General features: G+C 40.6%; 2 protein-coding genes, 4 long non-coding RNA genes, 2 other non-coding genes and 6 pseudogenes across 26 annotated transcripts, besides 35 other annotated features; 5 read left to right on the top strand and 9 right to left on the bottom strand.

The window, feature by feature from the left end:
• LOC100506911 (chromosome 6 open reading frame 35 pseudogene) lies at positions 408-764 on the bottom strand (annotated as a pseudogene).
• Positions 30420-30941: an enhancer, noted in NCBI's record as "H3K27ac-H3K4me1 hESC enhancer chr12:63366053-63366574 (GRCh37/hg19 assembly coordinates)". NCBI's record gives its function as "activates a minimal SCP1, AML or CMV promoter by ChIP-STARR-seq in naive H9 embryonic stem cells {active_cell/tissue: H9 hESC(naive)}" and the evidence as "EXISTENCE:reporter gene assay evidence [ECO:0000049][PMID:30033119]".
• RPL14P1 (ribosomal protein L14 pseudogene 1) lies at positions 37190-37911 on the bottom strand (annotated as a pseudogene).
• Positions 61954-62123: an enhancer, noted in NCBI's record as "experimental_30791 CRE fragment used in MPRA reporter constructs". NCBI's record gives its function as "activates a minimal promoter by MPRAs in K562 erythroleukemia cells, with activity observed for the non-introgressed 12:63334956 variant allele {active_cell/tissue: K562}" and the evidence as "EXISTENCE:reporter gene assay evidence [ECO:0000049][PMID:34662402]".
• Positions 68022-68081: a silencer, noted in NCBI's record as "silent region_4611". NCBI's record gives its function as "represses an Ori minimal core promoter by ATAC-STARR-seq in GM12878 lymphoblastoid cells {active_cell/tissue: GM12878}" and the evidence as "EXISTENCE:reporter gene assay evidence [ECO:0000049][PMID:35858748]".
• Positions 68064-359220, top strand: PPM1H (protein phosphatase, Mg2+/Mn2+ dependent 1H). 3 transcript variants are annotated; one of them, NM_020700.2, is made up of 10 exons: positions 68064-68722; positions 170935-171100; positions 201054-201398; positions 214876-214988; positions 265628-265712; positions 282925-283043; positions 309215-309278; positions 313408-313515; positions 335885-336036; positions 354578-359220. In NM_020700.2, the coding sequence occupies exons 1-10, from the start codon at positions 68478-68480 to the stop codon at positions 354723-354725; spliced, it is 1545 nt and encodes a 514-aa protein (NP_065751.1). In that variant the 5' UTR covers positions 68064-68477; the 3' UTR covers positions 354726-359220. The 3 variants fall into 3 exon arrangements, with proteins under 3 accessions (NP_065751.1, XP_016875165.1, XP_011536880.1); XM_011538578.3 differs by lacking the exon at positions 68064-68722 and adding an exon at positions 68761-69291; XM_017019676.3 differs by lacking the exons at positions 335885-336036; positions 354578-359220 and adding an exon at positions 328179-328576.
• Positions 68354-68855: an enhancer, noted in NCBI's record as "H3K27ac hESC enhancer chr12:63328139-63328640 (GRCh37/hg19 assembly coordinates)". NCBI's record gives its function as "activates a minimal SCP1, AML or CMV promoter by ChIP-STARR-seq in naive H9 embryonic stem cells {active_cell/tissue: H9 hESC(naive)}" and the evidence as "EXISTENCE:reporter gene assay evidence [ECO:0000049][PMID:30033119]".
• Positions 88971-89265: a silencer, noted in NCBI's record as "tiled region #8347; HepG2 Repressive non-DNase unmatched - State 15:Elon, and K562 Repressive DNase unmatched - State 5:Enh". NCBI's record gives its function as "represses a minimal TATA promoter and a strong SV40 promoter by Sharpr-MPRA in HepG2 and K562 cells {active_cell/tissue: HepG2 | K562}" and the evidence as "EXISTENCE:reporter gene assay evidence [ECO:0000049][PMID:27701403]".
• Positions 95805-95987: a silencer, noted in NCBI's record as "fragment chr12:63301007-63301189 (GRCh37/hg19 assembly coordinates)". NCBI's record gives its function as "represses an EF-1alpha promoter that drives an FKBP-Casp9 reporter gene in an ReSE screen in phorbol 12-myristate 13-acetate-treated (for megakaryocytic differentiation) K562 erythroleukemia cells {active_cell/tissue: K562(+PMA)}" and the evidence as "EXISTENCE:reporter gene assay evidence [ECO:0000049][PMID:32094911]".
• LOC105369795 (uncharacterized) lies at positions 102188-162840 on the bottom strand. 2 transcript variants are annotated; one of them, XR_945016.3, is made up of 3 exons: positions 162595-162840; positions 152321-152473; positions 102188-107106 (listed from the first exon to the last, which is right to left on the bottom strand). It is a non-coding gene; the product is annotated as an uncharacterized LOC105369795 (long non-coding RNA). The 2 variants fall into 2 exon arrangements; XR_945015.3 differs by lacking the exon at positions 102188-107106 and adding an exon at positions 109185-109294 and having other exon boundaries at positions 162595-162829.
• Positions 136615-137444: an enhancer, noted in NCBI's record as "OCT4-NANOG hESC enhancer chr12:63259550-63260379 (GRCh37/hg19 assembly coordinates)". NCBI's record gives its function as "activates a minimal SCP1, AML or CMV promoter by ChIP-STARR-seq in primed H9 embryonic stem cells {active_cell/tissue: H9 hESC(primed)}" and the evidence as "EXISTENCE:reporter gene assay evidence [ECO:0000049][PMID:30033119]".
• Positions 152313-152475, top strand: RNU1-83P (RNA, U1 small nuclear 83, pseudogene; annotated as a pseudogene).
• Positions 216917-217026: a silencer, noted in NCBI's record as "silent region_4610". NCBI's record gives its function as "represses an Ori minimal core promoter by ATAC-STARR-seq in GM12878 lymphoblastoid cells {active_cell/tissue: GM12878}" and the evidence as "EXISTENCE:reporter gene assay evidence [ECO:0000049][PMID:35858748]".
• Positions 246781-248061, bottom strand: GAPDHP44 (glyceraldehyde 3 phosphate dehydrogenase pseudogene 44; annotated as a pseudogene).
• Positions 257830-257879: an enhancer, noted in NCBI's record as "active region_6584". NCBI's record gives its function as "activates an Ori minimal core promoter by ATAC-STARR-seq in GM12878 lymphoblastoid cells {active_cell/tissue: GM12878}" and the evidence as "EXISTENCE:reporter gene assay evidence [ECO:0000049][PMID:35858748]".
• Positions 277616-278815: an enhancer, noted in NCBI's record as "MED14-independent group 3 enhancer chr12:63118179-63119378 (GRCh37/hg19 assembly coordinates)". NCBI's record gives its function as "activates an origin of replication core promoter dependent on BRD2, BRD4, P300/CBP and CDK7 cofactors, and independent of MED14, by STARR-seq in HCT116 cells {active_cell/tissue: HCT116}" and the evidence as "EXISTENCE:reporter gene assay evidence [ECO:0000049][PMID:35650434]".
• Positions 285134-285646: an enhancer, noted in NCBI's record as "NANOG hESC enhancer chr12:63111348-63111860 (GRCh37/hg19 assembly coordinates)". NCBI's record gives its function as "activates a minimal SCP1, AML or CMV promoter by ChIP-STARR-seq in naive H9 embryonic stem cells {active_cell/tissue: H9 hESC(naive)}" and the evidence as "EXISTENCE:reporter gene assay evidence [ECO:0000049][PMID:30033119]".
• Positions 298796-299397: an enhancer, noted in NCBI's record as "H3K27ac hESC enhancer chr12:63097597-63098198 (GRCh37/hg19 assembly coordinates)". NCBI's record gives its function as "activates a minimal SCP1, AML or CMV promoter by ChIP-STARR-seq in primed H9 embryonic stem cells {active_cell/tissue: H9 hESC(primed)}" and the evidence as "EXISTENCE:reporter gene assay evidence [ECO:0000049][PMID:30033119]".
• Positions 300606-301209: an enhancer, noted in NCBI's record as "H3K27ac-H3K4me1 hESC enhancer chr12:63095785-63096388 (GRCh37/hg19 assembly coordinates)". NCBI's record gives its function as "activates a minimal SCP1, AML or CMV promoter by ChIP-STARR-seq in naive H9 embryonic stem cells {active_cell/tissue: H9 hESC(naive)}" and the evidence as "EXISTENCE:reporter gene assay evidence [ECO:0000049][PMID:30033119]".
• Positions 343240-343766: an enhancer, noted in NCBI's record as "OCT4-NANOG-H3K27ac-H3K4me1 hESC enhancer chr12:63053228-63053754 (GRCh37/hg19 assembly coordinates)". NCBI's record gives its function as "activates a minimal SCP1, AML or CMV promoter by ChIP-STARR-seq in naive and primed H9 embryonic stem cells {active_cell/tissue: H9 hESC(naive and primed)}" and the evidence as "EXISTENCE:reporter gene assay evidence [ECO:0000049][PMID:30033119]".
• Positions 343767-344292: an enhancer, noted in NCBI's record as "OCT4-NANOG-H3K27ac-H3K4me1 hESC enhancer chr12:63052702-63053227 (GRCh37/hg19 assembly coordinates)". NCBI's record gives its function as "activates a minimal SCP1, AML or CMV promoter by ChIP-STARR-seq in primed H9 embryonic stem cells {active_cell/tissue: H9 hESC(primed)}" and the evidence as "EXISTENCE:reporter gene assay evidence [ECO:0000049][PMID:30033119]".
• On the bottom strand, positions 343943-344417 carry RPL32P26 (ribosomal protein L32 pseudogene 26; annotated as a pseudogene).
• Positions 343971-344265: an enhancer, noted in NCBI's record as "tiled region #14116; HepG2 Activating non-DNase unmatched - State 15:Elon, and K562 Activating non-DNase unmatched - State 24:Quies". NCBI's record gives its function as "activates a minimal TATA promoter and a strong SV40 promoter by Sharpr-MPRA in HepG2 and K562 cells {active_cell/tissue: HepG2 | K562}" and the evidence as "EXISTENCE:reporter gene assay evidence [ECO:0000049][PMID:27701403]".
• Positions 346739-347359: an enhancer, noted in NCBI's record as "OCT4-NANOG-H3K27ac-H3K4me1 hESC enhancer chr12:63049635-63050255 (GRCh37/hg19 assembly coordinates)". NCBI's record gives its function as "activates a minimal SCP1, AML or CMV promoter by ChIP-STARR-seq in primed H9 embryonic stem cells {active_cell/tissue: H9 hESC(primed)}" and the evidence as "EXISTENCE:reporter gene assay evidence [ECO:0000049][PMID:30033119]".
• Positions 348602-349223: an enhancer, noted in NCBI's record as "OCT4-NANOG-H3K27ac hESC enhancer chr12:63047771-63048392 (GRCh37/hg19 assembly coordinates)". NCBI's record gives its function as "activates a minimal SCP1, AML or CMV promoter by ChIP-STARR-seq in primed H9 embryonic stem cells {active_cell/tissue: H9 hESC(primed)}" and the evidence as "EXISTENCE:reporter gene assay evidence [ECO:0000049][PMID:30033119]".
• Positions 349224-349845: an enhancer, noted in NCBI's record as "OCT4-NANOG-H3K27ac hESC enhancer chr12:63047149-63047770 (GRCh37/hg19 assembly coordinates)". NCBI's record gives its function as "activates a minimal SCP1, AML or CMV promoter by ChIP-STARR-seq in naive and primed H9 embryonic stem cells {active_cell/tissue: H9 hESC(naive and primed)}" and the evidence as "EXISTENCE:reporter gene assay evidence [ECO:0000049][PMID:30033119]".
• Positions 351936-352039, bottom strand: LOC124903103 (small nucleolar RNA U13). Its single transcript, XR_007063640.1, has one exon. It is a non-coding gene; the product is annotated as a small nucleolar RNA U13 (small nucleolar RNA).
• Positions 360469-360669: a silencer, noted in NCBI's record as "peak1753 fragment used in MPRA reporter construct". NCBI's record gives its function as "represses an SCP1 promoter by STARR-seq MPRAs in K562 erythroleukemia cells {active_cell/tissue: K562}" and the evidence as "EXISTENCE:reporter gene assay evidence [ECO:0000049][PMID:32103011]".
• Positions 372408-373032: an enhancer, noted in NCBI's record as "OCT4-NANOG hESC enhancer chr12:63023962-63024586 (GRCh37/hg19 assembly coordinates)". NCBI's record gives its function as "activates a minimal SCP1, AML or CMV promoter by ChIP-STARR-seq in naive and primed H9 embryonic stem cells {active_cell/tissue: H9 hESC(naive and primed)}" and the evidence as "EXISTENCE:reporter gene assay evidence [ECO:0000049][PMID:30033119]".
• Positions 373358-374076: an enhancer, noted in NCBI's record as "NANOG hESC enhancer chr12:63022918-63023636 (GRCh37/hg19 assembly coordinates)". NCBI's record gives its function as "activates a minimal SCP1, AML or CMV promoter by ChIP-STARR-seq in naive H9 embryonic stem cells {active_cell/tissue: H9 hESC(naive)}" and the evidence as "EXISTENCE:reporter gene assay evidence [ECO:0000049][PMID:30033119]".
• On the bottom strand, positions 381000-400471 carry MIRLET7IHG (MIRLET7I host gene). Of its 2 annotated transcripts, none has more exons than NR_186001.1 (2): positions 400379-400471; positions 381000-389609 (listed from the first exon to the last, which is right to left on the bottom strand). It is a non-coding gene; the product is annotated as an MIRLET7I host gene (long non-coding RNA). The 2 variants fall into 2 exon arrangements; NR_186002.1 differs by lacking the exon at positions 400379-400471 and adding an exon at positions 390660-391218.
• Positions 399088-399609: an enhancer, noted in NCBI's record as "H3K27ac hESC enhancer chr12:62997385-62997906 (GRCh37/hg19 assembly coordinates)". NCBI's record gives its function as "activates a minimal SCP1, AML or CMV promoter by ChIP-STARR-seq in primed H9 embryonic stem cells {active_cell/tissue: H9 hESC(primed)}" and the evidence as "EXISTENCE:reporter gene assay evidence [ECO:0000049][PMID:30033119]".
• Positions 399088-400157: a biological region, named in NCBI's record as "H3K27ac hESC enhancers GRCh37_chr12:62996863-62997384 and GRCh37_chr12:62997385-62997906".
• On the bottom strand, positions 399445-399528 carry MIRLET7I (microRNA let-7i). Its single transcript, NR_029661.1, has one exon. It is a non-coding gene; the product is annotated as a microRNA let-7i (primary transcript).
• Positions 399458-399757: a silencer, noted in NCBI's record as "silent region_4609". NCBI's record gives its function as "represses an Ori minimal core promoter by ATAC-STARR-seq in GM12878 lymphoblastoid cells {active_cell/tissue: GM12878}" and the evidence as "EXISTENCE:reporter gene assay evidence [ECO:0000049][PMID:35858748]".
• Positions 399610-400131: an enhancer, noted in NCBI's record as "H3K27ac hESC enhancer chr12:62996863-62997384 (GRCh37/hg19 assembly coordinates)". NCBI's record gives its function as "activates a minimal SCP1, AML or CMV promoter by ChIP-STARR-seq in primed H9 embryonic stem cells {active_cell/tissue: H9 hESC(primed)}" and the evidence as "EXISTENCE:reporter gene assay evidence [ECO:0000049][PMID:30033119]".
• On the top strand, positions 399780-401463 carry LINC01465 (long intergenic non-protein coding RNA 1465). Its single transcript, NR_121682.1, has one exon. It is a non-coding gene; the product is annotated as a long intergenic non-protein coding RNA 1465 (long non-coding RNA).
• Positions 399848-400157: a silencer, noted in NCBI's record as "silent region_4608". NCBI's record gives its function as "represses an Ori minimal core promoter by ATAC-STARR-seq in GM12878 lymphoblastoid cells {active_cell/tissue: GM12878}" and the evidence as "EXISTENCE:reporter gene assay evidence [ECO:0000049][PMID:35858748]".
• Positions 400132-400653: an enhancer, noted in NCBI's record as "NANOG-H3K27ac-H3K4me1 hESC enhancer chr12:62996341-62996862 (GRCh37/hg19 assembly coordinates)". NCBI's record gives its function as "activates a minimal SCP1, AML or CMV promoter by ChIP-STARR-seq in primed H9 embryonic stem cells {active_cell/tissue: H9 hESC(primed)}" and the evidence as "EXISTENCE:reporter gene assay evidence [ECO:0000049][PMID:30033119]".
• Positions 400238-400427: an enhancer, noted in NCBI's record as "active region_6583". NCBI's record gives its function as "activates an Ori minimal core promoter by ATAC-STARR-seq in GM12878 lymphoblastoid cells {active_cell/tissue: GM12878}" and the evidence as "EXISTENCE:reporter gene assay evidence [ECO:0000049][PMID:35858748]".
• Positions 400508-400617: an enhancer, noted in NCBI's record as "active region_6582". NCBI's record gives its function as "activates an Ori minimal core promoter by ATAC-STARR-seq in GM12878 lymphoblastoid cells {active_cell/tissue: GM12878}" and the evidence as "EXISTENCE:reporter gene assay evidence [ECO:0000049][PMID:35858748]".
• Positions 400654-401177: an enhancer, noted in NCBI's record as "NANOG-H3K27ac-H3K4me1 hESC enhancer chr12:62995817-62996340 (GRCh37/hg19 assembly coordinates)". NCBI's record gives its function as "activates a minimal SCP1, AML or CMV promoter by ChIP-STARR-seq in primed H9 embryonic stem cells {active_cell/tissue: H9 hESC(primed)}" and the evidence as "EXISTENCE:reporter gene assay evidence [ECO:0000049][PMID:30033119]".
• A 1274-nt stretch (positions 401464-402737) lies between the features above and the next one.
• On the bottom strand, positions 402738-536388 carry MON2 (MON2 regulator of endosome-to-Golgi trafficking). 15 transcript variants are annotated; one of them, XM_017019045.2, is made up of 38 exons: positions 535896-536388; positions 532436-532513; positions 518981-519044; positions 513098-513178; positions 509172-509299; positions 508067-508198; positions 504166-504295; positions 502334-502431; positions 501516-501641; positions 494734-494928; positions 478575-478699; positions 477994-478130; positions 477112-477265; positions 470544-470776; positions 468288-468369; positions 467505-467689; positions 465951-466063; positions 465508-465612; positions 465038-465118; positions 464889-464962; positions 464709-464799; positions 460016-460117; positions 458446-458448; positions 458206-458316; positions 456142-456317; positions 453384-453546; positions 450040-450333; positions 447022-447220; positions 442101-442723; positions 437834-437977; positions 437183-437200; positions 436764-436892; positions 431632-431822; positions 424709-424769; positions 422794-422917; positions 417713-417920; positions 415058-415140; positions 402738-410628 (listed from the first exon to the last, which is right to left on the bottom strand). In XM_017019045.2, the coding sequence occupies exons 5-38, from the start codon at positions 509256-509258 to the stop codon at positions 410465-410467; spliced, it is 4941 nt and encodes a 1646-aa protein (XP_016874534.1). In that variant the 5' UTR covers positions 509259-509299; positions 513098-513178; positions 518981-519044; positions 532436-532513; positions 535896-536388; the 3' UTR covers positions 402738-410464. The 15 variants fall into 15 exon arrangements, with proteins under 15 accessions (XP_016874534.1, XP_047284498.1, XP_016874532.1 ...); XM_047428542.1 differs by lacking the exon at positions 458446-458448; XM_017019043.2 differs by lacking the exon at positions 513098-513178.
• Positions 457535-457632, top strand: RNU6-399P (RNA, U6 small nuclear 399, pseudogene; annotated as a pseudogene).
• On the top strand, positions 518272-520865 carry MON2-AS1 (MON2 antisense RNA 1). Its single transcript, NR_186172.1, has 2 exons — positions 518272-518445; positions 520182-520865. It is a non-coding gene; the product is annotated as an MON2 antisense RNA 1 (long non-coding RNA).
• Positions 533563-534063: an enhancer, noted in NCBI's record as "H3K4me1 hESC enhancer chr12:62862931-62863431 (GRCh37/hg19 assembly coordinates)". NCBI's record gives its function as "activates a minimal SCP1, AML or CMV promoter by ChIP-STARR-seq in primed H9 embryonic stem cells {active_cell/tissue: H9 hESC(primed)}" and the evidence as "EXISTENCE:reporter gene assay evidence [ECO:0000049][PMID:30033119]".
• Positions 535732-536231: an enhancer, noted in NCBI's record as "H3K27ac hESC enhancer chr12:62860763-62861262 (GRCh37/hg19 assembly coordinates)". NCBI's record gives its function as "activates a minimal SCP1, AML or CMV promoter by ChIP-STARR-seq in naive H9 embryonic stem cells {active_cell/tissue: H9 hESC(naive)}" and the evidence as "EXISTENCE:reporter gene assay evidence [ECO:0000049][PMID:30033119]".
• Positions 536227-536336: an enhancer, noted in NCBI's record as "active region_6581". NCBI's record gives its function as "activates an Ori minimal core promoter by ATAC-STARR-seq in GM12878 lymphoblastoid cells {active_cell/tissue: GM12878}" and the evidence as "EXISTENCE:reporter gene assay evidence [ECO:0000049][PMID:35858748]".
• Positions 536367-536686: a silencer, noted in NCBI's record as "silent region_4607". NCBI's record gives its function as "represses an Ori minimal core promoter by ATAC-STARR-seq in GM12878 lymphoblastoid cells {active_cell/tissue: GM12878}" and the evidence as "EXISTENCE:reporter gene assay evidence [ECO:0000049][PMID:35858748]".

The raw sequence follows: 544233 nt of genomic DNA, 5'->3' as shown, positions 1-544233 counted from the left end.
GCAAAATGCTTCTATTAACTACAGATGAAAATCAGGTTACATCTTCTGAACTGTGACCCTGCCGGGAAGGATAGGGCACTGTGCTTTGCGTACTGGTGGCTGCCTGCACCCTCTCCCAGTGTCCCAGAAGTGGGCTCCTGCTTTCTGGTGTATGGCGCTGGAGGCCTACTTATAAAGGATCCCACTGCCTTGGTGCCAGTCTTGGCCAGGACCCACACTGGGACAGTCAGCAGGAGCTTGAGCGGGGTAGGGGCCGGCTGGGAGTCACTCCAGCACTAAAAACTCACCAGGCGGGAATGTTACTCCTTTCTCATGCCGGAGGAAAGCCTTTGATTGTGGGTCCCGAAGAAAAACGACTTCTCGGGTAGAAAGTTGGTGATGTAGCCTTCAATTAAAATGAGGATATCTCTTACATGTCACTGTGAACCCCTAAAGCTTTCCAGACTGAGAAGCTAATCACACCAACCCCACACCATGCATACAGTGAGCCGCAGCCCAGAGCTCGCAAGGCAAGGGAAGACCCGCTTTCCGGTAATGCAGTCGTGACCATACTTCCCTTATTGAACCATTCAGGGCTTTTCTTTTTAGCCAATGATAATGTTGTAATAAATCCAGCTAGCGTTCCTGCTGCAGCAACAGTACCAAGGAAAATTCCACCTTTAACCAGGAAAAGCCGGTCATCCGTGGACCCGGGAGCCTCCAGCAGAGAGGCCGGCTGCCCAGTACCAGAGCCCGCTGTCTCCATGTTTAGGTCGCCTCTACTGTCTTCTTTTGAGAAGTGTCTGTTCATATCCTTTGCCCACTTTTTGATGGGGTTGTTTTTCTCTTGTATTTGCTTAAATTCTTTGTAGATTCTGGATAGTATGTTTATTGCAGCACTATTCACAATAGAAAAGACTTGGAACCAACCCCAATGCCCATCAATAATAGACTGGATAAAGAAAATGTGCCACATATACACCATGGAATACTATGCAGCCATAAAAAAGGATGAGTTCATGTCCTTTGCAGGGACACGGTTGAAGCTGGAAACCATCATTCTCATCAAACTAACAGAAACAGAAAACCAACCACCGCATGTTCTCACTCATAAGTGGGAGTTGAACAATGAGAACACATGGACACAGGGAGGGGAACATCACACACCAGGGCCTGTCGAGGGGTGAGGGGCAAAGGGAGGGAGAGCATTAGGAGAAATATCTAATGTAGATGATGGGTTGATGGGTGCAGCAAACCACCATGGCACGTGTACACCTATGTAACAAACCTGCACGTTCTGCACTTGTATCCCAGAACTTAAAGTATAATTTTTTTTAAAAGTAGAAAACATATTCAAGTGTACTTGAAACATTTATCAAGATAGCTCATACATTGGACAATAATAAAAGTCTCAATAAACTTAAAAAAAAAAAAGAAAAGAAAAAAGAGAAAGCAATTCAGTGTAAAAGCTGAGAGGATGCAGATTGAAATAACCATGAAAGAGGGGTGGGCCAGGGTAAGCAGCTCAGAACAAAGACCCAGACAAGCAAGAGCTAGTGCGGTGCCCCTATGGTGGCAGGGTAAGAGGTCTGGGGATGGGACGGCAGCTCCACAGGATGGTGAGTAGTCTGACAACGGACATTGTCTGAGGCACATAAAGTCCAGTGCCAACCCATAATCCCACACACCCTCAAAGGCAAAATCTGCCCCCAACGAACACTTCCTATCTTTAAATTGCAGCTGAATGTTTGCATTTTAGCCATTGTGTCTAGAGTTGGATTATGTAGTCCAAGACATTAATTTTAAAGATGAGGCTATTGAGGGACAAAGAAGTTACATAACTTGATCAAAGCCAAACTGCTAGTGGCAGAGTCAGGACTAAAATACAAATGTCCTGATATTTAGTCCAAGTTTTCTATTGAAAACTTCCTTTTAAAGTCCTACTTTTATAAAAATCCAACTTTTAGTATTGTATTCTAAAAATACAAATGTCCTGATATTTAGTCCAAGTTTTCTATTGAAAACTTCCTTTTCCCTTCTAAGCTGCTCTATTAAAAATTCATAGAGAGACTTACACATACAAATTCTTCCAAACATATAACACCTTAACGCCCTTTCACTATTTCCAACAATAGACCTGGGTTTTTTATCTCTCCAAGTATAAAGAGAAGTAAAGAAAAAGAGGAAAAGATAACTGAGAACTGGATTGGTCAAAAGAAACTTCAGTGTGAAAGCAAAATTTGATGTGAATTTTGAAAAATAAGTTCAATTTAGATAGAGGGAAGAAAAAACGAGATTCTCAGGAAAATAAAGAAGTTCCTCACTGAGTCGGGCACAGTGGCTCACACCTGTAATCCCCGCACCTTGAAAGGCTGAGGTGGCCAGATTACTTAAGCACAGGAGGTCGAAACCAGGCTAGGTAATGCGGTGAAACCCCATCTCTACAAAAAATACAAAAAGTAGCTGGATGTGGTGGGCACACACTTGTAGTCCCAGCTACTTGGGAGGCTGAGGTGGGAGGATTGCTTGCGTCTGGAAGGCAGAGGCTGCAGATCATGCCACTGCACTGTAGCCTGGGCAACAAAGCAAGACTCCATCTCAAAAAAAAATAGTTCCTGACTGAGAATGTGACTTGTGGAGGCCCATGTCTTGCAACAGGATGAAGGGAAAAGACAGAGAAAGAGGTGGAACAAAGAGAGAGGGAGGGGTGGGAAAGACAGAGAGGGAGATCCTCCAGTCTCAGTCTTCCAGTTACAAAGGATACAAAGAGCTCCCAACATCATAGAGCTGAATAACTATTTGTTTGAGACTTTGAAAGGCAGAAATAGCAATGATTAACGTTGCTTAATCACTGAAATATATTTGAAATTGTAAGAGGCAGGATCTCTCCTGATAGAAGTCCTAGTGAAATGCATTAATATTGTTTTGTTACTTTTAATATTCTTCATGTTTTAAAATCCAAAGAAAATCTTTCATACTCCAGTGGTTCATTCTGACCTTGGGCATTCCATTCCAGAACCGTGACTCCACAGCTGGTTGTGTGTCCCTCCATTCATCTCAAGGGTTTCCCAAAATTCACCCAGAGAAGTAGTCCAGACATTCTCCTCTCTTATTTTTTAAAAATGTTTGTTTTATCAAATTAATATATGTACATAGTTTTAATTGTCAAGTAGTAGCACAGTTATTAAATCATATTATTTAATAATAATAAACAGCAGCCCTCTGCCTCATTCCTTTCCTCCCCAGAGTTCTGCTTTACTCTCAGTAATGTCCTAACCTCCCATTTTTGAAGCATAAAAACAGAACTTCCACAAGTTCCCACCACATTTCCTGCCTACTAGAGTCTCTCCCATTGCTGTAGAAGAGCTTAGACGAGGCCAGACCCCCAGTTCTGCACTAGATCCCATCCCCTTCCATCTGCTCAGTTGATGTGCTCCAAAAAGCCTTCCCTCTCTTGTAGCATCCACATTTTCCCTCTCTATTGAATCACTTTCATTAGCATATAAACATGACATTAATTCTCCAATTTAAAAAACAAAGATTTGCCTTGGTGCCACCTGCCCCCATCAGGTTCCACTGCTTTTCTTTCTGTTACACATGTCCACAAAAACTACCTAGGAGAGTTGCAACATTCACCATCCTCCATTTCTCTCCTCCCATCTCTTTTGAACCTGCTACAGTCACTCTATCATCCCCACCACTCCACTGAATTGTTCTTAGGTTCACAGTGACCCTCTGATGCCAAATTTCTCTCCTAACCTGACCTGGCAGCAGCGTTTCCACTCTCCTCCTGGAAACATTGTCTTCACTTGGCTTCCAGGACACCGTGCTCTCCTGACTTCCTCCTCCCTCTCTGTCCATTCCTACTGAATGTTGCTCCCTCCTCCTTCTCTCTTTCACCCCTAATTGTTGAAATTCCTCCAGATTCAGTCCAGACCTCTCATTCTGACTATACGCACTCCCTGTGTGATCCCATCCAGTCTCAAAGCTTTAAATTTTTAAATTCCATCTACACATTGATGACTGCCAAATTTATGTCTCCAACCTAGATCACTCCCCCTTAAACTCCAGACTCATCTCTATCCAAGTGTCAACTTGGATAGGACATTTTTACTAGAATATCTGGTAGACATCTCAAACTCCATACATCCAAAGCCAAGCAGTCTGCTTCCCATCTCACTTGATACAACTCTATTCTTCCAGTTGCTTAGACAACAAACTCCAGAGTCATTGTTAAATTCTTTTACTCCCACATCCTGTATCAAATCCATCAATGACTCCTATTAAATTTATCTTCAGATTATATCCAGAATTTAGCCATTTCTCACCGCTCAACACTTTCCACCATTATCTTTTGTCTGGATCGGCTCAATAGCTTCCATCCTAGTCTCCCCACTTTGCCCTTGCCCCCTTTCAGTATAGTTTTAAAACAGAGAGGCCCTTTGAAACTATTAACCAGATCACATTTCTTTTGTGTCTGCAATCCTCCAAGGGCCTCATATCTCACAGAGACTACAGGCCAAATTCCTTCCTGAAACCTATAAAGCCCTTTCATCTGCTCCCTGCTGTCTGTCTAAGCTCACCTCCTTCTTCTTCCCCACCCCATATTGTTAGCCACACTGGCCTTTGGAACTTCTTGAACATTCCTGGAATGATCTTGCCTTAGCATCTTGGCACTTGCTAGTTCTGCTGCCTGGACTGTTCATCCCCACATATCTGCGTGGATAGTTTATCTGCTTCATCCAGGCTCTGTGCAGATATTTTGAGTGAAGTTGTCCCTGACTCTAATGTCTAAATTTTAATTCTCCTCCTTGACCTATCCTATTACCTTTTCCTGCCTTGTTTCTTCTTTTTTTCCTTAACACTTTTTACTATCCTACATACTAAATTTTTACTTAGTTATCATGTTTATTGTTGTTCTTTTTCATTAAAATGTAGGTTCCATGTGAGTAGGGATTATTGTGTTTTTGGGGTCACTGATTTTTTTTTACGCACCTAAAACAGCACCTGTTCAGTGGAAATCATATTGATTGATATATTACAATTCTATATTTTATGGACTGAGAAAATGATGCACAAAAAACTGGAATTGCTCATGTTAAATGGTGTGGACTGAACTAGAACATGGGTTCTGACTCTCAGCACTGAGATCTTTCCACAATACCAAGGTATTTTCCACCATTGGATTTAGAATTTTCTACATAATGTAGAATTTTCTACATAAATGTCTTTCCACAATGGGAGAAATCAATTGCAACCAGCAAATGAGAAACATTTTTCCTCAAATTGGCCCTGTTCATACATTTAAATTGTTGTTTTCTATTTGTACAAGTACATTAAAATAAACACACAGGGATAATCAGTGCAACATTATATGTAAGACCAGACATTGGAAAATTCTAAATGTCCATCAATAGAAGATTGGTTAAATGAATTATGTTGCATCCGTATAACGGAATATGTCTGCAGAAATGAAAAATATTGAGGTAGATCTATAAGTACTGATTTGAAAATCCTATCTTCAAGATGAATTATATGTTCCATAATTTCTTATACACAATTCCAAAATCCAAAATACTCTAGAAATTAGTTTTGTTTTTTTTTAGAAACTTAATTGGTGGCAAAACATGGCCAATCCTACACTCACTTGGCATCAAATACTGACCTGACACAAGAATATGTAAAGTCTTAATTTATCTAACTTGGTGTGAATAGAATACTCATATCTTCTAGTTCCAAAAAAAATTTAATGTGTTTAATTATAAGGTGCTGCCCTAGACCCCACTAGTAGTATTGTATGACATTCGCTGTGTGCACTGTATTACAGCTCTAAAATGCAAGATTCTGAACTCTCCACAAGGAATTACGACTTACACTAAGGGAACAAACAAGATGTAGAATAGTGTCTGTGGGATGAGGAAATTTACATAATTTATAAAGGCACATACACTGGTTTATGCCTGGAAATTCTGAAAGGATTATGGATTTTTTATAAAGAAAGAATTGATAGTGGTTATTTCTAAGGAATGGAATAGAAGGAAGTGCTGGACAACTCTGCTACCACAGGAAGCAGCTCTTCTCCTGCAGCAGCAACAGGAAAGAGCCCATGGGTCTTCCTCTGTAGTGCTACCACTAGATGATCCAACTCCAGGTACCTTGCATCCCTGTGTGTCTTCACTCAAGATTGCATGACCCAGAGTGAGAAGCTAATTGACCCATCTTGAGTCACATTCCCTGTAAGTGGAGGCAAGGTAGAGAGGTGCAAGGAACTTGCTTTTGACTGGCAGTGCAGACTGGACTTCACCAAGAGAGAGACAATGCTGAGGTTGCTACATACAGGTTGGGGATGGTCTGCTGAGAGACAACAGATGTCACCAACATGTGGGACAGGGCCTGACCTGACTCTATCTCTGCCACTAACCTGCTTAATTATAACTGGGCAGATCTCTTGAGCCCTCTGGGACCTTGTTTTCTATCTATAGAGAGAGAAGAACCTCTCGGCTCTCATAGCTCCAACAGTTCTCTAATGGACTAAGTACAATGTCTCTTAGACTTAAATGTGTCTATGAACCACCTAGGGACCTTGTTAAAAATACAGATTCAAATTCTGATTCAACAGGTCTCTGTGGCCTGCATGAGCAACTAAGTGATGCCAAAGTTGCTGCCAGACCTGAGTTCCAGCAGCAAAGCCCCAGAGCATTAGCTGTGGCTTGCAGGCAATGAGAACACTCAGTCAAAGTTAGCAAAATGTGAGCATTGAGTGATGTACTTTATAGCAGTGACAACACTGCTTAAAACTTCGTTGGTGGCCCTGCCTGTTGTGAACATTGAAAGCATCGACACAGATATTAGTGGGGTTTGTCCTTTGTGAAGGCAAGTGAGAGATTTAATCCTTAATCTAATCATTAATCAATACACCAACTGAGTTTACCCATGTACTAATACTCTGAAGTGTTACCTAAGAGATTTACCAACAACCATATTTGGTACTTAAAAAACAATTGATTCTAACTTTTGCTTAGAGCAAATATAAAAGATCACTTTTCATGGTTTTCATAATTAATGTAAACTTCAGAGAATTTTTCTGAGCTATGGATCAATCCGTTGTCCAATAATACCAGGACATTAACCAACAGAATTTAGCTCAGAAGGGCCCTAGGGAAGGACTAGGTTTTCATTTATAGCTATTCAGAGGTAAGTACACAGATGGGTTTCAATAAATAATTAATTATAATGGAACTAGGGTTCTCTAAAGTGGGTTGTGTATAACACTAAATGTATTAAAATGAGTTTATCTAAGGTTGTACCTACATTAAGAAGTCAAATCCCCATGTAATAAGTTTGATGGTGTTTAGTCTACATTAGGTATAATTTTAGAAGTCAAGTACTCTCATGTTAGATATTTTCCAAATTACACTTTCAGATAGAAACCACATCAGAAACCTGAATTTATTGAGACATTAATTACCCCAATCAAATATTCTCCTCCTCTGCTAGCTTTCTTCTGTTCTATGTCTTCCCACTGGCATTATACTGCTATGCTTTGGGAACACAGAAGACTGGGAAAATCAAATGAGATAATTACTTACAAATTATTGAATAGAATGGTGTTCTGGACATTTTGAGTTATAATTCACCCAAAAGACATAAAGCAGTTGAGTTTTTTCTTCAATCTTCAAAAAGCAGCATTTTGTCCCAAGTGGTAGTTTAGAACCTCAGGTGCCATGTGATACTAGACAGTGAGAACTAAAAATAACTGTAAGGAAATGGCTTCTAAGTAATAAGAGACAAAATATGTGAACAAATATTTAATATGACAAGTGGTAATAAGGAAAAGCTGGAAGCACTCAGCCCAGAAGGCAAGCTTTTCCCACTTAAAGACAGGAAGAAGGGCAAACCCTCTGCACCTGGCCACAGCAGGCATTCCCAGAAGGCTGTCAAAGACATCTATGGCAGAACAATAGAGAGAGTCTGGCTAGAGGAAAAGTGCACCTCCAGCAGATTAAGAGTGGAGAGAGATATGGGATTTAAAAAGTGTGAAATGCTTACATTATTTTCAGCACAAAATCATATAACAGTGTAAACATTTTCAAACATGTATTTCTCAAAATGCTTTTTCCATAGAATAAGTTTTTTCCCAAAATCAGTTACTGGCTTTCTTTAGATTCTGATTTGAACAAATCAACTGATAAAAGAAAACCACATTTTTTGAAGCACCTGAGGAAAATTCAATAAGGACTGGTTATTGGATAAAATCAAAGAAATGTTAATATTGTTAGATTTGATAATGGCATGGTAGTTACAGGAAAATGTCCATGTTTTCTGGAGATGCATATAGGTTGACTGTCACTAATCTAAATAGCTGAAACCCCAAATGCTCCAAAATCCAAAACTTTTGGGGCACTGAAATGAGACAGTGAAACCTTTGTTTTCTGATGATTCAATGTATACGAACAGAACACAATTATTTAAAATATTGTATAAAATTACCTTCAGGTTATGTGTACAAGATATATATGAAACATAAATGAATTTCATGTTCAGGCTTGGGTCCCATCCCAGCCTGAACTCATTATGATATGCAAATATTCCAAAATAAAAAAAAATCTGAAATATGAAACACTTCTGGTCCCAAGTATTTTGGATTAGAGATACTCACATGTACTAAAGTATATCATGTGAAGTACCAAGGGATTTATTTAAAATACCTCAACAATAAAAACAATAACAAAAAAGGAAAACTAAAATAATATGGTAAAAGCTTGATAAGTGCCATTTCTAGGCAATAGGCAAGGGTGTTAGTTGTGGTCCTCTCTACTTTTCTGTATACTTAAATTTTTCAGAGTAAAAAGCAACTTGAAAATCATTTCCATTTTCAGTTATTGTTAAAACATCACTCATATCTTGAATCAAAAACAGACTAAGCACAAAGCTAAGGAAGTTTTTATTAAAAATTGGAAAAATGGACTTCCAGTTTCCAGTCCAGCATATAAAGAGCTTGGAAATCACCACTCCATCCTAACAAGTAAAAAGCTGAACAAACTGAAAAATCAGCAATTCTTCTTAGATCCATAAGAAAAGTAGGGCCACAGGGCAAACCACTGCCCCTAAAATTGGAAAGACAGGCAAATACAGAGAATCACAACCTACCAAAGAAGAAACCCATGAACAGAAACCTCTGCAGGAACCATTTCCAAGGTAGGAAAACCTAAACTGTAACCGACAAATTGCTGGAGACTAATGTGGAAAAGCCTGAGAGTTAAGAACTCCAGGGGCACCCAGTCTTGGAGGTGGGGGCACACTTTTGTGAGTTTTACCTATAGTAGCTCTACTGGGTTGTCACAGAGAATAATGGAGACAAAGCTCTCATGTTTCCAGCAAGGTGAGGAGAAAGTAGCCATATTGAAATACGTCATATAATTCTGTTCTTAATAAGGTCTGCCCTCAGACCTTATTATTAGAGAAACTATTTAACTACAGCCTAATCTACTAGGCTTTTCTCAGAACCTAATTTACCTGGAGGGAGGAAAATATCAAGCTCTAGCCCACTAGAGCAATTCTATACCATCTGAGAGGGTAAAAATAAAGAAAAATAGTGAAAAGAAAAAACAAAACTGTGATGCACTTGTGAAGTTTACAGTGCAGAGACACAGGCTCATTAAAAGAGTCAGACCTAATCAGAACACTCTAGAACACATTGCCTCCCCCACACCTTACCAACACATTACTAAAGGGCGATTTACAGCAGTACTTTTTACCTAGTATGTTATATCCAGCTATGAAAAAAAAATACAAGGTATACTAAAGGGCAACAAAATAAAATTTGAGGAAGCACAGCAAGCATCAGAACTGGCCTCAGATATGGCAGGGATGTTGGAATTATCAGACAGGGAATTTAATAAACTATGATTAATATGCTAAACATGGTAATGGTTAAAGTAGACAGCATGCAAGAACAGATAAACAACATAATTTCCAAGAAAGAATCAAAAAGAAATCTTATACATAAAAAATACTGTATCAGAAAAGAAGAATTCCTTTGATGAGCTCATTAGTAGAATGGACACAGCTGAGAAAAGAACCTCTGATCTTGAATATATCTCAATAGAAACTTCTAAAACAGAAAAGCAGAGAGAAAAAAGATTGAAAAAAAAAAACAAAAAACCAATAGCAGAACAGAACACCCAAGAACAGAGGAACAACTACAAAAAGCATAACAGACTTACAATGGGAATACCAAAATGAACAGAATACTGGAAAGAAACAGAAAAAATATTTGAAGCAGTAAAGACAAGATTTTCCGTAAACCAGTGTCGGGCACCAAACTACACATTCAGGAAGCTCAGAGAGCACCAAGCAAGAGAAATGAAAACAAAAACAAAACAGAAAAAAAAAAAAACCCTATGCCTAGAGGAAAAATATAGCTTACCTATATAGGAGTAAAGATAACAGTTACCTCTCACTTCTCTTCAGAAACCATGCGAGCAAGAAGAGAGTAGGATTAAATATTTAAAGTGTTGAGAGGAAAAGAAGCCATCTTCCTAGAATTTTGTACACTGTGAAATTATCCTTCAAAAAGAAGAAAAAAATAAAGACTCTCTCAGGCAAACAGAAATTGAAAGAATTTGTTGCCAGTACATTCACCTTGCAAGAAATGATAAAAAGTTATTTAGAAGGCCGGGCATGGTGGCTCACTCCTGTAATCCCAGCACTTTTGGAGGCCGAGGCAGGCGGATCATGAGGTCAGGAGATCGAGGCCATCCTGGCTAACATGGTGAAACCCCGTCTCTACTAAAAAATAGAAAAAAATGAGCCAGCATGGTGGTGGGGACCTGTAGTCCCAGCTACTCGGGAGGCTGAGGCAGGAGAATGGCATGAACCTGGGAGGCGGAGGTTGCAGTGAGCTGAGATCGCACCATTGCACTTCAGCTTGGGCAACAGAGCAAGACTCTGTCTCAAAAAAAAAAAAAGTTATTTAGAAAGAAAATTATATAGGTCAGACACTCAGATCTACATAAAGAAGAGTATCTGTGAATAAATAAATGAAAGTTAAGTAAAAGCTTTTATTTTTCTTATTCTTAATTGACATAGGAGCAGTTTGTTCGAAATAATCATAGCAAAAATATGTTCAATTATGTATGCATGTATATGCTTCCTTATGTGTGAAATAAATGCAGTAGTGATATGAACAGGAGGAATAAATTAGAATGGTTATCATAAGGTACTCTGACTACCGGTGAAGTGTTATAGTATCATTTGAAAGTGGGCATGGATCAATTGTAAATACATATTGCAATATCCAGGATAACTATCAAAAATTGTTTAAGAAGAAGTATAACTGATATGTTAAAAGAGAAGGGAAAATGAAATAATATAAATTGCTCTCAAAAGGCAGAAAAAAGTGAAAGACAGAAATAGGAACAAAGAACAAGGGCAGCAAACAGAAAGCAGTAACAACTATGGTAGAGATCGATCCAACTACATCAACAATCACTTTAAATATCAATGATCTAAATATACCAATTAAAAGACAAAGATTGTCAGAATAAATAGAATAATAAAATAAATAAAAGAATAAAATAATACAAGAATCCCACTTTAAATATAAAGACACATGTAGATTAAAAATAAATGGATGGAGAAATATATACAATACTAACATTAATCAATAGAAAGAGTAGCTATATTTCAGACAAAGCTGACTTCAGAGCAAGGAGAGTTATCAGGGAGGAAGAGGGGCATTACATAATAATAAAGTGGTCAATTCTTCAGGACGACATAACAATCCTCAACAGGTATGTGCCTAACTACAGGGCATCAAAATATGTAAAGCAAAAACTTGTAGAACTGCATGGAGAAATAGGTAAATCCACTATTACAATTAAAGGCTTCAATAGTCCTCTATCAGAAATGGACAGATCCAGCAAGCAGAAATTCAGTAAGGACATAGTTGACCTCAAAACATAATCAACAAAATATAATTGATATCTATATACTCTTCCATTGTAACAACAGCAAAATACACATTTTTCTCAAGCTCACATAGAATATTCACAAAGATGGGCCACATTCTGGGTTATACAATATGCCTTAACAAATTTAAAAGAAGAGAAATCATACAATGTCTAAGTTTAGGCCACAATAGAATTGAACTAAAAATCAATAAGAGAAAGATAACTGGAAAATTCAGAAACACATGGCAATTGAACAACAAACATCTACATAGCACATGAATCAAAGAAGAAATCTCAAGAGAAATTAAAAGTATTTTGAACTAAATGCAAATGAAAACAATTTATCAAAATTTGTGGGATGCAGCAAAAGCAGTGCTTAATGGGAAATTTATGATATTAAATGCATGATTAGAAAAGGGTACACTCTAAAATCAATAATATAAACTTCTACTTTGGAAACTAGCAAAGAAGAGCAAATTAAATCTACAGTAAACAGAAAGAATGAAATAATAAAAATTAGATCAGAAATCAATAAAATTAAAAACAGGAAGTCAAGAGAAAATTACTGAAAACAAAAGCTGGTTCTTTGAGAAGATGAGTACAATCAATAAGCCTCTAGCCAGGTCAACTAAGAAAAGAGAGGACACAAATTACTCATACCATAGGTAAAAGAGGAAACATTACTACAGATCCCATGGGCATTAAAAATAATAATAATGAACTACTACGAGCAAGCCCATAAATTTGAAAACTTAAAGTGTATTAATACTAATACTTTGAAAGACACAATATCCAAAAACTCACACAAGAAGAGACAGACCATCTGAATAGGTCTATATCTGTTAAAGAAATTGAATCAATAATTAATAACCCTCCAAAACAAAAAGCACTAGGCTCACAAAAAGCATTAGGCTCAAAAAGCACTAGGCTCACATAGGTTCACTGGTGAATTCCACCAAACCTTTAAGGAAGAAACTATACCAATTCTCTACAATCTCTTTTAGAAGACAGAAGCAGAGTGAATACTTCATAACTCGTTCTATGAGGCCATCATGACCCAAATACCAAAAGCAGACAAAGACATTACAAGAAAAGAAAACTATAGACCAAAATTTCTCAGGAATGTAAGATGCAAACATCCTCAACAAAATACTAGCAAATTGGATCCAACAATGTATAATGAGAAATATACACCATGACCAAGTAGAATTTATTTCAGGTTGGTGAGGCTGGTTCAACATTCAAAGATCAATTAACATAATCCATCACATCAACAGGTTAAAGGAGAAAAATTACATGACCCTATCAATAAATCAAAAAAAGCATTCGACAAAATCCAATACCGATTCTTTCCAAATTTTATTTTTTAAGATTAGTCTATATATCCAAGAAGCTAAATATAAACAAGATAAAGACAAAGAGATACACACCTAGACAACATCCTAGTCAAATTATTCAGAGAGAATAATAAAGAGAAAAGCAACAAATCTATTCATAAAAGGGAAAGAAATACAATTAGAAGCTAATTTATTATCATAAAAAATGGATTCCAGAAGGCAGTGAAAGGTATGTCTCAAAATCCCTGAAGTGATATATTCAGAGTGCTGAATACTTTCAGCTATTATTTCTTTAATTGTTTTTTCATAGGTTTCCAAGGCTCTATTTATTTCTCTTTACTCTTCTTTTTTCTCTGTTCTTCATATTGAATAATTTTTACTGATCTAACTAAAAGTTCACTGATTCTTTTTTCCTGCCATCTGAAATCTGCTATTGAGGCCCTCTAGGGAATTTTTCATTTTAGTTATTGTGTTTTTTTGTTTGTTTGTTTTTTGGTTTTTTTTTTTAGATGGAGTCTCGCTCTGTCCCCCAGGCTGGAGTTCAGTGGTGCAATCTCGGCTCACTGCAAGCTCCTCCTTCCGGGTTCACGCTATTCTCCTGCCTCAGCCTCCCAAGTAGCTGGGACTACAGGAACCCGCCATCATGCCCGGCTAATTTTTTGTAGTTTTAGTAGAGATGGGATTTCACCATGTTAGCCAGGATGTTCTTGATCTATCTCCTGACCTCGTGATCCGCCTGCCTTGGCCTCCCAAAGTGCTGGGATTACAGGCATGAGCCACTGCGCCTGGCCAGTTATTGTATTTTTTAACTCCAAACTTTTGATTTGGCTTTTTTTTCATTATTTATCTTTATTGAGATTCTCAATGTATTGCATCATTGTCATACTTTCCCTCAATTCTAGAAATATATTTTCCTTTAATTCTTTGAAAATATGGACAATGGGTGCTTTAAAGCCTTTGTCTTCAATGTCCACTCAGAGACAATTTCCACTGAATGCTTATTTCATATATATGGGTCAAATGTTCTTGTTTGTCTCATACTGTTTATTGGTTGAATCTTTTGGGGTGCTGAAATATTTTTAAACTGGATTATAGTAATGGTTGCACAATTCTATACACTTTCCAAAAAGTTTGAATTATATAAAAATTCAGTGGGTAAGTTTTGTGGTATGAAAACTATATCCCAATAAAGCTGTAAAAAAAGAAAATAACCAGCCAGTGGATAGGTGAAGAGGTGTAGATTAAATCAGATTAGCAATCTGCTGATAATTATAGACATTGAATGATAGGTAATGGGAGTTACTATATTATTCCCTCTACTTTTGCTTATGTTAAAAAATTTTTCACAACAACAAAGAAGGGAAAAAAGAATCAATTGGTCTAATAATCAGTAAGCTGAAACCATGGCTAGTGTGAGGCAATATTATTTTCGTTTAGTGTCTGGCAATAGAATGTAGCCCCAGGAAAACATAAAATAAGTATTACTATAACCCTAGGGAAAAAATACAACTACGAAGAAATGAATTAAATCCACAGAATCAATGCTTTTGAATGTAAAAAATAAGTTTTATATTCATAGAAATAAGTAGTATTAATATTTACCAGTTTTTAAATGCTTGAAGCATGTGAAAGAAGCTGATATGTTAGATTGATGATATTGAAATGTTTAGGAAAGTTAAATGAACATTTAAATGTTTAAATAATTTGATTTATGTAAATTATGATTTGATTGATCAGCTGTTTAAGTAGTATTTCAATGTTGAAGCATAGTTTGCTTAATCCATTTTTAGGATTAAGACACTGGGCATGAAACTCAGCACCAAATTTATGAGAATTTCTCTCCATGCATAGATGTTCCACATATATTACAGATCTGGGTGAGCTTTCAAAGATCTTCTCTCCTTTTTCCCCAAATGATCTCATATACTCCACTACTTTCAATTATCACTGCTATGCAGGTGATTTCCAAATCTCCAGACTCCTATTTCCAATAGCTAAATAAACATCTCTTCTCTGCTGCCACAAGCCCAACTTTCCTCCAACCAATTCATTTTTTTCTATCCAACTCGTCTTCTTCTTCTTAATCCTATCTGCCTGTTTAACTTTCTCCAGTCCATGCACAGTTAGATGACAAGTCTAATTATGTCTTCTTCCTTTCCATTCCCATTGCCAACACCCACTTTCTAACTCTCATTCTCTTGTCCTGAACTATTAGAGCAGGCATCTCATTGATCTCACCCCTCCCAGTCTCCATTCTTTCAACTCTGGTCAACTCATTCATCCTTCCTATATAACACCTCAATAATACAGTGTTTGCCAAAATGTGTTCCTGGATGCAAGTAGCAAATTCAAGAAAACCATGTTTCACAGACAAGTAAGCTTGGGAAAGGTTTCATACTATAGCCCATTCTTAGACAGTTACAACACTAGATTATAAGAATACAGAATTTCTGCATTAAACAAACAAAAAACCACCTATTTAACACAATTTCCAAGACATCACTGATCATGTAACTATTTTACAAAGTAATATGTACTAGCTTGCAGTGGAACACATTTTGGGAAACACTGCCATAAGACAGTTATGGTATTCTCTGTCTAAAATACCTTCAGTGGAGTCCTGTCAATTTAAAGATCCAGTTATTTGGCCCAACATATACACATCCCACAGACTAGCTCTGAACTGTCTCTTTAATCTTCCCATGGTACTGACACTCTTAGTTTCATTAAACCTAAACCCTTTAGAATTTGTGGTTTCCATGAGGTCCTAAATAGCAATTCCTTAAATTGCATCTTTCAGTGTTCTAGGTAAAAACATAATTACAATCATGAGTGGAACCAAGGGTTGCAAACAATCAAGTTTTGCAAACAACCAAATAGCTGGCTGTTGTAGAGGCGCACTTTCACCTCAAAACCAATATTTAGTCATCATGAGTTGTTTTATAGCTAAAATAAGTCAATTTGTACGAAAGTATGTCACATGGTACTAAGTAAATATTTATTTAATCTCAATAGTAATCCATTATATTTTGAAATCTGTATTTTCTTTGATCCTTACTATTGGTGCTAAAATTAATTAAAAATTATTTATTTTCTCAATGAAATAACTATTAAGTTTTTATGTTTTTTCTGCCTGAAATCCCAGTGCTACCAAAGTTGTTTAAACTTAATTTATTAGTCATTTAGAGTCCAAAGTATTTTTTCCTGTTTAAGAGACAATCTTATTGATCATATTATTTACTAATATCAGGAAGAAGGGCATACAACTTGTGAACTTTTAATAGAACACAGATGTATTTAATTATTTTGTGTTTCTATGGAAGTAATTATTCAATAATCACTCAAAGGCATATTATACAGTAGACCAACTAGTGATCAAGCTTTGATCATTCTAGGTGAACTTAATTTACCAAGAATATGGTATTAATGGAAACAGATCAAATAAGAAAATGGGAAGTAGTTCCTAAAAGTGCTGAGGGACTAAAAAGGAGATACTTCAGGCTTAAGCTCTGGAAATACACGTATTTTGTAAATTTTTACTTCTAGATATAATTGTAATGGCTATTGCATTAATGACTAAACTTGAATTATTTTAAATTACTTAGGGTTAAAATTCAGCCAAAAAAAGCATTCATATATACATAGACTCATCATGGAAGTAGAAACACTTACAATGGAATTTTATTTTTCTCTAATATAAAATAAGAACTGATTTATTTATTTTAGAAAATGTTTCATCAGTACCTATTATATACTAGTTCTTCTAGAGCACTCACTGGTGGGTAAGAATTAATTTATCAGTTCACAGGGATATAAGAAATCCTTTTATCAGGCCCTAGTTTAGATGGCTTGAAAGAGAAGCCAACAGCTGCAATGTCTGCTCATAAATTTTAAAAGAGAACTGTAAATATAAATTTGTGAATCTTTACTGCACCAATAATTTGAAGGTAGGTGGCAAAAAAAAAAAGCAAAACAAAGGCAGGAAATAACTCAAATGTGGCTTTTTGCCATTTCAAATAGAGTAAACTTAAATAAAAATTATAAATGGATGTAGTATACCAATAAAGATCTAGATCATGTTATCACCATAAACATCCCTGAACCACTGATCCTACCCCTCTCTGCTAACTTGATACTGAAGAAATCAGCACTAGGGTAATCCATTTTGAAGCGAGTCTTGCCAAAATCTTCTCTCTGGCTTCTACCTGTAGTATATTATCTTTTCTTCCCTGACATTTTATCTCTTTTGTTCTATTTGCTCCCATCAGCCTGAATTTCTGAATGTTTCATCTTTTCTTGGACACTCCAGTATACAAACATGTCTTCACTTTGGACATAATCTTAGTGGAATTCAACTGTGAGTTGTGTAAGTGTAATAAACAGCTTAACTACCATTCTGTAAGGAGGCTGCTTACCTAATCCAGCAGGCTCTTGATGACAACTGCTCATTGGATCCCCTAAACCCCAAATTTGTATATTACCACATATTTTTTTAAAAGTTATTTAATTCAGGATTTAACTATGAGAAATTAAGCAAGAATGGGTGAACCAAGTATATGGAGTGAGGAGTAAATGAGATAGAATCACTAAACTGACAATTTAAGCAAATACACACATATGCATGCATGCACATGTATTGACTTTCCAGCCCTACAAAGCTGGAGGAGAGGAACCCATTTGTAAAGTCTGTACTCTGAAGTCCATCTTATACACAAATTAATATTTATAAACATCTATTTGATTAAGTTGCTCCAAGGTTCAAAAACCACAGTTTCCATTGCCACACACTGGGGTACACAGTAGTGGGCCAAGAGGGACTTGGAACCATCGTTAAATGTGGCACATCTTTCTAGAGGGTCAGTTTTAATAGAAAATTTTAGAGAACAGCTTGCAATTTATTTGCTTTGTGATTCACTTGAAATTTTTAAAAATCAAAATAGACACAAATTCCTAAGGAACAGAATGCATATTCTCATTAATTTTTATAAAAGTTGAGACTTCAAAAAAATTTTGCGGCAGGCTTAAGGATCACTGTCTCTCCATCTTCTTTGGAAGCATATGTTTAGTCTTTCCCATCATCTGGAAACTTCAGTGAAAATGTTTGAAAAGTGGTGTCCTACTATGCATATTAAATAAAACTGTTCTCCATGAGTTTTTCATAATATACAACAAGGACCTTAAAAATTTGCTCACTCTTTGGTCTACTCATTTCAATTGTTGTTGTGTGCTGCTAACATTGGTTGAATGCTTGATCTGGGCCAGGCATTTCTAAACTTTGTACATGTTATTAACTCTTTTAATCTTCACACCAGCCCTGTGAGATACCTAATAATATTTTCATCATAAAGTTGAAAAAACTAAGGCACAAAAGGGTAAGCTACTAAGTAGCAGAGTCAGGGGTTGATTCAAGGCAGTAGGGTTCCATAATTCACACTCCTAACCAAAAGGTTGTTCTTCACTTATTACTGATATTGATTAAACAATGGAAACAATTACCCACCAATAGATTTAATTAAATAAATTATGATAAAACCATATGACAAACTACCCTCTAACCATTAAAAAGGTTGGTCTGAATGAACTGAATGTCCCCCCAAAATTTGCATATTAAAATGCTAACCCCCAATGTGATGCCAATAGGAGGTGAGGCCTTTGGGAGGTAATAGGTCATGAAGATGGTGCCCTAATGAGTGGGATTATTGCCATTATAAAAGGGACCCCAGGGCTGGGCGCGGTGGCTCACACCTGTAATCCCAACACTTTGGAAGGCCGAGGCATGTGGATCATGAAATCAGGAGATCAAGACCATCCAAGCTAACACAGTGAAACCCCAGCTCTACTAAAAATACAAAAAATTAGGTGGGCGTGGTGGCACGTGCCTGTAATCCCAGCTACTCGGGAGGCTGAGGCAGGAGAATCACTTGAACCTGGGAGGCGGAGGTTGCAGTGAGTCGAGATCATGCCACTACACTCCAGCCTGAGTGACAGAGTGAGATTCCATCTCAAAAAAAAAAAAAAAAAAAAGGGACCCCAGAAAGCTCTGTCACCTTCTTTCCACCGTGTGAGGTTACCAGAAGGTGGCAGTCTGCCACCCAAAAGAAAGTCCTCACCGGAACCCAACCTTGCTGGCACCCTGATCTCGGACTTCCAGCCTCCAGAACTGTCAGAAATAAATTCTTGTTGATTATAAAGTCACTCAGTCTATGGTCCTTTGTTACAGCAATCCAAGCTAAGACAGTCATTATGTACTAAAGTGGGTTAAGGGATGCCATAAAGTAAACAAAAGAGAAGCACTATAGAGCAGTGTCTATACTATGTATGTAAAAACATACCTAATAAAGTATGGATAGGAAATACACAAAAATATTAAGAGCAGTTATTATCAGAAACATTTTCTCATCCTAATGTTTCTGGGGAGAGGACTTCTGCCATGTGAACACTACGACTCTTCTCCTATCCACACTCCTCTTCCCTTTGTCACAGTGAGGTTGGGAGAAAGAATTAGAAATCTTGGTTCAGTGCCTTCCTCTTGCCTCTAATGTGCAAATCAAACAGCTATAGGCCAGCCCTGCCCTTATTCAGCCCTCCTTAAATTCTCACCTTAGTGCCTGGCTTGCTTCACCCTGGTCCCATGCTAGTAGAAAGGGGGTCTAACTCATCCCCACAGGGGAAGCTGGAGTTGTCCAGCATGGGCCATGACTAAAGGGTGAGTTTAAGCCTGGAGTATAGCATTAGAAAGGCCACCTGGCTGCCCAACAAGAAAATCCCCTTACTCTAATATAGGTTTCAGCAGTAATAAAGCTGATATTTCTAAGTCACTTTATCTGACTCCTGCGTTTATTTTTCACTTGATTTTAATTCACCAAAAAAGTGAGGGCTGGGAATGCCCTTTTTCAGGCCCTTTTACTTTTACCTTTTTCTAGTGTTTAAAAAAAATTTCGTGGCCAGGCAAGGTGGCGCCTACCTGTAATCCCAGCACTTTGGGAAGCTGAGGTGGGTGGATCACCTGAGGTCAGGAGTTCAAGACCAGCCTGACTAACATGGTGAAACCCCATTTCTACTAAATACAAAAAATTAGCCAGGCGTGGTGGCACATGCCTATAATCCCAGCTACTTGGGAGGCTGAGACAGGAGAATTGCTTGAATCCAGGAGGCGGAGGTTGCAGTGAGCCGAGATCACACCATTGCACCCCAGCCCAGGCAACAAGAGCGAAACTCGGTCTCAAAAAAAAAAAAATAGTATGACATATTATTTTAAAAAGTTACTTCCATTTTAAAAAATTATCTGTCATATGACATTCAAAATTCTTTAAAATCCAGCCCTATGTTCTTTGCACAAAGCTATCCAGGGCATTTCCTCCACTCACCCTACCCGCTGCTCTCGGTTCATGGAGAACTGATAGCTGTCCTCGGAAGCCCATGCCCTTCCAGCTCACCCAACCAAGCTCTTCACTCAAGCTTCTTCCCGCTCCTTCCGTGTCTCTTGTTGTTTTGCTGAACTCCTATTTATCCTTCAAGACTCATTTCAAAGACCACGTTCTCCTCAAACTGGTCATTGCTAGAAGACTACAGGGAATGGTTAAATAGACCAGGTTATAACCACTGGGGCAATGAAAGCAAAATAAAAGCTCAGGAATTGTTTTCTTCCTCAGATTCTCCCTTAACTAGTTATAATAACGGATACATTTAGAGGACATTTGAAGTTGAAAAGTCAGGTCTACTGTGGAAAAGCATTACCAATCTGTTGACAGCAGTGGTTCTCAAAGTATGGACTCTGGTCCATGAGCCTCAGCATCATCTGGTGATACCGTTTGGATATTTGTCCCCTAAAAATCTCATGTGGAAATGTAATCCCCAGTATTGGGGTGGGACTTAGTGTGAAGTGTTTGGGTCATGGGGGTAGAGCGCTCATGAATGGCTTAGCACCATCCCCTTCGTGATAAGTGAGTTCTGGCTGCAAGTTCACCCGAGATTTGGTTGTTTAAAACTGCATGTCACCTCCCTGCTCTCTCTTGCTCCCACTGTCACCTGTGACTCACCTGCTCCTCCTCTGCCTTCCATCATGACTATAAGCTTCCTGAGACCCTCACCAGACACAGATGCTGGCACCATGCTTTCTATACACCCTGCAGAACCACGAGCCAATTAAACCTCTTTTCTTTGTAAATTACCCAGCCTCAGGTATTTCTTTATACAACATCAGAGTGGCCTAATACACCCAGAAACTTGCGAGAAATGGAAAGATCTCAGGTGCCATCCAGACCTATGAATCAGAACCTTTGGTGGTAAGACCCTGCCAACTGTGGTGAACAAGAGCCCTTCAGGTGATTTTGAGGCATCTTGAGTTTGAGACACATGGGGTTACAGTAAGATGAAAAGAAGAAGTCAAGATGGTAAGGAATGGAATTCATTTTCAGTTGTAAATTTCCTGGTTGAGAGAGAGAAAGTGTTGGAAGCCGAAATATTTTAGTCTGATTAGCAGAAACTATGGATTAGCCACTGCAGTTATGTCAATGCCATGATGACTAAGGACAGCATGTTAACATTCTGGGTGAATCTTCCTGGAAAAGAAAGTGGAGGCCCCTTCTATGTGGATGTTGGGGACCTTTCAGAAGATGAGTGAATATACAACTTGTAGACCATGTCTCATCGGACTCCTGTCTCTGTGCCCACATTTTACCTTACAAATACTTCTAAGTTGTCATTTATTACAGTGTTGTAGTTAGGTATCTCCTTATTAGACAGAGACCTTTTCAAGGACAAACTCCACACCATTCATCTTTACATCCCCAGTCCCTGGCACTGGACCTGGCATCATTAGATCTTACACATTATTTGTTGAAAGAATTAATGGAAAAGAGGCATTAGAATCAATGTGAGATCTGCAGTTTCTGCATCTCCCATCTCTCCATCAGGCCTATTGCTCACCCTTAGAGAGAAATTGTTAAATGCTATTCACCAGCTCTCTCATCCTAGTTTGTAAAAAGAATAGTGCCCAAGTTTAAGCACTCCAAAACATTCATTCTTCGTATAACATTATCTCCATAATGCTTTGTTTATTCTTGTCTGGGCCTGATCTTCTATCTCTTGGCCAACTTCTATTTCTCTATATCCTGGAGACCAGAAGATGTCTCTAAATTCAATCTGTTCTCTGGATGCTTCCTATACTTCCTTGCCTCCAAGCTCTTCTCTAAACTCATGACTTTCCTTTTAGCCTTCTCAAGGGGTGACTATTTATTATCCTCAAATCATGCATCACAAGGTTGGGAGATGGGGTTGGTGTCCTACCTGCTCCCCATTATCACTCCAGACAACTAGTTCTGCTCCCTTTTATTAAAAACTACCTCTCTGGGGTCCATGCCACTTGGCTATACCAACCCTCCCTCTCCTCTTTGTTGCCATCTACTGTCAGCCTATCCAAGCTCCTTCACCCACTGAAGACTGACAGTTCAGTGTTGTTTCCTACTCAAGATCTGTCTTCATTCCTTGACCTTCACATCTCCAAAACCATCCACTTTTAAAGTCAGACTTTAGCCTGTGCTGTTATCTCTATGTGATCCATGCAATTTAAACATTCCTCCCGTGTAATGAGCCCTCTCCCTCTGTATTAGTACATTCTCACACTGCTGTGAAGAAATACCTGAGACTGGGTAATGTATGAAAAAAAAGAGGTTTAATTGACTCACATTTCCACATGGCTGGGGAGGACTCAGGAAACTTAGAATCATGGTGGAAGGTACCTCTTCATAGGGCGGCAGGCTGAGCAAAGGGGAAAGCCCTTTATAAAACCATCAGATCTCATGAGAACTCACTCACTATCATGATAACAGTACGGGGAAACTGCCCCCATGATTCAATTATCTCCACCTGGTCCTGCCCTTGACACATTACAATTCAAGGTGAAATTTGAGTGAGGACACAGAGCCAAACCATAATCACCCTATATCAGTTACGATTATCAATTACTATTATTCAACCATTCTTTGGCCTTATTGGAATCCCCAAATCTATTGCCTCTTCAACTTTCTTCAAACCAATTAGCGTCTTTTTTCTTTACTTGTCTTTTATCCATTCTGTTTACTCTCCTGTCTCTGTGTCTTTTAGTAGCATCACTCAAACAAAGCCATCAGTTCCTTCCCAGCCTGCACCTAGGCACATATTTCTGCTGGAGAAAGTCACACTGTGAACTCATAATCACCAATTTCAATGGGCCATCCACACTGAATAATACAATTACATTTCTCTGGTCAACCTGACCACCCCTACAATAAAATGTTCAAAATGCTTCTACTCTTAAATCTTTGCCCTTCCTCTCCCCTCCTCGTTCCCAGAAAATGACCTTTCTTTCTACTTAACAGATAAAAATCTCAGGTAGGGATGCTGTTAGGGCTGAATTGTGTCCACACCCCCAAATTCTTCTGTTGAAGTCCTAACCCTCATTGTCTCAGAATGTGACTGTATTTGGAAATAGAGCCTTTAAGGAGATAACTAAGATAAAATGAGAAGGGATGGGTGGCCCCTAATCCAATATGACGCGTGTCTTTTAAAGAAGAAATTAGGATACAGACACCTGGGGAAAAGACCTTGTGAAGACAGGAGGACAGTCATCTGCAAGCCAGGGAGAGGGGCCTCAGGAGAAAATAACCCTGCCAACACATTAATCTTTGATCTTTTAGTCTCCAGAATTGTGAGAAAATAAGTTTCTACTGTTTAAGCCACACATTCGGTGGTATTTGTCACAGTAACCCTAGCAAATTAATATAAATGTCCTCTTCTTCCAACAACCAAGATATAAACCTACCTACAGCTTAACCTGTTCTATGTCTCTTTCCTCTATTGTTATTATGTAACAGTAGAGGCCTTCCCACTCTTCCTTTTATCCTTGCTTTGGACTTCATCCTGTCCACCTCACCCAGCACCCAAAACTCTTCTCACTAAACCATCAAATATCTCACTTCTCTTTTACAGTCAATCCCCACCCACACTAGACCTTTCCAATTGCCTTATACATCTGTGAAGAAGGTCTCTGCCATTTAAATATAATAACCTCTTTTAACCTCATGTTTCTCTCCAGGTTCTATTCTATCCTGTCTCATTACAGCCAAACAGAAACAAAAGAAAATAAAAAACCATCTAAGTTTTGTCTTAATTTCCACATCCACCAATCAGAAGTCAATCTATTCCAATTTAGTTCTTATCATGCAACTTGCCAAAAACACCAACGACCTCCCTATCATAAAGACAATACATATTTTCTAGTCTTCATTTTGCCTGACATCTCTGCTGACCACCTACTCTTGGAATGTTCTGCCTCTTGTTTTCGAGGTCCAGTTGCCTCCTGATTTTCTTCCTACTTTTCTGGCTGCTGCTTCTCTTCTTTTTTATCTCATTCTCTTCTATCCACCATTCAAATTTGGAGCTCCTCTACATTCTGTCCTGGGTTTTCTTCTCTTCTTCCTCAATAATTATGATCGTATTTCTTCTCATATCAAACTTATAATGTTTCCCTGTTGTCCACCATAAGTTATTTAATACCCACCACATTCTCCTCCACCTCTCTTCGGCTTTTTTGTTTCCTTCACATAACACATTTTTTTCTGAATATCCTATGATTTAATGCCTCTATGTCTTTCCTTGGGCTGTTTTTCCTACCTACAAATACCCTTCCACTTTCTCCAACTTCCTTATGTCTAAATTCTACCCATCTTTTAAGTCTAAATTCAAATATCACCTCCCTGAACTCCTTCTCATCTTTCCATGAGAAGCATTCTCATTCACTATGATTCACTGAAGATTTTGCTTTGAATTCCTTGCTTTCCTTATTACATAATTTTCTGGGTACACACCCACAAAGAGCAGGAGCCCTGTCATTTTATTCTTATCTTAAACAGCACCTTTCAAAATGGCTTACACATAGTATGAGCTAAATGACTACCAACCTCTTCATGTCAGGCCATGGTAGATTTTTTTTCCACTCTGATAATCTATAGTATTTATTTTACGGCAGTTGACCATAGGCAGCCCTTTATTATTATTTTATGGGTTCATGTGTGCTGGCTGCCCCCTACTCAGTATGAATGCTTCTCTAGGACAAGATCATATTTCATATTTCTATACACCCTCCACAAGAACACTCTTCATCCAAAGAGCCCTTCTTTTCATAGAGGAGTGCCTGTGATGTGGCTGTTTCTAAATGGTCCATGCAGCATACCCAAATGAATGACTTCATGTTGCAGGCAGAAAGAATGAGGGTCGTGATCAGCTCATTATACCACTGGAGGCTCTATGAGTAAGCAGCAAACTGTTTCTCATAAATGCAGAATGTTGGCAAACTGACAAACTGCGTCTGCCAACCGGAAGGACTGCTGAGGGCAGTCACGCCCCAAGTGCGGTGTTTCTTTTGATTAGGTACATCTGAAGCCTGTTAGTAATAATGTGAACCTGTGATCAATTAAGCAGCTGACCAATCATTACCTCCTCCTTCCTGCTCTTGCTAACCAATAAATACAATGGGCTGTGGAAGCTCAGGGGCTGCGTTTGCTCACTAGGAACACCAAGCTCTCTTCTTCCCCTGGCCCCTTCCTTTAAAACAGTTTCTTTTGTCTTAAGTTTTCATATCTACATTCATCCCCCTTCGTTCAGTTTCGTAATGACGGTCTCAAGCAGTAACAGTAGTAACCGTCATAATGACGGTCTCAAGTAGTAATAGTAATAACTGTCGTAGTGACGGTCTCAAGTAGTAAACGTGGCTGTCTGCCACAACTTCACAGCCACATTTGTTGAAGAAGCCATGCTAATTTGCCAAAGAAGTAAAATAATATTAATTAAACCAAAATGGCACTGAACTAAATGTCTTATCAAAAGTTGGTTAAACCAAACTAACTCTCGCTGATATTTCTATCATTTAAAGGCATTTTCACCAGATTTTCTACACAATGCAATTGTCCTTAAAGCTAGGAAGTTCTCAAAATGGAGCAACGCTAAGATCAAAGTAAAGTATTTTAAATAAAAATTATCTTAGGCCAGGCACAGTGGCTCATGCCTGTAATTCCAACACTTTGGAAGGCTTAGGCGGGAGAATCGCTTGAGCCCAGGAGTTTGAGAATACCCTGGGCAACACTGTGAGATGCAGTCTCCACAAAAAAATTTTTTAAATAAAAGCAGCTGGGCATGGTGGCCCTCGCCTGTAGTCCCAGCTTCTCAGGGGGCTGAGGCAGGAGGATCACTTGAGCCCAGGAGGTTGAGGCTGCAGTTAGCTGTGATCATGCCATTGCCCTCCCGTCGAGGTGACAGAGTGAGACCCCATCTACCAAAAAGAAAAAAAAAAATATGAGTAAGGCTGTAAGGCTCCCACCTCATTTTTGTCCTACCCTTTCTTCCAATCTTTAACATCTGTTGCAATAACAAGGGAAACCGTCATTGCAAGCTCTGGGCAATGATTTGTCCTGTTGGCGCCTTAAGTAACTGATCTTTTTTGTTTGTTTGTTTTTCATGTGGTTATAAAACTGAAAATTAGTCACAGTGGGAGAACATTTAAAGTAGAAAAAAAGAGTGGGCAGAAGTCAAGGAATGCAAATATCTGAGAAACACTACATGAGAGGAACTTTCTATAGAATTAGGCCAGATACCACAAATTGGCCTCTGGGGAAATTTCCAGGTCACACCGAGAACATCCAAACCTACTGGAACCTAAGATAAGAACCAGGCAAAGCTTCACCAATATAACATACTTTATTTTGTAACCTGGGCATAAAAAGTACATTAAAGAGAGATAAGAAGAACTAAAATATAAAATGCTGTGAAGGAAATAGGTATGATTTAAATGTTAAAGAATTCTAATTGCAGGTATATGTGTGTTTTATATATCTATGTGTGTGTATAAAAATCTATATAGAGTTCTAGTATCTTCTGGCTTTACTGTGAATGAATGAAGCAGTGTTTTTAATTTTTTTTGTTGCTAATCTATCCAAAAAAAAGAATTTACATTTTGGTTTAATAAGTTAGCAGTATGATCAAGTCCATGACACTCCTGCAAAGATAATGCAAATTATTCAGGGATACAAAAATAGAAAACTGTGCTTTGATGTCAGAGTGATTCGGATTCAAATCTCACCTCCTCTGTTTACTGGTTGTATGATCTTGGCCAAATGATTAATTTCTCTGAGCCTTAGTTTTTCATCTGTTTAAGAGGGATGCTTCATTAACTAATTATCTCTCATATTGTTATACGATTAAATAAGGTAATTTTATAAAATGCCTGGTGCATGTTGTATTATCTATACATAATAAATGGATGGCTGGGCATGGTGGCTCATGCCCGTAACACTTTGGGAGGCTGGGGTGGGTGGATCAATTGAGGTCAAGAGTTTGAGACCATCCTGGCCAACATGGCAAAACTCCGTCTCTACTAAAAACACACAAAAAATTAGCCAGACCTGGTGATATGCTCCTGTAATTCTAGCTACTCAGGAGGCTGAGGCATGAGAATTGTTTGAACCCAGGAGGTGGAGGTAGCAGTGAGCCAAGATCCTGCCACCGCACTCCAAAGGAGTGAGACTCTGTCTCAAAATAAATAAATAAATAAATAAATAAGATAAATAAATAAAAAATAAAAATAAATGGAAGATATTTTGTTATTAGTGAAGAGAAACAGAGGTTATAATTCCTTATGAATGCCATACAATATTACAATTACTGGAAAACAAAAATCAGTCAAATGTTTAATTTGCGTGATGCAAAATTAGGCTGACTACATTTTTTACTAAATTGCTTAATTTTTATAGAATTCAATGGATTTTGTTTTGGCTTTGAATAGAAAGTTTCTGTGTTAAAATCAGCCTGATTATGTTAATATCAGCCTGATTATAAATGCATCAAAAACACGTCTCATATTTTATTGCTTCAAAGGAGAAGCTTAGTAACTGTTAGTTGATCTTAATTGAACTATTCTCAATGTCAGGATAATACCTAAAATTCATGGTCCTAGGGAAATCGCTAAACTATTATTGAGTCAAACAATTTATCAATAAATATATACTTAGTTCTCAGAGGTTGTGTGGCATTTTGCCAGGCATTTCTGAGAGCTATTAAAGAAAAGTTACAGTTTCAGCATCCAAGGGGCTTAAAATTCTTTTAACCACCTTTTTGAGTTATAATTGTCATACTGTAACTTGAACGTATTTAAAAAGCAAAATTTGATAAGTTTTGACACATATATACACCTGTGAAACCATCTCTAACATCAAGAAAATGAACATATGATTTACCACCCAAAGTTTTTCCTCCTGTCCCTTTATAATTCCTCTATCCTGTACTACTCTTTATATGGACATATGCTTTCATTTATCTTGAGTGAATACCTAGGAGTAGAATAGCTGGATCATAAGATAGGTGTTATTTAACCTTTAAAGAAGGCACCAAACTGTTTTTCCAAACTGGTTGTACCATTTTGCATTCCCAGGAGCAGCATATGAGAGCTCCAGTTCTTCTATATCCTCCTCAACACTTGGTATGGTCACTCTTTTTAATTCTGATAGATATATAGTTGTATCTCATTTTGATTTTAATTTTCGTTTCAAGGGGCTTAAATTTTGATGATCAGATAAAAACTTGTCATGAACACAAATATATGGAAACACATAAACTAATTACGAGTGATCGTTAAGGAGGTTGAGTCAAATATACTTTAGAGTATAGGAAGTCATCACGGGAGGAGGAGAAAAAAGATAGTGAACATTCATATACAGGAAAGGAAAAAACAGTAATGGAAAACAGGAGGGAAGAGATTCTTATTTTTAGTACATTAAAGCTATCCCTCGGTCTAGAAGTCGCCAGAAATAGTGATAAGCTGGAATAAAAGATGGAAAGAAAGTAAAAATAGATACAAACGAAATGTGAGATAAACTCTGAAGTCAGGACCTGTAACTTGAAAAGCTGCTTGAAAACTGGGCAGAACTGTCGTGTTTCCAGCAATATAGAGAAGTTGTGCAGTGCAGTGGGGCAGGCACAGCCCTGAGTTGTAGGCTGAGTTTTACTTCTAAATTCACATACAGTGTGCTCCAGTAGGTCACTTGATTTTTCTATTCTTTGGTTGCTTCATTTATAAAATAAAATAACCATCTTGAAAGAGAAATTTCAAAGTCTCCTCCAAACCCAAATTTCTATGTATATTAAGGTTTGGTGTATTTACAGGAAATTGACACACTTAATCAATTTCTTTAATATATCTGGAATCAGATTTTTTTAAACCTGCTATACAGTTTTGAGTTATAGACAAAGTTATGTAGAGGGCAAATGTGTCCCCGAAATTCATCAGGAAAGAAATGATTGCACACATCTGCTTTGTGAAGTTTCAATCTAGACATCACACTTCACTTTACAAGAAATAGTTATTTTCTGCTTTTCTCTTCTTGGCTGTTTATTTCTAATCATAGGTAATGAAGCTACATACTGAGTTCTGAGTGATTTACCTGGTTATGCAAATATAAATGTCTAACATATGTTTATTAACTCTGAATGTCAAAGCAGAAAGAAAGATACAGTTCTAACCATGGCTGTGGATTTATTCATGTAATATTACTGAGGGCCAAACTATAGTCCAGACAGGCATTGTTCTAGGCACTGAAGATACACCAGGGAAGAGAACACAGTCTCTGCCTTCATGTAATATATGTCCTAGTGGCAGGAGACACAGTCAACAAATACATGAATAGTTCCATGAATTATACATCCAGGTGCCGATAACTATTGGAAAAAAAAAGAATGATAGATGGTATGGGGTGAATGGAGAAGAGGGAGGTCAGGCCTGATATTTGATCAGAACCTTAAAGAAATGGGATAGAGAGGTATTTAGATACTGGTGGCAAAGCTATACATATACATATGTGTGTTATTTCTACAGATTCAATTTTTCCCGTTATAAAATTTGATTTCAATTGTACATTTTTGTAAATAACAATGTCTCCTAGGGAAGACTAATAAGTTATTTACTTCAAAAATTCATTAAGTGTCTGTTTTCTAGAAGCTTGAAATATAACTAAAACAACAGGGTACATATGGAAAACTTAATGCACCTGCCATGTGAAAGTTCACTTTATACTGAATGTTCAGAATTTCCATAGGAATGGGATTTGAGTTTAGCAAGATTTCAATATGTAGGTATTGTGGAACCAGAGTCTTCTCCAGGAGAAGACTGGAATTAATGTAAGAATATAGATGGGAAAAGGTTAAAGCCATTCACAGTACTATAGCTGAGAACTCCCTGACTATGAAATCTGGGTAAAATTGCCATGAATCCCTTTTTATTTTATGTCCAATAGCACCCAAAGCTCTCTCCTGCCTCTTATGTCTCTTGGGCCTTGTCTCTGCACAATGCCTCTGTCCTACGCTAGGAAGAACCCAACTTAGAACTGAGCCTCTCCTTTAGCTCCACAACAACCCTCATTCATACCACGCCTTTTGGGGATAAGCAGATTTTCCTATAAATTGGGTGATGAAGTGTGGAGAGGGTCACACAGTTCCCTGAATAGCCTTCCCCCAACTTGACAGCTTTATCTTACCTCCCTTGTGTTCATCTCTGTCCATCTCTGCTGTTCCCTTCTGCTCCCCACCCCCTATTGAACCAAGAGTGTCATTTTCTCTGCATTGTGCTTGGCAGCTTCCCAATCCCCTGAGACCTGGATGCCAGCTGACACCCCAGCCATTGGGGAACCCACTTTTTGCCCTAAACCCATATTGAAACATCTCCCCAGTATTGACATTTTCCTCTGTAGGAAGAATGTTGGTGCTGGTTGTTAAGATAATACTGTTAGCTCATTATAAGTTTGCTTGGTGCTGCAAAAGGTGATCTAAGAGGACACTAAATTGGTTCAGGATGAAGAGGGTAAAGTATAAACAACATTTGCTTAAGGCCAGGTGTCTCTAACCAATAGGATCATCTGTCCTGCCTACAGGCCTCCAAGCTTGCTATTGCCACACCCCTCTCTCTCAGCATGAGCTAGGTGAAGGATAGAGAACTCAGAACTGTCACTGCCAGTGCAGCTCTCCATGTCACCCACTCCCTTGCTCCTCATGGAAAAGCATATGATTTTAACTTTTCAAAGTGTTCAGGGGTCAATTAATCTAAAGCAGGTCTTGGAGGACAAATATTAGAAAATAGCTCTGGAATGTGAAAGCTTGCCAAAGAGAAAAGGAAAGTTTTGGTCAAGTCCAAACTGAGTCCAAGGCCTGGGGAAAAATAAGCACATCGTGGATGTCTAGGTGGCCAGAGATTTAAACAGATGGAAAACAGCCTTCAAAAGTAGGAGACTCTGAGAAATGAAAAGGTTGAGGGAGAGAAATATCATCACTAATGAACTAAGGTTAAGAAATGGAAACATGTCAATGGAAACTGGTGTTCAAGGTAGGTACTGAATAACCTAAAAACACATCTGGAATCAGCTTCTTGGAGACCTCAGGTCGGATTTCACAGTAATAGCTCAATGTCTTCCTGGGCCAAACAGCAGTATGACTAAGAAACCCAGCGTTGGCTGGGCGTGGTGGCTAACGCCTGTAATCCCAGCACTTTGGGAAGCCGAGGCGGGTGGATCACGAGGTCAGGAGATCGAGACCATCCTAGCTAACACGGTGAAACCCCATCTCTACTAAAAATACAAAAAATTATCCGGGCGTGGTGTTGGGCGCCTGTAGTCCCAGCTACTCAGGAGGCTGAGGCAGGAGAATGGCATGAACCCGGGAAGCAGAGCTTGCAGTGAGCCCAGATCGTGCCACTGCACTCCAGCCTGGGCAACAGAGCGAGACTCCCTCTCAAAAAAAAAAAAAGAAAAGAAAAAGAAAGAAACCCAGCATTTGGAGTCATACAACACTGTATTCAAATCCCAGATCTTCTGCTTACTAGCTAGATAACCTAGAGTTAATATCTCTCTAAGACTCAGTTTCTCTATCTGAAAAAGGGAGGTGATAATATAACCTACCTGGCTATAAGGATTCGTTGAGGTTAAAAAGTGTTAGAGTCGGCTGGGCACGGTGGCTGACACCTGTAATCCCAGCACTTTGGGAGGCCGAGGCAGGCAGATCACGAAGTCAGGAGATCAAGACCATCCTGGCCAACGTGGTGAAACCCTGTCTCTACTAAAAATACAAAAATTAGCTGGGCGTGGTGTCATGGGCCTGTAGTCCCAGCTACTCAGGAGGCTGAGGCAGGAGAATCACTTGAACCTGGAAGGTGGAGGTGGCAGTGAGCTAAGAAAGTGCCACTGCACTCCAGCCTGGCGACAGAAAGAGACTCCATCTCAAAAAAAAAAACAAAAAAAAAAACAGTGTTAGAGTCATTTTTGACTACTCTGTCACACACACTTCTAGATAACCCTATTGCTCTGTTAGCTCATTTTAAGTTTGCTTGACACTGCAAAAGGTGATATAAGAGGATAGAATATCTATCCAGTAACTGACCAGTTCTCACCAACTCCACTATTGGTTACTATTTAGTCTGAATCCTGAGTTTCACTCACCTGCATTATTATATAGCAGCACCTGAATTATTGTCTTGCTTCCACTTCTTGTCCTCCTAGCTAGTGATCCTTTTTTTTTTTTTTTTTGAGACGGAGTCTTGCTCTGTTGCCTAGGCTGGAGCGCAGTGGCGCGATCTCGGCTCACTGCAAGCTCTGCCTCCCGGGTTCACGCCATTCTCCTACTTCCGCCTTCCGAGTAGCTGGGATTACAGGCGCGTGCCACCACGCCCAGCTAATTTTTTTTTGTATTTTTAGTAGAGACGCGGTTTCACCGTGTTAGCCAGGATGGTCTCGATCTCCTGACCTCGTGATCCACCCGCCTCGGCCTCCCAAAGTGCTGGGATTACAGGCGTGAGCCACCACCCCCGGCGCTAGTGATCCTTTTTTTAAAAAAAGTCAGCAGTAACACTGCTCTGCTCAAAATCCTGCAATGGCTTTCCATTTCACTGTGAGTAAAAGCCAAAGTCCTTATAATGGTCAAAGGCCCTATAGGATCCCCTCCCCGCGCCCCCACACCCAGCCACACTGACCTTTTTACTGTTCCTCGAAGTCAACAAGCATTCTTGACTCAGGGCCTTTATGTTGATTGCTTCTGCTGGTCAACCTGTTCGTACTCCAGGTATTCCCACAGTTTACTTGCTCAAGGACTTTATCTCTTTGCTCAAATATCACCTTCTCAGTGAGGTCCACACTGTCCAAATTAAGGTTTCAGCCCCTCTCTCCTCATATACACATAATCTTCCTACTTTCCTGGTCTCTTTTTTCATAACATTTATCACCTTCCTACATGCAATGTAATTTATTTATTTATTATGTTTATTGTTTACTGTCTTTTCACACCCACAAGTATATAAGTTCCACAAGGCAAGACTTTGGGTCTGTTTTATTCATTGATATATTCTAAATACAAAGGCACACAGGAGGCACTTTACAAATGTTTACTGAATGAATGAATAATGATGCATAAAATACACTTGGCAAATTAATATATAGCAAGCACTTAATGTTAGTCTCAAAAAAATAGGGAGTATAGCTTTGATATTGATACTAGGAATGACTGCTGGCATATGTTATAAAATCAGAGATAACGCTGGACCTGAAGATAGGCATTAAACAGGACCAGCATCTGGGCATTCAGCGACAAAAAGCCAGGCAGCCTGCACACAGACCGACTTCAGGTAGCATGCTGAATTTTATTTCATTAAGTCTGTCCTTCCTTATTATTTGTATTTTTCCTTTAAATTACTTCAACTTATTTAACCTTTCTTAAAAGACACAGCCTTTAATCTTTTACCCTTATTATTCCTCTTTGAGCCCTGTGAAGTTAGTTCTCTCACAGTCTTTGTAAATAAATGTGAAGCTTATAGACAAATACTGGAAACAACCCAATAAAAATAATTCTCCTCGACCAGGCAGGCTATTGCGAACAAAAGCCTTTGTCACACACTGACAAAGAATATGAATAAGAGCATAGAGCAGTCCTCTTTGTGTAGATGACAAGGTTACCTTAGGAAGGTGTGGTCCTGGTTTCTATCTTTTGGAATGGTCAGTCCCTTTGGCTGGAAAAGGATTGAGAAGAGGGCACATTTCTTGGGATCTATAGTTGTAACAATATTGTGTGACAAATGCTACAATCAGATTCCCCCAAAAATGGCTTTCCTGAGAGTGTCTGCTCATCAGTGATTTCACAGAATATTAACAAATTCTCCTAAGGGAAATAAAGGAGGAGGGTAGTTCATCAGTTCAGTTTAATTTAATAAACTGTATAACCCACTTTAAACAGATTTCTTTGCTGCAAGGTTTTTGGAGATTTCATCTGCCGACATACAACTGTGAATATTCAAGAGGATGGCATAATATCCATGCAGCATTTCATAAACTCCCTAGGTCAAGGAAGGCTTTTTTAAACGGGTTCCTTGAGAGACCTATTTCATTTATTCAATGAACATTTATTGAACAACTACTATATGCACACATTGCAAGCACCCAGGATTCAGTGGTATACAGGACACACACAGTCCTTGTCCTCATGGGTCTTAACAGTCTAGTAGAAAAAACACACATTAAACTCCTACTTGAAAGTTGATGAATATAATGAAAGGGAAAATATAGCTTCCATAAGAACAATTAAGAGAATACTGCTTAGTAAGGTGTACTTTGGAAAAGGCTGATGTAATTGTTTTCATAAATAAATTTTATCTTTAAGTGGTTAATCACAAACTATTTATAATTTACTATGTACATAACACTGTGCTAGTAATATATGGAAAATACAGAGGCATAAGACATGAACCTTGCTTTAAAAGAACTTCTCTAATTGAGAAGAAAGCCAAAAACAAAAGAAAACGAAATAAACATGCAAGCCAGAATAAAATAACATGTTAAGTTTGAATAGTTTAGATACCCATGAAAATGGTACCTATCTTTCCAAGACTAAAGTCTCAGAGCTTCTAGGCAGCCTTCTCCCAACTCTAGATCCACATTGCAACTTAGGCCCATTTTTCCAGTTCCTGTCACACACTGACCTATAAAAAAGTTATTTGTGTGCATCTCTAATCTACCAAACTAAACAGTCAACTTTGTGGTACAGGCACTGGATCTTTTACATCTTTGTACTCCTCACAGCACATGGTCATTTGCAGGAGCCAGAAAAGTATAATGGTTAAGATAAAAAACTCTAGAGGCATACCAACTGGTTAAATCCTGGCTCTGACATCGACTAACTGTATGACTTTGGGTACATTTCTTAATCCTTCGGATCTCAATATTTTGTTTGTAAAATGGAGATAATAATACCCATATTTACCTAAATCATGCTATTGTTTTAGCAGAGATGATACATATGAAACAATTTAGTGCCTTACATGGTAGGAACTCAGTAATAAAAGATATCATTACTATGACTGTTGTTGCTACAATAAGTACACGTGCTATACAGATTGTTGAGAAAAGGTGGAAGGAAGTCAGGCACCAGAGGACATGGCCCATCACCTCACCTGTCTTTCACAAAGCTCCAGTACAAATGAAGATGAAAGAGGTTTGAAAAGATCTCCTGGGTCAGACTAACTGCTTACAGAGAGAGGCCAAAGGGCAGCAAGATGAGGTGAATTATGCTGAACAGGCATGGAGAAGCCTGATGATGGGGTGGAGAGAACTTGAAATATGAGCTAAAATGTTCATATTTGATTGAAAGACAATGGATAAAACTAAAGACCAATGTGGAAGAAATTGTTTTCAAGAAAGTTTACCTTGCCAACCATGATCAACAGGAACTAGGTGGAATGAACTACAGCCTAAGAGACCAGTCAGTGACACCCAAGTAAAGTAATACAGTTGTCAGGTCTAACACAGAGCCTTTCACTCTTTGCTGCACTAATGATAATCTTTTAAGTCAACAAAGACCTAAATAAATAGAGAGTTAGAAGGGAAAGTACAATATTATATTCAAAGTTGGTTAGTTGGCATGAACTGAAATGCATAGGCCACAATTCTGAGAGATGAATTCTCAGGATGGCATGCAGCCCACTGTTATAAATAGTTTCCGTGCGGCAAAAAAAATAGCACTTGAATATAAAATTTTCTTTTTAATTCTCAGCAAGGCAAGGTACCTCTATAGAAGGGTGCACCCTTACAGATGGAGCAATGGTGAGCGCACACTTGGACAAGGGAGGGGAAGGGGTTCTTATCCCTGACGCAGGCGGCCCCTGCTGCTGTGTTGTTCCCCTATTGGCTAGGGTTATACCGCAGCATCTAAACTAATTCTCATTGGCTAATTGAAAGAAAGTGACAGGGTGAATGGCTTGGCAGGAAAAAATGGTTATGCAGGGTAAGGAATGAGTCAGGGCAGACCAGGTAGCCGGTAATGGGAATGAGTCAGGGTGGAGCAGGTGATTGAAATGAGTCAGGGTGGAGCAGGTGATCGAAAAAGGTTGCTTTATGAGGAAGTGAAGTTTAAAAATAGAAGGCAAAGAATTGAACATACTGACATATTGATTCTTTGTAAAGAAATTTAGAACTCATATCTAACACCACCATGAACTACCAAATACTTCCTCATGAAATTAGACTTTTCCTTAAGAAAATATCAGTTTTGTCACATAGTTAATTTAGTCACCAAACATGGACATCACTCACACAGTGTGGCATTTTAGCAATAGAACTTGTAGAATTGAATACATTATATGAAAATCAGATGAGAAAAAAGTTAAATCTTCTTCAGGAGCCTCTGGGAAGATTACTCAGATTTCTCTAAAAAAAATTTAACAAGCCACTTTCACGTTTATTTTACAAAGAAAAAGTAAATACTGAAAATAACTAAATGAGAACATAATGATACAACGAGCCATTTTAAAAGATCTGTTTTACCTTCCTGAAATAATAAAATACTCACTATTATCTTTTTTTTTTTTTTTACATTTGCCAACAGGTCAAAAAGAACCTTTATTACTTTTTATGATTGCCACTTATGCTTTCTTGCCAGATGCCTTTGGAGCAGGTGCTTTCTGGGCTGGAGCTTTTTGACCCTTCTGAGCTTTTGGAGCAGGTGCTGCTTTCTGGCCTGTGGCTTTCTGGGCAGGAACCTTCTGGGCTGAAGCCTTTTTACTCGCGGCCGTCATCTTTTTTGCTGGAACTTTAGCAGCAGCAGCAGCAGCAGCAGCAGCAGCAGTACCCTTAGTACCAGGTGCTTTTTTGGGAGAAGCTTTCAGGAGAGCTGCCTTTTGAAGCTTCTTAACTTCATTCTTGATTATTCTGTTCCTCGTTTTCTTTGCCTTCATAACTTTAAAACGATCAAAATCTGTCATCTTGGCTTTCCTTTCTCTGGCTTCAATCTTCTTGGCCCATCGTGTGGCTGCCCATTTTGTATTGATGTCTGCCTTCTGCCAGGCTTGTTGGACATACTTTTGGCGGGCACTGTGCGGAAACTTGAGGATGAAATCAGTGAGCTGCATGCACTTGAAAGGCATGGCCTGTCTCCTCACTTGAGTGCAAGGTCCATCGACCAAAGCCCTGTTCTGATCAATAACATCTACAATCGCGACCAATTTTCCGGCATGAGGTCCAAAGGAGACATAGGCCACCCGGCCAACCTCCACGAAGCGCCTGAACACCATGTTGGTGGCGTTAGGTGAGAAGGCCACTATTATCTTTTTTATGCTAATGACTTTCTGGATCAAGACAGAAATTTGTAGGTGCAAGGTTTGATTTTTTTTTTTCAAATACTAGGATTAAAGTCATGAAGACATTCTATCCCTTTCCCTTCTCTTTCTGCTCCATGCACTGACCTGGGGAGAGTTGTTCTTGAAGATCCTAGTTAGAATTCTGGGTGCATTTTCCCATAGAAATAATGCTATAAATGAATATGTATACTTGAAATATTATTGCTTCTATATACTAGGTGTTTAATTTCCAGCCTAAGACCACAAAAACTAGTTCAACCATAATATACCTTGTATATTACAAATTAATTTTTGACATATAATCTGTTCATAATTTTAGGACTCTGAACATTTAAAAATTAGACCATCAGCTACATGTAAACAATTCCTGTTAGATGAGCAAGTGATTTATAGTAACAAAATTTACACCTGAACTCCTCTTGCATGACAGATTTCTAAATTCATAGAGTCACAGGATGCCAGAGCTGGAAGTATCTTCAGAATCACTCAAACCACCTCTTCATTTTACATATAAGGAAACTGAGGCCAGGATGTGCACAGTGGCTCATCATGCCTGTAATCCCAGCACTTTAAGAGGCCAAGGCAGGTGGATCACAAGGTCAGGAGTCCGAGACCAGCCTGGCCTACATAGTGAAACCCCATCTCTACTAAGAATAGAAAAATTAGCTGGGCATGGTGGTGCATGCCTCTAGTCCCAGCTACTTGAGAGGCTGAGGCAGGAGAATCGCTTGAACATGGGACGCAGAGGTTGCAGTGAGCCGAGATCTCATCACTGCACTCCAGCTTGGGCAACAGAGTGAGACTTCGTCTCAAAAAAAGAGAAAAGAAACTGAAGCCAATGAGGGGAAAGCATTTCTGCACTCAGGTAGTTAGGAGGCAAGCTAGGACTTGAAAACAGTTACCGTAGATTCTATTTTCAGCTGAGAAAATGCCATTCATCTACTTACTTGTTTGTTCTTCATCATATATTGAAGAAACATTTGCTATGTACCTTCAGTGTGCAAAATCTTCTGCTAGCTGCTGAGAAAATTCAAAGAACACAAATTGGCATTTGCTCTTAACTAACTAAAATCTAATTGTGCATAAAGAAAGAGAAAATTGGAAAATTAAGTTGCTGCACAAGAGTTACATAAACATAAAAGTTATGTCAACATATATAATTAAATGAATTGAGTTATTCAGAGAATACGGATAATATGTTAGGATTTCAGAGGATGGAGACATCAGAGTGAATTTGAGGGATCAGGAAAGCCTTCATCAAAAACAGAATTTAGACCCACTCACCCATCAGTTCTTTCAGTAGATACTTACTGAAGACCCGTTATTTTCCATATGCTATACCAAACCCTAGGAAAATAAGGATGAAAGACATTGCCCTTGACCTCCAAAGTTAACAATCTAATGGAAAGACAAAGATAAGAGGGCAAGAGGCAACATGAAGTAGAAGATCAGCATGTTTGGAGATGATAGTATTTTAGATATGAATAGAGGCAGGACTGGGATTAGTTGCAAAATTCAAGGAAGCACTCCCTCTCTAGTCCTTGCAAGTATAGAGTTGGCACTTGTCCAGACCTGAAAGGGAGTGCTTCCTTAAATCTTGCGTGGGCACCTCAAGGCCTCCCCCAGTCCTATTTAGCTGCCATCCAAAGTAGCAGGATTGTATGAACAACAACAAATCAAAAATTTCAGAATAGGTCCTGAATAAAACCTCCTGCTCTGTAGGTCATCTTGAGTAAGTTTTTCCATCCCTCTGGGCTGCAGTTTCCTCATCTGCAAAATGAAGGGCTTAACTTAGATGAGTGCTTTTCAGACTGTGACAAGCATAGCATTTTGAGTCTTCAGAAAAAGCTCAGATAAGGAGGGGCTGAGTGGGTAGATCTCTAGATCCCCCATCCTTCCTTTAACCAAGCTAGCCACCATTTATTGGTTAAATAATCATTTACAATGATGCTTATGTATTTAAGAAAAAAGTTTCACTGATTTTTTTAAACATCAGTTTGGGCCAGGTGCAGTGGTTCACACCTATAATCCCAGCACTTTGGGAGGCCAAGATGGGCAGATCACCTCAGCCCAGGCTGGGCAACATGGCAAGATCCTGTCTCTACAAAAAATAAAAATAAAAATTAGCTAGATATGGTGATGTGTGCCTGTAGTCCCAACTACTTGGGAAGCCGAGGTGGGAGGATTACTTGAGCCCAGGAGGTTGAGGCTGCAGTGACCCGAGATCTTGTCACTGTACTCTAGCCTGGGCAACAGAGTGAGACCCCCATCTCAAAAAAAAAAAAAAAAATACAAACATCAGTTTGAAAAATCAACCATCAAGTTGATCTGAGATGATCCCTAATACCTTTGTCCTTTTGTCTTTTTATGAGGAACCTGGTTTCTGCCAAGGACCAGTGAGGACAGTTATAACTGTAGTTTAAATGACTGGTAGTACAAACTGAGTGGTCTCCAAGGGCATTGAACTCTTGTAAGTCTTGTGATTGAGTACCCAAGGCTGTTTCCCATGTGAAGTGCTGAATGAGTCTTGGTGAGTTGGGTGGAGAACAAGAAAGGACAGGCAGACTGATATGGCTTGGCTGTGTCCCTGCTCAAATCTCATCTTGAATTTTAGTTCCCATAATCCCCACATGTTGTGGGAGGGACTTGATGGGATGTAATGGAATCATATGGGCGGTTACCTCCATGCCATTCTTGTGATAGTGAGTGAGTCCTCTTGAGATCTGATGGTTTTATAAGGGGCTTTTCCCCCTTTGCTTGGCACTTCTCCTTCCTGCTGCCATGCAAAGAAGGACGTGCTTGCTTCCCCTTCTACCATGATTGTAAGCTTCCTGAGATCTCCCCAGCCCTGTGGAACTGTGAGTCAGTTAAGCCTCTTTCCTTTGTAAATTACGCAGTCTCAAGCAGTTCTTTATAGCAGTGTGAGAATGGACTAATACACAGACTGAAAAACTAGATCAATCTGATGTTAATCTAGGGGTGCAATGGGAATTAACAATCTGTGAGTCTGTTGACACTCTGGAGTTGAAACCAAAAAGCACTAATGCAATCAAATTTCCTACCTATAAAATGATGCCTCATTAATGTCATAGTACTTTCTATCTCTCCTACAGAAATACCACTTAGTCAATGATTGGTTACAAGGTGACACACCCGTGGTGCTTGCTGAGCAAATCTTAAGCTAACTTTGTGATTAATGGCTAAATATATTATTTGCTCCATTTTAAGAAGCAAGTTACTGATCTCTAAATATCCGTGAGTCTTTATAAGAATTCTGAAGTAATAATCAAAAAAAGAGGTATAGGGCTGGGCACAGTGGCTCAAGCCTATAATCCCAGCACTTTGGGAGGTCAAGGTGGGGAGATTACCTGAGGTCAGGAGTTTGAGATGAGCCTGGCCAACATGGTGAAACCCTGTCTCTACTAAAAATACAAAAGTTAGCCCGACGTGGTGGCACACGCTTGTAATCCCAGCTACTCGGGAGGCTGAGGCAGGAGAATTGCTTGAGCCCGGGAGATGGAATGGATGTTGCAGTGAGCTGAGATTGTGCCACTGCACTCCAGCCTGGCCGACAGAATGAGACTGTGTCTCCAAAATAAAAAAAAAAAAAAGAGGTGTAGTTAAAACAATGGATAAGAAAATGTGCAGCAGTCTGGTTTGTGTCTATAAAGTGGCAGTTATTTAAGTGGTTATTCAGAATCTGAATAAAAAAGCATAGTCATAATCCCGTTGATTAAAATAAAAGTGAACAATCTCATGCTCCAAATGGTAAATACGAGGAATGACTTTTAGTTTTAAGAACACAGGAGGCAAAGTTTCTTTCATAATGAACCTCAGCACTATGCCCAAACTGGGCGAGGTGCCTCAAAAGCAGAATGAAGAAAAACTCCTGGGGAGTTCACTTGGAAAATACCTACTTCATGTCAGCACTTTAAAGGCATCATCTCACTTAATAAAACAACCTAAGCTGGTCAGTGTTAGTCTTATTTGCAGATGAGTAAACTGAGTCTCAGAGAGATTAAGTAAATTTCCCAAGTCATAAAGATAATCACAGATGACAGAATTGGTCTTCAAACCCGGGTCTAATTCCAAAGAAAGTGATTTCCAGTATATCCTAGAAATGTGATAGAAAGAGTATTAAAAAATATAATCATTTGCAAGATTAGCCCTGTGTGTGAGAGTCATAAGTCACAAGAAAATATATGTTTGGGCTGGGTCCGGTGGCTTATGCCTGTAATCCCAGCACTTTGGGAGGCTGAGGCGGATGGATCACAAGGTCAGGAGTTTGAGACTAGCCTGACCAACATGGTGAAACCCCGTCTCTACTAAAAATACAAAAATTAGCCAGGCATGGTGGCATACACCTGTAATCCCAGCTACGCAGGAGGCTGAGGCAGGAGAATCGCTTGAACCTGGGAGGCAGAGGTTGCAGTGAGCCAAGATCATGCCAGTGCACTCCAGCCTGGGCAACACAGTGAGACTCTGTTTCAAAAAAAAGAAAACACATGTTCACCACTGTGTACCCCAGCACCTAGCATAAAGTTCAATCAACAAATATCAAATATCAGATGAAAGTTGAGGAGATGGAGACACAGTTGCATATACCACTACAAGTTCATTGAAATGGGATTTTAAAGTACACATATACCCATCATATGCATATGAAGGAAAGATGTATGCCTTTTGCTGAATAATGGCCATATTCATAAAGCTCTGCTTTCATTCCGGAGCCAGCTTTACTCATGGACTGAGTAGACAATCCCTGTGGGGATTGCTTCTATCCCAGTGAGTCTCCTGATGCAGTAAAGGCTTCCCACCTACAAAATCTAAAACACCCATCATGACACTTGCTTGTTTCCAGTGAATTTAAATATAATTGTAACAGGAAATTAGAATGAGATTATTTTATCTTATTTATTTTGAGTCAGAGTTTTGTTCTTGTTGCCCAGGCTGGAGTGCAGTGGCATGATCTCAGCTCACAGCAACCTCCGCCTCCCAGGGTCAAGTGATTCTCCTGCCTCAGCCTTCCCGAGTAGCTGAGATGATAGGCACCCGCCACCACACCCAGCTAATTTTTGTATTTTTAGTAGAGACAGGGGTTTTGCCATTTTGGCCAGGCTGGTCTTGAACTCCTGACCTCAAATGATCCACCCGCCTTGGCCTCCCGAAGTGCTAGGATTACAGGCGTGAGCCACTGCACCTGGCCAGAATGAGATTTTTTTTTTTTTTTTTTTTTGAGAGGGTGTCTCGCTCTGGCACCAGACTGGAGAGTGCAGTGGCACGATCTCAGCTCCCGCCTCGACCTGTCAAAGTGCTGGGATTACAGGCATGAGCCACTGCACCCAGCCGAGATTATTTTTAACTCAGTTTTGAGTGAGGCAATAGTCATAGTACCAAAGCAAGAGAGAGATGACTCCCTACATCCTTGCAACCATATGTAGATTTACAAAGAAATAGAATGGAGAAATGTTCCACAACCCTTGATCTCCTTAACTAAATGAAATCATCCAAAGGGTTTAGAGTGTGGACATGAGTTGAATTAATAAACAGATTACTTTGGAAAGGTCTGACTGACCCTTCCACCTTGGATGACAGGTGCAAACTTCTATCCACAAGCTTTTAGACATGACCACTCAAATAACTGTGCTCCCTAAATTTGAAGACACAGAGTACCCTTGTCTGACTCACATGTGAGAAAGCTTAAAGCGGTACTGAATAGAGGTCTGATTCCCAGCTAGGAAATCTAGACAGTGAAAGAAAGGGCTAATCACTTACTGAGGGGGTACTGAGAGGCTCTTCCTGTAGGATCACCCCACATTCCAAGAGTTTTGTGGGGCAAAGATTAGGCATTTCCAAGGACCAGTGGCTTAGGTTGTCATCTTGGCTGTTGCCCAGTAGGACCATCTAGAGTGAGCTGAGATCATTTTAGGAAAAAGCTGAGAGGAACCACCTGGTTGCCCAGGGACTGATGAAGAAATTCAACAAATTTTTATCTGTGCAGATCAAGGAAGCTACATGAGAGAAGGGCCTAGCAGAGATGCTGTCAGCATTAACTGTCAGCCCTGTATAGAGAATATGAAGCCACGGAGGCAAGCAAGCCCTGGCCAAACACCTTACCTCTCTCCATATACCCCATTCCGCTTTGATGCTGATGGGATCCAAAATCACAACTCATCTGGTGAGCGTAAGGGCAGTTGAGCAGAACCACACTCCCTGTTCCCAGTGCAGACTTCCATCCTGAGGCAGGCCTCCGCTGGAAGAGGAGAATCCAGAATTTTGAAAATTAAATGATATTGGACATTCTAGTTACTAAATTGAAACTGTGTGTACCAAAAGTGACTAGGGTGCTCTTTATTTTCTTTCTGGTTACTTTCTGTAGGAAGTGACCAGAAAACATATGCCTCCCTAAGTCTTCATTCAGGACAGCAGGGTATAACTTTCAAAAGAAAAAAACATGACTCTCACATAAGCACAGGATAGGCATGTGTCAAAATTTGTTTAACTCGATGAAAGAACCAGAAGGAAGCATTTGAGAAACTAGATATTTATAAGGACTGAAGTTAGAGAGGATTGGATGTTGGAAGACTGAGAGATTAGAAACTAAGCTGGCTGAAGTCCTATAGGGCAATAAAACCATAACCTCTGTGTTTTTCTTTTTTCTATCAGACAGAAATCATTTGCATCTCCAATAGACAGAAATTTAAAGGTATCAAGCAATATCACAGAGTGAGCTCTAATTAAAATAATTAACAATGACATATTCCCCTAGAAAACTAAGCAAATTTTGGGTTAGCCTGTGAGACAATGCTCCAGGAAGACACAAAAGGAACACAGAGCCATTCTCTTGCTTTAGTTACAAGTTTTCAATAATTTTTGTAACAAGAAACGGGGAAATTAGAACTCCTCTGCCCCTCATCAGTTTTAAAGGCCCACTATAAGATTGCAATTTTGACCATGATCTATAAGATATGTTTAACCTACTGCACGCACATTTTTCAGGCCTGAGAAAGTCACTCATGACTTTTTCTTCTGACCAGCATAATGAAGATTTAATGATCCAATGCAGTGTCAAGGTACAAGACACACGGCTAATAATTAAGTTTGGAGAAAGAAAAAGAAAACTTTGAGACAAAGTAAGAATAATCAGGGAAAAACCAGAGGACAAGAATCCAGAAAAGGATCATCTCCAGAATGGCATTTAGGGATGGCCTCTGGGGCTGGAAGTGGGTACAATTAGAGAGGTGGCGTGAAGGGCAAACTTGGCCCATTGCACAGCTTTTTATTTCTAGCATTCTCCAAAGCAAAGATAGAATTTGCTTGTTTTCAACTGTACTGGATGTTAAGTTTCTGTATTTTTCCAAGTAACCTAAGAACTTCTTAAAAAGAAAAGTCGGCACACTGTCTACTTGATCAAAACAAGTTTAATCTGGTCATTATCAAGTTTAGCTTAATCTGGTCATTGTCAGAAAATTTTAACAAAACAAACCAGTGTGTTGCAATCATTGTTCTTTGTAATTAAGATAACCAAGTGTTCTGCAACAATTCAAAATTATGTTTTGTTTTTCATCACCAATAGACTACCCATTCCAGTATTTCCTCTACACAGTGTTCTGACATTATGTAAATTATTGTGATATCCAATTCAAAGGAACATAGTGGTTGTTTAAGAGGCTGATACTATCTCTCTTTGTCAAACATAGTATTTTTTTCTTCTACCATGCAAATGGTATCCCAGAGCCGGAAGCACCTTTGTTTTGTTTCTGCAGAAAAACTGTTTCACCTTGCAGGGTTTTAGCTAGGCTCTCCCAGTTCATGCTCTTTTCTTAAACATGGTCATAAAGAGTTAACTGTTGCCTGTTATGTTCTGCCATCCTCTGTAATCTAACCCTGGAATTGGGCTGCTGACTAAGCAGTGGAGTCTTTCTTACTGACCTCCAAGCTAAGCAAACAAAGAAGCAGATATTTGTTTTCAAAGAAAAGTGCTTCTACTTACAAAATTGTGTGACAGCAACTAGAATAACAGAAAACTGAAAGGAAGGAGAAACCCAACACTATCCCACAAAACAAAAAACAAAACAAAACAAAAAAAATGAAAAAAAAACGGGTGGGTGATTTGCTCCAGAAGAGAGTAGGGTAGGGAATAATCTTAGAAAAATGATTTTTTTTTAACACAGAGAATAATCAAAACATAATTTAAAGAAAAAAAAAACCTTCATCCTTTTGTCTCTAAAATCATAAAAAAGGAACCAGCCTTATTCAATAAATGGAAAATGTAAAAGAATTTCTGAAAGGAAGAACAATGGACATAACATTATATGTAGTCTTGAAAAAGAAATTCCTTAAAATTATAAAAAAGTCTTTTAAAAATTTAGTATTTACTTGTGTTTGTTTTAAAAAATCAGTAAATATTAGCAAAAATTTGTTTGCTTTTTTCAAAATCCCTTCATCTTTCCACACTGTATATTATGAGAATTAGTAACTTTTAAGTATAGTATATCAAGTCTTAAAGTTAATATTTGCTCCAATATTTTATTACCAGAGAATTGATTTGGTGAATAATAGCCTTAGTCTTTCATATTTGCCAGGTATTGATCTTGCACTAAGATGAGAACATTAAATTTTAAAAAGGTTAAAAACAAAAACAAATGCTTTGATCCCAATTACATATACTGACACATGAGGCAGAGCAAGATGGTTGAATAGAAACCTACACCATTTATGGTCTGGCGCAGTGGTTCATGCCTGTAATCCTAGCACTCTGGGAGGCCGAGGCGGGCAGATCACTTGAGGTCAGTAGTTTAAGACCAGCCTGGCCAACATGGTGAAACCCTCTCTACTAAAAATACAAAAATTAGCCAGGCGTGGTGGCAGGCACCTGTAATCCCAGCTGCTTGGGAGGCTGAGGCACGAGAATCATGTGAACCTGGAAGGCAGAGGTTGCAATGAGCTGAGATTACTCTCACTGCACTCCAGCCTGGGCAACAGAACCAGACCTCATCTCAAAAAACAAACAAACAAACAAACAAAAAAAGCCTACACCATTTATACCCTCTGCAAGAACACCAAATTTTAGCAGCTAACTACACATCAAAAGCACCATCACAAGAATAAAAAATCAGGTGAGCAATCACAGTGTCTAGTTTTAACTTCATATTGCTAAAAGAGACATTAAAGAGGACAGGAAAGACAGTCTTGAATTGCTGATGCCACCACTCCCCTATCCCCTGCAGCAGCCATGCAGCATGGAGGATCTCTGGGTTTGGTAGAGGGAGAACACAGAGACTTTGAGCCTTTGCATTGCACTCAGTGCTGCCCTGTCATAGCGGAAAGCAGAACCAGGCTATACTGAGCTGACATCTGCGTATAGATAGAACATTTGGACTGGCTGTAGCCAGACAGAAATCGCTCACTCAAACAGGTCCCACAGGCTAGGGTCAGTCCAGATGCTCCCTCCATGGTTGGAGCTTGAGTTCTAGCAAGCTTTGCCATCACAGGCTGAAGTGCTCTGGGGTCCTAAGAGAACTTGAGAGGCAGTCTAGGCCACATGGTCTGCAAGTCCTAGTACTGAGCTGGTCTCAGAGCCAGTGGACTGGGGAGGCACATGACCTACTGAGACACCAGGCAGGTGGCTAAGGGAGTTATTGCACCATCTCTTCCCCATCCCCTGGCAGCAGCCACTTAGGAGCTCCAATATCTTATTACCAGATAATTGATTTGGTGAACAATAGCCTTACTCTTTTATATTTGCCAGGTATTGATCTTGCGCTAAGATGAGAATATTAAATTTTAAAAAGGTTAAAAACAAAAACAAATGCTTTTGATCCCAATTACATATACTAACAGATGAGGCAGAGCAAGATGGCTGAATAGAAACCTACATCATTTATGGCAGGGTGCGGTGGCTCACGCCTGTAATCCTAGCACTTTGGGAGGCCAAGGCAGGCAGATCACCTGAGGTCAGGAGTTCGAGATGAGCCTGGCCAATATGGCGAAACCCTGTCTCCACTAAAAATACATGTATGCTTGGGAGATGTAGAGTGCAGTGACTAAGGGACTTTACATTGGACTCAGTGCTGCCCCGTCACAGCAGAGACCTGGCAGGATTGATCACTTGCTAAATAAAGAGCCCCTGGGCCCTGAGTAACCAACAGCAATACCCAGGTAATATGCTGAGGGTTTTGGGCTCTGAGATGTGCTAGCTTCAGTAATGACCCAACACATTCCCAACGGGGGTGGCTATGGTGAAAGACTCCTTCTGTTTGAGAAAATCGGGGGGTGGAAAGAAAAGGGGACTCTGTCTGCACCTTAGATACCAGTTTGGCCACTGTGGGGTAGAGCAACAAGCAGGCTCATGGCATCCCTGAATCCAGGCCTAGGCTCTTGTCAGCATTTCTGGACCTGCCCTTGGCCAGAGGAGAGCCCAGTGCTCTGAAGGGTGAGTCCCAGGCCTGGCAGCATTTACCACAAGCTGACTAAAGAGGCTTTGGGCTTTAAGTGAACATCAGTGGTGGCCTGGCAGAAGCCCCCATGGGCCAGTGGTGGTGGCCACGGAGAGAGGATCCTCTGCATGTGGAAAGAGGCAGGAAGAGTGGGAAAGATTTTGTCTGGTGGCTTGAGTGCCGATTTGGCCACAGTAGCATACAACACAAGGTCAATTTCTAATTTCTTTTACTTCAATCCTTGGCTCCCAGACAGAATCTCTGGACCCACCCAGGGCCTATGGAAACTCACTGCCCTGAAAGGAGGGACACAAACCTAGTTGGCTTTGCCACTTGCTGATTGTAAAGCCCTAGGACCTTGAGTGAACTTAGGTGGTAGCCAGGTAGTGATTACAGCAAGCTTTGGGCATGATCCAGTCCTGTGCTGGCTTCGGGTCTGAACCAGTACAATCCCAGTGGAGGTGGCCACAGGGGTGCTAGTGTCCCACCACCTCCAGTTCCGGGACACCCAGCACAGAGATACAGACTTCATTTGTTTGGAAGAAAGTAAGGGAAAAGAACAAGAGTCTCTGCCTGGTAATTCAGAGAATTCTTCTGGTTCTTACCCAAGACCACTGTGGTGTTATGATATATATTGATTTTCATCCATGGTTCCTGGCTCATAACTCCCATGGCCCTCGTTACAGTCTTTTGTTATAATGTTGGGTGTGTTAGGCCTCAGGGTCAGGTTTCTGACCTTCTCCTGCCCTCCTTCCACTCTAAAATTCCCCCACCTTTCTGATTGTGGTTCTTACGATCCTCCCATGAGAGGGTCCCACCCCTATACCTTTGGGAAAGGAACACTGATATCATGAAGCTTCCATACAAACCCAAGAGGACAGGGTTCAGTGAGCTTCCAGATAGCTGAACACATGGAGGACTCTGAAGGGTGGTACGCCCAGGGAGGATATGGAAGCTCTGTGCCCCTTCGTCATAACTCACCCTATGTGTCTCTTCATCTGTATCCTTTGCAATGTTCTTTATATAAACCAATAAATGTACATAAGTGTTTTCCCAAGTTATGTGAACCTGAATCTAATTTGCTCATAGCAAATTAATTGAATGCAAAGAAGGGGTCATGGGAACCCTGACATGAAGTTGGTCAGTCAGAAGTTCTGGAGGCCCGGACTTGCGACTGGTGCATGTGTGTATGAGGGGGCAGTCTTGGGGACTGAGCCCTCAACCTGTGGGATCTGACACTATCTTTGGGTAGATAGTATTGAAACTGAATTAGAGAGCACATAGCTGGTGCCTATTGCTTGATGTATGGGAAAAAACGCCACACATTTGGTCACAGATGTCTTCTTTTGTGTTGATGATTGTTGTAGTGTGAGAGTAAAGGACAAAACATGATTAAAGGAGAGTTTTTCCTATACAAACACCAAGGTAGTACCTCTATGAGCCTGCAAGAACCACAGAATTATTGGGTTTGGGTCCCAGGTCCATTTGAATACCTAGAAAGCCTCCCCAAGAAGGATGGGCACAAACAAGCCCAGACTGTAATGACTACAATTAATATCTAACTCTTCAATGTCCAGACACCAATGAACACCTACAAGCTTTAAGACCATCCAAGAAAACATGAATTCACCAAACTGAATAAGGCACGAGGCACCAATCCTACAGAAACAGATATGTGACCTTTCAGATGGAAAATTCAAAATAGCTTTGTTGAAGAAGCTCAAGGAAATTCACAATAACATAGACAAGAAATTCAGAATCCTATCAGATAATTTTAACAAATGGATTAAAATTATTTAAAAGAATCAAATAGAAATTCTAGAGTTGAAAAATGCAATTGTCATACTGAAGAAAGCAGCAGAGTCTCTTAATAGCACAATTGATCAAGCAGAAAAAAGAATTAGTGAGCTGGAAGACTGGCTATTTGAAAAACACAGTCAGAGGAGTGTATAAAGTACCCTTAAGTAGAAAGGATAAATGATGAACCAATTGAAAATAGTAATTACAACAACTGTTCAAGACACAGACAGTATAATAAGCCATAAAAAGAAACAACAACACGTTAAAAACTGAGGAGAGGAAGTTAAATTGTAGAGTTCTTGTTAGTTTTCTTTTTGTGTGTTTGTTTATGTATTTGTTTACGCAATCCATGTAACATGGCTACCCTCCTAAAATAATGGGTTAGAAGATAGTATTGCAAGCCTCTTGGTAACCTCAAATCAAAGAACATAGAACAGATACACAAAAAATAAAAAGCAGGAAATTAAATCATACCAGCAGAGAAAAACACCTTCACTAATAGGAAGACAAGAAGAAAGGAAAGAAGGAAGAGCAGATCACAAAACATCTAGAAAATAAATGACAAAATGGCAGGGTTAGTCCTTACTTACCAATAATAACATTGAATATAAATTGACTAAACTCTCCAATCAAAAGACAGAGTGGCTAAGTGGACCCAATAATCTGATGCTTACAGGAAACACACTTTACATATAAAGACACAAATAGATTGAAAATAAAGGATGGAAAAAGATATGCCACGCCAATGGAAACCAAAGAAGAGCAAGAGTACTTATACTATATCAGACAAAATAGATGTCAAGACAAAAACTGTAAAAAGAGACAAAGAGGGTCATTATATGATGGCAAAGGGGTCAATTCAGCAAGAGGATGTATCAATTGTAAACATATGTGTACCCAACACTGGAGCACCCAGATATATAAAGCAAATACTATTAGAGCTAAAGAGAGGGATAGATCCCAATACAATAATAACTGGAGACTTCAACACCCCACTTTCAGCACTGGACAGATTTCCAGGCAGAAAATCAGCAAAGAAATATCAGACTTAACCTGCACTATACAATGAAAGGAACTAATAGATATTTACAGAACATTTCATCCAACTGCTACAGAATACACATCCTTGTCCTCAGCACATGGATTATTCTCAAAGATAGACTATATGTTAGGAAACAAAACAAGTCTTTTTTTTTTTTGAGACAGAGTCTCACTCTTTCACCAGGCTGGAGTACAGTGACGTGATCTAGGCTCACTGCAACCTCTTTCTCCCGGATTTCAGCAATTCTTCTGCCTCAGCCTCCTGAGTAGCTGCGATTACAGGCGCCCGCCACCACGCCCCGCTAATTTTTGTATTTTTAGTAGAGACGGTGTTTCACCAAGTTGGCCAGGATGGTCTCAATCTCTTGACCTCGTGATCCACCCACCTCGGCCTCCCAAAGTGCTGAGATTACAGGTGTGAGCCACCGCACCCGGCCAAAACAAGTCTTAAAACATTGAAAAAGATGGAAATAATATAAAGCATCTTCTCTGACCACAATGGAATAAAACTAGAAGTCAACAACCAGAAGAATTTTGGGGACTATAAAAACACGTGGAAATTAAACAATATGCTTCTGAATGACCAGTGGATCAACAATGAAATTAAAGAGAAAAATGAAAAATTTCTTAAAACAAATGATAACGGAAACAGAACATGCCAAAACCCATACGATACAGCAAAAGCAGTACTAAGAGGGAAATTTATAGCTATAAGTGCCTACATCAAAAAAGAAGAAAAATTTTGAGTGAGTAACCTAATCATGCGTCTTAAAGAACTAGAAAACCAAGAGCAAACCAAACCCAAAGTTAGTAGAGGAAAAGAAATAATAAAGATCGGAGCAGAAATATAATAAATAAATATAATAAATGATTTTGAAATGAAGAAAATAATACAATCAATGAAATGAAAAGTTGTTTTTTTGAAAGCATAAATAAAATTCACAAACCTTTAGCCAGACTCACAAAGAAAAACAGAGAGAAGACCCAAATTAAAAAAAATCAGAGATAAAAAGGGGACATTACACCTGATACTGGAGAAATTCAAAAGATTATTAATTACTACTATGAGCAACTATATTCCAACAAATTGGAACATCTAGAGGAAATGAATAAATTCCTAGACACATGCAACCTACCAAGATTGAACCAGGAAGCCAAAACTTGAACACACCAATAACAAATAATGAGATCAAAGCCATAATAAAAAGTCCTTCAGTAAAGAAAAGCCCTGGACCCAGTGGCTTTACTGTAGAATTCTACCAAACATTTAAAGAAGAATGAATACAATCCTACTCAAATTATTCTGAAAAATAGAGGAGGAGTGAACATTTCTACACTCATTCTATGAGGCCAGTATTACTATGATAAAAAAAAAACTGACAAAGACACATCAAAAGAAAAGAAGGACGAAGAGGATGAAGAGGATGAAGATGAAGTAGAAGAGGAAGAAGAAGAAGAGGAGGAGGAGGAGCAGGAGGAGGAGGAGGAAGAGGAAGAAGAAGAAGAGGAGGAGGAGGAAGAGGAAGATGATGGCTACTACAGCCAATCTCTCTGATGAATATTGACACAAAAATCCTCAGCAAGATACTAGCAAACAAAATTCAACAATGCATTAAAAAGATCATTCATCATGACCAAGTGGGATTTATCCCAGAGATACAAGATGGTTCAAAATATGCAAATCAATGTGATACATCATAGCAACAGAACGAAGGTCAAAAATAGTATGATCATTTCAACAGATGCTGAAAATCATTTGATAAAATTCAACATCCCTTCATGATAAAAATCCTCAGTATAGGAGAAACATATGTGAACGTAATAAAAGCCATACCTGACAAACCCAGAGCTAATATACTGAATGGAGAACAACTGAAAGCCTTTCCTCTAAGATCTGGAACATGACAAGGATGACCACTTCCACCTCTGTCATTCAACATAATTCTGAAAGTCCTAGGTATAGCAATCAAATAAGTGGAAGAAATAAAGGGCATCAGATTGGAAATGAAGAAGTCAAATTATCCTTGTTTGCAGATGATATGATGTTATACTTGGAAAAACCTAAAGACCCCATCAAAAAACTATTAGAACTGTTAAATTCAGTAAAGTTGCAGGATACAAAATCAACATACAAAAATCCATAGTATTTTTATATATGCCAACAGTTAATAATCTGAAAAATAAATTTAAAAAGTAATCCCATTTACAATAGCCACAGATAAAATTAAATACCTAGGAGTTAACCCAAGAAGTGAAAGATCTCTGTAGTGAATACTGTAAAACACTGATGAAAGAAATTGAAGCAGACACACACACACACACACACACACACACACAAAATAAAGATATTTCATGTTAATGGATTGGAAGATTCGATATTGTTAAAATGTCCATACTACTCAAAGCAATCTACAGATCCAATGCTATTCCTATCAAAATATCAATGACCTCCTTCACAGAAATAGAAAAATAATCCCAGAATTTATACGGAACCACAAAAGACCCAGAGTAGATGAAGCTATCCTGAGCAAAAAGAGCAAAACTGGAAGAATCACATTACTTGACTTCAAGTTATACTACAAAACGATAGTAAACAATACAGTATGGTACTAGCATAAAAACAGACATGTAGATCAATGGAACAGAATAGAGAGCCCAGAAACAAATCCATACGCTATAGTGAACCCATTTTTGACAAAGGTGGCAAGACCATATACTGGAGAAAGTACACTCTCTTTAATAAATGGTGCTGGGAAAACTGGATATCCATATGCAGAAGAATGAAACTGGATCCCTATATCTTGCTATATAGAAAAATCAAATCAACATGGATCAAAGAATTAAATCTAATACCTCAATCTATGAAAGTACTACAAGAAAACATTGGGGAAATTCTCCAGGGCATTTGTCTAGTTAAGGATTTGTTGAGTAACACCACAGGAGCACAGGCAACCAAAGGAAAAATGGACAAATGGGATAATGTCAAGTTAAAAAGTTTCCATATAGCAAAGAAAACTATCAACAAAGTGAAGAGATAGCAAACAGAATGGGAGAAAATGTTTGCAAACTACCCATCTGACAAAGGCTCAATAGCCAGAATATATAAGGAGCTCAAACAACTCTATGGGAAAAAAATCTAATAATCCAATTTTAAAATGGGCAAAATATTTGAATAGACATTTCTCAAAAGAAAACATACAAGTGGCAAACAGGCATATGAAAATGTGCTCAACATCATTGATCATCAGATAAATACAAATCAAAACTACAATGAGACGTAATTTCACCCCAGTTAAAATGGCTTTTATCCAAAAGACAGGCAATAACAAATGCTAGAGAGGATGTGGAGAAAAGGGAACCCTCATACACTGTTAGTGGGAATGTAAATTAGAACGATCCCTATAAAGAACAGTTTGGAGTTTCCTCAAAAAATGAAAAATAGAGCTACCGTATGACCCAGCAATTCCACTGCTGGATATATACTCAAAATAAAGGAAATCGGTATATTGAAGAGATATCTGCACTCCTGTGTTTATTGTAGCACTTCCAAATAGCAAAGATTTGGAACCAACTTTAATATCCACCAGTAGATGATTGGATAAAGAAAATGTGGCACATACACCCAATGGAATACTATTCAGCCATAAAAAAGAATGAGTTTCAGTTTTTTGCAACAACATGGATGGAAATGGAGGTCATTATGTTAATAATGAAATTAGTCAGGCACAGAAAGACAGACTTCACATGTTCTAACTTACTTGTGCATGCTAAAAATCAAAACAATTAACTCATAGTGATAGAGTTTAGAAGGATGGTTACCAGAGGCTGGGAAGGGTAGTGGGGATGGTAGTGGGGAAGTGGGGATGGTTAGCGGGAATGAAAAGTAGTTTAAAAAGAGTGAATAAGACCTAGTATTTGATGGCACAACAGGGTGACTATTGTCAATAAAAATTTAATTGTACATTTGAAAATAACTAAAAGAATATAATTGGATTGATTGTAACACAAAGGATAAATACTTGAGGGGATGAATACCCCATTTTACACTATGTGATTATCACTTATTGTGTGCCTGTATTAAAGTATCATGTACCCCATAAGTATATTTACTATGTACCCAGAAATTTTTTAAAAAACTACGAAAGAAAACCCACCTTATACCAACAGATGATATCAGACATACAAAGATACAAAGATACCTATAACCCAAGATACCCATATATGTATTTGGAATGAATAAAATTTTACTTCTATTTAAATCACTCAAATAAATCAGTGGATTATAATCGCTCAAATAGACAAGTGAAGTTACACTGAAGCCTTCACAAGGGAACTGTGGTCCACTTATCCCATTATCTAACTCCATCTTCGGAAGAAAAACATAAGGGCTCAAGTTTCCACACGGACTACTTAGACACACAGCCTAGCTTCTCTCTCTAAACTTCCTTTCTAGAAAACATCTTCCACGGCCTGTAATGAAAAAGAAAGATGGGGAGGATGACTGGTTTGTTTAAAAGGCTTTCCCAGATAATTGAGACAGGAATAGAAAGAAAATGTAATGCAAGTTGCTGAATTGAAATGTGGAACTGGCACGGCTATGATTTAAATGTGTTCCTCAACGTTTATGTTATCACGAGGGAGTGTGTTTCTTATAAAAGGACCCCACTTTTGTCTCTCTCCCGCCCATCTGATTCCTTCTGCCCTGTTATGACACAGGAAGAAGGCCCTCACAGGTGCCAGCCCCTTGATCTTGGACTTCCCAGTCTCTAGAACTGAGAAATATATTTTTGTTCATTATAAATTATCCAGTCTCTGGTATTTTGTCATAGCAACACAAAATGGACTAAATAAGGACGTAGTAAAAGAATGCCTTGACTTTCAAATCTTTAATGTTTAGCTTCTGCATCTTGGGATACAGAATGTATTCAGAATAAAAAAAAACACAAAAAAACAAGAAAGATAGTGAGAACATCACAAGAGTTTGGACATTTCCTCTACGGAAAAAATAAATCTCAAAATGAGTGACTTGTGTGTGTGTGTTCTTGTGGAGATCTGATTATAAACGCTATTTCTGGCCGAAATTATAAGTATCCATTTTTGTTTACATAATTAAGGTGTATTGTATCTACTTTCTTTTTCTTCTTCTTTCTTTCTGGTTCTTGCTGTACTTAGAGGCTAGAAACAAGCTCTCAAATTGTCTTTGACACATGGGCCTCTCAGTAAAAATGATAGCCATACTACATTAAAACTCCACTATGTGCTAGACACACTGTAGGTACTTTATGCTATTTTAGAATACATCAGTGGATTAAACACATCTGAATTATTCTACAAATCTTGAGTGCCTAATAATGATGAGCTTCATTTGCTGAAAAAGCACAGTAATGGATGTGCTCCAGTACATAAAATCACATACGCTAGGAAATTTCTTCGGACTTCTTGCCCTACTCTATTTTACAACAAGCCAAATTAGCTTTTTTTTTTTTTAAAAAAAAAAAAAAAACTAAGTTGATTTTAACAGTTTTGACTTAACAACCTTCAGTAATTTCTAAAAATATTTTTTCTATTGTTTTCACGAATAATAGAGACAATAAAAAATTTACTAGAAAATTTACTAGGAAAGAAAAGATTGGTGGATATAATAGTCATTTTCAGGTAGAAACCACCGATGGGTAGTGTTCATTTAAAAACCACAATATTGGCCAGGTGCGGTGGCTCACGCCTGTAATCCCAACACTTTGGGAGGCCCAGGCAGGTAAATCACCTGAGGTCAAGAGTTCGAGACCAGCCTGGCCAACATGGTGAAACCCCATCTCTACTAAAAATACAAAAATTACCCAGGGGTGGTGCTGGGCGCCTGTTGTCCCAGCTACTCAGGAGGCTGAGTCAGGAGAATCACTTGAACCCAGGAGGCGGAATTTGCAGTAAGCCAAGATTGTACCAGTGCACTCCAGCCTGAGTGACAGAGCGAGACTCTGCCTCAATAAAAACAAACAAAAACAAAAACAAAATTTATAAAAATTGATTCTGAATTACAAATTGATAATCCAGGAACAGATATTTCCCACCTATTTATTTGTGCTTTAATAGGAAGGCCAAAGGCATTCATTATAGGTATTCAAAAAACATAATATTCGAATTTTGAACACAGTTTTATTGCTCAGATATATCAAATTGAGCACTTTTCAACATACAGAAACACCTAACTTGTAGATATGTCAAATTGAGCACTTTTCAACATACAGAAACACCTAACTTGTATGCTGAGGACATTTATATTAAATCTCCTGGACATCAAAATTAGGACGCCTTGGATACCAGGCTAGGTTTATGAACCTTTTACCTCTTTTTTTTTTTTTTTTTTTTGGAAGCACTACTAAAATTCCTTCAATTTGGCTTTTCAATGAGACACATACTACTGCCTTTCTCTCTTTGCCATAGTAATTTATTTACTCATTTATTCATTCAACCTTTATTTAACTCATATAACGTATGAAAAGTATTGTAGATTCAAAGAGAAAAATAAAGAGCCCCTGTTTTCAATTATCACACATTGCAGGAATGAGATAATTATAACACAATGTGATTGCTATAATTACGGATAGAGTTATGTAAAAGTGCTTGGGGAATACAGATAAAGAAACTCCTCACTGATGAAAGGATGTGGAGGATATGAAAATAATCAGATTCTGCCACTGGATGTGCAGAGAAGGACAACAGGAAGGGCTTGCAGCATTTCAGGCAAAGGAAAATGGCATGTTCAAATATAGAGGTAGAGGGCAAGAACATCCACTTCTGAGAATGGCAAGTATGTAATTGGCAAGGCTGAAGCACAGAGTTGCTGGGTTGGAGGAAAGGGGAACCTGAGATTCAAAAAGCAATCAGGGTCCGGACTATGAAGGCTCATGTTAAGGATTTTAACCAATTGGCCAGTTGAAGAGTTTAAAACTGGAAAGGAGGTAAGATCACCAGGTGCTCTATTCTGAAAGCTCCTTTTAGCTGTTGTGTGGAAGATAGCTCCACCTGAATCCTAGCAAGAGTCTGCCATAGAAGTCTGAGAAAATGAAGATCTGAGCAAACTTAGTAGCTGTGAAACAGACTGGAGGAGACAGACTTGGAAGGCACCTGGAAGGCACAATCAACCAAACTTGATGACAGACTGGAAACAGGAATATGAGAAAAGGGTAGGAGTAGATGACGTCTCCTACATGTCTAGGTTGGACAAGTGGATACTCACGTCATTAGCTGAGACTATAGTCTCAGGAGGAAAAGGAGAAGCATCGTGGAAAGATAATGAGTTCTATTTATGATGTGTTGAATTTGAGGTGCCTGTGGGATCTACAAATGGAGAATTTGGAGCCAGATTAAAACTCCAGGAATTGAAAGATATATCTAGTGCCCTAGTCCGAGCAATTATACCAAAAACAATAATAAACCATACAATAAAGGAAGATGTAGGGACCCACTTGGAACCCCGGAGTTGGTAAAAGATTATTTTAAGATGAAGACACTTGAGATTCAGCAGATGCAGAAAGGAGCCTTTCCAAAGCTTCCCTTATCTGAGTAAAAGCAGGGTACTTCTGGGAGATAAGGCTAATGATGGGCTTCAGGACATGCTGTTCCAAAATATGGCAATTTGGTATTTGAGAAGACAAGAGAAGCAAGAAGGTCACTCTCGGATCTTCTCTTAGCTTTCTTTTCAGAAGCAGGTCATAAAAGAACTGACCTTCCCCCGAAGTAGGTTTTGACCCTCATTCTAGAGGTGATCTCCCTATATGCAGAGGAAAGGAATGTCCTTATCTCTGAGGACACAAGGATACAGAGAAAAATCAGAAGAAACAGGCTTTGCTAAGTTTCCCCCAGTTTATTATCATTAGACCATTTACGTCTTTTGTCCAACCATTTAAAATTATTTATATATAATAAAACTTAATATATGTTTTTAATATATAAGTTTATATTTTATATAAGTTTTATTGTATGTTTTTAATATATAAGTTTAATTACATATGTAAGTTTTTAATAATATATTACATATAAATACATTCTAATAATATATTCTTTAATATAATAAAATTATATTAAATAAGATTTTATGCTGTTCTCTTGTCAATCTGTCTTTTGTTTACAGGGGTCTCAGCCATGAACCTAGCAAGGGGTGAGGAAAAAAATTCTCTTCTCCCCTCCACTACAGTAAATCCCCTATAGGGGAGAAAACATGTCTTTTTTCATCCATCATTATATTCGTAACTGAGATCTCTATAACACAAGACATCAAAAAGAGAAAAGCATAAAAGTTTACTTTAAATTTTAAATAACATGGAAGCCTTCATAAGGAAATAAAGACAAGAAGAAATGGGTGAACCTGTGTACTTTTTAGGCTAGGTTTGATGAAGAAGTGGATATTCATGGAGAGCTATGAGGGGATAAAAAAGTATGATCTAATGGTAAGAAACTGGAAGAAACATAGCAAGTCATTTGTTCAGATTCTTCTCTGTGTCCCTGTGTCTCCAGAGATAAGGATGTCCTTTTTCTCCAGGTATAGAGTGGGTACCTCTAGAAAGAGGGTCTTATGACCTGCTTCCAGGGAAGGTCAGAGAATCCTTCCTAAGTTTTATGACCTGTTTCTGGGAAGAAGTGCAGGAGGAAAGTGAGTGAGACTTTCCTGCTTCTGCTGTTTTCTCAAACATCAAGATGCCATATTTTGGAGTAGCATGTCTTAAACCTCATCACCCGTCTCAGGTGCAGTTTCATCGCCATGAAGAAGACAGAAAGACCACTCATACCTGCATAAGTATTATCACAAACTTTCTTATCTTCTGTTTGTTCTCCTGAAAACCCATTTGTCTTTCCTAAACAAACCAATTTGTCCTTCCCATAGATGTCTTTCTCCCCCATTCCTTTTCCCTACTAAGTTAGGTATATAAGCCCCAAATTCTAACCACACTTTTCAGTTACTCATCACGGAACACTCCCACATGTGTGAAAATTGCCCGCATAAATAAGCTCTTTTCTCTTACTAATGTCTTTTTTCAGTTTAATTTGCAGGCTCCCATTGAAATAACAAAAGTTGGTAGAGGAAAAAGTTTTTTCTCCCCTACAAAGGCCAAGAATATTTTGGTTTTCCTAATAGTGACCACTTTGTTACTTTTAAAATACATTACCAAACATGTAGTTTAAAATATATGTATATATATAAAGTTTATATACATATTTATATTATAATGTGAATTGATAGAAATATATATTTATATTTATTTTTTTTCTGCCCCTGCTTGGCACGTGACAGAACATGGGCATAGACTGGCTATTGGTAATCCGGTCCTGGGAGATGATCAGGAGGCAGTACTCAATCCTACTTTCTTCTCTACAGCTTCCCATATGCTAAAGAATTTACATATCTGCCCACAGCAAATGTACTCAGGCTTCTACACTAACATAAGCCCACGGAAATGAAACAGAAAGGGGCAGTTCATATGTTTCTGAATAGATCCAGTTGAATAGTCTCATTCAATTTGGGACTGTTGAACAACAACTGTTGTTGTTGACATACATTTAAAGTCAGAGCACATGCGTCACTGCTTATTTTTCTTACTTGACATATTCCCTGCATTTCCATGTCTGCCTGTCCTTTAGATAAACAGTACAAGTTTCCCATGTGCCAGTATTTCTCAAATGGTTTACATCAGAATCACCTGGAGGACTTTTAAGCTAGATTGTTGCGTCCCATCCCAGGGATTCTGAATCAACAGGTTTGCGATGGGGCCAGATAGTTTACTTTTCCAACAAGTTTACTAACAAGTTTGCAAAGTTCCCCCAGTTTATTACCATTAGACCATACCTTTTTGTCCAATCATTTAAAACAAATTTTTATATAATGTTTTATTTGTATGTAATACAATTTAGTATATAAAAATAAGTTTTTATATATTATATAAAAAGTTTTAATAAATACATAATATATTATTTAATATGATAAAAGTTATATTAAATGAAATTTTATGCTGTTCTCTTGTCAATCTGTCTTTTGTTATCTTGCTGGTGGCTGTCATGTGAGGGACTGCAATCTGATATGCCTATTTTCCACAGTCAAAGCAATTACAAGAGAATTGTTACGATTACCCAGTTATGTCAAGAGATTTTTTTTTTAAATTCACTAAAGTAGAGATAAGGAGAATGTATTAAAATAGGATATTTTAATTATAAATGCATGACTGGGGAGGGGGTATTGTTTTTGAATAAAATATGAGGTTATTTGCCATGACACTCCACTGTGTTTTGGTTTTGGAAAGATAAACCTAAAAATATTTACAGGTAAGCATAAAAAGCCTCTCTAATTTGATTCAAAATACGGTTGATGACAAAAAGGACAAAGCAACTAATTCTGCATTTCAACATATTCTAGACAGCTGCCATATCTACTGGCATAGAGCAACACTGATCCTTTGAGAGAATAAAAAGCAATTTGAGTTTATAGTTCTTAGCTAAGAAGCTGTCTTCAGTTACTTGATTTCTGAACTTGTTCAAACCACATGCACTACTCTAAGCAAATGATGATTTTTCTATTCAGTAAACAAGTTTCATTGGATATTTTACTAAAGCCACTATTATCTGGAAAAAAAAATCATGATAGTAGTGATTTATCATGGCAGAAGATCAGGGGAACAAATAATATTAAAAGAGAAGTTAATATGACAAGGCTTGGGAACAGTTTAGTAATATTATAATCTTTTTTTAAAAGATACTTTCCAGTTGAACAGAATTTAGAATTTCTGTTCAACTTTAGCATGACCCAGACAGCTCCCAACTCAGAAACAAGTTGTAGCTAAAAACCTCACTGAAAACTAATTGCTTTAGAATTTGGAACAATTTCCAAATGACAGGATTATACTTAAAACAATCCATCTAAGGTTGCCAAGGGATTGTTTTAATTTCAGAATCACAGAGGCCTTTAAAAACAACCATAACTGAGGTTACCAGATCTTTGCTTGAAAAAGGTAGGGAAAAAATATTTTGTGATGTAAACTTTCTATATGTTGTAATGTTAAAGAAAGTACCTAATGGGACTGCATTGCTTTGTTACTGCTGTGTTGTCTTGGGCAAGTCATTTATAAACCTCCCAGCTGTCTTCAATAGTAAAGTGGTAGTGTTGTTTAAGAGCAATAAAAACAATGTTTACCTTGGTGTTGATAGAGCATTGGAAACAATGTATGTAAATTCACTCATCACCCACAGTGCAGAGTGCTGTCATTGTGCTTATTACCTGTTTATTGATCATCTATTCTGTACCAAGAAGAATATTAAGAATATACATGTTATTCCATTAATTATCAAGATAATCCAATGAGGTAGGGATTGTTATCCTGGTTGTTATAAGCAAAGAACAGAGAAAAGAAATGGCTTAAAATTTAGATATTAAAAATTGATCTCTAAGGAAAAACAGATTTAACTAGAGAAGAGTGATAATACCAGCCCAACATTAGTTATAACATATTTACAACTATTATCTCACTGAACCTTGCAGCTATTCTGTGAGATAAGGATAACTATTTTTTTTCTACAATTCGCACATCAGTTACAAAACAGTAGTTTCAGTATAGGACAATGTGGACAGCGTAGGACATTTCCAAATGTTTCTAAATTAGGTGTTTATAATCTAGGGAATGACTGCATTTCATGGATGTAAAATCTGTGAATACTCTATAACTCTGTGCTCAGGAATTTGGTATAAATTTCTTGGTTCATAAGAAACTGTCACTTACAAGTAAATGGTTTTGTTTACTGAAGAGAAATACATGTATCCCCCGACCCCCAATAAATCAGGTGTTTCCAATCAGTACATTCCTGCATACAAAACTGGAATCCAAACTATCTCTGAAGCAAAACAAATTAGTGTTAACTGTTGTAACTTCATATCCTGGTTATGACATATATATATATCAGGCTATCAGTTTTGTGTGAAGGAAAGACCCACATGACTTGGTATCCATATTATTACCAATATGGATATTGACTGAAGTTAGCTAAGCCTTATCAGATACCATAGGTTAAGAAAGTTGGCCGGGCGCGGTGACTCATGCCTGTAATCCCAGCACTTTGGGAGGCCGAGGCGGGTGGATCACGAGGTCAGGAGATCGAGACCATCCTGGCTAACACAGTTAAACCCCGTCTCTACTAAAAATACAAACAATTAGCCGGGCGTGGTGGCGGGCACCTGTAGTCCCAGCTACTCGGGAGGCTGAGGCAGGAGAAAGGCGTGAACCCGGGAGGTGGAGCTTGCAGTGAGCCGAGATTGCGCCACTGCACTCTAGCCTGGGTGACAGAGCGAGACTCCATCTCAAAAAAAAAAAAAAAAAAAAAAAGAAAGAAAAGAAAGTTCTGTGTATAGACAACACAGATTTTAAGGGATTAAGTGAGAAAGATCTTAAAGAAAACGGAATAAAAACAACAGATTTGGTGATTCAAACAGAATAGTCTTTCTTCTCTGAATGGGATTTTTAAAAAGGATTAATTGCCCACCAAACCCTGTTACTTGTTAAGGATTAGGCAAAGTGCTGGAAATACAAAGATGAATAAGAATATTCTTTCCCTGCAGGATTTCACTGTCTAATGGGAAGATATATGTACTAATTAGAATACAAGGAAACTAGCACCATAACGGAGGTATGAGTCTCTAGCTGTGGGAGGGATGAGTCCTGGAAAGGCATCATTTGTCTTTCTTCTGGACTGATTTCCAAAGGAACATTTGCTCCCTACTTAAACCCAAAATCTCTCTGGTGTGTGTTTGTATTTTAATGTTTTTTTCCTGTATACCCTTTACCCAGCTTTCCTAATGTTAATGTCAAAACTAAGAAAATAACATTGGTACTACATTGCAGTTGTTGTAGCTCCATTGTCTTCAATCTGTGACAGTTCCTTAGTCTTTTTTGCCTTTCGGGACCTTGACACTTCTAACCATATCTGGTATTTGGTCAGGTACTTTCTAGAACATCTTCAGTTTGTGTGTGACCCATATTTTCCCATGAGCATACTGAGGTATAGGATTTGGGGGAAGAAGACCCATGTCAGGGGGTACTTAATGACTAGTGATGTCAACCTTGGTCATTGCATTAAGGTGATTTCTGCCAAGTTTTTTCACTGTAATTTATTGTTTCATCTTTTATAATTAATAAACATTTTGAGAGGATACCTGATGTTTTGACTGAAGAAATTATCCAGAGCTGCTGCTTCCCTTTTTTTTTTTTTTTTTTTTTTTTGAGACTGATTCTCACTCTATTGCCCAGGTTGGAGTGCAGTGGTGCGATCTCAGCTCACTGCAAGCTCCGCCTCCCGGGCTCAAGCGATTCTCCTGCCTCAGCCTCCGAGTAGCTGGGACTACAGGGGCCCGCCACCACGCCTGGCTAATTTTTTTGTATTTTTAGTATAGAGGGGGTTTCATCATGCTGGTTAGGCTGGTCGAACTCCTGACCTCAAATGATCCGCCCACCTCGGCCTCCCAAAGTGCTGGGATTACAGGCGTGAGCCACCGCGCCCAGCCACCGCCACCCTCCCCTCCCCCAGCCCCCTGTTCCTTTTTTTTTTTTTTTTTCTTTGAGACGGAGTCTTGCTGTGTCACCCAGGCGGGAGTGCAGTGGCGCGATCTCGGCTCACTGAAAGCTTCGCCTCCCGGGTTCATGCCATTCTCCTGCCTCAGCCTCCCAAGTAGCTGGGACTACAGGCGCCCGCCACCATGCCCGGCTAATTTTTTGTATTTTTAGTAGAGATGGGGTTTCACCGTGTTAGCCAGGATGGTCTCGATCTCCTGGCCTCGTGATCTGCCCGCCTCGGCCTCCCAAAGTGCTGGGATTACAGGCGTGAGCCACCGCGCCCGGCCCTCTTTTTTTAAGTCTTACTAATGGCATAGTGTTATTTAATATTCAAAACTATAGTATTATAGACCTAGAAATGAGATTATGTTGATATACAGAGCATCTAAATATAAGGTCTATGTATCTATCTCTTAAATGAATAAGTCTTCAAACCCACATTTTCCAAGAGAAAAAAAAACACAAGAGAAAATGAAGGGTATCTATTGATGTCTAACAAACACATTGAGGGTCTCTCAGTACCTGATCAATGCCCCTTTTGAATTTAGTAACACAGATACTCTCAGAACCTATGAGTACAATAGGTGTGAAAAGCATATAATTTTAGAGGTCCCTCTAAGAGGGATGACCACCCCCATTTTAATCAGAAATTTCATTTCCGTCTTTTACTATAGAAGTATTTGAAAGAGAACAGGTATAGAATTTCTGTTTTTCTACTGTTTGCAGGGCAACGTTTGCTAGCAAAGCTAATGACATACCAAGACTTTCTCATTACAGGTAATAATTAGGTTATGGAAAAATAGTAGAATAATTTCTTACAGAACACTAGTTCTGTAAGTGTTACAGTTCACAAGTCTTGCTAATGTTGCCAAATTTAATCTTGCTAAATATCCTATTTGAGAAAAATTTTAGAAGCCTACCAAAAATACTAACAGTAGTTATCCCCTGGGGAATTCTTTTGGAGTCTTTTACATTTTTATTTACAGTTCTGTATATTTGAATTTTATATATTAATTATTTACCATGAACTGTTACCATGTTTAAATTGAAAATAAATCACACAAGAACAATTTCAAATTCCTATTTCAAATAAATACTAAAGCTTTCCAATAAAGTGAAATGAATGGAAGACCATATTAAATGCAACTAAAATGGTCGGGCGCAGGTGGCTCACGCCTCTAATCCCTGCACTTTGGGAGGCTGAGGCGGGCGGATCACGAGGTCAGCAGTTCGAGACCAGTCTGGCCAACATGGTGAAACCCCATCTCTACTAAAAATACAAAAAATTAGCTGGGCGTGGTGGTGGATGCCTATAATCCCAGCTATTCGGGAGGCTGAGGCAGGAGAATTGTTTGAACCGAGAGGCAGAGGTTGCAGTAAGCCGAGATCACGCCACTGCACTCCAGCCTGGGTGATAAGAGCGAAACTCCATTTCAAAAAAAATCAACTAAAAAAATGTTTATTTACTGGAATATCTGAGAGACAATTATAAAGGTAGTTGTTCTACAACAAAAGTTTTCTTAAAAAGACGATTCTAAGCTTATATTAGACTCAATGGATACCAGAGAATGTGGTATGTTCGATGTTTCACCACCACCCATATAATCAGAGATTTCCCATTCAGGAGTTTGCGGTTTAACCAAGCAAAGGATAAGAAGACATATCTTGCATCATTTAAAACACTGCACAAAATAAGAAGAAAAGGAGCTAAGATAAAATTACATTTATATTTTGTAAAAAGTGATTTAAAAACTTCATTGATAGGAGTGGCATTTCACTGAAAGTTTAAAATACTGCCATCTTTTACATAATTATTTGGTACCTAGTAAATTAGAATATCTATACATGAAAAAGTTAAAGGGGGAAATGTCTTTTAAAAAGAATATTATAGATACTGAAGAAAAGACATCTGTGAGGCTTATCCAGGCCTCACCTAACAGCAAGAACTCCTTGACTCACAATTCCTCTTCAAAGAATTGGCTTCTCCTTCAACACCTGGGCCACTCTCCTTCCCAAACACTGACTGAGAAGAACGAGGGCCTGTATTCTCCGTTGAATTCAGAGCAAGCTGTTTGGTGCATAACTGCGTAAGTAACACCGAATTCTGGCAAATTAAATAGGTAAACATGAACAGGATACACGTTCTATTGCAAAGTTTCCCCTCCCCCTAAAAAGCCAATATTTAAGAAATGTTAGCCTTGATGAAGTATTCAGTTTTTAAGATGTGTTTTCTAACATATGATCACCAAAAATGTTTTATCATTATAAGTATTTATTCATTTTTACTTTAGCATTTGAGTTGCTATGTTCTACTTAAGCTTCTTTCGTTTTATAAGTGCCCTTAGATAATTTTGCAACAATGTTCTGAATTAAAAAAAATTCAAATACGACTGCATTTAAGTGTCTAGATAGTAAACAAGGTAAGCTTTGAAAAGATACTTTTGTTCCTAAGTTGGAGGAAAATGCATTTATTTGTCTAGATAGTAAACGAGGTAAGCTTTGAAAAGATACTTTTGTTGCTACGTTGGAGGATAATGCTTGTATAAATTTATTTAACAATTAAATACTAATGGTCCCTGTTTCTTTTTCTTTTAGGCTAGTCAAGTGAAGCAGCGGGAGTGGAGAAAGAACAAAGAAATCTGTAACTGGTTGTGATCAATTAATTGTAAATACCACTGCCCTCAGACCAGCCTCTGATTTCTTAAGAGATCTTTTTTCTTGTGTATTAAGCTTATTCTGGGTTCGAAATAAGGTTTGCTCCATAGATAATGATGCATATAGTGGTAATAAAAAGAAAAGTAAATCGACAAATACCTAGGGAAAAACTTTTAATAATTCTCATGCAATCCGTATAGGCTTGTTTATTTTTAAGCCCTGGAAAGTCTCTTACACCCAGTGACTGCTGGTTTCCACCGCAGGACTTAGAAGCTTCCCACCCTGATTGCACCTGTCTCCCCTTTCCCCTCCTGCTCCCAAAGTTTCCTTTCTGGAGGGTGAAGGCAGCATTCCTCAGGAGTGGATTCTTCAATCCTTTTCCCGGCTGCCCGGCTCCACGTGACAGCCGCTAACACCTGTACCGCCTCCAGCTCACAGCGCCCCCATCCCCTCCGCCAGGTACCGACTCAGCCGGTCTCCCCCTCCCCCAGGAGGTCACGATCCCGGTGCGAGTCTCGCTTGGGCCGGCAGGGGAGGGGCTGAGCAACGGCCACCGCAGCAGCCTGAGCCCTTGCAGCCTGATTATCACATGACCCGGCGGCAGTAGCCGTGGCAGCAGCCGCGGCGGCTCCGCGAGCTCGCCGGGTGGGCTCAGTTCAGCGCACGCCGGAGCCGAGCGCAGGGGGCGGGGAAGGGACCTGCTGCAGCTGCAGCCGCCTGGGCGCTCCTGGAGCGCGCGGTGACTCCCCCGGTCGGCCCGCTCCATGCAGCTCCGTTGCGGAAGTGTAGCGGGGGGAGGCGGCGGCCACCGCGGCACTAAGCACGAGAGGCCGGGGCTCGGCCCCCTGCAGCACTAGGCTCTGGGAGCCGCGCGCGGCGCGTCCCAGTGGCCCGACTCGCCGTGCGCCCGGCGCCCACCGCAGCCTGCATGCCCCGCGCTGCGCCTTGCCCGGCCCCCGCCGCCTCCTGCTCGCACCGCTGCAGCCGGGCGCCGGAGTAATATGCTCACTCGAGTGAAATCTGCCGTGGCCAATTTCATGGGCGGCATCATGGCTGGCAGCTCAGGCTCCGAGCACGGCGGCGGCAGCTGCGGAGGCTCGGACCTGCCCCTGCGTTTCCCCTACGGGCGGCCAGAGTTCCTGGGGCTGTCTCAGGACGAGGTGGAGTGCAGCGCCGACCACATCGCCCGCCCCATCCTCATCCTCAAGGAGACTCGGCGGCTGCCCTGGGCCACTGGCTACGCAGAGTGAGTGCAGCGACACCGGCGGCGCCCCTGCTCTCCTCGCGGCCCTTCCCCGCACGGTTCCAGCCCTCTTCTCTCCCTGCTTCTCGGCCTCAGGGCTCTCACTAGCTGCCGGCGTCCAGGCCTCGGCGGGGAGCTCTTTACTTACACTGGCCATTTCCCTCTTCTCCCCACTCCCTCTTCCCCCAGCCCAAGGACGCGGCGTCTCCAGCCCCGGTATGGGTGGTGGAGGGGTGGGTGGCAGCGCTGGAGCGTGGGAAAGCTAAGGTGAGACAGGTCTGTGAATCCGGGGTCTCTGTCACTTGGGGAAAAAAAACGGGCAGAAAAGCTCTGAAGTTTGAAACACATAAGGAAAATCTGCTATCTGTACCCCCACCCTCCCAAAATATAGTTGACGCCCCCGCGTGATGAAGAGTTTATGGGGGTGGAGGCTTGGAGGAGATGTCACTGCGCCTGGGAGCTTGTGTCCGATTCCGGGAGGTGGCCGTGTCCGAGTGCGTGGTTGTACATTTCCGAAGGTCTCAGTTTCTCTCACTTTCAGCCCGCGAGTTCCTCCGCTTCTCCTTTAGCAGGTAGTAAAATGCTGCGCTTTCGGTAAATGCCAGTACTATTTCCCTCAGCCCTTGGGGAGGGGGAAACTTATTCCAACTGTCTAATATAACATTTTGGTAATCCGCTTTGGTGATTAAGCTTGCGTTTGACTGATCAGCTATTTCAGGAACCGACTGAGTTAGGTTGACGACCCAGAGTGGAATCGGGAAAGGAGAGGTGGAGGATTTTATTGCCCTTCCCCCAGCTCCATGGCCACTTTTCCACTGACTATTAATAACCATCTTATGAATGGTAAGATAAGTAACGTTTTCCCTTCTATCTACTACCTCAGCTGTACGAAACGGGAAAACTAGGAGACATTTAGAATAGAATTCAAGGTTATTAATGAACCAGGGAGTGCAAAAGTGCACGCAAAACCTGGTGGCTGGCACACCTGCGCCTTTTCCTTTAACCCCATCCCCTCGGTAGTTTTGGCCCTCCCCTATCCGTGCACGGCCTCGCTGGTTGATTGGTTCGTCCGGGAACCAATCAGCTCTTCCAATGCCTGGGCGCCTTGATGCTGACCCTGTTCTGGTGGCCCGGATACCCCGGGGCAGGCTTGGTTCCCGACCCTAAGGGTTCCGGTGGGAGAGACTGCTTGGAATCTGCTCTGCTTATTATCTCTAATTCTCCTTTCCTTCTCCCATCATCCTATAAAGCGTTTCTCCATGGGCTGAAATGGAAAACGTGTATAAATGGGGCTAGACGATTGGAGTGTGAAAGTGAGGAGGCAGAAATGCGCTTTGATGGGAGCTCAGACAGTAAAAATTAACACATCATAAAAGATGAGCACGGAAGAGAACGTTGTGGGTGGCGAAGGTACAAAATAGCATTGTAACTTCCAAGAGAAAGCCAAAGCAAAAATAAACACCTGTGTAAGGAAAGACCTAAAGGAGAAAAAAGAGCCTGCCAAACATACCAAACACTATTTCTTGACTGAAATAAAAACGTTATTTAAAAGCCCATTTAGGCCGGGCGCGGTGGTTCACGCCTGTAATCGCAGCACTTTGGGAGGCCGAGGCGGGCGGATCACGTGAGGTCAGGAGTTCGAGACCAGCCTGAATAACATGGAGAAACCCTGTCTCTACTAAAAATACAAAAATTAGCCGGGCGTGGTGGCGCATGCCTGTAATCCCAGCTACTCGGGAGGCTGAGGCGGGAGAATCGCTTGAACCCGGGAGGCAGAGATGGCAGTGAGCCAAGATCGCGCCATTGCACTCCAGCCTGGGCAACAAGAGCGAAACTCCTTCTCAAAAAAAAAAAAAAAAAAAAAAAGCCCATTTGGACCCTTTACGAGACAGCAACTTGGAGGCATACCCTGTGGTATAATTGTGTAGATGGGGGTCCTTGTGACTGCCAAACGCCTGAGATCTGTCCCCACTCCAGTGAGTTTCCCAGGGCGAGGGCGCCTGTCAAGGCGAGAAGGAAAAGCAGGCAATGGTGAGAAAGTTATGAGAGGTAGGAAAGAAGATACTGAAACACTGAAGGTGGAAGCCGTTTGGACACAGTAAAAGGAAAGCCTCAGATAAGCATGAGGGAAAGGAAAGAACGAATTTCAGAGTGTTTGCATGCCTATGGTAGGCACAGGATGCAATGAGACACGCATGAGAGAGTGCTTAGAGGGCTCCCCCCATCCTCTCTGGGCCTCCATTTCCGCATCCCTAAAAAGTTAATTTTTTTTTCCTAGAATAAAACATGAGAGATATTCAACTTGAAGCCTAGGAAGGCCACTGTAAAATGTTACAAATTTTAAAGTTAGTGGCAAAAATAATACATGTGTGATAATTCAAGCAAAGACCTATTTAAAAAAAAAAAAAAAAAGTCAGCCCCTCTTCCCCAGCCCTCACCTACTCCCTAGGAGTAATGAGGGTTCAATGTTTGGGTGATATTTGGCTTTCAGACTTCTTTGGATGCCCTCATAAATACATATCATGCGTTTCTTTTTTCTTCTCAAAATAGACTCATACTAAGCATATTATTCTGTAGCATTTTCACAAAACACTATGTCATTAACAGTATTCATAAGTAAACACAGAATTACCTCATTCTTCTTAAATATATACTATTGGTAATGGCTAACATAGTTAATGCTTACTCTTTAGTGCTTATACTGTTTTATATCATCTGATTTTCATAAAAGCCTAATGAGGTAGGCACTATCATTTCCATATTATAGTTGAGAATACAGAAGCACTGAGTGATTAAGCAACTTGCCCAGGGTCAAGCCTGTGTGTGAACCCAGGCAGTCTGACTCCAGAGCTCGCAACACCAAACTCGTTCTCTACAGTAGATTAAATTATGATGTATTCATCTGTACCCAGGAATAGCCACTAAAGTCTTGGCCATCTCTCTCTTCTCACCTTTAACCCTGTCAGATAATATACTGTACCGCTTCCTTATATCTTGAACTGTTAGTTTATCTTCCTGCAAAAATGCATCCTGAATGATCAAAATGGCTGAAATAGGGAAGGAAAGAGAAAGACAAGTAGGGACTGTGGCTGTGATCAGAAGCTGCCACCAGTAATGCTGCCCTTTCCTACAGGATTTACTGGGAGAAGAAATTCTGTTCTCTTTGTACTAGAAGGTACCTGAGAGGGGTTGAATAGGTAGGAAGATTGCTCAAATTGTGGTGATAAGAACTGTACTAAGGAGCTAATGCCTGAATCAGAAGTGATCTGTTTACCTCTCTAGAAAGTGAGTCACGTTCCAAGCCTTCCTTGGGAGGAAAAATTGACATCTTTTGGTCAATGAGTTAATGTTGATGACTGACCCTTTGAGATGGTAGAAAAATTAAGGAGAAATGGTCTAATCTTTTGCCACTTACTGTTAATCCCTTTCAAGAAGAGAGACTCTATAGGCTATAGAACTAGAGAATTAGCCGTAAGCAATCCCTGCTAGACTTGAGGTTGCAGAAACTGAAGATTTTCGTTCATTTCAGTATTCATTGGCATTGTCCTAGATGGAATTTCCCAGCTCTTGAAAAGCTTCCTATTACAGCTGAAAAGTTTAGCCACTTGGCTAAGGGGTATTTGCAAGGTTGTAAAGCTCTGTAAAGCATTGTAGTTATAGATAACATCTACTAAGCTAAAATCTTTCTAAAAACATGCATTAGCAAGTTTTAAGTTTGGCTTTGAAATCAGTGGCTGAGCCTGTTTGGTTTGCTCATTTGATAAAGCCCTTGGGGAGCAACAGTCTGACCCAGAGACCAGGCGGCAGCTACTTCCTTTCTCTCAAATACCACCCAAGTGGAGGTTGGTTCATTTTTATAATGGGTTGGGAACCCATTTTGGCTTTTTTTCTTTTTTTACCTGTTTGCCCGATTTTTATCCTGTTGATGAAACAGTTGGTCTTAGAGATGCCAGCAGGCATGGAATTTGTGCCTGAAACTACAGACGTAGGGAATGCCAAAGAATGTGTTGTGGTTTTGAGCAACAATATTGTGTATGTTAATGCATCATATTCAGGTTTTTATCAGTGATACATTTGTTTACTTGTACAGAAAGAATACATTAAGTATAGCTAATTTTACTTCGGTTATAGCTATAACTATAAATTTTTTTTCCTATTTCTTATAAAAGTACCCCTGGACATAAGTAGAAACAAAAGCTACTTTGAGAGTGTCTGTTAAATGTATATCATATAAGTGTATGTCTCACAGAGTTGAAAATTATGAAATTTTTGATGGAATAACCTTATTTAAATCCAGCCAGCTGCCTACAGGTATTTGGATTTGTTTTGGACTCTGCAGGCTGTCTGTCTCCTTGGTCATTGGCACTAATTGCTTATTACCAATAAATGGCATTAGTTGGCTGGGTGGTGGTGAAGACACAAAAACCGCTATTTCTTTCTTGCCCCAAAGCTCGGAAATCCCCTGGCCTTTCTTTTTCCCTTCTAACTTTTCCTGGCATACCTGCCCCTCTTACTGACTGATACCTCTTTGCAGAACTCCTGCTTGGAAACTTCCTGTTTGACTTTTGCAACTGAAGAAACTTGAGGTTCTCTACTCTTATGTAAGGATAAAAAGGAGTGGGTGAGGGTATCTGCAGATGAGTTACAAGTCCAGAGTAGCCTGAGCTATTTCAGCTACCTTTCTGGTGACTTGCAAAAGGTATTAATTTCCTATTTTAAAGCAGACAGCTAAGCGTTCCTTCATATTTCAGATATAGCATTATAAAGAAATCATCCCCCTTAGGTGGAGCTCCTGGGGATGTCTCTTTTCTTAGGAAAATGCATCAGCTTCTTTCAAGGACTGGTGATGCTTCAGGCAAAGGGTTTAACCATGCAGGGGGGTGTTTACTATATGTTTCAGTCCCAGTTTAGGTAGACATCCGCATCTCTGCTATGACCCCACTATACAGTGCTTTCAATTAAGGTTACAGCAGTACTAGTTGAAAATGTAAAACTGCATACTGGAATTGTTGTCTAAAAATACATTAATGTTCAAGAGTTATTTTTAATTCTCAATGTTTGGTAGAAATAAACTCTGGTGCCTTTATAGTTCTGTGATTTGCCTAATTTAAAGGGAGGATTAGTTAGCTTGTCCCCTTGAATTTTTGCTATCATTTTTCAGGAAATAATCATTCATCTGCTTCCATTATTTCTCTCAATTGATGAAATCATTGCACTCCTACTATGTGTCCAGCATTGGTCCCATGCTGGATTCATAATATAATAAGACATAGTCATTATCCTCAAGAAAATTTTATAGCATAATCTTTCCCCTTTTGTACTTTCTTTGAAATTAAATTAAAATGAAATAGACTATTAAGGTTCAAAGGGACCAGCACCAGGAGTTTTGTTTTGATTTTAATGTCTTAATGCTTCTGGGTAATTTTAAATCTCAGTATTTGGAGCCTTTAAGTCACATTAGGGAAGCAAACTTGTTTTTTCCAACCAGCTTATGATTAGCTTTGTACCTGAAGGCCCAAGACCTTCCCTGCTGTTAGAGAAAAAAAATTATTCTGACACTTGTTACAATGCTGGGGAAGACTTTACTCAAGTCTGTTGCAATATAGGAAAACAACCCAGCTCAATACCACGTTGACAGCTGGTACTTGTAGGCAAAGAGTAGAGTGTGAGGGGTCAGTGGAATGGAAAGTTACTCAGCGGGGACATTAAACCAAACTCAACTGACCTAGCAGGATTCTTGCTGAAAGCAGACCAAAGACTTGTAACATCAAAGGTGGGGAATGAGGAACTTGAGCAGGTATCAAGTTTGGGGGATTCTTGCTAACCTGACTTAACAGGATTCTTGCTTAAGGAACAGGATTGGCGCCAACGTTGTGACTTAGTAGAGAAGAGAGGCCTGACTCAAGTTTGGTGGAGGAGAGAATCTTTGTCATCCTTGCAGATGGGGGAGAAGGGGGAGAGAGTAGGTGGGACTGCAGTTATTTAACTGTGATTTTCATTCTGACTTATCTGCATTACTTCTGTGACCCTCCATAATTGACTGTGTTTCCTACTGACCATGTAAGGAGAGCAGATGCCCTTAATTATGGTGCAAAAGATGCAGGATTGAACCTAATTATACAACATAATGTTATGGCAAAGAGTTGAGGAGCCTTTCCCAAGTTGTTTTTTTAGATAAGTGGTTTTCACTAGCTTTCCAGTTTGGTACTACAGTAGATACTTTGCAAATTATTAGCTTAAGAACGGTATAGCATTTGATTTGTTTGGCCCATCTCCCATATACCATATAGTGATAGGATTATCCCTATTTATACTTTATTAGAGGCATTAAAAATTGCTAAATGCAATAGTCATTTGTTGAGCTAGTCCTGTGTGTAGGTTCTCTATTAAGCACTTTATGTATAAGGATTTAATGAGATGAATGCAACGTAGGTAAGTTATTTGTTCAAAGTAACAAAGCTTTTTAAGTGGCAGATCTTGGATTCATATCCAGTTCTGTGGAACGCCTACCTTTGGTGGTTTTTCACTGTGTCTAATGAAATACTTAAAACATTTTTAACCATGAGATACTCATTATAGGAAATTCAGATAATATAGACTAGTAAAAGATATGAAGAACAGAGTGAAAAATGTTTGTTAATTCATTAGCCACTGTTAGTATTTTAGATTTGGTCTCTCAGATTTTTTATATAGGTATTTTTTTAAAAAAAATAAAAGCTGATCATATGTTTACATGTCTTATAACATGTCTCCTTCACTTAAGAATATAAAATGGTCCCCTCTTCAACGTATATTATTTTCTTTTTTCTTTTTCTTTTCTTTTTTTTTTTTTGAGACGGAGTTTCGCTCTTGTTGCCCAGGCTGGAGTGCAGTGGTACGATCTCGGCTTACTGCAACCTCTGCCTCCTGGGTTCAAGTGATTCTCCTGCCTCAGCCTCCTGAGAAGCTGGGATTACAGGCGCCCACCACCACACCCAGGTAATTTTTTTGTATTTTTAGTAGAGATGAGGTTTCCTCATGTTGGCCACACTGGTCTTAAACTCCTGACCTCAGGTGATCCACCTGCCTCAGCCTCCCAAAATGTAGGGATGACAGGCGTGAGCCACCGCACCCGGCCTCCAACATATATTCTTATATGTCGACTGCCTAATATTCCATTGAAGGGCTTCCCATTCATGAATCTCCCATTGAACATTTAGATTTACTTTTAGGCTTTTAGTGAATATCTTCATATGTTTTCTTCAGCTCATTCAGTTGTTTCCTTATGATTAATTTCTAGACATGGAAAGCTTGGTTAGAAGCTATGCACATTCACAACTGTGATACATATCAGATTGGTTGTATCAATTCACACTGCAGCCAGCAGTGTCTACCACTTTAGTATTAAGCCTTTAATATTTGTCAGTGATCTGATAGATGAAATATACTTCATTGTAATCTGTTTGATTATTGAAGAAAATGAATAAACAGATGTATATACTTATATGTTATAGATATTTATTAGCCATTTAAATATCTTTTTGTTGTTGTTGTTGTTTTTTGAGACAGAGTCTTGCTCTGTCCTGCAGGCTGGAGTGCAATGGCACAATCTTGGCTCACTGCAACCTCCGCCTCCCGGGTGCAAGCAGTTCTCCTGCCTCTGCCTCCTGAGTAGCTGGGATTACAGGCATGCGCCACCATGCCTGGCTAATTTTGTATTTTTAGTACAGATGGGGTTTCTCCATGTTGGTCAGGCTGGTCTCAAGCTCCCAACCTCAGGTGATCCGCCCACCTCGGCCTCCCAAAGTGCTGGGATTACAGGAGTGAGCCACCGCACCTGACCCATTTAGAGATCTTTTTACGGTTTTCCTGTTTATATTCATTTTTCTGTTGAGATAATGTTTCATATTTATAAGAGCTCTTTATATTTTAAGGCTGTTCACCCTTGGCCTATTATGTTGTGATATTTTTTCTAACATGTTCATTTTTTAACTTCATTTTTTTTCTTTGCAATGCAAAATTTAATATTTGGGTGGTCATACCTAATCTCCTCTATGGCTTCTATTTCATATCAGGCTTAGAACATGTAAAGTACTAGAATAACCATCCTACTCCTTTTAGCTACTTACTGCCCTTGGTTGCAACTCATAGAAATGCCTTTGAGCTAACTTTGGGGTGGTGGGGGGAAGGAAATGGTGATTAGATACCAACTGTCTTATAGAACCCAAGTATAGGAATAACTTGGATTTTACAAGGGACTGGAACCCTGAACTAGAAAGCTATTCAGCAACAAAGTGGCCATTCTTTCAGTCTTTCACCAGGGCACGGGTGACTTCTCCATGCCACCAACAAGCAACCAGACCACATCAACTGTGGCTTCAATTCCAATTTTGAATTTTTGGGAGAGAGACTCCAATAGGTTCAGTTTGTCTCAGATGTCCACCTTCTCCACAGGTGATTATGGCTGCCAGGACCCACCCCTGAAAATGGGCAGTTCTTTAAAAAGGAGGTGGTGGTAGTTAGGGCTGGGCAGATAGTTTCGAAGATTCTACTACTATAGATAACTCAGTCAACAAATATTTGAGTACCTTATTTGTTTCAGGCACATATTAGAAGACAGATGAAATGACCAAATAGACAAATGTGTCAACAGGCAAATAGTGTTTGTGTCTGAATGTGCCTGCTGCCCTGCCTTGCAGACCTTGGGGAGCTGTCTAGGCTAGGAATTCAAAACTGCCCCAAAAATGCCATAGAAGGGATAAAGACTCAGGCCAGCTTTGGAACTAAATATGGCTATATGGCTTGAAGGTTTGTACCAATAAATGAGTATTACATGTTAATATAAGATGATGTAGCTCTTCAGCCACAGGGGTATAAACCTGGCTAGCATGACACACCAGAGCTCTGCTCATTGTTGTTTGTTCATTTGTTTGTTTTTTTGAGATAGTCTCGCTCTGTCACCCAGGTTGAAGTGCAGTGGCACAATCTTGGCTCACTACAACACCTGCCTCCCCAGTTCCAGCAATTCTCATGCCTCAGCCTCCCGAGTAGCTATGACTACAGGCACATGCCACCACGCCTGGCTAATTTTTGTATTTTTAGTAGGGACGAGTTTCCTCATGTTGCCCAGGCTGGTCTTGAACTCCTGGCCTCAAGTAATGCACCCACCTTGGCCTCCCAAAATGCTGGGATTGCAGGTGTGAGTCACTGTACCCCACCTGCTCCCTGTTATTTTATTTCTTTTGCTCATCTCATTTGTCTAGGCAGGTAGGGTAATGACAGACATATTTGGTGAATGGATGTTTATTTTATAAAACAAAAGTTCAACTTCTATAGTTTCCCCTTTTTTAATTAGTCTAAGATATTTACCTTTTTCCCTTTATTAGACATGGTTTTAATTTGATATTCATCTATTTATATTATTTTTGTAGTTTAAATGCAGGTTTATTGAGTGCATTTCCTTTTTTTGAGACAGAGTCGAATCTTGCTCTGTCGCTCAGGCTGGAGTGCAGTGGTGTGATCCAGGTTCAACGCAGCCTCTGCCTCCTGGGTTCAAGCGATTCCTGTGCCTCTGCCTCCCTAGTAGCTGCGACCACAGGCATGCGCCACCACACCTGGCTAATTTTTTGTATTTTTGGTAGAGATGGGGTTTTGCCATGTTGGCTAGGCTGGTCTCGAACTCCTGGGCTCAAGTGATCCACCTGCCTTTGCCTCCCAAAGCGCTGGGAGTGCAGGCGTGAGCCACCACACCCGGCTAATTGCATTTCTTCAATCAGTTGAAATCTCACGTTTTGTAGTCTGCTACTTGTATTGTTATCAAATGTCATCTCGGGTTTCCCTGAATATTAGCTTACAAAGAAAATGTATTCTGTTTTTTCACAATATTCTACATAAAATTCTGTGCCGGCCATTTGGCTATGAGAAAAGCTTAGAAAAAATAAGACCAGTGGATGATAGTCTCGAATGTAGTAAATTCGCATCTCCTTATGCACTTGGATTATGTCACTGTTCACCTATGTTTGTGCAAGCATGGCTGAAGGACTAACATCAAAATTCAGAAACTGGTTTCTGTAAGAAATTTGATCTAAATGCTGAGCTGACAGAGATTATGTTCAGAAGACCAGTGGCAGCACTGAAAAGTCAGCCATGTGGGTGATTCTTACAAGAGGCTTCCATCCCTGTATGTGTAACCTGGGATTTGTTCCTTGGATAGGCATCCCACCTATGATTAAGTGAGTCACCTTTTTAACCCTTTGAGTTGGTGAACTGCCTACAGTTGTCGAGTTGGCTACTGCCCCCCCCACTCTGGGCCTCAGTTTCGTCTTACAAAATGGGGTCATTGAACTGCATTGGTAGTTCTCAGAATTTTTATTTTATTCTGTAACCTTTTATCATTTCAGAAATATTGAGAAGACTGACATGAGGTTATTAACTTTATTTTGTCAAGTGTGGACATAATCAAATCTGTCATCTACCATCACCAGTGTTTCATGAAATAAAGGATTTTTAAAACCAGAAGCATAGAGGCATATAACCTCAGCAAAACAACAGTTTTTAAATCAAATAGTTTTATGAAAATATTGTTTCTATTTTTCTAAATTTTCATGGACTCATAAAACCATGTATTTAACCTGCCCTAGAGGATTGCCAATGCCCTTTGGGGTTCTAAACTCTGTGAGTTCCTGGGGTTGGGCCAGGAACCAAGTGTCTTGCCCTCAGGGCTGAGGTTTTTCACAGTGGGGCCTGCTGCCTCCTTTATTTTGATTATAACTCGGAATTATTTTCTCCCCCAGCATTTTACTATGAAAATTTTCGGCCAGGCTCAGTGGCTCATGCCAGTAATCCCAGCACTTTGGGAGACCGAGGTGGGCGAATCACCTGAGGTCAGGAGCTCGAGACCAGCTTGGCCGATGTGGTGAAACCTCGTCACTACTTAAAATACAAAAATTAGCCAGACTTGGTGGTACACACCTGTAATCCCAGCTACTCGAGAGGCTGAGGCAGGAGAATCGCTTGAACCCGGGAGGCAGAGGTTGCAGTGAGCCGAGATCGCGCCATTGCACTCCAGCCTGGGGGCCAAGAGGGAGACTTTGTCTTGTTAAAGAAAAAACAAAAAAAGAAAAAAAAATTTTCAAATGTGCAGAAAAGTTGAAACCAGTGTAGACTTAACACCCATATGACTGCCATCTAGATTCTGTAATTCACATTTTGTTAGATTTGCTTTATCATTTATCTGTGTGTGTACCCATTTCTGTGTCCATCCATCAGTCCATTCTTGAGTTATCTCTAAGCTTGTTTTTCCTTTAGTGCAGTGGCCTTAATTTATGCTTTTAAGTTCTTTTCCATAGAAAAATAAAAAAATAAGTTTGAGTGACTTTGACATCCTCAGTTGAGAAAAACAGCAGCAATTGGGTCCTTGTGCATGGAAGGGGCCACCTCAGACTTCAGTTTTATAACATTGGCCCCTGCAAATGCTCACTCAGTTGATAAGCTTCCCATAACTTAGCATCCACATAGTTGAGCTTCACATGGGGTCAAACTGGAAAGTATCTCTTTGCTATGCTCCCATTTAATTAAATTAGGAAATCTGCCTAAAACTTGAATCACTCCTCTTTTCAGCTGGTGGCCAGGCAGGAATGCTCCCTGAAGAGTACTCTTTCAATAGACTTCAGAATGTGTTACCTGAAAAGTGCTCATGATGAATCAAGACATCACTGTGTTTTCCATACTTCTGAAGTAGAGATTGTCCACTAACAGCTTAGGGAAAGCAGAGTACCCGCTCAGCTGCTCTTTTTCTGGTGTGGTCAGACCAGCTGGGTCCTCTGAAACATGAATCCATAGTGCTTCCTTTGTTATACTATTTCTGACTCAGTTTTCTCTAAACGGCTGTAAAATTTAACTGCCTAGCTGTATTTTCTTTCTGTGGACTTTATGCTCTCATATTTAGGAGAAAGAATAAGAGAACACCAACTTACATCTCTGTAGCTCTGGATGATTATTAAGGCCCTGGTCTAATGCTTAAAGGTAAGCATCTGTTATCTATATTCAATAAAAGAGGAAAATGAACCCCAGAGAGAAATCAAGTTACTTTAGAATCGCAGGCTGTCCCATGACCCTGGTGACCATCACTGAATTATTAAACCTGACCATTCATTGTGTGAAATTATTAAAAAAAAAAAGACATCCTATCCCCATAAACAAAATGCCACATAAGGGAATTAAATGCATTTTATTAACTCAAAGGAAACTAATTTTCAAGAGGCTTTACATGGAATAAAGGCATGTTGGCACATCAAGTTTTGTATAAAAGGATACATTTAACAGTACTTTAAAATAGTTCTATTGAGTATAGTAGTCTCTTAAAATTATACTTCCTTACTATATGTGCGTTCCTAAGTATAACAGTCCAAACCTTGTCAAAATTACTATATTTTTGGACTACAACTGCTATTTTAAAATATTTTAATGTTTTTGGAAAGCCTGTATGTCTTAAAAACCAATCTGTACATTTTATGTAGTGATGTTTCTTTTTTCTAAAGTTAATAAATACAGCATGTGTTTTAACATCAGTAGCTACTTAGAAGTAAGGAAATGTACTTAGGAATTCTGAATAATGGGGCTTAAATCGTAAGTGAGGTTTTATGTGAGTCCCCTGTAAAATTTAATTTGGGAGATTTTTTTACCTAAGTTTTACTTAAGCAGAGTCAAGTTTTTTGTTTGCTTGTTTGTCTTAGAGATGGCGTCTCACTGTGTTGCCCTGGCTGGAGTGCAATAGCTGTTCACAGGCACAATCATATCACCCTATGGGCTCAAGTGATCTTCCCACCTGAACCTCCCAGGCAGCAGGGAATTGTGAGTGGGCACCACCACACTTGCTTCAGAGTCAAGTTTTAATGGGAATCTTTCAAGTTAGTGAACTTTGGGGCCAAAAAGTGTGACAGCATTCAGTGTAGCATTTATACCTTTGTCTTTGGCAGCATGGTCTCTTGCGGTGGCCATCTTGAGTGTGTGCATCTACATTGCTGGCTTGCACAAGCCAGGCCTAATGGAGCCTTGCTGGATGCATGGTGTAATTAATCATCCCAGGGATGTGGGCAGACAGATCAATTACTTGCCCAGCTGAGAGGACCAAAGTGGCTTGTGTGCTCTACTGTACTTTCAGGGAGTTGATAAATAGACATTTAAGCTATTAAAAAATGGTGCATCTTTACCCTGTGATCTTTTTTGTATAAGTATAGGAAGGAAAAAAATCTTGTGATAAATTGATTTTTTTTAAAATGAAAATATGAACGGGCGTGGTGGCTCATGCCTGTAATCCTAGGACTTTGGGAGGCCGAGGCGGGCGGGTGGATCACCTGAGATCAGGAGTTTGAGACCAGCCTGGCCAACATGGCAAAACCCCATCTCTACTAAAAATACAAAAACTAGCTGGGTGTGGTAGCAGGTGCCTGTAATCCCAGCTACTTGGGAGGCTGAGGCAGGAGAATTGCTTGAACCCGGGAAGTGGAGGTTGCAGTGAATCAGGATCACTCTACTCCACTCCAGCCTGGGCGACAGAGTGAGACTCTGTCTCAATACATAAATAAATAAATAAATTAATTAATTACATAAAAATGCTATAGATTATTGAGTTTCTATATTTAAGTGGTCTGCTATGGTGTACTAATAGTCATTATATGCCTTTTTGAAAAGGTGAATGTTGACAAATTATGTTACACGCAGTCAGTAAAAATAAAAGATGGAGTGTAAATGTTCAGTAGGAAGCAAATTGTAAGGTACAGTGACTATGAATAGCCTATAAGAGGGTGCCAGTGAAAGCAGGAATGGGAAACCAAACTGACATTAATAAAGAAGGGACTATTAAGAATTTTTTCTTTCTTTTTTTTTTTTTTGATGCCGGGTGCCATGGCTCATGCCTATAATCCCAGCACTTTGGGAGGCCAATGCAGGTGGATCACTTGAGATTAGGAGTTCAAGACCAGCCTGAGCAACATAGCAAGACCCAGTCTCCACAAAAAAAAAAAAAAAAACCTCATTCAGGTGCACCTGTGGTACCAGCTACTTGGGAGGCTGAGGTGGGAGGATCACCTGAACTAGGCAGGTCAAGGCTGCAGTGAGCTGTGATCACACTACCACACTCCAGCTTGGGTGACAGAGTGAGACCCTGTCTCAACAACAAAAAAAAGCAATTTTAAAAAGAGGATTTTTTGTAACATAAAAGAGGAAATAGCTATAATATTTTGTTGTAAATAAGTAACCGAGGAGGATGGACTCTAAAAGATACATTTGGGACAAACAGTAATTTTATCAGCCTTTTAGGACAGTGTTTCCCCATAAGGTATGGTTTGGAGTGGAGCCAAAGAGTGCGATTAGATGCCCTCTTGGCAATTCTCCCTGTGATTATTAACAATGAGGCTATGCCACAGAGGACCATGCTGCTCTGTTGTTAGAACCAGGTGTCCAGAACTGGGCTGGTGACTCAGTGCAGCAGCAAATGGGAAGAAGAGAAGAATTGGCAACTCTGACTACAGCAGCTGGTGTTTATTTATGTATTTTTTTTTAATCTTGGTGTTCAGCTGGGAATCACATGGGCCCCATACTTGAAGCCCTGCCTGTCCTCTTCTCCCCATTCCCCTGTCATCAGTTTAGTGCTGACAGAGACTACCTGGCCACGCTGCCCTTTTGCCCCTTGCACACCACCTGAAGCCTTGCCACCTGCCTTGCCATCCTCAGAGGGACCACCAGATGTGATTTGTATCTGGTTCTGGGCTCCATGAGGACTTGTGCTGTAAATTCCTCAAGTCCTGGTTCCCAACCTTCTCAACATCATGAGCCCTTTTATTATTTCATTTTCTTGGATGAATTCCTTGTGAAAAATTTTGTCCAGCAAGCTGTATTAAATAAGCATTAAATTACTTCTATTAAAAAAAATTAACCAGATACATCATATCTCCTAATCATGAAGGTGTAGTGAAAATCATATTGAACTGATAACATTTCAGCCAAAAGCAAAGGATTAACCTTTGTTAACCTTGAGTACTTCTTGCCCACAATGTTAGTCATTAGCTTCTCCCCCAGCCCCCACCCCGCAACATTTAAAACAGGTTAGATCTCCTATTTCTACCTTTCCAGGTCTTCAAGGAGCCTGGACCACAGGCTAGGACTCTCTGCTCACAGGTTTGGATTTTTTATCACCTGAGTTACCAACAAACTATACTCAGATGAGTGTCAAGATCATTTTGTTTGGGTTTCAGAAGTGTAGCACCTTCCTCAGGAACACTATTTTAACGTCCCTGATGTCCTCTTTCTTGTTGAAAAACAGTCTTTTAATAGTTTTATTTTCTTGCTTTCCAAAGTGCTACAAGTTGCCCGAGAGGCACAATGCATGTCAGCTGCAAGTTTAATTAAACTCATGCTGAGACTATTATTTTTCTAGCAGAGTTTGACCCTTTGGCAAAAGTTTCTCTTGTAAAAATTTCTATCTCCACTGACTGTGGATGAGAAGAACTTCAAATTATCTTTAGATGTTTACTAACCTGTCAAAGTGGAGGAAGGCATTGGTTAGTCAGGAACTTAGAACATAAACTATCCATATATTCTATCACCTGTAATTAGCTTCGATTGATAATTTGTGTGCACCTATTAGTACATATCTATTTTCCAACTGCGATAATTCTACATACTGATGAGTTTTTTCACTTCAAATGGAGTCACTGTCTTCCCATGTAAACAAATATTTTACTCTATCATTTTTAATAGCTGCATTGTATTCTATTTATGGTTGTAACACACATTTTTTTTCCTTGATGTTAGCCAAGTTTTTACTATTGAAAGCAGTCCTGGGATGAACCTCCTTGTAGGTAAATCTTTGCTAAGCTATAATTTGAAAAGTGACATTTTTCTGGGAAAAATACTCAAAATGGACTTTCCTAATATTTCTTGTGACATTATTTAATAGTTAGAAAAGATCAATGTTTAGATTGAAAATTGTTTTGGGAAGTGTTAGCTATATACTTTAATGTACTTTACCAAAGTAGTGTTTTGGTGAGCTGGACATACTGATTAAAAAGCATTATTGCTTCACCTTAATATTTAGGTTTCAATTGCCCCTATTTTGGTACCATCATGCATTTACTGTATGCTTCACATGTCTTAAGAGGCAAAAGATACAGAGGTTTTAACCTTGGGAGGCTCACACTCTTCTTGGGAAAATAAGTTAATGAAAAATTGAGAACCCATGCACAGCATGACAGAGGAGTAGCATGGTGCTGGGGTGGCACCATGATCAATAACTTGAAGGGGCAGCTTGAGGTAGTCTTGGCTCTTTCCCTAGCCAGTCTGTGGCTTCAGCAAGCAGCCTCACTTTTTAAATCCTCAGTTTGCATATTCATAAAGTTAGGTCATCGACTTAGCCCTTCCCAGCTGTACAGTGCTGTGGGAGTAAGTGTCATAAGAGAAGTTGGGTACTTCTTAATTTCTACTGACTTTTCAGTGGGATATTTGTATACATTACAAATTAACATTTTTTCATCTGCCTTGTCTGCTTTATCTTAAAATCTCTGAATATGCATTTTAACAAAAAGTGGAAGTGAATTGAAAATCTAGTTACATTTGATTTTATGAAACAAATGTCTAAATCTAACAGCACGAAAAACCAAGTATGGTGTAGTGGAAACTAATCCCCTTGCTTAGAGGACAGTATCCTGCTCTCCCCACCCTTTACAGCATGAAGAATGAGCACCAAGCACAGGTTATAATATCGTCTCCAGAAAAAAAAATCAAAAAATAAAAATAAACTTCAGTAGCCTATCCTGAATTAAAAGAGACTAAATGTTTAGGCTTTTCTCCCCTAATTCTTTTAAAGTAATGTGATATGTTACTATATTGTCCAGAAAGGATGATTTGAAATATTTGCCTGGAAGGGGGATATGCTTCAAAATCTTATCAGTGAAGCAAACAAAATCATGGTGGTGATGACAAGCTTTTCCTTCCACTTTGGAATGTCCATTTTGAGACATGGTTCTGTTACAGCCAAATTATAATTTGTAAGGTATGTAGATATCTAATTAGGGTCGACTAAAAGTTGAAAAAATGTAAAATTGAAAGCTCTTACTGACCCTTCCAGGAAAAAAAGAAATGAAGATCACAACTAGATCTGATTTCAGCCTTTTCATTTAGCCCCAAGTTGTCTGTAGGTGGGTGACCTGAGGACATCTACATGGCTGTCAGAATTGTGCTGCCACTTGGCACAGAGCTAATGTTCTCCCACTTTGGCCGTTAAATTGCCGCAGAAAGCAGCTGCACTTGATGTAATTTTAATCAATACTTTGTACTTATACGTGGCCCTGCAGCCACGTGTCACTGTACTGCTCTCAGCATCTCTGACCTGAGTAAAGGACGCAGAGGCTTGCTTGAGGTTTGGTTTTGAAAATTCACATAAGTCAAATTATATTTTAAAAGCACCAGGAAGCTTGCTTTGTGACCTATGTCAGTGCAAGACATTTTCATAATGTTCAGAATGGTACTGTTAATCAGTATTGGTTCTTTGTAAGTTGAACTTTCACATGCTACCTTTTTTTTTTTTTTTTAAGTAGAGGGTAACTAGTGGTCTGTTCATTTCAGATGTTAAGCGACCGACAGCTAGCATCAATAGCTCCTTGAAGGTCATCAGGGTTAAGTGGCTAAGGATGAATGACTGGGACTCTGCCTACATCAGCTTCCTCCCTAATGTGCTTTTGAATATTCTTCAAGGATTGATTTATTACTTTTCAGTAACTCCATTTATACCAGAACTGCTTCAGCATCCATTTCTATAGTAGAGTTCTTCTGATTTAAGTACAATTCATTTAAAACAGTATGCTCAAGTAATTTTTTTGTCACCAAAAAAAAAAATACTCTTGGTGTTTGCACTTAAGTACATATCTTTTCCTGAGATATATTTATTTTTACTATATCTCAAAGCAGTGATTTACCTCATCAGTAAAGCCAGTTTTGCAGCTCTGTTAGGAATCTAAATAGTTTATTCTATTCAGTAAATATCATTGGTTAGGTACTTATAGACTTAAAGATGAACCATCTCTACCTAACATTCACACTTTTCAGACTATATTATGAGACAGATACCAAAACAGAAGATGTTTAGATTGTGTTATGTTATTAAATGGTTTGATAGTTAAGATTGTTTATTAAAGAAGATGATGTATGATCAACAATGCCCATATTTAGCAAGCCATATTAGTTACAAGTAAAACTTAAGACTATTTCAGCTCGGTTGACAGAAAACCATTCAGTTAACTCAGTTTTCAGTCAGCTAACATTTATTAAACCTCCTCATGGAGTGTAAGGAAGGCTCTGAAGGTTAAAAAATATATTTTCTATTTTCAAGGGGCTCACAAGTTAGCAGGGGAGACATTGTGTGTATAACTATAATATAATAAGCTACTGTGATGAAGGCATTGATCACATGTGCTGGGAACCCAGCAAATGGGCACAGGCTGGTTAATTCTAAGTTTGGAGAAAATGGGAAGGGGTGAGCAAAGCTGACTGACTGTTCGAACCCTGGAAGAACAGGTTTTGTGTAGAGGAGGCACATGAGGGAGACAGCAGCATGAGGAAGGTCATGACGGTTTGAAAGCGGCTATTTCTGGGAATTAGAAAAATCTTTTGTGACTATTTGTAGGCCTGTCAGAATCCCCACGTGGAGCCTGAACCACCTGACACTAGACATACAATGGTTCTTCCTTCTTACAGAAAGAGTGGGTGCTGGTAACATTTGACTGCTCTTTAGGTCTGCCAGGCATGTCCTCTGGAACCTCTCTGTAGGATTGGTGATTCCCTTCAATCATGTCTGAATGATGCCTCTGTATTTAGGACTCTTGCTGGGCTGCTCTTGGGTACGCCTGTATGCAATGTATCCAGGATTGAAGGGGAAGTGGGAGGGACTTTCCTTCTCAGGTAAAACCTGGGATTTGTCATGGATGGAGGTCCCAGGTGAATTCACTAAGGACCACAATTTTTGCTACAGAAAAGGTAATAATCCCTCATTTGCTGGTTTGATCACCTGGACGTTTCCTGCACAAACTCTGCTGCAGCTGTGCCCAAAGCCCTCCAACCATTCCTGATTGAACCACGCAGGGAGCAGAGCCAGTGCTGGAGCAGACAGCAGAACTCCTGAAGGTCGCGCGTGAGGCAGAGGGCTGCAGGCGCTGCAGGCACTCACCACATATGCCAAGAAATAAAGAGCCACTGAAACCCTAAGCCAAGTTTCTTTTGTCCTGAGATTTCTAACTCATTGCAGTTAAAAATCATCCAAGTAAGAGTCCAGAAGGCACTAACTCTTAACAACAACAACAAAAAACAAAAACTGCATAGAGGCAGGGACAGGGCTCAAGAGGTAGGTTTGCATAAGATTGTGAACGCCCTTGTATGTCATCAAAAGGAACTTTATTTACATCATAAGCAGTGAGCAGCCACAAAGAATTTTTTTTAGTAAGCAAGTATTGGGAATGACATGAGGTTTATGTTTGGGAAAAGTAGCAGATATGGGAGTGAAACAGATGAAGGGTGAAGTACAATGGTGAGTTGGAGAAGAGGCCTTGTTGGAGGCTTTCTAGATAGTAAAGCTAATAGATTGTGGGACTGTTTGGGAATAAGGAAGAGAGATGTTAGCGACATCTAGCGCATACCCTTCTTTCTCCGTGTGGGCACATGGGAGGCTTACACTTCTCTGCTCCCTTTGTAGGTAGATGAGTCCATGTGACTCGTTCTGGCCAGTATATTTGAGCATAAATGAAGTGTCACTTCTAGGCTGATGCATATAATTGTCATTGGAAGACCTTCCAGTATTGTCTTCCTCTTGAATGATAATGGAGAAGGCTAAATGTTAACACTCCACACAGCACGCTTGTGTCTTCCATTTCTTTCATTTGTTGTCCTAGCGTCCTGTGTCTTTAACCCTCCATCACCTTCCCTCTCCCACAGATGTGCTAAGTCATTGCTATTGGGTAAAACAACACACTTCCTTTTCCAGGCTGCATCACCCCTTCAAGTTACTGTGTGTACTATTGCTCCCTTTTTAAGAAAATCTTCCCCTCCTTGTCTTAGTTTGTGTTGCTGTAAAGGAATACCAAAGGCTAGGTAATTTCTAAAGAAAAAACATTTATTTGGCTCATGATTCTTCTGGCTGGAAGATTGGGCATCTGGCGAAAGCCTCTGGCTGCTTCCACTCATGGTTGAAGGCAAAGGACAGCCAGCATGTGCAGAGGTCACATGGCAAGAGAGGAAAGGAGGTGCCAAGCTCCTTATAACAACCAGCTCTCAGGAACTAATAGAGTCAGAACTCACTCATTGCCATGAAGATGCACCAAGCCATTCTTGAGAGATTTGACTCCGTGACCCAAACACCTCCCACTAGGCTCCAATTTCAACATTGGGGATCAGATTTCAACCTGAGACTTGGTGGGGACAAACCAAACTACAGCACTCCTTTATTTCCTTCCTTATAGAAATGTATATTGGGCCAGGCATGGTTGCTCACGCCTGTAATCCCAGCACTTTGGGAGGCTGAGGCCAGCGGGTCACTTGAGGTCAGAAGTTCGAGACCAGCCTGGCCAACATGGTAAAATCCCATCTCTACTAAAAATACAAAGTTAGCCAGGCATGGTGGCGCATGCGTATAATCCCAGCTACTCAGGAGGCTGGGGCAGGAGAATCGCTTGAACCCGGGAGGCGGAGGTTGCAGTGAGCCGAGATTAAACCACTGCACGCCAGCCTGGACAACTGAGTGAGGCTCTGTCCCACCAAAAAAGAACCCCCCAAAAAACCAGTATATTGAATGCTTACTTTGTCAAAAACTTGTCTGGGTGCCAAGTACACAAAGACAAGACAAACCTCTTTTCCTGAAGTTGTCTAGCAGGAGTCCCATCCAGCCGAACAAGCCACTGTAGGAAGGCTTCCCCAGGACATGAGTCAGGAGCTGAACCATAAAGCAGCCAGCCAGACAGTGGAGAGCTGGAAAGGAAAGCGAGTGTGGGTGCATGGAAGGGCAGAGTAGGATGCGCCTGGGAAACTGTGGGGTGCTCTCCATGCATTGCTTCCACTTCAGTGCTACTTAGGAAAACGCTCACCTGTAGTGACCTTCTAGGTGCAGATGGTCACTTTGAAAATGTGCGCATCTTCCACATCCTCACCGCAACAGTAATTGTCGCTGCTCACTCTCTAGTCCACGAAGTCTTTTATCCTGTAACTTCTGGGGACTCCTTCAGGTTCTTTTTCTAGTTTTCTCACCACATTCCCTTTTCTTCTCAAATCTCCCTTAAATACTGATGTTCCCCAAGCTTTCTAGAACATTTCCTCCCTTTCTTCCCCATCTTCATTAACAATTTTATCCATATCACTTTCTTTGGAACTTGAAGAATTTACCTATAGCCTTGCTTCTCCCTTAAGCTCTCCATGGGGTCCCTTCTGCTGTGATCTTTCCTTCACTCTGCCTGCCCATACCATATGCTTTGCATGAGCCTGCATTTATATTTGTTCAAAATGTGAGTATAAATTATAGTAGCCGTAAAGGACATGGTGGATACTCCGTGCCTGTGGAATCATCTACAAACTAATGGTTTTTGACAGTGCCAGGTGGAAGCAGTTGGATAATGCTGAGGCTTCACTGTGTCAATACCTAGGAACAGCTGGGGAACAAATCTGCTTTTAGTTTCTAGAGCTACGTCAGTCTGTTAATAAAATTCTCTTGTAGGTACTCTGGGAGTATGGATATGTTCCCTTGTCCAATTACATTGTGGTGGATTCTTTTTTTGGTTAATTGCCCTGTAGTGAGTTAATACCTGCGTTTGTCTTATTAGCTTTGAAAAACAAAAAACAGATTGAGTCTGTATATTGATTCAGACTTACCTTCTGGGATATCATAGTAGAAGGTTAACTACTCTTGTACATTCTGTACATTTCTGCCAAATCTCGTGTGATGGCCATTAAGATGCTGCTCACCAATTCTCAACTTCAAGTCTCCTCCTCCTGGGCACACTGCTCTTCCCCTCCTATTCCTTCTGCCTCAGCAAGGGGTGACCCTCCAGATTGTGGAAGCCCTGTCCTTCCTGAGAGAAGAGACACGGAGCCAACCTGAAATGGACGCGTAGAGTGAATGAAAAATAAACATCTGTTACTGCCACCATAATGTAGCCCGCAAGTTTTATCAGTACTTAGAAAAGTAAAGTTAATGGTTGTTTGGGGAATGAAGGTGGTTCTAGATTTTACTGTCCTAGGCAGTAAGTTGGGACTGTGAAGAAATAATTTTTTCTGCTAAATGAATGTTGTTAGCTTCATAAGTAGTTTTTCACTATGTTATCTGAATTTCTAATTAGAGTCCTTTCATATAATCACCACTTTTTTGCGTTGTAGGCTCAAGAGTATTGTGAAATGGATGCCATCTTTTTCTTTTTTAATTGAAAGGGGGAAACAGGTGAGTTCCTCAAAGATTTAATAAGGAATATCAGCAAATGTTGCCAACTGTTGTGAAGACTCTGGGATTTAACAAGAACCAAGACAAGACCTGAGGCTTTGAGAATTAAATCTAGCAAAGGAGATAAGCAACCTAAGGATCAGGCGATAAGGGGTGTCATTGGAGTACACATGTGTGAGGGACAGGATGAGAGGGCTAACCAACCAGTGTTCTGGTTTGGGGGAAGTTTTCTTGGGGAGATGACAGTGGTTCATTTCTTCAAACAAAATTTGTTAGACATCTGTCCTACTTTGTGACAGGTGATGGAGTAGATGATGGGCATGCAGTAGAGGGAAAGCGTGGTGCCTGCCCTTGCAGAGTGCACAGGCAAAGCTAGGACCTGAAGGATGAGTGATTAGCAGGAATCAGCCAACCCATTCTCTGAAAGTAGAAACTGATGTGCAAAGACTCAGAAATAAGTAAATGCTGGGGTTGAAAGATGAGGCTCAAGAGGAGCTGGGGACTGGAGGATGGGTGCCCTCACACACTGTAAGATCTCCAAACGGACTTGTCAGGTAATGCTGACTCGTACATTTAGGTAATTAAGGTCAGTAAATGAATTGTACAAGATAACAAACATATTTCTTGGAAATCTGATATGCAAGAAAAACTAACAGTTTTGAGCTCTACCTTTAATTTAAAAATGTGTTAAAGTAAAAATTGCCTTTTGGGACATTAAGGAGAACTTTTACATCGTAGGGTTTAAAAATTTGACAAACTCGTATAATTTCAGATCTTGTCATATTGTTGGGGGAAATATCTTTCTGATGATCACAGTGCCACTCTGCTCAATTTTTGCTAGCCCCACTCAGACTTTGGAGTGCCGTGTAGGGACCACATATCTGATACAGATATCATTAGACCCCCTGAAGAATACCAGTAATTTACATTACTTCTAGCTTTTCAGGTTTTTAGCTGATTTGCTTTCTAGGCCTTGGGAAGTAGGTAGTGGTGGTGAGATTTCATGGCCACTGGAGATTTTCTGTCCCACATTCTCTTGTTTTTGTTCCCAGTTTGCGGAGCCTGCCACATTGTAGGTGCTCAAATATTTACATAATTTTTTTAGTTTTTATCATGGATCTTTATTTAAACCTTCCATTATTATTTAACAGTTCACCTGTGAGTACTTTGTATTCTGAACTAGAGTAAGCTTCCTTGCGGGCAGCTGCTTTGTATACCTCAGATTTGCTGGCTGGTGCTCCAATGGCTTGGTCTGATTCTTCAGATAAAATGAGTATTGCTAGAGGGAGATAACAGTTGTTAATGCATGGGACAGGCAGGAGGTGGTGACCGTTTTTCTTATCAAGAGATATCGCTAAGCAACTGCTAAGCCCTTCCTTCGTCAGCTAATTCTCTCAGTCATGGTGTGTTAGCCTGGATAAAGTGCCATAAGTCAAAAGGATATAGACATAAAAGGAATTTTCTCTAAAAATTGTCATCACAGGCATCAGATTTCTGAATCCAATGTGCTAAATTATTTTTATACAATTGACTTAAATATATTGCTTCATTAAAAAAAAAGAAATAGAGAAAATGTCCAAAGAATTAGTATCTTTCTCTCTTTGAATGCCCTCCTGCCAATACCTGCCCCTGGTTATGTTACTGAAAAGTTCTTTTGAGGGACTGATAATCTTTAGGTTATTCAAACTTTTCCTGAACTACAAAAGAATATGAATAGGCACATCTTAAACTGATTAATATAAATAGACATAAGCATCCCAATGTATTCACTTAATCACAATTTGATAATGTGGCCCACAGCACCTCGTATGGTCTTGTCTCTTTCTGATTCCCTTCCATCCTCCCCTCTCTCCTGTGCTCCATCCACACTCATTCTTTTGCATTTTCTCCAACCTGCTGTCATGTTTCTTCTCCACTCCAGGCTTTTCGTGCATACTGGTTCATCTGTGGAGAATGGCCTCCCCACCACTCTACCTGGTTAACTCCTGCTTAGCCTCAGGTTTCAACTTCAATAGCCCTTCCTCGAGGCCATTTCTGAACCCCAGGATAAATTACCACCTCTCTGCAATTAATGTTATTAAAACCTCCGTAATCTTCAGCACAATAGTTGGTATTATAATTATGTCATTCTTCAATTCCACAATGGTATTCATTATAATACACACTACTGACTTGCTTTAATAATACTTTGAGACGCATTCTTTTGTTCACTGCCACGTGCGAAGGTGATGTTTTAAGTGCTGGGGAAATGGTGAGCAAAGCAGTCTCTGCCCACAGACAGCCTCTATTCTAGTGGGTGAAGCAGATAATTTGCAAATAAATATGTAGTGTGATGACAGCTACCTGTAAGTGCAGGGAAGAGTCCAAAGAATGAGACAGACAAAAAAGAGGGCCATGCTCCTTCACAGAGAGTGTCAGAGAAGAGCCCTCTAGGGAGGTTAGTTGTTGACCTGAGTGAAATCAGAGAGTGACATACATCAACAGATGGGGGCTTAAGAGTGTGCTGGCCAGCAGAAATCAGATGTGCAAGGACACCAAGATTGGGATATGCTTGTTGTGTTTGAGGACCAGCAGGGAGGTGAGGGTGGCTGGGGAGAAGGGAACAAAGGAGAGGGAGATAGGAAATGAGGGTCCAGAGGAGATTAGATGGCTGAGGCCAGTGGCTGCTGAGATGGAAGGTCAGTGGGAGATTTTGCGCAGAGGAACATGGGAAATTGTTTTAGAACGATGGCTTTGGCCACCATGTGGGAGGTAAATTGTAGCTAGCAGGGGCAAAAGCAGGAAAAGCAGTTGAAAGCTTTTGCATTACTCCGGGTATAAGATGATGTCAGTTTGGGCCAGGATGATAGTAGTGGAAGGAATAAAATGCAGTAGGATTCTGGATATAGTTTGAAAGGAAAGATGACAGGATTGATTGGTGAACTGAGTGAGAAAAAGAGGAGTCAAAGATAATTCCGGATTTTCAGCCTGAGAAACTGGGTGAATAGTGGTTCCATTTTCTAATACTTAAGAAGCCCAGGGGATAGGGTGGGGTGGGGGACTGGTGGGAACTGGTGTAGTGTTGTCCTTAAAGGAATGGTCTCCAGAGTCCATTGGCCCAAGTTCCAATCCCAAATCCACCCCTTTAAGCAGATAGTTAATGCCAGTTTTCTCATCTGTAAGCCAGGGATTAGTCATAACTGATAAGATGCATGTGAGGATTAAATAGATAAGGGAAAATGTTTTTCTTAGAGTTGAGAAAACGTGGTCCATAGTAATTTGTAATTATTTGTTTAATATCTACCCACTCTACTGGAGGCTCCTTCGGGGTGTGGTCTGCATCTCTTTTGTTACCCATTTATTCCTTGCCATAGCATAAACTTGGCACTTAAGAGGAGTCCATTCCTTCGGGTGGTTGCAGCCCCTACTATGATACAAACCACACTTTGGCCCCTCAGCCAGCATATTTGTGCCGTGGACTTCTACTCAACCTTATGTGCCATTCTTGGTTAGTTTTCTCCACTTGCATAACATTCAGAGTGCAGATAGTAAATAACTTTTGGTTAGTAAAAATATGCTTTCCTTGGGTAGGATTTTAAAAATAAAATAAAAATGAGCAAAACTCAATTTCTTTCTTTCTTTCTTTTTTTTTTTTTTTTTTGAGACGGAGTCTCGCTCTTGTCACCCAGGCTGGAGTGCAGTGGCATGACCTCAGCTCACTGCAACCTCCATCTCCAGGGTTCAAGCGATTCTCCTGCCTCAGCCTCCTAAGTAGCTGGGATTACAGGCGCCCACCATCACGCCTAGCTAATTTTTGTACTTTTAGTAGAGATGGGGTTTCACCATGGCTGGTCTCGAACTCCTGGCCTCAGGTGATCCGCCCACCCTCGGCTTCCCAAAGTGCTGGGATTATAGGCATGAGCCACCGCACCCAGCTGCAAAACTCAATTTCTAATGACCTGTCATGCATGCACGATTTTGATTGTAAACAAGTCAATAAGGAGATTGTCCTGTACTCATCGTCAATACTTTTTAATCTTGTGTACTACATTTTAAAATAAAGGGAATGTTAATTTCTTTTCTGCCTTGAGCTTTTAAAAATTATCTTAATTGATGTTGCCCTGATAGCTTCAGAGGCTGGTTTTAAAGCCTTTACACTCTGTTCTGAATGTAGAGAGAGCATTACAAGGACAGCCATGAGGGGGAGAAGGGTACTCTTTCTGTCAGCCTCTGGGAGCTGCATTGGTTGTTAGGCACCTTTTTCCAGATCTGAAACTGAAGTGCAGGCTGGTATGGAGAGCTTGTCACACGTGTGTGACTAGTAGAAAACTTAGGATGAGTTCCTCTTTTTGGTACAGGTACACGTTTAAATTCTCCAGGTCACACAGAGCACTATTGAGATTCAGGCTGGAATGATACAGCCTTCTGTGTAACAAGTACTTACTGGATAAACAAAGGAGACTTAGACTAGAACATTTTTATGTTGCTTTTTTGGGAACTGAGTTTCAGAGTTGAGGTTTTTGACTTGGCAATTCATTTGAGAAAGAACCGCTGACAGGTAGTCCCAGTAAAAAGAGTGGGGCAGAGAACCCAAAGGCAGCATGGGACAGTGGAAGAGCCTGCAGGGTTTGGTGGCAAACCTGAACACAGGTCTGAACACTCAAACTGCACTGATGTCCTTGTGCAATTTGCTCATTTCTGCAGAACTCCATTTTCTCCATTACTAAAAGTAGGGTAATAATATCCAGCTCCCAAGACTCGTGATGATGAAATGTAATGATCATGGGAATCTCCCTCTGCAGTGCCTGGCACATGCTGGTGCTCAGTGAGTGCCATTTGCTTTGTTGCCTTTCTCCCATGAGTGAGCATTTAGATTGCATGTCTTAGATGGAGGGTGGGAAGAACAGGGAGAAAGAATTGTAGAAATAATAATATCAGCCTTTCAAAAAGAAAAACATTAAATTTGCCAGGAGAGTAGTTGTCAGGTATAAACCCAAAGATTTGGAGGTGATCGATCTTGTTTGATTTAATCCCTGTAGGGGAAATGGGTCAGTGGAATCTTGAGAGTATTTCTCAGCTCCATTTTCACCCCTCTCCACATCTGAAACTTCACCATTGTATTTCATTGTTCTAGACACATTTATATTCTTCATCATTTCAGATTCATTTTATTTCAAAGCTATAACAGAAGGAACGTGTTGTTACGCTATACATGTCTGATTGGATTTATACAACAAACTGAAGCCAGGTTCTATTGTAGTTCATTTCCCATTATCCCCCTGTCCTACTTTTAATACGGAAGAACTCTTATCAACTGTGTAGCATTTTTATCTCATATCTTCTTCTATTGTTGCCTCTACCTTTTGTTTCCCTTGGGGTCATGGTGATGGAAGAAGTGGATAACTGTGCTTCTGAATAGTCTTTTATGTGGAGAAATACAGTTTACTCCTCTGGACATCATGTTGGTGACCCACTTTATGTATTCTTTAATATTCTAGGGGTTTTTGTTCATAGAGAGAAGCACCTGCTACTATTTGTAATTTAGCGCTCAAACTATTAAATTTGTATCTAAAATCAAACTTTGAAAATTAATTTCTGAAATCTGTTTGAACATGGATTACCGACTTAACTCTTTTAACAACTTAAACTGCAATGTTGATTCTTTTGAGCCCCCTGACACTGGAAACAGCACACAAAGATCCAGTGATTATGAAACATAAAACATACTTAAAGCTGTTGTAAAATACCAATGCCATGGTGGTTCATTTGTTGTTCTTAAACTTGTCTGTTTACTTTCCTAAGTTTGTAGCAACATATATTTTGATAGTGTCCAGTGTTAGAGCAATGTGCATTTTGAGACTTTTCTACAGTAATATAGTACTAGTACATTTCCACAATTACAGAAACTTTATTGGAGCCAGAAAGATAGTCTGACCAGCTGATAACTGATCTAGTTATTTTTGGCCATCTCTAGCTTCATCAAATCCAAGCCACTGGTCATCTGGCTAGGCTCCATTTTATATTTGTCCACAATTTGTTACAGCAGTAAGATTTTGGAGTTATACTTTCCACACAAGTTCTAGTTTTTTTGAAGCATGGTGCTTCTCCCAGAATGTTTTCTTTTCCAAGTTTTGCTTGGCTGGCATCTCATAGTCCATTGTCCTGTCCTCCTAATCTTTGCCTGGTTCTTTGCATCATCATATGGAAGCTACCATATGATCTATTACTATCTCCATTAGTAAGACATGGAAGGGGTATTATCTCCTAGGATATGAGGGATGAAGTCTGTGGTTAATACACCTCTTAGAACATTTAGCGAATTCATCATCTTGACACACTTCGATTTTCTTTCCCCCTGGTTTTTAAGTATGTTAAAGCCTTCCTGTTATTGGTCTACTCTGTCTTACCGAGGACTAGTATTACTAAGTTCCTGATGTTCATTCTTCTCTACTTAAACGGATAAATATTTAATAGAAGAAACAAAACACCTAGCACTCTTCCATTTATTAAAATAAAGTGGAATGGATACTCTCTTCCTTTCTTTTGTATGATAACACCTCATTGTGTGCTTTATATTAACTTTTTCATGTGTGGGATATCATGAAATCATGTCTTTCACATTTAGATGGCCTTACTATTTTTGATGCCCACATTGTCCCATCTTGGCTAGTGATTTGTCTTTTCATCACTACCCCTGAGCTCCATGAACATCTTCTATCTTCCTACTAGCCACACGTTGAGCCTTGCCAATCCCTAACTTTCCCCGCCCCAAGATATGGAACTACCCTCTAAGAAACCCTGGCTTCTTTCTCTGGAGAACAGTTTGACACCAAAATCTAGGTGCTAGTTTTATTTAACAATTACTTACATGATGCTCACTGTGTGAGATACTGTTCTGAGCTCTCTACCAATACTGTCTCATTTAATTGTTGTAACAACCCTATGAGATGGGTACTGTTATCTTTGTCACAGATGAAGAAATTGAAGCCCAGGAGAGAGAACTAGCTTGTTTAGGGTCACACCATGAGTAAGTGGCAGAGCTGGAATTTTAACCTAGAGGGACTGGCTCTGAAGCCCCCTCTTAGCCACTATCCCTGTTATTAGGAGTGAATGCTGCTGGCGTGGGAAAAGGCTGCTGTGGCTGTTAGGCTACATCTAGGTCAGAGCTGAAAAAAAAATGGCCTTTAAAGCTTATAGGTTTGCATTGATTTTTTCTAAGAAATTAATATTTCATATACTAAGATACTGATTTTGGGCACGCTACTATTTTATATACTAATAAGGAAAAGAAGACATTGCAGACTTAACTGTGACACAGTCCACATGCTGATGGTCCTGGTGACCTCTGAATAGCTCACACCAACCTCCGTAGCTTTAAAATGTCTTTATTTCACTTCAAGGGTGGAAATTCCTCCTGCCTTTACTTTCATTGCCTGGCATCTGACAGCAATCCTTTTGCCCATATCTCATAACAAAACATATGGCACCGTTCTGTCTACTGGTCAGTTTCTTCGTTTCTTAGAAGGGCCCATGAAGCCGTCGGGTGCAGCATTGTAAGAAAATATGGCATTGTGTTCACTGATCTATAAGAAATATTTACAGGGAGTTCGAGGTCAGCCTGGGCAATATGGAGAAAGCCCATCTCTACAAAAAATAAAAGAAAATTAGCCAAGCATCATGATGTGTGCCTACGGTCCCTGCTACTCAGAGGCTGAGGTGGGAGGATTGCTTGAGCCTGGGAGGTGGAGGTTGCAGTGAGCCAAGATCATGCCACTGCACTCCAGCCTGGGCAACAGAGTGAGACTCTTTCTCAAAGAAAAAAAAAAATTTATGAAGAACTAATTTTGTACCCCACAGCTCTGTTTGTGGGCCTTTTTGTTACTAGATTACTTTTTTGTTTTAATGCTTTATGTAATGTAGCCTTTTTGAAGGCTTCTTCAATGGTATCTCGGTTCCCTACAAGAAATACCAACAGTGAATGTAATTCCTTTGAAGTGAAGGCAATATGACAGCCTTAACCATTTCGACTTCGTATTACGTTTCTCTATCCTGTTCTTTTTATGGTATGAGGTTTCATCAGTCACTAAGATTTGCTATTACAGGGTGACTCTAAAAAAATAAATCGACCCTTTCAGAAATGTATTACCCATTAATTAGATTAAATATGAACATCAGTGTACACCAAATTTTGCAGCTGCCTTTCTATTTCTCAGTTCTCTTCTAGAAACTGAAGCCTCCCTTACAAATATATTTTGACTGAATGTTCATATATAACCTAGTTATTGAATAACATTTATTGAAATGTTCAATTCTTTTAGACCCCCACCCCACTCCCCCACCCCATGGCAACTAGACACAGTACTGGTTACTTAGTACACATAAGGTTTGCAAATCTTAAGTAAAGTTGATTATTCGTGTCTTATGTTTTCTGCCATTGAAGGAATTGGCGGTGGGTGGATATTTTCCATGATTTTCTGTCTGAGTGTATCTAAAATCACAGAGTTCTTGTGCTCAGTGGTTAAGGGACACCTGGCCCTCAGGCCTAGTTGTTACTTAACCAGAATTAATTTTATTCATCATTGTTATTTTCCTGTCCCTTCCTTCAAATATCACAAAAGCATTAAAATATGGAGGATGAGATTGCATCGCGGGTGGAAGTCTTAAAATAACATTTCAGGGTATTTCTGGACGGTGCATGTGCTTGACTTCCTGTTGCTTTGTCTTTAGCCAAGCTCTGTGTTCTCCTTTTAGAGTTTTTGCCACTGACACGCTTCCACCCCTTCACCAGCTGTTTTATCTTAATCTTAAAAGCATTAAAGAAGCTTTCAGACTTGATGTGGATGGAGGCATGTCTAAAGAAATGAACTGCACCAGCTACTTCAAATGGGAAAAACTTGGAATCTGGTAATGTCTGAATGCAGTGGCCATAAAGCTGGACTCTTGCCAGTGTATTATATTTTCTGTCCATGTGTCTCAGGAGGGGGTGACAACTCACATAGTGAGTTGTCCATATTGGGCAATATAATTGTGTCCTCCAAAAACCAGCAATTTGAGTACTACCTTAGTACCTTGTAAAAAAGCAGTGATCAAATACTTAGTCTAGTGGTATTAGTTCAACCCATTTGATGGGGCAGTATTCCATTTGCCATAGGAGATAGGCCTGTATGATTGCCTAAACTGTGGCTGGATGTTTCAAATCACAAGTGGGCCCTCCATCTAGAGTAGGGCCTCACTGCAACTATTTCCACTATCTTTCTTAGTACTACTCATAATTATTACAGTCATGAGAGCCTCAACCTATTATTGAGTCCTTCAGTATATGCCAGGCATTGGGCCAAGGGTTATACATGTATTATTTTAATTAATCCTTGAAGTAATTCAAAGTCAGGATTGTCACCATGTAGAAGAAGAATGGACCCTTAGAGATTAAATGACTTGTCCAAGGCCTCAGCCAACAAGGGGAAGAGTCAGGATTTTGACTCAGGTAGGCTACCCCCAGGGGCGGGGGGACCCCATGAGAGCCTTATCAGGCTGTGCTGAAGAAGGCTGAGTCCTGGGATCCAGAGCTTTGTCTGGAAAATGTTCCAGTGTTGGGCAGTCACAAACAGTGCTAAAGTATCTCAACTTTGTAAACTGTTTTAAAAATCCTAAATTTTTTTAAAAAGCTTTTATTTTTATTATTTTTTTATTTTATTATTATTATTATTATTATTTTGAGTTGGAGTCTTGCTCTTTTGCCCAGGCTGCAGTGCAATGGTGCGATCTCGGCTCACTGCAACCTCCGCCTCCCGGGTTTAAGTGATTCTCCTGCCTCAGCTTCCCAAGTAGCTGGGATGCCCACCACCACGACCGGCTAATTTTTGTATTTTTAGTAGAGACGGGGTTTCGCCATGTTGGACAGGCTGGTCTCGAACTCCTGACCTCGTGATCTGCCCACCTCAGTGTCCCAAAGTGCTGGGATTACAGGCATGGGCCACCGCGCCTGGCCAAAAAGCTTTTATTTTAAAGTGTTTCATATATTGGTTAGTCATCCCTCTGAATCGGTTTTAGAGGAACCCTTTAAAGTAGGCAAACCATGTTTCAGATGGATTATTTCGTATTTGTTTTCTGTTTTATTATCCCATTTTATTCTAATCTTAGAAGCTAATGTCAGAAGTAGTAGCTGGTAGAACTTGAAGGCAAGGAGGCTTGCCTTCATTTGAAACCAAGTCCTCCTTGCACTTCCCTCCTGCAGGTTCAAGGACAAATGGCATTCAGGAGCCCCAGGGATGCCTGGAGCAGAGGATCTTTCTGCTCAAAGCTACCTGTCAGGGACTTCCTACCATGGCACCTAAAAGCATTTTAATAGTCATTAATTGGCTATCATGTATAGGAAGGATTTTCTTTACCTGTTAGGAGTGTTAAGAATGTGTCCCACTTAGAGAATAGCTCTGCTTCTTAAATTTAACTTGATAGCCTTAACAGCAAGTGTGTGTGTATTAATATGATTGCACTTTTGTAGAGGCAATTTCTATAAAGACGTATATAATTTTAGAACAAGTACTATTGACAGTCCCCCTCAGCACAAAAACATAATTTTACCCAAAAGGCCTCTGTTGCCTGAAGGCACAAACTGCCAACATTTCTCTTTGGCTTGCCTCAGATTTCATCTGTGAAGTGGCAAGCTTTTAATGAAACTAGACAGTAAGTTCCATTATTAATGATATTCAATCTTTTCCTCCAATTCAAGAAACTTAAAAATAGAAATCTGAGAATTAATTGGATTTGGTTGATGATAATTGTCATTTCTTCATTGTAAATGTAAGCTCACCTCCCAAGGGTTTTGAAAAAGTGATTGGCTGTTGCCCACTGGGAACATATGGTATCAGTGAATACTAATATTCATTGTGCAACAGAATGCTCTTTGCTGTGATTAGAAGGCACCAAACTTGCAGGACTAGAATCTCTGCTGTGTTCTGAGCAAACTACATGATGCAAAAATGTATCCGGCTACATGGAAATAGAGGCGGATGACTCTCCAAGTTCTCTATGTTCCCAGAGCTTGTCTGGGTTTAAGTGGTGGTGGCAGTAAGGGGGAAAGACCAGAGAGTTTAGAGAGGGTGAGATCTCAGATGTGACTCGGAAATTATATCATAGCACATGGAAATAGAAATATGTAGGGGCATTGAGAAAGGCATGCTCAAATTAGTCCTTGAACTCTGGAAACAGAATGTGTAAGGTCAGCATAGCAATTGGGTATAGCCTTGAAACCAGACACCGGGGCTTAAGTCCTATCTGTACTATGTCCCCTGTGACACTGAGCAGTTTCCTCCCCTGGCCTGGCTTCCCTTTTTGTAAAATCAGGAATTAGTATGTGGATTAGGTTAGATGGTATAAGGACAATGTTGGCCTGTAGGAGATGCTCAGAAGATATTAGTACCTCCTCCACCCGCATTCGTTTCCACGTAGTCCTTTCCTTTTTTTTTTTTTTAACTACTGGTAAGCAAATTCCCATTTCTTCTTCCCTTCTTTCTTTATTATTATTATTATTATTATTACATTTTAAGTTCTAGGGTACATGTGCACAATGTGCAGGTTTGTTACATATGTATACATGTGCCATGTCGGTGTGCTGCACCCATTAACTCATCATTTACATTAGGTATATCTCCTAATACTATCCCTCCCCCCTACCCCACCCCACAACAGGCCCCTGTGTGTGAGGTCCCCCTTCCTGTGTCCAAGGGTTCATGTCCTTTGTAGGGACATGGATGAAGCTGGAAACGATCATTCTCAGCAAACTATCACAAGGACAGAAAACCAAACACCGCATGTTCTCACTCATAGGTGGGAATTGAACAATGAGTCCTTTCCTTCTTATCCAAACGAGGAAGTCAGTATTCAGAGAAACTAAATGGCTTGCCTGAGTGGCAGAACTGAGACTACAGCTCGGTGTTAGTCCATTTGAGCTGGTATAACAAAATATCACAGACTGGGTGCTTATAAACAACAGAAATTTCTCACAGTATTGGAGGCTGACAGTCTGTGATCAGGGTGCTGGCATGGGCCTTCTCCCAGGTTGTAAACTGCAGACTTCCTATTGTGTCCTACATGGCTGAAAGAGGGTGAAGGAGCTCTCTAGGGTCTCTTTTATGAGGGCAGTAACCCCATTTGTGAGGGCACCACCCTCACCTCACCTTCGTAATACCATTGCATTGGAGGTTAGGATTTCAACATATCAATTTGGAGTGAACATAAACATTGCCTGTTGCAAGCCTAGACTACTTTAGTCCTACTCTCCAAAGTTACTGTAATGCTTTACAAACGTATGGGGTTGGGCTGGCATGAAACCCTAGTGAGGACTGAGGCTGTTTGAGCTTTGTTGTCTTTACAGTTGAGTTCAGTTGTGTTTCTTTGCAAACAAATAAAGCCTGTGTATCTGTCTCAGCAAAGCTGGCCTGTCCCTGCGGTTCTCTGCTGTTAGTTAAGGGGCCCATATAAAAGCTCTTTAATAACTATGCACATAGATATTTTAAAATGTCAAAGTGCATCCTTTTTAAAGAGAGGGGTGCGTCTCTGAGGTTTGTCAGTCAGACTTTTGTAAACTTAGCCATTTCCTCATTGATTTACCATCTAGTTTCAGTTATATTGAGTTTAAATTTTTAATTTTTTTTAGTGTTTTTAGGGATGGGGGTCTCTCTGTGTTGCCTAGGCTGATCTCAAACTCCTGGCCTCAAGTGGTCCTCCCACCTTGGCCTCCCAAGTGTCTGGTATTACAGGTGTGAGCCACCACGCCCAGCTTTTGTTGGGCTTTTTGATCACCAGTTGTCATGGGCACCTATCGCCTTTTTGTGTCTTTCCCCAGGCTGTCAGATAGCTAATAAAAAAATACATACAAAAGTGCACCTAGGAGTTTTAAGGGAAAAAGTAGTCTTTTGTGATACCATTATGCTATGATATATCTGTTTAATAACATACTGTATAAATTAAGGAACTAGAATATGACTGTAATAACACGTATTACTGTTAATATATGCTATTGTTCCCGGCTTCACATACTGATCTTTGATTACAGTTTATCCCTAAGAGTGATCAACATCCCCTAACCACTCATGAGAAATCTTGATGTACACGAGCCTTTCAGTGGCCTTCCCAGTGTCTGAACCCAGTGGACGGCTGCTTCTCTTTCAGTGGAAGGTTGACTTTCCTGTTTTCCTTCAGTAAGGAGTAGAGGGTACACAAACTTTAATGTATGTAAATTAAGAAAGCAGATTGCCACAGAGCCAGAGATGATCAATTTTGAAGTTTCCATGAGTCATACAGGCATTCAGTAATATGTTTCAGGAAGTTGTTTGGAGAAATGTGGGTTGGTAATTACCAAATAAATTTCTACCTCTAACTGGCTGCCTTTTTGAGGCTTCTTTGCAAGTATGCCTATTTTCTAAATTTGGAAAAAATCTGTGTATTTGAGCCCTGAAAAAGACAGTCTCTTAGCAACACGTGACAACAAAGAGGAACAAATTAAGAAGTGTGTTGTGATTTGTGTATGTTTGCACTGTTTTGAAAACCACCCTAAAGGTAAGTATTTTTAAAGCTGTTTATAACATTTGGTAAATTTAACCTAAAAAGTATCAAAACCAGGAGTGGTGTCTGTTCTCTTTTCAGTGCGTTTTTTCCTTTGTCGCCCCACACTGAATATTTTTGGCCACTTGGAGGACATACGTGGGCATTCATAATTAAGAATTAATTAAAAGTGTCTGCTTGGAGGACTTTCTGCTCCGTACTTAATTAACTTAAAAACTTATTGCCTTGATAAACAGATGGATCATTTTAAAAGAAAAAACAGAGTTCACCCTCACTTTAGACATCTACAATAATTCATTTAGTTAACCTTGGAAGTATTTTGCATCTATTATGCATCCATTGACAATGAAATGCAGAAGTGTTTATTGCCACCATTTAAGGATGATTATGTGCTATAGTTTAACTCATTTATGAGGTGTGGGTGGCAGCAGAAGGAGAGGACCTATAGTGACTGTTCCCCAAGCTGGGCTGGGCTGGACTATACAGTTGGTACCCTGGCTTCTTTAGGCTAAGGGTCAGTTTCTTTGTCCAGTCCTTCCTGCTGGTGATAGGCTGTTTCTTTCTGCATCTCTGCACTATTCCCCACTTGTGATGGACTGGCTTTTCCCCACTCCATTACACCTTCTGTTCCCCACATCACTTCAGTTTGGCAGTAGCCCATCATGGCTTCTCATGGTGCTCCCCGAGAATTCACTGCTCTCTTGGTTTAGTTCCCATAGTTAGTTGGCAAGACCCTCCTGTATTTCTTGGTTTAGAGTCTTGAAAGAGATCTTCTGCTTGACCCAGCTGAAATCTTTCAGCCAAGCCACAAAGTCATAGGTAGATTGCCATGCCAAGGCTGGGTGTCCTTCATTGGGATCCCACACCATTCCAGCTATTGGGGCTGTCACACACAAGGTGTACCCATACATGCTTCATCAGAGGCTGAAGTGTGGACAAGGTTCTTACAGGGTATGGACACCTGCTTGATAGGTCATTGTAGACATTGTATTGTCTTAATCAAAGGCTCCAATAACTGTCTATTTCAGACTGTTCACCAAAATCATTAAGTGGTGTGTCTTAAAGATTTGGTGTTGAATTTTCCTTTATTCTTCCACGAAAATAAAATTTAAATGAGTCCCACAGATACTGCTTGCCTGAGGCTGTTATTAGTGTATGTGGCGTGAATTGCAAAGGGCTGTGGTTTTATTTTATTTGATTTTTATAATGGGGGAGGGCACAAGGGAGTAGGGAAAAAACACTGGCAATTTTTTTTTATTATACTTTAAGTTCTAGGGTACATGTGCACAATGTGCAGGTTTGTCACATATGTATACATGTGCCATGTTTGTGTGCTGCACCCATTAACTCGTCATTTACATTAGGTATTTTTCCTAATGTTATCCCTCCCCCCTCCCCCCACCCCGCAACAGGCCCCGGTGTGTGATGTTCCCCACCCTGTGTCCAAGTGTTCTCATTGTTCAATTCCCACCTGCGAGTGAGAATATGTGATACTTGGTTTTCTGTCCTTGTGATAGTTTGCTCAAAATGATGGTTTCCAGCTTCATCCATGTCCCTACAAAGGACATGAACTCATCCTTTTTTATGACTGCATAGTATTCCATAGTGTATGTGTGCCACATTTTCTTAATCCAGTCTATCATTGATGGACATTTGGGTTGGTTCCAAGTCTTTGCTATTGTGAATAGTGCCGCAATAAACATATGTGAGCATGTGTCTTTATAGCAGCATGATTTATAAGCCTTTGGGTATATACCCGGTAATGGGATGGCTGGGTCAAATGGTATTTCTAGTTCTAGATCCTTGAGGAATCGCCACACTGTCTTCCACAATGGTTGAACTAGTTTACAGTCCCACCAACAGTGTAAAAGCGTTCCTATTTCTCCACATCCTTTCCAGCACCTGTTGTTTCCTGACTTTTTAACGATCTCCATTCTAACTGGTGTGAGATGGTACCTCACTGTGGTTTTGATTTGCATTTCTCTGATGGCCAGTGATGATGAGCATTTTTTCATATGTCTGTTGGCTGCATAAATGTCTTCTTTTGAGAAGTGTCTGTTCATGTCCTTCGCCCACTTTTTGATGGGGTTGTTTGATTTTTTCTTGTAAATTTGTTTAAGTTCTTTGTAGGTTCTGGATATTAGCCCTTTGTCAGATGGGTAGATTGCAAAAATTTTCTCCCATTCTGTAGGTTGCCTGTTCACTCTGATGGTAGTTTCTTTTGCTGTGCAGAAGCTCTTTAGTTTACTTAGATCCCATTTGTCTATTTTGGCTTTTCTTGCCATTGCTTTTGGTGTTGTAGTCATGAAGTCCTTGCCCATAACACTGGCAATTTTTTTAATGCTTGGAAGCAAACATCGTTGCAATAATTAGCCGGTATTCACATCATCTGAATAAGCTAGTTTGTGAAACACAAAGGGAATAGACATTTTGTTACCAAATGTAGCTGATAATAGAAATGCATTTCCCTAGGCTACTGATTCTCTAATGTGTATCAGAATCACCTATAGGGCTTATTAAACTATTATTTGCTTGGTAGTTCTGGGTGGGTCTCTTAGTCTATTTATTTTGTTATAAAGGAATACCTGAGGCTGGGTAATTTATAAAGAAAGGAGGTTTAGTTGGCTCATGGTTCTGCAGGCTGTACAAGAAGCATGGCTCCAGCACCTGCTCCACTTCTGATGAGGGCCTCAGGCTGCTTCCACTCATGGTGGAAGGCAAAGGGGAGCCTGCATATGCACAGATCAGATGGCGTGAGAGGAAGAGAGTAAGTGAGTGCAAGTGCAGAGGAGGCCCCCAGGCTCTTTTCAACAACCAGTTATTGCAGGAATGAAGAGAAGTCACTCACTCCCTTGAGAATTCCACCAATCTATTTGTGAGGGATCTGCTCCCATGGCCCAAACACCTCCCACCATGCCCCACATTCAACATTGGGGATCAGATTTCAATATGAGACTTGGTGGGGTCAAACAAACAAACCCTATGCAAACCGTAGCAGTAGGGCAGTAGAATTTGCTTTCTAATGAGTCCCAGGTGCTGCTGCTGCTGTTGGTCTAAGCACTACACATTGAGAACCACTACCCTGTGCCCCTGGCCTTCAAACATAGGCACTTATAGGTTTGGGCAGTGATTGTCATTGAACTTGTCCATTTAGGGTCATCTTTCCAAAATGAACCAATACCACCATTGAGTTGCATGTAAAAATCACATTAAAGGGGATATCTCCTTAATTCTTTCTGAGACTATTGGCTTGCCCTCTCTTCTATGTTCAGTAAATATTCAGTATCTCTTTTATACCAAGCCCAGTGCTAAGTCCCGCTGGTGATAAAGAGGACACATAGTGGAACTGCTCTGGGGATGCCCCGCTAAATAGACGGGGGTGTTGCTGAAACACAAAAAAAGAATGGAGTTATGAAGTTCCTCCTATCTTCATTTTCCTTCTTCAGATCCTGTGCTGACCTTCCTTTCTGAAGATGGAGATGAATAACTAGAATAAACAACTGATGCTGGTAACTTTAACAGTAACTATATAAAAACAATTATGCAGATATACTTAAGTTTTACAAAGTTGCCATGCAGCCCCCAACAATAAAAATTGTATTTTAATATATTGCAATCGTATTATTTGGTAGGGCTTAATACCTTTCAAACCATTTTTGTGTGTTTTATTGAATCTGAACTCCTGGGCTCAATTGAGCCTTCCTCTTTGGCCTCCCAACATGTGGAGATTAAAGGCGTGAGCCACGGCGCCTAGCAAATTTGAACTTATGAATAAGCCTTTCAAATAGGATAGGCATTACATCTTTTGGAAAGACTGAAACACAGACAAGGTGGTATGCCTACCATTTGTCCAGTGCTATGCTAAGGACTGCATACTTTTATGTCTAATATTTTTAAATCTGGGAGGTAGGTTGTATTGTCCCTGTTTTATAGATGAGGACACGGAACAGCTAAGAGTATAAGTATCTTACCAAAGCTAATTTGAGGCAGAACCTGGATGTTTCCTGGGATTTGTTTTGGGGCTTTTGTCCTTTTCACTGCAGCCATCTACTCTCTGATACAACCCTACTTTCAATATACATACTAGGAGAGTTCCTTGTTAACACGAGGAGCAACGTTCTCATCTAAATACCTTTTTGGGTCTTGGCTACTGTATATTCTTGCCCTTGCCTTTTATCCCAACTCTTCCTTTGCTGTCACCCCTATAAAAAGCCCTTCTCCCTTTTGGTTCCATGCCTGGGAGCTCCTATCCTGGGGCCTCTGCCACGGAAGTTATTCCCGTCATCTATTGCTGAGTTTAAAACACTCCCAACTTAGTGACTTAAACACAACCATTTATTTGATCATGAGCCTGCAGTTTTGATGGGGTTCAATGAGATGGCTTGTCTCTGCTCTACATTGTATTGTCAGGAGTCGCTTAGGTGGCTGCATTTAGCTGAGAGCTTGGCTGTGGCTGGACCATCCAAGGGGGCTTTATTCGCACGTCTAGCTAGTGTGAAGCTGTAATGGCTGATGTCTGGCTGAGCCTCTCTCTCCACCTGGTCTCTTCTCATTCAATAGTGTGGCCCAGAGATTGGGAACATTTTCTGAAAAAGACCAGTGTTAAAGGCTGAATTGTGTCCCCCAAAATTCATATGTTGAAGTCCTAACCCCTAGTACCTCAGAATGTGACTATATTTGGAGATAGGGCCTTTAAAGAGGTAATTCAGATTAAATGAACGCGGGGTGTGGTGGTTCACACCTGTAATCCTAGCACTTTGGGAGGCTGAGGCAGGTGGATCACTTGAGGCCAGAAGCTCAAGACCAACCTGGGCAACATGGTAAACCTTGTCTTTACCTGAAAAAGAAAAACCACACCCCCTCCCCCCCGCACACACACATATTAGCCAGGCATGGTGGCATGCATCTGTAGTCCCAGCTACCTGGGAGGCTGAAGTGGCAGGATTGCTTGAGCCCAGGAAATAGAGGCTGCAGTGAGCCATGATCATGTCATTGCACTTCAGCTAGGGCAACAGAGTGAAACCCTGTCTCAGAAAAAAAAAGGTTAAATGAGGTCAAGTGGGCCCTAATTCATTATGACTCAATATGACTGATATCCTTATAAGAAAAGGAGATTAGTACACAGACATGCAGACAGGGAAGACCACCTTCAAGGAGAGAGGCCTCAGAAGAAATAAACTCTGCTGACATCTTGATGTTGGACTTTTAGCCTCCAGAACTGTGAAGGTACAAATTTATGTTGTTGAAGCCACTGAGTCTGTGGTATTTTGTTAAGGCAACCCTAGCAAATAAATACAGCCAGTTAGTAAATACTTTAGGCCTCATAGCTTTGGGGCCCATACGATCTCTGTCACATATTTTCTTATTTTAAAACTCTTTTAAAATATGAAAGCTATCCTTAGCTCAGAGGCAGTATAAAAACAGACCAGATTTGACCCACTGGACCATAGTTCACCAACCCCTTCTCTAGACTGTAGCCCAAGCTTCTTAATACTTGAGCTTAAAGTCTCAGAATCTCACTTCTGCCATGTTCTGTTGCTGAAAGCAAGTCACAAGTGAGGGACCAGGACTTTGTTTCTTGATGGGAGGAATGGCATGTCTATACAGAGATGGGAGGAATTTCTGATGTCCATTTTTGGAAATGATTTTTTTACATAAATTAAAGGAGTATCCACTTATGCCTTACTTTTGAAATGTACATTTGCCCCCACATTTTAATTTCTCTGAAATCAGGATGTATTTACTGTTGATAGCATCTTATCACCATTGACTAGATGGCAATGATAAGTCATTGTCATTATGTGAGCTTGTGCAAATTTGGACATAACAATTGTGTTGATGTATACTGTTGGTAAACACATATTGAGTTTAGTTGCATATAAAATATCTTCAAATATTTTAAATTGTGACTCAAAATTTAAAAACGGGTTTATATGTGTAGAAAGTTATAGAAGTAGAGCAACAGGATGTAAATTTGGGATTAGTGAAGCAAATTTTTGTACAAGAATGACCTCAGTTGCTATTTTTGCAAAGAAGCAACCAGGAACTGTGGAGGGCCTGAGGCAGAAGACAAGTAGCTGAAGCTGTGTTACAGAGTTATGGCAAAAGTATTGCGTCCTAGGTGACAAATTATGCAACTGAAAGCAGGAAAAATTGGTAGATCTCTTCAAAGAGATGAAAGGAATTTCAAAGCAGTAAGAGGCTGGTATGTCCAATTCATAGGTTACACAGGACTGTTGTTGAAGCGTAGAACATCAATTTATCAAACTTCCTGCTGACTTTGAACTGTAGCTACTTATTTTCTAGTGATTTAACTGGGAAAAAAAGTTGAATTTAGACAGATAGGAAATGCTGATAAAAACTCAGTGTGCTTTAAAAGGCTGTAAATTTTTTTTGAAATGTTAAAGGTACTACAGAGATCAAAGGCATGAGCAGAGGCTGTGAAAAGTTTCTGTGATACTTTGCACAATTGGTGGTGGCTGAAAGTTGTAGCCATAAGTTAATCATAAACTGCAAAACAATTCCTAAGAGTTCTTACCCAAAGATGTTATCGTTTATCTACACGCCTGCACATACACATGCACACACACACTTCAGCCAAACTGAAGAAGAAATGACTCAGTAGTCTGGAACAGATGTCCCAGAGCCCCCATATAACTCACCCAGTATATAGGTTCTTGATCGCTTTCACAGATGTGTATCTGAACAGTAAAGAATATATTCACTGAAGAGTATAGTGATCCACTTGTAATTCTTTCGGCAAGACTCGACAACTGCTAACCTTGTGGCACTTTTAGTCACCAAAGATATGAGTCTTAGTTATTCTAAAGGCCCTCTGTCGTGATACTAGGTAAGAACAAAAAAGCACCAGCCTCAAAACTGGCATATTGAGTATAGGACAGCTAGAAAAATGTCCCAGAGACAATAGTGGAGCATATGATGGAAGAAATGGACATTAGCATCTGAGTTAAAATGATTGAGAAGAGGCAAACTGGGCAGGTGAAGATGTGTTAAGAAAATCTTGGCCAACTTATTTTAATTTTCATGTAGGTACATGGTTGACACATGGAAAAATCTAATTATCTAAAAGCTTCTTCAATAATTGTAAATGAAAAGAAAGCATTGTATCAGTTTACTTGGCTTTCTTAGCAGTCTGTAAACTAATGGTTCATCTTATTGGTTGATCTTAGACTGGATAAATGTACCAGGCACTGAGCCTTTTATGATTGCTGCTTTTATGGAGTTTCCCATATAGGTATGATATGAGTATTTCCATTCGTATATGGAATGCATTTTCCCAGAGAGAGTGTGTAACAAGATTATGAAGAACTTACATCACTTTTAAGGAAAAATATGCTCTAGAATTCAAACAGCCAAGTCTTTTTTTTTTTTTTTTTTTTTGAGAGTCTTGCTCTGTTGCCCAGACTGGAGTGCAATGGCGTGATCTTGGCTCACTGCAACCTCCACCTCCTGGGATCAAGCGATTCTCCTGTCTCAGCATCCCAAGTAGCTGGGATTACAGGCGCCCACCACCACGCCCGGCTAATTTTGATATTTTGAGTAGAGATGGGATTTCAACATGTTAGTCAGGCTGGTCCTGAACTCCTGCCTCAGGTGAGCCGCCTGCCTTGGCCTCCCAAAGTGCTGGGGTTACAGGCATGAGTCACCACGCCTGGCCTTCAAACAGTCAAGTCTTAAAGGAGTTAAGTGTTAGACATGTTTTCTTGCTGTTTCATTCATATATATATATGTGTGTGTGTGTGTGTGTGTGTGTGTGTGTGTGTGTGTATACACACACACGAAATGATATTATATATATTCCCAATCAATAAGTGTTGACTCCATTAATCACTTATTGAAAGATTTCAAAATAACGTGATGTTTTTCAGTTGCTAATAGCTGTTTACCTTTCGGGGCTGCTAAAACTTACCCTCAATTCTTTCATAACAATGTCTACAGATGGTAAATGTTCAGGAACCCTTTTATTTTTCAAATAGACTTTATTTTTTAGAACAGATTTAGGTTCACAACAAAATTGAGCAGAAAGCACAGAGATTTCCCATATTCACTCAACCCACACACAAAATTGGCACGATCATTGTTCACTGCAGTCTTGACCTTCCAGGCTCAAGCGTTCCTCCCACTTCGGCCTCCTGAGTAGTTGAGACTACAGGTGTGCACAACCACACCTGGCTTATTTTTTTGTTTGTAAGATGGGGTTGCACCAATGTTGCCCAGGCTGGTCTCAAATACCTGGGATCAAGCGATCCTTCTACTTCAGCCTCCTAAAGTGCTGGGATTACAGGCATGAGCCACCGGCATGTCCAACCTGGAACACTTTTTAATATGTTTATTTGCCTTCTGTTTATCTTTGGTGAGATGCCTGATAAAGTCTTTGGCCCATTTTCTAATCAGGCTGTTTTTTTATTGTTGAGTTTTAAGAGTTCTTAGTATGTTTTCAATAATAATCCTTTACCAGATATGTCTTTGGCAAATATTTTCTGCCAGTCTGTGGTTTGTCTCTCCATTTTCTTGACAGTGTCTATTGCAGAGCAGAAATCTTAATTTTAATAAAGTCTAGCTTATCAATTATTTCTTTCAGAGATCGTACCTTTGACATTGTATTTTAAAACTCATTGCCAAACTCAAGGCCACGTAGATTTTCTACTACGTTATTTTCTAGAAGTTTTATAGTTTTGTGTTTTAAATTTAGGTTTGCGATTCATTTCAAATTAATTTTTGTGAAATGTGTAAAATCTGTGTCTAGAGTCATTTTTTTGCATGTGGATTTCTAGTTGTTCCAGCACGGTTTGTTGAAAAGATTATCTGTGCTCCATTGTATTGCTCTTGCTCCTTTGTCAAAGATCAGTTGACTGTATTTATGTGGGTCTATTTCTGGGCTCTGTCTTCTGTTCCGTTGGTCTACTGGTATTTGTTCATTTGCCAACACTAGACGTTCTTGATAAATGTAACTTTACATTATATTTTTATATATATATTTTTTAAATTTTTTTAGAGACAGGATCTTGCTATGTTACCCCAGATGGACTTGAACTCCTGGGCTCAAGTAATCTCTCGCCTCAGCCTTGTGAGTAGTTAGGACTATAGCAAGTACACACCACAGTGCCCAGCTATAAGTCTTGAAGTCAGGTAGTGTCAGCCCTCTTTGTTCTTCTTCTTCCTTCAGTATTGTATTGATTATTCTGGGTCTTTTGCCTTCCCATTTAAACTTTAGGATCAGTTTGTCAGTATCCACAAAATAATGTGCTGAAATTTTGATTGGAATTGCATTGAGTATGTAGATCAAGTTGGGAATATCTGATATCATGACAATATTGGGTCTTCCAAGAACCTCTTGATTTTGATTTTGAAATTCTGACTGTGGAATGGAAGTGGGTTAAGACTGCAGGTGGACAGGCAGCTAACTCTTGGGCCTGGTTTCTAATCAGTTTGGGCCACAGTTTCTAAAGAGTCATTGCTAGGGATTCTAGGTAGTTTAGTTTGACAACCATGGGCATAGTTTACCACAAACCCTCCTTTATGTCATACGCAACTTTTTGAAGTTCCACATTAGTGTTAAAGAATGCGAGCTCTGGAATCTCTCTGGAGGTTCCTAATTCTGGCTTCGTCACCTTGCATCACTCACAAGACTTTAGCCAAGTATCCTCTCAATTGTAAAATGGACTTAATTGTGGGGATCAAATGGGAAAATCTGGGTAAATGCCTGTAAAGTTGCTTGTATATCCTTGTTTTACCTTATATTCCATTCTCTCCTCTCCCCGACCCTTATCCAGACTTCCTCCCTAACTTGCCCTTGAAACTGTTTTTTATAATGTCACCAGTGACTTCCGTGTTACAAAATACAGGGGTTCCTTGCAAGATTATTTATTTAGCAGTATTATAGCTCCATGGCCCACTTCCTCCTTGAAACACCCTTTTCTTATGTTGGCATCTCTGACGATAGTTTCTTGGTTTTCTTCTGTCTTCCTGGGATGCTGTGTCTGAAGTTTCCTTTGCTGGCTCTTCCTTTGTCTGAACAACCAGGGCTTGTTTCTCGGTTCCAGTCTTTTTTATTCCAGTGTCTCTAAATACCATTCATAGGTAGATGGTGACCAAATGTGTGTCCCCAGCCCTGAGTTCCAGACCCTTGACTGAAACAACTACTGGACGACTCCCCTTGGCTTCTTCCTCATGGGCAGAGCTCTGAATTTTCAATGCCTTTGTTCCCTTTCCTGTAATTCCTGCCTCTCCCTCCATTTTATAAATTTCAGCAAATGGTGCCACCATCCACCTAGTTGATGAAGTGGATACTCAGGCTCTGTTCTTTGTCTCATCATCATCCCCCTCATCAGCGTGTTCTTTTGTCTCCACCTCTGAAACATATGCCATAATCATCCTCTTCTCTCCATCTTCACTACAGCCTCTTCTGGACTCCTAACTGCTTTTCCTGCATCCATTCATACCACATTCAGCTCCCAGAATGATCTTGAAAAATGTCAGATCATGTCGCTCATGCTTGCATGCCCTTCTGTGGCTTCTAGGTCCTTGACCACCTTGAGGAGCATTGCCACCCAGCTCCAGTCACCCTGGCTTCATTTCTGTTCTCTAACCATGCAAACTTGCCTCCACTTCAGACCTTTGCAGTTGCTCTCCCCTCAGCCTGGAACACTGCCATTGCCTTTGCCAGTGGGTACCTCCTTGTCTTACAGGTCTGAGTTCAGATGTGCTCTTTGTGGCCCTCCATGACCATCACCTATATTTAGTACAAGTCTACCCTTCCCCCAATGCAGTCGTATCTTCCTCCTTGTCTTCCCTGTGCATACCACTATTTGAAATCACCTCGCTCATTATTTACTTATTTATTGTCTGGTTTCCCACAAATAAAATAAGCACCATGAGAGCAGGGTCCTTGGCTGTCTGATTCAGTATAATATTCTTAGAATCTAAAACAGCCTAGCACTTAGTATAGTGCTTAATAAATATGTCAAGTGAATAAACAAATGCAATTAAGGCTCCTAGCATCATGCCTGGTACATTAATAACTGCTCAATAAGCATTGGCAATTGTCACTTGAACATGAAAACGTGTTTTACATGTCCGTCATTAGGCTGGCTAGATTCCTAAGGAGCAGCAAGGTCCACATCTTAGATATCTTTGTATTCCAAAGTCTAGTACTGTAACTGACACATGGTAGATGTTTAAGAAAGATTTGTTTCATACATGAACTTTTGGAAGCTGCACTTTTGTTAATTGGACACACTCTATGCAACTCTGTGACCACTTCTCTTACCCTGTACTACCAGTGTATTTTCTGCCTTCATCTCACTTGGCCTGTCTGTGGAAATGTCTACTGTCCCTCTGTCTCAGCCGGTGAGAAACATGGCACCTCCCTCTTTCTCCACATCCAGTCTACTGGCCGGAGTCCTTGTATACAGCTTCTTAATGGAGTCCCCATTCATTCTTCGGCCAGTTCTCTGTCTCACTTCCTGTCCCCCTGTACAGCAGTGCTTCCTCATTTCTGGCTTAGATAGCCACTTTTAGGTAGGCAGGCTGGTCTTCCCATCGCTTTCCCCTCCAGCCTACCTGCCACCGGGTTTTGCTTTCTAAATGCCAACATGATTCCATCCTTTACTGAGTTAAAACCGCAGTGGCAAACCCTTTGTTTCAGCAGTTCTGGCCCTTACCAGGCTTTCTCATGCCTTTCTCTCTGCATAAATTGAGTTTTTAAAGATTTGAAAAGTCCCAAATATTCTGTATGTGACAACTATTTAAAGACATTCCTGTGATGAAATAATTGTGTTGAGCTGCTTACCCTGATTTGTCACTTCTGATAATGAAATACTTTGGAGTGAAATTTTAGAAGTTTTGTGAATTAGTTAAATTTCTTCTGATTGATTGACATTTCTGGTAACATCTTGCAGCCAGCAAGGTTAGAAAATAAGGTCTTATGCATTCATAGATATTCTCTGAGGAGGTGTAGACATTCCTAACAGAGTGACTAGATGCTTTCAGTGCTACTGTTCAGTTTCTGCTGTTTATTGTTAAAAAAAAAATACAGCACTTTTCCAACCATAGAATTTTAATCGGATAATCCAGTTATATGAGATTGTACACATCCAAAATGCACAAAATAACTTGGATTAACACCTTATTCTTTGAGAGCATAGTACATAGTTTTGTAAATTACCTATAACAGAGGGTATCTCCAATTAACAGAGATTTGGTACTCAGAAGTTATATAGAGACTGTGTGTGCACATGTGTCTGATGTGATGCTTGCTTACTAAAGATAGTCATGGCGTAGAGTGTCAGAAACCATATGAGATATAAAGGCCCAAAGACAATAGTGATGAAACGTTTAAAAAGCAACTGGGCTAACCAAAGGCAGTGCACTGGTGAGAAACTTTATACTTGAAAAAATATTGACTGTAGATGTATAGTAGCCTTTCACATAGCCTTTTTGTAAGGGTTATCTTGAATTCTGGACTATTCACCTTTATTTAAGGTAAAGCAGTAGCACTGTGGTGTTCTGTAAGGCTTATCTCACTAATTTGATTTGATGTGTGACTTTAGAGAAGTTTTATAGCCCTGATGTTACTATAAGCAGGTGAAATGATACCTGATATTTCATGAACTGGCAAATTCAACATAGCAACATAAGCCAGAAGAGAAGATGGCACAGATATGCAAATTATTGTGTTAATTCACAGCACATGAGTATTCCATGTTTTAAAATTTTTCAGTTTGAGATACAGAAAAATGACAAAAATCATTCAGTATTTTCCTGTTTCCACAGTTGTTAACGTCTTACATAAACATAGTATAATGATCAAAACTAAGAAATTGACATGAGTACCTATGGTAGGCAGAATTATAAGTTGACCCCCAAGATTCCAGCCCTCTACTGTGTGTGCCCTGTGTAATCCCCTTGAGTGTGGGCAGGACTTGTGAATATGATGGACTAGCACACTGTGATTGTGGTACATTATATGGTAGAAGGGATTTTGCTGTGTAACTAAGGTTTCTCATCAGTAGACTCTGAGTATTCAAAAGGGAGTTTATCCCAGGTGGGCCTGACCTAATCAGATGAGCCCTTATGAGAGACAAGAAGCAGCAGCCAACCCTCTTTTGCTGTCCTAGCAACAGGGAAGAGCCCTGTTGTGAACTGCCTAAGGAAGGAGCCAGGTGTCCTCTAGGAGCTGAGACCAATAGCCAACAAGAAAACAGGGCCCTCTGATATGGTTTGGCTGTGTCCCCACCCAAATCTCAACTTGAATCGTATCTCCTAGAATTCCCATGTGTTGTGGGAGGGACCCAGGGGGAGATCATTGAACCATGGGGGCTGGTCTTGCCTGTGCTATTCTCGTGATAGTGAATAAGTCTCATGAGATCTGATGGGTTTATCAGGGGTTTCTACTTTTGCTTCTTCCCTATTTTCTTTTGTCGCCACCATGTAAGAAGTGCCTTTCACCTCCCGCCATGATTCTGAGGCCTCCCCAGCCATGTGGAACTGTAAGTCCAATTAAACCTCTTTTTCTTCCCAGACTCGGGTGTGTCTTTATCAGCAGCATGAAAATAGACTAATACACCCTCAATACTGCAGCTGCAAGGAACTGAGTTCTGCCAGCAGCCAGGATGAACTTGAAAGTGAACCTCAATCTCCAAATGAGAACCTTGATGTGCCGACACCTTAATTTTAGTTTTGTGAGATTCAACTCTACCATGCCCAAATTTCTGACCTACAGAAACAAGATAATAAACATGTGTTGTAAGTTTGTGTAAATTGTTACCTAGTAGTAGAAAACCAATACACAATACCGTATAACTACTATTAACTAAAGTATGAGCTTTGTTCAGAACCAGCTTTTCCACTGTCTTGTCTTCTGTTCCAGGATCCACCCATTCCTAATAGGTCTCTTATTTTTAATAAATCAAGGTGAAATTACACCTGATATTTCTTTTTTTTCTTTTCTCTCTTTCTTTCTTTCTTTTTTTTTTTTTTTTTGATATGGAGTTTCATTCTTGTTGCCCAGGCTGGAGTGCAGTGGCATGATCTCAGCTCACCACAGCCTCTGCCTCTGGGGTTCAAGTGATTCTCCTACCTCAGCTTCCCAAATAGCTGGGATTACAGGCACCTGCCACTATGCCTGACTATTTTTTTTTTTTTTCATTTTGGTGCTTTTGTCAAGACAGGATTTCACCATGTCGGCCAGGCTGGTCTCGAACTCTTGACCTCAGGTGATCTGTCTGCCTCAGCCTCTCAAGTGCTGGGATTACAGGTTTGAGTCACCGTGCCCAGTCTATACTTCATATTTCGTGATAAGCAATCAACTAGTACAAATTCAGTATCTGTAAGAGATTTCATCTCACTGATTTGCCAGGGACGGGGGTCACCAGGCAGTGTAATCTGAACATTTGAGTTCAAGTTTGGTCACATTAATAGTGTGTGGTGTGATTCCCTCTGGGACTTTTGTCTGTTTGTTCTCATCTCTTTTGTCTGTTTGTTCTCATCTCTGTCGAAGGGGCCTCTCCAGGTGACTTGTCACGTGCATGCGAAGCTGTAACAGAATACTGAGAATCTAAGAAATAGACCTCAGACTCTGTTGTCTTTTTTCTTCTTCTAATGACACAGAATCCAGCTGTCTGAGAAGGATGCAATTATGTGAGGAAATGCCTCCTGCTGGCACTAATTCCTGAGCTTTGAATTGTTGGTTTGGGTCCTGGCAAGGTATTTTTGAAAACTCAAACTGCCATATAATCAGGATAGTTGACTCTATCCTCAGTGCATTCATTTTACAAGTGACAAAGTGGAGACTGTTAATGGTGCACAGGTTTTCCACGATCAGAATCTAGGCTTTCTTGCTTCTAGTATGTTCTTACTACAAGCAGGTTAGTCTTTTCAAACATGGTTTGCCGTATTGCTCATGTTAGAGATCGATGGTCAGGTTTGGGTGCTATGTTGATGTAATTTATCCAAGGGTCATGAATATTTATATTGTGCCCTGCCAATACTTCATGCCCTGCTTTGAGGTTCTGGGAGGCTTTCTAACTTGGGACTCAGAATCTACTTCATGAGAAGCTTCAAAAGCATCTAGTACTGCACCCTAACTCAGATTAAAGGCCACTGAGTCCATTGATCCACTCATGGAGCCCGGGGGTAATGGGTGGGGGCAGTACTGGTTCAGCTGGGAGTCCCGAGTTCCTGCTTCATAAGACCCCACTACTCCATGGCTGGTTACGGTGGCCTGTCAGCATCCTGTGTTCAGAGGAAGCAGATTAGCAACTTCTCCCCATCCCTTGTATGTCTGAGAGGTGAGCTGCAGGTAGGCAGAAGTGAGCAGGATGGAGGAGGGTGGTATGAGAAGCTCCTTTCTTCTGTAATACCAGATTCAGGGCTAGGTGCTGGGCTAGCAAAAACAGTTTCTGACCTCAAGAAGTATACATTTTAGTGGAGGTTACTCACAGAAATAAATAAATATACTACAGTGATTCTTTCTGAGGAGTGAAACATTTCACAGGAGAGCTATTTAGGCTGAGTTTCAGAGGTTGAATAGGCCTTTGCTAAACAGATGGGGCTGGGGAGTGGCGGTGGGGGTGGAGGGTGGCCATACCAAGCAGAAGCAGCTGCACGTGCAAAGGCACTGAGGCATGAAACCGCACTGGGGGTATATGTGAGACAGTTTGGAAAATTGCTCAGTATTTCTAAGGAATTTTTAAACAGAAGTGACATCAGACTTGCATTTCTGAAATAAAGCAATATTTCTATTATAAAAATACCAGAAAGCACAGAAAACAACAAAGAAGAAATACTTGACCCGGGTTTGGGTTTGCCCTTCTGTTGACTCCCTTAGGGACCCTGCAGGACCTAGCTTACCATTTTGGAACGTGGAGCAAGGAGAATGGTGCTTTGTCCTTGCAACGAAAGGGATACAAGTGGGACAGCCCCACTCTGCCCCTGTTTCCAAGGACTCTTGGGCTGCGTCTGATCCAAGTCTCTAGCTCTGTCCATTCCTAGAAGCTGCTAGAGGTGCATCTGGGACTGGAGGGGCTTTAAATATGTGGTTTTTACAATTACATGTTATCTGGCTTTGGGGTTCTCGAAAGGTCAGTGCCCTGGGGCAAAGCCTTGGCTGCCTGCCCCAGCTCTAGCACCTGTTATACCTCTCACCACACAGGATAGACTTTGCGTAGCTACTCAATCTGGTATGTAAAGCCTCTGTAGGGTGGCAAAACAGGGACTGTCCAGTCTACAATCTCCAGACTCTAGCAGGGCACCTGGCACATAGTGTATAGATGCTTAGCAATCATTTATTGAATGAGTTGAAGAGTTTCAATACACAGAGTTCATCACCATAGCTTAATATATTCCCTCATCTTTTGCATATGTATAGATTTACTTTCATTTTATTTATTAGTATTGTTGGACAGTTTCCAGTATTTGACTTACTTTGTTTTTGAGAAATGTCTGAATTATTTGGCATGTTTCTTGGATTTTTTTAGGACAAAACCCTGATAGTCTAGAATTGTGCTGTTAAATATGTAGCTGGTAGCTACTAGATTGGACAGGACAGATCTAGAACATGTCCATCATAGAAGCTTCTGTTGAACAAGGCTGATCTGGAGAGTGGATTGGTGAAGAGGGAAACCAGAGGCAGGGAGACCAGTGTAGGTGGGTTTTGCATTATGCCAAGCAAGCGATGGCAGCTGGAACTAAGGCATTGACCCTGTTTCTGGAGAGGAGGGATTGAATCAGAGAACTATTGAAGAGATGGAATCAACTTGATTTGAGCTGAGGTGAGGAGGGAAGAGGAAACATTGATGTCAGGGTTTGTCAGGGTTCAACCAGAGAAACAGAACAAGTAGCTACAAAGTGAATATGTGGGTATCTAGATATGTATGAATTAAAGGGATGCATTGCAAGGAATTGGCTTATGCAATTGAGAACTGGCTAGGCAATTTGGAATCCCATAGGCTGAATCTTGTTGCCCACAGGTAGGAAGCAATTCTTTTTCCTCCCTTTCTCCTGCAACATTCTTTCTCTTTCTTTTTCTTCCCCCCTCCCCCTTCCTTCCTGTCTTCTTTCCCTTTTCTCTTTTTATCTCTCTCTCCTCTCTGCCTTCCACTGATTATCAGCTTATTTAGCATAATCTCCTATAAAGTCACCTGATTAGGGACTTTAATTACATCTGCAAAATCCCTTCACAGCAGCACCTAGATTCATGTTGGATTGCATATTTGAGTGAGTGTATGTGGGTGCTACAGACGGCCACATCTCCCTTCCATCTACCAACTTTCAGGAGAAGGTCTTCCTTGTAGCCCACCCTAATCAGAAACATACTAGAAAGGGAATTATGGGGATATTGTTTAGCCTGGCCAAAATGACACCACAAAGCCATCACAGATGACTCCCAGTTTTCTTAACTAGGGCAACTTTGTGCCTTCTTATGTTAGATCACTGAGATTGGAGTTACAAGGGGACACCATTCGAGGGTGGAGGGGAGTAACTGATGAGTTCTGTGGCTTGCTGAAGTTCTGAAGTGCCTGTGGACCATCATGTATCCTGCTCACGAACGTGGGTCCAAGAGCTCATTAGGAGTCTGGGCTGCAGACACAGAGGATGGTTCCCCAACATATGCATGGTAGTTAGAACCAGGTGACTCCACTCGGTGGATCATCTGGGGTAGCAGGGCGAGCACCTGGAGAAGGGAATGTTCACACATAAGGGGTTGAGGAAGGAAGAGAGAAAAACAGGCTTAGCTACTTAGAAATGTTTTGAGGTGGAGCTGAGCACGGGACAAGTGAAAGAATTGTGGTGGCATAAGTCTGCAGAATGACACAATTTTCTCTTCCCAGCCTGGGGAGGAGCAGATGAGGCCAGCTTTACAGCTGATTCCCAGTCAGAGGAAGACACAAGGAGAATGGAATCGGGAGTGCTGATGGAGGGTAATCACGACGTGCACTGGGGGAAATCAGATTGTCTCCCCTCAAGTGTATAAGTGTGCATGCCTTTATGGTGCAGCTTCCAGGCTGGGGGTTGCAAACTCAAGTGCCTGCTGGGTTCTGGCAGGCAGGGGAAGCCCCCCGATCTAGTCTTGGGGCTCAGCAAGGGTTCACAAAGAAATAATGGAAGTTACAATCTCTGAGATGTGTAGTAATTGGCCAAATGAAGAGGGCACCTAATACCCTGCCCCAACAATCATCCTGGCCAAACTTGATCTTTGCAAATTAATTCATTGACTTTGTTAGAGCAGTATTTCACAATGCAGGCTGCTCTCAATTGGGAAGATGTCTGTTTTCTACTAAATTACATCTAAATTATATCAGAGAGGTATTTATGTGTGTGTGTATATGCATATGTATACATGTATAATTGTTCTATTTTAACAACTTTTTTCTCTCTCTCTCCTTTCAATGAGCATGCTTAAGTCAGAGTAAAATTCATTTTCCAAAGGTCAGCTTTTAAAGTTTGTAGGTTTTGAAAAATAAAGATCTTCAATAATATAATTTGGCAGACCTGTAGACATTTGCCTGTGGCATAAATGACTTTAGAATAGAGTGTCTAATCCAGGCTGTCTACCCTAGTTGCCCAGCACAATCACCTGAGGCATATTTCAGAAATGCTAAAGCTGACCCAACTTCCCAGAGATTCCAATTTAATTAGTGTGCAGAGGCGCCTGGCCAGCAATACCAGTTTTAAGCACTACAGAACATTCTTTTTTTATTTTTTTAATTTTTTATTATTATTATTATACTTTAAGTTCTAGGGTACATGTGCACAACCTGCAAGTTTGTTACATAGTTATACATGTGCCATGTCGGTTTGCTGCACCCATCAACTCGTCATTTACACTAGGTATTTCTCCTAACGCTATCCCTCCCCCAACCTCCCGTACCCCAACAGGCCCCAGTGTGGGATGTTCCCCTCCCTGTGTCCATGTGTTCTCATTGTTCAACTCCCACTTATGACTGAGAACATGTGGTGTTTGGTTTTCTGTCCTTATGATATTTTGCTGAGAATGATGGTTTCCAGCTTCATCCGTGTCCCTAAAAAGGGCATGAACTCATCCTTTTTTATGGCTGCATAGTATTCCATGGTATATATGTGCCATATTTTCTTTATCCAGTCTATCTTTGGTGGACATTTGGGTTGGTTCCAAGTCTTTGCTATTGTGAATAGTGCTGCAATAAACATACATGAAGCACTACAGAATATTCTAATGTGCAACCAGAATTGAACCCCTGGTTTATTCATATCGTTTACATCTATTTTGAGGAGGAGAGAAGATCCACCACAGCCTCCAGAGGAGGATAGAGAAGGAAAATAGCGAAAGAAACACTTCCTGCTAAACGGTGACTCATTGGGACCTCCTGCTCTCGCCCCCACCTAGAGGGTAAGACGTTAGTACAAATTGACTAGACCAAGCCTATATGGTGAAAATGGATTCTGTTCAAAATCAGCTTCCAACAGAGCAGAATCCACTTGCCATCGCAGGTGCTCTGAACGAGGGAAAATATTTTTATCTCACAGATACCTTCAATCAGTAGTTTTCTTTTTTTTTCTTTTTTTGAGACGGAGTCTTGCCCTGTCACCCAGGCTGGAGTGCAGTGGCGCGATCTCTGCTCACAGCAACCTCCGCCTTACGGATTCAAGCCATTCTCCTGCCTTAGCCTCCCGAGTAATTGGGACTACAGGTGCGTGTCACCACATCTGGCCAATTTTTGTATTTTTAGTAGAGATGGGGTTTCGCCATGTTGGCCAGGCTGGTCTCGAACTCCTGACCTCAAGTGATCCACCTGCCTCGGCCTCCCAGAGTGCTGGGATTACAGGCATGAGCCACCATGCCTGGCCTCTTTTTTTTTTTTTTTTTTTTTTTTTTTTTAAGCGTAATCATTGTTTCAAACAAAATCTTAGAACTCCAACCCCTACCCTCCAGCCACCATCCTCCCATGGGACCCTTTTTAGGACTGGTAGGATTCCTTAAAACACACTTTAAAAACCAGACCATCAAGTGTTAAAGCTACTTCTGTCTTGAGTAAAAACTAAAATTAGCAAAAAATAGTATCAAATTGAAACCAGCTGTTCTATAAGAGGAATCAAACCATGGTGTATTATTTCCTCCTGAGATTTTCTTCTCAGATAGTGCCCTGGGTAGATTCTTTCCATCTCCATCGTGTGCCACACCCTGATGGGGGTCAAAGCGGGGATGAAGAACATGTTTCCTTTTCAGTATAGGTAACATTTTAAAAATAGAAACAGGCATTGAGAACAAAGTAGAATTTAGTATTAGACATTAAAATAGAGGGCTTCAGGCTGGGCGCGGTGGCTCACGCCTGTAATCCCAGCACTTTGGGAGGCCGAGGTGGGTGGATCACGAGGTCAGGAGATCCAGACCATCCTGGCTAACATGGTGAAACCCCCATCTCTACTAAAAATACAAAAAATTAGCCGGGCGTGGTGGCGGGCGCCTGTAGTCTCAGCAACTCAGGAGGCTGAGACAGGAGAATGGTGTGAACCCTGGAGGCGGAGCTTGCAGTGAGCCGAGATTGTGCTACTGCACTCCAGCCTGGACGATAGAGCGAGACCCCGCCTCAAAAAAGAAAAAATAAAGAGGGCTTCTGCCTTACCTCTTTCTTCTTTATTTAAAATGTCTGGGCAAGCTTTCCTGCAAATACAAAATAATAGTCATTGACTGGGAGTTGAATGTCTAATAGTGCAAACCTCTGAATCATTCCTGTGTGTTCTCCTGGTTTCACTCAGCAAATGTGGATGTGAATCATTCATTCACCCAGTGTGGCTGTGCCAGGTGGAACAGAATGCTTTAAGATTGCAAGCAGTCCGGGGTCTGAGAGGGGATATCTGCCGGGCCACTTAACAGCCATATGACTTTTTTGGTTTGCTTCATCTCAAAAATGAGGAAAATCATATATATTTCATGGAGAGTTCAGAGAATAGAGAGAGAGAGTACATCGAGTGTTCAGCAGAGTTGGTAAGCTCAACTGATGTTAATTACTATTACCGTATCGCGTGGTACCTTGGAACAAAATGCTTTTGAAGGAGCTCGGGCAGTGATGCTAGAAGCAGATGTTGAGCGCTCAGCCGAGAGCACTGACTGCTCTGTAGGTGAGGGGCCCCCAATCTCTGCAGAAAGTGCTTAGTGCCTCACTGCAGGAGCATGCCTTCATACTATCTCATGGTCTGTGTTCAATATCAGGAAGCCTTTGCAGATGGCCCTGGTGCATCTGCGGACACAACAGCCATGAAAACAGCCCATAATAGCAGGCTGCTCACACAGTATAAGTCCTGGGAGGAGGATACTGCCAAGATTTTTAAAGATCTGGCCAAGAATACGCCTCCAGAGTGGCTATCTCAGACTGAGCATAGACTGTATTTCTAATTAGAGCAAAATATGCGTACCCTAGGTCAGTGAACACAATAACTTTTTTTTCTGAGATTAGAGACTGCAAGAAATAAATTGGGCAACAGTGTGTTTGTAGGGGCAGAAAGAACTGAAACTTGTACGTAAGATGGGCGCAAGTGCCGACTGGAGCCTGTTCCAATTCTTGCTGAAGGAAAGCCATAATGTGGGTGTGTGCTTAAAAAATAGTATGTGGCAGCTACATCATTGGATTCAACACCTTCGGCAACTGGGTACAATGGAGAAAACTGATCACTGAACTTACATAACGGGATGTTGGGTTTGTAAGGGACTACTAAGGTGGCTAAATTCAGCCAGTCTTTTCCACATTATTTCTGTGAAGTGGCACTCAGCCCCCATTGGAAGCCTCAAATGATGGTGAACTCAGACTTTTGGGCAACACTGTTTCACCTTGTTCAGCTGGTTTCCGCTCTTGGGGCCAGTTCTACGTCCTGGGGACCTATACTGTACATACCCTCTCCCATCTGACTGCATATAATTTCAAAACAGCTCTCCTGCCCACTTGTGTTTTCTTTTCCTAAGTTGAACATCCTCGTGTGTCATGGTTTTAAGTCTTTTTACCATCTTGATTACTTGCCTTCATAGGTTAGTTTTTCTCTACTCCTTTTATGGGTAGCATTAAGCACTGAATGCATCATTAACAAATGGCCTGATTTGCCTTGAATAGAGCAAAATTATGGATCTCCACCTTCATCTTCCTAAATCAGGCTTCCATCAATGAAGCCTAAGGTTTGCTAGAGCTCTGGGTGACAGCATACTAAGCATACTTGTCTGCTGACATCTGTAGAGATGGTTTTGTTTTGTCTTTCTGATAGTTTAACTAGCATCTCCTAAATTTCTGCTCTCCGTGTATTTGTACACTTTGTTTTTAGATCTCAAATCCATGCCTTTTATTGATCCTTATTTTAATTTTTCAGCATGTACAGATTATCAGATCCTGATTTGGTTGGACAGGAAGTTCACTACCACCCTGGGCTTCATCCTAACCAGAGATGTGAGAATCTTGCCTTCTGTGTTACCATTCAAGTTGCAGCTTGTGCCTGCCAGGCAAGAGCTGAGTGAAGGGGTCTTTGGCAAGGCTTGAGCCAGCCCCCATCTTCATTAGCATGCTGTGGACATGCTCATTATTAGAACAGTTCTCCAAGTTGTTCAATCCCAATATACCATCTAGTCAACAGGAATATCATGAGAACCTTCACAGAGGCCTTAGTGATGCCCAGTTCTCCCTAATTCCTTCCTTAAATTTCACCAACAGTGGATCAGTAATAAAATTTCCAAGTTGTTGAAAAGAAGCATAAAACCATGCCAGGTGACATGAACCCATTTTGAACCAGCCCAGTGCTCTTTTATAATCTTTTGATTAATCTTGGACTTTCGTTCTGCCTTACCAATGTTCATTTCTTCCTTTCTATCTAAAGAAAATTTTCTTTAAAGAAGCTGAATGGAAGTTTCCTTAACCCCAAGCACCAGAAATACTCCATCCTTGATTTGCTATATAGAAAAATATTCATGGTATTTTAACGAGCCCATTCCTAAAGCCTAATTTTGTTGTCTGAATGATTTCTGTAATCCTCAGTTCATTCTTGTCTTTGGGTTTCTGAGTGAATGTACCTTTCCTCGCCATCCTCTTTCTTACATTCACCCTGTAAGGGTGAATCGAAGTATTTCCTTCAATTTGCCTTCCTAAGGTTTAGTGTGACCTTTTAAGATCAGAGCAAGCTCACTGGTTTCCATAGCAACACTCACTTTTCTTCTGATTAGGATTTTTGGGGGGAATTGCCTAGTAAGAACTTCTAAGCTTCGTGAACACTCTTGTTTTAGAATTTCATGTCCCAGAACCATGTCCCTGTTGCCTGAGAACTTCCAACCTAAGCTTTACCACTCACTGGTTGTGTGACCCAAGATGGTTTCCTCTAAGCAAGGAACAATAAGACTTCTCCCAGGCTTGAATCCATGTATAAATATAAAAGAGGGTCCTACTAATGCTTACGTACTGAATGGCCATCTGCTGCCCTGGAGGCAGTGCCTGTTGGAACTCAGCTTTGGCCAAGAGAACCCTTGCCCTTTGGCAGAAGACAGGCATCAGAATAGTTGCAATTTGGTGGTGAGTTTTGCGACTCTCTCCTATGTGTCCCTTCCACTCCTTGGTTCTCATGTTATAGAAACCCAAGGGTGAGTGTTCAGTGTTACACAATTTGGTATTGAGACTGAAAATGGCGAGACAGTTTGTTTTTCATTCTTACATTAACATAAAGCACGGAAGCTATATAAACGTGTCTGGGCTGTTCTTAAGACAATGCCATCTGAATTTCCTTTGAAAGAAAAAGACATTTGAAATCATGCCTATATGGATGAGAATGTTTATCACTTTGGGTCTTGGACTTTCCTAAGCAGGGAAAAATCTCTGACCTTAGGAAATGGTTCTCAGCAGTCTTGATTCAGCTGTGTCCTAGTTTCTTAGATCCCAATTCTTGGTAATAGCTTAGGAAGGTTGTTGCAGTGGTCTTTGGGGAGTGCCTTCTCTATTTGGCTCAAAGTAATATGGAGACAGCTAACCATTAAAAAAAAAAATGGTAGCTGGCTGCCACAACAAGCTGGAGAAACTTACTGTCTCTTGACTTTAGATGTATGCCCTGTTTTTAAATTTTCTTTGAGGGTAAGATGTTAAAGGTGTATCCTGGGCCTCTTGGATCATGATGCAGTCCCTGGATCCTTTGGATTTAACAACCAAGCTTTGTTCTCCTTTGAAAGTCACTCTTATCCATTTATATTTCCACTCTTCTGTGCCAGCCTTGCCTGGGACACTGTCATGGTCTAAGTGTCATTCACCTGTCACTCTTATCTCCCTGCAATTTATATTCTGGACTAGACAGTGGCTGAAATGCACTTTTAAGAATGTAAGTCAGATTATAACATTCCCTTGTGAAAAGTCTTCAGTGGCTTCTTGCATTTCGGGATAAAAACATTCTTTACAGTCTAGGGTGGGGCTCATGATCTGCCTGTGGAATATCTCATTAGCTGCATCTCCTAGCACACTGTCCCTCTGCCAAGTGATTTTTTTTGCCTCAGGGCCTTTGCATATATTTCCCCCTGCAAGGACCCTCCTCTCCTTCCTCACTTGGTTGACTGCATGCCTAAGCTTAAATGTAACCTCCTCAGAGAAGTTCTATCTAACGTTCTCATCTAAGTTAGGGCTCCTTGTTACATTCTTTAGTAGTCGTTATTTTCCCTTAGGCAATTATCGTAATTTGTAATTATCTCCTTAAACTTTGTCCTCACAAACTGGCAAATTTATAGGGCTAAAGACCGTTTTTATTTATTCCCGTCCCCACAAACTTTTACACAGCCTGATGCATCATATATAATTAAATATTTGCTGAATGAATATATAGGTGAATGGGTTAGTGCGAGTCCTCTCACCAAATGTGGTAAAATGGAACCTGCTCTGGGATTGCAGTAATGACATGGATCTGGGCTCTGATCTGCCATTCAGCAACTTTGTAACTTTCACCTCCCTGTGTTTCAGTTGTCTTTTGCTTCAGTGGGGGATAATTACCTTGACTTGCCTTGGGAGATGTTGTAAAGATTAAATGAGTCATTTTGTAGGTGAACATTCTCGGGACTGCAAGGTAGAGTGCCTTCTTGTCCTTAACGTCATTGCTTTGCCCTGTGATATCCCAGATCATGACTAGCAGAAGGTAACAGGAACTGAAGGATCTGGAACTAGGCTAGCACAGAAGCTTGGAGACAGAGCAGGTGCCAGCACAAAAGGTGCGCATGTGTGTAGTTGAGGATGTACAGAGCTGTGGGGTTATCCTAGGCAGTAGCCTGTGCTAAGGTCCCATTTGGATGTAAGACAGGTACTAATGCTTAGTCTTACCAATTATTTTACCATTTCCATGTGGAGGCTATGTGACAGAGTAGGAAGACACCCAACTCAGATGAGTTATATCAAAATAGAGTCCTAACCCTGCCACTAACCAGGTCTGTGGCCTTAGAAACACATTTAACCTCTGTTTTTTTGCTTCCTTATTATAAAATAGAAATTAAAAAAGTAGTATTTTTCTTGCCAGTCTTAAAGGGTTGTTATGGGGAAGTATTGAATGAAATTTATAGTGAAATGTATAAACATGCTTTGAAAATGTGTAAGGTATTATATGCAGAAAGTAGTATTTAGATTCAAAATTGTGGAAGAATGCATTTAACTGTCTAATGTGCCTTCTTTGCACATACTTTATATATAAATTTCCTGGAAATACATTTTAGTTGAATAATTTCATTTGCAGTTAGAGTACTTATGAATGTAGTAAATATTATATGTTGATTTGTAAAAGAATTTCCACACATCCTGATTGGTCTAAGGGTAGTATATTTTGATCAACATTTGCCAGCAAAAGAGCCACTCTTACCATGTTTGCATGGTGACTGCTAAAACATATGCAAATATAATTATTCTTTCAACACAGAAATCATGCATTTAGAATATAAAATCCATTATAGAGAGATTGAGCTAGAAAATGTGCCTCTAGCTAACACCATCTGAGTAGACTACCACCTACTGACATCAATCGATTTTAAGCCATACCAGAAGTTAGTATCTTAGTGAAAAAAATGCCATCATATTCCATCTATGCCATTTGTAAAATTCATTGTGATTTTAGGAGAATTGAAATGCTAGAAGTAGATCTTAGAATCAAGAACACATCCTGTCTTGTTCTTTTGGTTAGTGTTATATCTTGGTTGCTAGAGCATCACAGGCTGTAATGTAGCATCTAGAACCATGGGCACTTCTTACTTTCCTCAGAACACCACTGTTGTACTCTCACGATGCTGTCAACCCTGCAGTACTTCTGTCTCTTGATAGGAATTAAAATGCTTTCCTTAGATATGTGAGATTTCAGGCTAGAACAGAAAATGATTGAAGTTGTCTTCTTCTAATTAACATGTTTATACCTCATCTCAGAAATTCTGATGAGATTACAAAAGCCACACATTAAACTTTAGGTTTATGGAGAAACATTTGGCTAGAAACTGAATGCTGTATTTATTTTCATAGATCCAGGTTTCAAAAGCTTAGTGAGAGCTTAGAGCAGGACTTTGTAAATCCTGAAAGTTAATATTCTGTGACCCACTGTAAGAGTTACAGATGCCACAGACCTGCCCTGTGCCATCCATGTGTTCTTTTTTGTTTTTGTTTTTAATTGAGATATGATTTATATGCCGTACAGTTCACCCATTTAAGATATACAATTTTGGCCAGGCATGGTGGCTCACACCTGTAATCTCAGCACTTTGGGAGGCCAAGGAGGGCGGATTGCTTGAGCTTATGAGTTCGACACCAGCCTGGGCAACATGGCAAAACCCTGTCTCTACCAAAAATACAAAAAACTAGCCAGATGTGGTGACACATGCCTGTAGTCCCAGCTACTTGGGAGGCTGAGATGGGAGGATGGCTTGAATCCAGGAGGTGGAGGTTGCAGTGAGCCAAGATGGCACCAGTACCCTCCAGCATGGACAACAGAGTGAGACCCTATCTCAAAAAAAAAAAAAAAAAAAAAGTACCACAGTTCGGTGGTTTTCAATATATTCACAAGGTTGTCTAACCACTACCACTAATTCTAGAACTTTTTATCACCCCAAAAAGAAACACTGTATTTATTAGCAGTAACTACTCCCCATTCTCTGCCTCCCCTATGCACTAACCACTAATCTACTTGCTGTCTCTATGGATTTGCCTATTCTGAACATTTCATATAAATAGACTCATATAACATCGTTTTTTTTGTCTAGCTTCTTTCACTTAGCATAGTATTTTCAAGATTCATCCATGTTGTAGCATGGATCTGTACTTCCTTTTTATGGCTGAATAATATTCCATTGTATGGATATATCACATTTTATTTATCCATTCACCAGTTGATAGATATTTGGGCTGCTGTCACTCTTTGGCTGTTATGAACATTAATGTACAAGTTTTTGTGTGAACATGTTTTCAGTTCTCTTGGGTACATACCTAGGAGTGGAATTGCTAGATCTTATGATGTATATTTAACTTTTTCAGGAATTGCCAAACTGTTTTCCAAAGTGGCTGCACCATTTTACCTTCCCACCACCAGTGATAAGGGTTCTAATTTCTCCACATCCACAGCAACACTTGTTATTGTATCTTTTTTTATAATACCCAGCCCAGTGGGTGTGAAGTGGTATTTCATTGTGGTTTTGATATGCATTTCCCTAATGACTAAAGATGTTGAGCATTTTTCCCTGTGCTTATTGGCCATTTGTATGTTTCTTTGCAAAAACGTCTATTCACATCCTTTGTCCGTATGTTCTATAAGAGTCTAATATTAGCATTAAGTCCCTGGGTGTTCCAGTCTAAGAACAAACCTGTCATCCTCCCATATTCCCTCCTAATCCATTAAGAGAACCATTCTGTCCTGTCGACAAAGCCAGAAACCAGAGAATCTTCTTTTCTCCCCTATTCAGCATGTCTAATCTGTGATTGTGTCCCCTAAATTCTTTCTCTTTAGTATCTTTCAAATCCATTCTTTTCTCCATTTCCACCCATTTCCGCTGTCACCATGTTGCTTCAGGCTGTCCTCTCATTTCTCTTGAAAAACTGAAATGACCTCTTCATTGATCTCCCTACCTACAGTCAGCCTCTCATCTCTCTTCTGCTTTGTCTGGAGCAAAATCTGATTGCTAAAAACCCCTCTATGGTTACCCAAATTCTGTAGTCTAATGGCCAGCCTCCTAAAATGAGCTGCAAGGCCCTGGCTCCATCCCTTTTCACTAGTGCACAATTTCGTCAAATTCGAGTCCAAGATTAGATTCTTCTCTGGATGCCCTCCCTGACTCAAGGCATCTCCAATCTCAGCTTTGCTTCCTCTCCGTTTCTCCCACAATACCTCCCCATATTTTTGTCATAGAGTTTATTTCACTGCACTATGTAATTACTGTGGATGTCCTACCCTCCCTTCTGCTTTTGATAGTTCCTGGGATTAGAGTAGCACTTCAAGTGTTTGTTCAACAAGTATCTGTTGAACATCTGCAATATGCCAGGCCCTGTGTTGGGTACTGGGAGCATCTAAACATGGTCCTGCTCCTCGATGAAGGATTGGGAAGGCCTCTCTCTGAGGCACTGTAAGGCAACCTGTAAAAAGTGAACAGAAGTCAGCTGAGAAAAGAGTTGGGGGTAAGAGTGACTCACACACATGGTACAGCATGTTTGAAGGCCTTGAAGTTAAAAATATTATGATGTGTTTGAAGAAAAAGACCAGAGAGTAGACTCAGAGGAAGCATTCTTGAGGCTGTGATGGAGGCAGGGGTTAGCTCATACACGGTTTCAGGCCAGGTTACGGAACTTTGAATTTTATCCCAAGTGCATTGAGAAGTCCTTGCAAGGACTTTGAGCGGGAGATGGGATGTTGTCATGCTCCTGTTTTAAGTTAGAATATCCACAGAGAGATCTTTTATGTGGTAGTGGTTTTGAAGGACAGCAAGGCTTGGAGGCAGGGAACCAGCTAAGAATGTAGCATAGAGGCAGTGTGTCTAGTGGCTAAGTTGTAGTTTCTGAAGTCACATTGCCTGCATCCAAATCCTCCCTCTGTTACTCTAGGACCTTGGGCAAGTGCTTCAGTTTGCACATCTATAAAATGGTACCATTAATATTACATGCCCCTTTGAATTCTGAGGATTAAGTGAATTTATATGTGTAAAGAATTTAGAATAAATCTTAAAATGAATGAAGTGTCAAATATAAAAACATTTGAAAGTAAAAGATTTTAAATGACTTTAATAAGAGTACTAAAACATTATTTGTAATACATAAATAAATGATAAAATGAAAATACTGTGAAAACAAATCCATAAGAGAAACTCCAGGAAGATGGTTGTTTTCATTGCAATGTACCTTTATACCCTTGTTCTTAATATCTAAAGCCACATATAGGGTATTGATGAATCAGTGTATGACATCATATACAGCAAGGTGTACCTCCAGAGGCACAAGTCATGTTGTTATCTGTGTGACTGTGTGTACTTCGCAGCACATAGTGGGTACAGCACACAGTGGGTACAGTGAGTGGTTCAGACCAGGTCTGGGAGTCATTTACACCTGGTTTTTATCCAGGTTCTTCTAGTTTTGGCTGTGTAACTCTGGACAAGTTTTACAGGCTTAGGGAACCTCAGCTTCTTAAGTGAGAAATTGGGTATCCTGAGGAACTCATTGGAGATTGAGGGTGTTAGATGACAATGCGCAAACAGCCCTGTGCGTAGTGTTTGCACCATCGTGCGCACCCATTTGTGTGCCAGTGGCTGCTGCCATGTTTTTTTATCATCTCTGAAGCAGTTCTTTTCCCCATTGGCACTTCCGTATCTCAAGTTATGCATCTTCTCCTGTGCATATTTGTACAGGGTATTGTAATATTCTTGAGGTAAGTGTAAACAGCTCTTAAAAGTAAAAATTAAAATTTGAGCTCATTTCCTGCTGAGAATTAGTTGCTACAGAAACAGTGAATGTTTCAGTAGCGGTCAATAAGATGGTGTTCAGTGGATGCCGTCCTTGTTTTTAAAATCCAGCTGTGGGTTTATCTATTTGGGGGAGGGGCAAGTGTGGGATCTGCTGCTCTTTAACCCAGGTTCTTCACTGCCAGAGCAGAGACAATTCTGCCTGAGTCGCCGAGGCAGGGAAGGCTTTGTGGATGGCCCTAGCAGGAAGCGGGCTCCAGCTTGCGACCTACACGTTGTTCAGGCTCAGATGTTACATGGTCTTTACAGGGAATCTATAACAAATCCTTAATTTCCAGATGCTATTAAGGGGGATGTAGATTGAGCAGAACAGACCATGGTGTCATACACCTGGCTTCTAAGAAGTCTGATTGGCCTTGAACTGTTCTTGGTATTAAGAAAACTGCTTTCAATCCTTGGTAGCACACTGCAGGTTTAGGACAAGCCAGGGGAGGAGGGCAGTTATCATGCATTTGGCAGCCTTTTGGTAACCTACACTGCTCTCAACCTTGTCGAAGTCCCACAGTCCTATTACATCTTGTTAGACATGGTGAGACACTGAGACGATAGTGACAAAATGAAAAACATAACCAACCCTCTGGAAGCACCCCAGAACGTAATATGGGCATTTACACCAGCTGCTGTGATGCCCATGAAAAGGCAATGCATTTTGCTCCTAACACTGGTTTTTGGGCATCATAAGCAAATTCCAAAAGAACATTTGCTTTCTTTGCTGGATAAATGTACTCATAAGTCAAGACCATCCTGGCTAACACGGTGAAACCCCGTTTCTACTAAAAATACAGAAAAAAAAAAAATAGCCAGGTGTGGTGGCAGGCACCTGTAGTCCCAGCTATTTGGGAGGCTGAGGCAGGAGAATGGCGTGAATCCGGGAGGCGGAGCTTGCAGTGAGCCGAGATCGCGCCACTGCACTCCAGCCTGGGTGACAGAGTGAGACTCTGTCTCAAAAAAAAAAAAAAAAAAAAAAAAAAAAAAATAGTGCTCATAAGATGTATTTCAGGAGAGGAAGCTACTTTAAAGTCATTGTATCAGCTATGATGAGATCCTAGCGTGTTTTGTTTCCCTGCGGTTATATTTAGCACTAATATGGGTCTATGGGAGGAGGCAGGAAGGTGAATTCAGAAGGAAAGTAGGTAAGAGGGCAAAACAATCAAAGGGGAAAGTTTAAAGATACAAAGTTTGAAGGACCATTGCTCTGGTGTAAAATAGAATTTTCAGCACTTCTAATGTGCAGTAAGTGACTGATAAAGTAAATGACTGATTATCTGAAGTGAGGACCATGGAGATAAAGGCATTGAAGCTATGACTTAGCATTAGATTAGCACAGACAGATGAAAGTGTCAGCCAAATTTAATGCTCCAAATCCAGATCCTGTATTAATAATAAACTCTTCATAATCAGGAGACAGGTTACAAATTACCATGCACTGTCTTAAGTTCTGTAAGCATTCGAGGATCAACTCAGCTTTTTGGTACATTTTTCTGGGTTGTGAATGAGCCACAGGAAAGGCTGGAACTGGAGGTATTTCTTGAATAAACATTTGTGGAATGCCTGCTGTATGTGAAACCTTGAGGCAGGAGGGGGAAAGCATGGGGTGTGGGGTGGAAGGGAGCAGGGTAGAGAAATACTGATTAAGACTGGCCTTGAAGGAGCTCATCCCTAGGGATGAGCGTCATGGACTCAATTCTAAGTGACAGAATGGAGAAAGGGGAACAGTGCTGTACTAGTTATCTATTGCTGTACAGGTTATCCCAGTCTCAGTGGCCTAAAACAAGTATTTATTATGTCACACTGTTTCTGTGGGTCAGGAATCTGGGAGCGGCTTATCTGGGTATTTCTGGCTCAGCCTCTCATGAGGTTCCCATCCTGATATTAGCTGGAGTCATAGGCATCTGAAGATTTGACTGGTGCTGGAGGATCCTATCTGAAATGGCTCACTCCTGTGGTTGGCCAGTTAGTGCTAGTTTTTGGTAGGAAACCTCAGTTCTTTGCCGTGTGCCCTCATGACATAGTAGCTGACTTCCTCGTGGTGAATGATCCAAAAGAGCAAAGAGGAAGCCTTGATGTCTTTTACCACCTGTTTACACACTCTTCCTGCCACCATATTTTATAAACTAGATGCAAGTCATTAAGTCTTGCCCACACTTAGGAGGGAGGGAATTAGGCTTCACTTTTTGAAGGGATGGATGTCAAGGAATTTGTGAACAGGCTTTAAAACCACCAGAGGGGATAAGTGTAGATGTCAGGAAGTACCAAAGTCAGTGCTCCAAACCCTAGTCCTGGAGGAACTGGACAGGCTCTTTACCTCCCAGTGGGATAGCAAGACATCAAAAGGACAGGGTCGGGGAGCCCTGCTGAGATCAAGGGACACAGGAAGAAGAGAGTAAAAAAACAGCTTGACACAAGTCTCTTGGCTTTCCCTCTTCGCAGTTTCTTACTCCAATGACACCCCTCCCACATCTGACATAACTAGACTGCTTGGAAGAGAATGCTTGGAGTTCACCACAGACGTTGGCTTGTATAAATGCATGCTGAGAAAAAGCTCTTTTGCTGAGCTGGAAGTTTAGGGAATTTATAAACTGAGCTGGGACCCAATAGTCGCTGTGGCTACTTATGCATTAAGTGGTTACTACTGGTCAAGAACAATTTGGGTGTTTAACTGGGTCTTATAGGGAGTCTGAAAAATATACTTTTTAATATTCTCTTTACCTAGAAAGAGAAACCTGTTAGAAGTGAGCCCTTTAGGCCAGGCATGGTGGCTCAGGCCTGTAATCCCAGCACTGTGGGAGGCCAAGGCAGGTGGATCATTTGATCCCAGGGTTCGAGACCAGCCTGGGCAACATGGCAAAACCCCATCTCTACTAGAAATAAAAAAAATTAGCAGGACGTGGTGGCACATGCCTGTAGTCCCAGCTACTCAGGAGGCTGAGACATGAGAATAGCTTGAGCCCGGGAGACGGAGGTTAAGTGAGACCTTTAATAATCTAGAAGAGATTTTAAAAAAATGACAAAGGGCCAGAAAAAATGATCCAGAGAGAATACAGTTGGAATTCAAGTGAGGGTGAAGTTCCTAGTGGGAAGGTTTGAGAGCAGGGAGGTCAAAACTAGGAGCTGAACCCTGAAGGGCATGTGGAGACTAGAGAGACAGAGGAGGGGAGGATATTACAGACAGTGACGGTGATGGGGTGGAGGGAAGGAACCACATGAATAAATGTGTCTCTGGATGGCAGTTTGTGGGATGGTTGGAAGCCAGCTGCTTGGACAGAGAGTTATTCTGGGGAGCTGAGGAGATCTGGTGACGTCTTTCTGAAAAGCTTGGACCAGATCCTTGTCAGGCTACTAAATAAAATGAAAGGACACCTTCTTAGGAGGGGCTTCTTTGCAATCCCTCCCTAGTGACAGACATAGTCTTCACTCTTAATTGGAGAGAATGAGCAAAAGGAAAAATAATTATCCACAGGATTTGGCCAGCCAGCCAAGTGCTCTTTCCCTCTGCCGAGAGAGAATTCATTTGGCCCTAATGAGGAGTGGACATTTAAGTATTATTGGCAGTTTATCATTTCTCATTGTGATTGCTCAAATTATCATCTTAAAGCTTCACCTTTAAAAAGTAATAATCCTAAAATAGTCTATTGAGGCCTTTTGGACTTCAAAAGTATTTTCAAAGGTCATGCAGGGGAAACAGTTTACTCAAATTTGTGCCATTTCTTGTAGGCTTAGCTTAAGGGAACTTGAGTTGCATATTGAAAGCAAGTTTCTCATAAAAACATTTTACTCATATTGTACCTGTGTGTGTGAATCTGTTCCACTATTATTATGTGATAATTCTAGCTTTAAGAATGACTGCTTTGATTTAAGAAGTTCTCAGTGGGAAGATAAAGTGGTTAAGGGTTAAAGAGAGGTTTGGATTTCCAAATCTAATTTTCCTGCATGAATTTCAATATTAAAAAAGTTTTCATATATCTACGTATATTTTGTTCCTGCAACATAAAAGTAACTTGGTTGTTCTAAACTGACAGCAATGCTAAATATCCTGCAATCCTGCAAAGCTAAAATTCTATATAGCAGACAAAACCAGCAAGTGCTCATTGCACAGTTCACAAATTCTGGTGGCATGAGAATGTCAGCTAAGTGGCCAGTCACTCTAGGTTCATGTTATCTTCTTTAAATATAATGCCTATTTCTGATTTTTTTAAACCAATATTAGTTCTTACCTTACAAGTTATGTACCATGCTTCAACAGTAATGCCATACCCAACTTTATTACTGCAAACTTGCTTTGTAGAAGCGCCCACCTTCTTACTTTACCTGTAGACCAGCCTTTTGTAGCCTTGGCACTAATGACATTTTGGGTGGGCTAATTTTTGTTGTCGAGGGCTGTCTTGCACATTACAGGATGTTTGCCAGCATCCCTGGGCTCTGCCCACTAGATGCCTGTAGCACCCTTACCTGGCTGCTGCAACCAAACTGTCTTCAGACATTGTCAAATATCCCCTGCAGTAGAACCAGTGCTCTAAACTTAAAGTGTTGGTGCTAGCAGATAAATGTGCAAAATGAGATTATAACAATGATGTGGATGAATGGAGCTAGAAAAGATCCTTATGTCTCATGGTTAGATTTATTGCTTTGCCAGTTTTTATCAAGAGCCTCGATAATGGAAAAAGCATTGGGAATGAAATTAGGATACCTGAATTCTGCTGACAAATTGGGCAGTGGTCTTAGTCATATTTAGTGACTGTGTTTCCTGTGTCTGTCAAATGAGAAAATATCCCTGAACCCTTTTCCAGCTTTAAAATTAAACCCACTTTTTTCCTGAAATTCAGTTCTCCCTTTTCATTCACCTTGATGGTACGGTGTAAGACAATAGCAACCCTATAGTGCCTATAGTAAGAGTCAGATTAACTCTTACTTAACAAGCAAATTTAAAAATTTCCAAACTTAGGCTTATGGAGAATGACAGTATTGCCTCTACACATTTGCTTTCTTTTGGGGAACACTAATTGTTATATTACCTTATGTGTGAAAGTGAGTCCATTGAAAATTCACTTGTGGGAAATGGAATATAGGTGATCAACAATTTAGCCATAGTATTAGACACCCTTTTGCATTTTGAATGAGTATCTCTGAATAGGAATATGTGGCCTATAAAGTCCACATTTGTGAATAATGGGGTGTGGTTAAAGTTATAATCATTTTTACTTAAACAGCTCTGGGCCAGGCACAGTCGCTCATGCCTGTAATCCCAACACTTTGGGAGGTGAGAGCAGGGGGATTGCTTGAGCCCAGGAGTTTGAGACCAGTCTTGGCAACATGGTGAGACCCCCATCTCTACAAAAAAAAAAAGTCAGAAAAATTAGCCAGGTGTAGTGGCACGCACCTGCGGTCCCAGCTATGCTGGAGGCTGAGGTGGAAGGATCACTTGGGCCCAGGAGGTGGAGGTTGCAGTGAATTGAGATCACGCCACTGCACTCCAGCCTGGGTGATGGAGTGAGCCTCTGTCTAAAAACAAAAACAAACAAAAACAGCTCTGTAAGTGGAAGCAATGCTGTATAATATAATTTCTGTGAATTTAAAACTTTGAGTGATTCTTAGGGTTATTTGATATTATTCTACCTTGGAGAGCAAAAATCTCCATTTAAAAATGTATTGAATTTTCACTAAAGCATTTTTAAAAGATTGAAATGATGTCTGTTAAATTAGATGATAAAGGATAAATTGGTGTTTTACTATATCTCTGCCTTTCATATATAAAAGAATGATTGGAATCTCTGACTAATGGATTTTCTCAGCACATTTTTTAAAGTTGATTATGCCATGAGTCATATATTTCTAAATATGATATTAAAGTGCTGCCTCTCTTTGCTACTTCTAGGTTTGTTTCATCAGAGAAGATAGATGTCTGTACATATCTGTTAAAGCTGTACACCAAATTCACAAAGATTCTTTTACATTTCTTTTTATTCCAAGTTTTTTCAATTTCAGCCCTCTAGAAATGACATTCAAAGAGGCATGGGTTATGTCATCAAAACAAAGTCTTTGAAAGAGGCCTAAGGATCATATATCATTCATGCATCTGAAAGCCTTGAAGACTCGATAGATGCTCAGAAGTACTCAAGTCAGTTTGCCTCTCGCAGACATTCAAGTTTATTTAGGTCACAGCCTTATATGTAGTGAAAAGCCCTTATATCTGTTTTTTCATGCAAAAACCTCTCTCAAAGGCCTTGTTTTCCAGCTAATCACTCTCACTGTCATCTTCTGACCATTAGAACTCTTGCCTCTCCTGGGGCCAGTAGCCATCTTATATCCTAACCCCCGACTTCTCCATCTTCCTACTTTCCAGTGGATTCTGTTTAAGATTTCATCCTTTTTAGGTCAGCAGCCCGCTCTCTGGGTCTGTCATGATCTTTGCTCTCTGCACAATTTTCCAGGTAGAAAACTCTAGGGCAGAGTTTCTCTGCAATTTGGTGTATTAGATCTCAGAAGGCTTTAGGGTAACACAGGAAATGTTGGTGACCAGATTTGCGCATAAGCATTATTTGCACATAAGCATTATTTGGTTTGGGCCAGATTTGCACATAAGCATTATTTTGTTTGGCCCACATTGTATTTTCAAAAATCTAGAAATTTTTCATAATACAGATTCTTGGCTTTCCTTGAAATGCCTGGAGACTTGGTAACACTGAGCCATATTCCCAGGCAGCTGGAGCTGTGTACAAGCTGCCCCTTTAGAAGGGACACATGCTCTCCAGCTTGCTGCAAGCACCACGGTGCCCTAGATACAGCATTCTGGCCCAGGAAATGTTTGGGTCTATGCCCTGCTTAAGGGAATGAGACTTACTGATTCCTTCCAGGAAGTCTTAGCGGTGAGGGTTCGTTTCCTCACCTGCCTCTTTCTCTATAACCATATGGCTTCTGTTCTGGAATTAAACGATCTATTACTGGGAGTAAAATGGAGAATAAGACATGTATTTGAATATACAAAGTGTGCAATGTGTCTGACGAGGAGAAAGCAACCTGCAAAAAGTCATAGAAAGTCAATAGAGCCAGAAATATTTAAACAAATAGAAAAGGGGATGGCTATAAATGTCAACTGAAGCTAATCATCTGTTGTCAGCTCCATGTCTGAAGATTCTGTAGTTTAAATGAAACTGTTAGTATTAACTACTTACTGTTTCCAGGACTTGAAACTTGTGATTTGTTGGAATGTTTAATTTTAGTGCTTCCTAATGCTAGCCGGCATTTGCTGAGAGACTGCTGCTGTGCCAGGCATTTTGCAGAATCTCTGTCTAATCCTCAAAAATGCCTGGAAGGAAGGTGGTTATGGTAGCTCCGATTCAGAGGAGAGAAATGAGGCCCATAGCTTATTTTGCTAGTAAAGAAGCAAGTGGGATTTTAACCTAGTCTAGTTCAATTTTTAAGCTGATGCTAATCTCAATAAATCTCACTGCCTGTCTTAGTTTCCAATATCGTCTTACTCGTATTACATTTTGTTGCCATTAGGCAGGTCTGAGACTCAGTTTTCTTATCTAGAAGAAGGGAGGTGTAATGCCTGCTCTTCCTGCCACATAGGAGTGTTGAGTGTTAAGGAAGATGATGCATCTGGAAGTGCTGGGTAAATGATAAAACACGAAATAAGAGACAGTGCAGTTTCATTTTCCCACACCCAGTCAGTGTTAAGCCATGTTCATCCAACAACCCCATTGTTTCTGTGGCGAGGAAACTTAATAGCAACAATTCAAACTGCTGTAAATCGGAGCAGGGGATATTGGAATATGATTCTTTAGAAGGCAGAGGTTATAGTGATGTTGTAAATTTAATCTTTACGCTTGGAAGGAGGAGCACCAAGGCATGCTGAGCCTTTCAACACTGAGTTGTAGGAGATGCGTCAGGGATTCAGTACGTCATAATCAGGGTTATCACCATATGACCTTGGACAACTTGGAGAATTTTCTACAGTTCATTTTCTTCATCTGAAAGATGAAACAGTTTATATAAATCATTTTCAAAGTCTGACTTCTGCTTTTCCCATAATTATCAGTTTAGATGACATAGAGCTTTGTGCCTGTTTTGTTTCTTGATTTTTTAAATGGATATATATTAAGATCTTTAGGCTTGAAAGGTATACTTTCAAGGTTTTGATTGTTGATTCTTTTCAACATCCCCTGTAATATGGTTTGGCTGTGTCCCCACCCAAATCTCATCTTGAATTGTAGTTCCTATAATCCCCATGTGTCATGAGAGGGACCCGGTAGGGTAATTGAATCGTGGGGGTGGTTACCCCCATGCTGTCTGCATGATAGTGAGTTCTCACGAGATCTAATGGTAATGGTTTTATAAGGGACTTTCCCCCCTTTGCTTTGCACTCCTCCTTCCCACCACCATGTGAAGAAGGATGTATTTGCTTCTCCTTCTGACTCGATTGTAGGCTTCCTGAGGCCTCCCCAGCCATGTGGAACTGTGAGTCAATTAAACCTGTTTTTTAAATAAATTACCCAGTCTCGGATATTTCTTCATAGCAGCATGAGAACAGATTATCCTCACGTCTTCACCTCCCCAGAAGACAAGCACACATGCCTACTTTCTCTTTCAGCCTCTTGGGTTTATAATGTTCTCTGTTAGCGCATGCTGTATTCCTTTTTAATTCTGTGCTTCTAACTCTTGAATGTCTCTTAAGAAGTGAAAGAGAAGCCTACTGAGGAAATTCTAGGCAGAAGGTGGCCCCCACAGCAACAATGGATGTGCCCTCTCCTTAGGTTTTTTCAAGGCAGGGGCTTTGTCCCTTGGGATGTGAAGGGCCTGGTGGCAAGCACTGGTGTCAGATGATAGCTTTGTTTCTTCTCATTCAGGTGATCTATTTCCTAACTTGACATTTTTGAATGCAAAGCCTTGAAGGCTTTGCATATGTGATTGTTCCATAAGACAATAAGCAGTATAAATTTGGAAGAGGAATTAGGCCATTATTTGACTGACTGATGTGAATGAATCACTATTCAGAGCTTAGATTACTAGCTGCAGATGTGAAAGGATCATTTTCTGTCATTTGCTGAGACAGTTAACTTCCTCCAAAATGTGGCCAGTGCTATTATTAAAGATAATGCACCATGCTGTTTAAAATGCAAGTCACTGCAGGGTTCATTTTGAAAACAGACATTTGGGCATCTTGCTTTACCTGTGGAGCCGGAAAAGGCACAAAAATGAACAAATTACTGATTCCAGAGCTAGATGTGAAAATGTAACATCCACCTGTTTTGAGATCTGACCTTGCTTTTTACACACTATTTCCCCCTTGTTTTTTGGATGAATGTTAATGAGGAACTAGAATTGAAGATCGCATGCTTCCTAGTGGCTTGTTTCCTAATACAGCCACCTTAAGCTACCCCTCCCCTGTTTCTTCCAGGGATAGCATTTGCTGCTGTTACTGAAGCTGGATCAATGTATATGGTTATAGAATTCATATGTATCCATTATGGTAATTGTCAGCCTGTTGCTACCAAGTTAGCTTCTGACTTTACGGATTTTTTAGCTCATTTGTGTTTGTACATAGTATGAAGCAAATAATGAGAAATTAATGTGTGACAATTAGAATAAAGGAAGAAATCTTTAAAATGGGTTTTAGGTTGTATTCTCTTGAAATTCTATGAATTAAAACATTTTGTCCCCCATGACTGTTCATCTTCCTCATCTGGCAGAGAGTGAGAGGTATTTAAAGCTCCTGTATTGTACCAAAGCAGTTAAATTATAAAGGTGTTATAGCTGAGGAATAAAACTGACATTGAATAATAGTCATGTTTACCCATATCTCCTTATTTGCTTAAAGCCTTAAGAAGATTTTGATGACCAGCATTTCAGTTTTCCTGTCAACTGAGTATTAGACACAGTGTAAAATTTGACTAAAAAAGTTTGAGGACAGTTTTGAAAGCTTAGGCAGACCTGCCGGGACACTATAGGAATGGCAGTTTACTCACAATTTCTGCCCTGTGGAGGTGTGGACAGTAGGGGAGACAGATTGCATGCTTGCAAGTGGTTTCTGAAAAGCAAACTTTTAGGAAACCTGTAGAGTTATTTATGAAAAAAACAACAACAACAACAAAAAAAGCATTTCCTCTTTGCAGTTACACTTGGCAGGGCTGAAAAATGAGCCTAAATTAGCTTATTAAACTGGCTAGAAACCCTAGGGAAAGGCTTAGCCAATCTCAATTGGTGCCTGTAATCAATAATAGCATAATATAATTATTTGTACCCCAATCTCTGGGCCACATCCTGCAGGCAGCACAAAGATGAATACTACTGAGTTCTGACTCTGGATTCTTGTCAATTTAATAGGGTAGAAAGATACCTGATTATGTAATTATAATACAAGGCTCTCTGTGGCAGCTACTGAAAGAGATGTAAAATCAAATGGAAGTGAAAGCAATGGAGAGATTATCTGGGGAGTGGTAGGGGGCGTGGTGGGGTGATGGGGTGGTGGTGGTGGTGGTAATGGTCCATTTGGGGATCCATTGCAAATGTAGACTAGGACTTATTTTTGAAAGATGGGTCAAAGGGGAGCCATAAAAAGTCTGAAGCCTCATGACAAATAGATAAGGGTATATACATTAAGTAATTATCATATAAAAATATATGCAAGGCGCTGACCTGGGTGCATGACTGCCCTCATGAAACCCTCACAAAGAAAACTAACTGTGCCTTCAAATGAGTACAATAAAATATAATGTGCACAATATAATAAATGTTTAATATAAAGTTCAGAGTTATGAGGGGCTAGTATAAAGAGCAAGCAAGGGTGGTCTAATTTGGAGAGGTGAAGGTTGAGTAGGACCTTCAGTGACAGCAATGTGATAACATGAATTTGAGCTTCAGCATGAAGGGCTTAAATAAAATTTAAAAACTTGACATTCAGTGGACTTGAACCCAGACCCAAAACAGCTGAATCTGTTCCTGAGGCATCATCATGAAGACTAAAAGAGAACTTTCAATTTGGACTTATAAAGAGCATGTGAGGCTGTTTTATAAGCAGATGTTATGTCTTTGGAGTGATTTATAATCTTACCTATTATGTGAATAAATACAATAAATTTTTTAAAAAACTAGGATTAGTTGGGTAACAACTACAAAACCCAGTTATCTGTGTTCTCATTGATCACAACCACCATTCTTCCCTTTGCTTCTAACCAAACCAGGAGGACAAAGGAGGTTATATATGTTTCACTCAAGATGCCTTGGAACCACTGAATGGAGTTTGAGTTCATGTTACATATTTAACTGGCCAAAACAGTAGTAATCTTTCCTTCCTTCCTTCCTTTATTTGTTTGTTTGTTAAAATATTTGAGTGCTGTCTTTGTGCCAGCCCTTTGCTGGGTGCTAGGGATGTTGTGGTAAATAAGTTACATCCCTCCTTTCTCCACCACACGCACACACTGAAATCTGGTCTTCACTGAAGGTGAAGACAGTAGGGAATTATATGATTCCAGAAGATCCTTTCACACCTTTGAGTCTGATTCATAAACTACTATAATGATCACATATACACATTAGACCTATGTATTACCCAATTTAAGAAAAGACAATTCTTAGGTAAATTAATATCCTAGCATAGCTAGGAGGTGAAATAGATTATTGTGACAAAATGCCAAGTGTCTGGTACCCTGTGAAGCCGTAGGGATCTTTCCTGCTCTTGTGATCACCCAAAAAGCCACAAGATCCCATCCATTGTTATAAATACTGCTTCACTCTCTAAAGTAAAATTTTCAGTGCAGTACTAGATACAGTGTCAGATCCTGTTTGGCATCAGTTCATTTTTAAAACGTTGACAAAGATTCCCTCTTTTAATTTTTAATTTTTAAAATTGACACATAGTTGTACATATTTATGGGATACATAATGATGTTGCAATACATATAGTGATCAGATCAGGGCAATTACCATATCATCTCAAACATTTATCATTTTGTTGTATTGGGCACATTCAATATCCTTCATCTAGCTTGAAAATGAGCCTGGGATATTTCTGCATCTAACCAAGATGAAGTAACAGTAATACATTGGATGTACCATCTCATCTGACAAAATAAAAAAAAGAGACAACAAATACATGAAACAATGGTTTGTGGGACACTGGGCATCAGGCAACAAAAGATAGTGATCTCTGAAAGATGGGAAGGAAATGGGGTGAGCCCTGTGATTGTCCCCACTTTGAGAGATTGCCCCCTCTTTAACTTATGCTCATTAGAGAGGCCCCCACCCAGGCAGAACCAAGCAAACCCTCTGAGTTGAAGAGGAGTTGAGAGTCTGAGGAGACCAAGAAAGCTAGATTTCACAGAACAGTGTCCTGGAGAAGACATAGTTGTACAGAGGGAGAGTTCTGGAGATCTGCAGAGAGTCTACCTCAAGTATTCACCAAGGTTCTGATCAGCACATTCACATGAGGAAACCAGCTGGAGAAGAAGCCATCCAAATGCATTAGAGGGAACAGTACCCAGTGCTTGCACAGAGCCAAGAATAGTGCCTCTTCCATCAACCAAATGGGAAAACCTCATTCACAGTGCATTTGGAAGGGTCTTGCCTTAAATAGTAGTGGATAATTAGCTGTACACTTAACACAGTCTCATCCCACATAACACATCTTAAAGGGAAAACCTGAAAGGATCAAACTCTTTCAAAGTAACTATGTCCCTTTGTTTGAGAACACAGCTCAAGAATATTTATGGATATACAAAAATATCCAGTACCCAATAAGCTCAAAATCAGTGTCAGGAATCTAATTAAAAATTGCCAGACATGCAAAGAAGCATGAAAATTGGACTCAGTTGTTGACTCTTCACTTGACAGTTCATTCACAGGCCCAGAGACCTGGAATAACATGGGTGCTTTAGATGAAAAAGTCTTGAACTTTCTACTGATTACCGGAAGATTGGATTCATACAACTTGAAATCCCAGGGATCCAAGGAATCAGCCCCAAATGTAACACATTAACCCAATGATGTTGGGTCCTAAGAAGTCATCTTTTCTCGCTGCTAATTGAAACCTTAGCGCTTTTGGCACCGCAGTGTTCAAAATCTGTTGTGACTCTTGGGCTTCATTCCATGACAACCTGTTTCTGCTCATTGCCTCAGAGATAATCCTCTCTGGGTTCTGCGTGTGTCTGAAGTATAGTTTGCCCCTTTCTGCCTTCCTCAACTTTAGACTTAGTAGTTTGTTGGACGTACTGTCTGATATCTATGTCAGTTTCCAACTTAAAAAGTCTCCAGTCTGTGTCGCTTGGAGCAGTGTTTTACATGAAGAGCAAATTAGCTTTAAGGAGGGTTACCAACATCATGGTTTGCCAGGAAGCGAGAGGGTGGGAAAACTTTCAGCACTAAAACCAGAATAGTGCCAGGCAAACTGGGATAGCTGGTCACCCTACATTTGGCCTATTATTCTACTATTACTGGGATCAGTACATTCTTTATCACATGGGGAAATTTTTCAAGAGCATTCTAACACAGTGGCTTTTGCTGACTCTCCTGTGTTTGACTCTGGAAAGTGGCTGGTTTAGAGGAAACTATATTAGTTACCAGATGTCTAATCCCTGAAGCTTATACTAAGCCTATACTGTGGGTGAGGGTCAGGGTCATAGGAAGTATCTCTTGACCACTAGAAGAAAATTTTGGTCTATTCTCCCTCTTCTTTCCCAAAACAAACATACTTCTAAATTTTTTATTTTTATGTTTTTTTTTAATATTGCTTTTGTGTCATTCTGCCTTCCAGAAGAGAGTGACAAACATTTACCTATTTCTGATGGCTACAAAATGATTTAAGAGGCATATTCTCTCAATGTCTGTTAAATAAAAGTAAAGCTTTGATGTGATACTCGTGATTTCATGGCGATTACTTACGATGAATCTACCTAAAAAATAAGTGTGCTGTAACATTTTTGAGGCCCTACAGTATGCCAGGCTTTCACAGGTTGTTATAAAACTCATTTGATCTTCATAACCCTGAGAGGTTAAATACTAAATTATCCTCATTTTTAGGTGGAGAAACTGAGCTATCAGTAACTTGCCAAGGTCACTCCTGCCCACCCCCACCCCTGTGACTACCCCAAATAATTAGAAGTAGTGTGCACATAAGGCAAAAGGGTAAAGCTTGTGGAGAGTGATCAAAGTGTCAGATGCGTTACTTTTCAGCATTAAATGTTAAGATTTTCTAGACTGTAGATCATTCCTGAGTTGCAGCAGACCAGAGTAACTTTTAAGAAAAACTCTGGCTATGTGCAGGTGGGGTGGCCATCCATTGCGGTTAAGAGTTGCCTGAGTGATCTAGTTTTTCCAGAAGTAATTTCTACACTGTTTATACTTGTCAGAGTTCAACAGTAAATGTGCTGCTCAGCTTTAAAGAAAAAGCTGATCTCTTTTCAACAATACAGAAATCAATCTTGTTTCCGTATGTGAGCAACAAACAGAAAATGACGGTTTTTGTTGTTTTTTTCATGTTTTGTTTTGTTTTGCTTTGTTTTGTTTTTTGGTCTGCTGCCCAGCTTTTTATCAGAAGACTTTTTTGGAGCAGATGGCATGTATGGAAGTTAATTTGAATGACGTGCAGCTTGGCCATCTCTGTAGTACTCTGTGAATTTTGTCTTTATTCTTCATCCCTACCTACCTCTCTTCCCAATAGGGCTTTCAGTGCACTTGACTTTGGAACTACCCCCTTACCTTCTGTAGAGAGATAGACAATAGAACTTCCTTATCTTCTATAGCAAGACAGACAATAGAAAGGAGTAGGCTCCCTTCCCCTTGCATATATTGTGGGGGTGATGATGAGGATGTTGTTCCCTTTATCAATGAGTTTTTCCCATAGGAAACCCATGGGAAGAAGCATTTCCTCTGAACCAGCTCTAGTTTCCCTACAGAACTAGCAGTGTTGGCCTTTGGATGACGGAAAGTTGCGACAGTGGCCACAGTTCTGCGTGGCAGCCAGGAAACCGAGAACTACATTTGAGTCTTAATTTTTAATAAGTATCTGAACTGTGGTTAGTATATGTGCATTGAAACTCCTCCCATTCTTGATATTTTCTTTTATTCCTTTTTCTATAATTTTGAATTTTACATATGTTTTCACATTTTATTTTATGCATCTGTAAAAACTTTCATTTCCTCATAGGATTAAAGCAAGATGTAGATTCTTCTCTCAACCTTTTATTAAACATTTCAAACATGTAGAAGTGTTGAAAGAATAATTTAACGTGTACCTGAATATCTTTCACCTAGATTCATGTTATTAACATTTCGCTAGTTTGCTTTATCTCCCTAAATACATTTTTTCCTTTGAATCCTTTTAAATTATCTAACCCTTAAATATTTCAGTCTGAATCACCTAAGAACAAGCACATTTCTCCTGCAGAAGCACAAACCATTATTGCCCCCGAGAAACTTCTCATTGATTCATGACATATGGTCCATATTTGCATTTCCACCGCCCCCATCCCAGAAATGTCTTTTTATGGCCTTTTTATTATAAGGTTGACCTTTTGAAGAAACCAAACTAGTTTTCTACAGACTATCATAATGTTTTAGTTTTTTCTAGTTGTTTCCTTGTGATGTTTAGCCCAATTCTCTATCTCCTTTGTTTCCCGTACACTGGGATTTATGCTTAAAGGCTTAGTTAGATTGGGAAGAATACTTTCTAGCTGATGCTGTGCATTTCAAGTTGCGTCACATCAGGAGATGTATCCCACTCATGCAGTGCCGGGTCATCCCACTCACAGGACCCATGTTTGATCACTTGGTTTCACCACCATATCTTTCCCTTGTAAAGGTATGTTTATCTCCATGAAATTAGCAAGAAATCTGTGAGGTGGCACCACGTAACCACTCTTTTGACAATAATCTTTCATCTAAGAGATTTAGCATCTGTGGATGATCTTTGCCCAAACCAATTATGTCATTGCAGATTGCAGAATGATTATTTTCCAATTATCAATTCCTCTACATGATGGCATTTTTCTGTAAAAAATAACATTTCTTTATTATTTCTTAGTCTGGGCTGCTGTAACAAAGTATCGCAGACTGAGTGGTACATAAACAACAAATTTACTTTTCACAGTTCCGGAGGCTGGAAGTCAGATCAGGGTGCCAGCATGGTCAGGTTCCAGTGAGGGCCCTCTTCCTGGTTATAGACTGCCACCTTCTTGTAGCCTCACATGTAGGAAAGAAAGCCAGAGAGCTCCCAGGGGTTTCTCTTATAAAGGCACCAATCCCATTCACCAGGGCTCCACCTTCATGACCCAATTACCTCCCAAAAGCCCCATCTCTTTTTTTTTTTTTTTTTTTTTTTGAGACAGAGTCTCGCTCTGTCACCCAGGCTGGAGTGTGGTGGCACAATCTCGCCTCACTGCAACCTCTGCCTCCCAGGTTCAAGCAATTCTCCTGCCTCAGCCTCCTGAATAGCTGGGATTACAGGCGCCCGCCACCACGCCCAGCTAATTTTTGTATTTTTAGTAGAGACAGGGTTTCACCATATTGGTCAGGCTGGTCTCGAACCCCTGACCTCATCCACCCACCTCAGCCTCCCAAAGTGCTGGGATTACAGGCGTGAGCCACCGCGCCCGGCCATCCAAAAGCCCCATCTCTTAACAGCATCCTATTAGGGGTTAGGATTTCAACATATGAATTTTGGCAGAGACACAAACATTCAGTCCATAGTACTTTATTAACTGGGAAAAAACTAGTTTTTTTCTCAGCAAGATAGGTCAGTGTTTAATTTCTCTCCTTTAATTATCAATTTTCAGAATAAGTAACTAGTATAATAGTCACCTTCAGTTGTAACAATTTAGTTTTTTGTTTGTTTGTTTGTTTGTTTGAGATGGAGTTTCACACTTGTTGCCCAGGCTGGAGGGCAATGGCACGATCTCGGCTCATGGCAACCTTCACCCCCCGGGTTCAAGTGATTCTCCTGCCTCAGCCTCCCAAGTAGCTGGGATTACAGGTGCCTGCCACCATGCCTGGCTAATTTTTGTATTTTTGATAGAGACAGGATTTCACCATGTTGGCCAGGCTTGTCTTGAACTCCTGACCTCAGGTGATCCACCCACCTTGGCCTCTGAAAGTGTTGGGATTACAGGCGTGAGCCACTGCGCCCAGCCCTAGCAATTTAGTTTTATTTTTCCTTTTAACTAGCACTGTAGATTTAGGGATTTCTTTTTTCTCTGTGTTAATATTTGTTTGTTTTTGATGTTAATTGACTCAGAATTAACCAGTGATAGCCCCTTCAAACATACTCCTGTGTCCTTCTGAAATGCCCTATTATCTTTGAGTGCTTTTATGCTTTCTGGCCCTACAAGCTGCCTCTGCCTCACCTTACACTTTTACTGTCTCGTATCTGGAATCACCATTTTGCCAAGAAACGCTGGTTTCTTTCAGTGGGGAGTAGTATTTGGAAACCAAAGTCTGGGTGTTTAGAATGCTCACAGTCCTAGGATGTCCTTGTTTCCAGGCCCTTTGAGTAGACAGCATTAAAAAATACATGTATTTCAACAGTTGACTTCATATTGATATCTCCAATTCAAATTTAACATTACAAGGTTTTTCTTCAATTTAATTTATATTTATTGCCTTACATTAACAATTATGGCTGTTAATAAATAACATTTATTCTATATCCCATTCTTACCTGGCAGGGGAGATAACATGATCACGAAGGTGGTTTTCCCAGGGCGAGGTTTATCCATTGCACTCTGGGTGTGCTGACCCCTGTGATTTCCCCAAAAGTGCGAAACTCGACTGCATGATTTGTGGTAGTGGGGGACTGCATTCATGCTTTCCCCTAAAAAAGAAAAAAGAAAAAAATATAAATATATATATATTTTACCTATATGTTACTAGAATATATATTTTATATAATATATATTTTAAAATATATCTTTATATATCCATATATACATAGTTTCAACATGTCAATACCAATATTTCTAACAGTAAAACTGCCAAGGACATTTTGGGATTTTTTTGCTTTTTACAGTTTTCCTCTTTAGATTTTTGTCCTATAGTTGTTTAAAAGTCACTTGCATTTTTTGATTACTAATTTGTATTGTTAGATTACCAATTTGCTATGCAGTTAAGTTTTTAATTATTGGGTGTGCTTTCAAAAATTTTTATTTAATTTTCAGGAGTCAAAATTATTTTTAAAAAATAATTTGAAAGTTTAAAACTAAATTATCAGTAAATCTTTAACTACAAAAACATATATATTAAGTTTTGAAATGTCCATGGAATTTGAAGCTAACTTAAAAAAATTGTTGCCCAGGCACAGTGGCTCACACCTGTAGTCCCAGCACTTTGGGAGGCCAAGGCAGGTTGATTGCTTGAGCCCAGGAGTTTGAGACCAGCCTGAACAACATGGTGAAACCCTGTATCTACAAAAAGTATAGAAAAAAAATTAGCCAGGCATGGTGGCTCACGTCAGTAGTTCCAGCTGCTTGGAGGCTGAGGGAGGAGGATTGCTTGAGCCTGGGAGGTTTAGGCTGCAGTGAGCCATGATCACACACCACTGCACTCCAGCCTGGGTGGCAGACTGAGACCCTGTCTCAAAAAAATAAAAAAGTAAAAAATTGTTATTTAATTACTCTGTAAATTGCTATTTATAATTTCTAGAAAGTTGTGACAGCATTTTAGAGCAGTTGTTTAACAGTGTCACCTTTGGATTAGAGCTAAAATTTGTGTAGAGGCATGGATGCTCTTTCAAGTTTTTAACTTATTCATAAAAAGGAAGCAGACAAGTGAAATACTTCCCTGGAAACGAATGCATTCCATCTCAGACTTAGTGCATTTTATCATCTTAAAACTTTTCTTCCTCTGGGAGGGGAGAGTATTTTAGTACTTTGAATTTTATAGTCCTTACCAGTGGCCACTGATAACCTCTTTGCCATATCTAGTGGGCACTTGAACTTTTCTTAGCACCTGGCACCTTTCCCTCTTAAAACCTCACACTTGGCTTGTATGATACTAGTGGACCCTTGGTTTTCCTTCTAGATCTGAGAGCTGCTCAGCTTCCTTTCTCTGCTGCATAGGGTAGTGGGTGAATAGGCTTTGGAATCAGGTGGGATATCAGTCTGATATTACCACCCAATGGCTATCTGACCCCAGGTCAATCAGCTTTCTGGATTCAGTTTTTATAGAATGGGACAGATAATACCTTCCCTATCTATCTTGTTGTTGGGAGGCTCAACTGAGACAATATGCAATTAAATCACAAGTATTTACAAGTGTTATTTCAGTCCTTTTTCTTTCTAGTAAAAGTGTGTTGTAATTGATAATTTAGATAGTGTATCATTATCTTTGATATAAAAAGAGTTGTCCCAGATGGTTATTCACCTTTCAGGTTGGATGTGCTGAGCAATCCAGATGCCCTGTACCCCTTTGTATGGCAGCCACTTCCGCCTTGGGAAACAAGCTTCCTGTGTGTCCCCTGCCCTCTCCCACCCTCTGTTACCATTTCTTTTCTATTCCCAACCATTTCCTAACAGGAATTCCATGTGAGGTAGTCTCTCACTCACCACTATTCCCACTCCCTTCCCCTGCAGCTAATGACCTGCCAGTATTTTTGTTCCCAACTTTTTTGGGAGTCCCCATTATCCTAGTCCCCAGTCCCCCTTGTCCCACTCCCAGTGACTGCCCCCCCAACCCCACCAGGTTTATGTTCCTATTACCATAATTCAATGCCTCACTAGGATCCCCTTTCCATCTCTAGGAGTCTCTTGAGCTTCTGACTCTGGTAGTACCAGCCACCACCAGTGGATTATAAACTAAGGGTATATCACGTACAATTCTCTAGCTCAGTGGAATGAGGCTGAGGTTGCAGGGGAATTCCAGTGCTTGGTGAAATTAAAACGACCATGATTCATCCAGGCCAGTGCAACTCAGTCATCATCAGTAAACCCAAAGTGTCACCACCACTTGGGAGCTTTGCTCAGATCCTACCTTAGATCTACTGAGTTTGAATCTCTGAGAGTGGGGCCCTAAAATCAATGTTTTAAGAAGTCCTCCAGATGACTCATAGGCACATGAAAATCTGAGAACCATTCTACCCAACAGAGCTTGGAATTCTAAATATAGCTTGCCATGGAAAGTGTCCTAGATTGCATTTGTAGTCATTTAGTATTGTGTTTTATTAAGTTGTGGTTTAATAAAATTTTCAGGTAAGCCTGAATCTAACGGTGATTTGGTGTTGGTTTTGGTTAATTCATATATCAAGTTTATCAGTCATCTTATTAATGAACTTTTGCACCTTAGTTATTTTTGGAATAAATTAATGAGTTAGGAGCTATTTTGAAAATGTAGGATGTAAGAATTTTATGTATTTACTGATTAATTTATACTTCATGTCAATACAGAAAGGATATTTTGCAACCAGCATACAAAAATATATGCAATTTAGAAATGTAATGAAATGAAAATTAACCTCATGGTCCTTTTTATGAAGAAAAATTTTTCCTCATGATTTCCTCTCTTATGCTTCTGGTTCCGCTATTAAAATTTATTCTCAGCCATTGAGAACTCATTTCTTACCATAGGCAGGATTCTGGAACAATGAGATCTATTTTAATCTCTAGATTAAAATGCAATAAGGAAGGTAAACAGTTACCTCATTTTGAGTCTGTGGAATTTCCAACAATTTCTGAGTCCTTCCGCATCCCAGGCCATGGGAGTGATGATTTGTTTTTTTTTCAGTTGCTAGATTTCTGAACAGCTTACTGTCTACTCTTGGTAAGCTTCAGTAATAGTTATCTATGTAAGTTTAACAGCTTTTTTTTTGAATCCTTAAAATAAACTTTGATTTACTCAATTGATAATAAATCAAAGATATTCAGAAGATTAAATATGCCTGATCAGTGGCTGTCAGATGTTTACCTCACTGGCTTGCTCTGGTCATAACTGGCAAAAATTTGCTACTTCTTGTTGTCTTTTACCTCTTAGCACAGGATGTTAGGTAGAGATCCTTGAGCTTGTGATATAAATTTTAACCCTGAATTATAATTTCTCCCCTGAAGTCAACAAACCTTTCATTTAGTAGGTACTTGACTGCCTGCAGTATATCAGGCACTATGCTAATCTCTGAGAATACAGAATTAAATAAGTTTCTACCCCTACCTTCACGGCCCTTGCAGTTTAATAATGATAGTATAGTGAGGGTGTATTGAGAGTTGGGTCTTGCTATACTCTAGCTTGCAATTGACAGCCATTCAAGGGAAATTTATTAGAGAATATTGGGGTTACCCAGATATTCCAAAGACAAATGGGTCTTGGGAACACCTAGAACTAGGGACTCTGTTGAGATTCTATTTCCAACATGTACTCTTCTCACAAATATGTACTCTTCTCCTCTTTGTCTCTCCCTCTCTTCCCCTTCTTGCCTTCTGCTGCCTTTTTCTTTCTTTCATTTTTCACAGAAGGGCCCTAATTGGCTCAGCTCAGAGATCAGGTGGCCATCCCTAAACCAGTCACCTCTGGCCATGGAAAAACCATATGAATGGGACGGAGGAGGGTGGGAAGGAAAGATGATGTCTAGGAGAAAGGGAGTCTGGGCAGATAAAAACATCTCTGACAGGTATATGCACTTTACATTTATGCATTCTCTTAGTCCACACAGTAGCCCATTAACCTCCCCAAGACACACAACTAGCCAGTGGCAGAGCTAGGATACCAATCCAAGTTTCTGGTGATTTCCATACTATGAGCACTGTGCTACTTACTGGTTACACTGCAGTCTTTAAGAACAATAAAGTGCATGCAAAATAGCCTTAACAAACTGAATACTGAAGGACAAGGGATGTTTGTCAGACAAGAGGAGGTTAGGTCATTGCAGGGGGTGGAAAAGGCATGTGAGAAGGAATCGTGGTATGTAGCAACTGGGTGCTTTTTGTAAACCACAAACTGTTTATTATGGCTAAGGATGAGGGGGTGCGAGGAGACCAGATGGGGGAAGCTGAGGATATTCAGAGGGCCCGTCAGGAAGACACTGATATGGTAAGCTAAAAAGTTAAAAAAAAAAAAAATTTTTTTTTTTTTGAGGCGGAATCTCGCTCTGTTGCCCAGGCTGGAGTGCAGTGGCGCAATCTCGGCTCACTGCAACCTCCGCCTCCTGGGTTCAAGAGATTCTCCTGTCTCAGCCTCCTTAGTAGCTGGGACTACAGGTGCCTGCCACCATGCCCAGCTAATTTTTGTATTTTTTTTAGTACCGATGGTTTTGCCATGTTGGCTAGGCTGGTCTCGAACTCCTTACCTCAGATGATCCGCCTGCCTTGGCCTCCCAAAGTGCTGGGATTACAGGCGTGAGCCACCGCACCTGGCCCAAAAGTTTAAATTTTATCCTGAAATCTTCAGAGCCCATTTGGAGATATTTGAGCATGGGAGAGACATGGCCACATTCACGGTTGAGAAAGGTCAGTCCGGGCCTGCTGTGCAGGATTTACTAAGAAGAGACGACAGGTTAGGAGGTTTAAATATTGGTGCCTGCTGGATGTGACAAGGGCCTGGACAAGGCATGGAAATGGGGATGTAAGTCATAGTTATGACTTAGCCCCGCAGGCTGAGAAGCTAGATGTGGGGAGAGTAGTAAGCTGGGAGGACAAGGATGCTCCTTGGAATTCTTTGTCCACTAAGACAAAGAACACCAGAAGGAGGATTGTATTTGAGACAGGAAGGAGACAGCAGAAGGAAGGAGAAATGAATATAGGGTTGGGCAGCTTGCATGTTGTGCAACATGCAAAGGCAGATATTCTACAGGTATTTGGAAACACAGGCCAGGCACCCCCAGAGATCTGTACTGTAGATATGATTTTGGCAGTGCTTAGTGTTTGGATCTTAAATGAAGCCTTGGGAATAGAGACGATCTCCCAGGGAAAGTTGTCTGGGGAGGAAGAACAGCAAGCCACATTTGCAGCCCCAAGGAACAGCAGCACTTGAGGTTCCCTTGTACACCCGTATTAAAGGTCTAGTTGGGGATAGGAAGTCAAGTCAATGAAATTTCCATTTTTACAAGACTTTCCATACCTCATATATGGTCTACCAGGTGTCAGAGAATTGCCTCAGCAAGAAGTACCACTCCCCTTTTCTAAAACTATGTTCCATGTAAATTTTAGCTCTGAAAGAAGTATAGATTTTGTATTAACTACAGATGGAGGCAAGAAGAGGATGGAGGTATAGGCTCAACAGTTAGAAAAGAAGCCTTAGGAACTTCCCATTCCATGCAGAGATCCTCAGAGTATCCCTGGGAGGTCATAAGCCAGCTTTTGGACATTTCCAGTGAAGGGAATTCTACTTTTTGAGGTAACTCATTGCATGGCTGGGTAGCTTCAAACCGATAGTGTCAGAATTATCTTTCTGCTACTTCCAGGTCCTGTTTAGACCTTTGGAATTTCCCTCCTTTGCAGTAGTCTTTTGATGTTGTAAAAGAGCCATCCTGGCCCTCCAGGGCCTTCTTGGTCGGCTCTAACTGTTAATAGGGTGAGAACTTATTTATAAGGCAGAAGCCAGAGGTGGAATTTGGATGAAGAGGTACCCTAGGCTCTGACATCTATCAGCTACTTCTTTGCTGGAGAATGTTTAGGGGTCACTTTAACATATCCTACTCCCAAGCTCATTTCCTAGTAGAAGTGCTTATAATTAATTTTTTTCTATGGAATGCAGAAATCAAATGAGGAGAAACTCCAAATATTGTAAGCTTTAAGAAATATATAGGCAGGCTTAGAACACCGTCATTATTCTAGTCTCTCTCCCATGGGGTGTTATGGCAAAATGAGTTCATTTGTTTATTCATTCAATTAACATTTATCGAGTACCTACTCCGTGCTATGTGATTTGAGATAGGGAGAACACAACTGAAATAAACACACAACATTTTGGAACACATCTACCCTTGACTAATTGAAATATATTGGTAGTCCACCTTGTCCTTTTTATTTAAGGATGGTATTAAGCATCTAATTTAAAATCGCTTACATTCAGCGCATTTGTCTCCTTCAAAGTGTGAAATTAAATAATCCAAACTTAAAGCTGTTGGAACTTTAAGTTATCTTGAGCCTTGAGGGGAATGTGGCTACGTAGCCTGAATCATGTAGCATGCAGTTGCTATTTCTGCTTTTTCCTATAAATGATTAGCAATGAAGAAGCAGCATCAGAGATAAGACGCCCCCCTTGCCCCTCAGAACATTATTTCTCCTCAGGAATGCTAAAGCAATCTTCCTTGGAATGTAGTAATCCATACTAAGCAAATCACTGTAATGTTACATACTGGCTTTGTACAGAAAGTGCTGAACCCTGCTAAAACTGTTTCTGCCTATATAAGTGAAACCTTAGCTTCCCCACTTTGGAACACCAACCCCATCCATTTGGAGTGTGTGCTGCCCAGGTGGCTGTTCTTAAGCTTTGCACTGCGCTGGAATAAACTCGATGCTTAATCATAATTTCTGAATCTCGTTATTTAAGGTTGACAAAGGCAAAGTCTTATTGTACTTTCTAGCTTCCTTAGGGTAGAGAAATCAGTTTGCCTAAAATGAAACTCAGATGGGTTATTCTGAGACCTCAAGGGCTAAATTAGCATGTTCTTTCCCTTGTAAATTAGGGAGACTTGGATTGCTAACTGAGCTTTGCCCTGGGTCTGGGGACAAAGGTAAAAATATTTGATCAGATAACAGCTAGTTTTCAAAGGGCTACTTGATGTATTGTTCAGTCTTTAATCTGGAAACACACTTTCTCTGCAGGTTAATTAACACTAGGGTAAAGATTTTTCAAAGCAGATTGTTTTCAGTTAAAATAAAGTACTTTTTTTAAAAAGTACTTTTTAAAAAAGACTGAAGTAGTAAGGGGAAAATTAATTATCACTTTTAATGTACATTTGCAGTAATACTGTGCTTGCCTTGGAAAAAATATATTGAAGTACTGAAACCATGTGAAGTGTCACAATTCCTTCTTGTGTTACCTGTGTTTTATTTATAGTCTGTTGTGCAACTAATTGCAAGATTATCATATGTGTGAGCACAATACATAATGTAAAACCTCAGTTGCTATAAGAAGATATCAGAATGGCTCACCTAGGACATTTACCTAAATAAGTCATCATGCATATGACATTGATTTGGCCAATAAAATGAGGATAATAACAACACCTTTCTCACGTTTACAGTTGAAAGCATTAAGTTGTTAAGTATAAAACACTTGTGGTTTTTTGTTTGTTTGTTTGTTTGTTTTTTTGAGACAGATTCTCCCTCTGTTGCCTAGGCTGGAGTGCAGTGGCGCCATCTCGGCTCACTGCATCCTCCACCTCCGGGGTTCCAAGCAATTCTCGTGCCTCAGCCTCCCAAGTAGCTGGGACTATACGCACGCACCACCATGCCTGGTTAATTTTTGTATTTTTAGTAGAGACAGGGTTTCACCATGTTGGTCAGACTGGTCTCAAACTCCTGACCTCAAGCAATCCGCCGGCCTCAGCCTCCCAAAGTGCTGGAATTACAAGCGTGAGCCACCATGCCCAGCCTATGAAACACTTTTAACATTTCTTTTTTTACAACAGTCAGACAGCTACCATATGAGAAAAATACTGTTCATTATCCCCATCTTATGAGAAACTGAGGCACAGGGAAATAACTTGCCAAAAGTAGTGCAGTTACCTACTTGCGGATCCAGGATTCAAACCTAGGGAGTCTGGTTCCAGAGTCTCTCTGCTCTTAAAAGCTGTATGAGACTGCGTCTCCAATTTCTAGCAGAGAAAAAACCTGTCTACCTGCCCCTCCCATGTTTCCTGCTTTGCTGTATGTTTAGGTGGAGTGGCCTCCTATGTGAAGGTGGATAGCACCTCTTTAAAGATAACTCCCAAGTTAGGGCTTAAAACCCTCCTTACTACATAACAGTCCCCTTCTGTATAACTTTATTCCTCTTGTGTTACTTTAAGGTTTAAAGAAAAATACCAGAGGCCTAGATAGTCCAATATTTTCTTTATCCAGCAACAAGGAGAAAGCCTAGGTGGTGTCTGGGATTTTTGAGGACCTGTCAATTAAAAATGTATATGTTTTATCTGAAGTCTGTTGAGATTAGAATACTTCTGTCTTTTGGTTTCATATTTTATTAGTTTCAGGCTTTTTAAAGTTTGGGTTTTTAAATTACACATTTGAAACTGACTTTCAAAAAAAATTTTGTTTAAATTACACATTTGAAACTGACTTTCAAAAAAATTTTTTGTTTAAAAAAATTTCTCACATTGCCGATAGTACTGATACAGCTGGTAAATAAAACAAAATCTGATCTTTAGAAAAGCAGAACTTTGCTTTTTTTCCCTTAATCACCAACAGATGCAAATAGCTATATACAAATGATATTGTTCTAAACCTGCAAAAAGCATTTTTTCTGCTTTATTTTATGCAAAACTTCAACACTTCAATCTTATTTGGATTGGCGTTTATTTTGATTTCAGTTGGCTCCAACAGAGCAGCACTGGGGCCTTCTACGGGAATTGTTCCAGCATCTGACAGAGCACAGACTTCCTTATTTAAATAAGGAAGTTGGACATTGGTGGTATTAATGGTTTTGCCAAGGGGACCCAGAGGATTATTGAAAGGAAATACACAAAGATGACTTTCTGATTTTCATTTTTACTATGTTAAATGTTCATTTCTAAACAACCAATATGAAGAAGAAAACGCTGATATTTATGGGGGGAAATCTATGAGGCAACATTATATCTTCTTTTGATCTTTATTGTTTGTTTTTTCATTCTCAGTTATTTAATTATATTGGTGAAGGGGATAGAAGTTAGTGATGGCCTCCAAATGGTAAAGCAAAGTGTATCCACAGCTAATGTTACTACTAATGCCAAACTGCATGTTAAGTTCTACCCAAACCTGTATCTCTCTTTTGCTTCACCTATGTATTACGTGTAACTATGTGAAATCGTCAGTATTCAACTGTTTTTGATCTGCAAAAACAATTTCAGATAATTCAACCTAATAAGTTCAGGGGTCAGTACACGTTTTCTGTAAAGACCCAAATAGTAAGTAATTTTGGCTTTGTGAGCCAGATAGTCCCTGTTGCAACTACTAATAACTCTGCCATTATAGTATGAAAACCACAAGAGACAATATGTAAATGAACGAATGTGGCTGTGTTCCAGCAAAACTGAAATTTGAATTTTACATAATGTTGACATGAAATATTCTTTTTTCCCCCCAGCTACTTAAAATATAAAAATCATTCTTAACTTGCAGGCTGTGTAAAAACAAGCAGTGTCCAGCTTTGGCCCATGGGCAATAGTTTGCCAGCCACTGTTTAAGTTGAACTTGGCAGCTACTGACTTTGAAATTTCTGGTACCTTGTACTCTCTTTTCATTGACCTAAAACCAATTGCATTATCTCACCCCTCAGAACTCCCCACCACCAAGACTTGTTTCACCTTCTCACCTCCCTTCATTATCAGTGGCACCTCATTCTCCTCATTCTGCCATTTTGGAAACATGGGATTCATCCTCTTTTCTCTCTTCTCCATAACCCATGTCCAACAGGTTTCATGGGACTTCTCGGTTCATTCGCCTACTCTCTTCCCTTCCACCGAGAGCCATTGTTCGGTTCACAACCTCTTTGTCACTAGGACTATTGTAAGAGACCCTGCCTGAGTTCTTCCTTTGTCATTTGTCCTCTAGAACCCATTTTCTACTAAGCCACAAGTGTTATTTTTCTAAAGTAACTGTGATCATATCAGTCCCTAGTTTAAACAGTCTTAGATTTCTTCCATTGGTTATAGGCTGAATAGAATAAAGCTCCTATAAAATTTCGTGGTCTAGTTCTGATGTAGCTCCCTCACCAAGCCAATACTTAGGTCACACCCTACACCTCTTTATAAACTTCACAACATCTTCAGTTTTCACAGGCTGTTCCTCTGCTGGGAGAGCCTTTTCTTACCTTTTCTCTGAGTGTTGATTTCCTTCATTCCATAACACTGAGCTCAGATGCCTCTTCATCTGTGATACTTCCCCTGACTCTTCTTTTGTTGACTTGCCTCCTCTGTATTCTCAGATCCCTTGCGACATAGGCCTTGAGTATGGCATTAATTCAAGCAAATTGTAGTTTTTGTGAGAAGGGCCAATGGACTAAATGTGTGCATCCCTCCCCTCCCAATGCATATGTTGAAATCCTCACCGCCAGTGTGATGGTTTTTGGAGGTGGAGCCTTTTGAAATTGTTCAGGTCATGAGGATGGAGCCCTCATGAATGGGATTAGTGCTTTTAGAAAAGAGGCCCCAGAGAGCTGCTTTGTCTCTTCTGCCATGTGAGGTCACAGTGAGAACACAATCATCTATGAACCAGAAAGGGGGCCCTCACTGGACACAAAAACTTGCTGATATCTTGAACTTGGATTTCTCAGCCTTCAAAACTGTGAGAAATTTACAAGCCACCCAGTTTATGTTGTGTGTGTTTTTGTTTTTTATTTCTCTCGCTCTCTCTCTCTCTCTCTCTCTCTCTCTCTCTCTGTCTCTCTAGAGAGGCACGGTCTTATTCTATCATCCAGACTAGAGTATGGTGGCACAATCATAGCTCACTGCAGCATCCAACTTCTCCTAGGCTCAAGCAGTCCTTTCACCTCAGCCTCTCAAGTACCTGGGACTATAGGCACGTGCCACCACACTGGGTGTTTTTTTTTTTTTTTTGTAGAAACAGGATCACACCATGTTGACCAGGCTGGTCTCAAACTCCTGGCCTCAAATGATCCTCCTGCTTTGGCCTCCCAAAGTGCTGGGATTACAACAATGAGTGGTATTTTGTGTCAGAAACCCAGAAGGACTAAAACTAACATAAATGACTATAGGGTCCTTGAGAGTAGAAACCATCTCCTTGCCATCTTGACTTTTTTTTTTTTTTTGGATTTACTCATAAAGTCACAGAGATCTAATTGCAAGGTTACAGATTCAAATGCCCATGAGGCCAGGCTGGTCACTTCAATGACAAAAGTGGACAGAGTAAGATCTGGGGTAAACTAGCAAGGACATGTCCTATCTCGCGGGAGTCAGCCTCTCCTCAGGTCCAGCTGATTATAGTCATTCAAGAGTGTGATGTGTGTAGCTGGATGTATTAATTTTCAAAAGAAATTGGAAAATTAAGATTTTAATGTAAATATCCCAATTTTAAAATATTGGCAACTAATTTACCTTTTAATGAACACTTTGTGGACAAAAATTTTAAAATATCAATCTGATTGTGGGCTGAATGTGGCCCTTGAGACCCCAGTTTGCAACACCTCGTTGGTCACTGCTCTTAGCCACAGACAGAGCCTGGGAGCCAGAAGATCTAAGGTTGTGGGGGTACAGAAGGACCTCTTCCTAGCCTGTGTTTATTCTGCCTTTACATGTGGCTTCCTCCACAAGATGGCACTTAGACTGCCCAGCCACACTACCACACAAGTCATGAGATGTTACTTAGCCACCTTCAAAAACGTGAAAGCCAAACACCACAGCAAATTCATTTTATACCATCCTTTCTTCTCCCTGGTCATGGATTGTGAACAGGCTGAGATGATCTCCTGTCCCCCTGCCACCCGGAGCCAGGTGAAACCCTCTGGGAGAAGCTATTATTCTTTTTTTTTTTTTTTTTTTTTTTTTTTTTTTGAGACGGAGTCTCGCTCTGTCGCCCAGGCTGGAGTGCAGTGGCGCGATCTCGGCTCACTGCAAGCTCCGCCTCCCGGGTTCACGCCATTCTCCTGCCTCAGCCTCCCGAGTAGCTGGGACTACAGGCGCCCGCCACTACGCCCGGCTAATTTTTTGTATTTTTAGTAGAGACGGGGTTTCACCGTGTTAGCCAGGATGGTCTCGATCTCCTGACCTCGTGATCCGCCCGCCTCGGCCTCCCAAAGTGCTGGGATTACAGGCGTGAGCCACCGCGCCCGGCCAGAGAAGCTATTATTCTTGATGGATGTTTTGACTGGCCATCCAGCTGGATTTGCTGATGGCTGTTACCAAATGCTTAGGTTCCTGGTCAGAGCTGTGGTTTCTTTTCTCAGTACCCCAAGAATAAGAGGTTATTACTGCAGCTAGGAATTAAGTTGTCCTTCTTTTCCAGCCCATCTGTGTGGCCAGTAACCACTTGAGAGAACCACATGAGACATTGCCCAAGAGGTTACCTGGAAAAGAGAATTTTCATAATTGATAGCTTTATTTGGTCTTCCATAAGTTATTCATCTCCCCCCCCCCACACACACACACACTGTATTTTACTGTCTACCTCCTAGTTATATATAAATCTCACTTCACCTGATGGCCCTCAGGAGACACCTGTCCTTAAACATTTGTCAATACTGTCTGCTAACCAGTATGAACACTTAGTGTAAACTTTTTAGCCTGAACTGTCAAGGCTTTGATATTTCCTTGAAAACAAAGCAAGACAACAATAACCACAAAAGAAGATTCTCTATTTGGTCTTTTTCTGTAGTCCTGAGACCTGTGCTTCTGAGGCCAGGAGCTTGGGGGCCCAGAGCCGATGTGGGTGGGCAGATCGGGGTGGGAATCTGGAAGCAGCATGTTCAGAACCATGTGGATACTCTCCTGTGTACAGAGCATGTGGCTTGAGAAGAGGGCTCAGAGGAGGTCCCTGTTCTGGGAAGTGTCATGCCTTGTCCCTGAAGGCTCTGGATGTCTGGCCATGTGTTCCTGAGGGAGGCAGAGGGATGCTGATGGAAAGGCGTAGAAAGGAGGAGATGCTCCTCTAACTCGCATGGCTGGATAACATCCTTGGGTCCTGACAGAAGAGGCAGCTAGCTTTGCATTTGGTGTATTATTATTAAATAACATATTTTAAGTGCTTACTATGTACCAGGCACTCATCAAATACTTTTCATGCTAGAGCATTTAATTCTCATAACTCTTTTCTGATGGGAAGTGACTATTCTTATTTTAGGGGAAAAAAGTACCTTGCCCAAGTACCCATAGCTGGAGATAGTAATTAACAGAGACCAAGTTTGAATCAGTTCTCTCCAACCATTGTCCCTGTGTCTGCCTTCTGCACTATGCTGAATGCCTCATGGTGGGGAGGGAGAGAGAGTTGGTGTTGAGTGACTTTGCCACCTGTGAAGTATTTAGCACCATACATGCCACATGGGAAACCTTCAAAAATGTCCAATCTGTCCTTTGTTGATTGGCTATCTTTTGTAAATCTGTTGAAAACTATTCTGGGGCCAATGGCCTTTGTGACAGGACCACTATGTGAGAATACTTGAGGTACTTACTTTGTCTGTGTTTAGTGATAGGGATGCTTTCTAAGTGTCATGTCATCAGATGAGTGTCCTTGAAGTCAGGTTTATAAGGTGAGAAGGCAGATAACTTGACAATTTAACAGTTGCATGTAAAAGCAAGACTTTTCTGCTGAAATTGAGGTGGTGATGATTACAAAATAAATTGACTAGAGTATTTCACAAATAGAAGAAAAATGAGTTTTCCAAGTGTGTGTATCATGGTAACACAGAATGAATCATTTGCTCCTTTTAAGTAGATTCTGCTATTGCTATGATCTCATGCATGTTCATTCCTGAGATTTAGGTTATAATTTCAAGGTGTATCTGATACACATACAGGATTTTTTACTTTCAAGTTTGTAAAGGTCTGTGTTTACCTACTTTTACAAAGGGAAAAATCTTAGGGGTTTTGGTTCAGTTGAAGGTAGGCTGGTAGGTTAAAGCAGTATATAAATAAATTTAACTTTGCCATGTGTCTCTCCCAGGGCAGATGTGTCTTGTTCTTCTAAGAGTTGAATAAACTGGGTATAAACTTTCCATATTGAGGAGACAGTAGCTGTGCTTCACTTTCAACCTCTAACATTTTTCCTACTTGAATTTAAACCTAACTTCAAAATTACCCATGTGTTTAATTATGATGACTAAAACACCCCTCCCCAACACACACACACACAATCTTAATAAGTCATAGAATTTAATCCATGAAGTACAGCTAAGGAACTGAGATTTGCAAAAGTTAAGTAACTTGACCAAACTACTCTGCCAGTCACTAGCTGTGACTTCGTTTAAAAAGGGAGTAACAGTGGCAGCTACCTTATAGAGTTGACAAGAGGATGAAATGAGTTAATTACTTTCTACAAAATATTAACAGCAGTCTCTGGCTCATACATAGTTCTCAACAAATGTGAGATACTGTTATCCACACCTAGGAAGTAGCAGAGTTGATTTCTGTCAGATTCATTCATTCAGTAAACATTTGTTGAGCACCTGCTATGTGCTGTATTCTAGGGAGATAGTTTTTGTTAAGAACCACCATGACTTATTACCTCCAGTTTAATTTCCAGAAAAATACTTTCCCTCTTTGTAAACTGGAAAATAATGTGACCAAAGGTATGATGATTCGTGGTCCACCAGCATTTCTTTAAAGCCTTCAAAATAAGCATCATGCGTAAGTATTGTTTAGGCCAAGAATGTAGATAGCATAGTCGTTTTTCCTGTTGACCTCAAGGTGGTACTGACTTTACGCTGGAGCATACAGCAATGGAGTGGTGCCCCTGGTCCACCTGCTTGCCTTTAAGGAATCTGTTGAATCTGTTAACAGCATGCTGCTCCTCAGCTTGTGAAACAAAGTTTTTCTCAATTACTTTTTATAAAATTAAAGATTTTGTTCACATATAGTTAACAAAGCATTTACCTTTGAAGTGCAAAATAAAATATTTAAGTTGATACTGGTCAAACTTGTTAGAGCCAAATGAGATTGAGAAGAATGAGGCCTTTCTACTAAAGCTGTGTAAAGTAGGGGAGTTGAAATAATATAAAATAGGGGATAAGAGTTGTGGCATTTTTTTTTTAAACACAGTGACTTTAAATTGATATTTAAAATTTAATATTTAAATTAATATTTTATCATCTGAATGGTAATCAGGTTTCTGACAAAACAGGCTTACATAGGTGGGACCACCATCTTCCCATTAGATTGACATTTCTGACTGTCTGATACTTCATTAGTGCTATTCATAAGCTACGTTCAACATGAAATGGCAAAGTAAGGGCACCAGTAATTGTTCTTTCACAGTTCCCTGGGTTTGAGTCATTGCAGGACAGACCTCTGAACCAGGCACCGACAAGAATAGATGCACAATAGGAAAATAAAACAACCCAAGAGCTGAAGCAGAAAGCTCTCAGAACTCCCAAGTGTGTTCGCATTTAGCTGTGTGACCTTGCGCCAGTCATGATCATCCAGGTCACTGGTTTTCTCATATGCATGCAATGAAGTTTCTAAGACCTCTTGCTGAAGTTAGGTCAACTTTGGAGTTTAATAACCACTCAGGGAAAGACAGGAGACGAAGCACGTTAAGGGGACAGGGATTCGTGATTTATGTAATTATAGTAGCTTTGTTGTCTGTTGGAAACGGCAGTGGTGGATGAGTCACCTTGGCATGTAGCTGTTGGAGATCAGCGATGCTTTTTTGGTTCAAAAAACGAAACCAAAGGAAAAAACACCTTTCTACAGCCCAAGATTAGGTGCCAGTGGTCAGAGTGATGCCAAGTTCTGGAAATAGCATCCAGGATCTTGTACGGATGACAGTATGGAGGGATGGTTGTCATGAACAGGTTTTCCCAGCTGAACCCCCACTTGAGCTTTCCCCAGGGAAGGCGCACATTTGGGACACCATGGTGGTATAACATCACCCAGTAAAAAATCCACCCCAAACATGTTGCTTGGGAAGTCACCACCAGTGACCGAGAGGAGGCAGGTGGTATTTTGGACCTCCTTCCTCTGCCTGGTTTGGTTCTCTGAGGAGAGATGTAAAAGGCACGTTCCAGACGAATGCATGTTCTGTACTACGAGCTTCAGCAGCAGGCCCCCCCAGTGACTTGGCCTGGATAGCATGAGCTTCTCTAGGGACAGGCAGATCTGAGCCACCTGTTCTTTCCTCTTTCCTGGGCCTTTTCCCAGACTCCTCCAATAGCCAGAGATGCTGGGAAAGGCCCGCCCTCTCAGGCCTGGACCAGACCTTGCCTGATTTTTTTATTCTATGCTTCCCCACAGTCCAGCTCAACCTGTCACAGACTGATGTCCCCAGGGCACAATAGGAAGAGGTTGGGTTAGGGGTCAAGATAGGCTCATTCTGAATCCCAGCTGTGCCACTTCCTGGCTGTGGAGCTTCTGATAAGTTGCTTAGCTCAGGCAGTAAATGCGGTAGGATTAACCATCATGCAGGTAGCCTCATTGTGTCCCTAATATTTACATTTTATCCTTAAGCCATATGAAAATGTCTTTCCTTAGAGGAAAGAGGAAATGCATTTCCTTGAAGGTGGGACAAGAAAATAGACATTGAATCCTCCCTTTCCCCACTGCTCAGCCCCTGAGAGTGTGTGATAAGCCCCCGAGGCCAATTTGACAAGCCCCAGGACAACAATTGTCAAACTTTGTAAGCAACAGTCCACTTAAAGACAAATCTTAGGAAATACTGTAATATGTGAAATAAGTAAACATAGGCTTTTGTTTATAGAAATATGCTAAAGTTGAAATTAGTAGTAAACCCGATAGGACCAGCGAAGCCCTTTTTATTGATACAGAAATTTGAAATTGAGGAAATAGATGACTGATATGATCTTTTCGTTAGAACTTTCAGATAAGTAATTGCAAATAGTAGTTAAAAAAAAAATTCTCCTTCCAATCAATGATATGGTCAATTGAAAAGATAGATGGCTTAATATGCTAAAGCTGCCCAAAATATGTCAACTTGCATTTATTTGATCACATGTACAGATGGGAATGAACTTTTAAATTATTGCATTTTTTAAAAATGTGTATACATTTTTAAAATAAAGAAAATGTTAAAATTTCTGAAACACCTCCATAGAGTTCCAGAGTTTGGCAGAAGTGTGCTTTGAAACACGCTCGCTTACATCTTGCGGCACTCAAATCTCAATTTGCTTTCCATTTCCTATTTGGTTGTGGCATGTGTGTGTTGGCTTATGGAAATTGATACCATTTTTAGTACTAAAAGCTATTTGATGTAAGAAATGGTGAAATTTGAATAAGGTCAGGAGTCTGGGTGAGAGTATTGTATCAATGTCATTTTCTCAGTTTTGATATTGTACTGTCTTATATAAGATGTTACCGTTTGGGGAATTGGTCAAAAGCTACATGGGACTCTGTACTATTTTTGCAATTTACTCTGAGCCTATAATTATTGTAGAATGAAAAGGTTTTTAAAAAGTCATTTGAAAATAATGATTTTGAACTGTTAGGAGGCTGTGCAACTCAATCAATAGAGCAGTGTACACACCACACTTATAGAGCTAATTTTTATTTAGCTTACCTTAAAAAGAAAAAACACACCTTTTCTTTCCTTGCTACTGAGTTCCATAAACTCCACACTCACTCTGTCAGGACTGTGACACTGTTGAAGCTTTAGAAAGGAAACGCAGCCAGTGGCAGATCAAGGAGAACTCTTTAAGGGAATCTGTTTTAGCTGCTGCTTAATTACTTAAGAAGAAAGCGGTGCGGAAACCCAAGAGTTGAGTCTATAGTCACCTGATAGAGAAAAAGGTGCATGAATGATGCAGCATGTTTTCCTGAAGCATTTCTATGCTTAAAACATGTAGTAATTCGAGCAAAGCAGTGTCAACATGCCTTATTATTATGTGTCTTGGTGTCCAAATCAGAGTGCCTATAGCCCAGTGTGATGAGTATTATTCTACATGAAAAAAGACCAAGAGTTAAAAATAGTTTTAAAAGAGTAAACCTTTGACCCATTTGCTTGCCTTTGTGTAAAGCAAAAATGGGGGGGTATGGCCGTAGTGAAATATGGTTCTCTGTTCTCTTGGATTTTTACGACATGCTGTAAGTTACTGCCATGTACCTTGATAAGATTGATGGTGGTTTTGCTGTTTATCACTTGGAGAAGTGAAACAGAATTCCCTGAGTCAGATTATCTGTCTTCATTGTAATTGCCGAAACATTCAGGTTCCTTAACCTGAAAGAGTGATTGCCTCATGTGTTTTGACTAAAATGGATTAGTGTATTTGATCACATCTATCAGACACCTGTGGGTGAACAGGTCTCAAAACAACTTCTTTAGTAAATATTTTAATGGGTGCTAACATAATGCCATTAAAAAATTTTCATTTATTTGGGAACATAAAATACCAAGACCATAATGTTCTTAGCATTAAGCAGGGCTGTAGTTCTGGGCCAGTTGTAGAGACTGTCTTGGCTGACCCTTGACAAGGGACTGTGCCCTCAGCTTTATCGGTCTGTCTGACCAGCTTTTCCGGCTTCTTCTCCAGGGTTATCAATGCCGGGAAGAGCACACACAATGAAGACCAAGCCAGCTGTGAGGTGCTCACTGTGAAGAAGAAGGCAGGGGCCGTGACCTCAACCCCAAACAGGAACTCATCCAAGAGACGGTCCTCCCTTCCCAATGGGGAAGGGCTGCAGCTGAAGGAGAACTCGGTAAGACCCTTCTCGATCCTTGGTTCTCAGGTGAGAAGAATGGCACACACTTTGGTCCCACTGGAAGACATTAGGGCTTCACCTAAATCTGGAATGGAAGTGAGAAAGCAGTGTCCCCAGAGTTAGTGGGGTGGCGGGCCTATCGTCACGACATCACACATACCAAGCTGAAGGCGACACATGTATGACCAGCTTGTGGTTAGGTTTTTAACACAAAGTAAATGAAACACCCACACCATATGTATCTAGCTCTTGTTGCAATAATTGATATATTTATGTGTGTGCATATATATATATACACATATATATGTGTGTGTGTGTGTATACGTATATATATGTGTGTATATATATATACACGAATATATATACGTATACACACACACTCACACACACACACACACACACATACACACACAATGTTTGACGGTTTCAAAGGAGCCACTTCTAGGTCTTTGTAAGGAAATAGTCCGAAAGCCTCTCATGAGGGGTGGAAGTAACTCTGGCTGTTGCTTTGAGCCCTGCCATGACTCTGCCCCTTTCTCCTCCTTGCCTGCTCATGATCCATTTGCAGCCTGTGCCTGATGTTCTTCCAAATAAATATCTATTTCAATTGGCCCAAAACTCTTGCAGCCCATGGGGTGGCCTTGCAGACTGAACACTGTTGAAAAACCACAAAATATTTATCCTGTCTCCAGTTTCTGGGGAATAAAGCAGTCATATCCTCAGAAAGCTCTGAAGAAGCTCTCAGCAAAGGACGGGGAGTCATTGACACTCTGTCTGCCAGCAGATGATGTGCTTTAGAGAGAGATGTTTCCTGGGAAAATCAGGAGACACAGAATGGACTGACCCAAATGTGACTATTCATTCTGATCATCTTGAGGATATTTTTGTGTAAAAATTTTCATAGGATTTTAAAAGATCTAGGAATCTTTTCTTAGTTTTAGAAATAGTATCTCATTGCGGCTGGGCATGGTGGCTCACGCCTGTAATCCCAGCACTTTGGGAGGCCGAGACAGGCGGATCATGAGGTCAGGAGATCCAGACCATCCTGGCTAACATGGTGAAACCCCATCTCTACTAAAAATACAAAAAATTAGCTGGGCATGGTGGCGGGCGCCTGTAATCCCAGCTACTCAGGAGGCTGAGGCAGGAGAATGGCGTGAACCCAGGAGGCAGAGCTTGCAGTGAGCTGAGATCACGCCACTGCACTCCAGCCTGGGCGACAGTGCAGACTCCATCTCAAAAAGAGAAAAAGAAAAAGAAATAGTGTTTCATTGCGTCTATGCTCAGGGATTGATAAGTATTGATTTATTTTGTTAGTCCTAGTTTAATTTAAAGTTGACTTACGGGGATTTATCAATTGTACATATTTTCTAGGTTGAAGGAAGGCCTTTTCCAAACAACCAGAGCTGAGGACCCAGATGGGCAGTATAGAATGGTGATGGTTAAGTGCCCAGGCCCTGGAGTGAGATGACTGTGCAGTCTACCACTTTAGCTACTTAATTTTGGGATGGTTATTCTTTGAGCCTCAGTTTTGTCTACTCTAAAAAGGAATAACAGGCTGGGTGCGGTGGCTCACGCCTGTAATCCCAGCACTTTGGGAGGCCAAGGCGGGCAGATCACGAGGTCAGGAGATCGAGACCATCCTGGCTAACACAGTGACACCCTGTCTCTACTAAAAATACAAAAAATTAGCCGGGCATGGTGGCGGGTGCCTGTAGTCCCAGCTACTCAGGAGGCTGAGGCAGAAGAATGGCGTGAACCCAGGAGGCAGAGCTTGCAGTGAGCTGAGATCACGCCACTGCACTCCAGCCTGGGTGACAGAGCGAGACTCCGTCTCAAAAAAATTAAATAAATAAATAAATAAATAAAATATAAAGGAATAACAGCAGTAACTACCAAATGGTAGAAGGAGGCTGATTGGAAATATGAACTCCAGTAGTCCGTGGAAAATGTTGAGCATGTGTCTTAATAAATCTGTAATAAGCGTTAGTGATTATTATCCTGAGGTTAGTCCCACTTCGTTATTCTCTATGAGTGAAGTTTGCATGTTTCTTCACTTGTGAATTAGAGATTACACAATTCCTTTCATACCTACTCGACAGGATTGTTTTGAGGATTGTTATTATGGGAAAGGGCTTGGAAAGCGTGAAGTGTTCATGATCATTGAATAGGGGCGCCAGTGACTTAGTGTTGCTCTTTCCACTGATATTTTCCCCCTGCCCCTGGGATATAAAGTGATCTCTGTAAAAATCAGTCAGTGTTGACATATGGCCCAAGGCCAGTTGGTGATGGCATTTTTCCTTTTTACTGAGTTCCTTCTAGAAATGGAGCTGGGGTGACTTTTTAACTTCTTGTCCTTAAGAACAGTGAAACTGGTGCATAAGCACTTTGGGATGGAGCTGTGGCCCTCCCCTGTGGTGGTTCCCAATATCTGTGGGGTCCGTCCTTCAAGAGCAAGGGACCAGCAGAGTGGAGACACCCTGGTGCCCCAGTCCTGCTCCGACCACAGCAGCTTCATTTCTGTCTGCTTTACCTATTAGGCTTCTTACTGAGTTTAAGACAAGAGTTGAGCTTCTTTTCCTTTTTTTAAATTGTGGTAAAATGTACATAACATAAAATTTACCAATTTTAGGCATATAGTTCAGTGGCATTACGTATATTCACATGTTTGTACAACCATCACCCTCATCATCTCCAGAACTTTTTCAGGTTCTCAGGCTGAAACTATGTATTCATTAAACACTAACTCTCCATTCTTTCCTCCCTTGGTGCCCACCATTCTATTTCCTGTCTCTGAGTTGACCACTGCAGGTACCTCACATAAGTAGAATCATACACTATTTGTCCTTTTGTGCCTGGCTTATTTCACTTAGCATAATGTTCTCAAGGTTTTACCCATGTTGTAATGTGAGCCAGAATTTTTTACCTTTCAGCTATTCTGAATAATGCTGTCGTGAACATAGGTGAACAAATATCTCTTTGAGTCCCTGCTTTCAATTCTTTTGGCTATATATCTAGAGGAGGATTTGATGAATTATGTGATAATTCTGTTTAATTTTTTGAGGGACTACCACCGTTTTTCACAGTGGCTGCTCCATTTTACGTTCCTACCAACAATGGAGAGGGGTTCCTATTTCTCCACGTCTTCACCAGCACTTGCTTTCTGTTTTCTTTTTTTAATAGTAATCATTCTAATGGGTATGAGGTAGTATTTCACTGTACTTTTGGTTTGCATTTCCCTAATGATTAGTGATGTTGAGCATTTTTTCATTATTGGACCTTTGTATATGTTCTTCAGAGAAATGTCTATTCAAGTCCTTTGCCCATTTTAAAAATTGGGTTGTCTGTTCTGTTGTTATTTTTGTTTGTGCTGCTTTTTAAAAATTTGAAAACCATTACCTAGTGAGGAAGATAAATCACTGAGCACCTGCTATGTACTGAGAACTGGATGCTGGAGATTTGGCAGGGAATGAAATAGACAAAATCCCTACTTAGAGGGAGCTTCCATTCGTAGAGGGAGACAAAATATAGTGTGCCAGATGATAGACACTATGGAGATACAAAACAAAGTGGGGAACCCAGAATATAGGAAGTCTGAGGGTGCCGGGGTAGTTAATGAAGGCATCACTGAGAAGGTGACATTTGGGCAAAGATCTGAAATTGCAGCTATTTGAAGGAAGAGCATTTATCGTTCTGGACAATTGAAAGACACCAAGGTGGGAGCCGGCCCTATGTTCTCAGGGTTTAGGAAGGAGGTCTGTGTGGTTGGAGCAGAAATACTGTAAAGCCTGGATTGCAGGAAATGTTGTCAGAAAAGTCATAGGAGTGGAGTGAGCCAGTCGGGAAGGACATTGAAGGTCACTGTCAAGACTTTGGCTTCCACTTCTATAATTTACTAGCAGAGGACACTGGACACACTGGTTAAAAGAGGCCAGTGATTTTTCCCATCTAGAAGACATGCCCTTAATGGTAAAACTCAAATATGGTAGCACTTAGGAAAGGATGGTGATAGTACAGGGCTTAGGGCAAGAAAACATCCACAGAGATAAGTAAAGCGGATTGTACCCACCCTTCCTGTTCCCTCACCCACTGAACATATTGAACTCTGAGTCTGCATGCTGAGCTTTGGGATAAGGAGACAAAACACAACATAGTTCCCATCCTCCTAATGCTGAGTCGATTGGGGAGATCACTGGCAGTGGTACTACAATGGAGTGAGTTTTCAGAGACAGATGAAAAGCCCAGGTTGTAGGGAAGTCTGACTCATTTTGGTCACTGATGATTTGGGGAACAACCAAGGAGAAGGGGATGGGTAAGGTTAGGAAAGCCTTCCTTGAGAAATTGACATTAGAGCTGGGATCTTGGAAAGTGAATAGAAGTAAAGCGAGCTAACAAAAGAAATGGGGGTTTCTTATAGAAGGAACATGTATAGGCAAAGACAGGTTGGCATGAGAGCACATGAGGCATGTCTTCCTGTGTTTTGGAAAATATATGGTCTCTTGGAGGGTTGGCAAGACAGGAAGAGTAAGCAGGCATCACAAGGGTCATCATACACCATAATAAGCTGGGATTTTTACCAAAGTATTTTAGACAAGGGCAAGATGACTCAAGACAGTGATGGCAGTGGGAAGGCTGACTTGGGAAGGCCAGGAGTCCAAACCTAGAGGCTGGGATGCTAGTTAGGAGGCTCATGCAGAAATATGGGTGAGAAATGATAACGGCTTAAAATAAGGCACTGATCAGTGCAAGGGACAGGCTCAGAAGAGATTAAATGAGAGATACAGTTAAGGTGAGCAAATGACCAACTGCTTGGAACAGGGAGAAGATGAAGGTACCAGGCTCAGCCACTAGGTGCTGGTCACTGAAAAGTGGACCACTGGATGGTAAGGGGATGGGCAGAGATGATGACTTGCGTTTTGAGTATACTGATTCTGATTCTACCTTTCCAGGTGAAAGTGTTTTGTAGGAAATTAGAAATAAGGGTTTGGAGCTCACACACAAGCCTAAGGAGGCTTAGATTTAAGGAGTTACAAGATTGAAAATTATAGTTGCAGCCATAGAAGTGGCTTAGGTGACACAGAAGGTATAAAAGTGTGTAACAGAAACATGATGACAGTGGGGTTCTAGAAGCTCCAAGAAGAGAGGGGTACTGTGAAGAGGGAAGGTATCTATGGCATGGGCCACACAGTGATAAGAAAGATAAGGATGGGAAAAGTGGACATATAATGTTATAAGCAAAAAATGGAACAACAGGATAAATAATGGCATCATGGTTTTATCTGCAAACAGAGTTGACAGGCATGAAGGATGGCAAACCGAAGATGCATGAAGTCCCTCTGGAATACATATGCTTAATTTCTCCCTCCTTTCTTGACCTCTTTTGTCCCCTGTAAATTTAGTAAAGTCAAAATATGTGTTTTCAAAAGATTTCTTTCATGTATAATATATCTTCACCTTCCTTGGAGGTTAAAGAAAACCTAAAATTTTTAATAAAATAACATGAAATTTACAATGAAAACAGTATTATAGGAATTTTTTATTTGTTAGAAACATCAGTGATGTACAGAGGATTTCAATAGAAGTGTGACTTTATATTTCATGACCTTTCTTATATTGAGTGGCAATATGGTAGCCGGGTAGCAACGAGATGACTTCTTTTTTTGAGATGAAGTCTCACTCTGTCGCCCAGGCTGGAGTGCAGTGGCATAATCTCAGCTCACTGCAACCTTTGCCTCCCAGGTTCAAGCTCTTCTCTTGCCTCATCCTCCTGAGTAGCTGGGATTACCGGCAAGCACCACCATACCTGGCTATTTTTGTATTTTTAGTAGAGACAGGGTTTCGCCATGTTGGCCAGGCTGGTCTTGAACTTCTGACCTCAGGGGATCTGCCCACCTCAGGCTCCTGAAGTGTTGGGATTACAGACGTGAGCCACTGCACCCAGCGAGATGACCTTTTCTACTACAGATAATAATGAATTGGTGTTAAGATTTAAAGACAACTCTTAGCCATCCCAAATACCAATTCATAAAGAATTATTTTATCCTTTTCAGCCTCCCATTTTAAAGCAAACCTTAAACACATTTTTTTTGGTAGAGAAAATAATATAACTGTTTTCTGCCTCTCCCAGCTTCCATGAGGCATTTACTGAAGGAATGTCATTTCCTGTGTTTGAGCTCTTTTTTTTTAATTGTAATTGGTGGTAATTTGGCATTTTATTATTTTTTTTTTATTATACTTTAAGTTCTAGGGTACATGCGCACAATATGCAGGTTTGTTACGTAGGTATATGTGTGCCATGTTGGTTTGCTGCACCCATTAACTCATCATTTTCATTAGGTATTTCTCCTAATGCTATCCCTCCCCCTGCTCCACACTCCGCGACAGGCCCCTGTGTGTGATGTTCCCCACCCTGTGTCCAAGTGTTCTTATTGTTCAACTCCCACCTATGAGTGAGAACATATGATGTTTGGTTTTCTGTCCTTGTGATAGTTTGCTCAGAATGATGGTTTCCAGTTTCATCCATGTCCCTGCAAAGGACATGAACTCATCTGTTTTTATAGCTGCATAGTATTCTGTGGTATATATGTGCCACATTTTCTTAATCCAGTCTATCACTGATGGACATTTGGATTGGTTCCAAGTTTTTGCTATTGTGAATAGTGCTGCAATAAACATACGTGTGCATGTGTCTTTACGGTAGCATGATTTATAACCCTTTGGGTATATACCCGGTAATGGGATGGCTGGGTCAAATGATATTTCTAGTTCTAGATCACTGAGGAATCACCACACTGTCTTCCACAATGGTTGAACTAGTTTACACTCCCAACAGTGTAAAAGCATTCCTATTTCTCCACAACCTCTCCAGCATCTGTTGTTTCCTGACTTTTTAATCGCCTCTCTAACTGGTGTGAGATGGTATCTCATTGTGGTTCTGATTTGTATTTCTCTGATGACCAGTGATGATGAGGATTTTTTTCATGTGTGTGTTGGCTGCATAAATGTCTTCTTTTAAGAAGTGTCAGTTCATATCCTTTGCCCACTTTTTGATTTTTTTTTTCCTTGTAAATTTGTTTCTTTGTAGATTCTGGATATTAGCCCTTTGTCAACTGGGTAGATTGCAAAAATTTCTCCCATTCTGTAGGTTGTCTGTTCACTCTGATGGTAGTTTCTTTTGCTGTGCAAAAGCTCTTCAGTTTGATTAGATTCCATTTGTCTATTTTGGCTTTTGTTGCCATTGCTTTTGGTGTTTTAGTCATGAAGTCCTTGCCCATGCCTATGTCCTGAATGGTATTGCCTAGGTTTTCTTCTAGGCTTTTTATGATTTTGGGTCTAACATTTAAGTCTTTAATCCATCTTCAATTAATTTTTGTATAAGGTGTAAGGAAGGGATCCAGTTTCAGCTTTCTACATATGGCTAGCCAGTTTTCGCAGCACCATTTATTAAATAGGGAATCCTTTCCCCATTTCTTGTTTTTGTCAGGTTTGTCAAAGATCAGATGGTTGTAGATGTGTGTTGTTATTTCTGAGGGTTCTGTTCTGTTTCATTGGTCTGCCTCTCTGTTTTGGTACCAGTACCATGCTGTTTTGGTTACTGTAGCCTTGTAGTATAGTTTGAAGTCAGGTAGCGTGATGCCTCCAGCTTTGTTCTTTTTGCTTAGGATTGTCTTGGCAATGTGGGCTCTATTTTGGTTCCATATGAACTCTAAAGTAGTTTTTTCCAATTCTGTGAAGAAAGTCATTGATAGCTTGATGGGGATGGCATTGAATCTATAAATTACTTTGGGCAGTATGGCCATTTTCACAACATTGATTCTTCCTATCCATGAGCATGGAATGTTCTTCCATTTGTTTGTGTCCTCTTTTATTTCATTGAGCAGTGGTTTGTAGTTTTCCTTGAAGAGGCCCTTCACATCCCTTGTAAGTTGGATTCCTAGGTATTTTATTCTCTTTGTAGCAATTGTGAATGGGAGTTCACTCATGATTTGGCTCTCTGTTTGTCTGTTATTGGTGTATAAGAATGCTTGTGATTTTTGTACATTGATTTTGTATCCTGAGACTTTGCTGAAGTTGCCTATCAGCTTAAGGAGATTTTGGGCTGAGAAGATGGGGTTTTCTAGATATACAATCATGTCATCTGCAAACAGGGACAATTTGACTTCCTCATTTCCTAATCGAATTCCCTTTATTTCTTTCTCTTGCCTGATTGCCCTGGCCAGAACTACCAACACTATGTTGAAATAGGAGTGGTGAGAGAGGGCATCCCTGTCTTGTGCCAGTTTTCAAAGGGAATGCTTCCAGTTTTTGCCCATTCAGTATGATATTGGCTGTGGGTTTGTCATAAATAGCTCCTATTATTTTGAGATAAGTTACATCGATACCTGGTTTATTGAGAGTTTTTAGCATGAAGGGCTGTTGAATTTTGTCAAAGGCCTTTTCTGCATCTATTGAGATAATCATGTGGTTTTTGTCATTGGTTCTGTTTATGTGATGGATTATGTTTATTGATTTGGGTATGTTGAACAAGCCTTGCATCCCAGGGATGAAGCTGACTTGATCATGGTGGATAAGCTTTTTGATGAGCTGCTGGATTCAGTTTGCCAGTATTTTATTGAGGATTTTTGCATCGATGTTCATCAGGAATATTGGTCTAAAATGCTCTTTTTTTGTTGTGTCTCTCTCTGCCAGGCTTTGGTATCAGGATGATGCTGGCCTCATAAAATTAGTTAGGAAGAATTCCCTCTTTTTCTATTGATTGGAATAGTTTCAGAAGGAATGGTACCAGCTCCTCTTTGTACCTCTGGTAGAATTTGGCTGTGAATCCGTCTGGTTCTGGACTTTCTTTGGTTGGTAGGATGTTAATTATTGCCTCAATTTCAGAGCCTGTTATTGGTCTATTCAGAGAGTCAACTTCTTCCCAATTTAGTCTTGGGAGGGTGTATGTGTCCCGGAATTTATCCATTTTTCTATATTTTCTAGTTTATTTGTGTAGAGGTGTTTATAGTATTCTCTGATGGTAGTTTGTATTTCTGTGGGATTGGTGGTGATATCCCCTTTATCATTTTTTATTGCATCTATTTGATTCTTCTCTCTTTTCTTTTTTATTAGTCTTGCTAGCAGTCTATCAATTCTGTTGAACTTTTCAAAAAACCAGCTCCTGAATTTATTGATTTTTTTGAAGGGTTTTTTGTGTCTCTATCTCCTTCAGTTTTGTTCTGATCTTAGTTATTTCTTGCCTTCTGCTAGCTTTTGAATGTGTTTGCTCTTGCTTCTCTAGTTCTTTTAATTGTGATGTTAGGGTGTCAATTTTAGATGTTTTCTGCTTTCTCTTGTGTGCATTTAGTGCTATAAATTTCCCTCTACACACTGCTTTAAGTGTGTCCCAGAGATTCTGGTACGTTGTGTCTTTGTTCTCGTTGGTTTCAAAGAACATCTTTATTTCTGCCTTCATTTCATTATGTACCCAGTAGTCATTCAGGAGCAGGTTGTTCAGTTTCCATGTAGTTGAGCGGTTTTGAGTGAGTTTCTTAATCCTGAGTTCTAATTTGATTGCATTGTGGTCTGAGAGACAGTTTGTTGTGATTTCTGTTCTTTTACATTTGTTAAGGACTGCTTTACTTCCAACTCTTTTGGAATAAGTGCTATGTGGTGCTGAGAAGAATGTATAGTCTGTTGATTTGGGGTGGAGAGTTCTGTAGATGTCTGTCACGTCCTCTTGGTGCAGAGCTGAGTTCAAGTCCTGGATATCGTTGTTAACCTTCTGTCTCATTGATCTAATATTGACAGTGGGGTGTTAAAGTCTCCCATTATTATTGTGTGGGAGTCTAAGTCTCTTTGTAGGTCCCTAAGGACTTGCTTTATGAATCTGGGTGCTCCTGTATTGGGTGCATATATATTTAGGACAGTTAGCTCTTCTTGTTGAATTGATCCCTTTACCATTATGTAATGGCCTTCTTTGTCTCTTCTGATCTTCTTTGGTTTAAAGTCTGTTTTATCAGAGACTAGGATTGCAACCCTGCTTTTTTTTTGCTTTCCATTTGCTTGGTAGATCTTCCTGCATACCTTTATTTTGAGCCTATGTATGTCTCTGCACATGAGATGGGTTTCCTGAATACAGCACACTGATGGGTCTTGACTCTTTATCCAGTTTGCCAGTCTGTGTCTTTTAATTGGGGCATTTAGCCCATTCACATTCAAGGTTAATATGTGTGAATGTGATCCTGTCATTAGGATGTTAGCTGGTTATTTTGCCCATTAGTTGATGCAGTTTCTTCCTAGCACCGAAGGTCTTTACAATTTGGCATGTTTTTGCAGTGGCTGGTACCAGTTGTTCCTTTCCATGTTTAGTGCTTCCTTCAGGAGCTCTTGTAAGGCAGGCCTGGTGGTAACAAAATCTCTCAGCATTTGCTTGTCTGTAAAGGATTTTATTTCTCCTTCACTTATGAAGCTTAGTTTGGCTGGATATGAAATTCTGGGTTCTTTAAGAATGTTGAATATTGGCCCCCACTCTCTTCTGGCTTGTAGAGTTTCTGCCGAGAAATCCACTGTTAGTTTGATGGGCTTCCCTTTGCAGGTAACCCGACCTTTCTCTCTGGCTGCCCTTAACATTTTTTCCTTCATTTCAACCTTGGTGAATCTGACAATTAATGTGTCTTGGGGTTGCTCTTCTTGAGGAGTATCTTTGTGGTGGTCTCTGTATTTCCTGAATTTTAATGTTGGCCTGCCTTGCTAGGCTGGGGAAGTTCTCCTGGATCATATCCTGGCAGAGTGTTTTCCAACTTGTTTCCATTCTCCCTGTCACTTTCAGGTACACCAAACAAATGTAGATTTGGTCTTTCACATAGTCCCATATTTCTTGGAGGCTTTGTTCATTTCTTTTTACTTTTTTTTCTCTAAACTTCTCCTCTCACTTTGTTTCATTAATTTGATCTTCCATCACTGATACCCTTTCTTCCACTTGATCGAATTGGCTATCGAAGCTTGTGCATGCGTTACGTAGTTCTCTTGCCACGGTTTTCAGCTCCATCAGGTCATTTAAGGTCTTCTCTACACTGTTTATTCTAGTTAGCCATTCATCTGATCTTTTTTCAAGGTTTTTAGCTTCTTTGCAATGGGTTCGAGCATCCTCCTTTAGCTTGGAGAAGTTTGTTATTACCGACCTCCTGAAGCCTACTTCTGTCAGCTTGTCAAAGTCATTCTCCATCCAGCTTTGTTCCGTTGCTGGAGAGGAGCTGTGATCCTTTGGAGGAGAAGAGGTGCTCTGGTTTTTAGAATTTTCAGCTTTTCTGCTCTGGTTCCTCCCCATCTTTGTGGTTTTATCTACCTTTGGTCTTTGATGCTAGTGACCTACAGATGGGGTGTTGGTGTGGATGTCCTTTTTGTTGATGCTGATGCTATTCCTTTCTGTTTGTTAGTTTTCCTTCTAAGAGTCAGGTTCCTCAGCTGCAGGTCTGTTGGAGTTTCCTGGAGTTCCACTCCAGACCCTATTTGCTTAGGTATCACCAGCGGAGGCTGCAGAACCGCAATATTGCAGAACGGCAAATGTTGCTGCCTGATCGTTCCTCTGGAAGCTTTGTCTCAGAGGGGCACCCAGCCGTATGAGGTGTCAGTCGGCCCCTAATGGGAGGTGCCTCCCAGTTAGGCTACTCGGGGTTCAGGGACCCACTTGAGGAGGCAGTCTGTCCATTCTCAGATCTCAAACTCTGTGCTGGGAGAACCACTACTCTCTTCATAGACAGGGACTTTTAAGTTGCAGAAGTTTCTGCTGCCTTTTGTTCATCTACGCCCTGCCCTCAGAGGTGGGGTCTACAGAGGCAGCAGGCCTTGCAGAGCTGTGGTGGGCTCTGCCCAGTTCGAGCTTCCCCAGCCGCTTTGTTTACCTACTCAAGCTTCAGCAGTGGCAGACGCCTCTCCCCCTACTAGGCTGCTGCCTCACCGGTTGATCTCAGACTGCTGCGCTAGCAGTGAGCAAGGCTTCTTAGGTGTGGGACCTGCTAAGCCAGGTGCCATTTGCTAAGGCCATTGGAAAAGCGCAGTATTTGGGCGGGAGTGTCCTGATTTTCCAGGTACAATCTGCCATGGATTCCCTTGGCTGGGAAAGGGAATTCCCCGACCCCTTGCGCTTCCCAGGTGAGGCAATGCCCCACCCTGCTTCGGCTCGCCCTCTTTGGGCTGCACTCACTGTCCAACCAGTCCCAATGAGATGAACCAGGTACCTCAGTTCGAAATGCAGAAATCACTGTCTTCTGCATCAATCCCACTGGGAGCTGCACACCAGAGCTGTTTCCATTCGGCCATCTTGGAACCGACTCGTGTTTGAGCTCTTGACAGTGGCACCTGACTTAAAAGAAATAAAATACAAATTAATTTCGGGTTTCATCTGCATATAAGTAAAAAGTCAGGAGCTAAAGAAGCAATGTTTGAAATAAGTAAAACAACAACAACAACAACAAAACAAACTTAAAAGGCACACAAATTTAAATGTTTTAAGGTGTTCTGCACTGTAGTATTTTAGCCTGAAGAAATGTAAGGGGATGTGGTTGAAGTTTTCTAGTCTCCATCTCCAACACTCTTGAATGGATCTAGGTTTTGTTCTGTTTTGTCTTTTAATTAAGAGTTTAGTGATATAACTTATAATACAGAAACAATAAACATTTCTCCTTTGGGGTTAAGAAAGCAATGTTTGGCCAGGTACGGTGGCTCACGCCTGTAATCCCAGCACTTTGGGAGGCCGAGGCAGGTGGATCATGAGTTCAGGAGTTCAAGACAAGCCTGGCCAAGAAGGTGAACCCATCTTTACTAAAAATACAAAAAATTAGCCGGGTGCAGTGGCAGGCGCCTGTAATGCCAGTTACTCGGGAGGCTGAGGCAGGAGAATCACTTTAACTTGGAGGGCAGAGGTTGCAGTGAGCTGAGATCACGCCACTGCACTCCAGCCTGGCGACAGAGTGAGACTCCATCTCAAAAAAAAAAAAAAAAAAGCAATGTTTTGGCCGGCGCAGTGGCTCACGCCTGTACTCCCAGCACTTTTGGAGGCCGAGGCAAGGTGGATTCCCTGAGCTCAGGAGTTCGCAACTAGCCTGGGCAAAACAGTGAAACCCCGTCTCTACTGAAACACAAAAAATTAGCTGGGCTTGGTGGCATATGCCTGTATTCCCAGCTTCTTGGGAGTCTGAGGCAGGAGAATTGCTTGAACCCAGGAGGTGGAGGTTACAGTGGGCCAAGATCACACCACTGCACTCCAGCCTGGGCAACTGAGTGAGACTCCATCTCAAAAAAAAAAAAAAAAAGAAAAAGAAAAAGCAACATTTTGAGATATTTGATGAAGCAGGTATGTAGTATAGTAGAGAAGGGCGTTCTCAATGACAAATGAAGGTGGAACTTTTCTTGTGCCTGGATCATTTTTGGGTAGCTTAATGTGAAGAGCTATAAGCCCACAGTCTGGCAAATAGCAAATAGATACTCTTTGGCAATGTGCAAGCCTCTTGACATGCCTACCTCTGAGAACTGATTTGGAAACAGGATGGGTGGCCAGGAAAGAAGGAAATCTACAATTCTAGCACTTCCAAAAGACACTTTCATGAGACTGTCTCTTAGGAAAGCTGCTGTAAGCTTGTTGAGGACAATACCTTATTCCCAATGGCCTCCTGATTCCCACAGAAGGCTTTTTAATTAACCAGCTCAAGATTTGTGCACATGAATCACCATTGCTAGCTCTTCTTTCCTTTGACTTGGAAGGTTATAAAGAGTCTTTATTTATCATACTGATTGCCATACTCAGGTGAAAACACAGCTTTTCCAAGAGCTTTTTCTTCTTAGTTCCCAAATATTTAGTCATTCCAGGAATGAGATAAGAGGAGGAGGGTACCAAGTGACTTCTCTGTGGAAGGAGAAAGAGATCACTCTGAAAGGCATGTCATAACCTAGTGTTAAGAAGTGCGTGTACTTACATAAGATGCGTGGGTGGGAAATATTTAGGGTATTGTGGCCATAACCAGGAAATTTTTTTGCCCACGTCTGACTCCCTATTTCGAACAGATTGTTTTTGGCTTGAGACTAGACTTCTGAACACATGCATTCCAAGTCTACTTCCTTAGGAGCACCCTTGTGTTGTTTAATTTAGCCAAAACACATCAAAGTGTGTGGTTTCAGTATCTGCTAGTTCAGTGTCTAATTACAATAACAGGAGATGGCTGTGTCAGCATCTCGGCCAAGACCATCAGCAGGGGAGAGGAAAGCTGATTATCTTTCTCAGCAGAGGACGGGGCAGCACTGTGGGAACTCCAGGCAAATAGGATCAAAATGGGGCAGGGAAAGGCAAAAGGAACATGAGAAAGGGACTATTTCAACTTTCCGAACTGAGGTTTTGCCATTCTTTTTATCTGTTTTTGTAAGAAGTACTCTTTCACCCCCGAAACATGAAATGAAGGTTGCTTCTGGTTCTACAACAGCAGCCCTTTGGAATATTTCGCCCTCATCAGGCAGTTGGCTCCCTGCAATGATGTCAGCTATAAAAATGCAATAGGAGCAGCCTTTTATTCATCTCATTTTATTATGCTAAAATTTTGTTCCTTGTTCTGCACATGTGAAGAAAATAAGAATTTTCTTTTCTTCTTAGTTTTTTTTTTGTTTGTTTGTTTGTTTTTTTTTGAGACAGGGTCTCTCTCTGTTGTCCAGACTGGAGTGCAGTGGCGCTATCTTGGCTCACTGCAAGCTCCGCCTGCCAGGTTCACGCCATTCTCCTGCCTCAGCCTCCTGGGTAGCTGGGACTACAGGCGCCCGCCACCACGCCCGGCTAATTTTTTGTATTTTTAGTAGAGACGGGGTTTCACCGTGTTAGCCAGGATGGTCTGGATCTCCTGACCTTATGATCTGCCCGCCTCAGCCTCCCAAAGTGCTGGGATAATAGGCATGAACCACTGCGCCTGGCCAGTTTTTTTTTTTTTTTTTCTTTTTTTTAGTTTTTTTTTTTTTCTTTTTTTTTTTTTTTTTTTTAGTAATGCAGTGGTTTCTTTCAAAACTCTTTTAGTTCTAGGGACATAGAACTCTTGCCAGTGATTAAGATGGATGATTTTAAAACCAGGAATTGAGGAGGCTGATGTCAGCTAGAATCCCTTTAAAGGCCCCTTATTGGTGGGTGTTGGATTACTCTGAAGACCAGGTTTGACCAAAATGTACATAGTAGCTGAGAACACAACATGGTTTCACTATAGTTTCCCACTGTGGCAAAATGTAAGGTGCAAGGAAAATAAATCATGTTGAGATGGAAATTTCTTCTTGCTTCACTTATAATCTGACTTCCCACAGCTTTAAGTGGGAAGAACATTGTCAAGGGCAATAAACTTTATTTTCTTCTTTCATTTCTTCTAAAAAAAAAAACCAAAACCATAAATAATACTCAGCACTCGTGTACCAGACGCCGATTTTAGTGCCTTGCTGGTATTAATTTATTTAACCTTATATAGGCTAAGTATCCCTTATCCAAAATGTTTGAAACCAGAAGTGTTTTGGATTTCAGATTTTTTCAGATTTTGGACTATTTGCATATACATAATGAGATATCTTGGGAATGAGACCCAAGTTTAAACACAGAATTCATTAGTGTTTTGTATGCAGCTTACACACATAGTCTGAAGGTAGTCTTATTTCTCCATGGGGTTGCTAAATAAACCAAATGTAGTGTGCCTGTGTTTCTACCATGACCCACTGAGATCAGGTGTAGAATTCTCCACTTGTGATGTCACGTCCGTGCTCAAAAGTTTTGGATTTCAGAGCATTTTCCAGACTTTTGGATTAGGAGTGCCCAAACTGTAATATGTGCATAAATATGTATTATTATTGCCTTTTTTAACTGGTGAGGAAGCTGAGGCACAGAGCTAGAAAGTGTAGATCTTGATTCGACCCAGGCAGTCTGGCCTCAGTGTCTAGACTTACACCATGCTGCCTCTGTATCCATTAGCAGTTGAGACATGGAGCAGGAAAATCTCTTTGAGAAAGTCAGACATCAAGGAAGAATAACTCCTAATGTTGACATGTATAATTTCAATAAAATTTGACACTAAATATTTTCTCATTTCCATTATGATTTCTCTTTTGATATGGGAGTTAGTTAGCAGTGTCCCCTGTCAACTCAGAAACTGTAATAGCTGTTACTAAGATGAAAAACAGAGCTAAAATGAAATTATCATCTTCTCTTTATAGTCCATTTTCTTGCTAAATTATAGAAAGACCATCATTTGCATAAACCATGGGAAGAAAAAAAAGCCCTCTGATTGGATAAGCATGAATACCTGAGTTTGAATCCTGCCTCTGCCCCTTACTAGATGTGTTATCTTGTGCAAGTCAGTCGGCTTCTCCATACCTCAATTTTCCCATCTGTAAATTGGTTATAACAGGTACTATTTCATAGGCTTATTAGAGTGAAGTGAGTTAAAATATGAAAAGTGCTTAGAATAGTGCATGGGGTAGGTGCTCAATAAATATTATCTATTGTTGTTGTTGTTTCTAATAGTGGATTGGCAACTGCACTTCAGTATTATTTCACAGTACTTATGTTTTTTCCATAAACTAATTTAGGGAGAAGTTGTTGATGTATAAACTAATAGTTTAAGAATATTCTCGAGTTGATTCTAGAATAAATCACAATGCAATTTAGCAAAAACCGTTATAAACTTTGTACTTCCTTTTATAAATTAATGTTTTAAGACAGGTCTAAATTGCCATTTAAAAACAAAAGTCAAACTTACTAAACCTATCCTGCACCTTACTGCCTCATTATGTTGGAGGAATTGAACCAAAGAAACCTGCAATTCATATTGTCATATCCTGAGAAGGAAGCAGCATATTCATTAAAGTATATGAAATTAAGGGATTTTTTTCCTCCACTGCAGAGCAGAGTATCCGAACAATTTAGTCAAAAAAAAAGAGGTATGGTAAAAAGCGAACAACGCTGTAGGGTCATGGCTCCATGTGGACAGCAATAGAACGTGAGCCCTAGGAAGGTCTTTCATGAAGTCACTCAAATGTTTTCTCATCTCTACCTCCTCATTGGCTTATTCTTCTCCCTTTCACTGTGGTACTGTGAGGATCAGATGGAAAACTGGACATTGAAAGCCCTGTGGATGGAATGCCTATAGCAGATACTCTGGACTGTGCATTATCATCTTCACTGAGATTCCTGGAAAACTGGCCAGAAAGTTTGTGGAAATCAAACCATATAATCACATATATAGTGGGGAAACAGAAAAATATGGCAACTCTGTTTCCCCAAGGGGAAGTGATCAATCCCTTTTCTTTGGTAGTGGGAGAGACGGGGTAGAAAGTGCATTCTGTGCTCATACAGGACATTTTGTAAAATCAACGATGAGATGTCACTCAAAGTGGGATTTCTACATTTGTGATAGGCCTTTCCTGCTGTTGATATGGCCCCTCCACCGGTTGTATAAATACCTGAATAGTTAGGGTGGCAAAGGGAAGAATAATATTAAATAAGCTAAGGACTTGTGAATGCTACCAGGAGGATACCACTTTTTCCCTTCAGACAACTATTTCTAAATTAACAGTCTCCAAATCGTAAGTTAAAAACAATTTTTTTGGCAGGGTGTGGTGGCTCATGCCTGTAATTTCACAGCATTGGGAGACCAAGGCAGGAGGGTCACTTGAGGCCAGGAGTTTGAGACCCAGCCTGGGCAACATAGCAAGACCCTCTCTACAAAAAATTTAAAAATTAGCCAGGTGTGGTGGCACATGCCTGTAGTCCTAGCTTCTTGGGGCGGCCAACGTGGGAGGATAGCTTGAGGCCAGGAGTTCCAGACTAGCTTGGGCAAAATAAGGAGAACTCATCTCTACAAAAATAAAAATAAAAAATAAAGCCTGGTGTGGTGGTGCACTCATGGTCCCATCTACTCAGGAGGCTGAGGTGGGAGGATGGCTTGAACCCAGGAGACTGAGGCTGCAGTGAACTATGATCATGCCACTGCACTCCAGCTTGGGTGACAGAGCAAGACCTTGTCTCTTAGAAAAAAAATGCACCCCCAATGTGTTTGTTCATTTATTGATCATTTATTGATATATAACCTACTACTGTGTATCCATAAAGTATATAATTATTTTAAAACTATAAAGATACATTTAAAATTTTTAAATGTTTTAATAATTTAAGGGCAATAAAGATGAAAAGGCAACGTTTTAAAATAACAACAGCTAACAGTGATACAGTGTTAATTGTATGCCAGGCATTGATTTAAGTGTTTTTCACACAGTAACTCATTTACTGTCTTGCTAAGAGCAAAGACTTCCTGCTATCATTAGCTAATATCTCAAGGCAAAATTCATCATTAACAATAGCGAGTATAATTCCATATTTCAACTCTCCCCTTGAGCGTTTCAGAGTATTTTGGCTAGATATGATGATGATGATTGTCAGATATGACTGGATTGTCATTCCTGGGAATATCAAGTGCCAGCTCTGACATGTTCTTATTTGCTCATGTTTTCTATCTGTAGTTTCTTTGCAGAAATTTTTTTAACCTGTTGTCTACTATGTGAGGAATAATTTTAATTTAAAATTTAGTAGTATAATCACCAGTTAGGGGCACAGGTCCCCTGCAATGGGTTGCCATATACCAAAACTAACAGGCATGGAAGAGCACCAGCATCCCATGCACGCGGAGGATTGACTTACGTACCACGCGAGGGCGCCAGTGTCATCCCGAATGAAAACTAGGAAAGCATTTCTAACGTGTCTCTTACACGCCGACCAATTCCCCCTCACATTCATGTGCTTCGTGTGGAGAGCACTCGTCTCAGGGGAAGAGGGATAAAGAGGTTTGCAAAACTCTAGAGCTCTGTGCAGTGAGTAAAGGAAGGCAAAACCGTCGTTTCCTTAAGCTGGAACAAATACCTCAAACCCCACTCCTTGGCTTTGTGTATTTCCTCTCCTACATCTGGGTATTTCTGTTGGTCTCCACAGGAAACGTCTGAGGTTATGTCTAGAACCTCTCCTTCTCAGTTGGCACTCCATAAAGAGGGGATGGGTACCTCACAACCACCCAGATGGCTAACGCTGGCTGTTTTAGTCTATGGATTCCCCGGAGTTCAGGTGCACGTTGATGTAGCTCCTGTTCGAGTAGGGCTAAAATTTAAGCTGGTCATTTTTGACATCTTTGGTTGGCCCTGGGATCAGTATACCTGAAGCTGAATGGACACCACCTGCTTGTTTCTGAAATGACTTCAGCTCCTTGTTTAATAGTTAGATTTCTGTTTGGAACAATCTTGTATTTGTTGAAAGGCCCAAGGAGTCTTTTCCAGTTAGAACTCATTAAGTTCTGGCATACTAGATTTTTTGAAAAATGGGAAAAAGAAAATAAAATTATTAAAAAGCAGTTTCCTTTTGCGAGAAGAGAATGTGATAGTGAGCCTACTGTAGAGAAAGTCTAAAAGAGAAACTGAATTTTCAAGCTCTCAATTTTTCACCTTCTGGAATCTTCCTTCATCAGGCTGCAGATGTATTCCTGAATAGAAGTAGGTAGGCATTTGTGTGTTATAAATTGCATATAAGACTGATTCTTTGTAAATGAAATAATTTAGAGTGCAACTGGAAAACTGCCTCAAAGTTATTGTTTTGTGAGTCAGAAGTGATTTCTGCCAAATTGAATTATATGGTAAGTCAGGAAGGGGCTTGATACTGTTTTTCTTCAAGTGGAGTACACATTTAACTCATGTTTATCTGGAGCAAAAATAAGGTTAAACATTTGTTAGAATGAATATGAGTAATTTTGAAGGTATTATGTCAAGAGCTAGGTTACTCTAATTATGAAGGGTCTGATTTGCATCCTGTGCTGGTGCCCCATCAACATTTTCTGAAGCTTCCGGAAGAGTAATGCAGAGCCATTGCCGAAACATTTGAGCAATCAGACACGTATGCAATTACTAGTAAGCAATAAACAAATTAAAATAACACAAGCAACACTGAAGTGCAAGGCCACACAGTAACAGAAGCCGAGGAGATTAATTACACAAAGTTATGTGACACTGGGGAGAGGGAAAGATCCCTTAACTTGGAGTCTGAAGAACTAGGTTCAAATCCTATCTCTGCCACATACCAGCAGAGTTACTTAAACTATCTGTACCCCAGTTTCACTGTTGGCAAAATGGAGTGACAACAATTTTATTGTGATGTTAGGGGGATTAAACATAGGTGCTTGATAGATTTGTATTAGTTTATTCTCACGCTGCTGAGACATACCAGAGATTGGGTGATTTATAAAGGAAAGAGGTTTAATTGACTCACAGTTCAGCATGGCTGGGGAGGCCTCAGCAAACTTACAATCACGGTGGAAGGGGAAGCAAACACATCCTTCTTCACATGGTGGCGGAAAGGAGAAATGCAGAGCAAAGGGGAGGGAAAGCCCATTATGAAACCATCATATCTTGTGAGAACTCACTATCACAAGAACAGCATGGAGGTGACCACCCCCATGATTCAATGACCTCCGACAGGGTCCCTCCCACGACATGTGGGGATTATAAGAACTACAGTTCAAGATGAGATTTGGGTGGAGACACAGCCACACCATATCAGATGTCCTTTGAACTAAGACTTCCTTTAGGGGAAATAAGAAAGGTGAACAGAAGCAACAGGAGTTGCACAGTAGAGCGAGATGAGTACACCATTTGGCAGAATTGGAAGTCAGGAGCTCAGATGTGCAGCCTGGTCTCCCCACCTGCTCAGTGTCCCTCCAGGCTATTTAATAGTATAAGTAATTACCATTACTTCTAGTGTTTTTGCCACTCCTATGTGCTGAATACAGTGCTATACATTTTATCATTTTTAAAACATACAGTACAATTAACTTTTTCCTTTTGGTATACAGTTGTATGAATTTTAATGCGTGCATAGATACATATCATCACTGCTGCAACAGGGATTCAGAGCAGTTTCATCATGACAGAGAACTCCTTCTTGCTATCCCTTCATAGCCATACCCCTTCCCGTGTGCCCCCCATACCCCATGGTTAGCTGCACATTTAATACATGTTATCCACTCACGTGATGCCATGCACTTTGTTTTTCTAACATTCATCACACTTGTAATTACCTGATCATATTCTAGATTGTTAGTTCAAGAGCTTGAGAACCATGACATTTTCATTTTCTGCTGTATCTCTAGTGCCCAGCATGGAGCCTGGCACATAGGAAAGGAGGCTCCAAGACATGTACCATTACATGAAGTAATCTTACTGTCTGTGCCACCATTTTGCCTTGTCCTTTATCATCTTCTTCAAATAAGGAAATGGAGTTGAGAGAAGTTAAGTAACTTCCCCAAGGTCACATAGTAGTACATTTCAGAGCCCAGATTTGTCTTGATCTAAAGCCTGTGGTCTTTCTATGTTAAGACATATCATGGTAGATAGAATATGTTTGTTTTAACTCATTTGAGAATGCGTAAGTAAATATCCAGCATTTAAAATAACTAAAATTGCCCTTGGACTGTTAAATAATGTAAATGCTTAAACCTTGTTCATTTACCATATAAACACAAAATCTTAGAGTTAATACCAAACTGAGGAGATGTTCCTCCTTTGCCAACAGTATGAGGGGTGGATATGCCCTAGCTCAGAAGAGATTGGATTGAGAGAGAGAGGGAGACAGTGAGTTTCATACTGGTTATGTAGGAACGAGGCTCAGCAAATCAAGTACAGCCAGAGATGGCAATGTCTCTTCGTTTCTTTGGAGCCCCTCTGAGATTCCCAGGGTCCCAGATGCAGACTCCTTATTTGCTTGGCACACTTGGCCTCAGGGAGCTGAGAGGACACAGTCCTGGGTAAATAAAGCAAGATCAAGTCATCCCCAATCCTGGAGTAGGGTAGGGTTATGATATTCTATTGGTTTTACCAATGTGAAGTGTCTTATATAAAATCCCTATTTGCCAAGCTACTGTATTGCTTTGAAAAAATAAAAACCATTCTCTCCTTTTCTTTCTTTGTATATTTAATAAGTATTTATCGAACATCTATTCTGTACCAGACACTCATTGGGAATACCAGAGCAAATGAGACACACCTAAGTCTCTGTGAGCAGGGCTGATGCATACTGGTGTACAGAAAATGGGATGCACAGGGGCTGAGGTGATCCAAGCAGGCTTGATGGAATAGGTCACGCTTCCACCAAAAACCGAAGGATAGTTTTCCAAGCAGAGAGATAGGGATCAGTGTTTCACGCAGAAGAAAAACATGATGGTCATAGTTCCAGAGGTCACTGAGAGTTAGAAGAGAGGAAATGAGAGAAGTTCAGGACCACTGAAGGAAGCAAGAGATGTGCTGAAGAGTGAATAGTAACTAGATCATTCAGTGTCTGTAAGACATGTCAGCATCTAAGAGAAAAAAGTGGCATTTTAAGGGCAGTAGGGAGTAACTGAAGATTCTGAGCAGTGAAGCAATACATGTGTATTTGCAGTGAAATCGCAGGTTTCAGATGCTTTAAAAGCATCACCTTCATACCACTTGTGATTCCCCAGGCCTATCTCTTAGATTCACAGTTGCATTGCCCAGGCCACCTTATTTCTGGCTTAGACCCCTAACCTTGATGAAGGCCCCTCCTGCTCATGTGACATTGAGGAGACATTCATTCCTTCATGTTCACAGATCTGACTTTATGCATCAAACCATCCTGCCTATCTTACGGCAGTTGATGGCATCATTTTGAGGAGAACCAGGTAGGAAAGAAGGGAGAATCCTCATATCCTTAAAATAAGTGTACAGGCCGGGCCTGGTAGCTCACCTCTGTGATCCCAGCACTTTGGGAGGTTGAGATGGGTGGATCACTTGAAGCCAGGAGTTTGAGACCAGCCTGGCCAACATGGTGAAACCCTGTCTCTACTAAAAGTACAAAAATTAGCCTGGTGTGGTGGTGTATGCCTTAGTCCCAGCTACTTGGGAGGCTGAAGTGGGATAATCACTTGGGCCTGGGAGGCAGAGGCTGCGGTGAGCCAGGATCGCACCACTGCACTACAGACTAGGTGACAGACTCTGTCTCAGAAAAATAAAATAAAGGTACAGCAAAACCTATTTGATCATTCCACCTTTGAAAATAGATCTTTAATCTCTCTAATATTTTGGTCACATTTCAAACACATGTAGCCCTCTCTGGCCTCATATAGTTCTTTGAAACACCTCTTGCAGTCCTTCATGAGCCTTTTAAATTCTAGCACTTCTTTCTTGCCATCCAGCTTTCATAGCACTCCTAGGTACAGAGGCATTGCAACTCACTAGTACCCACCAGGTGGTAAAATGGAGGCTTCTCAGTCTGCTTTGCCAGACTGGAATGTCACCCTAGCCCTCAAGGCCGCTGTCCAGATGGTGCTCAGGGTGAAGTAGGGGCTTCTGGAAGGAGATGATATTTAAGCTGAGTACTGAAAGCCAGGTGGGAGTTATGTAAAGGAGGTGGTGATGGTTAGTGGTTTGTGATGAGCTGCAAGTTCTGTAGTTTGGTGTGGGTGGGATTTGAGTAAGGGCTAGAATGTGGGGAGATCATCAGAGATTCAATCAGAGACGGCAAACTGGAGGCTCACGGACAGGAGCCAGCCCACAGAGCAGGCTGTTAGACTCATAAAAGAAAATGACCAAATGTTGTGTTTTAGGAAAAATCACTCTGGTTGCAACTCAGATTATAGAGTAGAAAAATGGACTATGGCACTATGTATAAATTAAGGCAACCTTCCCTCTGGTGGTAGGGTAGGGGTGGTCACCTTAGCATAGAGGTTGATGGCTGAAAGCATAGACTCTGGTCCCTGCTGCACAACTTAATAGGTGGTGACCTAGAGCAGTTATATTCTCTGTCTCTCATTTTCCTACAATATAAAATGCAGATAATTACCACACCTCTCACAGAGGAGTGGAGTAAGGATTAAACGAGTTCATATTTGTAAAGCATTTAGAGTATTGCCTGCTATATAAGGTTTATTAAATGATGGGATGGGTGGCCAGACACGGTGGCTCATACCTGTAATCCCAGCACTTTTGGAGGCTAAGGCAGGAGGACTGCTTGAGCCCAGTTCACTAGCCTGGGCAACATAGCAAAACCTCATCTCTCTGAAAAATACAAAAATGAGCTGGATGTGGTGGCACATGCCTGTAGTCCCAGCCACTCAAGAGGCTGATGCTGGAGGATCATTTGAGCCTGGGAGGTTGAGGCTTCAGTAAGTCGTGGTTGTGCCAGTGCACTCCAGCCTGGGTGACAGAGCAAGACCTTGTCTCATAAATAAGTGATGGGAAGGTTTTTCTGGACCTGTAACTGGATGTGTTTCTCTGACCTTAGAGTCTCTTACACTTTTAACAGCTGAGCTGAACTCTAAGCACATAGCAGAGCCCACAATGTGGTTGTATTTCCCCGAATAGTATGTCCCTTTTTTACATCCTCCTAGCATAGGAGGACATTGAAGATTTTAACATCTCATTATAAACTTGTTTTTATCTAGTTCAAGGGATTAAAAAACAACAAACCATGGCATAGAAATGTTAAGCAAAAGGGACAACCAGCTAATGGCCTAACACCTGTCCTGCCACCACTCAGCTGATGATTGGTGTTGAAGATGGGATTAGAATCCAAATCTTCTCACCTGTAATCATTGTTCTTTCCTCTTTCCTATGAGTTAGAGCTCTTTGTGTTTTTACCTTTGTTTTATGACACTTTTCATTGTTTAAATGTGTTTCTTATGGCCTGAATGTGACTGAATGTTTTTTAGGGCAGGATTTACCTCCTACCTTAGCATCATGACTTTCACCCTTATTTCTTTTCTAATCTCACAGAATAGCTTGAGTGATCTTTTAAAAACATAAATTGATTTTGTCATTCTTACTTCAGTCAATGGTTTTTTTTTGTTACACTTATGCTAAAGCCAGGATCCTTCATGTGTCCTGTAAATATTGAGTGGTCTAGCTGCTACCTCTCTCTCCACCCTCATCTTGCTCCTCACTCTCCCACTCAGCCACATGGCCATGGTTGAGTCTATGCTCGTGCATCATGCCCCCATTCTACCGCAGGGCCCTTGCACCTGCTGTTGCTACTGCTTGGGATTCTCTCCCCTCCCCTCCTTATCTCATGAACTTCCATGCATCCTCAGCCTAGTCCTCATGTCCTCAGGAAGCCTTCTCCAATGTGTCCTGTCCCTCTGCAGGCTGGCCTTGTAGTACTAAGAATTTCTCCTTGTCCTCTCTTTGATCAGACTTGTGATCTTATGTTTGTACGTGTGATTATTTGATCAGTGTCTTAGTATGTTCTCTCACTTCTCTAAAGAAATACCTGAAACTGGGTAATTTATAAAGAAAAGAGGTTTAACTGGCTCACTGGTCCACAGGCTGTACAGGAAGCATGGCTGGGGAGGCCTTAGGGAAACGTTCAGTCGTGGTGGAAGGTGAAGGGGAAGCAGGCACATCTTACATGGCCAGAGAAGGAAGAGAGTGAAGGGGGAGGTGCTACACACTTTTAAACAACCAGATCTCGTGAGAACTCACTCACTGTCACAAGAACAAGGGGAAATCCACCCCCATGATGCAGTCACCTCCCACCAGGCCCCTCCTCCAACACTGGGGATCACAATTCGACCTGAGATTTGGCAGAGGACACAAATCCAAACCGTATCAGTCAGTGTCTGTCTTCCCCACTGGACTATTAAGATCAGGCCATGTCTGATATCTCTTTCAGCCAGTCTTTTATCTCTACTGCCTACTCCAGAGCCTGTTGCATAGAAAGTGCTCAAATCACATATTGGTTGAATTAAAAATCAGCTATTTTATTTCTTAGCACCTAACACAGAATCGAATGGAAATCAAGTTTTAAAGAGCACAGAGTAATGGTTCATGTCACCATATCTACTCAGTGTCTTCTAGCATTATACTAAAAATTTTATTTAATGGCTTCAATTAAAAAAAAAAAGCCTTCAGTATTTATTGCCATAGGGTAGATAAGCCAGCTAGTCAGAAGTAGATGTTATATCCATACCTTACCTCTTTGTCCACCAATTTTCTGAAAATAGAGATCCCAAATATTTATTTTTCTTAGTGTTTTATATCCTACCCCTCTAGTTACATTTTTTCAAATGTAATGTTTTATTTCTCCCAGTTTTATTGAGGTATGATTGACAGAAATCATGTATTTAAGGTGTGCATGATTTGATATACGGGTGCATTGTGAAATGACTGCCACAATCAAGTTAATACATCCATTCCCTTACATAGTTACCAGTTTTTGTGTGTTTGTGGTGAGGACACTTAAAATCTACTCTCTCAGGTAATTTCAAGTATACAGTACAGTGTTACTAACTAAAGTCACCATACTGTACATTCGATCCCCAGAACTTACTCATTTTATACCTGAAACTTTGTACCTTTTGACCATTATCTCCCCACTTTCCTCAACCCCAGCCCCTGGCAACCACCATTCGACTCTCTGCTTCTACGAGTTTGACTCTTTTTTAGATTCCACATATGAGATCAAGTGGTATTTGTCTTTCTGTGTCTGGTTTATTTCACTTAGCATAATGCCCTCCAGGTTCATTCATGTTGTTGCAAATGGCAGAATTTCCTTCTTTTTGTGGCTGAATAATATCTTATTGTATGTAAATAATATACACCACATTTTCTTTACCATTCATCTGTTGATGGATGCTAAGGTTGTTTCAGTGTCTTGGCTGTTGTGAATAATGCTGCAATGAACGTTGGGCTATAGATACTGATTTCATTTCCTTTTGTTATATAACCAGCAGTAAAATTGCTTTATATGATGGTTCTATTTTTAATTTTTTGAGGAACCTCCATACTGTTTTCTGTAATGGCTGTACCAATTTACATTCCCACTGACAGGACAGAAGTTTCCTTTTTCTACACATCCTCACTAACACTTGTCTCGTTTTTTTGATAATAGCGATCCTAACAGGTGTGAGGTGCTATCTCATTGTGGTTTTGATTTGCATTTTCCTGATGATTATTGATTTTGAGCATGTTTTCATATACTTGTTAGCCACTTGCTTATCTTTATTTGAGAAATGTCTATTCAGATCCTTTGTCCGTTTTTTAATAAAAAACAAAAAGATTTTTAAAAAGTGAGTTTAATACATTGCAGTAGAAATTAACCAAAATGGGCCGGGCGCGGTGGCTCAGGCCTGTAATCCCAGCACTTTGGGAGGCCGAGGCGGGCGGATCACGAGGTCAGGAGATCGAGACCATCCCAGCTAAAACGGTGAAACCCCGTCTCTACTAAAAATACAAAAAATTAGCCGGGCGTAGTGGCGGGCGCCTGTAGTCCCAGCTACTTGGGAGGCTGAGGCAGGAGAATGGCGTGAACCTGGGAGGCGGAGCTTGCAGTGAGCCGAGATCCCGCCACTGCACTCCAGCCTGGGCGACAGAGCGAGACTCCGTCTCAAAAAAAAAAAAAAAAAGAAAAAAAAAGAAATTAACCAAAATGAAGCATTAAAAAAATGAAAGCATCCTTAATGAGCTATGGGACAACCTCTAGGGACTACTACAGGTGTAATTAGATTCTTCCAAGGAGAAAAGAGAGAAGGATACCAAAAAAAATTTTTTTTAAGAAATAATGGGTGAAATTTTTCTAAATCATATGAAATAACTGTAAGTCCACAGATCTAGAAAGACAAACTCCAAGCACATGAAACATGAAGAAAATGACACTAAGGTACATCATGCTCAAATTGCTCAAAGCCAGGATAAATGCAACTTTATTTTCTTAAACAATCTTTTTTTTTTGAGACAGGGTCACTCTGTCACCCCAGCTGGAATACAGTGGCAAGATCTTGGCCTGTTGCAGCCTCCTTCTCCTCGATTCAAGGGATTCTCCCATTTCAACTTTCTGAGTAGCTGGGATTACAGGCGTGAGCCACTGTGCCCAGCTATTTTCTTATACAATCTTTAGGCCTTTTCTTTTTTCTTGCCTATCTAGAACCTTCCAGTATCATATTGAATAGAAGTAGTGAGAGCATACTTTTTTTGTTTTGCCCAGTGTTATGGGAAAGCATGCAGTATTTCACCATGAAATATGATATGAGCTAAAGGTTTTCCCTAGATGCCCCTTATCTGGTTGGGGAAGGTCCTTAATTTCAGTTCACTGAGTTTTATGAAAGGTATCGATGGTGAGCATCTTTTCACAAGCCTGCTGGCCATTTATTTTATGTCATCTTTGATGAAATGTCTCTTCAAGCCCTTTGCCCATTTTTTCATCGGCTTGCTTGTTTTGTTTTGTTTGCAATAGAATTGTAGGAGTTTCTTGTGTATTTTGAAAATTAACCCCTTATCACACACATGCTTTGCAAGGGTTTTTTCTTATGCCATAGGCTACCTACCTTTTGGTTTTGTTGATTACTTCCTTTGCTGCGCAGAAACATTTTAGTTTAATGTAGTCCCACTTGTTTGTTTTTGCTTCATTGCCTGTGCTTTGGGTATCATATCTAAATAATCATTGCCAAGACCAATATCAAGGAGTTTTTTTCCCCCATGTTTTTTTCTAGGAGTTTTATGATTTCACGTCTTACATCTAAGTCTTTAGGCTATTTTGAGTTGGATTCTGTATATGATATAAGAATAGGGCCCAATTTCATTCTTTTGCATGTGGATATTCACTTTTCCTAATACCATTTATTGCAGACACTCTTCTTTCCCTAATGTGTATTCTTGGTACCCTTGTCAAAGATTAGTTGACAACATATGTGTGGGTTTATTTCTGAGCTCTCTATTCTATCAGCTATGTCATAATTGAGCTCCTTTTCTCTAAGATCTAACACGTGTGTAATTCAAACATGGGTTCAAAAGTGCTCATCTTGAAGTAGTCTAGAAATCCACCAGCAGCCACTAAACCCAACGTAGATGAGGGAACACGGGTTGCATGTAGCTGTAAGGCAAGAAGAAGGAATGGAGAGACCGAGAGTGACATCAGCTGGAGAACTAAGGGAGGTGGGAAGTATAAAGAGGAGATTTGAATTGGCTGCATCTTGTGAGGCCTGGGCTAGACTGGCTGTCTAGGGTGAAAACATGTTCTAAAAATTCAGGATGTAGACCAAGAAAGATGGGACAATTATCCCAGCATTTAAGGGCTCTAAAAGGGGAAAATGGGTCTACTTATTTCCCGTTGGAAAACCTGAGAAAGGGCGTTTTTCCAAGGCCCCAGATCAAACCTACTCTGGGGTTGAAATAGATGGGAGGTTCCAGGCACGGTGGCTCACGCCTGTAATCCCAGCCCTTTGGGATAATCTCAGCACTTTAGGAGGCCAAGGTGGGTGGATCACTTGAGGCCAGGAGTTTGAGACCAGCCTGGGCAACATGGTGAAACCCCATCTCTACTAAAAATACAAAAAAAAATTAGCCTGGTGTGGTGGCACGCGCCTGTAGTCCCAGCTACTCCAGAGGCTGAGGCATGAGAAGACTGAGGCATGAGAATCGCTTGAACCTGGGCGGTGGAGGTTGCAGTGAGCCTAGATCGCGCCACTGAACTCCAGCCTGGGCCACAGAGTGAGACTCTGTCAAAAAAAAAAAAAAGACGGGAGTTAAGGAGTTAGGTGTTCAAGCTGGACTCGTACAGACTTGTCTGTTTGTAGGAGAGTTTTATGCAAACACCTACACTTCAAATTAGAGTAGATCTCACCCTCCAAGTAGTAGCTTAGTGTATGATCATTTGGGCTCCCTTGCTAGGTGGGGAGGCAGAGACCGCTTCATCCTTCTGGTGCTAGTAACAACAATGGCTCATTTGGGGACCCTTCCCTGAGTGTTTTTTTTGTTTTTGTTTTTGTTTGTTTTATTTTGTTTTGTTTGCTATGTTTTGACCGCATTGTTTGCAGACGACAGACAACCAAGTGGACCCTCAGTCCCATAGATGTCCCACAATCTGTATGACCCTGAGGCAAAGTCCACAGCCGTTCTCACTCCTCCCTGTCGTCCTCTCCCACAGGAATCCGAGGGTGTTTCCTGCCACTATTGGTCGCTGTTTGACGGGCACGCGGGGTCCGGGGCCGCGGTGGTGGCGTCACGCCTGCTGCAGCACCACATCACGGAGCAGCTGCAGGACATCGTGGACATCCTGAAGAACTCCGCCGTCCTGCCCCCTACCTGCCTGGGGGAGGAGCCTGAGAACACGCCCGCCAACAGCCGGACTCTGACCCGGGCAGCCTCCCTGCGCGGAGGGGTGGGGGCCCCGGGCTCCCCCAGCACGCCCCCCACACGCTTCTTTACCGAGAAGAAGATTCCCCATGAGTGCCTGGTCATCGGAGCGCTTGAAAGTGCATTCAAGGAAATGGTAGGTATTCCTGGGAGTCTGGGGCAGCAGGGCCAGGCTGGCGCCTGCGCCAGGTCTGTCCGTCCTTCCTGGAGGGCTCCCAGAAAGCGCACGGTTTTGCTGCCTGGCTCCACCTGGACGGCCCCCTGTGATAATGGGGCTTCCATTCCCAATAGAAATTGGCAGCAGACAGAGTTCCTGGCATCAAGTGCTGGCAAAAATGTAAAAGAAGGCTGAGTGCGGTGGCTCACGCTTGAAATCCCAGCACTTTGGGAGGCCGAGGCAGGAGGTCAGGAGTTCAAGACCAGCCTGGTCAACATAGTGAAACCCCGTCTCTACAAAAATACAAAAATTAGCCGGGCATGATGGCCGTTGCCTGTAATCCCAGCTACTCGGGAGGCTGAGGTGGGAGAATTGTTTGATCCTGGGAGACAGAGATTGCAGTGAGCCAAGATTGCGCCACTGTGCTCCAGCCTGAGCAACAGACCGAGACTGCGTCTCAAAAAAAAAAAAGTAAAAGAAGATGAAAGAGGGGGACAGTGCATGAGGTCAGAGGCTTATTAAATACAGGCCTTATTGCTTTTATTTCCTATATTCATATTGATGCCAGCTGGTACGATTGCACTTAGATGTGAGCATGATCACCATCTGTTTTACAGATGTGTATAAAGTCCGGTGTTGGGGGAAACAGGGTTTAGGAAAGTGCTCAAAAGTCCCCATCCTATACAGATGTGATCTAAGAACGGCTGTTTTACCACAACTGGGAATGTGGTTCACACTGCAGACAAAGTGCTGGAGGAGAACAGAGCCAGGGGCCAATATCCAAGAAGTCTTAGTCTTACCCAGGCATGTGGATTTGTCTGTTCGTTTCCATCTGAATGGGTCTGATCGGGAGTTCATCATCCTTCGCTGTTGGCCTCACTCCTGAGCATGTCCTCGGGAGAGTGCCACAGCTCTCGCTGTCCCTTGCTGCCCCTCTGCCTGGCAGGAGTGCACATAGAAGCCGCCTCTGCTTTGTTCTATGCCAGCTCTTTCCCTCTGTGAGCTTACTTTATCCTAAGCCAATTATTTTGGTTTTAAAGATTTTATTTCTTGCTCGGCAGCCTGCATACAGATAAAGAATAAGAGATATTTAAGGATATTTATAAGGGCTTGAGTTAGGCAAGTGGGCAGTCATGGCCTTAAAACCTGGAGATTACAGGCCGGGCACGGTGGTTCATGCCTGTAATCCCAGCACTTTGGGAGGTCGAGGTGGGTGGATCGCAAGGTCAGGAGTTCGAGACCAGCCTGGTGAATAAGGTGCAACCCCGTCTCTACCAAAAATACAAAAAAATTAGTCGGGCGTGGTGGCACATGCCTGTAATCCCAGCTACTTGGGAGGCTGAGGCAGGAGAATTGCTTGAATACAGGAGGCAGAGGTTGCAGTGAGCTGAGATCATGCCACTGCACTCCAGCCTGGGCAACAACAGCGTGACTCCATCTCAAAAAAACAAATAAACAAAAAAAAAAAACCTGGAGATTACAAAGTGATGAGAAGCTGTTAAATGAAGTCAAAACAGCTAGAAGCGTCTTGCCAGAACCGGATAGGCACATGGTGCATGTTCCAGGATCTCACGGCATCAGGTAGTGTGCTAAGAAGGAAAGTAAATAATGACTATACATATCGTCATCTGATTTGTTTGTAAGGCAAAAATAGTTCATATATTCACCCCTCAAATTTGCATCCTCTTTTTATTTAAACGTGTCCCTTCTTTGGTCTCAGCTTTTTCTCTCCTTGTTACAGAGATAACATTTACCCTTTGACTAGCAGGTGGTTTAAAATGCACCTTGCTGGGCGTGGTAGTGGTGCATGCCTGTCATTCCAGCTACTCAGGAGGCTGAGGCCGGAGGATTGTTTGAGCCCAGGAGTTCTGAGCTGTCATGTGGGTTCAGTGTCAATGTGGTGACCTCCTTGGAGCAGAGCACCACCGGGATGCCTGAGGAGGGGTGACCTAGCCCAGATCAGGTTATATCTCCAGTGCTTTTTTGTCACTGTATTCCAGCTTGTGCAACACAGCAAAACCCCATCTCTTAAAAAATAAAATTAAGAATAAAAATGTAAAAATAAAATGCACTTCTATCTCAAGACTGTCTGATAGCCTGCAACCCTGCAATCCCAATGAAAATACCAGGAGGCTGGAAAAGATTATTTAGGAAAAAGGGAATTAAGGTAGGAAAATTGACTCCCACTCAGTCGTGGTGTAAAATCTCACTCTCTGCCTCTGTAGAGGCTCTGATGTCAATAAATGTTTCTAGACACTAATACTCAGAATGCCAAGTATTGAATTTATTTTTTTAATTATTTAGGCAAAAATTTGACAATGGGCTCTCCTTGTAATGTAATGTAATGTAATTCAGTTTGCATGGTAGAAGTGAAAAATAAAGGAAACGTTGAGATTTTCATTTCCTTCAGTTGTGACTAGTGCCACAGGACATCTTTTACCTGGAGCTGCTGCATTCTCAATTTTGTCCACTAGAGGCCAATGTCACATTGACTCAGGACTCCACAGGGGTCTCAGGCTGTTCCTGCCCATTAATGGCTCAGGGTTGCTCTTAACAACTGTGCTGGCAAAGAAAGGTTCATTCAGAAAAATACTTAAGAGGCTCATTTTTAAAATATTTCTACTTTTAATGAACCAATTCATTACCTCAAATTTTTCTTGGAAACTTAGTCACCAGCAAAAACAACAATTGTTTGCTTCATTTTCATGTGTAATTCATTCAATCAGTAATATTTGTTGAGAACCAACTAGAAGCCAGGCCTGACTGGGAAAAGAATATTGAGCCGATTAGGCAAAGAAGGGTGTTAAACAAGTAAAATATAAATGGGAGGAGCCTTGAGAGGGGAAATACAGGGTGATGCAGGAGTCTGGTAAAGAGATGAAGGGAAAGGTTCCCTGGGGAGGTGATGCTGGGGTGTGGGGGCTCAGGAGTAGAGCAGACATGTGCAGGGCAGGGTTGGGAGAATGAATGCCCTGGGGCTCAGGAAACCTGGGTAACAAACCGAGCCTGAGAAAAAACCCAGGTAGGCCAAAGCCAGTAAGCCACCATTGCTGTGGTGGGAAGATAGATCTTAAATGTAGCAATGGCAGGTGAATGAGGAGGAAGGCTGGAGTGCCCCTGTGGAGACCCAGGCCCAGATGTGCCATATCATGAACCTTTAGCTTTAAGCTATGTCTCTTCCCTGTTTGTTCCTTTCAGGTTTACCCCCATGCCCTAGCTTCCTCTTCACACTTTTTCCCCCCAGATTGTCTGTCTAGGTCCCCAACCTGCCTACAGCTTACCGGGGCTTTGCACTGTGAAAGGAAAATAAAAACTGGGCCCCCAATCCACTATGGAAATTGGAAATCACTAGGAAAAAAAATTAAGCTGAAAGCTGAGTCGTGGAAGAAACTGTTTCCTTTTGTTCCTAAGCAGATACTACAGATGAATGGTTGAATATCTCCACAGGTAGCTACTCTGTGTTCACCTTACCTCACGCAAAGTGTTGATTTATTGATTTCCAGAGCCCCAGACTATCCCCTACCTGCTCCTTTTCTCTTGGAATATGTGGATGACCATACCCTCCCTCTTTCCCCTCCGGCCCACTTTTCCCCTTTAAATACTGAAGCCTTCAAATTCATCTTTGGAGAAAGGTACAGACTACAGACTGTCTCTGTGATCTGTGTTTTTTTTCTTCCAGGCATGTCCTTACCCTTGGCAAAATAAACTGAATGGATTGAGACCTGTCTCAGATACCTTTTGGTTTACAGCACCTTTCTGGTTGGCCTTATTAAGTGAGAAGCTCACCATTCTTTGGTTCTCATGGCACCTGGAAGGGTGGCCATACCTTGTGCTTTGCTGGGGACTGGGTCAGTGGGTGCCTGCTGTCTTAATTGTTAATACTCTCCCATTTCACTCTCAGATGTGACCTTCTTTGGAATGATAAGTCTTCTGTTTAATCACAGATGCTCTTGTTTTTCTTTGCGTCATCAGAGATTTCAGAGAAACTACACTCCTGTTTCATAGAAACAATGCCTGTCTTAACCTTATCAAATTGCTTAAGGTGAGCTTCAGAATCCACAGCACAGAAATTATACCAGCTTCAAAATAATAGCTGGAAGGCCATTGCCAACTCCTTTTTCTTTCCTCCCCCTCTCAATATTAGGTTTTTGAGAGTCATTGTCTTACCGTGTAAACCTTTGGTTTTTTGAAATGCCCACAAGCGCCACGGTGTGCCAGGCAACCCGAGGACAGTTCACACAGCTGTCTATAGCAGGACAGCTTTGAATTTTCCAGATCATTCCTAAACTTTTTTTTTCACCGCAGTAGCCACCCACTCTCTAATTTTCCTGTTTCTAGATGTCCTTTAGGTATTGCGGGTTTTGTGCCATTGATTTTCTATAATAGGAAATTCAATATTAAGTAAGAGTTGTCATATAGGCATTTCAGCTTTGTGGCTCTCTTGCCTTCTCTTCCACTTTTAATCCCTAAAAGTAAAGTTCCCCAAGCCTTGCACCTAAGCCTCTAATTTGCCTCACTGATGACATTTATGCAGCTGTCCCTCTGGAGATTCTGAGTGTCACAATATCCTTAAAAGCAGAGCTTCTCCTTCACTGGGAGTTTTTGCTTTATTTATAAGAGCTCAACAATGTGGAATCAGAATTCTTTGGACTCTCTTTGTTTCTGTCTACCTGCTTGTCTGTCTCCATCTGTTTGTCTTGTCCCTCAATGGAATGCTGTGATATTATGATATTCTGTCTTCAACTCCATGTCCTGACATACAACTCCTAAAATCCTTGAAATCTTCAAAGTGATAAGTATCTTTTTGTATCCTAATGAGATGACTGGTGGCTGGCAGCCCCTGGGTAGCTTCTGGATGGGGTCTGTTCATCAAAAAGACCAAGGCAGGATTAGAGGGCTGTGCAACTAAGTAGAATCACACAGTAAACTGCCGTTGATAATGTAGATGTCAGGTGTATTAATGTGAATAAAATGAAAGAATAGCCTAATTTAGATTTGCCCCAATAATTTGTGTGTGTGTGTGCGCGCACACGGGTGCACGCATCCTCAACCTCATGAGAGGGGAGAAGGGCTGAAGGGTGAGTTGATCACCAACAGCTGATGATTTAAACACTCGTGCCTATGTAATGAGGTCTCCATAAAGGCCCAAGAGAATAGGGCTCAGTGAGCTTCTGGGTAGCTGAACATGTGGAGGTCCCTGGAGGGTCACGTGCCAAGTGAGGGCATGGAAGCTCCACACCGTATGCATCTCTTCATCCATATCCTTTGTAATATCCTTTATAATGAACTAGCAAATGTAAGTAAATTTTTCCTGATTTCTGTGAGCCACTCTAGCAAATTAATCGAACCTTAGGAGAGGGGGGTCTTGGGAACCCAGATTTATAGCTGGTCAGTCAGAAGCACAGGTAAACCAACCTGGGGCTTGCGACTGGCATCAGAAGTGGGAGTCAGTTGGGGGACTGAGCCCTCAACCTGTGAAATCTGATGCTATCTCCAAGTACATAATTGTGTGGAATTGAACTGGAGGACGCCCAGCTGGTGTCTTCTGCAGAACTGATTGCTTGCTGGTTATGTGGGGGAAAACTCTCACACATTTGGTCACAGAAGTCTTCTGTATTGGTTGTTGTGGGATGAGAACAGAGGAAAAACAGTTTGTGTTGTTTTCACTAAGAACTGCTCTTCTCAGTCACTAGTATTTATTGAGCTTACATCTTAAAATCAGTATTCTTTTAGACACCACTGAGGAAGTAAAACATAAGATCTTATGGTCAGGCACTTTGGTCCACACCTATAATCCCAGCACTTTGGGAGGCCCAGGTGGGCAGATCACTTGAGGCCAGGAGTTCGAGACCAGCCTAACCAACATGGCGAAACCCTGTCTCTACTAAAATTATTAAAAATTTAGCCAGGCGTGGTGGTACATGCCTGCAATCCCAGCTACTTGGGAGGCTGAGGCATGAGAATCATTTGAATTCCGGAGGCAGAGGTCGCAGTGAGCCGAGATCACACCACTGCACCCTAGCCTGGGCAACGGAGCGAGACTCTGTCTCAAAAACAAAACAAGGCTGGGCGTGGTGGCTCACGCCTGTAATCCCAGCACTTTGGGAGGCCCAGGCAGGTGGATCACGAGGTCAGGAGATTGAGACCACGGTGAAACCCCGTCTCTACTAAAAATACAAAAAAATTAGCTGGGCGTGGTGGTGGGCGGTAGTCCCAGCTACTCGGGAGCCTGAGGCAGGAGAATGGTGTGAACCCGGGAGGCGGAGCTTACAGTGAGCAGAGATCGCACCACTGCACTCCAACCTGAGTGACAGAGCAAGACTCTCTGTCTCAAAAATATATATATATATATATTTTATCTGGGGGCATTTGTAGTCCCACATTATATGAATATAGAAATATGCAATATCTTATTTATTTTGATATTCTAAATAACAAAAGGAGGTAGTGAAATGTTGACACCTTTCCAAAAGGGATACACTGTTAAAAATGTTCAGAAACACTCAAGTCAAAATAAATAGTACCTATTTCTGGGGAAAAAGTAGGTACTAGTCACAAAATACAGACGAACAGAAGAGAAAAAAATGCTTCCAATGAGGGGAGATGGTAACAGTTTCATCAAATACTATAAGCTTCTTTGAGAGCAGTGCTTTTCATCTTTGGTCCTCGGGTTGCCTGGCACAGCTTGGGGCTTGTGGTGAAGGTGACCTATGACCACTGGTTTTTAATACTTACTGTGTACACTGTCAGAGGTAGGTGTGCCCCTACAACCCCCTGATTGTATCTCAGATCTTCCTTCATAGTGTGAAGGCTATGTAGCGAATCCCTCCTGTGTCCACTATGAAAAGTGAGCCATGGCTTCCTAAAGGACCAAAATCTCAGGAATTTTCCGACTGACTTCAATTCTGCTTCCCAGCAAGGCCTGGCTTAGCTCTGTTTTGTCACCTATTATATTTATATTGTCGCTTGGCCCAGGACAATAGGTATAAATAAGACAAGTGTCTTCTAAGTCCTGATTTCAAACCTCCTCCCTACTTCTCCACCCTCCCAAAAACATGGTTGAATAATCAACATTTCAGACTCATGGAGGAAGTCGATTCCACTGCAGGGTTAGTTACAGGAAGCCTTTGCCCTCCTAGGGATCAGAACCAAGTTAGCAGTGATTACCGTTTTAACCTGTTAACTATGGGATTTGAGCTCTGGACATAGCCGGGAGGATCTCAGAGTTCTATTTCCTTTTAAGAGTGGGTCTAGATTCCCCACCAGAGTCGGTTCTTAGGAAGGGAAGAAAATGGCAATATTTTAACTTATGGAACTACTATATGTAATTCCATCACTGGGTAAATGATTGGAAATACCAAGCAGCTAGACTTTGTTGATAAAAACCTTATAAATACATGGTGACATTGTGACAAAAAGGGGGCAAAGTTTATAGTTTAGAAATCTATAAATTAGTGTTTATAGATTAATTATAATAAATAAATTAGTGTTTTCCAAAATTAGCATGTTAATGGTAAATTGGGAACCCACATAGCTGTCTTAAATTTAAGTTGGTTTTGTTCTCTTTGTTTTTGTTAGAACGGGAAGTTTCTCTAGGAAGGAATGAGCATGTGATTCCACCAGCAGCCGGCAGGTGGCAATAGTAGGCAGTAGAGTGCTGGCTTTTCTTCCCCATTGCCTGGCTGGCAGATGGCCTTGTTCTCAGAATAAACTGGGATCAGATTTGGATACTAAAACCATGCAGAATCTGATTATTTGTGACTGACACTATTAGCAATGTGCTCAGAGCCGTGTTTTAACTCAGCTAGGGGGAGCTGCCAGGTCCTATTGAAACTACCCAACACTTGCTCCTTTCTGCTACCAGATATTGCTTTCCTTTTGCAACCTGAAATTGGTAGGAAACAAAGAATGACCTTGGAGTTGCATCATCTATGAGACTTTCAAACCAAATTATTACCATCCCGGGCAATATTTTTCTCTTGCACTTCTTTCCTGCTGAATTAGTCTCATTGCACACACATCTCTGTTTGCCTTTTTTTTTTTTTTTTTTTTTTGAAACGGAGTTTCTCTCTTGTTGCCCAGGCTGGAGTGCAATGACGCGATCTTGGCTTGGCGCGATCTGGGCTCACCGCAACCTCCACCTCCCGGGTTCAAGCAATTCTCCTGCCTCAACCTCCCGAGTAGCTGGGGTTACAAGCATGCGCCATCACACCCGGCTAATTTTGTATTTTTAGTAGAGACGGGGTTTCTACGTGTTGGTCAAGCTGGTCTCCACTGCCCGACCTCAGGTGATCTGCCTGCCTCGGCCTCCCAAAGTGCTGAGATTACAGGCGTGAGCCACCGCGCCCGGCCCTCTGTTTGCTTTCTCGGCTCCCGTTTCTCCTTGCAACAAGGAGCAAAATAAAATCCCACATCTTAAAAACTGGATCCATTGTTTGATTTAAAGATTAACCTCGCTTAAATGTTGTGTTTAAGCAGACACAACAGAAGATAACTCAGTCCTGCTACCTAGAAAGTTGCCCTGCAAGGTCTTCAGGACTATTGATTAAGCAGATAAATCAATTATCTTGTTAATTGAATCTTAAGAGTCATTTAATCGATCCTTTTAGACCATACTTGAATGATAGTATATGCATGTGTTTTGCTAATCAGTTTATTCTAGACACAGGGCTCGGGGTTCATTGACAGCAAAAATAGGGAGATATTCTAAATCAGTCCTTGCTTAGCACAAAGCAGTAAGCAGTTTTTCCCGTGGTTTCATTGATTTTTGTAAAAATACCAAAAACTTGAGGTTTTTAAGAAAATACTTCCATGTTTTTATTTATTATGTAGAATATTAAAAACTTAATCTAATCTGAAAGGTGAGGATTTGAAGAAAAAAGGTAGATAATGCAATGGTAAATGTATCTTTATTGACTTAATATATCATGTTTGCTCTGATAGTAAAAGAACCACCCAGATGGTCCTTTAATGTTCCTTTCAGTACTAAGATTTTGTGAAACATCTTTTAAAGAGGAGTAGGTGGTGTATGTAGGGAAAAAATAAATGTGCTATTTTGGCTTCTAGGGAGGAGGGGGAGGGAAGCAATTATTTTTAGAATATGTTCTAGTTGCACACGGTTTTAGAAGAAATAGAAGAGTGTGTTTTAACGACAGTGAATCCTTCAGGGGGATGAAGTCTATGGAAACACGTCTTTCAAATCCTTCCCACCATGATCCCAGAGAGGACACTTGTAATTAAAGTGTGTGTGTGCACATGTGCATGTATGCACACTTATGTTCCCACACAAATGTGGGGGAGGGAAGTGGCAAACGCATGCACATGTTAGCAAAGTTTCTTGGATTAAAAAGTACTTAAGTTCACTCTTTATGAGAAAGTGCTGCCAAATTTAGCATTCCTTATTCAGGGGGAGCTACAGAGGGAATGTAGCTGAACGTAGAAAAAGGTGAAAGAAATAATGAAATCAGTTAGAAAAAAAATATTGAGTCACACTATTAATATAATACCAAGGGGTTAAATGGGTAAGCTAACTGGAATGTTTCCCCCAAAGTTAAAGCAGAAAAGTTTTAGTGCTGAGCTCTTTACCTTGATTTTTTCCCCTAAGCATTACATAATTTTCTAAGCAGAATTTCTTGTGATAGAAACCATGATAAATAATGTACCTACCTGTGGTGTAGCCCGAACTTGCTTAACTGAGTCCCAAAGGAATTTGTTGCCGTGGACGGCCCTGTTACGTGGACTTTTTGCACCATAACGTTTCTACCTTTTGGATCATACTAGTGGTTTGATCAAGTCTATCAAACAAACATCATTCACATTCTAGTCTATAGACAGTATACAAGCAGTAGGTGTTCAGATAATTTTTTGAGATGAAGTCTCGCTCTGTTGCCCAGGCTAGAGTGCAGTGGTGTGGTGCGATCTTGGCTCACTGCAACCTCCGGCTCCCGGGTTCAAGCAATTCTCCTATCTCAGCCTCCCAAGTAGCTTGGACTATAGGTGCACACCACCATACCCAGCTAACTTTTTTTGTATTTTTAGTAGAGACAGGGTTTCATCATGTTGATCAGGCTGGTCTCAAAATCCTGACCTCAGGTGATCCACCTGCCTGAGCCTCCCAAAGGGCTGGGATTACAGGCATGAGCCACCACGCCCGGCGTTTTCAAATAATTTTTAATAAATATTGTCTTTCAGCCTTTTAGGTATTCAAGCAAATATTGATTCTGACAGTGAAAAAATAGTCTCTGTAGCTGAGCAGTTCCTTTTGATGTATTGGATGCAGACTCTTTATCAACTTATATAATTCAGTAAAATATGTATCTATCATAGTATCAACTTTATATGCGTTCTTTAAATGCAAAAAAAGTAGCAATTCCATCCACAAACCCCTTAGTAGGGTTTGGGGTTCTGTTTTTATGGGTTTTCTTGGAGGTTAAACAGGCATCTTGATGTTTTCCTTCTCCTCTCTTCTATTTGCTTGAGATAATTCTTCCCACCTGACACCCGTGCCCCTCCTCCTCATCCTCCAGCCTTCTACCAGTCTTGTGTAGGTTCTGATAACCATTCTTGGCAGTCAAGCATTTTAATTGAAGCATGGGTTTCTGCTTAATTATTATCTCAGCGAGCGTTGGCATTGTAAGCTTTTCATTTGTGAATTGTGGAATCCATTTTTCATATTAAGGCAGAGGTAAGGGGAGAGGCAGATAAAAAAAATTTAAAATTTATTTCTTCATTTGTCCATTGAACAGATATTTATTAAACTACCATTTACCTGGCCTAACCTAGGTGTTGAGGGTCTAAGATGAGCAAGAAAGGCCACCGCTCTCAATGTTGAAGCTTCTGGGCTGCGGGAAGGGTCCAGATATCCTACTAAGCCCCTCACACATGCCAGCTAATTTAGCCTTACGACAGTCCTTTAAGAAAGCTAATTTATACACAGTTGAAGTAAATGTTAAAAATCCCACATAGTCCTTTGAAGTTTGCCCCATGCTTGATGCTTCTGCAGCTTTTGCTGCTGCTGTTCACTCCCATATTGAAGTGTTTCCTCACTTGTTTATAAACCACTACATCCCCCAACACATATTCCTACCTCCTCCCCGTGGCTCTCCAGTTCCCCTCCCGCAATCTCTTACCCAGCTCTCTCCCAGTGTGTTGGTCTCTCCCAAGTCCTGGCTTTGTGTTTTTTCTCTATTTACTGGTTTTTGTTGTTATTTTGTTTTTGTTTTTGAGACAGGGTCTCGCTCTGTCACCCCGGCTAAAGCACAGTGGCATGATCATGGCTTACTGCAGCCTCGAACTCCTGGGCTCAAGAGATCCTCTGTCCTCAGCCTCCCAAGTAGCTAAGACTACAGGCATGTGCCACCACACCCAGCTAATTATTTTTTATAGAGATGGGGGTATCACTATGTTGCCCAGGCTGGTCTTGAACTCCTAGCCTCAAGTGACCTCCTGTCTCTGCCTCCCAAAGTATTGGAATTACAGGCGTTAGCCACCGTGCCTGGCTTCCATTTGCTCTTTAACCAATATGATATCCCTAAGCTCAAGCTCTTCTGTTTCCAGTTTCCCATTGGTGATTTACCCTTTTTATGTTACCATCTCTGGCCCCTAGAGCAAAGCAGTTGCTGGTAAATGCTGGGGTCTTGACTTCTCTCCCCCTTTTCCATGAGGAGTCTGGTTGAAGCAGCTGAGCTCTAACTCTGTGGGATTCTCAGGATTACAATAGTGGCCTGACCCTAGATCTGCCAACAACAGCATCAACGTCACCGTTTCTTCCTCTTCCTGTAATTTTTAGCCAGCCCTCATTTTCCTTCCCTCTGCACCAAAAGTAGTAGATTACCACTGGAAGATTTGGCATTATTTTAGCCAGGCATTCAATGTATCTTACTAACACAGATTTTTCTGAGGTAACAGAACCTTTGCTTCTATCGCTAACACAGAATTTCACAGGTATCTGTCTTGATGATGCCAGTGTTGGTCTATTTTTAATATCAATTCCTTGGGGAGGCCTCATTAGGTGGCAGGTAACAACACAAACTTTGGAAGAGAAGCAGGTTGGAATCCAGACTCTAGCCAGGTAAATATGGGCAGGCTACCCCACTTCTCTGCAACTAAACAATGAGGTTCATAGTGATGGTCTTGAGGACGATATGAGAGTTTGAGTATAAAGTGCTCAGCACACTACGTGACGTAGAGAAAGTTCTCAATGAATGTTTCTAATTATTATAAACGTTTTACCATTGTAAATTGGTGGCTGTGGGAAGAGGAAAAGTCAGGTCAGAGTTCAGAAGCCCTATAAGTCATTTGAAGTCATTTAAGTCATTATAAGTCATTTATAATTTATTTAAGTCATTTTAAGTCATTTATAAGTCATTGTAAGTCTTTGCCCTATAAGTCATGGCTTGACTCCTGCCTGTGTTGAATAGAAGACATCTTTCTGTAATTTATCTGTAAAAGAGACTATTTATCCAAGACTTTGGAGTTTAAAACATTGATCATATCTGGGCTGGGTATGGTGGCCCAGTGCTTTGGGAGGCTGAGACAGGATTGTTTGAGGCCAAGAGTTTGAGACCAGCCTGGGCAACATAGTGAGACCCTGTCCCCACAAAAAATGGAGGAGTTAGCTGGGTGTGGTGGCTGCACAGACCTGTAGTCCCAGCTACTCAGGAGGCTAAGGCAGGAGGCTTGAGCCCAGGAGGTCAAGGCTGCAGTGAGCTATGATCATACCACTGCACTCCAGCCTGGGTGACAGAGCAAACCTTCTCTAAAAAGACAAGGCTGGGCGCAGTGGCTCATGCCTGTAATCCCAGCACTTTGGGAGGCCGAGGCAGGCAGATTGCTTCAGCACAGGAGTTCGAGACCAGCCTGGACAATGTGGCAAGACCCCATCTCTACAAAAAATACAAAAATTAGCCGGGCATGGTGGTGCGCACCTGTGGTCCCAGGTACTCGGAAGGCTGAGGTGGGAGGATTGCTTGAGCCTGGGAAGCACAGGTTGCAGTGAGCCAAGATTGGGCCACTGCACTCTAGCCTGGGTGACAGAGCCAGATCCTGTCTTCAAAAAACAAACAAAACATTGATCAGGTCCAAGTACTTGTCATCCTCAGCCTCTCTAGTGTATGTTTCACATGGTAGCTCATGCAATCCACAAAGACTAAATTTTCCATAAGCTGTGATATTTACTGAATACAACTTACATTTTATTTGCATTTTTGTCTGATTGTTTCTGTTTGCTGTCTATTGTTTCCTGTCTCTGGTTCACAGATGGTCTAATATGTGGCAGTTTTATGCCAGTGTCCTCTCCAGAAATGCTCATCAGGTGGTAGGAAAGCAAGCACTAAAGATTTTTCTAGTCCCTTCTTGAAGCACATTCAGAGTCTGGGGACTGTCAAGAGAATGAAAGTGAGAAAGCTTTTGCTACACATCCTGCACAATCCAACACTAACTCTGTTTTATTCTCCAGGACCTACAGATAGAACGAGAGAGGAGTTCATATAATATATCTGGTGGCTGCACGGCCCTCATTGTGATTTGCCTTTTGGGGAAGCTGTATGTTGCAAATGCTGGGGATAGCAGGTAAGCAGATGAGCTGTCTGATTCTTGCTAATTTCTAATGCCTTCTGATGTTTTTATTTTGTCTCAAAAATTAAATGATTAGAAATAATTAAAGACAGGCCTTCTACATCAGAATGAAAATGCATTTAAGGACAATCAGGTTGATATTACAAGGTAAAGGCAGTCTCTTACTTATGCATATAGCATTTCATGTACACGTCTGTGATAAATCTAAACCAGTAGTATTCAAACGTTTTTTGACTTCAGAATCTGTTTCTCAGTGAAAACTTAGCAGGAGCATAATATGTGAGAGTGATGAGGAGGAAGGAAAGGGATTCGAGTGCCCTGGGTGTTTGGAAGGGGGCCTGGGATGACTCCCCAGTTGACTCCACTTTTACTTAGTGACTTTGCACTGTTCTCTCCCAGAAGCTTCTCCTTTTATGCACATTCCCTTAGAAGCTGCAGTTGCCTCACGTCCGGGTTCAACTGAAGGAAATTTGAGCCAAGAGATCATTGTTAACCCTTCCTTTATCCAGCATTGCCAGGGAATAAGATACATTTATGTTTTTATTTCATTTATTTTTTAAAAATTAGACACAGGGTCTCACTATGTTGCCCAAGCTAGACCCAAATTCCTGGGCTCAAACAATCCTCCCACCTCAGCAGCCTGAGTAGCTGGGATTACAGGTTGCACCACCACCTGGCAGTTGTGATTTTCTTTTAAATAACTGATGCTTCTTCACTTTTGGTGTGGGGAATTTTTAAATTACAGATTTTGCAACAAATATTCTAACATGTATTACACACTTCTCCACCGCTTTCATAACGAAATATGCTGGCCTGAGAGTGGGGCCTTTTCCAAAGAACTGACTCTTTATTCCGAAAGTAGTAAAAGTACAGGACTCTTCCCCCCGAAGGGCTGTGAGGACTCTCATTCTTCTGTCCCCTTCCTCTAGGTCACATGGCTCTTGTGGGCTCTCCTGCTTGCTCCACCCTTTTTGAGGTCTGATCCCACCCCTTCCCTTTCCCCTTCCCTGTCTCCAGCTTAAGTTGCTGTTGCCTCTGCAGCCCAGACCACCAATTCCCTTGAGGCAATCAAGAAATTCACCTTAATTTTACTTCCATTTACAAAGCAGACTTAGGCTGAGGCAGCCTTCGTTCCTCCTAGTAAAGCGTCCTTTCCAAGGGAAGATCCCAGAGAACAAGGAGCAAACCGACCTGGCAGTGGTTTTGGGGGCTTGAAGATTGGTGTTTGTTGAAGGTCTGTTGCTTTCAAAAGTATATATGTGGTGACATAAACGTATATATATACATTTTACAACAAATATTCTAACGTGTATTACATGAAATGTAATTACATGTTCTAACATGAAAGAGGTGGAGAAGTGTGTAATACATGTTGTAAAAATGTATATATTTACGTTTCCTTGTAAAATTCTGCCCAGTAAATGGAAGTATGTGTAAGATGCTATCTATGTTTACCCCATGGCTGCCATTCCCATGTCTCAGGTCAGGGTTCTGACAGGAGACAGACTCCAACTCAGATGGGTCAACTGTGAATGAAGGAGGTAGAGAGAACCGGCCAGGAGTGTTGAGGTCCCCAGGAAGGAGTTGACCACCCTGAGGAACCAGGGAAGGAAACGCTGTAGCAGAGCCAAGGAGAGTGGGAGCCACTAATGAGGGACCACTGGGCAGGAGCTGTTAGAAGGAATGGGAGAAGATATGCTGACTTCTCTCTGCCCGCCCTCCCATCTCTTGCCTGACCTTCCCATCGGCTGACCCCAGCAGGAAGCCAGCTGATGAGTGGCCCAGGGAGGTCAGCCTGCCAGGACACAGACACAGGCCAGGGCCGTACCTCCAGGATGGGGACAGATGGAAAAGAACCAGCACATCTGCTACCCCTCCTTTCCTCTCCCGCCTCAGGGTTTGAGCAGCTTCAAAGACAGGAATCTATGGTCTTCAGGGGCTTTTAAAACACACTGAGTGGCCAGCCCCTGGCCTCTTGTTCAGTTCCTGATCTTGAGCTGGTCGGTAGACAGAGGAGAGCAGCAAAGGAGGCAATTCATTGCTCTTTGTCTGCTCCAATTGAGTAAGACCGAGTGGATGATTCAGCTGTTGCACTCACGTTCACCTTTTAAAGCCTTTATGTCTGGTTTCCTGTCCTTTAAAATGAGTTTGCTTCCTGGCCCACTCAGGGACTAAGGAAGTGACTGAGTGCCTTGCTCCTGGAAACAGGCCCACCCTACCTCCCAGGGAAGTGCCTTTCACCAGATGACCTGAGTCAGAAGTTAACTCAACTTCCCGGCTGGAATACCTTTATGTTAGACTGTTCTTCGAGACTCAACTCCTCCCCAGTGCCTTTTTCTCTCTTTTTTTTTTTTTTTTCCTCATTTTTAAACGTAGTTTCCTTCAAAGCTCCAGGCTCCTTAAAAGAGCCACCTACCTAGCCAGGGCTTCTAAGCCTGCATCCCAGAAGCTCCAGTCCTCTGTCCTGGAATCTGCCAGTCCCAAGAGTTCATCTTCTGGGCTCTTGCCTTCTGTTGTACTTAGGTGCCAATTTCCAGACCAGACTTCAATTTCATCTATAAAGGCAGTGGTATTGGACTAGATAATCTCTAAAAATTATCCCATGAGGAGTGACACTTTTAGAAAGTAAAGTTGTACTATAAAGTATCTTTTGGTTATTTTATATTTCTTAGAATTTGTTTTGGAAATGTTAATGTAACTGAAGTTCTTGTATTTCTAAGTGTTCATAAAAGTATGATGTTTTGGCCGGGCGTGGTGGTTCACGCCTATAATCCCAGCACTTTGGGAGGCCAAGGCGGGCGGATCATGAGGTCAGGAGATCGAGACCATCCTGGACAATATGGTGAAACCCCATCTCCACTAAAAATACAAAAAAAATGAGCGGGTGTGGCGGCACACGCCGGTAGTCCCGGCTACCTGGGAGGCTGAGGCAGGAGAATCACTTGAACATGGGAGGCAGAGGTTGCAGTGAGCCAAGATTGTGCCACTGCACTCCAGCCTGGGCAACACAGCAAGGCTCCGTCTCCAAAAAAAAAAAGTGTTTTGTTTTACATGTTATATCTAATCATTTGAAAAGCCTAACAGATACTTTTATCCTTAATAAAGCTGTAAAACATTTAAAAAAAAATCAAAAAAGCAGTATCTCTAAAACCTAATAAGCTTAATGATAAAATACTACCTCTAAAACCTCATAAGCTTAATTATGCTTACAGTATTCTAGTCCCAGTATCCAGATATAAATTTGGGGTTTTGTAGTTGATTATTTGGGTTTTCTGTTCACATATGGGTCATACTTCAGGAAACCTGAGAACAATGTGAGTTGGTATTTTTATGTGCTATCCAAAGGATCGTTTATGCGACACTTACTAGAGTGCTATTTGCAGCTCTTTTACAAACAATAGATACTGATATCATCTTCTAGGATTGTTGTCTAGTTTGCCATACTAATAATATAGGTATTTGAGCTTACAGAAATATTCAGTTATTCCCAAGAAACCACAGCTAAGTGAGCTTTGATCATATCTGTGGAAATGTAGGTCCATTATCACTGATTGACGAGCAGTCAGGAATCCCAGGGCTCAGTTTAAAACAAATGCTTAGAGCCGCAGAAGGTTCTGGCAACAGAGCCCTGATTAATGAAGGGCTAAGTTTTCTTTATTGCTAGATATTAGCTGTCATGTGCTTTTTTTTTACATCTTGACAGTTTCGAGAGTAAAAAATATTTGTTATATGTTCACTGCCCCCATAATTATTCACGCTCAGGAAAAGAGAAGCTTTGCCCTGGTTTGATTTGGAAGCTGCCAATGGTCAGGAACTAAGCTGTGTATCATCTGATTTACCATCAGACATCTGCACACTTAGGGGTTGTATTCAGGAAATGTTGCCTGATGCTGTTTGTGGCTTTATGGGTTTTTGAGTCAACGACCATCCCATTCAGAGGACATAGGACCATTCATGTAGGATGGTCCACAGTGACGCGAGTACCTGATCCATGTGGTCTGGTCCGTGCCCTGATAGAACTTGCCCTTCTACTCTGCCGAGCTAACCAGCCACAGAGGCACATGCAGTAACTGCTTGATGCATGCCAGTTGCTTTATTTTTCCCCGGCAGAGTCAGCCAACTCAACACCTAGGGGATCATAAGGGACCAGGAAAGAAGCAGATGGTGGGCGGATTTTCACTTCAAGCAAAAAATGAACCAGTAGCATGCAAATGTCATGCAAAGCAATATGCAAACTATCACCCATTGTGTTTGAGTCATCAGCTCCTTAGGGCTCTGACTGATTCTTCAGTTTAGGAACTCCATTTTAGAGATCATTTCATTTCATCTCTAGAGAACTAAGGCACTGAGGAAGCAAAGCCATTACCACGTATTTTAAACAATGTCTAAAGGTTTAGCAACTGAGACTGGGTGAAGTCACTCAGAGTTTTAAAAAGCATTTAAGATTTATTAAATTCATAATTCTACTCTTGCCAGACTTATAGTAATAGCGGCATTAAAATAGCTAATAAGTGCAAGGCACGTATTAAATACTATAACAAAGGATCACATTTAATTTTCTCAATAATATAGTGAGAAGTAGGCACTGTTAATACGAGTTAAATACAATTTACCAATAAATAAACTGAGGCCCAGTGAGGGGAACTGGTTTCCCCAGGCTTCGACAGCTGTGGAGGAGCAGGGACACCACCCGCCCAAGACTGGGAGTTCGATCTTGTCCACAATCTCTGCACTGTACCCTGGGATTTCCCATCCATGCTGAAACTCACAGAGGTTTTGTTTTTCTCATTTTAGCATCTCTAAATAAAGAAGTTCTAATTAACATTTTTTTCTTCCTGCTTTTATGTGAAATAGTGGCACACCTTATAATCAATGGCATCTTAGTTTTCACCTAAAATGGATTATGGAGGGAGTGGAAGGCTGCCTTAGAGGCTATTTTAAACGCACTGCAGTTGTTGACAAGATAAGCTTTGGATGGTCCAATTCATTCATTTATAATATAGAAAAGGAGTGTTTTCTCAACATGAGAGCTCCCATCTCCTTCCAAGCGTCCCAAAGTTCTAAGACTATTTTAAATGTTGTGTTTTTGGCCGAGTGCAGTGGCTCATGCCTGCAATCCCAGCACTTTGGGAGGCCGAGGTGGGAGGATTACTTGAGCCTAAGAGTTGCAGACCAGCCTGGGCAACATGGCAAAACCCCATCTTTACAAAAATATATATATACATTAGCTGGGTGTAGTGGCTCACACCTATAATCCCAGCTACTCAGGAGGCTGAGGTGGGCAGATCACCTGAGCCCAGAGATGTCAAGGCTGCAGTGAGCCGTGATCACACCACTGCACTCCAGCCTGGGTGTCAGAGTAAGACCCTGTCTCAAAAAATTAAAATTAAAAATAAATGTTGTGTTTTCATTTTGATCATAATCTATTGAAAATAATATAAGCATTTTCTGATTCTATAAATGATTACTACCACAAATTCAGACTTCCATTTTGTTGTGCTTATAACTTCTTTGGAAGCAAGTGTCTCACTAAGTTTTTGAATTGAGCCCACAGACTCCTGGGAATAGAGGGTCATCTTCTCATGCTTGAGAGTCTCCTAGGAAAGGGTAGGGAAAGTCGAATGTGTCATTCATTAGCTCTTTAGGACCGGAGTGAATAGCATTCCATGAATTGTCACTGAACGAAGCCAGTGATGGTTTCCTTTCATTTATCTTTCACTCCTTTTTAGTTTTCCACAATTACCCCCCTTTACAGTTAAAGCTTTCTCTATTAGTTCAAAGGTGAGTTCCTTTGACAAGTCTGACTGTTCCTGAGGACAGGAGTTAGGTATTAAACAGGACTTACGTTCCTAAATTCAAAATCAATTACACATCTGTGGCATCTTCTCTCCAGGTTTCTTCCCTTTGCTGGTGGTAAAATAATGAAATATTATGTAACTGCCTCCAAGCCAAGGGAATGCAAAGAACTATTCATTTCTTCTTATGTTCATGGATTTCACCAACGGCCAGTACAAATCCTTTCTGAAACTCCTTTTTGCTAATAAGTGGTTCATCTATCCACACGTGCCAGTGAGCTCCTGCTCTGTTAGTAGCCTTCCTCTGAGTTCAGAAATATATTTGATCTTAAGCCATTAACTATATTAAATACACTATTCCTCTCACTTTCTTTGGCATGTATTTGAAAAATAACAGAAAAAAAACAAAATCAACAACTCTTCTCCACTGTGAAAGTTGAATTGCTGTTTCTCCCTTTTTTCTGCAGAGCCCCCTCCCCATCTTTTTAGTGTGTATTTCATGTAATCCCTTAGCTATACCCATAACCTCTAGAAGGGATTAGCAGAAAGAAAATAATGCTACCAAATGATCACAAATACAGGCAGAGACACAGAAACCAAGTGATGGCTCAAAACAGTCTGTACTTTTCCCATCAGGCCACTTGCCATCCACACAGAGGGCACCCGAGAGGCCCTTCTCTCTCTGACCTTCCTCTCTCAGGTACTTCTTGCTCTGAATCAGTGATCTTCAAAGTGTGATCCCCAAACTGGCAGCAGCATCACCTGGGAACTTGTTAGGAGAGCAGATCACTGCTCGCTGAAACTCAGTGGGTGGACCCAGCAGTCTGTGTTTAGCAAGTCCTACAGGTGACTCCAATGCATGCTCAAGTTTAAGAATCACCACTCTAAAGTCTACCCCTGGGCATCTGAAAGAGCTAGGAAGGATTGAAACATTTTAGCTGTTCCTGGCCTGAGGGCCAAAGCGTTAGACTGCAGGCACACTATAAGGCAGTCTCAGCAGTCCTGCAGCAGCCGGACACCACACGCAGGGCAAGCTCCTGGAACCCGTGTCTCCCCTTCCACTCTGCAGCCTGCTACCTGCAGTGGGGCGGGGGCGACCTGCCTGTACCTGGGCCGGCTGACTGCAGATTCCTTTCTGCCAGCCTGACATCCTAGAACTTAGGCCCTGTTCCTCTGAAGAGTAGAGTTGGGTGAGAATTTCTAACATGATCCAGCTCCACATGTCAGCCTCCTCTTCCTGCTGGGTAGTTCTGAGGCCTGAGTAGCTGTGAAGCATCCTATCCTATCCCGGCCTCCATTCCCTTGTCTGGAATGGGTCAGACATGCCCCCGTGCGGACTTTTCGTCTGTCATTGTTGGGCCCCTGGGAAAGTGTAGTTGTAGTTCCCCATTCCAACCAAGCTGTGCCTTGAAACACGTCCCGTGTCTCTTACACACTGAAAGGCTAAGCTGGGAAGTCTCATGAAGTTCATAGAAGTAGAATATTTGCACTTAGAAATGCTGGCGTGAGATTATTGTGATCGAGATAGTCACCTTTTCTATGCCTGGCTGCTGAGCTAGGGTAGAACAGTGGATCAGTGCCAGGAGGAAACTTTGTAGTAGAGAACCCAAGGCCCTGTGTTTGCCCACTCGAGCCCACACCAGGATAGATTTCCAGGGCCTGATCATCTAATGTGTAGGTGATATGAAACCGAGTAAGACAAACTAGCAAGATTCAAAAAGTCCTTTAGTGCCTGGGAAAGTGGGTAAATACCAGGTGAAGCTTAACCACAGTAAAGGTAAAGTATCACACCTGTTGAAAAGAGAAAAACCAGCCTGGCAGTCAGTTACGGTGGCTCATGTCTGTAATCCCAGCACTTTAGGAGGCCAAGGCAGGAAGATCATTTGAGCCCAGGACTTAAAGACCAACCTGGGCAACAAAGTGAGACCTTGTCTCTATTAACAAATTTTTGTTTCAATTAGTTGGGCATGGTGGCACATGCCTGTGGTCCCAGCTACTCAGGAGGCTGAGGCAGGAGGACCACTTGAGCTTGGGAGGTTGGGCTGCAGTGTGCCATGATTGCACCAATGCATTCTAGCCTGGGTGACAGAGTGAGACCCTGTCACCAAAAAAAAGAAAGAAAACTAGCAGGATAGGGGAGACAGCTTATCAATGGTTCACATTTTTTTAAATGTATTTAAGTAGACAGTAAATTTAATCTGGTCAGTAGTGTGATATAGACACCAGAACCTAATCTGATCATAGGCTGCAGTATTTAAGCTATAAGGCAAATAATAGCTAATGTTTCTGACTGGCTGGCTTACTTTGTCCATAGTAAGTACTGTTGCTAGTGTCTAGGGCTTTACATGAATTTTACATAAATAACCTCATTAATCCTAACATCAACCCATTTGGGGAAGTACTATTAATGTCATTTTACCCATGAAGTCCCTTTCTAGGTGACATAATTCAACATGTGTATAGATGATCAGGAACCTTCAAAAGAGAGACTGGAGTGCTGAAGAGATTGGAATTATGTTTGAAAAGATGAGGAAAATTCAAAAGAGCTAAAGTTTCTCAGCCACATGAAAAGATAACTTTTGTTGATGTAAAAGATCAAATATTTGTCAGTTATGGGGTAAGGTGGTAAGGCTAGCTGTCCATGAGCCTGGGATAGAAGTGATAGCCACAGGCAGGCAGGATGGTGGTTAAGAGCAGGGACTCTGGACTCAGATGGCCTGAGCTGAATCCTGGCTCTGCCACTATTGTGTGTGACCTTGAGCCAATCTCATGTTTTCTGTACTGAGTGTTGTCAACTGTAAATGGAGATAATGATAGTACTCACTCCTCAGGTGAGGATTAGATGAGCAGATGCCTGGAAGGCCTTCAGCACAGAGCCAGGTGTATGGCAACTGCTCAGTAATAGTTAGCTGCTATTATTGTTATCATACTGATCAGGAGAACTGTTTATAGATGCAACAAGCCGCTGAAGAATGTAGTGGGTTCTTCTTAATGGAAATAGTTGTGCATCAACTGCATTCTACCTAGCAAGGATGTTGTGCTAAGTTTTTCAAGGTGTCCATGAAATATTATGTTTGAGGCCCTGTGCAGTGGCTCACGCCTGTAATCCCAGCACTTTGGGAGGCCGAGGCAGGCAGATCACAAGGTCAGGAGTTCGAGACCAGCTGGGCCAACATGGTGAAACCCCGTCTCTACTAAAAAAATATATATATTACAAAAATTAGCCAGGCATGGTGGCGTGGGCCTGTAATCCCAGCTACTTGGAAGGCTGAGGCAGGAGAATTGCTTGAACTCGGGAGGTGGAAGTTGCAGTGAGCAGAGATCACGCCACTGCACTCCAGCCTGGGTGACAGAGCAAGACCTCATCTCAAAAAAAAAGCAAAAAACAACAAACAAAAAGAAATATTATGTCTTTCTTTCTTTTTCTTTCTTCCTTCCTTCCTTTCCTTCCCTTTCTTCCTTTCTTTTCTTTTCTTTCCTTTTTCCTTTCCTTTCGAGACAGAGTCTTACTCTGTCACAAGGCTGGAGTGCAGTAGCATGGTCATAGCTCACTGCAGCCTCAAACTCCTTGGCTCAAGCCATCTTCCCATGTCAGCCTCCTGAGTAGCTAGGATTACAGGTGCGTGCCACCATGCCAAGCTAATTTTTATTTTTTGTAGAGATGGGGTCTCACTATACTGGACCTGTGCTCAAGCCATCCTCTTGCCTCGCCTCCCAAAGTGTTAGGATTATAGGCATGAACCATCACACCCAGCAAAGCATTATGTTTCTGTGACTTTGAGGATCTTAAGTAACATGACTATTTTCATTTTTGTCTCTTTCCTTTAAGAGTTTAATGAAGCAGTGCCTTTGTCCCTTTCAGGCACTCGAGGACCTAGGCCGAAGGAGGCTCTGTCATTTTTAACTCTTGGCTTCCAAGAGCTCTTGAGGCATCTCCATCCAGTGAGACAGAAGGGGACAAGAGTGTGGAGGAGCACTCAAGAAAGGGTGTTAGGGGCAAGGCCTGGTAGAGACACACAACATTTCTGGGTGCATTCCATTGGCTAGAACCCAGTTATGTGACTTTACTGAGAAGCAAAGAAGGCTGCTGGGAAATGTAGTCTAAGTCGTGTACCCAGGCCCAAGGGAATTGATTTTGGTGGACAGTTAGCAGTTTTGGCCAGCAGTGGCATTGAAAAGGGAATTCATATTAGGTTCAATTAGTAATAGTGTCTTCATTCAGTTTTTGATACATTTTCCCTTTTGTTCTGATGAAGTTACAACTTGGATATCACTATCATTTTTAAAGTCCAAAGACCAATTACCTCTTTTGTTACCTGAATTTTGTCACTGTTAGTTTTAGGAGAGATGCAGTAAGTTCAGCTTTAGCTGTCAAACATAGTGAAGAAAGAGGTTTCTGAGTAGCTAGGATTACAGGTGCGTGCCACCATGCCAAGCTAATTTTTATTTTTCTTCTCCAAGATCCACTTTCATCTTGGAGAAGAACACATTTGAATAATGAAAAAGCCTACAAGTAAACAGCATACCAAATATTTGTCTTTGGAAAGTTCATCATAGAAAGCAAAGATTATTTCATTGCTAAAGGAGAAAGATTACATTAATCAGGCAGGGTGTGACTATACTGATGTTTTAACAACTTCTGTTCTTTGGTGGTTATTTTTAAATTGTCATAGTTATGTTGTAAAGATTTTTAAATGATATACCAGTTCAGTTTAATAGTTTCGTTTCTTATCTGCTCTCAAACTGCAGTTCTTTGGTATGTTTTTTGAGTTCATTTCCTCCCATTGCTGTCATCCTTAATATAAGATTTGAAATAACTGTTAGGAATGGATTACTTATATATACACCTCAATCCATCCTCGGTTTGCATATGATAAACTTTTACAGTTCATCGTGCATATATTACATAGTTAGAAGATAAAGTATAAGCAGAGTAAAATGTCATGGTAGGAGCAGGATTCAATGAATATTTTTATGCCTTCCATGAGCCAGGCATCTGCTGGGCACTGTGCTGGGGAAGCTACCGTGAAGTAGGCAGATGAGGTCTCTGTCCTCTTCTACTTGTAGTCAGCCCAGGTAGGCAGGCAGTCAGGCATCCATTTACAATGCAGTGTAACAGGCAAGGCAGGTGTTTCAGGAGACACATGAAGCTCTGGGCTTTACTGAGTGAAGGCTGCCTTGGGTTAAAGGCACACATTTGTAATCATGTTCTTTGGCCGCAGAAATAGCAATGCTGGTACACTGCATCAACAGAATTGCCTCACAGGTCAGAATCCATTGCAGCAGAGTTCTACAGGCTAAGCCCTGTGCTTTATTATTTCACAGTGTCATTGTGGTTGTGAATAGTGCTTCAATGTTTGGCACTTGGGGTCATTTTGTGATATAAATGTTGGATGGGATCATACTCGTTTTTGTGAAATATAACCCTCATTGAGCCACCATCAACAGACAATGGTTTATGAAGGTCTTGTTTCCTGAAGGGATGTTGATGTTCACTGAGCAGTCCTTACTGGTGTGTGGTGTACAGTTATCAAATGATTTGTTTGCTTCAAGGAGTTAACTGAACAATATGGGCATTTCACCTTCAACTCTATCCTGTCTTGTTTAAGCAAGGTAATAAACTCTCCAGGCCCAAATATGGTTTAGCTGTTAGTACAGGAAGGGAGGGAGAAACATGTCAGCCCTTGGAAGTGAGCCAGGGTTGTGGGAGGTAGAGTGTTGAAATGGGATGATCACAGGTGCTAGGGTCTGGAAATGCTGGCCCTCACCCCTCCAGAAAATACCTTGCTTTCCCATTTGTGGAAGGGGCTGGTTCCTGCTCTTCTAGATTGCCATGCAGATTACAGATGATGTGCTTAAAGCACAAGTATGGTTCAGCCCTTCATTCTTTCACCAAATATGCCTCATGCCAGACACTGTCAAAGTCACTAGGAACGTAGCTATGATCAAAAAAACCCTGCCTTCATGGAGCTTGCAAACCAGTATGGAAAGACAGATAATGAGCAAGGCACATAAGTAAAATGTTGAGTATGCTATTGGTAATAATTTCTAAAGAGAAACATAGGGCAAGGGAAGGGACTTAGTAGTCAGGGGTGGGTTGCAGTTTCAAATGCGACAGCAAGGGAAAGAGTCATGGGGGATAGAGTCTTAGAGTAAGGTCTGAAGGAGGTGAGGCAAAATGTTCTGGCAGATGAAACAGCCAAGGCCTTTGATATGATTTGGCTGTGTCCCCACCCAAATCTCATCTTGAATTGTAGTTCCTATAACATACTCCCACGTATCATGGGAGGGGACCAGGTGGGAGGTAACTGAGTCGTGGGGGAGTATTTTTCCCATGCTGTTCTCATGATAGAGAGTAAGTCTCGTGTGGTCTGATAGTTTCATAAAGGGCAGTTTCCTTCACATGCTCTCTTGCCTGCCATCAAGTAAGACGTGCCTTTGTACCTCCTTCACCCTCTGCCATGATTGTGAGGCCTCCCCAGCCATGTGGAACTGTGAGTCGATTAAACCTCTTTTTCTTTATAAATTACCCAGTCTTGGGTATGTCTTTTTAGCAGCATGAGAACAGACTAATACAGCCTTGAACCAGGAATGTACCTTTTATAGTTGAGGACCAGATAGAAATGGACCAAAGAAAGAGGGGGTAGTAGGTGAGGCAGAGGAGGTGCAAACAGGGCCCAGGCATGCTCAGTGGCAGCTAGTGCTGCAGTGACCATGGCAATGGCCATGAGGTCTGAGCTTGAACTCTCCTCTCTTGCTTGACTCTTATAATAACCAAGAGGGTGTGTGTGTATGTGTGTGTGTGTACACACTCATTTATATATAATATTCATTTTTAAAGCCTTCGTTCCATCTTGCCTACCAAGGCGTAAGTAATTTTGTAAATTCATAAACAGTTGGATCTATGTAAGGCCTTAAAAACCATCTTGTAAAGTGGTTTGTATACATTAAGCAGTGGGTCCATTGTTGGTACGCTTTCTGGTAGAATCTTACACAAATTCTCCTGTGTATAAACAAACAAGGTAGAGCTGCCCAGACTAAACTCTAGAACAAGGCTGAGGTTCACACCAGCTCCCTTTTCCCAAGGTGGCACCTGGGGCTGCTCTGAGGGACTGTGAAGCCCCCTGAACTCGGTCTGAGGCTGACTTCTGGTCCAGAGGCTGCCGGACTTGCCTGTACATCAGAATCACCTGGGGGACTTTGCCAACATATATAATAATTGAGTCACTCTTGTACACCTACTACCTAGATCCTGCAATTAGCAATTTTCATCAAATGTATCTATCCATCCTCCCGTCCCTCTATCAATCCAGCGCAGACATTCATGTATTCACCTGTGGGATTTAAAAAATAACAGTAATGAAAGTTGCAGGGCCCCTATTCTCAGGCTTACTGAATCAGAATCCTTGAGCTTGGGGCCACTGTGGGAACCACTCATCTAGTCCAGTTTCCCTTTTTTACTGATAAGGGAAGTGAAGCTCACAGAATTGTCTTTCTCAAGTTCCCACAGATAGCCGGCGGCAGAACTCGTACCAGAACCTGGATCGCCACCTGTTTTTGGAGGACCTACCTCCTCCGTTTCTGAGATTTTGCTTGTGATCCGCTTAGCAACATCAGTTCTTTCTAAGATCAGATAATACTCTGGACCTACTCTTTATCCATGAACAGTTTGCTGAGCCTCTGCTATTTTAGGGGATTGCTAAGAATGTATTTTCTCCTTGGTCAAAACTTTCAATCATTATTGGGGAAAAAAGGAGTATAACTACAGAGACAGATGTTTCCTGGCTGGACATGGTGGCTCATACCCATAATCCCACCACTTTGGGAGGCTGAAGCAGGAGAATAATTTGAGTCCAGGAGTTTGAAATCAGTCTGGGCAACATGATGAGATCCCATCTCTACCAAAAATTTAAAAATTAGCCAGATGTGGTGGCACACACCTGTAGTCCCAGCTACTGAGGGGGCTGAGGTGGGAGGATCGCTTGAGCCCAGGAGGCTGAGGCTGCAATGAACCTTGATCACGCCACTGCACTCCAGCCTGACAAAAATATCTCAAAAAAGGAAAGAAAGAAAGGTTTCCAGAGTACAGGTGTGTGTCTTTGCTCTTAGCTGCCTCATTGAGACAGCAATGGAAAAAACACTGGGCTGGGAGTCCAGAGATTAATCACAATCTTGTCCCGTAGCAAACTGCATAACAGTTGGAAATCCACTTCACTCTCTGAGCCGGTTTCCTGCTTTAAAGAACAAGTGGAGTTAACAGGATCTTACTAATTGATTTCAAGGGTGTTTTCCAGCTCTGAAATTTGGGAACCATTAACTTAGTATCCAGCCAGAGACTGACCTGCCTCTATTATTTACTCTATCAAAGTAACTCTTTTGTCAGACATATCACTTAGGTTTGGGGGGGAATGCTGGTCAGCTCAGCTTCCTGGACTCCTGCAGGCTATGATCCATTTTCTTCCCTTCAATCTTGTTAGGTTAGGCATAGATGGCAGAAGACAGGTAAGATGCTCCAAACCTAGAGCATAAAGAAAATTTTCAGTTGCCAGCTCCAGTGGGACTTGGTTCCCCCTGAGAGCTGTGCTTCAGCAGTTTCCCGAAATCTAAGCTTCCCAGGAAGCCCCCACCCTGCTCCTGATGTTCCTCTCTGTAGCTTCAGAAGAACTGTACGGCACTGACCTTTGAGTTCCTTCTGGCTCTCAGAGGTCCCAGTCAGCAGGCTGCAGACACAGTGTCTGCCACTTGGATGTTAAGGTTGCCTCTCTCACTCTTCAAAGCCCAACCCTTCAAGAAATGAGTTGAACTAGCAGCTCATGGTTTAGTGGCTGCATGTGGGCCTAAGTGGTGACTACCACCTTTCCCTTGATATTACATCCTGCCCTTCAATGTGAGAAGTGGATTCTTTCATCCCTTTATTTTTCAAAAAAATTTTTATTAAAAAAAATTTTTAGAGACAGGGTTTGAGTCTGTCACCCAGGCTGGAGTGTACTGGTGTAATCATGGCTCACTGCAGCCTTGACCTCCCAAGTTCAAGTGATCCTTCCACCTCAGCCTCCCAAGTAGTTGGGATCACAGGCATGTGCCACCACACCTGGCTAATTTATTTTTATTTTTACAGAGATGGTTCTCCCTACATCACTTAGGCTGCTCTTGAACTGCTGGATTCAAGCAATCCTCCCACCTCAGCCTTCCAAAGTGCTGGAATTACAGGCCTAAGCCACGGCACCCAGGCTTCATGCCTTTGTGTTTTGTTTTGTTTTGTTTTGTTTTGTTTTTTTGAGACGGAGTCTCGCTCTGTCACCAGCCCAGGGTGCAGTGGCACCATCTCGGCTCACTACCACCTCCAACTCCCTGGTTCAAGCGATTCTCCTGCCTCAGCCTCCCGAGTAGCTGGAACTACAAGCGCGCGCCACCATGCCCAGCTAATTTTTGTATTTTTAGTAGAGACAGGGTTTCACCATGTTGGCCAGGATGGTCCCGATCTCTTGACCTCGTGATCCACCTGCCTCAGCCTCCCAAAGTGCTAGGATTACAGGCATGAGCCACCACACCCAGCCTATGACTTTGTTTTAAATACTTCCCACTCTTGGCGCCTCCCGCTACTACTGCCTGCCTGTCAGCTGACAGAGCCAACCAACCTGACTGGGATCAGTTTCCTGTCTCTAATCCTCCCCAGCCCTGCAGATTCCCTTTGACTCATCCCTCTGATACTTTCCCAAAGGAAAGTGGTTTTCCAGAATCCCTTCATAAGGGTTTTAGCACATCACAGATCTAGAGTTGCAGCTGGCACCACTTCCTCCTGTTATGGCCTGATATGGTTTTGATGGCCCTGGTTCAGTTCACCTTCACCCCTCAGACTAGGGGTGCTGCTCTTTCACTTAATGTTAGTCCCTTTTAGTAACCCAAACTTTATATGGGTTATGAAAAAAGATAGTATGAACATTTTAAAATTAGATACAAATCTAAAATAAAATTTTTAAAGAGTAAAGAAGGGAGACCCATAGCTAAAGTGCACAGTAGCTCTCTATGTGAAGGATGGCTCAGGACACAGAATGGGGCAATGGTTATGAGCATGCACTTGGAACTCACGTGGGCCTGAGTTTGAATTCTAGCCACACAACTTAGCAGAATGACTTTGGTCAAGGTAGAGGATCCTTCTAAAGTGTGTGAATAAAATAATAATAGCCTCCTTTGCAGAACTGTTATATTAATGAGAGGGTGCACAGAAGGCGTTCAGTGTGGTACCTGGCACATAGTAAGCACTTGCTACATGTTAGCTATTGTCATTATTAAAATAGAAATGCTAGGGGTTCACCAAAAGTATAGGGTTTGGAGTCAAATGGCCCAGGATTGAATCCTAATTCTATCACTTACTGTGCAACCTCCAGCCAGTTACTTAACCATTCTGTGCCCCAGTTACCTCGTCTGTAAATTAGGAATTCTAACAATCCCTATCCCTTTCAGTCATTGTGAGGATTAAATGAATTAATTCAACTCAGAAAATATTTGCATTCCTACTGTGTTCTGAGAACTGAAGGCTTAGTTAATAATGAAGACAAAAACCCCTGAGCCTCTGCCATTATGGAACTCACATTGTAACGGGGTGTGGGGAGGAATGGTGGCAAAATAAGTAAAACATAATTCATGCAAAAGCATTAAACATTATGTGTGAATCGAGTGCATTTGAAATGTTTATACAAGTGCTTGCCTGCCTTATGGAAAGCACCTAATAAATGCTAGTTATCAACAGTGATTATCAATATATTATTTCTGCCACTGCTACTACTGCAGATAGTAAATATATTTAAGTTTATAATAAATACATGATGCAAGGTGAAATATAATTTGCATTACAGTGTAGATGGCTTGCATATGAAAGGGCTACATGAACTTTTGGGCTGATGTAAAAGCATGTGGTGAACTTTTCTGATAGCGTTCCTGAGCTGCTTTAGGACTCCACTGTGTCATATAATTCATCTTAGCCAATATTGCTGCCAGATATTAGCTCTGGACCCTAGAACTGTATTCTTACCAGGTTAGATGTGGACAAGATGCTGAATTCAAGTCAGCACACTCCAAAGGCCCGTGTGTGTGTGTGTGTGTGTGTGTGTGTGTGTGTGTGTGTGTGTCTTCACAAAGTTTATAATGATAATTTAGTTGCTTTGGGACACACTGGGCAGCCTGTAATATTCTTTCCAGCTCTCGAATTTTGTGATTTTTTTTTTTTACCTAGTATTTTGGCAAGCAATGGTTGTCTCTAAGTAACACAGAAGAAGTCCTTTTTCAACAAAGCCTTTAAAAAGCCTCCCAGCTCTCAGGCATTCGAAAAACACAGTTGTGTGTGTGTGTGTGTGTGTGTGTGTGTGTGTGTGTGTGTGTCTTTTTCTTTTTCCTGCAAGACTTAGCTGTGAAGTCAAGGTCACTATTCCTAGGGAGCTCAGCTGCACAAGAAGCCTAGAGCTGCATTGCTGGGCCTGGAGCCTGCCCTGACCCTCTGTGCTGGACTGTGCTTTCCCACCCGGCTCCTGGACCCTTGCTTTTCTTTTCCAGTGGTATCCCAGGCAATAATAAAATGGCTTTTGAAATCGCAGAGTGGGAACGCTTTCCCTACTGTGGGCCACCAGGCCTGCCTGCAAAAATTGGATTCGTGCAATCCATTTTCACACTGATTCATCTCTCTGCTCGCTTTTCACTCCTGTTTTGCTGCTTTTCTGTGTCAAAGTTTTTGTATAATTGTTCCCCCACCACACCCTTGTCATGTTCTTTGTGATTCTGAGCTGGCAGGTCATCATTGCCACCAGCATTTCAAAGACACATGGTCCTTCCAAATGGACTGCACCAATTTCTCAATGTTAATAGATCATCTAAAAAAAAAAGCTGTATTATATACTTTCCAGACCCTTTGTTTAAATGAGACCTTACAACAGAGGCCCAGTATGTAAAACAGATAGGAACACTTGTGATGTAGAGCAGGTTATATACTGATTAATAGCACAGATTCTGGAGAAACAAAAGCTGGATTCAGGTCCTGGCTTCTGTGACTTATCATAGCGCTGTGGGACCTTGAACAAAATGCCTAACCTCTCTGTGCCTTCCTTATCAGGGAAATGGGGGAAATGGGGATAATAAGAGGCCTTATCTGTGATAAGGTTAGTAGAAGGATTAAATGATTCAAAGTGTGTAAAATGTTAAGCACAGTTCCTGGCATATAATAAATGCTCAATAAGTGTTTTATTACTATACCAATAACCATAATAATTATCATTAGTAATATTATCCCCCAGGTGGAAAAAAAATAAAAACTAGGGACCCCAATTTATTAAGCCAAAAAGGAAAAAAAAAAAAAGCTGAAAGTTGAGTCATGCAAGAAACTGCCTTTCCTTTTGTTCCTAAGCAAATAGCTGCAGATAAAAGGTTAAATATCTCCACTGGTAGCTACTCTGGGTTCATCTTATCTTATGGAAAGTACTAATTTACTGAGCCCCAGATGAATAGATAATCGACTATTCCCCAACCTGTTGCTTTTCTCTTGCAACATGTGGGTTACCATACCCTCCCTCTTTCCCCTCCAGCCCACTTTTCGCCTTTAAATGTTGAAGCCCTCAAATTCATCTTTGGAGAAAGGCACCGATCACAGACTGTTTCTGTGATTCCATGTTTTTTTCTCCCAGGCATTCCTTAACTTAAGTTGGCAAAATGAACTTTTAAATCAATTGAGACATGTCTTGGATACTTTTTGGTTTACACCCATCAACAGTCCCTCAGGGTTTCCCATGGCGCTGTTAAAAACAGCTGTTCAGTATGGTATTTTCAATGCCATGCTTTTCACAAATTGCCTTTGCCCATAGAAGACATTGAATGAATGTCAGAAGACCAACAAACCCATCTTCATATTGTTTTCTGGAATGGATACTTAATTCTTTAGCTTATGAGCAGGCTCTCAAACAGGCTAATTTTGTTCAGGCCACGAGGCTGGTTTTGTCAGTGATTGGGCAACTGTGCCCTTTCTCCCTCTGTGTGAGGACCAGTTGCTCACACGCAGGCCACCTCTGCATGTCACAGCCATCAGGATTCTGCCACTTAAAAGGGTAAAGCGGTATTCTGGTTAGGGACACCACCTTTTCTGAATGTGGACTCTGCAGACAACTTCCTTACCCCAAGTGGTGCAGGTTTGTGGATCAGAGCTTCTTAGGGCTAGTGGTGCCACAGCAGGAAGAGCTAGACTAGCCCACTGTTCTTTCTGCAGCAGATACACAATTACATGATGCTAAAGTATTCATTACTGTTTTAGTGCATTGCCAGCAAGCAGTCTTCTGGTTGACCCAACATTTCTGCAAGAACTCTCAGGATTAGCACATTGGGAATGTACTTGGAAGAGAGATGTTCCTAACATATCTGTGTATAATGTGTGTAGTATAGGTATCTGAATATATACAATAAGCTGTGCAAAACAAACATGTCTCAGGTTAGGCCTAAAAGAAATCAGGTAACAGGCTTAAAAAGCCAGGCAAACCCCAGCTGTCTTGTCTTTTATCATTTGGTATTTCACAGGATTTGTGCCTCTCCGTACTTAGATTCAGGGATGTGCTGATTTCTTCCACCAGTGTTCTTTGTTCCACCTCCTCCAAAAAGTCTCCACCCATCCTCTCTGCCCCTACATATCTGTATTTGCTCCCTTCCCCTTGGCTTCTTACCTGCCTGCAAACATACTCAAAGTTCTCTCATTTCGCACAACCTTCCCCTTATCCCTGTGTCTTCCTCTTTTTTTTTGAGACAGAGTCTCACTCTGTTGCCCAGTCTGGAGTGCAATGGCGGGATCTCGGCTCACTGCAACCTCCACCTCCTGGGTTCAAGCCGTTCTCCTGCCTCAGCTTCCCAAGTAGCTGGGATTACAGGCGCCCGCCACCATGCCTGGCTAATTTTTTGTATTTTTAGTAGAGACAGGGTTTCACTATGTTGGCCAGGTTGGTCTCGAAGTCCTGACCTCATGATCCGCCCACCTTGGCCTCCCAAAAAGCTGGGATTACAGGCATGTCTTCCCCTTAACTTGGTTCTCTTCACATCCCGGATTGTCCCTCAGAGCATGCATTCCCTGGCTGCATTTCCCCCTCATGATAGCCTCAATTCTGTCCCAATGTGCTCCCCCATCTCCCTGCCCTGTGGTATGGTGGAGCTGACTAGCTGCCCTCCTGCTGCCTTTTCCTTTCTCCTGAGCACAGGGAACAACCTTCCTCGGCCTTTGGTGTACTGCAGGTATAGCTACATGACTCAGTTTCAACCACGGGGGTGTGGGCGAGTGATGTATGACCCACGAAAACCTCACACATACTGTTGTCTTGAACTGTTATGTTCCCTCAAAAAGTTATGTTCAAGTCCTAACCCCCAGCACCTGTGAAAGGGACCTTACTTGGAAATGGGATCTTGGTAGATATAATTAAGATGAGGCCAAACTGGAGTAGGGCAGACCCTAAATCCAGTGACTGGACTTAAGAAGGGCATGTGTAGACAGACACAGGGAAGATGACCCAGTTAAAATGGAGGAAATGGAGGTAGAGACGGGTTAAGAAGACACAAGTCAAGGAACACCAAGGATTTCCTGGAATCACCAGAAGCTGGGAAGAGGCCAGGAAGGATTCTGCAGAGCCTTCAGAAGGAGCGTGGCCCTACGATTTTGATTTCAGGCTTCCAGACTCCAGAACTGTGAGAGAAGTCATTTTCTATTGTGTTAAGCTGCCAAATTTGTTGTGACTCATATTACACGAATCCTAGGAGACTGCCACACATACCATCCTCACTCTTCTCCAGACTGGAAGTTGACAAACCAGGATGGCTTTGGAAGTGCATGCTGAAGCTGGCAGAATACCCCTGCGACTATGCCCAAGCCAATCAGACCTTGTATTTCATGTGTGAAATGAACACACACTGTATGAAGCCATTGAGATATTTAGGATTATCTGCTATAGCAGCTAATATTACCTTATCAAAAACACCCACTTACAGAGAGGTTAAAGGCAGCTACCATAAGTACGCACCAACTCCTCTTGAAACAATCTCTCTGCTCGGCCTCTAGGATTTCCCTTCCCCCTCCCTCCCCTTCACTGGTGGAACCTCTTCACACCTGCCACTGAAATGCAGGCTGCCCCAGGGTTTGTCTTCAGCCAGCTTCTCCACATCCCACCCTGAGCCATCTTATGCACCTACAGCATCCACTCACATCCCGATGTTGCCCAAGTATAGAAGCCCAAGCCGCACTTCCCTCCCACACTCCAGGCCCCATGACAACCTTCCTCCAGTCACCTCTCCCCTCTTGTCAGCCTCCCACCTCTCTGCAGAGCGTCAGGAGCTTACCATGAGGCATGTGGCAGGGTTCGACTTGAACTTCCCTCACACTTGATCATTCTGCTTCCCCCACAGCCCTAACCAACTGAGCAAGCCTATTTGTTGCTTGGCTGGTGGTGTAACTGCTTTTCAGGTATTTATTGGGCAGGGTGGCCATGAACTTGCTGCCTTTTGGTATTTCTGAAAGAGTCTGTTGAGAGAAACAGTATATAGGAAGGATTTCTATTCCTCGCACCCTTCTAGAAATTCTCAAATCTATCCCTGGTAAAGCCTGAAGCTCACACTTGTGGCCCTGCACAATGGTTTCCTGAATGGCTTGCTTATGCCATGTGCCTCCACTGGAGAAGATTGCAAGAAACAGCTGTGTGAAATGTGCTGTGGCATTCACTGAAGGACCCTGCTGAAGAGCTTGCTCATTCTATCACACAGCCTCCTCTTTTTTCAGGACCACAGAGGACTTTTCTCTCATATGCAATTTAGGAAAAGCCTGGGGACTGAGAGCAGGGTAATTTTTTTTTTGTTTCTGTGGCTTTTTTTAATTCATTTTGGGCCCTGAGTTGTGTAAACTGATCCTGGTTTGTATCTGTGTTGCCTGTTAGGAAGCATTTGTGACCCACTTCTAATAAGCGCAAGGGCCTTACAGTACATGTTTTTTGTATTAACTTAATTCCTACCTTCCTGTGATCTTTCTAGTTTTATTTTCCACATATATTTTTATTTTATTTTGTGTGTGTTTATGTAATCACCCTTTCAATCAAGGGTAAAGGTTAAGTATGGATAAATAAGATGTCCTGCAAATCTCACACTTAAGATGCCCAGAACTAGCATAGTTTTCTTTTCCCCAATAGAGCCCTCTCTCCTGTTTTCTTAGGCCACTAAGTGCCTAAACTTAAACCAAAAACCTAGGATAATTTACCCTGACCTGCATTCCCCCTCCCCACCCCTTCTGTCATCAATCCCTGTTAATCACCAGCTGCATATTTTGTAGACTCCATATAGGAGCCTCACCTGGGCCCCTTACACGGCTGGCCACTGCATTGGCACCCATCTGGCAGTCCCCAAGATTACTACAATGTGGGGTGGCCACACCACTTCCTTGTTGAAAGCCCTTCAGTGATGTATCTTCAGACTGAAGTCCAGATTCTAGCCTCTTTCTACCTTCACCTGTCACTTCTCATCCTCATACCCTGAGCTCTGGCAATGCCAGACCAGGTACTCATATCTCCCTTGTCTTGATAACATGCTGCCCTCCTCCTCTGTCAAGAACAGCCCTGGGATGTCTTCTAGAAGATTCAGCTTCAGCATCACTTCTTCCTTGAGGTCTTCCCTGACTCCTCCATCCCATCCCAGGCAGACACCTGTTCACTGATCCCTCTCTGTGTGCCGGGGGCCCAAGGGTCTCCCCTCTATTTCTTTTGCTTCACTTTTCACACTGCACTGTAACTGGGTGTCTCTCTCTCTTCCCTAATAGGCCAGAGCTTGTTTGTGGCAGGAATCAAATCTTATCTTTGTATTCTCTCAAAACTCTTCTAGAAGCAGGCTCAACTCTGCTTAGGTGTTGAAAAATTGATTATGTATAGTATTGCTGTTTGAAAAGACCATGACAGCGTTGATACCATTGCAGGCTTTTCCACATTCTTTAAAGACAAGTAGGTGCAGTCAGTCCAGGGAGGACATCATTAACAGTGGGTGCACAGGGACCTGGCATATGAATGACAGAGATGGCTTCTTTTAGGGAAACACACTCTCCTTATGCCCAGCACATAGAGGCATTTAGCAAACATGGCCTCCACCCCACTGTGCCCAGCTCCCAGTCCATCCTCACACATCAGTTCTGATTCCAGATGACATCTCGTGGACATCAGTTCTCTTTTTCACCATTGCACTGCTGTTGGTCATGTACTGTCACACACCTCACTGAACTTCAGCAACAGACCCTGGTTCCCTCTCTCAGCTCTGTCCTATACCAGTCCAGTTTCCACACACAACAGGGATAACCTTTGTAAAAGATAAACCCTCCTCTCAAAGCCCTTCAGAGATGACTACTGAGCTCATCTGAACTTTTTTGATGACCTGCAAGGTCCTTCTGACTGGCCCCAGCCCATCCCTCGAGCCTCCCCTGAGCCTGTCCTCTTCCTAACTAAGCGGCACGCATGGCTTTGTCCAGCTCCTCACACAGGCCGAGCATCCGCCACCATGCGGCCTTCACACATGCAGTTGCTTCTACCTGAACTTCTCTCCCTCCATCCTTCTCCATGGCCCCCCGTGCCAGTCCTTTCAGCCTCAGCCTCACTGTACCCTCCTGGACCTCCCTGACTGAGGCATCTCCCACCTTCACAGATGGATCACGGCTCCTCCCTATATTGTGAGCTCTGTGCAGCAGAAACTGCCCTCTCTGCTTCCCCATCTGAGCCCAGTGCCTAGTACAGTGCCTGGCACGAAGTAGGAGGTGCTCGAGGAGTAAACGCTGAAAGAAAAAAAAAACAAAATGGGAGAGGAAGAAAGGTCTTGGAAGTTCTCATTTGATTGGTAAAAGTGTGGTGTTCCTGGGGTTCCTGTTACACTCAAGGTCACATGGATTTAATTTGAGACCTTTTTATAGTTAAAAATGTCAAGATCCTTTGGAAGCTGAGCCTTCCATATGCACAGAATGTTTTTATTCAGAATAGCTGTTACTCAACATTTGAGACAGATTTGCTTCAGGATGGTGGTTTGGCTCTGTCTAGCATTTGCAGCCATGATCTCCACTCACTAATTTAGGGCATACCTAGATTTCCAGCACAAATATCCCCCTCCTGGCAATATAGGACATAAGCCAGGGGACATTGGTGTCCCTAGACGGTGCCTCCACATCCTGACTCCAGAGTCTGTGGTCTCTCTGGGTGCATCTCTTCTGGGTCACTCCCATTTGTTCTCATTTCACTATTTTTGTCCCTGGCAATTGTCTGGACGGAAATTCACCAGAGTTCAACATTTTCAGTATTATTGGATCTTACAAAGGAGAGGAGAGACAGGATGGTCCCCACGGCATGGAGCAGAAACCAGTGCAGACAAAGAAAAGGCAGCAGCTGGATCGAGGCAGGAATCCAGGACTGAGAAGCACCCTGACCTTCGCTGGAGGAGACAAAATGCATCAGGAGTGTTCCTCTATCTTAGGACGTCGGCTCTCTCAAAGCTCACCCCACATGTTCAAAAGCAACCAGGAGTGGAGGTGAGAATTAATAGTCCACCATGAGTGGTAGCAAGCTCAGCAAATGGAATAATGAACCCCTCAGGTTTAGGTCTGGCCAAACCACTAGCCTCTCAAGATTTTGGTTGCTTCACCCCTAAAATGAAACGATTGAAGATTTCTAAGCTCAACAATTTCTGTGAAGAAATGTCATTTACCACATCTCTGCATTATGCACCTCTAGTAAATGTTTAATGATCTGCAATAAGTTTTAGAGTCACATTAGTGATTTCAACTTTCTGTATTTGACAAGTGTTCTAATTACCCATCAAGTAAGGAAGAGCTGAGGAAGAAATGAGCCGAGGACTGGCAAGAGGTTGTAGCAATTTGTGTTGTACTTTGACCTGCTTTGTCAAGTTGTGAACAATTAGTCTCACAGCTGAAAAGCAACTGCTGCATGCAAAGCAGGTGATCTGAAATCAGGACCTCTGCTCCTGATGCCCGCTCCCACTCATGCACATTTACCCTATCTGGATTTGGTGCTCAGCCCTGACTGATGATCTTCATAGCATGGTGTGCGGTTGATGGCCATGGTTTATAGAGGGGAGGGAGCCGAGGCTTGGAGGGGCTCAACAGCCAGTCCAGGGTTACAGGGGACAAGTGGAAAGGCCAGCACTCAACCCCGGTCCGCCTGATTCCACCCAAACAGCCCAGTGTGGGCAGGCAAGAGATGACCTTGGATGGATTCACAGACCTGAAAAGACCATTTGCTTGATCTGGGAGGTAGCACATATTGGGAGCCAGGTAAATCTGCTTCTCGGTCCCTGCTTGGGGACTTCGGGACCATCACTTAAAAACTCTTCTTGCCTCCTTGGGTTGTTGAAGAGAAATTAGACACAGTACCTGCTTCTTGGCAGGTGCTTTGGAAAAAAAAATAGTTTCTTTCCTTTCAATAAGAGGAAGGATTGAATCATGCACAGTTCTTCAGGTCCAAAGGCATTTCAGCCTCCTCCAGGTTTCCCTGCCAGCCTCTCCCTTCTCGGTCATCAATGAGGTGTTCTTTATTTCTTAACCGGTATTGCCCCTATTTTTAGCTTATTTCATCACATGTTCCTCTGTCATGCTAGATCCCTATTGATTTCAGTAGGGATGACACCACGTTCAAGAACCTGAAGAAGAGACCCAAAGCCAACAAACAAGGCACAAGGTTTTATTATGGGGAACTTACACACAGAAATGGCCCAGTGGTGGCAGGCTGGACAGAGCTGCAACTGCTTGTAAAAAGGATGCAGATTGTATAGCATCTTCACTTAGCATCCTCCCCCTAGCACCCTCCACATGGCAACCCTCATTTCTTGAGTTACTGCTGTCAGGTGTGTCTGCTATAAGGATCATTTTCGGGGTATGCATAAGTTACTGCTGTCAGGCGCATCTACCATGCCTCTTCTGAGCCTCCAACAGAGTCTACAATTGAATGAAAAGCCAAGCTTGGAGGAAGGCGAGCTTCTGAAGTTTCCTGTCCTGCTCTGTGGCTTTCTGAGCATGGGGCTGCTCCTTGGCTATCTGGAGTTCCCAGAGGAAGATCAGGAAGGCCTTTGCTGAGGCCTCTGACGCTCATGGCCAGGCACTGCTACAGACTCCATGGCAGTGAGCCCCCTCTGGACAAGCACACATCAGGTGTGGTCACCACAGGGTCTAATCACAGAGCTTTGTGCACACTCACCTGACCACCTGTGCAAGACAGAAACCTCTCTAAGGAACTCCTAAAATGGGCCATACGTAGTTAGGGGTTAACCCAAAGGCAAACTTGGGGCTTGGCAGATTCTCTAAAACAGGGACTCCCAAGTTGTTGGCACACAGCAAGGCAGTGCTACCAAGACAGGAGCTGCAGACGGAGCACTGACTGGGCCTGTGCTGGGAGACCCTCTGCCTGGCTGTGGGTCTCTGGTCTTAGGCCACAGATGGCAGGTCCTGAGAGTGGGAAGAGCCGCTTCTGGGAGCCACGTCCATTTCCCTCACACCAGTCTGCAGAGGTCAGTCTTCATGTCTAAGCCTTCCAGCTCCTTGCTGTGTCATTCCCCATGGGTAAAATTAAGGCAGATCATGCCCCCATGAGTGCTGTGGCCTAGAATGACTCTTACCGCAGCCTATTTATTACACTAAGCCAGCCAGCTCCACTGTGTGGACTCCCTAAACTCTTGCAAAACGCTCCTATAAGTGGCTACCTTTTATAGAGATTCTCAGTACCCTTCTCCATCCCTTTTTTTATGGGGAAATGAGGGCCTATAAGGCTGGGGCAATGAGAAGCACTAAACAGGCCTATCTCCACCTGGTGTTTTGTGGTAGAGATCTCTACCTTAGTACAAAACATAGACCAATTTTAGCAGGAAAATTCAAGGATTTTTTACACAGTTTTTGCTGTAGATATATGTCATGTTTCTTGTAGAAAATATAAACAGGCAAAAAAGAAAAATTGCCTATAATCTCCTCCCCTCCCCAACCACTGTTACCAATTAGGGGTATATCTTTCCAGCCTTTTTTCATACATAATCCCATTTGCCCCCCAGGGAAATTACACTCTGCATACAGGTTTGAAACAGCTTTTCCCCTTCCTCCTCAAATACAGAGTAATGGAAAATAATCTAAACATTTCTTAATGCTTCCAAATAATGGATATGAACTTCTGATCCCTTATTCCTCCGTAACTGTGGAGTCCTTAGGACCTTACTTTATAGTATTAATATTTATTGTTGGCTGTAGTCTTCTTTGAGATTACGGCTTTTTATTTAGTTTTTTTCTAAAGCCTCCTGTGTTGTGGTTTTGTTATCTCTTGCTGCTGTCAAGGAGCCTGCATGAAACAGAATTCCTTCTCCTTTCTGGATTAGTCCTTATCTTTTTTGACTTGAAAATCATGTACACCCTGGTGTTTGCACTGTATGTAAACTGAAAGTAAACAACATCTAAGTTAGGGACAGAAGGTCACAAGTACTTAAGGTTTTTCCCGGAGCAGAGTATGACTGGTGTGTGGTTAGAATGTAATCTTTAACCTGGGACTCAGTGCTTACCCTTCAGAGCTAGTCTAGGTCATTTGGCCATTTACTCACCTTTTATAGGAAAAGTTATTTTTCTTTAGTCATTCTGGGAATTGGCCTAACTATTAGGATGACATTTAAGTCGCTCCAGGTTAAATTGTAGGACAGAGTTAGATATTGGAATTCCTGTATATATTTAGTGGGGTCTGATGAGAAAGAGCCTAAACACTGGCTGATTTGGGAAAGGTCTGATAGAGAAAAAGGCACATGTACCCTGACTATGCCTTCAGCTCCAGCCACCTCTCTAAGCGGAAATTGTTGAGCAGGTGGGGGAGAGCTAGTTGCAGAATGAAACTGTAAACCAGACTGGGTGTGAGGGGAGGTAATAGAAGGGTTATAGGGTGGGGGAGCAGAGGCTGAAGAAGAGTTGGAGCCTGATTCAACCTGGCAGGGAGCGACCGGAGGAGGAGCAGCCTGGGGAGGAGGTGAGAGGTCAGATGGGTTAGTAGAAAGGGAAGATTCACAAGACTCAGTGACACTTGGGGTTGGGACTGAAGGGACAGGTGGGAGGGAAAGAAGAAAGATTTGGGACGAGTCTCACTGGGAGCAGAGACTAGGGAGGAACCAATGTGTAAAAGAATGCCTGGACGTCAGGCACCTCAGACCATTTGCCCATTTTTCGACAAAAATTATCTAGATCTTGTAAAACAGAGAAATCAAAAGTGCCATTTTCTGGCTATTTAGAACCATTGTCGAGTTTGTACTGGGGCCAAACAGTATTGCAGAAGAAAATAAGATGCTTAGATTTTAGGTCAGGCTAGAGTTGAAGAGGTTTTAAGTTCTTGAGAACACAGGCTAAGGGAGAAGAAGGAAGAATGGAGGGTGGAAGGTTGCCCATAGTGAAGGAGGCAAGTTTAAAGAGAAGGGTAGAGACATGGAGAGAAGGGATGGGGGGTGCTTGCCCCCCAGGAAAGTGAAGAAGGGGTGAGAGGTGCTTGCCCCCCAGGAAAGTGGAAACAGGGTGGGAGATGCTTGCCCCCCAGGAAAGTGGAAACAGGGTGGGAGGTGCTTGCCCCCCAGGAAAGTGGAAATGGGGTGGGAGGTGCTTACCCCCCAGGAAAGTGGAAAAGGAGTGGGAGGTGCTTGCCCCCCAGGAAAGTGGAGAAGGGGTAGAGACACGGAGAGAAGGAGTCAGGGGTGCTTGCCCCCCAGAAAAGCGGTGCTTGCTGCTAAGGGTGAAAGACCAAGGCAGGCATCCCCGAGTGGTCAGACACCTCTGAAACGTGGGTGAATAATCAGGCAGGCGTCCCCGCAATGATTAATCACCAAGGGAAGGCTGTCTTCCCGAGTCCGTGACCAGTGCCAGAATTTTGGGTCCACGGATAAAATGTGTCTCCTTTGTCTCTACCAGATAATGAAAGGAATTGAACTTAAGAGAAGGGAGAGATTGAAGGGTGGTGCCAAGATTGAAAGGAGAAAGAGGTTGAGGGATAGTGAGAGAGGTTGGAGAAGAGAGTAAAAATAGACCGCTTACCCGATTTAAAATCAGTGAGATGTTCATTGGGCTGGTTGGTCTGAGGACCTGATGTCATAGGTGGATCTCTTCATGGAGTGAGAGTGAGGTGAGGACAGGGGACTGGTCTCCCGAAGGAGTCCCACTTACCCGAGTCTTCGGCACCAAATGTCTCACGTGTTCGTGTGAAGAGACCACCAAACAGGCTTTGTGTGAGCAACATGGCTGTTTATTTCACCTGGGTGCAGGCGGGCTGAGTCCAAAAAGAGAGTCAGCAAAGGGTGGTGGATTATCGTTAGTTCTTAAAGGTTTTGGGATAGGCAGTGGAGTTAGGAGCAATGTTTTGCGGGCAGTGGGTGGATCTCACAAAGTATATTCTCAAGGGTAGGGAGAATTACAAAGAACCTTCTTAAGGGTGGGGGAGATTACAAAGTACATTGATCGGTTAGGGTGGGGCAGAAACAAATCACAATGGTGGAATGTCATCAGTTAAGGCTATTTTCACTTCTTTTGTGGATCTTCAGTTGCTTCAGGCCATCTGGATGTAAAAGTGCAGGTCACAGGGAATATGATGGCTTAGCTTGGGCTCAGAGGCCTGACACTAACCACCACAGCATTTCATGGAGAAAAGAAATTCTCTTAGCTCTCAGATAGTTCCTGTCTAGGTGACACCTGTCTTGGGTTAGATGCTCCTTTTTTTTCCTCCACAGTTGGAAGGTTTAAATAAAATGTAGCCAGTGTGGAGAGTGAGATGATTGCAATTATGGAGGCAGAAGGATAAGAAGTTTGAAGTTTAGGCAAAGCACATGTCCCACCACCAAGATAAAACAAACAGTGATTCAGTCAAGAATCTGAGTTTTGGCTTAATTTCTCATGCATGTGCATTGTAGGTCATCTTTAAATTTATTTGACTTGTGAAAACAATTTTAACTACAAATAAACACACAAAGCAGTATAAATATGGAAACCCCACACAGGCAGGGACCTCCCTTTGGTGAGAACGCTATAGGCATAGATGAATCATGCTGAGATAGTTTGCATCTGTGAGGTTCATGTGAACTTTGAGGCCACCAGACCTCAAGGCAAAAATAAATACCCTTCAAAGACTTTGTAGCTTCCAAGAATTATTCATGTGGAAACCAAATGAAGATGTTGATTTCCAAGAAAGAGATCTCACAACTACAATGGATGACTGAGTGATTCCAGCCAAACACAAGAAAGTATTAACTTTTTAAATCTATTATTGAAGGAAAGTAATTGTAATTATGGTACATTACTTTAGGGTTCTGGGGTAGTTTTAAGCACTTAGCTTTAAGCACTCCAGTTTAGCCTTTTGAACAGCAAATTCATGTTTCAAATTACAATGACTGTCTCTATTACTGCGCTTTCTAATTCCTTCTAAACCTCACTCCTAAATTGCACCAGGCTGGAGCCATAAAGGGTTGCATGTGGGAAGCCTCCATCTGCTTTTCTTCTTTGAGAGGTGGTTGTGAATGAGACCAGCCAATGGGAATAAGATAATAATTGTGTTCTAAGAGCCTCTTGTTCTGTGGAGTGTGTGACTTACTGACTGATGCTAAACATTTGAAATTGTAAATTTGGATAAGTCCATAGAAATTGGGACACAGAAACATGGGTCTTAAATGATAGAGCTGCTTCCGAGTGTTTTCTGGAGTGGTGTTATGGTAGGAAGTGCCTTTCAATAATTCTATTGTAAAGACAACCTTACAACTTGAAACTTGCCCCAAGAAAGACACTTGAAAATAGTAGATCTATGATGGTACATTTCTGGTGAATTTACTAGAGTGTGTTTTCTTCTAGTGAATTTATCTCTTCATTGATTTTATTCATTCCTGTGATCTAAGGGTGAACTGGTCTATTTTCATTTTACAGTTTGAGAAAGAAGTTAAACCCTAAGCAACTATAATAGTTTCTCTAGAACTTAAAATATTTTTTACACACCTGAAGATTTTTTCAGCCTTACTAGGCCATGGTATAAATATTTCTCCTATTTCTTGTGTTGAAATGGGAGGTGTCTCAGGAAGCTGAGTTTCCACTTTTGGCATAACTAATCCCAGCAAAAACAGGAAACAGTTTATCTATCAAAAATCACACTCCTGATTTTATCCATGATGTTCTTCCTCCTTTCCTGTTCCCTACTGTCTACACTCAGATAATTCAGATTCATAACCCAGCCCTACGAGAGCATGAGGGAGTATGGGGATAAAAGCCAACCCACTGAGGCTTCTCACGAGGACCAAACAGTGCCTCTCAGTGCCTCTTTGGCCATGGGTTTCTGTCTGCAGAGTCTCATCATTGGGGGTGCCATTTTCTGGTCATCCACCCTTTCCCCAACCTCATTTTCCAGCTGGACCAGTCATAGCATTGAGTGTCCCTTGTGAACTCTGGAAGGAGAGTTTTCCCCTTTGAGCCCTTGGAGATGCTGTCTTTGGCTTTGGTTAAATCTTTGCTGACATCACAGGTGCCTCTCAAGTCAGCTTTCCTAGGTCCAACTGGTTCCTGGTTAGATATCCTGCTTTCTCTTTCCCTCTCATCTCTGCAGCTTACTATAGAGGCTGCTCCCACAGTTCTTTAGGCTTTCACGTGCCGTCATCTTCGGCCGTTCAATTGGCTCCTCCGAGATTCAGTGCCCTCCTTCTTTTCCCCTCCCCTACTTTTTCCTTGTATTTCTCAGTAAGTACTCTTCACCTTTTCAGGACCACATTCCCAAATGTCACCAGCTCACCTGAGTCTTAGTATTCCCTGGCCTGGACCACCTCTTTGTAGATGATGACTCTCCTCCCTCAGGAATTTATTTTGTATATTTATAAATATACAAAATACGTTCATGTACATGTTTCCTTCATGAAACATTTGTTTAAAAAAACTGTGATTACATATGCAGTATATGTTACTTATGTACAATTTTTTTTTTTTTGGCTGAGTGCAGGGGACTTTATTAATGGCACACGACAAGGTGGGGCTCTCTAGGCCCCTCCCTTTTCAGGGGGTCTACATGGAAACTTGAGAAAGGGAGATTCTCAGTGTTGTGGGGGACTGAGTATGGCAGGGACTTCCCAGCAGTGAGGGCCTCTCTCTTCCTCTCTCGCTCTCGCTGGGGTTGGTAGTCCAGGGGTCTTACTCCTTGGAAGTCATGTGGGCCATGAGGTCCACCACCCTGTTGCTGTAGCCAAATTCATTGTCATACCAGGAAATGAGCTTGACAAAGTGGTCGTTGAGGTCAATGCCATCCCCAGCATCAAAGGTTGAAGAGTGGATGTCGCTGTTAAAATCAGAGGAGACAACCTGGTGCTCAGTGTAGCCCAGGATGCCCTTGAGGGGGTCTCGGACGCCTGCTTCACCACCTTCTTGATGTCATCATATTTGGCAGTTTTTCCAGACAGCAGTTCAGGCCCACAACTGACACATTGGCAGTAGGGACACAGAAGGCCATGCCAGTGAACTTCCCATTTAGCTCAGGGATGACCTTGCCCACAACCTTAGCAGCACCAGTAGAGGCAGGGATGATGTTCTGGAGAGCGCCGTGGCTGTCACACCACAGTTTCCCAGAGGGGCCATCCACAGTCTTCTGGGTGGCAGTGATGGCATGGACTGTGGTCATTCATGAGTCCTTCCACGATACCGGAGTTGTCATGGATAACCTTGGCCAGAGGCACTAAGCAGTTGGTGATACAGGAGGCATGCTGATGATCTTGAGGCTGTTGTCATTACTTCTCATGCTTCATGCCCATCACAGACATGGGGGTGTCAGCAGAAGGGGCAGAGATGATGACCCTTTTGGCTCCCCGCTGCAAGTGAGTCCCAGCCTTCTCCATGGTGGTGAAGACACCGGTGGATTCCATGATATACTCAGCACCAGCATTGCCCCATCTGATTTTGGAGGGATCTCGCTCCTGGAAGATGGTGATAGGATTTTCGTTGATGACAAGCTTCCCATTCTCAGCCTTGGCAGTGCCATGGAATTTGCCACAGACAAAATCATACTGGAACACACAGACCATGTAGTTGAGGTCAATGAAGGGGTCATTGATGGCAACAATATCCACTTTACCAGAGTTAAAAACCGCCCTGGTGACTAGGCACCCAATACAACCAAATCCATTGACTTTGATCTTCACCTTCACCGTAGTGTCTCAGGGATGCAGCTGTCAATGAGAGAGAAGAGGCGGCTGTCTGTCAAATGGGAGGAGCAGAGAGCTACTTATGTACAATTTAAATATACAAATAAGATTAAGAAAAGAAAGACATGATATTCTCACCATCCAAAGACGATCACTGGCTTGAGCCTCTCATCATCCAGGTCGCTCCTTGGCCTGTTCTTGTGTGATTTCCCTGTTCACATGTGGCATCTCTCAGAACTGAATTGACCTGCGTGGTAGAGAGCTGAAGGCCACCCATCTTGTAAAGATAACATCCTTAAAACCTACCCTCACTCTCCCGACAGCCATGCCACAGAGCTGAATCACAACAAGTGTCTCATGGATGGAAACCCTTCCATTTTGTTACATTTCGACTGTTTTTAATTTGTTTATTTTTACTTGTGCTAACCCTTCCTCTTCACTGTCAACCAAAAGATCATGAAAGACTGTTGATTTCTAAAGTCCAAGTAAAGACTATGGCTTAACATTTCTTTTAGCTGGACAAGGAAGGGGTTTGGGAGAGAAGCATTGGGAATGAGGTGACTTACTCTCTTAAGGAACCCAGGTAGACCACCAGTGACTGCTGCTTTCTTTCACTAGCCCTCATAAGGCTTCCTTTCATGATCTACTCTAGTATCTGTTTTTGGACAGTGTCTGTCTCTCACCTGGGCTAGAGTACAGTGGTGGCTTGATCTTGGCTCACTGCAACCTCTACCTCCTGGGCTCAAACCATTCTCTCACCTCAGCCTCCTGAGTAATTGGGACTGCAGGCATGTGTCACCAAGCCTGGCTAATATTTTGTGTTTTTGCTAGAGACGGGGTCTCATCATGTTGTCCAGGTTGGTCATGAACTCCTGCACTCAAGTGATCCTCCCGTCTCAGCCTCCTAAAGTGCTGGGATTACACTGTCCTCAGCCTACTCTAGAATCTTATCAAGACTGGATACCAACTCTCTCCTTCTCACAGTGCAGAATCCATAGTCTTCTATGTTAAAAAAAATTATACCTGATTTGCCTATCTCTAATCTTTGGCCACAGCCACATCTCTTCTTCAATGCCCTTCCTTCCAGATCCCTAACAGTACTGTGACAGCCTCATTTTTGAGGACTTTTGGGGCCCTAAAATATAATCCATTGAAGTCAGAGGATTTGATCCCTTTTATTGCAGCAAGATTCTCTTCTGTAATATTTTTATCTGTTTTGGAGACTTAGTTTTTCCTGTGGTTTTTCTCCACCTTCTCAATGTGAGAGGGAAAATAATACTTCTAATCCTGGTGATGAGGGAAGGTTATTCCAGAGAAGCAGCAAAAACAAAAATCAAGTAAGAATCAGAACAAGAAAGCCCAAGCTCCAAGGCAGAACTAGTGGAAATGAGGTTAGTGGGAGCCCGCCCTGATCCCCCTTATCTGGAAAACTATTTAAGGGAATAACCAGAATGGAGAAAGCCAGAGAGAGGGGGAGAGAACCTGGCATTCTCCCAGGCAAGCCCCCACCAGTCTCAGCCTCTTTATCTCTGCCTGTGCATCTCAAAAAAGAAAATGGAAGCAGAGAGAGATGGTCTGTCATGGCCTTTTTCCAAGAGGGAACAGAACAGTTCCGATTTTACATCCAACAAGGCTTCAAGAGTAGGGGGTGAGGATGCAAGAGTGAAGCCCACTGTATCCCTAAGCTATAGCTCAGTCAAATGCTTCCGTCCCTGAATCTGACCCACACATGGTAGAAAGGTGGAAAGATGTTAGATGTTCATCCCTTAGTTAGATTTGGGCATTGTTACAAAGGAACCTGGTTTTGGAGAACAACAATCCACGTGAGTATATTAAAGATTCAGAAAAGTCCTGTGACAAAGAAGAGTGTTTCCTGAACTCTTTCGAGCATGAGGAATCTTCATTTGGTCGTCCCCTGTTTTCATTCAGAAGTGGGTTCCATAGGAAATGTTGTAGAGGCCAACCTAAATTAACTGATTTATTCAGTGAAGAGGAGTTTGCCAGGCAGCTGAGGTTAGAAGGTAGATGAGAGAACAGACCTATTTTTCTGTGTTTTCACTTAATATGTTAGTTCAGTTCTCGGCTTTGTTTTTCTCCCCTTTTTCTGTATGCATTCCCTAGAACACTTGTTTCAATTTTATAATTTAACTAGCATATAGACATGACTATTCACAAATCTTTTTTAGCCCTGACCTCATTCCTGAGCACCACTCCCACATTTCCAACTGTGTCTTCACCAGCCCCTCCACCTGACATCACACATATGCCCCAAATTCAAATGCCCAAAATGCAGTGTCTTCTCCAGACCAACTCTTCTGCTCGTCTCTCCTGTGTTAATAGCATCATCGTCCTTCGTTGTCCAAGCTGGGAACCTCAGCAGATTTGCAGGCATTTTCTTCTCCTTTAATTCCCACATAATTTTTTTAAATTATGTATGTTATCTCTAAGAATTTTCTGTTTCCACAGACATAGTTCAGACTCATTTTTTACTTGGACAGTTGTAAGAGCCTTGGATAAATTATGGGTTGAGTAGAATTTTTGCAGGAAAAGGGGATTTGGCATGGGACTCCTTTATATGTATCTCTTTGTCACAATAAAATTAAAAATTATGGATATGCTTGGAAAAATGTTAAGGAGACTCTAATATTAATGAACAGAGTGAGGTTTCAAAGCTATTGAGCAAGAGAAGCAAGAATGCCCCCAATCCCCCTGTCAATCTTCCTTCTTTTCTGTGGAATGTTGGGGGGATCTGAACACATGAATGGAAATGACAATGAGAAATCTTCAAAATGTTAAATTTTTATTTAATGATAAAATGTGAGATAACCACTTTATTCTTAAAGCCTAAGTGAGGTCACAAAATTTTTTTTTCTTTCATACAGTTCCTTAAGATCCCATTTGTAGACATTTATCATTACACAAAAATAACGAAGTTCCAAGTAAATTACTATTCTACTGACTCTTATATGTGAGTTTAATTTATTCATTCAGCATCACTAATAATCTATAAAGTCCCTTCATACATATACTCATTTAGTCTGAAGAAAGTGGTATTTATCAAGTGGGGAAAATTGATTCTCAGAGTGGCTAACTCACTTTCCCAGTATACTTAATTCATAGCTTGAAATTGACTTTGGACTGCAAACTTTGATTACTTTTCATTTCACCACAGCCAGCTCCCAAACCCAACTTAATGGGTTATGTTCAACGAATGAGAGATGGGCTTCCCAGGCCTTTGCTTGTAAGGAACTGACACCGGGTAACTGTTACCAGGCAGAGCCAGAGAGGCCTTACAGGTAGGGCTGGTGTGCAGCATCTAGCCCATATAACCTAACCATGAACCACAGATGAGCCTCCCTGCCCTGCCACATGAAGTAATATAACTTATTTTGAACAGGAGCATGTAGCAAAGAAGAGGTCCTGTTTACTTCCACAGTGCACACTGCAAGACATTCTCAGTACATTATACAGTCTAGATCTCATTGTTTATGGGTCTGGTTTTGCCCTCATGTAGCAGACGTAGTTCCTGATTTATAGCACCATAAAGAAATTACAGTGAAGGACGCCTCAAGATTCTTGGCAGGCAAATATAGACAAAGCTCCTTTACATCTTTTTAAAGAATTCCAGGGATGGAGATCCATGAGCTTTCGTCAGATGTATAATGTGAAGATCAAGAAATTATTTTCCCTTTTCCAACCATAGAATTTTACTGATTTGATGTGATTTCCTCCTGTCTGTTTCACTCTGAGCATGAAGAACTGGTCACCCACTGTTCTCTGAATAAACCCATTTTAAATGCGTGAAAGCGAGTGTGATGAGATTGTTCCTCATTCTTTCCCTCAGGCTAAAATACCACTTTTCCTTTAGCCTCTTCAAAGCTTCTATTTTCCACCCCTTGAATTGTGTTTACTCCTCTTCTTGGGACCCTGCTCAGTTGTTCCGTCACATTGCTGTTTTTTAAGTAAAGAGGTCCGAATCAGACACAAATCAAACAAGGGTGTGACCAATGCAGGGTATTAGTGAAGAAATTGCTTCCTGGGCTCTGCAAGTCCTACCTGTCTTGGCACACAAATAGTGAGCCATTGTAGTCAACAGTCATCTTTAAAAAGAAGAGAAAAGTTCGTCCTACTCATAAATAGACTGCAGTAGAGAGAAAAATAAATGCCTTTGGTGGCTTCACCCAGTCTGGCTACTTGCCATGAGGAAGAAAATGCTTGATTTGGCACTTAACAAATGGTTGTATACATTTGTGCTGGGGAACCGTACGGTATTGTGAATTTTAGATATTGACCCTGCACTAGAGAGAAGCAGAATACATATCCTCTGATGCAGATGAAAAATAAAGCATTGTGTGATGTACACATTGAAATCTAAACATGCAGGCAAAACTTTTTCAGCAAGGTGCCTTTAAAAGGGTGCTGAATAAGAAATCACTGAGATTTTCAGATCTGAATCTAGTTTGAACTCTAGAGTCCTTTAAGAGAAAGTTCTAAAACCTACCAATTGGGAATATAAAATTGTACAGTCACTTTGGAAAGCTAACTGGTAGTTCTTCAGAAAGTTAAGGTTACCATATGGCTCAATAATTTCACTCCTGGGTATATGCCCAAGAGAACTGAAAACATATATTTACACAAAAACTTGTACACAAATGTTCATAGCAGCATTATTCACTGTTTCAAAAAAAATGGAAACACAAATGTCTGCCAACTAATGAATGGATAAACAAAATGTGTTCATGTGATGGAATATTATTTAGCCACAAGAAGGAATGAAGTATTGATGCATGCTGTAACATGGATGAACCTTGAAAACATCTGTTTAGCAAATGAAACCAGTCATAAAGACCATGTATTGTATGATGCCATTCATATTAAATGTCCAGAATAGATTAATCCATAGAGACAAAGTAGATTAGTATTTGCAAGGGCTTAGAACGAAGGAGAGATGGGGAGTGGCTACTAAAAAGTACAGGGTATAGGGAGTCCTTTTTCAGATTTTGAAAATGTCCTGGAATTGGATAATGGTGATGGTTGCACAACCCTGAGAATGTACCAAAAAACACTGAATTGTATCACTTTAAGAGGGTATATTTTATGGTATGCAGACTATAATTCAAAAACAGAAAACAAACACATAGACCTCTTTTTTTTTTTTTTTTGAGAAATGATATGCACCTTGAAAACCTTTCATTAATGACTGAGGCATTTAGCTGATCTGGAAAATTTTGCGCTGGCGCACTGGGTTTCATGAGTGTTGCTGGTATAGCAAAATGGTAGACTAAGATGTTTCTACAGAAAGTGGCTGAATATGACACTGAGAAATTATTCTGGGTGGTATGAGTACAGACTGGGCTGGTTGTGAAGAAAGCAAGGAACATGGGACTCAGCTATGGCTCTATGAGTGGTCACTTATTTTTGCTGCTACTTAAAGATCTGAAATATTTTTCCCTTGACCATCATTTGTGAATATTTTTGCTTAGGAGCTTAATTGCATAGTTGGGGTCTTGTTAAATGAATCATCGTATTTGCAGACTTATTTAGTAGTTTCCATTCTGAAAATTGAATGACAAGAAATACACCCAAACTGATTCCAGGCTGTTAAGCTTACTTTTTTCCTTTCAGCTATTTTTTGATACCATTAATTAGCATCTACAGAGTAGCCATCCTCTGACGATGGTAAGGTAACCCTGGCTTGTCCCTCAGCTGCCCTGCTTTCTTTCCCAACAATGCGTTTCTAATACTTTTGAAAGAGAAGAACACTTCTGCTGCATCCAAACAGAATCCACAAAGTCTGATGCTTTTGAACAAAATGGATGTTTCCTCCCTGTGCCTTGAAATTGATATACACTGTCAAAAAGGGTTTTCCGAATGGTTTCTCTTTGTCACCTTGTACCAGATTTTCTCCTCCATTCTGGAAATGTGCAGTTTAATGTTGCGTTTCGAATCACTTTCAGCTGAAAGAGTGTGTAATGGAATCAGGGCATCCCATGAATACTCTTAACAGTGTCAGAGATGCCTTTTTGTTTGTAGCTCTGCGTTCCAAGGGGACTGATGACAACAGTGAAATTACATTGGGGGCCTTGCTCAATAGTAGGTTCCTTGTCTGTGATGTTTTAAGAGAAGTAGTAAGGGTGGCTTCTCCCATCCTGGTGCTTCTGTGTTTGGTTTATATTACTTAGAATCTAAATTGTAGTGGTTATTACCTCCTGAGAAGAAAAGTAGTAACTGGAGTCCTTGTCAGTATTTTCCTACCCCAGTGTGTATCAGACTGTTTTCAGAAGCATTTCACTCTAACCTTGAAAGTTGCCTGTAAAATCACCTGATTCTGACCCTTTTTGTTATCAGCAAGGATGCCAGGGCCCAGAGTTAAAGACAATTAACAGCCCACTGTGGAGTTGGCACCTATAATCACAGATTCCCAGGCTGGTGCTGGTGCTGTTTCTGCCACAACACACAGGCTCCTACCACCAATTACTCACATATATGTGAATTTCCTCCAAAGCCATGAACCTTCTGAGCTGGAGGAGGGCTTGACAATTAGTCTTTGCCCCACAGTCTTTATCATTTCATGCTTTGGCTGTCACAGTATAGCCTTTCAGGTTAACTGTCAGAACCTAACAACCCAGAAAGGGTAGATGATGGCAGGCCCTTCCTCACACGTGTGTGTGTGTGTGTGTGTGTGTGTGTGTGTGTGTGTTCTACACTGAAACACATTTAACTACATGAGTGGGTGGATTCCATGCTACAGGGCTGGCTGATTGCTTAGGAATTAAAGATGGGAATGAATTTCTGCACTCCCAGGACTTTTTTAAACTAGAGCCTCAAAGCACTTTGCTTTGCCATTCAGCAAGTTCCCTTGCTGCGGAGAGAAGAAACCAAGGTATAACAAAGTGAAGTGACTTGGTTTGGAATTGGACTTCAGATGTGAGCTTGATCGCTGCCCTTTGTCTTACTTGGAGGACTTTTTTTTTCTTTTTTTTTTTTGAGACGGAGTCTCGCTCTGTCGCCCAGGCTGGAGTACAGTGGCGCAATCTCGGCTCCCTGCAAGCTCCGCCTCCCGGGTTCACGCCATTCTCCTGCCTCGACTTCCCAAAGTGCTGGGATTACAGGCGTGAGCTACTGCGCCCGGCCACTTGGAGGACTTTTAATACCTTTTACTCCATAGAAATTGGACTCCTGGACACCATTACCTGCTTCTCAAGTCCAGCAGCTAGGGGATTTTGGATTTCTTTTCCATTTCTACTCTACAGAGAGATGCTACCTTTATTTTTTAGCTTGGCTATATATTTGTGTGTGTGTGCATGTATAATTTTTTTCTCTTTCTCTTTCCCACCTCATGTTATAGGTCATTGTTGTGTATCTAGAGCAGAGGGAGTACTTGGTGGGTTCTGCCACATGGGCAAAGCTTTCTACTGAGGCTGAAAAGCTCTATGCCTATTGTCTCCATGCCATGTTTACATAGCACCTGTTTATTACTTGACTGTGAATTTTGGGATTTTGTCTGGTTTTAAGACAAAAGGTTTTTACCTTGAGAGGGCAGAAGGGCTGAAGTGTGCTCTGGAATGTACCCTGGCAGAACATGGGCTTTTAGGCTTTCTGAGGGTTACATGAAGAAGGTGCTAACAGAGTGTTCCTACATTTGCCCTACTTGATTCTCCAAACTTTGTCTTCCCCTTAAAACTTAATTTACACTGGGCATGGTGATTCATGCCTGCCATCCCAACACTTTCGGAGGCTTAGGTGTGAGGATCACTTAAACCCGGTACCCATCTCTAAAAAATTTTTAAAAATTGCCAGGCACAGTGGCTCACGCCTATAATCCCAGCACTTTGGGAGGCCGAGGCGGGTGGATCACCTGAGGTCAGGAGTTTGAGATCAGCCTGACCAACATGGAGAAATCCCATCTCTACTAAAAATACAAAATTAGCCAGGCCTGGTGACACATGCCTGTAATCCCAGCTACTTGGGAGGCTGAGGCAGGAGAATCACTTGAACCTGGGAGGCGGAGGTTGCAGTGAGCCGAGATCGCGCCATTGCACTCGAGCCTGGGAGACAAGAGCAAAACTCCGTCTCAAAAAAAAAAAAGAAAAAAAACCTTTTTTAAAAAATTAACCAGGCATGGTGGCACATGCCTGTGGTCCCATCTACTCAGGAGGCTGAGGTGGGAGGATCACCTGAGCCCAGGAGGCCAGAGCTGCAGTGAGCCACGATCGTGCCACTGCACTCCAGCCTGGGCAACAGAACGAGATCCTGTCTCAAAAAAAGAAAAAAGGAAAGAAAGAATTTGTTACTCGTTTGCATGAATCTGAAGATTTCTCTATAGCTGTAGCCAGTGACACAGTAGCTCTGCAGTGTACTGAGGCAATGTGATTTCATATTAGGAAATTTAGAAGTGGGGGGGTGTGAATGAGCTTCTACTGTTCAAACCCAGTAGCACCCTGTGTGTTGGGGCTCCGTGAAGGGAGAACATTTCTGAGACCATCTAGAAGGAAAGTTCCTTATTCTGCAGGGTGAAACCACACCACACAACAGTGTAAGTTGAGTTTTGCTTGCCCCGGAACAAGGGAGATATCTCCCAGGCAATAGAAAGCGTAATTGGCTGTTGGCTGCCTCGCAACAAGGACATCCCCTAGTCCATTTACTCCTAGTAGTGATGTATGAAGGGGAGGTGGCTTTCCCATCCTGCTGCTACCTCCATACTCCTGGGTGGCTGTCTGGGCCTGGAACTCTGGCAGTCCGTGGTGGTAGGTAGCCCATAGGCAATGCATATGGTAATTGAGTTGTCAGTGGTGGTTTGGTTTGGTTTGGTTTGGTTTTGCTTTATCAGTGTTACTGATGGAACACATTGAAAATTTCCCTATGGCCACTGAATAAATCACACCTGGATATATACTGTCAGAGCCTGTGGGCATAGTTTCAAGTCAGTTCTTGGGTGCCTAGTGAAATATATGTATCAGACTGTTACAGAATGCTCAGGCTGCAGGGGAAGATCACACCTGTTCACACTTTGTTTTTGTTTTTGTTTTTTTTTTGAGACAGGATCTTGCTCTGTTGCCCAGGCTGGAGTGCAGTGGCATGATCATAGCTCATCATAGCCTTGACTTTCTGGGCTCAAGTGATCCTCCCATCTAAGCTTTCTGAGTAGCTGGGACTATGGGCATGTACCACAACGCCTGGCTAATTTTTTCTATTTTTTTGTAGAGACGAGGGTCTCAGTATGTTGCCTAGGCTGGTCCCAACTCCTGGGTTCAAGTGATCTTCCTGCCTTGACTTCCCCAAGTGCTGGGATTATAGGTGTGAGCCGTCATGCCTGGTCTAGACTTCTTTATATGGCTAAGATTAACAAGATCTAACCTTCAATCAAAGAGCTGATGAATTCTTTAGTCATGCATGCATTTAATCCCTCACTTGGAACCTCTTCTTATACTTTTATTTTGAATGTGATTGGCAGTTCTAAACCTATTTTTCTGGGTCCTTTCCATAAAGCACAAGTGATGTAGAAAAGTACAGACAGTTTTAGGCTTAACCAGTTCTTATTTTTCTAAGAAGATTCAGTCACTGGCTTCTTAGTTAGTGGCTCCTGAAACAGATGCAGGATAGTTGTGCTGCTGTGACTGAGCTCCAAATAATGGCCTCTGAGATGTGGTTGGGCCACCTAGTAGAAGAACTTCATGGAGAGGTGCTTGAGGCACATGGGGTCATGAAGGGTGGTAACATTACAAAGATGAATCAGCATTCAGGAAGACTCTAGGTCTTCTGTGACTGCATAGCCAAATCTGGACAAATCAGTTCCTCTTCAAACTTACAAAAGGAGCATACGTTTCCTGTAACAGTCAAATAATACAAAAATATATAAAGAAAAGTTAACCAGGTGCGGTGGCTCATGCCTGTAATCCCAGCACTTTGGGAGACTGAGGTGGGAGGATTGCTTGAGCCCAGGCATTCGCGACGAGCCTAGGCAACATAGTGAGGCCTCGTCTCTATAAAGAAAATAATAATAATTTAAAAAATTAAAAATAATAAAATTTTTTAAAAAGAAAAATTAACTTTCTCTCCCACTTCCATAACTTCCTTGCCACTCATTGAAACATAATTATATGTTATCAAGCTGCTAGGTGTCGAGGTGGTCAGTTAGGACAATGAACCAAACAGAAAGTAACAACCAAACCTTTCTTCTCTTACTGCAGTAGTCCTGGCAAGAGGCAAAGAGGAAAGTGCTCTTCCATTTTTCCCCATAGGACGGCACCAGGTGAAGGTCTGGCAGATGACATGCAGCGCTGGCAGGAGGGAGTCTCACTGCCCAGAGCTCTGAACTAAAGGCTTTGCCATTTTGTGGACCGAGGGTTGTAGGGCCAGGGAGAGAAGGGGAAGGACTATAAGAAGACTGAGTCAGAGCAGAGAAGTGTCTCAGTGGAGACTCCTAGGCTAGTGGGGTATGAGTCCTGGGCTGCAGCTGTCCTGGCGGCTGCAGTGCAGGGACTGTGCACCACATCCGGTGTGGAGAGGGCAGCTTCCCCCGTGAGGCCTGCTGGGCAGAGCCTTTGTAATGGCCTGTGGTCAGGCCTGAAACATTGCACACAGGATTCGGGCATGGAATCAGACTCCTCACATAGATGGAATATCTATATATAGTTTTTGTTTTTACAAAAATGGGATTGTACCACCCATTACTCTGCAGTTTACTTTTCTCACTTACTATATCATGGATAACTCCAGGTCACAAAATAGAATTTCACTCCTTTTTTTTTTTTTTTTTGAGACAGAGTCTCACTCTGTTGCCCAGGCTGGAGTGCAGTGGTGCAACCTCGGCTCACTGCAACCTGTGCCTCCTGGGTTCAAGCAATTCTCCTGCCTCATCCTCCCAAGTAGCTGGGATTATAGGCACCCACCACCACGCCCAGCTAATTTTTATACTTTGAATAGAGACAGGTTTTCACCATGTTGGCCAGGCTGGTCTTGAACTCCTGACCTCAAGTGATCCACTCACCTCGGCCTCCCAAAGTGCTGGGATTACAGGTGTGAGCCACAGCGCCTGGCCTTTTTTTTTTTTTTTTTTTTTTATGACTGTATAATGGCTTATAGAATACAAACCAATCCATTCAACAGTTCCCCTTTTGACAGACATTCAGGCTGTTTCCAGTCTTTGCCCCAATGAATAACGTCAAAAGTCTGAATTGTATGTATATCCTATGTACTGAGTCTTTTATTTCTTTAGCATGTATTCCCAAAAGTGGAATGACTGAACCATTGGATATGTAATTATAATTGTAATCAATGTAAAAGGTGTAACAATTTCCATTCCCATTATGAAAGTGACTTTTACTCTATGAAAACTATATATTGTTGTTTTTTTAATGTTTCCCAACCTAATGAGCAGAATTATATATTGCTTTTACTTTAGTGTGCATTTTCATGGACTAGTGAGATTGAGCATCTTTTCATATCTTTATTAATCGTTGCATTTTTCCTTCTGTCAGTTGCCTAATCATATTTTTTATCAGCTTTTTTTCTTCTGCTTGTTTGTTAAATACCTGTTGGCACATGTCAGTCCTGCTCTGAGAACATCACACTGAGTTGAGATTTAACAAGAGTTAATATGATCCCTTTAAGAAAAATTGTAAAATCAAGTTAATATTCGAAGTGACCATCCTGTTTTACCCTCCCTGTTTCTCTTAACCACTTAATATTTAGACTAGGGGAATAAAGATATGTGTTTTTAACTCCAAAATATAACATTAGAGGAGAGAAGTAGCGGGATTTTCTAGGAATTAGTCTGTAACTCAAAATTCTCATTGGTTAGGAATAAATTACCTTTATCCTCTCATGTAGCTAATATTTGGGGCAGGGACCAGGGGGAGTTTTGTTTTTGTTTTTGAGACAGGGTCTCAATCTGTTGCCTAGGCTGGCGTGCAGTGGTGCAGTTTCGGCTCACTGCAACCTCCCCTTCCCAGGTTCAAGCAATTCTCCTGCCTCAGCCTCCCAAGTAGCTGTGACTACAGGCGCCTGCCACCACACCCAGCTAATTTTTGTATTTTTTTAGTAGAGATGGGGTTTCACCATGTTGGCCAGGCTTGTCTCAAACTCCTGATCTCAAGTGATCCATCCCCCTTGGCCTCCCAAAGTGCTGGAATTACAGACATGAGCCACTGCGCCCGGCCTGAGTTTTTTAAACTATTAATGTCCTTGCTTTACCTCCTTTTCTCCCATTCTTGCGGTTGACTCATAAGAACACCCTAAACCTTACTGTTCATTGTATCGCAAATAACGCCCCATCGATTTTACTGGAATTAATGTCATATAAATTTCAGCTGTAGTCTTTAAAGGAAAGGCTAACCTTAATATTGGATAATATGCTGAAAACCCATCCCCTCTGTATGGGAATGGTTATTGGGTGGGAGGTGATTGCCAATGGATTAAATCACCTCAACCCCGGCAACTTTCTCGTTTAACCTCTGGAATGTTACTCAGATTCTGGTCATGGTGGTATCCACAAGTCCAGGCCTGAGGCCCCAGAAGGAAGGTCAGAGTGTATACGTAGCTCTCCTGCACCCTCGCAGCCACGGCATTTGGTTTTTGTTTTTTTCTTAATTTTCCTTAGGAAAAGCATCTCATAAAATAATGAAATAGAAGCTAGGAAGTACAGGGGTCCTGTGATGACAGACTGTAGCTTTAAAGGCATTTCTCTACTTTATTGATTGTTTAGTATGAGGTTTGTCAGCTTTCACATGCATTTCGTTCCGTTTGAAACCCCTTTCGTCTCATTGCCCTACTCCAGATTGGAGACCAGCACTCTGACAAATTGATCCCAAGATCAGAGTGATGAAAGAGAGAAAGATCAAAAGGAAGCCAAGGATCACATAGGAAGAGGCATCGTGATGTAGGCACTGGGAAGGTTGGCAGTCGAACATGCTGTCATCTTTAATCCATGGATGCCTCTTAAAGGAAGAGCTTGGTAGTTCAAACGGAAGTGAAAAAATGTTCTGTACATAGATGGATTTGGATATAATTATCTATTTAAGAAAGTAATAAACTAGGCTTGCCCTGGCAGTCATATTGTAATGGAACGCAGATACCTCATTGTGTGTGAATTTGAAATTAAAAAACAAAGTAAACATGGTGAGCTGCTACCATTGCTGCCCCCTCCCTGCCTTGCCCACTAAGGAGAGAGGCACTGCCTTGTTTCCCTTTGTATTTCAAGGAGCTTCTCGGTGGCAACTCAGCCAGAACACTGTCCTCTTAGGCCTGCCGTCTTTTTGCAAAACCAACAAAAAGGCGTATGGATTTTTAAGGGCTCAGACTATAAGTTATATAATATTGCTACTAAGAAAAGTCTTATGTAGGGCCCTCATTTCTGGATTCTTCTGTTCCTCCACTCAAGTCCAGCTCCCCCTTCATCTATTTAGCCACTTATCCATCAGCAAGCAATTGTTGCACGTCTGGCACGTGCCAGGCACTGAGCACTGGAGATTCAGAGACAACAACATAGACTCTGCCTGGAAAATATCCGCGGGGTAGTTCAAGACAGCCATGGAAGCCAGCAGTCATAGCAAGGACTGGTAAGGGTACAGCTAGGCATAGACACCACGGGGTCACAGAGAAGGGGCATGGAGGGTAGGCCAGGAGGACAACAGAAGGCGTTCTGAGCTGACTCAGAGAAATGGGCTAACCATGAGAAGGAAGAAGCCATGTGAAGGGAGTAGCAAGAGTGAGGCTAAAGCAAGAAATACAGGCAAGAACCAGATAATAAAGGAAACTGGAAAAGCTGGGAAGCCATCACAGGGCTTTCGGTAAGACATGTGGCATGATGAGAGCGGTGCTTTAACATCACCTTTGTGACCCTATGAAGCACGGGGCAGAGGAGGGCAGAACAGGGGCTGAGGAAGCAGTGGAGAGCTCCTGAGTCATGCAGGTAAGCTCTGATGGAAACCAGAACCAAGGCACTAGCAGGAATCAAGGAAAGAGAGGGATTCCTGTGCTGCTGAGGAGGTGAAATCTACACGCCTGGGTGCCTATTTGGACATATGGGGTGAGAAAAGGGAGGAGTCTAGAATGGCTGCCTGTCTTCTGGGACGAGCAACTAGGTGGAAAATTGTTTGGTTCCCGGAGATAGAGAATGCTAGAAGACAGATTTGGGAGGGGGCTGGGGACAGGATCATTAATTTTGAACCTTATTAAGTATGAAATGCCAGTGAATATATCGAAGTGGATATATCCGTTGGCAGTTGGCTGTTCCAGGCCGAGCACAACAGAGATATGTGGGCTAGAAAGGTTGTCTGGACTCACCAGCATATGTCGTTGTTGGAGCTATTTATCCATGCAGCAGATATTAAGAGTATACACTCAGGGCTATCTTTGTGAGCATGCAACCTGTGCACCACACAGGGCCCTGCTCTCCGAAGGACTTCACATTTGGTGTAATGCTCTGCTGTGGCTGTCTTGAAATTCTGCATTTTTTAATCAGGGGCCTGTGTTTTCATTTTGCGCTGGACCCTGAAGTTACATAGCCCTGCCTACAATGGCCTGGCACCGTGTGCAGTAGTAGGGCTGCAGTGTCGATCAAGACAGGCATGGTTCTTGTCCAGCTTACAGGCTAGCGTGGAAAGCAGACAGTTAAGTAATCAATTATAAAATGTGATGAGTTCTGTATTAAGAGAGGGACCAGGCTAAGGGAACACGTATGGAGGGATAGGGGTCTAACCTAACCTAACCTTGGTGGCTGAGAATTTAGGGAATGAGAGCACCCAGGGAGAATACTGAGACAGAATCCTAGTCCACAACAGCAAAGAAGGGACGGAGAAGTTGGAGAGAGAATGTCCCGGAAGTTAGGAGGGAAACCAGGAGAAGAAGTTGTATCCCTGGTGCCAGGGTTAGGAGACAGTCAGATGCTGCCTGGGAGATCAGAATGATGGCATGCCCAAGGGATGTAGCAACAAAAGGGCCATTTGTTGACTCAGGTGACAGTAGCTGGGTGTAGAGGGAGGCAAGAAGTTAATTTACCTCTGTTTGAGGGATCCATGGGAGGCGAGGGAGTAGATAGACCCTGAATGTAGATTATTATCAATTTCTGAGGCTTAGGTTCTTAGGAAAGAAAAAAGGACATTTCAAAGGTGGAGTTCGGATTAGGAGAGTATCATCTGTTTGGTTTTGGTTTTACTTTGATTTTAAACAGAATGCTTTAGCATGGTTTTGTTCTATGGGCAGAGATCCAGTGGAAAGAGAGGTCAGAAATACAGGAGTGGGAGTAACTGACATTGGGAGAACCCCGAGGTGTGGGAAGTGACAGAGAGGAGCTCCGGTCAGGAAGAGAAGAGGAAAAGATAGCTGAGGAGCAGTGAGTGTCTAGCTGAAGGCCCCTCTTTCCTCTGTAAAATCTACCCCGTGTGACTTGGTTAAGTGAACATCTGCTGCCTTTTAGTTCTTTTCTCTTCGGGCCTCAAATTCAAGGAACAGTTTCTTCTAAGTTCTTTCATCTGCTCCTTTAATCAGCAAACATTCACTGGGCCCCTGCTTTGTGACAGGCATGACCTAAGCCTTTGGCGTTACCAGGCCCCTGAGCTCCTGGCACTCAGGTCCTAGAGGAGATGCTTCCATGGCCTGATTGGGCATCGCTGGCTCTTCCTAGTCCATGCCTGGGAATTCAACTGCAATTCAGGGGCCGTGCAGAAAAAGAGGAAAAAGTTAAGAGTAGCTTTAGGCAAAATCTTGAAAGAGGAGATTATCTTTGGAATTTATCACATAATAACTTTCACTCCAGCTCCCCGAATTCTCAGGGGCCCTCTAGATCCTGTAAGATTAGGCCCAAACCTAGAATTTCCTGACCCCGCCCCCTTTCAAATTCTCCTGTGTTTCTCCATCCTGTCAAAACTCCTACTCCCTTGTTATAGTCATACTCACCTGGTAATTAGAACAAAGACCATTGGAATTAATTCACACTGATTTGTGAATGGTGGATAACACCTTAGTGGGGGTGGGGTAATAGTGATTGCATTTGACAAGTGGCTCCTGTTTATAAGAAGGAATCTTTAACTTGTCATATTTCAGACAGCATAATAAAAGTGATAAGGAGTATTATAAGAGGCCTCATCTTCTCACAGTCAGTTCCCCTAAACTTTTCCATTTTCTCACAGCTTCCACTGTTTTTTTTTTTCCTAGAGTCATAAGTTCTCTAAAACCCCTAAGATTTTTGTCATCACTCCTTCCCTTCCTGGATGCGCTGCCCGCCCCTCCGCCGCCCCCGCCCCGACCCCCCACTTTCCCGTTTCTATGACAGCAGCAACTAGGGCACAGGTGGTGAGGGGTTGGGGGTGGGGTCATGACAGCTGCAGCCATTTATAGGGATTGTTTCCAAGTCAGGAACTGCCTCTGCACTGGGAGAGAGGGATGCCCAGAGGCTTCTTGGCACAAAGAATGCAGCCTCCCTAGAATGAAGGAGGCATCCACTCAGATCTGAGCTGATCGAAGGCATTTCCCATGTTGGTGGCTCCTCACTGAGAAGCATGTCAGGTCTCAGGTCTCTAGCTCCCTGATGCCTGGGAGCTGTTGGGTTCATATAGAATGCAATTCCCCAAGCCACTTCCATTTGTTGTAGAAATGGCAACATTCTGCCACAACCGATCGATAGCTGAAAAGTGGCTGTCAGGAACCACTTTGGAATCAGAAGGTCTGGGAACAGGAGGCACCGCTGGGAATAGACCCAGGAAAGGTTGCTCATGGTTATCGATCCTGCAGCCTCTCCTATAGACATCTGCTTTGGGGAACGCCGTTCCCTCAAAAGTCCTTGACTGGGCAATAGCTCTTAGATACACTTTTTGGAGTGTATGAGTTTCCTGAGCCTTGAGATGAGTGGTTTTGGTTTTTTTTTTCCCCCTGGACCCAGGATATCACCCTAGAAATTCAACAGTGTAGGCCACACATTCTCAGACATCCCTGTGCTTATGAATCACCAGGGGATCTTATTACAATGCAGATTTTGATGCAGTAATCTCAGGGTGGAACCTGAGATTCTGCATTTCTAACAAGCTCCCAGGTGAAGCCAATGCTGCTGGCCCACAGCATCATTGGAGTAACAGGGATCTAGAGCTGCACTGTCAAATACATTCAACACTAGCCATATGTGACCGCTTAAATTTAAAGCTAAGTTCATTAAACTTCAATAAAACGAAAAATTCAGTTCCTTGCCTGCACTAACCACAATTTAAGTGCCTAGTACCCGCATGTGGTTAGTGCCTGCCATATTGGACTGCACAAACAAAAACATTACCATGATCACAAAAGGTGCTATTCGATAACCCTGGGCTAGAGCAAGACTCTGTTGCATCACTCATTCATTCATCCATCCGTCCATTTATTCACTGAGCATTTGTTATGTGCCAAGAAGTATGGTTGGGGCTGGAGCATTAAGGCACACTTCCAGCTAGCAGAAAACATAAACATAAGCTAACTAGAATGCAATGCACTTAAAAGAGAGATGCCTCTCATGTGGTGAGGGATTCAGAGCTGGGAACAGTGAACTCTGCCATGCAAGTGGGAAAACAAAAACATCTCTTGGCATTTCATGTGTGACCTGAACCAAGCAATGGTTGTAACAGAATCAGAGCATTTATGAGATTGGCTACTGACAATGCATTTTCACCATTTCAGGGCCATAATCATCAGAAATGGAGAAATTATCCCCATGTCTTCAGAATTTACCCCCGAGACGGAGCGCCAGCGACTTCAGTACCTGGTAAGAGTCATCTAGGCTTGGCAGAGGGCAGTGGCATCAGGGATGGCATCGGAGCTGTTCTGGAGGAACACGTTGCTACTGACATGGGAGCAGGCTCACCGCATTCAAATGACATATGGTATTAACTCCCCCACACACACCTTCTGGATCACACATCCTGGCTCCGTGTGTGACGACACACTCCACCTCCGTGAATTTATTATTGCGGCTGATTTTCTCCCATCTGTGACCAATTGAAGACATGGTGTGCTCTGGTTTTGTTTTTTTTGTTTTTTTTTTTTTTTAATGGCTTCTTATGTACAATGTGAAATGCAGTTTTGAAAAACACAGATACCTTCTTCCATGGCCCGCTACTCACTTTAACTCAAACAGGGAACTTGGTCTGATTCCCGTTGTGAGGAAGAATCTGCCCACGTGGCAGCTCTGAGGTCTCTGCTGACATGCCACTACTTCATGCTCAGATATGAAGTCTTACAGGCCCTTTGGAAAAGGTGCAGGTGTCAGAAAATCTGTTTCTATCCTGAAAATAAGTTCTCTATGTAGATTATTCTCTTTGGAATGAAATTATGAGCGGGCTCAGTTTTCTGGGAAACAGAATAGACTCACTTCCTTGTCTTCAAATTCCAGGGGCAAGGGTATTAGGCTTAGAATCTTGGTTTAAAGTGACTCTGGTAATCATCCCAGGTGGCCTTGGGGCAGATACCTCTAGGAACTAACCCTGTGAATCATAGTTCTGTGGATGAAATATTTTCTCGCCAACTGGATTTCTTTGTAGACAACACAGCTAAAGTAGTGCCCATCTGCTCTTAGGAAACAATTGATCCAGGCTACTCAAAAAGGACTTTGCATCTCTGCATTTCAGTATTTGTGGTCAGGATTTAATTAATTTGGTTGATTTAGAAAGCAGCTCTGCACTTTCCTTCCATTTCCATGTCTGTGTTTTCATTCATTTTATTCTATGAACTGTGTCACTTTAACTACTTATTTGGTGTATAAGACAGCAGGAATCCAAAATGACTGTAAAAACAGTACTTCAATCTTTCACCTACTGTTGCTTTCTAACCTTTGTGGTGGTGTCTTAAGCTGATAAACTTGAAACCACTACTAGGGAATCCAGGCTTCAGACCTCGTCATTTTCTTTGGTAGTCTAGGCCGGTGGAAAGGACCCCACTGCAGCCTTCAGATCTTCATTCTGGCCCCAGCTGTGTTACCAGCTGGACAGTTTTGTGCAAGTTTCTTAACCTTTCCTGACCTCGGTTTATCACTTGTGAAATGGAGAGCTGGACGATAGGGCCACCAAGGGCCTCTGAGCTGCAAGGATCCCTCCAAGTAGAATTCGTTATAGCTAGCCTCTCTGCCACCTGTCTGGCTTTCTCCACTCTATTCCACAAGGCTATCCAAGTGACCTCATTACCCACCTTGTCACTCCCCTATCTAAAAGCCTTTGGCTCCCTGCAATTTACAGAATGCAGACCGCCCTTCTTGGCCTTGCTGGAATCCTGGCCCCTGCCCACATCTCCAGTCCTATCTCAATGTTGCCACCACCACCACTGCCACCAGGCATCCCATGCTCCAGCCACAGAGAACTACCTTCCATTTCCAGGACATATCATGATTTCTCTGATCTCTGACCCCCATGCCTTTGGAAGTATGGTCTGCCTGGATGGCCTTTTCTTTCTTTTCTGTTAGGAGAACTCCTCTTCATTCTTTAAGACTCCAGCACAAATATCACTTCTTCTGCAAAGTGTCCCCTAATCCTCCTAGGGAGTCAGTCCCCAGTGCTTGTACCACAGCTTCCAGATCCCTGCAGTGTGGCTCTCAGCATATGGTGTTGCTTGTTCTGGTCTCTCCCCCTCTTCAGACTGTGTTCTGGAGGGCAGGCCACTTACCTTAGTCACCTCATATTGCCAGTATTCAACACAGCACCTGGCACAAGGGAGATATAGAACCAGTATCTGTTTACTGAACGAAAGATTTAAAAACAGGCTGGGCACGGTGGCTCATGCCTGTAATCCCAGCACTTTGGAAGGCTGAGGTGGGAGGATCGCTTGAGCCCAGGAGTTCAAGACCAGTCTGGGCAACATGGCAAAATGCTGTCTCTACAAAACAAATCCAAAAAAAAATTAGCCAGGCATGGTGATGTGTGCCTGTAGTCCCAGCTACTCAGGAGGCCGAAGTGGGAGGATCACTTGAGCCCAGAAGGCAGAGGTTGCAGTGAACCGAGACTGCACCACTGCACTCTTGGGGCAGCCTAGGTAAAGAGTGAGACCTTGTCTCTTTAAAAAAAAGAAAAAAAAAATTAAAAACAATATTCATATTGACTTCTAGATCATTACCAAACAGTCCTTTCTCTTCTGCCCTCCGCCCAAACATTTCACAGCAGGGTATGAAGCCTTTGCCTTCCTTGCCTCTATTATATCCTATCCTCACCTTCCGTTGTTTTTTTGTTTTTTGTTTTGAGACAGGGTTTCACTCTGTCGTCCAGTCTAAACTGTAGTAGCACAACCATGGCTCACTGTGGCCTCAACCTCCTAGGCCCAACAAATCCTCCTACCTCAGCCTCTGTTTAGCTAGGACTACAGGTGCACCACCGTGCCTGGCTAATTATTTTTTTCTTTTGTAGAGATGGGGGGGTCTCACTGTCTTGCCAGGGCTGGTCTTAAACTCCTGGGCTCAAGCAATCCTCTCACCTCAGCCTCCCAAATTGCTGGGGGTTACAAGCGTGAGCCACTATGCACAGCCCACCTCCTGCTCTTTATTGAAACCCATTTCCTATTCAGGTTTCTGTTTTCCTACAAGAGGCAATGAATAATAAGTTAACTTTTTGCACTTTCTGTTTTAAAATGATTTCATCTTTTCATGTTACAAGAATGGACCTGGGAGGTTAACTTGGTTGGGGGAAGTATAGGAATGCTGACATTTTCAGATTCCCAAATGTCAGCGGTATATTTTGGGATGGTTGAAATAAGATGCATGTGGCTTCAGATCTCACGTAAGTGTATGTAATTTCCACAAGGAACTTCAGTGACTCCCAATTTCTTCAACAGTAATGGGATAGAAAACTTCAGAAGTCTGTGTAAGGACTAATACATGCCGTACTGTTTTGTGACAGAAAGTACTACTCATTTAGCTATTGTATGAGGAATTAAAGTCTTACCACTACAAATCTGTCTTCATCTGTTTGGGCTGCTGTAGCAAAAAACCATAAACTGGGTAGTTAATAAACAACAGAATTAATTTCTCACAGATGTAGAGGCTGGGAAGTCCAACATCAAGGTGCTGGTAGAGTCAAGGTCTGGTGAGGGCTCTACTTCCTGATTTGTAGGCAGCCGTCTTTTTTTTTTATTTTCTTTAAAAAAAAAAAAAAAATTCATGTGGCAGAAGGCACAAGGATGCTCCCTGGAGCCTCTTTTATAAGGGCTCTAATCCCATTTATGAGGGCTCTACCCTCATGACCTAATCACTTCCCAAAGGCCCCACATCTAAATGCCATCACACTGGGGATTTGGCTTCAACATGTGAGTTTTGGGGAGATACATTCAGTCGGTAGCAAAGATCCCACTGGCCTGCAAACCAGGGTAATTTTTTTCCTCGTTTTTATTTAAGAACCATTTCTAACGTTGCTAAGATTAATGCATAATTTGGTGTCGCCCTTAAACAATCAGTGTGGACACTATTAGTCCACAGAACCGAACCTAATGTCTGAATTTTTAAAAGGTGAAAATGCTGCCCATATCCTTTTTAATCCTTACTCCTAAATCAAATGGGTTACTCTAGTTTATAACTAAAAACATTTCTCCTCAGACATCAGGAGTTTAAATACTCAGAACATAAAATACCCTGAGTTAGAATATTCATAGCATAAAATAATCTTATGGTGAAATCTTTATGGTAAATACTTGAGGGAATTAGAGATTAATAGTGTAAAATCTTGAAAATAGTATCGGCCAGGCATGGTGGCTCACACCTGTAATCCTAGCACTTTGAGAGGCCAAGGTGGGCAGATCACAAGGTCAGGAGTTCGAGACCAGCCTGGCCAACATGGTGAAACCCCATCTCTACTAAAAATACCAAAAAAAATCAGCTGGGTATGGTGGCACGCGCCTCTAATCCCTGCTACTCAAGAGGCTGAGGCAGGAGAATTGCTTGAACCTGGGAGGCGGAGGTTGCAGTAAGCCGAGATTGTGCCACTGCAACTCCAGCCTGGGCAACAGAGCAAGACTCCATCTTGGCAGGGAGGGGGGTGGAGAAAATAGTATCAACTATGAGAGGAAAATAGGAGTGTGATGTGGATTTCTCCCAGCCCAGCCCAGTCATGAGTCATTTGACCTCTAGTTTCCCCTCACACTCTGTCTCTGAATCTCCTTTCTTCCTGAATGAAACGGGTAGCAATACTTCCTTTTAGGTACTCATAACATGCTCAGAAATTAAAACGAAAAGTAACTGCATGGTAATATAAAATACAGTATACTGTGTTATAATTTTAAGTGCGTGTAATCCTACTGATTCATTATTTTAAGCATTCATTCCCTTGAATGATTACAAAATAGTTTAGTACAATGATAGTTGTATCATCTTCCTTAACGTGGCCTCATCAGTTATTAGTCACTGAAAAATTAACAGTGTATTCCTTGTTCTTAGGGTAAATCAAATTTTATATTTAGGGTATATGAAGAAACATCTATGATAGAGTCATTAAAACTTCTGGGTCCCCATCCTGGCTAACACGGTGAAACCCCGTCCCTACTAAAAATACAAAAAAATTAGCCGGGCGTAGTGGCGGGCGCCTGTAGTCCCAGCTACTCGGGAGGCTGAGGCAGGAGAATGGCGTGAACCCGGGAGGCAGAACTTGCAGTGAGCTGAGATCGCACCACTGCACTCCAGCCTGGGTGACAGAGAGAGACTCTGTCTCAAAAAAAAAAAAAACCGAAAACAAAAAAAAACTTCTGGGTCCCTAGCCACTTGCATTGAGCAGATGTCTGCAGTCCCAGGTCTGTTTGACTTGTAGAAATGGTAAATGCTTTTCTTGCTAGTGAAGAAGGTGGTCAGAGTCCTTTCTACATGAACCATTTTGATCCACATCAAAGAGGAATGTTCAGTGTTCTTGGTATGCACAGTCTGGACATTCGGGGATTATGGAACTGGAAGCAGATTACAAGATGATGGATGTGGCAGGCACATTAATTTTGTTTGGTCTTGCATTCTGACCTCAGAGGGCCCTTCATGTGGCTCTCTGGGTAATGTGAACTTTGTTTCATAGATTCTCAGGCAGGGTGATTAATTGAGCAGGCTTGAGGGTTTGACATGTTCACACGGAATGTGGCAGGTGTGTGATGAGGAGTTCAAGGGACGGGCACTCCTGCCTCAGCACCAGGGAGAGCTGATGATCTGCAGTCGTGACTAACCCTTGCTCTTCTGTTGCTGGGTTTTGTTTCTAAGGTCTCCATGGTGATTGAAATAAAATATTTAAGGGGCTTCACCAAGCTGGACAGAATGTTTTGGTGGAGTCAAGGCTCAGATAGGAGGGAAGGGTGTCTGGTTGATGGACATTTCACAACAGATTTTACTGTTCTGATACTGTGGCCTCAAGGAAATCACCCCTACCTTTGCTTCAGGTCACAGCCAGAAATGGATCTCCCTCAGGAGACATCCATAGCCCTGAGGTATGAGAGTGATGGTTTTCCCTCCATTCTGCCGGTACATATTTATAAACTCTGACTTGATTACATTAAGTCGTGCCGGTGTCATCATATCTTCAAATAACATACTTCTGTCCTTGCAGAATAATCCAAGTTTGCAGCTGTTTTTCATCAAGGGCAATGTATAGAAGAGATGAACGTGGGTTTCAAGTACATATTTGATGAACACAAGTGCAACATTATCTGAGGTGATTTCTTGCAATGTCCTTGGAACTACCCCCAGCTCTCAACGCCGAGCCGGGTTCTGTTTGTCTGCTGTTTCCCTGGTGCTGCTTGGCTCTCTGGGATTTTTCCTGCTCAAGAGTTGTCTGCAGAAAAGTATTCCTTAAGCCTGAACCTGCTTTGAAGACAGGAGGCTATAAGTGGGGAGGTTCAAGCGTGCTGGTGGGTCAAAATGACAGGTGCACCACCTTGGCATCCCACCTAACCTTGAGAGCAGGTGGCTAAAGCCAGCAAGCCTGGCTTTATTCAGAAAGAGACAGTTTCAATATCTCCGTGTTTTGCTCCCTGGGAGAATGTCTGAGTCATAAAAAAATCCACTCCAGTCCCACCTACTTCCTCATTTAACCTCCTTTCATAAAATGGCATATGAGGTTCAAATTTTCTAATTATAAAATGGCAGACTAGAAGCTATTGTGGCATTTTTTTCTGTTTACAATAGGTCCCCTGGATCACGTAGAAATTTAAATGTGAACTTCTCTTAAAATCTTCATAAACCAGGCAGAATTTTATTCGTATTCAGTTCTGTAATAGCTTATATATACAAGCTCGGTTCTTGTTACTTTGAGATTTTTGACAACAAATTAAGAACAGAGTTCTTTATGAAAGAATCCAACCTATACATATTTGGGTCTCAGCCATTTCACATTTTTTCTAACCCAAACCAAAATATTCTATTCCTGCACTGTAAATCAGGCAGCCAGCCTTGGCTCTGGAAAAGCTGTCTCATTTGACTGTTAGCGTGACTGTTAGTGATCACCAGTGGTTTGGCTGACATTATTAATTTCATTTCATTCTTGACCTTAGACTTTCTATCTTGATAAATCATCTTGAATTGCAAGGCTTCCAATCCTCTTCTCATATAATCTGAGGAGATTTTCCCCTTCTAAGGGCAAGAAAAAGGAGAGATTACTCAATTAAAAAAAAAAAGTTTTGTATTGTACACGGAAAATTCGTATTTTGATTACTTTCTCTCAAATGCTGTGAGGTCTGAACATTTAAAAAATTAATTAATGTATAAGTTTTAGGTAGAGGATTCTAGTTTTAGTCAGAGAACTTTACAAAAGATTTTCTGTCGTGGAATCTGCCATCTCATTTATCTTATTTAACACATGAGTATTCTTATTTTCCACATTCTGCTGATGAGGGTGGAAATTGGAACAACTCCTTTGAAAAAGAGTTTGGCAGTCTCCCTGAAGTTGAAAGTGCTGTGGTCCAGCAGTGTTACTCCTAAGTGTGTACCTAACAGAAATGCGTATGAATGTTTACCCAAAGACCAGAGCGTGCATAGCAGCACTGTTTGTAACAGCTTAAACGGGAAACTTCCATGTGCCTCCATGTGAAGAGACCACCAAACAGGCTTTGTGTGAGCAATAAAGCTGTTTATTTCACCTGGATGCAGGTGGGCTGAGTCCGAAAAGAGAGTCAGCAAAGGGAGATAGGGGTGGGGCCGTTTTATAGGATTCGGGTAGGTAAAGGAAAATTACAGTCAAAGGGGGGTTGTTCTCTGGCGGGCAGAGTGGGGGTCACAGGGTGCTCAGTAGGGGAGCTTTTGAGCCAGGATGAGCCAGGAGAAGGAATTTCACAAGACCATGTCATCAGTTAAGGCAGGAACAGGCCATTTTCACTTCTTTTGTGGTGAAATGTCATCAGTTAAGGCAGGAACCGGCCATCTGGATGTGTACGTGCAGGTCACAGGGGATATGATGGCTTATCTGAATGCCCCTGGAAAGTAGAATGGGTAAATAAATAATGAAATAATCACAGGATGGAATTAACATACAGCACGGAGAATGAGCAAGTCGCAGTTACACACAACATGGATGAATTTCGCAGACTTAATACCCAGCAAAGAGGGCATCCTGTAGGATTTCAGATGAAGCACAGAAACAGGCAAGGCCAGTCTTGAAGTTGGAATAGTGCCCCTTTGGGGCAGTGACAGTGATTGGATGGGGTGCTGATGATGGGGTGCTGGTCCCAGGATGCTGGTAATGTTCTTTCTTGATCGGGAGGCCAGCTACACAGGTGTGTTCAATTTGTGAAACTTCATCAGCTTGTATGCGTATGAGAAGAGCACTTTACCACATATAATTCACTGAAAAGTTTAAGTAGTTTCACTTTATTTAACTCCATGTATCCTTTCTTTAACTGCACATTACCCTTTGCAGGAGGGGCCATCTTTGGTGCCAATGTCTGCACTCCTGCCTCCTCTCTGCCCCACTCTCTTCTCTCCTAGGATTACCTCCAAATGCCATGCTCTCTCCCACTTCCCTGCCTTTGCTGTGGCCACACTTGCCCTAGAGCTCTTGCCTGACCAACTCTTAAGCTCCTTTGCAGATTCTCTCTGATCCTCTTCAGTGTGTGACCCACTCTGTTCCTTGGTCCCTGTGAATGGCTCCATTTCTGCCCGTAAGCCGCCCTCAGCCTCCTTCACTTGTGTGGGTCAGCTCTGAGCAGAGGGTCCTCTTTTTGTGTTCTTTGAGCCCCAAACCCCTAGTCCCTGGTACTTAGCATATGTAAGGGCTCAAATGTTAGTTGCATGAATTCCTTTGTCTGGATACCCCAAGCCCTGGGACAGTCTCCTTCTTGGCTGACACTACTCACTGGCCAGCTGACCACAAAGCAACAGGAAAAAAAAATTATCAAAAGGAGGAAGAAAATGAGGAAGCATTTTGTATTCCCTAGCAAGCAATTTTGAGTAACCTCAAAGCCCCATCTTTGTGTCCACTGGCAGGCTGGTGCTCAGCCCTCCGCTGGAGCCCTGGTCACCTTAGACTTCTCCCATAACCAGGGCTAGCTTCCCTCCCTGGGGTCTGAGTTCCCTGCTTCCGGCTACCCTTTTTTCCTTGCCCTGCTGAGGTGCTCGAAACTCTCCCTGAGCCCAGGAAGGTGGAGCTCAGGGCCATGTGATCTAGAGTGAGACAGCCTTGGGTGCAGGTTGCTCACCTACTCTAGACTTCTGGCCTCCCTCTTGCCTAGTGAGAGGCTTACTGGAAGGTTCTGGAAGGTGCCTCTTCTTCAGGCTTGTTCCCTCCTGTTATGTCTCCATTCTTCAGGGTACTCAGAGACTTTCTTTGGGATGGAGTTGTTGTATTTTTCCACAGTGCAATGCTCATCTCCCTTCTCTTCCTTTGAAACCAGTTTCTGCTCAGGACTAGAGAGGAGAGTGGCCATAGAAAGACATCCAATTCCCCTACTCAAACTCTGGTGTCCTGCCCTGACACAGTCAGTTGTTCCAGCATCCTTTCCTGAGAGGTGTCCTTGTTCCTGGCCAGATATAACCATGTTTGTAAGTTTCCTTTTTTTAGCTGCTCAGATCACTAAGTGATGAGGATATGTCGTATTCTCTTTAACAAATCTGTGCTCTTTAGAGTCCCTAAGAGTCTTGGTTACTTGCATTTGGTCTTGCTAGGGCAGAGGTTATCAAGCTTTTTCCCCCAGGTGATATTTGTGGCACACACATGAACTTGGGGTATACCTCCGCCCTCTCCCCTCATTTAGTAGCATTCTGTTATGTTTCCTTGAAGGAAAACCTCAAAATTTAGGATTAAAATGGAGGTACAAGAAGAGATCCTTTTTTTTTAATCGGAGGGTGGGCTGGTACACTTTAAATTGCATTTTAAGGCTGGGCGTGGTGGCTCATGCCTGTAATCCCAGCACTTTGGGAGGCTGAGGGGAATGGATCACCTGAGGTCTGGAGGTCAAGACCAGCCTGGCCAACATGGTGAAACCCCGTCTCTACTAAAAATACCAAAATTAGCCGGGCATGGTGGCGCACGCATGTAGTCCCAGCTACTCAGGAGGCTGAGGTGGGAGAATCACTTGAACCTGGGAGGCAGACATTGCAGTGAGCCAAGATTGCATCACTGCATTCCGGCCTGGGCAACAGAGTGAGAATCCACCTCAAATAATAATAATAATAATAATAATAATAATAATAATAATATTTGCATTTTAATATCAACTGCTAATTTATAGGTTTCTCATCTGCAGGCTTATTAAGTGAAGAGACAAAGCATTATTATTTAGGTATTCTTAGGATTGTAAAATAACATCATGGGGTTTTAAAAACCACATGCAGCCATGCACATGTGTTTTTATGGGAAGACATCTATCAATTTATAAGAAGTTAACTAAATCCAAACTACGTGGGTCCAAGATGGTTTTTATACAATATGGGCCTTACTTTTAACTTTTTCAAAAGATTGAAGGCTGTGTTATCTTATAGTTTAAATAATCACTATGTTGTGATTGTGTAGAGCAGGTCAGAATGTCCTGTATTCATTCTTTTAGCAAATACTTACTCAGCACCTTTACTATGTTGGGTGCTATGCTGGGCACTGGAGTGGAGTTAAGGTTTTAAAAATGATGGACACATGGCCGGGCATGGTGGCTCATGGCTGTAATCCCAGCACTTTGGGAGGCTGAGGCAGGTGAATCACCTGAGATTAGGAGTTCTAGACCAGCCTGGTGAAACCCTGTCTCTACTAAAAATACAAAAATTTGCTGGGCATGGTAGCGGGCGCCTGTAATCCTAGCTACTCAGGAGGCTGAGGCAGGAGAATTGCTTGAACCCAGGAGGCGGAGGTTGCAGTGAGCCAAGATCAAGCCATTGCATTACAGCCTGGGTGACAAGAGTGAAACTCTGTCTCAAAAAAAAAAAGTCAGTAAATTATTAGCAAACTAGCAAATTCCTGCCCCAACACTTTACAGACTTTGGGCTTATTGCTTATGGTAAATCCAAAGTAAAATCATTTTGAAGACTCAGGACTCCAGAATGCTGACTTGAGCAATGCTTCCAGAGGCACAGACCAGTACAAATGAAGTAATTCTAGCCAGTCATGGTCACCTGAATTCTGGGCAGGCCCTAAGAAGTTTCCAAATCACCAAGTTGTTTGGCCACTCTGCGTTTGCGGACAAAACATCTCTGCGCTGGCCTGATGGGAATCTGCGGCTTCCACATCCCCGCATTGGAGCCAGGCCCCTGCTCTGCTTGCCTCTTCTCCAGGATTTTGGCTTTCCCTAAAATTATTAGAACAAGAAGCAGTAACGCTCTTCTCAGCAGTCTTTTAAAACTTGCTTTAAACACTGGGTTCTCAAAAAACTAATTTTTAGAGGGTTTTTTTTTTCAAATGAAAGTAATCTGTGTCCAATGGTCAAAATATCCACAATTATGGATACATTAAAAAGAAAACCCTCAGATAACTTTTTTAAATATTTTGATGACTGTACATGTGTAAACATGTGTGCATATAAGACTATATAAACTTTTATGATTGCACAAAAAGATAGACTAATAACCGTAAGTGTTTTCCTCTGAAAACCAACAGGTTTTTACAAATTGTGTGCAGCCATGTATTTTAGCATCTCATTTTTCATTAAGCAACCATATGTTTGCTCTGTTTGTACCAAGTTCTTGAGAAGAGTTCCTTTAATGCCATTAACTCCATAGGGTTTGACATATGCAACAGCAGTAAGTATTGAATGTGGTGGCAAGGAGGTGGGTGGTGATTTTTTAAAAAAGAGAGAGTGGTAAAAATATATCACAGGTACACAAGGAGTACTTATAATTTCTATGGTAAGCATGATTATGACAGAAAATGAATCATGCCACCTGTGCTGTGTCAGTTAGCAACAGAGGAAGAAAAATCAGAAGGATGGAGAAATCTAAGAGTGTGGCATCAGTATCAGTGGGGGGGTGACTATGACAGTATTTCCTCAGAACTAAGACACGTCTTTGTTTTTTTTTAACATATCTGAATTTTATATTTGATTTTTGCTGCCAGCCAGGGGACAGGCATGACATGTCATCTCCTGGACATATGTGAACATCAAAAGGGCAGACACCTGCAGGGGCGGAAAAGATTTCCTCACCCATCACAAGGTCCCCCATAAGAAAAGACAAGATAAACAAGAGAAAAGCATACAAATCTATTTAATATAAGTTTTACATGACACAGGAGACTTTATGAGAAATTGAAGACCTAAAGAAATAGGTAAACTTTGTATATTTTTATGCTTAAGTTTGAGGAAGACTGGACAGTCATGGAGAAATATAATTGGATAAAGTGGGTGTGATCTAATGGGAATAAACTGGGGAGAATTTAGCAAGGCTGTTTGTTCAGATTCTTCTGTATCCCTGTGTCTTCAGAGTTAAAGATGTTTCTTTCCTCTGGATATGGGGCGGGCACCTCTGGAATGAGGATCCTGTGACCTGCTTCAGGGGAGAGGGACAAGGGGAAGTTGAGAGACTTTCCTGTTTCTGCTGTTTCCTCAAATGCCAAGGTGCCATTTTTTGGGGTAGAATGTCCTGAGTCCCAACACACCAAACTTTTGTGGGATGGGTGTCCAGCAGCTTGGAAGAACATCCTGCAGAGAAAAGTGAAGGGCTTGTTAAGCATCACTGGATCCAACTAATTGTGCGGAGGAGTTTGAGGAGGTGTGACTCAGACTTGCTTAGCCACATTCCTGAAGTGGGAGTCAGAAGTAAGCTGGCTCTAGAGGATTGCAAAGCTGGCTTAAGAACTTCTGCACCCTTAGCTTTGAGGCTTCCAGTGCTGTTGTGGATTAATTAAAAAATGCTGCGTCACCGGTGCTCTCATGAAACACACAACACTTCTGTGTGGAAAATTATGAACATACATGATTCAGAGTTGAAAAATGATGAGAGCAGTTGGATTCTAAATGTAAAAGTTTTGGAAACCTTAGCCAACCTACTTCAATTCTATATCCCTTATTAAATATATACAATAGTGATAGATAATAAAAATGTGTCTAAGTCTCAGCTCTTATGAAAAGGATAAAATTAAAATTTGAAGTGTTAAGAAAGAATTATACATATTTTAATTGGCTGCTTTTTTTCTTCCTGGAAGTAATAAAATGATGGTGCGTCTAATGGCATATATGTTTGATGAAATATCATACCCTGTTGTTATCCTGGAAGAAAGCAAGCAGTTTGTGGAAATCATGAAAGGCTCTGTGTGTGAAGGCGCCTCAGAGTGACACAATATTTAAGGCCCTTTCAAACCTGCACATCCTCAGAGGGAGAGGGTAGGTGGCCCCTGCAGTTATCAAAGCTGTTGAGGAGTTCCCAACTAACCCACAGACATCTGCCTCAACAGATCTTCTGACGCAGCCACCCAGGCAAATGGATATCAGCCAAAAAGAGCCCAAGGGTCCCTGGTTTAAAGCACCATCAAAGGGCCCACTCATCCTCCTGTTAGGAGGCAAAGCGCCTGAAATCTCCACACTTACCCTTATGTGGGAGAAGAGATTTCTTACCCATTCATGGCTGATGCCCCTATAACAAAAGACAGATTAACAAGAGAAAAGCAAACAAATTGATTTAATATAAGCTTATGTCACATAGATGTCTTCAGAAAGCCCCAAGGAAACAGGGCAAACTGTATTTTTAGGGACAGTCATACAGAAGTTTGATCAAAGGACAAAAGATCTAATGGTAATAAACTCAGGGGTAGGGGTACTTAGCAAGGCCTGTTTGTTCAGCATCATCTTGGCATCCCTGTGTGATATTTCTTTCCTCTGGGTATGGTGCAGGGCCCCTCTGGAATCGGGTCTTAATGATCTATTTTCTGGGGAAGGTGAGCTAGGTCTCATGGCTTGCTTTAGAGGAGGAGTAAGGGGAATTCTTCCTAGTTTCTATGGGCTGCTTCTCCTGTTCCCTCAAATGCCCAGGTACTGTGATTGGAGGTAGTGTGTCCTGAACATGCATCACCTTCTTAGACATGGGGTTTGTTAAGAAATGTGCTCAGGAATGTCGTTTGGATTCTTACCTGTTTGTTAATAATATATATGCATGCCACGTATCTGTATTTACACACACACACAGCCTTAGTCTGTCTGGTGCTGCTATAACAATACTACAAACTGAGTAATTTATAAAGAACAAAATTTATCACAGTTCTGGGGTCTGGGAAGCCCCAAGATCAAGACACTAGCATCTGGTAAGGGCTTTCTTGCTCTGTTTTCACATGGCAGAAGGTGGAAGGGCAAGAGAGTGAACTCACTCTCACAAGCCCTTTTCTATAGCAGCATTAATTCACGAGGGCTCTACCTTCATGGCCTAAACACCTCCCAAAAAGTCTGCCTCCCAACATTGTTGCATTAGGGGTTAAATTGCCAACACATGAATTTTAGGAGACACATTCAGACCATAACATGTTCATTTGTAAACAGATGGTTCCCAACTTACTTTTTTTTTTTAATCAGGGCAGCCTTCATTTTACAAAGCAGAATGAAAGCACCGCTACTTTTTTTTTTTTAACTTTCTGATATTGTGAAAGCAATATGCATTTGGTAGAAATCATACTTCAAATTGATTTTGAATTTTGACCTTTTTCCAGGCTAGGGATATGTGGTATGATACTCTCTTGTGATGCTGGACGGTGGCAGTGAGCCAGCAGCTCCTAGTCAGCCACCCAATCATGAGGGTAAACAACCTACACTTTACAGTGGACTGTGTTGCCAGATGATTTTGCCCAACTGTAGGCTAATGTAAGTGTTCTGAGCACATTTAAGGTAGGCCAGGCTAAGCTCTGATCAGTAGGCTAGTTGTATGAGATGCATTTTGACTTACAATATTTTCAGGTTACAATGGGTTTACTGGGATGTAACCCCACTGTAAGCAGAGGAGCATCTGTGTACGTATGTATGTCTTCTATAAAGATCTGTGCATATATGACCCAGCACTCACAAGTTCATGCACACACACATATTGTTTGATGACCTGCTTTTTTACACTTAACGCAACTCTGTGTCATTGCATATTCTCTGTAGTGTCATTGTAAGTGACACCATAGAATTCTTTTGTTTGGGTTTATGCTAGTTTATTTAATGAGTTATTCATTCAATGATTTCTTCTAGTTATTTAATGTTATAAATAATGTCAGAGACATTTTTGTGCCCATACTGTGTGTGGCTCTGTGTGTGTGAGTTCTTTTAACAAGGTTTACTGATTCAGACTTTGCTTGGTCTAAGTGCAAAGGATCACAGGCCTCTTATGGCCCCTTTACTATCTTTTGTAAAAATGTGTGTGTAGGTTAAAGGCCCAAAATATGGTTAGGATGAGGGTTATAACCATGATATTAAGCTCAGGCTCAAGATCCACCCAGTCTTGGGCGAATGACCTCGGGCTAGGTCTTAACCTCTCCAGGATGTAGTGTTCTCATTTGTAAATCAAATCGACTCCTGCTTTGTAAAATTGTTGGGGAGTAAGATCAGGTGTATGAAGTACCTGGTATGGGGCTGGCACATGGTAACCCCTAAGCCCATGTTAGTCCAGCTTGGGTAGTGGATTGTATTCATGCTGATACAATCTGAAAGTTCTGAAAGATCATAAAGGGCTTATAACAGATGGTGCTGTCCGTTGACCACTTATGCCTTTGTTCCTTAGTTTTCATGGGCGGACTAAAATAAAAAGAATAAAATAGTATGTACCCAGTAGGCATGACGAGCTTCATGGGCCTGTGACTTGTGCGGTCGCGGAGGGTGCCGTGCTTAGTTTAGTGCTCTGCTTAGTTTAATGCTCTGCTGTCCCTGTCTTGAAATTCTTGATTTTGAACACAGGCTCCCTGTTTCTGTTTTTCACCGGGCCCCACAAATGATGTAGCCAGTGTTGTCCAGAAGATTGTTAAGAGGGTGAAATTAGAACTCTCAAAGCACTGAGTGTAGTACTCAGGATATAATAGGATTCAATAATCACTAGGTGACTATAATAATTTTTTGTAAGCAGAAACAACTAAGTATATTAATAGACATTACATTATGAAAACAGCAGTGTGGGATATATAATTAATCTCATTTACAGATAAACTGAGGCCCAAGAAATTAAATAACCTGCTAAAACCACATTGCTTATGAAAGCAGAGCTTGGATTCACACCCAAATTCTTCTCACCCAAAGCACCACTGTTGACCTGACCTATTAAGTGTTAGTTCCCTTCATTCCTTCCCAGGAGAACCTCTCTGTAAAACCTCGTATTTAAGCTTCCTTGATACCCATCAGCACCCCAAGCCTTACTCCCAGCAGAATTTTCAGAGCCCCTCAAAGTGATCCAGAATTCCCACCAGACCTAGAAACTGTTGAGGCTACAGCAAATGGGAAGCACAGTTCTCCTGCTCACCCTCAGTCACCCTGTCTCATCCCATCCTGTCCTGTCCCCAAGCCTGCCCAGAATTACTTGCTCAGAGTTCCATATCTGGGCAAATATGACCAGCCTGGTGACAACTTAGCTTCCTTCCTTTGGTTCCTGAAAAACTTAGCATTGGATGACTACCATCTAACTAATACCTCCAGACCTTCATGAGAATCAGTGAGAGATCCGCCGGCATTGGGTCCTAGCAAAGTAGCTGTAAGAGATGCCTATGACCCATACACTGAGGACCTGACCATCTGCCTGGTGGCAGAGATCCCTTGCTTTCCTACACTGCCAGGCTGTGATTTGCTCTGCCCACTCTTTTCCCTGCCAGAAAAGAAAGAAGATCCATTCCACCATGCTGCTCAGAAGCAGGTAGACAGCTTCATGTGGGGAAGTTCTAGTGCAGGCCTGCTTGCAGCATGTGGCCTCTGAGTAGAGAAGTTAGTACGTGAGCATTGCGTCTCTCGGATTGCTAGATTTGAATTTTGAATGTGACAATGAGACTGTTGTTTCAAAGCAATTCCCTAAGTGGCTGTTTGCTCAAGACTTTTGTAGTGTGAACAGAGATTTGGGGGAGGGGGAGAAGCCATCTGCTCCAGAATAGTCTTCGAATGACACGATCAAATGACTGCAGAGCAAACTGGAGGGAGTCCAACAGAAAGTTCCTGTCTGCTGCATCCAGCCCCAACCAGCACTCAAGCCATTGTGTTTACATGGAAGCTCACACACAGGTTTCAAAGGCAAGGCCGTGATAACCAAGGATGTAAGTGAGATGAGTGTGGAAAAGACCACGTCAGGGAGCTTTCTCACCCCGTATCTCACCAGTATACCATTTGGAAAACTAAAAAGCCATTCTTTAGAGAGAAGCTCAGTCTTTTTTCCTGATCCCTTCAGCTATGCATTTGGTTACAATTAATGTATCAGATCAAATGAAAAAGTTACATTCCTTTGTAAATTCATTTTTATGTGCTCGTCTTCTATTAGTGTTTAAACTCTGAAATCTATTTACTTAAAATATGAGGCAATTTTCTTGTTTTTAAAATATGGCCTGTCTCAATTTGCAAAACATCCTTGATTCTTATTTTGTTTCTCTAAATACGTGTATGTGTGTGTTTTTTCTTTTTCTTTTTGCTATTAGGCATTCATGCAGCCTCACTTGCTGGGAAATGAGTTCACACATTTGGAGTTTCCAAGGAGAGTACAGAGAAAGGAGCTTGGAAAGAAGATGCTCTACAGGGACTTTAATATGACAGGCTGGTAAGAACATGCCTTCCTCTGCCTCGGAACCACACAGTGTGTGTGAAGGAAGCATCACCACCATAAACAGCCAGTTACACAGTTTGGATCAGGAAGCACAGCCAGAGACCAGGGTTTGTGGTAAAAGACAAGGGGGTACACCTGCCTCTGCTATGTTTGCTTAGGACCAAATCACGAGCCTTGGTTTGCCTCTCTGCTTCTTCGAGGCCCTCCTTGGGGATATTGGACCCCAGGAAACTGACCTGATTTCTCACTTCACATGTAGCAAATATTTGAGGGCTTTAAAAACACATGAAGCTTTATGTGTTTAGGTCAGGGTTATTAAAGAGGTAGAATGGCCAAAGGTTTATTGAGCCAGACTGACTTGGGTTTGAATCCTGACTCTGATTCTTCTAAATGAGCAAAGTTGGTTAAATTGCTTAACCTCTAGAGCCCATTTTTCCATGGATAAAGTGATAAAAAGATATATCCTTTGAAGATTCATTATCAAGGCTAAAGTTAATGAGCTATTCTCATTAATATCACATTCAAATTGAAATAAGAACTCTTGTCAGGGGGGTTGTCGTATTCCGAAAACACAACTGTGTAAGCATCAAGAACATTTCTAGGATGGAGCAGTGGCTAATGTTGACTAAGACCTCAGCTATTTCTTTTATCTGACTGATAGATATGATAAGTACTTATACACTATAGGGTTAATGTAAGGATTAAATGAGAGCGCAGTGCCTGGCACTGTGTGGGTGAAGATTTGCTCTTGTGCCCTGGGGTCCTAACGAGCGAGCCTCCTGCCAGTCTGGAGACCATATGAGAATGAGACCATGGACCCTTTCTTCCCCATATCTCCAAAAGAGTCAAAGAAGTAGATTAAGTAGATTTTCTTATCTCTTCCCCATTGACCAAAATAGCAATAGCAGATGGTCACAGCCCAAATTCCCATGGTGATGACTTGGCCAGGGATCTACTGCCAGGGTACATACTGTCTTCAGGGAACAAGTTGAGCTACCCAGAGAAGATAAGAGGCCAAGGGGCTTCTGGTTGTCCTTTGCCAACCAAGAGAAGTTTCTCACCTGTATCCACTCTTCTTCCTCTACAACAAGGTTAGCAAACTATGACCTAAGAGTCAAATTCTGCCTACCCCATCTACTTCCAGAAATAATTTTTAAAAATATAGCTACACCCATTTGTTTGTTTGATCTGTGACTGCCTTCACACTGCAACAGGGCAATTAAGTAGTTGCATCACAGACTGGTTCTCAAGCCTAAGAATTTACCCCTGCTCTAAAATATGAATGGATTTATCAGAAAGGGTTCACCTTTGCAGCTCTGAGTTCTGGAGTTTTGATGCCCCAGGGTCATCATACCAACCCTGACTGGGTTTTCTTGTGAATCCATTTTTATTTAGTTAGCAAAATCAGCACTTGTACAGGAAAAGTTTAATGTGAGAGCTAGTGTAATTCAGCAAAGCATCATGGGGTTTAGTCTGGGAACTGTAGAGTTTGGAAAGATGGAACGTTAGGAACCCACATGGTTGTAAACACATAAAAAGAGTAGATCTAAAAGACAGCAAGGAACATGACCAAATAGAAGAGGAGAGACTATGGGAGACAGATGGGGCTGGTACTGAGGGAACATGATAGGGAAAACGGGATGCCAGACAAGTTTAGATTTACTGGGAGGCTATGGGGTGCTCTTATATATTCCTGAGAAAGAGAAATAAATGAAAGTGATGTTTTTGGAGGGCCATTCTAAGAGAAGTTGGAATGAGATTGACTAGGAGAGAAAGCAGATTCAGGTACTCAGAGAAAAACTATCATAACAACATTTATGTGAGGTCTCGAGGCCTAAATAGAGGGATAGAAGCAGAAAACATGGAACGAAAATGAATAAGAAACTAAATGATTTAGGCCAAGGGATAAAGGTAAGAGGTTAAGTCATTGACAGCACCAGTTGCCTATTTAAATATGTCTCTTTAACAAGTCTGTAGGCTCCTTGAGGGGGACACCAGTGCCTAGTCCTGTGCCTGACACATAGTAAACAGGCAGCAATTATGTATTGGCTGAAAGGAATAAAGGAGGTATAATTGACAGAAGTGGGGAGATCAATGTTGCAGACAGTTGATGTGCACATTTAAAGCAGATTGAGCTTGAGGCAAGGCTGTACCTATGTTCTTTCTATGCCAGAAAGGCAAATTAGATCTAAAGTAGTCAAAACAAATGATAAATATCTGCCTAGGATTTTGTAATAAGGAAAAGTATCTTTGTTGCAGATGCTTAGTATTGATTCAAAGGGGGAGAAGAACAGCTCATTGTTACTAACTTTGAAAAGCACTCCTAATGAGATAATAGGCATCGTCACTTTAATGGGCCAGATGCTTTCAAAGGCTGTAAAGGTTCCACTCAAACCTCTCTTTGTAAGTAGAATGTGTGATGAGGTTAGTTTTTTTATGTTTCTTTCTCCAAACCCTGGAAGCTCTGCTTTTGTGTTTTGTTTGTTTTTGTTTTTTGTTTTTGTTTTTAGTGGCTTGTACATTTTAATATTTAGAAAATGGCTAAAGATTGTCCTGGTTTTATAATTAAAAAAAAAATGTAGCTAAGTTCAGGGACTAGATTATATCCAACTTTATATGCACACAGTTACTTTCTTTCACTCTTGCGTGCACACTTGCTCTTGTTCTCTTTCTCATTTTCCTTCTCTTTCTCTCTCTCTCTCTCTCTCTCTCTGCATTAGCATGGTCCTAAGCAGATAAACAGTCCACAAATGGGCTATTTTTAATTGTATAGAACTTCACAGAAGGTAATGAATAATGAAGGAGCCACAACTGAGAATGGCTTTAGTCAGATGTGATTTGCTGATTTGTTTTCAGCCTAATTCCCCAAACGGCTGTTGGCTCACAACCTTGGCTACAAGCAGATTTATGTGCATCTTTGTGCATTTCCTACCTGTTCCAACTTTTGATTTGAAAATAGGACTTAAGTTGAAGAAAAGCCCTTTACATCTTTGTCAGAAGAACCTAAGAAATTGAAAACCAGTTTAGGCCAAGCACAGTGGCTCATACCTATAATCCCAGCATTTGGGGAGGCATAGGTGGTAGGATCAGTTGAGTCCAGGAATTCGAGGGTGCGGTGAGCCAGAATCATGCCACTGCATTCCAGCCTGGGCAACAGAGCAAGACCTCATCTCTAAATAAATAAATGAATCAGTAAATCAATCATCCATTCAATTTAGACTACTGCCTACGTAAAGCACTCCCCCCAACTTTAATGAATTCCTTTTTAAAATGTTTTTACCCTCTAGCAGAAAGCCTTAGATCTAGCAGTTATTTTTTAGGACTTAAAGATGGGAGGCTGGGCATGGTGGCTGATGCCCATAATCCTAGCACTTTGAGAGGCCGAGATGGGAGGATCACTTAAGCCCAGGAGTTCAAGACCAGCCTGGGCAACATAAGGAGACCCCATCTCTATAACAAATTTTTTTTAAATTAGCCAGGCATGGTGGCATATGCCTATGGTCTCAGCTCCTCAGGAGGCTGAGGTGGAAGGATTGCTTGGGCCTGGGAGGTTGAGACTGCAGCAAGCCATGGTTATGCCACTGCACTCTAGCCTGGAACCCATTCTTCTGAAACCTTCTAACAAGTAAAAAGTCCACCTACTGCAAAGCTGTTTAATCCTTGTAGTAAATGCCTAGTTGTGGAATTTTTTTTCTTCCTCATCTTCCACTAATCATCATGGTAATGGGGCTGACAATTATTGGAAGAGCTAAGGGCCAGACACTATGATGAGAGCTTTACCTAATTCCTCATACCTAACGCTTAAAACAGTCCTGTGAACTAGGTACATTTTACAGATGAGGAAACTGAGGCACAGAGCTAAGTTGCTCAAGGTTACATAACTCGTAAGAGGAGAAAGTGGGATATGAATCCAGGCAGCGTAACTTCAGAGTGTGTGGTGCTTACTAAGGTGCTAAACTGCCAAATGTGGAATGACCCCCCCTTACTCCCATTTTGCAGGTGAGCAAATTGAGGCCTAGAGGTATTAGGTGGTTTGCTCAGCTTCTGACACAGCTTGCACACAGCTGATGCAAATGTGTCAGAATAAGGACTAGAATCCAGGTTTCTGACTTTTTGTTGGGGTTCTTTCTAATACAGTGTGCCAGTCAGCTTTTCTTTAGGATAATTAGACATGATCATTCAGTTTCGAGCTTCGGTGTACATTTAAGCAGGGGCCCTCTGTCCACCAGGACTGGTGTCTTGACGATCCTATAGGGTCAAGAGGATGGAATGAAGCATTTTAGGACTGCTGAGGCCGTCCCTTTTCTAGTCCCCAGTCTGACCCTGTAGACCATTGCTCAAATTAAACTGATGCTTCACACTTCTCACTAAGAGCTTGTGTCATTTGGGGGTGGGGGTTCTGGGGAAGATCCCAAAAGGACCAGTTCTTAGAAAAATTGCCTGCTCTCATTAGAGGAGCACCACGCCGGCACTCAGTGGTGTGTCTGCTGCAGGAGGAAGTGTGGGAGAGGATGTCAGCTCTGGGAAGGCTTGTCTCATAATTAAGGATGAGTCTGTTGCCTCTTAATGGGGATCCTTTTTTTTCCCACCCTCATGCTTTCACGGAGACTGTGGAGCAGCTTGGCAGGCTCAAATTGTTTTGAGGACAAAAGGTTATTGTCACCAGGACCTTCATAATGCAGTTGGCCTCTTCCCTGGCTCCCCCACCTCCCCTTCCCCCTCTCCTCAGATAGTTTGCACAGTGGCTAGATTTACAAAGCCATTCTCTTCGCAGTGCCCCCAGTGCTGAGTTCATTCCTGATGGAGTCTTCCCTTGCTCTCCCTATCACCCCCTTGGCTCTCACCTCCTGCGCATGGTGTCATTGGTCCCGGTGCCAGAATCCCCAAGCTGGGGCCCATCCTCCCCATCCCTTTGTGTTGAGCTGCTGTTGCAGGATGCACACTGTAGCTGGCATTGTGTTGCCTTGAGAGCAGTGTATCCCGACCCGCAGCCCTCTGAGATGTCTCAGGCCATAATTTACTGGCAAGTGTCTATGTTACCGAGTTGAAACAGCAGTTTCTCACAGCTCGCTTTGTGGCACCAAGTCTCTGCTCCTGTGACCACTGGCTATTCCGCTTTCTCAAGTAGGATCAGCGTACTTCGTGCCATGTCCAGCCACCTGGGGTGGCAAGCAAGCCAGGGACCCAGAGGGACATGTGTGTGGGAGGGGGCTGAAACTTCACCCCTGGCGCCAGGCCAGATTCTCCAGCAGCTGTTCCTGGGCTGATGGGATTTGTAGAGAGAGCAAGGGCCAAAGAAGAAAAGTCCATCTTGTGAATGCTAGATTGCTTCCAGATGGTTCTGGTCATGAGCAAAGTATACCAGAATTCTTCCTTTAAGCAAAGCCTTTCTAACGTTATGATGGTCTCATTTCAGGGGCAGGCTGGACTGGTAACTTGAGATCACATGCTTGACTTGGTAAAGAGAGTCCTGTTTTGGCGATAGGCACCTTGTGTACTTTGCTCTGCCAAGCTTCTGGGGCCTTGGGCAGATCCTGGCCTAGGTCTCTCGTAAATACTTCCTCTGACCATTGCTGCGAACCTCTAAGTGTGGTGGCGGCAGGGGGTAGGCTTTGCTCTGCTTTTAGAGCTGCTGGAAAAGACAGATCCCATTAGAAAGATTCCAGAGATGGCAGTGTTTTATTTTGTCCCTTAGAGCCCCTAACTTTTTATAATTCTAACTTGATGATACATCACGATAATTTTCCCTCCTCTGTTTCCCTTAAAACTATGAGCAAATAGGGGATTTTCCACTGGGAGCAGAGTGGAGTTAGCCCATTTTCTCCTTTCAGCACTTTCTACTTTTATTGAGGCAAAGAGAAATTTCCATTCTCTGTGCTCTCGAGCACAGTAGCCACTAGCCACATGTGGCCATTTAAATTAGCTAAATTACATAAAATTAAAAATTTATTTCCCGAGTTGCCCTAGCCACATCTCAGTTGCTCAGTAGCCACATGTGGCTAGTGGCTGCTGAATTGGACCATGCAGATATAGAACGTCTCCATCATCACAGAAAGTTCTACGGCATGGTGCTGTGGTCTACATAGTAGAAGAGCGTGGGTATAGTTGGGAATGGTGTGGTGCAAGGAGCTCTCTGTAACTCAGCATCCCAACAGCAAAGAGTTTTTTGTTTTGGTTTGTTTTTTTTGTTTTTTTTAAAGACAGGGTCTCACTCTGTCACTCAGGCTGGAAGGCGGTCACATGACCATGGCTCACTGCAGCCTCAACCTCCCGGGCTCAAGTGATCTCCCACCTCAGCCTCTTGAGTAGCTGGTACTACAGGTGTGTGACACCACACCCTGCTAATTTTTGTGTATTTTGTAGAGACAGGGTTTTGCCATGTTGCCTAGACTGGTCTCAAACTCCTGGGCTCAAGCAGTCCTCCTGCCTCAGCCTCCCAAAGCGCTGGGATTACAGGGATGAGCCACCAAACCTGGCCCCAAAGAGTTTTTTAAAAGGTGGGATGGGTACTGATAACTGTGGACAGGGAATGGTGTAGCCACACCGGCCTCTGGTGCCTCTGATGCCAGACTCTGAGTCAGCAGAGGGGTGGGCTTCACACCCCTTTCCTGATCCTCAGGGGCATCAGTCATTGTGCTTAGGAACAACTCACTTCATAGCCAGTAGTCACTTTTGGGCCACCAAGAAGCTGCATCCAGCTGGCCAGACTAAAGGGAGACCCATTTCATCAGCCCTAGTCAGTAGCGCACCTCCCCTCCTCAAGCAGCCCAGCAGCCTTCTTTCAGCTCTCTCCCCTATCTCCTGGATGAGGACCAGCTGCTGGCACTCTTGTCCCTCTTGCTTTTCCTTTGATTTCTTGGGGAGTAATTCAGGCCCTGAGAATATGATTTAAAAGCAGCTTGGCTTCCAACCCTTTCCACTGTGTTTGGGGTGACCTTTATTCTCCATCTATAGCCTGGAGTTTGGCTTGGGGTGGAGAAGCACAGCCCCACAGCATCAGGCTTCTCACCAACCATCCAAACGCTTTCTGGAGAGAGAAACTCACTGGAGATAGTTCCACACATGGTCTGGAGCTGCCAGGTTGGGTTTTACAAATATAGATACAGCTTCTATCTTATTCTTTATTGCTCTCTTCAATGCCCTCTGACAGTGCATTCAAGCAGGCTGACAAGGAAGTGGATGAGCAGATTGAGAAACGCCACAGAATGCTTATGAAGCCAACTCCAGAGCTGCGCCCGCATTTAATATAAATTGATTTATTGAATCAAGCACAGAAGCCCTGTTACAGAAACCCCAGGCTTTATCCTCTTGAGGACCACCTAATAAAGCAGCCCCAACTGACACTCCTCATTAGCTTTTCCACGGATCCCAAGGCGGTTTTTAAAGGGACAGTGTCCCTCTTTGGGGCCCAAATTTATGTGTTGGCCATGCCTGTGGGTCTAATTAGCTCAGCGTTATTAGCCTACCTTAGAAAGCCTACATTTTTGAACAGCTTGACTCTTGAGTTTTACAGAGTAATTGAAAAATTCAAACTCAGTACTTTTCCCTCTTTCTGCTTTTAATCACTCTTAACCCAATCTTCGGAAATTTACCTGCAGATGTCTCTGGCATTTTGGGGACACAGAAGGATCTCTCAGTCCCACCCCAGTGTAAATCCTGATGTTGCCGTCATGCCACAGACCTACCTCATGGGGAGGCTTTTTACACTCACCAGAGAAATATCACATTTTAATTTTATAATTACTTCACAAGAAAGCAGGCCTTTCCCTAGTGAAACCTGGTATTCATTTCCTCTCAGCAACTTGTATTTTCATAATTTAATGATTACGGGCCACCTTGGCAGCAGTCTGATTGCTGAAAGCACTCTGAAAATCTGACCTTGTAGAGACAGGGGCAGGGGGGATCATTTCAGAGAATTTTAACCCCAAACCTCAATAGATTATCCAGGATGGAGAATGGCTGGGCCAGGGATTAGGCACCTGAAAAGTCCCTGTGTTCCAAATTCCAACGGGGCTGGAGTCCAACTCAGAATGGGTCAGCCCCACATGGGGAGGGGCCTCTCCCGGGGCTTCCAGAGCTGAGATGATGAATGGTTATTTGCTATGTGCATGTTCTGCATCTTTTCAAGATTTGCAGCTCTAGCTGCAGGAGCAGCAGGGAAGAAAGCGGGCCCTGCTGTGTGCAGCACATCTCCTGACAGTGATGAATGACTCCCTGCTCCCTGCCCTCCTGCGCAGGAGGCCAGTGGAAGCTATGGGGTCTTTACGAATGGTTGCAAGCCAAGACAGACAGGCTTTGTCAGACCACAGGGAGGAGAAAGAAAAGAGATGCCCCACCAGCTCGCTCCCCATTGATCATCACTCACCCTACACACGCATGCACGCATGAATGCACTCACACACGTCTCTCTGCTTCAATGAGTAAAAGTTTATTGTCCTAAAGTGGCTGAACTATTTCCAAGCCTTTCTTCCCCCCTCAGACCCTTCAAACACTCACAGCATTTATATCTATTATCCACATACGCTTAAGCAGAGTCACACGGCGCTTCCCCTGTGACTGGTGTTTGGGGTTGTACAGTATGTATGTGATAAGAACATAGCTGCAAGTCATCTGGGGAAGTTTGGGGATGTCAAGTGCTTATAAAAATCTCTCTTAAAGTAGTGTCCTTTTAACCAAGAAGGCCCTGTAGACACTTACCATCTATTTGACAGGCTTGTATTGTACACCTACTACACAGTAGATGTTGAGTAGCAGTTAAGAGCAAGGATGCTGGAGCCAGACTGCCTAGCTGGGCCAATCCCCACCACAGATCATTTTGCCACTGTCAGCCTTGGTTTCCCCATTTGTAAAATGAAGCTAATAATGGTACTTGAGGCCAGGTGTAGTGGCTCACGCCTGTAATCCCAACACTTTGGGAGGCTGAAGCGGGTGGATCCTTTGAGGCCATGAGTTCAAGACCAGCCTGGGCAACATGGGGAGACCCTGTTTCTATAAAAAATACAAAAATGTTCTGGGTGTGTTGGCACGTGCCTATAGTCCCAGCTACCTGGGAGCCTGAGGTGGGCAGAACACTTGAGCCCAGGAAGTCAAGGCTGCAATGAGCTGTGATGATACCACTGCACTCCAGCCTGGGCAAAAGAACAAGATCCTATCTCAAACAAACAAAACAGTACTTGATAATAGTTGGGATATTATGGGTTAGTAAGGTTGAGTGCATTGAACAAAGCCTGGCATATAATAGCGCGTGATGAGTTTCTAATACTATAATCATTAGCTATTATGGAGAGTGAAAGGGTCAGCAAGAGCTGCTGCTGGCCTCAGGAGGTCTACAGTCTGTTGCTGAAATGCTGCCTCTGCAAGGTAATGAGAAGCTAGAAAACAAAAAGACAAAGGAAGGCAGTTTCGAGAAGAAACTAAAGTCAGATCAGGTCTGCTGGCTGCCTCTGCCTAGCAGGTCTGTCCTGCAGCATGGCAGATGAAGATGGGTTTGACACAGAAAACGTAGAGCTCTTGTCTGTCAGAAGAGACACCATCACTACAGCCAGGAAGCCCGTTGCCAGCCCCTCTGTCCCAGGCACTATTTGATAGGATGTTTTTTGGTTTGGGGACTTTTTTTTTTTTTTTTTTAAAGAGACAGTCTCACTCCACTCTGTTGCCCAGGCTGGAGTGCAGTGGTGTGATCTCAGCCCACTGCAACCTCCGCCTCCCAGATTCAAGCGATTTTGATGCCTCAGCCTCCTGAGTAGCTGGGATTAAAGGCGTGCACCAACATGCTGGGCTAATTTTTGTATTTTTAGTAGAGACAAGGTTTCACCATGTTGGCCTGGCTGGTCTGGAACTCCTGAGCTCAAGTAATCTGCCCACCTCAGCCTCCCAAAGTGCTGGGATTACAGGTGTGAGCCACACTGCACTCAGCTGATGCTGGACCTTTTAATGTACTCCTGTAGTCTTCCAAACCATACCCAAGAAGCTGGGAGGGTCAAGCCCATCTGTGGTTAAAGCATGTCCTTGCGTAGGAAGGATTTCATCATATAGGACTATGTTAGCTTTAAAGAGATTGCCACGTGGCCCAAGACTGGCTTTTTTTTTTGAGACGGAGTTTCACTCTTGTTGCCCAGGCTGGAGTGCAATGAATGGCGTGATCTCGGCTCACTGCAACCTCCGCTTCCTGGGTTCAAGCGATTCTCCTGCCTCGGCCTCCCGAGTAGCTGGGATTACAGGCATGTGCCACCACGCCCAGCTAATTTTGTATTTTTAGTAGAGATGGGGTTTCTCCATGTTGGTCAGGCTGGTTGTGAACTCCCAACCTCAGGTGATCCGCCCGCCTCAGCCTCCCAAAGTGCTAGGATTACAGTCGTGAGCCACCACGCCCGGCCTTTCTGGAAATTTATTGAACAATATCATTTCACCTTTAAACCTATTCTTCAAACTTCCACAGTGGGGGAAGTAGATCTGTTGGGACATATGTATAAATAACTAAAGCAAGACAAAAGATAAGAGTTATACAAAAAGGTTTGAAGAAAATGCCTGTGGCTGTGGTGGAGGGAGTAGTTGTTTTGAGAGGGGAGATTGGGATTGGGGAGGACTTCCTGGAGAAGATTGTTTGAACCAAAGATCTGGATTACGAGAGGGGTTTCAAGAAGTTTGGAGAGAAGGACATTCGGAGCAAAGGGCACTGTGCCAGCAGAAGCCCAGAGGAGTGAAAATGTGATGTGTGTTTTGGGAATTTGGAAGCCAGAGATAATATTCAAAATATTTGGACAATCAAAATGGACAAGTAGGCCCCAGCTGGGCTGCAGCAGGGTCCTAGAAGCCTCCCTGCTGTGCCAGGCATTAACCCTTTATTTACTGTTACCTCTTGGGGATTCTAGGGGAGAGTCCAGAGCAGCAGATGGGGGCATTCATGGAGACTGAGACAGCCATTGTTTGCTGACTAGCATGGAACGTTTCAATGTTTTAGCCCTTCGTGTGCAGTTATATTGGTGTGTATCAGCTAGATAACAGTCCCGGGAGGCTCACATAAGTGACATGTCAGAGGGAGCAAGAGGGTGTAGAGCAGTGGTGGGCAGTGAAGCAAACCATGAAACTAGGTAATTACATTGGAGTCAGCTCATGGGGAACTTTGAATGCCAGGCTAAGGATGCCAATAATGAACAGAATTTTATTTTCCCACCCTTAAGAGCTCCACACCTTAAGGGTGGAATATGACGTATGAAAATTACACACAAGGCAGAAATATAGAGCTGACAATATGTATATCCAGGACATATAGGGGACTACTAGGAGAAGAGGGAGGGGGTGTGAGCTGAAAAACTACCTATTGGGTACTGTGCTGACACTTGGGTGATGGGACCATTTGTACCTCAAACCTTAGCATCACACAATATACCAGTGTAACAAAGCTGCCCATGTACCTCCTGAATCCAAAATAAATAATAAATGAATAAAAATACAATTTTTATCAGTGACTTAGAAGATGATTTAAGAAAAAAGAAAAGGACCTATGGGCTAATTCTCAGCCTATTTTTAGGATCCCATTTCTAAGGAAATTCCAGAGAAGTAGGTACACTACCACTCCTGAAATTTTCCAGGTACTCACAAACCCACCAAGGAAACATTTTCCTGTGTCCAACCAACACTCTTTCAGTTACAATTAGTTCACTCTTACCAGAGCTTGATAAATTTTCTGCTTTTCCCAGCTCTCCAGGTTTCCCAGCAGGAAATTGGCACAGCTGGTTTCGAGCTGATAATCCTATGAAGATGGTCACCTGCGGTGGCCTGGGGGCCTCTTCATCTAAATCAGCTGTGGTGATGGTTTCAAACTCCTTGCTTCTGGGCTTACCCTAGTAATCCACACACAAGAGCTGGAGAGCCACCACTCCAAACCCTGAAAAATCTCATCCTACCACCACCGTCCTCTTACCTTCAGACAAGTAAATCAAGGACTTATTAAGAGAGAGGCTAAAGTTTTGTGTCTGTTCCTTGCTGGAGAGCTGAAAGCAGATCTCTCTGTAAGAGCCAGGAAGGCTGATAACAAAGATGCCAGCGGTGTTTCAGAACTAGTGTGTTGTCAGTTGCCTCTCTCCTTTGTTGTAATCAGATCATAAGGAAAGCTTCAGAAGCCTCATGAGGGGATGGAACACATTCACTTTTTGTTCTTCACCTGGTTGCTCTGGCAAAAGCTGTAGTATTCTGCCATATTCCAGGTTCAGATTCTGCTGAGATGGGATCAGCCTTGTCAGTCTTCCAGGGTAGATCAGATGCTATGTATCACTCTCTGTACCTAAAGGACAAGGCACAGAGCTTCATCTCTGTGGGACAATCAGTTTCAACTACTATTCATTAAGTGAACCAGGTATTAGGTTGGGCATTGAAGATACAAAGCAGAAAAAAACAGTGCCAACCCTCATGGTGTTTACAGTCTAGTGTCAGGACAGGGCCATATATGGATGATTACAGTTTCATACAAAACTAATAGACAAAGGTTTACCTACATTGAAGCTTTGTCATCTGGGGCAATTACTGAAAACATTTCAGGGTCTATTTTATCTGCTGAATTAGAATCTCTATGGATTCTGCATTTTTTAATAAGCACCCCAGGCGATTGCTGTATATCCTTAAACATTGACTTTGGGCAGCCCTAGAGTTTGTTACAATGGATATGAATAACAGTTTGCAGAAGTGGTCGGTTAAAGAGCGCTGGGCAGCCTGGGCTGTCAAAGTATTGTGACTCCTGGGCTGCTGGTGGTCTTTGCCCCTGGTTATCCCCTTGCTATTGCTTGGGAATGTCTTTGTCCACCTGCAGTGAGCCAGTGACTGTTCATAAGGTGCCAGTAGACTGGACTGGCAGTGGCTGATAAGGGATGGTAAAGCCTTCAGGTGCAACGGTGGGTCAGGGTCAAATTAGGCCTCCTCTTTTTCCTTTTTGTGCCCATAACCTGGATAGTCCAGGCTTCACACATAGTATAAATACATGGGATAGGTCAGGAGACCATGCTGCCCAGGGCATTTAACTTAATGGTTTCTGATTCCTGCTCATCTTCAGTAAATGCTACACACCCCATCTCCAAGGCCTGATCCTCTGGGTCACATTGGATCACCCTATAGAAAACTGGGCACCTAGGTATGAAAATTTGGAGTCTGAGTTTATTGCACCTGAGCACTTTGAACGTCAAAGCTCAGGTTAAATCTAATTCTATAGTGATCTTGTACATCTGCAGTATTGTTAAGAGACAACCCTAGTTTTCAACCCTAGGAGTACTGGTATGTTTTAACTTCTATGCGACTGACCATTATAAAAACCTAGAATGTGAAGATGAGCTTAAATTTTTTTTTTACAATTTAATTTTAGGAAGAGAATTAATAATTAAACATTCTTTTGCATCTCATGCCATTTTGTGGCATTTATGCAGATTCCTAGCTCTTCACAGAGGCACAGAGAAGCGTGGTTAAGAGTGTAACTGTTGGGACAGACCTGAAGTGAGCTTGACCCCTATTTCCTCCCAGATATATGACCTCTCTTATGCCTCCATTTTCTTATTTGTGTAATGAGGATAATGTTTCTATCTAGCTTACAGTGTTACAGTGAGGATTATGTAAGTTTTTAAAAATATAAATCCTTAGTGCCTGGAACAAAAAGATTGCATAATAAACATTGGGGTATGTGAAAATCCGTTAACTGCTGGGCGTGAGGTGACAGCAGAAAATTTAACAATGGCTGCCTTTGCTCTCCATCCTCTGAAACAACAGGGCCACCTGGATGCAGGAGCTAAGAGTGTGGTATTCCTCCCTTTGGTAAATATCGACAGCTGTTACTCAGGCCTGCGCTTCTTGCCTTGGCGGCCTGAATAATATGGGGGTTAGTAGAAGATTTCAGAAGAGTATGGGAAGCTACAAGATAAGCCTCTATTTCACCTGAAAATTTTGGGAGTGAGGTAGAAGGACTTCATTTGTAGGCTTGTGCAAAACTCTCATGGTTTTTAAAGATAAAACAGAAGACTCAAAGCACTGATACTTGAGATCTGCACCGTGTAATGTTATCAGTTCAAAGGCACTTGGGTGGAAAGCCTTGAAATGATGTAGCATAGGTTAAAGTCCCTGCATGTGGCTTCTCCCAGGGGACACTGCAGGACTCTGCTCCATGATATGAATATCCATCTGAGCAGAGTGGGAGAAGCTTCGTGAGGGAAAGCCGCAAGGGCCGACACAGAGGAACTGCCTGTGCAGCAGAAACCCTCTTTGTAATTAATAATCTGTTTGCTATTTTCACCCCACCATTTGTAGCTATGGGGTCCATTTTGTTCATATCCTGATTTGTATATATTGACTTGATCTCATACAGTATAAAGGGAATGTCAATGAAATTCATGTTTATTTCAGAATAAATGGTCTCTGAGAAAGCTGAAATCACTTCACATTTGTGTGCTCATGAAGTAAGGGTCTCTGATTCATATCGGTGGAGAGAGCTAAATGTTATTGATTAGAATATGAAGCTGTTACGGCCAAGTGTGAATGCACACCAAGTGGATACTGAATCAGAAATAATTTCCAAATCTGGAATTTCCTTAAGAGTCATTCATAATGTTTTATCCTGAAATATTATTAGTTCTGTTTTATACATACACATGATTACTTTTTTTAAAAATACTGATTTTTTTCCAAGTGCATCCTTTTCTGCTGCTGAACTCAGCCTACGAATCAAAAGGTGACTTTCACTTTGTTTACTTTATTCTACTCCGTATACCCAGCACCTGTGCCAGTGCCCGGCACCTACTAGGTGCTCAGTAAATACTTGCAAATGAATCCAATAGAACCCATTGTTTTTATCTGGTCAAAGCCTGAGCTCCTAATTTGGAAGCTACTTAGAGCAGGTTCTGTTCTTCTACCAAACTTTGAGCTGTGGGTAGGGACCCATTCACAGGATTGTGAAATCAGTTTAGTATATGGAGAGCAGCATTTTAAACAAATTGAATAGCACAGGATAGAAAGAAAATATCGGTGTATATCACATAGTTAGGGTAAATATTGTTTTTTGCCGTGTGTTTGTGCATATGTTGGGTTAACAGGATTGATATATTTCTTACCACCGGTGAAACCTCTGCTGTAACCCAGTAGAGTCTCCCAAAGAACATTGACCAGCAAAATGAGAGCAATCTCTGTTGCCTCTTGCTATTTTCCATAGGCCTGGTGAGAAGAAGAATCTTTAGGCCAAAAGAGAGAAATGTTTACTACTCTCAGAACTCCAGGCAGGGTCTGGCTCAGGCGTGCTGATAGGGAGAAGTGGGGAGGTAGGCATTTTCCTAGGGACTGTTGGTTAAACCTACCAATCAGGTGATTTCCTCCAGGGCAGCTGCATTGTCGGGGACCAGAGCTTGGGCCCCATTATGGAGAGTTTTCATGGAGGAAAAAAAGCCAGCAGCCTTTCTTGTGGCTAAGGAGATGAGCAGGTGGTAGCCAGGTATGCACAAGCTAGGCTGCTACCAGCCCTCTTCTGTTTATCACCAAATATTAATCACACTCACAATTCAAAGGTACTATTTGTGCCTGAATCTAACTTGCACTATATTAGCAGAAGTCTATCAGGTTGTTCACAGCTTAAGGCCTATAGGCTTCAACTAATTTAAAGAACACTCCAAGGACCAAAGAAAGAAAACAAGGTAGCATTTGTTTGGAGAGCTTCCATCCCACAGGGTAACTTTCCCAGGGATCATATCATTCAGATACCTACTGAAAATATCTTCCAACACATAAATTCAGGAACCCAATGAGCCAAAATATGACCCCCAAAACTAGATTTATACATACTTAAAGCCTGCTATACAATGATGAGCCTGGGGCGAGATGTTGGGTCCATCTCCAAACATTCTAAGCCCCAAAACTCCCAGCTGGATAGAGGGTGTTTCGCAGCCTCTTCAGACTCACCCTGGGGACTGATCCTTGCTCCACAACCCTGACTTGAGCCTGCTGTTGTTAAGCATGCCTCAGATTCACTCTCCTTCACAGTGCAGCTCTGTCTTTCCAGCAGACAGTTTCCATCCAAAGGCAAAGTGAATCTTAGAAACCGGGAAAAAAAGACTCTAAAAGATGACATTTAAAATATAATAGTAAGATCTAACCAAACATCAGACTCTTCTTGTGTTGCCTTAAAGGACACACACACACACACACACACACACACACACACACACACGCTTTCTCTCTCTTTCATGTAGTGAGGGGGGAAGAGCTGGCTGCCTGCTGTAAGGCCGCTTGAAGGTTCAGAAAGCAGCCTCCATTTACTGAGCACTGTGGTTAGACTTGGGGCCTGATTCCTTTGGAAATACAGATGGCTGGCAGAAAAAAAGGAAGCACGAGGTGGTTGCCAATCCTGCATTGCTTTTTGCAGGAAGGTCTCAGGAGAGTGGGTGTGGGGAGAGGGGAGTCAAGGGAGAGCCTCTGTGGATTCCAGAATTGCTTAACTGGGGTCATGCCAAGCTCTTAAAAGCCACAAGTAGCATTTGGGCTCCAGGCTTATGTCTGTTCCTGTCCAGCCAGGCCTGGGTGGTGTTTCATCCCAGGCCTCCTGAGATTTAAGCTACTGCTGAGATTTTGTTATAGAAAGGCAAGAAGGGGGACCGAAGATGTTTCTGTGCTCCGGCCTCCTCCCAAACCCAACCAGCCCCTGTGGAATGTGCCTCTGCCGGGCTAGGACTTGGTTTCTAATGAGAAGAAAACAAGGCTGCCTGTGGCTTTCTCCTCCCTCCTGGAGGGGCACTGAGCTCCCAGCTAAGGAAAAAAAAAAAAAAAAAGGGCTCCTTTTATGACTATTTCAATCTAACCCAGCTATACCTTCTTTAGATTATTATCTCTGAGGCATCCTTCTGAGTATCTGAGTCCTCATTTTAGAGGAGAACAATGGACTGTTCTGGATAAAGTTGCACGGGTATGCTCCTTCATGCTTACAGTAGAAAAAGTATGAATTAGGTGGCTTGATTGCTCAGCAGGAAGTGGTTTTTCCTACGGGGATGTGCTGTGTCTTCCTGCTTACGGTTGCCTGTTAGCTCTACATCTGCATGGAAGAAAGAATGAGGCTCCGAAGACCTTAATAGCCACAACTGATGGCCAAATAGCACCTTATCCTTCACAAAGGATGTTCCCAGACATGTTTGCCCTTAATCCTTGCAACCATCCTATGAAGTGTCCAGTTGAAGAGGCAGATTCAGTGAGGTCTGAGGGATTTTCCCAGGTTCATACAGCCAGTTCACATGACGATTGAGATGTGACTTCAGAACCTCTGACCCCAAGCCTGGTGTGCTTTAATACCACAGTGGGCTCTGCCAGGAGGGAAGAGAGACTCCAGGAAGGAAGATCCCCAGGGGAGAAGAGGCAGCCAAGGCAATGTCTAGAGATTAGTGGAAGAATGTGACTCACTGGTGTGTGTCATTGGAGCTGCACAAGTGAATTGTTGAGATTATGCTGTCCCCGAAGGGAGCATAATAGGGTCCCCTGTTATACCCCCCGGAGGGGATCACGTTCCTCTCGTTCCTCTTAAATGACTTTGAAGTCTTGCTAAGGGAATTAAGACTTAGGGAAACAAGTGGTATTTCTCTCTCTCTCTCTCTCTCTCTCTCTCTCTCTCTCTGTAGCTCAAGGTCATGACTTAGAAGAGAAGGGAGATCGTGGGAAGTGATTTATGTTGATGATGCCAAAGTGTGAACTCTAGGTTCCTGGCCCATGGGTTAAGCAATCAGAGTAGGGGCTCTTCCTGGAAATGGAGGAATCCAGCAAAGACTAGGAAGAACTTTAAAGGAGGAACTTGCCTTTAAACCAAGTTAGAAAATTGTCTTGGTAACACCATATACACTGGTGAATAGCTGTGGCAAAAAAACTGCCATTCTGACGTGGTACTAAGGAACTGAGAAAGGAATAGACGAGAGAATCATAAATGTTATTTTTTATGATTTTATAACTATTTGTATATATACTAATAATAAAGGGGAACTTGAAATTTTAATATAAGTAGGTAAACATATGTCAGAGGTATCACCAATGGGAACCCAGCCATGAATATTAGCCATAGAAAAGCTAGCTATTAAGGCAGAGTGAATGGGGGATATCTTTAGAGGGAAACTGACATGCTAAGGGAGAGATACCAGCCTTTGTTCATTCATTCATCCATTTAGCTTGTGTCTACTTTATGTCTACCATGTGCTTGCACAATTGTAGATACAAAGATAGACAGGTAAATAGGAAGAAAGTCTGTGCCTTTATGGAGTTAATGTGCAGGATGTTGGGACAGAAGGTAAACAAATTAATAAGAGCATTTCAGATTGTGCTTGAAGCACTGAAGCAGGATGAGCAGGAGCAGAGAACGCCAGACTTGTAGATGAGTGGTCAGGGGAGGCCTTTCCAAGTGATGTCCAGGAGCCAGCATGGCAGGATCAAAGGGAAGAATGGCCCAGACAGAAGGAATGACCAGGCCCCCTGGTGTGTCAAAAAAAAAAAACAAACAAACAAGAAAGCCATTGTTACAAGGCGTAGCAGAGTGATCGACGATGTCAGAGTGCAAAGGCCAGATCATGGAGGGCCTCATCATTGGATTGTATTTTAAGATGACGGGAATTCAGTGGAGAACTTTAAGGTGGAGAGTGATGCTTGTGGATTAAAAGAGAAATGTGGGAGATTTGCTAGCAGGCCTCCCAGCTATGAGGACAGTGTGAGCAAAGCTTTACTGAAGGGATGTATAAAATTGCCACAAAGACAAAGTATGTTTATGGTGGAGAAGTCCTATAACTGCTGCTCATTAGGGTAAAAGGGCTTCGGTGTGGCTGCATGGGCATCTCAAATTCAGATGTTCATAGAGAATGTCTGAGCCTGTAAGGACAGCACCTAGCCCACTAGGGCAAAGGTGGGAAAGGGGTGCTTGTGAGTGAGCATCAGCCGGAACAGCATAGTCAGACATAGAAAGCAGCCGAACAAGGAGACTCTTTGCTTTTGTTTTGCAAATATATTATGGAACAAGAAAATACGAATAAAGCCTCTGCATAGGGAAGGTAGTATTAATTTGCTTGCTTAACCAAATATTTATTGGGTACCCATTATATGTTGAGCACTCTTGTAGGTATAGGAGATGCCATAGGTAGCAAAACAAAAATCTATCCCCATAGAACTTAAAGGGCATGAAGAAGCAGTAGAAAAAATAACCATAGTAAGGAAGTAAAATTCTTTAACTGTTAGGTGGTGGTGGATGCTATGGAAAAAAAATAAAGCAGGAAAGGGGACTAGGAAATTTGGGGGACAGGAACAATGTTAAAGAAGACCATCTGGTTACTTGGCTTTTATTTAGATCGCAATAGAAAACCTTTGATGGGTTTCAGTAGGGTAATGACATGACCTGACATTCTAAAATAATTACTCCAGTTGCTCTGAGAACAGGAGTAAGGGAAAATCAGAACAGTTTTCAACACTCTCACTGCCATCCACCTGGTGACATCATCCTAGCACCATCGCCTCTTGCCTAGATCATTGCACAGAGGCCTGATGGATCCGTCCCAATAATGTAGGCAAGAAACTATGGTGCTAGGGCTCTGACAGCAGGGAAGGTGTTGAAATCTGAGGATTCTGGATTTGTTTGAAAGGTAGAGATGACAGTATTTGACATAATGTTAATAGACAAAATACTCAATCCTTGTTGTGTTACTGGAAAATTGAGAAGGTGACAAGTTCTAGCAAAGAAAAGTATCAAAAAGCTTTGCCACAGGTGGAGACAGGATCAGGAACATGTTTAGCCATAAGGTAGGAAGAATAGCAGGACCAAGGAGAGAAACTGGCCTGAGAGCTTCAACAAGGGAGTGAGAGAGGAAAAATGATTCAGAATTGGAATCTCAGAGGTGGGGGGTGTTCTTGCTGCAGGCCACATGACCAGGGTGATGATGGGGAACAGAGAAGAAGGTCAGCAGGAAGTGAGCTAGGAGTTTTAAAGCGAGGAATCCAAAAGCACCACCAAATTCTAAGAAAATGCTGAGAATGACATCCTGGGAAAGAGTGAAAAAGCAATCTGAACCTAGGCTGAAGTCATCGGGGCAGGTGGGAGAATGTCCTGAAAGGCTGGTGGGTAAGGGAGGGGGATATGAGGCAGATGGAGGGACTGACAGAAGGGCAGTGAGAGAGCCTCAGCCTAGAAGGATGGGGTTGATGTAGGAACTATAAGCATCACTCATGTGCCTTAGGAGCAAGAGGGATTTGAAGGAATGTCGTCCACTGGAGGTGGTATGATCAGGAGAGCCAGCTTAGGTTCAATAAGGCAGGCTCAATTAGTAATCTGTTCTTGTTGGGTAAGGTTCCTAGATTGGGTGAATACTGTATGCATAGATATATTCTGAGTTTGTAAGAAATCGGATTGTTTCTTCTCTCAGCCTTTTGGACAAGATGGAGAAATACTGAGTGGATAATGGTTCAGTTAAGTTGCTTCATAGATAGCCCAAGAGCTATTCCAGGAGAGTTGAAATCCATGAGGACAGTGTCCATCTGGATCAGTGTTGACAGCCTTTTTAAATCCTAAACACCTCCTCTTTAAACATTAATATCTCATTGTCCACCCTCTACTGTTGAGTCTGTCTTCTGTGCTTCTCCACCAGACAAGATTCTGCCGAGCTTTATACCATCTGTTTTTTGTATTGAAAAGGAAATTGCCCGGTGTAGTGGCTTACGCCTGTAATCCCAGCTCTTTGGGAGGCCAAGGCAGGCGTATGACCTGAGGTCAGGAGTTTAATACCAGCCTGGCTAACATGGTGAAATCCCGTTTCTACTAAAAATACAAAAAATTAGCTGGGGGTAGTGGCGCACGCCTGTAATCCCAGCTACTCGGGATGCTGAGGCAGGAGAATCACTTGAACCCAGGAGGTAGAGGTTGCAGTGAGCCAAGATCGCACCATTGCACCTAAGCTTGGGCGACAAGAGTGAAACTCCATCTCAAAAAAATAAATAAATAAAAATAAAAAATAAAAAGGAAATTGATAGGTTCTTCATTTTCATGAAAAAGGATACTGCTGAATTTGATGTTTTTGAATTGCTTTCCTTCACATGCCTGAAATGTTGCCACCCCCCTTGTGTGGTTAGCTTGGCCAGTAGGAAGGTCTCTAATGATTCCACTTAGCAATTTTTTCAGTGATGTGGATGAAGATGGCAGGGCTGCTTATCAAATTTAACATGATATAGCATAGACAGCTGATATTTTGGATGGAAGGATCTGAGTTCAGGAAGTTGTCAGTGAGTTGGAACAATGGACTAAAACTAACAAGATAAAATTAATAAGGGCAATGGAGTCCTCCCTTCAGGGTAAAATATCTATTGTGTGTGTCATTATAAACTAGAGGAGACCATGAGCCAAAAAAAACATTCTCAGGTCTTTTTTCTTGTGGACTAGGGTTTTTCATTTGTTTTCATTCAGAGTCTCCATATGTAACCCTAAAAAAAAATACACATAATGGAAATAGCTTTGTTAATTTTTAAAAAATGCAAGGCCCAAATCAAAAGAAGTAATAATTTTTTTTCTTATTTGGACCACATCTTAAGTGTTTTCAGTTCCGGGTACCATTTTTTGAGGACACTGGCCAACCAGAAAGACCCTAGAGGGCCACCACCACAGTATTCAGTGCTCAGTTACTGTTTGTTGGATGCATGGGGACTAGAGTGGTTAGGATCCTCCAGGTCCTGTGAAGAACAGTTGAAAGAACTAAGGAAAAGGAAACTTTGAGATAGTTCTCTTTAAACAATTGAAGAGCTCTCAAGCAGAAAATAGTCTGGATTTATTTCATGTTTTTCCAGATGGGCCAGCGGGTTTGGGTCAGTTTAAGAAAGAATTTCCCAGAGCTGTTCTCCAATGGAATGGGCTGACATTAAGTACCGTTAAACTCCTAGGACAGTGACTTTCTGTGGCAGTCCATTCAGGAGAGGCCAGGAACCAAGGTTAGGTGTATTGTAGAAGGGATTCCTACACTTGGGGTACAGCTGTCTTGGTGGCATTTCAGTCTTATTGCTGAACTGCTCCTTCCAGGAAGTCCAAACCAACAGTGGCTTTTTTTTTTACAGCTTTGCACAATCAACATTACAAAGGAAACTATTACTTTAAAAAAGTATTTAATGGAAACTTCTGAGAATAATGCCTCTCAGTTTGGGAAAGCCAAGAATTTAGCAACCCTTTTAAGCCTTGCATTTTTTTTCTCATCTAAAAAAATGATTCAGTTGGCCTCATAAATACTCATTAAGGAATTGGCCCAAAATATTAATAAGAGTTTGTCTAGAAAATCTTTCCTAAGCCTTTCAGTTTTGCTATCTCGTAACAAATAATATAATCTCTGGTCAGTCATATTATTGTAAAACTAGCGAGTGATTTGTTTGGGGCGCTAGTTCTTAAAAATTTAATTAGGATTTCAAAAATCTTAGGATGTGGTGTAGAAGAATTGGTTCTATGACTAGACACTCTCTATTCATCTCAAATCCAAAGTACCTTCATGTCTTGGAGCTCTCAAGCTTCACTCTCCTATCTTCCCCCAAATGAGAAAGAAGGAAGCCAAGGACAAGCTGGAAGCATAAATTCAAGCCTATAGCCTTGACATGGACTATAATATAAAACAGACAGGCCTTCCAAGTGGGCCAGAACTTAGATGGCCTCCTTAAACTGAGAGCAGTTTGAGGAAAGTCTGTTCTCTGTGGGAGGGGGCTTGGTTGACTCTGTGGTCACTCATTGCTGGCGAGATGGCCAGAAAAGCAGCTGCAGGTCTAAGAACATGGATCAATCCCAGCATTTTGGGAGGCCGAGGTGGGCAGATCACCTGAGGTCAGGAGTTCAGGACCAGCCTGGTCAACATGGTGAAACCGTATCTCTACAAAAATTAGCTGGGCACGGTGGCACTCACCTGTAATCCCAGCTACTTGGGAGGCTAAGGCAGGAGAATCGCTTGGACCTGGGAGGCAGAAGTTGCAGTGAGCCGAGATCGCACCATTGTACTCCAGCCTGGTCAACAGAGCGAGACTCTGTCTCAAAAAAAAAAAGAACACAGACCATCACTTCTGCTGACTTTCCTCTCTTCTTCTCTGTAGACCCAGTACCGTAGTAGCCACTAGTTTTGTACAAACATGACCCCTTTTGTTCTTTTGCCACTCACACAGAAAATTCCCCTTCCTCTTTTGCCAAAAGTCTTCTTTTCTTCATCAGATATCAGCTGGTCACCCGAAGAGAGTGGACAATAATGGTCTCATTTCAGACTCGGACTAGAATGAGAAATTCCCAAAGCTAAGTCCTGATATCACATTTCTTTGTCATGTTTTCCGGAAAAGTCCAAGTCCGGTTTTAAGGCCACTCCACCTTTTTGGTCTGGGAGGAGTAACTTAACCTCTCTGGGCTCAGTTCTCTCCTCTGTAAGACAGGACATTATAAGGCCATTGAGAGATTTTAGATACTATAAGTCAGCACAGAGCCTGGTGTCTGGCATGTAGAAGATGCTCAGTAAATCATAGCTGCTGTGATTACTATTAGCTATTATTAATTTATACAGACTCTAATCAAGTTGCCAGTTTTAACTCTTGAGTACTATATTTTATACTTTATTACTCAAGGCTTTGTAACTATGGATGGAAGTCCACTTAACTTTATATGATGATCTGTGCTTAGGATTCAGAAAGATGGAGGGGGAGAAGGTGTTGTACTTTTCCTCCTCATTGGTGCTATTCCCCCTTGTCGTTAGTTGCTGGGGGAGAGGGAGTGCTCATAGTTGATTGAAAACCAACACTGGCGGGGCAGAATAAACCTTCCTTTTCCACCATTGTTTCTATTTCTAATGTTTTGTTGTTCCTGAAGATAAGCAGAAGCTAACATATAATATTAAAATTTGCATTTGGTTTGGTCCTGTGGGTAACAACTCTAAGTGTGTGTCTTTCAGAGTTGTGGGACATGGACTTCGTGCTCCTGCAACACTCTGCCATGTGAGAATTCAATGACCCGGCTTGTGATAGAGCAGTTTTCTTACTACTTCTCTAAGCCTGTTAAGAGTGCTCTTCGCCTGTCTCTATTAAGCTCTAGGTAATACCCAGTCATTGGTTCTAGAGCTGCAGCCTTCTGCCTCTATTTAATTCTAGCCTTCTAGCTCTATTTAATTCCTGTGAATGTCTAGTCATAGACCCAACTCTTCTACACCAGATCCAGGCTCCTCCTGTGCCTGGATCTCAAGGCCCAGCCCCTTTCTACATCTGGTCTCCACTGCTGCATCCTCTCTGTGCGGGCCTGTCTCCTCACTCTCCACATGGGGTCTTCAATCCCTGTTCACGCTCATCTCAGGGCCTTTCTCAGGCCATTTTCCTCCTCTCCCTTGAGCCATGTAGTCTGTTGTCTTAAGGGTCAAGCTGATAAGGGGCTAATTGCTGAATCATTTTGAATGGTAGTTAATTGATGCTTGATGTATAGTAGTGGATCTCAACCTTGGCTGCACATTGGAATCACCTGGAAAGCTTTAAAAAACCCAAATTCTTCTAATAATAGCTTTATTTGTTCCCCCCCCAAACTCATATACCACAGTGTTTAAAATAGCTCATGTGAGTATGTAAAAACATCAAAGTGGTTATTTCCACTTTGTGTTAGTTTGGTAGATTTGGGGGAAGGAAACAGTATATTTCCTTTTTTGAAAATTCAATTCCTAGAATACCTCTCAGCTCACTCAACAGCAGCAGCATTTGTTTTGCCAGGCACAGTGCTAAGTACCTCCTAAGCTCTCCACATTCATTTCCCTATTTTAATCTTTGCAATAATCTCACGAATGAGCCCCAGATTTTGCCCTAATTGATTAATGAGGATCCTGAGGGACTGAGAGCACATCTACTTGTGCAGGGCTATACCAAAGGCATTGCTGAACTCCAGCTCAGGCACATCTGGTGCCAAAACCTCACTGATTCTCCACCCCATGGGAAGGACACCTTACCATGTAACTTTCTGAGGATGGACCTGCTTTAACTTTGGGGTTGCATGCTTTTTAAATTTAGTTACATTCTTTTGTACCTCAAGAGCTTCCATAAATTTGATTTCAGACTCACTCCCAAGCAGCCTAGATATGTCCAGGAATGGCAGGCCATTTAATAAATTAGGATTTTTAATGCACTCAGGAGATGTTGTTGTAGAAAAGCATCTACTTATAGCACCTAATTCAGCAGAACCTACCCTATCTTTTACTTAGTCTTTTAAATAACTTTGAAGTTATGAGCAGTGTTATCCCCATTTTGCAGAAAGGGGAACCGGTATGCCACGTAAGTGTTAATTATCTACTAAGTATTAGTAATAACTGCCACTAAGTGGGCTCTTACTAAGTGCAGGCTCTGTACTGAGCTCTTTGTATCCTGTGTATTAGCCTCATTGTACAGATGAGGAAACTGAGACTGAAAAAGGTGAAGCTACATGCTCAAGGTGATAAACAGCTGTAACTGGGCTAACAGTTGTTTGTTCGCTTGTTTGTTTTTTAACTTGGTTATAAGCAAAATTGCAAGACATGGTCTTCATCAGCTCTGTCCCTTTCATCTTACCCGCCTCCGCTGTGCAGGCTGTGGCACTGGAGAACCCTATCTGGAATAAACCATTGAGGCATAAACTGAAGGTTCTTTCTGTGTATTGAGTGGCTATTTAAAAGCTATTGTGAAACAAAGAATGTTTTACCAACCTTGCATATTATATAGAGGACAAACAGGCTCGAAAGATTTCTTCCCTAGCCATCCCAATACAAGGCTGTTTTGGTATAAACAACCCCTGAAGGTGAGAACTGGCTCTCGAAGCAGTTTCACACTCCATTCATCTCTGAGCTCTGCTGTTTCTCACAGTTTTGGATTCGTGATGAGAATACTGTTGCTGGGTCACTTCATTATTACACAGACCCTAAGGCCAGAAACCCATCTCCCCTTTTTGCTAATTATGCATATGCCAACTTATTTCCTCCCTCTTCAAGCATATAAAGACAGTATTTTCTGGTTTGGTAAAAGACACACACACACAATTCTGTAGGGAGAACAACTCCCTATAAAGGAAGAGGTAGTCAGTGTGGTGAGTGGATGGGGTCTCAGGGAAAATGAAATCCCTAGCAGTCGGTGTCAGGGCAGCAGGTCACTAATTGAGTGCAAACCTTTTTTAAAATGTTGTTTATCCCCTACAGGGCATACAAAACCATTGAGGATGAGGACTTGAAGTTCCCCCTTATATATGGAGAAGGCAAGAAGGTAGGCACGTGTGCTTCCCCTGGGTAGAGAGGACAGGGCTCTGTCCCGCCTTCGCTCCACATAGCCCGTGGCAGTCCGTGTGTTCCACTCAGCAGCTTGTGATTTTATAGCCTTGACAGCTTGAAAGCATATCCCATCCATCATCCTTCAGGCCTCCTGTCTTCAGGGTCCAAGGAGTAGTGGGGGTGGGAGGTGGGCGGTGAGCACAAGGGACTCAAGCCAATTTTGTGAAAATAAAGTCCCCCTTCCCAATCCATTTGAATAACTTTTTACAGTGTTTAAACATGAACCACTTTCACACACATCATCTCATTTATATCTGACAACGAGCAAGGAGGCAGGTCAAGCTGGCTGTGTTATATCCATCTGGCAGACGAGGCAGCTGGGACTGTGAGGTTAAAACAGCTCAGGCAGATCACGCAGCCAAGCGAGGGGCAGCTGCGGATGTGGTGCCTTGGCTTTCTGTCTGCTTCGCGCGTCTCAGACTCCACCATGGAAGTCCAGACTTTGCAAGTCTGTTTGCCACTTGCCCCATGGAAGAGAGTCCAAAGCGTCACTGTAATTAGACTATAAGGTCACAGCAACCAGAGTCCAGACTAAGATAACAAAGACCATCATCAGCTCCCAGGGTTCCAGTCAGAATCCAGCACTGAACAGCACGTTGTCGAACCAAAGAAAAGCTGTGGATCCTAAAGTGGTCTCTGAGCAGAGGCCTGGAGGAGGTTGAAATCCTGGAGTGGAGAGCAAGAAGCTTGGAATCTATTTCCTAGTAAGAACAAACACCTTCTGAATCATTGCATTCTTCCTCGGAACACTAATACATTTCAACTCGGTGTGAAGCATTCCAAGTGAAAAATGTGGTCACATTGAGAAGAGTCTTCAACTGATAATTTTTCCAGCATTCGATACGATAGTTTTTATCAAGAAGAAATGACTCAGAAGAAAACCAAAGGATGCCTTCCATGGGCAGAGTGTGTGTGTGTGTGTGTGTGTGTGTGTGTGTCAGAGCAAAAGCAAGAGAACAAACATGGTTAGGTTTTGGGCTCCGTGTAGACCAGCAGTGATTTCAATGCAAAAAGACATCTCAACAGAAGGAGGAATACCAAACACAAATATCTGATCCATGTAGGAATCATTTTTTAAACGAACATACCCCATTCATGAAAATGAACACCTTTCAGATCACAGTCTCTGGTTAAGAATCGTGTCAGGGCTAATAGGCACTGTTCTGATATAAATATTTGTGCCTTTTGGTACAATGGGCACCATTAATGAGTATCATTCAGCCCAATGACCTATGCCTGCAGCTCCATTTCTTTGTGGGGCTGAGATTCTCTGTATTACCCTTTAATATCCAGTGAGTTCCAGTAAACTCAGGAACACATTCTGTTACCCCTGTATCTCTAGTTCCTGTCTAGCCTGGTACCTGACATAAATGCATAAGTATTAAATAAGCTGTTCAGTTATGTTCAGTATACTTTCCTTAGTACAATAGGAAAATGGAATGATGTATTCTTGGAAGTTTATAGCAGTAAGATTTGAAGGAGCAAGAGTTTTCTAATTTTAGTATAAAGTTCAATTCACCAAAACATCATGTTCCTCAAGCATTTCAGGTAATTTAAGCTTGATGGTCTTGCGATGGGCAGGTGGCAAGTTCTGTCCGTGTACCTGTTGGCCTATTTAAAAGCCACCATGTCTCCATTTTGCTTTTGTTGGTAGATACCACCCCTTTCTGAGGACTCCATGAGTTCTTGGAGCTCCTTCTAGATCCTGGACTGGGATTTTCTCTTTCTTCTCCGCGTACCCCTACGCAGAAATTTCAGAGTACTTCTGTGGCCATTACTTCTCATTTTCTTTCTTCAGATGCTTTTAAAGACTGGTGTGGGTAACACCTGGATACTTCGTAAACAAGGTCAGTCACTAGCAGAAACATCAGATTTCTTTGGCTGGAAAGAGCACACAGAGAAGCCGCCATTTCAGGGAGGAGAGCAGGAGAGCCACAAGGGACTCAGAATTTTTCACATTTAGAGTTGAGCACTTCTTGGCTAGAAGGGAGCCAGTCCAGCCTCCCAGCAGGGCAGAGGGCCCCAGGCTTTGCTTTGCATCACTTTTTTTTTTTTTTTTTGAGACATGGCATCAGGCTGGAGTACGGTGGCACAATCTCGGCTCACTTCAGGCTCGACATCCCAGGATCAGGTGATCCTCCCACTTCAGCCTCCTGAGTAGCTGGGACTACAGGCGCATGCCACCACACTGGCTAATTTTTGTATTTTTTGTAGTCAGGAGGTTTTACCACATTGCCCTGGCTAGTCTCAAACTCCTGGGCTCAAGTGATCCTCCTGCCTTGGCCTCCCAAAGTGCTGGGATTACACATGTGAGCTACTGTGTCTGGCTGTGTCTCGTGTCTTTATCCCCTCTGACCCTTGCCCTCAAAAAGGTGTCATGGTTTCATTTCTGCTTAATGTGAACTCTGCCTACCTTCCGAACCAAGGCTGGCTTCAAAATTCACAGCCCTGTTGACAGTCTAGGATGAAGATGAAGACAATATATTAAATTGCAGTGTTTCTTAGCATTTATTTACTTCATCCCCACTCATAGGAGGTAATTACTCTTATCACCCAGGTAATAGAGTGAGGATTCAAGCTCAGGTCTTTGAACCATTTCACTACACCGGATATATTTTTTATGATTAAGGGTTAGGACACTGCTTTCTTCCACCCAGGATGACTTTCACTCCATCCCTCTGTGTCGCCTGTCTTGATGCAATCCACCTTTCTGTGCTAAGTGCCACCTCCTCCGTGGAGCCTTCTCAGTAGAATTTTTACCTCCTCTAAACTTGCATAACCCATTGTCTATGTGTTTTTCAGTACTTAACCATATTTTATGTGTTATTAATTACACATCTCCCTCTTATCTCCCTTACCAAGTTTCTTTTTGGTTTTTTTATTTGTTTGTTTGTTGGTTTGAGACTGAGTCTCACTGTGTCACCCAGGCTAGACTGCAGTGGCATGATCTCAATTCACTGCAACCTCCACCTTCCAGGTTCAAGTGATTCTCATGCCTCAGCCTCCAAGCAGCTGGGATTACAGGTGCCCACCACCATGCCTAGCTAAATTTTGTATTTTTCGTAGAGATGGGGTTTCACCATGTCAGCCAGGCTGGTCTCAAACTCCTGACCTCAAGTGATCCACCTGCCTCAGCCTCCCAAAGTGCTGGGATTACAGGCAAGAGCCACCGCACGTGGCCCCAAGTTTCTTTGTAGTAGGGACGAGGCCTTAGACATTTGTGTCCCCAACATATGATGTAAGTACATAGTAGGCACCCAATAAATGTTTGGGTAAATCAGATCTTCAGCATAACAGGAGATATTTAAGCTGACTGTGTAGGCATTGGTGTAATAGTGTTACTTCCTTACACCATTCAAAAACAGTTCAGGATGAGGTCTCAGCCCTGAGGCCTCTGTGTAGCTATGTCACAGCACTGGTGACATTTTGTTCCTTTCCACCCAGAGGGAATTTGTGGAGATCTTAGCAGGATAGGTTATAGAGTTGATAAGTTTCTTTTCTCCAGCCATAAAACATAATAGGTGAACTCTGGGAGGGCAAGAGCTATTTCTGATTTTTTACACCTTTTACTAGTACATATCACAGGACTAAGGACATAGCTGGTGTTGAGCAAATACTTGTACAGTGGATATGTAACAGAAAGATTGGTGGGTGTGTGGATGGGTGGGTGGATGGATGGATGGATGGATGGATGGATCGATCAATCCTATTGGGTTTGATATGAACTGATTTCTGCAGCTGTAGACGTCACGCATGCATTGGAGTTAGTTTATTGGACATCCTTCCTTCCAGTCTCCAAAAAAAGAAAGCTGAAAAGAAACAGCAGCAACCTGTCAAGCTTAAGATAATGGATAGAAAAAGCACTCCTCAAATACAGAAGTGATTTTGGTGAGCCCTTTCTTGGTAAGAGCTATCCACGTATGTTAGCAGCAAGGGGCCTGGAAACATATCTGGGCAGGAGGAACTGGAAAATTGTTTGGTTGTTCCTAGCCCAGGCAGCTGCACTGGAATGGGATGCTTTCACTGTGTGCGTGTTTCTGATGACCCTCTGCTTATACTCCTAGGCCCGGGTAATGGCAACTATTGGAGTGACCAGGGGACTTGGGGACCATGACCTGAAGGTGCATGACTCCAACATCTACATTAAACCATTCCTGTCTTCAGCTCCAGAGGTACCGCATGAGGTTTTTGTTTATATTTTGTGCAATAAAACATTTTCGGCGTTATTCCTCCTGTGACTCACACCCCATATCCAGACAGTAGCCAACTTGTATTATATGTACTTCCACTGTATCTCTCACGTCTGTGTCTTTTTCCCACTCCATTCTCACTTTGACTCTTCTGGTTCACACCTTCATCACCTCTTACCCAGATGGCTGCACAGCCTCCTCCTGACATTTTCTAAGTCTGCCAATCCATGCTACTTATTGCAGTCAGGTAAATTTTCCTTAAAAACTGACTCCTAATTGCTCAGAAACCTTCAATGGCAGCCCAGGCATGGAGAGTAAAGCTCAGACTCCCATTCACTTGGTGTTCAAGGCTTATTATAATTTGGTCTGGACTTCTCTGATCTTTGTTCTCCTGCACCAGCCAGAATGAACTTGCTGTTTCCCTTACATGACCTTAGGTTTCCCATATTTGCTTAAACTATTCCTTTTGCCAAGAATGCCCTTTCTCCCCAACTCCAAACATCCAAATTCTTTTTTTCTCTGGAGTTTAGCTTAGATGCTTTTTTATGGAGAGTTCCCTGATTTCTTCCTTGCCCAACCAGAAGTAATGTCTCTCCCTACTTGGGATATACATAGAGCACCTTCCACGTACAGTGTTTTCACTGTCTGCCTTCGGTCACAGTTGTTTTGTTTTGTTTTGTATTTTGAGACAAAGTCTCGCTCTGTCGCCCAGGCTGGAGTGTAGTGGCATGATATCGGCTAACTGCAACTTCTGTCTCCTGGGCTCAAGTGATTCTCCTGTCTCAGCCTCCCGAGTAGCTGGGACTACAGGCACACACCACCATACCCAGCTAATTTTTGTATTTTTAGTAGAGACAGGGTTTCTCTATGTTGGTTAGGCTGGTGTTGAACTCCTGACCTCAAGTGATCCACCCGTCTCAGCCTCCCTAAGTGCTGAGATTATAGGCGTGAGCTACCACACCTGGCCTGATCATAGTTATTTATGTATACCTTATCCCCTCGTTAGACTAATTACCTGAAGAGCTTCTGTCATTCAGCTGATGTTTAGAGAAGTTAATTTACAAACAAGTTGGTCATATATTTGGTTTAAAAAAAATCATGTGTCTTACCATATAGGAAACAGTATCGATTTCTATGTTGACTTTCTGGATATATCATTTAGAAATTTTTTTGCTTCCAAATTTGGAAAAGTCTAACCGATAGTATTAGGTTGGTGCAAAAGTAATTACAGTTTTTGCCATTTTTTTTTTTTAATTACTTTTGCAACAGCCTAAGAGTTTAAAGGTAAATTTTTCTCACCCAGTAAGAAGGCTGAAATCTGGTGGCTGCTGGCGTTGGTTCAGCACCTCCATTGTGTCAGGGCTGTAGCGTCTCTGCATTTCTTTGACTTTCCCTTCATGGTTACAAGGTGGTGGCAGTAGGTCCAAGCCTGACATTTCTATGCAAAGATGGAAAGGAGGGGCAGCCTCTGTCCCAACAGATATTCACTTGCCTCTCATTGGCCAGAACTGTGTTACATGACCTTCTAGCTGCAAGGGAGTTTGGGAGAGCAAGAGTTTTAACTCTCCCAATTTCGATAGTAGAAGGAAATCAGGAAGGCATAAGTCAGGAACCAATAGCATTTACTACAATGTGTAATTAAGGTTTTTTGTTTCTTTTTTTTTTTTTTTTTGAGATGGAGTCTCACTCTGTTGCCCAGGCTGGAGTGCAGTGGTGCAATGTTGGCTCACTGCACCCTCCACCTCCCAGATTCAAGTGATGCTCCTGCCTCAGCCTCCCAAGTAGCTGGGATTACAGGTGGGCACCACCATGCCTGGCTAATTTTTGTATTTTTAGTGGAGACAGGGTTTCACCATGTTGGCCAGGCTGGTGTTGAATTCCTGAGCTATAGTGATCCACCTGCCTCGGCCTCCCAAAGTGCTGGGATTGCAGGCATCAGCCACTGCGGCTTGCCTGTAATTAAGCATTAAAATAATTCCTTGGACTGGAAATGCTCAGAACATTTAGACATAACTCTATTTGCATGTACTTCCCAAGAGCAGGTGCTGTTTTAACAAAGACTATTTTGGTCAGAGGAAACAGAAACTTACTAGAGCTAACTCAAAAAAAAAAAAAAAAGTACTGCAAGAAGGCCGGCTATGGTGGCTCATACCTGTAATCCCAGCACTTTGGGCGGCTAAGGCAGGAGGATTGCTTGAGACCAGCATGGGCAACATAGCAGGACCCTTGTTCTTACAAAAAGTAAAAAATTAGTTTGATGTGGTGGCACATGCCTGCCCCAGCTACTCAGAAGGCTGAGGTGAGAGGATTGCTTGAGCCCAGGAGCTCGAAGTTGCAGTGAGCCATGATTGTGCCATGACACTCCAGCCTGGGTGGCAGAGTGAGACGCTGACTCAAAAAAACAATAGTAATAATATTAGAAGAGATATTTATGGTGTCCATGAGCAGAATGATTGAACAGCCAGGCTTTATGGGAAAGTGGTTTTGAAATCAAGGCAGCCCTGCAAAGCCTCCACAGCGGAAAGCTCTCAGCCCTCACATGGAGTTCTGCCACTGATGTGGCCAACCACATTCTTTATGGCTCTGCTACCAATCAGCCCAGTTTCTCACTCTCCCAATTCCACATTTCCGGAGAGGAGTCTGGTTGGCCCAGTTCACCTTTTATATCAGACTAAAGTGACTTCCCAGCCTGTGTATTTGTCCCTTCAGATTATATGTCCACTTCAGTACCCTTTATGGGCACAAACAGTCACCTAGACCCACCACTTTGGCGGAGCTGTGAGCCAGGGAGTGGTTTCCTTAGGGTTTTTTAGAGCTGGGCTGGCATCCATAGTACATGTAGATAAAAGGGACTAAGAAGCCACTGAAAGAGAAAACTCTAGTAAATGTTGGGCATGGAAGATACACACATTTCCTGGTATCACCCAGGATTTCAAGTGAGGTCAGCTCGGTAGAAATAATAATTACCATTTGTCAAAATTCTGCAAGTGTTCTCTCTTGAGTCCTCATAGCAATTCTGCATAATGAAGACCATGACTACATTAGGTGTCCAAAGTTCCCCCTAGAAGCTGGTGGATTCCTTCCCAACATCAGGATCCGTGAATTACTGCTAAAACTACTTCTCACCAGAGAAGAGCAATAAATGTCGGACCTCCAACTCTCTTTTTGAATGCCATTGAGCACAGGGCTTGTAACTGGACTCGTGGACTTTTCTATTCTCCCCCTTACAAGAGAGGCATTTGTCAGATAACTTAAATGTTGCCTTCACCTTTCTACTTTCCAAAAAGCATCCGTAAAGGTCTTGATTTTGCTCCTTAAAGCAAAGTAAAAACCTCCTTCTCCACCTCCCTTTCTCACATTTACTTTTTATATAAAATGAGAAGCAGCAGCTCCACTTGGCTTGAAGGAGAGTGCTCTGTATGCATTAGATTTTAGATCTTCCAATCTCTCTGCTACTGCAGATCTCAGGAAGGGACTGTAGGTTTAAAACTTGGGCCTGCATGGAAGAGTCCCTGAGAACTCGGTAAGAATCCCAGGTGGTTGGTGAGAAACCTTATGTCACCTCGCTGAATGATACTGGTTTGTAGGACACTGAGTTGGTCACTTCAGCATTCGTGGGAGTGGAGAGGATTTAGAATGAAACTGTCAACCTCTGCAAAAATTTAAATGCTCTTAGAAAAGTTCTAGAGTTGAATAAAGTGTGGCAGTTTCAATAATAATAAAACTAATTGTTATTAACTACTTAGTCTGGGTGAGACAACATACCAAGTTTATTTTTAATTGACAAATAATTATGTATATCGATGGGATATAGTGTAACGTTTTGATATATGTTTACATTATGGAATGACTAAGCTAATTAACATATTCATCACTTCATATACTTATCATTTTTTGTGGTGAGAACTTTTAAAATCTACTCTTAACAATTTAAAAATACACATTATTATTAACTGTGGTCATGCTGCCATGCAATAGATCTCTAAAACTTATTCCTCCTGTTTAACTGAAACTTGGTATCCCTTGACCAACACCTCCCTATCTCCATGCAACAAATTAAGGTTTTTACAGGACACATCTCATTTAATCTTCACAACAACACTGTGAGGTAAGTATAGTTATTATACCCAATTTACAGATTGGGAAATTGGAACCAAGGAAAGTAAAATAACCCCCAAAGTTATACAGTTAATAAGTAGCAAGCTGGTACTTGTACCCAGGTCTATTTAATTAGATCAGGTTCTGTAGGGGAGAGAAGCCAAATTCAAGGAAATTTATTTGGTCAGTGTTTAGGGACGTACCAAGTACTGGTTCAAGGGGCTCTGATGAGGGTGCATTTGTCTTAAACCTAAGAGAGCAACTTTGTCTTGGGACCTTGGGGGCCAGAGTTTCCCAGAGAAATACTATTGGCCTCAGATTGAAGTTGTGGAAAATGATGGTATAGTAGAAAGGGTAATTGGGAAAGACAGTAATGGCCTTTGTTGTGTGTGCAAACCGAGACCAGACAGAATTGTGCAAAGTAACACTGTGCACCTATAATTTAGCTTAATGGGTATGTAGTGCGTCTAAGATTCTCTTGCACAAGATTAAAATTGTTGTACATGTTAAATGTTTCCAGATGGAGAGGCCTCCACCAGAGCCAGGAAGGGGTGGCGGGGGGAGGGGGTGGAACTGTTAGAAGGGAAGCGGAAGAGCAGCTTGAATTGGCTACTATGGAGGAGAACACAAGGGAAAAAAATAGGTACAAGGAACCCCCTGTCCACAATTTTTGGAGCAGGAACCCCCTTTCCCTGGGTGGTAGTGACAAAAGCATTCCCATGAGAAGTGGCCTCTGTTGGGAGCCTAGAAAGCTCGATTAACATACTGAAACCACCTAAGGAAGAATAACTGACCCACTTCCTCTCTCATTATCCCATCCTGGGCCCACCTTCTTTCTGTGACTCCCTAAGAACATTCCCCTGCTATGTTCTGTCTTTGCCAGGCGTGGATCTTTATTTCACATTTGGGTTCTAAATTTCAAACCCAGCTCAGTCTGGTAGTTTTAACAGTTGTAGGGGGCTGGGGGTGGAATGTGTTTGAATTCTGAGAAAAAGTGCGCAAAAATCTTCTTGGAAATCAGCATTGTTCCCATTCATCATTGTGGCTCCTAATTTGATTTGATGAGTTAAATAGAAATAAATCAAAAACATGTGGATCAAATTTATGTTAAAAAAAAAGAAACTCACAGGAGTTTAAAAATTAGTGAAGGGTTTCTAGCCAAACACATTTTCAGTTTCGCTGAACACAAGGCGCTGGAAAAATCTCGAGTTTGCCAAACCCAAAGAGCAGCCGCCAGGTTTGCTGAGCTTCTCTCAAACCTTCCCCAGTCTAAGGCAGGGATTTCTGGCCAAGAACTGAATTCCAAGAGAGGCCCTCACCACCAGTCGAGCACAGGCCTGTTGTCTGGAGGTGTGGGTTGAGTGTAGGGGATGTTTTGACTCCCCTCTAGCCTACAGTGCCTGGTTTTTTCTGCCTAACAGCATAGAGTGCAGCCTCTCCCCCAGCATAAGGAAAATGTTCCCAGCCAGGTCCCCCATCCTCTTGCTTAGTGAAGTTTGCCATTAAACTTTTTTATACTGTCCTGAAAGAGTTCAGTGGAGAAGGATAGGATTTGTTAACTCAAACGCACTGGAGCCCAGGCTCTCCTCACATTCTTCTTTCTCAGCAATTCTCCCAGTCCCAGTCCAGCACACATCTCCTGTTCTGTAACTCAGACAGCCCAGCACAGGCTGGCAGCCCAAAACTCCAGATGTTCTCTGTGCCACACCCCTTCTTGGCCAGTGACAGGCCCTCCGTAGAGCTAGGATTCTTCTTAATTTCACCCTTCTTTCCAGCCTCCACTCAAAGACTGTGCTGTTGCCTTTAGCCCCATTTTGGGCTCTTGGAGAAACAAGGCCCTCTCTATTTGGGGCCAGTTTGCGGAGCCAGCTCTCTCCTCAGCTCAGCAAGCCCCCTTTCCGCCCCTGCTAGACTGAACCACAGGGGCCCAATTTTATTTCTGCTTCATTTTTCCTTTCCTTGGTTATCAAGATTCCTATCAGGTATTTTTTATAACTCCAGATCACTTATTTAGCTCACTCTCCATTTTCTAAAATCTAGATTTTCTTTTTCTTTTATCTGAAACAGCCTTCTTTAAAAGAACAAAGACCTTAGACTGTAGTATCTGAATTCCAACCCAGCACCAGTGTTACCAGAGGACTGCACAAGCAATCACAGCCTGTCTTTTCTCTTCCTTAAGGTGGGGTAAAAATCCCTATGTTGACAAGTTGTTAGGAAAAGCAAATGAGAACATCAGTGAAATGAGAGCATCAGTGAGAACAAGATGTGGTACGTGGTCAGAGATAGTAAATATTAGTCTTCCTTCCCCACCGGCTTCTGGAGGTCTTCACACTTAAAGATTCCTTGTATTCACTTTCATATTAATAGAGAATGGGCCAGGCACAGTGGATCACACCTGTAATCCCAGCACTTTGGGAGGCCAAGGCGAGAAGATCATTTGAACCCAGGAGTTCAAGACCAACCTGGGCAACATGGAGAAAACCTTGTCTCTACAAAAATAATAATAATAATAATAATAATAATAATAATAATAATAATAATAATAATAAATAATAAACTCTCCCAAATGTAGTATCTATAAATAATAAATTTATAAATAATAAATTAGTGGTACCTGCCTGTAGTCTCAGCTACTGGGGATACTGAGGTGGGAGGATCACTTGAGCCTGGAAGGTTGAGGCTGCAGTGAGCCATGATTGTGCCACTGCACCCCAGCCTGGGCGACAGAGAAAGACCCTGTTTCCCACCACCCCTCCCCATGAAAAAGAGAGAGAATGAAGGCCAGGCACAGTGACTCACGCCTATCATCTCAATGCTTTGGGAGGCTGAAGTGGGAGGATCACCTGAGCCTAGGAGTTCAAGACCAGCTTGGACAATATAATGAAACCCTGTCTCTACAAAAAGTTTAAAAATTATCCGGGCATAGTGGTGCACACCTGTAATCTCAGCTACTCAGGAGACTGAGAGGCCAGAGAATCACTTGAGCCCAGGAGTTCAAGGCTGCCTTGAGCTATGATCACACCACTGCTCTCGAGCCTTGGTGACAGAGTGAGACCTTGTCTCTTAGAATTCCTACTTTTTTTGGGATTCCCCCATTTTCTCCCATGAAAACATGAATAATATTTAACATGTTTACATCTTAACATTTATAATCTTCTGATTCTGGGTGACTTTTTGTTCCCAAGCCAAAATCCCATTTGGAGAAAGAACATATTTTGTTGTATTTTGTGCTTTCTACAGTCTGGCCCATTCATAAGAAACAATATTGGTGCATACTGACATGGGAAAATGGCTGTGCCATCTGAAGTGAAGCAGAACATGATTGTTCATACAAAGAGAGTGATGATATGCAGAAAAAAGCATATATGCATGGCCGAAAGTCTTGAAGTTTTAAAAAATGGTAACAGTAATTCTATTTGGAAGAGGAAGAAAAATTTGTTTTAAAGAATTTCCTGGACACCTCAAAAAAACCTGGAGGCCATATAATATGGTGGTTAAAAAACTTAGACTGGTAATCAGTCTTGACTTCAAGCTCTATCGTTGCACTTGCTAAGTGACCTTGAAAAAGTACTTCCCTGGATCTCAGGTTCCTGTTTGGTGAAAAAGAGGACAATAGAGTTGTTATACTAAGGAAACCAAGGAAAAAACTGAATGACATATGAAGTACTTAACAAAAAACCTGGCATAATAAATATTAGTTCCTAGCTCTTCTTCCTACTCCATTACAACCACAAAATTTCAGTGGTTCTTTCCATAGGTATCATGAGTCCGGTGGTGTTTACTGAGTAGAGCACTGGGGAACATATCTTCAAGGAATTCAAATTTGTGGCTAGTTAGATGGTTAGCCAAAGAAGGATGAGCCATAAAGCATGTGTTTCCTGCTTTCTAAGGGACTAGGGGATTTGGATATAGGAGGGAGAAGTATATCATCTAAAGAAAAAGAGATAGGACAATTTCTTTTTTTAAAGAAAGGAAGAAATCGTCTAGTGTGAAATAAAATTTGCCTTATGGGGTCATTTGAGTTTGAAAGATTAGCTTGAAGGGCTGTTAGCTCTAATAAAGCTAACTGCCCCAGAGGTCCTTGAACTGGACCTAAGGCAGTAGATAAGGTCTTCAGCAAGAGGAATATCTTAGCCGTAACCATGGGAGATGGGGGAGCTGCAGACAGGGCAGTCATTGCAGGACTGAGACTGTGGCAGTGAGGAGCCGAACTGGGGAAGGGACCGTGGAAACTAAAAGGTGGCATAATGAGGCAGACTGGATTTAGAGGATGAAGCCAAGTAAAATTTAAAAAACAAGACTTCGCTTTCCAGACTATGTGAAAGGAAGAATGGTGGTACTTGTTGAGGTCTAAAGAGGAAAAAATATGCTTTTTTGCCGTAAGTTTTCTGAACCAATTAAAAAAATAGACACTGGAGTCTGGGGTCAAAATAACTTTATAACTAATAACTAGTATAAAGTTAGATTGGTTTGGTTAAGGTTTGGATTTGAGACCAAAATGGAGTTCTCATTCCTCTCCTCTAGCCCCCACATCAAACCCATGGAATAGCTGTGGGCTCTCATCTCCCAATCCCAGAGCGGGAGGGTCTTCCTAGTATTTACCTGCTGGAAGACAGGAGCAGAGGGAACAAGCACCACTTACAGACAAATAGGGACCAGAGAAATAACTCCAGGGAGTTCAGTGTCCCATGTTTCATCTTTCCAGTCTTATTGGGATAGAGGGCATACAAGAGTTATATCCCAACACAATTCCTCTATGCCTTTTTTGGTTACAAAACAAACCTCCTCCAAAACTTAGAGGCTTTGCAGAACAATTTCTGATTCTCTTTCATAGTTCTGTTGGTTGACTGGGTTCAGCTGGGTGGCTCTTCCTTAGGACCTCTCACATGGCCAAAGTCAGATGTGAGTTGGGGCTGGGGTTGTCTGAAGACCTGTCTGGGCTGGAAGTCCAAGATGGCTTTCTCACATGTTAATGTTGGCTGTCAACTGGGAGTTTAGCTGAGGCAGCACTACATGCCTCTCCAGGTGGTTTTGACTTCCCAGAACATAGCAGCTGGATTCTGAGAGGAAATATTCTAAGAGTGGGTGGTTTAAGAATCCCAGATAGGCATGGTGGCACGTAGCTATAGTCCCAGCTACTTGGAGGCTAAGGTAGGAGGATTGCCTGAGCCCAGGAGCTCAAGGCCAGCCTGAGCAACATAGGTGATACCCCATCTTGAAAGAAAGAAAGGAAGAAAGAAAGAAACAGAAAGAAAGAGAGAGAGAGAAAGCAAGAGAGAGAGGAAGGAAGTAAAGGAAGGAAGGGAGGGAGGGGAGGGGGAAAGAGGAAAGAGGGAAAGAGAAAGAGAGAGAGAGAGAAAGGGAGAAAGAGAGAAAAGGAGAAATGAAAATAGTCCCAGGCAGCATCAGCAAGGCTTCTTAAAACCTAGCCTAAGAAGTCCCAGAACATCATCACTGTCACATTCTGTTGGTCAAGGAAATCTCTAAGGCCAGTCCATGTTTGAAGTTAGGGGAATTGGATCCACCTCTTGATGTGAAGAATAACATGCTTGTACAGGGAGGGAAGGAATTGATGGCAGTCATCCTGGAGACAGACACTGTATCACAGCCTTCCTGTAGAATTGCCCTCCCTGCTGTGCAATCTTGAGGGTGAAAGTAATAATCATCTGTCTTTCCAGGACTAAGTAATATAAGTTGATGAGTTAGCTGTTTAGCTAATTAAGAAAGGAAATCTACTTTGCAGTGTAAAGGCATATTTACAAAGAAGCTAATTAAACTTAAGTACTGGGGACCTGCGCTCAGATCAGACCCTGTGAGTTCTGATTGTTGCCGGAAAATGTAGACAGGCTGTTCCAGATGAAGAGGAGGAGCCGGGTTGCAATCAGGAAACATTTATGTAAACATTTCTCAAAGGAAAGGGACCTCAGCTTCCAGGGTTCCAGTAATATGTTGTAATTTTTTTCTCATTAATAAACATTCACATTAGTATCTAAATTTGTATTCATAATTACTTTTGCATTCTTGAGAGCCCCCAAAATTTCATAAACCTCAGACCTCACAAAACATGTATCCCCCTGCAAAAAGGGAAAATGGGGAGTTCTAAGGATACTTTGTTAGGCTAAAGCATTCATATTTGACAGCTTTCTTGATCCACTCTCCAGTCCTGCATATCTGTAATATCTCATACTTCTGTGTTCTCAATTAGCATGGCACACCCTTGGGGGCGATTTGCCTCCCCCAACCACCACCACCACTTTGAATATTTTTGGGGATGAAATCACATTAAGAATATACAGGTGGCCAGGCATGGTGGCTCATGCCTGTAATCCCAGCACTTTGGGAGGCTGAGGCGGGCAGATCACGAGGTCAAGAGATCAAGACCATCCTGGCCAACATGGTGAAACCCCATCTTTACTAAAAATACAAACATTAGCTGGGCACGGTGGCATGTGCCTGTAGTCCCAGCTACTCGGGAGGCTGAGGCAGGAGAATCACTTGAACCCACAAGGCAGAGGTTGCAGTGAGCCGAGATCTCACCGCTGCATTCCAGCCTGGCGACAGAGCGAGACTCTGTCTCAAAAAACAAAGAGTATACGGGCTGGGTGTGGTAGCTGCTGCCTGTAATCACAGAACTTTGGGAGGCTGAGGCAGGCAGATCACTTGAGGCCAGGAGTTCAAGACCAGCCTGGCCAACATGGTGAAACCCTGTCTCTACTAAAAATACAAAAATTAGGCATGGTGGTGCATGCCTGTAATCCCAGCTGCTTGGGAGGCTAAGGCACGAGAATGTCTTGAACCCAGGAGATAGAGGCTGCAGTGAGCTGAGATCACGCCATTGCACTACAGCCTGAGCAACAGAGTAAGACTCTGTCTCAAAAAGAAAAAAAAAAAGTATGCAGAAGCTACTTTCTTTGAATCTGGTATATTCTCACCTTACATGGGAGAGACTTCATGATGTGGCCTGTCCATCTCCATCTCTAACTCTCAGGTCTGGCTATAAAAATCAGTTGTGTGCATCTGTGTGTCATTTACATGGCTTGTTCTCATTTGGCCAATGACTTGAGATTTGCCAACCAGCTATTTGAATAAAACTTGAGATTTACTCTGACACACACCAAAAAACTAACTTAGCAACTCACAATAATTCATGGTCACACAACAGAAACCAACCTGTATGTGTCAAACATTTCCTCTCATTGGAGATTGTTGCCCTCTGATCCCCTCCTGAAAAATAATAATTTCATTTGGATGTTTCAGCTAAATATGCTATATCTTTTTTATATTTATTGCATTAATGCATATAAGAATGTTTAGAAGTTGGTTTCAAAAATGCAAATCCTGGGCATGGTGACTCATGCCTGTAATTCTAGCACTTTGGGAGACCAAGGCAGGAGGTTGGCTTGAGCTCAGGAGTTTGAGGCCAGCATAGGCAACATAGTGAGACCCTGTCTCTAAAAACAACACAAAACTTAGCCAGGCATGGTAGTGTGCACCTGTGGTACCAGCTTCTTGGGAGGCTGAGGTGGGAGGATCGATTGCTTGAGCCTGGGAGGTGAAGGCTGTGGTGAGAAATTGCACCAGTGCACAATTGTCACCACAGCCTGGGCAACAGAGCAAGACCCTGTCTTTGAAAAAGAAAAACTGCAAATCCCTGGAATCCACTTCCTGAAAATCTGAATCACTAGATCTGGGATGAGTTCTGAGCATTTTTACATTTTGGATAATTCTGAAGTAAGTGATCCAAAGACCACTGTTTGAGAAACAGATAATGTCACAGGATCCTTACCGTGTTGCTTCACCAGCCGGAAACCACTGTGGCTGGTGGCATCTTTGCCCAAGTTTTGCTTGGGCCCGCTGGGCCTGTTCTGCCCACTCAGCCTGGCAGGCTGCGCTCAGCTTTTGCTACTGGCCCAGACCCCATGCCTGCCAAGAGTGAGCCAGGCACAGAGCAGTGAGGGGTGTGTGAGCGAGTAAGCAAGTACAGGGTTCGGCCACTACACACATCCAGACATACCACCTTTGGCACCCCAGCACGGCTGAACCAGGCACACCACAAGCGGCTTCCACTGTGGGCACTGGGGAACATGGTGGTGCCTGAAAGCTTGGAGGTACCAGGAACTGTAGAGCCCCAAAGAGGGCATCACAACCCTGGCTCGGGGAGCTCCTAAGTCTGGGTTCCCCAAAGGGCCATGGCTCTTTCCTCCTCTCTTCTCTCCTCCTCATTGCCTGCAGTGTGGCAAGAGGGAGGCGTGTTTCAGCACTGTTTGTGTTACAATTCTTTCAGTCCCGCCATTCAGTGGGTCCTGAGTTCTTGTCCCACATCCAGGAAGAATGAGGTACATGGGCAACTGGAGGGTGAGCAAGGTGAAGAGGTGCTTTACTGAGTGATAGTACAGTGCTCAGGAGACCTGAAGTGGGTAGCTTCTTTCCACAGGCAGGTCATCCTGATGAGTGCAGCCCTCAGTGGAGATGAGACCCAAAATGGGTAGCTCCTATCTGCAGGCAGGTTGTCCCATTGTCTCTGTGAGTCTGGCTGAGTCTGGGGTTTTTACAGGCTTCAGAAGGGAGGAAGTGCAAGCTGATTGGTTCAGGGGTGGCCATGAGTGGGCCAGAAAAGCACCATAAGCTCTCACTCCAGGCTGTGGACTCCACCTGGAACTGACAGCCTGGCTCCCATGCTTCAAGTCATCCTTGGCTTGAAGATGCTGCTTTACCGCGGACCTGCCCCTTTCCCCCCAGGAACCTGTGTGCTTCCTGCTGCCATCGACATGTCATCCACGACACCCTGGCTGTCTACATCAAGAGGTGCCTGCAGGCCCACCTTGAGCCACCCTCAGCCCTTCCCCTCGGCCTCCCTCCCATGCTCGGTGGCGACCAAAGTCCAGAGGTGGCTGAGATGGCAGGGAGCTGGCATGTCAGTGCTGCCCCAAGCCCCCACACACCCAGCCGGGTCACGACAGTGACCAGGCTCAGCGACAACTTTGCTCCACACTGGAGTAGGCACTGGGAGCTGAGAGAGGCCAGGCAGCAGGAACAGACACTTCCAAGCCTGCAGGGGCAGGGGGACTTCCAAGACACCCAAGAGCATAGGGATGCCTGGGTCTGCAGCCATGGTTGGGTGGCTGCACCTGCACCCAGGAGGACAGGGCTCCTGTCCCACCAACTTGGGAGCTCCCACCTGTTCCCAGCTCCCACCAGCTCCATGGAGCACACAACACTGGCTGTGCCACCCCTGCTACAGCCAGCATCTTTGCAGCAGCTGGTCCAGACAGGCTGCTACTGCCATCAATAAGCTGTTCTTCACTGTGCTGCAGGAACTTGCTTTACAATCCTAAAATGGGTTTGTGATGCGTCCATATTGTAGTCTCAGGTTGTGTGAAGCAGCACCTTCAAGCCAGGGATGACTTGAAGCATGGAAGCCAGGCTGTCAGTTCCAGGTGGAGTCCACGGCCTGGAGTGAGAGCTTATGGTGCTTTTCTGGCCCACTCATGGCCACCCATGAACCAATCAGCATGCACTTCCTCCCTTCTGAAGCCTGTAAAAACCCCAGACCCACAATGCATGTGGCTCATGCCAGGCTGGTGGGTTAAGGATATGATATACCTCATTCTGCACTTGAACAGCTATGTTCTGGGCTTCTTGCTACCAGAACAACTGCAATCAGCGGGATTGACTTTGTCACACAGCAAATATCCCACAGTTTACCCATGGTGATTGTATCTCCCCTTCTAAGGCAGCATGCATAATAGCTTGCTCACTTGCTCTTGAGATCTCTGAAAACCTGCTGTGGTGAAGAGTCCTGTGAAGTAGTGACACTGATTTTTTCAGTCCCAATGGCCAGAAGTAGCAGTCATTTTATTATTTGTCAGGTGACCATCTTAACCCCTCAACCAGGAATTTTCAAGAATCAAAGGGGACACTATTAATAATTATGCTGGAAAAACAGGCGCAAATCAAAACTATTGGAGTAAACAGGGATGTATGGTCACTCTCTGCCTCACCTGCCTTCTGGGTGGACTTGAGGCAACTTGGTTCATCTGTTCTGCACCCTCATGTTTGCATTCACAGGCTGGGATTTCTTCTGATGCTTATCTTTGCAAATGGGCATTTTTGTGAAGATAGACTTATTCTTCAAATAATTATTGAGCTATGTTGAAGCCCATTCATTCACTAATTCATTCAATGGTCCTTTGGATCTAGTGGTGAACAAACCATTGGAAACCCAGAGAATTGTAACGTGCCAGGCCTTGTGTGTTAAAAAATGGAATGTTTATGCAATAGCAGCTAGGCATTGGTTATACCTTCAGGCTCTCTGCACAATACCTCATATTTTAGCTGGTTTAGAAAGAAACTTTTTGATCTGTTATATCGTATCTACCCTCCAAAGTCAAATGTTTGGTCTGTAGACTCCAAAAAACAAACTCTCAAGAGTATCTGTGGCATATTTCAAGTATAAATTTATACCTGCAGCCAAAACAGCTCCTTTTGCAATAGTATGAGCAGCCAACATATTTCTAACACTTCAGTGTCACTGGATTCACTTGCAGCCCAATGTTCTGAAGTCCTGTGATCAGTTACATCAAGGCCTGATGCTGTGAGGAGAGTCAGAGGATGTTGGAGCCATGAGCAGCCCCATTGGCCACCTAGGCCTAACCTCTCATTTCACAAACAGAGACAGGGGAGATTGGAGAAGTCCAGCCTCACCCTCCCCACTCCCCAGGGGACATCCAGTACCACAGCCAAACCAAGCAAGGTAAAGCTGCCCAAACACACCAGCCCTTTCTCACATCCCCAGGCTTTAGCCCCTGCAGCTTCCTCTTCGTGTAAGGCATACGATGTCCAGCTCGTCCATCCAAGGAATCAGTATCCCATTTACCTTTGGTGTTCCCAGCAGATGGTCTGTAAGCTTTGAAACTGAATGAATAAAGTGATTTTGCCTAATGCAGAGGTGGGTTTCAAACCCAAGTCTTCTGCCTCCAAATTCAGTGTTTGTTTCATGACATCAAGTAAAGTAGATAGACTACTACAGAGAATTTGGGTATAGTCTTGGTGGCCTGCTGGAATGCCAATCTTGAAATGATCTACTTGGTTTATAGGGCTGCAGGAAGTGTGTTGGTGTTTTATTTTCTTCTTGTCATAAGTGTCATATTCAAAGATCCATAGGTTGAGCTGTTGGGTTGGACACATGAAATAGAGGGGACAAGATTTCATCTCTTTATTTCCCACCAACTACTGGCAGCCTTTACCTTGGGAACCACCTTGGCTATTTCTGCCAGGAAACACTATTGAGAGCTCCAGTCACTGCTGTTTTAAATGAGACTTTGGGAATTGAATCCCAGTTTCCCTGAGCCCACTCTTAATCCTTTCCTTCTACCAACTAGACGATATTCAGATGTGGTTGCCCTGAGATCAGTGCCATAAAAGAATTAAAATTGGCAGTTCCCTTCCACATTATTTGATCTTAATTACAGCTTTGTGAGAGAAGTAGAGCAGTTGTTATATTTCCTTTTTCTTGTGTTTTTCAGTTTTTGAAAAATGATTTCAGAGATAGGAAAATTGAGCGCTAGGCCAGGTGCAGTGGTGTGTACGTGTAATTCCAGCACTTTGGACGGCCAAGGTGGGCAGATCTCTTGAGCTCAGGAGTTTGAGATCAGCCTGAGAAACATGATGAAACTCGTCTCTACAAAAAGTAAAAAAGTATAGGTGGTGTGCACCTGTAGTCCCAGCTACTTGAAAGGCTGAGATGGGAGGGTTGCTTGAGTGTGGCAGGTTGAGGCTGCAGTGAGCCAGAATTGTGCCACAGCACTCCAGCCTGCGCGACACAGCAAGACCCTGTCTCAAAAAAAAAAAAAAAAAAAAAAAAAAAAGAGTGGCTCTTCTCAAGTCACAAAGCTTGTTAGAAGCAGAGACCTGAAGCAAGGCTTCTGATAACAAGGGCAAGCCTCTTTCTCTTCCACAAAGCCAGTCCTGAGCTGCAGGAGCTCATTGTCCTACATTGAGTACTTAAAAGGGAAAAACCAGTTTGGAGAATCTGCTGAACTGATCAAGACACAAAAGCTGTGAGGGCATCCTAGAGAAGCGGCAGAGATTTGGCAAATGGAAGAATTGATGGATTCTTTTTAAAAGTAGCTTTAAGAAGCCAGAGTCAGCTTATAGGTGTATGAGCCCTCCTAACATGCCACCAAAATATCATCAGTAATAAGGCAAAGATGGGAGCAAGTATTACACAAACGCTGAAACAGCAGCCTGCAGCCGAGCACTAAGTGGAGGTGCTGTATTAAAGAGTTGCTTGTCACAGGCTCCTGTGTAAAATAAGTGCCCAATGTTGACATTAAGGACATCTCTAAGTGCTCTGAAGCTGAGGGCTCTGTGAGAGCAGTCAGCACTTGGCTCATTCAGAGCACATTAGTCAAGGTTCTTGTTTGCCCCCAGACTTATTCCTGCTCCCCCACACTGAATGTTTATTGGCAGCTCCACTGAAAACAAAGGAAGAAAAGGAAAGAGTTTGCCACTTCTGTTATATATCAGCACATTACATTTGTTTGACGATTTGGAAGTGTCTCAGTTAACAAACTAAATCTGTTGGATCACCGTGAAATGAGGGGGTCTTCTGAAAGTATCTTGTATGTTTAATTTGTTTCTTCCACTCTCCTTCCCCTGTTTATGCTTTGCCTCAGCAAGTATGTCCTGAAGACCTACTGTGGTTTACACTATAGAAGATGCTGCTAGACCCACAGAGGAAATACAAATTGGGATTTCTGGGCCTTCAGAAGTTGAATTTTGGTGGGACAATAAGATGACCAACCCCCTGGGTGTTCATTGTAAGCTGGACAGGGGTAAAATACCCAATAAGGAAATGCTTTCTTCGGTTGTGAATTGAGTGCTAGGCACAGTGCTCTGTTCTGGGTACAAAAACAGATAGGATAAGATGGACCTTATCCCTAAAGGAGTTGATCGTCTGTTACAGTTTTTCAAGGTGAGATTCCCCCCACCACTTGCATCAGAATTCCCTGGGGTCCTGTTGAAGTATGCAGCTCAGATCTGTACAATCAAGACTCTTACAGGTAGGATCTTTGAATCTTAACTTGGTTAAGGTAGCACTCCAAGTGATTCTAAACACATTTAGGTTTGAGAATATCTAGTCTTTTAGAAGAGACAGAAAAGTGGGCCCTGAAAGGCTGATAACAAAGATGCCAGCGGTGTTTCAGGGCCAGTGTGCTGTTTGTCAGTTGCCTGTCTCCTTTGTTGTGATCAGATCATAAGGAAAGCTTCAGAAGCCTCATGAGGGGATGGAACACATTCACTTTTTGTTCTTCACCTGGTTGCTCTCGCAAAAGCAATAGTATTCTGCCATATTCCAGGTTCAGATTCTGCTGAGACAGGATCAGCCTTGAGAGTCTTCCAGGGTAGATCAGATGCTGTGTATCACTCTCTGTACCTAAAGGACAAGGCACAAAGCTTCATCTCTGTGGAACAATCAGTTTCGACGATTATTCATTCAGTGAACCAGGTGTTAAGTTGGGCATTGAAGATACAAAGCAGAAAAAAACAATGCCAACCCTCATGGTGTTTACAGTCTAGTGTCAGGACAGGGCCATAAATCGATGATTACAGTTTCACACAAAACTGACAGACAAAGATTTACCCACAGTAAAGCATATAGGTAAATCTTATATTAGTGGGTGTGAAAGGATTGTGCCTGCAGAGGACCAGGGAAAAGAAAGATGGCTTCTCTTTGGTCCTCCTTAGGGTTGCTTTGGCAGGAGAGAGTGACACCCACCTTTCTCAGCCCTCCCTTCTTCACCACCAGTCTAACACTGAGTAACAGGAATCCAAAAGAAGGTTGGGGAGGTGCAAGAAGGGACCCATGGGAAATTGACTCGCTCAGATGGTACCTTCCCAGAGAGGTCCACCATGACCTCATCTTCTAAAATGACTCTATTGTTCTCCTTACCATGCTGGATTTTTCTTCAGAGCATCTTTCATCTTCTGACATTGTAATTTATTTGGGTGTCTATCTCATCTACTAGTTTAGAAGTTGTGAGAGGCTTTGTCAGTTTTAGTCACTGTGTCCCCAGTGCCTGGAAAACGAGTTGGCACACAGCAAGTATGCAATAAAAGCGTACTGAAGGCAGCAGAAAGGCAGGTCCACACAGGTCCCATTTTTTAGCTGCTCAGATTATATTGTTCTGAAAAACTGCAAGAATCTCAAGGATTCGTCTGGCTTTTTTCTCCCTTTCTTGGTGGATGGGAACCCGGGAAGGAGCCATTAGAAGGTCTGACCATGTCCCCCAGTCCCACTTCAAAGCCGTTTCTGTAGCACACCTGTCCCCTCCAGGGCTGCAAAGACTCTTCCAGATGTCTGAGTCCTGGGGAGCTTCAGAGCCCATTAGTTTGATGTGAGGCTTCCAGGAACATTAAGAAGCTATTTAAGGAATTGAACAGGGGAACTTTGAGGATGTGGGTATGGTTCGATTGAGTAAGGCCAACAACAGCTTCAGGGAGGGAAGGTCAGGACTCCGGAGCCCAGTGGAATCCTTTGAAGCCTTTGCTGCTGGGGAGGATAAGCACACAGTGGGATGACTTGCGCGGCAGTCCAATTCTTCTGAAAACATTTTTGCAAAATGTTCTGCATCACAGGTTAATGTATAGGACACGAGTTGTAAGTGGAAAGTTAGCAAAGATTTTTGGAAATTGGCTAAAGGGCAGGAAACAGAGGGTGGTTGTAAAAACCTCAAAAGATGTTAATTGGGGAGTGCTTCACAGACCAGGGTTGTGACCAGCTTTTTATTATTTTCATACAAATTACATGAAGAACGGTCTTGAGAAGGATTTTCATGTTGGCTAATTAAACTACATTAGGGAGCCGAGCATAGAAATGGGAACGGTAGAATTAGGGAAAGATTACATTTATTGATGGAATTGAAGAGTAGCATTTTATAACGTGTGTATGTATCAACCCACACCCATTCTGTTGGCCAGATTTCCATTTGAGTGTGGACAAGACAACTTCAGCTTGAATAACACAACCTGTCACATTTCTTGGGTCAGCAGGAAGCACTTTAAAGAGGGTTTGGCACCCTACTCATAGGGCAGACTCTGAAATTAAATGGATGTTATCTGCAGACCTGAACCCTCTCTTTTAGAAGAAGCTGCAAGGCAAATGGAATCTCCTGTTTAACTGCAAGCATAAGATTGAGACATCCACATCTCACCACCTCTTATGACTCAATATTGTCTATCATAAAGAGTTCAAATTATCCCAAAAATTTATTGTAGGTATAACCCAATAAGAAGCTAGGAATCGGCCAGGCGCGGTGGCTCATGCCTGTAATCCCAGTACTTTGGGAGGCCGAGGTGGGTGGATCACCTGAGGTCGGGAGTTCGAGACCAGCCTGACCAGCATGGAGAATCCCTGTCTCTACTAAAAATACAAAATTAGCCGGGCGTGGTGGCACATGCCTGTAATCCCAGCTACTAGGGAGGCTGAAGCAGGAGAATCGCTTCAACCTGGGAGGCAGAGGTTGCAGTGAGCTGAGATCATGCCATTGCACTCCAGCCTGGGCAACAAGAGCAAAACTCCGTCTCAAAAAAAAAAAAAAAAAAAAAAAAAGGAATCAATCCTCTAAACACTATTTTTTTTTTAAAGACTGGGTCTCACTGTCACCCAGGCTGGAGTGTAATGGCACAGTCATGGCTCACCACAGCCTCAAAATCCTGGGTTCAAGCAATTCTCCTGCCTCAGCCTCCCAAGTAGCTGGGATGACAGGCATGCACTGCCATGCCCAGGGTCTCATTGTTTTCTTTAATTTTTGTAGAGATAGGATCTCACTATGTTGCCCAGGCTGGTCACGAACTCCTGGCCTCAAGTGATCCCCCTGCCTTGGCCTCCTATTAGCAGTGTCTCTCAAAGTTATTGTATACTGAAAGTAACAACACAGTGAACCAGTACTTGAAGCTAGGAGCCCAGGGGTGACATTTACAGTCTGTCAACAGCCCACTCTAAGGAACAGTCTCCACAGTCATCATAAAGTCCACTGAGACGTTGATTCCCTTGTGTACAAATCTGGCCCAGTAGGAATCCTCTCTGGCCTTGCTACTCGGGGCCCGGTCTGTGAACCTGCAGCATTGGCATCACCTGGGAGGAAGTTGAACCACAGCTCTCAAGCCCACCCGGAACTGAATTGTAATCTGGATTTTAGCAGGATCCCTAGCTGACTTCTGTGCACATTAATATTTGAGAAGCTCTGCTCTAACACACCGAAGAACCATGGAAAATAAAGCATAGGAGGGTTGCTTGTTTCTGATACAGTGAAAATTGGACCACATTCGTCAGTGACCTGAGGACAGAATTCTGACATTTGGGACTTTCTGGTCTGCCGGAAACTGAGGCTTTCATGTTTTCTTTAATTTGGCTTAAAAGGCTGAGTGCCCTCTCCGGAACATAAGTTTAGCCTTAAGTGAGCATGCCTTTTGGAAAGAAGATGTTAAACACCAGTGCAGTGTACTCCTGAGTGTTCCTCCCTTGAGCGCAGCTCATGTGCTGGGCCATTAGCTAATTGTTACCTTCTTGTTCACAGGCCACAAAGGCCTGGCGCCTGGTGGCTGCTTTTCATTTGAGCTCATTCACCCAGGGCCCTGTGGGTAAACATTTTGTTGTGTTCTGCTGCTGGGAATAGACTGTCAGCCCACAGGACCAGCCCCATGCCAGGGCATCACTAGCCTGGACAAACCTTTCTAAAACATAGGAGGCTTGGCTTTCAAAGACCTAAACAGATTTAGTCTCTAGGCTGAGGTGATATGATTGTCTCTAGATCTGAGGTGACATAACAATGGCTGTGCCATAGGACATGTGCCCTGACCCATCGCTTTCACTCAGACTTGCATTTAGAAAATAACAGGAATGGGCTGGGCATGGTGGCTCATGCCTGTAACCCCAGCACTTTGGGAGGCTGAAGCAGGCGGATCCCTTGAAGCCAGGGGTTCCAGACCAGCTGGGACCCAGCTGGTAAAACCCCATCTCTACTAAAGATACAAAAATTAGCTGGGTGTAGTGGCATGCACCTGTAATCCCAGCTACTTGGGAGGCTGAAGCGGGAGAATCGCTTGAACCCTGGAGGCGAAGGTTGCAGTGAGCTGAGATCACGCCACTGTACTCCAGCCTGGGCAACACAGTGAGAGACTCCGTCTCAATTAGAAAGACAGAAAATAGAGTAATAAGGGAGGCTGAAGGGGATTGATTAAATTGACTTGCTTTTCTTCTCAGTTCATGAGATGGTATAATAGGCAGGGATTGATTCTGCCAAATTAGGAGGGAAGAGCAGTGAAACCCCAAATCCCTCTCCACACCTCCCTATCCCTCCCCTCCCACATTGAAGTAGGATGGACATAGAATTGTGGCCTAGCCCAAGAGAGGCTTGATTTTTATTCTTACTAGTTTTGCCTAGGCTGCCTCATTCTCTTTCCAGAGCTTAGGTGGGTGTTGAAATATCCAAGTCATTTAAGGTACTAGACATGAGGAAAGACTTAAGTCTGTCAAGACAAAGACATACTTTGGAGGTTCAGAGTGAGCGTGTATCTTCTGTGAGCCTCAGTTGAGGCTCCTGAAACATGAAGGTAGTGTCAGAGCCCCCATCCTTATGTGAGAGGAGTTGGCTGCTTGGGCCTCAGAGCAGGTAATGCAAGAAAGGTTTCAAGTGAGTGCATTAAATAGAATGTCTCGTTACTCCTAGACAAATACATGTAGAGCAGCTACTAAGAATCCTGAATTGGTTTTATCTCCCCCACAGACTGAGACCTCCTCTGAAGCAGAAAAATCAGATATTTAACTTTGCATTTATAGCACTTGGCACAGGGTAGGCCCTTAATAAATGTTTGCTGAATGAATACGCAAAGGAAGACAGCAAACAAGCTCACTGCTGATCTTCTGGCTAGCATAAAATCCACTTATAAATCATCATTCTGACTATACCTCAGACATTACATTTTCAATTAATTTCTTCTATGTCAATTACTAAGCCCACCGCTTAGGCTCATTCACAAATGTGTATTAGGCCCCATGTGTCTATATAGCAAGTCTCCAAGGGAGACTATCCCTGGCCACACAGCTCGCTGTATAATCAAGTACCCTACAATGCATATCTGAAAACCACTAGGCTGGGCAGGAAAAGGGAAGGGGAATCAGAAGTCAGTTTGTTAGGGAGAATAATATGCTTCCAATTTCTTAAGTGGTAGTATTCTTGTTTTTTTTCAGGTAAGAATCTACGATCTTTCAAAATATGATCATGGATCAGATGATGTGCTGATCTTGGCCACTGATGGACTCTGGGACGTTTTATCAAATGAAGAAGTAGCAGAAGCAATCACTCAGTTTCTTCCTAACTGTGATCCAGATGATCCTCACAGGTTTGTGCATTTCTACAATTGTAGGGTTGTTCCTCAAGCATTCTTCCATGACATGCCTGAAATTAATAATCATGCAATTTTCATAATTCATGACTTAGAGGCTGATATGGACGGTACAGTAACCAAACTGCAGAAGGGATTACCTTTCTTGTAAGAGGTACTTTCCAGCCAGGTGTGGCGTCTCATGCCTATAATCCCAGCACTTTGGGGGGCCAAGGCGGGTGAATCATGAGGTCAGGAGTTCTAGACCAGCCTGGCCAACATGGTGAAACCCTGTCTCTACTAAAAATACAAAAATTAGCTGGGCATGGTGGTGGGCACCTGTAATCCCAGTTACTCGGGAGGCAGAGGCAGGAGAATTGCTTGAACCTGGGAGGTAGAGGTTGCAGTGAGCTGAGACTGCACCACTGCACTCTAGCCTGGGTGACAGAGCGACCCTCTGTCACAAAACAAAAAAAAAGAGGTACTTTCTCTGCCAAATAAAAATCCCCCTTAAGTTGAACGTAGATACAAGTGGTAAAGAATTTGAGTGTTTGTTTAGGCATTTCAGCGGCATACCTTTCTCACATTTTTACTTCCTCTAAGCTATCCTCTAAAGTAGAAATAATCCCATTTCTGATCCTGTTGATGAGAGTGATGGCAAATGCACCCCAGCACTGATAGTCATCCATTGGAGAATTGTTTCTTTTGAGAAATACTTGGTAAGAAGAGAAAGATCCAAGTTAAGTATTTCTTACAGTCTAGCAGCAGTGTAAATAACCTAAATATCCTTAGAAGACTCTCAGAAATAAACAGAAACTACCTCTCGAGAAAGGCAGCTTTATCTAGAACACAAGTCACCATGAGTAAAAGCCAGCAGGAATAACAGAGGCATCAGAATTGGACCTGTAAATACTTCTTTATTGGATTTAGCAGTCAAAAATATAAATATTTTTAGCTGGGCATAGTGATGCATACCTGTAGTCTCAGCTGCTTGAGAGGCTAAGGCATGAGAATCGCTTGAACCCCGGAGACAGAGGTTGCAGTGAGCCAAGATCGCGCCACTGCACTCCAGCCTGGGTGACAGAGGAAGACTCGGTCTCAAAACACAAACAAAAGAAAGCCAACAATAATATAAAATATTTTAACATGCTTCAGAAATTTTTTTTTAGCCAAGCATGGTGGCTCACACCTGTAATCCCAACACTTTGGGAGATAACGCAGGAGGATCACTTGAGCCACAGGAGTTTAAGACAAGCCTGGGAAACATGGTGAAACCCCATCTTTACAAAAATTAGCTGAGCATGGTGGTGCATGCCTGTGGTTCCAACTACTCAGGGGGCTGAGGTGGGATTGCTTGAGCCCAGGAGGCAGTGGTTGCAGTGAGCCAAGATCGATCACACCACTGCACTCCAGCCTGGGCAGCAGAGCAAGACTCCGTCTCAAAACAAACAAAAAAATTTAAAGCATTTAAAATAGGAGTCTTAAAAGAGACTAAAAAAATGACTAAACAATTTTTAAGAAAATGGAATTCTAGAGATGATAAATTTAAAAATAGGAATTAAAAATTCACTGAATTAAACAGATTAGAGCTAGTTGAAGAGAACACTGGTGAACTAGAAAATTGATCTAATAAATAATCCAGTAGATGGCTTAGACAAAGAGAAAAGACAATGTGAAATGAGATTAAGAGACTAAAAAGATGGCCTAAGGTGCTCTAAAAGAATTCCAAAAGGATAAACTATAGAAGATGGGAAGAAGTTCCAGAATTTTTTGTCAATACTAAACCTAAGATTCAGAAAGCCTGACAAATCTCTGGAAGGAGAAATAAAATAGTGAAACCGAAGAAAAGCCGAGTGCTGTGGCTCATCCCTGTAATCCCAGCACTTTGGGAGGTGGAGGCGGGCAGATCACCTGAGGTCAGGAGTTCAAGACCAGCCTAGCCAACATGGCGAAACTCCCATCTCTACTAAAAATACAAAAATTAGCCAGGCATGGTGATGCATGTGTGTAATTCCAGCTACTCAAGAGGCTGAGGCATGAGAATTGTTTGAACCTGGGAGGCGGAAGTTGCAGTGAGTTGAGATCACGCCACTGCACTCCAGCCTGGGTGAAAGAGTGAGACTCTGTCCCAAAAAAAAGAGAAAGAAACTGAAGAACTTTAACCCCTTTGCCTTCCAAAAATATATTAAAAGCAGCCAGGAAAAAAAAAAAAAAAGAAGACATTCAGACTGACAGCCAACTTTCAAAAGTAAACGGTGCCAATGGTGGGATTATATCTTCAGCTGGCTAAGAAAAAAATAACTGTCAATCTAGGAATTTTAGATGTAGCAAAACTATCAATAACAAGGATGAAGTAAACAAATTTTCAGGCAAAACATAAACTGATACATATTACCGCCAACTAACCTCTTCTGAAGAAATTTCTACAGGGTGTGCTCAGGTAAGAAAAGGAAATGATCCCACAGGAAATATCTGAGAAGTAAAATGGATTATTAAGCTAAGGTATTAGTAAACATGTGGTCATATTTAAATATACCTTGACTATATAAAACAGTAATAAGAATGTCTAATGTGTGGGTTAAAAATGATAGAACTAAAATATTGCATAAAAATAGCGTACAAATTGTCAAGGGAGGGGTGTTAGCTCACATGCTATGCTTCTTTTGAGAAGTTAATGGTGTTTAACTTTAGGCTTTAAGTAAACAAGTTGAAATAGCTAAGAAAACTGTTAAAATAATAGAAAGGGTAACTTCTAAACTAGTAAAGGAGAGGAAACTCACATGGAATAGAAACCAAACTTCTAAACAACTTATGAATCAAAGGAAAAAATTATAATGAAAATTAGAAAGTACCTGGGCCTGAATAATAATACATATCAAAACTGTAAAGGCTGAAATTTTAGCCTTTTTTTCTAATTTAATAAACTAAGCATAGATGAAGACTCCATTCACCTCTGACCTGCCAGAAATGACTATTATCCCTCTATGCCATGAGCTAACTTTATCCAAATGTCCCCCTGTGTCACAGGGAACCTCTGGCCACAAGATCCTGATTTCTGGAAACAGAGAAGAAAAGAAAGATACCCTTAACCACAGAGAAAGATATTTCTGAGTGAGGCCCTAAGGGCTGACTTGTGTTACTTGGCTAGTTCGGTCTATATTCTTCGCATAAATGTACACAGAATAATTTTTTTTTTTTTTTTTGAGATGGAGTTTCGCTCTTGTTGCCCAGGCTGGAGTGCAATGGCGCAAATCTCAGCTCACCGCAACCTCCGCCTGCCAGGTTCAAGCAATTCTCCTGCCTCAGCCTCCCTAGTAGCTGGGATTACAGGCATGTGCCACCACGCCCAGCTAATTTTGTATTTTTAGTAGAGATGGGGTTTCTCCATGTTGGTCAGGCTGGTCTCGAGCTCCCAACCTCAGGTGATGCGCCCACCTCGGCCTCCCAAAGTGCTGGGATTACAGGCATGAGCCACTGCGCCCGGCAAGAATTCTTACAACTTAAAGGCTCTAAGGAGCCAAAGTGAAGCTGCCTACCTAAATTGATCCATAGAATCAGTACAATTATAACCATAATACCAATGGTGTTTTTATGGAGCCCAGCAGTTCTACTCTTAGGTCTGTACCCTGGAGTGGTGGTTCTGAAAAGCACGGTCCTTTGAGCTACATGGCATCAGCAGCACCTGGGAACTTGTTAGAAATGCAAATTTTGGCTGGCATGGTGGGTCATGCCTATAATCCTAACCCTTTGGGAGGCTGAAGCAGGAGGATCACCTGAACCTGGGAGTTCAAGACCAGCCTGGGCAACATAGTGAGACCCTGTCTCTACCTTTACATATATATTTTATAAATTTTTTTTTTTAAAAGAGAATTGCAGATTTTCAGGCCCCACCTGAAATAAAAACTCCAATGGTAGGACCAACCATTTGTGTTTTAACAAACCATGCAGGTGATTCTGATGCTGCTAAAATTCAAGAACCGACTCTCCTAGAAGAACTCTTGCATCGTCGTTCATGCAAGAAGATATTCACAGAATTGTTTTTATTACAGAAACTGGAAGTAACTTGCGTGTCCAGTGGTGGGACGGGTAAACAAATATTGGGATACTTTATAGCACCTCCCCCACCCCCAAAATGAGCCAAAGCTGTGCTCATTAACAGGGAAGAATCTCAAAAACATAATGTTGAGTTTAATAAGCCATAGAGGAATACATACATTAGAATTCTATGTACATGAAGTGAAAACTACCAATATATTGTTTAGGGATATAGACATTAAAACTATAACAAAAACCAAGAAAATTGGCCCAAAATTCAAGATAATGGTTACTTTGAGAGGAGAAGAGGCAGATACCAAGGGGAATATATGCTTGAGGCCTGTTGGGTTTCTAAGATATTTACTGATAATATTCTGTTCCTTCAAGTAGATGGCAGGTACATTGTTGTTTGTGTTATTTTTAAACTATAAATGGTATATGAGAGGCAGGGTAGTCTCGTGGTTAAGAGCCTGTAATCTATAATTACTTCCCGAGTTGAATTTTGGCTCTTCCCCTTCTAGATTTAGGATCTTGGGAAAATTTCTTAACTCTTCTCTGATTGTTCATATGTAAAATGGAGATTCCAACAGTATTAACCTCATGCATATATATTATTAGGTGAAGTGCCTAATAGATAATAAGCACTAATAGATGTGTGTGTTGTTATGTCTCACATATTTCACAACAGAAATTCAGGAAACGTGAAGGTAGACCATCTGTCTCCTCCTCGAATTGTCTGATATAATTCAGCTCAGGTGTGGAGGAATTGATGGCACTATAATTAAATATTCTTTTATTTGAATTTGAATGTGTTTTTCGCCTTTCAAGTTTCATGTTATGTATCCCACTTGTTAGCAACATTCTCATGTTGATTTTTCTCTACTATGATTATTTTTATAAAGCTTTGCAAAGCCACCTGCCAGTTATGCATTAAAAGGCACTCAGCACTTTTTTTCTGTGTCTAAGCTGGCTTGGTCTTGCTTACCAGCCTTCCTCCAGAGTGATAAATCTGTATGCCAAGGAGTGGTAACCTGTGGGCAGCGTGCACATGCCAGGTCAGAGCAGGCTCCTGGGGTCCACGAGAACTGCTGCCTACGGAGGCAGGGTTCACAAGGATCTCTTTGGAACAAACAGGATGGGAAAGAAAAAATGTTTTCTGTATGCCTTTCGGGGAAGATGGCAAACCAAAGCAATAGAAAGAATCCTATATCAGATGGATGAATGAATGAAAGGGAAAATTGCAAGGGGAACACAGTTTATCAGCAAGAAATAGACTATCAGTCTGCAGATTAGACAATTATGGTTGTAAAGACAGGTGCAGTGGCATGTGCCTATAATCTGAGCGACTCCATAGGCTGAAGCAGGAAGATGGCTTAAGCTTGAGTTCAAGACCAGCCTGGACAACACAGCAAGACTTCCTCTCTAAAAATAAGGAAAAAAAAAGTGTTTTAACAGACAGAACTGGCCTAGGTGCAGTGGCCCACACCTGTAATCCCAGCATTTTGGGAAGCCAAGGCAGGCGGATCCCTTGAGGCCAAGAGTTCAAGACCAGCCTGGCCAATATGGCGAAACCCCGTCTATACTAAAAATACAAAAATTAGCTGGGCATGGTGGCACCTGTAATCCCAGCTATTCGGGAGGCTGAGGCACGAGAATCTCTTGAAGCTGGCAAGTCGAGGTTGCAGTGAGCCGAGATGGTGCCACTGCACTCCAGCCTGGGCAACAGAGCGAGACCCTGTCTCAAAAAATAAAAAAGAAAAGGAACTGAAGAGTCAAGGTTTTCTTCTTAACAAATAACTCCCATTCTGATTTGTTCATTTGGGAAATACCACTAAGGACCTATTATTTTGTGAGCCAAGGCCTGCTAGATACTCGTGAAGAACACACACCTCAGCTCTGCCCTCTTTGAGTTTACAGTCTGGAGGGATTACAGCAGCATTAACCTAAAGCAAAGGATGTCTACACTTAAACCTGAAGAATAAACAGGAGCGAGGCAAGGGTCAGGGGAGTTGGGGAGAAAAAACATGGCACATTCTGGGACCCAACAGTCAGTGTGGCTGACTGGTCTTGGAGGTGGGGAGCAGAATGTCAACAGATGAGGTGTGAGGGGTCAGCAGGGGCCCATGATCTCATGAGATCATGAACGTGAAAATTATTTGTGTTAAAGGAAGTCTGTGGTAACGATATGGAATTTATGTAATTTGTTCATTATGATTCACAACCAGGAAGCATTCTGCAAAATCTGATGGTGAGAAACAAGATGAGGATTGTTTTCCTACCCCTGTGTGTTCCTTTAAGTAATTACACAATATTGGGACATCAGAGAAACTTAATTTGTTTCAGACTGACAATTTAGGTCTTAGCCAAGAAACCTTTGCTCAGACCAATGTCCTAAAGCATTTCTCCAGTGTTTTCTTCTAGTAGTTTCGTAGTTTCAGGTCTTATATTTAAGTCTTTAATTTGTTTTTATTATTTGATTTTTGTATATGGTGAGAGACAGGGCTCTGGTTTCCTTTTTCTGCATGTGGATATCCAATTTTCCCAGCACCATTTATTGAAGAGACTGTCCTTTCCCCAATGTATGTTCTTGGCACCTTTGTTGAACATGAGTTGGCTGTAAATGCATGGATTTACTTCCAGGTTCTCTATTCTGTCCCATTGGTCTATGTGTCTGTTTTTATGCCAGTACCATGCTATTTGGGTTAATATAGCTTTGTAGTATATTTTAAAGTCAGGAAGTGTGATGTCTCCAGCTTTGTTCTTTCTGTTCAGGTTTGCTATGGCTGTTCTGGGTCTTTTGTAGTTTCATACAAATTTTAGGGTTGTTTTTTCTATTTCTGTTGTCAAACTCATAATTTAGGAATATGTGAAACAGTGTTCTCTTTCATGTGTTTGCCATCTTTGTACATACCTGTGTGTAATTTGGTAGGAGGGCACCACACTCACACACCAGTTTAGGATGTCTCCTTGGGAGGCTCATGGACAAAGAGAGCTCAGTCCCAAGAGCCAGTGCCCTCCCAGCTGGGAGCTGTTCTAATCTTGTCATGCCAAATGGAAATATGAGTAGAAGTTGCCAAGTCATAATTTCTGTGATGAGGAAAGGCCCACTATAATTCCAGAGGCTCTATTAGCCCTTCCTTGGCCAGAGAGTTCCTATTTCTCCATATGTAGCCTGGGACTACACGTTTGCCTGTTTAATTTTCAGTGGAGAGTTGCTGGGTTCAAGCCTGAGGGAACTGACCAAAGGAGGTCAGCCTATTGTTGGACACAAAATGAGAAGGGAAAAGTTCTCCCCAGGGTGGGAAGCCTGAGGGAAGGGGAATGGAACAAAGCCGGTGAGAAGGGTAAGGTGCTTCTGCATCTGAGGTTTTGAGTGGGCCTGTTTTACTTTGAGTCTTACCAGGATCTCCCAGTTTTGTCTAGAAAGGAAGCAGGACAAAAAGAGGCAGGGAATGAGGCCTGAGACAGGCAAGACTAGGGGCTTTTGTCGTTTGATTGTTGGGCTTTTGTTTATGTTGCCTGTAGGTTCCTTTTCTTTTTGTTTTTCTTTTACCTCCTAGTGACAGCCATTCTAAACAAATTGCCAGCATTGTCTTCCTCTGTTGACATCCTTCCCAGCAAGGAATTTAAAATAGCATCTCCCCCTCCAGAATGTGCTGTGAGGGAAGAGGTGATTAGCATAAAGATGTGTTCTGACCCTCACACCATCCTCTCAGGCAGAGATGGGAGTAAAAATGAGCTGTATGATCTTTCTGACCCTGGTGTATCTTAAGTCCTTTTGCTCTTTTGAACTGTCTCAACAAAGGAACCAGAAAATTAAAAGGCGGCTTTATGGATGAGCCAGAATATGAGTGCAGTAAGTTTTTCTCTTTTTTTTTTTTTTTTTTTTTTGCAGTTTTTACGGTTTTTTAGAACACAATGTGCACATGAGCTGTCTACCCATTTTCTTCGCTGCACAGCCTGGCATTGGGGTTGGTGACTCTGATGGCCAGCTGGGCAGCTCTTTCCACAACGGCTTTGCAGTTCTTGGAGGAAACATTGTGAATGATCTCAGCACAGTAAGATTTGTTGCATGGCAGCAGCACTTCCGGCTCCTTGACGCTGTGGATCAGGAACTTCCGGAAGCCACTGGGCAGCATGTGCTGTTTTTCTGTTGCTCCCATAACCAATGTTGGGCATCAAGATCTAGCCTTTGAACCTTCTATGAGCCCTGTTGTCAGTACCTCTGGGTTTCTGCCAGTTACGCTTAATTTTGACATATTGGTCAGACTGGTGCTGGATGAACTTCTTGGTTCTTTTTTTGACAATCTTGGGCTCCACAAGGAGTCTGAAGTTGGCCCTGATGCCAAGGAGGAGATGGCCCCTCTTTCTTTCTTTCTTTTCTATCACAGTTTGCCCTGAATTGTAGGGAAGCTGGCAGTTCTTTTACTCTTGTGGGGTCACGAAATGAACTGTTCCTAGGAAATGCATTGCGCTAACATCCTGGAGTGGGGTTGCTGCAGGTAATGGAGGTTGGGCTGCACAGTCCTCTGGTTCCTTATAATTCCAGTAAGGTTCTCTTTTAAGCCCTAAAGATCCTACATGATTTGGAGAAGGCACTCAAACCTGGAAAGGGTTTTCTGATGCAAAATATCTGCAACTGACTGTCCCCTCTGTAAGGCTGGAGGTTCAGTGGGGGGGTCTCCTGGGAAGAATATTCAAAACGGAGGCAAATATGTAAACACTCAGAGAAGAAGACGCTTACCATTTTGTCAGAAAGGAATAAATTGTTACTATTACTGAAGGGGAAGGGAGTGGGCAAAGCCAAGAGGAACTAGGGCCAGGGAATAGCTAACCAAACTTGGAAATGCACATGGATTCACATTCCCAGTGCCCAGGCAAAACTGTGCAGGCTTTGCTCTAGAGCTTCATTTCCCCAAAACTGTCTGTGGAAACTTCTTTTTTACTTAAAAAAAAAAAAAAAAAAAAAAAAAAAAAATTCACCGTGTTACCCAGGCTGGTCTCAAGCAATCCTCCTGCCTCTGCCTTGGCCTCCCAAAGTGCTGGGATTGCAGGTGTGAGCCATCATGCCTGGCCCCACCTCATTTTTTTTTTTTTTTTTTTTGTAACCTGGATTTAATGACCCTCTGTCTCCCTGCCATGACCCTTGAGGGGCTTTTTATGCAGTATTTATGCAGTATTAAATCTGTAAGAACCAGTATACCATAAACCCTACAGAGTATGTCTCTAATGAGAGAAGCCTTCCTGATGTCCACACTTGTCAGTCTTCACATCCATGCTCTCCTTGGCTCAGATAGCTGTGTGCCTTGGAAGGAAGAGATTAATCAGTGAAAGGTTAATAGTAAAACACCAACACTGACAACAGGCGTTAATTCAAGTATTAAATGCTAGTTTGCATTACCCTAATATGAAATTTATTTTTGCAAAATACAAAGGTTCTTTTTATGAAACCTTTCCATGAGTTAGCTGAACTAATTTCTTGCATGCCATAAGGTTTTCAAAAACTATGCCTTAAATGCAAAAAGGAAGGGTTTCCTCCACTTTTCACCATACCAATTACTGGTTTTAAGAACAAATTCATGAGTGTTTGATCTGGTGTCTGAAGACTAGATAAAAATCTGCAGTTTTCTCTCTTTTGCAATGTTTAGCACACTCAGATCTGTGGGAATTCAGAAATCAGCCTGAGGTCCTGGCTGTGGCAGCCTCTAACAGCACACAGCCAACCACCGTCCCATCCTGTTTAGGGTGTTTATGTGGCAGAGCTGTGTGGCCCCTTAGCTGTGTGGCCACATCAGGATGTTTTACAGGGCTTCCCAGGGAGGATTGAGAAGGAAATAGTCTATTATGCCCCCTCGTATTGAAATGTTACTGTTTGGAATTTGAACTAAAAACCTACCACCTAAGAAACCAGGGAACCAGGGCCAGGGTGCATAGAGGTGGATGAGGCCTGGCAGGGCGTCTCACCCTCTCTCATGGGGGTGGGGAACTCCCTCCAGTCTGCAGCTTTGTGTCTGCTGGCAGCACACAAACTCCCAATGAGCCCAGTGACAGCACTGCAGACAACAGTTGTCGTTATTCTGGTGTCTCAGGGTATTCTGCCTGAGTGGAGTCCCCATAACCTGACAGGGGACAGAAGCTGGCATGAGCAGCTTCACCTGCTTAAGAACTCGGTTCCAGAGCTACACAAGGGGCATCTGTGGACCAGCTCTCAGCAGTGAATCTAAGATGTGTGCCTCTTCCCAGGATGAGTTGCCTAGTTCTGGGCACAACAAAGGCCATTCCCTATTCTAAGCCACCCCTGACCCTCCACCCACCAAGACGCCACTGCCATAGACCCCTGCCAACATTCCAAAGCTGGGAGAGCTTTTCTACCTCTTAAATTTCTGAGGCCTGCTCAGAATGCAAAGGGGATTCCTCCTCCTGTTCCCCTCACACTGTATTACTGCGGGTGTCAGCAGATGGAGCCTGCCTTTTATATGCAAATATTTGGAAGCCATTAATTCCCCAGTTCCTGCCACTACTCACCCTCTTATAAGACCCTGTCTGTACCATCCAAATGGCAAATTGAAGTTCCCACCCAACAAGAACTATTAAGAACTTTAAGATACGGTGATAGCCTGCAGCCTGAAATTGACTTATTTTTGACACTGTTGTGCTGATTCAGATGCTAAAGATTCAGAAAACAGACTATAAGACGTAGATGACTTATGACAAAACTCCTGGGGAGGAGAAAGGCATTTAATATCTAATAAGGAACATAACTAACACTTATTGACCTCCGATTGTGTGCCAGGCACTGTGCTGAATGCTTTATGGAAAGATCACATGGCTGTTACAGGAGCCTTGGAGGTCTGCACTATTATTGAGTAAGGAAAGAGGGGCTCCAAGAGGCTAAAAACTTCTTCCAGAGCCACCCATCTGGATGGTGGGAAAGCCAGGATTGGAACCTGGGCAAGCCACGCTTACACCCAGAGCCCTTTTCTGGTCCATTAGGAAGGAAAAGAACTAAGGACAGCAACAGAATCTGCAAGGACAAGAGGACAATCGAGGATTTATGGCCTCCTTCCGCCTGACTTTAAGAGTCAGTGGTTATGAAAAGAGCTTTGGCCTTCCCATCGCTCTTCAGCCCCTCTTCCTTTTTGTTTTCCATGCCTCCCCTGCTGTCCTTTCTCTGCTCCCTCCCGCTCAGAGCCTGAGCCCTGTGGAGTTTGCCAAGTCTGATCCCTGCCCAGCAGCCATTGCTTTCAGCAGAGCTTTGCTGATAAATATTGAAAGCTTCAGCTAGAGAAGAAAAATGTTCTCAAAATTCAAAACATGTCTCCTGGGGAGACTCTTCATTAGGAGTGGGCATTTCAAACTCCTCCGCAGTTGTCTAATGCAGCCTGGCCCAGCATTCAGTGACGGCACTAGGGCTGCTCCACACACAGCTTCCAGAAGCATCGGGCTCCGGCTGCCACACAGTCCCAGTTGGTGTGTAACAGAATCCACTACCCATTGGCTGTCTCCAGCTGTACCATATTCTTCTTGGCTGCTCTCTTGGATATTTTATGCTTATACAGTATGTATGTTTTGACTCAAATTTTCTTCTACTACTTTCTACAGTTCTCCTTTGATGGCACCTAAATGCCCTTGTGTTCAGCCTCAATAACAAAACCAATAAAGCCTTCCTGTTTTAATACCACCTTAAGCACTTTCACTGTCACCAACCCAGGGATCCCTGATGTAAGGTAGAAATTGGAGAATACAATGGGGGCAGGAGAAGCAGTTCTTTTCCTTCAGAGAAAGTTGTTTGTTTGTTCTTGCCCCAGTCTTGACATAAAGCAGCCTAGCAAAGGATTTCATGCATTTCATATGGCAAGGTGGCTCCGAAGATGGATGCAAATGAGCTCTGAAATGGCCACCAGCCTGGCCCAATATGGTAGCTAGCTGACACAAAAGGCCTTCTCCCAAGAGCTGAGTCCCCGGGGTTGTGTTGAGTTAATGAATCTATGAGGAAAGCTCCTGCGAGTGACTTCATCTTCCCCTAATGCTGTTGCTGAGTTTCACTGCAATGCTGGTCTCCTGTGGCATGAAGGGAATGTCAGGAAGCTGGTCCTAGAGCATTCGTACTGTCACCTATGGAGTGCAGCATCTAACGGCTCAGTTGTCCACGCACACTGCTCTTGGACAAGGAGGGATAGACATGCACTGGAGAAGCCGGCGGAGAGAAGCCGTGTGAAGGAATCCGACCTCCTGGGAACAGGGTAGGAAGAACAGGTCCTAGGAATCTTCCCTAAACTTCTCCCTCAGGCGGGGCTGTCCTTACGCTTCTGAAGCACATGGGTACATGGATCAGGGCAGCTGCCTGACAAGACTGAGGTTTTATGAGGAGGAGGAAATGGCTGGGTAGGTTTACCACACAGGAAAAGTGTGAAGTTAAACCTCATATGGTTAGCAGCGGCGAATCCATACAGGTCTGCAGCAACTCAGTTCTTGCTGCCTTGGAGGAAAGAATTCAGCCCAGGGACAAAAGGCAGAGTGAGAGACCGAGGCAAGTTTTAGAGGAGGAACGAAGGGAAGTAAAGTACATTTGGAAGAGGACCAAGCGGCCAAGCGGCCAACTTGAGAGATCCAAGTGCCTTGTCCGGCCTTGACTTGGGGTTTTATACATTGGCATGATTTGCGTTTCTTCTCCCCTGATTCTTCCCTTGGGGTGGGCTGTCTGCATGCACAGTGGCCTGCCAACAGTTGGGAGGGGCTGCATATGCAGTGTGCTTACTGAAGTACGCATGCTCATTTGTTTTTCCCTTATCTGTTGAGTGTTTCTGGAGGAAGGCCATATGATAGTTAAACTCGGCCATTTTGCCTCCTAGTGCGTGTGCCCACTCGCCTATCTCCTGAGACCTTATCAGGAGGCTGATCACCTGCTTCAGGTGTTGCTTTTTTTTTTTTTTTTTTTTTTTTGAGAAAGAGTCTCTCTCTGTCACCCAGATTGGAGTGCAGTGGCACAGCCTCGCTTCCCAGGCTCTAGAGATCTTCCCACCTCAGCCTCCCGAGTAGCTGGGACGACAGGCATGTGCCCAGCTAATTTTTGTATTTTTTTGTAGAGACAGGATTCACCACATTGCCTAGGCTGGTGTCTAACTCCTGGGCCCGAGTTAATCCACCCGCCTTGACCTCCCAGAGTGCTAGGATTACAAGCGTAAGCCACTGCACCTGGCCAGGTGTTTTCTATTGGGAGACTGCATTTCCCTGGTGCCAGCTGTGACCAATTGTTATTTTAGAGGGTTTAACAATGGCCTGACTATCACCTGATGGTCGCCAGACATTCCTGGGGGAGGGCCCTCCCCTGCCCTGATCATGTCTACCTAACTGCCTACTCTAACAATACTACTCCTGTGGTATGGGGATCCTAAGCCAAAAAGCTGAAATGAACATGTTCTAGCACTACAGAAATCCATACTGCCCCTCAGTAAAGGCAAATTTTAAATCTCTTTGGATAACCCAGGGCACATGTGAACAACCCCTTCTGAAGAAGCACTTATTCTTCTTCACACTCACCATGAAAAAGAATAACCAAATACAATAGAGCCTTCCCTCCGGGCCCTCAAAGAAAACCTGGGTGTAACAGAACAAGTTTAGAAGAGAGTTAAACTTGTGCAAATAGAATCATAAGGTCAGAAGAGGTCAATTTGGTTCTTTGGACAAGAACCAAAGAGAAATTCACAACGGTGAAACACTGTCATTGAAACAAAGTAATTCACTAAATGGATAGTAAACTGCTAAAGGGAGTTAGTGAATTGAAAGATATCGCAGAGAAGTTGAAATCTGCAAGGTAAAATAAGATCTAATAAGAGTTTATGGAGAATATCTACAAAATAGAGGAGAGGCAATATCCAAAAAGTTGATGGCTGAGAATTTTTCAGAAGTTTTCAGTTTGAAAGAGTAAAACTAATTTCTTACCATGATAAGTAAAAAGCTCCTTTTTGTTATGTCTTAGTGGTACTTCATATCAGCAACAAAAACACAAAAACTTGAAAAGCTATCAATGACAAAAGCCATTTACCTATAAAGGAATGATAAAAGACAGACTTCTCAAAAAGAGTAGAAGTCAGAAGTAAGCAGAATAATGTCTTCAAACTGCTGAGGGAAAATAACAGACAATCTAGAATTGCATAACAATAAAGCTATCAGCCAAAATCAAAGGTAAAAATAAAGATTTTCTTAATCCAAAGACTAGGTGAGCTTACCACTCACAGACCATTGTTAAAAAAATTACTAAAAATGTAATTCAATGGAAGGAAATTAAATCCAGAAGCAAGGAGTAGTTTCATAAAAAGCAAAGAAGTTAGTATGTTGGTTTATTTATGTAAGTGTAGATTGTAAATGATAATGATTAAGGCAGGCTCAAAAAAAGGTGAATTAAAATAATAGGCAGTAACATGGAAAATGAAAGAAGGCATTCTAAGGTCCTTTTATTTTCAGGAGGACAGAAATACGATTAACTTATATACTAAAAATTTAACATAACTGATAATAGAAATAACACTTCCAATCCAGTTGGGGGAGGGGAATATTAAAGCTATCCACCTGACAGAAAACAAGAAAGAAGGAAAGAAGCACATAATAAATTAAAAACACAAAATAAGTTTTCATATGTGTGTGTATATATGACTGCAAAATATAGGTACAGGTCTACCAGTTTTTGCAATAAACAAAATTATCATCTTAGTGACTATATGGATTTTGTTTTAATTAGCCATGTGCTACTAATAAAATACACTTAAAATAATGCAAAGTTTATTAGCTGGGCATGGTGGAATATGCCTTAGTCCTAGCTACTTGGGAAGCTGAGGTGAGAGGATCACTTGACCCCAAGACTTCAAGGTTACAGTGAGCTATGATTATGCCACTGCACTCCAGCCTGGATGACAGAGCGAGGCCCTGTCTCTGAATAATAATAATGCAAAGTTTAGAAGTCCTACACTGCCCTGTGGATTTCATAATTGAACAATATCAGGGTGTGAAAGTGGCATTGAAAAACACTATGATTTCTTGCCTAAGAGACCAGGATACCATTAACTAAGGATGATAGCTGGGGATGTTCCACTTTGGAAGTAAAAAGAAATTAATGATCATTGAGTTCTTCCTAAGTCTTAGTTAGGGCCTACAAAGGAAATTAAGAAGGAGCATCAGAGAGAAGGACTTGTGCTGTGTGTCATGGAAGCCCAGTCACAGGAGAACTTGGAGTGGGTTATGGCATGGGAGCCCCAGAAAGAAAGGAGAATTCAAGAACAGAGATTTTTAAGGATAAAATAATCAGCAGTATTTGTGCTGAACACAAAGGGTTAAGCAGAATAAGTATTGAGAAGCCACCCTTGGATCAAGCTTTAAGAGGACAGATTAGTAGAGTATTGGGCCTACTGGTAAGAGACAAAGGAAGAAAATGGGAAGTAATAAATTGAGAAAGCAAGAGTGGATTTTCCCTCAGGAAGTTAAGCACCTAAGGGAAAACAGAGTGGATGGTGAAGAGAGAACCAATCTCAAAGGAAGTTATCTTGGAATAGGAAATAACCATATTGAAGAATGAAACCTTAATTACCTACAGCCCTCAGGGAAATGAGTTTCCTGGGTAGCCATCTTTTCTAGGTGACCTAATCCTTGCTTTTTAAAAATACCAAGCTAATTTTGACCATTTAAAAAATATGCAAAGTCACTAGTAATAGCAGCATCAGGGTGGTCTCTTGTTCATCTTTCATGACTCTAATAAAGCCAGTCATTTCTCCATGACTGCAGGACCTGTTGAGGCCTGTTTGGAGCTTAAAATAGCCATAAAGAGTTGTGTTTTGAGTTCCTGTATCTGTTTTTTGACATCTTTGAGTGTCTGTCTATCTCTTTTTCCATGTCTCATGGGTAATGTGCTGACGTAGTAACAAGGTTTAAGGGAGGCACATTTCACACGTAAGTGTGAAAACTCAAACATCAAGCTTATGAACTACAAAAGGATTGAGTATCTTTTATTGTCAGGCATATTTTCTCATAGCATACCATAATTTTCTATGTCTAGTCAGCTCATACCTGGGTTAAGGTGTGTTCAGGCCTGATAGGCAAATAAACTTAGCCAGGTTTCTGAACCTAAAAAGCTCAGGTGCAGACTGATCAATCACCAGGATAATAAACATCACTCTGGTGTGGCTGGTGGCCTTTCCCCATGTGTTTATGTCTCATATACAATTTAATATAAAACTAAGAGTAAGCTGGGGTGATATGGTTTGGCTCTGTGTCCCCACCCAAATCTTATGTCGAATTGTAATCCCTACATGTCAGGAGAGGGACCTGGTGGGAGGCAATTAGATCATGGGGACCGAGTTCCCCCATGCTGTTCTTACGATAGTGAGTGAGTGAGTTCTTACGAGATCTGATGGTTTAAAAGTGTGGCATTTCCCCCCTTCACTCACTGTCTCCCGCTGCCATGTAAGACATGCCTCGCTTCACCTTCACCATCCGGCATGATTTTAAGTTTCCTAAGACTTTCCCAGCCATACGGAACTGTGAGACAATTAAACCTCTTTTGCTTATAAATTACCCAGTCTCAGGTAGTTCTTCATAGCAGTGTGAGAATGAGGTGAGCAGCTGAGAGGCTTTTCTGACTATAGTGTATGAGCTGCAATATGTCGATTTTCAGATATTTACTTAGCTCTTCAGCCAAAGATCTCTTTGGAGGCCTTTATTTCCTGATCTCAAGAGGAGGAGAACCTCAGGACGAACTGTTTGCATCTTCCCTCAAGAATAACTTAAAGATTTCTGCCTCAAAGATGATAATTCTCTCAATACAGATAGAAAAAATTATTCACCTACTACCCCATCCTCTAGAAGGAAAGGTATTTATTTTGTATTGACTATAATATCCTTTCTGCTGTAGTGTATGTTACACTTCTGTCTGCTATCTGGGCTGTACAAATAGACTTGATCCTCAAAGACTGAACAACTTGGAATCTTCACAATCCTGGGATCATTTGTTAGAGGACTTGTTCTTAAATAATGTAACAATGATGCAGTTCTCAACATGAAAGTCTGTGAATTTTAGCAAAAGAAATGGAGAGGCTTCTGGGGTTCTGAATTCCATAACTCACAGCTCTGAAGGCGAGACTACTGAAACATTCCAAGTAGAGAAAGGTCACTAGCAATATCAGGGTGGTCCCTTGTAAAAGGCCCACAGGCTGGCTTCCAAGAGGACTTATACGGTGACATTTATTATCTTGATGATTTACCAGTCTGGCTCTTAGCTTTTCAGGTTCAGAAACTGATTTAATCAAGATACAGAAAAGAGATTCATTATCAGAGTTGGTCTCACCTTAACCAAGCTCACAAGATTGATCTGTAAAGCAAAATGCCACTTGACATTTAAGCAAAGAAATATAACTGATGGATATTCTTAAAGTAAAAACGACTAGCTCATTCTTTCCTGCAGGCAGGCCTACACAGGGAGGCAGATCATAATCAGGAGGTTCTTTGGTGAACACGAAATCAGAATAAAGCTGAATCATATGCTTAATGGTATAGACTAAGAAAATAGTCCATCCCACACCAAATATGACCCTGCCAGTGGAACTAAGTTCCTTTGAAGGCTGTCAACTATGACTCCCTCTGCTCTGGTCAGTGTTTGGATAGACACCTGCCAATGTTTTGTCTCATTTTTTTATGCCTCAGGGCTAACCCAGGCCCATACCCACCCAAATCACTTCCCAAGTTAGTCTTTCTCCTAGATGTTAATACTTTCCCATCAGCTTACAGTGTCATTCTTTCTCCTTAAGCTTACAGTTTAAATCTCAGCAATCTTATTTTCAAATTCTTAAGGGATCCCTTGCTGAACTTACATTGGTCAAGAGGAGAGGGTGACGCTGACAAGTAAGCAGCTCACTCACACCAAGGCTTATCAGTCATTTACAAAAAAAAAAATTAAATAAATTAAAAAAAAAAACCAAAAAACTTCACATTCTTGCTATATGCTTATGCCAGGTTGTATTATTTTTAACATTTTTCCTTAACTCACTTTTTTAAAAAATTTATTTTAAATGATTTTTACCATAAATAGAAAATGACTATTCTTTGTCACAAAAGCAATATAACTCTAAAACTAAATATATTGAAAACAAAAGTTCTGATTTTTCCCATGTACTTTTTAAGCTAGATACCATTTGTCATGGAAAGCTCTGAGCTTGAGCAGCTCTTTGAGCTATACTAGCAGCAAACTGAGACTCCCCTCAATGTAATCAATCAAAAACATCAAAAGAGGACTGAGGAGGTGAATAATGTAAGACATTATCTAATGTATTTAGTGCCTTATCCCACTACCATGTAAACAATAATCTCACATTAGGTGTCCTACATTTTGGGAAAAGATGACCTTGTCTTTTTCGTATTGTAAGTGTATTTGAAACTTATTTATACAACTGTAGTGATGCCTCCCCCTTCCCAGCCTCACTTGACCCTGGCTTCTGTCTGATGCTCTACTGACTGTCTCGTTCCTGGTTCTCCTGTGTAGGTACACACTGGCAGCTCAGGACCTGGTGATGCGTGCCCGGGGTGTGCTGAAGGACAGAGGATGGCGGATATCTAATGACCGACTGGGCTCAGGAGACGACATTTCTGTATATGTCATTCCTTTAATACATGGAAACAAGCTGTCATGAAAATGGCCCAGGGGATTGGGAGGACAGAGGGGAAGAAAGCTGGGATGCCTCTTGGCAGGACGGAACTGGGAAGTGCCCCAGCTGAGTTCCAAGTGATGCAGTCTCTTCCCAGCCCAAGCGGGGAGTTCATGGCCAAAAGACTATGCTTCAAGATGACCCTTTGGTTTCCATTTCTTCTTTAGTAACAGGTCAACTCAACAAGAGCAAAACACAAAGGCTGCTACCAAGTGTTGTTGTATTTCAGTTCCTTTCATAGGCCTCCGAGGTGGCCATTGACTATTTGGGGTATATATGTCATATTTATTTTATCTAGAGTAGCTGGGGCAGCCATTTTCAGGTGTAAATGGCAGAGGACTCTTCAGCCTGTCAAGCTGCCAGCTTATCTACGGGTTAAAAAGTGCTGCATTGGAAAGTAGGGGGTCATGCCTCAAAATGTAAGTAAGTGCCCACCTTCTAGGAAGCCTGAGGTTTATTTCAGGGATTGCCGTCTGCCCCCCGCCCCCCTTCTCTTTTTTTCTTCTCTGTTTCTATTCTTTTATGGCAGTGGTGGAGTGAGGCAGGGATTTTTTTTTTTTTTTTTCGTGTTTTTGACATTCCTTGAATCTGTTTTTTATTCCCCTTCCACAGAACAGGCCTGGGACTTTCCAACACCCTGCTAAGGAAGTTCTGTGTCCAAGTCCCACCCAGGCTGGGTTGTCCCCACCTCCTCCAGCCCACACAGCCCAGGCAGCATCCGGGCCAGTGCCCTGCATGACAGAGGGTCTTTGTTGTGTAATGTTTGTTCCCAAGTTGCATTTTCTAACCGAATCAGTGTGTTTTCATGAAACTGAGTGTTTCTGTGGACCAGTAGTTCCTCTGTTGTCTTCAGTGGTCTTCCTGTGTGGCTCAAGGGTTCTCTGTGAGAGTCTGGATTTTCATTTCTGGAATGGCTGGCCCCATCCCACTTTTCTGTATCATGGGGACACATATAAAGCAGTGTTTAATAGAGCAGTTTAAGAAGTTGCTTGCATCTGTTGGTTCACCATGGCTCATCTGGGGACCATTTTGGATTCATGTTTCATGGCTTGTGACTGTCCCCAAGCCCACTCCAAACAAAGTGTAAGGATCAGAGTTCTGTCAAGGAGCAGCAGTTCTGCTCTCCCCATCATCTTTGTGCAAGGCCCCTCGGGGGGCACTTTAATAAAAGAATTTGAAATGGGTTGACTGGCCATTCTCATGCTGTGCTCCCTGTCTCTTCTCTTCTCTAAAGAATCATGTCCCAGCTCCTCAAGGTCCCTCTATGGTTCCACATCTGAGTGTTCGCCACAAGAGCAGCAGCAGCAGGCACAGTGCATGCCATATCTACCTGCTGCTTCTCTGCTGGGAGGAATGGCCAAGTAGATTATAAAACTCACTTCTGTCTCTTAGGCAGACTTGTACGGCCACAAAATTACCTAGTCTTCTTCCTGCTGAGCTACTGAGGTATTGCCACCATTTTGACAACTTTGAGTAATTAAAACACTCTTCTGACCCAAAAAGGAAAAAAGGTCACTGACGTGACCCCCCCAGCATGCTAGAGAGCTAATTCCAGTTCTCATATTTGTTTGAATTTCTTCCCAGAGGAGAGGATAGGAACCTCTCCTCCAGGGCAGTAAATCACCTGCATTTCTGGAGTTGTCGGTATTGTATTCGAAAAGGCCTGGAGCCCCTCCTGCTCAGGAAAGAACTCATTCCAGGGTGTGGAGACAGTGCCGTCTGGCAGGTGAAATACTGTGGGAATTCACGCCACCAGGTGTTTGTGCAAGTGTTGGCCTGGGAAGAATGGGACTTCGGCCTTGTCAGGAGTTGTCTTCATCTGCAGCACGTTTCTTCCTCCTGCAGTAGATCTTAGCTACCCCAGATATCTCTATGGAGAGAAGTTTGTGGAAAATGCTTTGCTTCGTGGCAGAGTCTGATGCTGTAGGAAAACCTTCGGGCATGTGACAGCAGTGTGGTCCACTCCCTGTTCTGCCCTGGCACTCAGAGTCATGTGTAAGTAGGAAACCTGAGCAAGTCTTCCGTGGAGGACCCTGAGCTGCCGTCTTTGGGATCCTTCCTGTGTCCCCACCGTCTTTCATTTATTTGCTTTCCTGGGCCTCTATCTGGGCCCTACCTTGAGCTTCTCCAGTTTTATTCAAGCCACCAGAGTAAGAATTTGGGTGTAGATGTCACAACTACCTTCTACTCAATTCACCAATTCATTTACTGCTATGGCACGTCTCAGGAATAACTCTAGAAACCTCTAAATCGAAATATTATAAAATCTTGAGCACTTAGTCCTGCTGGTTTTAGTTAGAAAGGCATCCAGGAATTGTTTTCCTACGCCCCCTTGAGTGGAAAGATCTTAGTTAGAAGATAAAGTCAAGTTTGTGTTCAGGGGATGGGAGGAAGACTATAAATAAGATGAAGAAATCAAAAGTAGGAAACATGATGTAAACGAAGCATGGCAGATCTGTCCAGCACTGATATTGCTCTATAAATTGAGCTTACTCAGTTTTGGCCTTATTTTTTTACCCAGGCCCCATGTCACCCAGTCCTAAAACAGTAACCGTGTCTACATAACGGGTTGGCCCCTGGTGCATCCCTGGAAAAGTCAAAGGACGCACACTTCGAAATTCTGCAGAACGTATTTATACATGGTTCAGAAATCTTGCGTATCTGACTTATAGCCAAATCTGCTTGCTCGAATAGCCTCAGAGGAAGTCTTGTTTAATAAAAACCTTTTGATTTCCTAGTCAAGTCTTTATGGTTGTCTCGAGGGGTGTGTGGCTACTTTAATGAAAGGCTTTCCTGCTCTAAATCTCTTTGCTGGGCTGGGCCTCTTCAGACTATCTGGTGAAACTCCTTTCCTTAGAACAAACTCAGTCCGTCCATGCTCTGTGGCATTTTGCTAGATGATAACCAAAGCCTTATTCCTGTAGCCAGTGTCAGCAGTCAGAGAGGTGGAGGGTGTGTTCTGCTGTGGTTATGCATACCTATCTGCTGTTCTTGAGGTGTAAAAGGAAAGGTGAAAATCGGGCCAGGCCAAGTACTCAGCTGTCTTAATAGGATGAAGCCTTAAGCAGTGGAAATTTCAGTTATTTTCCACAGTATTCCATTTTGGAGGATTTGGGGTGTTTACTTTTTAAATTCTTGAACAACTTAACCTCCATGAGGCTTTGTGAAGTCAGCTGTGACCACCCTCCTCTTACTGTGTTCTCAGTATTCATTCACTTCCAGGGAAGAATGACAGCCACAGGGAGATGGTGGTGGGCAAGAATGAGAGTCCCAGGATCCAGATTTAGCCTCAGATCTTCCCCATTCAGGAAGGGTTTTCCATTTAACAAGAGCACTAGTATGAAAACATTAGGGACAAATCTCCCATGTCTTTGAAATTCGGATTCTCCTCTTGAGATCCCCTTCCTCACCTGCCAATCAACTTTATAAGGCCACAAGTGGTCACTGGTTTTCCTTCCACAGGTTTGAGGTTCTCAGCTTTCCTTAAGCGACCCAGCAGCTCCGCTGTTTTCAGAGTGAATATGTTAAGCTTTGATGAGATTCTATTTTCAGTAAGTTAGTGCTTCTGGGACACTTGGAGAAAGCTGTGAGAGTCATTGTCTACGCAAAGAACAACGAAGCTGATCCTAAAAGTGATCCAATCTAAGAAAATGGTAAAACGAGCTCTGGCCACAGCACAGAATTTTATGTGAGGAACTCAGATTTTTGAAGACTTAACAATTGCAGAGAAAGGTTGCAGCCTGCACACCATAGCCCACCTCTCTGAGCAGACTTTGGTTTTGTGTGGTGACGTGGCACATGTTTGTACACTGGGATTTTTCAAAGGACGCTACGCGAGCAGACTGACTTGCCTCTTCTGTGAGCACTGTGGCTTTTGTCAGATGGAGTGCCGGTCTGCAGAGGACTGCTCTTTCGAATCCACAGTGTTATCTGTGTAAATAGCTTTAATTTTTCTTCTGTGTCTTAGGTGAAGTTTTGTTCATGTAGCAACCAGGTAGACAGTGACCAAATAAGGCTGTAAATGTGCTGTAGTTTTCTACTGTGATGTACTTGAAGGAGAACCTGTGTCCTCTACTTTTCTGATCTCCCACAAGTATTTTGTGTTTGTTTCCTGAGTCCTGAGGTTATTATTTTACTCCTGTTTTGCCCCCAGTTTTCTTTGTTTTTTTTCTGGAGACCCAGGGAGGCCCATGGTGGAGATCATTTGTAAGGAATGGATCATGGTCTGGGTTTCCAAAACTACCCTAGTACAGTGAATGAGAGAAATCTGCCTGGAAATTGTTTCAGAACCATGTACCTTTATGCTTTGTGATTGTGAAACATTGACTTTTTTGTAACCCCAAAATGAAAACTGTTTAGTAAAGGGGATCTATTTTGTGTGTTTTGAAACTTAGGTGCAATGTCCCCTGGAAAAAGCTAAAGAAATGTATATGTTCAATGACATTTTAAAATAAAATATTATATATATGTATATACGACATATTCAGCAAAACTTTTTTCTGTCTTTTCTATGAATTCACTGTGAAGTTTCTTTGTATCAGGTAATGGTCTGTCTGGTTTCTTTATATCAGGTAATGATAATGATACAAAGAGTATCATGGCTCAATGTGAGATTATCAACTGTGAACACAGACTCGAAATCCAGAGGGAATGGATGCCAACACTATAAGCCTTCACAGGAATAACAGTAAAGGCTAATACATTTCAACTATGCCTTTGGATACCATTATTACCATGGATACCATTAGTAAACACATGAATAATTCAGAGAAAAGAATTACTCCCAAGAGGTATTCTTAAGTGAGAGGGCTAGAGCCTAATCTTGCTGAAGACAGTAAGAATCCAGACTTCCCTTCATCGCTTAAGCATTTTAAGTATGTACTTACAAAGGGTTAGTAAAATGTACCATCTTATAGAGGAAAGTTACTGTGACAGGTGGGATAAGGCATCAGAGCATGCTAATTCTGCTTAGTTCTAAAATCCAGGAAGTTAAAAGTAATCTATAAAATACCAACAAAATATTTTAAATGACCAGGCATGGTGGCTCATGCCTGTAATCCCAGCACTTTGGGAGGCCAAGCGGGGAGGATTGCTTGAGCCCAAGCGTTCAAGACCAGCATGGGCAACATACCAAGACCCCATCTCTATAAAAATTAGCCAGGTGTGGTGATGACTATAGCTGTGCCTATAGTCCCAGCTACTCAGGAGGCTGAAGTGGAAGGATCACTTGCACCTAGGTTGGGGCTGCAGTGAGCTGTGATTGTGCCACTACACTCCAGCCTGGGGGACAGAGGGAGACCCTGTCTCAAAAAAAAAAAAAAGAAGAAAAAGAAAAAACTATTTTGAATGATCCACGGTCTTGATTCACAAAAGCAAGCTAAAAGTGGAAGCTTGGGAAGAACAGAATGGAAGACAGTCATATTAGAATGCTATTATTGTGAAACATCCTCAGCTCTATTCACCTTCACTTGTACCCTAATGCTGATGCTGCCTCCTTCTCCCCAACTCAGTAGTGGAAAACAATGGAAAAAATCCATCCTTGGATTAGATACCAGGAGATTGGGACATTTCTTCTCCATGGAAGATGGAGGAGTCTTCTAACATTCTGTCGTGATTAGCTCTTGAAAGGTGTGGCAGTTGTCTCCCAAAATGGCTGCCAACAATGCTTCCTATGTCTGTATGCAAGTGTTCCTTTTCCCATCAAGAGGTGGAGTTTGTTTCCCCACCCCTTGAGTCTGGTCTGGCTTGTGACTTGCTTTAATAAAATGCAGAAGTGACATTCTGAGACTTCTGAGCTGAGATCTCTGGAGGTCTCCTAGCACCTGCTTTTTCACTCTTGGAAGCCAGTCACCCTGTAAATGTCAGACTAGATTAGTGAGTGAGTAGAGGCCACGTGGGAGAGAACCACAGTGCCCAGACATTGGGAGTGAGGCCCCAAATGAGTCCCTCCAGGTGATAACATAAGGAGAGAGAGGCCTAGCCAGCTCTCAGCTATTTGGGTCATTCCGCTTGAGGCCACAAACATTATAGAGCAGAGAATCATCCCCACTTAGCCCTGCTCAAATTCCTGGCCCACAGATCCATGAACAAATAATAAGGTATAGAGAACCTGGCTCTCGGGGTTTGGGAGTAAAATGGTTAAAAATGTAAATTTTTTAAAGAGAAAATGGCATTGAGAAAATATACTTCTGACGTGGGAAATAATCTTCCATATGCAATGTGGTAGGGTGACTGAAATGGGAGAATCAGTTTTTTAGCAGTAATGCAGGGACGAACTCATAATCCCTACATTCACGTGTATGCTTTTGCTGCTGCTTGCAGCTGGTAATGAGCCTTACTAAGCCAAGAAAGTGATGGCCATTTGGAGGCTATGAGCCTAGAAGGGGAAAACAAAGGTCGCTAATTTAACCACAAATTTATGATAAGACCATCCTATGTTGTACTACTTATGACCTTTGGTACAGTCAAATGGCTCTTTGATTCTAAAGAACTTCACAGTGTTAGGGAAAATAAGACCATTTTCAAATTGTGTGTGTATATTTAAAAATTCTCATTTAAAAATCTCAGCTGGACATGGTGGCTCATGCCTGTAATCCCAATCTCTGTGAGGCTAAAGTGGGCAGATCACGTGAGCTCAGGAGTTTAAGACCAGCCTGGGCAACATGATGAAACCCAGTCCCTACAAAAAAAAATACAAAACTTAGCCAAATGTGGTGGTGCACAACTATAGTCCCCACAACTCAGGAGACTGAGGTGGAAGGATCATTTGAACCCGAAAGATCAAGCCTTCAATGAGCCACGATCGCATCATTGCACTCCAATCTGGGTGAGAGAGCGAGATCCTGTCTCAAAAAAAAATCCCTATCTACAAAATACTTCACACTTATTGCCATCCCAGTTGTTTCCTTTAAATGACAAGCCAAAGAATGAATTACCTTTCCTAGCAATTAGTCTGCCTTTTTAATTGTGTTCTCTATCATTAGAACCCTGAAAACACTGCTGCTCACTCAGTATATTCCCTACATTTTCAGTCTCTTGTCTTTCACTTCTGACAAGATCCTCCAGCTAGCTAACCCTTTTTGCTTTACTGATTTCAATTAGGCTGCCTGCGACACATTCCAAGTATGACTGAGCACAAGGTGGGGGCAGTGTGCACCTCGGTTGTCTTCTGGGGACTGGGTCGGATCAGTTTGTTGGTGCAAGTGGGGCCACGGACAGGGCTTTGGAAGGTCTGAATGCAGACCTAAAGGACAGCCCTTCCCTGAAAGGGCCATACAAATCTGAGCTTTTTCTTTAATCCTCTTTTTAAAATTTGGTATTTGCAAATTTAATCACTATAAAGTAAAAGTAGGTGAGCTCATTCAGAACTGTGGATGGGGGTATAGGAATGGTTGACATGAAAGTGAGAGAAATGTGAAGTTACAGCAGCAAAATGTCCCAAGCTGAGTCACCTCACACCCTTCAAACACTACAGGAAGTGTAGGCTTAGTAACCAAACATCTTTGATTTAAACTAAATAACTGTAAAACCTGAAAATAGTGGTCTCAGCAGTTCTGAATTAGATATTTACCTCCCTACTGAGTTTGGTCAGTGAAAAAAAAAGTTGGGAGAAATTTCTGGAGAACTGTGAAGTTTCCACTATTACTGTCTTAGGTGAAAAAATTAAATTTCTCATTTTGGGATTTTTTTTTTTTTTTCTTGAGACAGGGTCTTGATCTTTTGCCCAGGCTAGAGTACAGTGGTGCGAACATGGCTCACTGCAACCACAAATCCCTAGACTCAAGTGATCCTCCTGCCTCAGCTTCCTAAGTAGCTGGGACTACACGCATGTGCCACCATGCCTGTAGAGACAGGGTCATGCTATGTTGCCCAGGCTGGCCTCAAACTCCTGGGCTTCCACCTCAGCCTCCCAAAGTGCTGGGATTGTAGGTGTAAGCCACCGCACCCAGCTCATTCTTATCATTTTTAAATACAAGTCAGAGAACATTTGGCCAATCTACCAATTGCACCGTAGAATTTGAAGGAAAATTAACAGTGTGGTTGTTCTCATATTTGCAAAAAAGATAAATGCTATCATAAGTATTATATGCCTTAAAATACAATGCAAATAGACTCCGATATTTGTAGATAAAATATTACCAATGTATGTCTTGGATTTGCTTCAAAGTAATAAAGGGAAGGGAGGGGATGGGTTTACAGATGAAACAAGATTGGCCATATTGAAGAAAGTTATGCAAACTTGGAAATAAAAGGATGACTGCATGTTTTTTTCAGTGTCTTTCCTGGAATATCATCTGCCAGCGCCACCCAAGGATTATTTATTTAGTTCTTAGGTTATGGTTCTGCAAACTTTTTCTGTAAAGATCCCAATTGTAAATATTTTAGGCTTTATGAGCCATTTGGACTCTGTCACAGCTACTCAAACCAGCTATTGTTGCACAAAAGCAGCCATAGATAATCTGAACTAAGATCTGTTTTAAGACAGTATAAGGTCAAGCTTTATTCCTTGACTAGAAGAATTAACTCGTAAGAATGTGGCCTGGCCGGGCACGGTGGCTCACGCCTGTAATCCCAGCACTTTGCGAGGCCGAGGCGGGCGGATCACGAGGTCAGGAGATCCAGACCATCCTGGCTAACACGGTGAAACCCCGTCTCTACTAAAAATAGAAAAAATTAGCCGGGCGTGGTGGCGGGCGCCTGTAGTCCCAGCTACCCTGGAGGCTGAGGCAGGAGAATGGCGTGGACCCGGGAGGCGGAGCTTGCAGTGAGCCGAGATAGCGCCACTGCACGCCAGCCTGGGCGGAAGAGCGAGACTCCGTCTCAAAAAAAAAAAAAAAAAAAAAAAAAAAGAATGTGGCCTGATCTTGCCTCTCTGGTGTGAAATGAAGAGAGTCAAACATATGAATGAACACTCATGGCCTATTGCTAAGGAAAATTCAGGTAGATCCATAATCATTTATCTTGTTTTATAAACACAGGGCAATTTATAAATTTGCCAGTTTGTATTCTAAGGTAGTCCTACATTCAGCTTCTAGTCATATTGGTGGTAAGATGCATCGGGGTTGTGATACTGTATTTTCTCAAAACTATAACACTATCAATTTTATAATCTGCCACAAATTGAAAATGGTTAATATTTTTTTCTAATTTAAAAGGAGGAAGTTAACCCATCATTTGCCACACTCTAGTCATGAGGCAAAGGAAAGCATACATGCAATCTGTTCTTACAATTAACAAAGTATCTCATAATAAAAAAGTTTATTATGCCCCATGCTGGCTACTTGGTTTTAATTCTTGTATCGCCCGCTCAGGTAGATGTTATCATTTTTTGCAGATGAGGAAATAATTTCATTCTATTGTGATCTGAGAACATACTTTGTATGATTTCAATCCTTTTAACATATTGGTTTGTTTTGTGGCTTAACATACGATCTATCCTGGAGAAGGTGCCATGTGCACATGAGAAGAATGTGTATTCTGCTGTTGTTGGCTGTTCTGTAGATGTCTGTTAGACCTAGTTAGTTCATCATACTGTCCAAGTCTTCTATTTTCTTATTGATCTTCTACCTAATTTTTCTATCAATTATTGAAAGTAGGGTATGAAAGTCTCCAACTATTACTGTTGAGTTGGCTGTTTCTTCCATTCTGTCTGTCCTTGCTTCATGTATTTTAGGGTGGGGGCTCTGTTGTTAGGTGCATCTGTGTTTATAATTGTTTTCCTGATGGATTGGCCTTTTTTAATTGTAAAGTATCCCTTGTCTCTGCCAGCAATTTTTGTCTTAAAGTCTATTTTGTTACATATTTGTACAGCCACTCCTGCCCTTATTTGGTTACTTTTTGCATAGTACATCTTTTCCCATCCTTTCACATTCAGCCTGTATGCATTTTTGAATCTAAAGTGTATTTTATAGAGAAATATAGTTGAGTCTTTTTTTTTAATTCATTATGCCAATCTCTACCTTTTGATTGGAATTCTCAGTCCATAGAAACTTAACCTGATTAACGATTAAATAGGAATTACATCTGCCATTTTGCTATTTGTTTTCTATGTGTCTGTCTTTTTACTCCTTTATTTTTCCATTACTGCCTTATTTTGTGAGAAATAATTTCCAGTATACCATTTTAATTTCCTGTTGTTTCTTTATTTTTTATTTTTTGCAACTCACTTTTACTGTTTCTTTATAAACTTCCTCTCCCATGGAGGAATATATTGTTATAGTCATTAGCTTATTTCTTTTTTTTAAACTATGCTAACAGCAATGGAGCCAAGAGGAGGGAAAACATAAGTTACAATAGAAAGGCACTTAGAACCTGTTAAAATACTGATATCCTGGAACATACAACAACAAACCAACGACAACAATGACAAGTATACTGGCCCTTCCAAACCTGGTCCATCACTGAATCACATGCTGAGCTCACTTCCAGTGCCCTGTTCCTCTGCTCTGCTGGAGTCACAAACCCATAGCACCCCCCCCCCCCGCCCCCAACCAGGGACTTAAGGCCTGGGGCCCTCACAGGGGTAGGTGGTGCTCGGGTCCTAGGTGGGGCCCAAGAAAGGAGACCAGCTCCCTCCTACCTTGCTCACAGCCCCTTTGAGGGGCAGAGCCAGCACGGCCGGGCCTTTTCAAGACTGGGGTCCAAAGCCCAGCAGCAAGGTGGGTGGGGTCAGCGTGACTCCTCTGGGACAGAAGGGCAGTTCAGGAAAGGGTGGGGTCAGCAGAGCTGCCTAAAGGAACCATACTGAGGACCCCACTGCTCTCCTAACAGAGTTATTTTCTTAATGGTTGTCCTGAAGATTACAATAACATCTTAAAACAATATAGTTTGGATTAATACAAACTTAATTTCAATAGTAAACAAAAACTTAGCTGCAATATATACTTCCATTTCCTTCCTTCTCTTCTGTGCTATTTGTCATACAAATTACAACTCTCTACAGTATAAGCCTGTCAACAGTTTAGTAATTATTGTTTTATGTAGTTGTCTTTTAAATTATATGGGAGAAGAAAAGAATTAGAAACAAAATACATTTCTACTGCCTTTTATGGTTTCTGTGTATTTACCTTTACCAGCATCCTTTATTTCTTCATGTGGATTCAAGTTATTCCCTAGTGTCCCTTCATTTTAGCCTGAAGGACTCCCCTTAGTATTTCTTGTAGGCCAGGTATATGGCTCATGCCTGTAATCCCAGCACTTTGGGAGGCCAAGGTGGGAGGATCACTTGAGGCCAGGAGTTCAAGACCAACCTGGACAACATAGTGAAACCCCATGTCTACAAAAAACTTAGCCAGTGTGGTGGCTCATGCCTGTAATCCCAGCACTTTGGGAGGCCAAGATGGGTGGATCACTTGAGCTCAGAAGTTTGAGACCAGCCTGGACAACATATCAAATCCCCATCTCCACAAAAAAATACAAAAATTAGCCGGATGTGGCGTCATGTACCTGTAGTCCCAGCTACTTGGGAGGCTGAGGCAGAAGGATCGCTTGAGCCGGGGAGACGGAGGTTGCAGTGAGCAGAGATCATGCCTGCACTTCAGCCTGTGTGATAGAACGAGACTCTGTCTCAAAAAAAAAAAAAAGTTTACAAATAAACCGGGTGTGCACCTGTAGTCCTGGCTGCGTGAAAGGGTGAAGTAGGAGGATCACTGAACCCAAGAGTCTGAGGCTGCAGTGACCCATGATCACACCACTGTGCTCCAGCCTGGGCAGCAGAGTGAGACCCTGTCTCCAAAAAAAAAAAAAAAAAAAAAAAAGCATTTCTTGTAAACAGGTCTGCTAGGGCTGCAAACCTATTCTGCCTCACTGTTGGCTGCTAGTCTGCTGGTACTCAGAGCTGTCATGGTTGAGAAGCTGTTAGTGTTCAAGCCTACCACAGATCTGGAAAGAAGGGTAAGGAGATTGGTCAAGTAAAAATGTTACATACAGGTGAGGTGTCACATGCCTGTAATCCCGACTATTCAAAGATGCTGAGGTGAGAAGATCGCTTGAGCCCAGGAGTTTGAGACCAGCCTGAGCAACTTTAGAGGCAAAGTCTTGCCTCTAAAAATAAAAAATAAAAATTAGCTGGGCATGGTGGCACGCACCTGTAGTCCCACCTACTCAGAAGACTGAAGTGGGAGGATCGTTTGAGGCTGCAGTGAGCTATGATTGCACCACTGCACTCCAGCCTGGGTGACAGAGACCCTGTCTCTTTAAAACTAAATGTCACAAAGCTCCCTATTTTTACTGAGGTTCAGCCATTTTTCTTGAATACACATTCCTCAGATTGTTGCAGTCCTTTGGTTAATTTCCAGAGTTCTGAAAAAGTTGGTTCTGGCAATTTTTGCCAGAATTTTCTTTGTATGGAGGAGTAGATTTTCAGAGGTTTTTATTCTGCCATTCTGAAAGCCCTTTTCCACATGAAAAAATAAAAGTTCAGGTAGGTAAAGTAGTTTCCCATGGACACAGTGCCAAGTAGCACCAAAGCCAATATTTCAAATCTAAAGCTTATATGTAGTCGACACCCAACTGCCAATTACCACTCCAGTTTTCTGTAACTTCTCATTAGATAATAAGGGCTAGTCACAAAACCTCCATTGTGTACACCCTTATTTGGATGGCATTTTTAACAAAGCCCTTTCACATTGAATCCCCATCCCTGAACTTTGCACTGAGACATACTAACTAATCAATGTCATCTGCTGACCCACCAGCACCATTTTCTATAAAATGTGTTTTTGTCACAGGCATCTTATTTTCCTCTCATCTAGTTTTGACTCTTGCTCAGCTGTAGCTCTGCCAACAGCTCCTTAGCATGCACTATGAAGGTGTATGTTGTCAAGGCTTGTCTTCATGGTGACATTGAGTACCAGACCCCATTATAAGGCCCTTACACAAGCAGAATGAATGGTGTGTTACCCCACGGGTTTTAACCATAGTACCTGAATCTTCCAACTTTTCAGTAAATAGTGAGGAGCAAGTAAGATTTGGCTCTCTATAAATGCCAACTAATAGTCAAAAAGGACAGATAGTCAGGGTCTGGAAGAACTGAACGAAATTATGTTCAAATCCTCTTGAACTAGAAGTATGCTTAAAACAGATCCTACATTCTTGAGCAGTGGTCTGTAATAAAAGTAATGGTAAAAGGTAAATCTTTTACCAGGGTGCCCAGTTGCACTATTTGTTATAAAACCGAATGTGTCTGGATGGAAAGTCATTTGCTGTGGTGGTATCAATATTACAGCTCTTGACATCTCTCTCTATGGGCTCAGTTGACCTGAAATAAGATGACCATTTCACATACTAACAGGGCATTTTTCGATGATCTGTTTGACCTTTGCCTCTGGGCTCAGCAATAAGAGGAGTAATAAGATGACATTTTTAGCAGAACAAAGGAACAAGAAACCCAAAGAATTTAAGCTTAAGGGAGCTTAAATACAACAATGAAATAGCTGTGAACATTTAGTTAATACCTGTCCCTTCCTGCAGTGCTTCTGTAGCTTGGCTGCATGTTAACATCACCTGGGAGCATTAAAAAAACCCTGTCTACCAGGTCAGACCTCAGACCAATTAAATCAGAATCCCCCAGGGAGGGACCCAATCATCAGTATCTTTTGAATGTTTTGGCCAGGCACGGTGGCTCACGCCTGTAATCCCAGCACTTTGGGAGGCCGAGGCGGGCGGATCACCTGAGGTCAGGATTTCAAGACCAGCCTGACCAACATGGAGAAACCCGTCTCTACTAAAAATACAAAATTAGCCAGGTGTGGTGGCACGTGCCTGTAATTGCAGCTACTTGGGAGGCTGAAGCAGGAGAATCGATTGAACCCAGGAAGTGGAGGTTGCGGTGAGCCGAGATCACACCACTACACTCCAGCCTGGGCAACAAGAGCGAAACTCCATCTCAAAAAAAAAAAGTTTTCTAGCTGATTCTAAGGTGAGAAACACTGTGTAAAGATACTAAGGACACACCTCTAAAGTAACGTTTGCAGACTTATCAGACAAAAGATACAGGACATCTACTTGGATTTGAATTTCAGATAAAGAATTTTTTAAATTAAGTATGTCCCTTGCAATATTTGGGTTGTACTCATACTAAAAAACTACTATCATCTGACATTCAAATTTAAATGGGTGTCTTCTATTTTATCTGGGAATCTTACACAGGACAAAACTGAAAAATCAAACAAGAGGGGTAGAAATAAAGACTCAGCAACAGGGAAATTTCACTGGGTATAGGTTCCTGTCTCAAAGAACAAGAACACCTGGAATATAACAAAAAGAAAAGTTGTGCCAGGCCAGTACCATCCTGAGGGAGAGTTCCCAGGTCACGGAGGAGGAGGGAGGACTTCAGGACTGACTTCTGGACAGACCTCCTTAGTACCTGTATTCGTGTGCCATAATAAAATATCACGGACTGGGTGGCTAAGGTGCCAGCAGGTTCAGTTTCTCCTGAGGCTTCTTTGGTTGGCTTGCAGATCGCCTCCCTCTCGTCATGTCATTTCTCCGTGTAAACAAATCCTCTGTGTGTCTGAATTTCCTTTTCTTCAAAGGACACTAACCAGATTGGATTAAGGCCCACCCATGTGACCTCATTTGACCTTAATTACCTCTTTATAAAGGCCCTATCTTCAGATACAGTCACATTCTGAGATACTCGCAGTTTTGACTCTCATATAAATTTTGAACACATTTCAGCCCTAAACAGTGTCCCTCACTGGACTGGAGTCCTGAGGGGCTATGAGGCGGTTAGGTTGGTAGGGCAGTCAAGTATTATTGTTCTGATATCGTCTTCCCAGGGCCACCCCAGCCCAGCCACCCTCACCCCATCTCCTGCCATCAGGCTGTGCAAGAGAGTGACTGTGCCCCTGAGCCACCAGGGAAGGGAAAACAGTTTTGTTTGTTTTTTGTTTGTTTTTTTAGACAGAGTCTTGCTCTGTCGCCTAGGCTGGAGTGCAGTGGCGCGATCTCGGCTCACTGCAACATCTGCCTCCCAGGTTCAAGCAATTCTCATGCCTCAGCCTCTAGAGCGACTGGAATTACAGGTACGCACCACGACGCCCGGCTAATTTTTGGTTTTTTTGTTTTTGTTTTTTAGTAGAAGCAGGGTTTCACCATGTTGCTCAGGTTGGTCTCGAACTCCTGGCCTCAAGTGATCCGCACCCCTCGGTCTCCCAAAGTGTTGGGATTACAGGTGTGAGCCACCGCGCCCGGAAAAGGGGCATTTTTTATGGAAGTTACAGAAAGGAGGGTTAGGAGGGCACATGTGGAAACTGCTTTTTTCTGGGGAGGAGAGGGGAGGGGAGGAACATCACCAAATAGGAGGATGATAAGGGTAAAATGGAAGAGCATGTTACACCAACAGGGACCACATGCAAAAGAAAGAATATTGCAAATGATACCCACTTCTCCTGAGGCTGAGGAAACTAACAAAGGGAGTAGGTAGGATACAAGAAACAAATCACGATTTCTACAGCAATGGAAGAACTGTAGACACACTCTCCACACCACTCCTACAGCTGACTTCCCCCGTTTCTTTTGTCCCTTTCAGAAAAAAACAAAAATGCCTCAAGTGTTATGAGCTTTGCTCAGGAGTTGGAGAAAAGACAGCTCTGTCTTCATTTTATTGAAGTCACGGGCTTGGTCAGTTTTCAAGAACTCGATTCACTGTCTCCGAGCAGCTGACCTGGGTTTACTGCTCTGGGGCATGAATATGCATGGCTAGGGGACCCAGATGTGCGAGGCTGCAGGGGGATTCTCAGGACATGCAGGCTCACATGCACACACGCGGGCCTGCCAGGGTTTGAGGCGCTGCCAACGGGAGGAGCAGCCGCGAGCCTGCCCTCCCGGGAGTTGTTCTACAGAGTCTTTGGCCACTGCCTACCCGGGGCTCCCCCGGGCAGGGGAGGCGCGGACGGGCGTGCAGGGCCTTCTTCCCAGACACCTGAACCACAGGTGGAGAAGAGTCTGGGGGAGGACTGGGTATTTACTTAGGGTTTTAGACGGAGGGGACAGCACATCACTCTTTCCGTTTTGTCCTATTCTGTATTTACAAAGAGCGTGTGGTCGGGCAAAGGGGCGAGCCGAACCAGCTACCAATAAAGGGAGAAATGCAGCCCCCAAGGCGCTCAACTTTCCGGGGTGGTAGAAACGTGGAGGTCCCGTGTCTGCTGCAGAGCCGTGACCCAGGCTCCCCGCGCGCCTTTGTCCCCGCACGCCGCCCACGCTCCTCTGCCCTCAAGGTCGCGGCGCAGGCGGCCGCTGTCGCTCGGGCACGACCCATTCGGCCGCCTGGCCCGCAGCCTCTCGCTGCCATTCCAACACGAATGAAAGCCTCCTTAATAAGAGTGTAAATAAAAGCCAGGCTGAGAAATGAGTTTTCCGTCCCAGCAATCACCGGCCGAACCTCAGCTGTAAATAGCCTCGGGGAGCCACCTGGGGAGTCCCGGAACCTGGGGGATCCAGGCCATCATCTCAGCAGCGCCGCCAACAGCTGGGAGCGGCTGGAACCTGGACCCGGGAGGCAGCGCCAGTCCCGCTCCGGCACTGTGGCAGGAAATCACTCGGGGCCTACACCCCCGCCCCCGCGCTGGAGGACCCTCCACCCTCGCAGTGCTACTCCTTGGGGGCCGAGTGCGGCCGACAGAATAATCTCAGTCTGCGGTGTCCTTGGGAGGGACGGCGGCCAGGCCCCCTAATTTATGGTCATCGGTGGAATGGCTTTAACATGATTTATCTGACCGCGGAGGAGATGGCAAAAGCCTCGAGAAGAATGATTGGCCGTCCAGGCTTTGTGCATTTCTGATTGGCCTTATTAATTTAGAACAGAGCCAGGGAGCAGCCTCCCGGCTGAGCCAGAAAAATCAACTTGGCAACAGCCTCCACGTAGAGTCAGTTTTGGGGCTGGCAAAGGTTTAACTTTTGCCGAAACTGAAGGAATAATGTATTGCTTTAAGCAGTCGGGGAGTTTGACAGAAGGTGCTAGCACACTGATTAAAGCAGATTTAGTCTGAAAGAGAGTGAAGATCATTTGGTTTGACTGATTCCTTTTTTTCTTCTTCGTGTTTGTACAGACCAAAGACATCAGTGTTTGGTGGGTGGAAGGGAGGAAGAGTGTTTTCTTGTTTTTATTGTTAATGTTTGACTACTGGGGGAGAAACACAACACTTATGGCTTAGAAGGGAAGAAATTTGGGGAAATCAGGAAGCAAGTAAGTATTGGAACATGCTTTTTAAAATGATACATTTCACAATCCTTGGGAAAAATATTTCTTGCCTTTTGAGTTCTCTTCATACATCATAACTAATATTTATGGAATCTATAAATTATTGGATAAGCACACCAAATACACCACACTTCACAAGGTCATTATTCTGTGTTACAGTATTAACTGTCCTTTAAATGTCACCATTGAGTGATGCAACTTTAGTCCCATGAATAAAGGACTAAATAAGAATTTTAGGGAGTTATCATATTTAATGGAAAATATTTTCATACGAATGAATGACAAATTCAGTAGGGGTGGATATGTAATTTAAATGTATATCCATTCATCATATTTATCTGTATGTGTAGGACTCAGATGTAGACATATAGCACTAGGCAACCTCCAAATATAATCCTTAACACTCTGTTCTTCAGGTGGACCAGAACAAAGCCAGAGAGAGCAAGAGAATGTGATTGCTTGAGGGAGGGGGCAGGTTGTTGTCACACATGCAGTGGCACAATCATTTCTTTTCTTTATAGTTCTAACCAGAAAAATAGACTGGGAGCAGCTGAGTACCAATTTATTTTGCTGCCTGAACCGATGAGTGGTTGCCTTAAATGTCATTGAGTTGGAAGGTTGTGCATTTCATTCGCTGCCAGGTTACAGGAAGCTTTGAAGCAGGTCTAGAAAGCCATCAGTAATTGTCTTGCCACCTATCAAGGTGGGCAAGTGCAATCCTGCCGGGTGGAATTGGCTCAGTGGGGGATGAAAGCTGCCTGTCATCGCTGACTAGTCTCATCAAATGCTGCTTGAGAAGAAACAAAGGTGGCCCATTTAGTCTCATTAAAGAGCAAAGTGGAGTGGAAGGTAAGGATTACCTCCCAGGACAACAAAAACGGATTTGGGGGTTGTTTGGGCCACAAGCCACAGCATGTGCATACAACACAGAGGTCCTTTGTCCAGTTCCCTAAATGTGTAACACTCATGTGAAGTATAGTAATAGAGGTAAGAAGAGAGTGCTGTGGAAAATCAGGGGACAGAGCATTTCAGAATCTGTAATGGTCAAAGAAGGTTTTCCATACATGCTGGGTGCTGTACTGGGTGAAGGATGAGTAAGAGTTGGCCAAGGAGAAAAGGCAAAGGTCATGCTTGCTATGGTGGAACACAGGGCATAAAGGAGAGGAGACAAGATGGAGATGACCCACACTGCCCAACCCTGTGTAATGCCAAATGAGGATCCTCAAAGTATAACTTCAAGATGTGTCTCACCTCTTTGTGAAACTACATGTTTATCAGGGACCAGAAATTTCACTCCCTAATAAAGATCAAGTCAGGTGTCTCCTCTCATTTTCTAAGAAAAAATAATGCGAAACTCTAGATGTTTCTTTAAGCACAGCTAGCCATAATGATAACAGGACAAGCCAAAATAATAAAAAAACACTAAACACTGAAATCCTAGTATAATTGTTTTAGCTTAAAGTAATCCTACTTCATTAATATGACACATGGCACAGAAACAAATCAGAATACTGCATGCAGTCTCCTCAGCTCTCCACAACTTGAACTCTGGTGGTTTTCCTCTAAGGACAGACAAGCTAGCAGTCACCAGCAACATTCCCTAGATCCGGCACAATGGTCCGGTTTTGCCCCTCTGCTTTGTCCTGCTGGGCTGCTCTTGGGACCCTGCGGGAAAGTCATCTGTCATCACAACAAAAATCAGCTCAGTTCATTTGCATTCATTTGCTCACTGGGTAGCTCCCTCCCAGGCCACCCAGTGGGTGCTTCTCTTTCTTCTTTAGCCTCCTCCTCCTCCCTCATTGTTCAAATCATTGTCGAGCATCAGAATTATGACTGGAGAACTGACTGTTGCCCTCAGTCAAAAAAAGAAAAGAAAAGAAAAGAAAAGAAAAGAAAGAAAGAAAGAAAGAAAGAAAGAAAGAAAGAAAGAAAGAAAGAAAGAAAGAAAGAAAAGAAAGAAAGAAAGAAAAACACCTCTTTTGTCTTGCTTCAGTCAACCTCATGGCTATGTGGATGTGTTTCTAGCAGCCCTACTTTTCTCTATAAAGATGTAATGCTACTAATTTTGTCTTCGAAAATGCACATTCTTTAGTCGTGGATTCTAGGCCATCATAAACAGCATTTCCAAGACCTCTATTCTCATATACTGCCTATCTTACCCGAAAGTACTTCTTCCCTTTTTGGCTGTGTTATTCAATACCTCTCTGTGCGATTTGGAATTGAGCCTTTGAGGAGGTTTTCTTGGAGGACTCACAGTACTTGTGTATGAAGGGCAGAAGCCTGGATAGCCCAGGGGCTTGCCAAGGGATTCCAGATGTGCTCATAAATAGCAGTTCTAGGTAACTCCGACAGGATGGGTGTTTTTATTCATTCATTTTGCAAACGTTACAGAAGCTCTTCCATATATTTCAAGGGTTATGGAGATGAATAAAATGAATCTACTCTAGGGAAGCAGACACCTAAATTTGTAATGCTCACATGAGATAGTACAATAATAGAGGTAAGAAGAGAATGCTGTGGAAAATCAGAGGAAAATCAGACTCTCAAAGTGTTTAAGAGTCTGCAAGGATCAAGGAATGTCTCCCACAAACGCTTATGACTGCACTGGGTCATGAAGGATGAAGGAGAGAGCTGGTTAACAGAAGGAGTGAAAGGTTGGCCATAGGTAGAAAAAAAAAGGCTTAAATGGGAGGAAAAGTAGGACAGGTGGAGAGGAGAGGCAAGAAGGAAGAGTCTGTGGGCTGAAAGAAAGAATGAACAAAATGGAAAAAATCGGCCAGGCACGGTGGCCCACACCTGTAATCCTAGCACTTTGGGAGGCCAAGGTGGGCAGATTGCCTGAGGTCAGGAGTTCAAGACCAGCCTGGCCAACCAACATGGTAAAACCCCATCTCTACTAAAAATACAAAAATTAGCCAGGTGTGGTGGTGCGTGCCTGTAATCCCAGCTACTGGAGAGGCTGAGGCAGGAGAATCACTTGAACCCAGGGAGGCAGAGGTTGCAAGTGAGCTGAGATCATGCCATTGCCCTCCAGCCTGGGTGACAGAGCAAAACTCTGCTCAAAAAAAAAAAAAAAAAAGGAAAAAATGGACATGGACAAGAGTGAAAAAAGGAGCTAGACCAGGTGTGGTGGCTCATTCCTGTAATCCCAGTGCTTTGGGAGGCTAATGTGGGAGGACTGCCTAAGGCCAGGAGTTCAAGACCTACCTAAGAAATAAAGAAAGACCCTCATCTCTACAAAAATTAAAATTAAAATTAAAAATTAAAAAAATAAAAGTAGCTAGGCTCACTCCAAGGGCAAACACTACTAATCATCTCACCACTATCTTTCTCACAAATGATGTTGACCTCCAGGAAATGAGTGACTCAGTGTTCACAATATGCTATTAAGAGCTTCAGACAGGTATGGAAGGGGGAAAATAACACCCAGGCATTGAAAAAGTTTGGAATACATTGAAATGATATTAGCTGTTATCTGTTATTATCTATGGGTAGTGGGATTATTCATGATTTTAATTCCTTCTTTTTACTTATCTATATTTTCTATTCTATGGTGAATGTGAACACTTGCAAATAAACTATTTTAATGGGCTACCAGTGATCTTTAATGAAAACACATTGTATTAGTCCGTTTTTATACTGCTATATAGAACTGCCCAAGACTGGGTAATTTATAAAGGAAAGAGGTTTAATTGACTCACAGTTCAGCATGGCTGGGGAGGCCTCAGGAAACTTAACCATGGCAGAAAGCAAAGGGGAAGCAATGCACCTTCTTCACAAGGCAGCAGGAAGGAGAATGAATGCAGGAGGAATTACCAAACACATAAAACCATCAGCTCTTGTGAGAACTCATCCACTGTCACAAGAACGGCATGGAGGAAACTGCTCCCATGATTCAATTGCCTCCACCTGTTCGCTCCCTTGACACACAGGGATTATGGGGATTACAATTCAAGATGAGATTTTGGGTGGGGACACAGCCAAACCATATCACACATTCTAATTAAAGGGTTCCTAAAGTTAAGTTCTTGATAATGACATTTGATCCACATGTGAAAAGGTAAAACTGAAAGATTAAGACTATCTTATTCAGTAGGCAGGTTTCGCAGAGATAGTGTGGGGTATGTCTCATTTCTATGTATGTAAATATTACCTCCGCCACCTTCCTCCAACCCACGAGGGCAGAAACAAACCTACAATCATCTTAGTAGCCCCTGCTCCTAGCACATTATCTGGTACAAGTAGATGCATGTTTAATAACTATTGTTTAATGAAAGAATGCATATTTGAGAAAATAGAACCCTCAAGCATAGCCCACATAAAAAAGGAGGTTCAGCATTTCCTTGCCATGTAACTAACTTACTTCATGACCTCAGAATTTGGGGGATTTGGGGGATTGTCTAGATGAAAACGAACCCCACGATAGAAAGCCTTTTGTGGGAGGCAGCTTCCGATGCGGCTCCCTGTGATCCTGCCTTCTTGTATTCACTTCTTTGTGTAAATCCCTTTCTTTTGCCTATGGACTGGACCTAGTGACTTCCTTTTTTTTTTTTTTTTTGAGACGCAGTTTCACTCTTTTTGCCCAGGCTGGAATGCAGTGGCGCAATCTCGGCTCACCACAACCTCCACCTCCCGGTTCAAGCGATTCTCCTGCCTCAGCCTCCCAAGTAGCTGGGATTAGAGGCACGTGCCGCCACACCTAGCTAATTTTGTATTTTTAGTAGAGATGGGGTTTCTCCAAGCTGGTCTCAAACTCCCGACCTCAGGCCATCTGCCTGCCTTGGCCTCCCAAAGTGCTGGGATTACAGGTGTGAGCCACCGTGCCCGGCTGTGACTTGCTTCTAAGAAACAGAATATTCAAATAGTGATGGGCAATTACTGCTAAGATTAAAACACAACAGACCTTCACTTCCATCTTGCCAGCACTCTCTCTTGCTCACATTTTCTTTCGTCCTCCTGCTTGCTTGATCTGATTAAAAACCAGCTGCCATGTTGTGAGATGCTCAACAAAGAGGCCCAGGTGACAAGGAATTGACCAGCTGCCCATGATAAACTGAATCTTGCCAGCTACCATGTGAATGAGATGACTACCCCATTGAAAGAGACCCAGCACCAGCCTGCTTGTATTCCTGTCCCTCAGAAAACTGCAAGATAACTAAGTGATAGGTAACTAAGATACCTTTCTTGCTTTTTTTTTTAAGCTATAGTCCTTTTCTAGTGTCAACTGTGCAGTTAGTTACTCAGAAAATTCACTCATCAATTTACTGTGATGTGAGGGAATCACTGGTTTGCAAACTACCTACAGGGTAATGTTTTAGATACTCTACAGCAATGTCCACTCCTGTGGATACTTCATGTAAAGGGACAGCCTCTCACAGGCCCCACTGCCTCTCATTATTGAAGGCAGCTGGCTCCTTCCTTAAACTGTAATCCTTTTTATCCTGCTTCCAGACTCAACCTTTTTATCTCAGGGGTGGAAAAACTTCAACCCTCGCCTTGACAAAATGAGTATAATCAGGCTTAGAAAGTGGAAATGGTTTGCTCACTTTCACACCACTAATCAGAGTCGGAGTTAGGAGATGAAACAGTAAGGTCTCGCCAGGCATGGTGGTGTGTGCCTGTAGTCCTAGCTACATGGGAAGCTGAGGTGGAAGGATCACTTGAGCCCAAGAGTGTATCTTCCTGCTCCTGGCCCAGGACAGATATCTGACCCTAATTCCATGCTCACAATCTGTGATGTGAGAGAACATTGCAAATTGAGCAATAGCTTCATATCTCTAACCGGAACTCCTAGGTTACCTCACCCTAGAGAGCGAGGCTTGCTTCTGTTTGGGTGCCAGGCTCACTCTTTCCCTGTGGACTTGCTGTCTTGAGGCTTGGTAAACCACAACTCAGAAACATTACCCTGAATCCTCCAAAGACTTTTTTTCCATGTAGTCAGCCTCTGCTCAGCCATGCAGAACTGCCTGGGATCTCAGAGCATGTTCACTGCTCTGTCCAACTTGATACACACTTAATACATTTACAGTTTGCTTCACCTTTAGTTCCCCTTTATTCCACCAGATTTATAATTTGGGGACAATACTTCCCATGTAGTAAATTCATGTTCACTAGTTGATATATCAAATGAATATGGTTTGATCTTGAATAAATACTTAAACTCAATTTAAACTTGGTTTGTTGGCTTACATTCTCCTGGTTAAGTTTTATTAGTGAAGCTATCAAACATATTAGTTTTAATAGTTGACAGGAAGTTTTTCAGTTGCATCACTGTGAAATTACTTGGGTTTTAAAAATTACATTGAAGGCCGGGAGCGGTGGCTCATGCCTGTAATCCCAGCACTTTGGGAGGCCGAGGCAGGTGGATCACAAGGTCAGGAGATCCAGACCACCCTGGCTAACACGGTGAAACCCCATCTCTACTAAAAATACAAAAAATTAGCTGGGCGTGGCGGCGTGCGCCTGTAGTCCCAGCTGCTGGGGAGGCTGAGGCAGGAGAATGACATGAACCCGGGAGGCAGAGCTTGCAGTGAACCGAGATCACGCCACTGCACTCCAGCCTGGGCGACAGAGCGAGACTCTGTCTCAAAAAAAAAAAAAAAAAAAAATTACATTGAAGCCAGCCATTGCTAAGGGAGATAAGTCTATACAGATAATCTGGCACCTGACTTGGGAATATTACACAAGCCACTGCTCATGAACTTGTGAAATCAAAGGCCTGCCAAGCCAGATAGAATTATACCAAGTCCACAACAGGAAGGAAAAGGGAGCAAAATAATTTAAAATGAAAGCATTCTTCTCTGTGTTCAATCCCATTCTACCTTGTGAATGAAGAAACACCTGTCATTACTTGTGACTTTTTTTTTTCTGAGACAGGGTCTTACTCTGTCACCCAAGCTGAAATGCAGTGGCACAGTCACAGCTCACTGCAGTCTCGACCTCCTGGGCTCAGGCAATCTTCTCACCTCAGCCTCCTGGGTACCTGGGACTAGAGATGTGCACCACCACACCTAATGTTTTGTAGAGATGGGGTTTCACCATGTTGCCCAGGCTAGTCTCAAACTCCTGCGCTCAATCAGTCTTCCCTCACCTCGGCCTCCCAAAGTGCTGGGATTGCAGGTGTGAGCCATTCAGTCCAGCCTAATTGTGACTTTCATCACTATACTTTTACAGGGTTTTTGTTTGTTCTGTTTGTTTTGAAACAGGCTACTCTGTCACCCAGGCTGGAGTACAGTGGTGTGATTACGGCTCTCTGTAGCCTCAAACTCCCAGGCTCAAGCAATCCTCCCACCTCAGCCTCCCAAGAACTTGGTCTACAGACATGTGCCATCACGCCTGGCTAATTTTTTGTAGAGATAGGTTCTCCCTACGTTGCCCAAGCTGGTCTCTAACTCCTGGGCTCAAGCAATCCTCCCACATCAGCCTCCTAAAGTGCTGGGATTATGGGCTTGAGCTACCACTCCTGGTCCTTTTACAGCTAAGGATGAGTCATAAATATGATTTCATGGCCGGGCGCGGTGGCTCACGCCTGTACAATCCCAGCACTTTGGGTGGCTGAGGCGGGCGGATCACGAGGTCAGGAGATTGAGACCATCCTGGTTAACACGGAGAAACCCCGTCTCTACTAAAAATACAAAAAAATTAGCCGGGCATGGTGACGGGCGCCTGTAGTCCCAGCTACTCAGGTGGCTGAGGCAGGAGAATGGCGTGAACCCGGGAGGCGGAGCTTGCAATAAGCCGCGATCCCGCCACTGCACTCCAGCCTGGGTGACAGAGTGAGACTCCATCTCAAAAAAAAAAAAAAAAAAAAAAAAGAGATTTCACTTGACTCTCTGACATAGTTTGGATGTTTGTCACCTCCAAATCTCATGTTGAAATATGACCCCCCATGTTGGAGGTGGGGGGAAGTGTTTTGGTCATGAGGGTGGATCCCTCATGAATGCCTTGGTGCCTTCCCCACAGTAATAAGTGAGTTCTCACTGTATTAGTTCATGTGAGAGCTGGTTGTTTAAGAACCTGTCTGTTTTTGGCCGGCCGCAGTGGCTCACGCCTGTAATCCCAGCACTTTGGGAGGCCGAGGCGGGCAGATCACGAGGTCAGGAGATCAAGACCATCCTGGCTAACATGGTGAAACCCTGTCTCTACTAAAAATACAAAAAACTAGCCGGCCGTGGTGGCGGGCACCTGTAGTCCCAGCTACTTGGGAGGCTGAGGCAGGAGAATGGAGTGAACCCGGGAGGTGGAGCTTGCAGTGAGCCAAGATTGCACCACTGCACTCCAACCTGGGCAACAGAGCGAGACTCCGTCTGGCAAAAAGAAAAAAAAAAAAAAGAAAGAAAAAAAAAGAACCTGTCCATTTTTTTTTTGCTCCCTCTCCTGCTGTGTAACATACCTGCTCCCTCTTTGCCTTACGCTGTGATCGTAGACTTCTTGATGCCTTTGCAGAAGCAGATGCCAGCAGTATCCTTCTTGTATAGTTTGCAGAACCATGAGTCAAAACAAACCTCTTTTCTTTATAAGTTACCCAGTCTGAGGTATTCCTTCATAGCAAAAAAAATGAACTAAGACACTCTCCCATCTCAGGGTTAGGATTATCGTAACACAGATGAGGAAGGAGAGGCTCAGGGAAGTTAAGTAACTTTCTCATTGATACATAAGCATCAGGACCAAAATGTGTTAGGACCAAAAACTCCTAGACCTTCTAACCTTAAACCAGGACTCTTTCCACCACTAGAATGATTCTCATCCTTTAATATGCATCAGAATTATCTGGAAAGCTTGGTGAAACAGAATGCTGGGCTCCACCCCCAGGACTTCTCTTTCAGTAGATTTGGGGTAGGCCCAAGCATTTGCATTTCTAACAGGTTCCCAGGTGCTGGTGCTGCTGCTCCTGGTCCACGTTTTGAGAACCACTGCACTGTCACAGACTGTCTGCAGGGGGAAGGATCCTAAGGGCTGCCTGCTGCCACACATGCTTTTTATAATCATGATATGAAAGAATGCGCTCAAAGATACTGTGAAGAAAAGTCAAAATAATTGGCAGAGAGCTAAAATGGCCAAGAATATTTTTACTTTTAATCCAATTCAACAGCCATTACATTTTTATTCAGTACTAGGACTTGTTGAAGGGATTACAAAAGACCTATTTCCACTATTTGGTATCTTCAAAGACCATATAATTTGGTCATGGAGTTCATACTGGCATTCAGGAAAGGAAAAGTAATAATACATACAGTTGGATAACAAAATGTGTGGCATCAACAAAGTTCTATTCCCACAGAACTTCAGAGAAGGAGGAGATCAGTGTTAACTAGACTAGCAAGGTAAGGCTTCACAGAAAATGTAGGTTTGGGACTTTGAAGAATGGTATTGAGGATATCTATTGCCATATAACAAACCATCCCAAAACTTAGTAGCTGTAGTAGCTGACACAATTTTTTTTTTTTGGTAGTTTCAATAGAAATGCAAGATTCTATTATTGAAATTAGTCACAGGCCAGACCAGATTCCAGGGGGAAAGAAGACTCCATCTCTCAATGCGGGAGTGGCATGTGTATACAGAAGAGAAGAAATTGATGGCAGCCATCCTAGGAGACAAGCTACTACAGATAGGCAGGCAGAGGAATCAACCCACGGCATAAAGATGCAAGAGCTAGATGAGAACCAAGAGGAGATCTGAAAGCTTGTATAAAAGAAAAATCAGAGGAGTTGAAAACTGAAATGAAGAGTCTGGGCCTGATCTAATAAACACTGAGGAATCACTGTACATTCTTAGGTAGCAAATTAGCTTTCAATCACTCCACACACCTGCGTGTACTGTTTGCTTCCTGGCACTTGGGTTAAGTGGTTTACATGCAAATGTACACAAGACAGGCATGGGCCAGCCACCATGGATCAGAATTCAGTGGGAGATGCAGATGAGTAAATAGGCAATCACAATTCGTTGTGATGACTGCTGACAAAGGGGAAGACGCAGGTGTTACGAGAGCCTCTAACTCAAATAAGGAGTCAGGAGGGAGAGGGAGGAGTGGCTGTTAGTGTTGTGTTGTCCTCTAATCAAGGTTCACGGGCAAGACTGGAGGAAGGCAAGAGAAGCCACGGAGACCAGTTAGAGAGCTGTAGGAATAGGTGATTAGAATTACACATTTTAAGCCGCCTCCTCCTCCATCTCTAATGAATGAAAACATAGCCGTGATAGGGAGCATGCCTAGAGCATGATGGGCTGTTCAAGTTGTTATAACAACCCTTCTAAAGATTTGCTTCCATCCGATATGAAGTCTTCTGATAAAATATGTAAAATGACAACACAGGTCAAAATGATATTGAGGCATTATTTTGCATACCTGGAGGGATCACATGCAAAGCAGCAGAGAAAGTGGAAACACGGGTGTGTTCTTTCCTCATGCTTCAGAAGCATGATTCCCACAGAAGAAGTTATACACTTGAGAGGCACAGAGTTACAGGCTAACATCAGCAAGGGGAGGAATTCTGGCTTTGATGCTCTTGTGTAAATTAGGTGAGCTCACATCTTTAAGACAACACCTCAAGTTGCTTATATGCTGTACTTACAACAATACCAGAGAGATCACTCTCTATTAAAAAGCAGGCTCCACTGGTCCTATTGCTTGCTGTCACCACCACTACCTATATCTGGGGCACTGCCAAATATACAGCAGAGTCTCAATAAATATCTAACTACCTTAAAAGGGCTTATCAAATTTTGTACAGATTACAGACAGTGATGGGGCTAGGTACACTCAGAATAATTAACTCCGTGTTCTAAACGCTACCAAGAGCTCTAAGTATGCAGTTAACTATTTAGAGAAATGGAGGAGCTTCCACTATACTACCAAGTACATAGGAAAAATATTTAAACCCAGCCCTGGTGTATACTACAATGGAATAACTTCTCTATGGAAAATGGTGGCAGCTGTCAATGAGGTGGCATCTCCTGCCTGTCACCCGTCTGTGACTATTTCTGTTCTGTTTTCAAATGCCTCTTTTCCTATTTGTTCTTTTCTAGCTTTCATTCAAGGCTTCCCCAGCAGCCGTGTAGGTGTTGTGAGGGAGGGAGGGAGCTGGTAGGTGTGTCCTTTTTCTTCTAGCTTGGGCTACTGCTATAATATTTCCTATCAGAGTAGAGGGGGAAGAAGTGGAGAGAAAACAACTCAGGAAATGAAAGAAGAGAAGAATGAGAAAGAAGAGGATCATATCAAGGAAAAAGAAAATGGAAGAGAAGTAGAGGCAACCTGAAGACTGAGGGAATGGGAGAGTCCTCATTATCTCAGGCAGGGCATGTGATACATATTAAGATAGGAATTGAGTAGAGGACACTGTAATCTGCAGTCAGCGAGGCATGTCCTTTGCTGGTGCTTTCCTCTGCTTTGCTTTTGCATTGTCATTTCACTGTTAATAGCACCTACCTTGTAAAGGGAGAGAAGAAATGAAATTGGGTTCACCATTTTAGAACTTAATAGGTTAAAACAACACAAATGTATTATCTTCACGTACTGGAGGTCGGAAGTCTGAAATGGGTCTCACTAGGCTAAAATCAAGGCAACAGCAGAGCTTTCTGGAAGTCTAGGTGAGAATCTGTTTCCTTACCTTTTCCAGCTTCTAGAGGCATCCCCTTGGTTCATGGCCCCCTTCCTTCATCTTGAAAGCCAGCAATGGCAGGCAGAATCCTCACATCTCATCACTCTCTCCTCTGTAGCCACGTCTTCTCTGACTCTGATTCTTCTGTCTCTGTCTTCCATTGTGATTATATTGGGCTCACCTGGATAAATTATGCTACATTCCCTATCTTAAGGTCAGCTAATTAATCTTAATTCCACCTGCACTCTTAATTCCCCTTTGCCCTGTAACCTAACATATTCATAGATTCTAGGGGTTAGGACGTGAACATCATTAGGGGGCCCATTATTCTGTTGACTGCAAAAACTATATAACTTTGCTGAAACTATACTATTTTCATTTTCCCCCTAATATTCTTAAAAAACAAGAACTCTGAATGTCAGTAATTTATTTTTTCCCTTTCTGGGTTTGCTAGAAACAGAAGTAACAATCCTAGCCATCTGTCATTTAAACAAAGGAAGATTTATTGCCTTTGACTAAAATGGCATTTGCCACAATAGCAATACTAAACACTTCAGCAAAGACAGAGTCTGTCTGGCAGAGGCAACAGCATGCCATCAGCACCTCTTCTTACCAGCGCGGCACAGTTCTCAGTGGTCTTGCATCCTTACCCTGGAAAGCAGTCAAGGGGATCTGGTGCTCTAATGATGGGCCAACAAGAGAGTGAGAGATTAAGATTGGGATTATATGGGTGTATTAAACATTTGAAAGGGACCTTTTAGACTACTTCAAATAGCTACCGTTTATGGAACACCTTCCTTGTGTCAGGACTTTGTTGGGTACTTTAGGTATAGTATCTGTGATCCTCAGAACAACTTCTCATGATGGGTATTACAAACAAGGAAACGGAGATTAAGAAATTCACCTGAGGTCATACAGCTATTAAATAGCAGAGAGAGAAAATAACTCCCCAGCTACCTGACTCTAAAGCCTTTGCCCCCTCATGCACAGAATAACTCACTGCAGAATTATCTAATGCCCATAAGGTAAGTGGTAGCAATGGAAATAGGTAGGAGTTCTGTTGCTGAGGCCCTGAAGTCACCAGGTTTTGTCCTCACCTCCTCAATCAACTAACTAAACAGCATTAACACCCCCAGTTTCCTGATTAGTGGTTTATCTAAAGTCCCATGAGTCAGTGGGCTCTAATTGTGAGTCTACTCTTTGTTTCTGATGTTACATCACTTCTCCTCAAAGATAGCTATATATTTACTTAGGAAGAAATTAAGAAAGTAGGCAAATAAATGAAGAAACTGAGCAAAGAAGAAAAAAATGAAAATTAGAGCACTTTTTTGTGTAAGAGGGAGTAGCTCAATTCTGTAGAACACTGAAAAAGTCATGGAACTACTGAGCTTTGTTCTGCGAAACTTGGAAACTATGATTTTCTATTATTTACTTGGCCTCTTTAGACTGCATCCTCAGAGGAAATGTATCTTTGAACTCAAATTCAGTATTTGATCAAACCATACAACTAAAAATGTTAATTAAAAACAAAGCCAAAACCAACAACAGCCTAAATATTGGGGAAAATTCCTTTTGTGAATTAAATTCACTTAGTAATAAATTCATTTTTTTAATTAAGGCTTTGCAAGCTTTCAGTTTATGAAAAGATGTTATTATTGATGGAATTCAGTTTTCCTGACAGCTTGGTATTATTTTTAAATCTAAGAATGCTCATCATTGTAGTAAGAGACATGGCCTAGTATCATGCAAAGACCTTTCCTAAGGTATGGCAAATCAGAGGATTTTCCCAGGCCCCATACAGTGCACAATGCCAAATTGTTGTTGGAATCCTTCAGAATAAGGAGTTTCTGTAATTTATCTTACACCCGTGGTAGCCAGCACATTGAGGGATCACATAGTGATAATAATAATGGTTAAATAAAGAAATGTGTATTTATATACATGTGTAAATTGACTCACAGAATCACATGAACAAATTTATTTTCTAAAGTAAAACAATTCAGGTAAAATTGTCCTCTTCTTTTCTGGTCCCCCACTCTTCAAAAACCCTCTTTCTTTTAGGCTTTCCCTTTCCACACTGTTATTGCCATTAATTTTATTTAGATTAGAAATCTGTACAAAAATGGTAGCAAAGAGGAGACAACGCATACATCTGACCTAGACTCCAAAGCTTTACAGATGGCCCATAGCATGGAGAGAAGCCAGGACAAATTTTAGCATAGTCTTCTACATTGCATCAATGTCATTACTTGAGTATCAACTTAAGGATCCTTACTCAAAATAGACTCAGGTGGCCTAGAAAAGTGCTTGAAATTTTCTGCCTATTCCATGGGGTAAACATTGAAGTTTGCTATTGTAATCATTCAAGTCAAATTTTTGTGTTAACACTGGCATTATTTATATTAGCTATGTAGTCACTCTGTGTTTTTTTATAAAAACTAAGTAGATAAGTTCAGAGTTTGGATAATGGTAAAAAGCCAGAAAATGTCTGGAACATAGAGAGAGGCCTGGGGTGGGGGTTGGAGAGGACTGTAGAGGTTAGGGACTTTGGGGAACTATAAGTCAGCATGAGGGTGCTGGATTCCATGGGTAAAGATAATACCACTGACAGGGAAAAAGAATGATAAAAGAGACTAACATTTAAAAAAAAAAATTATGTGCCAGGCAGGCCTTGTGTTAGATACTTGGCATATACAGACAAGAGAGTCACAGGAAGGAGAAGTTTTGTGCTTATTTACGGTCACTCAACCTACATTCAAATACATTTTTGTGTTGTTTTATTATATGATTTTTTAAGTTACAAAAAAAAAAAAGAGGGAAGAAGGAAAAGCAATAAGGCAAACTTGCCAATAGGTTCATGAACAAAAGTCAATTATGGAATGTGGCAGAAGGCAAATATAAATGTATTCAAAGTTTTACCTTTAACAATTACACTTGTGGTTCCAGTTATCTGTTGATAATATAAATTACTCCGTATTTAGTGACTCAAACAACAATTTTATTTCTCTCTCATGGGTCTGGAGTTTGGCTGGATTCAGCTAGGTAGTTCTTGCTGAGGGTCATTCATGGGGTTGTCATCGGATGGTGGCTGGTGATGGAAGCATCTGAAGACTTACTAATTGCAGCCGGGCATGGTGGCTCATGCCTACAATTCCAGCACTTTGGGAGACTGAGGTAGGAGGATTACTTGAGCTTAGGAGTTCAAGACCAGCCTGGGCAACATAGTGAGAACCCATTTCGATTTATTTAAAAAAAAAAATTAAAACCAAAAAGAAATGAAGGCTTACTACTTGCATATTTGGAGCCTGGGCTGGGAAGGCTCACACATTTGGTCCTCTTCTCTCTCTCTGTGGTTCTTCCACATGGTCTTTCCAGTGTTGTGGCTTCAGGGTAGGTGGTTTTCTTCCATGGCAGCTCAGGGCTCCAAAGGCACATGTTCTGAGAAAGAACTAGGTGGCAGCTGTATCACCCCTTATTACCCTGTCTCAGAGTTCACACAGCATCCTTCTGCTGCATTTAATCACAAAGGTCCACTCATGTTCCAAAGGAAGAGACACAGATTCCACCTCTTGTTGAGAGTAGTATTAAAGAATTGGTGGACACATTTTCAAACCACCATAATCTGCTCTCAGGCCACATATTATTTACATCCTTCCCACATGCAAAATATACTCACCCCCTCCCAAGACCTTCTGAAATTCTCATTTATTAAGACATTGGGCTCAGGCTCAAGGTCCAGGACTTTATCAGTGAAATCAGGTCACGTGTGGATAAAGATACTTGTGTGTGGTCCTGTGAGTACAGCTCACGTGGCATTCCTTGAGGTCTGAAAAATCTGTCAGCTAGTGAGACAAATTATCTCTCCCTCATACCCAATATACATAGTGGAGTAGGTATGGGGTAACCATTATAAATAATCCCATTCACAAAGGGAGAAAAAAGAGGCATGTGGCGACCTCCATAGCAAGTCTATTGTCTTTCACGGTTCTGGGGCTTGACTAAGCTAATCTAGATGGTTTTCGTTGAAGGGGTCTCATGAGCTTACAGCTAGATGGTGGCTGGTGCTGGAACCATCTGAAGGCTTGCTCACTCATATATATGGCACCTGGTCTGGGAGGACTTAAATAGCTGGGATTGGGAGCAGCTGGGCTTCTTCAGACACCTCTTTCTAACTCTATGTGATTTCCCTGTGGTCTCTTCAGCATGGTAGCTTCAGGGTAGCTATTCTTACATGGCAACCCAGAGCTCTAAAATGCAGGGGCATGGGGAAGCTGTATCACCTCTTATGACCCTGTCTCAAAAGTCACATAGTGTCTTTTCTGTCATATTCTATTTGTTGAGGCAGCACAAAGGCCACTTAGGTTCAAGAAAAGGGAACACAAGACTATATTTTTTACTGAGAAGTGTCAAAGATTTTGCAGACATGTTTTTAAACCACCACAACTGGAAGAAGGAAAAAGAACAAAAAGAAAAGCTTATGAACTGTTGCTGAAAAATTATGCTATATCCTATGGCACCAAATTGGTTGGTGGTTGCAGCCACAAATCTGAGTGATGATGGACAAAAACAGGTCAAGGGTCATATTCAAATGCATGAAATTATTTCAGCTTTTTGTTCCTCAAGAAAGACCTATTTCTTACTTCACTTACTGAAAGAGAGAGAGAGAGAGACAGAGAGAGAGAAAGGGAAAGAGAGAGAGAGACCCAAATGCTCTTTCAGGAAAGCTAAGTTCTAAAATGGAGGGTCGGCAAACTATGGCCTAGAAGTCAAATCTGGCCTATGGCCTGTTTCTGTATGGCCCAAGAGCTGAGAATGATTTTATGCTTTTAAAGAGAAAGAAGAAAGAGAAGAAGAAAAAGAAGGAAGAGGAAGGGAAGAAAAGGAGGAGGAAGGTGGAGACCCAGCAGCATATGCAACAGAGGCCATCTGTGGCCCGCAAAGCTAAACATACTCTGGCCCTTTGCAGAGAAGTTGACCCCTGTTTCAAAGCACTTTCAAATGTGTTTTCAGATGGTTTCCACAGCTAGAATAGCAAATATACCTTTAAAGTGCTTCTAATATATAGATTTTCCTCATAAAATGTAGTAATAACGCAGGACTTGTCCTATCAATTTTTTCTATTATATATTCAATCTCACATATACATATTCTCTCTCATTTATCCTCTACCCACCTACCAATATTCTCATCCCTCCCATAAAAAAACATAATCCTGGCTGGGCGTAGTGGCTCACGCCTATAATCCTAGAAGTTTCAGAGGCCGAGCCGGGAGGATTGCTTGAGTTCAGGAGTTCAAGACCAGCCTGGGCAACATAGTGAGATCTCATCTCTCCAAAAATAAAAATAAAAAATAAAAATCCTTTCTTTTCCCTTGTGTAATTTTCCTTCTCAAAAGCCATAAATGTTTCTTATTCCAAAATAAATCAAAACTCCTAATGCTTACAGGTCACTCATGATCTAGCCCATAACCCTATTTCCAGCCTCTTTGTCTACACCACTTATCTGTCCCTTTGTCCCCAGATTCCTATACAGCATCTACATTAGACTACTTGCTCTTCCTTGAAGAGTCCATGCCTTTCCATATACCCATGACTTTTCTCTTGTTCTTATATCCAGAAATGACCATTCTTGTCATATTGAAAATACGCTTATTTTTCATGTTTCCTGTGCCAATTCGCTAGTTGAAACTGTTGCTCAGTGTTCAGCATTCCCATGGCATGTCACTGTATGTAGATCTACATAACACTTGTTTCATTCTGTTTGCAGTTATTTATATACATGTCTTTTTCCTCAAATAGAAAAGCTCCTTCAAGGCAAGTGCTATTTCTTAGTCATCTTGATATCCAGTAAATACACTAATAGGTCCGGCATGGTGGCTCGTGCCTGTAATCCCAGCACTTTGGGAGGCCGAGGCTGGCGGATCACTTGAGGTCAGGAGTTTGAGACCAGCCTGGCCAACATGGCAAAACCCCATCTCTACTAAAAATACAAAAAAAATTGGCCGGGTGGGGTGGCATGGGCCTGTAATTCCAATTACTTGGGAGGCTGAGGCAGGAGAATCTCTTGAACCTAGGAGGGAGAGAGAGGTTGCAGTGAGCCGAGTTCGCACCATTGCACTCTAGCCTGGGCAATAGAGCTAGACTCCATCTCAAAAAATATATATATATACACACACATACACACACACACACACTAATAATTGTTAAACAAATGATAGAGTAAATGATCCCAGATCCTTTTTTATTTTTCTCTGAAAACATACCCTTTCCCCAGAGTTCATCCAAAGGCGCAACTCTGGTGTTCAAGCTGATCTGTTTCTGTTCTTACTCTTCTGGCTTCCTATTCCCAGAGCCTTTAAATTCTGGAAGAAATCAGCCTACATTCTTTCTAGCAATTTTATGACCCCAGTTTCATTAAATCATTCTCTTAGCACTTCAAAACTCCATCTGTTCCCCAACATGACTTTCCACTGAGCCTAGCTCAACTGCATGCATTTCATCATCATCCACTCCTTTCAACAGCTTCACAGTGCATAAACCACATATGTACCTGTAAGACCACCACCATATTTTTCTTACCTTTTCTTACATTAAAAACAAAAAACAAAAAACAAAAAAAACAAGGCTGGGCATGGTGGCTCACATCTGTAATCCCAGCACTTTGGGAGGCTGAGATGGGAGAATCACTTGAGCTCAGGAGTTCAAGACCAGCCCGGGCAACAGAGTGAGACTCTGTCTCCACAAAAAATTTTAAAAATTAGTTGGATGTGGTGATGTGCACCTGTAGTCCCAGTTATTCAAGGCTCTGAGGCAGGAGGATCACTTGAGCCCAGGAAGTCGAGGCTGCAGTGAGCCATGATCATGCTACTGCACTCCAGCCTTGGCAACAGAGTGAGACTCTGTATTTTAAAAACCACAAGAACATGAAGTTTCATTACCAACTACCTTTATATAGCTAACTGACCATGACTTTTGGAGAAGGGGAATATTATTTTTACCAGTCACATAAAAAGATATAAAAATTATTCTTTAATAGGAAAAAAGAAGAGTGACATGATAAAGGAAAAAGATGGACCTTGAACCAAAATGCCTAGAGGTCATTTGAGAACTTGCATACTACCTTCTGGAACAACACGTTGTTTTTCTCTCTTTTTTTTTCTTCCTAATTTCCTTGAAGTGGTAGAGGACCTTTCCGCTTCTTGGAACCGTGTTCATGGTGTGACTTGACTATTGGAGAATGTGGGAAGAGTGGTTTCTGATTCCTTTTAAGAAGATACTCAACAAGGGAGGAGGCCATAAGGCAGAATCAGAAGGGTTTAAGGAATACACTGTGACTTCCAGCATAATAAACTCCACAGGGTTCATGGATAGTCAGCAGAGAATACTAAAGATATTAGTGGTAACATCTATACATATAGCAATTATCATTAATATTTCTAAGGCAACTTAAGTCCCAGGGTTAATAACAACAGAAAATGCCCATGTATGTAGTAGATAAGGTCACGGCTAAGTTCAACGTCTAACTAATGAGTCCAGATAGTGATTCACTACGTATATACAGGATAAGATATATGAAGTTAAAAAGTCACTAGGATATATACTTCAAAATAAAAGCTATTTAATAGTGATAATATTGGTAAATTTGAAAGAACTCTCTTGGCCAAGTGTGGTGGCTAACGCCTGTAATCCTAGCACTTTAGGAGGCTGAGGCAGGAGGATCACTTGAGCCCAGGAGCTCAAGACCAGCGTGGGCAACAAAGTGAGACCCTGCCTCTATTTATTTTTAAACAAGAAAAGAAAAAAAAGTATCTTATATTTGTAATAATGCTTCAATGTGTTTATTCCTTCAACCTTATATATATATATATTTTAGATAGAGTCTCACTCTGTCACCCAGGCTGAAGTGCAGTGGCACGATCTCAGCTCACTGCAACCTCCACCTCTGGGGTTTAAGCGATTCTCCTGCCTCAGCCTCCCCAGTAGCTGGGACTACAGGCATGCACCATCATGCCCGGCTAATTTTTTGTATTTTTAGTAGAGACCAGGTTTCACCATGTTGGCCAGGCTGCTCTCGAATTCCTGACCTCAAGTAATCCACCTGCCTCGGCCTCTCAAAGTGCTGGGATTACAGGCGTGAGCCACCGCGCCCGGCCTCCTTCAACCTTATTTATATATGTGTGTGTATGCCTGGCATTTGTGGTACACATTCAAAAACATGATAATTTCTGTGCTTAGTAAAATGCAAAATCATTGTTTCTTTTGATCCACAGGTTGGTTATATTTTTTTACCTTTGTAGTGTGCTAATATATTCAAAGCAGTAACAGCACTCAGTTAAATATTTAAATTAGATTAATAACACTGGTAATATGTAGATGCACAATGAACTAACTGCTAAGTGTTAACATATATTGATGGGGGCTGGGCGCGGTGGCTCACACCTATAATCCCAGCACTTTGGGAGACGGAGGTGGGCGATCAATTGAGCCCTGTAGTTTTGAGACCAGCCTGGGCAACATGGCAAAACCCTGTCTCTACAAAAAATACAAAAATTAGCCAGGGGTGGTGGCGTGTGCCTGTAGTCTTAGCTACTCAGGAGGCTGAGGTGGAAAGATCGCTTGAGCCTGGGAGTTGAAGGTTGCAGTGAGCTGTGACCACGCCACTGCACTCCAGCCTGGATGACAGTGAGACCCTGTCTAAACACACACACACACACACACACACACACACACACACACAAAGAAGGTTAAGAAAAAAGGAATCTAACTGGAAACAAAAAATCGAATAAATTGCTAGAACAATTATTAGAGTTCCATTTAAAAGGACAAACATTCTATCATTTGCAACGACATGTTTAAACTTGGAGGACATTACACTAAATAAGCCAGGCATAGAAAGACAAATACTACATGATCTCATTTATATGTGGAATATAAAAAAGTCAAACTCAGAGAAGCAGAAAGGAGAGAATAGTGTTACCAGGGGCTTATAGACAGAGGGGGTAAGGTACTGGGGAGATGTTGGCTAAAGGGTACAAAGTTTCAGTTAGACAGGAGGAATAACAAAATAAAAGAGGAAAAACAGAACTAAGCTTATTGAAAGCAGTTAAAGCCAAACAAATTTTTTTAGTGAGCTGATTTTGCTTAGAGTACTTGTTTAAGAATGTGAAATAAGGCATACTTCTAGAAAAAGACTATGGAACTAGAAAAATAATATTTAAAATGGAAAGTTATTAAGTTTAATAGGCTAACATTAAAGCAAGTACTTTATACATACAAAGTACTTAGTAAAAGTTCTCAACACATCTCTTATTAATTCTAATTACTAGTTTTAATTATAATAGATATATTTAAACAATGGTATCCTTGTTGTGGGTATGTGTGAACTTGCACTATATTAGTCAATATATTTGATCTGGAGTATAAGGAAAATGGACTGATCCTCTGATAGACTTCAAGGTAGTATTTCAAAGTGGCCTGGGAGGATACCCTAAGAACACTTAGCTGCACCTTACTGACCTTCACATGGTTTTGTATGTGTTCTCACTTTGCTTTGGTTGTCTCCAAACCACAGGAATCTTTCTTTGTCTTGTTTTACGTGTTTTTGAGTTTTTATTATGGAACATTCTAAATATACACAAAAGTAGAACAGAATAAAAAAACCCATCTACCCATCACCCATCATCAATACCAACACTAAGACAAGCTTCTTTCCTGTGTACTCCCATATATGCTTCCCATCCCCCATGGATTAAAGTATGAAGCAAAGTCCGATCATATCATTCATTAGTAAATTATTTAGTATGCATATACCAAAAGATTTTTAAAAACTATAACCACAATACCATTTTCAAAAACAATTCTTTAACTTCTAATATTCAGTCAGTTTTAAAATTTCTCCAATTGTCTCATAAATGTGTTTGTGGTTAGCTTTGATCAAATTAGGATCCAAACAAGGTCTATACATTGCAATTAAACCGATAAATATCTTTAAATTCATTTTACTCTACAGGTTTTCCTGCCCTTCTTTCCTTAAAAATTTTTTTTCCTTAGATCATTTGTCTTATAGAATTTCAGTGTGGATTTTTGCTACTTGTGCTCCTGTGGTGATTTAACAATGTTCCCCTATATCTTAAATTTCTAATAAACTACTCATCAGATCTAGAAACTTGATGAGAGTCTAGAGTCTTAGTAAACCACTATCTAGTTCAATTATTTGAACTAGAATATCTAGTTATCTGTTTTTGTAATATTAAAATTGATCAGTGAGTTGAAGTGCGGTTGCCCTGATCCATGAATTAAATACTTCTCTACTACTGATTCATTAATCACATACTTCTCCATCAGCATTTTACTTAATGGTTTCAACCATTAAGTTAGCCATTGAAGAGGTCTAGCTTTATTTCATGAGCTGTTGTAAATGTTAACATTCTATCAGACGTTCTGCACTGTGAAACTGGAATTATTCTGTAATGAGGAAATCTCCCTCACAACCATTTAGTTACCCCGAGGTATAAATTATATAAGGAAGGTAGGATACTTCTTTCTTTCCTGTTCTCAGGCACCACAAGGCTCATAATCGCTCTCCATAGCTTATACTGTTAAAATAATCTGACGTTTCTGCTCCAGAGAGATGCATTCTCTACCTACTCACAGTGCACTCCTGCTTCTTTGAACTTTTACCATGTTTAGAGTGTACATCATAAAATGTGATGTCTGGCTATGGGGTCTAGATTCCTCCACAAGGTAGTTGGGCACTTGCTACAACATTGTAAGCTCTTAAAGGTGAAGTACCTCCTGCAGTGTTATCCTGTTTAGGAGATAGAAAACAGCCCTGGCTGACCAGGCGCGGTGGCTCTTGCCTGTAATACCAGCACTTTGGGAGGCCAAGGTGGGCGGATCATGAGGTCAGCAGTTCGAGACCAGCCTGGCCAACACGGTGAAACCTCATCTCTACTAAAAATACAAACATTAGCTGGGCGTGGTGGCGGGCGCCTGTAATCCCAGCTACTTAGGAGGCTGAGGCAGGAGAATTGCTTGAACCTGGGAGGTGGAGGTTGCAGTGAGCCGAGATCGTGCCATTGTACTCCAGCCTGGGCAACAAGAGCAAGATTCCGTCTCAAAAAAAAAAAAAGAAAGAAAGAAAACAGCCCTGGTGAAACTAAATTATCATCTTTTTTTAAAAAAAATAGGTACAATTATAACAAAAATCAATGGGAAATGGCTTTTTTAAAACATACAACTGGAATATCAATAGTGGTTTTGGAGCAAGGGCTCTAGAACAGGTGTATGAGTGGAACTCAGGTTTGAAAACAACTCAGGTGGCCCATGGATTGTCCTCACTACATGTCTGTAATTATTATTATAGGGAAATGTATTCCTTTTACAATGTGAATTCCATAATGTGGAGTTGGTTTTTTTGTGTTTGTTTTTGTTTTATCTTCTGTATATTCCCAGCACCTGACATAGAGCAGGTATCCGATTCACCTGTTGAATTTATCTGGAACTTATTTATTCTGTATAAGCTTCATTCACTACAAAAAGAAATGAATGGCAGATAGGATTCTTATTCTTAGGTTTTTCGTCCGAACTCTTAAAAAGTATGTAAATTTGTTTTTAAAACAGAAAAATATACTTTAATTTGCTTATGTATCTGTTTTTAGAGTTTAGTCAACTCTTTCGGCCATCTATTACGGTAACATTAAGTCAGTGTTACTATTATGACTAAAACTAGCCCATGCCTGTATCTACATAATACTTCTGTTTAACAAGGGCTTTAAAATACACTATGTGCAGAATATTAAAACAGCAATCTCTGAATCTTAATACCTTTTTGGTAGTTATGTTCAAAGTGAGATAAAACACCCGTTAATTGTTTATTACTCAACCTAAGAGCAGTTAAGGGATTTTTCAGGTATAACAGAAAACACATTACAACTACATATATGATCTAAACTGTCAATGTCTGTGGACAGTTTTTAGTCCTTAATTTACTTGAATTTTCTGTGACATATCACACAGCTTGGCTTTCTGCGAACTCCTGACTTCCATGATAAAATACTCTCAATTATATTATAATGGAACTAACGGAATTTGTAAACCTGATTCGAAGAAAATAATATTTTCTGTAAGTGTTGTTTGATGTTGAATAAGAGGAAAGAACTAGGAACTTATCCTTAAAAACACAAGATTGTGTCTTAGGTTTGTTCATATTTGATATAACTAAAAGACTAAAGTTACACTATCGGGTGTCAATAGTATGCCTTTAAAGGACCCTATTCACAAATTTAGTGGCCAAAAATCCTGTGTAGGCACAATTCCATTACATCTGAACAAAACAGCACTTTTAAAGAAAGGTAAATGTAAAACAAATTTAACCAAAAAAAAAATTTTCAACTTGAGATAAGAAAACACATAAATTCCATGTAGAACTGCTAATATTTCTTTTAATTCTGATGACACTCCCAGCGTATTTGTAGCAGATAATATGAAACTAAACTGTAAATCACCTAGAGTATCATTATCACTGCGATTGTCATCTCCAAGATCTCAGGCAACAAACCTAACCAAAAGAACTCCCTAAATTACTATACTATTTGAAGTGTTCCATACTTCCCTTCCCCCTTAGCTCATTCAATCACTTTTCTGCCAGGTCTCAAAAGTGAAGTAGGTCACTAATGTTTTTCTCACCTGCCCACATTTTGATTATTTATTTAATTTCTTGAGACAGAATCTCAACTATTTTGTCCAGGCAGGTCTCAAACTACTGGGCTCCAGTGACTCTCCTGCCTCAGCCTCCAGAGTACCTGGGATTATAGGTGCACATCACTGCACTGAGCTCACATTGATTTTTTTTTTTTTTTGACAGTCTCACTCTGTTGCCCAGGCTGCAGTGGTGCAATCATGGCTCACTGCAGCCTCAAAGTCCTGGGCTCATGAGATCCTCCCACCTCAGCGGGGACTACAGGCAGGCACCACCACACTCAGCTAATTACATTTTGATTCTTAAACACTTCATGTGACATCTTTCCTGTTTTCCTTTGGGGCAATGACCTAGCTATACAATTATTTTGCTTTCCCCATGGTGCCCAATAGTGATAACCTAACAAAAACACTTAGTGAACTTCATTAGACAATCTTAGAAATAATTTTCAAATTTTTGCTTAATTATCTAGATTATCAGTAGCGCCAACAGCTTTTCAGAGTTTATGACAATGGTCATTAATTCTCCTTTTGGGTACTACCAATCTGGCCTAATTCATTTTCGAAGATGATTGTCCTATTTACCTTTTGTTGTAGAAATTACAGAGGGGATTATTCAGTGGGAAAGGAAATTAATAGTATCTCCTTTGTCAGCTTCACCATGGAGCGGGTGGAGTGTAATAAACAATAGCGGGAGAGAGCATGTAGCTAGGAAGAAATCTCAGCCTTTTTGGTGCTTTGTGCTTATACACTGAAGAGCTAATTTGTGCTGTCAGGTGCCTCTGTCAGGAATTCTTTGGGGACCACTCCACAAGACACAATGTCTTGAGTGCACCCTTGCCAGTCAGTCTTGCCTACCTGCCAAAAGGTTATTTTAAAATAGCTTGTAAACAAAGCTTTTCTATGTAAGATTAGCAATCAGGAATTTTAAAGTATGAAGCAAAACTGTGTTCTCCAAGAATCTTCTCCATATGGTGTGTCCTATATACCATAACACAGTCTCCATTTCCAATTGAGGATGACATTTATTAAAATGTTATTACCATAACCCAGCTTTCCTTTGGTTTAGTATGTACTTATTGAGAAGGGCACTCAAAATACTGCCTTATTACTTTCCACCAGTGGCTTTTTACAACTACAAATTACTTAAATGCTTGACAACAGACCTTTAACAAAAAAGTTAACTGCACCAAGTAAATGTCAATAATACTAAGTTCAGAAAGCTGTATTTTTGATAAATCAAATTCATCTTGTGGGAAACTGTCAACAAGGAAAATGTTCAGTTGGTAATTTTCAGTTGGTGTGTAGAGAAATGTAATTAGCAGATCATTTTTAAAACTGGAGATTAGAGCAGAAATATAGCTATGGGATTAAAACAAGTCAGCTGGTGGCAGTATTTTCTCTTGTAACTTAGGAAACAGTTAACCTCTCAAAGTACCTTTACATCCAATAACTCAAAAATGTTACTACTATTTGGGCAATATGTAGTTGTGGATAAAATTTACTTTAAAAACACAAGATATAAAGTATGAATAGTTTATCTGTATAGGACATTGAGCATTTCTGGTGTGCTTATCCGCTTAAAGTTTAAATTACCAGCAGAATTTGTTATACTTTGGGGTGCAGATTAACAACCGTTGATTCTCCATAAAAATGTTAGAGTGTAGTGGGTTGGAAGATTACCTCGGTTGGTTGAATGAAGTGTTTTGGAAAATAAAATCATAATGAAATTAGCATGTTATGATTAGTTTCTCCATAAACCAAGATTTGACACAGCACCGCAGAGGTTTTCATTATTTAAGAAAACAAGCACTTAACAAAGCCCTGAATTTACTCTGCGTTGCTATCAAGAAAAGCAAACTTCAAGAGCCAACATTCAAGCATTTTCTGCATCTTAAGATTCAAGATAAGGTTCTTCACCGCCCTTCCCACAATGAGGCGGCTCCATCCTGATGAGATCAGATTAAGTAAGGTTATTCTCAAGGCTAAACCAAACCCAATCAAGGCACATATATTAGATCACTTTTGAATGATAAAAGCATCAAACTCCTGCTGAAGGGTTTGGTTGGTTTAAAGAACTGCCTTATTTGTTTTTCAACTGAGCATCAGAAAACCATAGAAAACTGCGATTACATTATATTCAAAACTACTTATTCTGTACAAATACAGATCAGTTTTCAACGAAAAGTACTAAAACTGACCACTTACTTCCCTCAGTGAAAATAAAATAAAAATACAAGTATCTTGTTTTCCACGCAGACTTCAGGGTATTAGAGCACTGAGTATTTTCATTAGTTATCCAAACTACCTTTTTTCTCTATGCAAAGGTATTTTCCTATTAGGAGTAGTGGCCACTCAGGAATCAAAATGAGTGTTAGTAGATTTTAAACTCAAATCTAGAAACCACTTTCAATTCCTAGTCCTCTTCTCCCATACAAAACCTCAAAGATGTAAGTACCACATAACATTAGAATCAAAGGCCATAAAAACCAAAAAACCAACCCACCACACCAGCAGAATCTGAGCCCCAAGGTTAAACTAAAAAGAAAAAACAAAAAACAAAACCATTCACAGCACACTGTACATAGAATTTATTTGTTTGCCTCATACATTAAAAAATCGGAATAGTGCAATTACCTACAAATAATTTCAATCTTCTCATTCGCGAGTTGCAAAGTTTAAAGAGAAACTTTAAATTGCTTTGGGTTTACGTTTTTAAAGACACACTCAGATTTACTAAGAGAGCATATCAGAAACCAGATCTAAAATGTTAAGGCATAAACTTTAATTATCAGGTCTACTTCTTCTGCCCCTCTAATGCCAGTTCTGCAGATCGCTCACACCACTCCAACCTACAGCTAAAGAATGAAGTAAAACAGGTACACACTAAATTTGGCATTTAACTGCTGAAAGAAGTGTTAGAATTTTTTAGGGTGAAAAAGTTATCTGTATCAATTATCTTACACAATTCCACTCCTTCCTTCAAGAAAAGGAATCCAATGGCTTAGCTCTTTCCCAACCTTTAAAATGCATCGCGGTCCACCCCACTCCCCTCAATTCCTTCTAGGAAAATGTGAAACTAACGGTTTCCGTGGTGGCCGCGCCGGCCGGGCGCCGAGGCTTCGCGGGCTGTCCCCAGGCAGCGCCCCGGAAAACAAAGGGGATTCCCAGCCATTGTCCTCCGCGGCGCTGAGCATCACCAGCACTAGCAAGGCAGTAGCTTGCGCAGTTATCTCCACAGCGGGCAATGTCACAACCCGACCAACAGCACAAACTACTACCTCAGCCAGGGCCATGGTGTCGGGGAGGCACGGGACCACGCGGAGGGCAGCAAAGCGGCTCCGGCGCTCCTCCGTCCTTCCTCGCCGCCGACGTCGGCCCGCCGCCCCTTCTTTTCCTTTGCCTTCCCCCCGCGCCGCGCCCGGAGACCCCGCCCAGCACCCAGCGGCTCGGCTACTCCCGGCGCGCCCCGAGAGCTACGGGGATGAGAGGCGGCGCCGGCGCCCGGGTGATACAGCCGGCGTTCTGTACGTCAGCCACCGCTCTGAAGAGAGAAAAGCGGCGGTGTCCTGCGGAGAGAGCCGCTCCCTCCACTGCCCGAGGGGAGCGCGTCGCCTCAGCCGCTCGAAAGCAGGAAATGGGCGGCAAAAGCGCAGTCAGACACCAACTGGTTCTGGACTGCCCCCGAGAGGCAGCGAGCAGCGCTCCCGCGCTTCGCCCGCTAGGAGCTGCCGCCACGTCCCGAGCTGCGCCGCTCGCGCCCCTCCCTGCTCCGAGTCCCCGGTGGGGGCTGGGCTGCGGCCGAGTCCGGTACCCGGGCCCCCACCCGCGCCGCGCTGTCGAACCCGCCGCCGGCCCGCTCTCGGCGCCGATAATCGCCGGCGGGCATCCCGCAGAGGCTGCCGCCGGCTCCGCCAAACAGCAGCCAAGGCATAGCCGGGAAGTCCCCAGGCCACCCGTTCCCCAGCACCCTTCGGGGAATTCCCGTTCAGCTCTACAGGAGGCGAAAACGGAACAAACGAAAACCCCTTAACAGTGAAACCGGGCCCGGCGATGGCCCGGGTGGCGACTGCGACGACTCGACGCGTGCGGACACAAGACCCGTCTCGCGCTCCGCTGCTCCTGTGCGTCCGGACGAACCTTAGAGATCACTTAAGGAGGCTCGCGCGCTACTCCTCACCACGTGACCGCCCCGCCAGGCCGCCCCCCGCGCCGCCATCTTACATCCGGGACAGAGGCGGCGTCCCCTTTCCCTGCCTTGGCAGGCGTCAGCGTGCTACCAGAAATCAGCCCTGAAAGAGGGGACCCCGATTCCACGTCACCAGAGTGCTGAGGCAGCGGGCGATGCCCTCCATCGGCTCAGCGGGGGGGAGTGGAGTCCCAAACTTTTTTCGGCCTTTGCCCGCAAAGAAGATGGCGGCGCATATCGCCGCCTAAGCGGACACGTTGTACCCTGGCCGTGGTTTGAAGTTTCCGGCACCTCCTTTCCCAACCAGCAAGGACACAACCATACGAGCCCCACCCACGCGGGGTGGCTGCCGTGCTACATTCCGCAGAAAACAGGCGGGAAAGCTGCGGCACAGCCCGCTTTAAACGCAAGCTTTTGGGACTTCTGGTTTTGGCTTTTTCTTTTTAAGCCAAGTTAGGGAGAAGGCTGACTGCCATGGAGCCACTTCTGCTTTTGGCCCAGACAACTTACGGGATTTTTTTTTTCCTCCCATTTAGAGATTTTTTGTAGGAAGTTAACAAATTATTTTAAAGAAGTAGTTAGGGCTTGTCAGATAAAATACAGGACGCCCAGTTAAATTGGAATTTCAGATAACCAGTGTTTTGGCATATGTGTGTTACATATATTTTTAAAATTGTTTATCTGATATTCCAATTTAACTGCACATTCTCAATTTTTAATGACTGTATCTGGCAACCCTATCAGCCTTTACCCCTGAAAATCCAGACTGCTTATGACAAAAGTAAGGAATGGAGGGAAATGAAAAGCATGTTTACCTACAACTTAGAATTGTCTTTGCCCAGACTTTGATCCTTCATGGAGGCCAGAGGGCCGTGGTCTAGAACAAAATTTGGCAGCAACTCATAAAGATATCCTTGTATAATTCCCTTTCTGGCAAAGTAAGATTTTTTTTTTCTTAAGCTATCACGATGTAATTTTGGACAACAGATCCTCTTGGCCAAGAGTTTAATTGCAAATTAAAAATTAAATAACTGGCTTTTTGTTTCTATTCTACATGGTATAGGCGATGGGACCCAAACAATTTCTTAAAGTAGAAGTTTTCAAGTTAAAAATCAGCCTGCCTGACATATTTCATAAGAACATTTTTAGGTGCATATTCAGAAACTATTTCCAATTAAGAATATTTGTGTAAACATAATACATTTGCAGTTAAATGCTTTACCTGACAAAGCATAAACTCACCTATCAATCACTAAGCATAAACTCAAAGCAAAAACTCAATCACACCATAAACTCATCTATCAATCACTTACCAGAAAGTCTGTAGAAACTTCACACCATCCTTCCTTGATAAGCAAAGATTGGACTGCCATGGGAATCAACCCTCACTGCTCATTGACTGCGCAGTGGATCAGATTATTCTGTACCAAAGCAAATGTCCTTTGCCATAATGGCACAGATTTTTAAATGGCCACTAAACACCTGTTTGGTCTATGGTATACAGATTTGTTACAGCAGTAGTTTCCAACTAAATTTAGTCATTATACTACTTTATCACTTACATTCCTTTCCATAATGTTTTTAACAGTGCTAACACCAATATACTCATCATCCACATATAATGTACTGTTACCATCAACTTTTTCTCCCCCCTCCCTGCATATCAGGAATCTTAAGTATCCTTTCTGAATATGACCACCGTTAATCAATTCTTTATCATCACCTCATAGCAAGAAAATTGCAACAGCTTTCTAGCTTAGCTTTCCATACTGTATATATCCTATCCTGCTTATGATTGCAAGTTTATCTTCCTTGGTTTTATAATTTATTCTTAAATCACTCCAGACCCTGCCATCTCAAATCTAAACTACTCTCCTTGGCTTTCAAGGAATTTTATGAAGGGACCCAATCCTTCACAACCAACCTTGTTTCACACAATACACCAAAATGCACTGTTTTCTATTTCACAGATATGCCTTGCTCACATTATCTTGCCTGAAATCCCTCCGTATATCCTTTGAACTCATCCAAAATCTAGGTAGCCATCAAGACTAACTTTAATTTCTATCTTAACCACTGAGCTTTTTCATTTCTTTAAAAAACTTCCTTCTGACTACTAACAGCACTATTAACCTGAACCACAGAAGACTAGGCTAAGGTTCCTATTTTATGATTTCATTTTAATCTGTACTTGTCTTTTACTGTACTTTACATACTTGTTAAAAGGTCTGTATTCCCTATAAAACTGAAAACTCCATGAGGACAGAGACTAACCCAATGCTTAACGCAAAAACAGGGTCTAAACAGTTGTTAGTGATACACCAGTATTTAATTGTATAGTCTTGTATCCAGTATTATTTTATATATGCGGTTTCCTTGACTAGCTGTAATAAGCACTTGAGAGCGCTCCAAATAGCTTCTGTCATACAGCAAGGACACAGTTATTAGCACACAGTAGATTCTTAACATTCAGTGGTTGTCTGGTGAAAGGCAAAAAATTGGTCCCTATTGTGGGAAGACATGGATTTTCTGGCCATTCTTGAATGATGTGTGCCAAATGTGTTTTACTTCCCTAACCACCTAGTGGTGATGATGCTCCAGGCACAGCGCTTTAGAACACACTACATTTTGAATTCTGTTAAATACCACGATTAACTCCATTTCACAGAGGAGGACACCAAAACAGGTTAATTAACTTGCCCAAGGTCACACATTTAGTAAAATAACAGAGTTGGGATTTGCATCTAAGAAGCCTGGCCCCAGACTCTGGGCTCTTAACCACAATGCTGTTATTTATAACATAACTTCTTAAAACACACAACATATGTTTTAAATAGATAAAATGTTTTAAACCTGGACCAATAATAAAAACCCAATGCAACTTTCAAGGTCATCGTTAAGACAAATCTTTTTTTCACAGTATTTTTAGTTCTTTGTTATGTTCAAGTATATTTGTCCCAGTGCCCATCATAGAAATAGTAATTGCCTCAAGAGTATTTTTAGTTTATTTTATAAGTCTTGGATTTTAATGGACTGTAAAACATGAAACTATTGTACTGTAGTAGAAAGAACTGCTTTTGAAAAAGCAAGACATAGTGATCCACCTGGACTTTAGGTATGTGACTCTAGGCAGCTCACTTCAACCCCCTAATCCTTGACTCTTCTGTAAAATGAAAATAACTTCTTTGCAAGGCTACTTTGAGGATTAAAGGGAATAATATAGGCAAAGCCTTGGCCTGCACATACTAGGTACTCCAGAAATGGTGGTTAAAATTACGCATCAGAAAAATTATTTTAACTATATCTGACTGCAGTACACACTGAGTAACGTACAAATTCTTGTTTTATACTTTCATTACATAACAAAAAAAGGAATTTTAATGCAAATTATTTTCTTTGAGAGGTAGAGAGATAGTCTGGCATTGATATGGACAGGCAGTTTCAAAACAGCTTCACCAAATTAAAAAAAAATGCTCATAAGATTAAGATAATCTAATCTACATCAGGATTTTTACTTGACCTAGCATTTTTACTTAAAGTTCCAAATCTTTCTTTCTAAACTATTGAGAGACACTTCGTGTCTTCTGTTTATTATTTTTTCATTTTATATATTAATGGTTTTAATAAAGCTCTCAAGAACATTTCCCCTTTACTCTATAATTTTTTTTTTCCCAAAGTGATCATCCTAAACATGTGACTCACTACTCGTAAAGTCTTTAAACAGAGTAAGTGATGTGGGGTGTCAATAATGTTTCAGACTTAACGGGGATGAGAAAGCAAACACAAAGTATATTCAAGAAAAAAATGAATCACTGGTCAGATCCAAAGGTAAATTATCAAAGTGGTTATGATTTTAAGTTATAAAGAAACACTAGTGTTGCTGGAACATAATTAAAAACCTGGAATCATGCTTAATGTTAGCTGTAAAACAAATAAACAATCTGTACAATCACAGTTATAACTATATAGCTTTCATGAAAAATCTATCCTAGACTACAAAGAAAATTTGGGTTTGAGGCCAATACAATTTCATGATTATAATACATAACTGATACATCTCAACAACATAAAAATTGTAAGGAGAAAGAGTAACAACAGTGGTATTACTTTCAAGAATTGTGTTGGGAACTAAAAAATAATTTCACAAAATTAGATAAATATATCCAGTCTGACATAAACACCATATGGTAGCTGCCTTAAGAGACAGGAGTTGTATGTTACGTGTTAAATTATGACACAGAGGTAGTAGTAAGAGATGGAAAGCAAATGAAATTTGCACAGTTGGGTCTGAAGCCTAATATTTTCTTTTTCTAGATAAAAATAAAATTGCAATATAGGTATGGAGTATTTTTCTCCATCTAGTAAACATCATAGAAGGAAGCAGTTGTTAATATATTGCAATGATTTTCCAAATAACGGCATGGTTTAGCAGATCTTCCCTGGCTGCACTGTTTATTGAATTTTAGTTTAAAATAAAACTTAGTGTAACTACATTCGCAGCAACTGAAAATGGTCTGAAAATTTAATTTTTTCATACTTGAGGGGATAGAATCAATACCATAGTACAATTAGGAAGGTTTCAATTGACCTCTGGGTGACCTCTGGGTGAACCAATCACACAGACACCAAATACACTCCAGAAAGACTCAGATATGAGAACTATAAGATTCCGGGTCTTCCATCAAAGACTGCTTTGCAACAGAAAAATGAAAATAGTTGAAATACATGGGCAATATGCTGCCTCAAATTATTCTTGTAAGTAGGCAGTGTCAATATAAATCAATATTAAGATGGGATAAATCTAAAAGTTTAAACGTCTGCCTCAAAAAAACAAATATCTCCCCCACCCCCCAAAATCATAAAAAACCAAAACCCTAATTAAAAATATTTTTTTGAACTAGAGATAGGATCTTGCTATGTTGTCTAGGCTAGTCTCAAACTCCTGGCCTCAAGTGATACTCCCACCTTGGCTTCCCAAAGTGCTGGGATTACAGGTGTGGGCCACCACGCCAGCCAAAACCCTCATTTAAACAGGTTTTAAATACTTTACTTTGAGAAAAGATATATAATCTCTCTACCCACATAACAGAAAAGACATGATTATTCCAAATTTAGGTGCTGAATCCATCATATTTATAGCAATCCCATTTTGTGAGCATCTTGGCTGCTGAATCCCGTGTATTCATAAAGACAGTAGGAGTTATAGTCACAATTTTTTTTTATTTTTAGTTTTTTATGGCACTTCCAGTTTTTGGAACATATTACTTTAACTTGTTCAGCTATTTCAAAATGGCAGGGGAACTTTACCTTGGCAAAAACGCAACAGTGGCCAAAGTGCAAAGTATTTCTACTTTCCACTTTGTAGTGGTAGAACCATGAGCAGTGGTTCTACCACTAACAGCTCCACTTCTTATGAACAAGGAATAGGCACAATTAGAGAAAGAGCTGAAAGAGAAGAGGCAGAGAATGAAAGAGGAATTAAAAGAGAAAAATCAGGGGAAAGTATAAGAAAGATGGTAACGTAAACATAAAATTTAACAAGGATAAAAACATAAAAGAGAGAAGGGGAGGGAAGAAAGTGATGTCCAAGAAAAAGGAAGAAAAATGGTCAAAGATCTCTCTTACAATATAGTAATAAATTTATCAAACAACTTGAATTACCCTGTCATTAAAATCAACTCCACACTCAAATTATGCATTTTTTCCTCTAAAGAATTAGTAACTCATTGATCATCATCTCTGTTTAGAAATAAGGAAACCGCTTTGAAAAGTCAACATGCCTAGAGTTAAATAAGAAGTAGCATCTCTGTCCATCATTGCCTCAGAATTAGTCGAGATGACCAAGAATATTCATATAGAACTTGCCACATGTTCTTTTAAATAGCCAACACTGTTAGAGCATTAGAAAGTATTGGATTTGTAAGACATTTAACTTCCTCTGAAATGGTCTGTATATAAATCAAGATACAAAGATATCATCTCTCTTTCTGAATCTATAAACACTTTTCATTCAAATGAAAGCACTATTCTACTTTCCAGAGATACAAAAACTTTAATTCAAGTGATCATGAAGTATTAAAGACTTTTCCCACTTTATATAAATTGGTAAAATACTATGTGGCATGAACTCCCATTCTTCTCATGAATGACAATTTTTTTAAAATAAAAATTCCCTCTAATAATGTAGATAAATACAACCCAGGAACACTAAGCATAGTAAAATGTGATGCTTTATACAAGATTAGCTTATCTGCCAAAATGCCAAACCTAAGTGGAAATCTAAGGAACATACCTGGCTGCTGGCAATGCTTTCAGAGATCATTTTTGTCTACATCTGTGGTAGTTTTCTCTGAAAAACTGTAATCCACAATATTCTGAGCCTGTACACTAACCCATTCCAAGGGTGGCACAGTTAGGGACTCCTGTAAGTGTTCTGCCTTGGCTAGACAGACTTCACCTACAGCAGTCTCTTGAAAACTTGGTTGCCCATCTGAATTATTCTGTATTTGGGGAGAAAATATTAGTCATTTTAAAATAACTACACTGCCCTTCATTGACACAAATGTAATAATGACCACCTCATTAATAAAGAATATACTTTTGAGTTGTTTTCTAACACTGTTCCATAACTTATGCTAATTCATCCTTAACTGTTTCTCAACTGATCCTTTGGCCCAATGGTTACCTGGGACTAGTGGTACCAAATTGTGACAATAAAACAAAATGCTCTTTAAAATTATACTGAGAAAGGACAAATAATCTAGTTGTTACTGGCCTGCTGTAGAAATAATTTAATTGAATATTATTCTCCAGAATAAAATATCTACACTAAATTGTTCATCTCTTTCTTCTGATGATACATACAAATTTAAGGAATATAGCAAGAGTTGAATCGATAACCATATAATGGAAAAAACAAGAAACAAGAAAGATGTTAGCTGTTAAGTGAATAAAATTAAAAATGAAAGCAAGTGAAAAGTGGTTCTAAGCTAGACTTTTTTATGCCTTTTGTTTGTTTTGGAACCTAAAAGGCTCCTAATAAATGTTACAAATGTATACAATAAAATTAACAAAACCTTAACACTAGTTATAAAGAAATACTAAAGACATTACAAAATGATGTATTTTTTTCTCCCTTGGCAGTGGTGGTAGCATAGGAAACTAAGAAGTAATCTATGCAAGTTAACAATTAGTTTATTTCCTTTATAATGGACAAAATGGCCAGAAAAAGACTTTATTAATCATACAATTGGTGGCATATGTCTGTTGTCCAGCAATATGAATAAAACAGGCACTGGCAGTGACAGCAAGTGACGATGTGAGGCTTAAAACTCATGGTATTGGCTGGGCGCAGTGGCTCAGGCCTGTAATGTCAGCACTTTGGGAGGCCAAGGCGGGCAGATCACCTGAGGTCAGGAGTTCAAGACTAGAATGGCCAAAATGGTGAAACCCCATCTCTACTAAAAATATTAAAAAAATTAGCCTGGCATGGTGGCATGTCTGTAATCCCAGCTACTTGGAAGTCTGAAGCAGGAAACTGCTTGAACCCGGGAAGCAGAGGTTGCAGTGAGCCAAGATCGTGCCACTGCATTCCAGCCTGGGTGACAGAGCGAGACTCCGTCTCAAATGAAAAAAAAAAAAAAAACTCATAGTATTTCTAGTAAGTATGACAAAGGACATTTTTACTACTGCTTAAAGGGCTGGTTATAGACTCAATTGTGCCATAAAATGATCTTATCTTTGAGAGCTTCCTTTTTGAATCTCCTGGCATCGAATACTTTCACACACCCCAGTTCTTCTAGTCACTGGAGAACCCAATTCATACTAACAAGACAAGGGCAATGTGTTCCATGCCAGCAATCAATTACTGTAGTGACTCTTGGAGGGTGACAGGAAATATTCTGGAGGAAAATCCTGTCCAATTATACTACCAAGGGGGCCACCCACTTGCTTCACACTAAGACTGGCATTTATTACCTTATTATATGATATTAACACATTCACTATGTTTATGTTTTGAACTGTAGGGCATGGTCCTGATAAAGCAAGCTTTGGTTCATATAAATGTATATTGCATACACTTGACTCATATTTAACTATTTAATTATCCTAATTGCAACTGATCTTTTATTTCTCAAGAACAGACCATTTTCCTTTGAATAAATGCATAGCAATATTTTTAACATGTTACTGAATCGGTACACTACCCTTGGGTTATTCTGTTTCAATGCTTTATCAGTGATTATGTGGATTTTTCTAATCCTCAATTTAACACACCCAAATATAGAAAATAAGTACATAGCTTGATTTTTTACAACTTTAAGGAAAATGCTGAAAGCAGAACTTATGAAATGCCATATTTTACCTTAATTTTAGGTGAAATAATAAAATAGAAATTCAGTAATTCATGTAAATAAAAAATATCCCCTCAAAGACCTTACTACATTTTACAGATAATGCAAATTAAATAATTATACAATTATAATAGCCTCAAAACTGTATCTCAATCATGACTCAATTATAATATCTTTTTGCAGTTTTATGATTATTCTGGAGAAGCTGAAATTTATAAATTCTATTAAGATCAAAGACCTTCCAATACACTAAAATAATACTGAGACCATCATGATTTCTTATGAATAATCATTGTTTTAAACATCTTTGTGTCTTCACATAAATTATGAAAATTTAACTCAGAAGAAAAATACTGTAATCCATAATCCATTAAATAAAAAATACAGTGAGCTAGGTCAAAGTCAGTATTTTAAGAAATAATTAAGGTATTGTACTCAAGAGCACTTTTCTTTTTCACTAGGCTAGGAAAGTGAAACATAATTAGCATTTTACTCCGTGACAGCAAGTTCACTGCACTTCTAAATGCTTGACTATCTCCAAAAATACACTTTTCATTGTTTTATAATACACACATATTTTATACTTGTGAGTTAACATAGGTATTTTTCTTGAGAAGACATTACAAAATGAAGCACTGATATGAACAAAACCTCACAGGCAAGATTTTAGAAAATCTGAAATCATCTTGCCTGGGTCATAATTCAAAGACAGTGACAAATGTTGTTAGGGGAAACAAAATCAGTAGAAATATAAAATATGAAAAGTCTTTAAAATCCAGACAGCCAATATAAAAAACAGACAGACTTCAGTGAAAGCTTGGAGAGCTGTTTAAAGAAATGAGGTATGATGAAGTCATAGTGCTACAATATGTATCAATGTATTAAGAACCTATATTTCAAAGCTCCAAAATCAGCAAATCATAAACTATTTGCTGCTGTGTTCACATGACCTTACTGGTCAGATGTTTAATGGTCACTAATAATACATTTAAAATAAGCATGAAGCTAACTGCATGATCATATGGTGAGCTTATCCGCCACATATGAAGGCAAATTATAAGTAAAAATGTAAGCAAACAATTTTGTATTAATAATAAATAGAGCTTTAAGCATTTAACATTATCAATACTTTTAAAATTTAAATAAATGCACTATTTTATACAGAACTGTACCATTTATTATACACACAAGTATATCAGTTCCCTTTGTTAACAAAGGCTGGTTATAGATAATATGGAATGTTACAGTACCATCTTGCATAAAATTCTAGTACGATTTTGTACTTGAAAAAGGGTGCAAAAACACCAGACTAATAAATCTGACTGAATTGAAATATCTCTTCTTTCTTTTTAAAAAGTACATCATTAACACATACACCACAAACTGTACATAAGCTCACTTTAAATCACCAACTGGAGATATGGTAGCATGTATACTGTAGTGTTAATTATCCCTCCCATCAGTTTAATTTATTAAAGCCTTACACTGCTGTTCATTCAGGAGCCTTTGTTGATGTGCAAGCCTGTAATATGAATTACTGAACTCAGGTAAGTAGAATTTAAAGGAGGCCAACAACAGCTGCCAAGAATTATCTGCAGTAAGAAATGTCCTTCTCACAGAAGACTCAATTAGGAGCAAACATTTTTTAGACTATCTTCCTGCTTTCAAATATATTGTAGCCGGTCAAGATTCTCCATTTTGAACTCTGGATGCTGGTGGCTGCATGAAATCCTTAAAAGGAACTAGTGCCTCTTTAAGTGCAGAACAGACTTCTGAAGAAGAACAGGTGATGCATTCTACTAAAGTTGGGTATAAGGCAATTACTTGTGCCCAGGTATTTCCATCAACTGTAATGCAAAAGTATAAAACCTCAAAAGGGTGGAATTAAATAGAGATTATTCAATTAACATGAACACAATCCTTTAAACTGCATGTAAAGAAAAAACTCTGAAACATGAAGATTCTACAAGCTTGTATCTTTTTATCTTTTTAATTTTTCAAAGATTTCCTGCTATATTTAATAAGGTATGGGAAAAAATATATGCTCAGTGTGCAGTCATCAGTAACAATAAATTTGATAAAGTACATTTTAAATGGTATTTCAATTTGTGAAGGCTCTGAAAGCTAACAAAGCAATTCAGAACAATCCAAACCTTTGTCATTTTTAATATAATTGCGAGAGGATGTAGTGTACATTTCAAGAATTAGAAAATAACTTTTTCAGTTGTCTGCTAAAAGTAGAAATCTTTTGAAATACAAAATATGTTTAATGATTTTCCCAGTAATATCCTTGATATTCCTTTTAATTACAAACTGTCACAAACAGATCCATTCTTGTCTTGTACTGTTTGCTAATCTTTAATGTATATCATTAGATGTAGACTTGAGTGGGGAGGAACCATGTCTGGCTTCTTCACCACTATCATGAACAAATAGTACAGCTAAATGCTATTGCTACTGAAAGGACAAAAGTGTTATATCCCAATTAGTTATATTTTCCTATAAGTATTGTGCATAATGTTGGGCACCCAATATGCAAGATTTTTTTTAGACTTTTAGGTATTTTTAAAATTTTGTGAAACAAGTCTCAAATCTAAGAGGCATTATAGTATTAAAGAAAAATAAATACTATGTGTAGAGAGCTTTGATTCTGTTTTTCACTACAATTTACTGGGTGTCAATTGCCTAAAATTCTTTCTGAAATAAGGCAATGATGGGTGTCCCTGGTCAAGTCATTTAATTGCTCTTTATCTTACTTCTTCCACTGTAAAATAAAGAAATGTGTTTCTCAAACTAGTGTTCCTCAATTTACTTCTTAGGAAAAAGCTCATGATAAAGTAGTTTGGCAGATGTTTCATATCTCTCACCTTTTGGAGACTAATTCTTCATATCAATTTATTAAGGGCTTGTAGTAAAAGAACAAATTTAACTTTAACCCAGTGTTCCCTTAATTATGGATTTTTTTTCCATCCAATACCTACTGACATCAAACATCATCAATGTTCATGCCTTAGTACATATCTTGGAAAAATGCTATACTGTTAATTTAACCTTTTTCCCCAAACAGGGGCTTCCTCAGGGTGGGTGTGATAAGAAGAAATGGGGAATAGAGCTGATGGGTATTGCTGAGGGTGAGGAGTCAGGCTGGAGCTGTTCTGCTTTTCTCTGTTTTAATATGTTGGGAATTCACATCACATTTCATTTGTAAAAAGAATTTTGCTGCTTAACAGAATACAAAAGTCAAAAAGCCACTGTCTAAGAAGTTTTAAAAATTCTGCTTCAGTTGTCTCCTGTGAAACTTTACACTAATCATTTAACAAAAGATTAGATAGATTGAAACCTGTCTAGGTTGTCCCAGATGGAGAGTCAATTGACCAAATTAACCCTCAGTTTATTACGGTAAAACACAAAAGTATGTTATGATGACATCTTAAACTCAAAGGAAGCAACTCAAATTTCTTAAATTAAAATATGTTTTAGGCTGGCGTGGTGGCTCACGCCTGTAATTCCAGCACTTTGGGAGGCCAAGGCGGGTGGATCACCTGAGGTCAGGCCTGGCCAACATGGTGAAACCCCATCTCTACTAAAAATACAAAAATTAGCCAGACGTGGTGGTCCCAGCTACTTGGGAGGCTGAGGCTGGAGAATCGTTTAAACCTAGGAGGCGGAGGTTTCAGTGAGCTGAGATAGCACCACTGCACTCCAGCCTGGGCAACAGAACAAGACTCTGTCTAAATATTCATTTGTGTACAAAATTCATTGTGTACAAATATTCATTTGTGTACAAAACCGGGATGGGGGAGTATTAGAATATGTACTTTGTATTTAGATAATAAACTTCTGGAGGGATCCACAAACTAATAAAAATGGTTGTCTGTGGTAAAGTAAGAACTGGGCAGATAGAGAATAAGGAAAAGATCATATTAAAACTTTCCCCTGTATATCATTTTACAGTTTTGGATTTTTGGACCATGTATATGTATACTACCTATTTAAAATTTTAAATAAAGATCAAGTAAAATGATGAAAACAAAATCTTGGCTGGGGGGCGGTTGTTCATGCCTGCAATCCCAGCACTTTCGGAGGCCAAGGTGGGCAGACTGCTTGAGCTCAGAAGTATCAGACCAGCCTGGCCAACATGGCAAGACCCTATCTCTACTGAAAATACAAAACAATTAGCAGAGTGTGGTGGCACGTATCTGCAGTCCCAGCTACTTGGGAGGCTAAGACGGGAGGATCGCTTGAGCCCAGGAGGTCAACGCCGCAGTAAGCACAGATCACACCACTGCACACTAGCCTGGGCGACAGAGCAAGAGCCTGTCTCAAAAAAGACAAAAACCAAAAAATCTCCCCAAACAAAAATAAGTCTAACAAATGCATCTTCTCTCACTAAAAAGCCCCAAAACAAATAATGAAGTCATTCTTTTTCTTAATAAAGCTTACCACAGCTTTCTAAAATGTTATATCATCTTATATGTTTACATTCAATTTAAATTTTCACTTCATAGACCCAGAGACATAATTCAAACTCCATTCAACAATTTTTTAACATTCATTTAGTTAGATCATCTATTACTACACTGCCTTATACATATAACCTATTGGCTTTGTAAAAAAGAGTTACTGAGTTTTTGCTTCCTTTTCTCCCTTTATACACATTCTGGTTCTTTTTTTTTTTTTTTTTTTTTAAAGATGGGGTCTGACTACACTGTCCAGGATGGTCTCAGACTCCTAGGCTCAAGCAATCCTCCCACCTCAGGCTCCCAAAGTGTTGGGATTACAGGTGTGAGCCACTGTGCCAGCCCAGGACACTTTTTGAAGAAAACCCAAATCTGAACTCTAATGGGATAAATTCAGGACACTGCCCCAGGCTTTTTCTTAGAAATTCCATCCATCCCTTTGGGTTGAATAAAGACAAGTGTACTGCCTCTTAAGATTTAGTATAATACCCTTTCTAGGCCAAAGTACCAATGGGTGAATTTTAACAAAAGAAAAATATGTATTTACTCCACTTATATAATAGTTGACAGGAACAAATATCCTACAACTCATTCATTAGTAATTTACTAGGAATCTACTTTTTTCTTGGATATTAAAAGTAATGCTCCTTAAGGTGCCAATCTGCTACAAAATAAGAAGCTTGTGCCAGAATGTAAACCAACACACAGTTTTCTTCTTTACCAATGTCTTCTTGTATAAAAAAAAGTCAGCTGAACCAAGCAGTGTGTTTAGTGACACATCTGATTTATATTCTGATGCCAGCTCACTATCTTGTCCCAGACCAGTAACAAAACTGTTGAAGCCAATCAATGGCTGGTCCAACAAACCATACTTTGAAAAGCAATGTTGTAGAGGATTCAAAATAGAACAAAACATGGTCTGAAAAGCCCCTCAAAAATCTTAACAATGTAAAGGGAGATGAGTCATGTACATGCATAATTGTAATACAAATAGAGTGCTTCGAGACAAGTACACATAAAAAAGCTTTGCATTCAATGAAAAGAAAAATTATTTACCTTTAAGAGATTAAAAACAAGGTTTAAAAGTAGGGTGGTATTCCAAATAGGCTGATACAAGCTGGATAATGAAATAAACAAAAGGTTGAAAAAATTTGGGAAGATTGAGAATTTTAGTTTAGTGCAGAGTAGGGGAAATGAAATCTATTGTGGGAAATAAAGTGTGACTAGAATGGAGTCAGACTGGAGTATTCTTTGCAATTTGGTAGGAAACGGTAAATGAAAAATATTTTTTTGCTTTGGGAGGATGAGGAAATAAATGATCAAAGCCCTACTATGGAAAAATCATTTCCGGCTATCATGTAAAGAATGGACTGGACAGGAATGAACAACAGAAAGGGCAAACAAATGAGAAAGAATGGTAAAAATGATTCAAAGTTATTTATACAGTTTGTATCTGCAAAGTAAATCAGTACGAATAGATGATAAAGCCCTTTTCCACCTGTCCCCAAATAAGTCAATTATCTTCTACATTAAAAATATATGAAATATGGATTATTCTTGCAATAACCTGACTTCAGAACAATATAGTAAAAAAAAAAAAGTAAGGTAGACTGCTTCATAAAAAATGAAAACATCACAAATTAATTTTACTTAATTGACATCCTAATGGACTTGATGCTTTGTTGTCATGAGAACTGGAGAAAAGAAGTCTAATGACTGCTATGTTCCTATAATTCAGTTAAATTAACAGACAAAAGTCCATCACAAATAGAACATAAATGTTACGAATTTAGAATAACTGTTTCTAAGCACTTACCATTCTCAGGCTGAGTTTTCTTAAGTGAATCAATAAGAGTACTGACTGCTTTTAAAACAAATATAATTTCTGTTACTTGTTGCCTGAAAAAGAGATAGGAAATCATTTCCATTAAGATTTTAAAGTTGCCAGGTATGTTTGTTTTTTAAACTAAGTTTGTACAAATAGATGAACTTTTGAAAAATACTGAACACAATACAATGCAAGGTTAATGTTAGTTTTAAATTCATATAAAAGTAAAAATCATTTTATTTATATGTACTTCAGTGTGCAAATCAAATTTGTAGTTATTCTTGCCATGACTTATCAATTAATAAAGAGGTGGGGCAATCTACTCCTGAAAAATTAAATTTATTTGTAAGATATTTCACATAACTACTTAAAATTAAAACGTTTTATTTTTATTTATTGATTTTTTGAGACAGGGTCTTGCTCTGTCACTTAGACTGGAGTGCAATGGTGAGATCACAGCTCACTGCAGCCTTGACTTGCGCTCAAGTGATCCTCCCACTTAGCCTCCCGAGTAGCTGGGACTACAGGGGCATGCCACATTGTCTGGCTAATTTTTTTTTTTTTTTAAAGTAGAAACAAGGTCTTGCTTGCTATGCTGCCCATGCTGGTCTCGAACTCCTGGGCTCAAGTGATCCCCCTGCCAAGTGATCCTCCTGCCTCGGCCTCCTAAAGTGCTGGGATTACAGGCATGAGCCACTGTGCCCTGCCCTTAAAACATTTTATAATACATGCTTTTAAAACTTCTCTACAAGTTTTTTTTTTTTTAAACTAATTAGTACTAAAAGAGATTTGCCAAAGCTTAAATGGAAACAAAGACTACTATTACCACATGGCATATATTCTACCATGCTGTTGAAAGTATATTCAAAATTACAATGGTACTTATTTAACTTTCTAATAATACAAACAAGAAACATTCTGGAAATCAATCCTAAGGTAGCACTATTTGGAGACATTAGCAATGAAGAATGAACTTGGAGTAAAGAGTCAACAAGAGTAGCGTGATTCCCTTCTTTCTCCTCATAAAAACAAAGCTCTTCTGGTCTCTGGTCCGCCCTCATCCCTCCCCATTCCTGGTGTGCATTTGTGTTATTCTGCAGATAAGACTTTCTAATACCATGTCAGGATACTATTTCAAGACTTCCTATTGTAAGCATTGAAGTATTTTATTGTGTTGCAATGTAGCTTTTTACAAAACAATTAAATGATACTGCAACAAACACAGAATGATACAATATAACTTCATAGGACAATTATAAATAAGGCTCAATTTAAAGGTAGTAGTTAAAAAGTAAAGACTTAGAACATTAAAAAATAAGGTGAAAGTTTTCTTCTGAAATCAAAAAATATTTTATAATATATAAATATGTTCTAACAATATTCCACTCAAAACAACCTTATTACCACATTTCCAAGTATACTTCAGAAATCAATTTTCAATCATGCCCATAGCCAAATTACTAACATCTGTCTTTGGAGTGTTTTTGTGTATAAATTTGAGTATAAGGAGTTATAATTTAAGTTCTAGAAATTCAAAATACACTGGATCCTAAAAGAAGAAATACAAATAGCTAATATGCATTGGTAATTAAAAAATGAAAGCAAAGTACCACATGACTATTTTTCATTCATCAAATTAGAAAAAGATAAATGATAAACTGGCAAATAATTTAAAAATGCTAAAAATTGAGGAAAGGGACATTCACACATTCCTGGGAGAATGTAAATTGGTATAAATCTCTGTTGGGAAATTTGGTTAATGCATATCAAAAGCTATAAAATGTCTGTGCCTTTTGACAGGTCAATTCCAACTTCAGAAATTTATTATAAGTAAATTAAAATGTGCACAAAGATTTAACACTGGTGATTTGCCTCTCCAGTCCTACCTTATGAGACGGGAACAATGATTTTCGTCTTTCCTGACTTTGATAACTTTGTTTTCCCATGTTATTTTCTGTTTGCTTCATTAGTTATGCCTTAAACTCTAATTTCCACATTATAAAAGTATTTGCAAACCTAACCCTAATTTATGACTGTATCCTTTGTTGAATTCTGGTCTGTACTCCAACTCTGATTAGCCTTGGCTGATCAGAAAAGCCTAGTGCACCTTCCACTGACACAGGCTGAACAGATGAGAAATAAATCAGTTTAGGTCCATGGGCTTAACTAAGCAGATTGGATGAAAAGAAGACCTAAGATCAGGCTAGCTGACACAGAGAGAAACCTGCAAATGACTGTAAAACAAACTAGGATATTCCTAAAATATGATTTATGATTTTCACTTTAGAGAAATAATATCATGTGCTCATAGAGATCCACAAGTACTTATCCAGAAATCTCTGGAAGAAGATATATTTTGGAATTCAGTTTATTTTTTTTTAATTCAAAAAGGTAATTTGGTACCTATGTATCATATGTTACATAATCTCCATGAGGGATCTAAAAAAGCACCCCATAACAAAACATGTTAATATATCTGCAGGAAAACCTGTGAATATTTACACCATATGGGATAAATAAGATTATAAACAACTTCAGCTTAGTTCAGATCACTTACAAAAACACTTGCTTTTCAGAGTTTTCCTTGTTATCAACAATTAGTACAACAATACATTTATTTCTTTAATAAAATGAAATATATACCTTGGAAGAGGGCATTTACCACTTAATCTTTCATCCTCTATATAGCGATGTAGTACATCTTGGGACCTCTTTAAAAGCACTGAGAGTGCCATTCGTGAGATGTAGCCTTCTTGAGGTGTTGTGACTTTATTACTGAAGGAAAACTGGAGTAATGTTTCAAAACACATTTTAGAAAATTCCTCTCTCAAACGAATATCAATCTCTGCTTCTGTAAAATTAACAAATTTTGATGGTTAATAGAAGTTAAATCAATGAGCTTTAATGATAACAATGCTTAGCAAACTAGGAATAGAGAGAAATTCCTCAATCTGGTGAAAGGCACCTAGAACAACCTATAGCTAATAGCATACATATAGTGAAAATGTGTTTTTTTTTTGTTTTTTTTTGTTTTGTGTGTGTGTGTGTGTGTGTGTGTGTGTGTGTGTGTGTGTGTGTGCATGTAGAGAGAAACAAATTCCCCCTCACAAGATCAAAAACAAGGCAAGATCCTCATCACTTCTATTCAACATATTTCTTGATTTGGTCTTTCTATACCATAAAACAGCACTGTAAAATATACTTCACAATAGTTTTTCATGTGGTCAAACTTGCAGTATTCTCTTTTTCTCTCTTTTTCCCTCTCCTAGCAACTTCTTTCCTGGAACGTGACCTCTGCTCCAGTCCGGCAGTTGCTCTCTAGACACGCTGTTCTGTTATATCCTGAAACTAGTCTTTGCCATCACTCTGGAAATTGTTTCCATTCTCTCAAGTTAGATCCCACTTCCAAGATCTCCTTTTTTTTTTTTTTTTTTTTTTTGTTGAGACAGAGTCTCATCTTGTTGCCCAGGCAGGAGTGCAGTGGTGTAATCTTGGCTCACCGCAACCTCTGCCTCCTGGGTTCAAGCAATTCTCCTGCCTCAGCCTCCTGAATAGCTGGGACTACAGGCACGTGCCACCACACCCAGCTAATTTTTTGTATTTTTAGTAGAGACAGTGTTTCACTGTGTTAGCCAGGATGGTCTCGATTTCCTGACCTCGTGATCCGCCAGCCTTGGCTTCCCAAAGTGCTGAGATTACAGGCGTGAGCCATGGCACCCAGCCTCATGCCTTATTTTTCCTTGGTTTACTACTTTGCTTTTACAGAGCATATTTTGAAGTAGCTTCCTAAGAAACAATCAATGAGAAGTAAAACTTTTGAGCGCATGTACCTCCGAAAATGTCATATATTATGGTACTCAAAAATGTACCCTGCAGCATCAGCATTACCAGAGAACTTGTTAGAAATGTAAATTCACATGCCTCCCAGTCTTACTGAATCAGAAATTCAGGGGGTACAACTCAGCAATTGCTTGTCCTCTGGTTGATTAGGATGCATGCTGAAATTGGAGAATTACTGTTTTACACTCATACTTGGCCAACAGTATGAGTTTTAACATGGAGCTTCCATGTTAAAAGTCCTTTCCATTTACAACTCTAAAACCACTGCTTCAATGTCTTTTAGCATCCAATACTGCGTCTGAGAATTCCACTGTCTGTTTTTTTTTTTTGTTTTTTTTTTTTTTGAGACAGGGTCTTCACTCTGTCACCCAGGCTGGAGTGCAGTGGCATGATCTCAGCTTACTGCAACCTCCACCTCCCAGGTTCAAATGATCCTCCCACCTCAGACTCCCGAGTAGCTGGGATTACAGGCACGCACCACCACACCTGGCTAATTTTTGTATTTTTTTTTTTTTTTTAGTAGAGACAGGGTTTCACTGTGTTGGCCAGGACAGTCTCGAACTCTTGACTTCAAGTGATCCACCCATCTCAGCCTCCCATAGTGCTGGGATTACAGGCATGAGCCACTGTGCCTGGCCTCCAATGTCTTTTATACTGAACTTTTTTTCTTTCTTTCTGAAATCTTTTAGGGTCTTCTCTTTATCCCAGGTATTCTGATATTTCATAATGACATGCCTGATTTGGGTCTTTTTTCTTTCACTGTTTTTGATACTGACTATTTTTAATCTGGAAGTTTTGTTCTTCAGTTCTTCAGTTTATTTCTTTGATAATTCCTTCTCCTAGATTTTCTTTGTTCTTTCTTTGTCAGATGTTAGGCTCCCTGGATTCATTTTACTTCTCCTTTCTACCTTTCACTGAACTCTACATCTTTAGTTTCTATGAGTTCTTTCTCGTCTTGTTTTTTTTGTTTTTGAGACAGAGTCTCTAGTCTGTCACCTAGGCTGGAGTGCAGTGGTGTGATCACAGCTCATTGCAGCCTTGTTCTCCTGGGCTCAGGTGATCCTCCCACCTCAGCCTCCCAAGTAACTGGGACTACAGTCATAAACTACCTCACCCAGCTAACATTTGTATTTTTTGTAGAGATGGGGTTTTGCCATGTTGCCCAGGCTTGTCTCAAACTCCTGGGCTCAAGTGATCCTCCTGCCTCGGCCTCCCAAATGCTGGGAATACAGGCCTGAGCCACCGTGCCCAGCCTTCTTTCTTTTTCTACTGCTCCTTTTATGTAGCATTTTTTAAATTGTTCTTTTATCTCTTTGATCATCCTAACTGGTTTTATGTTTTCAGTGACTCTGCATTTTATCTGTTTCCTTCCAATTTCTTTTACTCTCTCTTCATTTGTTTTGGTCTTTCTCTTTGGTGTTAGAGAATTTCCTCAAATGTCTGTGAGCTCTGACTATCAGATCATACTTAAAAGCAAAAGGCCAATCATCACTGGAACCTCTGTGTTTACAGGTTGGCCTTGTTTAGCAAATAAAAGTTTTGTATGTATATGTTTAAGGAAAACTCTAAGTTTTTTTTTTTTAATGAAAACTACAAACTTTATTTTTCAACATAAGCTCAATCAAGTTCAAGACACTTTTGTAAGCGATGATACCAGCCATTTAGTTTATCTGTAAAAAACTGAGGTCCTGGGAATTTAACCATGTCAATGCTGTCTTTTTTACATTATTGACTGAAGAAAAAGGCTGTCCTTCAATGGTATTTTAAGATCCGAAACAAAAAGAAAACAAAAAGAGCCAAATTACAACTGTAAAGTGGATGCCTAATGATTTCCCACTGAAACTCTTACAAAATTGCCCTTGTCTGATGAGAGGAATGAGCAGGAGCATTGTTGTGGTGGTGAAGGACTCTCACGTGAAGCTTCCCAGGTGTTGGAAAACTCCAAGTTAGTGCTGAGAAGACATGTGTCATATGGCAAAGTCACTGAAAGAATGTCCATGCACCTTTCTTGTCTTGGTAAATTTAATACTATACATAGCAAGATATATTATCAGAAAACTGCCAGTAAAAGTATACTTGGTAACTCAATAGCCCTTATTTAACTTTGGACATTTATACCTAATTGTGAATATTGTTCTTAATGTGTATTTTATTAAAAGTTAAATATTTTCACATACTCTTAATAATAAAAAGTTGGCTACATTAAGATAAGCGGGGTTTAAAATTTTCCCCGAGATTCTCATGTTTGCTAAACCCACACTTTACCAGGCCAGTTTTAAAAACTGTTTGGGCTAGAAAAAAGAACTAGTATGTGAAGTGAGCAGTATGAGAGACATCTAGTGGTCAAACTGTACACATAAATGCTCTTTAAAATGCTCAGCACAAAATAGGAGAAGCTAGTTAAGGCTCTAGTAAATTCTGAGGATTAAGGATCTGCATGGCACAAATTTACAGTTTCTTTTTTCTTTTTTGTTTTTGAGACAGTCTCGCTCTGTCGCCCAGGCTGGAGTGCAGTAGTGTGATCCTGGCTCACTGCAACCTCCGCTTCCCGAATCAAGCAATTTTCCTGCCTCAGCCTCCTGTGTAGCTGGGATAACAGACAAATGCCATCACACCTGGCTAATTATTTTTAGTGGAGACAGGGTTTCACCGTGTTGGCCAGGCTGGTCTTGAACTCCTGACCTTAAGTGATCTGCCCGTCTCGGCCTCCCAAAATGTAGTTTTTAAATCATATATACATATATATGAGACAAGAGTCTTGCTCTGTTGCCCAGAGTGCACTCTAAAATGCAGTGGTACAATCATAACTCCGTCACCTCGGCCTCCTGGGCTCAAGCCATCCCACTTCAGCCACCCGAGTATCTAGGACTACAGGCATGTGTCACCATGCCCAGCTAATTTTAAAATCTTTTGTAGAGACAGAGGCAGTCTCACTGTGCTGCCCAGGCTGGTCTCAAACTACTGGCCTCAAGCGATCCTCCCACCTTGGGATCCCACCTAGCGATCCCAGAACACTAGGATTATGGGCATGAATCACTGCACCTGGCTGATGCCACAGTTTAAGACTTGAGCTCAGGTTTACAAAAAGAGAATTAATAACAAACAGTAATTTATATATCAGTTCCCAATTAAGGCAGCATGATATAATGAAAAGAAGCATGTAGTTCTTTTTAAGCATGAATTTGGCCTCTAGCCCTAAGATTGTGAGCAATTTTTTCAACCTTTCTAAATCAATTTTCTTTCCTGTAATATGGTCTTACCTATCCTCACAGAAATGTTGTGAGAAATAATATAACATTCTAGCATAGTATCTTGTACATAGTTGGCACTGAGTAAATGTTAATTCCCTTAAAAAATGTTGAGGCATCTTATTTTTTTAAATGAACTCTGTAATTTATAGTCCTGAGAAGATGGTATTAATATCTCCATTTTAAAGATTACAAAACTGAGACTCAAAAGTTAATTGACTGCTAAGTGGCAGAATATACATTCATATTTTTATATTCCTTTCCAATCTATGACTTCACAAAACTGGTAACTTCTGTCAGCCTGCAGTGACATCCATGGATTCCATAAAGTGCTTTGCAATTTAATTCTTCACAGTTTGCAGTTATGATATTTAAAAAATTTAGTTCAGTGTTTCTGATATATGATCAGAAACACAGTATTTCACAGAATAGAAACATGGAATAAAAACATTCTATTCCACAGAATAGTCATGTCATAACATTTCTCCTCATAAAGCTTAGTTCTATATTACAATCCTAAAAATCACCTTACCATTCTCCAGTTTACATTACCAAAATCATAGGATTAAACATTTCTACTGACAGTTTCTTCAAAAGTACTTCAATACTTTTTAATACTTAAAAAAATTAACATACCTGTAAATGAAGATGACTGAGAATGTATTGAGCCCTTGTTAAGCATTGTCATTATTTGACCAACAAATTCCTTAGGAATAAAATTGGCATAAGGTAGTATCTCATTGCTGATAAGTTGAACTACCTAAAACAAAAGAGGCAAATGCAAATGTATTGTTTTCTTTGAAAGAGACTAAAATAATTTCTAGAGTAAAATTTAAATTTTACTTTAAATGAAAATCAGTTAAAGAACTCTCCTTTAAAGAAGTACACAAACATTTTAATGTTAACATACAGAATGACTACTAATCTGTTTCTCTCATCTGTCCTAGTAACTTTAATACAAAATAGTCAGTACCATAACTGTTTACTATGCCAACCATTTGGACAAATGTTGATCTTCAGCATGATAACTGCAAATAGGGCTCTAGAGAAAAATAGCATATGAAATTTACCCATGTTAGAATTAAAATATTCAAAATAGGATTAAGAATAACATTTAAATCACTTTTTATAACCAAAAACTATCAGCTGTAAGAGAAATTAAAGTTATATTCATTTTTGTCAAATAGTTTATCTCTAACATGTAGTATGTTATTTTGCCCTTTAAAGTCCACAAGAGCTTTAATACAGTAATGGCACGAAAGGCAATATTTTGTTTCCATATGATAATGCCTATGCATTTTAAATGTATATTTTATTTATTTATTTATTTTGAAATGGAGTCTTGCTCTGTCACCCAGGCTGCAGTGCAGTGGCGTGATCTCGGCTCACTGCAAGCTCCGCCTCCCAGGCTCACGCCATTCCCCTGCCTCAGCCTCCCAAGTAGCTGGGACTACAGGGGCCCACCACCACGCCCAGCTAATTTTTTTTTTTTTTTTTAGTAGAGACGGGGTTTCACCATGTTAACCAGGATGGTCTCAATCTCCTGACCTCATGGTCTGCCTGCCTCCACCTCCCAAAGTGCTGAGATTACAGGTGTGAGCCACCGCGCCCGGCCAAATGTATATTTTAAAGTAATGTAATTGATTTTATTTACTTAAAAGTTCCTCTATCCCACTTAAAGGAAAAAAACCACCAAAACCCTACCATCAACAAAAAAATCCACAACCACAAGAACTGCTTATTTAAATTCCATTTATAATCCTCAAAACATATTTCTTACTTTTTTACTTATTTTTTTTACTTTTTTTTTTCAGAGACAGGGTCTTGCTCTGTTGCCCAGGCTGAAGCACAGTGGTACAGCTGTAGCTCACTGCAGCCTCCAACTCCTGAGCTCAAGTGATCCTCTCACTTCAGTCTCCCGAGAAACTAGGACTACAGGTGTGAACCACCATGCCCAATTAACTTAAAAAACTTTTTTTTTTTTGTAGAGATGGTGTCTTGCTATGTTGCCTAGGCTGGTCTCAAACTCCTGGTCTCAAGCAATCCTCCTGCCTCAGCCTCTCAAAGCACTAGGATTACAAGTACGAGTCACAGTTCCCAGCCTCAAAATATATTCTTTAAAAAACACTATTTGCTTTAAGAATTCCATAGGCTGTATATACAGCTGATTAAAAACTGAAAAATTCAAGCAACTTTCTGATTAATTTGAACCAGAAACATCTGGTATGTCAAACTGCAGAGTAAGCTCTCAAATATATGCCTCCTGACTGATGGATTTATTTCATCGAATAAACTCTTTTTAAACTTATTAAATGAACACAACTAAGTATTGGGACAACACGCACAAAGCACAAGACTGTAACAAATCTAAGGAAGTCACTTTTAAAATGCCAGTCCTTTAAACATCAACGTTTAACCTGTAAGAGTTTTAATGCTTTCAGTTTTAATCTTAACCTATTACTTTATTCTTTCAGCAACTGTATAGTTCAAACATTTTTACTATTTGGTTTCAAAAATGGTCACAGGAAAACATTTTAAATAGCCTCCTTACCTCGACATCAATATTTTCATTTCTTTGAAACTCTTGAATAGAGAGATTATCTGGAGGTATGCTAAAAAAAAAAAACACTTGATTTTTAAAGATAAAATATTCCCTGCAAATACAAACAAAATAGAAAAACAGTATTCAAATGTCAAAAAATTATGTCTTCCAACCCAGGTTGGGGCATTATTATTTATTTAAAAGAGTAATGTTGTAAATTAAAGTCATTAGTTTAAATGACTAAGCTAATTACAAACATGATACTCTAACTACAAAAACACTAGGTCCAATCTTGAACTAAATAAAATCTGTAGAACTAAACTTATTTCAATATTATGAATGAAAAAACAACGAAAGGTAAAGAGCTATCATCTGCAGCAGAGCAAAAGTTACCATTGTGGTGTTACCTGAATTCACTTATATTGGTGGTTATTTAAGACAGCCTTAGTTCAGCTGCTGAATTATTCACTCAGAGACAGTCCATTAATCATTAATTTGTAATAAATACAATGGATTAAAGATCTTTACAATAAAGAGGGAAAATCTGTAAAGAAGAAGACTGATGCAGATTTTCTAAAGCAGAAAATTGTTCCAACAAGAACAAAGAAAATCAATAGTTCTGAGAGAACCAAGGTGGATTCCAGACTCTGTGGCTCATAAGAGTGAACAGTAAAATGGACATAAAGTTAAAAAACAGCAAGATACTATTTAAAAACAGTTGAGAATAGGATAGTAATAACTGTTAGAATAATGACAGCTAAAAAGTTAGACAGCCACAGTACTATGAGCTTTATTTGTATTAATCTCCCATAGCAATTCCATGTAGTAATTATTATATAATCAAGAGAAGAGGGAACTGAAACTTAGAATGCCTACTAATATGCCCAAGAACACACTTTAAGTAAATGATGAGGCCACAATCTCAACCTAGATTTATCTGATATTTGAGCCTACATTATTCTTTTTTATGTTGTAGATGTAAAAATAGTATTAGAACATTTAGGTTTAATATACACTTCTGTATATTAAGTATAATGTACAATTTTGTATATAGGAATATATGGGCATCAGACTGTGGTTTCTTTGATTTGGACATTTTTCATTCAACAAATATCTACTGAGTACCAACTACTTTGCATCAGGTATTATATTCTTGGGTGTTCAAGATCTAGCTGTGAACAGGACAGACTCAGTCCATTTCTCATAGAACTTAGATTCTGGTGTCCAAGTCCTAAGCTAACTATAAATTGGTAGTAGGAACTAGAGTAAAAAAACTGAAAGAAATTTACCCAAACCTGAACCAATCAGAGGAATTTCACAATCACTGCCATCAAAGCAGCTTCACAGACTATATCTGCATCTCTAGAGACAAAAGTTGTGTTTAATTTTAATTTATAACCAAGGAAGGTAAGGGTTTAGTAATATTAAAAGATTTGTGATGATGGTGGAGGTAACTAAGGATGAGTTGATGATCAACAAAAAATGAAGAGGCAAAAATAATAAAATAATATTAATATTATTAGTGTGTATATTTCTATATTATTAGTGTTTATAGAAATATACACACTAACAATATTAATACTTTTAGTGTGTATACTGTGTGCTAAGGTGTATTAGTGTGTTTATTTCAACACATTAATAATATTAATATTATTTGGATCATATATCAGAAACACTGAACTAGATTTTTAAAATATCATATGATGAGGGAAGAGAGTAGCATACAAAACTAAAAACTGGATAACTAATAGTTATTTAATTTATAACTAGCAAACATATCAAAAACATCGATTGAGCTTTTAAAAATGCTGATTAACAGAATTTACCTATAAATTATAAGGGGCAATGGTCAATACTGCAGGTTACAAATAAGCCATGTAAGATCTTAAATTCCTTAAATTTGAAAACTACAGTAATCTTTAAAAATTTATTTTCATGAATCTTTATTTAAAATAAAAAAGAGCCTTCAAACTTATAAAGTGTTATTTGTATTTTGTCAGTTCTCTCTGTATGACATATTAAAATTTTTGTTGCAATATAATCTATATATTATAAAATTCACCCTTTTAAAATATACAATTTAGTGTTCCTTAGTATATTCATAAAGTTGTACAACCATCACCATTTCTAATTCCAGAACATTTTGATCACCCCCCCAAAAAGATCTGTACCCATTAGCAGTCACTCTCCCTCATCTCCCTTCCCCTCAACTCCTGGGAACCATAAATCTACTTTGTCTCTATGGATTTGTTACTCTGGATATATCCCATAAACAAGATCATACAATATATAGCCTTTTGTGTCTAGTTTCTTCCGCTTAGCATTATGTTGTAAATGTTCATCCATGTTTGAGCATGCATTAGCACTTCATTCTTTTTTATGGCTGAATAATGTTCCACTGTATGAATACATTACATTCAATTTGTCTTTTTTGCTACTATATTACATTCAATATATTGAATATTGAATATATTACATTCAATTTCACTTTTTTGCTACTATGAATAACACTGCTATGAACATTAGTGTACAAGTTTTTGTGTAAACATGTGTTTTCAATTCTTTTGCACAGTACTTTGTGATTTTTAATGTAAGGTCCACAGATTGTGTAACTTCCCACTCACCCATTGTGTCTCCTTTATAACTACCATGTTTTGGTACTCAAAGTTGGCTAAATGAATTTCTAATAGACTTCAAGTGTCTACCAAATTGCAGTCCTTGTGTTTTTCAACTTTGTCTTTTTCTTTCTCTTAAACTGTTTACTTATAGCCCTCAACGACATGCAAAGGCTTTCTTTTCTGCTAGTTCATTTTATTTGTATTTTCTGTGTTATTGTATTCCCTTGCCAAAGCATCTTGCAGATCAAAAAGTTTGGGGAATATTACAGACAGAGATATGTTTATTCTTAAAGTCTTAGAGTATGTATTAATTAGGTTAAAGGATTTATAAAGGTACCAATATAAAAAATAATCAAGTATTAGTCTTATTTAAATTCATTAAGTCTTGCTATTCCAAGCAACTTTCCAAAACAATCTTCCTACTGTTCAAACACTACTGATAAACTTCAGCTATAGAACATAGTACATATGTGGCATTAAGTAAGGTTTAAAATCTAAAAGTTTATGACCTCCAAAGTTATCAATTATTTAGAAAATAAAAACAAAGAGAAAACCTGTTATGAAACTGAAAATGTGCATGGTTTTTAAGTTCTCTTAACACTGCACTTTTAGTATCAACTGACCAATAAAAGCTTTCAATTTGAGCCTTAAAGTATTTTTGAACTATGAAACAAAAACTAAACTGGCTTTATCCAGTATAAGCTGTCCATGATTAAACATTCATGGACCTTTACAATTACTCCAACAAATAACTTTTCATCTTTCTTTGTTGAGACAGGGTCTCACTCTGTTGCCCAGGCTGGAGTGCAGTGGCACAGTCACAGCTCACTGCAATCTCAACCTCCTGGGCTCAAGTGATCATCCCACCTCAGCATCCCAAGTAGCTGGGACTACAGGCACATGCCACCATATCTGGCTAATTTTTAAATTTTTTTTGTAGAGGCGGAGTCTCACTATGTTGCCCAGGCTGGTCTTGAACTCCTGGGCCCAAGCAATCCACCCAACTTGGCCTCACAAAATGCTGGGATTACGTACTCCGGTTGGCCTTCTTTTTGTCTTTCAAATAAAGAAAATAATGCCTAGTGATGGGAAAGGACCAGCTCACGATCAACAGAAAGTAGACAGCAAGTCAGGACCAGGTCACAGGTCTCCTGACTCTCAATCTAGGGTGTTCATCAACTACTCCATGGAGTAGAAAGCTTAAATCTGTAACTAGAATAACCATAACTTAGAATACTGATACTGTGTTACTTGAGAGCTGAATTTAGAAGCTTTATTATTTTTAGCCATTAAAAATAACTCCAAGCCTGGGCAACATGGCAAAATCCCATCTCTACAAAAAAAATACAAAAATTAGCTGGGTGTGGTGGTGCATGCCTATAGTCCGAGCTACAAGAGAGGCTGAGGTGGGAGAATCACCTGAGGCCAGGAGGTCAAGGCCGCAGTGAGCCATGAACATGCGACTTCACTCCAGCCTGGGTGACAGAGCGAGACACTGTCTCAAGAAAAACAAAAACAAACAAAAACCTCCAAATTTAGAGCTAAATTTCCAAGTCTCAGTCATTTAGAGTTTTGGCCTTTAGAATTTTGGTTTAAAATAATAGTTGTTTCATGGGAATTAATATGGATAATGTCACCTTTTTTAAAAGAAAGAAAAAACATTAATGACAATAATAGTGGAAACAAGCATTTTAAAGTACTTACATGCCAGGTGCTATTCTAAGCATTCATTCATTTTAAGTGATTTAATCCTCACAATAACCCTGTAAGTTAGGGAGCATTATTATTGACATTTAACAGATGAGGAAAAATGAGTCACTGAAAGGTTTAATAACTTGTCTAAAAAGTAGTACAAAGTAGTACTACTGGGATTTGAATCCAGGTAGTCTGGTTGCCAAGCCAATGCTCTTATCCACTATGCTGGCTGCTTCTTAAGTAATGTATTTTCCAACACACCAAACATACTCAAACCTTTAAGGTAAGTAGAGCCATAATCAGGCAAAATATTTTAAATGAAATTATACTACAACTGCATTGATACAAAATTATGTAAAATACTATTATTTGGCCTTTGGTTCCAGTGTCCACTTTTCTATATTAAAAAACTTCAGAAAACGGGATTTAATAAAATAAGAATAAAGTCCAGAAAGTGAAGAATATTTAATAAGAAATTCAAGAATAAGGAAGATGGCAGAAAAACTCTCAAGAAAAACAAAAACAAGCAAAAAAAAACCTCCAAATTTAGAGCTAAAATTTTAAATGAAATTATACTACAACTGCATTAATACAAAATTATATAAAATATTATTATTTTACATAGAAAACCATTTTTTTTTATATACAGGATCTTGCTATGTTGCTCAGGCTGGATTTGACTCCTGGGCCTCGGCAATCCTCCCACCTCAGCCTCCCAAAGTAGCTGGGATTACAGGTGTGTCACCACACCTTGCTAGGGAAAGCAATACTTAAAGAAGTTTTACTCATTGCAAAAAAAAAAAAAAAGCTGATCTGAAAGCTTATTCAATTTGTTAATGGGGCATTAAGCATATATAGACAATTAGAAAATAAAAGGAAAAATGTAAATTTCTCAACCTATGTGCTTGATACAAATTAACAGTGACTCAGGCTCTTATGTCTACGAAGGAACTCAAATTTTCAGAGTTATTTTAAAGATGAAAACATAATTTGTTTGAATATAGTTTATGAGCGCCTATAATTTTTCCTTCAGAAACAGAGTATGCTTACATTGGTATCAATAACATTTCTAGAAGTGAAAAATACATAAACTACAAAACAAAGTCTGACCACTTGCAAGACAGAAATTAGGATCACCTGTTATTATTTTAAATTCTGAACTATAAGACAAACTTTTACTGGGAAAATGCAAGTTAATCTTCTGCACCCTAGAAATTTTTTTTACTGAATAACTAAACCATATTAGAATAGTAAAGAAAATTTTTTTCAGTTAATTCATTCTGTTGTGGACTCAATCATTATCCATATGCCAATGTAGTTTTTTTCTTCAAGTACATCAAATCCATAATTTAAGTGGCTTCAAACTAATAATGTTAAATGGTTATTTAGCAGTACACGGTATCATTCTACAATATCAAAAAATGATTGATGGATACAAACATTTAAAAAATTGGCCAGGCACAGTGGCTCATGCCTGTAATCCCAGCACTTTGTGAAGCCGAAGTGGGAGGATCACTTGAGCCCAGAAGTTAGTTCAAGACACCTAGGCAACACAGTGAGACCCTCCATCTCTACAAAAAATTTTAAAATTAGCCAGGTGTGGTGGTGTGCACTTGTGGTCCCAGCTACTCAGGAGGCTGAGGTGAGAGGATTGCTTGAGCCTGGGAGGTCGAGGCTGCAGTGAGCTGTGATCACACTGCTGCACTTGGGTCTGGGCAACAAAGCAAGGCTCTGTCTCAGAAAAGAATTTCACCAATGTAACACAAACGATAATTACTTGTGCTAGAAGGATTAAACACTGCCTGGCTATTACAGCTATTACAGACAAGTCCACATTTAGTAAAAGGGCACGCTTTAAATCTGTCCTGCCCAACACAACTTTCTGTGATGATGGAAATGTCCAATAATCTGCTCTACCCAGTGTGGCAGCTGCTAGTCACCCGTGGCAATGAGTACTTAAAACATGCCTAGAGAGACTGAAGAAAATTTTAATTTTATTTAAAGTTTGGTTTTAATTAGTCATTTGTAACTAGCAATTGCTACTGTACTGAATAGCACAACTCTAGATGGACCTCAGCAAATTCTTCATTCAAAAAATGTAGTCTGTGTTCCAATCATCCTACAGTAAGTAGTTCAGTGAGGGGTTGAAATAGCATCCTAAATACAAGCTTTAAATTAGATACCATACAATGAAAATTGTTAATCTTTGACAAATCTAAACATCTTAAAGAGCTGATCATTATATTGCCACTCATCCTATTTATTCTGGTAATACACTGATTTTCTAACATTGTTTTTCTCTTGCAATGCCCAATGGGCATCAAATTAAAAACTGAATCTTCTTAGTTTTATTAAGTTAAAATTCTTAAATATGATGCATTTGTATTGTTTTATATATAATATTCCTGTCTTATAAGCAAAAATACAAAAAGCAAAAATCTCCATTGTTCATGGATAATGTACCCAATGGATAAATGGCTAATTCAGGTGTGTTTTTAATACAATCTAGCAACCTTTATAATCAATTACTTTGTTAATGAATAAAGACAACTGTTTTTAGAGCAACTGAAGATATAATGTGCCACTTCTTGTCTTAATTTTAAAAATGAATGAGCTGACCTTTTAGTAAAGAGAAAATCTTCAAAAGTATTGGCTAGTTCTGGCCACATACTGTCAAATTTTCCAGAAGAAGCATGCTGCCGGGCAACAGGTAGCCCAATAGAAAGAACTCTGAGGAGAGAGGATACTGCTAGTTTCCATGTGCTTTCAGAAGGGCAGGAATACTTCAAACTGAGAGGAACCCTAAGAGTCTGAAAATAAAGACAGTTTAATATAAGCATTAATTAAAACATACACACACAATTTTAATTAAGAAAAACTACAGCAGAGAAAAAATAGCATAGGTATTTTCATCTTAAAAAGGATGGTATTTTCATTTAAAAAGGATGTTATTTCGCAGAAAGGCCAATTCTCAGACGTAGTCCTCAAATACTGCCTGGAAAGATATACTTTTAAATCCTATCTCTATCTTATAAACAATGAGCCTACATAAATAACATTTTTGAACCTCAGTTTTTCATCATAAATAATAGGGATATTATCTGAAAAGTTAAGAGAAGGAAACACAATTCTGTACCTTTTCTTAACCCGATGTTATGGATTAGAAAATTCTGGCCAAGCGTGGTGGCTCACGCCTGTAATCGCAGCACTTTGGGAGGCCAAGGTGGGTGGATCACGAGGTCAAGAGATCAAGACCATCTGGGCCAACATGGTGAAACCTCATCTCTACTAAAAATACAAAAATGAGCTGGGTGTGGTGGCACGTGCCTATAGTCCCAGCTACTCAGGAGGCTGAGGCAGAGAATCGCTTGAACCCGGGAGGCAGAGGTTGCAGTGAGCCGAGATCACACCACTGTACTCCAGCCCGGCAACAGAGTGAGACTCTGTCTCAAAAAAAAAAAAAAAAAAAAAAAAAAAAAGAAAAAGAAAATTCTGCCATAGTTATTCCAGCAAAAAATAATTTGGCTGATGTGGATATCCCATATGCAAAGGGTCAATATTGCTTATGCAGTCATCTGCCACATATATAGGTTAGACCATATAGCATAGGTGTGAAGTAGGCTATATCATCTAGGTTTGTGTAAGTACACTATGATGTTCAGACAACGATGAAACGGCCTAATGATGCATCTCTCAGAACGTATCTCGGTCCTTAAGCAGTACATGACTGTATTTTCCCACTAATGGTGAGGGAAGAGTAAACACAACATAAAATGTCAATACTTTGAAGTTGTATGTTCTATCTGTAAAATTATTTGAATTTTATATCCTACTCTAATATTTTTGTGTACTTTTTTACTTCTATTTTTGTGTACTTTTTTCCTTCTCCAAATAGTTCAGTAAAACTGATAATTTAAGATTTGACCATTGAGGGGTACAGGAGTAGAGCGTTTGAGTCATGTACAGTGACTAGATATATAGTGACTAAGTATAGTGACTTCTCTTTTCAACTGATCAACTTTTGAGACAGGTGGCTTTTATTTATTAAAAGAACTAATTTGGTGGTTCAGAATGAATTTCTCTGATCACAGTTCTATCTTGCAATTAGAACACTAGATTAACCAAAACATCATAATGAACTAACACACAGCACCACTGACAAACAGTTTTGGCATACTGTCAGGCAATTTGCATTAGAGTAAAAATTCTGCTGTTACGTAAAAATTTGGGTCTAAAAGTAGAAAAATTTTCATATTTCAAGGACATAAAACCAAATATCATCATCTTCCACACAAATTATTACTGAATACTCATACAATATACATATTAACCATTACATATTAGCTTGAAATGTGCCTTCATTAACAGATAATTAGCACACCCAGAATCTATTTATCCCCTTCCCCTCCTTCCACCTCCATATAATCCATGTGCTTTGGGAGGAACTGTCCCTACTTCCAGTTTGGGAATTCAGGCAAAGAGATGATGAGTTGATTAAGCCAATGAATCCAATCAATTTCCCTGGCCATAATCATTGGTTCAAGAGTGGGTATGGGACCAAAGTTGATCCACTAAAAATTAATTTTAGGAACTTAAGAAGAAGAATAGAAGTGTGTGAATGTGTGTATGCAGGAACATACACACTCTCTCTCTTCCTCTCTCTCTTCCTATTGGACATATAATCTTGTTACTGGCCTACAGCTATGAAGAGAAACGATATGGTCAATTCTTAGCAGAACTTTCTGGAGAAAGAAATGTGGTTTTTGATGATACTGCTGAACCACTGGATCAGCCAGTCATAATGGCCTTCCTCTATCTTTGAATTTTCCAATTAAGCATGCCCAAAAGTTCCCTTTATTGTTAAAGCTAGTCAGAGCCTGAGTGTATGTCATTTGCAACCAAAAGAATACTAAGTGATATAGGGCCATTTTGAGTTTACATTTTATAACTCAAGCTAAGATAAAAGAAAAGTATGGTTTGCTACTGCAATTGATATTTTATTAAAATCAAGAAAAACATTAAGCATAGCAGATCCATTCAATTTATATATTTTATTTTTAAAAATGTTTACACATCTAAACAGGAAGTGGTATACAGTATGTGCTCAGTAATTGCCTGTCACCACAAGGTTCACAATTTTGGAGAAAGAGCCTTGTCCAATTAACCACAAAACAATGTGGTAAGTGGCATCAATGAAATGGGATTATAGAAAAGAGATCATTTAACTCCTTTAAAAATACAAACTGAGTGGCTCGGCATGGTGTTTCATGCCTTTAATCCCAGCACTTTGGGAGGCTGAGGTGAGCGGATCACTTGAGGGCAAGAGTTCAAAACCTGCCTAGCCAACAAGGTGAAACCCCGTCTCTACTAAAAATACAAAAATTAGCCATGCGTGGTGGTGTGTGCCTGTATTCCCAGCTACTCAGGGGGCTGAGGCAGGAGAACTGCTTGAACCCGGGAGGTGGAGACTGCAGTGACTGAGCCACTGCACTCCAGCCCAGGCAATAGAGCAAGAGTCTGTCTCAAAAAAAAGAAAAAAGATGTATACATATATATAAACTGAGGCCAGGCACAGTGGCTCACACCTACAATCCTAGTGCTTTGGGAGAAGGAGGTTAGAGGACTGCCTGAGGCCAGGAGTTTGAGACCAGCCTGGGCAACAAAGCAAGATCCAGTCTCTATAAAAAATTTAAAAATCAGCTGGGGGTGGTGGTGCCCACCTGTAGTCCCAGCGACTTGGGAGGCTGAGGCAGGAAGATCACATGAGATCAGGAGCTTGAGGCCGCAATAAGCTATAATTATGCCACTCCACTCCTGCCTGGGTGACAGAATAAAACTCTGTCTCTAAAAAAAATAAAAATACACAAACTGATTCATATTACTTTGTAGTGTTTAATCCTTCAATGGTTAAAGAATAAAGTCTGATCTTATGATGGCTTAGAAGACCAACAGTTATGTTTTCAGACATATCCCAGGTTCTGAACTAAATTTCTCAACATTTCTTAAAAATATACCATGATCTTTAACACGGCTTAATTTACCTATAATACCTGCCTCCCCCTTTTTAACCTAACTCTTAACTTTTTCAAGTGTCATCTCTATTAATTCTTGCCCAAATCCCCTCAGCAGTTGACTTAGTTTTTTGTCTTTCAGAGGAACTCAATTTTTATTCAGCACTGACTACTTGGCAAGCATCATTAAATGCTGTATCTCAATGGATTCTCTCATTATAGGTAAGACATGTAAGTAGTATTGGTATTATCCTTCTTTTAAAGACGAGAAACATGCTCAGATAGGTCTATTTGCCAAAAGTCATAAAGCAGTAAGCCAGTAACAGTGGACTATTCGAAGTCAGGCTATCTGAATGCAAAGCCTCCACTATGGTCTTTACCTAGCACTTAACATACTGTAGTATTACTTGTTTGCCTTTCTTTATTCTCCATATTGAATTATTAAATCTAAGAATCATTTTATTCATTTTAAAATTGCTAGCACCTTGTAGAAAGATGCTTCAAAAATATGCTCAATAAATAAAGTGAGAGGATAGTTTTGGTGAGGTAAGCAGTGAGGAGAGAAAAGTATCGTGAAAGTCAAGGGAAGAAAGAGCTTTCAGAAGGCTCAGGTTTCAGAAGGCCAGTACCATGCTATAGGGAAGATAAATCATTAGAGAAGGACTGAGGATGTGAAGATTTGGTCTTTTGTAAGTTTAAGAAAGCAGTTTCTGTGGAGCAATATGGACGTAAGCCAACACACAACAGGCAAAGAGTGAGTGGTGACTAGGTGAAGGCCACAAACTGTTTAAGGGATATGGAAATAAAGGAAAGCTGAAAGAGGATGACAATTTGAGTAGTAAGTACAGTTGAGAGAAAATTCTTGTAGTATCCAAGGCTTAAGAATCCTTGTATGAGATGGCTGAAAGAAAAATGAAAATAATCACCAATGAAGAAAGGTTGGGATAGATGAGTCTTTAGAGAAGACAGCTCAAGTTGGTCTGGTATTTATACAATCAATATAAGGTACATCCACATGCTAGAGGAAGAACAAGGTTTAGGGCTAGTCCTTCAAAACAGAGGGAAAAACAAGAAATAAGCCTTAGAGGAATGGAACACAATCAACAAGAATCTTTTAAATGGCTGTCCATATACTAAAAAAGTGGCTTTAAAAAAGTCAGCATGCATGTTCAGTTAAGTGTATGGGCTGCATTGTGAATTTCTCTCTGAATGCTCATCAATCTTGAACCTTGAGGAATATTGTCCTAAGAAACCCCCTCACTGGGTTATGTGGGAAAATGTAAGAACTGTAACAAATTTTTTTTAATTATACTTTAAGTTTTAGGGTACATGTGCACAACATGCAGGTTTGTTACATATGTATACATGTGCCATGTTGGTGTGCTGCACCCATTAACTCATCATTTACATTAGGTATCTCTCCTAATGCTATCCCTCCCCCTCCCCCCACCCCACAACAGGCCCCGGTGTGTGATGCTCCCCTTCCTGTGTCCATGTGTTCTCATTAAGAACTGTAACAAATTTAATGCATATTTATGTTAAAATATTTTTCACTAAAAAGAACTTTTAGAAAAATGGCTTGCTAAATACAATTCATGAATATTGGAGAAAAGTCATTACAAATAATACTACAAATTGTATTTTCTATTTATCCCAATATAATGATAATGTATTACCTAAGGAATAATTTCAATAATGTTCACACCATCTAATGAAAGTGTAGAAATGAAAAAAAGATACCTTAATAATATTCTGGAGCACTTTCTCATTCACCACTGCTTTGTGACACGCTGTTTTTTGGTATAAATCCACAACTACTTCTAAAGACCTTTCAGCAAACGGCACATAATTCAAGGCTACCCATTCCGCCTAGAAAGTAATATTTTCACATGCAGTTAAAAATAAACTGAGATTAAATTAATCATATTGTTTTCAAAGAGAAAGCATCTTTGTCTTAAAGTTCAGGCCTTGGTTTTAGGTCAGATTATATTACATGCAAAGTTTTCAAAGAGATATGTACTTCATGAAAAAAATAATTTTCAGCCAGGCAAAAATTAAAACTATTGGAAAAAGCACATACAGCATTCTACCAAGAACCGGGAAAGATGTACTTTATTTGTTGCCAAGAGGTTAGGACAATTTTAGGAAATTTAACTCACCGGTGCAAATAGTTGGATCTATTGTGATTCCATTGTGTTGCAAGACAAATAGAATGAGAAAAGTTAATACATATTTAAACTACTTTCGGACGATATAAAATTATAATTTTTATGTTGAGTGAACAAAATCAGCATGGGCATGCATTCAGAAATTTACTTAAACAAAGTTAAAATTTGCCAACTATGGCTATAAAAATATTTTATATAAAATCCAACTAAACTTCACACCAGTAGTGTACAACTTCTTATTTAGTACAAACAGTTTCTTCATCTTGCATGGCAGGTATCTGTTTTAAGTAAGATTAGACTTAGGGATTTAGAAGCTGTTTTGTATTGGGATGGGGCAACCAAGAAAGAGGTACAAAGGAACTTATATTTTTCAAGAAAGATGTACTGGAGAGTAATATGAAAGGCCAAACTTTCTGAAGAATCAGTTGGAAGAGGAAAGTCATAAATGAGGAGAAAAAGAACACAGAACTAGTTTCCCAAACAATATTTCTGTTCAGCTTAAACTGCTAACAGACATGTATAAATATATTTGTGAGTGAAAAGTATCCTTTTCCGAGATAATCAAAGTCCATCTTAAGTGGAACTATCTGTATTTATAAGCCATGAAATCTTACAAAGTAAATAAAATTTACAGTAAATTACCTGATTATATTTTGCATTTGCAATGTGCTTTGTTTCCAGCTGTCCATACTGTGGAGGTTTACAGGAAAATTCTACAAATGCCAACAACTGGTCAAATATAGCTGGATACATTATCTGCATGTTTTCTGGTCCTACACAAATGGCCTATAAAAGCAAAATAAGAACATTAGAATGCATAATCTGAACTCCATTAAGTTCTTTACTGTGTATATATTTGTTTAACCACAGAATCTTAAAAACTGTCTTATTTTATGTATTATACCATCTTTTCTGAGCCCTAAAGGACACAAACTATTTTAAACTGTTATAGAATAAAGTATAGGCTGAAACTGTTAATCAGCTAAAAAATGTTCTTTTTTACAGTGTGATTTATTTCTTAAAAGAATAGAAAAAGGGCCAACAAAGTGAAGTCCCAGGCAGTCCTCAGGTTCTACAATCTGATCATTTGTTCAGTAATACAGCCATTAGGCCATTAAGAATGTGTGACTGACCACGATGACACTGACTTCAAATTCTGTGATATCAGTTCATTGAAATGACATCTGATTTCTGCACCATGCCTGGTCCACCAACTTAAACAAATAATCATGTGTGTTACAGTTGGGAAAATAAGTCATCTACGAAAATTTGTTTCTAAAAGAAATGTATGGATTAATTTTTGACAGGGCTGTGTATATTTAATGTGAAATGTATCTAAATATATCGATTTGATTTAAAATAAAATATTTTAATATAAGAAAACATTTTAATAAATAGTAACTAGTTTCTCTAGGTTTCTTACTTCAAATAATTTGATAGGAAGAAAGAATAAAATGCATATCATGATACTGCAGATTTTAATTATTTCAAATGTGTTGAAAATACTTAAATTGGGTTTTTTTTTCTAGCCACAAATTTTTCTTTTCGTATTTTCTTGTTTAAGTCTTCATTTTTCTCCATGAGAAAAACATTTAATGATATTATTTATGAAGTGTCTAAAATATACTTGTGCTTTATAAGACAAAAAGGATGATCACTTTATGCCTGAGAGGGTAGGTACTCTTAAAATCTTAAACCAAAATTCAAACCATTTAACTTTTTTAAAAAGTTTCTTTAAAAACAGTATGTACAAAATTTATTTTATGCACTCCATGGCTTTTAGCTTATTAGATAACACATTAGTTTTATTTTCCCTCAGAGGAGATGTAGCCATTTAGCTATAACGGAACTTTTAGATAAAACTGCACTGAGATATAAAGTAGATATGCAAGTGCTCCCCATACCCAAGTGTGATTGTCCTATAATTATAATGTAAGAAAGTAGTAAAAAGACATCTAATACCATGTCTCAATATTTTTTTCTCAGAAATAATGAAGAATTTGAATAGTAAAATTTATACACTCTAAAAATTCTCTTTACTGACTGCTTGTAATAGTTCTACTTTCTTCCTCATTAACCTCTTGCTGGATCTTAACTCTTAGAAGTAAACAAGTAGTAATTACTGTGGAAAAAGAGACTGAATTACTCTAAGTGAATTGTTTTATTTTCAATGTCTAACAACAACAAAAAACCTATGTGGGTACCTGAGAAAACTAAGTATTATAATTTCTTTGTAAGAATCTTAACACAAATTAATGACTTAACTATGCATTTTGATTTTCAATGGTCCTTTATGATAAGAAAACATACTAATAGTGTTATAGTTGATATATAGAGCAATTTGGGGACTTTAAAATGCATAATTTGGAACCCACAATTTTTTAACAACAAACTCCATCTAAGAAAAAGTTTTTATGGGCTTTTCTTCAGTATTCTGAAGTCTGAATATCAGAAAAATCTATAGAATAAACCTGATAACAAATTTTAGTCCAAAAGCTAAGAACTGATAAGCAATCTAGATAATATTTCCTATTAGTCCTTGAAAGCTGTCTATTTGAAGACAAGAAAAAATATTGAACACCTGATTTCTTATATTGTTTAAGGTTTCACTTACTAACTCATTTAATAATAATCTTTTCAGTGCCTGGCACGTACTAAGGTCTTTGCTAGAGAACTTGATGATGAAAATAACAACAGCTAACATTTACTGGATGTTTAACTCATGCCAGGCACTAAGTGCCTTACAAATATCCCACATAACAAGCAAAAAGTTGTAGACTTATTATTTTTACTTTATAGATGAGGAGGCTGAAGTATAGAAAGATTAAGAAACTTGCCCATGTTATTTAGAAGACAGGGCTTTGTTACACAACTCCAAGGGCATCATTCACATACAATGTGATGCTGTCTCCTGGAGTGCAACTCCGGCAGCCCCGGTGATTAATGCAGATATGGTATCCAGCCATCTGACTAAGAAGTTTAGCAAAAAATAAGACAGATGCAGTTTCCTGACTTCAGGACTTACAGTAAAGCACATACAGAAAGCAGATAATTAAATTCCCAGTTCCTCTATGTATGCTAAAATAACTTGGCAATACATAAATAAATAAATTAGCACATATAACTAAGTCAACTTGGCTGGGAACTGGTGGTTTGAGAACAAAGAGAAGACTGAGAACTTGAAGTCCTAAACAATATAAAAGCACTGAGGAAGAACAACATAAATGCTCCCCTTTAGAAAGAAAACATGATATCAGAAATCAGTTTATCTCTTAGGAAAGAAAATAGCTTTCTATCAATAAAGTGTTTTGCTCGATAACTATTAGTTTAAGGATAAAGTCCAAAAGCAAGTAAATTTGGCTTGTGCAAAAATTTTCTTACATCTGTGGAAAAAAATATAAAAACACTCTGATAATAAAATATACATTTTTCTGTTAGGAGATACTAGAAACCCATTAAAAATCTCACATTCAAGGTCTATGAAACATCATTTAGGTAATCATACAACACAACAATGGCTAGTGTGAACATTAATAATAATTTTAAAATAATATAAATTAACAACAATAACCCTTCCAAAGTTTCAGACTGTTTTCAAAGCTATTAAAAGCTCTGAACAAATTACTAGTAGTTGGGATAAATGATTCCACTTTTCCTCTCACTGCTAAAGCAGAGTTTTTTAAAAATAAAACTTACATTTTTTTCTGAAAAAAAAAAAAAGTTTCTTGTTTATCCTGTACACATATATAAAAACCTGAATCAAAGATCTGAATCAGAGTACCAGATTACGGGCATCTCAAAGGGCCTATGTCTTATTTTCTTTTCTGATAGGATAACTCTTCCATCCCCTGAAGTCTATAAGCAACTTATTTGCATGTCCAATGGACAGGGTGGGTAATTACTTTTCTTCCCCATTGAAAATAAAGATGGGTATTTTGAGTTCAATTGTAGAAAACTAATACCCCTACACTGAATTTTTTTAAATGCCAGATTCTTTTTTCCTGCACAACACAACTAGGGTTCAACAGTTCAAGAACTACTGCTCAGCTAAACTTCTTCCAGAGGTAATTAAGAGGTATCATCATACAGTAGAAATTCTTACTGTGAAAATTTTTATCATTCCAGTTGGGTAAGATGCAGTTAATCAGAAATCTAATTTACACTACACAAATGGTTACTGATAACATGTGTGATCAGAATCTAGATCTACTCCAATCTTATTAGAATGTTTTTACTTTGTTGGAATGGCTGGCTACTCAGTTGGCATTTTTTTAAAGCTTAGCATTTTGATGACTGTGAATTGTGCTATCAATTTTTCTTGCTAGTCTAAAAAACACTTTGAATTTGATCTAGCCTTGCTTGCTAATCTGAATTTGCTCCATAATTTTAGATCTGTTTATCTGAATAGTATTTTTTTTGCAATAACAAAATACACACAGTAAAAATAAATCTCTTTAAAAACCATGAGGAAAAATACTTTTTATAAATTTCTTTTTTTAATATAGGCTTTCAATAATTTCAGAACTAAATTTAAGCACAGATTAAAAAAATATAATCCCACTGCTTATTAATTTTCTAATTATAAAAGTACTTTACTAAAACTTTTATTCCAAATATTATATCCTCTTGTGAAGACTTGCGTGGACAAACCAAAAATCCTGGTGAAGTGAAACATTAGGATGCAGGCAGCTTCTTTAAGATTCAAAACATACATGAATTACCTTTCAAAATGCAACAGAAATCCACAAGTTTTCAAAATACCTAGATCTTGACAATCCTCAGTTTATCCCAAAGTATACATATAAAACAATCTTGATGATCTAAAATTTATCCCCGCAAATATATAGCAAAATAAAAAAAATTTCAGAGAACTATATGCAGTATTACTTAGCCACTAAAATTATATTACCTTTTGGAGAACATCTAAAGCTGTAAGTACAGCTTCCTGTAAACTTGTCAAAACTGCTTCGGTATAAGATGGAAGAATAAAAGGGGATGCATCTGAACTTATTGGGACTGAAATAGCACTGTGCAATATGACTCCCAACTTTTGCAAGTCATCCATATTGAAACCAGTTTTTATGTGTTGGTAGAGAGCTGGAAATATCTGAATTAAAGCTGTAAGAAAAGGCTGGCTAGGAATAAAAGTTAGTTTATCAAAAGTAATAGGAGGCTTAGTACTTTCAGATCCAATTCTATACCAGGTATTCCACGCAGCCCACCATAGATTCAAATCTTCAAGCTCATCAGTAACAATGGGTGGCTCAGAGCTACTATATCTTCCTAGTTTTTCTCCAATGGAATCTGTTCTTACAAATGGCCTGCTCATGCCTGATATGGGCCCTATAAGAACAGGCACAGGTACATTAACTACAGGTGGTGTCTCAGGCTTATCTGAGTCTCTGACAGGGGACACAATCTGTAAAATTTCCTGGAAGCTTTTCAGAGCAGCCAGAGATACTTCATTGTTTTTGCTGAGTGCTGCTGACTGTATATGGTCAAGAAGAACATCCCAAGCTCTTGAAAAATCTCCTATATTAGGAAGAGAAAAAAAAACTATTATCATAAAAGCGATCAAATTTTCTCTTCATATTAGACACTTGAAAGCATATTTGCTTAATTTTTCTGCTTAAAATCCTACAGAACTGGAAAATATATGACTAGGTACTAAGGTACTAACAATGGGAATTAAAATTATCACAACCTAGAAATTCAGTAAAAAAATTTTTCAGATATAGGAACAAAGGGCACCAAGAGGAGGATGATGGATATATCAAATAATGTTTCAATCTTAAAAACAAAACTCAGGTAGGTGACGAGTGCACTAAAATCTCAGACTTCACCACTATACAATTCATCCATGTAACCAATAACCACTTGTACCCCAAAAGCTACTGAAATAAAAAAAATTAAAAACCCCAAAATATGTATGTACTTATACATATTTATACCATTTCCCAGAACTTCTGCCAAAGGATAACAGAAAATTAAATCAACGAGGTTGAAACAAAAGCATTTCAGTAACATCTTCAGTCTACCCACCTTTATTAATGATTAAGTAAGAAGTTCTCGTTCTTAACCAGAGAATCATTGGAAAAGTCGTAACTTAGGACAGTATAATACATGTTTTTTTATTGGCCTAAATATTTAAGATAAACTATGTCACATTCATAAATCTTAACTTTATACTTTAGTTTTCATATTTAAATTATTTTAGAGCTGCAGAATTTTTTTCTTTTTTTTTTTTTAAGAGATGGTATCACACTCTGTTACCCAGGCTAGAGTGTCATGTGGTATGATCATGGCTCACTGAGCTCAAGTGATTCTCCCACCTCAGCCTCCCAAGTGTGGCTGGGATCACAGGCACATGCCACCATGCCTGGCTAATTTATTTTTAAATTATTTTTTGTAGTGATGGGATCTTGCTATGTTGTCCAGTCTGGTCTTGAACTCCTGGGCTCAAGCGATCCTCCTACCTCAGCTTCCTGAGTAGCTGGGACTACAGATGCACACCACCACACTTGGCTAATTTTTGTATTTTTTGTAGAGATAGGGTTTCACCATGTTGCCCATGCTGGGCTCAAGCAATCCTCCTGCCTCAGTCTTCCAAAGGGCTGGGATTACAGCCATGAGCCACCATGTCCAGCCAGATCTTTTCCCTACAGCAAACAAGCCTACTGGCTTTGTTAATAACATGGATTATTATCCACATACCTACATTAAAATGATGTAAAAAATTAGGAAAGTTGATATTTTCCAAAGCAGTACAACATAAGTAGGCTATGAAACATGTAAAATAAATAATCAAGGTTTAAGGACTTTCATTTTGGAAAGCTGATAAATGACCAGATTTTTTTAAAAAAGGGATAAACCCCAAATTCCTGGGAAAGCAGTCGGTTAATAGAAAAGCTTGAAGTAGGTCTGGTATAAAACAATAGGTACTATCTGCCTACTCTGGACAAACTGTAACACCTGCCTAGTTATATGCATCTTTCCCCTCCATATTCTTTTTATTAAAAATTGAGGGCTGGGCCCAGTGCCTCACATCTGTAATCCCTGCACTTTGGAAGGCCAAGGCGGGTGGATCACCAGAGGTCAGGAGTTCGGGACCAGCCTGGCCAACATGATGAAACCCTGTCTCGACTAAAAATACAAAAAATTAGCTGGGCATGGTGGTGGGCACCTGTAATCCCAGCTACTCAGAGGCCGAGGCAAGAGAATCGCTTGAACCTAGGAGGCAGAGGTTTCAGTGAGCCGAGATCACACCACTGCACTCCAGCCTGGGCAACAAGAGTGAAACTCCAAAACTCCATCTCAAAAAAAAAAAAAAAAATTGAGGTATAATTTACATACAATAAAAACACAGAATTTTAAGTAAACTGTTTAAAAGAGTTTTGACAAATTACATTTTAAAATGTCAAACAATTAAAACACTTCTACCTGTTGCCATCAAAGTTTAAAAGTCTCATGAATCACTATATTTGCCAATCAGAATGGTGACCTAATATCAGATTTAGAATATCCCGTGCCATTTAGGGAGAAAAACTCCTGCAATTTCTCTATTAACATATTTTATGTCAGAGAAGGGGTCCCTTTAAAAGAGTAGATATAATTATATATTGCACGTGGTTATGTTAAAAATATAAAACTTATTCTAAAATAACAAATATCATTTCTTAAAGTTATAAAAAATTATCAAAGACATTAACTGTCTTATGTCTTCATTTAAAAAAAATCTAAATCTAGGCTGGGCGTGATGGCTCACGCCTGTAATCCCAGCACTTTGGGAGGCTGAGGCAGGCAGATCACCTGAAGTCAGGAGTTTGAGACTAGCCTGACCAACATGAAGAAATCCCGTTTCTACTAAAAATACAAAATTAGCCGGGCATGGTGGCGCATGCCTGTCTGTAATCCCTGCTACTCAGGAGGCTGAGGCAGGAGAATCGCTTGAACCTGGGAGGCAGAGGTTGGGGTGAGCCAAGATCGTGCCATTGCACTCCAGCCTGGGCAACAAGAACGAGACTCCATCTCAAAAAAAAAAAAAAAAAAAAAAAAAAAAATATATATATATATATATATATATATATATATATAAATCTATTCGTTCTCAGCTTTTAAGAGAAATATCATGAAGGTACTAAAAATGATGCTCATTTTGTCAAAACTTAGCAAATGTACAGTGAAAATTTGTGCATTTCACTGTACGTAAATTTTATATGAAAAAATCCCAATATTTAAAAATACATATACCAAGCCCTAACATGCTAAATGGATCAGACACCATAAATAGTTTTTGGAAAAAAGGAGAAAAAAGTGCACATAAAGAACAATATACAAAAATGCTTATGGAATGAGTAAATATGCTTGTGCTTTAACATAAATTAGTTTAAAAAATGCCAAACACGAAATAATAAAATAGATAATATGTACAACATGCTCATAACTATGTACAAAAGTATCTCTGTTCACCTTTTTCTACCACCACCAGCATTACCACCAGAATTGAAAGTAGTATAATCGGCAACCAGGTTTCTCAGTCTTAGTCCATTGACATTTCTGGTTGTATAATTCTTTGTTATAGGAGGCTGCATTGTAAGATGTGTAGCATCAACCCTTGCCTCTACCCTCCCCAGATAGCAGTAATGCTCAACCTTCCCCAGTTATGACAACTAAAAATGTCTCCAAAATTGCCAAATGTCTTATGGGAGTATAATAGGCCCTGTTTGAGAACCACTGATATACACAACCAACAGCTTCCTAACCAGTCCAACAACATCCTGTCATCCTTCCTTGTTGCCATTCCATTCTACATATACACTAAGACATGCACTTTGTGATCTTTTTGAAGTGCATATTTGATCATGTCAAATCATGAATTAAAATCTATCAGTAGTTTTTTTCATTGCTCTTAGGATGAAATCCTTTTTTTTTTTTCGAGACAGGGTCTCACTCTGTCACGCAGACTTGAGTGCAGTGGCACGATCTTGGCTAACTGCAGCAACCTCCACATCCCAGGCTCAAGCAAGCCTTGCAACTCAGCCTCCCAAGTAGCTGGGATTGCAGGTGTGCACCACCACATTTGGATGATTTTTTATTTTAAAAAAATTTTTGTAGAGATGAGATCTCATTATATTTCTCAGGCTGGTTTCAAACTCCTGGGCTCAAGCTATCCTGTTGCCTCAGCCTTCCGAAGTGTTGAGATTATAGGCATGAGCCACCATGCCCAGCCTCCTAACTTTCTCCTAACACATTCTACATGATCTGGATGATCTGGCCTTTCACTACCTCTCAATCTCTTTGATAATCAAACTCTTTCTTATTCTCCTCATTCTAGACCTTTAAACATGCTAGCATCCACCATCTCTTTTCCTCAATCTTCTCCTGTCTCTTTTACATTCTCTCATTGACTATAAGGCTCTCCACACTTCGTCTTACTCTTGCCTGATGAACTCCTACTTACCCTACAGATCTCAGGAAAACTATTGCTTTCTCAGGAAAGTCCATCTGGAATTCACTGGCCAGGTCAAATACTTACCGAAGCTCACAAAGTACCACTCCTTGTAACACATCATTGTAGAAATTTCGCCTTTATTTATGTAATTATGGGTACTTCCTCATGCCCATGATAGCAAGAATGACGTGTATTTTGCCTTTCATTGTATCCTCTAGAGGCTAGCCCACAGTAGGTACAAACGAATGAAAACACAGATGCTTACACACACACCACACATAAAGACTAAGTTAAGATAGACTCTAAAAGAATCGTCTGTATTTTCCAAATTTCTTTTAACATTAATTACTTGTATAATCAGAAAAAAATGTACGTATACCTAAAGGCTGCAGCAAATATCTTCTAGTGTTGAAGATCCTTGCTACTCCAGCCAATGTTAATACCCACGTCTCAGCCCATTGCTTCTCGGCGGTGTCCCTTGAATGATGAATGAGAATATTGCCACCTCCAGACTCAATCTTTTCTTTGTCTGCAGTGGTAGAGGACTCTCGAACTCTGTCCAGTAGATGAAAGAGTACCTAAATATTTATTAAAATGTCATTTAAAATGCATTGATAATATAGCTTAAGTAATAGCATAGGAGCAACAGCATAAGAATCTACAAATTGTTACAAAAAATATACTTGACAGTCTTATCAATCCCTATATATTGGAGGAAACTGACCAATAGAGTAATTATACATTCTTTTTTTTTTTTTTTTTTTAGATGGAGTCTCACTCTATCATCCAGGCTGGAGTGCAATGGCACAATCTCGCCTCACTGCAACCTCTGCCTCCCAGGTCCAAGTGATTCTCCTGCCTCAGACTCCTGAGTAGCTGGGATTACAGGTGTCCACCACCACACCAGCTAATTTTTGTATTTTTAGTAGAGATGGGGTTTCATCATGTTGGCCAGGCTGGTCTCGAACTTCTGACCTGAGGTGAACTGCCCGCCTCGACCTCCCAAAGTGTTGGGATTACAGGCGTGGGCCACTGTGCCTGGCCATAATTATACATTCTTAAGTTTATCATGGAATATAAAAAAATAAGGTTGGGCACAATGGCTCACATCTGTAATCCTGGCACTTTGGGAAGCCAAGGTGGGCAGATTGCTTGAGCCCAGGAGTTCAAGACCAGCCTGGGCAACATGGCGAAACCCAGTCCCTACCAAAAAAAAAACCCAAAATTAGCTAAATGTGGTGTTATACATCTGTAGTCCCAGCTACTTGGGAGGCTGAGGTGGGAGGATCACCTGAGCCCCCAGGAGAGGTTGAGGCTGCAGTGAGCTGTGATCATGCCACTGCATGCCATCCTGGGCAACAGAGTGAGATCCTGTCTCAAAAAAAAAATTAAATTAAATTAAATGGATAAAATATAAGACTTGTTGAGGCATCAATGGAGAATTTATGGGTTAATGTATAAGAAAAGAACAAAGCTGGCCAGGCGCAGTGGCTCATGCCTGTAATCCCAGCACTTTGGGAGGCCGAGGCGGGCGGATCACGAGGTCAGGAGATCGAGACCATCCTGGCTAACACAGTGAAACCCTGTCTCTACTAAAAATACAAAAAAAATTAGCCGGGTGTGGTGGCGGGCGCGTGTAGTCCCAGCTACTCGGGAGGCTGAGGCAGGAGAATGGTGTGAATCTGGAAGGCGGAGCTTGCAGTGAGCAGAGATCACGACAAAACAAAAACACACACACACAAAGGTAAGGAGAGGGGTCCAGGACAAAAGTAGAATTACTGGAGATGGCTCACACCTGTAATCCCAGTGCTTTGGAAGGCCATAAAGTGGGGATGATTGCTTGAAGCCTAGAGTTTGAGAACAGCCGGGGCAATATGGTGAGACTATCTCTACAAAAAAAATTTTAAAAATTAGCTGGGCTTGGTAGTGTGAGCCTACAGTCCTAGCTACTCAAGAGGCTGAGGTGGGAGGATCGCTTGAGCCTGGCAGGTCAAGGCTGTAGTGTGCTACGATCAGGCCGCTGCACTCAAGCCTGGGTGACAGAGCAAGACCCTATCTTTCACTCACAAAAAAAGACCAACTGTAGCCTATGAATAATTTCTGTGTTTCTCAAAGTGTGGTCTCTGAACTAACCAGCAGCATCAAGCTTCACCCAGGAACTTGATAGAAATTCAAATTCTCAGGACTCACTCCAGGCCAAAATAATCAGAAACTCAAGTTCAGGGAGGGCTGACAATAGTGGCTCAAAAATCTGTGCTTTAACAAGTCTTTAAGGTGATTCTGTTATTCTCTAATGTTTAAGAGACTGAAGTAGAATAGTCTGGAAATCAATTACAGAAAATAAGACAATGCAAGGTGTGTGAGAAAAAAATCATTAAGAATTAGGCAGCAAGAAGATAAAAAATGAAGTTGCTTGAAAGGAAAATTAGAATCAGAAAAGTATTAGATTAAAAACAAACTGTATGGGAGAATTAAGCATGTTTGTGATCTGAGGAGGAACTATGGGATGGAACTGAAATACAAGACAGAAGGAAAGAGGGCTTTTACTATAATAGATATGGGGTTTCACCATATTGGCCAGGTTGGTCTTGAACCCCTGACCTCAGGTGATCCTGCTGCCTCAGCCTCCTAAAGTACTGGGATTACAGGTGTCAGTCACCATGCCCAGCCCATTAATTTTTTAAGAAGACATTTTGGGGTCTATTAATTTGAAAAACTCACAAAAGCAAGTGAAAGGATTATAAACAGAATTTTATTATAATGGAACAGATGGAACAAAAAAGATGAGACTTTTAGCAAAGAGGGAATGATCACTAATAAACTGCTGATTTTATTAGAAAGTTTCAAAAGAAGAAAAAAATGAAATTGTAATTTAATGAATAAACATTACATGTACAATATACCATTTGGAGGTTACTTTTGTTTGGTGAGTCTACAAATAAACTTCATTGCTATTGATATTCATCTGTTAATAAAATTCTCTTTTGATTATATTTAAATTACATATCTATAAGTAGACCTCAAAAGTAAAACAAACAAAAACCCCAAAAGCTTTCTACTCTATGGTAAGGGATTGATTACCCTTTGTTGTTTAGTAACTCCTGGTTTTTACCATTTGGGAAAACTGGGGGAAAAAAAGGAGACAGAAAGGCAAAGGCAGAAATCACGAGAGATATAATAATAAGAGATGAAGACAGAAACAGAGATAAGGCTGTTAATATTTAATTTGCTCTTTATGAGGTACAATTTACAATATGACACAGTTATTTCCTGTTTTGTCAAATACACAAATGCATGGAAATTCTTTAAAAATTAAAAGAAATAAGTTTAACTGAAAAAGTATTAATATATAAGCATGACTCATTAAAAGCTGATAGTCCAATCTATTTTACAATACCTTCCAGATAACAGTGTGCCAGGTTGAATGCTGTAATAAAGTTCCATGCGCACCAATTGTAGAAAACAGAGTTTGCCCTGCACTCTTCCTGACAGCAGGACGGGGATCCACACATAGTTCACCCAATTTTGCATAAAGACATAACCACAAGCAATCAAATGGCGGTGCAGGGTGGAATGGCCGATTTAAAACAACTCCTTTCTCTTCTGCCTGCTTTTGCTGTGCTGCCTCTTCCTTATTTAGTTCTTTTTCAATAGTTTCCCCTCTTTGGAAAAAATAATCTGAAATATTCCACTAAAAAGCAAAGTAGAAAAATATTAGTTCATCCAAGGTTTTGTTTTAAACACATAAATATGCAACATGTGGCTGTTTTACCTTTCAGAGTAAAACTTTAAAAACATTACTTCAAAAATCTCTTTCCTAGTAGAATAGATTCAATGAAAACATCTCTTCTTCTGTCAGTGTCTCTACATTATTTCAGGAGAAAGTGGGGAAACAATCTTGAGCTAACTTTTTTTTTTTTACTTTTTTATTATAAAAAATGTCAAGAACATACAAAAAACCAAGAATAGTATAAGGAACTTGAACATATTGATGTATCTACCACCTAAATATAACAACTGTTAACTATAAAAAAAAACTATAATATCATTATCACCCTAACAATGTTAACAATTCCTTAATATTGTTTAATAAGTTTGTAATTTCATACACGAGCAATTACTGTTTCCAAACATATCTTATATTAATGATAATTATGCCAATGGTTAAAATGTAGAGAATCCAGTACTGTGAACATAAATGTAAAATAAAGGAGGTGCTATCCAGCAGTAATTTAAGCAATGTTGCACTAGCCACCCACTTGCAATCATATATGCAACATGCTTACATTTTTTCCCATGTAAAAATGGGAAAAATAATAGTAATAGTAAAATACAGTTGTCCCTCGGTATCCGTGGGGGATTGGTTTCAGGACCTCCCACTGCATACCCAAATCCACAAATCCTCAAGTCTGTTATATAAAATGGTGTAGTATTTGAATATAATCTACACACATCCTCCTGTATACTTTGAATAATACTAGGTAACTTTTAATACCTAACATAAGGTAAATGCTATGTAACTAGTTATACTGTATTTAGGTAATATTGACAAGAAAGCCTGTACATGTTCAGTACAGATACAACTATCTTGTTTTAAAAAAAAATTTTCTATTTATAGTTGGTTGAATCTACAGATGCAGAAGCCACAAATATTAAGAGCTGAACGTAGGAAGAGATGAATGTAGTAACTTATCTAGCTTGTGAGGAAAATTTAAAGTTCAAATTTATAAAACTTCTGAGTTTTAATATACATTTAAAAGATTCTAAATAATTGCCTTAAAATATATGTTGAAAACAATTCTGTGCATGTTTATTTCATGTAATGTTAACAATTCTCTAAGATTTCATTACAGAGATGCCTTGTTTTATTGCACTTCTCTTTGTTGTGCTTCACAGATAATTGTAATTTTTATAAATTGCAATTTATAAAGGTTTGTGGCAACCCTGCATTGAACAAGTCTGTTGGTACCGTTTTTTTCCAGCAGCATGTGATCACTTTGTGTCTCTGTGCCACATTTTAGTAATACTTGTAATATTTCAAACTTTTTAATTATTACTATGTCTGTTATGGTGATCTATGATCCGTGATCTTTGATGTGACTATTGCAACTATTTTGGGGTGCATGAGCCGCACCTATGTAAGATGGCAAACTTAATGTGAGTTTTCTGACTGTTTCATCGTCAGGTTGTTTCCTCATCTTTTTACTTCTTCTCAGGCCTCCCTATTTCTTGAGATACAACAACAGTGAAATTAGGCCAATTAATAACCCTACAATGACCTGTAAGTGTTCAAGTAAAAGGAAGAGTCGCATTTGTCTCACTTTCAATCAAAAGCTAGAAATAATTAAGCTTAGTGAGGAAGGCATGTCGAAAATCAAGACAGGCCAAAACCTGGGCCTCTTGTGCCAGTGAGCCAAGTTGTGAATGCACAGGATAAGTTCTTGAAGGAAACGAAAAGTGCTACTCCAAAGAACAAACAAACTATAAGAAAGTACATCATGGCGGGCGCCTATAATTCCAGCTACATGGGAGGCTGAGGCAGGAGAATCACTTGAACCCAGGAGGCAGAGGTTGCAGTGAGCCAAGATCATGCCACTGCACTTCAGCCTGGGTAACAAGCGCAAGACTCCGTCTCAGAAAAAAAAAAAAAAAAAAAAAAAAAGAAAGAAAGAAGAAAGTACAGCAGGCTTATTGATGGTATCAACAAACTTTCAGCTGTCTGGATAGAAGGTCAAACCAGCTACAAGATTCCCTTAAGCCAACGCCTAATCCAGAGAAAGACCCTAATTCTCCTCAATTCTATAAAAGCTGAGCAAGGTGAGGAAGCTGCAGAAGAAAAGTCTGAAGCTAGCAGGGGCTAGTTCATGAGGTTTAAGAAAAGACGTTATCACCATAACCTACAAGTACAAGGTGAAGCAGCAAGTGCTGATGTAGAACCTGTAGCAAGTTATCCAGATCTAGCTAAGATCACCGATGAAGGTGGCTACACTGACCAACAGATTTTCAATGTAGACAAAACAGCCTTTTTATTATTATCATTTTTTTTTACAGAGACAAGGTCTGGGTCTGTTGCCAAGGCTGGAGTGCAGTGCTGTGATCATAGCTCACTGCAGCCTCCAATTCCTGGGCTCAAGCAATCCTCCCATCCCAGCCTCCCATGTAGCTGAGACTACAGGTGTGCACCACCATACACAGCTAATTTTTAGTAGAGATGGGAGTCTCATTTTATTGCCCAGCCTGGTCTCAAACTCCTGGCCTCAGCAATCCTCCCACCTCAGCCTCCCAAAGTGCTGGGATTACAGGCATCAGCTACCATGCCCAGCCTGAAACAGCCTTGTACTTGAAGATGTCATGTAGGACTTTCATGGCTAAAGATAAAAAGTCAATGCTTGGCTTCAAGGCTTCAAAGTACAAGCTGATTTTCTTGTCAGGGGCTAATGTAATTGGTTCACATAAAAGTCAACTGAAGATTTCCCTTGTATATACTATTGTTTACTAAACCCTTTCATGACAAACCCTGTAAAACCCAAACTTCAGCTCAATGTATGAAAATTATTTCAAACATTTTGTTATTAATATTTAAGTGATGTTATTTAATCCTTCACCCAGACGTAAGTTTGAAATTTAAAAGCCATATAAACAATTTGCAAAGAGCTAAAAGTATATTTGCTTAGCATTCACTCCCAACTGAATAACAATGATTTCTAAATTATATTATATTCTAAGGACAATGATACTTACCAATAAACCTATTGAAGTTAAACTAATATTGAGTTCTTGGTTATGGAGGCCAAAGCTACCTGCAACATCTACAACTATTTGCAGGCAAGTACAAGGCATTGTTGGTAGAAAATCTGTCACAACCAACTGAAGACACTGGAATGCAGTTCGTATCAAGGATTCTCTGAAAACAAAAGAAATGTATACAGATGCACTTATTTTATTTATTTATTTATTTTTGAGACAGGGTCTCACTCTGCCACTCAGGTTGGAGTGCAGTGGTGCGATCATGCCTCACTCTCAACCTCCCTGGATCATGTGATCCTCCCACCTCAGCTTCCCCAGTAGCTGGGACTACAGGTGCACACCCCCATGCCCTTTTTTTTTTTTTTTTTGTGGAGACAGGGTCCCACTATGTTGCCTTGGCTGGTCTCAATTTCCTGGGCTCAAGTGATCCTCCTGCCTTAGCCTCCCAAAGTGCTACGATTACAGGCATGAGCTACCACACCCAGCCTTACTTATGCATTTAAAAGAAATGTGTAAAAATACATATCTTACAATAATTTGAAGTAAAATTTTATTTCAGAATTTAAACAAGAAACTCCTAATATTGATCATAAAGTATTTTAACATTTACATAAATGTAAAAAAGACATGCTTACTTAAACAAATTAACAAAAACAAAGAAAGAAGCTTACAGGCAATAAGAAATAAAAACAAATTTAAAAATAAAGTATTAACATCATATTACTTCTATTTGTATTTCATACCAACTAACCAAAGAAAACTTAGACAATAAATGAGAATGGCAAGTTTGCTACAGTTATTTTTCTCCTCACTGTATCCCTGATATCTAGTACAGTGTCCAGTACATGTAAATACACACAATTTACTGAAAAAGAGCTCCTCATTCTTTTATATCCGTACTGTATCTTATTTAAATCTCCAAAGAAATATAAAAACCCACATCCAGTCAGTGAGAAAAGAGTAAATTTTGAATTTCAAATAAAGATAATAAGAAGTATTTAGTTTTGGAGAAAAATCCTGGTGGTAAAAAATAGTAATGAAAATGATAAGTATAATTGCTAATACTCTGAGTGCTTAGTATGTCACATACTTTCTAACTGTTTTACACCCATTAATTCATTATACCCTTACTACAATGCCCTATTTAGTACACCACATTATAGGTTGGGAGAAGACACTTAAGCTTGATCTAAGCTGATTCTTCAATTTAAGCATCTCAATATTTTGTAGTAAAGAATTTTATTACTATAAATATTTAAGAAAAATTAACTTTCCATAATATTCTCAAGCATCTTGGTCGTCTACAACTTCCGAACTAGTCATCAAAACAAAAGTGTGATACTGCAGAATTACAGAAAAATCTATCCAATGTCTGTCTGCTTAATCTCTCCACTGCAATCTCCTACCCCAAAAGTTAAACAAGTCCATATGTCCCCTCCAAATTTGCTCTTCCTTGTCTTTTCCCTATTTAGTTAATGATACTACCATCCCCCACTAAACTGCCTAAGTCAGAAATCTAGAAGTCACTCCTGATTGCTATTTTCCCCTATGCCTCGCTACAGTCAATCCGTTAAGTAGCTCAAATCCATCTCTTATTTCTAGTGAGCACTTGTAGCCATTCTCATTTCCTACCTTCCCTTCCATGCTGCTGTCACAGTGATATCTATAAAATTCATATGTGATTAAGTCATTCCTCTGCTTAAAATCCCAAAATGTCTCCCACATGAATTTTGGATAAATTCAAATCATTTATATAACCATATAAGATCTCCTTCATAATTTTGCCTCTGTCCTCCTCCTGCTGAAGGTTTCTTATTTTGTGGCATAACAAACTACAGTCATGTGTTGCTTACTGATGAGGATATGATCTGAGAAATGTGTCATTCGGCGATTCTGTTGCTGTATGAACATCACAGAGTTTACTGACACAAACCTAGATGATATAACCTACTACACACCGGGGCTATATGGTATATTATTGCTCCTGGGCTACAAACCTGTACAGCTTGCTACTGTCCTGAATACTGTAAGCAATTGTAACATAATATAAGTATTTATGTACCGAAACATATCTAAACATAGAAAACGTACAGTAAAAACAGAGTATTAAAATCTTATGGGACCTCCATCATATATGTGGTCTGTTGTTGACTGAAACGTTAGGCAGCGTATAACTATACTTTCTCACTAGGATTCTATGTCTAGGGCAGGAGCTATTTACCTGTGTAATCAGAATAACTACCATGTATAGTATTTGAAATACACTCTGCACAGAATAAATGTTTAATAAATTAAAAAGTAATGAAAAAGTTACTTTAAAGCAATTTCTGACTGCCTAATATATATAGGGAGGTCAAGCCCTAAATGCTAATTCACATCTTATCAAATAATTTAACAAAACACAACAGCCCAATCTTTGGATGTGTTATAAAATTTGTTAATTGTTTCAAGTATCTTATAAGTAAGAATCATGTATTCTTGCATGAATGTTAAATAAAGAGCAATTTTTCCATCTTTCCAAACCAAAGGTGATCCCTAAAAATTGCCTGTAGCCACTTAGGGGTAGAGTTAAGAAAAACTATTACAGATCTTAGCCTTAAGCAGGAAGCGCATACATGAAAAAAATAACCACTATTTCAAGATTTTAGGATGGAGTCCTTCTCTACCTCTATCACTTTTTTGATGTTAATTTTATTTTATTTATATTTTATTTTTCATACATATTTTTTCTCAAATAATTTTAAATACTTACCCTTGATCATTTCTGATTGCTCCCATGACTCCAAGCACTAATGGCCATCCAGGCCCAAGACTGTCTCCCTGACTCTGCAGAATCTGCAACACGCATTCTAACTGCTTGAGTCGAATATCTGGATGATTAATATTGGACATCTCCTTTAACGGGTTCAATAAAAGCAACTGCAGCCTCTGAAAAGGGGGCAAGAAACTAATTAGGAAGAGAAGTCCAAAAAGACAAGAAGGCTTTACTGTTGCTTTTCAAGTTTAAATTCATCGCCATTCAGACTACTATGGGAAATAGATATTTTTATGTTTTATTTATTTTTTTTGAAATGGAGTCTCGTCCTGTCACCCAGGAGGCAGGAGTGCAGTGGCACAATCTTGACTCACTGCAACCTCCGTCTCCTTGGTTCAAGTGATCCTCCTGCTTCAGTCTCCTGAGTAGCTGGGATTACAGGCATGCACCACCATGCCCGGCTAATCTTTGTATTTTTAGTAGAGATGGGGTTTCACCATGTTGGTCAGGCTGGTCTTGAACTCCTGACCTCAGGTGATCCGCCCACCTTGACCTCCCAAGGTGCTGGGATTACAGGTGTGAGCCACCATGCCCGTTTGGAATTTTTCTACCTAAATAAACATCAAATATCATTTATCTAACAGTAATTATTAAAGACAAATCTATATTTTTAAATAAGAGAAAAAATCAACTTTCAAGATGTTAGATTTTAGATAAATGGGTAGTTATCTTACTTTAAAGATACTAATTATAGATCTGATAAATAATAGAAATAAATTTCACTAAAGGAAATATATCTCTAGATATATTTGGAGAGAGGTAATCAATTCCCAATCTCTAAAATGACCTTTCATTTACTTTATTAATGTATATCATATGTATTTAAATGTAAAATTCTCAAGTGTGATGTAGTAATAGAAGCTATAATACTTATAAAAAATGAATAAATGTAGCAGATATTAACAAAGATGACATAAAACCACGAAATTTGTTGGAGACTTAAAAAAAGCACTCTGTCTATCCCTTTCAGCATCTGAAAACCCTTCATTCTTAACTTTCTTCTCTCTAGGGGATTCATTTATTTGGTTCATTCACTGAATAAACATTTCTAAGCTTTCACTATGCACTAAGTATTAAGCTGGACATTGAGGATATCAAAATAAATGGAAAAGGGTATTATTTTTTCAAAAAAAATTCAAATTGTTGCAGAAGAACATATGAAATCATTAAATGTAAGCTCTATAAGCTTTATAATATCTTTTCTGTCTTGTTCATCATCTTATTCCAGGTGGGGTATTCAATAATTATGTGTTAAATCAATTTCTAGAGTACAATTACAATACAATAAGATGATGAGGGCAATTGGAATGGTTATTAAATGCCTCATTCTGTGCTTGCTTCAGTAGCACATATAATGAAATGATACAGAGATGAGCACAGCCCCCGGGCAAGGATGACATGCAAATTCATGATGTACTCCATATTTTTATTTAAAAAATTAAAAAATAAATAAATGCCTCATTCCTACTCAGTCATGAAACAATAAAACTTTGGTAGACTTTTTAAAAAGTGGGTACAAATAATAGAGAGTCAGGACAAAGAATTCATGACAAAAGTAAACTCTGGAAGTAAAACATAATTTAAAATTATTTTAAAATAAAAAATCTATTTCATTGTGCTTGTTTCTTCTGCCACTTATTTTCTCCCCATGTAAGGGTAGTGAGAAAAAAAAAAAATCCAGGGACATGTGAAGACCAAAGCAAAAGAGGCTCCAAAACAACACTTTAGCACTGCATGAAGAGGAAAACTTATGAACGTGAGACCAATTCCAGGTAATTTAACTTAGGTTAGTGTCATCCACAAGATGTTTAAAATTTTTTATGAAAACAGCCCTAAAAATCTCTTACCTTATGTAAGAGATTCAGGGCCTACATATAAAATAGAATATTAAGTTAAAAACCCTACTCTTAGAATATGATCTACCTGATAAGAAAAAAATCACATATGGAGGAGGATAATTTTATATTGAGTATTCTTTTTAAAAAGTAAGGTTTTTATTACCTGGTTTTGTGAGAGTGGAGGATCATGGTTAAATGTTAATCCTGCTTTAATAAGAGAAGTTAAAGCTTCTGCTCCCCATTCTCTCATTCGAGAGTTTGGATGCTGGCAGACCTGAAGGTATATAAAATTAAGTTTAATTTGTATACTTAAGCTATGAATCACACATCAATTTTACATTTTATATCAAATGTTCAATAAGGGTTGGAAGAAAAATTACACCCAAAATGTAAGTTAGCTTACCTTCTGAATAAGGGCAAGAGCAAGCAATAGAGAGACAGAAGAAAAAAGATGAAACTAAAACAATTCACAGAGAAGAAAGGATTTCATAACAGTAAATTATATATCAGGGTAAACAAAAGAAGCAAGCTAATACCAAGGTTCTTAATTAAGTTTACCCTCATTAATCAAATAATATGTCACAGAGTTGCCCTTTGATGAGACCATCCATTAATGAAGGCATCTGCACATAGCCTTTAATCATTCATAAAAGTAATTCCAATAAAATGGGGGGAAAGCTCATGTACATCTGTTTTTCTTATTTATTTTATTATTATTATTTTTGAGACACAGTCTCTCACTTTGTTACTCAGTCTGGAATGCAGTGGCACGATCACAGATCACTGCAGCGTCAACTTCCTGGGTTCAAGCAATTCTCCCCATTCAGCCTCCCAAGTAGTTAGAACCACAAGCATATACCACCAAGCCCGGCTAATTTTTTAAATTTTTTGTAGAAATGGTGTCTCCCTATGTTGCCCAGGCTGGTCTTGAACTCCTGGGCTTAAGTAATCCTCCCACCTCAGCCTCCCAAAGTGCTGGGATTATAGGTGTGAGCTACTGCAGCCAGCCTGTTTTTCTTACTAAGAATAATACCTTTCCTAGGTTTCTAAATAACACAAAAGAACTATGGTAACCTAAACCTAAACTGTACACAAACACACATACTGGCAGAAGCAGCTTGTTTTTAAGCAGGAACTATTTATTAAGAATTACCTCAACCTGAATGTAAGACAATGTAAATCCAGGTAAAATTCTCCAGCACTATCTATAGTTAGTGTTACCAAACAGGTTTTCCCCTTCACAGAAAGCTATCTCATAATCAAGGCCAGGAGCAGTTGCTCACGCCTGTAATCCAAGCACTTTGGGAGACCAAGGCAGGTGGATCACCTGAGGTCAGGAGTTCCAAGACCAGCCTGGCTAATATGGTTAAACCCCGTCTCTACTACAAATACAAAAATAAGCCAGGTGTGGTGGTATGCGCCTGTAATCCCAGCTACTCGGGAGGCTGAGGCAGGAGAATTGCCTGAACCTGAGAGGCGGCGGTTGCAGTGAGGCGAGACCTCACCACTGCACTCCAGCCTGGGTGACGGAGTTAGATTCCGTCTCAAAAAAGAGAGAGAGAGAAAAAAAAAAGCTATCTCATGATGATAGCAAAGGCTATAAATGAGCAGTGTTTACTATTAACTCTATGCCCCAACTGCCTTGAAGTTTCAGAACTATCTGAAACTGAGGTGAGGTGGATCAAGAGACTGTATGATAAAAGAAAGGCATCTCAAGGTAACAGCTGACTTCACTGATATTTCTCACTTTAAAATGTCACCCATTTTCAGCCAATAAAAGCAACCAATTCCTTCATGAAATAAATTACAAAACAACTTTAGTCCTTGATAAAATGTACAAACATAAGTAAGTACACAGTCAGGAAAGGGGGAAAAAAAGTTAATGCTGATTTTTCAAATGGCTATTTAGAATCATTAGCTCAGTGTGCAAATGTTTATTAAAAAATTAAATATATTTAAGAAAGAGAATTTACCTCAAGTAGATGGCCAGTCAGAGGTCTCCACAGAATTTCTATTCGGTGCATATTAACTAAACCAGTTTCTAACAATTTGGCAACAGCAAAAAGAGATGGTTCCTAGGGAGAAAATACATTGTATTTTGATAGTATAAGGAGAATTCTGAGTAATTAGACTATGAATAAAACTGAGAATACTCTGAAGAGCATGACTGAAATTAAAATTGAGTGGTTAGTATAAAGTTATATTTATAACAAAACCTCAGTTATCAAAGACAAGGCTTCCTGTCAACCTTAAGTATCCAAAATAGCTCCTAATTAGAAAATTTGGTTAGGAAGAGAATGCTTTAATAGTGGAGGGATGAAAATCCAAAAATGATACTAGACACATAGAATGGCTAGTCTTCCAACCAGAAGGAAAGAAGCATTCTTATCAGCAGTCTTAAAATGACCAGGTTTTATGTGTGAATGTCAAGAAGTAGGGAAAAAGAGACAACAGAGATAAAGGAAAAGGAAAATGAAATCAAGACTATAGCAGAGATCAGGGCTGTCAGTCCAGACACTAACAGAACAGCAGAGGACACGAAGACAAAACAGTTTTCTATAGTCCCTGACATATCAATAATCAGAAAGGGAACCAGGGTACATTATACATGGCTAAATTAGAGTACCTGGTCCATGTGTCACAAGAATGGTTTCAGAAAAGATCAAAGGGCAGTTATCTCTAATCTAATATTAATGAAAGTGATAAACATGTTTAAATGCAAATTCAGCTGATGAAAGCCATGAGTATTTTTGAGTGGATGGCGTGGTATTTCAAACAGAGACATTGTCTTAGAAAAAAGACAAGACAACTGAATAAAAAAGCCAATTTAGGAGAATAATTTTTAAAGAGAAAGATTTTTTATGAGTCTATATTCTTAACATTTTTACAGTGCTAATAAAAATCTAACAGGGAAATGTGTGATAATATCTTCCTTTCTAGCAGAAGCCAGTGAACCAAGTATATTGGGGTTTTAAGACAAATATGGTCAGGTTGACCCTTCCCGCATGCGCTAATGTGGAAAGCACCCTAAAAATTTGGGTGGTAGGAAAATTCATGATTCTAGGGAGAATATGGTATAGTAGTTAAGATGATGTCTATGAAGTTTTAACTGGGATCTCATCTCAACTCTACTACTTAATAGCTATATAACCTTGGGTAACCTATGTACCTCTTCTGAAAGTTTTTATTTTTTAAACCTAAAAAATGAAGATAATAATAATATAGAAAACTATCTAATGTTAGAAAGTGCCTGGCATATAAGTTCTCCCACAATGTTGCCTAATATTACTTCTTTATTCCTCCTCTTCCTCTTACTTATTTTAACTAGGATATACTCAGGAATCATGTAAAAGAATATGTATAGGTATCCAAAGCTCACACCTGAAGATTCTTACTCAAAAACCTAGAATGTGGCCCTCGCATTTGCACTTTTTAAAAAACTACACAGCTGTTTCTGATGCACACCAAAAGTCAGCAAAGTATTTAAGAACAGAGCTTTGGAATGAGACATAAGTGAATTCAAATCCAAGCTCTTCCAATAAGTAAGTACATAACCTCAGGCAGGTCACTTAAGCTATTTTTCATATTTTCATCTGTAAAAGGGTATATTACCACTAAATCTCACAGAGTTGTTTTAAATGATAAAATAAGTTAGTGCTTGGCATACAGTAAACAGTGAACAACAGCTGCTTTAATATTTTTGTTGTTGTTATACTGTGCTTGTTAATGTAACTATAAAAGTATCATCCTCTTCTAAGAAAGAATTTGCAAGCTTTATCTTTTTTTTTTTTTTTTTTGAGACAGAGTTTCACTCTGTTGCCCAGGCTGGAGTGCAATGGCGCAATCTTGGCTCACAGCAACCTCCACCTCCCAAGTGATTCTTATGTCTCAGCCATGAGAACAGCTGGGATTATAGGTGTGCACCACCATGCCAGGCTAATTTTTGTACTTTTAGTAGAGAAGAGGTTCCCTATGTTGGCCAGGCTGGTCACAAACTCCTGGCCTCAGGTGATCCGCCCACCTCAGCCTCCCAAAGTGCTGGGATTACAGGCGTAAGCCACCACGCTCAGCCTGCAAGCTTTATCTTAAGTTACTTCCTCAACACATTGGCACAAATTCCTGCAACGAGGATCAAAAACGAGATGCTGATCACTGTAAAGCCACACCTAAAGAACACTGATATATACATCTTTAATCCCTAGAATATTTAACTCACTCAGAACAGTCGATTTAGATGAACATTCTTTTTTCAATAATATAGAAACTTTCCCACTAATTTTAATATCTGCATATTTATAATAACTTTTATAGATGGCATAACTGAATAAACTTTTTATAGCCTCCATCTAAAAATATAAGGTTTATGTTGAATACTTTTCTAAAATTTATACTTGAATATTTTTATAAAGTTTTAATTTCCATTCCATATTTACTTCACTTTACAAAATTAAATCCTAAAAGGGAGACATGTAAATCCATTTTCAAAGAAATTATCTCTATTTTACTCAGCGTATCCATTTTCTCCACAACTGTTCTTCCCAAGCCTTCCTTAAAAATCGTATCTGTTGCTACCACTCTCTGAAATTGCACTACTGAAAGTTAAAAATAAATGATTAATCATCAAATCTCCTATTTTTTTCTTATAGGTCATGATTTCCTACAATATTTTTCTTTTGATTTACATTAACCTGCCCTTTCCTACCTAAATCCTACCAATCTTTCAATATACATCTCCAATCACACTAGTTCATCTTGATTAATCTTAATTCATCTTAATAGAAACATATACCAATAACATCTTATATAACAAGGAACTAAAAATTCAGAGAGTAAGTCTCATGTCATTTAATATCTGTATTATTTATTGAGACTCTCATACCATAGTAATTGTCACTAACTATGAACCAAGTAGCTTATATACTCTTTGAAAGTAGAAACCTCTTATTTCTTAATGTCTCTGAGCAGATCGTCATGTACACAGTAAGCCTACTGTGCTTATTGAATAAATACATAGATTCTGAAAACATTACCATATAAACTTGCTTAGATTTCATTAAGGTACTTTATTAAAAATATTATAGTTTTGTGTTAAGAATCTCAAATATGTAGAATTATTAAAGGTATCAAAAAATTAATTACTTCATTATATATTATCCTTGCCCTGATTTAGAACAAACTATAATATATATTTTCTTTTTTTCTTGAGACAGAGTCTTGCTCTGTCGCCCAGGCTGGAGCGCAGTGGCACAATCTCGACTCACAGCAACCTCCGCCTCCTGGGTTCAACTGAGCATGTCCAGCTAATTTTTGTATTTTTAGTAGAGACGGGGTTTCACCATGTTGGCCAGGCTGGTCTCGAACTCCTGACCACAAGTGATCTGCCTGCCTCGGCCTCCTGCAGTGCTGGGATTACAGGCGTAAGCCACCATGCCCAGCCATAATACATACTTTCAAACACCTGCATGTTTATATAATTATCTAGCTAGGTACTATAATATATGAAACTATGCTCTAATGAGACTTTCTTCACCAATCTTTAAATGAGTCATAAGAGCCAAGATAACAAGCCACAGTACCCAAAATTACACTTAAGGACTAGGCAGATGGCCGGGCGCGGTGGCTCATGCCTGTAATCCCAGCACTTTGGGAGGCTGAGGCGGGCGGATCACAAGGTCAGGAGATCGACACCATCCTGGCTAACACAGTGAAACCTTGTCTCTACTGAAAATACAATAAAAAAATTAGCCGGGCGTGGTGGCGGGCACCTGTAGTCCCAGCTACTTGGGAGGCTGAGGCAGGAGAATGGCATGAACCTGGGAGGCAGAGCAGTGACCCGAGATTGCGCCACTGCACTCTAGCCTGGGCGACAAGGCGAGACTCCGTTTCAAAAAAAAAAAAAGACTAGGCAGACAACATAATTTTGAATGCTACAGTTACATGTTATAGCTTTAAATTATATAAATTTTAGCTTTTAAATCATATTTTGGGTTATTTTCACTTATTTGTAAATAGTCAAACTATATTTATTGATTTTAAAATGTGGAAAGTATTTTGTTTAATTATTTCTAACATATAAATAAATACAACTGTTCCTGTGCTTTCCAAGTATAACAGAAAGTGATATTTTTAGTAGTATAGAAAGAAATGTTCTTGAATGTTAATATTCAAAAGTACCGTTTTATTCATTTAATCAATGAACAAATAAAAATTTAAATTTTCAAGATAAGGAGAATCATTACCTTTAGAAAGAAATGATTAGCTCCTTACTTTCCATCCCAATGAAAGCAAAGGAAACTGAGACAAACATTCTTTAATTTAAATCTTATATTACCCCAATCATAAATTGTAATTACAAGTATTATCATGACATTTTATATAACCTATAAAACTGTATTATATTATTTTATAAAAATATTTTTAAAATGTTCAGTATATAAGAGAAATGAACACAACTTAAAATCATATGACATATTTAGACATATCACAAGCCAAATCATGTCCTTTTTACTCCTTCGACAAATAACGATAAGTGGTAAAAACCCAACAGAGTATGGTTACCATACAATCTGAGTGTTAGTTCTACTAGTAAAACACTAAGATCATAATGGATGTACATCTTATATAACTAATGTATCATATCTAAAACAGAAAGGTAGAATATCACACCTTATTATTTCCATAGGCCATATCCATTGCTTCTAGAGACAAGGAGCAAAGTGCATTTATTAAATGATGCAGTGATACATCATCAAGATACCTAAAAAGGAAATGAAGAAATAAGACATCTTGATCTAAAATATATAACAAATAACAATGTTTTTATCAATTAAAAAAACTGACTCTTACTGTGAGCTTTCAAACAATCTTGAAAGTATATTGGAAATCACTGGTAAATCTGTCATCACTGCTGTTGTTAGAACCTGAGAAGAATAAAATTAAATGTAATATATGACACTTTGGGATGCACTAATTGGGTAAGAAAGACTAGAGCTTACTGTACTGGGTCCTTCTACAGCTCTCCCAGGTTTCAAGGCACCGCCACTACTAGGCTTTAATCCCAGAATCCACACAAGATGCTGTAAAATTAAAAAAAAATCAAAACAAATAACTTTACAAAAGTATAAAAGGTCCAATAACTAAAATTAAAATCAGTAGTAACTTCTAGCAACCAAAATTAAAATCAGTAGTAGGTTTTTAAAACCTAAAACTAAAATCACTAATTAACATTCATATAAAATAATTAATGATATCGAACATATGCAGCAGAGCTTAGGCCATTATGAGAAGCATTCCACCACTTCCTACAATATGAGTCACATCTTTTTCCCTTTCTAACTTCTCTTTTTTCATACTTACTATCTATTTTTTAGGCCTGTCCAAAACATCAAAATACATTGCTTAGTCTAACTGTTAGCAATTATATATAAAAACAACACTAATCTCTGACCTAGACACTTTTACATACCTGAAGAGTTGCCAAGACAAGTTGCCATGATGTTCCAAGAACAGCCCCATGGCAATGCGCCAAGTTAAGTAAAGTCCTCATACACTGGATATTTTTGGAAGTCAGCTATATTTTAAAAAGGATACATTTTCAATAATTGTTATGTATTCTTAAAAATTAAAAGCTTATAAAGTAGCATTAATGTGTTAAAAGATTTTTTTAAAGAAAAAATTAAGAAAAAGATTTGGAAGGTTTTATAAGGAACAATTCATTTGATTAAAAGTTGTATTATCATATTGGTTACAGTAATGTCAACTGCATAAACTAGTTTCTTCTAGTTTAAGAAAGTAGTTCTAGTAAAAGAAAGTAAATAAATGTATGACACATTTTGGCAAACACAAAGATAGGTACAACAAGTTTCCTTGATAGCTAATTGATAACCAAGAAAAATACAAGTACATTACCATTACTGTCCCTTGAGGCTGGACTGCTAAAGGTTGACCCACTGCCACAACTTGTTGGTGAGATTCACTTGATGGACTTATCATCATAACACTTTGGCCCTGAACGGAATATGCTAGAACACAAAGGAAAGCCTAAATAATTAAAATATATTTTTATATTGCATTTAAAGTAATGTTATATTTAAAGTTTGATTAAACCAAGTTTAGCCATACACTTATTTAAATATCAGTAATACCTAATATCTGTATCAAAACATTTAAAAAACTCATGAGGGGCTGGGCACAGTGGCTCACACCTGTAATCCCAGCCATTTTGGGAGGCTGAGGCAGGCAGATCATTTGAGGTCAGGAGTTCAAGGCCAGCCTGGCCAACATGGTGAAGTCCTGACTCTTCTAAAAATACAAAAATTAGCCAGGTATGTCGATGCACTTCTGTAGTCTCAGCTACTCAGGAGGCTGAGGCAGGAGAATTGCTTGAATTCAGGAGGCGGTGGTTGCAGTGAGCCAAGATCTGGGTCACTGCACTCTAGGCTGAGCGACAGAGTGACTCTGTCTCAAAAAAAAAAAAACAAAAAAACACAAAAACTTCATGAGGTACAAAAACCAAGACAAGTTAAGCAAATATTAAGTAATTTTCTATACAACATAAAATTATATAACTTTGGTAGATTTCTTCATAAGCAATACAGAACTCGAACACATTCTAAGTATTTTAAACATGTATCCCTGGTATGTTTTTTAATTTAGAGAGCAATACATTTTCAGTTTGAAAACTGAGTATTAGCATGTAATAACAACTACTTGGGAGGCTGAGGCCGGACTGCTTTAGCCCAGTTCAAGATCAGCCTGGGCAATATAGCGAGATCCTGTCTCATTAAAAAAGTATAAACAAAAAAACCCTAAATATTACACTGAAATTTATATTACATGTAACAAACAAGTATTCTTAAAGAATTCAACAAGAAAATAAATTTTTGAATGTAAGTTTAACCTAAGTGGTTACAAACATTACTGTTCTACTAGTTCCATTAAAAAAAAATAACAATCACCATTTCAATGGTATCTCATAGTTTACAAAGGACTTCCAGATTTATCTTATTTTCCTCTCACAATTATTGTTTAAAATTGGTATTACAAGTTGAGTATCCCTTATCCGAAATGCTTAGGATCACAACTGTTTCCGATTTCAGATTTTTGAATATTTATATTATATATACTTATGCATTTATTTGCATAATATATTTGTAAATACTTATGTTTGCATTATATACCTATTCACATTATATACTTATCCAATGAGCCTTTCCTTTGTCATGTTGGTGCTCAACAAGTTTTAGATTTTGCAGCATTTTAGATTCTGGATTTTTGGATATCCCATGCCCACCCCCCACCCCCCACCCCATATTTTTAAAGAGCTCTCAGGGACATTAATTTCCCCAAGGTCACACAGTCAGTATGTGAAAAAGCAGAGACTTAAACTCAGATGTTTATAATCTTCTGTCTACACCATATCATCCCACTACATAGAGAGAATTTTGAGTAAGCCTGTCTTACATTTGTTGGAAAGTGTAGCTGCAGTGGTGGTATTCAATACAGTAAGAGCATAATGGGGAGGCAGGGAACCTTTGCATATTGCAGTTATAAAGGCATCTCTTGAAGTTACAAGGCCCAGTCTTCCACAAAGAGCAGCCATAGTCAGTTCAGCTTTTAAAATATTCTCAGTGGCAGCTTCATCTGTGCTGAAAAGAAAGTATTTTATTTAATCTGATTAACTTATTTTTAATTACATTGTAAAGCATGATGTGGAATTAAGTATTCAGTGACATTTTAAGAAAATCTATACAAAAATATTGTCAAAATATTACCAATATACTTAAGAAGGAATTTTAATCTATTAACATAACCTCAAAAATTTGAACTGGGTAAAAGCAATGAATAATAATACATGTATTTATTACTGAAGAAAATGACCAAGAACATAAAGATTTAGCTTAAAATATCAAGCATTTTGAAACCAGTAAATTTTTAAATCCTAAAGAAAAAGAACAAAGAAATTAAATATAATCATAATTGCAAAAGTAGTTGTAAGTCTTGAAATGAAAAAGGCATTCTGTAATTTTAGGACTGTATTTTCCATTAAAACATCATGACAATTCTGGTGGCTTGGGGCAGGGCAAGGACAGAATGAGGAAGGGGGATGAGGGAAAAAGAATAATGTTTCACACATATAAAAAACTAATATTAGAAAATAATTCTAGGGACAAATGTAAGTAAACCATTTTAATGTGTTTTTTTTAACTGACACAGTTCAATATAAAACTTACAAAGACTTAATACCTGGCATCAAGAAGGAGTGAGAGTGCAGCAAGAAGACCACACCAGCAGGCATTCACCATTTCTTCCCAAACAGCCCTACTAACTTAAAGGAAAAAAACATACAATATTTAATTTTAATTATAGATAGCACAATATGTATTAATATGTGAAATTCTAAAATTTTCCCAGACAATATGTCAAATATTCCATTAACAACTTAATTATTAAATCTAATATTCAGTATTTAAAAATCTAAAAGAACGAAAACTCAGAAGCCGTACTATAGTTTCAGGCTTGAAGAAGTCTTAAAAATAAGTTGTTGTAAAATATCTATGGTAAGATCTTTCTGTACACGTTAAATTTTATATATATATATAAAATATATATATATATATATATATATATTTTTTTTTTTTTTTTTTTTTTTTTGCGATGGAGTCTTGCTCTGTTGCCCAGGCTGGAGTGCAGTGGCATGATCTTGGCTCACTGCAACCTTCGCCTCCTGGGTTCAAGAGATTTTCCTGCCTTAGCCTCCTGAGTAGCTGGGATTACAGACACACGCCACCACACCTGGCTAATTTTTGTATTTTTAGTAAAGACAGGGTTTCACCATGTTGGTCAGGCTGGTCTCAAACTCCTGACCTCGTGATCCACCCACCTCGGCCTCCCAAACTACTGGGATTACAGGCGTGAGCCACCACGCCCAGCCATTTTTTTTTTTAAGAGACAGGGTCTTGTTATGTTACTCAGACTGGACTCAAACTCCTGGGCACAAGCAATCCTCCTGCCTCAGCCTCCCAGGTAGCTGGGATTATAGGCACATGCCACTATGCCCAGCTGATATCCTTTCCTTTCCCTTTGCCTTCATCAACCCAAACTTTCTCAGCCTGTGTGACCAGTTGGAGTGAGGGCAGGGCGCAGTGTAACAAACTGGCTCAGCCAGGAGACTGATTACATACACTGAGAATCAAGCAAATAAGTAAATACACTGAGCAAAATGTGAGCAGGTTCCAACACTGTTGGAGAAGGGAATTACAAATACAGAAAGTTAAAAATAAACCTTGTGGTACTGAACTGGAACTGAAGAAACTAGTGTGATGTCATGGTAATTCAATATAGAGAAACAGACATTTTAGAAATGTACAGAGACGTGTGCTTGTGTGTGGGGGTGTGTGTATGTGGCTATGTATTTCCTATCCAAGTGGTGAAAAGCATACCTAGTATACCTGTGTTCGTTTCAATACTATTCTCCACTAAAAGGAACCAGGACTTCCTGGAGAAATGACTGACACCTGGGATGGACAAGAATCATCCAAGATCAGCCTGGAACATCTTGTTCTATCAAATAGGAAGTGCTCAGAGAATGTCAAAAGGGCATGGGACATGTCCAAAGGACACACGGGTCATCTTGAAAGAGGTCCCATTGGCCATGTTGGGAACAATCTGAGCATCAAACCAAATAATAATAAAGACTATAATCCTCTGAATAAAATAGGAATCCATGAATCTACACTAATATAAGTGAATAATTTTTAAAAAATAAAAAAATGCAGAAGGGAAAGCACTCTTTTGTAGTAGCAATCTGAAAGTATTTTTCCACAAAAAGTTAATAATTAACTGTACACTGAAGAAACCAGGCTGACATTGTATTAACCAACTCATAGAAGTGAGCATCTCCAATAATGACACAAATTGATACTGTAGTATGCTTCCTAATGTAATGATACAGTAAGTACAGCACAGCAACATTTCTGTGCCAGTCCTGTCAAAAATGAATAAGCTGAATGTAATTATGAAGGAACACAACACAAACTCAAACTGACTGACTTGTACTCAAAAAAGTAAGGTCATATAAAACAAGGAAAAACTAAGAAACTTCCAAGTTGAGACATGGCAACTAAATTCAACACATAAAAGGACATCACTAGGGCAACTGGCAAAATTTGAATGAGACCTGGAGTTAGATGATAATATTGTATTGATGTTAAATTTCTGATGGTGATTGTACTATGATACACAGGAGACTAACCTTATTTTGAAAAAATACACACTGATGCATTAAAGGGTAGTAATACGGCATCATGTCTGCAACTTTTTCTATAAATAGGTCAGAAAAAAGTATAGTCACATGTATATAATTCAAGAAAATGGTAAGGTAAATGTGGGAAAGTGGTTAACACTTGAGAAGTCAGGGTGAAAGATTTATAAAGACTACAATTTTTGCAAATTGTAAATTTCAAATTATTTCCAATAAAAATTAAAAATACAGACTCATACCAATTTCCTTATCCATTTGGTCTGATGTTGACTGTAAATCCTGCTGTTCTGTCGACTGTGTTGGTGAAGAACCTTCTTCAGTGGTGGTTTGACATTCTGTTTCAAGCTCTCCTAGCTCTCCTTCAATCATACTTGTGATTCCACGAACAAGGTCTAGCAAACAATGGAATGCCACAGACATGGCGTAACCTTCAGGTATAGTTGGAGGCTCAACTTTGTCCAACATTTCTAAGCTGAAATTATGAAAAATATAGAATACTAATGAGAAGCCACAACAAAAAAAATACATAAAACTATTTTCTACAATTTACAGACTATAGAAATTAAGATTAACAGAATAGCAAAAAATAAAGGGACATTACCAAATTTCTTTCATTTAGGGAAGAGATCTCTTCATGGTATTCTAAAAACCTGATTAGAAAAATTAAGGCCTGACCACTGCCATAACTAATTATTTTAATAATTTACTTCTCATTCTCCCCTGAGTTGTGCCAATGTTTTCATTAAATATTAGATATTAGAAAAATTAAGACTGACATGCAAAATACAATGAGATAAAACTTCTTAAACTCTGACTTGTGCCTTAAAAATAAGATGCCATTGGCCGGGCGTGGTGGCTCACGCCTGTAATCCAAGCACTTTGGGAGGCCGAGGTGGGTGGATCACGAGGTCAGGAGATCAAGATCATCCTGGCTAACACAGTGAAACCCTGTCTCTACTAAAAATATAAAAAATTAGCCAGGCGTGGTGGCAGGTGCCTGTAGTCTCAGCTACTCGGGAGGCTGAGGCAGGAGAATGGCATGAACCAAGGAGGCAGAGCTTGCAGTGAGCCGAGATTGCGCCGCTGCACTCCAGCCTGGGCAACAGAGTGACACTCTGTCTCAAAAAAAATAAAAAATAAAAAAAAAATAAGATGCCATCAAATCAAATCACTCCTATGAAGAGGAAGATGCTTTTCATGCTGTGAGATGCCCAGCTCACCTATCATTTCAAATACAATCTGCCAACAAGGTGAGAATAAGAGCATCAGTGTGTCAAGTTCAAACTGCGGAGCAATTTTTTACCCCATAGTTAGGAGAAAGTTTTCAGAAGGAAGGACAATAAATCTGTTTTAAATCATGGCAGGTAGTGAACTATGGTTCTAAACCTCTTAAAATTGACATCTGGCAAAATAATTCCTGGAAAAAAGAGTAATTCAATTGACAAAGAACTAATGATTCTGGAACAACTGGATATTCACATGCAGAAGAGTGATGGTCCTATCTCACACCATATGCAAAATTAACTCCAAAATGAATCAATGATCTAAATGTAAGAGCTAAATCTATAAAAACTCTTAGAAGAAAACATGGGTAAAAATCTTCACTACCTCGGATTAGGCAAAGGTTTGTTAGATATAACACCAAAAGCACAAGCAACAAAGGAAAAAATTGATAAATTAGATTCATCAAAATTAAAAACAATTGTACTTCAAAAAGCAGCAATCAAGAAAATGAAAAGACCCACAGAATGAAAGAAAACTTTTGCAAATCACATATCTGATAAGAGACAGGCATCTAGAATATATAACTCTTAAAATTAAATAAGAAAAAGACAATCCAATTAAAAAGGAGCAATGAATCTGAATAGACATTTCGCCCAACATGACATATAAATGGCCAAGAAGCACACAAAAAGATGCTTGTCACCAGTAATTAGGGAATGCAAATCAAAGCATGGTAAGATATCATTTCATACTCACTGGGATGACTACGATAAAAAAGATTAACAAGCATTGCTGAGGATGTGGAGATATCTGAACCCTCCTCACACATTGTTGGTAGGAATGTAAAATGATATAGTTGCTTGGGAAAAGAGTTTGGCACTTCCTCAAAAATGTAAACATAGAGTGACCATATAACCCAGCAATTCCACTTACTAGTTGTATACCCAACAGAAATGAAAACACATGTCTATGCAAAAACTTACAGACAAATGCTCATGGTAGTATTATTCATAATAAACAAAAGTGAAAATAACCCAATATGCATCAATTAACTTAAAAAAAGTGATTCCATATATTGGAATATCATTCAGACATATAAAGGAATAAAGTATGAACACATTCTCAACACAGATGAACCTTCAAAACATTATGCTGGGCCGGACACGGTGGCTCATGCCTGTAATCCCAGCACTTTGGGAGGCTGAGGCAGGTGGATCACGAGGTCAGGAGATCGAGACCATCCTGGCTAACACGGTGAAACCCTGTCTCTACTAAAAAATACAAAAAATTAGCCGGGCATGGTGGCAGGAACCTGTAGTCACAGCTACTCGGGAGGCTGAGGCAGGAGAATGGCATGAACCTGGGAGGCAGAGCTTGCAGTGAGCCAAGATCACACCACTGCACTCCAGCCTGGGTGACAGAGCGAGACTCCGTCTCAAAAAAAAAAAAAAAAAAAAATTATACTGATGTGGGAGCTAAAAAAGTGGATCTCATTAAAGTAGAAAGCAGATTGGTGATTCCCAGGGGCCAGGAAGGGTGGAGGTTTGGGGGTAAAGAGAGGTTGATTAATAGGTACAAAAATACAGTTATACAGACAGGAATAAAATTTAGCATCTAACAGTTCAGTCGGGTAACTACACTTAACAATAATCTATTGCATATTTTTAAATACCTGGAACACACGAATTCAGATGTTCCCACCATAAAGAAAAGATAAATGTTTGAGGTGATAACACAATTACCCTGATTTGATAACTACACATTATATAAATGTATCAAAATATCACATTTACCCTGAAAATATGTACATTTATTACATAACAGTTGAAAAAAATTATGTTGCATCAAAGAAGTATGACACAAAATAACATTTATTGTGTGATTCCATTTATATGAAATATCCAGAATTGGCAAATCAATAGATGCAGAAAGCAGATTAGTGGTTGCTAAGGAGCTAGAAGAAGGGGGATTGGGAAATGACTGCTAATGGGTATGAGGTTTCTTTTAGGGGTGATGAAAACTTTCTGGAATTAGGTAGTAGTAATGGTTGTACAACTTTGTAATATAATGAAACCATGAATTGTACACTGTAAATGGGTGAATTTCATGAGATATGAATTATCTCAAAAGTAAAATTGAAATTACTAAAGATTACAATAAAAAAGCTAAGAAAATGTCCTACCTCAAAATCTTAAAGTTTCTGAATCATCAAGGTAGGTAATTAATAAAGAAATGCTAAATTAAAAAAAACATAATAAGAACATCTATATATAGTGATCATTCACTGAGCAAATACTCTTAGCCTGGGACTCTACTTTTTTAATATGTATTATCTCATTTAACTCCTCACAAAAACCCTAAGAGACACAGAAATAAAACTGAGGACTAATATTACAGTTATTAATGAGAAGTTTTTAAAATCAAGTCTGACTGACACTAAAGCCTACCACTAATGTGTCAACTCTTGAGCTTTTAAAAATTTATGTAATCATTAGAAATATGTTTACATTGTTGATTATGAAATTTAAGTTCTAGAGCTGGAGGCTATTAGCAAACTAACGCCGGAACAGAAAACCAAATACTGCACGTTCTCACTTATAAATGGGGCTAAATGGTAAGAACTTATGAACACAAAGAAGGAAATACCAGACACTGGGGTGTACTTGAGGCGGGAGGGTGGGAGGAGAAAGAGGAGCAGAAAAGGTAACTATTGGGTACTGGGGTTAACATCTGGGTGATGAAATAATACATACAACAAATCCCCATGACACATGTTTACCTATTTAACAAACCTTCACATGTACCCCCAAACATAAAAGGAAAGTGAAAAACAGAAAGAAACTTAAGCTCAAATGGGGAGATAAATATCTGTTTACGGCTTTAATCTTTCCCAGGCCAATTAGCCTTTGAGAGCCACATCGTAAATAAATCAGTGTTAAGCATCTCATTAGACAAATTCCTATTCTCAAAGAATATGTGATCTATTGGGAAAATGTATCTAAAACATAAAATAATCCAAAACATCAGAAACTCCAATTCTCCAATTCTATGGCACAGACTTTAAGCACTAGAATAGTTAAGAGAAAGGGTAATTTATACTTTTTATTTATACCATAAACCTAAAAGAAAACACATACTTTCTTAACTCACTGTTTCAGTGCTACTTTATTAGAATTACTGCATAAATTCCACTTTGAGATAAAATGTAATGTATCTGTTTAAACATTTTAAACTTAAGGTCAAATTGCAAAAACTGTCACAAGTCCAACTTTGAAGGGATCTGTAGTGTAATAAATATAAAAGAATATGCCACCAATACTTACGTCCAAACTACTTCTATCTATATATCACTTAAGTTTTCAAATTATACTCAAGCAGTCAATAAAAGAACAGAATGCACAATCAAGATGTATACATATGCCTTCAAAGAAAATAGTGAAATCATTTTATATTGAACCTCACAATGAATTGAATAAAAGATGCCAATTCAACAGTTAAGCTCCAGTGTGAACATACTAACCCATGTACAAAAGAACACCCAATATTTTCTGGCCATTTATTATTTCAGAATTAAGCAATTTCAGTATGTATAGCACTAAAAAAAAATCTACACATATGTTCCTTTAGAGATTCAGTCCTAATCTTGTCTTAAAGAAGAGAAAATTAAGATCAAGTGAAATCAAGTGCTATACTCAAAATCACAGTATTTAGTAGCAGAACTAGTTAAAATCCAGTATCAATAAACAGTGTTGGTAGGCTTTTACTAATAAATTTTAAAAAGGAGTTCTACAACCCAGACAAGTATTTATTATTTTGTGGCTTGTTTCTTTTTTTTTTTTTCCTTCCTCAAGTACACATCTTCACTCCCTCCCTTTATGTGTCTGCTCAGTATTATTTCCTCAGGGAGACCCTTTCTGTCCCCATCTTCACCTTGGTCATTCTCTATGGCCTTAACTTGCTTTTTCTTCAAATTAACCACTACCCAAGGTTATATTATATATTTACTTGTGTATTTATTTATTTACTATCTCACTCGCTAAAGTGTAAGCTCTATGAAGGCAAAAATTTTCTTCTGTGTTGGTTTATGTTCAGGTTATAAAATGAGGTGGGAAGGTGAACTAGATAATTAATGTCTCCTTTAGTGCTAGATATCTGATTCTTTTACAACTTAATTCTCTAGTATACTTGAGTCATTACCTTTTGTACAAGGCAAAGCCTATAAAATACTAAGTGATTTGAATATAAATGACTAAAAATAACAATGAACTTAAAATATTTCAGTCTTCTATGACTCTATACTTTTATAATTTTATGCAAAATAAAGCTGTAAGGTAAAATATACCTAGGATGATACAATGCAGACTGACACACCAGAGAAACTGATGATTTTAACTAGCCGAAGACTCTGTTTCATTTCTATTTTTTTTAAGAGATGGGGTTTCACAGTTACCCAGGCTGTACTCCAACTCCTGAACTAAAGTGATTCTCCTGCCTCAGCTTCCTGAGTCTGTTTCATATTAAGTCTTGATTTATGTCATAAGGATAGTTTTATTTTATTTTTAGACAGAGTCTCACTCTGTCACCCAGGCTGGAGTGCAGTGACATGATCTCAGCTCACTGCAACCTCTGCCTCCCAGGTTCAAGCGATTCTCTTGCCTCAGTTTCCCGAGTAGCTGGGATTACAGGTGCACACCACCATTCCAGCTAATTTTTGTATTTTTAGTAGAGATGGGGTTTCACCACATTGGCCAGACTGGTCTCGAACTCCTGACCTCAAGTGATCTGCCCACATCGGCCTCCCAAAATGCTGGGATTACAGGCATGAGTCACTGTACCTGGCCAAGGATAGTTTTAATTATACATACCAATTACTCAAAATATATCTATAACTGCCTCATAGTAACTATAGCAATGTTAAATCCATGTAGTATTGATTGCCTTATTTCTGTAAGTACTGTATCTCATTAAGACTTAAGAAAAAATCAGTAATACATTATTGAGTATGCATTTGTTAAATTGAAATGGCTAATGACAAACAATTTAAAAATAACAGATATGGAATCCATTAAACACTTTTTAATTAATTAAAAACTAAAATTTTCATGTGTTTAACCCTAACAATATGATTAGATAAGCACTTAAAACAACTTTTCTTACATATAGAATTCTGAAAATTAGATATATCACTACTCCCATTGTATAGATGAGAGAAATGAGGTTTAAAAAAAAGAAAAAAAGATTAATTTGCTGACAGTAACTCAGCTAATATTAGAAGACCTAAGCCCAAGTGGTCTGAAACTAATTCATATACTTAAACCAAAAAGCTGTATAGGAGAGCTAATAGGTCCATATGTAAAGAAATCACATTTTGTTTTATAATGCTGTTAGTCTACAAACAGCACAAAAGAAAACAAATAAAATCCAGTCCTAGATACAATTTTCAAAATATGACGAAAGAAAATGAGCTCTAAAATACCTTAGAAGTAGTGGGTCTAAAATTTAAAATACAATAGAGAAGAATTTTAGGTTAAATATCACCCCCAACAACATCATTCCTTATAAAATAATGCTGCTACTACTTACTAGGTGGCTTTAGCACTGCCTTGAACTGTGATTGTCAGAATAGGTATCCAGGTTCCCCTATATTCAAATGCTGGTAGCAAAGTAACACCTCCACCAATCCCCACCATTCCTGAGTTAGCTGGTGCTGAGACTGAGCCACCTAAATTATTGTTTCCTGTTAGAGAAGAAGGGAAAAAAAGAAAAGACACTAATTTACTACTTGACTACAAATCAGTAATAGTCAAACACCTGGCCAATCTTTAAAAAAAATTTCTGTGCTATCAGAATGGGTATTGCAGAAATAAATGAAATTTATCAGTACTACTTTGTCTATCAGAGAATGTTCCTATTTCCCTAAAATACCATTTCCCTTTTTAAAATAAAAGCTGCTAGGGGAAGTAAAAATGCTGATAAATGTTTAGCCTTTCATTAGACCACTTTTTATCAGAAGTGGGAATAAAGTATACAAAACCATCACTCAGTACAAAGTGGAAGAGAAAGAAGGTAAAGGGAAACAACAAACCATACAGATTCCCAAACTCCAATGACCATGTTAACCCCTTTAAGAGAGGGACTAAGTCTTCCTAAGGTGGTAACCATCTAGACTCTTCAAAGGGAGTCATCAAATAAAGGTTCTTTTAAAATGAAGATTAGCATCTAAACTTTTGTTCTTATGTGATCAGAGAAACTGAAAGTATGTCAGAGAAGAAAATCTATTCTGGAAAAAAGAAACACAACTGCTTCATTGAGATCAGATTATTCTTTCAGTGCAATTCTTTACTACCAACATGTTTAGGTAACCCAAATTTCTCTAGTCACAGAATTTCATAATATCCTCTCAGAACAGTCAATACTGTAACTTACGGCAGAATATAAGAAACAAAATTATGAATATGTTTTTACCAGCTTGGTTGCTTGTTGCAGGATTTCCAGTAGGGGGGACAAGAAACAAGGACTGTATAAAAGATCCCAGTGCATTTACAATATCACGAAAAACCTTGGTAGAATGCTGTTTCATATCATAGGACTGACAAAATGACCTGTAAAATAATTTAAAAGGTTTTTGGGAAAAACATTTGAATATATTAAAAACTGTAAACCTTTTTATAGCAAGTGATATTACTATAAGAGTTACCAAACTATACTAAAACATTCTTCATTACAACTCAGTAATTTTACCAATTTAGGACAAAGGTTCAGATAGAGGTCACAGTTCTAAAAAAATTATTTTGGCTATATTAAATCAGTAAATTCAGACTGATGTCTATCACTCACCACATGTGTTTACCTCACAGTTCTTTTCCACATCTACACGCCCTACCCGTCCTTATAGATACAATACCCTATTTTCTTTGTTTAGAAATCACTAATATTGGGAATAAATACCAAAAGTCTTCTGACTAGTTTATTAACCTATTATAGGTTAGTTTACAGGTTAATAAACATTAACCTATCTATTTAACAAACTATTGCTGAGGTTTTACCTTAATAGTTGAGGCTGCACACAGAATCTGTGTATTGATTCCACCGCAACAGCTCGTAGCCACTGTGGTTTATCTGCATCCAGAAATTTCACCAGAAGTGACAGAAATATCTCACATTCAGTTACCTAAAAATATATGATTTTTAATACTATTTCTTTGAATCAAAGAGAAGAATTATAGACTGTGTTCTTATTCTTAACTTAGTGCTATGGACAAACCAATAAAATCTTTTAGATTAGAAATCAAACTCTTAATGGGGAGTGGAGAAACAGAGAAAGGAAATGTAGTTATACATGGAAACATTAACAGTAAAAATAATCACAGTGTTTCTCTAAATATATACCTGAAAACATTAGTAATCTGCTAATACGGTTAATCCTTTATCCTTGCTCTTTAGAAAGCAGATAATACCATCATGCCATCTCCATTTCTAAAAACTGCCAGACAGCATGTACCACATAAACTGCTGACAGGATGCACGTTCTACTCTTCAGAGCAGTTTTTTCCATACTTTCTTTTGCTACTAAAGAAACAAAGAGGCAAGCCAAAGGGTGCTTAGTATAAATTTTATAGTAGAAAAATAAGGAGGAACCTATAGCAGTTGACAGATGTAAAGTATATAACTATTAGAACAGGGCCTGTACTGCTAATTAAGTATTAATTATCATTACTGTTGTTGCTAATATAGACCATTTCTCAGCAAGCTCTTTATAAATAAATAATGTTCAAGGCACACCCAAGGCATTAATCATTACATGTCTGATAACTGAATGAACAAACAAAAGCTAACCCGTTCATCCAAAGGTAAATGGATTGTTTTTGTTACTTATTAATTGACAATACAGCAGGACCTCTGGGAGGTAAAAATTAAGCTGACATGGTGATTATTAGGCCAAACTGATTCTTGCTACTAGGTACAGCAAGTTATTGGATGTTTTAGCTGGGGTATCTCAAAATGAGTGAACCATAATGTGAGACAAGAAATTTGGGGAAATATAGTAGCCCTCAGGCTTTTAGTGCAAAGTCTTAGCTGCTAGTATTTTCTAATGCCTTTCAGTATCTTTAACTGGATGCTTAAAAAAAGGACATAATCATAATGACACAGTAGGAGGAATAACTAAAAACAACATTATCATTTAGACTGCTAATGACTGGGTAAGTATATGCAGAGGCTTGTCATTGTCCTAAACATGATAAAGCTTAGTTTAAAGGAACTAGATCAGGAGTCAGGTGGCTCAACTTCTTTATCCAGCAACCTTGTGCGTAAGGACAAGCATGGTTGCCTTTCTTATAAATAAAGGATGAAAATATCTACATCTTTCTGGGAAATCAAATGAGAAAAATGTAAGAATAAAAACATCCCCTAAACATGACAAAGTGCCATGCAAATGAATAGGGCATTATTTTTTCTAAACAAAATGACACCTCTTTAGAGGAAGAACTGAGAAAGAAAGACCCATGCTAGTGACTCATTGGACAACAGCTCTATCTACTGGAGGGTTTGAATATTAGTAAGCCCTTCAACAAGTGCAATATCAGCTTTACAAGTGGCATAAGTGGCATATAAGTGTGTGTGAATGAATTTAAGGTTCATCAGCTAAGCTTTGAGGCAAGAATACAAAGGATCTCAGAAACATCAAGTATATTACAGCCGAAGGAATAACATTATAAAACTTGCCTTGAAAGCATATCATTTTTTCTCTATGACACAATGACTATAACACAAACCAATTATTTATCAATTTATACTGGAACCACTAAAATCTTATGATTTGGGTAAAAAAGAGAGGCTCTCTCCTGAAGTCTAGAACCTTGTTCTCCTTTTGTTTCTTCTTGTCAAGTGTGAAAGTTTGAGCAGAGAACTAGTGTTGAGAGCACTGAACACTGAACAAGGGCCTCAATGGAGAAAACCTACTATGAATCTGTTAAGACTTTCCCCCAAGTGGCTGCACTTATAAGGAAACAGGTATTAAGATTAGCACTTATGGTATAAATCCAATTTTTGTGACCCAGATATGTCATAAACTCCACTATACCAACATGAAGGGTGATGAATGTTTTTGAACTCCTGTAGTACTTTGGTAGTAGATTATTATCTAAACGTCAAGAGACATCTGATGGCTTAAGATGAATCAAAGTTACTGAGGTAGACATTCTAATCTCAATATCACATAGATATCTATTAAAGAATCCTGTATGTAAGAGTTGACTTGGCAGACAATGAAGAAAATCTGGTAGCACATTCATGTAGGAGTCTATTTGTCAGGAGCTTGTCCGAGTTAACAACCTTGGAGCTAATAGATTTGGTAGTGATGAGATCTTTTGTTAGAGAAATGTCTGTGAAGAAGTAGAAAATTAGTTTGGACAAGGCAATTTAGCCTCATTGATTCCTTTCTAAAAACAGTAAGTCAAGGGCAGAAAAGAGATATGCTAGCCTCTTTTTTTTTTCTCTTTTGAGACAGTTTCACTCTGTTGCCCAGGCTGAAGTACAGTGGCTCAGTCTTGGCTCACTGCAACCTCCACCTCCTGGGTTCAAGTGATTCTTGTGCCTTAGCCTCCTGAGAAGGTGGGATTACAAGCCACCATGCCCAGTTAATTTTTGTATTTTTAGTAGAGATGGGGTTTCGCCATGTTGGTCAGGATGGTCTCGGACTCCTGACCTCAAGTGATCCACCCGCCTTGGCCTTCCAAAGTGCTGGGATTATAGGCGTGAGCCACCACACCCAGCCACTAGCCCCTTATAATTAAGTTTCATAAATTCCTTAAGGGTACTTGTTTAAGGAATATGTGGGTACACATCCTAAGTGATTCAGAGAGCAGAAAAGCACCTACCTTGGATGACAGAAAGGGAAAATAATATAGTATAGTAGCTATTAATATACCTAATGAGTGAGAAATTCTAATTTCTAAATTCTAATGAGTGATAAATTCTAATATACCTAATGAGTGAGAAATTCTAATTTCCTCTAGTCACTCTAGATGTATTAACAGAACCTTTAAAGATTAATTATCTTCACCCTTGAACTACCTGATAGAGTGAGATAACCTGGTGAATACTGGGAAGCACATAATTCTCTAGGGTAGTCATTCCCAAAGTGTGGTCCCTGGGCCCCTTAGGAGTCCCTGAGACCATTTCAGGTGGTCTGCAATTTCAGACTTATTTTCATAATAATATATTATTTGCCATTTTCAATGCACGTGGGCCAAATGGCTGGTGCCTTAGCAGAAATCAAGGCAGTAACCCCAAACTGTACTAGTGTCATTGGATTCTTCACTGCCACGTATGATTTTAAAAAACAAAAATGGTTTTACTTAAGAACCATAATAAACGGGCCGGGCAAGGTGGCTTATGCCTGTAATCCTTCCACTTTGGGAGGCTGAGGTGGGTGGATCACTTGAGGTCAGGAATTCAAAACTAGCCTTGCCAACACAGTGAAACCCCGTGTCTACTAAAAATATTTTTAAAATTAGCCAGGCATAGTGGCAGGCACCTGTAATCCCAGCTACTTGGGAGGCTGAGGCAGGAGAATCGCTTGAACCTGGGAGGCAGAGGTTGCAGTGAGCCGAGATCGCGCCACTGCACTCCAACCTGGGCAATGAGAGTGAAATTCCATCTTTAAAAAAAAAGATTAATTTTTTTTTTAAAAAAGAGCCATAATAAACAAAACTAAAATAAAAATAAAATAGATTGATTTTGTTAAATCTGACCCATAAGTACATGTCTTTTTTTTTTTGAGATGGAGTCTCAAAAAAAATAATATCTTTACATATTATATAATATATAATTATATATATATATTATTATACATATAATATCTTATATACTTTGGATATTTTGGTGCCTGCCACCACACCCGGCTAATTTTTTGTATTTTTTAGTAGAGATGGGGTTTCACCAGGTTGGCCAGGTTGGTCTCAAACTCCTGACCTCAGGTGATCGGTCTCCTAAAGTGCTGGGATTACAGGCGTGAGCCACTGCGCCTGGCCAAGTACATGCCTTTTTAATGTTCCTTGTGACAAAACAGGAAGTACACATGAAGCGTTTTTACTGTGTATCAAAGTACCATCATTGTTGGAAGAAAAGCATAGCTGTGAACTGAGCTAGTCTTTTTACCCTGTGGAATAACATTTTCACTGAAAAAGCAAACAGTAAATCATGATTATTTACATTTGTATATACTGTACAAACAGTTTCTCAAAAATAAAGTACGCCTGTCACTTTAGGGTAAACAACTGACAGTGTTTGTTGCCAATAATAAAATTTGAGCTTTCAAACAAAAATCAGAATTTAAAAAAACTTGTATCTACCCTATAACCTAAGACTCTTCTGATATATGGTGGTGATATTAACAAATGTAATATTTGCAGGAAGTGATAACATTTGGAATATCTACACAACTAAAATACATGATGTTACAAAATCATGCATGACTAAAAGATCCATTTGAAATGTAAGACCAATGAAATGAATTTTACTGTAACACAGTATAAAAACGTTTCAGATCCTAGACCTGTAAGAAAGTGTCGGCAGGGTGTGGTGGCTCACGCAGTAATTCCAACACTTTGGGAGGCAGAGGCGGGCAGATCACGAGGTCAGGAGATCGAGACCATCCTGGCTAACGGGGTGAAACCCCGTCTCTACTGAAAATACAAAAAATTAGCCGGGCGTGGTGGCAGGCGCCAGTAGTCCCAGCTACTCAAGAGGCTGAGGCAGGAGAATGGCATGAATCCAGGAGGCGGAGTTTACAGTGAGCCGAGATCACGCCACGGCACTCCAGCCAGGGTGACAGAGCGAGACTCCGTCTCAAGAAGACAAACAAAAAAAGAAAGTGTACCGTTTGGTATAGTATCAAAGAAGAATATCCACCATTATTATCTAAAAAGGCCATTAATATAATTCTGCCTTTCAACTACATGTCTTTATGAAGCCAGATTTTCATCGTTATGTGTCAACCCAAAAAAAATCACAACAGAATGAAGACAAAAGATATGAGAATCCAGCTGTCTCCTATTAAGCCAGACATTCAAGACATTTACATTTGGAAAACGTAAAATAATTTTTTCTTTAAAACATAATTATTTTTCATAAAAATTTATGTTAACATGTAATAGGTTTAGTATCATTTCAGCTTTAATTCTTAATAAAGTAAATAATGATAGAAATAACTCACATGCACAAAAGCTCCTAAATATTTTTTAAGAATATAAAGGGGTCACTGTTTTCATAGGGCATTCAACATGATTTATTTATTTTGGGTCCTGATACCTCTGTCTTGGATCCCCAAGTGTCACTCCCTCCCAGCATTCCCCTCTCACCACCCACCCCCAGTATCACTCAGCTGAGGCGATTTCAGGGACTAGTAGGGACACAAAGGGCTGAATGATTGGAACGGTGGTGTGCTGCTAGAGGTGGCAGACAGCCAGGGCGTCCCCAGTGCCTTTCTGCTCTGGAACATTCTGTGACCCGTCGGGGTGTTTTGAATGGTAGCACCCCCTCTTCCACATGGTTATTTATTAAATGACCACTTCCTGTTGCAAAAAAAGTAATAAAAGAGTATAAAGCAGTCTTGAGACTAAAAAGTATAAGAATTATTCCTCTAGTATGTCTTCTAGGAGATGTACCATTTCCAGGTTTAAATAAAGAAAATACAGAGAAATAAGAGAGAGGCATCACACATCAACCATATATAGCTTGCCCCCCAACTACCAGGCATCTAACTTTTGCCCTTGAAGAAACTGTAGAATGCCTAATTTTTTCTAAGCTAAGATGTCCCAATGTAGCCAATTACAATACTGAGGAATTACTTTCTTATATATATCTGAAAATCTCAACTTTGCCAACTCAGTCCTAGAGTTCCTTATTAGGAACCAATGTTTTACCAGTTGATCATCACCCACAGTTCACAAGTAAAGCAGGAAAACAGGCCTTCCTCTTCCTTTAGGCAGTAACTTTCCATTTTTTTCTGTTGCTGGCTGTGCTGTCATTTGTCCCACGTTGTCCCCCTACACCCCCACCAATTAAAGGGACAAAGGTCAAAATATGGAGAATGTTATAGAAGCAATACAAGAAACTTGGCACTGTCAGCCTTGGAGAAAGAAAAAAAAAGAGAGCGAGAACTAAGAAAACAGCGAAGTAGTAAAGTGTAGTGGGGTTAAAAGTGTGTTATGGAGCCTAAAAAATTAGTTAACACCCCAGTGTTGCAGCTTATAAACTGCATCATCTCAGGCAAACTATATAAGCATCCTGGTCCTCATTTTCTCAGCTATAAAACTCAAATATGAATGTCTGCTTCATAGGGCTGTAGTAAAGTTAAAATGTATTAATGTATGCAAAGCAATGCTATGGTCTAAATGTTTATACACCCCCAAAATTCATGTGTTGAAGCCTATTCCCCAGTGGGATGATATTTGAAGGTGGAGTCTTTCGGAGGAAATTAGGTTATAAGGCTGAAACCCTCATGAATGGGATTGTGCCCTTATAAGAAGATACTTGAGAGGCTTCTTCCTGTCTCTACTCTCCACCATTTAAGAATAAAATGAGAAGACAGACATCTGCAAACCAGGAAGTACACCCTTACCAGACACCAGATATGCTAGTAGCTTGATCTTAGACTTCTGAGGCTCCAGAACTTTGAGATTTAAGCTACACAGTTTCTGGCATATTTTATATAACAGCCCGAACTAAGACAATTACTTTGTACAGTGTCCAGAACAGATGAAATCAATAAAACAATTTCATCCAAAATGGAAATTACTGAGGAATTAAGATATCTGTATCTCTGAAAAGGTTATTAGATAAATTGTTAAATAACAGAATTGATAGACAGAAACCAAGTATCTCAGCTTGGCCCAAGTATCTTTAGTCTGTCATAACAAGATAACCAGAGACTGGGTGGCTTAAATGACAGAAATTTATTTGTTACAATTCTGGAGGCTGGAAATATGAGATAGAGATGTTAGCGTGTTCAGGTTCTGCTGAGGGCCCTGTTCTGAGCTTGCAAATGGATGCTTTCTTCCTTTGTCTTCACATGGTGGAGGGCAAGAAAGTGAGAGAGCAAGCATGCTCTGGTGTCTTTCTATGAGGGAACTAATCCCATCATGAGAGTCCCACCCTCATGCCTTCATCTAAGCCTAATTATCTCCCAAAGGCCACATATCCAAATACTGTCATGTTGGGGACTGGGGCTTCAATATATTAATTTTGGGGGATATAGTTCAACCCATAGCATCAAATTTTATTTTAAAAAAAAGATGATGATGATAAATAAGTTGGGAGGTCCTGGTTAGCAACAGAAACAAAATGTGAATTTTGCATTTGTTACTATGAAGATGTAACTAGGCTGCATTACTGAGGAGAACAGAATACTTGTTTTTCCAGGACTGACTAGTGGATATGAAAAGGAAAAGGGGAACTGTTTTCTCTTCCTATAGTCTTAACTTAATGTAGTTAAGAAACATTCTAAAGAAAGGAGGAGGAGGAACCCTTCTAAGACAGCCCTGCTAATATTTAGGGAACAAGTGAGGAAGTGGTATTTAGTTGGCCTAGTGACAGGAACAAAAACTTTCTAAACATTTGGACCACCATATGACCTGGCCACCTGATTTAATAGCAACTATGGCAACTACATTGGCCCTTAAAGTTCTTCTCCTTTTTAAAAATCCCTCCTATCCTGTTGACTTTCCATGGTGACTGATATTACTATATTGTAATTATTTTCATTTCCACTATTTTGTTTACTTAAAAATATTTTTTTTTAATTTTTATGAGTATATAGTAGGTATGTAACATTTATAGAGTAAATGAAATATTCTGATACAGGCATATAATGCATAATCATCACATCAGGGGAAATGGGCTACACATCACCTCAAGCATTTATCATTTCTTTGTGCTAAAACATTCCAATTATACTTATTTATTTATTTATTTATTTAGAGATGGAGTTTTGCTCTTGTTGCCCAGCCTGGAGTGCAATCGCACAATCTTGGCTCGCCGCAACCTCCGCCTCCTGGGTTCAAGCGATTCTCCTGCCTCAGCCTCCCGAGTAGCTGGGATTACAGGCATACACCACTATGCCAGAATAATTTTGTATTTTTAGTAGAGACAGTGTTTCTCCATGTTGGTCAGGCTGGTCTTGAACTCCCGACCTCATGTGATCTGGCCGCCTTGGCCTCCCAAAGTGCTGGGACTACAAGCGTGAGCCATGGCGCCTGGCCTCTTTTAGTTATTTTTGAATGTACATTATTGTTGACTAATCACCCTGTTGTGCTATCAAATACTAGATCTTATTCATTCTATCTACCCATATTTTTGTACCCATTAACCATCCCTACTTTCCCCCTGCTCCCCATCTCCACCACCCTTCCCAGCTGCTGGTAACCATCATTCTATTCTCTCTCTCCATTCGTTCAATTGTTTTAACTTTTAGCTCTTACAAACGAGTGAGAACATGTGAAGTTTGTCTTTCTGTGCCTGGCTAATTTCACTTAACATAATGTCCTGCAGTTCCATCCATATTGTTGCAAATGACAGGATCTCACTTTTCTTTTTATGGTTGAATAGTACTCCATTGTCTATATGTACTAACTTTTCTCTATCCATTCATCTGTCAATGGATACTTTGGTTGCTACTAAATCTTGGCAATCATGAATAGTGCTGCAATAAACATGGGAGTGCAGGAATCTTTTCAATATTAAAAAATATTTAATTGTGGTAAAACCATACAATATAAAACCCCAACAATATTTACGTGTACAGTTGAGTAGTATCAACTGTTTCACATCGTTGTGTAAAAAACTCTCTAGAACTTTTTTTTTTTTCCTGAGACGGAGTCTTGCTCTTGTCACCCAGGCTGGAGTGCAATTGTGTGATCTCGGTTCACTGCAACGTCTGCCTCCCAGATTCAAGCAATTCTCCTGCCTCAGCCTATCAAGTAGTTGGAATTACAGGTGTGCGCCACCACACCCAGCTAATTTTTTTGTATTTTTAGTAGAGACGGGGTTTCACCATGTTGGCCAAGGTCTCAAACTCCTGAGCTCAGGTGATCCATCCACCTTGGCCTTACAAAGTGCTGGGATTACAGGCATGCACCACTGCACCTGGGCTCTAGAACTTTTTTATCTTGCAAAACTGAAATGCTATACCCACTTAACACTAACTCCTTATCCCTTTGTCCTCCTGGTCCTTGGCAACGACCATTCCATTTTCTCTATGAATTTGACTACTCAAGGTACCACGCATAAGTGGAATTACACAGTAATTTGTCCTCTTGACTCACTTATTTCACTCAGCATAATGTCCTCAAAGTTCCAGTAACAGGATTTCCTTCTTTAAGGCTGAATGATATTCCAACATATGTATACACTGTATTTTCTTGGTTTGTTCATCTGACAATGAACACTGGAACTGCTTTCACCTCTTGGCTATTACAAAAATGCGACAATGAACATGGGTGTACAAGCATTTCTTTCAAATCACACTTTCAATTCTTTTGAATTTATATGCATAAGTAGTATTGCTGGGTCATATGGTAATTCTATTTTCAGGTTTTTGAGGAACCTCCATACTGCTTTCCATTGAGGCTGCACCATTTTATATTCCCACCAACAGTGCACAAGGGTTCCAATTTTCTCCACATCCTTGCCAACACTTGTTATTTTCTGGTGTTCTGTTGTGTTTTTAACAGTGACCACTCATGGGCATAAGCCTCATTACAGTTTTGCTCTGCATTTCTCTAATGATTGGAGATGTTGAGCATCTTTTCATATGCTTGTTGGACATTGGTATATCTTCTTTGGAGAAATATCTATTCATGTCCTGTGCCTATTTTTTAACATTAGTTTTTTGTTGTTGTTGAGTTGTAGGAGTTCTTTATATATTTTGAATATTAACCCTTTTCAGGTATGTAATTTGTGAATCTTTTCTCCCAAGTGTTGCCTTTTCACTCTGGATATGGTTTGGGGCTGTGTCCCCAACCAAATCTCATCTTTAATTCCCACGTGTTCTGGGAGGGACCCAGTGGGAGGTAATTGAATCATGGGGACAGGTCTTTCTCATGCTGTTATCATGATAGTGAATAAATCTCATGAGATCTGATGGTTTTAAAAAGGGAGTTTCTCTGCAAAAGCTCTCTTCTTGTGTCTACCACCATTTGTGATGTGCCTTTCACCTTCCTCCAAGATTGTGAGGCCTCGCCAGCCATGTGGAACTGTAAGTCCACTAATCTTCTTTATTTTGTAAATTGCCCAGTCTTGGGTATGCCTTTATCAGCAGTGTGAAAATGGACTACTACAGTAAATTGGAACCAGGAGTGGGGTGCTGTGGAAAAGATACCTAAAAATGTGGAAGTGACTTCGGAACTGGGTAACAGGCAGATGTTGGAACAGTTTGGAGGGCTCAGAAGAAGACACGAAAATGTGGGAAAGTTTGGAACTTCCTAGAGACTTGAATGGCTTTGACCAAAATGCTGATAAGGACATGGAAAATGAAATCCAGGATGAGATGGTCTCAGATGGAGATGAGGAACTTGTTGGGAACTGGAGTAAAGGTGACTCTTGTTATGTTTTAGCAAAGGGACTGGCAGCGTTTTGCCCCTGCCCTAGAGATTTGTGGAACTTTGAACTTGGGAGAAATGATTTAGGGTAACTGGCAGAAGGCATTTCTTTCTTTCTTTCTTTCTTTTTTTTTTTGAGATGGAGTCTCGCTCTGTCACCCAGGCTGGAGTGCAGTGGAGCGATCTCGGCTCATTGCAAGCTCTGCCTCCTGGGTTCATGCCATTCTCCTGCCTCAGCCTCCCCAGTAGCTGGGACTACAAGTGCCTGCCACCACGCTCGGCTAGTTTTTTTTTGTATTTTTTAGTAGAGATGGGGTTTCACCATGTTAGCCACGATGGTCTCGATCTCCTGACCTCATGACCCGCCTGCCTCAGCCTCCCAAAGTGCTGGGATTACAGGCGTGAGCCACCACACTCAGCCGGCAGAAGTCATTTCTAAGCAGCAAAGCATTCAAGAGGTGACTTGGGTGCTCTTAAAGACATTCAGTTTTAAAAGGGAAACAGAGCATAAAAGCTTGGAAAATTTGCAGCCTGACAATGCAATAGAAAAGAAAATCCCAGGCCGGGCGCAGTGGCTCATGCCTATAATCCCAGCACTTTGGGAGGCCGAGGCGGGTGGGTTGCTTGAGGTCAGGAGTTCAAGACCAGCCTGGCCAACATGGCGAAACCCGGTCTCTACTAAAAATACAAAAATTAGCCGGGTGTGGGGGCTCACACCTGCAATCCTAGCTACTCAGGAGGCTGAGGCAGGAGAATCACTTGAACCCAGGAGGCGGAGGTTGCAGTGAGCCAAGATGGGGCCACTGCACTCCAGCCTGGGATACAGAGCAAGACTCCATCCCTCCCCCGCAAAAAGAAAAGAAAATCCCATTTTCTGAGGAGAATTTCAAGCTGGCTGTAGAGATTTGCATAAGTAACAAGGAGCTGAATGTTAATCACCAAGACAATGGGGAAAATGTCTCCAGGGCATGTCAGAGATCTTTGAGGCAGCCCCTCCCATCACAGATCCAGAGGCCTATGAGGAAAACGTGGTTTTGTGGGCTGGGCCCAAGGTCCCTGTGCTGTGTGCTTGGTCCCCTGCATCCCAGCCACTCCAGCCGACTGAAAGGGGTCAACATAGAGCTCGGGCCGTAGCTTCAGAGGGTGCAAGCATCAAGCCTTGGCAGCTTCCACATGGTGTTGAGCCTGCGAGTGCAGAGAAGTCAAGAATTGAGGTTTGGAAACCTCTGCCTAGATTTCAGAAGATGTATGGAAACATCTGGATGCCCAGGCAGAAGTTTGCTGTAGGAGCAGGGTCTTCATGGAGAACCTCTGCTAGGGCAATACAGAAGGGAAATGTGAGGTCAGAGCCCCCACACAGAGTCCCTACTGGAGCACCGCCTAGTGGAGCTGTGAGAAGAGGGCCACCGTCCAGACACCAGAATGACAGATTCACCAACAGCTTGCACCATGCACCTGGAAGACCCACAGACACTCAACAGCAGGCCATGAAAGCACCTGGAAGGGAGGCTGTATCCTGCAAAGCCACAGGAGTGGAGCTGCCCAAGACCATGGGAACCCTCCTCTTGCATCGGTGTGATCTGGATGTCAGACATGGAGTCAAAGGAGGTCATTTTGGAGCTTTAAGATTTGACCGCCCTGCTGAATTTCGGACTTGCATGGGGCCTGTAGCCCCTTTGTTTTGGCAAGTTTCTCCCATTTAGAATGGCTGTATTTACCCAATGCTTGTACCCCCATTGTATCTAGGAAGTAATTAACTCGTTTTGATTTTACAGGCTCATAGGCAGAAGAGACTTGCCTTGTCTCAGTTGAGCCTTTGGACTGTGGACTTCTGAGTTAATGCTGAAATGAGTTAAGACTTTGGGGACTGTTGGGAAGGCATGATTGGTTTTGAAATATGAGGACCTATGAGACTTGGGAGGCCAGGGGCGGAATGATATGGTTTGGTTGTGTCCCCACCCAAATCTCATCTTGAATTCCTACGTGTTGTGGGAGGGACCTGGTGGGAGGTAATGAATCATGGGAGGCAGGTCTTTCCCATGCTGTTCTCATGATAGTAAGTCTCACAAGATCTGGTGGTTTTAAAAGGGGGGTTTCCCTGCATAAGCGCTCTTCTCTTGTCTGCCGCCATGTGAGATGTGCCTTTCACCTTCAGCCATGATTGTGAGGCCTCCCCAGCCACATGGAACTGTAAGTCCAATAAATCTCTTTCTTTTGTAAATTGCCCAGTCTCGGGTATGTCTTTATCAGCAGTGTAAAAACTAATACAACTCTGCTGGCTTCTTTCTTTGAGGTGTAGAAGATTTTAAGTTTGATGCAGTTCCATTTGTCTATTGTTGCTTTTGTTGCCTGTGCTTTTAGTATCACAGTCAGGAAATCACTGTGAAATCCAATGTCATAAAGATTTTCCCCTATGTTTTCTTTTAGGAATTTTTTAGTTTTAAATCTTGTGTTTAGGTCATGAATCCATTTTGAATTATTTTTTGTACATGGCATAAGGTAAGGGTCTAACCTCATTCTTTTGCATGTGAATATCCGGTTTTCCCAGCATAATGGTTAAAGAGACTATCCTTTCTCCACTGACTGGTCTTGGCACCCTTTTCAAAGATCACTTGACCATATATATGAGAGTTTATTTTTGGGCTCTCCATTCTGTTCCATGGGTTTTTGTGTGTGTCTTTATGCCAGTACCACTTTATGCTATTCTGATTACTGTAGCTTTGTAATATGTTTTGAAATCAGGGAGTGTGAGACTTCCAACTTCGTTCTTTTTTCTCAAGATAGTTTTGGCAATTTGGGGTCCCTTGAGATTCAATATGAATTTTAAGATGGTTTCTTCTACTTCTGCAAAAATTGCTGTTGGAATTTTGATAGGAACTGCATTTAATTCATAGATCTCTTTAGATTATATGGACATTTTAACAATTTTAAGTCTTTTAATCATGAACACTGGATATCTTTCCATTTCTTTGTGTCTTAAATTTCTTTCAATAATGTTTTATAGTTTCCAGTGCATAGGTCTTTCACCTTCTTGGTTAAGTTTATGCCTAAGTATTTTTATTCTTTTTGGTACTTTGCAAATGAAATTGTTTTCTTAATTTCTTTCTGGAATTGTTCACTGTTAGTGTATAGAGACATATTTGCAACTTTGCTATGTTTATTAGTTCTAACAGTTTTTCTGGTGTGGAATATTTAGGGTTTTCTAGATAAAACATACATTAGCAAACAGAGATAATGTTACTTCTTCCTTTCCAATGTGGATGCCTTTTATTTCTTTTTCATTCCTAGTTACTCTGGCTAGGAGTTCCAGTACCATGTTGAATAGAAGTGGCAAGAGTAGGCAATCTTGCCTTGTTCCTGATCTTAGAGGGAAAGCTTTCAGGTTTTCACTATCAAGTGTGATATTAGTTATTAGTTATTGTCTCTTCATAAATGGCATTTATTGGGTTAAGGTAGTTTAGTTCTATTCCTAGTTTGTTGAGTGTTTTTATCATGAAAGGATGATGAATTTTGCCAAATACTTTTTCTGCATCAATTGAAATGATCATGTAGTTTTTAACCTTCATTCTTTTAATGTAGTGTATTATATTAACTGATTCTTGTATGTTGAAACGTCCTTACATTCCAGGGATAGATCCCACTTGGTCATGGCGTGGAATCCTTTTAAAATGCTGTTGAATTAAGTTTCCTTGTACTTTCTTGAGAATTTTTTTAATCAATATTTATCAGGGAGCTTGATCTGTTTTTTTTTCCTTGTAGTATTTTTGTCTGGCTTTGGTATTAACGCTGGCCTCATAAAATGAGCTTGGAAGTTTTCTCTCCTCTTCAATTCTTTGGAGTTTGTTAATTGTTCTTTCAATGTTTGGTAGACTTTTCCAGTGAAGTCATCTGTTCTTGCACTTTTCTTTGTTGGAAGGTTTTTCATTATTAATTCAATCTCCATACTAGTTATAGGTCTGTTTAATTTTTTTCTTGTGATTCAGTTTCAGTAGGTTGTATGTTTCAAGGAATTTATTCATTTCTTCTAGGTTATCCAATTTGTTGGCACATAATTCTTCCTAGTAGTCTTTTATGATCCTTTAAATTTCTTATTTCTGTGGCATCAGTTGTAATGTCTCCTCCTTCATTTCTGATTTTAGTTATTTGAGTATTTTCTCTTTTTAGTCTGGATAACGGTTTGTTAATTTTCTTAATCTTTTCAAAAAAAAAACAACTTGCATTGATTCTCTCTATTGCTTTTCTATTCTCCATTTTGTTTATTTATGTGGTATTCTTTATTATTTCCTTCCTTCTCCTAACTAGTATGTTGTTTAATTTCCATACATTTGAGACTCTTCTCATTTTCCTTCCACTATTGATTTCTGGCTGGATTCCATTTTGGTCACAGAAGATACCTGGTATGATTACAATCTTCTTAAATTTGTTGAGACTTGTTTTATGGCTTAACATAAGCTCTATCCTTGAGCATAATCTATGTGCACTTGAAAAGAATGTGTATTCTGCTGATGTTAGGTGGAGTGTTCTGTATATGTCTGTTAGGTCCAACTGTTCTACAGTGTTGTTCGAGTCCTTTGTTTCCTTATTAGTCTTATGTCTGGTTGTTCTACCTTTATTGGAAGTAGAATATTGAAGTCTTCTACTATTATTATATTGTCTGTTTTTAGAATATAGGGCCAGGCATGGTGGCTGACGCCTGTAATCCCAGCACTTTGGGAGGTTGAGGCGGGTGGATCACCTGAGGTCAGGAGTTCAAGACCAGCCTGACCAATAGGGTGAAGCCCCATCTCTACTAAAAATACAAAAATTAGCCAGGTGTGGCGGTGGGTGCCTGTAGTCCCAGCTACTCGGGAGGCTGAAACAGGAGAACTGCTTGAACCCAGGAGGTGGAGGTTGCAGTGAGCCGAGATTGTGCCACTACACTCCAGCCTGGGTGACAGAGTGAGACTCCATCTCAAAAAAAAAAAAAAAAGAAGAAGAAGAATATAAATGTGAAAAAATTACAGAATGCTGAATTTGACCTAACACAGAATTTTAAAAAAACACGGTGCATTATTTTTTCTGAGAAACAGTATTTGAATGTTTACGACTAAAGCATTACATAAATAGAATTATCATCCGGAATATCACAACATAATAGGCATCCATTAACTTATGCAAAACAGATACAATATTGGACTGTAAGTCAAAATAATTGGTTTCTAATCTTAGATTTGACCAAATCTTTAATGTCTTTGCTTTAATCTGTTAAGACATATGAAACAGTATAAATGAAAGCAGAATAAACTGAAGAGACTATAATTTTAATAATCCTTCAAATGAGATACAGACAATTAGCTAAGAAGCTGAGTTCCAAAACGACAATTCCTATGCTGGCTTCAGACAACAGGCAATGACTCTGCTTCACACATTATGAATACTCTATAAACATAAGCAAGATTCAAGAAAGGATAGAACAAACCTTTAGAGTACCTAGACTACACGTAGGTACTCAAAAAAATTCTGTTGAACTGAATTGAAAAAACTAAATGCGCTACAACAGACCACTTTTTACAAAGGGCACAACATGCAACTATATACACAAATACATAAGGAAATTAGCACTTACCAAAAGACTGTAAAACTGCTTAATCAGAACAGATACTACTCTCAGCAAACGCATGCAGATAGGAAAATATGGTTTTTCAACTGGTGCTGGAGAAGATGAGGTGCTGGAACCTTGTCTGAACTTTATATTTGGAGAAAAGAGCTTTATCACAAGAGGACATACCCTTTCTTTGAGGAGGAAACTAAATTCTTGGTGCTATTTGCAAGGAAAAAAGAAAGAAAAAAATAATTAACTTTATTTGTACTTAATACTTCCAAAAACACAGTCTCACTAGGAAACAAAACTTCTTAATAACCAGTATTAATAATTTAGCTTTACTATAAGTTTATATGTTTTATTATTTTATAGTTTACGCACAATTTTGAAATTCGTATTGCACTTAGAGAGTCTAAGGTCAGAACAGTCATCAGAGCCCAGCATAGTGGCTCATGCCTGTAATCTTAGCATTTTGGGAGCCCAAGGTGGGAGGATAGCTTGAGCCCAGGAGTTCAAGATGAGCCTTGGCAAAACAGTGAGACTCCATCTCTACAAAAAAAATTAAAAAATTAGCCAGGTATGGTGGCACGCACCAGTAGTCCCAGCAATTTGGGAGGCTGAGGTGGAAGGAACACTTGAACCCAGGAGGTCAAGGCTGCAGTTAGCCGTGATCATGCCACTGCCCTCCAGTCTGGGTAACAGAGCAAGATGCTGTCTCAAATAATCATAATCATAATCATAATCAGTATTACAAGAAGTTTTTGAAAGAATATAAGTTTAAAAGGAACATTTAATGATTTTAGAAGTAAGTAATTGGTGATTAACAGAAACTTCAATTTTAGCTGGACACTGGTAATTAAAAACATAAACAGAAGAAAGAAAATACAGCCAGGCATGGTGGCTCAGGCCTGGAATCTTAGCACTTTGGGAGGCTGAGATGGGAGGATTGCTGGCATCCAGGAGTTCAAGACCAGCCTGAGCAACACAGGGAGACCCTGTCTCAACAACAACAACAACAAAAATTAGCTGGATATAGTGGTGCCTCCTGCGGTCCCAGCTACTTGGGTGACTAAAGTGGGAGGATCACTTGAGCCCAGGGAGGTTGAGGCTGCAGTGAGCCATGATCACACCACTGTACTCCAATCTGGGCAATGGAGCAAGACCCTATCTCACACAGAAAAAAAAAAAAGAAAAAGAAAAAGAAAAAAGAAAGAAAAGAAAACAAGCTATACAAACTCAAGCAAATAGTTTAAAATAGGTAGCTGAGGAGAGAAAATTTCCTAAGAGAGTATAAGTTATATAATTCACTGATTTCATTTTTCAAAGAACAATTCCATTCATGCAGAAGATTTAATAATTAACTTAAAATTTTGTTCTGCTTGGACTGCTTGAACAGAACATGATGAGCTGATAAAACATGCAATGGCAAACAAGCATAATTATTTTACAAGTCAGGGAATCTTGCAAATAATTCTTAAATTTTACTTATAGCCATGGTATATCATAAAGAAAGCACTCCTTAACCTGTTAATTCCCTGCCTATATTAGCCAAGAGTAATCCCATTTCACTGACAATATAAGGCCTAGGCTGTATTTAATGACTAGCCTCAAATACATTTTGTTGTTGTCATCCAAATTTCACTGAAGCTATAAACAAAGAAAATATCACAAAAATCATTTGACCTAATCCTTTCATCTTACAGAGAAGGAAAATAAGGCACAGAGCAGGTTGTTTGCTCAGAATCACAAAATTTTTTAAATGTATCTTTTTTTTTTTTTGAGATGGAGTTTCACTCTGTTACCCAGGCTGGAGTGCAATGGTACAATCTCGGCTCACTGCAACCTCCACCTCCCAGGTTCAAGCAATTCTCCTGCCTCAGCCTCCCAAGTAGCTGAGATTACAGACATCTGCCACCACACCTGGCTAATTTTTGTATTTTTAGTAGAGACGGGGTTTCACCATGTTGGGCAGGCTCTCCTGACCTCAGGTGATCTGCCTGCCTCAGCCTCCTCCCAAAGCGCTGTGATTACAGGCATAAGCCACTAAACGTATGTTTTAAAAAATCAGATTCTCAAGAAAGAAAATCCAAAAACACAGATAAATAAAAAGATAAAAATAAAAGTCTTGCCTAATCTCACCTCCTGGAGATAAGTGGACTAGTCATTGTTACTTCTGCATGTATACTCTTCCAGACTTTTATAAATATTTTAATATACTTTTTCATTCTTTCCTCCAAAATGAGATCTTAAGAGATAAGTGATTTGAAATTATACTCTCACATCTACAGTTAGTTTATCTGACTGCCAAAATGAAAAGTAAAGTCCACTTTCATATTTTACAAAAATAATTATTTTGTATATTGGTTAAAATATATAAACATACCGGCAATTCTTAAGCAATTCTTAAAAGTTTTACCAATTCACTGTTTCCCTCTCACTGCTCAACTCACTACAGTTGGGTTTCCTCCAGCACTATCACCAACCATCCCAACTCTACTTCTCCACTTCTCATTATACTCATCATGATCTCTGTGGCCAAAGCAAACATTTTCCAGTCTTTCCAGTTTTCATCTTATCAGATCTCTTTGTTTTTGTTTTGTTTTTTTCTGTTTTTGAAATAGGGTCTTGCTCTGTCACCCGGGCTGGAGTGCAGTGGTATGATCATGGCTCACTGCAGCCTTGACCTCCTGGGGTCAAACGATCCTCCCACCTCTCAGCCTCCCAAGTAGCTGAGACTACAGGCATGTGCCACCAGGCCCAGCTGATTTTTTTTTTTTTTAATTTTTCGTAGAGACAAGGTCTCACTATGTTGCCCAGGCTGGTCTTGAACTCCTGAGCTCAGGCCATCTGACTGCCTCAGCCCCACAAAGAGCTAAGATTACAGGTGTGAGCCACTGCGCCTACCAGATCTCTGTGAACCACCTGATATAACTGATTACTTGCTTCATCTTGAAACTTTCTTTGCTTTTGCCTTTTATTATGTCACACTCTCTTAGATTTGTTCCTGCCTTCTGGCCTTGTGTTCTCAGTCTCTTGTATATGCTCATCTTCAACTGTTTAATGTTGAGCTTCCTCAGAGTTCCAGAGTACCATGCCCTTGCTTTGTACTCTAGGTTCTTACCACAGAAAATCTCATTCACTCCCATATCTTCAATTAGCAACTATATGCCAGGAACATTTAAATTTATAATTTCAGCCCCAAACCTTGAAATGCATAAGTCCAACTAACATTTTGCATGTCTCACAGATACCTTGAAATTAGTATATATATGAATAATGTGTCCTTTGTGATAAAAATTCTGCCCATGGAGTACTCCATCTTAGCAAATGGTTCACTGTTCAAGCCAGAAAGCTAGAAATCATCTTTGAGACTGCCTTTTTCATCTTCCACTACAACACTTCATTGAGGCAAAAGGCAAAGCTTCAATGCCCTTAAAGCTTATTTTTCTAGAAAAGAAGACATCCTTTCTCAGGGTCACTGCTCTTCAAATTCCTTCTGTGTGGAGTATTCTTTTCCTGTTCTCTCTATATCTCCTAACTACTCTTAATCCTTCATTTACAAGCTTAAGTATCCTATCCTTGATTTATCACCAACTCTCCACCAGGTCTGGTCCCGTTATTCATTTCCTAACACTTTTAATACTTTTCCTTCACAGTACTCATCAAGCCTTATCAACTCAGTTAAAATCTGTCTCCCCATTAGAATTGTAAGTGCCACAGGGCAAAGATTTTATCAGTCTTATTTAACTTCTGTATACTTGGCATAAAACTTAAGTGACTGGTAAATTTTGATTGCATATGTGAATGATGAGTTAAAAAAAGAAACAAATACGTATCTCTGGAAGAAAATTGTACAGGATGAAATTCTAGGATCTTACACAGAGAATTCTTCCCCTTCCATGCTTTACAGCAGGAAGAATAAAGTAAATTTTCTAAGTATAATAAATCCATAAAAACAGGCCGGGTGCGGTGGCCCACGCCTGTAATCTCAGCACTTTGGGAGGCTGAGGTGGGCAGATCACGAGGTCAGGAGATCGAGACCATCCTGGCCAACACGGTGAAACCCCATCTCTACTAAAAAAAATACAAAAAATTAGCCGGGCGTGGTGGCGGGCACCTGTGGTCCCAACTACTCGGGAGGCTGAGGCAGGAGAATGGCGTGAACATGGGAGGCGGAGCTTGCAGTGAGCCGAGATCATGCGACTGCACTCCAACCTGGGCGACAGAGCAAGATGCTGTCTCAAAAAAAAAAAAAAAAAGAAAAGAAAAGAAAAAAATCTGTAAAAACGGTTTCAAATCTTTTCCTATGAAGTCAGAAAACATGACCCAAACATAAAAATTTTAAATTCAAATTCATTAACCAATTCATTCATTCAAATATTTATCAAACACCTGCCATATGCCAGGCACTATTACTAAAGACACCTATACAACAGTGTACTAAATCCCTGCCTCATAGAGTTTATCTTCTTGTAGGGAAAGAGAGAAAATAAAATAATACACAATATGTAATAATATATAATACACATATACGTGTGTGTGTGTGTCAGGCAGGAGGTGATAAGTGCTACAAAGAAAAAGAGAGATAAGAAAGATAATGGTGCTGATAGGAAAAAAGGTTGCCATTTTACACAACGTGGTTGGGGAAGATGTGTCTGGTAAGTTGACGATTGAGCAAAGCCCTCAAAAAAGTAAGACAGCAAGCCATATGAGGAAAAAAGGATTCCAGGCCCAGGAATAGTAAGTACAAAGGCCCTGGGGCACGAGTCTGCTTGAGGCACTTCACAAACAACAAGAAGGACAGTGTGGCCAAAGGGTGAGGGCAAAGAGAAGAGAGGAAAGAAACAAGATCAAGGAATACTGGGGACTAAACCATGAAAAGTTCCACAGAGCATAAGGACACTTCATCTTTTAGTCTGATAAGGAGGATATCAACTGAACCAATTTACAAGAGACTAAAAAGATTCGACTTTTTAAAAATACCATTGTGGATGTGGTGTCACAAACAACTATAGTAAGTGGTACAAGTATTAACATATATGCAAGCAGACCAGTTAGGAAGCCAACACAATAATTCAAGTAAGAGGTGATGGTAGCTTAGACTAGAATAATTGTAGAAGTGGTAAGAACTGATTGGATCCTGAATATATTTTGAAGGTGATGGTCGGGATGTGATGTGTATATAAAAAAGAGAGGATACAGAGAGAAACTAATTTGGATCAACATGAGTTCAAATCCCAACTCCATCACTTATAAACCATGAAACTGCAGACAAATTATTTAACCCTCTGGATGTTGTAGTTTCCTCATGTGTAAAACAGTGATAACTGGTATCTCAGGCATTTGGGAAGATAAAAGAGAATATTAATATGTAAGGAATCTGGCACATAGCACATAGAAGGCAGTCAAGAAATGACAGCTACTATGACTATTATTTATACAAGAGTGCTGGACAAATTATACCTAAATACTGCTTATCCTATTACACTACAAGAAAGGGAATCATCAGTGTATATACTGCTCGCCAAAAGCATTTAACAACTGCCTAATGTATACCAAAAATTATGAGCCATATAAAACTAATTTCAGCTCCACATCCTGGCCTAAAAAATCTTATATTACTGTAGCACTTGATTCACTCATTTTGTAGGTAAGAGCAAAGGATAAAATGGATTACTTAGGGAGGAAGCATGGTAGGGGAAGGCACTAGATGAGTAGTTAAAAAACCTAAATTACAGTTCAAGACCTAATAACTAAGGGACCCTGTGCAAGTCACTGACTTGATTTTGGACTTTAGTTGTTTTCCATTTAAGTTATGTGAAAACACATAGCTAGATATATAAGCAAGTAAAAATCAACAATTTCTTTAAGCTTTTAAATATTATACAAGTAGCTCACATACCACATTTCCTTCATAGACCCATACACTGGGAAATACCTGACTATTAATAGATTGTCTCTAGAGATTCTTTCTATTATTAAAATTCCAAAATGCTAAGGCACTAAAAAAAAAGTAATGTAACACTAAACTGTTATATGTCTAAAGTTTGAGGCTACAATTCTCCATATCTTTCTTTCCTTCCTTTTTTTTTTTTTTAATTTAAGAAATGGGGTCTCGCTCTCTCACCCAGGCTGGAATGTAGTGGCTTGAACACGGCTCAGTGCAAACTTGACCTCCTGGGCACAAGCGATTCTCCTGCCTCAGTCTCCTGAACAGCAGGGAATACAGACATGCACCACCATGCCTAGCTTTTTTAAAAAAATTTTGTTTTATTTATCTTTTTTGAGACAGAGTCTTGCTCTGTCGCCTAGGCTGGAGTGAAGTGAGGCGATCTTGGCTCACCGCAACCTCTGCCTCCCAGGTTCAAGCCATTCTCCTGCCTCAGCCTCCCGAGTAGCTGAGACTACAGGCACCCGCCATCACGCCTGGCTAATTTTTGTATTTTTAGTAGAGACAGGGTTTCACCATATTGGCCAGGCTGGTCTCAAACTCCTGATCTCATGACCTACCCACCTCGGCCTTCCAAAGTGCTGGGATTACAGGGGTGAGCCACCGCGCCCAGCCTTTTCATTTTATTTTCTGTATTGATGGTGTCTCACTATGTTGCCTAGGCTGGTCTCGAACTCCTGGGCTCAAGCAATCCTCCCACCTCAGCCTCCCAAAGTGTTGCAATTACAGGCATGAACCACCAACTCTGGCCTCTTTGCCACTTTTAAGGTGGAAAAAAAATACACGTTGCTTTCTTTAAAAATATCTGTAAAACAATTCAGATTAACTTTGTCACAAGATACTATAAATGGCTTACTTGTAAAAAGACCTGCGGAAAATCATTGAGGACTGACTCAAGTAATTCGAGGCCAAACGTCCGAGTCATTTCTGTCATGCCCACTAGCCAATAAGGAGCATCAGCATTAACCAACTGACAAAGATCCTGGGAAAATAAATCGAACAATTTCACATGCTAGAATTAAATGTGCTTTTCCAAACTCGCAGTTCATAAATCTTTAAAAAAAATCTATCTTCTTATATAATACATGTTTTTGCTCCTTAGAAACTAAGCACTGGTAATTCCAATTTTGACAAATTGTGTAATTGATAGATTATATAAGTAAACTTCTAAAGAATCATATAACTACTGACAACACAGAGACAGTAGACAGATAAATGATTAATCTAACATTATTTCAAATGAAAAACTAAGCTTTTAATCCGAAGTAATAATATTTTCAGTACAGATTAATCTTGTTTTACCTAAAATTATTTATTCATGACAAGTGATGTAAAAATCAGGTATCTATGTATCAAATTATACTACACAGACCAAATTTATTACTTAAATTTTCCTTTTTTAAAGAAACTTTTTTTTGTATGACTAGTTGTTTCTGATATACCTGTTTTCTAGTTCTGCATTTATTTCATTTTCTTAAAGTGAGTAATAACGTTTTATCATGTTAATTAGCTATAAAGTAAATATAAAAGTTGTTCTTTAGAACTATCTTAATACTACCTTTGACATATTTTCAAAAAAATTCACATTAAAAAAATTAGACATAAAATCCCCAACTAAAAAATTCACACAAAACTATATTTTAGAATAAAAATTACTTTTATCAACTAAAATACCTGGAAAAGCATATATGCATCTTTAGCACAAGGTTTGAGGGTACTGACAGATCTTCTGTTACTATTTCCTTGTACCAGTACTGGTTGTTCTATAATATCTGCAATCAAAACAGGATGGGTTTTAGGAGTTCATAATAGCCTTTAATAAATTATATATTCTGTTTAAAAGATAATGTTTAAAATAAATATTTGTTTATATAAGTTGAAGTTATAATTTCAGAATTAAAATTTCCAATGTTAACATATGCCTCCAAAACAAAAAAAAATGGGAATCTGTTTTTACACCAAATACCATAAAAATCACTCTTTGCTACCTTACATTCACTCTAATAAGCTGGGTATCTTTGTTCATACATTTGGTTTCCCAGTCTCCCATTCTTCAGCCCCTTTTTTTCATGGATTTAAAATTCACATGATCTTTAAATGTGCTTTTAAATATCAAACAAACATAAACGTTTACCATATGGTTAACTCCTCTACCATTTCACTATTTTCAAGAGAATTACTGCTTGATCTGCTGCTGTTACCATGTCAGTTACAGATACTCACCAGCTAAGAATCAGCTAGGATGGTGTTTCCCAACTCAGCATTTCTTTAACTACTAGTAAAAAATATCATTCTCTGTAAGTTATGACAGCCTGTTTTGAATAAATATTGACTTAACGACTACCTGAAAAGAAAAAAGTTCTAAGTATTTCTACCTTACTATAAAGTATTAAATGGCAGATTAGCCTTAGAGACAAACAACTAAAACTACCACTCCAGGAATTTTATTGAGGATATGAATGTATAAAACATTGAAACTGGGAAATTGCCCTGTGTTATTACAATATGATTTTGAATATTTTAACCAAATGGGACACATTATAATTCCTTAATATTTCAAACTACTAGAATTCTACCTGCATTTTTCCCCAAGAAAAAATAAAGAAAAAACAATATACCAAAGTGGAAATATTCTAATAAAGGTAGTCGATAAAAATATTTTAAAAAAAATTTTTTTTTTTTGAGATGGAGTCTTGCTGTGTCACCCAGGCTGGAGTGCAGTGGTGCAATCACAGCTCACTGCAACCTCTGCCTCTCGGGTTCAAGTGATTCTCCTGCCTCAGCCTCTGGAGTAGCTGGGACTACAGGTGCACACCACCACACCCAGCTGATTTTTTGTATTTTAGTAGAGACGGGGTTTCACCGTGTTGCCCAGGCTGGTCTCAAACTCCTGAGTCAGGCAATCCACCCACCTCAGCCTCCCAAAATGCTACGATTACAGGCATGAGCCACCGCACCCAGCCAAAAATTAATTTTTATATTATTTAAATGTTCTTAACACATGTTAGCAGATACAGACAAAAATTTACGAGGGAAGCCCACTCTTGGAAATTTATCCTAAAGAAATAATTCAAAAAGATACGTAGGAAACCACCCAAAACAGTTATAAAACACTGAACAGAATGCAAGTGTCCAATAGGAGACTAGTTCAGTTAAATTACAGAATGGCCATGAAATATAATGCAATCATTAAAATTTAAATTATGAGGACGAAGCAATAACATGAAAAATTCATAGAATGTAATGTTTGGTTAAAAAATACATATAATGCAATACTTGGTTTAAAATGTGAAATTATCATATTTAATACAAAATTATGCATACACTAGAAATAAACAAGGAAAACAAGGAGCCTATTCCTCAGGGGATCAAATTGTGAGGAATTTATTTTTTAAGTTGCCATTATAGACATAATAATGTTGATCATCTGAGCAAAGGCCGAAAGTTAATACAAATGAAATCATCCAAGAACCACCCACAAAGTAAAACAACTTCTAGCACTTTACCTCTGTGTCGTTCATCTTCAGCAACCATCCTCTCAAAAACAACAGTAACAACTTGTCGCACTGTAGCAGCAGCTGTATTATTTGTAATATTATCTTTTGTGAAGTGTAGTCGAAAACAAAGAACGATTGCCTGAAAACACAATTTTCATTTAGTGTGAAATAAGATTGAAAAGCAAAGCCATTATCTTTATTGAATAATTTATGTTTGGTTGTTTCAATCACCATTATGGAAAGTCCCACCATTTACAATAAAATATAAAATCCTCAGATTTTGATGTAATCCAAGTTGTCAGTAAATATATAGCCACAGAAGATTAGCTATGGTAATGTGAAACATACCTTTTAAAATTTGGTTTTTTAACATCTATATAACAATGTGTTATGCTTTTATTTCCCCAGAATGACGTGCTTTGCAAATAACATGAACTCAAAGTTTGTTGTATCACTTAATGATCTGGAGAAGCTATGTGATTGCTAAGCACATAAATAAATAAAATTATGAAACTTTTAAAAGGAGTCATTTTTTTCTTTTAAAACTCAAGTTTATTGAGATGTAATTTATATACAATAAATTATAGAATCCCTTAAACTTATATAATTTGATGAGTTCTGACAAACATGTGGGCCCATGAAACTATGGCCACAATTGACAAACAAAATATTTCCATCACCCCAAAAGTTTTCTTGTGCTCCTTTGCCACCCATCTCTTCCTCTACCCGTGGCCCCAGGCAAACACCCATGTGCTTTATTCACTGCAGATCAATGGACATTTTCTATGATTTTTATATGAACAGATTAATTCAGTATGTGCTCATTTGGGCCCACCTTCTTCCACTTAGAATAATATTTGTGAAATTCATCCACTTTGTTCTGTTTATCAGTAGTTTGTACCTTTTATTACCAAGCAGTATTCTATTGTACGAGTACACCATATTTTGCTTATCCATTTACCTGCTGGTGAATTTTCCAGGTTCTGACTATTGTTAAAAAAAAAAAAAAGCTGCTATGAACATTCATATATATAAGTCACTGTGAGGACATATGTTTTCATTTATCTTGGGTAAATATCTGGAAGTGAAATGGATGGGTCATCTGGTAAGAATAGGTTTAACTTTTTAAGAAACCGCCAGTTGGCTGGGCATGGTGGCTCACGCCTGTAAACCCAGCACTTTGGGAGGCTGAGGTGGGCAGTTCACTTGAGGCCAGGATTTGAAGGCCAGCCCGGCCAACATGGTGAAACCCTGTCTCTACTAAAAATACAAAAATTAGTTGGGTGTGGTGGTGCACACCTGTAATCTCAGCTACTTGGGAGCCTGAGGCACGAGAATTCCTTGAGCCTGGGAGGTGGAAGGTTGCAGTGAGCCAAAATTGCGCCACTGCACTCCAGCCCAGGCAACAGAGCAAGACACTATCTCAAAAAAAGAAAAGAAAAGAAAGAAACCGCCAGTTTCCCCAGTGGTTTTACAATTTTACACTTCTGCCAGCAGTATACGTGAATTTAGAACTATCCCTACAGCCTCCATAACACTTGGTACGGTCTTTTTTCATCGTAACTATTCTAATGGAAGCATAATACTATTTCCTTATGGTTTTAATTTGTGTCCCTAATAATAACACTAAACTTCTTTTCATGTGTTTGTCACCCATTTGAATATATTATTTTAATGAAGTGTCTGTTGAAACCATTTGTCCATACTTAATTGGGTTGTCTGTGTTATGAATGAATTTTTTTTATTATACTTTAAGTTTTAGGGTACATGTGCACAATGTGCAGGTTAGTTACATATGTGTACATGTGCCATGCTGGTGTGCTGCACCCATTAACTCGTCATTTAGCATTAGGTATATCTCCTAATGCTATCCCTCCCCCCTCCCCCCTCCCCCAACCCCACAACAGGCCCCAGAGTGTGATGTTCCCCTTCCTGTGTCCATGTGTTCTCATTGTTCAATTCCCACCTATGAGTGAGAATATGCGGTGTTTGGTTTTTTGTTCTTGCGATAGTTTACTGAGAATGATGATTTCCAATTTCATCCATGTCCCTACAAAGGACATGAACTCATCATTTTTTATGGCTGCATAGTATTCCATGGTGTATATGTGCCACATTTTCTTAATCCAGTCTATCATTGTTGGACATTTGGGTTGGTTCCAAGTCTTTGCTATTGTGAATAGTGCCGCAATAAACATACGTGTGCATGTGTCTTTATAGCAGCATGATTTATAGTCCTTTGGGTATATACCCAGTAATGGGATGGCTGGGTCAAATGGTATTTCTAGTTCATTATGAATGAATTTTAAGAGTTCTTTATATAGTCTAGATATAAGTCCTTTGTCAGATATTTGTATTTTCCCACATTCTGTGGCTTACTCAAGGATTTTAGTTTTTGTGCCCTAATAAATCTTTACCTACCCCAGTATCACAAAGATTTTCTCCTATTTATCCTTCCAAAAGTTTTCTACTTTTAAAAGAAGTCATTCTTGGAGAAAAACATAATGGTAGTTTTAGAATCAATGCCTATCACCTTAACTAAAAGACACAAGCCTTTGATATCGCTACTACTCTTTAGATTTCAACATAAAGGAAAGACACAGTACATAGTTATATAGAAGCCTTCATATTACTCAATTTTATACTATTTCTTTATACTTGATTTTTCTCATCCCCAATTATTGCATTTCCAAATTAACCAACATACTAAAATAAATCCTATAACCAGTTCTTATTTCTTTAGTAGATCAAATGAAAACATTTAATAAAACTTTAAATATATGCATCAGAACAATAATTTGATAGCTAGAAACCAAGAGGAATGATACACAAAAGGATATACAAAAATATATATAATATTTATATAGCTCATATAAGCCTAAAAGAATAAACTATTTGCAGTTAAAATCTCATTATGATCTAAGAACATCACTTGATATAGTATACACAGCTTAATGTGACAGTATACTGTACTTCTTTATAAGCCATGCAAATTATAATAAAGCTATTACTGAGAGTCTAAAAAATTCCTTAGACTATAATTCATTTACTGCTATGGTACTCTCTACTTTCTGTTCTTTAGAAATATTTCATAATAAAAAACTTTTTAAAAAGTGAAATAAATAATAGAATGGCTCTTACATGTTCCAAAGTGGGTGGGAGTGATGACAAAATGAGAACTAGCCATCATACATGCAATCTTATCTAGTATAAATGGTGAAAGAAGATTTGTCTAGCCATTTAAGAAACATATTTGAACTGTCTGGTTTACATACTATATACATGTGAAATTATGGGTAGGGAGAGCTATCACAGGGAATCTAAAATACTCAAGGCAGTATCTTTTTTTTTTTTTTTTTTTTTTTTTTGAGACGGAGTCTCACTCTGTCGCCCAGGCTGGAGTGCAGTGATACGATCTCGGCTCACTGCAAGCTCTGCCTCCTGAGTTCACGCCATTCTCCTGCCTCAGCCTCCCGAGTAGCCGGGACTACAGGCGCCCGCCACTACACCTGGCTAATTTTTTGTATTTTTAGTAGAGACGGGGTTTCACCATATTAGCCAGGATGGTCTTGATCTCCTAACCTTGTGATCTTACAACATGTTTTTTTTTTCTTAGTTCCCTCCTTCCCTATTCTTACTCTTGGGCTACTTTCTCTCTTTTTTCCATTTCCTATTCACAACTCAGCCTGTTGGCTGTACCCAAGGGGCTTTGCTTAAGCACCCCAACGTGATTTCAACTCTAACCTGGAAAAAATAAGGTACCAACAGTTATTAACATGCAATGTCAATCATCACCATAGCTGTAGGGAAGTTGCTTTTGGTTCAAATGGCACCAAGCTTTTCTCTTTCAGCCAGCTTATTCAAATACTGTCTCAAAGCACATATGAACTCTGGCAAACAGTTTTCCTACCTTAGAAAGTGCCTCATCATGAACTACTGTATTGGTTGTTAAAAGAACAAGAACTGTTTGAAGTAGCTTAAGTTCTTCAAGACTATTCTCCATTAGCTGCCAAAGCATGTTAATTATATTTCCAGCTGCAGTCTGTAAAATAGTTATTTTAATTATTGTCAACAAATACAATATAGATGTTGATGTCCCTAAATAAGAGAAGGTATACAAACCTACATCAGCTGAAGAGGATTTCTTGATCACAATAACAAAACCCATATTTTTAGATTTCTAGATCCAAACACATCTCTCAAGTAATTTAGGACTTACAATCAATTCTCTCCCTCAAAAATTGTAATATCCTATTTGAATATATACAAATAGCAGCAAGCAGTTTTGTAATACCTAGTCAAAATCACAGCTCATTTCTACAATAATGTTGATAGATTGTATTTGGACATGAATAATACGGACATATGCAAATTAGCTATGAGCCTGCTGTTTCAGATACAAATACTTCATTTACAGTATGCTACAGAAAAAAAATGCAACCCATATTAACAACACATTGGCACACTCAATTAAATCTGACATTGTTTAAGATGATACATTAATGTCAAAACATTTATCACTTCTACTATAGTACTTATGGAGTACAAAATTAAGAATAACACCATTAAATTTGAGACCAACATGCAGATTCATGGTTAAGAAATATTTTTTCTCATTTTTCCATCATAAGGTTAGATATGAACAATACGTTTAAGTTAATGAAAAACAAATTATTACTCCATATAATCTAGGAAAGAGAGTCACGCTCTTCCCTCCTCTTTTTATAAAAGAAAAATTAAATAACCAATTAAATTGAAAACTTGCTTGAGTCTCAAAATTTTCATCTACATTACTGAACTGTGACTTCTTAGATTACAAATGACTTGCAAAAATACTTGTTTGTGAGTGTTTAATGAGGAGAAAATTTGGCAATATTTTTAAATAAAGCCATTTTCTCCGAGCACATTGCTATTTGTAAAAGTTTTATATTAAATATCAGGTATGTTTCATTCTCCTTTCATGAAAACTTCTGATTCAACTCTTAGGTGAAGTTTAGATAAAATCTTCATATTACCTCAGACACGACTTCATGTGACATGAGTCTCTGAATAGCAGCCAAACATAGCTGAGTGATCTTCGGTTCCTTGGTTCCACAACCCATTAAAAAAGGCTGTACAACCTCTGAGCTGTTCTCTTTCAGTGCTTCATTTAGAACACATATAAAGTAAATTATTAAAATTAATCTATAATTAAGAATGCATTTTTATATAATTACAACCAGTAATAGCGATCTCAAAAAAAATCCACTTTACGTAAAATAAACACCAAAACAAAAATCAAGTACCAAGAGTTAAAATACCTTGGACAGACACTCCAGACTCTGTATCTAAGCTATACGCCTTAACTACTGCTTTCCCATGCTTTTCTCCTAACACTCTGTCCTTTGGTTCTCCTCCATCTTCTGCTACAAACTCTATTAGGACATGGATTTTCAAAACTTCTTTCCCACCTCAAAAAAGCACTCTATTTCTTCATATACTACAGGAGGGAAAACATAAATAAGAATTCCCACCCTAGAATAGAATCATTAAAAATAGTACATACATCATCCCCACAATACTTGTAAATGAATATTAAGAAATTTCCTAGAATTTTATTATATGCCTTGAATTTAAACAGCCCTAATTTCTTCAAGAAATAAACACATTTCATTAAAAACAATAACATTACTCCTCTTATTACTGAAACAGCACTTTAAATTAATTGGGTACACATGCTATAATTCCGAACCTTAATTTAACTTCTTCTACCAAGCCAGCTCACTCAGAAGTTTTTAAGTGGCAATAAAAATGTAAGAGGTTAGAAAATGCACGAGGTTAGAAAATGCACAAACTGAATTACACATAATTAAATTTACAAAATGAAATTAAATCTACACACATTTACTGAAAGGCTACACAAAGATGGATAAGACAAGTTTGTCATCCTTACAGAATTTGAATAAATAACACGGAATTCCAAGTCAAGAGAACATTAAACTCATAAGCGATTATTTGTTTTGTGTGTTTGTGTGTGTGTATGTGTGTATGTGTGTGTGTGTCTGTGTGTGTCTTTTTGGTTTTTTTTGTTTTGTTTTTCTGAGATGGAATCTTGTTCTGTCCCCAGGCTGGAGAGCAGTGGCACGATCTTGGCTCACTGCAACCTCCGACTCCCCGGTTCAAGTGATTCTCCTGCCTCAGCCTCCCAAGTAGCTGGGATTACAGGCATGCACCACCACGCCCGGCTAATTTTTGTATTTTTAGTAGAGACGGGGTTTCACCATGTTAGCCAGGATGGTCTCGATCTCCTGACCTCGTGATCCACCCGCCTCAGCCTCCCAAAGTGCTGGGATTACAGGCGTGAGCCACCGTGCCTGGCTGTGATTATTTTTTATTATAAGAACTAACGGCCGGGCGCGGTGGCTCACGCCTGTAATCCCAGCACTTTGGGAGGCCGAGGCGGGTGGATCATGAGGTCAGGAGATCGAGACCATCCTGGCTAACAAGGTGAAACCCCATCTCTACTAAAAATACAAAAAATTAGTCGGGCGCGGTGGCGGGCGCCTGTAGTCCCAGCTACTCGGGAGGCTGAGGCAGGAGAATGGCGTGAACCCGGGAAGCGGAGCTTGCAGTGAGCCGAGATTGCGCCACCGCAGTCCGCAGTCCGGCCTGGGCGACAGAGCGAGACTCCGTCTCAAAAAAAAAAAAAAAAAAAAGAACTAACTCTATCAGTTATTTTTTGAGGCAAGACATGCAATAAAGACATATAAATCTAAGTTTTAAAATGTTTCTCAAAAGAAATTGACACAAAGTAATTCAGAATCACCATTAAAAATGTAAAACCAGTATTAACATTAATTTTATCATTTAAATCCTCACCTTCTTCTTCCAAAGCTGTCTTTATGGTATGGTAAATTAAGACTACAACTTCCTACAGCCTGCGCTGCAAAGTCCCTTAGTATGCCAGCATAAATTACTGATTTAGCACAGCTAAAGATGGCAAATGTAACTGGCAATGAACAGTGTTCCCAAAAGGGCTCCCTGTCCTTATTCCCTTGCTTTCTTGTACACAAAGGTTTTGATTCAAACCTAGAGACAAATTTTCCATAACGATATGAATGATTAAAAGATCATGACCATAAAGCTCCTCATAAAGCTTCAATAAAATGATTAAATATCCTACCAGATTTAAACCTGCCAGAACCACTGAAGTGTGAGGCAACCCCTATCTCTGCTGAACACTCCTTATTAAATGTTATTCAGGCAAATTAAAAGCTCTTAATAGTAACCAAGTTACATTTATAATTTTTATGTGTTAATATGTTTCTCATTTTAGCATCTCAATAATCTTAGAGAGTTTACAGGGCCTGATGCAGCCCTACTGATATAGTAAGTAGGTAGTAAAGCCAGAATTTGAAAATACCGTATGTCTTCTAACTCCTGGTTCACTATTCTTCCTACAATATTATGCTGCCATTCCTTATGGTACATAGCAACCTGACAATAATGGAAGTTAAAAGAGGACCCAGTGATTTGCACTTTAAAGTTGTCTGCCTGAAGTCTTCAGACAAATAAAGGAAAATGAACTCATTTTCATAAAAAACAAAAAAGAAGATATACTTTCATAGGGTTTAAGATGCCATTGATTTTAAGACATACCCATAGTATCACAACAACAAAAAAAGTCAGTGACAATTAAACTACGACACAATGCTTTCTAATCACTTAGAATTTTTCTTCACAATTTCATCCTCTGGGCCATAAACAGCACTGGGAATGAACACCTTATTTCTTGAAAGAATACTTCACTATTGTCTCTGAGATTTTCTTCTAAGTCAATGGCACCCATTCTGCATGTTTTGTTACTGGTGCTTTATTCATCTTACCATAAGATGTTAACGGAAAGTTTTCAATAACTAGGGTGACACTTTAAACAGCAATTCAACTCAATGTATGTGGTATCAACAATGCATGCAACTCAACTGATGTGATAATAACATGAAGAACCATGAACAAGTTCATGCACATATTGAAAAAGATAACTACAACATCACCTGGCTCATAATGATTCTAAGATGCCATCAACTGCAAGATGCATACCAATCAGGGGATGTTAAAAGGTGAAAAAACTGTGCATATTAAAATCAACAAAATAAGGTGAGTCATGGTGAAATGCTGTGTACATGTTGGCTACAACCAGGTCTATCAAGCCGAGATAAACTTACGATAGTAATAGAAATTAATTTTTAAATTTATTTTAATGTAATTCAAAGGAATCAAACATCTATTTCTCATCTTTTCCCTCCTAATTTATATAAGAATAATCAAAAAGGAAGTTTATATGTTATCTAGAATAAATGATCAACAAAACAATAAAACCTATTTATCTATTCTAAGTCTTCTGAAGTATACTTTGAAAAACAAAAACACATCCACTGTATTGAGATCATAATTCAGTAAGAGAAAAATCATAAGGAAAAAAGTTATTGCTTTTCCTTTTCTTCTTTAAAAAGTGGTAATAGTCCAAAAAAGTATAAATTATTCTTGCTCTTCCAACTGAGAGATATCCACTCTCCACAATAACTTTAATAATATGTTAGTTAATGATAGCTTTACGTAAATACCTTCCTACAGACTGAGATTTTAGAAATCACACTGACAAAAAGGCTGTACAGCAATATAAAGAAGACATTTTACTTTAACCATTTTGTATGTCATTCCAGAAAAAAACAAAACAAAACAAAAAAAAACAGAAAAAGCTGATTCTTTTTAATGAAAGTTATTTGTTTCTATTTTCATTAAAACATAAAAATAGGTTACGGAGAGGGATAAAAGAAAAAGTTTATTTTCTGCCTAAGTCCCTCAATAGTGTAACTCTTTAATAGAGTAACACTGTGTATTGGATAAATATTGTATTTCCAAATTATACAACTGTGAGATCAAATGATGCACTTTCACACACCTGAAAAAGGTCCACCAGGTCCCCATATCCTAGGGGTTTCCTTGCTCTGAGCAGTTTCACTGCATAATTGCAGTTTTTATCCTGGAAAAAAAGAATTAAACTAGGATACCCCACTATGAATCATATTAACAGGTGTAATAAAAGTTTTATTGTGAAAAATTTTAACAGCCATTAAAAAATAAACTTCAATTCTTATGAAAGAAAATGTGACTTAGACATTATTTTGATACTCAAAATGCTTAAAATCTAGTTCTGGGGAAGACTGACATTCCTAACAACATTAAAAGGTATTTTAGTGGGTTCAAAACGTCTGAAAATATATTTAAATGATTCAAGAATGAGGACAAATGAAAGTCTAGGCAGTTTCACATTAAAAGCACATTACAGGAAAGGGAAGGGGCTATTTAACAAATGATGTTGGTTCAATTGGTTAGTAATTTTGCAAAAGAAAAAATCTAAGTCCTCACATTACCCTACATATTATTAAGAAAAATCAAACCATAAAATAAAAATGACTATCAACTATGTAGAAGGAGAAGGTCATCCTAAGTGCAGAGCTACAAAAGAAATCAGAAAAAGTGGTTAGGTTATATAAAACTGAAAAGCCTCTAGATAAAAAAATCAAAAGGTAAATGGCCTAGAAAAAATATGATATCAACATGATGGGAGGTTAATATTTTTCCTGTATCAATAGCTCAAGCAATTTGACAAGGAAAACACAAAAGTTCGAAGAAATGAATGTAAAATTTTAAAAAAGAATAATTTAATACAGGGAAAAAATGATCAACATCTAGTGGAAGTGAGAATTCATTTGTCTATTTAATTACCAAAAGACTTTTAAAAATAATAATCCTGGCAAGGAGGTTATAAAAATATGCTCACTTATTGTTGGTAAAGGTATAAACTTTCATCTTTTTGGAAAGCAGTATGGTAACATATTCTAAGAATTTTAAACATATTCATACCCTTTAACTTTATAATCCCACTTATAGAAATTTATTAAGAAATAATTCTAAATACTGAAACATGCCTAACATAAGGAAATTGTTAAACTACAATCCACTTGCTGAAATATCATACAGCAATTTTATTAAATTTTTTTTATTTCTTTTTCTTTATTATAGTTTAAGTTCTCGGATACATGTGCAGAACGTGCAGGTTTGTTACACAGGTATACATATGCCATGGTGGTTTGCTGCACCCATCAACCTATCATCTACATTAGGTATTTCTTCTAATGCTATCCCTCCCCTATCATACAGCAATTTAAAACATTTAAAAAGACTGGCATCAAAGAAAAATATTTATAACAAAAAACACGAATGATATAAGAATGTAAATTTTAAAAAGAAAAAAAGAATAAATAAAAGCACACTGTACTGTAGATAAACTATGTAATCTCCCTGGCTCAACAGGTCAATTTCTGAAAATGGTATTATTTACAGCCCCTCATGTCTTCTAGCCTGGATTTTAGAAATAGCTTCCCAAAAGATCTCTGCCTAAATGTGATACACTGAAATATATCTTCCACACTGCTATCCTAATTTACTTAAAATATAAATATGAACGTGTCACTTCCCTGACTCAAACTCTTCCCATCATGCTGCTCAGGATATCACATAATGGCCCCTATGAAATTCCTGACACCTATTCCCCCTTCATACTCTACAGTCAGGCAACACTTCAATAGTGTATCCGAATACACCAAGCTCTATACACAAACCTCATGTATTTAAGAAGTCCCCTTTACTTGATACTTTTATATTTTATTTGCCTGGCTAAGTCTTCCTCAGGCTTCCAGACTCAGTCTCAGATTCCCAGGCTGGGTTAGGTGCCTTCCTTATGTCCCCATAACAACCCTCTCTATACTTCTACCTTAGCATTAACCACATAGTATAAAAATTCTATGCTGAGGGTCAGTCTCCTTCATTTTTCTGTTATCTGGTTGACATGAACTTAAGATGATAAAACTCACGTACTCAAATCACGTAAAATTAAAGAGAGGTAGAAAAACATACTAGAGGCAGCAATGACTTAGTTGCCTCTTAGTGTAATTTATTTATTAGCCTACATTTAAAGAGGGCTTACTATTTCCCATGTAGGATGCTAAATACTGGCAACATAAGTCACAATAAGATGTTGACTCTGACCTCAGGGAGTAAGTCATCTAGAAGAAAAAGTTTCTAGAAAAGGTCTTCAAAAGCCAAATGAAGGAGTAGGTAGGCTAAACAGAATGAAGGGCACAAACATTTCTTTCAAGTGTATTTCTTGTATTTCCATATAGACTGGAGGCGAATTTCATTACCCATCTTTATATCTCCTCTAATGATTCTTACATAATTATTTACTCATTAGGAATATGTTGCATGATATATTCTATAGATGTTTGTAAAATATCACAAGCACATTTATTGATAAGAAAATATATTAAATATATAAATATAAATGTATTCAATTTTAAAAGCAAATAAATTACCTTTTAAAATCAGAAAAAAATTCCAAAGTATATTTACTCATTGCTACTTAAAGATCTTTTAGTTATGAGCTCTTTAAAAAGAAGATGAGGGAACAACATGTGAAAAAAGAACAAAAGTCACAACTACTGATTATTTATGTAAAAATTCTTTATGTATACTGACAGCAGCTGAAAGCAGCCACAGGTAGATGTAACCACTACGGTTTGGGGTAGGGGCTAAATATACAATGTTAAAAGATACCACAACTTCATTGATTTCCTTGTTACAAAAATTTATGCAAAAAGCAGATTATGTAATTCTTGTATAACAAAGAATTTCTGAATTTTTAGTATACTATAAGCTAGGATAATAAACACAATTTGTAATATATAATATTCATATAATAAATGTAAGATTAAGGTATTTGGCCTTGTAAATGAAAACTTTATGTTGCTATCTCTCATTTTCAAAGTTTTATTTTTAAAGAAAATGGAAATTTTGAAATAATGATCTGTACATCTGAATCAATGCTGACATTACCTGGCATAGCATTCCCACTTATGTCAGCATTCATGACAGCAGTGAAAACAAAGAAAAATAAACATTAAAGGAGGATGCTTAAAAGAAGGGGAGATGTAAAGCAAAGACTTATTCTGAAATATAAATAATATTCCCTTGGAAAATAAATCTAAGAAAACTAAAGTTGACTAGAAATCTATGCCGAGTATCATTAATTAAACTACTTGATCCAAATTAAAAGTTATCATTCTTACAACAAATCTTTATATATTCTGAATATACAGAGACATATGAGATTTCAATATCCAATCTCATTTGAGACTCCTCAATTGTTTGGTATTTTTGACATACATTAGAGCACAAAAGTAGTATAGTCTCCTATAGTCTCAAGTACCATAAAGAAGTAAATACTTCTCATGAAATTTTAAAAAGTTAACTAAAAATTTTTCTCAGTATTAACTGTACTCTTAATTATATAGTTTAGAAACTATATACTGACTAATTTAAACTCTGTTTTGAAGAGCCTCTGATTTTCAAGATGATAGTGGTCTATAAATCTACAACTTTTAGGTATAATTGCTTTAAATACTTCAGAAAAAATACTAGGATAAAGTTTAAGTGCAAATATACCTCCTCAAGTATATGGGCTCTGGATACTACGAAGATTAAAACATGACTATTAATTGTATTTGCACCAGATCTGTTCTAACTTGATTTGAATAATGCAAATTGAATTAAAATGAAATTAACAGCCTGCCTATATATTTAAATCATACCGACTAAGTCAAAATTTTTCTTACTCATCTTAAGAGTAATTTATTAGACATTTTACTTGGGATAGAATGCTGGAATAACAGTGATCCTCTGAGGAAATCAGTCTTTTTTTAAAAAAAGTCTTCCACAAACTATAAAACCAATAAAAATTTGTATTATTGGAGAATAATTAAGGACTTACCACGGTATCAACAATGATATTAGCAACAGTAAATATTTTAAATATTTACAGTGATATTCTAATACGATTGGCCTATGGTAAGTCTCCAACATAAAAATATCCAGGTCATCATTTTTCTTTAAACACCAATTTCCCCACAGTAGCTAATCTGCCTAATGTACATCTCCCATTAAAACCCACATGCTGGCCGGGCGCAGTGGCTCACGCCTGTAATCCCAACACTTGGAGAGGCCGAGGCGGGAGAACCCCGAGGTCAGGAGTTCGAGACCAGCCTAGCCAACATGATGAAACCCTGTCTCTACTAAAAATACAAAAATTAGCCAGATGTGGTGTTGGGCACCTGAAATCTCAGCTACTCGGGTGGCTGAGGCAGGAGAATCGCTTGAACCCAGGAGGCAGAGGTTGCAGTAAGCCGAGACCACACCATTGCACTCCAGCTGGGATAACAAGAGCAAAAGTCCATCTCAGGAAAAACAAACAGACAAACAAAAAAAACCCACTTGCCAGCCTTCCTAACCCTACCATGTGCACCTCTGCCTTTACCCACCACTTTCACTATACCACTTCTCAATATGCACACAGAGCATTATTTACTTCTGTGCATAATGTTATAAAACTATTGGGTGTTTTGATAAGACTGTTCAAAATCAGGGAAAAAGCTGTGGGAAACAGATGTAATTGAGGAGCGCTTATGCTAAGGGCAAATTTCCAGCAAAGCTGGATAGCCTAAGTGAAATCCACTCTTGCCCCCGATCCTTAATCTGACCCCAAAAATCTTAATTTCATTTCATAACACTCTGAAATCCCACCAGTTACAGATTTACTGGTATCCCTTTTAAAAAATGTAAAGTATATGAAAGTTAAAGAGATTATTTACTATTTGGACTCTGTAAATTAATTTAATAGGACTACTTTCCTCATAGATTAGCTGAGATCAACAGCACTACTGGAACTGGAAATGCAGATTAAAGGATCACTGAAGCAAGCACTGGTTACATATGTAATACTTGGGAGTAAGTGGCTAACGTGGAAACCTGGTGATACCATGGTAGCACACTGTAGCAGGAAGAACATGGGCTCCTGAACACTCCTGGATTTTAATCTGGTTCTATCACCTTTCCTGTGACCTTGGGCAAGTAACTTAACCTCTTCACATCTCAATTAGCTCTACTATCAAATAAGATAATATTTCCCCACAAGGTTGTTATGTAAGATAGAATGACACAAGTGCCTTGCATATAACAGATTCTTAAAAAAAAAAAAAAAAAAAAGCCAGTTTACCTCTTTTCCATGTTCATTATTGAGGCAAGAACAAAAGGCACCAAGGAAGAGAAAGGAGTGGACTGGGTAGAAAAGAAGGATGCCAAAGAGAAACTCCTGAAAATTCCTCCTTGAAAATCAGGTTCAATCAAGAGAAGGTAAGAAAACATTTTTGTTTTCTTTTCTCTACTTCACTCTCATTCTTTTTTCATGATCATACTGCCTTAATCCCAAGACTCAAAATTCATACGGTACAACTAAATACAGAAGACTATGTTATGAACTGTTCGTATTATATTAAAGAGAAAGTAGATCACAGAAGGTGGACTGAGAACAAATCTTTCATTCAATACAATGGAACAAATATTACTGAATGCTTTTTATGGTGTGTCTCAGGTGATTAGCAGGAAGTGGAGGAGAATGCGAAGATGAGTAAGAAAAAATTCCTTGCCTTTAAGGAGTCAGTAGTGTTAAGCTTTCTGATTTCAGAGAATTTTTGTAGCATTCGTCTCTGGGAAATACAGTCAGTTCATAAGTTATGGACTTTTGCCCATTCTGTTTCATTATGAATAGCATATGTTAGGGCATGAGGAAGAGATGTTACAGAAAACTGATGGCTTTTACAATAAAGATTCTACTTTTACTATTAGTCAAATTTTTGTTTATTATTAAATTTTTAATACAAAAAATTACCTGCCAAAATTTCAGTGTTTCGTGCAGCAATTGTTTTAACTTTTATTATTCCTGATTCAGCAGCCTGCAAGAATAAAAATAATTAGAACACAAAATTTACTGCCAAAATGAATTATCTATGGAAAATAAGTCATATGTGATAGACAAAATATCAAGCACAAAGTCAGTCACTACCCTACCACCTTTTTAATTTTCAAACCATCAGATACTAAGCCCAGTAGTGACATATACGTTAAATGTAATAAAACATGATTAATTTGATTATTCACATGCAAACTCTGAATGCACTACAACATGTTGCCTTCCTCTGCCTTAAGGCATTATCTGGAATACCTCAATCCCCTGCAAAGTTAAATTTTCCGAGAATAAAAATAACAAACAAAAACAAAATCTACTGAAAATAATTAGGCTCCTTTTCCCCATTTCAAGCCTCCTCTCTCTCCACCACACACAAAAAAATTATAGAACACTGCAAAATCAAGTAAAACTACTGTGTTGGATTTATTTATTTATTGTTGATGGAGTTTTTTGCTCTTGTTGCCCAGGCTGGAGTCCAATGGCACGATCTTGGCTCACTACAACCTCCGCCTCCCTGGTTCAAGCCATTCTCCTGCCTCAGCCTCCCAAGTAGCTGGGATTACAGGCACCCACCACCATGCCTGGCTAATTTTTGTATTTTTAGTAGAGTGTTTTATTTTTGTACTTTTTGTATTTTTAGTTGGCCAGGCTGGTCTTGAACTCCTGACCTCAAGTGATCCACCCATCTCAGCCTCCCAAAGTGCCAGGATTACAGGCATGGGCCACCGTGCCCAGACCTGTGTTGGATTTTAAAAGCTACTTTGTTTTCTTTTTTGAGAATGGATAACCAAACACTTCATTAACCGTAGTATGTTTAGCGGGCAGTACTGGCAAGTCACATAGTATTTTACAGAATGCCACAGAACTGCACTGTCCAATTTGGTAGCCATTTGGCTACATGTGGCTATTAAGCACTTGAAATGTGGCCAGTCTGAATTGAGCTATGCTCTAAGTGTAAAATATATACTAGGTTTTGAAGACTTAGTATTAAAAAAAAGAATATAACCTATCCCCTAAATATTTATACTGACTACATGTTGAAATAATATTTCAAATTATTACGTTAAATTATTATTAAAATTAAATGTCTGTTTCTTTTTACTTTTTTTCCCCTTTTTTTTAGAGACAGGATCTTGCTGTACTGCCCAGCCTGGAGTGCAATGCCACAATCATGGCTTACAGCAGCCTCAAACTACTGGGCTCAAGTGATCCTTCCACCACCGTCTTCCAAGGAGCTGGTACTATAGGTACATGCCACCATGTCCAGCTAATTTTTCAATTTTTTTGGTAGAGACAGGGCCTTGCTATATTGCCTAGGCTAGTCTTGAACTACTGGCCTCAACCGATCCTCCCACCTCAGCCTCCCAAAGTGCTAAGATTACAAGCATGAGCCACTGCACCTGGCTTCTTTTTACTTTTTAATGCAGTTAAAAATTACGTATATGTATTACATCTGTAGCCCACATTATAATTCCATTGAAGAGTGCTGAGATATAATATTGACATATTATTTCCATCATAGAAACTTGGAACATTTTTATTATTTAGAAACATGCTATTTTATACATACACTGTTATCTATACTTCCAAAGATAGTAAGTACGTACTCATAAGAAGCTATATGTACAAGTTTTCTTATTAATTTGCTTGCTACTTGGTCATTTATTTTATCTCTTACTGCTTGCTAAGGGACAAGTGGTAGCAGTCTCTAAAGGTTTAAAAATAATTATGTAAAAACACCAGTATGCTATGGCCTGTTAGTCTGACAAACAATGAATTGATGTCTAAAATAAAGAACACATTGTAAGATATACCATGTGCAGTAGACTTCTGTCATTTTGTTGGCTCCAAGCATGTCAAGCCCTTGCTTGTGTTTGAAGAATTCCTAACTTCATAAATTTTGGTGCAAAACAGAGCCTATCTTCCATTATTAAAACTGAAAATGTAGATGCTTTTCCACATGCCCTGCTGGCAGCCTATGCTTACCCAGAGATGTACCCACCAGCAATTTTGAATGTAGAACCTAGTAACAAAGAGCAGAGACAACAAAGAATTCTTTCTGATGACAGCAATAGTGAAAGCAGTATCTAGTTTCCGAAGGCAGCAGAACCAGTAGTGGCCTAGAGTGACCAGCATACCCAGAAGTGCAATCAACAGCATCCAGTCATCATTCAGCAGACACAGCCGTAACGGTCACGCTGGCATGAGTTTTGCCATGGTTCTAGTTGTTTAGCCTCCCCTTTGTTTATACACTTTTTCTAGGGCTGGCTCCATCCAGCCTTCTACCAACTCTGTAAACCACTCAATATCCTATCAGTAAAGTTTATTTCAGCTTAAATCAGCCAGAGTCAGCTTTCATTGCTCACAACTAAGAAGCCTAATGGATACACCAGGACTTATTTCTAAAACTTTAGAAAATGGAAAGGTCCCAAATTAAATTAATACATCTCCTAGAAGAAAAACATGGTCAAAATGAATTACTTCAGGGAAAGATTATTGGTTTTCTGATTACTTGGGCAGTGTATATTAGAAACACCAGAAGCTTTTAAATAAGTCCTGATGCCCCGATTGCAACCTAGTTAAGCCAGAATGACTGCTGGTGGGAGACAGCCATCAGTAATTTTTTTTTTTTTTTTTTTTGAGACGGAGTCTCGCTCTGTTGCCCAGGCTGGCTCCATCTCTGCTCACTGCAAGCTCCGCCTCCCGGGTTCACGCCATTCTCCTGCCTCAGCCTCCTGAGCAGCTGGGACTACAGGCACCCGCCACCACACCCAGCTAATTTTTTGTATTTTTAGTAGAGACGAGGTTTCACCATGTTAGCCAGGATGGTCTCCATCACCTGACCTCGTGATCCGCCCGCCTCAGCCTCCCAAAGTGCTGGGATTACAGGCGTGAGCCACCACGCCTGGCCGAGCCATCAGTATTTTTAAAAATCTTCACGTGATTCCAATATACGGTAAAATTTAAGAGACTACAGCAATAATATAAGCAAGAGATGATGATGGATTGGCCCAAGATTGTTAGTGATAGAGATGGTAAGAAGTGGTGAGATTCTCGATATACCTTGAAGATGTACAAACCACAGCAAATTTACTACTGTAAAAATTATAGAACACTGAAATTATTATGTGTATTTTGTAACATTCACACACCCCATCTCAAATTATCTTGGATCAATTTCTTACTGAGGCAGTGGAAATTAATCTGTGGTCACTGAAATTTCCTCCATCATCATTTTCGAGTTTAACTTCTCCCCTTTCTCACTATGGCCCTATATACCTTGCATAGGTCCAAAGTCAATATGTGGTTTTGCTTCGGTGCAAACCAAGATTGATTAAATTGAACCATCATAAATATGGATGTAATTTATCCAGACTTTCTAAATTCTAGTCAGTCAAACCTTAACGGTTTCCAAAATCCATCCTGTAGCGTGCTAGATGATAGATGTCAGTAAATGATTTCAAATTCGCCATAGTCCTGATTTCCTGAGATGAATAAGAGTTGAACCATGAATGTGTGCACATGTCTAATAAATATCTTTATGCAAACACACAATAAGGAGAAGGAAAAGGAAGTTTGTTTTTCATTTTGAGACCAGGTCTTACTCTGTCACCCAGGCTGAAGTGTTAATGGCAGGATCACAGATCACTGCAGCACGGACCCCTAGGCTCAAGCAATCCATCCATCTCAGCCTCCTGAGTAGCCTGGGACCACAGGCACACACCACCACACCTGGCTGATTTTTTTTGTTTTTTGTTTTGTAGAGACAGGGTCTCCCTATGCTGTCTAGGCTGGTCTCAAACTCCTGGACTCAAGCGATTCCCCTGTCTCAGCTTCCCAAAGTGCTGAGATTATAGGGGTGAGCCACCGTGCCTGGTCAAGTATTTTTTAAGTAGTTCCAAAATGGTATTTTAAAAGATACGTAACCAGTATTTTCATTCCTAAATTCAAGGAATTGCCAAAAGGACTGTTTGTTGCCTTAGATATAATTAGACCTATCACATAGCTCCTCATTTTTAACATACAAGTTTCTACTGTCAAAATACTCTGGAATTGTATCATCTTATTCTCATAGGCACCCTGTGTTGATGGAAAATTTCACTATCAATGATTATTGACACACTTGTATATCACTTAGGTATGAAATAAGACTAGCCTATATCTTTAAGGTTATTCTGTATGAACAGAGGTCTTCGCAATCAGATTTCCTTCTATGTATCAAGGATTGCAGGTGTGAAAAAAAATTGTTAGCTTCTTGCTTTAAAAGTATTCCCTATTCTGATCAGATACCACGTATATCTGCAGGGAACCTAATAAATTGTAAACATGGTTGTTGTTGTTTTTCCTTAATTGATACTCATGCAAAAAAAAAGAAGAAAAGAAGATGAAAAAAGTTCTACAGACTTGAATAGAAATGATATAGGTTAAGGTAAGTAATCTTATCTACTGCTGAGGACAATCTATGAGTTGGAAAGAATGCCAAAGCCTTAAATACACTGCAGCGTTTAATATGTTACTCTTAATCTTCTCAAGAAACATTTTCTTCTTTTCTCAAAACCCTTTGCTGACTGCTTTTCTAAGACCACCTAGAATATCCTTGACCTCATTTCTCACTCAGTAAACTCTTCCTGTGTAATACCATACAGCCAGGCCTCCGTATCCACTGGTTTTGCATCTGCAGATTCAACCAACTGCAGATCAAAAATATTTGGGGGGGGGGGGGGATATACACACACACACACACATTTTAAAATACAGCATAACAACTATTTACATAGCATTTACACTGTATTAGGTATTATCTAGAAATGACTGAAATTATATGGGAAGATATGCACACGTTATGTGCAAATATTACAACATTTCATATCAGGGGCTTGAATATCCTCAGATTTTGGTATTCCCTGGGGTTCTTGGAACCAATTCCCTGCAGATATCAAAGGATGGCTGTAATTTCATGGTTTCATTTACTTTCTAACTGCTGAAGACTTCTAAATTATATTCCTGTTCCTGATCTGTCTCCTATACTACAGAAATTATTAACCTAAATGTTTAAAAGGCACCTTAAATTCGACATGTTGAAAATAGATGTTATCATTTCCTTCTACCCCCAAACTCCTACCTCAGCCAGAAAAATCTATTTCTTCTTTCTACAATTTCTGTTTTTCTTACCAGCAGCATCATCTATCCAGTCACTGACCAGATACCAGGGTTTTTTCCCTCAACTCACAAGTCTAATCAGCCATGAAGTCTTTTTGGTTAACCTATCTTGTACCTTTTTCTCAAATCTCACTCCCACACTTTAGTTCAACACTCATTATCAACCTAAATGAAGAAATGTCTCTACCTACAATCATGTCCTCCATCCATCCACTGTCTCAATTCTTCAATGATTCCCTAGTGCCCACTCCTACCAGTGTTTCTCAAAATTTAGTACAGTAGTGTAAGGACATCTTTTAAAAGGAAGAAACAAACTATGGACCTACCCAGTCATTGACAAATTTACATGTATATATAAATACAATCAGGAATATACTCTTTATAGGTCTTAAATTATAATGCCAACATATTCACAAATGAAATACAAACCCAAATTGTACTAATTTAATGTGACAAATAATGCTTTGCTGAAATTAAACCATTAGTAACAACAAGATGATAGCTATAGACTTATGGTGCAGGTCCTTCTGATTTTGTCACCCTCCTAGTGTCATAAGCAGTGACGGAAATCTTTTCTTCCATCACTTTCTTCTACGGTAACTACTGAAAAGTCTTTCTACCTTTAGTACTGTCTATGGCTTGTACCTGTAACACTTTATCTTATTCATCTCATTATGTCTGTTTCTTCATACTACCTATAAGAATAATAAAGATAAGAAATAGATCTCATTCATAGCTCTATATTATTGTCTATCCCAGTGCCTTTCATACAGTAGCTATATAATAAATGTTCCCAAGGGAAGAAATGGAAAGTTCTAAATGTACCAGAAAAACTTGTTGGTATTTTATACACACACACACACACACACACACAAATTATATCTACAAGTGCCAATTCTAACTCACTTAAAAAGGGGAGAGAGAGGGATGGACTTTACTGTATCACAAATTGAAACATGCAGAGGAAGTCTGATCCAGAGATTTACAATGTCATCAGGGTTGCAGTTTCACTTATCTGCCATTCTCTTGGTTCTGCCCTGTTCCATGAGTAGGTTCATCCTCAGGCTACATCCAACCTTGGCAACAACGGCTGCAGCCATTCCACACCTCAAATTTCATATGACACCATTTTGAAGGAAAGAAAGGGTCTCTTTCAGTAGCTCTAGAGAAAGAAAGAGAAAACTTTTCTTTCCCAGAAGCACTCACTAGCATTATGTAACTTGCGCAGGAATGGAGGTGAGGTGGGGAGCAGTTAGGAGGATTTAAAGTAGACTAATCTAGGCCAGAAGTAGTGGCTCACGCCTGTAATCCCAGCACTTTGGGAGGTCAAGGCGAGAGGATCGCTTGAGCCTCAGAGCTCGTGACCGCCTGGGCAACATAGGCAGATGCTGTCTCTAAAAAAAAAAAAAAAAAATTAGGCAAACGTGGTGGTGTGAGCCTGTAGTATCAGATACTCGAGAGGCTGAGGTGGGAGCTCAGGAGGTCGAGGCTACAGTGAGTTGTGATTGCACTGCCACACTCCGGCCTGGGCAACAGAGAAAGACCCTGTCTCAACATAAATAAATAAATATAAAGTAGATTAAGTTAATCATGGTACCCTAGAGTTAGGAATGAGAATCCAAAGGGTTGAAAATGAGAGAAGAACATAGCCTACCAACGAAGGAAGCAAAAGGGAATGGATGGTAGCAAAGGAATTAACAAATGTCCACTCAAAACTATGTATAGATTTACACACACAAAAAAAGTTATTTAAAAGGTTACTTTTTTTTCACAAAAGTTGCTGTTCTGCTTGGTTTTGTTTTTGAGATAAGGCATCACTCTATCAACAGTAGTGTAAGGACATCCTTTGAAAGGAAAAAACAAACTATGGACCTACCCAGTACAGTGACGCCTTCATAACTCACTGCAGCATTGAATTCCTGGGCTCAACCAATCCTCCTGCCTCAGTCTCCCAAATGGCCGGGACTATAGGCACACACCACCACGTCCAGCTAATTTTTTAGTAGAGATGGGGGTCTTGCTATGTTGCCCAGGCTAGTCTCGAATTCCTATCTCAGTGATCCTCCAGTCTTCGCCTCCCAAAGTCCCAGGATTATATGCATAAGCTTCCACACCTAACCCCTGCTCTGTTTTTAAATAACAAATGTTTTTCACGACTTCTATGAGAATAAAACCTGGATATTAAGGCAAATTTACCAAAGGTCCAAATTATTTTTCCACAGGACACAGCATGAAACAAGAGCTAAAGAAGAAATGTGAGGCTGGGCATGGTGGCTCATGCCTGTAATCCCACTACTTTGGGAGGCTGAGGTGGGTGGATAATTTGAAGTCAGGCATTCAAGACTAGCCTGGCCAACATAGTGAAACCCCGTCTCTACTAAAAATACAAAAAATTAGCCGGTCAGTAGTGGTGTGCACCTGTAATACCAGCTACTCAGGAGGCTGAGGCAAGAGAATCGCTTGAGCCTGGGAGGCATAGGTTGCAGTAAGCCTAGATCATGCCACTGCACTCCAGCCTGGGCAATGGAGCGAGACTCTGCCTCAAAAAAAAAAAAAAAGTGAAATTCAAGTTAATGGCAACTTAGATAAAATAATATACTAATGAGACACAAGAGAGGTATGGAGCTGCCTGAAGACTTGTGATTTCAGATGTCAGGTAAAATCAAAAGACCCGAAGTCAAGTGTACACTGGGAGTACTTGATACATCTAGAACACCCTTTAGGTGACAAAATGCTCACAAAACAAATACTACATTGAAATCAATAAGATTTTCTTCTGTAACATTCAATTATTCTACAACCCTAAAACCTTCTAAAAATATATACCTATATGACATTCTATTCTAGAACCTCTGGCTTCTAGAAAACAAAATTTCCTTAACAAATCAAAGACTGGAATGCAGATTACATGTATATAACTAAAAATATATACATGGTATTCCCACATAGGTGGTATGCTTTTTCCTTCCTTTTCTTTTCTTTTTGAGACGGAGTTTAGCTCTCGTTGCCCAGGCTGGAGTGCAATGGCGAGATCTCGGCTCACTGCAACCTCCACCTCCCGGGTTCAAGTGATTCTCCTGCCTCAGCCTCCCGAGTAGCTGGGATTACAGGCGTCCGCCACCATGCCCAGGTAATTTTTTGTATTTTTAGTAGAGATGGGGTTTCACCACATTGGCCAGGCTGGTCGTGAACTCCTGACCTCAGGTTATCAGCCCGCCTCAGCCTCCCAAAGTGCTGGGATTACAGGCATGAGCCACTGTGCCCGGCTGAAGACTAAATTTTTAAGAAAAGGAGGATGGGTGTGGTGGCTCACGCTTGTAATCCCAGCACTTTGGGAGGCTGAGGCGGGCAGATCATGAGGTCAGGAGTTCATGACCAGCCTGGCCAACATGGTGAAACTAAAATACAAAATTACTAAAAATACTAAATTACTAAATGCTAAATTCACTATAGTGCAAAGCATTTGTATACCTAGGAGGTGCTAATTAGATACTTGTTGAAGATTAATTTTTTTTTTTAAAGATAGAGTTTCACTCTTTCACCCAGGCTAAATTACTAGATTACTGAAAATATTCTACCAAAAATACAAAAATTAGCTGGGCATGATAGCGGGCGCCTGTAATCCCAGCCACTTTGGAGGCTGAGGCATGAGAATCACTTGAACCTGGGAGGTGGGGGTTGCAGTGAGCCAAGATTACACCACTACACTCCAGCCTGGGCAAGAGTGAGAGACTCCATCTCCAAAAATAACAACAACAACAAAAAAACAAAGAAGCCATAACATGAAAGACAGAAGCAGTAGGACATATTTGGAGACTAGCAGGTAACCTAGTTGGGGTGAAGCATAAAGGCATATGAAGAAGATTTGAGGGTGATAAAGCTAAAAAGGAAGGTTAGGAAAATCAAGAGAATATTAAATGCTATGTTAGAGTCCTATAAGTAGAGTAGACATTGTGGGCTTCTGCATGGGTGACATACAGAATGATTTGAAGTCATGTATGCTATTAATGTATGTCAAAGGCCAGGCATAATGTTACTAATAGAATCTGGAACTAGCATAATAGCTGAGAAAACAGAAAAAAGGAGAAGTATGCTAAAAATTACAGAGCTGGAAGGAACAGGTGACAGTGAATAAAGAGAGATGAGGGAGAGAAGATAGCCAAATATGACTAAAGTAGGCAACAGTGCTAGATACCATTAACAAAACAACTGAAATAGGGGGAAAATGACGTTTTGAGGAAAAGACCAGTTCAATTACAAGAAGTTCTATCTGGCTGGCCGCGATGGCTCACACCTGTAATCCTAGCACTTTGAGAGGCCGAGGCGGGCAGATAACCTGAGGTCGGGAGTTTGAGACCAGCCTGACCAACACAGAGAAACCCCGTCTCTACTAAATATACAAAATTAGCCAGACATGGTGATGGGCATCTGTAATCCCAGCTACTCAGGAAGCTGAGGCAAGAGAATCACTCGAACCCGGGAGGCAGAAGTTGCGGTGAGCCGAGATTGCACCACTGCACTCCAGCCTGGATAACATGAGTGAAACTCGTCTCAAAAGAAAAGAAAAGAAAAAGAAGAGGCCAGGCGCAGTGGCTCACACCTGTAACCCCAACACTTTGGGAGGCCGAGGCGGGCGGATCACCTGAGGTCAGGAGTTCGAGACCAGCCTGGCCAACATGGTGAAACCCATCTCTACTGAAAATACAAAAATTAGCTGGGCGTGGTGGCAGGCGCCTGTAATCCCAGCTACTCAGGAGGCTGAGGCAGGAGAATCGCTTGAACCTGGGAGGCGGAGGTTGCAGTGAGCTGAGATCGCACCATTGCACTTAAGCCTGGGGGACAAGAGCGAGACTTTGTCTCAGAAAAAAAAAAAAAAGAAAAGAAAAGAAAAAGAAGAAGTTCTACTGACGCATGTGAAAAAACGTCCTAGATGTGTTTGATGTGCAGCTGGAAATGCAGATCTACACTCAGTAAAGAGAGCAAATGACTGAAGTAGATTTAAGAGTCATCAGCATCGCAGCAAGTCCAGAGGCAATAGGAGTGGATGATGCCAAGCAGGTGAGCATGGAGAAAGGAAGGATCTGAAGAGAGAACCTGGGAGACACTTGTATGTAAAGAAAAGGATGGCCGGGCACAGTGGCTCGGGTCTGTAATCCCAGCACTTTGGGAGGCTGAGGCAGGTGGATTGCTTGAGCTCAGGGGTTTGCGACCAGCCCAGGCAACATGGCAAAACCCTGTCACTATGAAAAAATACAAAAATTTGCCAGCCGTGGTGGCATCTGCCTACAGTCCCAGCTACTCAGGAGGCTGAGGTGGGAGGATCATTTGAGCCTGGGAGACAGAGGCTGCAGTGAGCCAAGATAGCCCACTGCACTCCAACCAGGGTGACAGAGTAAGACCCTGTCTCAAAAAATAGAAACAAAAAGAAAAAGAAAAGGATGTGGAATACTGAGAGGGGAAACAGGGAAGTACAGTCTTACAAAACTCAAAACTAGAGGGTTCCAAGATGGAAAGAATAACCAATAGTAACAAATAATGAAGCAAGGTAAACAAATGGGAACAATAACAAAAACAAGAAAGTTGTAAAGGCATGTGCAGCATGATATAATGGAAAATGGGAGAGGAGTTAGAGATGGACTCACATGGACTCACATACCATTTCCACCATTTCCACCATTTTCCAGCTTTACTACCTTATGCAAATTACTAAACCTGTCTATACCAGTTTCCTCATCTGTAAAATGAAATATTTAATATGGCATGTTGCATTAGAGTCTAAGGATGCAAAGTTCCAAGCCTAGTGGGAAGGCAACATTTTATTCAACCTTGAGTTAACTTCATGAGACTAAAGGCAATTTCTCAATTATTTCTGTGTTCCTGCTGTGCTTTTTTAGGAGACTCATAAATTTCTGTTAAATTATAACAGTAACAGCAAAACCTTCTACTTCATACATGGTTGAAAATGTTCAGCTATGCTTACATAAAGGAAAAAAGAAAAATAAATCAAATTTTGAAATATGTCTTCCTTTTTGGCTTATAAGTTAGAGAATATGTCTTTTATTTTTTCTGTCACCAAAGCACAGGTAATCATTTATTTCAGTTTATAGCTTTCAATATATAAAGCATGAATATATTATATTACGCTTATGGGAGAAAGAACACAATGTCAAGAGGAAGAAACCACATTATAAAATACTAAACCAAAACAGATCCCAAGTAAGCTCGTAAAGATTATCCAGCCCTCATCTTCAATGTCATAAGGTCGTGCAAATGAGGTGTTAACCCAACCAGGAGAGCCAATGACATTAGTCACAGTCCCTAAATATCTGATTAAATGGCAAATCCTGTCACAGTAAGTAGAAGGCATCTCTTTCACTAGGGGTCTCCCTAAGCCAGTTAACAAAGCAAAACACCTGGATACTGAGGAACTCTATCACAAGAAACCTTTGCTTTTCTCTGCCAGCCAATTTCTATTAGGCCTGAATGGGTAACAGGAAACTTAAACTACATAGCCTAGGAAGACTACTTGCACTTTTAAATTATTTATACCCTTACTGATTCTGCATCATTTAAAAAGAGAGAAAAGGAATCTATCCAATTCCCTAATTCTGACCACCTAAACTCAAATGAACTTCTTTCCCTTTACTCTTCTACCACCCATTCCCTGGACTTCATCATCCTCTAGTGCTGGGCAATCTGAAATGCAATATTCCCACCATTGTCCCAACTCCTATCCTTCTAGCTCTCTCACTCCCCAACCCCACTGCTCTTTGATGAAATAGGTGCTGCTAGCCTTTAACCTTCCCATCATCATCCAGTCAATCCAAACTATTGGCTTTCCTTCTTTGGGAATCCAACCTAGCTCTCACAATCCACCATTATTTCAACCACTCTTCCTGCTAAGACTCTTAAGTGTTCCAAGACAATTTCTCCTCCACTTCTCCAAAGTGATCCACTGCTCTCCTCAAACTTGCCACCCCCTACTTCTTTTATCACTTAATTATTCCTACTAACAAGCTTGTTTCTTATCTTCGCAAGAAAGCAGAGGCCACAGACCAAACTGCCCACAACTTGTCGCTCCCTTCTGTCAAATTTGTCACATTCAAACCCGGTTTTTCCTTTGTCCTTCCTCTGTCAGAAGGTAATGTGTCCTTTCTCAGATTGAAATCCTGTTCATATACTTATGCCACTGAAACTTCAGTTTTCTCAAGGACCTTCCTCTAACGAGTTTTACCTTTCTCTCCTGTATCTTTAACCTCAGTCTGCCCAGCAGCCTTTTTCTTTAATGTTGTTTCCCACAGTTCCTTTTCCAGTCCTGATATTCTCACTCTATACACACACTCTTCCTGGCCCATTTCATCCAATTCTATGGTTTCAAATATTATTTATAAACTGATACTCCTAAATTTGAAATTCCAGACTTCCCTCTTAAGTGCCAAACCATCATTTTCAAACACCTACTGGTCAGTTCCACTTGGATGTCACACATAAATCTTAATATAATGACTACTCTGCTGGGTGTGGTGGCTCACGCCTGCTATCTCAGTACTTTGGGAGGCCGAGGCGGGCAGATCACCTTAGGTCAGGAGTTCGAGACTAGGCTGGCCAACATGGTGAAACCCCGTCTCTATTAAAAATACAAAAAATTAGCCAGGTGTGGTGGCACGCGCCTGTGATCCCAGGTACTCAGGAGGCTGAGGCGGGAAAATCACTTGAACCTGGGAGGCGGAGGTTGCAGTGAGCCGAGATTGTGCCACTGTACTCCAGCCTGGCAACAGAGACTCCGTCTCAAACAATATACACACATGACTACTCATTTTCCCCCAAAACATTTCCTCCTCTTTTATTTCTTCTCTTAGTGATCCACCTAGTTTCCCAAGCCAGAAACCTGGGAGGCATCACACATTTCTCTCTCTCCATTATATAAAAGATTACCATGCCTTGGTAATTTTTACCTTTTCAATCTATACGCTCTTTCACTACTGTCTAACTCAATGCAAGCAACCTTCTGTCTATGTCCACTACTGCTTCAAAACAGAGAATCATCATTTTTTAAACTTTGCTCTCTTTGCTTCAGTCTCAATACCCTCTAATTCTTCCTACCAACTGTCAAGGCAATGTTACTAAATATCAATTTGATCATATTACTCTCTTTCAAAAAGCTCTAATGGCTCCAATCATCTTCAGTATAAAATTTATTTTACATGGAATACTAACAACGTGTGCTATTTCCTCTGCTAGGAATGACTCCCCTCCTCCAACTTCCAGGCTCAGTTAGATACCCCTCATCTGTACCTGCAAATAGGAAATAATAAGAAAGTTTTTATTCATGAAATACATAAACATAAAGCTTCAGAGTTGTCTTCCTCTAAAGGCCACTGAATATTAATCACATAGAAGTGATCATGGAAGGCTTCAAAGTAATTTTTAAAACAAAGGAAAAAATTTCATACAATATTCCCAAATTAGCTAGTACAGTTGTACTAAAAAAAGTTATACTGCTAAAACATGAAGATTTATGTATAACAACTAAGAAAAATAGAAAAAAAGAGAAAGAGGTTATTATAAAATGACAGAATAAAGCCATAGCCACTACAACAACAATTTAATATACAAAGGATAGAGTTATAAATGAAAACAGTAAGGTAGGAAAAACCATGTAGAAGTCCAAAGACAGTAAGTAAATATCAGTAAATAAAGCACTATTCTTTATCAATACTCTTTTATTGGTTTTTCTAACAGATTTGAAATCTTTAAATCCAGCTTATTATTAATTTTAAAAAAGAATTACATGGGCAGCCTGGGATACGCCTATAATCCTAGCACTTTGGGAGTAGGAGGTGGACAGATTGCCTAATCGCAGGAGTTGGAGACAAGCCTCGGCAACATGGTGAGACCCTGTCTCTACAAAAAAAATACAAAAATCAGCTGCGTGTGGTGGCATGCACCTGTAGTCCCAGCTACTCAGGGGGTTGAGGTGGGAGAATCACTTGAACCCAGGATGTCAACGCTGCAGTGAGCCAAGATCCTGCCACTGCACTTCCAGCCTAGGTGAAAGAGATCCTGTCTCAAATAAATAAATAAATAAATAAATAAATAAATAAATAAATAAAATAATAGTCAAGCACTATGGCCATAAAAGACAGAAATGACTAAAAATTTGAAATAAAGACTAAATATAAAATGTCTCTGTTAACTAGCTTCTTAGACTTTGCCTTAAAGTTTAGTTGGCAACCAAAGAGAAAAATAAAACCAAAATCCTACCAGTTTCTTGAAGAACAAAAGCCAAAATCTGGCACTCTTATTAATTTAACAGAGAAAATTTAATTCAGCCAAACTATTTCTTGAAAGTCAAACCTTTGTCCTAAAACTTCATCATAATTAGGCTAATGACTCTCTTTGTTTTAAACCTATGACACAGTCAAGATCATTTTTCAATTCCTAAAGTAGTGCCCAGTGTCATTGGGTAAGAAATCAAAAAGCTTTCATTCAACAAATTCTTATAAACACGTACCATATACAAAATTATGCATCAGAGATAATCACAAGAATTACTTTTGCTATTATCTCAAAGACTAGGTGCAATTACAAAATATCTCTCTAGCCAGTGTTCAAGTAAAAACCAATAAGCTTTTTTGTTAGTTTGTTTTGAGACAGGGTCTCCTTCTGTCTCCCAGGCTGGAGTACAGTGGCACAATCACCACTCACTGCAGCCTTGACCGCCTGGGCTCAAGGGATCCTCCAGCAGCTTCTGGCTGGGCATGGTGGTTCACACCTGTAATCCCAGCACTTTGGGAGCCAGAGGTGGGCAGATCGCTTGAACCCAGTTCAGGAGACCAGCCTGCCAAAACCCCGTCTCTACAAAAAAAAAAAAAAAAAAGGCGAAAAATTAGCCTGTCGTGGTGGTATGCACTTGTAGTCGCTGCAACTCAGGGGGCTGAGGTGGGAGAATCACCTGAGCCAGGGAGTTCGAGGTTGCAGATCGCACCACTGCACTCCAGCCTGGGCCACAGAGACCCCATTTCCAAAATCAAAAAACAAAACAAAAAAATGTAATAAATGGCAATTAAATTCCCAAGCTAGACCACAACAGCCTATAGAGGAACCACAGTTTTTGTATGAATTATTAGAACTGCGAAGTCAGTTCTACAAATTATTGTTGAAATTACAAAATAGTGTTTGATATTTTCTAAATGAGAGCATTTCTCTTATAATTAAAACAACTTAATTCTTTAAAATTCTCTAAAACAGCCTAATTCTTTAGATTTACTTGTTATAACTTTCAACAGAGGATATAAAAAAAATGAAAATCAATATCAAAACAGACTATTGACTATGTGAAATAAAACATATCGTAACAGCCATCTTTCCAAAAGTGGCACATCTGGTTTCCATCACTGGGTAATACTTTATTAAAGAAATACAAGATGGAGTTTGTTGAAAACTGATAAAACCAATGCACTTACAGAAAAGTCAATATTCCTTACAAGCCTAAAATCCAAAATTTATTGGTCAAGTTCTAATTACATAATCTTCATAATAATAAAGATATATTTAAATAAGTATGTAAATATGAAATCCCTCGGTGAATTTTTAGGGCAAAGAGTAAATGAAATTGCAGGTAAAACAAACTACATTAAATAGGAATAAAAATAAAAACAGCCGGGCGCTGTGGCTCACGCCTGTAATCCCAGCACTTTGGGAGGCCGAGGCAGGGGGATCATCTGAAGTCGGGAGTTCGAGACCCGCCTGACCAACATGGAGAAACCCTGTTTCTACTAAAAATACAAAATTAGCCGGGCCTGTTTTTGGTGGGTTTTTTTGTTTGTTTTTTTTTTTTAGAGAATTAAAATGGCATTTTAAGAGAAAAAGCAAATAGTAACCAAATGTTAAATATTTCACCTCAAGAACTATTTGGAGAATTAAATTTCCATGTATTATTTACTGGGATCTCTTTAATAATACCCTTCTGCTCTGACATCTTTCCCATACATAATATAAAACCATCCTTTAACCCTATTTTACAGCTGGAAAAAAAAACCCGAAGCTCAAAGAGGTTAAGATTTATTGCTGGAACTAAATTCAGGTGTATTCGCTCTGACTGCAAGCCCAACTTCCCACTACAGTACTGCTCATAACAAGGTTTAACATGATTATGTGGATCTTCAATATTCTTCATAAATTAGGTGGCTCTGGATAGTTTATTAACACGTCAAAGGATTGATACAGAGTTAAGCTGAATGATATATACCAGAAGGAAAATTGTTTCCAATTCAGTGATATGCCATAAACGTGAGGAGTACAGGTTTCAACAAGATGGGTGGATACTCGTTTCGGGGAGCAACAAACAAGTTTTTCAATTTTGGTTTGGCCAGTTTCAAGTAAGAAAAAGGCCAGAATAGGCTAGTGCACAGTACACCTAGCTGGATTAACTGAATAGGCTCACTTCATGAACTTCACTCCTAAACTGGGAGGACAGGAGAGGGGAGAAAATCAAAGTGCCTCAGCCCTCTCCAGTGGAAACTATAAAAAGCCCTTGTGGAACAACCCACCGACTCACAAATCTGGAAAGGTGAGGCCTGAATGAAAATTAGGACTGGAAACTGGGGTGAAGCACTGAGTCTAACAGGACCAGGCATGCTCACAGTGCCTTCTCCTGACGTCACCTGAAGCTTACCTCTTTGACAGGTGGGAATTTCTTCTTGCACTCCAGTGACAAGGCGCGCAAGTCGCTCTGCATATTCTCCAGCAGCTTCTTCACCGCCTCGGGGCTGCTGGTGCCGGACATGATCCTCCAAGGTCCCAGCCAATTTCCGAGAGGTACAAACAAGCTCTGGCACGGTCAGCTCCTTAGGGCCACAGGCAGCTCCCTCCCGGTGTCTCTGGTCCTTCAGCAGCCCGCTTCTTGGGCCCTGGGCTGCGAACCCGGAGCCTGCTCGAGCGTCCCCCAGCAGCTTCCCCGCAACACCTCTGGCTTTTCTCGGAGGCGCCCCCCGCAGTCGCACCGTCCCGCTAGGCTCCGCCGACTCTGGCCGAGAAACCCACAAGGCGGGCAGGTCCCTCCGCTGCCGCGGGGCCCAGCCACACCGGGTGTCACCAGCCAACCTGGCAAGAAGCTTCAGCGCCAGCTCCCCAGGCCCCTAAGACTCGCCGACGCCATTAGCCGAGTCGCCCACAATTCCGAGCGCTGCCGGGACACGTCAGCCGCACTTCCGGGTACCGTGGCCTCCGCCACCGCCGCGGCCAACCCCGGCGGCAGGCCGTCGGCGGGGCGGGGCTGGGGCTTGGCCATGCTCGGGGCAGGCGGGATTCCGGGTGGGCAGCGATTCCCACAGCCCCACCCCCGGAATCAAGTAGGCTAGACAGGGTTTAAGGCGTCAAGATTCGCTTCGTTTTCATTAACAAGTGCCTGAACAGAGCCCCCGAGTACTCCTTGGCATATCTCTTTGCGTATGTTTGTGTTAAATTGTATTTCGGTGTAAATAATTTGTTTCCCTGTAGATTAATCTTAACGTGTCTCCTCCCGCTTCATTTCGAATCTCTGGACTAGTGGCCCCAAATCAGTGGCTACCTCCTGTTAATATACATTTTTTTTCTTTAAACGCAACTGGTGCACTTACTGTGGGGTAGCCTCTTATTTTCCTAATCTCTAAAATGAGACTACCCTCTGCTCCACGCATTCCGCTGGCCTCCCATCTCACTCAAAGTAAAAGCCAAAATTCCTCCAATCACCTACCAGGCGCTACGAGATCTGTCCCGGCCCCTTTACTGGCAGATGCTCCCAGCTAAAAGGAGAGTTTCGCGAGTTGGGCTGCCGGTTCTTCCTCTTTTTAAATCTTATTTTGTTTCCTGTGTATCTCCAGCACCTAGAACAGTGTCTGGCATATAGCAGGTAATCAGTACATACTTGTTGAATGAATACCCTTCTATTATAAAATCAGAGTTTCGAGGCTCAAATAAGGCACAGATACATAAAAGCCTTCATCAGGTCTGAAGTGCCAAATAAATATGAGGCAAAAGCCAAACAGAAAAATCTTCATCTGTATTTCCCCAAGATCCAGGTTGGTCTACTTTTTCCCCAAGACATTTTGCAGCTGCTGGTCAGAAAGCAGAAAATGAGGGAGGAAAAACCAGAAACAGTAGAGATGAAGAAACCAACACCTTCAGACAGCTGAGCTTATGACATGATGGAAGACAGTGAGCCATGAGATTGTCAGTGGATAGCGCTGTTTGGCTGTAACAGAGCTACTTTGTAAGCTAAATAATTTTATTTTATTTTTCCTTCTGATAAGAAGCAAAGCAAGGATGGATAAAGGGGACAGATGAGGTAATAGTAGAGAGCTCCTAGGGCAGTAATTTTGATCATTTGTGCCTATTACACAACTTCTGGGAAACTTGACACCTCCTATGGTATAAGCTTTATGTATGAAAACTGGTGAATTTAGCAAAAAAGTTCAAATGGAATATATGGCAGACATTATTCTTGAGGTCTCAGGGAGCTTGTAAAAACGAGGCGCTTTTTTTGGGTGGGGGGTGGAGACGGAGTCTCACTCTGTCACTCAGGCTGGAGTGCAGTGGCGCGATCTCCACTCACTGCAACCTCCACCTCCCAGGGTCAAGCAATTCTCCTGTCTCAGCCTCCCGAGTAGCTGGGACTACAGGCGTAGGCTGCCACGCCCGGCTAATTTTTTGTATTTTAGTAGAGATGGGGTTTCACTGTGTTGCCCAGGCTGGTCTCCAACTACTGAGCTCAGGCAATCCACCTGCCTTGGCCTCCCAAAGTGCTAGGATTACAAAGGCGTGAGCCACACCGCAGGCCTTTTTGTTTGTTTGTTTGTTGTTCTTTTTAGTAGAGATGGGGTTTCAGCATGTTGGCCAGGCTGATCTGGAACTCCAGAGTACAAGTGATCCACCCACCTCGACCTCCCGAAGTGCTGGGATTACAGGCATGAGCCACCACACCTGGCCAAAAATGATGCTTTAGTAATTGGGCTAGTGATATAGGATCAAATTCTCTGACTTTCACTATGTAGCCAACTTTTCTTTTGGATTTTTTACTATTGGTAACTTTGGCATGATTAACTCAAAATCGTTAGAATCTTTTACATCTCTGTTCAGAGTTGAGGACATGCAATTGGAATTCATTGATTGAAAACAATACTTCTAATGATTTGAAAAGCCAAATTTTAAAAGTAAGGTGTAGCACCTGGGTGCGGTGGCTCACACCCATAATCCCAACAATTTGGGAGGCCGAGGCGGGTGGCTCACCTGAGGTCAGGCGTTGGAGACCAACCTGACCAACAAGGCGGAACCCCGTCTCTACTAAAAATACAAAAATTAGCCAGGCGTGGTCACAGGCACCTGTAGTCCCAGCTACTTGGGAGGCTGAGACAGAAGAATTGCTTGAACCCAGGAGACAGAGGTTGCAGTGAACGGGGATGACACCACTGCACTCCAGCCTGGGCGAGGGAGTGAGACTCTGTCTCAAAAAAAAAAATAATAAAATAAAATAATAATGTGTAGCAAGTACTTATATCAAGTATTCTGTAAATTTCTTTTAAAAAAATACACAATAGCCTTTTATGTACATATGCCAAGAGAGATTATACTGCCCCAGAAACAATGCATGGCTTTATGCCAAAGCCAAGCAAGTTACCAAAGGTAAAAATAATTTTTTATTCTACAAGTTAACAAATCAGCTAAAGTTAAGAGTTAGCATTTCAAAAAACTGAATAATTTCTCTTTCAATAGCAAAACCAAATATTCAAATACATATTTTTGTTCTCAAGTATCTCAAGAAATACTTTCAAAATTGTAGCATACCTATAAATGTCGGTGTGGGTATAAAACTCCTCCGTGGCTACCAAATCTCTCTTCATTGAAAATTACATTAATAAATGCCTGATAAATTTAACCATTTATTACCATAAGTAATGCTTTCACAGCATTGTTACATGGTAGTTAGGCTTCAGACTCTGAAGTTGGAAAGCTCTAGTTTGAATCTGAGTTCTGCTGGTTACTACCTGGGTGACTCTAGCACATTATTTAACTATCGGGGGAACCCACCCCCAATATTTCAGTGTAGGTTCTTTCTATTTCTATAAGTGTCGGCCGGCTGAGAAATAGAGAAAGAGTACAAAGAGAGGAATTTTACAGCTGGGTCTCTGGGGCTGGAATCATATATCCGTAGGACCATGATGCCCACCTGAGCCTTAGAACCAGCAGGTTTTTATTAAGGGTTTCAAAAGGGGAGGGGGTGTACAAACGGGGAGTAGGTCACAAAGATCACATGCTTCAAAGGGCAAAAAGGAGAACAAAGATCACATGCTTCTGAGGAAACAGGACCAGGGCAAAATCAGAAACTCCTGATAAGGGTCTGTGTTCAGTGGTGTACGTATTGTCTTGGTAAACATCTTAACAGAAAACAGGGTTCGAGAGCAGAGAACCAGTCTGACCTCAAATTTACCAGGGTGGGGTTTTTCCCCACCCTAGTAAGCCTGAGGGTACTGCAGGAGACCAGGGCGTATTTCAGTCCTTATCTCAACCGCATAAGACAGATACTCCCAGAGCAGCTGTTTATAGACCTCCCCCAGTGAATGCAATTCTTTTCCTAGAGTATTAATATTAATATTCCTTGCTAGGAAAATAATTTAGCAATATCTTCCCTACTTGCACGTTCGTTTATAGGCTCCCTGCAAGAAGAAAAATATGGCTCTTTTTGCCCGACCCCACAGGCAGTCAGACCTTATGGTTGTCTTCTGTTGTTCCCTAAAATCGCTGTTATTCTGTTCTTTTTCAAGGTGCACTGATTTCATATTGTTCAAATGCACATGTTTTACAATCAATTTGTACAGTTAACACAATTATCATAGTGGCCTGAGGTGACATACATCCTCAGCTTACGAAGATAACAGGATTAAGAGATTAAAGTAAGACAGGTGTAAGAAATTATGAAAGTATTATTTGGGAACTGGTAAATGTCCATAAAATCTTCACAATTATGGTCCTCTGCCATGGCTCCAGCTGGTCCCTCCATTCAGGGTCCCTGACTTCCCGCAACATTTAGCCTTTCTAATCTTCACCAATCTTTACTACTTAACCTCTCCATAGCTTTAAAAGAAGAAAACAAAAGTGCCTTCTTCATGGGATAGTTGTGAGGTTAAATGAAATATTGTAGGTAAAGCATGCCTGGCACACATTAGCTTTGAGTAAACGTTTTAAATAGGTGGTAGAAAAGAGAACTCTTAAATTTGTAGTCATCACTAATGCCATCTTGTATTAACTTCTAACAGAATTATCAGTGAGTTTTGTCCTAGTGTTTAACCTTCTAGTTGAAAATTAGGAAATCCATGTCTTTTTCTGAGCCCTTGTTATGAATCTTTTAGAAAATATATCTATTTAACAATGAGTATATATTTACATGTAATAAGAAAATTTGTCTAATGTCATTCTGAAATATCTTAGTTTAATGATGAAATACAAATATTATTCAATCTACCTTTCTAGTTGTTCAGTCCCTCTGATTTTATCACATTTACTTATTCTCCTCTTAGACTTTTCTTTCACCTACTCCTCAATTATTAGTGTTTCCCAGAATTCTATTCTCTGCTGTCTTCCCCACCCTCACTTGCTTGTCTTCTTTATTCTCTTTGATCCTTTGCACACCAATGGCTTCAATTACTGCCAATCTATTGATATCACCCTGTATAACCTCCGTGTTGATACATATCAATAGAAGGTGCAGATTAGCAGAAATACCACCACACAGACACCACTTGGGTTTACTTTATCTAAAGGATACATAAAGGAATTAGTTGCAATATCAGCCAAGAGATGAAAGTGCAAGTTTCTAAGCCTTCCAAATACTCAGACCTTCTGGAATGCATAACATCAGACCTTCTGGAAACTTAACTTTCTCTTCCAGTCCTAGCCTTATATACATAAAGCTGGACTAGTCCTATACATAGCCCCTTCCCTAGAGACCACTTCACCTAGACATGGTAGATGATCAATCACAGAGTAATACAATACACAATATGATAGCTAGGATACAGTTTAGAGGATATTCAGATATGAACAAATTATTTATTCTAAGCTTTCCTAGGCTAACACAGTCTAGTTTAGTGTATTCCTGAATTTAGTATGGTGAGAATAAAACATGAAACTGTAGTCTTAATATCTCTGAAAGCTATGATGTTGAGAGGTGTCAGTGTGCTGGCAGCCCTCACAGCCCTCGCTGACTCTCAGCGCCTCCTCTGCCTGGGCTCCCACTTTGGCAGCACTTGAGGAGCCCTTCAGCCCGCCGCTGATCGGTGGGAGCCTCTTTCTGGGCTGGCCGAGGTCGGACCCGGCTCCCTCAGCTTGCAGGGAGGTGTGGAGGGAGAGGCGTGAGCTGGAACCAGGGCTGCGTGTGGCACTTGCGGGCCAGCTGGAATTCCGGGTGGGCATGGGCTCGGTGGGCCCCACACTGGGAGCCGCTAGCCGGCCCTGCCGGCCCTGGCCAGTGAGGGGCTTAGCACCTGGGCCAGCAGCTGCTGTGCTCGACTTCTTGCCGGGCCTTAGCTGCCTCCCCACGGGGCAGGGCTCAGGACCTGCAGCCCGCCATGCCTGAGCCTCGCCCCACCCCACCGTGGGCTCCTGTGCAGCCTGAGCCTCCCCAACGAGCACCGCCCCCTGCTCCACTGCGCCCAGTCCCATCGACCACCCAAGGGCTGAGGAGTGCCGGCGCACACGCGGGACTAGCAGGCAGCTCCACCTGCGGCCCTGGTGCGAGATCCACTGGGTGAAGCCAGCTGGGCTTCTGAGTCTGGTGAGGACTTGGAGAACCTTTATGTCTAGCTAGGGGATTGTAAATACACCAACTGGCACTCTGTATCTAGCTCAAGGTTTGTAAACACACCAATCAGCACCCTGTGTCTAGCTCAGGGTTTGTGAATGCACCAATCAACACCCTGTATCTAGCCACTCCGGTGGGAACTTGGAGAACCTTTATGTTGACACTCTGTATCTAGCTAATCTAGTGGGGACATAGAGAACCTTTGTGTCTAGCTCAGGGATTGTAAGCGCACCAATCAGCACCCTATTAAAACAGACCACTCGGCTCTCTGTAAAATGGAACAATCAGCAGGATGTGGGTGGGGCCAGATAAGAGAATAAAAGCAGGCTGTCCAAGCCAGCAGTGGCAACCCGCTGGGGTCCCCTTCCACACTGTGGAAGCTTTGTTCTTTTGCTCTTTGCAATAAATCTTGCTGCTGCTCACTCTTTGGGTCCACACTGCCTTTATAAGCTGTAACACTCACCGTGAAGGTCTGCAGCTTCACTCCTGAAGCCAGCCAGACCACGAACCCACCGGGAGGAACGAACAACTCCAGACGCGCCACCTTAAGAGCTGTAACACTCACAGCGAAGGTCTACGGCTTCACTCCTGAAGCCAGCGAGACCACGAACCCACCAGAAGGAAGAAACTCCGAACACATCCGAACATCAGAAGGAACAAACTCCGGACACACCGCCTTTAAGAACTGTAACACTCACTGCGAGGGTCCGCGGCTTCATTCTTGAAGTCAGTGAGACCAAGAACCTACCAATTCTGGACACAATGTCAAGCCCTTATACACACTTATAATTACAGAGCTCTTGTCTGAGATCCAGACATGAATATTCAACTGGTTATTGGACATCTTTACCTTTAAGTCTCATTGACACCTCATATTCCTCCCCAAAAAGGAGTTGATCCTCTTCATACATTACCTTTCTCAATGAAAAGCATCACCATCCATCTGGTTGCCCATATCAAGAAACTAAGAGTCAAACTTGACTCTTCCTTCTCCCTCATCCATTACATCTATGCTGAATCAAGTTCTGTTGATTCTTCCTCCTTCATAACTTTCAAATCCATCCCACTTTTCTCCACTATCACTAACTTGGTTCAGGCATTTACATAGATCACACACACCAAATAAACACCCTCTCCATTTACAATAGGGCACATTCTGAGTAAATGACTCTGTGACTTCACTTCATTCTCTTCATTTACGTAGAATATTCGCCAAGTACCAATGGGAAACCTCTAGAGTATTGAAACCCCAGAAAATTCTGTAAGCGGGGCTCTTGAGCCTATGCTCCAGCCCACTCCCACACTGTGGAGTGTACTTTCCTTCTCAATAAATCCCTGCTTTTGCTTTTCTGGTTTCGTTTGTGCATTTTGTCCAATTCTTTGTTCAAGATGCCAAGAACCTGGACAGCTTTTACTGGTAAAACAATGAGCCATGATCATATCACTACACTCTAGCCTGGGCAACAAAATGAAACCCTGTTTCAAAAAAAAAAAAAAAAAAAAAGGGAGGGAGGGGAAGATCTGATAAAGTTAGAGGCCTGTCTCTTTCCTTAATCTATTTTCTGAACATCTTTTTTTTTTTTGAGACGTTGTTTCACCCTTGATGCACAGGCTGGAGTGCAATGGCGTGATCTCAGCTCACCGCAACCTCCGCCTCCCAGGTTCAAGCAATTCTCCTGCTTCAGCCTCCCTAGTAGCTGGGATTACGGGCATGTGCCACCACGCCCGGCTAATTTTGTATTTTTAGTAGAGACAGGGTTTCTCCATATTGGTCAGGCTGGTCTTGAACTCCCAACCTCAGGTGCTCCGCCCACCTCAGCCTCCCAGAGTGCTGGGATTACAGGCATGAGCCACCGTGCCTGGCCTATTTTCTGAACATCTTGATTGGAACCTTCCTTTCAGATTGGTTATTTGTTTAGAAAGAAAGAACTTTAGGTTTGTCATAGCACTACTCAGTACATATCCCTATATGATAACACATATTCTATTTAATTGTAACATTGTCTGTCTCCCTGCTACACTACGAGTTCTTCAGTGGAAAGGCCCTTGTGTTACTCATAGCTATATTCCTGGCAACTGGTGTGTGTTTGTGTGTGTGTACACACACACAGACTAAAACAGTTGTTTCAGTTACACGGATTCTTGTTCTTGATCACAGAGGAGCGAAGGTACAGAGAAA

This window comes from Homo sapiens, chromosome 12 (genome assembly GCF_000001405.40).
Source record: "Homo sapiens chromosome 12, GRCh38.p14 Primary Assembly".
NCBI classification, from domain to species: domain Eukaryota; kingdom Metazoa; phylum Chordata; class Mammalia; order Primates; family Hominidae; genus Homo; species Homo sapiens.
This window is presented reverse-complemented; position numbering and strand designations above follow the sequence as displayed.

Coding starts and splice junctions, on each gene's coding strand:
- MON2 (XM_017019041.2), bottom strand. CDS start 536,006: ATGTCCGGCACCAGCAGCCCCGAGGCGGTGAAGAAGCTGCTGGAGAAT. Junction 478,700..494,733: donor AGCAGTTTTACAGTCTTTTG/GTAAGTGCTAAT, acceptor ATATATTTTTAG/GTAACTGAATGTGAGATATT. Junction 424,770..431,631: donor GATTTTCTCTTTACTAAAAG/GTCAGCTCATTC, acceptor TTTTTTTTTTAG/CATACCTCCAGATAATCTCT.
- PPM1H (NM_020700.2), top strand. CDS start 68,478: ATGCTCACTCGAGTGAAATCTGCCGTGGCCAATTTCATGGGCGGCATC. Junction 201,399..214,875: donor AAAGTGCATTCAAGGAAATG/GTAGGTATTCCT, acceptor TTTATTCTCCAG/GACCTACAGATAGAACGAGA. Junction 309,279..313,407: donor TATATGGAGAAGGCAAGAAG/GTAGGCACGTGT, acceptor TTATACTCCTAG/GCCCGGGTAATGGCAACTAT.